Source organism: Panthera onca, chromosome B2, assembly GCF_046562875.1.
Source record: "Panthera onca isolate mPanOnc1 chromosome B2, mPanOnc1 haplotype 2, whole genome shotgun sequence".
Classification (NCBI taxonomy): domain Eukaryota; kingdom Metazoa; phylum Chordata; class Mammalia; order Carnivora; family Felidae; genus Panthera; species Panthera onca.
In genome coordinates, this window is record NC_138343.1 from 79,079,180 (window position 1) to 79,624,637 (window position 545,458).

Genomic DNA, 545,458 nt, shown 5'->3' on the forward strand with positions numbered 1-545,458 from the left:
GGGCCCCCTGCCCTCCATGCACACTCCCACGTGGCCACATGACCAGCAGTCCTCAGGTAGGACCTGAGTCCCTGTGCACACAACACAAGAGACACAAGGAACACTACTTGTCTCTGCCCTCTTGGCACCAAGAGTCCAGAAGGTGAGGCAAGACCAGCCTTCAAAGTGAAAGGCAGATGGGTGTTCTGTGGTCATCTTTCTATCCACTCCCCTTCCAGATCCTGTTCTTACAGAGTCCAGAAGGGGCCCAGCTGTCTGCAAATGTGGGAGCCTGCCAAGTGGATGTGGGAGCCCTGGCCCTTGCTTCCTTTTCAAATGCTTCCCTGATGGGTTTATGGGCAGCAGAACTTTCCCACCTGGTTCTCCTCCTGCCTTGAGATCTCATCTTCACCTTCTTACTTGTAGGCACCTCTGCCTCACTTTGCCCTTAAATGTTGCATGCCCTGCCTTTCTGCCTAGAGCCTCTCCTTCATTCCGTTCACGTCTGCTGATCGGTTTGCTGGGGTCCAAGGGCAAGAGACTAAGAAGGAGCTATGTGGAAAATGATTTGACTTGCTACCTGGTAAAAGTCACATAGCACGACTTCTATTGCATTGTATTTGTTAGAAGCTAGTCACGAAGGCAAGTCCCTATTCAAGATAGGAATAGTGTTAAAGAATTTGTGGACATGTTTTAAAATCTGCACAGATGGTAGATTCCAAATCTGATCCCTTCTCCTCCCACCTGCCACCTTGATCTATGTCCTCCACACCCTGTTGGGTCCCCGAGGCAGAAATGAGAGTGTCTCTCCAGACTCTTCCCTGCTCACCCCACACCCATTGGGCACCAGGCCTGTTGACCTCCCAAATTTCTCTCACATACCTCAGCTCCCCTCCATCCCTCTACCACTGCAACGGTTGGGCCTCCATCTTGTCCATTGGGTTCTCTGCAGGGTCACTGCTGACCTCCCTCCTCCCTCCCAGAGGTATTTTAGGCCACTACTGGAATGTACCTCAGACCATCACATGGCCTTTCACTTTCTTGAGTAGGAACATGAGGACTAGAGAAGGGAATGACTTTGTCCAAAGTCACACAGCTAACCAGAGGCAGAGGCAGGCTGGAACTCAGCCCTGCTGTCCACAAGGGCTGGGCACCTTCCAGCAGCACCCTCACTGCTCGAGGGCAAATCTTTAGATATTCTTGGAAGGCACTCTCCCAACAGAGGCCTGGGGCAGTCTCTCTGCCTCTTGCTTTCAAGCCCAAAATATGGTCTCAAATTACTGGGTTTTGCAAAGAAATTGTTGCTAGAGGAATAAATAAATGGCTACTTTTATTATTTTCTTTATTCCAATGTACCAATTTACCAGTTAAGTAGGCATTTCCAGATTTCTGAGTGTCATCATCTCATGAAGGAACTATTCTTGCTCTTAAGGAACTTCCATTCTAAAATTAAACAAGACAGACAGAGGAGATAGACACACACAGAGAGACACTATGCCTTTCTTTTTTTGGTAAGGGCTGGGGGAAGCGCAGAGAAAAGGAGAGAAAATAGAAGAGGAGAGAGAAAGATCAGCACTGTTTGGTGGACGGAAATAGCATGAGAGCCAGCAGAGAACTTGATGGGATCCGTCCCCCAGAAGAAGGGATTTCGAAGCTGCAGCACAACTATTTATTTATTTTTGCATGTGGAATCAGCCATTTTATGCGACTGATAAAATCAAGGACAATTAGACCAAATTGAGCTTTAATTTTGGATTGAAAGTGTGATTCTTCCACAGAGAACTCCCTCCCACAACATCTGAAATTACTAACTAGCTGCGGAAGGCACCCGGAGCCAGCAGCCCAGATAAGTGTGAGCTTATTGCTTGTCAAAAAATGTAGACACTGATAAGATCCGGTGCTCCTGCAGGGGCATTAGAAAGTCTAGACAAGATGCAGATTAAGGTCGCACCTTAGGGAGCATTATTTAAAACATTTGCTTGTTTACAGTTGGTTCAACTTTGGAACTGAGGAAGAAAAAGGGGCCCAGAACCCCTGGAGTACCTGGGCTGCTGGTTTGGGTTGGAGAAGAATTGAGGTGGAGGAGGTATTGGTAGGACACATTCCACTCAGGAGCTAAACCTCCCTTGTAATGTCCTTCTTCAAAATGTGCTGAGCCTCCCCGAAGCTTCAAGAAACAAAAATTCCATCACCTTTTTTCTCTTTTCTCCCTCTCCTCTCCTTTGCCAACCTGGTCCATAGCGGCCTAACATCCATGTTAAAAGTTCAGACTCTTGGAGGCCAGCTGTGGGGTGGGACCCCTCCTGACCTTACCATCTCAGTGTGACCTGGACAGGTGAGTTCTGTCTGAGCCTTGGGGCCCTCATCGCTACGTGCCAGTAGTGACGGCACCTACCTTGCAGGTGTTGACAAGATTGATGAGATGATGTGTGTAAGGCATTAGCACCATGCCAGGCACAAAGTCAGAGTTCAAAAAATGCTTGCCATCATTATTCTATTTATAACCATCATCGAATACAGCCCATCATGCTTCTAGGCCACTTTCCCCGGTGCCTGCTAACTGTCCCTCACTAGTGTCCCTCCTCTCTTGGCTGGTCTTCCCTTCGGAAGTTTCCATTCCTATTGGGAAGCCAGAATGCCAGGCCAGGATGGGTTTTCTCACTGTGAGGAGTGTGGCACTCCACACGTGTCCCTCCTTGGGCCCCTTTGGCCAGACAGAAGGGAGAGTGAACCAAGCTTTTCCCAGCTGCAGCAGGGATGCATCCAGCTAAGGTCAGGGGAGGGGTGGACAGAGTTCATCACTGGCCTTCTTCCCCTAGGGAGCAAACTTCGAGCTCGTTGGTGAGGAAGTGCCAACGGTTGAGAGATAAGGCTTCCCACTTCCTGGAAGCATTCAGGAAGCACAAGGGGACTCTGTAATGAGAGACTACCCAGCAGGGGGACACTTGGCTGGGCCTTCAAAACCTTCCCTCTATGTTCTAGATTGGTGTCTGGTCTTGAAAACTATGGCCATGTCCAACAGCACCCACGCCTTTCCTTCTATGCTTTTTGAACCGTGTTTGACTCTCCCTTCCTCAGTTGAACCTAGATTTCTCTTTCCCTCAGGAGAAAGAGAAGCAGAGGCTGAGCAAGCTCTTGGTGAGCACAGGGGCCTTGTGGGCAAATGAACTGGATGGAGGAGGGAAAGGAAGATGCAGCGAAGAACTTGCTGTCACCCTGTGAGAAAGTTCCTGGAGGAGTCATTCATTTGAGTAACACTACCGAACAGAGTTTCTGCCCTGAGGGGGCTCACAAAGGAAGGGAGGGATGACAGATAATGTAAGATACACACAGGGCCTGCTGGAAGCCTACAGGAGGGGTCAGTAAAGGCTTTGGGGAAAAGGAAAGGTCTGGCCTAGGATGTCAGGTAACAAAGCAGGAATTAGGGGTTAGCCAGGCTATGGGTTGGTGGAAAGAAAGTCTGGCATGGTGTGTGTGTGTGTGTATGTGTGTGTGTGTGTGTGTGTGTGTGTGTGTGTGCATGTGTGTACTGTAGTGCTACAATCTGTTTAGGGTGGCTGGAGGTATAAGTGTGAAGGGGGTGGGGGGGGATGTTAGGAAATGGAGAGGTTGGCAAGGGCCATATCACAGAGGCCCTAAAGACAGTGTTACAGAATTGGTATTTTTCTCAAGTGGGTGATTGGAAGGCCCTGAAGACGTTGAAACAGATGAATGCCACAGTAGGACTGCATTTTCCATCACCCAAGACTGCCTTTGTCCCAGCAACAACTGGTTAGGTCTCGGAAGGTCACAGCCCAGCCGCTCCCTTTCTGCTTTGGTAAATTGAGACCCGAGACAACATTGTTGTCCCTGCCTTTGCTTAGCAATTGAAGTAAAACAAAGTCGTCTCCCATGTCTTCAGAGGCCCTTGAAAATGTATTTTTAGGGGTGCCTGGGTGGCTCAGTCGGTTGAGCGTCCGACTTCAGCTCAGGTCATGATCTCTCGGTCTGTGAGTTCGAGCCCCACGTCAGGCTCTGTGCTGACAGCTCAGAGCCTGGAGCGTGCTTCAAATCCTGTGTCTCCCTCTCTCTCTCTGCCCCTCCCCCATTCATGCTCTGTCTCTCTCTCTCTCTCTGTCAAAAATAAAAAAACATTTAAAAAAAAATTTTTTTTTTAACATTTATTTATTTTTGAGACAGAAAGAGGACAGAGTATGAAAGGGGGAGGGTCAGAGAGAGGGAGACACAGAGTCGGAAGCAGGCTCCAGGCTCCGAGCTGTCAGCACAGAGCCTGACGTGGGGCTCGAACTCACGGACCGCGAGATCATGACCTGAGCCGAAGTGGGCCGCTTAACCGACTGAGCCACCCAGGCGTCCCAAAAATAAAAAAACATTTTTAAAAAATTTAAAAGAAAATGTATTTTTATTTTGTATCAGAGTAGCACATGTATATAGGCTGAAAAAGTCAAAGATGTAATAGAAAACAGCTGTCACTGACTCATCTGTCTCCCTCCTGAATTTCATTCTTCAAAGACAATGTCTTCTGGTATTTACCTCCACATCTGCAGGCAGCATGCATGGAATGCTGTTTTCAGTTTTAGACTCATCGTGGAAGACGATGCCGTCTCTCCCATTTATATACCGCCGCCTCCTCTCCATTTTCTCAATATATTTACATCACTGCTGTTAGCGAAGTCAGTGGCTGTTTTAATGTTTTTAGCACAGCTGAGCCACCTGATATACTAGAACATTTTTTTCAGTTCGTTTTTTGTCTTTCTTGGAGTTAGTAATTTTCAGTGTGCTTTGTTTTTTAATAAAACAATTGCTGACTCATTCCCAAACTCTCCAACTGAGCCCCAAACCTCCTTGCTGTATCTTTGAAAGCAAACCTTCTATAGGATCCCTTGTTGTTGTTGTTTTCTCTTAGTTCCAGGTGGGAGGTGCTGCTTTCCAGGCTGCCAGCTGGCACAGGGGGGCTTCTTTTCACTCTCAGCCTGGAAAATCCATTTGCCTTCACAGGCCCTTTTGGGAACCATCTGGGGACCCTGCTTCCTCAGGAAGAAGAAGAATCTGTACAAAACTTGAAAAAAAAAAGCTAGAATAATTTTTCATTTTCCTTTTAATTGTACTAGAAACTACTCTTAGCCACATGCATGCCTTGGCTTTCTGAGAGTGCAAAACTGAATCCCCTCTTGGGTTTTAAATCCACTATAGCCTCTATTTTGCCAGTCTGATTTATACAATGGCTTGCAAGAAATGCAGCTGTTATTACTTCCAGGTGCACGCACAGTAATTTAACTAAATGCCATCAAAGCCTTTCTAAGTAAAAAGGCCTCCCGGGCTTATTTCAATGAATAGATAAAGCTAATTTGTAATTAGTACATTTAGTTGTTAATATGCAAATGAGGCCGGCTGTTATCTGTAATTAGCACCAAATTCTTGATTGCTAAGGATGCTGCTAAAATACTTAGGCGAGTCTGTCATCCTCACTCAAGTCTCCAACTACCTGAGGCTCTCCCAGACCTCACTCTGGCCCAGATCCCCCCCCCCCCCCCCCGACCCCGTACCCCCGCACTCCGCTCCCAGGTGTGCAGCTGCCTGCTGAAACCCTTCTCACTGTTCTAGAAGCACCTTGAACCTGCCTAATCTGAACTCATCCAGTTCTGTTCCCTCCCCACACTTGCAGCCCCTTCTAAAAAACCATTCCTCCAATACACCATTGTCTTCTCTTTCTCCTCCTTCTCTGGCAGAATCCCCATCACAGAATACACCACCATCCAGCGAGTCACCCACGCCAGAAACACGGGCTTCCACCTGAGCTTCTTCCTCTTCCTCTCCCTCTGCATCTCATCCATTTCCAAGGTTGCTGCTTCTTTTTTTTTTTTTAATTTATTTTTTTAATGTTTATTTATTTTTGAGACAGAGAGAGACACAGCATGAGCAGGGAAGGGGCAGAGAGAGAGGGAGACACAGAATCTGAAACAGGCTCCAGGCTCTGAGCTGTCAGCACAGAGCCCAACGCGGGGCTCGAACTCACGAACTGTGAGATAGTGACCTGAGCCGAAGTCAGACGCTTAACCGACTGAGCCACCCAGGCGCCCCCCAAGGTTGCTGCTTCTTATTCCACCCTCCGTCACTTCCCTAGGACAGGGCGCACCCACCCTTCCCACAGTTTCCCCTCCTTTCTTGGCACTCCCATTTATTGCCCACATGCCAGCCAGCATGATTTTTCCCACCGCCCCCTCACGTTACACCTTTCAAGTCTCAGTTTTGACGTGACATCCACTGGAAGAAAGATATCCAAGATCCCCAATCCCCAGGTCCCCAGGTCTGACACAGCAGGTCAACCCACTCCCATAACACCTCATACCATCTCCTGTAGCATTTAAGCACCCAGCACAGTATTGGCTGTTCATTTGTCTGCTTCACTCCTTAGAATGGGGATCCAGTAGACCATCAACAAATACTTGTCAAACGAGTGACTGAATTGGTTTTCTCAGGTTGTTTTTACAAGTTCTCCATCAACTTTTGCTATTTGATTTTTGCTTGCAAATAGACTCCTACCCCTGCGTGCAAGGGAAAACTTTGTCTTAACCTTGATCAAAGGTTGGTAGTGAATACTGAGTTAGGCCTCAGTGAACCCTTGTGTCTAGTCTTATTGCGGCCTCCAGGTAAATGCACAGTCCACTCTGGAGGGCTGGGATCTCCCCGTCTCTGGGTTGTGACACCTTGGACCAATGGGGCCCCCTGTTGGGTCTGGGTAGCTTCAGAGGTGCAGGCAGGGGGCTGCCAATGAAGCCGGAGGGCCGTCAGCCCCGCCACACTGTGTACGCTTCCAGCCTCCATCGCCCACATCTGCAGCCACCCAAATGCATATTAAGTCCTTTGATGGCAGGCTCTAAAAACATGGGGAAGATTTTCTCTTTGGTAGGAACATTTGAAATAACATCTTTTCAAGTGTGTCGAAGATCAGAATATGAATAAGATGGGGGTGTGGTAGGAGGGAGTAGTGGAAGGAGGGGCTGGGCCCCGCAGCTTGGTCTTTTCTGAAAGGGGTGGTGGTGAAGCTTGCTTTCTTTTCTCTGCAAAATGACAAAATCACTGTGGGGACATTTACAGCCAGAATTTTTTTGACATTTTTTTAAATCTCTGAAATCATCAAAAAGAAAACATTCTACCATGTGCATTGGCACGAGAAATGCTTTATGTCGTGGGGTTGTCTACAAGACACTAATGGAGCCTGGTTAGCTTCATGGAGATTGCTCTCTGAGTTTTCGGATCTTTGAAATGTTACTTATAGTCCCCTGGGCAGCATTTACACCATGTGAAAGGTGGGGTGGAGAGTACTAAGTCCTTACTTCCAAGTCACTGCAGACACGGCCAGCCCGTCAGGTTGGAATGGAGGGGCAGGGACAGCAATGAAAATACTCGAGGTACAGGACACTGTCCAACCGCTGGTCACTGACTTAAACCAGCCTTCACAGTTGGGTGCTGGAGGCCAGTCCTGGACCCCTAACTCACCCCTAAAAATTGAGGAAAATGAAGGAGACTTAGAGCTTTATTCAGAAGGACTAGGAATGGATCCCAGTGATCTTGGTGGGTCATAGAGCCTTTGGCTCCCTCCCTCATCCACCCCACCCCCCACCCCTTGTGGATGGTGACTTATTGGGCAAAGTTCATGAACAAGCACTTGGCCTGGAAGACAAAAAACCATAACACTGAAGTCCCAATAAGGAGGCAAGTGGCTTTCATCCAAAGTCACATGACCACCTAGAAATAAATCGCCTACTTCCCACATTTTCCACCTGACATCCCATTGTGGCCATCAGTCCAGCCTCAACTTTTGCTGCCCAGTTCATTGTCCTTTAGGATCCAGTGTGATGCCAAATCCAGCGCCTACTGGCACTTAGTGACAACTAAGCGAAGATGCACTGACTGTAGGGACACCTTTCATGTTGCTGAATATACTGTTCTTTGTGTGGAAGGGCAAAAATGGCGGTGAAAAGGGGCTGGGGCCTCTCAGAGGATGCGCCTAGGTGGACGCCACAGCCAGAGCCTGAAATAGACTCTTCAGCACAGCGTGACCCTGGACTGTGCCCTTCTAGGAAGCTCAGGACATATTATGGGCTGGTTCTGAGGCATAATCTCCACATCTGAGAGGGGCTCTGAGTAGTATAACCCCATATGATGGATGAATGTAGGTCGGTCTTTCCATTTGGATGTAGGAGACAAGGTCAGCTTTGTGTCCAGGATTTCTCTCCTATCACAAATGCTTACAAAAAAATGTCTGATAGCTTGCTAGGTGCCAAGAATAAGGGAGTCACCTGGTCAGAACGTATTTCATGGCAGTAAGCACATGGAAGTGACAGTGCTGCACAGGTGTGCTCAAATGCCACAACTCCAAACTTGTCCAAGAAACTGCTCCTGGATCGTAGAACCCTCTGGGCATTAATTAGGCAGAAGCTCTAGACCATTCCACAAAAACATGTACATAGACACAACTTTTGCCTAGAATTCCCCCCAAAGCAAGACCTTTGAGAGTTCAGTTATAGCCTCCAAGTTAAGATACTGGTTTAGAAGTTGACAGAAAAGTCCCTCTAAAAAGATTCTTCACCGTAGTAGTGTGCAAAATATTGAGTTCTCTTTGAACACATTAGAAATTATCGGTTTTCTCCAAACTAAGATTATTTACAACATCTCAGGAATCTTTCTGTCAATAAAGCAAGATACACCTGTGGCATGAAAGAGAAAAAATTTGTCTCCGAGGAGGAAGGCTGGAAGGAACTGGTTTTCTCCAGAATGCACATCAAATGCAATCCTGATTCCCTCCAGAGATTGTCTGAGTTGGGGTGTGTCACTGATGTTTTCTTGGGCAGGTCTGCTTCTGATCACTTATCTGAGCAGCGTTTGTCTAGGGTGTGTATGGCGACAATGTTACTAATGAATTTTGTGTGGGTTCACTCACCCTGGTGTGATTTATTGCCAACGGATTTATTGAGCTGTGATTTGGTGTAGCTGAAGCATACATTACCTCACAGCTGGAGCAAAGCTCCAGGGGGGTTGGCTCCTTGTTTTTATCTATTTCCGTTACCACCTTTTCCTTCCCAACATTCCAGATGCACTCTCCAGAGTAATCACCAGAACTGGAAATTTTAAGAATTCACTGTCCAATCCCAACTCTTCACTGGGATGATGGAAGCACTGGGTTTGGGGAAAACGTTTCCCCTGGGGCAGCTTAAATGGAGTGAGCTGCTTGGCAGGGCCTTGGTTGGCTCCTGGAAGGGCTGAGAGAGGACAGCTTACGATGCACAGTCAGCGTTCTGCGAAGTTGTTGAAGCCCCCTCTCCGCTTAGCAAGCTCTGCCATCTCCGTGCGCCTTGCCCAGAGGAGGCAGTGTTTCTAATCCCATGGGCACATTTTGGGCCCTAGGAATGACCCCCTACTGGTGGGTGTGATGACAGGTCCAGGTCAGGGGTAGAGAAGGAGGGTCCTCAGAGTATGCCCCTGTCTGACCACGGTCGAGGCCTGAACCTCCGCAGTAACAACAAATAGGATAGGGCCCAGCTGTCTGTTGGGTATTGGTATTTGGGACAGGGGTTTACTGTAGCATCCGAAGATCTCAGGCCTCTCAGGCTAAGGCACTGCTCCCTGCCAGGAACATTCGAGTTGGTGGCAGATGCAAATCAATATCCTTTCTGCATACAAGTTGCTGCAAATCATTTTCCAGGGTTTTCTCTCTAGGTACCTTATATCTTCTCAACCTTGGGGTGAGTTCCAGGAGAAGAACTGGGTCTTCTGTTTTTTTAAGGTCCGCCCACTGCATCGCGCCTGGCCCCAAACCTGTAGAATTGTGTTTCTGGGCTCATGCCTCTGTACATGCAGTCATGAGTCCCCCTGCAATGTGTTTCTGGCCACCAGCAAAATCTGAACCGACTAGAGCACACCCCACCCTGAAGACCCATGTCAAACGCCACCAAGAGGCCACGCGGAGAAAGAAAGCAAGGGGTCAAGCCCCAGCTCCGCCTTGTCCTGGCCACATGATTGCGGGCAAGTCTCGGAGCCCCAGTCCACTCCCCTGTAGAGCGGGAACAGTGGTGATTACTTCCCAGAGCCGCCAGCAGGGCTGGTCACGGGCTGGAAGAGGCTCGTTCATTGTAAAGTTCTCCACGGTGTTTGTTCAAGAATACGGCCCTTCCTCCAGGCAGCAATTCCCTGAAGCCAACCAAGCCTCTTTCAAACCTCCACACCCGTGTGTACGCTTCATATCTCGCCCTTCTTCCGCACGGATCATTTATCACTCATCCGTGCAATACGTGCTTGCTGTCCGCCCCACCCCCAGCCTTGGCCTCAAACACATTCCCACTGGGGAGCTTGTGAGGGCCAAGATGACAGGAGCTCAGAGGTACACGCGTGAGAGCCTCCAGCACATACGAGGATTGCTGCCTGGGTTGTGGGATAAATATTCAGGTTCTAAGAAGAAAAGACGTGCAGATACACACAGCGGTGAGGTTTCCAACTTCAAGTTTTCCTCTGCAACAAAACTGTGTTTTTCTATTAGCAGCAGGCTTAGCCAGCCATGTGAATAATTTTAAACAGCCTGAAAAATTACCATTGATTTCAAAGCATTGATTTTCTGCACCACAGTAACACATTAAATCTCTTTTCTGAAAAAGACAAAAGAGAGCTAAAAGAATAAACTTTCAGTCCAAAGAGTGGGGGTAAGGGGTCCTTACACAACAAAATTAATTTAGTAAGTTGCCTATTTTTATAGTAGATGACCTGTGAAGGACATTCAGCTTCTATCCAGAAAATCTTGTTACATAAGAAGTAAAATTTGGGGCCTCTGGGTGTCTCAGTCGGTTAGGCTTCCAACTTCGGCTCAGGTCATGATCTCAAGGTTTGTGAGTTTGAGTCCCGCGACTCTGTGCTGACAGCTCGGATCCTGGAGCCTACTTCTGATTCTGTGTCTCCCTTTTTCTCTGCCCCTCCGCTGCTTGTGTGCGCACTCTCTCTCTCTCAAAAGTAAATAAATGTTTAAAAAATTTTTTTAAAGACCGAAGAAGTGAAGCTAATGAACTGCTAGCTGCCAGAGTGGAGGACAGTGTGGTGTGGACCACAGGGCTGCCTCTGTCCGCTAAGACCTAGTGCCCAGAGGCAGGCAGGGGGAGACTGAGACCAACCCCCCAGGTTGCGTGTCACTCACGGTTACCCCAAAGGCAGATGTTAGGTCTCCCAATTGGAGTCCTGTGAGTCGGGTCATCTCTGGGTTTGACTTGTTTTGTTACTGAAACCACAGGTTTAAAAATGGAGTGTTCGTTTTCAGCTCAGAAGAAATCTCCTCAGGCATACGTGTGATGATCTAAATGTATAACCACCATTCATAATTTTTTCCAAGACAACTTTGTTTTTGTGACCTTTAGCAATCTTGTTATAACCAGTAGAAAATGCTCAGAGCTAAAACAGTTCAGTAATAACTTGGTCTCTACGCTGGAAAAAAAAAAATTCCCACTGTCCTTTACCCTGTCATTCCCTGACTGCCCCCCTGCAAAAAAAAAAAAAAAAAAAAAAAAAGACCCTGAAACTTCTATACTTGGTTTCAAACTCAAAGCATATTTTATTTATTTATTTATTTTTAGAATGCATCAGTTAAATCTGTTCATCTTTTTTGAGTTGAGGGACTGGAAGAAATCACACATCGTTTCTGATGTGATATACCCATGGGCGGTTTTGCATCCTACCCAAAGATAGCTCAACTTCATTTTAAGATGTTTTGCCTTCTATGGCAATCAAAATCAAACTTTTCTAAGTAGACATGTGCTTGTAGGTTACGCAACTCTGAACACCCATCAGCGGTGCGTGTGGTCTTTGCTTCACCTTGAATAAACTTCTAAGCCCCGGAAAGGTGTGTGTGCACCTGTGCTCCCCATGGGTATCTGGGTGCCTCATGTTGCACAAGCCCCAGGATGAAAAGAGGGCAAAGGGCGGTCACTTCGGTGGTACATATGGGCCTTGGCAAAGGTCAGACTGTCTGCCTAATTGGAGGCAATTGTCTTTCCTCCCATCTTTATCTCCATAGGGAATAACACCAAATGAGCACAGAATCAGAAAAACAGGGACCAGCTGTGCTAAAGTCACCTAATATTTCTGGGTCTCACTTTACTTACCTCTAAAATGGGACCAGATGCCCTAGAAGGGGACTTGCAACTCAAAACTCAGTTTCATGCTTCTTCTCTCCAGGAAGATCTCAGGATGTGATCAGGGTCCAGGAAGTAACTCTCTCTGCCCCAGATTTCCTCCATCTATCTGGCCTCCTGCTTGTTGTTACACTTCTCCTGCTTCTCGCCCCAGGGCAGTACCGTCCCTTCCACATGCCTACCTGGGCTCCCTCTAGCCCTGCACCCTGCAAGCAGCCCTTTCCACGGGATCCCATCAAGAAATCTGGGGTAATATATTTGTCACCAGGACAAGCTCTAGATAAATATTTGTCACTGTTCCTGGGCAACTTGATTGTGTCTATTATCATAAATTCCCTTAGAGTCATTTCAGTTTCCTCAAACTTTCTGCTTACTCCTTCTCCTAAAGGAAACTGGATCTTTCTCCAACTGTAACACTCTCTTTTAAAGGAGGCCATTACATTCGGTGAAATTATTCAGGACCTACTATTTATTTGTTGGGTTCAAGAAATGCTTGTTGAGTAAGTAAGTGAATGGACAAATGTACCTTGTCGGGTGCTATAGTAGACTCAGAAACAGGCCCTCTTCCCAGCTTTTAGGAGGGTGGTCTATCTATGATGGTGGAAAGGATGAAACACACCTAAAAATAGCTGGAATACTAGCAGCCCCACTCTTCTTTTTACAGCAACACTGCTTGTAAATAATGAAAGACACTAGCTCAATACTGGTTGAGAAATAGTCACTTCCCTAACCACCCCCTGCAAGTTCCTCCTCCCAGCTATCCTGCCTCTCCCTTGGTATCCAGACCTCCCTACAACCTAGCAACCAGAGAGGGTTAACACGTGGCTCGGCAGGGAACGTTCAGTATGCTGCTCCAGAGCTGTTCTGATTGGTCAGCACCAGTGCCTATCAGTTGGTTAATATTTTTTCTATCACTAATGAATATGAATTAACCTCAGGTAGATGCCAAAAAGAAATGATAAAAGTAAGTAAAGAAAGGAGATATTGAGAGACTTGGTTCCACTCCTTAGAAGTGGACACCAGTCTTAAGCCTGGCCATTTAGAAAGGGCATCATTATTTCCTGGCCACAGTGATTGGTTCACTAAGGGGTAAATGACCAATCAGATACAATGAAATATAATGAAACTTTTGCTGGGACTGTTAGTAGATAGACAATTATTCTTTATGATGGATGTGAATTGAGATGTAATTTTTGAGGGACCAGGAGCTACCATATGAAGCCCAATGATACTTGAAGCTAAGAGTTGTAAAGCTCCTGGATAAGCCACTCCTGAAGTCATTCCTGCCTTCTGGACTATTTAGTCATCTCGAGTAGGTGAGTTTGTTTTCCTGTCATTGTACAACAAAAAAGTTCTGACACTGGAGTGAGGCAGCAAAGAAAATACAAGTGTATGAGAGATAGAAAGCAGTGCCCCGCCATTTTTCTGTGTAACTTGGCTTTACACTCTGATCTTTCAATCTGGTCTCCTCACTCTCTCCCATTCACCCAGGCCATCATCCCCTTCCAACTTTCTTGATTTCTTACCCAGTCTGGGGTTAAATCCCTCATCTTCTCAACCTTGTTCTGTTTTCTCCTTGCCAATCTCTAGCCCTAGGCCAATGGAACATTCTTCTCAGCTCTTTTCACATCATGAAAAATATAGAAAATGACAGTCTTTGAAGGGCACCTGAGGGTAAGCTAAAGCATTAAAGGTGTCTACGTGGGTCTTGGCAGGTAAAGGTCCATTAGATTTTCTTTATATTATAAAATTGTGGTAAGTAAAACACAAAGTCCTGAGAAAAATACAGCTTTATATGAAACTTCAAAATAAAATCCTTTCATGGGGCGCTTGGGTGGCTCAGCCCGTTAAGTGTCTGACTTCGGCTCAGGTCATGATCTCACAGTTCATCAGTTCAAGCCCGGCATCGGGCTCTGGGCTGACAGCTGGGAGCCTGGAGCCTGGAGCCTACTTCAGATTCTGTGTTTCCCTCTCTCTCTGCCCCTCCCCTGCTCTCTCTCTCTCTCTCTCAAAAATAAACATTTAAAAATAATAATAAAATCATTTCAAAATGTTAAATGAGAAATTTGAGCTTGCTTCCATGAACATGCCTTTCTAATATCAGGTTTAATGTTTCAAATGCTGTCCTAAGATCCTGATCAAAACTTTTTAATGATAATCTCTTCAACTTCTTGGTAGTCACTATCAGTGAGAAACCTTGCACATGTTGGGAATAAAAAAATTAAAACCATTTTTTGGCAATCTTTCAAAAATGTGAACCATTGAAATGGTATTTAAAGAATCCAATTACATGTTCTGTTTTTCACTTCTACATATGAATTCATTGTGATTTCTTGCTGACAATACTTGTGATAAAGCAAATGGACTTCCAATCCAAGAAAATTATTCCTACGTAAATTATTTCTAAATAATGGCGAGGCCGTCATGTGCAGAAGGCACATGCATTGTTAAAGCAGTATTCTCGTCCTGAAATGAATACCACTATAATAGTTTGTCAGTCACAGTGGACAGGAATATGTGACACACAGGAAGGCAGAGACAGCGCCACCCGCTAATGCCCTCCCCAGTTCCCAGGAGCCCCTCCTGATCAGCCACACCCCAGGTCATGTGCTCAGCTGCTCCACGCTCTTCGTCCCAGCTGGGCAGTGTCATGCTCTGCCACCGACCTCACCCGGTCTCCACGGTAGCGCCCCGGCATCATGTGTACTTCAGGTTGGTCATTGGGTTTTCACCTGAAGGAACCCCATGGTGCTCCCTCTCAGGAGCCCAGAGACTTTCTCAGCTGGAGGCAACAGTTCAGGTCCCACCCAGCCACCCCAAGGGCTAAGAGGTTCAACACCTCTACAGCAGACCTACTACCCCTGGCCACACACAAAGGGGTCTTGAAACAGGACGGGAAGCTGTCCGGACAGGTCATCGCAAAGGAAACACACGGAGTAACCGTTACCCTTGGGAATATTCCTTCCTGTGTTGACAGATTAAGCCCCAAGTCCAGCCACCTCCTTTTCCTCATATTTTCTCTGGTTTTCCCCTTGACTCCAGCCATCCCCATCATGTTTCTGGGGGTTATCTAGAAGCCAAATTCAAGACCCTTTTTCTCGGTCCTTCGCTCTCCATGACTTTCCTGGAGCAATCGCAACTATTTTTTACCTCCTCCGTCAAGAAACCTTTCTCTTGGCTCCTGCAGGCTGGGGCTTCTTGACAGGATTTTCTTTTCCTTACTTTCTTGATCTTTATTTGACCTTATTACATCTTGATGCCTTACCTTACTATTTTTTTCTTCCACCCACTAACATGAGGGATGCTGACCTTCTTTTTACTTCCTGTCTTCTACTCACACTGCTTTTACCATCACTGCTGTGTGAACAGATTTAAAATCTGTCTGAGCTCCATTCTAAATTTCTGCCTTGTCTTTGGCCAGTTGCATCTGAATCTCCTGACAGCACCTCCCGCTCACCACGCTCAGAAGCCCCTTCCCCGTCTCAGCCCCAAATCAGCTCTTCCTTCTCACTTCCCTGTTTCTGGACAGGGTACCACCATCCCCCCCACCTCGGTTCGATCCCTTGAAGGTAACCTTGGCTTCTCAACTGATTATTGAATCTTGATGGCTCCTGAAGGCCTGCCACATCCCTCTCCTCCATTTCTGTACATGCCACCCTTTTCTAGGTTCTTGACCTCTCACCGGGATTAGTACAGTAGCCTCTCGGCTGGCCTGTCACCTTGTTTCTCTTTCTTCCGCCACCTTAGACAAATTACTACCAGTTCCTTTTCACAAAGAACTCCCATATTTAGAAGGTTTCAATAGCTCTTTATTGTGGCCCAAGTCGAGCCTAACTTCTTAGCCAGACATTCAGATCCCTTCATAATCTGTCCCCGGCCTATCTATGAAGCCCTAATTCATTTATAGATTTAGAAATACTTACTGAACTTCTATACTTTGTGCCAGACTGACCTAGGCCCTGGAAATACAACAGTGAATGAAATCACATTTTTAGCTCCCATTCTAAATAGGAGAGTGTGACAACAGCTAAATGTGCAAACATGTTAGATCAGCACTTGTAGAAGAATAAATGAGGGTAAGGGGTAGGTGGTGATGGGAGTAGTTTAGATGGGATGGTCGGCCAGGCCTTTTTGGTGAGGTGGCCTTTGTCTCGAGACTTGAATGAAATAACAGTGAGTCTTATGAACAGCTAAGGAAAGAGCATCTGGGTAGAGGGAAGAGAAAGTTCAAAGTCCTTAAAGTGGGAACATGCTGGGCAAGATGACAAAACTACAAAGGAGCCAGTGGGACAAGAATGAACAAGGCAGACAAGAGGTGAGCTCAGAAGAGGTGGCTGGAGGCCATGTTATGTAGGCCTTGGGGACTATGACATGCTTTTAGAATTTAATTCTGAATGAGGTGGCAAGCACTGGAAGGTTCTGAGTAGTTGAGGGACATGTTCTAAAAAATATTACAGACAGCTGTGTGGAGAATAGATGGGTGAGGGGATGAAGGAGAATGAAAACTGGGATACCAGTTAGGAGGCTATCACCACAATGTAGGCAAGAGATGGGACGAGAGACGGAGAGGTTGAGAAGTTGTCAAGTTCTGGTTACAGTCTGAAGGTGGTGCTGACAGCACTTGCTGATGGATTGGACGTGGAGTGTCAGAGAAGAAAGGAGTCAAGGATGATTCTGAAGCAACTGGAAAAGTGCAATTGCCATTAACTAAACTCTACAAGAAGACGGTGGGGAGGGAAGCAAGTCTGTGGGAGGAGGAAAGTTCAGTTTGGGATGTATTCAAGTTTGAGGTGACTGTTAAACATCCAAGTGAAGATGTCAGCTTGTCAGTTGGATATTTGAGTCTAGAATTCACGAGTGGGATCCAGGCTAAAAATAAATTTGGAAATTATTTGTGTATAGATGGTATTAGTGCTCAGGGATTAAGAGAGATCTCTTCCAGAGAGTCTACACTCTAGAGGCCAGGGGACTGAACCTGGCTCACTACAACATTTAGAGGCTGAGAAGGTGAAGAGGGCTCAGCAAGGGAGACCAGTAGGTAAGACAAAAGAAAACCAAGATACTACAGTGGCTTGGAAGCCAAGTGCAACAATGATTCAACAAAGAGAGAGCAGTTTGTGATTTGCTTTAAAATAATTGTGTGTGTGTGTGTGTGTGTGTGTGTGTGTGTGTGTGTGTGTGTGAAGGAGGATGGTGGGGGGAGACAAGAGCAAATGCATCTTGACTGAGTCTCAAGTGCGGGTACAAACAGGAACTACAACGAAATGATCATTGCTAAATATGGGTAGGTGGGAGTTCACCGTACCATTTTCCTTACTTTTGTGTATGTTTGAAATTTCCCATTAAAAAGAGAAAAGAAAAACAAGAACAGGAGTGAGAAACTGTTAAATGTTGATGGTACAGACAGGTCAGTTAGGAGAGTGGACCGGACCCTGCAGAGGGCACTGGCGGTGGCGATAAGAGTAGTCTCAGTAGAGAGGAGAGCCTGTCGGCAGTGGGTTCAAGAGAGAACATAAGGAAAGCATAGGAAATGAGCGAGTGTGATCACCTCCTAGGAATTTTGCAGGAAAAAGGAATAGAGAAATGGGTAGCCAGAAGGAGATCAAGGGGCCAAGGGTGGCTGGTTGGTTTGTCATTTTAAGTCAGAGTGATTGCAGCCATATTTGCTACTACTGTCTTTCACACAAGCTCTAGACAAACTCTTCCAAAGCACCCTTCCTTCCCCACGTTTTCTGTCCACATCGACCTACCCCATTCACCCTACCCATCCACTAAGGTCTAGAACGTCCCCCCACCTCCTGCACCATCCCAATTGTATGTAATGTTTCCAGGCATACAGTTTCTACCCACATGCAGAATTTTCAAGAAATTTTTTATGTTAGACTTTCAGTTGCCATGTTGCCTGGCTAGGCTGTCTGTAGCTCTCATGTTCAACGTGTATCAGAGCACACAGTGTGTTTATACCAGAGATCAAAACTACACAATGTTCCCCTGACAGCTTTCAGAAGGGAAGCAGAACTTCTACAGAAACTACAAAGTTTCTGATTCCTTTAGATCCTGGAAGATAGCTTTGGAGAGTAGCAACAAGAATCCTATCTTTCACTTGCCTTTCCCACTCTAAAAAGACATGGCTAGAAGCAGCAATTTACGCTAAGGGATCACGGACTGGTATTTATTTTTAAAACTAACTGCAAAGCCTTAGCAGTCACCAGAGGACTTCTCTTTGAAAACATCAAAAATTGGGCGCGAGTAGGTGGGTAGGGAGAAGGAGCCTTCTAGTTTAAGACGTGGCAGTCTCCGTGAAACTGCACCAAAAAATAAGATGTGATTAAGAACACTGTTTCCCTCACACCTCCCTCAGAGCGTATAACAGCCAGGAGGCCAGGGCACTTTAAGATTCCTCCTGCTGAGAAGTTTCCTCAGCATTTTCGGTGCAAACGGCAAGAACAGACAGGACGCTTCTAATCAGGATTAAATACAAGAGGCATCATAGATGGCCTCTGAAGAAATTCTTAAGAAATGAGATGTTATCAGAGCTTGTATTATGATGAGAAGGCCAGAGTGACAAAAAAAAAAAAAAAAAATCACGTTCCATGTGCGGCTAACCCGAGGGAGACCAGAGAAAATGCATCTTGACTGAGTCTCGAGAGCGGGTACAGAGGGGTATCTGAACCTACCTCCTGCCCTAATTACTACCAAGGGCCTGCTGCTGTCACCCCGGGTATGGGTCGAGAGCCTTGTCTGGAGGGGAGACCGGGGGAGACGATCACGATACAGTGTGAGATCTAAGAGGCTACCTATGGCAGGAAGGCTCCCTTGATCCTGACATCAAGGGAGGCTGGGGGTTTCTGGCAGCAGTGGCAGCACCACGAGCAAAGGTTCCTGGGTTTATTTTTTTATTAAAAAAAATTTTTTTTTGTCTTTAGTTGGAGATAGTATTTTTTTTTTTTTTAACATTTATTTATTTTTGAGACCGAGAGAGACAGAGCATGAATGGGGAGGGTCAGAGAGAGGGAAGCACAGAATCCAAAACAGGCTCCAGGCTCTGAGCTGTCAGCACAGAGCCCGACGCGGGGCTCGAACTCACGGACCGCAAGATCATGACCCGAGCCGAAGTTGGCCGCTTAACCGACTGAGCCACCCAGGCGCCCCAAAGGTTCCTGGGTTTAGAGGACACGGCGTTGTGGGAACAGGGAGGCATACAGCTGTATCAAGGGGCAGGCATGATCCAAATCTGGATGCAGGCCGAGGCCGGATCATGGAGACCCTTTGATGTCATGTGCCAGGGAGCTCTCACCGGGGAGCAGGAGCGGGTCTGCAGTCATGAAAAGTCATTCTTGGTGGCAGTGATCTAAAGGAAAAACAGACTGACTACGTGCCCACCTCAAAGTTGTGACCATTGGCGACTCTGTTGTTCGGGTTCGTTGTCAAAGCCAAATTCTGTTTTTCTGTGTTGTATTTGGCATGTTTATTTTTGTACCTTAAACAGCTGAGGGTGTCATCCTATTGGAGTATCTGTCAACGTTCAGACAACTCATTTTTCGCCTGTATGCTTTACATCTCAAGGGCACAATATAATCAACAGTTGTGAGGTAATTATACTCTGATCAGCTCTGGCTATGAAAATGACCTCTAGCTATGGAACCAGGGGCTGCTTCTTCCCTTAGGGGCTTCTTGCCTGCCTCCCCACTTACATACAAGCTGCCTGGAATTCCACCTATGCAAGGATTCCCAGCACCGGTCCATGACAAAGCTTTTACCAGTTTGGGGTGAAATGCAGAAGCAAGGGATAGTGTAGAGAATCTTTCACAAAACAAAATTTGTTCTATATAAAGACACGTCCTTTCTTCTAAGTTATGTCCTACTTCCTTTTTGGGTGTTAAGATTCCCTTTATTGTATGCAATAATGGCAACATGTTATTTCGTAAAGCCATTGCAAGTTAAAATAGTTGGCAACCCCAGGTCCATGCGCTCCTTTTTTGAAATGTGAAGTCTTCTTCTTAGAAGCCTGGGGGCCCCCTGCTCTGAGCGCCCTCCACCCCCACCTGTTTATCATGCACAGTGGCCACCTGATACCAGAGTCCAGTGAGAGGAGGGACACTTCTGGGTTAACCGAGGCTGACACCAACCTGCCAAAGCATCAGGGTTGACAGTCAACTATGCGACAATCAGGAAAATTTTGGCCCAGTGTGTAATTTAATCGCTTATTTCTTCCTAGTTATGTCTTCGGAACTTAGCATCTTAATGAGAATATTAAACTTCTTTTCATGGCCTCTGTGTCACTCACATTTAAATATTGCCAAATAAGTGGTTAAATAATAAGGCCCTAAAAATATGTTTACTTTGCCAATCCCAAGTTCATCTCCTTGGTTTGGAGAGAGATGCTTGAAACCCATTTCCTGTTGGCACCAAAGAAACAGAGTTTGGGGCCCCTGGCACAGAAGCAGCCCCCAAGCCGGGACTGCAACAAAGCTGTGAGGAGTACCGAGCAATAAATCAGGAGCTGGAGTCAGAAAGGCCTTTGTTGGGGTCTCAGCTCACAACTTACTAGCTATGTAACCATGGGTTAGTTATGTAAGTCTCAGGTCCCTCAACTACAAAATGAGGTTAATAATGGTCCCTACCTGCACAGAGGAGTTGTTTTGGGGACAGTCTTGGTGCTTGGTGGATATTCGGTAGTGGTAATACTCCCTTCATTGTGAATATGGGCTATTTACAAAGCATGAGCTTTTACAAGAATCATGTCGGACCTGAAAAGGCTCTTTTTGATCATCTGGCTCAATCTCAGCCTCTTATAGAGGGGGAGGGGGTACAGGGTGAGACCTAGAGAGAACACAGAGCCAGTGAGAGTCAGAGCCTAGACTTGGTCTCTGGGGTTAGCCCAGGGTTTTTTCCCCACCACATTAGTTTTCCCTGCCTGCGAGTATTTGGTTGACTTTCAAGGTTTTTTGACTGGAAAGGATTATACACATAATTCAAAACCGCATCATTTACAAATTTTAAATGGCAAATTCCATGGTACAAAAATACAGAGTCGACAAAAAAATGGACAGGTCATTACTTCATCATTTCAGAATATTTACTGCTGAGTATTATGAAAGAATTAAATGTGTTCAAAATAACGTGACAGGATATCTACCCATATAATAGAGCGCTAGGATGAGGTACACAGACAGAAGTACTATAAATATCACTTAAAGATGTGCTCTCCCCTGCTCCCCTACCCTCCAAAAAGAAAAGGCGCAAGCTACATCCCCCATGTCAATCCAATTTCTTGGTTTCTCAGGAAGAAGAATAGAGGATTTTCCAAGTCTTTATGCTAATTCTAGAATGCAACAAAACCAGATGGATTACGACGGGTATGGCTGACAGAGGCAGGATAACACCAGCAATAAAAGGGACACAAAATCATTAGGTACATAGAGGGACACAAAGGCATCACCAGCCAAACAAAGTACATACACTTTCTGTTATTTTAACTCAGTGGTTTTATTACAATACGCACTGACACACAATTAGAGAAGGAATGTCCTGACGTTTTCTGAGCATTTCATGGAAAGCAAATGTAACCATCCAGGCAGTCGAGTCATCCGCATCTTTTCCAAATACAAAGCAAAAGCTTTTATATGTGATAACTCAAGAAAGCAAAGTTTTCTTATTCTTGCCTACAAAACCTCAGTGTCAGAAAATAGTTGCTGTGAAGTGGCCTGAGAAGGGAAGGGTTTCTTTCCTTCCTGATGTCCCAATTCCTGCCTCTCAATTCTCCCCCTTGACTTTCTAGATGACTTCTGATGATACTGCAGACGACAGTGTGTTCGGGGGCTAAATGGGATCTACTTATTAGGCCGGCTATTATACTTCACTGTAATCGAAAGGAAAGGACAAATTAAGAAAATTAAGTTTTAGAAAATGCACAAAGGCAAGGAAAAAGTATCTGGGTGTATTAAAAATGAGATGCTCTTTTCACATAACTCATTTAAAAGGTTACAATTACCATAAACATTTTAACTCCATTAAAGATCACTGGCAAAAGCTAGCTCTTATATCTGCAAAAGGGCTCTCCACTTATACAGGCTCGGGAGAAAGCAACATAGTGTGTGAGAAGAGTCACTGACCCTGGTGAAGCAGGCATCGGACTGTTTGGAGTTGCATAGGTATTTTTTCAGATCCACTTTGTACAAGACACTATGAAACCTTACAAATTTCCACCTTTCAACAATCATTGTGGCAGTCAGGTGTTTTAATCCCTTTAGTGCCCAAACTCACAAAAGCACTCTAGGAATGAAATACTAAAATGACATTCTAGATAAATTCACTAATGTTACATAACTTGGAAAGAATAAAGGAAAAAGCCCAAGCATGACTCCTAGTATTTCATATAGAAAAGCACTACAGGAGAAAACTTTGTTTAAAAACATTAAAACTCAGGTGAATATAAATACATTTTTGGTTAATCTGTGCTATATCATATAGAAATCCTGTCAGATATTCAGTCAGCTGGGTAACTCATTTGGATTTTTCATGTCTGATTGTATTAGTAGAAGAATATACACTGCTGCGTATACTTACATATATATGCATATCATATATAAAATTCAGATCATGAAAATTTGTTTTAAATACACATATACTTAAAACCTGTACCTCTAAAAATAAATATATTTGCCTCTAATAGGCAAATTCTGAGAGTTCCTTCATAAACCAATCAGAACACGGCTTCTCAACAATGGCAGATGACCAATTAGCTGCTCTTTAAATCCATTATCAACCAGTAAATGTTTTAAAATTCAGGTGTACAACAGAAATAGCATCCCGAGAACAGAACACAGATAGAATTCTGGCTTTGAAAATAAATGTCTTGGCTTCCTTGATGTTTAGTTTCTACAGATGTCTACTCTTTGCCTCTGCATTTATCTAGCAGTGGGAGAGCATTTTCTAGTGACAGCATTCTATTCCATTGACATCACCTTCTAATCAAAGGAGTCAGCTGGCATTTCCTTTGCCGCTTTGTTCGAGGGAACTAACACAACATCGTCTGTATTTGATATCATTCCCATCATCACAGTGAGTTGTGTGTTTTAATGTAATTTACAATGTGCTGATACCACTGAGGTAAAGCAGAAGTAGCCCTGACATTAAAAAACAAAAAAAAAAAAAAAAAAAAAAAGGGAGGAAGGAAGGAAGGAAGGAAGGAAGAAAAAGGGTCTCCCAGGAGAACAACACATAAAAGGAACCTGGTGGTATATATCTAAGTTCTATGAAGTAACTGAAAACCACTGCCAGAATGGACACATTGGATATCTGATATTTTAGTTCAAAGAATAGAAACAGATGAAAATACTCAATATACTTCCTTTAGACAGGATGCAATTCACAAAAACGGGGCTTTACTTTTTTACTTTTACATTTCTAAAAAAACTTCTTAAAATGAGATAAGCCAGATTGAGTTGTTTAACATAGTATAATATATAATACTTAACAACCTTGTCATTTGTTTTTGAACACAAGAATCTCAGAAATGTAGGAAACCCATGATAAACGACAGCAAGAATGTTTAATGCCATTGCCTAGATTTTTCAAAAGGAGAATTTACCATAGTTGAAATACAACTTCTAAAAAATACAGTGTTTTTTTATACGCTCACAGTTCCAGATTACTAACTTTATAAATTAAAGGTCAAAGTTATCCATATACAAACAAGGCCTCTTTTGCATTGATTTCAATCTCAATTAAACCTTTGGATATTTCAATCTTCAGATTCCACAAGGTAAGGCTGAGTTTATCAGATATAAATAAACTGTGTGAAGTCCATGATGTATCGTAGCACTGAGGAAACAAATGCATCAAATATTTACAGGCCGGCTACAATACCTTCCTTCCTTTCTTTCTTTCTTTCTTTCTTTCTTTCTTTCTTTCTTTCTTTTTTTTTTTTTTTACAAAAAATTCAAATGCGTATCGGCATCAGGCCACATTCGCTTTTGAATTTCTCTGGTTGCAAAAATGGGGCAACAGCATTCTTTCTCACTCTTTTTTCCTCTCAATCCTCAAGTCAGAGGCAGGTCTTAGGTCAAAGGGCGAGGTCTTTTGGGGGGCGGTGGAGGCATGAGCTCTGTGTCAGGGTCCAGATGATGCTTCCGCTTCTGTCCTTGAGAAGCCGCCGCACATCTGTCGATGAACTCAAACAGCATCTCCTTGGTGACAGGGTTGGAGATGCTGTTGCACACAGCTGTGGACAAAGGGAGACACGTGTCTCACGCGAGGGTTAATTAAGGCAGCTGACTCACCACAGGGGGATGCCAAAGGGGAAAGGTTTGCATCCCAATATGCTAAACACTTGCATTTTACGGATTTGGGTGACTCGCTTCACACATTAAACTATTCTCCTCCCTCCCCCGCCCCCTAAAATGGGTGCTTTTCTGGTGCCCACTCTTTCTTGAACTGTTCATTTTAAAACAAAACGTTAAGTATCTGGATGATAAGCCTGCCTTCACTGTGGCTGTCCATCGCTCCAAAACTGTCTTCAGGTTTTGAACGGAGCACAGCGCATCACACTCTAGTCTATATTCAACCAAACTTCTACGGAAAACGTGTCGTCTCTCCTCTGAGAAAGAACTCCTCCCTGTCACGATGGCACCGGCCACCATTTCCACTGAACAGGGAGGCTCCGCTGTAGCTGGCAGATCATACATACTCTGTTGTTTTAACAACTTGTTTGAGGAAGTAAGGTATTACAACAACATTACGAATAAACGAGGCATCTCTTCTTCTGTGGTCAAAATTTACTACCAGTCCTTTAAATCCTATTTACATATTTAGCTCTGGAAAAAAAGACACTGGCTTAATTTTTCCTATTTTCAAAATTAACTCATCTTGTCTGAACACAGATGCTAGTTCCAACAAAACCTTTAAATGTACAATAGTAACTTTTCATAAACTGCAAAACTGAAACTGGCAATTTCTGTATTTTCTCATAAGCTTATCATATAATCAGCAACATCACTGACTGAGCAGTCCAACAGCACACAATGCTATTAACCTTCAATCTTGGTTTTTATGTATGTTTTTCAGATTCACTAAAAACGCGATCCAGAGCAACTACTGCTACTAGTTTAGCTTGTAAACTTCATTACTTTGTGATGTTCTCCGTGAAAGAAACTTACTATTCTGAATTCTCAAAGCATTCAAGTTGTACCCAAAGAACACTATGAAGGACAGCAGAGCAGGTTTCAGGAGGTTTTTGTTTTGTTTTGTTTTGTTTTTTAATGGTTTTCATTTACTTTGTTCTCCATTGTTTGTAAAGCTATTTTAGGAGCTGGAAATTACATTTTCCCCTGCTAATTTTGTCTTTTACCATCTGGCAAACAATGGTTTTTATAGTTTTGAATAGATCTGAAATTATCGTGGCTTTTGTTGTTGTTGTTGTTCAACAAATTCAACTTGTATACAGCCCATTATCCTGCCCTTTACACTTCTCTTCGGGGCGCAGGGGCACGAGCCCACAGGCCTCGGGACAACCTACAAGCCAACTGGAGCCAGTAAAGTCACAACCCCTTTCCCAGCCACAAGGGTAGGCTCCGAATGACCCTATGGATTCGCCCCATCAAACAGATCAATAAAGACAGCACATTTTGACTCCAAAACCTTAATGCTCTCTCTCCCTCTCTCTTTTCTAACGAAACAAACACTGGTAGATTGTCATACTCACCCATGGCAGTGTTGTAGGCATTAGGAAAACTTTTGTCTGTTCTCTGTCTCATGAAGACCCAGCTGTTATTCTCGAATTTGCATTCTATAATTTTGTTGTCATACTGTTTTAGCTCTTTTGTCACCTGTTTTAAAAGAGAATTGAGGAAAATATTTAAATCACTTAAAAGGCTTTTTGCTTCCACTATGTGACAGACACATTAGGGAATGCCAAAAACACCTCGGTAACTCTTCACGCAGAGCTTTTTGTCATCTCAAGTGTCTAATCAAGCCTAAGGATGTGGTGTGCACTCCCTTGTACACATGCTCATTAATCCAACATTTTATAAATAGTTGTGAAAACGGCTGTCAATATATAGCAATTAAAAGAGGCTAAGCAGAAACCAGCCACTTCTGGGCCAAATGCAAATATGTTACCATAGGGACCAATGCCTTCAATATTTCTGTGTCCCTATGGCTTTCAGAAATTGCGTATGCTGCTTGGGTTCATCAGCTTTCAGAAGGGTCTCACCATCTAAATTCCCCTGTCAAAACCTAAGAAGTTCCCTTTAGTAGCTAAAAGTAAAAGTTACCCATAAAAGGTAAACATTAGGATCAGATTCAGGTAATGCGCATCCTAAATATTTTGCTTTTCAAGCAGTGATAACTAACCCAAACGCTAATCTCAGGTTATTTATTTACCCTTTCCATCTCTAAACTAGTATGAGTATACAGAGGAAGCCACTTTAGATTTTGGTTGGTGGGTTCTTTGGCTACTTCACCTCAGATGATTGAATATGAATTACAACTTACTCTATCAAAGCTAACAAGTATCCATGGTAACTATAAAACCTTTTAAAAGATATTTCATCAGGCTGTGAAGATGGCTTTCATAAATAGGAACCTAAGCTTATCTTTGCAGTTTTCAAATCAAATGCCAGTCATGGTAATATTTTAATTCAGTCTTCATCTTTCACAGCTAACAACTTTTCCTCACAATATGGTAGATTGCAATCATTTAAACTTCATTAGCATTATTTGAAATGCTCTCATTTTTTTTCTACACACATATTCAATACCACCTAGGAATATGAAGGGAAGCAAATTTTTAAAAGATGCTTTCAACTCAGAGATTAGGCAGTACATGCCTTCATAAAAACTATCAGATTGTATTCCTTTCCCTTAATGAGTATCATACTTGATTGGATTATTTGCATTTTCAACCAATTCAATAGGACAGATACATTCAGTGACTCTGGAACAGACCTGCCCAAAAAAGTGATGTTCTACTTATAGCAAACTTTTGCTAAAATTATTCTCAAATATTCACTATTCTAGTCTCAATTCCCCTCCCTTTCTTCCTAAGGATCCACCACCTTTAACTTTTGATACGTTACCTATAGCCAAGTACTAGGCAACTCATTCAGCGCGGTAACCACATTTATCACAATGTAGGGTCTAACAGAGGTACAGTCGCCAAACCTTTCAGAATCTCCATTTTGTAATTTCTAAAATGGACAAGGAGTCCCTAATTTACTGTGACACTGGAAGAATAATAAATGAAAGGACCTGGCATATAGTGGCCAACCAGTATAATTCTTACGAGAAATATAAAATTAGGAACTAAAATACTGCCTTCAAAAAATAAAAAGTAAAACATACTTTCTAAGTAAATTCACTAAAGAAACCAGGATGACATGGAAAGGTACACTTGGAAAACAGGTGTCAAGAGAATTATATCACATGTATCACAAAAGACAGGCTTGTATCGCCTGTACTTCACTGACCAGCAATTGTCCTAAGTCTGTATCACAGAGCATATCATTCTGGTGTTCCTGGTTTCAGAACTGCTATAAATTATGTGTTGCTCAATCTGACTACAGCAATTAAGCAGTATTACTAAGTATCTGTGTATCTATTTGGGCATGCATTAACAACAACTGGGAAACAGCTTTCTGAGAAATGCAGGCACCTGCCACTATACTAACCTAAATGTATGTCCATGTTCAAGAATAATCCATTATCTTTATTGATCACATCAGTTGTATTCCCAAGATAGACACACTGCAAGGTACTCAATCGGGTTAGGTAGTAAAATATATTTAACTGACAAAAATAATACTTCTCCTATGTGCACAAACTAAAGACAGTTGTCACTAATGGTCAGATCAAGAGAATGATTGCCATACAGGGAAGAAGTTTAATTTTAGTATCCAAATTCTAATTTGTTACTATGACAATAATCATCCTCAGCCAATTACGTATTATTATTTACTAAAACAAGACCTTGTCAGGCCTTCTATAATCAACTGTGTTACCCTAGTTTGAGCTAATAAGAACAAAATATTTATAAATCAAGATTTCATATCTGTACCCATAATTACATTGGATTAATGAGATTTTACTGTTTTTTTAAAGAGCAATATACTATGTATTTTATATTGTAAAACATTTTGTTCATGTATCCATCTTATTGAGAACCACACTTTTTATACTATTTGAATCTACCAATATAATGGGATTGGAAGACAGTCCAATGAAACTGGATCTTGGATCTCTGGAGATTTTAAATTAGCAGCTCAACAGTAAGCCCTGAACAAAGAGCCCACAACAGAGTCAGGTACAATCACAGGTGCTCCACTCTGCACTCTTTTTACAGAATACGTTTTGTAACTAGGTGCTGGGCAACCTACACTACCAAGTCACAAAAGGCAAACCATCAGTGTTGGCTGAACTGACCTACACCGAGCAGGCAAAGTTGCATTTCTGTTTCTAGTGGTGGGATGAAAACTCTAGAATTTACTTTCCCTGTTTCGGGAGAGCTGTTTTGCTATCAAGAGCGCATATTTCTTTTATAAAGAGACTGCGCAAAGGCTTGAGGGAGGGGGATTTCTCTGAACTAATTTGCTCTGGAGACTTTTTTTTTTTTTAAGTTTAATTAGAGAGAAAGAGAGAGACAGACGGAGAGAGACAGAGTGCATTAGCAGGGGAGGGGCAGAGAGAGAGAGAGAGAGAGAGAGAGAGGGAGGGAGGGAGGGAGGGAGAGAGAATGAATACAACAGAATCCCAAGGAGGCTCCACGCTGTCAGCAAAGAGCCCCGACACGGGGCTCAATCTCATGAACTGTGAGATAATGATCTGAGTCGAAATCAAGAGTCAGACGATCAACTGACTGAGCCACCCAGACACCTCTGGAGACACTTTAACAAATACCTTAGAGAAGCCATCAGTGAGTTGTTCTATTTTTAACGTTTAATTTTGGAATAATTTTAGATTTACAGAAAAGCTGTGTAGATGGTATAGAGTTCCAGTATTCCTGTCACCCAGCTTTCCCTAATGTTCATATTTTATATCTCATGGTTCATCTATCAAGTCAAAGAAATTCACATTGGTACAACACCATTAACTCCACTGCAGACTCTTCAGGCTTCGGTTTTACCACTAATGTCTTCCTCTGCTCCAGAATCCCATCCAGGAAACCACACTGCATGGAGTTATCATGTCTCCTTATTTCCTCTGATCTGTGACAGTTTCTCAGACTGTCCTTGATACTTTTGAAAAGTACTAGTCAGATACTTTGTAGAACATTCCTCAATTTGGAACTTTCTGACGTTTTCTCATGATTAGACTAAGGTTACGGAGTTGGGGACAAACGCCAAAAGGTGAAGTGTGTTTCTCGTTGTGTAATATGTGGGGGTATGTGATACTGACACAACTTCTTCCTGGCGATGTGAACCCTGACTACCTTGTTAAGATGGTGTCTGCCATGGTTCACTACTGCAGAGCTACTGGTTTTCTCCTCTCCATGCACTATTGCTTAGTTATGAGTCACTGTGAACAAACAGCCCCACTCAATGCTAAGGGAAGTAAGCTCCACTTCATGGAAGGAAGAGTGTCAGAGAAGTTGTGGACGTTTATTAAAACCACCACAGATATTAATAAGTTTCTTGAGGTATTTTAAGACTGTACAAATATCCTGTTTCTCCTTCAAGTTTTGCTCATTAATTTTAGCATTCATCTGTGAATCTTGCCTACAGCAATTATTCCTGTGGTGTTCTCATGGAATTTTCTTTTTTCTCCATTCCTTCTACATTTATTATCTGGACTTTTTTTGTAAGGAACTTGTCCCTCTCCCTTCCTTTATTTATTTGTTTATGTATATTACTATGAACTCATGGATATTTATTTTAGTCTTTGGGTTATAATAAACTACTACTGTCAATTATTTGGTTGGTCAAAGTGTTCCAGTTTTGGCACTGGGAACTCTCTCAGGTTGGCTCCTGTGTCCTTTTAATTTGCTTCCACTTTTACTTACTTATTTATTTTTAGACTTTACTTTCAGGCAATGCAAGATAGTACTCCAGGCTCATCTCGTATTTTTCTTTGCCTCAGCACTAGAATCAGCCATGAGGTCCTCTACCAGGAATTTAGAAGAACAAAATCACTCCTCAACAGTCCAGGCTATGCTAAGAAAGTAATGCTCCCACCTGTTCAGGTCAGAATTTAAAATTATTATTGAGAGAGACAGAGAGAGACAGAGAGAGAGACAATGAGACTCCGAAGATGAATATATGTTTCATGCCTAAGTTTCCACTCCCATCTTTTGTGAACTGTTCTCTGGAGCTAAATTAAGTTGACCATTTTTTTCTTTTTAAAGTTATAATTCTGCTCTTTGATAATTCAAGTTCTATTTCTATAGTATGACCGAAGGTAAATCTTAAAAACATATCTTAAGTAGATAAAAGAAAACTCTTATATTCATGTAAGTAACTCTAATTTCTAGTACTTATAAAGGTGTAGAAAATAAAATAACAAATTCGAAATGAAGTTTTCTGGGGCACCTGGGTGGCTCAGTTGGTTAAGCGTCCAACTTCAGCTCAGGTCATGACCTGGTGGTAGGTGGGTTCAAGCCCTGTGTCGGGCTCTGTGTTGACAGCCCAGAGCCAGGAGCCTGCTTCAGATTCTGTGTCTCCCTCTCTCTGTCCCTCCCCCATTCTGTTTTGTCTCTCTCTCTCTCTCTCTCTCTTTCAAAAATAAACAAACATTAAAAAAATTTAAAAGAAAAAAAGAAATGAAGTTTTCCTTGTGGTGTCAGAACAATACAAATAGCTTAAATCTGAATTATTAGATAATCTTTTAGAAATACTATATTATAGTAGGGTCTTGATATATTACTTTTAGAAAGTGCATCCACTACTGGAGAAACTAAAAAACTGGACAAGTTACCCTCTTAAAAAAAATGTTACACTTACCACCACCACTCTGTATAAATAACACACTGCATTTTCTAGGTTGGAAACAGAGCAGAAGTCTCTCCCTCATGAATGGTGGGTCTTCAAGCCACCAATCAGGTGTTCATTAATGAAAGTGGCCAATAAAAAAAAGGCAGCTAGAAATTCTGTCTTATTTATCGTAAAGGTCATTACTGACAAGTCACAACTCTAGGGTATGGAATTGCCACTAAACTACAGATTAGTACCTTCTAATAATATCAGAGTTAGTATAGTTCTTACTCAAAATGTAATATACAGATAAAAAAACATTATGACCATGTTGGCATGGTCATGGTGGAGTGTAGAATGAGGAATGACTTTTAACCTGTGTCATGCAGTATTTTCCAAACTTTCTGTATTATATGTGCTTAACTCTCATAATTTTTAATAATGAAAAATTCCTTAAAAAACTATTTCATAAAATGTAATACACATCAAGTTGGTTTTTAAAGCAGAGGTACAGAAAAATAAGATAGACATTTATAGAAAGCAAAGTCTTGGAATAAGGCCCTAAGACCACAGTTCCCAAACTAAGCAATGAGGTATCCTGGTGTGCTGCCACAAACTCACAGAGGCATTGTGGGGTATTTTAAATCTTTAGGGAAACAGTGGCATGTGTTGGACAGCATACAAACTACTAGTTGCAGGGAGTTCACAGTTTCAGTAGGAGATTCCTTGAGATGACATTATACCTTTGCAAAGCTGAGTTTTTGGCAGTTATTGTGATAAAAACCAAGTACCACAAAAATCAATGTGGAACAGTAAACGAAGTTGGTGGTGTATAATCTGACTCCAAGGATGGAGAAGTTATACAGTCCTTAACATGTGCTAAATTGTTAAAATCTAAATACTTCTTAAATTGCTTGGCTCTATCCCCTCAACCAGTGGAGGTGTTAGGTACTTCTTTTGGCTTAGAGATGCTGTGTATGAGGCAAAATGAATGAAGAAAGTTTGACAGTCTCTGCCCTAATTCCTTTTCATTCATTTCATTCATTCCCAGATTCTAATCCCTAATCTTACATGTAAGCTTGTATCTAGCACTTAGTGGAAACGAACCAGAGTTGTGAACAACTTTGTTTGAGGTGTAGAATATAGATTCATGGTAGAGAAGGAGAATTTCTATCACGTTAATTTCACTGGTTTTGATCTAGATCACTCAAATATGTATTCCCTGGGACACCTGGGTGGCTCAGTCAGTTGAGCATCCAACTTCAGCTCAGGTCATGATCCTGCGGTTCGTGAGTTGGAGCCCCACATGGGGCTTGTTGTTCTCAGCGCAGAGCCCACTTCAGATCTTCTGTCCCCGCCCGCCCCGGCCCTTCCCTGCTCATGCTCTCTCTCTCTCCCTCTCTCAAAAATAAAATTAAACACATTTAAAAAAACTTTTAAAAATATATGTATTCCCCACTAATTTCCCCACTGTCAGCACAGTACCCAGTCCAGGGTAGATACTCAAAGAGAATGTTTACCAAATTCAAGAGAATCACGAGCCTCAGATTATCAACCAATATGTACTGTTGATGGCTGGTTAGGTAAAGTAACCTAGTACGATCTCTAGTCTTTCTCTGCCTCGTTCCTCCTTTCCACCTTTTCCTTCTTTCTCCCCAAACAAAACTAAAGGTGTTAGGGCTTAAATATCCTAAGTTTGTCATCTGAATAAACATTTGTACTATTTTTGGATGCCTAACATGGAGGTGATACCACTACCAGTCTTTGCCATCATGGCATTAAAAGCAGCACTTCTGCTTCTGGCAGTAAAGAACAAGTATAGAAAGTGAAAGAAGATTTCTTTGTGCCCTCCCCCCACTGGTCAAGCAGTATCAACCATTTCTAGAATGGTATGACCTCATTTTTATATAGATGAATCTTAACTACTTATTCACTGAGCACTTAGTATATATCAAGCATTATAAACTTGTGGCCCACACATATAATCTCATTTAATTTGCACCACAATCTTATGAGGTATGAATTATATTACTGCCCTTTGACAGGTGTGAAGCCTAAAGCTTAGAGTAGACATCCCACCCAAAGTCACAGATCTAGAAAATGGAACAGCCAAGTCTCAAATACGGTCTCCCTGTCCAATACCACAATGCCATTTCACACCCCATCGGCTATTACAAAGCCGGGCACTGTGTGGCCAATAAATGTAGAATTAAACAAATAAGGTTATTTTCCTGCTCAGAATTTGGCTGAAATTGGGTGTAGAAACCTCTGCATATATAAGTGTAAGAAGTCAGTCATATGCAAACACAAAGAAACTGGAGCTAACTCAACCACGGCAACGTGCTGTAGATCCATCCTTCCCACCATCTGACAAATATTGAGCAGGGGTGTGTCAGGAACAGGGTTGTAGACTAGCGATACGGACACAGTCCCTGCCCTTTGGCATGTATGGTCTAGTAAACAATCAAGTAGAAAATTACAAATTATGATAAGAGCTATGCAGAAAACAGATATGTAATAGAAACTAATACAGGGAGAAAGATATCTGATTTTTGTGGGGTAGTTTGAGGAGATAATATTTATTTTGAGACTTAGAATATGATGAGAAGCCAATTTATAGATATAAGGAGGGAGAGGGAGAGCAGGAGAAAGAGAGAGAGGGAAACAAATGAGAGTGGGTGGAGGGAAAGGGGAGTCACACATTTCAGGCAGTGATTACCAGTAAGCCCAAAGGTCTGAGGTGAAAAAAATCTTAAGATCTTCGCATGCTGAAGGAACTGAAAATAAAAAGTGTTCTCTACAAGCCTTTACAGAGGGTTCCATGTAGCCTGACTCCTTCCCAAGCTCTTCCTCTTCTATGTGATTCCCTATATATATTATATAGAGGGTCCAGTTGCCTACTTGATACCTTTATGTGAAATTCCGTTAGACTTATCAAACCTGACATGTTCAAAACTCAACTTTTTATCGTCCCCCAAAACTGCTTCTCTATCTCTATATGTGGGAGCTCCATTCACCTAGCTCCTCATGTCAGAAACCTTGGTGCCCTTTTCTCTCATATTCAATTCATTACCAGGGTCTGCCTACCAATTCTACCTCCAAAATATATTCTGCACATGTCCATTTGTCCCCTCTCTCACTGTCTCTCAGATTCCTACGATAGTGTCTTCATCCACATTTTCCCCATCCTATCAATTCTTTACAGTGCAGCCCGATTGGTCTTTGAAAAGTGCAAATCCAATCAAGTCATTCCGTTGCTTAAAATACAAATAAAAGACATACAAGTTGGAAAGGGAAAAATAAGACCGTCTCTATTCATAGAAGACATGATTACTTACATAGAAGGAATTTACAAAGATGCTCCTAGAACTAATAAGCAACTTTAACAAAATTGCAGAATACAAGTTTAATACACTAAAACCAACTGTATTTCTCTATATTAGCAGTGAACAGTCAGAAATGTAAAATTTATAAAAAATAGAACTACCCTATGACCCAGCAATTGCACTACTAGGTATTTATCCAAGGGATAAATTTATTTTGAAGGGGCACATGCACCCCAATGTTTATAGCAGCACTATCAACAATAGCCAAAATATGGAAGGAGCCCAAATGTCCACCAATGGATGAATGGATAAAGAAGATGTGGTGTGTACACACACACACACACATACACACACACAATGGAGTATTACTCGGCAATCAAAAAGAATGAAATCTTGCCATTTGCTACTACATGGATGGAACTAGAAGGTATTATGCTAAGCTAAATTAGAGAAAGACAAATACATGACTTCACTCATATGAGGACTTTAAGACACAAAACAAATGAACATAAGGGAAGGGAAGCAAAAATAATACAAAAACAGGGAGGGGGGCAAACCATAAGAGACTCTTAAATATGGAGAACAAACGGAGGGTTACTGGAGGGGTTGTGGGAGGGGGGATGGGCTAAATGGGTAAGGGGCATTAAGGAATCTATTCCTGAAATCATTGTTGCACTATATGATAACTTGGCTGTAAATTAAAAAAATAAAAGAAAAAAGAAAAAAGATTAAAAATAAGAAATGTAAAATTTAAAGGCTCATTTACAATAATTTTCAAAAACATGAAGTACTTAAGTGTAAATAAAAAACATATGTAAGATCTGTATGCTGACAATTATAAAACACTAACAACAGAAAAAGATTAAGGAGGACCGAAACAAATGGAAAGATACACCATGCTCATAAATTGGAAGATTCAATACTGTTAAGATGTCAGTTCTTCCCAAAATGATCTATAGACAATGTAATCACAAGGAAGATGCCAACAGGATTTTTTTTTTTAAACAGATATCAACAACCTGCTCTAAAATTTACACGGAAAGTCAAAGGAGCTAGAACAGCCCAAACAAAAAGAATAATGTTGGAGGGATGATACTGATTTCGAGACTTAGTGTCAAGCTATAGTAATCAAGACAATGTGGTACTGGTGAGCAGAGAGACACACAGATGAGTGGAATAGAGTCTGAAAGTAGAACCATAATTACAAGGTCAACTGACGTTTGACAAAATTGCAAAGGCAACACAAGGAAGAAAGGACAGTCTTTTTAACAAATGGCACTGGAGCAACTGCATACCCGTGTGCATATCCAAATGAGCAAGTAATCACCTCAACCTAAATATTTCACTTTACACAAAAATCAACTCAAAATGGAAAACACACCTACACAGGAAACCTAAGACTATAAAACTTCTTAAAGAAAACGCAGAAGAAAACCTTTGTGACATAGGGTTAAGCAAAATTACTTAGAAACACCACCAAAAACATGATCCATAAAACAAAAAGTTGATTAAGTTTTAAAACTTAAGCTCTATTTTTTTTTTATTTTTTAATGTTTATTTTTTTATTTAATGAGAGAGAGAGAGAGAGACAGAGAGAGACAGAGAGAGACAGAGAGAGACAGAGAGAGTGCAAGCAGAGGAGGGACAGAGAGACAGACACAGAATCCAAAGCAGGCTCCAGGCTCTGAGCTGTTGGCATAGAGCCTGATGTGGGGCTCAAACTCACGAACCATGAGATCATGACCTGAGCTAAAGTCGGATGCTTAACAGACTGAGCCACCCAGTTGCCCCGAAACTTACGCTCTATTAAAGATACTGCTAAGAGAATGAAAAGTAACACACAGATTAGGATAAAATATTTGCAAATCACATATCTGACAAATTATTTGCATTCAGAATACATAAAGAACTCTTAAAACTCAGTAGCAAGCCACAATTTAAAAATGGGCAAATAATCTGCACAGACACTTCACCAAAGAAGGTATAGGAATGACAAATAAGCACATGAAAATATGCTCAAAACATCATTAGTCATTAGGAAAACATAAATCGAAATCACAGTGAGATACCACTATAAACCTATTAGAAGGTCTAAAAAAAAATTTACAAATATGAACAATATCAGGTGCTGACAGAAATGTAAAGCCACTGAAATCTTATACCATTTTGCTGGTGGGAATGCAAAATGGTATAACCACTTTGGAAGGAAGACACTTTGGCAGTTTCTTTACAAAGTTGAACATACACCTACTGTAAGAACCAGCAACCTCACTCCTAGGTATTTACTCAAGAGAAATAAAAGCAAACATTCACAGAAAAACCTCAATACAGATGTTTATAGTAGTTTTACTCATAGTCATCCCAAACTGGAGACAATTCAAATGCCCTTCAACCGCTGAAGAGCTAAACAAATTTTGGTATATCCATACGAAGGAATACTACTCAGCAATAAGAACCATTGATAAAAGCAATAACCTAAGATGGATTTCAAATGCAGTATGCTAAGACATGACATCCTGGAAAAGGCAAAATTATAGGAACAGAAAACAGATAAGTGGTTGCTGAGTTTGAATGTGGGAGGAGTGGATGATTATACAGGGGTATCCCATGGGATTTGGGGAAAAGGTGATGAAACTGTGCTGTCAGTAGTCCCCCCTCCCTTATTTGTGAATGGTGTGTTCCAAGACAGATATCCGAAAATGTAGATAGTACTGAACCTACATATTCTATGTTTTTTCCTATACATACATATCTATGATAAAGTTTAATTTTAAAATTAGAGTAAGAGATTAACAACAGTAACTAATAATAAAATAATTATAGCAATATACTGTAAAGAAGTTATGTGAGTGAGTCTCTCTCAAAAGATGACAAAATGCTTACATGAGATGAAGTCAGGTGAATGATGTAGGCATTGTGACTTAACCTTAGGCCAATACTGACCTTCGGATGATACCGTATGTCCGAAGGAGGATCATCTGCTTCCTGACCACTGCTGACTGTGCAGATAACTTGAAACCACAAAAAGCAAAACCACAGATAAGGGGGAACTACTGTATTTTTATTCCAGTTATGGTTATACACCTGTATGGATCTGTCTGAACTCACAGAACTATACACCAAAGGAGTGAATTTACTGTATGTTAAATTTTAAAAGGTGAATTGAAACAAAAAGAAACGACGATATCAGTTTCTTAAAAAAGCAAACCTGGGGTGCCTGGGTGGCTCAAGTGGTTGAGCATCTGACTCTTGATTTTGGCTCAGGTCATGATCCCGGGGTCATGGGACCGAGCCCCGTGTCTCTGTCTCTCTCTCACACGCTCTCTCTCCCTCTGCCCCTCTCCCCCACTTGCGTTCTCTCTCTCTCTCTCTCTCTCTCTCTCTCTCTCTAAAATAAAAAAAAAAATTTAAATACTATAAAAAAAAAAAAGTAAATCCAATCATGTCATCCTTTGCCAATGGCTTCCCATTACAAAGCACTAATTATCTTTCTAGCTTGTATGAACTGTCTTATAGCTCCCTACACCTTTCCAATATTTATCATTACTTGTAAATACAATTTTTGTTGATATCTGTCAACTACAATGGTTAATAACTATTGAATACTTAGTAGGTGTTGAGTACTGTTCTAAGTGCTTTACATGGATTAATTTATTTAATCCTCATAACAACCCTAGGAAGTTATCTCCATTTTTCTAGATAGAGAAGCAGAGGCACAGAGGAATTGAGTAATTTGATTAGGGTCTCATAGCTAGTAAGTGACAGAGAAATGCATTGTATTCCTACTAGGTTTCCAAATACATTATCTAACTTAATCTGTATAAGTATCTTTTTCCTTTAAGTTTATTTATTTGTTTTGGACAGAGAGACAGAGAGAGAATGAACATGAGCAGGGGAGGGGCAGAGAGCAAGGGAGAGAGAAGACCAAGCAGACTTCACACTGCCGGTACAGAGCCGGATGCAGGGCGCAAACCCACAAACCATGAGATTATGACCTGAGCCTCAATCAAGTCAGACGCTTAACCAACTGAGCCACCCAGGGCGCCCGTTAATCTGTATAAGTATCTAATAAGACTTACAGAGGTAGAAACTGAAGTAATACGCATAAGGATACAGAGTTAATTTGTTTTGGTAGCAAAATCCAAAGTCAAGGTCTTTATGAGTCAAAAACACGTGCCCTCCTTATCCTTAAGAATCTAGGCTCTACACTGAAAAAATATTAAAGGAGGCAAAGATAGATTCCACTTGTGGACAATTTCACTTCTTGTGTATAAATTGTAATTTAAATAATTATTTCCAGGGAGTACATTCCACTTGGGAGAGTCTGTGAGTGAGAGACAAAGTGATGTGTGACGGATGAAGGGCAGAAGGGCATAACATATTGGCTTGAACAGAGCACAGTGTCTAACAAGTTTCTTTTCCTTCACTTTCTCCAAATGCACACCATTCTGACCTGCATCATCTCTGCTATTTGCTATTCTAGTTGCAGCACAAACCACAAATCATAGCAAATTGCAGAATTTCTCAATCATTAAGGATTTACAATAGGTTAATTTTAAAATGGACTGCATCTCACAGCTGCAAAGCTTTTGTCTGGTTTCTAGACCAAATGAGAAGCCATTAGTGGATTGAAGACCTTTCTGTGGGCATGACTCTTGAAAAGAAAAGGTCATGTGGACAAAACAGGCAGCTCTGCCAGGTAAGGTGAGGTAATGGTAATGGCTTACTAAACAGGGCCCCAAACTTTGTGACACGATGCATCGCTCCCTGTTTAGTACCGAGCATGATGAGAATTATAAGCAGATCGTGGATTCAGTGCATGATTGGGATAATAAAAACAATACAGAACCAAGGAAAGCTCTAAAATCTACCATTAACATGGGGAGAAGGCTAAAAGCAATATGCACATCTAACACTTTTTTTCTTCCTAAACAGTTATAAGTATGATGAAAGACTCATCTCATGTTGCTTCTTTTTAAAGATATCTGTCCCATAGCCAATGCAAATAATTCATAAGATATATTAGTCAGATTGAATTTGATAAATGGTCTATTCACTTCTGGCAGTAACAAACTCCAAACCAAAACTATTTTAATGACCATTAAATATCCACGCTTAACAAAGTTCACATTGTACTAGATCTAAGGTTTTAGTGAGGCAATCGTTAAGATGTCAATGCATAGTTCAAATTTACTTCAGTGAGTCCTTCATATACTTTCCAAGGACTTGCTAACAATTTGGAGCCAATCTATGTTCATTTTTTTAATTCCTGTAGCAATGCGTGCTAGGTTTATATAACTTTATCTCTTTTCTTGAACTCAATTTAAACCCAGCTATTCAACTGTGCTCTTTTTATGGTGTACAGACCTCAAGAGAACTGTCCTCCACATGAATCTACACGCTGTGTGGCAATAAGCCAAAATGCTATAATAATAAATGAAAATTTCCTTCCTAGTCTGCCTACCATTTAGAACACCAACAAAAATGTTTAAGTTCTTCCCTTTTGATCATCTTCTAGAGTAAATGCTTTCCTTTAAAATGACCCAGCTTGCTCTAGTAGCACTAATGGGCACCAAAACCCACAGACCCACACATCCCTGAGTCATTAGCTTAGGTACCCACAACACCTTAGTATAGTGATACCGCTCTTGTGGTAACTAGGACCCATCTGAACAAACAAAGCTTTCTAGGATTCCTTTCCTACAAGTTTGTACCTCAGGTCAATACAGATTTGCACTGAGATATTCTGACCACAGTACCTGTAACCTGCCTTTGCTATGTCCACTCGGCCATTCAGAGTCATTCTTTCACTCCTTGCCATGCACACTGCATTCTATCTTTATATATGCTTTCTCACCAACTATATTTCTTCTTCTTTTAGAAAGAAATCCTGGGGGCGCCTGGGTGGCTCAGTCGGTTAAGCGGCCGACTTCAGCTCAGGTCACGATCTCGCGATCCGTGAGTTCGAGCCCCGTGTCGGGCTCTGGGCTGATGGCTCAGAGCCTGGAGCCTGCTTTGGATTCTGTGTCTCCCTCTCTCTCTGCCCCTCCCCCGTTCATGCTCTGTTTCTCTCTGTCTCAAAAATAAATAAACGTTAAAAAAAATTAAAAAAAAAAAAAAAGAAAGAAATCCTGGAGTTACTGACAAAGGTTTTACACAAATTCAGAGACACTGAATAGTAACACTGCTTAGAATCCAAGGGTTTTATTTTGTGTCTTTATGTACTCTTTGAAGGATATTCACAACAGATTTATTTAAATCTGCCTCATCAGCTCCATGTATCAGGCAATCCCAAACCACTAAAAAGATGTTGGAAGTTTGAAATGATTACAACAGGGGTGCCTGGGTGGCTCAGTCAGTTAAGCTGAAGTCATGATGTCACCTTTGGTGAGACAGCCCTGCATTGGGCTCTGTGCTGACAGCATGGAGCCTGTTGGGATATTCTCTCTCTCTCTCTCTCTCTCTCTCTCTCTCTCTCTGTCTCTCTGCCCCTACACCTGCTTGCTTATTCTCTCTCAAAATAAATAAATGGACTTTTTAAAAAGAGAAAAATTATTTTCTCCAAAACATCACAATCCCCTTTCATAACATCCAGTATTTCTGACCTGATAGGAAACTTAAGATGATCAAATCAAACACTTTTATTCTAAAATATTTAAATACTAAAGTGCATCCTCCATTATCTCTATTAATTAGTGTATCTTTATGTTTGTGAACATTCATGCATTGAGGAAGTATAAAACTAGGAGCAAATAGAAAATTCATTATTTTGGTAACTGGTATGCAAAAATAACTTAATGTTTGTATTTTCATCAGAGCTATTGACTTTTTCAATTTTGACTGAGATTTTTCCTTCATAGGAAAGGGAAGGGAAAGGAAGGAACTAACATTTATTAAATAACTACTATGTAGCCAGCACTGTGCAAGTCTCCTTATATACATTATTCTTTTATAATAATTAAGACATTAAGGATCAGAGTCTTTAATTCTTTCAAGGTTGTGTTTAGATCTAGAGCTCTTTATCAAACTCTTAGTAATATCAAGGAAATCCAACATACTAGAGGAAAGGAAAATTTTATTATTATTCACTCCTAATCAAGAAATTACTAAATAGCTAAAGCAAAGAGTTAATGGAGTATCCTTTGCAGTCACCACAAAATTAAAGGAGACACATGAGCTCTAGCAGCAGGTCATGTTAAGTTTAATGTAGTGATCTTCTAAAATAGGAATAAGAAACTCAGACTGCATGGGACAAAAACAGATAAAAAAAACCCCACCAACCTCAAGTGTCATGGGTTAGTTAACAGCAGTCTGGAGAAAAGAGGTCTGGAAAGAAGTCAGGAGGAATGAAGTAAGAGAAATCTCAAAAGTGGGAAGGGAAAAAACGTGGAGAGAAGACAAAGGACGTTCCAAGTGTCCTAAGCCAGGTCTGTGAAATGAAGATAAAGTGCTTTTCAGTTGAGTAATACATAACCAAGGAAGATTTCAGTGATGATTGGAGTTGTTTAAATTTTTAGTAGGCTTCAGTGATTTAAAACAGTGTTTTCGGTCCTGGCAATCGGTTTATCTGCTTTTATTTTCAAATTTGGGGTGGGGGCGGGGAGGATCTCTGCAAAGAATTATGCACGTACATAAAATGCGCAAAACCACTGGTTATTATCTAAAGATTTCTACATTTAGAAGCATCGGACTGCCGAACCTTTGAGAGATCAGAATTGTCACAATTCACAACTCCTGAGGATTACATGTGGAACCACATTAAATCTGTCATTTAGTCTCCCCTTCCCCCTCCCACTCTCTTAGGCTTTTGTTCTAACCCCGTCCTGGTGAGGATAATTGGAATGTCTCCTAGTGGATATATAGAGCAAGAATCAAAATTTCATGGGCAAAGAAAACCCTACAGCTTTGGACATTACCACTCAACTGCTCTTATTAAGCCTTCAGAGAGTCTATTCTGAATAAGGTAGCCGTGGTTAGCTATTATTTTCTGGGCTATAGTGCTAAGCTACTTGGAATTAAGTCTGAAGATAAGTAAGGTCAGTGGCTTTTTATCTTTCCTCTAAAAAAGTATCTGGCACAATCTTGATGCAGAATCAAAATAATGTATCGGGTCATATGGTTGGCAGGAATGCTATTAAATCACCAGTACTTTTATAGGATATTCTCACACCAGTGTGTCTCCCTCTAATTTTGACTAGGTCAGCTCAACTCCGTGACTATCAGAAATCACCATTTGGGGGGCACCTGGGTGGCTCAGTCGGTTAAACTTCTGACCGGCTCAGGTCACGATCTCGTAGTTTGTGGGTTCGAGCCCTGAATCGGGCTCTGTGCTGACAGCTCAGAGCCTGGAGCCTGCTTTGGATTCTGTGTCTCCCTCTCTCTCTGCCCCTCCTCTACTTGCATGCGCGTGTGCTCTCTCTCTCTCTCTCTCGAAAATAAACAAACATTAAAGAAAATTTTTTTAAAGAAATCACCATTTGAGTCTCTGAAGAGTGTTCCTCCTACCAACACCATGCTGTGCACTTCTGCCCACTTTCAGGCCAGTATACCCGCAACCGTAACCTCCCACGGCTTCCACTGTGGTGGACTATTGTGCCAGGAGCACACTTGCTACATGAGGGTCTGCTCTAGCCAAATGACAATACAGGAAGGATTTCTGTTTTGGGGGTTTATTCAAAATTGGAAAACACTATGGAAAAGTTACAAGCTGAGAACACATCATCTGCTTTGTTTGCCAGCTGCCAGCTGTCACAGAAGACACAGTGATCACCTCCTGGTACTGTGCCATGCCCAAAGGCTCCAAATTGTCACTGCTCTGTCTTACCACCACACTTGAGATGCTACCACTATGATTTCCATTTTTGCTTTTGGAACATTCCAGGAACAACAGTCCTTCAGATTCTACCATCTAATTGGTGCTAAATTTACATATAGTTATGCATCCCCCACTTTGGTGTTAAATGGGATATTCTAGTCCTTTTCTGTCCTTAGGACAGGGGAGGGGGAGAAGTCCCTGTTTTAACTACTGCACAGCCTGGAGTTTTACTAGCAGATAAATGCTGTGTAGCCCCACTCCACAGACTACTGATGGCAGAGCAAACAGCTGAATCTAAGCCACAACTAAACAAAACTAATCACGAAACATGAACTCAGAGTTAAATAGGTTGGCAATGGTTGGGCAAGTTAGGGGAAGACGCAGACTGAACATCTGGGACTTTTTAAAAAATCTGACATGATAAAAGGAAAAGTAGCTCAATCTTAGTTACATATCTTTTTGGTGGTTTTGTTTTCCAGCAATGTTTTTTTTTTTCTTTTTTTCTTAAATAACTTTTTAGAAATCAAAATCCAACAGTGAGAACAATTATGTTAATAATGCCAGGAAATTTGTTTGCTTTGTTAAATTGAGCTTCAAAAGCACTTCAATTGAACACACATTTGTGATCACAAGTAATGCCTACTCTTACATCCATTTAGAATGTTTACTTTATTACAGCTTATTATAAATGTAAGTCTGAAATGCAGCACCATGGCTGCTCAATTTCCAGGCCATAGCTTTATGATAATCATATGAAATGTATTCATGTGTCAACAGAACTGTCTAACAATGCCCCAAATGGGGTCGTTAGCTGCTCTGTCTTTCTGGTGGCTACACAGTTCTGTGCTCCATAACATTAAGAAACTGCCACAAGCAGAGAGCGCTTTTGGAATTTTAACTTAGTTTGTACCATGTACTGTTTTGCCACACTTGGCTCAATTTAATTGCTACTCTCTCAAAATACAGGTGAGCTCCTACAAAACAACTGACCCTAAATACCCAAGCACAAGAATGGGATAAACTGGCTCTGTTACTTTATTTTTTTTATGGTTGGGTTTCACGTGGCAGAGGGGATGAGACTGGAGAATTCCTCTGTACTGGATGTTCCCTATTGCAGGCTGTGGTAAAAAGGTACCTGGGAGATACCTTCTGTCACCCTGGCATCTCACAAAGGAGTAAAGGAACACCTATGTAGATCCGAGAACAGGAAATGGATAGGGGTGGAGAGCACCCATCCCTCTCAAGTCCTCGTTGCCCTGCAGCTTTCTGGCCTTCCTCACTTTGCAACAAGTAGCCCATATAACTGTCTGGTGCAGGGATTGAGGTCTCAGGCAACATTTTCTCAACTCAGCATTTTTCTGAGGCTCTATTACACAGGGGCCAGGCCAAGGGTTTTATGCTCATTATTTCATTCACAGGATTGGTTTGAATGCAGCGGACCATCTGCTTTATAGAGGAAGGGACAAGCATGTACTGTCAGGAAACAGGGTCATGTGGTAGTAAGCTATATATATATTTCTGCTTCAGGTTTTTGTGTGTACTCTTAAGAACACCTATTGATACAGCTGTGCAAATGCTCAATCAATTTTAAGACAATTCACTTTTTAAACCCAGCTGCCTTACAAAGAGTAGTAGTAAGTCCAGAATCTTGCCTGGAAGGGAGCATAAGAGCTCACCTAGGCCAAATCTCTTTTCAGATCAAAAACACTGAAGCTCACAGAAAGCCTACTCTTTGTCCAAACCGTATGTCTCTTTAGGAGCAAAGTTAGAATGAGGGTCCAGACTTCTGGCATTTTGGTCCAGCGCACTGATTCTGTGATCTAGAAGACAATCCTTAATAAGCAAAAGGGATAATTTTGCAGGCCAAATTTTCACTCGCAGTCCTACAGATTTCACCAAAGAGAAGACAGTTCACATCCCAACCTACTAACACACACACACACACACACACACACACACACACACACACACACTTCATAAAACATTTATATCCTTACTTCAGGCACTTTATATCCTTGCTTCATGCACTTTGCCATTTTCTCTTCTATTTCATTAAAAGAAAAACAAAATTGACTGAGATCCACTGAACTGCTTTCAAGACCAACCTCCAAAGTTAGAAAAAAGCCTCACAGAGCATGCAAAAAAGAATGGATGGTTCGAGCAACTATTAAGGAAGTGGGGGTGGCATTTCACCTTTTCTGTCTTGAATTGTATGAAAATGGAGGTGGACACCTCTCAGGACAGGAGTCCTCCCGCTCAGGATGCCAAGCTAGACCTCATCTCAGGGCTCCTGCCACCTTGTACATGTCATCTCCTTCTCCAGAGTGACTGCACTGTGAAGAAGCCGCCCTGGGCCAGGCACAGACTCTCACCTGTCTCTTCTGTAGTCCCTCTGGCACAACATGCTGGTGAAGAAAGAGCTGATGCTTGACTTTAATAATTTCAAATAACATTTTTATGGCATTTTCCCCTAGGGAATTAAGCCTATTCTGTCAGTTCCTGAAATAGCATGTGATATATTACTTTATAGTAAAACTTCTTCCTTCTGTTTATATTCTCCTCCTCTTAGATGGCAAAGCTTTCCTTGAGCAAACAAAACAAGTGACCTTGCTTTGTTCACTGCCAGGTCCTGCTGAACACACAATGGGTGCTCAATAAATATGTGTTTAAAACAAAAATCAAACTTGATGAGTATTACAGAAAGAAATTATAGAAATGACATCACATGTTACAACATTCCAGCCACTATTCAATGACTTTCATCCTCTGGACTGACCTGGCTCTCTTCCTGATCCAGGCATTTGTACTTATTCTTCCCTCTGACTGGCACATCATTCACTCTTCCTCTCTGGCTAGCCACTTCTGCTTTACCAGGACCACTTTCTTTGGAAAAACCTCTCTGATTCCCCAGATTTTTGTGCTTTCACTGATCTACTCACAGTATGCTAATCGTCCCTTATCTTACTTAAAAAGACAGCCCACTGAATTCTCTGCATCTCCAATTTGACAATAAGCTTGATCAGAATGGAACTTTCATACAGTGCCTAGCACACAGTATGTGCTCAGTTAAAACTTTTCCATGCATACATGCATGAAAAGTTATGTACTTCTGGCCTGAGAACAAAACCAAACCAAACTAGAAGAAGTCCAACCTAATGACCCAGTCATATAGGCAATTAGAATGGATCAACCATAGCTTTCTGAGCAGAGGTCCCTTTAAACCATGCTGCCACATGGAATTAGGCTTCTCCTACCTTTGTGGATGTGGACATGATTTCTAGTGAAAGAGGAAATAGGGATGTTAGCTACTGGGGAGATCTGAAGAGGACAAGAGGGAGGAGAAAATAAGCAAGCAAACCCACTTGCAAGCATTTTTAAGTCAGATAGGAAACAAACATACAAAATAGTTAAGGTACCCTGTTCATTATAAACCAAGAACTTTCTGCCTCCTAAAATATGAAAGATAATGACACATCCATTCAGTATTTATCAATACTGTTCATGGTAAGAAAAAGGATGAATGCATCAAAGTGGCCAAATGGGAGAAGCACTAGATAATACACACTGTAAACATGCAAATTTTAAATAAGTAATTCACTTATATAGCCTTACTGACAATAACTCAAATTTTATAAACATTATAAACATTAACCCTTTAGATCAAAAACGTCTTTATAAACATTAACACTTCACATTCTTGTGAGCTAGTTTTACAAGACTGTAGATTTAAACAGTGACTTAGGACCCATGTAAATAAGGATGAATTCAAAACAGATGTCTACCTTCTTGCTGTTACACTATACTGAGCCTTTATTTTCTTCTTGAAACAATTTCCATGTATTTTCCACAATAAAAATCTTAAAAAAATATCTCCATCAAGATTTTCTACTAAATCTGCAGATACAAGGATCAGCAAATTGTCTCAAGAAACAGGACTGGCCAAATTAGTTCAAAGTGGCTTTGGTAAAAATATTCAACAGGACTACACAAAGCTAAAAGGCCACAGGCTGAAAAAAGACATATGACAAGCCACTGAAAGTCTGTCCTGAGAGTGTACACAGGGGTGGCTTCAAGACTCTAATTTATCATTTTACTAATGATCCAACAGATGATTTCATGAATACCCTACTAATAAGATCTAAATTCAAATTTGAAGGCTCTTTTGAATATCCATTAGGGAAAGTAATATAATGAAAGAATTTCAGAGGAGAAAGTTTTGCAAAAGAAAATTACAGAAAATAAAACATAATTTGCAAAAAAAAAAAAAAAAACATAAAAGATGAAGTCCTGGTAAATATTTAATATGTAAGGGAAAATGGAAACGCTGTAATCACCATGGAGAGAGAAGTCACAGTAGACAGACTGTCAGAACAAGATTTAAAATGAGACATTCCATTATATTCATATATTATTGCTATTAATAGTTCTCACCTCTTTTAACAGAAAGAGAGGCATATTATTGTAGCAGGAGGTACTTTTGGAGGAAAGACTCTTGAAGGGAGAAAATATACCTTACTGCTGACTGGAGAATTAGGGTTAAGTGTAAGCAATTTGTTAGGCTTGCTCTTTCTTCCATCTTTCTCTCTATATTCGCCCAGAAAATTATAAAATGCTTTTAAAAAGTAACAAGGAAGATATAAACACAGAAGCAATCATTCCTTTGTATTTGTTCTCTGTTTTGGTGTGTGGTGTGTGTGTACATGTGCACATACTTTGCAAGTACAGGTATGTGTATGTATATGATGCACATGATATACATGTATGTGTGTGTGTGTGTGTGTGTATATATATATATATATATGTAAATATTTTCCAGATTTTACATATTAGATCCAGACCTTTCTTTTTTTTTTTGGGGACAGAGAGAGACAGAGCATGAACGGGGGAGGGGCAGAGAGAGAGGGAGACACAGAATCGGAAACAGGCTCCAGGCTCCGAGCCATCAGCCCAGAGCCTGACGCGGGGCTCGAACTCACGGACCGCGAGATCGTGACCTGGCTGAAGTCGGACGCTTAACCGACTGCGCCACCCAGGCGCCCCTATATCCAGACCTTTCAAAAAGCATGTAGGTGATGTTTGGATACAAAATCTAAACAGGTGCCCTCCTCAACGGCACCTGTTGGGATGAGCACTGGGTGTTGTATGGAAACCAATTTGACAATAAATTTCATATTAAAAAAAATAAAATTTTATTTTTAAGGTGCAAAAAAATAATTCTAAAAAGTTTGACAAGGATAAATCAAATCTTCCAAATGAGGATAGGATAAGAGCAGAAGACTCGGCTTTCATTTTTGAACCTTCTAAGGCCTAGAATGATGAACAAATCCCAGCCCTCTATGTACATATACATCACTGCCTGTTTAGTCAGAAAATGGCATATTCAGGAATAGAATCCTACATCATTGGTGATCAGTCCTGCAGCCTTTAATTTCATCATTTGGATGTATGTGCTTATTTTTATTTATAGCCTCCAGATCTGCAGATATAGGATTTGTGATTTCTAGTATTTACCCTATGTGGAAATGTATCAGATTCAACCCCCTCCTGTTCTTTAGTCCAAGAATAGGAACATATTCTCCTTTTTTTAGGGATATAGGTCATTTATACAACAAAAATTTCTTCAGCTGGTATCACTGTGCAATCATATTCTAATGAGTCAAAAGAGCTTCCCCTACCACCACCTGGGGGGAGGTAGGTGAGAATACATTTGTATCAGAAAGAAACCAACCACAATTCTTCTATGGTCAGGGCTATCTCTAGCACCTGCCCTGCAGCATGAGGAGGAAGGGCATCATTTGACTGCTGTCTCTGATGCATACATTGTCAAGCACCCTGACTCCAGTAGATCTAGTTCTTTTAGGAAAGCCAGTATGGTTGCTTCTTATAGACCTAACATTTTGAATTCTGCTTTATAAGGAATGCTGTTTTAGAGTAATTCCCATTTCTTACTGCTAATTAATATATCACCCTTTGGTAAACCATATCAAATTTATAAGGAGGAGCAGATCTATGTTACCATGTGGTCAGTCATGGAAGGTTTCAAGTTTACTTTCACCTGGCTCCAAAGCTCTTACTCATATAGTCTGATAGCACTCTCAACGCATTTTATTTGACTCTGAATATTTTCACTTTCTTTTATAAACCTCTAAAGCCAAATGGTCATAAATGTATTTTAGTTTGGGTGAAAAAAAAAGAAAAAACTAGAAAGGATCTTGCACAGGATTTAATGAAAAACTGTATTTCTGATTTTAAAAAATTGTTTTAAGGCAAAGATGAGAACCTCAAGTCTCATGTCCAATTCTGAGCTCCTTCCAACATACCACACTGCTTTCTTTTTACTTCTTCACAGATAACTAAATAACATGCAATTTAAGGGCAATTCTGTACAGTATCTTCCTCACCTTGCTACATTATTGAGACAATTTAGGAAAGAGGATGACAAGAAAACAGTAAGAACTTTAGAGTAGGTAGGACTAAGTTAAAATCCTGACTCGGGTCCTTCTGATACATGTGCAGTGCACTCCATGCTACACAATCCTTAGGCTCCATGCTATTTAATTTGTAAGCCATGTAACCTGGAGTACAATGCTCGCAATCTGCCAGATGGTTGCTGTTGGGACTTAATGAGTTAACTTATGTAAACCATTTGGTAGACATCAGGGGACACAACTCCGTTAGTCTGTTTTCTTGTTATTTCCTGGGGTTATTCTGCACTCAATTTATGTAGGAAAACATGAAAATGTATTACATAAACAGAAGAATTTTTCTTCCATTCCAGTTCCTTTGACTTCCATTTTAAACAAGAAAATAAAACTAAATAAACTGAAGAAACTAAACCCCATTGTGGTTCACGCTTATTCAATATATGCTTTATAATAAAACTATTAAGGGTAGTAAATGAAGGCAAATAATGAACTATTTGGTTTATTTGCATTCTATTTTTTGTCACTCTGAATTAGAAAACTGTTGGCTACACCAAGAGGTTATTTACGAATTAAAGTCAAAGTAAAACCTGGCTTTGAGACAGAACACCTTGAGCTCATAATATCTCCTTAAGTTGGAACCCTGTGTCACAGACATGATGAACTCCTGAGCATAGCATCCCCACGTGCCCTGTTTTCTCAGGAGAGGTGTATCAAGTTTTCGGCAGCCCACGTCCTCTAGGACAGATATTCAAAGAACATACCTGTGGTTTTAGTTATTTACTCACTCAGTGTCTCATGTCATAACTTCTCATGTGAAAAAAAAAAATGTAAAAAGAAAGGATATCTGGAGATCCTAATGATCTGGATCAAAAGGTAATAAAAGTATAAGGTCCCTATTTGCAATGGCTTATTAAATGCCTTGGAGGAAGGGTGATGGTGGTAGAAGGAAACACCATTTTTTTAAAAACGACTTTTATAAACCTGGTATTGTGGTAAGTACTTTGTCCACACTATTCTAAATACTTCATACAATAATTCCAAAAAGTAGATACTGTTATTCCCATTTTATAAATGAAAAACAAGGTATAACCCATCAAAGTACATAAATTGGGTTAAGAATCTCACCAGGTTTGTCTAGTTCTAAAGTCCATCCTAAGGTTCAGGGGTTAATGTGATTTTCAATTGAATGGCAAATCATCCTTGTGCATTTTAATAGATTCATGAAAAAATTTCCATAAAGATTCCTAAAAACTAATTATGAAAATTAATCCTACACCCCATGAAGGACATAAACATGTCTCACACCCCAGCCTGCCACATTTCTCACAATTAAATCTACATAAAAAAAGCACAATAGCCAAAACAAACTAAAAACTTAAGGGTTCTATTATTTTGGATAAGATATACTTTTTCTCTAAAATGCTAAATTTCCCTATTGGTTACATAGCATGAGCAATTTTCTCCCAGGAAATCTCTTATATTTATAGCAAGCTAATTACTCTCTAGAAGTGATTGTCACATGCACGCGGATGGTTTTAGGATTCAATTTTGTCAAAAGCTGGAAAATTAATTCATGCCTCATCCCATGCAAGCCTTATGTTTTAAGAGATTAAAAGCCACCACAAAGACCTATTACCAGGGAATTTCTAAAGACTACCCTTGACTAAAAAATTCATTAATCTAGTTTTCTTTAGATGATATAAGCTACCAGTTTGTTTGCTGTGATAAATTCAAAATTCCACCTAATTACAAAGGGAATATCTGTTTATTAGAAAGAATAGTGTTTTATGTCTTAAAGTTTAGCCAAAAAAAACTTACATCTTAATCATGAATGTACTTTATTACATTAAAGCAAAAGATTTCAGGAAATCAAATGCTCACTAATTTTCTTTTCTTTTCTTTTCAAAGCATATCAGACATATAGGCATTATTAGTTGCACAAATTGAGGTATTCACTCTGCTCTCTACCAGTTAAGAAAAGGCACTTTTCCCATCTTTACAGCTGTTTTTAATACACACTTTTCTCAAAAGCTACAATAAGCTATTTACTACACAATAACTGTTTTCTCTCAAAAGACAAATGTAAGCAACATTTTGAAAACTTCAATTTGTTGCAATATATAACTGCTGAGTTTCTTAATTTGTATCAGCAAAAGTGAATTATGCCACTTCTGCTGCTGTCAAACAACAAACACTTAAAACGATTACCAATTTTGACTCTTGAGTTTTTTTCAGCTGAACATGGTAATACATTTCAAAAATGATGTCAAAGATGCCACTTGACTACCACAAATATGGAATCAACATATGGTGCATCCCTGAAGAATATGAAGAACCTTTTTTATTTTAGAGGAGGCAACATCTATTTCTTTTTTTTTTTTTAATGTTTATTTTATTTTTGAGAGAGACAGAACACTAGCAGGAGAGGGGCAGAGAGAGAGGGAGACACAGAATCTGAAGCAGGCTCCAGGCTCTGAGCTGTCAGCATAGAGCCCGACGCGGGGCTCAAACTCACCAACTGCAAGATCATGACGTGGCCGAAGTCAGACACTTAACCGACTGAGCCACCCAGGGGCCCCAACACCTATTTCTTAGTCTACAGTGAGTCTCACTAAAGCATGTCATACTATTATACTCCAGCAGTTACGATGATTTCGTACATGCAACCCTAAAAAGTTTAATAGGTTTCCAAGACTACCTATCGACATATACAGCATGTACTATTCACATACTTTAGTCTGTGAGGTAACTTTCTCATGTCAAGCATGGAAAGTGGCAAGTTAAGATATACAAAGGTAGGGGCACCTAGGTGGCTCAGTCGGTTAAGCATCTCACTTTTGATTTCAGCTCAGGTCATGATCTCACAGTTCATGAGATTGAGTGCCACATGAGGCTACACACTGACACCACAGAGCCCGCTTGGAATTCTCCCTCCCTCTCTGCCCCTCCCCTGCTCACGTTCTCTCTCTCAATAAACTTTTTAAAAAATTATAAAAAAAAGATATAAAAAGGTAAAATCTTAAAAGGTAAGTAAGAATACAGGAAAATGCAAATACAACTCAGAGACAGTGCAGGTTCGGTTCCAGACTGCCACAATAAAGTGAGTCAAACGAATGTTTTTATATAAAAGTTATGTTTACACAATACTGTAGTCTATTAAGTGTGAAACAGCATTGTGTAATAAAATGTACATGCCTTAATTTAAAAGTATTTTATTGCTAAAAAATGCTAACCATCATCTGAGCTTTCAGTGAGTTGTAATCTTTTTGCTGATAGAGGGTCTTTGCCTCCATGTTGATGGCTGATGACTAATCAGGGTGGTGGTTGCTAAGAGCTGGGGTGTGACAATTTCTTAAAATGACAATGAAGTTTGCTGCACTGAATGATCTCCTTTCACCAATTCCTCTGCAGTAAATGATGTTGTTTGACAGCATTTTGCCCACAGTAGGACTTCTTTCAAAATTGGAGTCAATCTTCTTAAATCTTGCTGCTGATCTATCAACTAAGTTTATGTAATATTCTAAATCTTTTAATGTCATTTGAACAGTCTTCACAGCATCTTCACTAGGAGATTCCATCTCAAGAAACCATTTTCTTGAGATTGCAGCAATTCAGTCACATCTTCAGGCTCCACTTCTAACTCTACCTCTCCTATTTCCACCATATCAGCAGTTACTTCCCCTGCTAAATTCTTAAAATACTCCAAGTCATCCGTGAGGGTTGGAATCAACTTCTTCCAAACTCCTGTTAATGTTGATATTTTGACCTCTTCCCATGAATCACGAATGTCCTTAATGGCATCTGGAACAGTGAATCCTTTCCGTTTTCAATTCACTTTGCCCAGATCCATCAGAGGAATCAAAACGTATTTCTTAAATAATAAGACTCGAAAGTTGAAATTATTCCTTGATTCATGGGCTACAAAACTGATGCTGCGCTAGCAGGCGTGAAAACATTATACGTCTGCATCAGCACTCTTGGGTGACCGGATGCATTGTCAATAAGCAATAATATTTGCGGGGTTTTAAAAATTATTTTATTATTCGTTTTTTCATTATGATAAGTAATCACCAATTTTACCCATCCTTCCACCCACCTCCCGTCTGGTAACCATCAGTTTGTTCTCTATAGTTGAGAGTCAATTTCTTGGTTTCTCTCTCTCTCTTTCTCTCTCTCCCCCCCCCCCCCCTTTGCTCATTTGCTTTGTTTCTTAAATGCCACATGAATGAGATCATATGGTATTTGTCTTGCCCTGACTTATTTCTCTTAGCATTATACTCTCTAGTTCCATCCCTACTGTTGCAAGTGGCAAGATTTCACTCTTTTTTTGTGGCTGAGTAATATTCCTGTGTGTGTGTGTACACCACATCTTCTTTATCCATTCATCTATCAACGGACACTTGGGCTGCTTCCATAGTTTAGCTATTGCAAATAATGCTACAATAAATATAGAGGTGCATGCATTCCTCTGAATTTGTGTTTTTGAATTTTGGGGGTAAACACCCAGTAGCGAGATTACTGGATCATAGGGTAGTTCTATTTTTAACTTTTTGCGGAATCTCCACGCTGTTTTCCACAGTGGCCACACCAGTCTGCATTCCCACCAACAGTGCACCAGGCTTCCTTTTTCTCCACATCCTCACCAACATCTCCTTTTTTCTTATGTTTTTGAAATTAGCCATTCTGACAGGTATGAGGTGATCTCTCATTGTAGTTTTGATTTTTATTTTCCAGCTGATGAGTGACGTTGAGCATCTTTTCATGTGTCAGTTGGCCATCTGGATGTCTTCTTTGGAGAAGTATCTGTTCATGAATGAGCAGTAATATTTGGAAAGGAATCTTTTCTTCTGAGCAGGTCTCAACAGTGGGCTTAAAATATTCAGTAAACCCTGCTGTAAACATATGTGCTGTCATCCAGGCTTTGCTCCATTTATAAAGCACAGGAAGAGAAGTTTTAGCATAATTCTTAATTGCCCTAGGTTTTTCAGAATGGTAAATGAGCACTGGCTCCAACTTAAGGATACTGGTTCCATTAGCCCCAAACAAGAGAGTAAAGCTTCAGAGCCAGGAATTGACTTCTCCTCTCTAGCTAATGAAGTCCTAAGATGGCATCTTCCAGTATAAGGTTGTTTCATCTACATTAAAAAATCTGTTTAGTAACTAATCTTCATTGATTATCTTAGCCAGATTTTCCAGAGAATTTACTGCAGTGCTACAACAGCACTTACTCCTTCACCTTACACTCTGATGTTATGGAGATGGCTTCTTTCCTTAAACCTCATGAACCAACCTCTGCTAGTTTCAAGTTTTACTTCTGCAGCTTCCTCACCTCTCTCAGCCTTTGTAGAATTGAGGAGAGGCAGGGCCTTGCTCTGGATTAGATTTTGGCTTAAGAGAATGTTATGGCCGCTGTGATCCTTTACCTAGACCACTAAAACCTTCTCCATATCGACAACAAGACTATTTCACTTTCTTACCATTTGTGTTTTCACTGGAGAAGTACTTTAAATTTCCTCTAAGAATTTTTTCATTGCAATCACAATTTGGCTGTTTGGCACAAGAGGCCTACTACCTTTTGGCCTATATTGGCTGCTGACACACCTTTCTCACTAAGCTTCATCATTTCTAGCTTTTGATTTAAAAGGAGAGTATGACTCTTCTTTCACTTGAACACTTGGAGGCCACCGTTGGATTATTGCCAGCTCTGAGGTCAGTATCATGTCTTAGGGAATAGTGAGGTTCAAGGAGAGAGAACAGGCCAGTTGGTGGAGGAGTCAGAACACACACAGTTATCAATTAAATTAGCCATTGTAAGGGTATGGTTTGTGGTGCCCCAAAACAATTATAATAGTAACATCAAAGATCACTGATCACAGATCACCATAACAAATGTAACAGTAATGGAAAAGTTTGAAATATTATGAGAATTACCAAAATGTGACACAGAGGCACCAAGTGAGTAAATACTGTTGGAAAAATAGCGCTAATTATGGCATTATGGCTGAACCATTTCTGAACACGTATTATTCAAGTATGCAAGAGAACTCAACATCTTATGTTTAAGTTGGAAGGCCCCTAAATAAAAATTCAGAAAGGATCCTTACTAATTATAAAAGAGATAAAACCGTTCTTTAAGAGGTTCCTCTTAATAATATATTGCTTTTGGAGCATGTGGGTAGCTCAGTCAGTTAAGCATCTGACTTCGGCTCAGGTCATGATCTCATGGTTGGTGGGTTTGAGCCCCGCATCAGGCTCGGTGCTGACAGCTCAGAGCCTGCAGCCTGCTTCAGATCTGTGTCTCCCTCTCTCTCTGCCCCTCCCCTGCTCATGCTCTCTCTCTCTCTCTCTCTTTTTCTCTCAAAACTAAACATTAAAAAAAATTTTTTTTAATAATATATTGCTTTTATGAGATTGCCTGGAATCTAACATTAGTATATTTCTAGCTGGGTAGAAAAGCTCCCAGCTTCTGTGAAAACTCCTGTGTGTTTTCTTTAAGATGCCCATGTAAAGTTGAAGTTTACTGCTACCATGATTATAAATCATAAGGACTCAGACACAGAGATGAGCTCTATGCTATAGAGATAAGCAAAGTATCTAAATCTGCATGTGACTTAAAAGAGGAGTATGGATTATAAAGCACACTGCATCACTAGTGCTGTGACAAAAGGGAAAGCCGTGAGGCACTGACTGACAAGGGAACTGAAAGCAGACCTGGTTCAGTCACTTTGCTGGAGAAACTTGAAGATACATGTGTGCAAGTTAAGTTAGAGAAGTATTTTAAGCTTCAAAGCTCTTTTATATCACTCGGTATGGTTGTGAGTAGCAGTGACAGAGACATCAGCTACTGCCACAGTGAAGAAAGGGAGACTTGGAGTAAAGGCAGCAGGCTCACTGAAGAAAAAAACCCACTGCAGACAAAAGATTCCAAGCGTAACAGCTGATGCTTTTTGTCTTCTTGGCTGTATTCAAATAAGTAAGGAGAATCACATTCAAATATTTAGAACCACAAGAGCAATGCATGTGATTAAAAGAAATACAAGTTAAGTGTGTAGGCCCTTTAAATATACAACGCCCCCCCCCCCCCCCCACCAGTGTAGGACTACTGCCTACTGCATTAAGGAAAACACAGAAGAATTAGCACCCACCCCCCTCATTAAAAAAAGAAAAGACAGGAACACAATGTCCATGAATGAAAGTACTATATTTTTCCAGGAGGATGTAGAGATCCCTTAGGCTCACTGGTCAAAGCTTATTGATATACATAATTAGTTACAAATTAAGGTTACTGTATTTGACAAATTCAGTTACCTGATTTTCCCTATAAATTTTGGCACTTAAGTTACTGGCAGGGGAAAAAAAAAATAGAAGCAGTATGAAAAGAACTGTCAGAATCTGACTGAGAAATGACAGCTGACAGCAAATCACCAACCACAAAAGCACAGTAATCTTGAACCACTTTCTGAGGCAGTAACTGGCTTAAGAGTCATTAACAATTCCTGAGGCCATCACTTTATTAAAGTACAAGCTAATAGCCTAAGATGACACTCGAAATAAAAGTTATATAAATTATAGAACACTTTAAGAAGGTAGGGAGAAGTTATTAACTTAAATGCTTGCTTTAAAAAGCTATATGGGAAATATTTCACGAAATAATGATGATGTTGGATAACTGAAGTCTTTACTGCCTTGCACTTTAAAAAAATTTTTTTTAACGTTTATTCATTTTTTGATAGAGAGAGACAGAGCGTGAGTGGGGGAGGGGCAGAGAGAGAGGGAGACTCAGAATCCGAAGCAGGCTTCAGGCTCTGAACTGATAGCACAGAACCCAACGCAGGGCTCGAACCCACAGACCGTGAGATCATGACCTGAGCTGAAGTCGGACGCTTAACCGACTGAGCCACCCAGGCGCCCCTACTGCCTTGCACTTCTGTAGAGCTTGTTTTTTTGTCAAAGTGTTGTATGGGCCAATTCCCTTGAAATACTTGATCAACAATCTTGAATGAAAAATTTAAACCAGCAATATTTGCACAAAAACAGCACTGCAAGAACAAAGAAAGTGAGTGGGCTTAGGGAGTCAGAGAAACCTGGTTTCCAATCCCAATTATATCATTTACTGGTTGTATAATCATGGGCAAGTTATTCAACACTTAACTTCTCTGTGTCTCAAATTTCTTATCTATAAATACAAATATCTACTTTATTAAGACTGTTATAATAGTATAATGTGTCCTGGGCACATATGTGCTCAGTAAAAATGATTTCTTTTGCAATTTATAAAAATACCTTATTTCTATTCACATCTAGTACAATTAAAATCATATGTTACAATTCCATAATGCCAGAGCTAGGTATTTAAAATTATCATTGATCTTAACACAAACCTCTAACTTTGAAAATAATGTCAAAACATTATTATTTCCAAAAAGAAGAATAGATTATCAAGCCAGAAATATGCAATTTCTACTACTGGGTAGTATATATCACTACAGTATGAGTTTCTGCTTTCAGATTACCATACAGAAATACTGAAAAAAATGTTTAATGAAAATAGTACAGTATAGGAAGTAGAAATTTAGAATTATGTCTTATTCAATACTAATTATTATTTATTTTTAACTCAGTAATAGACTCTCGATGCTATGTTTTAAAAGTCACAATTTTAGGGGCGCCTGGGTGGCTCAGTCAGTTGGGTGACCAACTTTGGCTCAGGTAATGATCTCAGAGCTCATAACAGCTCAGAGCCTGGAGCCTGCTTTGGATTCTGTGTCTCCGTCTCTCTCTGCCCCTCCCCAACTTGTGCCCACTAGCTCGTTCTCTCATTCTCTCCCTCTCTCTCTCTCTCTCTCTCTAATAAATAAACATTAACAAAAGCTTTTAAGTCACAATTTTAGAGATAACTCTCTGAACAAGCTGTGAATACAATAAAAAGGGTAATTATCACCTTCCATGGTGGAACGGTATAATGAACTGATTTCTTTTTCACAATAAAAAATATGCATTGAAAAAACCTGAACCAATCAATCTATTGTCTTTTTCCAGAATACAAGTCTCCTCTGAAAAATATATCTAACAGTCTTAGGCTTAGTCTTAATTTCTCAAGACACACACAAAAAAGAGATGAAAACAACTGAAATAGCAACTATGGAGAGGCAGGCTCTTTTATGACTTAAACGGTCAGATTCAAAGATATAAGTAGCCATATTAAGAAACGTTCTCTAATGCATTTTCTTGTCACAAGTAAGAGTTCAACTTGGGCAGCAACATAATGTCAGAAACAACTAATAGAAACGTTAATTTGAACTATTTTTATATTAGTTCCATTTCTTTGTTTCTCTTAGAAAGCGAACACTTCAAATAACATGAAAAAGACATAAAAATATTTTACTATCTGATAGTTATGACTTTAGGAATTCAGGACCCTTTTCTTATTGTCCATGCCAGTGACCTTTATTATTAGTTTATTTAGCTGGGGCCTAAAGAAACCATCTGGAATACTTATATGAATTGTCAGGGAAATGTCATTTCTTTATGCTGAGCTTGGTTCTCACCTAAAAATTTTAATGTTTCTCTAAAAAGGTATTAGGGTCCCCTTGCCTTGTTCCAACTTAGAAATCCTTACAGTGGTCTGTATGGTCTTGCTGTTAGTATGGTTGGGTTTTTAAAAATATTCTCTGGGGCGCCTGGGTGGCGCAGTCGGTTAAGCGTCCGACTTCAGCCAGGTCACGATCTTGCGGTCCGTGAGTTCGAGCCCCGCGTCAGGCTCTGGGCTGATGGCTCGGAGCCTGGAGCCTGTTTCCGATTCTGTGTCTCCCTCTCTCTCTGCCCCTCCCCCGTTCATGCTCTGTCTCTCTCTGTCCCAAAAATAAATAAAAAATGTTAAAAAAATAAATAAATAAAAATAAAAAAATAAAAAAATAAAAATATTCTCTAAGGGGCACCTGGGTGGCTCAGTCGGTTAAGCGGCTGACTTCAGCTCAGGTCCGTGAGTTTGAGCCCCGCACTGGGCTCTGTGCTGACAGCTCAGAGCCCGGAGACTGTTTCAGATTCTGTGTCTCCCTCTCTCTGACCCTCCCCTGTTCATGCTCTGTCTCTCTCTGTCTCAAAAATAAATACACGTTAAAAATATTCTCTAATACCAAATCACCTCTTCAACCATATTTCCTATTATTTCCTTACATAAGCTTTTGCTTTTGTATCCAAGGCAAGTCTTTACAGTTCCACAACTTTGCATTTTCTGTTTTCCTGAAACACCTGTCATCCTTCTATCCCTACAGGGGGTAAACAGAAAAAGACAAAGACAAACACTCACTCTCTCTCAAACACACACACATTCTACTATTCACGTTATTGGTAAGACAACACAGTTTGCATTTCCTTTCTAAATCCCAACCCAGCTACCTCAGTCCACAGTTTTCCTCAACTTTTGACATTTATAGCTAATTCCAAGCATCTGACACATCACATCCTATCCTGAATTGTTCATGATATTTTAACAAAGAGATTTCATCCATCTCAGCAGCCAGACTATAGATAAGTTGCAGGCATATAAAATATCTTATTAATCTTTATATCCCTAGTCTCCACCAAAATACCTTAGATATATATACTTAGTTGATGTTCCTTTTTGACTAGCAGGTAAGTTTTGAAAACAGTATGTATAGTCAAGGCAACAGGGAACTGCAAACATCAGAGAGGAGTGGAAGTTAGGGAGAATAAAGGTACAATGGGATGGGAAAGGCTTATGGGAGGAACTTACATTTGCTACAGTGGACAGTAGGAAGCCATGTTGGTGGCAATTAAAAATGAAAAAAAAAAAGCAAACAAATGCAGGGTAAACTTATGAAAGGCTCTGAAGACCATAAATAGACTGACTTTATGCTAGAGAGTGTCAAAATGCCTAAAACAGAGACGATCAAGGAGTGTAAGGTGTTGAGGAGGAAAGTGAGGTAGACCAACCTCAAGTCACTCAGGAGAGGTGGACATTAACTGTCATGGCTAACAGAACTGAAGTCTCAAGGAAGATTATGTTCTCATTAAGGACATTTGAGACGCCACCAAGAAGGAGTGGAATTCAAAGAATAGACTTGTCTTTACCTTTTTTCTACCAAGTGATAATTTTTCATGATTTTATTGCTTTAATAAATTATTCAGCCAGTAAAAGTGTCTAAAAATCAACATTAGACTTAAGATTTTACTTCTTATGGATAAGGATGACTTCTACAAGAGCTTGGAGTCTATATCTTTTAACAGGCTATAATAGTGTGGAATAATTCACCACTAGTAGTAACTTACCCTCACCAATATAATTTTTACCTTTTCCTCATGTGGTTCCATTCCACTCCAGAAATCTCCGCTTCATGACATCTAATGACCCACATCATGTACATATTCCCTTATTTCATTCATCCTTTTGCTAAACCAAAACCACCCTGAGAGTATCTCCTTGCTTATTCTCACAGTCACTGCGTTTTACATCATCCAATTACCCTTGTGCTATGCAACCAACCTACTCATCCTGAAACTTAAAAAACATCTGTTCCTTCTCCTTGCAATTCTGCTATAATTCTTTCTGCAGCTAAAATCAGCCCTGAGTCATCAAAATGCCTCCAAGATACACTGATCTTGAAAAACATTAAAATGTTTTAATTCCAGCTATGCTCACAAAGCAAATTCAACTTTGAGCCAGAAAATGAGAAACTGTTTATCACTATATCTAGCAAAACTGCCACACCTGGTTAAAAAAAAAAAAAATCTTGTAAATGAGATATTAACTTTTTCTTAAGCTAATCAGAGCACTCAAAATCTCAGGTGATTTGTTTATATACCTGATTTCCTACCACCTGGTATCTTTCTTAAAGAAATAAATTAGATTTCCAAAGACTGTTTCAAATTAATAACCATACAAGACTTTCACCCAGATCTCTTGAACATTAACAAGTATTAAAGGTAAAATAAGAAATATTTAATATAAAAGAAAAATAATAAGTAGGGTTAGCCCTTCTAAAAATAATACCTGAGGAGGGATATATGACAAATAAACTTCAAACTAGCTGCTTTGGGAACAGAAAGAAAAATACTTCATAAAGATATCAGAAGATACTATAATTAGAAGCCTTTTAATATCTCACAGATTCACAAGTGTTCCCAATACAAGAACTCTCAGCTGTTAACAACCAATGAACATAAACACTCAACGCTAACTAAATAAGTAGCGAAGGTAAGATTATAACTTTGAGTTCTTTATACTCCAGTATCTTTTTACATAAACAAACCACAATGATGCTCTACCTTGATCCTCATGGTGAAACCATATTTCTTTTGGAAGAGTCATAGAGTCCAGCCAGTGTTTGTACAAGCAAAACTCAGAAGGAATTCAAGGACTATAATAATATTGTATATGATAATAATGCAACATAAATAGTAACTATACAGTATACACTAAATACTAGACACTTAAATAATACTCCATAGAAGGCAATAACTGCTACCTGTTGGCAACATAATCTTGGATTTGTTACTCAGCCTTCTAGGTCTTCCTAATCTGTAAAACTGGAAATGCTAAAAGTACCTGCACTTTATATATTGTTTCAGAATTAATTAGAACAGTGCCTGGCATTAGTGCTCAACAAATGTTGTCTGTAATATTTTTTTTGCTTGGTAACAGTACTAAAACTGTGTTTTCAGTTTCAAAGAAATTAATTATCCTATTTTTTCCTTTTTCATGATAGAAAGTTTTCAAATACTGACAAAGAAGAAAAAAGATGAGATGCCCAAAGAGATATCATATGGTTACAATATTTGATGATAAATGAGAAAAATTATTATACATTAGGTATACATTAAACTTACATACTCTTATTTTGTTTCTTAAAGTCTAAGCCCCTTTGCCCAAAACAAACAAGCAAACAAAAAGTTTACATTAAATGAATTTTGCACTAGATAACTTCTTTTATTTAACTAAGACTTAGAAAATAAAATCTGATATTAAAATATTGCAATATATTGAGAACAGATTCTGGACAGTAAATAACCCAAAATGTAATTTCAGGTGTCTATCCAAATAGATTCTGAATAGGTATTTTTATTTATTAAAAAAAATTTTTTTTAATGTTTATTTCTGAGACAGAGACAGAGCATGAGTGGGGAAGGGGCAGAGAGAGGGAGACACAGAATCAGAAGCAGGCTCCAGGCTCTGAGCTGTCAGTACAGAGCCCGACGCGGGGCTAGAACTCACGAACCATGAGATCATGACCTGAGCTGAAGTCGGTCGCTCAACCGACTGAGCCACCCAGGCGCCCCTGAATAGGTAGGTATTTTTAAAAGAATGTGTATATAATGTATGCTGACTGATAATATTTTGAGTGTTATAAGATTTAAGTCTTAGAAGAAATCTTAATTAAAAGTACTTTAAGGGGCGCCTGGGTGGCTCAGTCGGTTAAGCGGCCGACTTCGGCTCAGGTCATGATCTCGCTGTCTGTGAGTTCGAGCCCCGCGTTGGGCTCTGTGCTGACAGCTCAGAGCCTGGAGCCCGTTTCAGATTCTGTGTCTCCCTCTCTCTCTGACCCTCTCCCGTTCATGCTCTGTCCCTGTCTCAAAAATAAAAATAAAACATTTAAAAATAAATAAATAAATAAATAAAAGTACTTTAATATCAGAAACAACATATTATTTAGCAGATGAATGATCACCTGTGAAACTATTTCTTGGGTATCAGAAATGCTCTGATCTGGTGACACTATAGAGAAGAATTTAAATATTAATATTAATATTAATTAATAAAATGTTTTAGTAAAACCGTAAATATTCAAATTGTACCTCAATGCTGACCTATATTTGTAATGTTAAACTTAAATTTGTAAAAGTTTCTCCAAACCTTATCTTGCATTGCATTTAGCATGATTTGTGAATTGCTAAAACTATAGAGTTGTCATTTTTACTTTCGGACAAATAATTCTACAGATAATAAAACTAGGGGATATGGAGAAAATGAATATTTAACTCACTATTTATAAAAAGCTATTTTAAAAGAGTATTAGATTTACTGGACTATACTTCTGTATTTTTGTTTTAGAAAATTAAAGATCCCTCCTATCCATGTCCCACAGTATTTATTTAGGACAAGGAGTCACTTCATGCAGCGGTTTCAAACTTCTGAAGGTGCTCAAAGTAGCAACTTTAGTACTGCCAATTAAAATCTTGGCAACATTTACTGATTTGTATTATCTAGTCTCAGAGTTTCTGCGTTTGTTACTGTTGTTGAAGAGCCAAAAAAGACGAGCAATCTGGAGCTTTCCCAACTGCCTGATTCAAGGTCACAGACACATGAAATGGGTCTTTTCTGTATTCTTGGCAACTGAGGAGGGGAGGTTGTTTTTTGAAACTTTATTGGGCAAGAAGATGTGTGAGTATTCATAACGGACTCCTAGAGAAATTATTTTTATGTTTGGTGGGAATAAAGTAAAATATATAATTTCTAGAGGTCTCATAGAAATCTAGATCAGAAACTGGAATTATTTGTCTGAAATATGACTTCATAGTCACTTTAGGTGTAACCTTTTGTACTGAAATGGTTATCAGTGCCTTTGAAATTCCAGTCAGAGAACTACTTCGTTTTGGAAGTGAAATATTGGTAGGAAAAAACACAAGGGGATGAGAAATACCATGTTATTTCCTTTCACCAAAATAGGAGGGCTACTGCATTACAAATACCTAAACATGCATGATATAGTATCATTCACTTCTCTGAGAACATTTCAAAATTACAAAAAAGAACTGCTTATTCTTTTTCTCTCCAAACCACATTTAAGAAGAACTAAGCTTGATATAACTAAGCTAAAATAATTTCTAACATTTGTCTATAAAGTGTCTGGCTCAAGAGAGAATGAAAGTCACTGGAATTTCCAGCTAAGAAAAATGCTAACTTTCTTAATTGGAAAATAATTTGAGAACTATATTTAAAATGTTCTCAGAATAATGTATTCATAAAATCTACATTTCAAATAAAGCTACTGATGTTAATAATTTACAACCACAATCTTAAATTAGAAAATAAAATTAATTTATATTGCCTCAAAGATATCCCAACTCAAGATGTTTAGAAAAATAACGTTCTAAGGCACTAAATATAAATATGTATGTTAGAGCCAGAGTTCTAAATACTTTATGATTTCATGGCAAATACTTAATAGTTAAAAAAAACATCAAAGAACAAAAACCAAACCAAGCCAAACCAAGCTCTTAGATAGAGAGAACAGACTGGTAGTTGCCAGAGGTGGGGTGGGAGTGGATGAAATAGGTAAAGGGGGTCAAAGGTGCAAACTTACAGTTATAAAATGAATAAGTCACTGGGATTTAATGCATAGAATGGTGACTATACTTGGTAATACTGCACTGCATATCTGAACGTTGCTAAGAGAACAAATCTTAAAAGTTCTCATAATAAGAAAAAACAATTTGTACAACTATGTACAGTGATGGGGGTTAATTAGGCTTTGGTGATGATCATTTCTCAATGTACACAAATATCGAATCATTGTGTCATGACACCCAAAACTAATGAAATTTTATATCAGACCTCTATAAACAACAATAACACTCGGTTGTCTAAGCATCCTCAATAATAATGGTAACAAGTATCTATTTTATGTGCTTTTATGTCTCAGGCACTATACCAAATGCTGAGGATCTAGAATTGTACAAGACCAGTGTCAACAGGGCTTATCGTCTTGTAGACAAGTATTCTAAGGACAGGAAGATAAGAACACTAAAACTGAAATGTGTGACTACAGACAGGCCTTACGTGTTACTAAATTTTGGCAATAATGCTGCCAAAACCACTGTGGTAAATATGGCAGGATAACTACTACTATGAATACCTGTTAGAAGCCTACTCTGCAGTTACTGTGTGACTTGTTAGTAGACAATGCATGATTTTAACATCCAGAAAGTTACAACATGGGCTCACCTGACAGCCCTGCAGTAACCCTGAAGCACTTTGTGAGCAAGTATGCAGGAGAAAAAGTTGTCAGAGACTTAAGAGCTATTGCATACAGGTAGGAAGACTTTTAGCTTCCATGAGGGGTTTTTTTTTTTTTTTTTAAAGCTTCTCTCACGCTTTGAATCTGTTTTCAACAAAGGGATAACCATGTCTTCCCTTATTACTACATATGAGACACTGAAAATGTGCCTCTTCTTACAGTATTAAAGAAAATTTAGCCATTATTCAATGAATATGTTGCACAAATCCAGATCTGATTCCATTGCTTTCTCTCAATTTCTCACCTATCTCCATTTCTTTCCAATTTCTTCTCCTAGGGGAGATGTTACCTTTATTTCTTTCTCTATCCTCAAAATACATGAAATTACTTGGAAGACAGAGTAGGCGTGGAAGGCTCCCTTCTGTTCTTGAGAATGAATTTTTTTAAAACAGAAAATAGCTTTACTTGGCTGTATGAAACATCTTAATTCATTTCTCATTTACCTTTTTCTCTACTTTCCTCCTCCCTCCTCCCAACAACTATGACATCTTATCATTTTCTTCTCCCTCCAAAGCCACTCAGAGGGCTGTCATCAACTCAGGGGCAGGTAAGCTTCCTCATGATCATCTGCACTGCAGAAGGATGGCAGTCTGCTGCCAGAATCTTAAGGCAGCATGAGCTGGACAAGTCCTACCCTGCAGCAGTGTTTGCCAGTTTGCCAAACTGAGTCGTGACCCATATTCCAAGAGAGAAGTCAATTTAATGGGTTAAGACCAGCATTTAAAAACCAAATCAGGGGTTCCTGAGTGGCTCTGTTGGTTGGGCATCCAACTCTTGATTTCGGCTCAGGTCATCTCAAGATTCGTGGGATCGAGCCCCACAGAGTGCAGAGCCTGCTTGGGATTCTCTCTCTCTCTCTCTCTCTCTCTCTGCCCCTTCCCTGCCAGAGTGCCCCACCCTCACACATGCAACTGCACATGCGCAGACGCTCTCTCTCTCTTAAAATAAACACTTTTATTATTTTTTTTTAATTTTTTTTTTTAACGTTTATTTATTTTTGAGACAGAGAGAGACAGAGCATGAACGGGGGAAGGTCAGAGAGGGAGACACAGAATTTGAAGCAGGCTCCAGGCTTTGAGCAGTCAGCACAGAGCCCGACACGGGGCTCGATCCCACATACCGCGAGATCGTGACCTGAGCCGAAGTCGGATGCCCAACCGACTGAGCCACCCAGGCGCCCCAAATAAACACTTTAAAAAAAAAATAGAAAAATAAACAGAACAGAATGGGAAGTAACTATTGCATCACACTTACTTTGAAATTCCAGTCTACATTGTGTGTATATAAATATATGTATGTGTAGAACAGAATCTCAATAGAAATACATTTCTTACCTTCCTACAGGTCATAGTCAAAAATTTGGAAGCTACTAAACTAGAATACTCAGTTTTAAGGACTACATCTTTACCTGATGTAATACTTCAGACATTTTAGAAATTTAAAATATGGATGCTAAATATTTTCTTTTAGTAAAAAGTGCTGATCTGATATATATATTATTTCCTAAACTCCAATATTTTCTAAAAGATCATCAGTCAAATTAGTTTTCTTAGTGTTTTTCAGTCTTTTAATAATTCAGAGTCCCCACTTGACCTTTATAAATTTAACCAACCCAAGAAATTAAAACTGCCAAGTCACTAGCAATCTCAAAAATATTTTTAAGTAACAAACGACAATCCGAACTCTATATACCTTAAAGAAAAAAATATTCTACTTTTTTTTAAGAGAAAAAAGTCTGAGGGATGGTATGAATTTCCAAATATGCTTTCAAAAATGAAGAGATCACCATTTATTTGCATCTGTTGCATATGCATATGAATGCAAACACCAATACTGTATTTCCTTGGCTATAAAGAGATTTTTAAAAATTCAAGCTCCAAAAGCTTGGAGTAGGAGACTGTGACGAATGGCACCCCGTTCCTCGGGAAGGATGGAAGCAGGATCTAAGGCAAGAACTTAGCTGTACTGACTATAAAATAACTGCCTCAGAATAATGGTTATATTCTTTACTTTTCACATATGGTTGCTGTGTGGAATTCATAGTTAAAATACAGAGGACATTTTTGAGCCATTCTGCAGTGTCAAAGTGGAAACTGTCTGACTGAGCCTCACAGCCTCTCCCACTTCTTAGGCTGTCAGAGCTGGAAGAGGCAACTAATACCAACCCCTGCAGGGAGGGACAGCCCTGTGGCCTTGAGTCTTTCCAGAACAACCCCTGAGTTGATTAAAAGTGATGTTGACAGGCTTCAATTCTTCTTGGTTTTATGGATTCTGGCTGCTAAGTAGAGCCTCCAGGACTAGAAACCTACAGAAATAGCATTAAGATTTTTACTAGACTGTGAGACTCTCTAGAAAACAAAACAGAATAATAAGGATAAATTGTAAACTATTACTTAAACTTGAACATGTCTATAAAAATAAGCTACGAATAACAATTTATATACATACAATTAAGACAAAGGTATTACATAAAGATATATGGAAATACCATCCCCCCAAATAAGGGATTTCTGAAAAACTTCTGAAAGCCTGAAAGGATACAAATAGAAATTAAGCAAAATTTTGCTTTAATCAAAACTCCCCTTTTTAATTTCAAAGACTGCATATAAAGGTATAATGAATTGTATCTCTTAAGAAAAATTAAGTCATGTATAACCTAGTACATTTAGAACATTAATGTCAATAAAGTTAAAAGAAGTTAGTCTTGGATGAGGGTGAAATCTGCTTCATTTATAGCACAAAACAATAGCGGTGAATATGTGAGGCAGTTCCTGACTCTGAATGACAACTCATCAAATGATCAGTGTTTTATTTAGTTTATTATATTTTAGGATAAAACAAAAGACAATCATGCATGTTTAAAATCAAGATGACAAACTCCCCCTAAAAATTTAAATGTATATGCTTTCAATACCTTTTTGGTTAATTGAAAAATCTGGGAAAACATATTTTATTCACTTTTTAGGGTTCTTAATTTGCGGTCCCTAAATAACCTTCAATAGAGTCCATGAACTCTCTGAACTTATAAATAGAAGTGCGTGCATGTACATTTTTCTAGAGAGAGGGTCCACAGCTTTCATAGGATTCTGAAAGGAATTAATGATCTGAAAAGAGAGTCACTGCCTTGGGTGAAACTTATCTACACAAGGACTGAGGTTGTTTGAGAAAAGAATGACTTATGGAAGTTGTTAAGAAATAAAGGTTAAGTTGGAAAAACTTCCCCTAAAAACAGTAAAACCTGAAACTAGTATGAAGATGTATTAGTCTAAGACTATAATGAAGTCACATGTTTGTATATATTTGTGTCTTTATCTAGGACTTGGCTAAGAAACTAGAACTAAAAGATGGGTAATAATGGAAGGGTGTGTATGTGTGTGAGAATGGTTGTAATGACTTATACATTAATAGTGCAGGTATCTCTTGTCATGCTACAGCAATTTCTGAACTCATTTAACATTGGTCCAAATATCTATTATCCTTTTTGTGTTTTTATTTTTCTCTCTTTCATCTTTATAAAATGGAGCTGCTTTTTAGAAATACAACTGTAAAATGTATCTAATAAAAAGAGCCTCTAACACCAAGCCACTCAAAACTTAGATCTGTGATGTTAGTGAATAATTCTTTTTCCTAAATATTCAAGTGCACAGTTTCCTAACTTATTTACCAAAAAAATTCAACTAATCTGCTCTTAAGGAAAGCAAACCAGTTTCCATTTATTAAAGGTTTATCTGATATCTATGCCACACAACACTGTATCATTACACTTAGTTTATTTAATGAGAGAGAAATGAATCTAACAAGTATTGGTATTTCATGTCCAAAGAATCAGGTGCAAGGTAAGGGAGGAAATGAACCTTAAATTTCTAGTCTAATCTCAGTCATTTAAACTATGATTTTTTTATTGTTTTCCAGTTAACTTATAAATATTCTAATTAGGTAAAGATCTATATAGCATTTTTAAAGACACCATAAGAATTATGAAGGAACTTGAATAATTAATAAAGATAAGAAATCCTTGCACGGTTTATGAGAGAAACCTTTCTGACAGCAACATCAAAGGGAAAAGGTGCCCTACAATAATGGGCCCTTTTCTTTTGAGTTGATTATCTAGGCATAAAGGGTTGACAAAGGATTGACCTCTGTCACTGAGCTTGTCAGGAAGGGCCTGGATAAAGAAAATGTTATGTTAATAAATCAGGTGAGTGACGGAGGAATTAACCTCATACATATATTAAACTATGTTTTTGAAACATGTAACACACACACAAATTCTACCCCTCCCTAAATATATAATACAAGCCTCTCACTTTTTAGTTATTTCAGTTCTAATAAGGAAAAACAGGATTTTCCAAACCAATGGACAGAAAAAAATTAGGCTTTCAAAATGTTCCTGCAGAAACTTATTAGGATTCCTGGCAATACTATTGAATTCGGTGAACAGGATAGTGAGAGAGGTTTATGAAGAAACTCTTGCCAACTCATGTTCCAGGGACATTAAAAAAGGAAGAAGACAAATGTACCTGAATGCTTGTCATTACTTAAGAAAGAATAAAAGTTCAAGAGGGTCCACAAGTTAAGATCCTGATGATGAACTTTTGAGAGTGTTTTTATTTAAATTAAATGAGTGGAGGTATTTAAAGAGGTGCTGATGCTATGGTAACCAAAATAAGATTTTTCATTAAGAAAGTCCAATAATGTTACTAAACCTCCTCAACATTAAATATTTTTTATGTCCTCTATTCAGGCTCAGTCTTTTCTCAAAAATCCTTGTTTTTCAAAGCATAAAAATATATGTTATTTACACAGGTAGAAAGGAATTTGAACTCATACCCCTCAACTGGAACAAGAAACAACTCATGGAGCCAAGACACAAATGTGAGGAAAAATCAGAAAACTAAACAAAAAACATAAAACAAATTTTATAGGCCTATAAGAAAATATTAACAAAAAGTTATAATAACAAGAAAGGATGATCTCAAACTGTCCTTTATATTACTACTTTAAAGTTCATAACATTATTCCACTTCTTACATGAAAGCCTAGATGGAATCTAGGATTCAACCCTTAAGTAATATTACTATAAAAACAATGTTTGATGAAAGATCGAACACTTTCCCTCAAAGATCATAAATAAGGCATGGAGGTCTGTTCTCACCATTTCTATTCAACTCTGTGTGTAGGCTTTAGTCAATGTAGTAAGGCAAGAAAAAGCAGTAAAAAGCATCCGGATCAGAAAGAAAGAAGGAAAACTGTCTTTTATAGTAGATGGCATAATCATTTATGCAGAAAATCCTATGAATATGCAAAAAAGGACTAGAATAATTGAGTATAGTAAAACTGCAGGATTTAAAGTAAACACATAAAAATCTTTTTATATACTAGCAATGAACAACCAGAAATTGAAATAAAAAATACTTTTATATCTAGAAAAATATCTCTATGGTCAATGTCAAAGCAATTACTGCCTCTATTTTCTTCCAGGAGTTTTATGGTTTCAGGCCTCACATTTAGGTCTTTAATCCATTTTGAGGGTTTTTTTGTGTGTCGGGTGGAAGAAAGTGGTTCAGTTTCATTATTCCACATGTAGCTGTCCAGTTTTCCCAACACATCTATTGAAGAGACTTGTCTTTTCCCATTGTATATTCTTGTCTCTTCTGTATTAAATTGATCATATAAGCATGGGTTTATTTCCAGGCTCTCTATTCTGTTCCACTGATCTGTGTCTACTTTTGTACCAGTAGTATCCTGTTTTGATTACTACAGCTTTGTAGTATATCTTAAAATCTGGGATTGTGATACTTCCAGCTTTGTTAAATTTCTCTAGATTGTTTTGGCTATTTGGGGTCTTTTGTGATTCCATACAAATTTTAGTAATGTTTTTTCTAGTTCTATAAAAAATTCTGTTGGTATTTTGAGAGGGATTACAGCAAAATAACAAGCTTTGCACACTAAGGAAACCATCAACAAAACAAAAAGGCAACCTTTCACTGTTGGCAAAAATGCAAACTGATACAGTCACTATGGAAAACTGTGGAAGTTCCTCAAAAATTTAAAAGCAGAATTACCATATGATCCAGTAATTTTACTACTGGGTATTTACCCAAAGAAAATAAAAACACTAATTCGAAAAGATATATACATCCCTATGTTTATCACAGCATTATGAAAGCAACCAAGTGCCCATCAACAAATGAATGGATAAAGAAAATGTGGTGTATCACACATACACCACCACACACACACACACACACACACACACACACACACACACACACTGAAATATTACTCAGCCATAAAATGAATGAGATCTTGCCACTGCCATCTGCAACAACATGGATAGACCTAGAAGATATTTTGCTAAGTGAAGTAAGTCACAGAAAGACAAATACCAAGTGATTTTATTCATATGTGGAATTTAAGAAACAAATGAATAAACAAAGAAAAAAAAAAGAGACAAACAAAAACCCAGACTCTTAAATACAGAGAACAAACTGGTGGTTGCCAGAGGCGAAGTGGGGGAATGGGGATGGAAGGAGTGAAATAGATAAAAGGGACTAAGAGTACACTTATTGTGATAAGCACTGAGTAATGTACAGCACAGGTGAATAATTATATTGTACACCTGAAATGAACATACCATTGTATGTTAATAATATTTCAACTAAAAAAAAAAACTTTTTTCCTGCATTAATTGTAAACAAAAATTATGCAAAAAATTCTTTATAAAAATGTTAAAAAAACACTTTTATAACACCACAAATATAAAATATTTGTGGATAAATCTATGAAAAATGAAAAAGTTCAATTTAATAAAACAAAATACTGTTGAGGAATATTAAAGATTTAAATAAATGGAGAAATATGTGGCCTTCACGAATTAAAAGATTCAGTATTGTTAACATATCATTTCACCTCAAATTGATCTATAGATTTAACATGATACAAGTTAAAATTCTAGTGGGCATTTTTAGAGAATTTGGCATTTTAAAATTTGTATGGAAATTAAAGGAACCTAATTAGTCAAACAACTTTGGAAAAGAACAAGGTTGGAGGATTTACCCTACTTGTCTCCATGACTTATTATAGAGATACAATAATAAGATAGTGTGGTATTGGTGGTGGGGTAGACACAAAAATCAATGGAACAGAACAGAGTCCGGAAATAGATTCACACACACATAGTCAATTGATTTTCAACAAAGATGCAAAGACAATTCAGTGGTGGCAAGAATAGTTTTTTAAAAAATGGTTTTGGAATAACTGGATATCCACGTGCCAAAAAGACGGGGGGTTCGACATTCCTCTATACCTTGAACTTTGAATCTTATATTAAAATTAACGCAAATAGATATTACATCTAAATGTAAAATCTAAAACCGTAATGATTCCAGAATACAAAGGAGAAAAATCTTTGTGACTTTGGTTAGGCAAACATTTCTTAGATCAGTACCAAAAGCATGAGCCATGGGGAAAAACTTATAAACATTAACATTAATAACTCTGCTCTTCGAGGAGCCTGTTTAAGAGAATGAAGAGACAAGCCATAGCTGGGGGAAAAGCTGCAAATCTTAAATCTGATAAAGGACTTATATCCAGAAGATATAAGAATGCTCATAACTCAACAGTAAAAAAAGAGAAAAACAACCCAATTTAAAAAATGGCAAGATTTGAACATGCACTTCACTAGAGATGTTCAGATGACAAGCACATGAGAAGATGCTCAACATTAGTAGCCATGACAGAAATGCAAAATAAAACTGTAGTGAAATACCACCCTGTAATCATAAAAATGACTAAAACGGCCATTGCAAGGAAATCTCACACCCTACTGGTGGGGAAACACTTGGGTTATTTCTTAAATATTAAACATACAACCGCCATTTAATCCAGCCATTCTCATCTTAGGTATTTACCCAAGAGAAATGAAAAGTATATATCCACACAGAGACTTGTATACAAATGCTCAGAGCAGCCAAAAAGAAACAACCAAATGTCCATCCACAGGTGAAAGGATAAAGAAACTGTGCTATTACCATACAATGGAATACTACTGTAACAATAAAAAGAATGAGCTATTTGTAAGTGCAACAACATGGATGAATCTCAAAATAATTATGCTGCGTCAAAGAGGCTAGGAGAGGAAAAGGAGGAGAGAGGGACAGGAGAAATAATGTATAATTCCATTTATATAAAATTCTAGAAAATGCAAATTAGTCTATGATGACACAAATCAGATCAGTGGTTGCCTGGAGACTGGAAGGGAAAAAAGAAGGGCAGGAGTGAGGAATTTCAAAGAGGCACAAGGAAACTTTTAGGGGTGATGGATATGTTCCTTATGTTGACTACAGCGATGGTTTCACAAGTGTTAAGAAGTTCAAAATTTATCAAATTACACACTTTAAATACTGCTTTGGCCAAATTTAACTCTACCATGGGCAAGAATATTAAAATAATCAATTCTTTGAAAAACTGAATTACTTCTTCAGCAGAAATATGCAAAAACAGTAATTCACATTCATATTTTTAGTATGTTGATAGTTATTGGCAGGTGCCTGGTGGATTCTGGACAAGTGAACTACGCCTAAGAAAAGTATACTGGAAAACGAACAATCATACCTTGATTTGGGCAAAGGGTCTTTCATAACCTCCAACATAGAGCAGGCCAACGTTCTGAGGAAGTAACCTACAAAAAAAACAAAAACAAAAACAAAAAACCCACATTATTTTGAAAATACTCTTCCCTATATAAGAAGCTTGTATAACCAACAAAATTTGTATAACAGATAAGTAACATGAAAATTTAATATCTTTGCAATTATTCTGGTCTTTTGCACTATGGGATAGTAACTAGCGAAGGACTTTTTTTTTTTTTTTTTTTTTTTTTGTTAACTAATTTGGAAACAGATTATCACAGGAGGGTACTTTATTTTTGTTTGTTTATCCAAGTATAATTAACATACAATGTTACATTAGTTTCAGGTATACAATATAACGATTCAACAATAATTCTTGTATTTCAGAAAATAGTGGTAAAGGCTGACAATGGAAACTTCAGACATAGAACAGTATGACATTTAGTAATTCTTGAAAATTACTATACGATGTCTCTGGAAAAAAGTGAAAATAAGTAAAGTATATAGTTAAAATTCTATAAGGATTCAATTCAAGAAACACTATCTATACCATGTACTACAGGAGATAATACAAACCTAAATAATTCAGTCCCAAAATCTAACAGGAAAACTAGACACATAAATAAATAACCCTTCCAAAAGGTGGTCTCTGATAAGTGCTACATCGATGTATTTGCCACTGCAAAGTAGTGATGTAAGAGGTACTTCCTATGGAGGGAGCTGGAAAAGTTCAAATAGTTGGGACTTAGTTTAGTCTTAAAGGGTAGATAGGGCAAAGGGATAAACTTAAACAAAGCCCTGAAAATGCAGAAGATGTGAGACAAAAAGTGGACAAGTATGGCTACAATGAGGGATAATTTAGTTAAAGATGAAAAGTCAGATGATACTTGGAATAGACCAAGAATGTCAAATGCCATTTCTTTATTTTATAAGCAGTATGGAGTCATATTTTTATAAGATGTAATTAGTTCTTATAAAAAAATAAATGCATATGAAAATAAAAAGCAAACCATATAGAGAGTAAAAAAATAACTAAAGGTTACCTTCCCTGCATCATCCTTTCCTTCCTATTTCTACTTCAAAGAGATCCATCATTCCTGACTGTATTAAACATTGTGAACGAAGAACCACCATCATTAGAACTGTGTTTGGGGAGTGTGCAGTGGCACAGGGTATGAGAAGAGTATAATTAAACATTCTTGTGAGTATCTCCTTTTTCTTTTATCATATCTTTTCTCAATGGACACTGTGAGTAAATGGACACAATTCCAGTTTTAACGTTACTATACATAAAGAATATGAAAAAAAACTCGCCTGTACTCCTTGCTCAAAGCAACTAGGCCAAAATACATCTCCTCAGAGTCTAGGTAATTAAAGTTAATAGCCTTTTATGGCAGCAGGCAAAACAATTATCTCAAGGATGACTGTATATTCTACTGCATGAATCTGAGAATGAAACACTGAGTAGTATTCTAAAGTGAACAAAAGACTGCAAACTCCAAATTATCAAATGGAAAATTCTCAGTGTACTATATTGGTCTAATCATAAAAAACCAGAACACAAGATTACCATAACCACTTTTTTTTTTCTTTTTTAATTTTAAAGAGAGTGAACCAAGGAGAGGGGCAAAGGGAGACAGAGAGAGGGAGGGGGGAAGGGGGGGGGGGAGAGAGAGAGAGAGAGAGAGAGAGAGAGAGAGAGAGAGAGAGAGACATTCTCTTAAGCAGGCTCCACGCTCAGTGCAGAGCCCGACATGGGGCTCAATCCCACAATCCTGGGATCATGACCTGAGCTGAAATCAAGAGTTGGAAACTCAGCCAGCTGAGCCACCCAGGCGCCCCTATCATGACCATCCTTTTAAATTTATCATTAGTGACTTCAAAAATCCTACTTAATTCCAAGATATGCATTTCTTCATTTTTTAACTTCTCTGAACATTGGATGCCTCTGATATTCTGTGGTGTCTTATAATCATTGTCACCAGGTGACAGCTGTGAGATGGTTTTGCAGTTACCTTCCATTGACTCAGTCTAGGAAGGCTAAAAAAGGATACTCTCAAAGTACCTTAGACTTCATGAAATAAGGTAGATATTTAATCTCCCAGGAATATCCTCTGCTCCTTGACATTCTTTAAAGGCCCAGAAAGCATTACAGGTTACTAAAAGAATGTTACTAGATGATGAACACAATCCTGATTAAACCAAGTTAGCAAAAAGCTACTTAAGTTTAGAATATAAGTGATACTTGTAGTAATTCATTTTAGCAGGTTGTTGAAGGTCATAAACACGACTAAAGGGATTTGTTCACTGAATACAAGTAGAAAGCATCAGAAATGTCTCTGCCATCGATTAACATATAAGGAATTAAATCCCTCACAAATCATTGCCAGTATCACAAATTTAATGTTAGTTATATATAGCAGTGGTAATTTATTTCCTATATAACAAATGTTCACAAAAACCTTAATAAACCCCCTTCAGAAGTAAGAATAGTCACTGTTCATACAAATAGATGCTAGAGAAAGAAGAGAGTAAACGCTGGCTGACATTTAAAAATCAATATGCATCTAATTACTATGTATATGCATTTCAGGAAGCTTGCCAATATACCATTTAGGGTGTCTCCCTTCCTCCAAATTGCCTATCTAACAGCTAGCTACCTTTCCTTAAACAGGAGATTTCTTTAATGGATCAATTATGTAGCATATATATGTTTCACTTTTTAAATACTGTTCTTTTTTCATTCATGTACCTATTATTACTTACCATAGATTATATTACCACCACCAGATGAGTGGGTTTTAATATGTACCATAATCTAAAGGCCTGCTATGTGCAAAACAATGAACACTTTGAGACATTTTAAGATGGGGTATTTCTTTAACCATTTTACCTCTCAGAAAATTATTTTGCCCAATTGTATACATAATTATTGTCAAATAATAGGCACCATTTTTTGGTGATAGAGTACTTGTGTATAATACAGCAATCACACATTTGAAATCCCCAGAGTAAGGCATTAACTCAGCACTCACATGTGCATTCACATTTATATGTTAAAATAGAAACTCTGACTCATTCAGTACCAGAAAATTGCTTTGCCCTTAAGTTATATGAACATCAACATAACCCTTATACAAATGCTAACAACTCCTAAAATATTTGCTTGTAACTAAATATTTCTATAGTGTGGCTATCAAAGGGGATGTTTTTGGAAAGTAGCAATAAGACAGGGGAAGTGGGGGGCTTGAGGAATGAGATGCACCCATTAGAGTTTTTGAAAAAGTAAACCTAGGCAAGACTAATGTTCATTTTGCTTCAACTTCCCAAATACAAATATTAACAAATACTTGTCCTGGAAAGAAAGATGAGAAGTTATTTCCAGAAAAGTTTCTCACATAAAGGACAAATAAAACTTGTCAGGTAACAGAATGAACATTATCTAAAAGAACCTAATTCACCATAACCTAATGCTATATCTATATCAGATGTAAAAAAAACAAAACAAAACAAACAAAAAAACCTGCTTTAAAAGGAAACTGAGTCTATAATTGCTTCAAATTAAAAGTTAAAAAAGGAATCATTTTAAAATATGTAAGCTAAGTAACTCAAAATTAGCAGTTCTGTCTACAAGCCCTAATTACAATACCCCCTGATATATTTTTCATCTGCAACAAAATATCCTGAAAAAATTTACAGTATCTTTAACACTGATTTATATATCCTACATCTTACAGAAACAGCATCCAATGTATCTACTAGTAGGAAAATAGAGAATGCAAATGCACTTAATATGGTATCAATAGTGGCCTTTTTGCATTTGAGAAAATGCATATTACTGAGAAGACCTCAATTATTCTCTAAGACTCCTCGTAGGATGTAAATAAAAGTAGCATATGTCGTTAGGCCCAAAAAAACTTGGATGAGCCAATGAGTAAGTTTATTATTATCTTTAGAGACTTTTCATAGCCTACACTTTTCTATTCTGGTTTATTTTCTAAACCTTAGTACAGGCTTAACAAATGCTCCAGACTTTTGTTTAAAAAAACAAAAACAAAATAAAACAAAACAAAACAAGAAAACCAACCACCACCACACCACCAGTACCACGTTTATATAAAGAATCTGGGTCGCCGGGGTGGCTCAGTCAGTGGAGTGGGCTGACTCTTAATTTTGGCTCATGTTCATTTTGCTTCAACTTCCCAAATACAAATATTAACAAATACCTGTCCTGGAAAGAAAGATGAGAAGGGTTATGGAATTGAGCCCTGTATCAGGCTCTGTGCCGACAGTGTGAAGCCTGCTTGGGATTCTCTCTCTCTCCCTCTCTCTGCCCGTCCTCCACTTGCACATGCATGCTCTCTCTCTCCCAAAATAAATAAACATTAAAAAAAAAAAAAAAAAGAATCTGCATGTCAACAGAAATAAGTTACCTAAAAATGATGTATGACTAAGTGAAATATACATTAAGTAAAATAAATAAAAGAAATAATAAATAAGACTGGGGAAGGATAAATACTGAAGCAAACAACAGAAAGCTGCATCATTTTGCAAAAGGATATAAGAAGAAATGTTGACCTACCAGTATTCAGAGAATAAATATATTTGTAACTATTTTATTGCCAGAAAAAAGTCAAGGTAAAAAATATTACTGAGGTAAAGCAAGATACCTCAGAATAATAACAGTTCAATTTGTCAAGAAATTTATATGCATTTAATAACCTAGCTACAAAATATGTAAAACAATTAACAGTGTACATGATGAAATTAAAGAAATCCACAATCACAGTCAGACTTTAAACTTTTCTCTCTCAGTAAATGATGGGAAAAAAACAGAGCACAAAAGCAGTAAGAATATAGAATAACTCAAGGCACCTGGGTGGCTCAGTCAGTTGAGTGTCCAACTCTTGATTTCAGCTCAAGTCATGACCTCATGGTTCATGGGACTGAGCCCTGCAATGTGGAGCCTGCATTGGATTCTCTCTCCCTCTCTCTCTGCCCATCCTCCACTCACACTCTCTATCTCACTCTCAAAATAAACAAACATAAAAAAAAAACTATTAAAACAATAATATAGAAGAACTCAGCAACACCACTAACAAAAACATATAGGACACCATCCAACAGTTGCATGGATCACATGCATGGATCACAGAATATGCATACACAGAAACTGTATAAAAACTGGCAATATGCTGGACCATAAAGCAAATTTAAAAAAATAACTTCCATTACAGTCTCTAAACACAAGATGTCAGTTTGAAGTCAAGAACATAAAAATAACCAGAAAATCCTCATGTCTAAAATGACAGAAATACATCAATAAATAATCTATAGGGCAGAAAGGAAATCCCAGAGGAAATTATTAAATATTTTTAACTAGATAACAAAATAAGAATAGATCAAAACTTATGAGAGGGGCGCCTGGTTTGCTCAGTTGGTTAAGCCTCCAATTCTTGATTTCAGCTCAAGTCATGATCTCATGGATCCTCCCACTGGAAACTGCACTGACAACAGGGAACCTGCTTAGGATTCTCTCTCTCTCTCTGCCTCTCTATCCCACTTGCATGCATACATACACTCACTCTTTCTCAAAATAAATAAACATTAAAAAAAAAAAAAACTTGTATAGCTAAATCCAACTTAGACAGAAATTTATAACCCAAATGTATATGCCAAAATTCAACCACCTTAAGAAATTAGAAAAATAGCACTAAATTAAACTTAAGGAAAATAGAAGAAAATAATAAGCAGAAATTCACGAATAGAAAACGTACATTAGACAGGATTAAAAAGATTTAAAGAAACTATTTCTTCTAACAAAAAAAAAAAAAAAAAAAGGTTGAATTGATAAATCCCTAATGGAACTGACAAATAAAGCACAAATAATCACTATCAATGACAACACAAAGAACACAGCTACATATACCAAAGAATAATAAGAGGATATTATAAACACTTTTACACCAACAAGTCTGAAAACTGAGGCTAGAAAAACTTTTAGAAAAATACAATGTACTAATAAAACTGACACAAGAAAAAATAGAATATCTTAGTTGTCTTACTGTAAAAATTTTTTAGTGATCTCTACAAAGAAAGCAAAAGATCTAGATGGATTCTTCACCAAATTCTACCAAGTATTTAAGGGAAAATTAATTCTAAGTATACACATTTTTCCAGAAAATAGAAAAAGGAATATATTTTTATTTTACCAAGTCAGCATAACTGGCACTCAGACATGAAAATACAATGTTGATCAAGAGAGAATGAGAAGATAAGCCATAGACTAGGAAAAAAATATTTGCAAGACATATCTGAAAAAGAACTGCTACCTGAAATATTAAAGAGCTCTTAAATCTCAACAATAAGAAAATGAGCAACCTAATTTAAAAAAGGCCAAATACCCAGACACCTTGCTGAAGATATATATGGCGAGTAAGCATACAAAAAGATGCTGAACATCACAAGTTATTAGGGAAATGAAAATTCAAATGAGCTACCACTCTCTACCTATTAGAATGACCAAAATCCAAAATACTGATACTGCCAAATGTTAGTGAGAATGTGGAACAAGAGCTGTCATGTATTGCCGGTGGGAATACAAAACAGTATAGCCACTCTGAAGAACAGTTTGGTAGTTTTCTATAAAACTAAACATATTCTTACCATATGATCCAGCATCATATTCCTTGGTATTTACTCAAATAAGTGAAAAACTTATGTCCACCTAAAAACCTAGCAGCAAGGTGATAATAACAGAAGAAACGATGTGCTAGGAAAGAGAGGATATATGGGAACTCTCTGTATTTTCTGCTCAATTTTTTGTAAACATAAAACAGTTCTAAAATAAAGTTATTTTCTTTAAAAAATGCAATGGTGATAATACAAGAAAGAAAATGTATAGGTCCATTTCTCTCATGAACAAAAATGCAAAAAGCAGGAAGGAAAGCCCCATATTAATGAAGTGGAATAATTTATCATGTTAATGGATAGGAAATCTCAATGTTGAATATACTTAATGCAATGTTAATAATCCTGACAGAATCCTTCTGAGAAACATGTTAAGGTCATTACAAAATAGACATGGGAAGGCAAAAGAACAAAAATATAAAAGATTCCCCTAAAAAAAAAAGAACAGAGTAAGAAGACTGGCTCCAATAACAAAAATGTGGTATTAGCGTAGAGCTAATTCCACGTGGACCAGTGGAATATAACAGATTCTGGAAAGAGATCTATACACACAAACACTTGATTTATTAAAGGTGAGACTGCAGGAAGTGGAGAAAAGCCTTATAAGTGTTAGAAGGAAAACAAACCTGGGTAAATTCCCCTTTAATCTTAATATGACAAAAGAAAATATTGGTAAATCATACTATATAAAATTTTTAACCAAGTATCAGGGCAAAACTAGCATAAGTAAAGTCAAAAGATACCCGACAAACTTTGAGAAAACATTTGCAACATACACCACAGGAAAGAAATGAATAATTCTATTATTAAAAACTCTCAAAAACTGAAGGGGAAAAGGGCCAAAAACCTGATGAAAAAAATGAGAAAAATAAATAAAAATACAAACACACACAAAAAGGACATTAAGGATACATAAAAATATACAGGATGCCTGGGTGGCTCAGTCGGTTGAGCGTCCGACTTCGGCTCAAGTCATGATCTCGTAGTTCACGAGTTCAAGCCCCGTGTTGGCCTCTGTGCTGACAACTCAGAGCCTGGAGCCTGCTTCGGATTCTGTGTCTCCCTCCCTCTCTACCCCTCCCCTGCTTGTGCTCTCTCTTTCTCTCACTCTCAAAAATAAACAAACATTAAAAAAAATATATTAAAATATTCAAACTTACTCATAAGCAGAGAAATACACATTAAAACAGCCCTAAGATACCACTTCTCACCTATCAGATTGCCAAAAATTGAAACATATGGAGAATACATTCTCTTGGATAGGCTGGTAAAAATAAAAGGTCTCATAACCTGTTGCTGAAAAAGCAAACTAAAAAAAAGACTACGGCAATGCTTCTGGAAGGAAACTTGGCGAAATCTAACAAAATCACATATGTACTTAGCTTTTGACTGGGTAATCTCTCTTCTAACAATCTGCCTTGAAGACATGCATCCAAAAATTGAAAAATACAGATATACAAGGCTATTCATTACACACTATTGGTATGCAAAGTATTGGAACAGCCTAAATACACAGCACGGTAGTTATGATAATCCACACAATGGAGTAATATGCAGCTGTAAGAAATAATGAGGAAGATCTTTATTTACTGATAGGGAGCAATTTCTAAGATATACTTACTGTTTAGCAAAAAAAAGAGAAGTACAAAAGGAGAGTATGTTATTCTTAATGTAAGAAAGAAAAAGTATTAGAAAATATTCATGTATCTGTTCATTTGTGCAAAAGGATTTCAGGAAAGCTAAAACAGACACTCAGGAAATTGTTTCCTTTAGGGGACAGGTTATTAGGGTGAATGAAGGGAAATTCCACGAGAATATCTTTTTGTAAATCATGACTATTATAACCATGATAATGTTTCATACAACAAATAAACAAGTAAGTAAACAATCAAAATCAGAATGTTGAGGGAACCCAAAACGGAATAAAAATAACTGTATTACAAATGAAAAACATCTGACATTAAGGGGGATGGGGATGAAAACGGACTTTAACTTCAGAAAACAGTATTTTGACTATATTTCATAGGGTTACAGATTGAAAGAACTGTACACAAATACAGTCCTTGAGCTAGTAAACTTCTTACTCACAAGGGTATGGGTTAGTAATTCTGAAAATGTTGTATGTATAGTAGGATTTAACAAACAAATGTTAAGGATAAGGAGATGCAGCTTTCTCACTGTACAAAGAGTTACATATAAGCAAAGGGGAAAAGCTAGAATTAATACTATGCTGTATTAGAATCAGACGTATTAGCAGGAATTCATAGCTTTTAATATATTCACAGATGGATAAAGAAATAAATATAAACGTGTGTATAGGTACATGTTAGTATATGATACATTCCTAACTCTGCCAACTGAGAGGGCTGTAATGACACTAAGCAGCAATAACTAGACCAAGGATCTAGATTTTTCTATCATTCACCACACACAAACACAAATAAACACTGGGGTCCTTGTAGAAATGGCTGATCCCCGGACTGAGAGAGGGAAAATATAAGAAGATCCTGGAACACCTTATAGAACTAGAAAGTAAAAAGTGCAGAAAAATAATGAGAATGTCAAAAAGACATAGGGGCCCCTGGGTGGCTTAGTCGGTTAAGCGTCAGACTCTTGGTTTCAGCTCAGACCATGATCTGATGGGTTCATGAGTTTCAGCACTGTGTCGGACTCTGTGCTGACAGTGCAGGGCCTGCTTGTGATTATCTCTTCCCCTATCTATCTCTCCCCTGCTCATGCTCTTTCTTTCTCTCAAAATAAATAAACTAAAAAAAAAAAAAAAGACACAGAAGCCAAACTGAAGAAGTTCTCAATAACCAAAGTCAAAATAGCAACATAAAATGACAGAGCTGGATTATAACCTACAAACTAAAATATTCTTAAATCCTTACTAATAAAAATAAACATATGAGAAGAGGGGACAGTTCTTCTTTAGAGTAAAATCCCCCATTGATACATTGAAAAAAATGAGGGAAATTGAAATTCACCATTATTTGAAATATGCACATCAAAACTGAAAAACACAACAGTGATTGATGATTGTTGTAGGCCAAAGCCACTGAAAGATACTAGAACTAGAAGATGAAAGTATGATGAGAAATCTGGTATTTGCCTAGTCTCAAAGTTTCTCCCCAGAAAACACTTACTAAATCCAAAGAAAATATAGCAACTTTAGAGAAACCCAACAAAGTAACCAAACCTAACATCACAGTATTAAGATTTATCAACATGTCCCTCCCCACTTCCCTAACATGCTCACTGAGGACACAATATCACTTCCATGGTGTTCCTGCCAAAAAACACAAAAAGGATCAAACTAAGGGACATCCTATAAAATATCAAACCAGTATTGACCAAAAAGTGTCAAGATCATGAAAAACAAAAATGAAGTATTGTCACAGATTTGATTAAGGAGATATGAAAATTAAAAGCAATGTGGAATCCTAGAGGAGAAAAAGTGGGGAAATTGTCAAAATTAGAATAAGTAATTTGGTTAAGTTCATAGTATTGTACCAACATTTATTACCTGATGTTGACAATATGGGAAAACAATGTGAGAGATATACAGGAATATTCTGCACTATTTTTGAACTTTTCTATATGCCTAAAATAATTTTAAAATAAAAAAATTTTTAGGGGCACCTGGGTGGCTCAGTCGGTTAAGCGTCCGACTTCGGCTCAGGTCATAATCTCATGGTCCGTGAGTTCGAGCCCCGCATCGGGCTCTGTGCTGACAGCTCAGAGCCTGGAACCCATTTCAGATTCTGTGTCTCCCTCTCTCTCTGCCCCTCCCCTGTTCATACTCTGTCTCTCTCTGTCTCAAAAATAAATAAAAGTTAAAAAATTTAAAAAAATTTTAATGTTTATTTATTTATTTTGAGAGAGAGAGAGTGTGTAAGCAGGGGAGGGGCAGAGAGAGAGAATCTCAAGCAGGCTCCATGCCACCAGCACAGGGTCCAATGTGGGGCTCAATCTCACAAACCATGAGATCATGACCCATGCTGAAGTCAAGAGTTGGATGCTTAACCAGCTGAGCCCCCAGGTGCTCCTAAAATTAAAAAAAATATTTTAAAACATGTCATTTGAGACAACATGGATGGACTCAGAGGGTAAGTAAGCCAGACAGAGAAAGACACATACCATATGATTTCAAGTATATGTGGACTCTAAATGGGTGATGGATTTTAAGAAGGGCACTTGTAATACTTTTAATACTGGGTATTATAAGTAAGTGATGAATCACTAAATTCTACTCCTGAAACTAATATTACACTGTATGCTAACTGGAATTTAAATAAAAACTTGAAACAGCAAATAAATAACAAACAAAACAAATGAACAAACAAATAAGAAAACAGATTCTTAAATACGGAAAACAAACTGATAGTTTGCCAGAGGGGAGGCAGGCTGGGCAATGGATAAAATAAATGAAGGAGATGAAGAGGTACAAACTTTCAGTTACAAATAAGCCATGGAGATGAAAAGTACAGCTCAGGTAATATAGTCAATAATACTGCAATAAGTGTTGGTTAATTATACTTATTGTGGTGAGTATTAATATGTAGAATTGTTGAAACAGTATGTTGTACACCTTATTAACACTGTCCATTATACTTCAAAAGGAAGGGACAGGGAGGGAGGGAGGGAGGGAGGGAGGGAAGGAAGGAAGGAAGGAAGGAAGGAAGGAAGGAAGGAAGGAAGCCTGCCCTACCCCCATACCATACCCAAAAATTACCTCAAATGGACTGAAGAACTGAACGTTAAGAGCTGAAACCATAAAACATCTACAAGAAAACACTGAAGTAAGCTCCTAGACATCAGTCTTGGCAATGATTTTTTGACACCAAAAGCAAAGACCATAAAAGTAAAAATAAACTAGTGGAACTACATAAACTAAAAAGCTTCTGCATGGCAAAGGAAACTAAACAAAATATAAAGGGAACCTACACAACAGGAGAAAGTATTTGTGAATTATGTATCTGATAAGGGGTTAATAACCAAAATATACAGAGAACTCATACAATTCAACAGTCACACACACACACACACACACACACACACACACACACACACACTTAAAAAATGGGCAGAGGAACTAAATGACAAAAAATGGCCAACAGGTACAAGAAAAGGTGCTCAACAGCACTAAATTACCAGGGAGATGCAAATCAAAACCAAAATGAGATATCACACTTCACACCTATTACAATGGCTATTATAAAAAATAAATAAATAAAACTAAAACAAGAGATAACAAATGATGGAGAGAAGGCGGAGGAAAGAGAACCCTTATACACTGCTGGTGGAAATTTAAATTAGTACGGCCATTATGGAAAATAGCATGATGGTTCCTCGAAAATATTAAAAACAGAACTACCATGTAATCCAGCAATTCCACTTCTGGGTATATACCTGAAGGAAATGTCTCAAAGCGACACCTGCACCCCCCATAGTTACTGCATCATTATCTTACAACAGCCAAGATATGGGAATGACCTCTGTGTCCACCAGTGGATGAATGGATAAAGAAAATGTGCTATGTATACAAAGTGGAATATTATTCAGCCATTACAAAAAGAAAGAAATCCTGCCAATTGCAACAACATAAACCTGGAGGACATTGTGTTAAATGAAGTAAGTCCTACAGAGAAGACAAATAAATACTAGATGATCCCAAAGTATGCAGAATCTTAAAAAAAACAAACAAACAAACAAAAAAAAAAACCTCCCAGAAACAGAGAACAGATGTGTGGTTACCAGTGCTAGGAGCTGGGGGAAATGGGTGAGGGTAAAGTTACAAACTTCCAGTTACAAGATAAATAAGTTCTGCAGTTTGTGATGTACAGCACGTGACCAGAATTAATAATACTGTATTGTGTATTTGGAAGTTGCCAAGATATTAGATCTCAAAGTTCTCATCGTGAGAAAAAAATTTTTGTAACTATGTGAGGTGATGCATGTTAACTGAAGTTAACCTAAGAATCATTCACAAGATATACACATACCAAATCATTATGCAGTACACCTTAAAGTAATACAATGTTATACGTTAATAATATCTCAAAACTAGGAGGAGAAATGGCAATTTTTAAAAGACATCATTAAGCTACTGAAAGAAGCTGAGTAGAAGAAATTTATAAACATGAATTATATCCTAAGTGGGGCACACGCATATCCTAGGACACAGCCATTCCAAGTTAGGTAGATACCCGTCAGACGTGTGTGTGTGTGTGTGTGTGTGTGTGTGTGTGTGTGTGTGTCCATCCTAAAGCACACACAAATAATGTTTGACTGTATGGGGGTAATCACCCCAAATGCCATCTATCCAAATGCCTTTATATAATATGATGTTTTAGACAGTGTGAAATGTGATGTTTTAGAGAGAGAGTGAAAATGAATGAATTGCACACATTATGGATGAATTTCAAAATAATGACACTGAGCAAAAGAAGCCAAACCTAAAAGAACATAAGGTTGCATTTATGTAAGGTTCAGACAGGCAAAACCAAACTATGCTGTTTAGAGATCCAAACCTAAGTTATAAAAGTATAAAGAAGTACAAGGATGTAAGTCTGGATAATGGTTATCTTTGGTGTGAGGGATATGAGAAAGAGCATGCAGGAGGCACCCAGGATTTCAGAAATATTTTCTTCCTTGTCCTGGTAGTGGTTAAATGGGTTCTGGCTACACAAAATTTCACAAAGCTGTACATTTAATTTGTTTTATGTACTTTTCTGTAATATTACCTTTCATAATATAAGAGGTCTTTATATAAAAAGCACCAAGAAAGAAAACAATATAAGCAATCAGTAAGAGGGTGAGAGTGACTCCTAATTGAGGGGTATAATATTAATTTATAAATTAACATATTTTAATATTCCTGTATAAATAGATGAGTATTTTAAGAGATGAGCTCCTAGGGAATCCAAAAGTCACCCATCTCTTAGTACTCGAGCTACATATTCTATGGCATAAATAGGAAAACAGAACTCACATATCAGGCCATAATGGTATTTTAAGATTGAAAAAAGGAAATATAATTACATTAAAAATATATAGACACATTTTCTACTCCCAGCCAAGACTGAGTCACAAGAACTCCATTAGGCTCTACTCCCACTAAACAACTAAATATACAATGTTACACAACGTTTTTCAGAAACTGGACAAGAGATAGTACAGGTCAGTGGTACCTGAGAGAAGGAAAACAAAGGAAGTGATTCCCACCACTGTCACAGCTCACTACCTGGAGTTTTTGTACCACCATGCAAAAGGGGAGAATCCAGGCCTATAAAACCTAAAATATTTACTATCTGGTCCTTTAGAGAAAAAAATTGTCAACTTCTATCTAAAGAAATGAAAGTAGATGTCCACAAAAAGACTTGTACCCAACTTTCATAGTAGCTTTGTGCCTAACAGCCAAACACTAGAAACATTTCATATGCCCATCAACAGATAAATGGATAAATTGTGATACATCTATGTAATAAAATGCTATTCAGCAATAAAAAGAAATGGTTTATTGATAGGTTTAACAACATGGATGAATTTAATATTGAAAGAAATGAGGGGGAGCACATATTATATGCTCCTATTTATATAAATTCTAGAAAATGAATACTGAACAGCAGACTGGTGGTTGCCAGAGAAGGGAGTGAGAAGAAGGACGAATTAGAAAGGGACAGGAGGAAATCTGGGAGGGTGATGGAAATTTTCATCACTTTATCCTGGGAGTGATTATTTTACGGGTAAAAATCAATCAAATTGCACACTTCAACTGTGTGTAGTTTATTATATATCAATTTACTCCTTGATAAAGTTGTAAAAAAAATGTACAAACTTCACTTTCCAAATTTTGTTAAATATATTTAAAAAAGAAAGTCTACAACTGTTCACAGGCCATATAGCAAACTGAGTCTACAAGTAAGTCTAAACTGATTATTTAGACTCTGATTTTTTCTTTTTTAAGTTTATTTTGAGAGACAGAGACAGTGTGAGTTGGGAAGGGGGAGAGGGAGAGAAAATCCCAAGTAGGCTCTGCACCCTCAGCGCAGGGTCCAATGTGGGGCTTGAACACACAAAAGTATGAGATCATGACCTTAGCCGAAACCAAGAGTAGGACACTTAACTGAGTCACCCGGGCACCCCTCTGATCATTCTAAATGAAGAAATCTGTTATTTGAAGAACTGTTTGTGTAAACATGAAGCAGAATCATATGAAAGTGGATCTTAACAGGGAAACCATTAAATACGTATAGCTCCCTGCCTAGTTTGTTATCTAATGATCCTAAAAATTATTCTATGGCTTACTTATACCTACAAAAGAAGAAATGGGAGAATGACTTATGCAAGAATTAGCCTCAAATTTAAACATCTGAAATCATGTGAATCACCATCATATCCATAAATGTTCATCTCCTTGACAATGACACCATGATGGATGGATGTGTAAAGCACATTTGTTAAAAGGTTAAATGGAATAAAACTTTCATTTCCTGTATTGGCAAACTCTGAATCTTATTTTATTTTTTTCCCTCTATTTTTGTTGTACTAGCTTGCCCTGTATACCTTTGGACAAGAATTTCACGGTGGAGTCCTCATTTTCCCCTGGGAAAATGTAGGAACATTATGGTAAGAAGCCATTTCTGCAGGAAAAGAAGTACAAAAGATGCTCTGGAGAGTAGAAACAGAGAAATTTACGCTGAGTGGATATAATTCACAATTCAATTTTTTCAGTCTAAATTATAGCACCATGTCACATGTTACCAGCTATTTCAATAATAGCTATGATCAATCAAAGAGAAAAATGTTGTTGTTGTTTTTTTAAATCACAGACCCCAGAATGACTGAGATTGTTAGATTCCACACTGAAAAAAGAATTACTGCAAATCTGAATTTCAGCCTCACTGAGCTCTTTACAAAATGCTGACATGTGAACTATAACCAAAAATACAGAGAACTGCCTAAGTATCTCATTGATAGAATACATATTAAATTGGCCTTGTCTCTGCTATTAATTTTAATTTGAATATTCCTTTAGTAAACATTATATACTTTACATATTAAAGTATAGATTACAGTAGGTACTGAATTATTATTTTTTCATTGCTAGGCATGTACTGGCAATCTTTATTTCTTAAGTAATTAATTCATTTATCTTTTTCATGACTCTATAAAAATGAATCAGCCTATTCGGAGTTAGCTCAATAGACGGTTCCTCCTTAATTCATCAGTATGTTCTTTTGTTCAAAGTAACTACTGTAGTCGCTACTGACTGAAGAGCTGGTAAAATAAAATAAAAGAACTTGAACTACCACAATTCATTTTATCCTTTATTGTGATATCTGTTCCAAATGTATTTTTAATTAATGATATGATACTAAAATTCTTTAAAAATTACTTCAAAATTTAAAATGACTGTCTAGAATGTTTAATTGCATGCAATTATTTTGCTTATAAATAACAATATTTATCCTTGATATATGCCTCAATCAACTAACAATTAAAAGTTAAAACGTGTGAGTTAGTTCAACCTCAATAATGTAACAACTATAATCAAGTAATCAAGACAGTTTCAGAATCTCGGGTACTGGGCTGATAAGAGGAAATCATGAAATGTCCCAAAGAAAGACACTTTCACCAGATAGTGCCATCAATGTTATAAAGCATGATAATTTTAACAGTTCTTAAAACGATTAATATAAATCAAATGTTACCTAACTAGGACCACATTTTATAAAAGACTTAAAGACCCCCATATCCTGATGGTTAGGCTAATTAGATTATCCCTGAAAAGTGAATAGAGGTTATCTAATAATCACAATATTTTCCCACTCACTTTTCCCATTCTATTAAGTGATTGATATGAATTCCTGAAATGGGTTATGGTCATTACAACTTTAGAATATGTTCAGCAGGAACATTATGGACAGTCATATAATGTTATCTTTTCCTCAACCTAACCAGGCTTTCAGAATGACTTAAACAAGACATAGTTTAAAAGCCTATTTTTTTATGCGTCAATAGTTATAGCAGTTATTCACAATAGCCGAAAAAGGTAGAAACAATCCATATGCCATAAAAAATTAATAAAGAAAATGTGGTACACACTACAATCTAATTATTATTCAGTCTTTTTAAAAAGAAATGAAATGCTGGGGGTGCCTGGGTGGTTCAGTCGGTTGAGCCTCCAACTTCAGTTCAGGTTCATGATCTCACGGTTTGTGAGTTCAAGCGCCACATCAGGCTGTGTGCTGACAGTTCAGAGACAGGAGCCTGCTTAGGATTCTGTGTCTCCCTCTCTGCCCCTCCCCCACTTGTACTCACTCTCTCTGTCTCTCAAAAATAAACAAACATTAAAAAAAATGGAATGAAATGCTGACATGCTACAACATGGATGAATCCTGATAATATTATGCTGAGTGAAATAAGCTAGCCACAATAGGATAAATGTATGATTCTACTTATATGAAGTGCCTAGCATAGTCAAGTTCATTGAGACAGAAAGTAAAACAGTGGTTAACAGGGACTAAGGTGAAGAAAGAACAGTGTGTTATTATTTAACGAGTACCCAGTTTCTGTTTGGGATAATGAAAAAGTTCTGGAAATGGACATCGGTGATAGGTGCACAACATTGAGAATATACTTAATGTCACTGATTTGTACACTGAAAAATAATCACAATGGTACATTTTATGTTACACATATTTTATCACAATTTTTTCAAAAAAAACTTTTAAGTTTATTTATTTTGAGAGATAGAGAGAGAGTAGGCAGTGGAGGGGCGGAGAGAGAAGGAGTGAGAGAATCCCAAGCAGGCTCTGTGCAATCAGCACAGAGCCTGATGTGGGGCTCGAACTCACAAACTGTGAGATCATGACTTAAGCTGAAACCAAGAGCCAGACGCTTAATCAACTGAACCACCCAGGTGCCCCCATCACAATTTTTAAAAGCCAAAACATATCCATTCCTAAATATAAGTCTATCAATGACTTTAAACACTTTTCTCTTCTTGATTCCCAAAGATTGTTCCAGACCTCCTCCTTTCTTCAAATCTCAAGCCCATCCTTTCATCACCAAAAAACACTTCCATTTCTCACTGAATGGAGAAGATCTAGTCTTGACCTAGAAGTTTATCCATCTTCCATTCATGTGTATTTCTATACATATATTCTTAGCTTCTTGTCTCCATGCTAAAGCTCTCTAGTCCTCCATTTAGTTAGTATCTTCCAAACTTTTAACACTTTCTCAAAGATCTGTAATCTTTTATTTTCTTCCACTCTTAACAAGAAGGGTTATAAGGTCAAAAATGGTAATTCTCAAGTTGAGTCAACTAAAAATCACTACAGAGTGGTAATATTTATGGAAATAACCCACCTAAGAGAGATGACTCATGATGCTATTGAAATGGTGGCTTGAAATCATGGAGTAAGGCCGGTTCCTAACTGTAGTGCTTATTAACTACATAGCTTTAGGCAATTCATTTAACTCTTTTTTAGCCTTTTTGTTGGGCAAATGGGTATAGCTTACTTCACAGAGATATTCTGAGGATTAAATGAAATAATATATGTACTCAATGTCTATTAAATCAAAATCAGTTGAATGCATTAAATGACCAAAGTATACTCTCAAGATATATAACATTTTAAAAAGAAGAAAAAATTAATTGCCTTGTGTGAAATATATAAGTTTGTGGTTAATGACAAAGAAAAGAGTTTAAAAATATAAACCTGTCAGAATTCATATGGCACATGCATGTCCACATGTATTAAAAAGAAAAAGAGAGGCAGATGGTCAGAAGGGATAGAGACTGACATAATGCAAAGATAAGTTATCTGGATGCTAGAAAAGTATTTACTAACATGGAAAACCTGACTTTCCAAGTTCTACAGCTTGAATGATATCCTTCAGGGATCACCTAATCCTTTTTCTTTAATTACACAGACACAAGGCAATCTTCTGATGAGTAGTTAAATTTCCTTAATTTCCAGTAGTTAGACTGGAAATGAGATACTGTAAATAGCAGGCCTAAATACGTCTGTACAGTTGACCCTTGCACAACATGGGTCTGAACTGCACGGATCCACTTACATGCTGATTTTTTTTCCAAAAAATACAGTATAGTGCTCTAAGTGTATTTTCTCTTATGATTTTCTTATAACATCTTCTCTGCCTTACCCTTACTACAAGAACGCAGGACATAATACATATAGCATACAAAATACATGTCAATCAACTGTTTATGTTATCAGTAAGGCTTCCAGTCAACAGTAGGCTGTAAGTTTTGGGGAGTCAAAACTTATACAAAGATTCTGACTGCATGAGGAGTTGGTACCCCAACCCCTGTGTTGTTCAGAGGTCAACTGTGTGTTTGTGTGTGTGTGTGTGTGTGTGTGTGTGTGTGTATACACATACATACGTCATGATACATCATTATAAAATGGTACTAAAAACTACAAAAGCAATGATAATAATAATTATTGTTATTTATTGACAACATCAACATGAAAGACCATGTGCTAACTTAATTTTACATTACAGTGGTCTTCTCCTCCCTAGTATTAATTTTAATTTAGGACTGTCATTTAATCTTGCCAAAGAACCTCAAGAGTTCCATTATTATCCCCATTTAATAAATATGGAAGCTAACAGAAATGACTAATTTGCCTAAGGGCACACAACTTGTAAGAGGTAGAACTGGGAATCAAAATTCTCTTTCCTCTGCCTCTTCTTAATTTTCATGTTGTACAGGTACTGTTTTAATAACTAAGAAGTTTGGTTAAGGATAATTAATTACCCACAACATGATCAACTCCAACAGAAACAGTGTGGGGCTTGCAAAGCTCTATCCAACCTCTTCAGGTGTGTAGAATATCTCTTCAATCAACATGGCCTACTTAAGAAGAGAAGGGGGAGAGGAAAGGCAACAACAAGGGAGGAGAATTAAGTCAAACCTGTATTCATCTTGGCTCTCCCCCATCTTCTTTTTCCCTCTTTATGAAAACTGAATCATTTATTGTATATGCCAGACTTTGGGCCAGCTACCAAAGATACACAGACAGTGCCTGTATATAAGTCCCTCGGGAGCTTACATCCTTAAAGAGGCAACAGATTTGAAGTAGTTAAACTACAAGTAACTAAGACAAACTGGTAAGTCCTATTATAGACCCACATGAAATATGTATTGTGGTAATCTGAATACTAAAGACTTAAATTCTGAAAGTAGAAGGGAGCATGTTAAGTGGACACCCACACACTGGTTTTTAGGGAATTCCTTTTGGATGCACTATAATTTCACACTGGAACCACTAACAGGAGCTTTCATAATTTAAGACTCTCTTATCAAACATCATGAAATGTCATCATATAAAATTTTGGATTAGAATCCCAAGTTTCTAGTACAGTGTACAGTGCCCGATCAACGGTTGCTTGCTAAGAAAAAACAAAAGTAAAAAAAGGGAAGAAAAACAAAACAAACAAAAAACAACACATACCTCCTTGGGGAAGAACTAACCACTGACAATATGCTTGGAAAAAAAATACTTGGAAAATGTAATGCAGATTTTTAAATGAATGGATATAAAGCAAATTTATATGTAGATTAATTTGCTATAAAATATTTTGATATGCAAAACCAAACCTGACAGCTAAAGTTCTAGCATGATCTAAACAAGATAAAGACTACCTGGTCTTAGGGAAATTTAAAGTAGGATTCCTACAAATGAGATGACACATAAGGCATAATAGAAATAATGAGGAACCTTAACAGCTTCCTAAAAATCTTTAATTTAGTTTTAGAAAAATAAACCTGAGGTACTCATGCAAAATTAAAAAATGTTGCTGTGTTACAGCCTTAGCAGACTAAAACATCTGAAACTATCTGTGGCATAATAGCAAACATATATTATTTTGTAAATTCTCTGATTATGGCTAGTAGGGCCCAAGATACTTTATTTCTAAGGTCAAACGTAAATATTTTACTTCATTTCCTAAAGTTGGTTATTATTATCAATTCACAGGTTCAGAGCCTCCTTTCATTTTCTAGCAGGTGATACCAAAAACAGTTTGGGATTTAAAACAACCTCTTTTTAAGACTAGAATTTCTGCTTCAGGTATCTGAATTGATTATATGTGAATTATTGGGATGGGAATGGGAGGAATGAAAATAGAGAAGGAAAAAAACAAAGTCAGGAGAACATAAGGGACACCAAAAATAAAAGAACTTCAGTTTACTAGCCAAGAAGTATTTTTTTTAATCTGCTAATATTCCTTGACTCAAAAAAAAAAAAAAAGTACCTTTAATTAAGAAGAGCAAGGCAGCAGCAACAGCAGGCAAGAGGCATGAGGCAAATCTTAGAATCAATATGAACACTGAATATGTCATCAATGCATTGAAATGCCCTTTTTAGGGGGAGAGGGTGGGAAAGTAAGCCTGTTCTAGCACTTAAGTGAAATAAACCAATGTGTTGCTTCTGAGATCAGATTAATTTTAGTGGAGGTATCATTACATTGTATCCTACCAAGTACAATGCTTGTAAGAATAACAATCTTTGCTATCAAATGAAACACATAGCTGGGGCACCTGGGTGGCTCAGTTGGTTGTGTCTGACTCTTGATTTCGGCTCAGATCATGATCTCATGATTTGTGAGATCCAGCCCCACATAGGGCTCTGTGCTGACAGCACTGAGGCCTGTTTGGAATTCTCTCTCTCCCTCTCTTTCTGCCCCTCCCTCCCTCCCTCTCTCTCTCAAAAATAAGTATTTTTTTAAAATAAGAAAAATAAAACACATAGCTAATAAAAACAAAAAGACAATGTGGAATTTTCTAGATATGGATGCAAAGAAATTGTTACTATAAATAAGCAGCAGCACTGGTAGATTTTCTATCAGATATCATATAAGAAACGCACCATAATATGATTCTATAATTTAAATGATTCCAAGCAGAAAATTGGAAGATTTCAACTAGTACTGTTTTTAAATAGAATTCTACTACTATACCTGAAAATGGCAAGTACATATCAACTATTTTATGAGGTAAAATATAATTTGGTAAGGCAAGTATCAAGGTAGCCTGAAATAAACAATTCCATGTGTATACAAGGCACAACAAAATTAAAATCCAAAAGTGCACAGATACTGAGTGAATTTACCTATTTTATAAGTACTTAAGTTAAATTTCAACAGTCTGTCATTCATTAGAGAGGTACTCAAAAGATTATAAGTACAGTACTGAAGAACTCCTGAGGAGACACAGTAGATTAGAGTCTTTATCTAATATTGCCATAACTAAAATCATCCAAAATACTCTGCTTCATTTTTTTTTCATAGAGTACAAATAATGTTGTTTATAAAGTACCTACCAATGTTGCTTAAAAGTATCAAATTTGCATTTACTAAAAGTTTTTTTGAGTGTTTTGTTTATTTTGTATTTACTGAAAGTTTTAACCATAGTTTAAAAGTCTTACGTGAGAATGAAACTCAAACTATGTAGCTACTCATAAAATATGAAGAGCACAGTACTTTCAATTATAACCAATCCAGGCTACGAAAAACACATAAAATAACCTCATACATGTAATGCCAGTTTGAAATAAAGAAATTTCATGGATTAAATATATGTTGATACAAATAACTGAACACAAGTATGATGGTTCTGTTTAAGCCACTGATTCTTCATACATCTCTCTCAGGGCAGGGAGAGTTGCAGGTGCTAGGAACATTATGAAAGGAAAGAATCCCTTTATACAAAGACCACTTGTAAGACAGAATTAATATACTAATTTATAATTCCTCATAGGAATATGTAATATTTTAGCTTAACTTTTCTTCTGCTTGTTAATATTGTATAATTCTTCCTTCCATTGTTATTCCCCAAGAGGGTGTTCTGCAGAAATAAATGTGGAAACTGAGCCATCACAATATAACAAAAAGCGGTAAGAATAAAGAAAGAAAATCGATGCTGACTGCATCGTCAAGAAAACACAATGAATTACATTGACAAGAAGTCCTCTTGCAGTAATAAAAGTGCAGAAATACCTTGATGCTTATAATGCCTTGCCTCAGAGAAAGTGACATGTCAGCATTCATATGAGACCATGGCGGTAACAGGTTTATATAGTTACGTGTATAAAAGAGAAGAGCTGAAAAGTTTCAATATAAGACTTTGCTATCAAGATACTTAACATCTAAGAATTTAGATCTTATTTTCTGATTTCCTTATCATCAGCAACTGGAGGAATTGTGCTTCTTTACTGTCTTGTGAATGTGCCACAGTCCCCTCTACCTGAAATATCCTCCCTTCTTCCAGTAGTACCCATTTCTCCAGATATAGCTCTAGTGCCATCTCCTGTAGAAAGCTTGCTTTGACAGACCCACCACCCTCCTAATTTATGACTGTTCTGAATTCCTGTGCAGCATCAACAACCTGTGCCACACAGTTTGATCCTTATTTGTATATTGTCATACACAGTACACCATTGCTTCATGTTTTTTCATTTTGTTTTTCACGTTTTTAAAAAAAGGCAGACTGCCACATGTTTCTGAAGAAAGGCAGAAAACACTTCATTTGGATGTGTCAGAGTCTTGGAAGCTTGACCACTTGAAGTTTCCTAAGTAGAAAAGTAGGGAAAATGAAAAGGCTAACTACCCAATTAATGCTTCAAAATCACCAAATTGTCTGGCGTCCTTAAAGTCAGTGCCTCTATTTCCACCTGGAACTCAAAGGCAAATGCCACACACTAGGCTCAGTAACCTCAAACAGGTGAATTTCATGTTAAAATAAATATGCTTTTTAGCTTCCCTCATATTTAAAGAACATAAGTAAATGACAGGGAATCCATCATTCTCTTCCTTATTAGGGTAAAATAGTCATTAATGAAGAAGGAATGATAATGGCTTTACTGAAAAAAGACTAACTGTCCCTCTCCATTAAGCTCATTGCTTCCCAGCAAAATTCAGAATTTCATCTTAAGATTATCAAACAAAAGATTCCAAGATTAAGAAATTTAGCTAAAGTTTTAATTAGATGGAACAATCCCTTGTTCAAATGCCAGGATAAAAGGGGATAAGGGGTCAAGTATAATTTCAAGATTCCTTTGAGGAGATAATGCATAATTACTTCAATAATGGAAATGTACAGTATATATAATGTGACCTATGATGAATGTAAATTATATATATATATATATAAATTATATATATATGTGTGTGTGTGTGTGTGTGTATATATATACACCTACAATGCATCTATAATATAAAGTAATAAACCATGTTTACTAGATTAGATATTTAAGAGATCATTTTTTAAGGAAATTTGATTCCAAATTTATCTTTCTCTCTCTGAATCCTCTAAAACTAACAACAGATTTAAGACTAATCTACCAATGACTGGCCCTATAAAAAGACACTTGCTATATCAAGAGATAGGATATTACACAGAAAACAATTCCAAATAATGATTAAACCAATAAAAAAAAAAATCTAGCTCAAAAGTAATGAGGACATAAATGTTTTCTAAAGATCCTTGAATAAGGCAGAAAGGCTGTGATTGATCCCACACAATGAGGTTGTATTTCTATCATTTCACAATGGTTGTCATTAAGAATAGGTAAGTTAATAGAGGGCTGAGAAGTTGATTTCCCAGCATCTCATAATATCAAGAAACACATTCAACAACAAAGACTTTTTTCCTCATAAAAATTTGCTATTCTGCATTTGCAAACTGTTGGACCCAAGAGAATAAATCTACTCTCCAAGACTCAATTTTCAATTTTACCAGTTACAATCTATCTTAAAGAATAAGCATGGAGATTTCATTTTTTAGTGACTCTTATTCCATGGAAATAAACTTTCCACAGTCAAAAAATTTTAATACATTTAGAAATAAATGATGCCCTATTATAATTTGTGAAAACTAAAAATACAAAAAGTCTAGTAGCACCCTAGGCCTTCACCAGTGATAAAAAATACCAGAGTAGGAATGTAATTTTTAAAGACTTCTTAACTCCTGTGTGCGGAACCAGGTGACACGTGTTTTTCAAACCAATACACCAAAGTATACAATATCAAACATCTTTCTTTCTTATGTTTAATCTCACAAATGATACGATTATAATCAGTAAGAGAAAGAAAGACTGCTCTCCACAAACAGTATAGGCATTATCTCTACTATTTCTCTTCCCTAATAAAATTTACTAGGTAGAAATCCATTTAGGAAAAGGAGAACACAGTGGTCATATCAACTAGATTGTTCCATCTTAAAAGTTTAAATTATATATTTTTTGTTCTATCAATTTATGACCAATAAAAAACATTTTTAAAACACCAAGGAGTCACAGCTATATAAAGAAAAAAGGGACTTATACCTGACATACAGGACATGTAAGCTGCGATAGATCCATCTTGTATCTGCTATCTTTGTACTTCAAGAAGGTGTTGATTGGCTATGCTAGAAAGGGATAAATCACATTTCAGGGAACAACTATCATTTGGTTTAATCAGAGATAAATCTAAAACAGAGTGACTCCATCAGAGGATTAAGAAAATCACTACTGTGTGCTCTTCATGACTTCTTAGAGCATAAGTCTCAGGGATTTTATTCTTGTGGGCAAGGAAATGGGTAGGAACTGTTTCTCAGAGGATAGGTAAATAGTTCTCTAAAATATGGGAATACAAACTAGGTCAATTCCGAGCTATCACTTTTTCCTAATTTAGAGAAACTTTGATGGCAATACTTTTCTAAATCATGACAAATGCTATTATCTAAAGCACTCATACTCTCTCCAAAATACAAAAGGCCTTCAAAGCCACAGGTACTATGTTTTATGCTGGAACAATAGACTCTACCCTCAAGAACATTATTTTTTAGTGAAAGACACACAAAAATCAAACTCCATAATTCAATGTAATAAGCTGAACACATAGAAGAAGGACCAATGGATTCAGTGCAAAGGGGACCACCATTAAGACTTCATGTGCTTCTGTTTCATTAGAAACAGTTGGGTTTTTTTTTTCAGTAGTACTTTAAAAAAAAAATATTTTAACTTTTATTCATTGCTGAGAGACAGAGCAGAGTGTGAGATGCGGCAGAGAGAGAGAGGGAGACACAGAATCTGAAGCAGGCTCCAGGCTCTGAGTTGTCAGCATACAGCCCGATGGAGGGGCTCAAACCCATGAACCGCAGGATCATGACCTGAGCTGAAGTCAAACGCTTAATGGACTGAGCCACCCAGGCACCCCCTCCAGTAGTATAATTTTATTTGATGCCATATCAATACATTTTGTAATTTAGGTTGAAGAACTTAGATTCTCCTAGGCCTGGTAGGAAGTTCCAGTAAAGCCAGGGTCAGGGGAAGGAGAGATGGCCTTTCAGACTTAGAATCCAACAAACTATTTCTTTCCAATCTCTGTTTTGCATTACTGGGCCCTGGATGGCCGCTGCAGCCAGCATAGTTTGCCCTAGGTACCTGGCTACCTCACTGACCACTGTCCCAAAGGTAATAGCCCTGCTTTCTGGGGTGACACCTGTGAACTTTGGAATGTATGTTTTTGCTCGCAGGCTGAGATCTGCTGCTGTTAGATTCCTCCACAACTCCTGCTTCTCTCTTCTCCCTCCTTGCCCTGGCAGCTAACGCCCAATGTCAGATGTCAGCTTTGGGCATGGAGATTCAACGTCTAGCTTCTAGACTATAGGGCTGGTGGCCAGCCTTTGTGTAGTTCCTTGGTGCTGCTACTTTCTGAAGTGTTACCGCTCTGGCCCCTGGGTTCTTACTCATGGCTCTGCTAGATTACAGCCACTTCCGGCAGCACTTTGGAATTTGAAGATTTTTCTCTGTCTTCTTATTTTAGTAAAAATGGAATTTATGCAGTTTCATTTATTTTCCCTGTTGTTGTATATGTTTTCCAGGAGGAAAAGGGATGGTTTTTAATGCTAATATAAGCTTCACATTTTGGCAATAACATCAAGTAGGCATATGCCTTCCTCTGAGAAACAAGGAACCTAAAAGGTGACTAAGGCCACAGTTTTCACCTCTTCAAAATGCACCGTATTCAATTATTCATATGCAAGGGTGCCTGGGTGGCTAAGCGTCTGACTTCAGCTCAGGTCATGATCTCACAGTTTGTGAGTTCGAGCCCTACATCAGGCTCTGCGCTGACAGCTCAGAGCCGGGAGCCTGCTTCGGATTCTGTGTCTCCCTCTCTCTCTCAGCCCCTCTCCTGCTTGTGCTTTCTCAAAAATAAACAAACATTAAAAAAATTTATTTTAAATTATTCATATTCATTTAGTGAGTGAATTGCCAATGTCTATGACTTTTAGAGGAAGGAGGATGAAATCTTAATTAACAAATATTTATCTTAAGAAAAAATCCTATGCTGGGACACTAAACAGCTTTCAATCTAGATTGAGACTGAATGGGAGAAAAATATAAAGAAAGAAAATAAGGTCAAGAGGGACTCCACAACTGAACTGCTTTTGGAACACAAGTTAAGCTGCTGTAGTCATTTAAATACATGTATGTACTGCAATATTTAAGATCATATGGCTAAGTGCTGTCCACAAATACAAGGCACGTAATTTTAAATTTTCTAACAGCACATTAAAAACAATAAAAAGATGAACAAGATGACATTAATTTTAGTCATACAAAATATTATCATTTCAATATGGTAACAAATATCAAAGTTATTAGTGAGATATTTTACTCCTTTTTTTTGTACCAAGTCTGCAAAATCTGGCGTGTGCTCTGTGCTTACACATCTCACTTCAGACTAGCCACATTTCAAGGGCTCAATAGCCCTGTGTGCCTAGTGACTACCATCCTGGTGAGTGCAAATGGAGAGTAAGCAAACCATCTGTTCGTTCAGGGATGTAACTCAAACAAAAATTCGCAGAGAACTCTACTGAACAAAGAAGAGAATTCTGCTGCATCTCAAAGTAGAATCTATTATACTCACTGAAGCCAAGAGTGGAAAGTAACCGCTCATAACACTATCTGCCTCTGTGAAGACTAAACAAACTAACATAGACCTGGGCCATGCAGCCAGAACCTATCACTAGACAACTTTCTGGAAGGCTAGCAAATGGAGATAATATGCAGTAAATAATCATCTTGAACCCAGAGGCCATACTCTCTTTGCAGAAAAAGATTCCACCCTAATATCATCTATTTTGTTTAAATCAAACTGGCAAATTTTTCATTTAGATATCTTAAATTTTTATAATCTACAAGATTACCTCACATTACTTAGATTAGCTTACTTTTTAAAATCAAGAGTTCTAACTATATTTCAGTCAGCTTGATATTCCTCTACTACATATTTCTCTCTTTCAGCCTTGTACTGTTACAAAAGTACAAAGTAGGAGTTATTCTAGATGATGTAAATAGCATAATGTTTGTATACAGATGAATGCAATTAAAATTGCTTAGTGATTCTTTGAAACTTTTTGCTTCTTCTGCTATAAACTGAATGTGTCCCACACAAATTCATATGCTGAAACCCTAATCCTCAGAGTGAAGGTATCTGGTGGTGGGACCCTTGAGAGAGGATTAGGGTTAAATTAGGTCATTGAAGGTGGGCCCCTCATCATGGGATTAATGCCCTTAAAAAAAGAGGAAGAGACTTGGGATCTCTCTCTTTCTCTCAGCCCACACACATCAAAGAAGGCCATGTGAAGACATAAGCAGGCAAAAGGCCCTTTCTGAGAACCCAACTATGCTGGCACCCTGATCTCCAACTTCCAGGCTTGAGAACTGTGAGAAGTAAATGCTGTTTAAACCATCCAGTCTGTGGTCTTTGTTAGAGCAACCTTAGCTAAAACATGCTCAGTAAGACTAAATATACTTTCAAAAACATAGAGCATGAATTTATTAAGCAATATATAAGTACGCTTCTACTCAACCTGTGTGCAAACTACATCCAGACTTCTAAAACAGCCTAATCTAAAATAACAAGGTTTTATTATATGTATGTATTTAAATGCACTATATTTGGTCTAAAGGTTAAAAACTACTGCCTTCATCCAACAAAAATTCTAAGTATGTCTTAAAAAGAAAAAAAAAACATGAGCAATAGATACATGATTTCAAAAATGGGAACAAAATATAAACAAATGGTATTTTCATTGAAATGGATATTACACACCAGATTTTAATTATCATTCATACCATTTCCAAGCATAATATTTAAAACTCTTCTCCTTTTTAAATGCTGCCTTGCAACCACACTAATCTAAACAGTGAAGTATAATCTGTTCAGGACTGGTATGCAGAGGTCTAGAAGGCAAATGATCTCTGAAGAGACATATTTCCATTAAATAGTAAGTCCACAGCATTTTGTACTATCCTATTATATACAAATTTAGGGGACAACAAAATGACATCAGTAAAAGGAAAATTTTATAGAAAAAGGTATATTCTCTCTCTCCTTGAAGGAGTTGAAAGAAACTGGGCATCTTTTTCAATGACATGATACATTTACATCTACAAATGAACCTTTGTTTCCTTCATCATTTCTAACTTTAAATAAACAGAAAACTACCTTATTCTTGAATAATCTCCAAATACAACCTTTAATCTTTCAATATTCAACCTTTTAATATTTCCTATAAATACATCCAAACTACTAATATTTTATCCAAAATGATTCCCCCTAAAGCTTTACATTTGAATTATAGCATTGCCATTTAGAAATTTGCTTTCTAAAAATCATCAAGATTATATTCTATATACTTAGTTATTAATTCTTTGTAATTTGTAATTGTAATTTCTTATAATTGCATCTTTCTAATTATTTAGGACCCCTAGAGACACCTTACCAAAAATAAGGTTTAGTCTGTATCTTGACAATCTATAAACCCAGCACATATGCCCAAACACACATTTATATACCCAAGACAACATATAATGTAGTTAAAGTACAACAGTATTGTGTAACACGCATTACTGGTTTCATATTACTAATAAAAGCTTCTTGATGAACAGACTAATTTTTACATAGTAGTTTACAGACTCTGTTCACACACACTATATCTCATTTAATCTATTTACAATTTTATACAATTATGCTTAATGGGCCTACACTATCAACTTACTTTGGATAACTATTAATTGACAAATCTTAATTTAACAGGTTAACAGGCTTCATGTAGTGTATTCATAGAGAGAATCAACCTTCAGTGCCAAGATGTTTAAATTTAAATTAAGAATTCTCAATAAATACTTCAACATAGTGACCTTCCCTATAAATACCTAAGTATATAAACTATTAAACAGATGAGGGGGGAAAAGAGAAGAGAAGGAAACAAACCACAAGAGGCTCTTAAGGTAGAGAACAAACTGAGGATTGATGGAGGAAGACGAGTGGGGGATGGGTTAGATAAGTGATGGGCATTAAGGAGGACACTTGGGATGAGCACTAGGTGTTGTATGTAAGTGATGAATCACTGAATTCTACTCCTGAAACAAATACTGCACTGTATGTTAACTAAAATTTAAATAAAATTTAAAAAGGCAGATGGAGTATAAGAACCATTCATTAGGTCTCTCACTGATCCATTTATTCAATTTTTTGAGTACCTACTTAGTAGCAAATATGATTCAGGTTGGACTGGCATCTAAGTGACATTTATTAGAATGGAATTTATATTTTAAAATAATTGAGCCATGATCACCTGATTTTTCTTCTTTTTAAGTTTTTATTTAAACTTCAGTTAGTTAACATAGAGTGTAATATTAGTTGCAGGGGTACAATATAGTGGTTCAACACTTCCACATAACACCCACTGCTCATCACAAGTGAGTTCCTTAATTCCCATCACCTATTTGACCCACCTCACCCTCCCCCATCCCTGTCCACCTTCCTCTGGTAACCATCATTTAGTTGAGTCTGTTTCTTGGTTTGCCTCTCTCTTTTCTTCCCTTTGCTTATTTGTCTTGTTTCTTAAATTCCACATATGAGTGAAATCATATACTATTTTTCTTTCTCTGAATGACTTATTTCACCTAGCATCATGCTCTCTCTAGTTCCATCCATGTCACTGTAAATGGCAAGATTTCATTCATTTTTATGGCTGAGTAATATTCCATTGTACATATATATACCACATCTTATTTATCCATTCATTAGCTGATGAACACTTGGGCTGTTTCCATAATTTGGCTATTACAGATAATGATACTATAAACATCAAGGTGCATGTATCCCTTTGAATTAGTATTTTTGGATTCCTTGGGTAAACAGCTAGTAGTGCAATTGCTGAATTATAAGGTAGATCTATTTTTAACTTTTTGAGGACCCTTCATACTGTTCTTCAGAGTGGCTACACCAGTTTGCATTCCCACCAACAGTGCAAGAGGACTTCCTTGCACATCCTTGCCAACGTTTGTTGTTTCCTCTGTTGTTGATTTTAGCCATTCTGACTGGCACAAAAATGGACACACAGATCAATGGAACAGAAAGGAAAACCCAGAAATGAACCCACAACCACATCGTCAGTTAATCTCCGACAAAGCAGAAAGGAATATCCAAGGGGAAAAGTCTCTTCAACAAATGGTGTTAGGAAAACCGGACAACAATATACAAAAGAATGAAACAGGAACACTTTCTTATACCCTACGTAAAAATAAATTCAAAATAGATTAAAGACCTAAATGTGAGACCTGAAACCATAAAAATCCTAGAGGAGAACACAGGCAGTAAGCTCTTTAACATCGGCCTTCTTTCTAGATATGTCTCCTAGGGCAAGGTAAACAGAACCAAAACTAAACTGCAGGTACTTCAGTAAAATAAAAAGCTTTGCACAGTGAAGGAAATAATCAACAAAACTAAAAGACAACCTATGGGATGGGAGAAGATATTTAAAAATGACATATCTGATAAAGGGCTAGTATCCAAAGTTTTACAAAGAATTTATAAAACTCAATACCCAAAAAACAAATAATGCAATTAAAAAATGGGCAGAAGACATGAATAAACATTTTTCCAAGGAAGCTATACAGATGGCCAACAGACACATGAAAAGATGCTCAATGTCACTCATCATCAGGGGAACAAAATCTTAATAATCTAACCATGTTAAGAAAATGGACTATTAATAGATAATAAAATTAAAAATTAATACATTGACTTGACAGCCCAATGAAAAGCAAGCTGAAATAGAAACAAAATCAACATATCCATATTAAAAAACCAGCTATCAGGAAGGGGTCACTTGTTTATCTTATCTTAGGGGAACTAAATTCAATTCAAAACATGTACTTGAGTATAGGCAAAGTGTAGGCAAAAGTGTAAAACACTTTTATAGGTACTGTGGGGTCAAGTTAACAATTCACTATAAGGCAAAATACAATAAATGTTAACAGCAAAAAAAAACCATGAAACTGCAATTAGTTTGGACTTGGGAAATAAAATTTGTAATAAGTTTCATTATATGCAGCCCTAATCTTGGACAACTGAGATAAGAACTTTAAACTTTATTATCAACTCAAACAGAGCCATTTTAAAGAAAATGCCCACTGTGAAAAACAGAAGCGTTAAATGGAAAAGCAATACGTTATTACCCAGCTTTACCTCACAATGACCAGAATCTTAACAATAGAGTACAAAAGGAGAGTCCTAGAAATAGGAGAAAAGGTTCAAAAAATAGCAGAGAAGAAATCTCCACGGGGCTACAATATTAATCACTACATCAGGATTCTACTTCCCAGACAATACTGCAAATATGTTTCCCTAGTCAATGTATTTAGCAGAATAAGAGCTAAATCTAGAACCCAAGACCCTTACTTTTTAATGATAATCACTCTAAAAAGAACATATCTTTATTTTATATAAATATTTCAAAATGAGAAGATAAATATGGAGTAAAATATGATTAAATAAACTAGTTCCCAAATTCCAATTTACTTGATGCAATAGTATTGTTTACCATGATAGTATTGATTTTAAACCTATCATAAATTTTCAGTAAGTTTTATATTGCATATGTGCAATATATAAGGTATAGCTATGCAATATAATTAATGGCAAGTATATGCATTATGTCTGTTATATATACACCATTTTTTCAGTTTTTCCATAAATTGTAAAAATTCAAATAACTATCATAATTCTTGATAAGGAGAAAATATTTTTTGAAATTATTGTCTTGTGTGTACAGACATTTTATTATGCTGCATATGAAAAAAGGGATACAATAATGATGAAACATTCTTGATGCATCAGACTGAAAAATTAGATATTTATGGACCATGTCTGAAGCTAAAGTTCTAACTGGATAACTCTTTTTCCCCCCTTGCTCTCATTTTGAAAGATATATAAATTTAATTTGGTTACTGCCATGGTCTACTGGACTGAGCACAGACGGCATTAAAAAAAAAATTTAGAGTTCCAATCTTGGCCTATTGTTCCAGTTCTAATCTCAATTCACTGAATGCTCTTGGATAAGTCATAAACTAAATGACATTTTTCAATTTCCTCATCTGTAAAATGGAGATAACTATCCTATAAGTCATTATTTAAAACTGAAATTAAAAAAAAAAAAAACTTAAAAATCTGAACTGAATACTTGAACATTTGAAAATCACCTGACTCATGGGAACCTTAATCTTTCAAATGGTGTGAAGTAGGCTCCAAATAAATGAGAACTTATAATTTAGAAAAGATGCTTTGACTGGATCACCAGCTCCAGAGGTGATCTATGGTTTTCTAATAAAAGACCAGACTCCTTTACAATCTGCAGCACAAAATTAAAAGAGAATACAAACTGATATATTTGAAAACTACCTTGGTAGAAATGCGGCAGGTGTTTATTTTAGTTACATCTTCCTGTCCCTCCATTCACAAACATCTTGAATGGAGACAAATAGCTTTCCTAAAGAAACATGCACCACTTTTGACTCAATTCAGTAAGTAATTAGTGAGTAGCAACACTGTCAACTGTTCTTAAAAGGTTACATGTAAATTAAATGATATGTTCCTGAGACTTCAGCTTACAGGAAGATGAAGACGACAAACTTTTCCTTATTTCACTCGCTAAGTACAACTAAAACCTAGGGACATGATATGTAACACAAGAGTAAGGAGACTCTAAAAGGTGGAGAGGAGGCACAGTCCAACTAGGGAAGTCAGGACCCTAGGGACAACATGATAATGAATATCCTGGGTTTTCTTTTTGCTTCATATGTTTCAGACAGTACCAGACAAGCCAGCAAGCCAAAAACATCAAAGATAAAACCCCCCAAGGAAAGTCTGCTCTCTTTATCCAGGAAAGGGGCAACCTAGCAAGATGGAAAACTTACAGATAATTACCACTCTACTCTAGCAAAACATTACAGAAAAAACTGCCCATCCCCAGCCATAACAACAAAGGCTAAGTGGGGAGCCTAGACTTCCAACCTCACCAGACTATAACAAGGAGCTCCAATCCTTTGACAGTGTATGGACAGAGAAAGCTGAGTGGGGAGGCAAGGTGTATGAGACACTCCCTGCCATAAAGTCAGTGAAGACCATGGTGAGAACCTAGACTTCTATTTCCACCCTGCTCTAAAGAGGCACGACTCCATCTGTCACCGGGGTGGTTTAGGAGAATCAGGATTTCACCATCAGTGGTAAAAAAGGTGATTGCCCTTTCAAGATAGTGTCTGTAGAGGCCAAATCGGGATTCTGAATTTATATCCCTGCCCAATGGAAACGAGGGGCAACCTCCATTCTCCCTACAACCCCTGTTCTATAGACCCCAGTGGGAAACCCAGAATTCTACTCCAACTGTCAGTAACTAAGCAGCATTTTCTTTCCCCTGCTAAAGAGTTGTCAGGGTAGACCTGCTAAAACAAGAAGCTTAAATAAGACAAGATGCAGAGTCTGATAACACAATGTCCAATATGTCCAGATTTCAATAAGAAATGGTTATACTGAGAATCAAGACAATCTCAGGCATGAATATGTTTTTGCTTACTTTTATATAATTTATGAATATCACTTAATCATTTTTTAATGTTGACAGAATTTTCTAAAATTAATCACAAAACCACAGATCCAGGAAGCTCTGAGAACACAAAGCAGCATCACTACAAAAACCAAAGACAAAGAGAAAATTGTGAAGGATGTCTGAGGGGGAAAAAAACCCTCACCCTACCTATAAAGAAACAAGAATAAGAATTACATCAGATTTCTTGGCAGAAATCATGCAGGCAACATGAAAGTGGAGAGAAATACAAAGTGTAAAAAGAAGAAAAATCCACCAACCTAGATTTTTTTTACCCAGCAAAATTATCCTTCAAAAGTCAAAGACAAAGATTTTCTCAGACAAAAACTGAAGGAATTTGTTGCCAGAAGACCTGCCCTGCAAGAAGTGTTAAAAAGAAGTTCTTAATAGAAAAAAAAAAAAAACATTACATAGGCCAGAAACTCAAATCTACATTAAAAAAGGAAGAATGTCAGAGAAGGAATAAATATTATTTTTCTTATTAATTGACCTAATTAACTGTTAGGTCAAAGTAGTAATAGTATATATGTACTGAGTGATTACTGCAATTGCATAAATGAAATGAATGACAGCACTGTTTTTTAAGGGATGGGTCAGAGAAACTGGGAACAGTCTGTATGGGGGCTGGGGGATGTATAGGGGAATTCTTTGTACTATCTGCTCGATTCTTCTATAAACTTAAGATAATTCTAAAAACTAAAGTCTATAAACAAAACAGTCACACGAAAGCATATGATGGAAATATCAAAAAGTAAGAGAAAAACTATTTGATTTTCACTGTAGCCAAGAGAAATGATACAGCACTTGATTAACTGAGATAATATGTGTAACATGCATGACATAAAAAGGGAAATTTAGCACATTAAACACAACCAGTCTATACATGATATTATTATTATTAACAAAGTAGTAAGACAAAAAGTAAAGCAAATTATGCAACTGGGAGCTTTTGTTAGGAGTTTTTTAAGTTAGAGGATTCCTCATGTGGGATCAGTAACCAACAATCCACAACTGAAATATTTCTAGCTGGATTTGAGGTGAGCAAGATGGAAAACAAGAGTAAAGTGAGGAAGCAATACAAAGAAACAACAGCTTCATATAACACAAAAATCATTCAAAAATATCATTAAATAAATATCTTTTAACACAGGAAAACACCTTTGGAACAATAAAATAGGAAACAAGTTATTTTTATAAATCCTAAGATACAATAACTTCCCAGTATCTGTCTGTATAAACTTCAAAAGTAGAAAACATGAAATTTTGACTACAGCTTCACTGGGTGATATCCCTGTCTTTGTTGAATAAATATTTTAACATTTTCCTATCCATAAGGCACAACATTAGCTCATTAAATTATGGCACAAATAAAGTACAGATGTAGGATCAATAAAGTAGTTGGCAAAAATGACAGCACCAATCTATTAACGGCTGAGGAGGAAGCTAAAATGCATGAGCGGGTTGAAACATGAAAGAAGAGTCATAAGAAAGGGCAAGGTATGAGTTTCACATATTCAAAAATAAGAAGTCTTCACTGATTTCAAAAAAATAATTTGAAAATATGAAGACAAGGTTTGTGTTTGTGTATGAAAATAGAAAGTAATTAAATAAAAGAATTTTTGCTTTTAGAAACTATTTTCTATCAGGTAATGATAGATTTTTTGTAATTGCATCTCATGTAGAACAGATTGAAAAGACTTTAAAATGTTAAAAATGTTTACAATTCTACCAGTTCAAATTTCACACTTTAGAATTAGGATATATTCCCCCCCATGCAACTGCTGTGTAAAAAATTTTTTTTAAATTATGTCCTACCTAACACATGTTCCATGTATCTAAGCTAACATTGTTTAATTTTATTATAAAACCAAAGTAAGTCCAAAATTTGAATTGCTATATAAAGTTCCTATTAAAATGTATCCTTCAGATATAACATGAAGTAGCAGAAACTTTTTAAAAAGAGTATCAACCAAATATATGAAAAGTATTCAAGTACTTCTCATACCCAAGTAAATGACTTCTCCTAATCTCTTTAGTTGATCATATTTAATTTTTATAAACAAACCATTAAATAACATATAGAACACATATGTACACATTAATACTATCTTAGAAGAATCAATAAAATGAATTCATCAATTACCTCCCAATCTGCCAATAGCTAGATATCATCCTAGTCTTCTTCCAGAAAACCAAATTTATGCTGAACTCCCAATGTTCCTTTTCCAGAAACAAAGATATCACAAAAGAAAATAAAGGAATTCTGAACAGAAAAAGGAGAAAAGGCTGCTTAGGAGAAAAATCAAGAGGGCCACTCTGGAATTTAAAACTGCTCAGAAATAGAAGAGCACAATCAAAGGCAATCAAAAAATGAAACAGAATACTGCTTTACTTTGTCAGCCCCCACTCTCCTCCACATACTGAAGCCCAAAGATGTAACATCATGGTCCAACAACCATTACTCAAGTCGTCAGCAATTATATGGTCAAGAGCATACTTTCAAAAGACCTAACAAAGAGTAATTAGATACAAGAAACTATTAATACTGGTTGTATGGGGGCGCCTAAGTGGCTCAGTCCATTAAGTGTCCAACTCTTGATTTAGGCTCAGGCATGATCTCACGGCGGTCAGATTGAGCCCTGGGATGGCTCGGAATGAAGCATGAAGCCTGCTTGGGATTCTCTCTCTCCTCCTCTTTCTCTGCCCTTCCCCGCACACATGGGTGTGCTCTCTCTCAAAATAAATAAACTTTAAAAAAAAATTAAAGAAAATAGTGGTTCTATGTGAGTAATACAGAGGAAGAACTTTTACTTTTCACGGCTCCAAAGTTTTGTTTTCCCCCCTCATAAGCATCTATTAGTTTTATAATTGAAAATAAACCCAAATAAATAATTATCAGTATAATTTCTTTGCCTTCCAGTTGCTATAAGCAAAATCATGTATTCTCTTCACAGGGATAGAGATCATAAAAATAATCATATAACCTAAAATACTGTAAGAAAGAAGCTAGAATAATCATATGTACTTCATCAACAGATGATATGCCCTTCCATTTATGGCATGATGACAATGCAGCATAAAAACAAGAGGTCCTGCATTCTGTGAAAATACAGGATAAACAGAAAATGTTGGCTCAGACAAGTAAGATGGATACAAAGCCTAAGGCAAAACAAAATAGTGCTTTTAACAACATGTATTAAAGTAGAAAGTTGAGAGTTTACTTTCCAAAAGGGAGGAAGAGTCAATGACACAGAAATCACAGACAACTAAGAGAAAATGATTGTTTAACTGTTTAAAAGTTCATCAATTCTGTTCAAACATATTCTAAACTTACAATGGAAAAGCATTTAAGAATGCTTTAAAACAATCTAAAGCTCCTGACTTTTATGTTGTATCTGTTTTAAAAATTAGTTGAAGGTTAAGCATTAAATATAGGTACATGACAGTTAGCCTATCAGAATACCTCTCTACAGCAGCATCACCATCAAAACTATATGCTTCCTTTATCTTTCCTATTCGTGATCTGGAAGGAAAGGTTTTAAATACATTGGGGAAAGAAAGCTATCACAAGTTTTTAGTGGAGACATGAGCAGAACAAAGGATGCTCTGACTGTGATGAAGAGTATTATAGTTAAATAAGGATTTCCAGTCTCACCACTTATATTCAACATAGGACTGGAAATCCTAGCCACATCAATCAGAGAAGAAAAAGAAATAAGAGGCATCCATGTTGATAAAGAAAAAGTTAAATTGTCACTATTTGGAGATTACATACTATGCATACAAAATCCTAAAAACTCCACCAAAAACTATTAAAACTAATAAATGGGGGTACCTGGGTGGCTCAGGCAGTTAAGCATCTGGCTTCAGCTCAAGTCATGATCTCTTGGTTCGTGGGTTTGAGCCCCACACCAGGCTCTGTGCTGACAGCTCAGAGCCTGGAGCCTGCTTCAGATTTTGTGTCTCCTTCTCTCTCTACCCCTCTCCTGCTCATGCTCTCTCTCTCTCAAAAATAAATAAACATTAAAATTCTTTTAAAAACCAATAAATAAATTCAGTAAAGCTGTAGGATACAAAATTAATATCCAAAACTCAATAGCATTTCTATACACTAATAACAAAGTAGCAGGAAAAAATAAAAAAATAAAAAATTCCATTTACAGTTGCACCAAATAAAAATGAAATACCTCGGAATAAATTCAATAAAACCAAGGAAGTAAAAGACTTCTACTCTGAAAACTATAAAACATTGATAAATTGAAGATGGGGGCATCTGGGTGGCTCAGTTGGTTAAGCATCTGACTCTTGATTTCAGCTCAGGTCATGATCTCACAGTTCATGGAATCAAGCCCTGAGTCGGGCTCTGAAGCTGAAAGCATGGAGCCTGCTTGGGATTCTCTCTCTCTCTCTCTCTCTCTCTCTCTCTCTCATCCCTCCCCCACTCACGCCTTCTTTTTCTCTCAAAATAAATAAACTTAAAAAAAAAGAAATTGAAGATTACACAAATGTAAAAATATTTCATGCTCATGGAACAGAAGAATTAATAGTGTTAAAATCCCCATACTACCCAAAGCAATCTACAGATTCAATGCAATCCCGACCAAAATACCAACAATGTTTTTCATAGAACTAAAACAAATAATACTAAAATTTGTGTGGAACCACAAAAGACCCTGAATAGCCAAAGCAATCTTGAGAAAGAACAAAGCTAAGGGAATACAATCCCAAATTTCAAGATAAACTACAAAGTTGTAGAAATAAAACAGTATGGTACAGGTGCAAAAACAGACACATAGATCAATGGAAAAGAATAGAAAGCCCAGAAGCAAACCCACACTTATATGGTTAATTAATCTACAAAAAAGAAGGCAAGAGTATACAATGCAGGAAAGACAGTCTGTTCAATAAATGGTGCTGAGAGGGGCACCGGGGTAGTTCAATCAGTTAAGCATCCAACTCTTTGTTTCAGCTCAGGTCACGATCTCATGCTTTCATGAGCTTGAGCCCCATATCAGGCTCTGTGCTGATGGTGCCAAGCCAGCTTGGGATTCTGTCTCCCTCTCTCTGCCCCTCCCCTACTCGTGCTGTCTCTGTCTCTCTCAAAATAAACATACATACATACATATACACACACACACACACACACACATACATACATACATAAATAAACAGTGCTGGAAAAAACTGGACAGCTACATGCAAAGGAATGAATGTAGACCCCTTTCTAACACCATATTCAAAAATAAACTCAACTTGGATTAAAGATCTAAGGGTGAGACCCCAAACTATAAATATGCTAGAAGATAACACAGGCAATAATTTCTCTGATATCGACTGTAGCAACATTTTTCTAGATATGTTTCCTATGGCAAATTAAACAAATGCAAAAATAAACTATATGCATCAAAATAAAAAGCTTTTTCACAGGAAAGGACACCATCAACAAAACAAAAAGACAACCTGCTGAATGAGAGAAAATACTTGCAAGTGATATACCCATAAGGGGCTAATATCCAAAATATATAAAGAACTTACACAACTCCAAAAAAATCTAATTTAGAAATGAGCAAACAGGGGCACCTAGGTGGCTCAGTCCATTGAGCGTTCGACTTTGCATCAGGTCATGATCTCATGGTTCATGAGTTTGGGCACTGTGACAGGCTCTGTGCAGACAGCTCAGAGCCTGGAGCCTACTTCAGATTCTGGGTCTCCCTCTGTCTCTGCCCTCCCCTGCTCACACTCACTCTCTCTGTCTCTCTCTCAAAAATAAACAAACATTATGTTTTTTTTTTAATGAGCAAATAGGCAGTTAAGTGTCCAACTCTTGATATTAGCTCTCAGGTCATGATCTCATAGTTGTGAGATAGAGTCCCACCCATGTCATGCTCTGCACTGGCAGCATGGAGCCTGCTTGTGATTTTTCTCTCACCCTCTCTCACTGCCCCTCCCCCGCTCATGCTGTCTGTCTCTCTCTCAAAATAAATAAATAAACATTAAAAAAAAAATAAGCAGAGAACCTCAATAGACATTTTTCCAAAGAAGACACACAAATGGCCAACAGACACATGAAAAGATGCTTAACATCACTCATCAGGGAAACGCAAATTAGAACCTTACATCTGTCAAAATGGCTAAAATCAAAAACACAAGAAATAATGAGTGTTGGCAAGGATGTGGAGAAAAAGGAAGCCTTTTGCACTGATCATGGGAATGTAAATTGGTTCAGCCACTGCGGAAAACAGCATAGAGGTTCCTCAAAATCTAGAAATACCATATGATCCAAAAAATTCCATTACTGGATATTTACCCAAAGAAAATGAAAACATTAATTCAAAAAGATTTACGTACCCCTACGTTTACTGCAGCATTATTTGTACAACAGCAACCTAAGTGTCCATCGATAGACAAAAGTAGAAGGAAGATGTACGTGTGTGTCTGTGTACACACACACACACACACACACACACACACACACACACAGACACACACACACACACACAGAGTGGATTATTTTGTAGCCATAAAAATGTTGCCATCTGCAACAACATGGATGAACTGAGAAAGACAAATACCATATGATTTCACTCAAATGTGGAATTTTAAAAACAAATGAATCAACAAATAACACTGTAATAGCGTTGTATGGTGACATATGATATACACTTGGGGTGAGCATAGCATAACCTATAGAGAAGCTAAATCACTTCGTTGTATACCTGAAAGTAATGTAACGTTGTGTATCAGGTATACTCAAGTTTAAAAACAATTTATTTTATTATTATTTTATTTTAGAGAGAAAGAGAGGGCACATGAATGGGGGGAAGACAAGGGGGTGGGGGAGAGAGGGAAAGGGGGAGAGAGAGAATGAATGAATGATGAATGAATTTTTTTTTTTAATTTTAATGTTTGTTTATTTTTGAGAGAGAGAGAGAGACAGAGAGAGAGACAGAGTGTGAGCAGGGGAGAGGCAGAGAGAGAGGGAGACACAGAATCGGAAGCAGGCTCCAGGCTCTGAGCTGTCAGCACAGAGCCCAACGCGGGGCTCAAACTCACGGACTGTGAGATCATGACCTGAGCCAAAGTCAGACGCTCCACCGACTGAGCCACCCAGGCGCCCCTGAATGTATGAATCTTAAGCAGGCTCCATACTCAGCACAAAGCCCAACACAGGCTTGATCCCAGAATCCTGGGATCAAGACCTAAGTGGAAATCAAAAGTCCAATGCTCAACCAACTGAGCCACCCAAGGCACCACCACTGCAAAAAAATTTTTTTAACAGTACTGTAGTTAAATGAACCAGATCTATTGACAAGGCTGAGAGAAAACTTACCATCAAATAGTTCTTCAAGAATTCCAAGGTAAGATTAGATTGCCAATAGCTAACAACTAAAGTTTGGCAGCATTTACTTAAAATTTATGTGTCAATTTTTCAAACTTTAAAGAGTGGTTACTGAATAGTGATTAGAGATTAATTTTCTAGAGTTACAGTTCTAAAGAAAAATAGATTTTTATCCCTATTCTTCCATTTACATGCCAGGCAAATGGAGAAGCATTACCTTTCATTCGGAGAAAAATACATAGACCACAGAAGCAATGTCTAAGAGGAAGTAATCAGGCATTACAGGCTAACCCTTCAATATCCAAGCACATAAAGGTATGCTAAATTTCACAAAGCTGTACCAACAGTTTTAATCTGAAATAGTAATAGAAGAAGATTACTTTAGTCATCTTTTATATAAAAAGTACACAAAAGGGAAGTATAGAATCCTTATTCAAACAAAATATTATTCAGGGAGCAGTCTGAAAATCAGAACTATAATATAGAAAGTTAAGTCTTGGAGTAAGACAAGAATTTGAATACTGAGTCATTTATTTAATAGCCATGTGATTTTAGGCAAGTTACTGAACCACTTTAAATTAGTTTACTTACTTCAAATGAAGATAGCAAAACCTACTTTATAATCTTATTGTGATGAACTGAAAAAATAAATATAAACTGCTTACTAAAAGCCTGGAAATGTATTAACACTTTGTTGGTACCCTTCTCCATTTTCCCCAAAGATCTAAAAATACCTTTTTTAAGCTACATTCTAATACTGAACTTATATTCACATTTGCTACCATAGAATGAATTTCAGTATTAAATAAACTTTATCATCTCCAGAATATATCACTTCAAAGAAGGAAATAAAACAACCAGTGTAAACAACCAGTAACTGCTCTAAAATAGTTGAAAAGAATAGGATCACTATAAATACATAAGATAATAGAGAAAGAGAAAACTGATCACCACATTGGCTCTTTTTCTCAGGATAATCTTACTTCGGTTATTTAACATGAATAGTTTTATGTTATAAAGTGAGGCTGATCCCTCATAAGAAAAAAGGATTTCTGTGTATTGTCAACGTAACATATCAAACAAGGTGAGTAATTTTGGAGAAAATAATTTGAAATTTCAGAGTTGTAATAATCTGTCACCAAAACACAGCAATACTTTGAAAAGGATGGTTTTTTCTATCTACTAAAATAAGATAAATCTAGAGTATTTAGAAAGTTAACAAACAGCTCTCATTTTCTTTAAAAATATGTTTAATAAAATAAGCAGCTAAGGAAATTTATCGAATTATGAATATTTCTCATTGCAAATAAATCAACTTGTTTCTATATGTATATAGTTTTAGTCTACTTAAAGACCAAAACAAAAAAAAAAACTTTCTAGAAATAGAAAATTACCATTAGAACACTGCAGTAATAATTGTTGCAAAGCAGGATCCACCAATGGAAGCTAAAACTAATGGGTAAAAAGAAACAAGATATTTGCATAGACTGACTCCATCTTCCCCAAGCATTTATTAACAACAACAAAAACAACAACAAAGCACCTTTACAGAGGAGACACCTAGCAGCCACCACCTTAACCAAGTGTTGAAGGAACAGCACCGGAACTAAGACATAGCTATTTACATCATCTACTACTCTCTGATACGATGTACTGAGAAGGGCACATCACTTGTGTGTTATTCTTAGGAAAAATGCACAACCTCAGTCTAATCAGTTAGGTACTGCACTGTTTCCCCAAGACCACCCTCATGCTCAATCATTCCCTAGAAGGGCTGACAGGACTCAGAACTTGTTACACTCATGGTTATGGCCTATTACAGCAAAAAGAAAAGAATAAAAGTAGCAAAGGGAAAAGGCACATGGGGCCAAGTCCAGGGAAAACCAGGCACAAGCTAAGTGAACAGTATATAGGAACTCTGTAATATTTGTATAGGTATTCTGAAAGTCTAAAGTTATTCTAACCAAAAAGTTAGTATTATATAGATTTTGAATTGTTATGGGGTGCCTGAGTGGCTCAAGTCAGTTAAGCATCTGACTCTTGATTTCGGCTCAGGTTATGATCTCACAGTTTGTGGGATCAAGCCCTGCATCAGGCTCATGCTGACAGCACAGAGCCTGCTTAGGATTCTCTCCTCTCCCCCTCCCCAATTCACACATGCATGTTCTCTCTCTCTCTCTCTCTCTCTCTTACTCTCACTCTCTCTCACTCTCTCAAAATTAGTAAAGTTTAAAAATAAAATAAACATTATTATGGAATTTTCAAACAAATTCAAAAGTAAAAAAAGGAGTACATGACAATGAACATGAAAATGAACTGTCACATAAACCTATTCTACAACAAACATCACCTCATGGTGAATCTTGTTTCATTTATTATCCCCATATCTCATTTATTATCCCCATCACTCATACCTCCATATTATTTTGAAGTAAATCACAGACATGATACCATTTCATATATATATATATATATTTCAATATGTATTTTTACAAGTCATTTCTAAACACAACTACGATACTCTTGGTTCCATCTAAAAAGACAGTTCTCCATATCATTAAATACCTAGCCTATGTTCAAATTCTTCCTATTGTCTAATGTTTGTTTGTTTGTTTTTTAAGAATATCCTTATATTTCAATGAGTTAATAAATCAGTGACAGCTCTTTTGGTTCTGTCTCCCCTGACTTTGCATTTTATTTTTCAAAGAAACCAAGTCATTTATTGTGTAGAGTATACTATAGTCTGGATTTTGCTTTCTGTATCACCACAATGTTATTTTACATACTACTTTATTCCACTGTACTTCTTGAAAACAGGTGGTTAAATCTGAAAGAGATTCATGTATGTCTATTTTGGTATAACTACTTCATAGGTATGTATCAGAAGATGTATAATGTCTGGTTACCTCTCTTAATGTGATGTTAATGCCACTGATGATCACTGCTTACATCTAAACTATCCAGTATGGTAGCTACTAGCCAAGTATGACTATTGAGCACATGGAATGGGGCTAACTGAAACAGACATAAGCTGTAAGTATAAAATACACACCAAATTTTAAAGGCTTAGCACAAAAAAAGGGACTATAAACTATCTCGTTAATATTTTTATATTGATTACATGTTGAAATGGCAATATTTTAGAAATACTGTTATATAAAATATGCTACAGAAATTAAATTCATCTGCTTCCACTTTTTTACTGTAGTGATTAGAAAATTTTTAATTACATGTATACCCACATTATATTTCTTTTGAACAATGAAGACCTAAATACGTTAATGTTTCACAAAATGATAATAGTCTATCATTCCTTCTTCATTACTTGGCTGAAAAAACTTTGATAAAGAAAAACCCAGCCTTACTGACTATTTGCTTACCTGAGGTAAATTTTATATAGTAAAGTCAGAAGAAAAGACTTGATTCTTTCCCTTAACAGCTTTCAAAACAATGACTTGGTTTCCTTATATCCTCTAAATATAACAGTGCCAGTTATCAACTGTAATTGATTTACTACTTCTTAGCTCTAAATCTACTTTTCTTGCTTTGCTTTCGGATTCCGGATCGGGACCCTATAACACTTCTCTCTGGCCAGCTGGTACAATGTGAGGCTTTATCAATATAGAACAGTGAAGGGACACTACAAGGTCATTGCATACATTCTGGTATGCTTTTCTTCATTGATGCAACTGTCAGTTGAATATTGTGTGGGAGGCCAAGTGCCCTCACCTCAGAGGCCTGAGCAAACCAGCTCTGGCTTACTGACATTCTCTGGCAAATTTCTTCATCACCAGAGTAGCTTTCGGCAGAGACTGGCTCTGGTTTTCCACCATTCTACCGCAAACTTTTCACCACCTGCCTGCTTCCTGCAGTCTACTGGGGGCCTGCTGCTGTCCTCTCACCCATTTTCAGATCTAAGTCATTCCTCAAATCCACAGGCCCTTGATGAAAGGGAAGCTAGGTACTTCTAAGGAAAGACCTTGTAGTATTGCTGCAACTATAAATTTTCTACCAAATCATCCCCAGAGGCGCCTGTTCCTTTTTAATAGGGTAACCGTGCCATGGAGAAAAATAAATATACAGCCCTTTCAGAGCTTACTATACACTAACTCCAGGGGAATGAATGCTAATTCTTGGGGACATAAAGCACCACTATGGCCCATGAGTCAAAGTCAGGACTTAAAGAGGCCAAGTGATAGGTGAAGTCTTAGCACAAGTTTGATTCACAGTGCACCGTTAGTCCACACACTCACCCTGTAGTTAATTCTCCACTGGTGAATGCATACCTGGAATCATTAAACATACCTGGCATCTGGAAGAACCTCTACAGCCACTCTCTTACCCATGTGCTAAGGGCATTATAGTAAAAAAGGATAGGAAGAAGCTCCTGGAACTTCTCTGTATAACAAGATATTAACAGCAGAAGCAATATTGTATCCTTGGGGGTACTGCAGAGATTATTGTTACAATCAAAATTAGAAAGAAGCAACAAGAGTGATACCTATCACATTCCCATTTAATTCACCAGTTTGGCCTGTGCAGATGTCAGGTGGATCTTGGAGAGTGACTAGACTACTGTAAGCTTAATCAGGTGGTGCTTCCAATTGCAGCTACTGTTCTAGATTATTACTAGAGCAAACTGACACAACCTCTGGTATCTGTTACGTAACCACTGACAAGGCTAATGTCTTTTTCTCAATACCAATCTGTAAGGAACTATAAAAGCAGTTTGTTTTACCTATGAGGGTCAACAGTATACCTTCACAATGTCTATTCTCCTACTCTCTACCATAATATAGTATAGAGAGATTCCCAGTGATATTTTACCAGGGTGTTCCTCATGATTTTTGCTTGCTCTTTAACCTTCCAAATAAACTATATAATCAACTTGTGCCACCCCAGGAAAAATAATTAACGGCATTTTTATTGAAATTTGGTTAGATATATAAACTAGCTCAAGAAGAATTAAATCTTTGTGCTGAGTTTTTCTATCCAAGAACATGGTATGTCTTTCCAAATGTTTATTTGGGGGACTTTCAAAGATGTTTTATAGTTTTCCTCATATATATTTTGCACATTTTTTTTATCCACTTACCCTGAGGCATTTTCTCTTTTGCTACTGTAAATATACTCTTCCAACATATAGTTGGATATACTCTTCCAACATATATCCTAATTGGTTTTTGATTTTGCATATACAAGGTTATTGAATTTTACAAAAATGTTTCACTGTATCAATGTTTCTATACATTCCTGTGGAATATACTCATCTAAAAACAAACAGTTTTACTCCTTTCTTTTCCAATTTCTATGCCTCTGATTGTTTGTCTTGCCAAACTGATTGGCTAATACCTACAATATAATATTACATAATAGAGTAGATATTGACCATTTTATTACTCCTGAATGTAACAGAAAGACTTCTAGTGAATCTGACTTCTAGGGAAGTTAGTGATTTTTGGTGAGATATATAAAATCATGTTATGGAAGGAGGCACCCATTAATTCTTATTTTACCAGGTGGTTTTTAAATGAATGTGTAATAAGTAGTGTGAATTATCAAGATAATTGTATGATTTTTTTATCTGTATCTCTAATGAATTTTACTACACTTGATTTTAGCCAAAAGGCTGAGAAGCGATTTTAATGAATTTTACTAATGGATTTTATTGACATGCCCTTGTATTTCTAGAATATAGCCCACTTGGACCATGACATATTGTATTATTTTTTTAATGTGATATCTGTTTCTTCATGAAATAAGTATTTATTTTTTTTTCTTTTTATTTCAGTGCGTACTGAAGTTGTGTTTTTAAAAATTATTTTTTTTTACTGTGTATAGGCCTGGCTCTGTAAAGTCTGGGTCAATAAGCAAAGAAGTAATTACCACACAGTGTGATAAATACTATACACACAGAGAGGCCTAGCCCAGATGGGAAAAAAAAGGGTTAAGGATGGTTTTCTGGAGGAGATTCTTGAGTGTAGACGTGGTAGTAGTAAGTAATAGTAGACAGCAATAGTAAGATATACTAGAGTAGATAGTAGTAGTAAAATGTAAGATATGAGTAAGAAGAAGGGACCAAATCAGGAAGCTTCCACTCTTCACCATACTGAGAAGTTTGGACTTTATAATGCAGTTAAAGGGCTATGGATAGATGGAGAAGTGATAAAATTTAATATCTGGGTTGCTTTCTTTATACGTAGATTACTGCAGTTAGCCTTCTAGCTGGTCTCCTTGCTTCCACCCTTCATTCCTGCCCCCAGTCTATTCTCAATGCAACAGCTAGAGTGATTCTTAAAAAAATAAAATAAAATTTTAAAAAGTCTAGTTGTGTCACTTCTCAAAACCATACGATGCCTCCTCATTCACTCAGAGTAAAAGTCAAAGTCCTTAAAATGGCCCAAATAACTGCTCTGTGATCCCTCTGTTCTTCCTTTGCTTACTGTACTCCAGCCAGTTTCTGAAATGCACCAAGCACATCACTTCTGCATTAGGACCTCTGCATTGGCTGTCCACTCTCTATATTTTCCCTCTTCCCCCATTATCCGCATGGCTAAATTCCTTTGTCTTTCACATCTTGGCTCAAAAGTCATATTCGCAGTAGAAATATATTTAAAGTTGCACCTTCCCCACAAAACATTCCTGATCCCTCTTACCTTATTCTACTTTTTCTATGTAGTCCTTTATAATAGCCTATAAAATTTCCTTATATTTTAATTCAAATTATCTCTCTTTACTAATGTACCTATAAGAATTCTTTTTAGTTATAATCAATCTATTACTTTATCTTAAAATACCACTTGATATTCCATTTTTCCTCTTTAATGTTATCTCATTCAAACAATAATGTAAACTTATATCCATGAAGATGTGCTACAGAGTGGTGGTTTCAAATAAATTTTTAGTATTGAATTTCTTTCTTTTCTTTTTACATTTTGACCTCCTTCACCCATTTTTCCTACCACTTGGCTCTGACAACCATCAATCTGTTCTCTGTACCTAAGAGTTTGTTTGTTTTTAGATTTCACATATAAGAGAGATCATACAGTGTTTGTCCTTCTCTGACTTATTTCACTTAGCATTTTCTTTACCCATTCATCCACTGACAGGCACTTAGGATGCTTATATGTCTTGGCTATTGTATATAATGCTGCAATGAACATGAGGGTGCAGATATCTTCTCAAGTTAGTGTTTTCATTTCCTTTGGATAAATATTCACAAGTAGAATTTCTGGATCATATGGTGATTCTATTTTTAATGTTTTTTTTTTTTTTTTTTAGTGTTTATTTATTTTTGAGGCAGAGAGAGACAGAGCATGAATGGGGGAGGGTCAGAGAGAGAGGGAGACACAGAATCCGAAACAGGCTCCAGGCTCTGAACTGTTAGCACAGAGCCCGACGCGGGGCTCGAACTCATGGACCGCGAGATCGTGACGTGAGCTGAAGTCAGCCGCTTAACCGACTGAGCCACCCAGGCGCCCCTATTTTTAATGTTTTAAGGAAGCCCCATATTGTTTTCCATAGCAGCTATACCAACATTCATTCTTACCAACAGTACACAAGGGTCCCTGTTCTCCACATCCTCAGCAATACTTGTTATTTCTTGTCATTTTGATAAAAGCCATTCTCACAGGTGTGAGGTGATATCTCATTGTAGTTTGGTTTGCATTTACCTGATGATTAATAATGTTGAGCATCTTTTAATGTACCTGTTGGCCATCTATAGATCTTCTCTGGAAAATATTTATTCAGATCTGCCCATTTTTTAACCAGCTTTTTTTGTTATTGAGTGGTATGAGTTCTTTATAGATTTTGGTATTAGCTTTTATATACAATTTGCATATTTCTAACCACAAAGCCAAAACCTATAATAGTACATACACAAAAGATAAACAAAAAGGAATATAAGCATGCCATTAAAGAAAGCCATTAAACAATAAAGGAAAAGAACAAGAAAGAAAAATAAAGAGGAACAACAATAACAAAACAGCCAGAAAACAATTAACAAAATGGCAATAAGTACATACCTACCAATGAATACTTTAAAAATTTTTTAATGTTTTTTTTTATATATTTTTTTAATGTTTATTTATTTTTGACAGAAAGAGACAGAGCATGAGCAGGGGAGGGGCAGAGACAGAGAGAGACACACAGAATCTGAAACAGGCTCCAGGCTCTGAGTTGTCAGCACAGAACCCGACATAGGGCTCGAACTCGGGAATGGTAAAGATCATGACCTGAGCCAAAGTCAGGTGAGATCATGACCTAAGCCGAAGTCAACACTTAACCGACTGAGCCAAAGTCAACGCTTAATCGACTGAGCCACCCAGGTGCCCCTCAATAATTACTTTAAATGTAAATGAACTGAATTCTTCTATCAAAAGACCTAAAAAGGTTGAATGGATTAATAAACAAACAGGAACTCTCTATATGCTGCCTATAACAGACTCCACTTCAGAGGCAGGAACACACACAGAGGGAGAGTGACGGATGGAAAAAGATATTCCACACAAATATAAGTCAAAAGAAAGCTCGACTAACTATATTCATATTAGAAAAAATAGACTATAAAACAAGATGTAGAGGAAGAGACAAGGATGGGCATTACAGTACGATAAAGGGTCAATCCAACAAGAGCATATAACATTTATAAATATTTATGTAACCGACACAGAAGAACCTAAATATACAAAGCAAATATTAACAGACCTAAAGGGAGAAACAGCAATACAGTAATAGTAGGGGACTTCAATGCTCCACTTACATAAACAGATCATCCAGAGAGAAAATCAATAAGGAAACACCAGTCTTAAATGACACATTAGACAACATGGACTTAATAGATATATATAGAACCTCCCATCTTAAAAGCAACAGAATACACATTCTTCTCAAGTGCACATGGAATATTTTTCCAGGATAGATCACTTGTCAGGCCACAAAGCAGCCTTAATAAATTTAAGAGGACTGAAATCATATCAAGCATCTTTTCCAACCACAATGGTATAAAACTAAAAATTAACTACACAAAGAAAACTGGAAAATTTACAAATATGTGGATATTACACAACATGATACTGAACAACCAATGGGCCAAAGAAGAAATTAAAGGAGAAATAAAATATGCCTTAAAACAAATGAAAATGGAACTATACCAAAATTTGTAGGAAGCAGCAAAAGCAGTTCTAAGAGGGTAGTTGGTAGTAACAAATGCCTACCTCAAGAAAGAAGAAAATCTCAAATAAACAACCCAACTTTATACCTCAAAGAAACAGAAAAAGAAGAACAAACAAAACTCAAAGTTAGTAGAAGGAAGGAAATAAGGATTAGAGTACAAATAAATGAAAGAGAGGCTAAAAAGACAATAGAGAAGATCAATGTTAACTAAGAGCTGGTTCTTTGAACAAATACACAAAATTGACAAGCCTTTTGCTAGACTCACCAAGAAAAAAAGAAGACTCAAATAAATGAAATCAGAAATGAAAGATGTTAAATTGATGCCACAGAAATAAAAGAATCAAAAGAGACTACTATGATCAATTATATGCCAACAAATTGAACCTAGAAGAAATGGATAAATTCCTAGAAACATACAATCTATGATTATGATGAAATAGAAAGTCTCAACAAACTGATTACTAGTAAGAAAACTGAATCAATAATCAAAATCTCACAACAAATAAGAGCCCAGGCATCACTAGTGAATTCTACCAAACACTCAAAACAGGATTAATATCAAGCTTTCTCAAACTCTTCCAAAAAATAGAAAAGGAGAGAACTGTCCCAATCTATGAGGCCAGTATTATCCTGACATCAAAACCTAAAAAGAATGCCACAAAAAAAGAAAATTACAAGCCACTATCCCTGATGAGCATAGACAAAAAAATTCTCAACAAAATATTAGCAAACCAAGTTCAGTAAAACATTAAAAGATTATATACAATGATCACATGGGAATTACTCCGGGGATGCAAGGATGGTTTGACTTTCACCAATCAATGTGATATACCACATTAACAACATAAAGGATACAAATCACATGATCATCTCAATAAATGCGGAAAAAGCATCTAATAAAAACTCTTTACGATAAAAACTCTTAACAAAGCAGGTATAGAAGATAGATACCTCAACACAATAAAGGCTATATATGACAAGCCCATAGCTAACATCATAGTCAACAGTGAAAAGCTGAAAGCATTTTCTCTAATCTCAGTAACAAGACAAAGATGTCCACTCTCACCACTTTATGTAACATAATGTTGGAATTCCTAGCCAGAGCAATTAGGCAATAAATAAATACTTTAATGCTGGTGTCTATGTCATAATTAAATTGAAATAAATTTTGCTTCAATAGTATATTATATATGCATTGTTTTGGAAAAATAAACCTTGATTTTGAAATTACATATTAAAACTTTAATGCTACTTCCCATGAAGGCAGAGATTCTCTTTTCCTTTTTTTTTTTTTTTTTTTTTGTCCTAAAATATAAAACTGTATCTGGGCATATTAAATATTTAACAAATGCTCACTGAATGAAGAAAACAAGAACAGAAAACAAAATATCAGCAGTTATTGAGTACAAACTCTATACAAGGCAATATGCCCTTTACATATATTATTTTACTGAATGAATGAATGAATGAATGAATAACTGAATGAAGGATAGGAAGATAAAGGATATATTTTAAATATTATTAATGACAACCATAGAGAAAACAAATAAAAGTTCACTCTCCATGGACCTGTTAATAATTCTATTTGCTATGCTACTTGTTAATTCTAAGACCATTTGCCTTCATATTTATCCTACAGGTGAATTACATATTTGGATGCATACTGGAATATTTAATCCCAAGAACTGCTAATGGATAAAACTATTAAAAGGTTAAATGGCTAACATAAGTTAGTACTTAAGTTACATGAAATTTATTATCGAAGAGCAAATATTTTGGAGTATGCCTGTTTTTTTAAGTTTACATCACATGGAAACTATAATCTCCCAGAGACTTAATATCAGACAGACTGTACTAATGACATGATCTCATATGTAATCCTTGTGTTTTTATTTAATTTCATAAACTGTGCATATCAGGAGGAATACAAGTTATCTCACCAACATACTTACTTAGTGAGTAAGCAATGGGTTTGACTGAAATTTAAAAATACTATTACTTCTACCTTTCTAACTGTTTAACACTCCAGGAAAGATTCTGTATCTCCAATTTTTTGTGAACAATACTGAGTACATACTCACGTATAATTAAACACACAATGTTTTTTAAATTATAATGCTCCTCATGACAGAATTACAAAATCTAATAACATTATAAAAATCAAGTTTATGAAGCATATTACACAAAAAGTCCCTCATTCAACACCAAAGGTTTTAACAATTTAATCATAAAAAGGCTCATTAATTTCCACAACTGAGGCAAAAAATTCCTTAGTAGTGAAACACCTTAATCAGGATACATCAAAAAAAAAAAAAAAAAAAAAAAAAAAAACAAAAAACAAAAAAAACATCAATCAAGAAAGCTAGCATGTCCTTACAAACTCTTGGTCAGAGAGTCATATTAAGACAATATCAACCTTAAGGTGGATATCAAATTATACATAGCTATGTAAGTGTCATACCACCTGACATACAATACATATATCTGTTTACTTTGTCTTCTTCCACTGGGACGTAAAATCTATGATGGTAGGGACTTTCTCTTTACTATTCAGTGCTAGACAGCCCTGCCCCTAAAACAGCATTTAGTATGTGGTAATGACTCAAAAACAAAAACAAAAACAAAAACAATAAACAAAAAAAAAACCAAACTTTTTAATTGAATGAATGAAAGTGTATAACTTTTCATATGGCTATGATAAATAAACCAGACAGATCTTTCATTCTGTCTTCTTGAACACATTTTATCAATAAAACCTTAAAATTTTTCTTGAATATACCATGTTGTATCAAATCTAAGAGGCTACTGATATAAAGAGCCACAATTAACTTACTTACCACTAAGAAATTAAGAGCCACCACGTGACAAAGGCAGTGGATGCTATGGTTGGCTACCAGATCTCTCCTCTCCAGAAACGAGGCACTCATCTTCCCAGGTATCAGGAGTACTGGATATTGACAGCTCCCACTTGAGTAACTCTCTGGGAATTGCCCACAGCTGAAGGGAGCCCCTTCACCCAAGGTTGGGACTTCCTACTGTTACTGGCATCTAATGATGTGGAAGTGCAAAGGGCCAGTCCCTGTATCTCAGTTAGGGACAATTTTGAGGGACAATCTCAGTTCCAGAGCTTCCCACATGTCACCTGAGGCTTCTGCTGCAAGTGCACCACAATTCAACTTTTCTCCAAACCAGCCCTACTTCTGTCATTCTCTTACAGATGATGTTCCCGAGGAAATTCTCCAATAAACACATGCATGCAAATTTCTGCTTCAGAATTTATTTCCTAGAGAAATCAACTTAAGACAGACACCACTGACTGAAAGTCCATCCTGATTTTAGAGATGTTAAAATGTAGGGTGGGGGAAATGTGCACCTTAAAATTGTTAAAAGACTGTAAATGGAATTAAAGGATCACAGAGAAGTTTTTAAAATTTAATAAAGCACCATGACCTACCACTACTAGTGCCTTATGTGAGGAAAGAGTTGACTTTCTCATCTGGGTCAAAGCAGAGTAAAGACATCAGGCTAGAAAGCAGAAGTCCAGAAACAGATCACCATAAGAAGGTGAACAAACTGTCCTAATATCTGTTGGTATCTGGGGCTCTGAACTTCAACAAGGCTCATAACTGAGTGGGGGTTGGAGGGAAAAGGGTGGCAGGCGGTGAAAGTCAAACCAATTTCATCTAAAATTCAAAAGTCAGGAGGTCCTCGCTGACATCTAAATTACAACAAAAAGACCTACTGAAAAATCTTCCCCCAAAAAACACAGTAAATAAATAAAGCAAAGACCTGGAGTGAACACTGGGTCAAACCTTACCAACACAATCACTGAGTAAACTAATAGACCTACTCAATCACTCTCAAGTTCAATTCTCCTTATACAATAATGAAATATAAAATAATACTAATACAAGCTTATTCAACAAGTCAAAGGGAGTCCCGGTGTTGGTGCATATGAAATACTAATGGAAATCTTATTAATTGGAAACTAATATGTGCTACCCAGGTAATTTCCATACTAAACTGTATAGGTTAAATAAAAGGAGACTGAGCTATGAGTAAAAATTATAGAATGTCATTGTTTATAAAGAACTATGAGAGCTCCACTTTTAGAATGACAAGCAAGCCACTGATTTATCTAAGTAACTGAAGTACGGTTAGTTGTTAATAGGGCTAATATTTATCCCTATGCTTCACTGGGCAGTGAGGTTCAAAAAATTTCATTTTCAGGGCTTCCAATGAGCAGAAATATATAATGTATGAAAACATTCTGTTATGTATAACATAGGATATACATGAAAAATAAACTTTTAAAAAACATGGCACACTTTGAAGAACTTCTGAAGAGCAACTTATGTAAGTAGCCACTGAAATTTTGGCAGACACAATTACAGGAAATTTTGCCAGAACATGTCTAATGCAATTATTTCAAAAATACTTCCAGCACTTTTTGTAAGCATAAGGATTCCAAATCTGAGGTACCTTCAAAATGACACCTTTGGTGTTTCACTGAATTATGACAATGTTCTAGGGCATTAGAGAGGGAGGAAAAAAAAAAAAGCCCTTGATCAACAACAGTTGTATCTGTGTATGTCTCCAAAATGCTAAAAAGTCTAATCTAATTTCATTTCTGAAGCATGACAAAATTCTAAAATGAAAGCTGGTAATATTCAAGTGTAGTATCTTTTATACTCAAATATAAATTATTCGATACTAATTTATCCAACAAAAATGTATTGGTCATCTATTCTGTGAGAGATACAAAGATTCATTTATTCATTGAACAGGTATTTATTAAATGTTTCCAATGTATAGAATGGTATATCCTGGGGGAAAAGGAAGAGCTTATTATTCCAAGGAGCACAAGGATAGAATAAAAGAAAAAAAACATTTAGTCCTTTCTTGTTATTCACAGTAGATATGTTCTATAAAGTCACCAAGAACACCAAATTAGTGAATACTGAACTACTGCTCATAGGGGAAATACAGCATTAGGTTCCTATAATCCTCTGATAATATTTTTGTCAACCAAATAGTACATAACCTTGCTTCCTGTGTGTTTCTGTTTAAAGACACATTATTTAATATATATTGTTGATTAACACTGAACTCACAGCCAACAACACTATAACTCGTGCCTGAATGAGATTTATCTAACACATATTTTCTCCAAAATGCACATCACTGCTTTCTTACACTAAGAAACACTAGACAGCAGTTTAGCACTACACTTGGAGGTCATTTAAACAGCAAAATCACCAATAAAAAACACAAAAATGTGAAAAACATAGCACCACAAAAAGGAGACTTGTTTACAATATCGGAGTTGAAATAAGAAAGCAGAGCACTGCCTTGTTCAACCTCAGTTGGGAACATGTACATCAGAGGATTCCAACTTTCTGTCACCCTGTGCATGTCCATGAATGATTGCAAAAGCTCCGCAAATATTAATTTTGAGGTAACAAATTTTAGCAAGTAGGCAAATTCAAAGCCAGAATCTGAAAATAATAAAAATCAACTGCATACAGTCAATCATATATATTGAGAGCAGAAAGTTACTTCAGAGATAATCTTTCTAACATTTTCATTTTTCAGATGAGAAGAGTATATGATGTTGCATGATATAAGAAAGGTCAGAATCTAATCAATGAAGGTCCCAAACCAAAAACATACGGCACTTCACAGAGAACGAAGAATATCAGGATAGCTTAATTGACTCTGCAGCACACTAAGACCTTAGTAAATTATTATAGCCATACTATGCTTCATTATGTGGTTAACCTTATTTTCCACCATTCTGCCCCTTTTTTTACATACTAGACATAGGAAGACTGCTGTCTCTCTAATCAAATAGGGAAATACAGAACTTTCTTAATTCTCTGGGTAATTTATAGCCTGAACCAGATTTAAAACTCTGTATCTTTCTGGCAAACTATACCTATATTTTTAGAGAGTGGGGAGGTCATAAGAAAGAGAATGTATCAGGGGAGAGAGAGAGTTGAATACAGTGGTGAGTATTTTTCCTTCTCCTCAGAGGAAATCCACAAAGTTGCATATATCCAGGAGGACAAAAGTGCCTGATAAGGAAATCCATATTAGTCTACTCTACAGAGCTAGGGGCCCAGCAAGAAGTCTAGGAATTGGCCTCCCTTGAAACTTCAGTTTGACCTTGTCAAAGTTAAAATAAGGGATGATAACTAGCGAACTTAAGTATAGGTTCTGAAACCAGGCCCAAAACACTATTACTAGAAAATTTAGTAGCTGGGGCACCTGGGTGGCTCACTCAGTTAAGCATCAGACTTCAGCTCAGGTCATGATCTCACGGTTCATGGGTTTGAGCCCCATGTTGGGCTCTGTGCTGACAGCTCAGAGCCAGGAGCCTGCTTCAGATTCTGTGTCTCCCTCTCTCTCTCTCTCTGCCCTCCCCCACCTGTGCTCTGTCTCTCAAAAAATGAATAAACGTTAACAAAATTATTAAAAAAAAGATAATTTAGTAGCTAAACATGAAAATGGAATGATGAGCTTTGACAGCTTTCTTTTCTAACATATATTTGGACTGACTATGCAAAAAACAATGGAAATAGACAAATTCAGAAGATGGAGCGGGGGGGTGGGGGGAGGAATGGAAGGAAAGAGAATTTTATGTTCATGGACCAAAGTCTGATTAAATGGTATGCAAAGTGACAGGTGATTATAATTCATTTAAAAAGAGTAAATTTAGTAAATTAAAAGGAATCTAGTGAAATGTTTATGACTTTCTAACATCAAAGAAAACAAGAATAAGTGGTAACTTACCAATATCAGAATTTTAAAGTAAACATATTTCTCAATGCAGACAGACACATGTGACAAAATAACTATCCTGGACAGATGTTAGGATATGTAAAATTATGGCACAAAATACAAACTATATCATACCATATCAGAAGACAAGTTGAATATTTTAAACAAACAAACAACAACAACAAAAACAGAAACTAAACTTGAATCCAAAGGGCAATTCTCAGTTGTCATTAAGTTGACTTTTAGACATTATTTGACCAAAGCCATCATTTCTAATTCCTTGCCAAGTTTTTTCCAATCGTCTTTTTTGCTGATTCCTCCTCTTCTCCCCAGTGTCTAAATGTTGCCAGGCCCAGAGCTCAATCCTTCAACCTGTTCTTTATTGACGTTTCTTATTTAGCTGTATAATCTAGTCTTAGAGTTTTAAATTCCATCTGTATACTGACAATGTCCAAATATATCTCTAAAATTCGAAATTCTTTATATTCATCAGCTACTTAACATATAGAGATGAATAACTACTACACTATCAAACTCAACCTATTCAAAACTGAGCTCTAAACCTTTCTTCCTAGACCCACTCTTCCCATATTCTTACCCATTTTCAAATGATGGCAACTTCATTCTAGGTTTCAGGCAAAAATCCTAGAGTCAACCTTGACTCCTCTCTTTCTCTCACATCTGTCAGCTCTATATATCAGTTATAGTTTAATCTGGAGAGCAGAACCATCCATGATATGGACTCAGGAAGTGATTATAAGGATGAGACCTTACACCACGGTGGAAGAGGAGAAGGAATAAAGATCACAAAGGAGATGATTAAAGGATCTGAGAAAAGTCACTAACCAGGGACCATAAGGAGCACTTATAAAGAAGTCTATGGAAACCTGGTGCCTTTGTGTTTGATGGTGGGCCTGAAACCAAGGACAGCTGTACACACAGATGGGGAGAAAATCTGGTTGTGAACTGGATGTGAACTCCAAGGACAAACTAGAACCATATCTATTTTTTACAGCATCTACACTTGATGATGTTGGTGACTTGAAGAAGACACTATTTCCCTTTCCCAGAGCTGTACATGTACCTGGCCCAGCATTCAGAGAAGCTAAAAGAGGAGATCAGTGCCAACAGCTTGCAGGTCTAACTACTGTCCTACACCATTCAGGTAAGCCAGCAGAGCAATGACAATGTGCACATCTGAATATAACAGCTACTACTGCACTTCGGCCACCCAAATATCACACATCTCTTGAGGCCAGCTCTAAACTGCTACCATACAAGGAAAGGAACTGTAATTTTAATTCAGCTAAATTTAAAAAAAAAAAAAATCACCATACTTTACCTCCAAAAGATATTCAGAATTTGACCACTTCTCACCATCACCAATGTTACTACACTAGTCTTATTAAGTCAAAAGAACTCTTGCCTGGATTCCTGCAACAACCTCTTCACTGGTTTCCCTGAAACTTTCCTATCCATTCTCATCACAGCAGCCAGAGGGGTTTTTATAAAATGTAAATCAAATCATGCCATTTCTCATCCCAAAACCCTGCAATGCCTACTTCCCTCAGACTAAAAGCTGAAGTCCTTACACTAGCCATGAGGTGAGATAATACAAGGTCTGATCTTTACTACTTTTCCCTCCCTCATTTACTCATCTCTTGCCATACTCTCCATCATGCTGATCATGGAGCCTTTTGTTCTAGCTGTTTCTTTTGTCTGGTATGCTCTTCCCCCATATATCTGTTTGGCTAGTTCCTTCATCTCTTTCTACTCTTTGCTCAGATCTTACTTTATCAATGAGACTTAAAATACTTTAACTTGTCCTTCCCCCCTTCCAAGCTACAACACTCAATCTTTTATTCTATTTCTTTAAAAGAAAAATCTCCCATGCTACTTGCCTGTCAGCATATCATTTAATTCACTTATCTGTTATAGTTATTGTCTGTCTCTCTTGCCTAAAATGTAAATTCCATAAGGCAGGGATCTGATTCTTTACAAATGTATCACAGTTTCTAAACCAGTAACTGGCAAATAGAGGGTGCTCAATATTTATCTGCTTAACAAATGAGTCGACTGTAGTTCTAAAAGAAGAGAAGAAATAGGGTAATGATAATATTTGAATAAATAATGGCAGGAGATGTTCAGAACGGATAACAAAAAAATACATATAACATTTTCCAGAAGCCTAATAAATTCCAGTTGGGAAAAAAATCCACACCTAGACTCATCATAGTATATCTGAACTACACTAAAGACAAAGATTGTCTCTTAATCAAAGAAAATAAAAGTTACCTTCAAAGGAGATAATTACACTACAGCTGATTTCTCAACAGTAACAATGAAAATCAGAAGGCACCGGCAGATCATCTATACATTAAAGACAAAATTTGTTTACTTCAAATCCAATGCCCAGTGAATAAGGATAAAATAAACACTGCCATAAAAACAACTGAATTTACTACAGGCGGGGCCAAAAAAAAAAAAGTTAAAGGATGTAAGTAACTACAGGCAGAAGTTCAGTAATTTCACAGAGTAGAAAGTATAAGATGATAGAAGCAATGCATAACAAAGGAAGTTATAAGTAAAAAGGAAAAGCAATCAAATATTGAATGTACATAATAAATTAATGTCTGGTGGGCTTTAATATAAAAAAGAAAAAGTCAACAACAACACTTAAGTTGGAAAGGGGCTGATTAAAGTACACTACTTGAACAGGTAAAGATGTCAACTTTAGACTGAGTTAAATATGCATGCTAAAACTTCTTTGGGACGCCTGGGTGGCTCAGTCGGTTAAGCATCTGGCTCTTATTTCAGCTCAGGTCACAATCCCACAGTTTATGAGTTCAAGCCCCGCATCGGGCTCTGTGCTGACAGTGTGAAGCCTGCTTGGGATTCTCTCTCTCCGTCTCTTTCTGTCCCTACCCTACTTGATCTCTCTCTCAAAATAAATTAAAAAACTTAAAAAAATTTTTTTTTTTTAATTTCTAGAGTAACCATCAAAAAAACAAAATTTCAAGTTGAGCAGGGGGAAAAAATCTATCAAAATAAAAGAAGGCAAGAAAAAATAGCAAAGTAAACACAGAAAAGGTAAGATACAAAACATGAGAGGGCAAAATTTTTTCATATATATGACTAATTCAGGTAAATGTAAACAAAATGCTTCATTTAAAAGATAAAGACTGTTCATTTAAAAGATAAAGATAACCAAAACAAATAGTAAATCCATCTAAACGCTGTTTACAAAAGAGAAGTCTAAAACTATAAAGAAAAAGAAAGATTAAAGTTAAAAGATAAACAATATATAGCAGGTGTATTCATTTCCTAGGCCTTCAAGAGTAACACAGTACCACAAACTTGGTGACTTAAAACAACAGGAATTTATTGTCTCACACTGCTGGAGACTAAAAGGCTGAAATCAAGATGTTGGCAGGGCAGGTCCACACTTCCTTGGAAACCTGTAAGAGAGATTTTTTTTTTTTTTTTTTTGTCTATTCCTAGCTGCTGGTGGTTTGCTGGCAATCCTTGGCATTCCTCTGTTTACAGCTGCAGCCCTTCAATCTTTATCTCCATCATCCCAGGGCATTCTCTCCTCGTGTATCTCTGTATCTTTTCCTTTATTTTATCTCCTCGGATGACACCTGTCATATCAGATTAAGAGCCCACCCTATTCTAGTATGACCTCATCTTAACTTACATCTTAATTACATCTACAAAGACCCTATTTCCAAACAGGGTCACATTCACAGGTACCAGGATATTCAACATATCTTTTGGAAGGACATGACTCAACCTCCTACACCAGGCAAACAATAACCAAAAAGAGATGAGGAGGGGGGAAGAGAAGAAAAGCTGTCAGAGTTCTAGTAATATCTAATGTCAGAATGTACTAGGTGAGAAGAAAGGTATTACAGTAAGACCATTAGGAGCTCTTGCACTAGTCCAGGCAAGAGAATGCTAGTTTGAACTAAGTTCATGTCTAAGACACAGAGGAAAGTCAACAGATTAAGTAATATCTGGGAAGTAAAATGATATTACTTCATAGGATAACCAGATAAAGGAGGACAAAGATGACTTAATAGGTTTTTGGCTTATGAAACTGGTTGAAATATGTTGCCAATCTCTGTCTTCTAGCCAGAGTAACTTTCTGAAACACAGATAATATAGATTCTTTTTATAGTCTTCACTAATTCTCCAAGGTTAGTCCTTGGGAGTTAATTCTTTACTCTGGCTTTCTTGGTCTATCACAATCCGGTCCTGGCCTCCTTTATTCAAATCGCCACTTCTACAAACTCTATTCAATAAACATTCCATGAGATTACATGACTTCTTTCAGACTGTACTTTACCTTAAATGCCAAGTTGACGCATTTACAAAGCTCTGCTTAAAGGAACCATCTTCGTTAGAACCTTCTTTCTGCTATTATTGACAATTAAGATATTTTTATATGTAATATATAAGATTGTCTGGGCTCCTGTAGTACTTTATTCACAGTTATAGTACCATATCTGTCACACTGATGTTTATCTACATTTATCTCCCCAGTCAAGCTACTCACACCTTCAGAGTAGGGCTTATCCATCTTTTTATTCCCAGCACCTAATAACATGGTTTGCACAGAGTTTTCAATAAATGCTTACTGAATAGTGATTCATCAGTTATAACTAACACTGCTCCTTCCTTACTATGAGGCAAATCTAAAAGTAAACGGAACACAAGTAGGATTGTGATTTTTTTTATAAATTAGATTCTGAAAAAGATGAATAAATGTCTTTGTTTCTTAGTAATGAATTCATGCAATTTATAGTTAATTTATTCTAAACTCCCTTGAGACCATGTAATATGGTCTATACTTTCTACAATAAGCCCATATTTAAATGCCCAAAGCAATTTTTAAATCTAAGTAATACACATGGCAAGCTCTACCCATAAAAGTTAAAACATCACCCAAAAGAGATACATTAGATGATATTTAAGGAATTCAGGTATCATATAAATAATTTAGATTGTCAATTTCCAAATAATTAAATGAAAATAAAATGTACTTTTTAAAAAAGCTGTAAAAGCTAGATTTCTTTTGATGCCTGAAAATGTGTCTGAAACCTGCTGTGACTTCTGTTTATCAATTTGAACCTAAAGTATCTTTAAGCTGCAGACACACAAAACTTCTAGTTAATATAAGTTTCTAATTAAAAGAATAGAAGGTAGTAATTTAGTGTAAATACAATTATTACATCTATACTGTTACACTAGACAATGCTGGTATAGTATATGGGCATTTAGGAAATCCAGAGCCTCAATTTCTATTACATAGTGAAATGCATTTCCAACAAAGTATAATTTTTTTAAACAAAAGTCATAAATAACAGGTATCAATATACTAATAAAATTAAGATATTAAAAATAACCATGAGCACTACTACTACATGTAGATTTGCAAAAATCTTGGATCATAATTGTTCCTACTATCCCATTATTCAATACTTGGAAGTCCACTTTGCTAAGATAGTTTTCTGATGTACACAAAGACAAAATGAGCTCCTTTCATACCCTCCCCCCATATTCTGTCCCCTGAGAGTCAAAGCTTAATATGAGTTCCATTTTCCAGAGATAAAAGGACTGCATTAACAATGATGTGCCCTAGCTTTCTTCTTTTTACAATAAATTACCATATTTATATTTTGATGCTGTCATATGCTACAGGATATTAAATATCCTCTTGTCATAATTAACTCTTTAAACCAAATTAAATGGCTTGGCTCAAAACGGACTGTGGAAGTTAAAAGAATATAATTCTATTACTCATTATTTTGCAATTATTTTAATAATCAGAGCTATTTAATTTATTCCATAATTGATATTAACTGAGAAATACAGTGGCTAAAAAGCTCAAATCTTTCCTGCTTTAAGATATAAACAAGAATTTGAAGTTGGGAGTGTTTAGCAATAAATATTTGGTAACTTCAAAAATATTTTAGGCCAAATCCTAATGCAAAAACTACAACCAATTGCTAATTTAAAAAATCCCATCCGGGGTACCTGGGTGGCTCAGTCAGTTAAGCGTCCGACTTCGGCTCAGGTCATGATCTCGCGGTCTGTGAGTTCGAGCCCCACGTCGAGCTCTGTGCTGACAGCTCAGAGTCTGGAGCCTGTTTCAGATTCTGTGTCTCCCTCTTTCTCTGACCGCCCCCACCCCCGCCCCGTTCATGCTCTGTCTCTCTCTGTCTCAAAAATAAGTAACGTTAAAAAAAAAAAAATCCCATCCATAATTATATCAAATATAAGCCACTAGGCTTAGTGATATTTTTATTAAAACATAATTGTTTCTGCAGTAGACTAATGTAATGCCAAGGAAAATAACTCTCCTTTATATAGTCACTACAAACAGAGAAGTACATTTTTAGGAGTAAATGGAAATTCTCTACTTTTCAAGGACAACCTAAAAATTTCTGAAGACATAAAGGTAAAGATTCTAAAAGAAAAACAAAATTTGTTGCATATGGTCTAAAAAAAAGTTTCTTCTAAATAATAAACAGAAATAACAAAATTAGGATTTCAAACTAACTTTAGGATTTTAATAAAAATACAAATCAATGAGCACTATTAGAATGTAACCTTTTATTTCCTTCAACATTAAGGTGATAATTTGTTTTTTGCAAGTTAAAACACAATGGAAAGATTTATGGTTATGTGAAATTACTAAATAAGCATTCTTCTTAAAAATATTATGTGAAAATATACTTGAACTTAGAGAAAGGTTCTGAAAAAAGGGTATATTCAAGGTATGAAATGACCACCAATGAGCACCAGAGCCAGGTGAAATAGGGATAAGTTTAAGTAATTGATAAAAATCTGATAATTAAAATATAAATTCCAACAAACTGTTTGAAAGAAGTATAAAGAAAAAATAAAAACACAATGCACATGATTTATATCTAAAAGGATAGATTTTACTCACAAAAAGCAAGAGAAGCAGGGGAGTAGCTAAATAGTGTATCAAGCTTCTTGTCTTACACATGGGAGTTAAGAGACAGTTTCACTCCAGAGTGAGATATTTAGAGTTTAAAAAGCCTTTGAAAAACTTAAGGGTGATTACAAATAGAAGTTAAAACACAACACACAATACCAGACCATAATGAAAATCTCTATCCTCTCTGTTACTGACTGAATGTTCATGTTCCCTCAGATTTCTTATGTTGAAATCTAATCCCCAATGTGATGGTATTTTGAAGTGGGGCCTTTGGGAGGAAACTAGGGTCATGAGGGTGGAGCACTCAGGAATAGGTTTAGTGCTGTTATACGAAGAGTCCAGAGGGGTGCCTGGGTGGCTCAGCTGGTTGAGTGCCAGACTCTTGATTTCAGCTCAGGTCATGATCTCAGGGTCATAAGATCTAGCCCCACACTGGGATCGGTGCTGAGTGTGGAGCCTGCTTGGGACATTCTCTGTCTCTCTCTTTGTCTCTCTCTCTCTCTCTCTCTCTCTCTCTATCCCTCTCTTCCACTCCCTCTCTCTCTAAAATAAAAAAGCAGCAGCAGCCACAACCACCGCTGCAGACAGAGAGCTGGCTCCCTCTTTTACTGCCATGTGAGGATACAAGTCTGCAACCTGGAATAAGGACCTATACCAGAACCCAATTATGCTGGCACCTTGATCTCAGACTTCCAGCCTTCAGACCATAAGAGATAAATGTCTGTTGTTTAAGCCACCCAGTCTATGGTATATTGTTCTAGTAGTTTGAGCTGACTTCTGGATGTGGGAATGAGGGAAGAGGGTTATGCAGGAATACTTTTGTGATCATAATTTATAAAACAAGTAATAAAAATGAATAAATATATTTTTTAAAGTCAAAACCCAGAAGGACTACTTGAAAATTAAAAACAAAAGATTAAGGGGCGCCTGGGAGGCTCAGTCGATTAAGTGACATCAGCTCAGGTCATGATCTCACAGTTCCTGAGTTCAAGCCCCACATGGGGCTCTGTGCTGTCAGTATGGAGCCTGCTTCAGATCATCTCTCCCCCTCTCTCTCTGCCCTTCCCTGCTAGTGCTCTCTGTCTCTGTGTCAAAAAATAAACATTAAAAAATTAATAAATAAAAGATTAAGGATCATAGTAAGATAATCATTTAAACATGTGTGACTCATGTCCAGCTCCAAATTGTCAGCCTTTTAAGCCAAATAAGTGTCTTTTGAATATGGAAGGAAAGTGATTTGTGGCTCTCTCCTGCATAGGCTGAGAAGAGCCCTAAGATGAAGACTGAAAATTATCAAACTGTGGAAAGAGCACACACACCACAGAAATCTGTGAAAATCCTAGAGATAAAAGAAACACTGACCCCACGTGATGTGCCTGACCTTCCTGGCCCATTAGGGGCTAGGGCTGAAAATGTCTGAGGCCTGAGATGGGAGAATGTGCAGAGTAAGAAAGCAGGGAGGCTTTCCCAATTATTTACTACAGGAAACTAGAAGCTTCTATGTAAGTGATGCAGTGGAATAAAGATCACATATCTTTCCTTCTTGTGTGGGCCGCCACCATTTATAGCACTCCAACAACCAGATCTGAGCCCCAATGAACCAATACAGAAAAGATAAGAACACGACAGCCCATCAAGGAAGGAAAAAGAATCAAACTGACGTTAGGCTTCTCATCTTTAACACTGGAGCCAAAAGAGAATAACAACGAGAGAAAACAACTGCACCTCAGGAATTCTATACTCAAGACATGATTAACCTATCAGGAAAAAGAAAGATACATGCAGTTACGAACGAATTAAGGGTAATAACCTATGCTATTACTGAAAAACTTACTCAAGAAAAATACTCCTGAGAGAAAAATACTCAGGAAATGATTATCCAGAGAACAAGTGAATCTGAACAAAAAATGGAAAATGAAGGAAAGAGAAAAGTGGTAGGCAATAAATCTTGCAATATATAAATGCTACTAAACTTAAATTAGATAATGACAAACTGAAACTATGTAGTACAGCAGCCAAAACTCTATATTCTTCAAATAAAAGGAATAGGCACAGTTATAAGACAAATTCTTAAAAAACAGCCTTGAAGTGAAATTTAAGATGTTTTAGTAATATCTGTAGGGTTGGGTTGGGCAGAATTTCTGGTAAATATTCCAGTAAAACTTAGGTGGGGAATGGTAGTGAGAATAAAAACACAATCACAAAGTTACACCTTTCCCAAATTAATCCTCAACACTGAAATTTTCCAACATCAGGCTCCAAAAAGCATCTTTTACTCCCATCTTTACAAGTTTAGGTAACAGCCTTAGCATCGCCATCTGTCATATAAGCATTTGTTTTTTTGTTAAGTTCCAGCATGTCATACATCAGACGCATGATTATTTATGTGAATTAAAATATTTCAGGGGCGCCTGGGTGGCTGAGTTGGTTAAGCATCCAACTTTGGCTCAGGTCATAATTTCACAGTTCGTGAATTTGAGCCCCGCATCGGGCTTTGTGCTGACAGCTCAGAGTCAGAAGCCTGCTTCGGATTCTGTGTCTCCCTCTGTCTCTCTCCCCAAACCACCCCCCCCCTTCTTTCTCTCTCTCCCTGCCCCTCCCCCACTCATACTCTGACTCCATCTCTCAAAAATAAACATAAAAAATTTTTTCAAAGATATTTCTAAATGGATTTCAAGTCTATTTTTCCTTGCTAGACCTCAATTTCAGTTATCCCAGATTGTTCTTACTCATTTGATAGTTTTTCCCACTACAGTGCAGCTTTTAAAAAGGTAAAGACGTGGAGCGCCTGAGTGGCTCAGTTGGTTATGCATCCAACTTTGGCTCAGGTCATGATCTCACAGTTTGTGAGTTCGAGCCCCCCATCGGCCTCTGAGCAGACAGCTCAGAGCCTGGAGACTGCTTCGAATTCTGTGTCTCCCTCCCTCTCCGCCCCTCCCCTGCTCACGTTCTGTGTCTCTCTCTCTCAAAAATAAACATTTAAAAAAAATTTAAAAAGGTAAAGATGCCCCCTCCACATAAGGAAGAGGAAAATAAAAAGCTCTGAAGTGATTACCATTTGGTAGAAGTGTTTTATAAGCATTACTTATTGTTCCATAATAAGTAAAAGCCTGTTTGATAGAAAATTACCAAAATTAATTTTATAACAGTGTTGTCATAAAGGTAATTCAGAAATTCAATTTAGAAAATATTAACTAAATATACTCCAGGGCCTGGTACATCGGAAAAAAATAAATGAATGAATGCTCAAAAGGAAAGGGTTGGCAAAGAAGTAAAGGAAGCGAGCTTCTGAGAGATATTATGCTTTTGTTGAAAGGTGTGCACTGCTCCAGGCATTATCTGACCTCCTAAGATCATATGCAACAGTTTATGCACACATTCCTTAGACGTCATGTTTTATAACACTGACAAGTTTAAATAATATAAACCCTCTTTTAAAAAAAACATAGAATGTTCCATATTTGGGATATGTTTAATGTTTCCTCATGGTTAGATTTAAGTTATATATCTGCATCAGAATACCAGATAAATGAAACACATGATGTCCATTGTCTCCCACTGCTGATGTTCATTTCGATAAGCCAGTCACAGGTTTATCCTATTTCTCAACTGAATAATTACTATTTTCCCCTTGTAAGTTAGAAGCAATCCATAGAAAGATATTTCATAACCATAAAAATATCCTACTGCTCATAAAAATTTCTCCCCTAGACTTAGCATCTATTGATTATTCTTGCTTGAGCCAATCTTTACTAGGACAGTGGCGAAACGTTTTCTACCTCCAAGATTCCTTCCACATTTCCCAATGAACATTCTACTTCAAGCAAGACTACATTTTCTCTCCATTTATTATCAGTATGGGCTCATGGATTCCTATTTTTATCAAGGTTTGTGATTCATTACTGTCCTTCATTATGTTGGTGCTCGCCCTGTCCTAAGATCTGGCCAGTGGGAGTCCCTTTTAGTTGACTCCTGTATGCCCCCATTTTTTCTTTTTTCACCACTTTCTTACTTTCTGGCATAAGAAGATGTTCTAGGTTCACCCTTTCGCTTCCCTCCCTAGCCCTAGAATAAGCCATTTCTTTGAGGATGTCTGGTTCTTTTGAGTGGGAAATGGTATTAGAAAGCAGCATCTTGGTGGTAGATCCACTCATTGTAACTGAGGTGTCTGCTTCCAGGTTCTGTCAGTGCACAGAGCTAGGAAAAGTATTTATATAAATATGTATACTTATATATGCTTATATATTTGTATATATTGTACACATATATACATATTCAATTATTTTAAAAATTCTAATCCACTCCATAGGATTCTTCACTGTCTTCTATTCCATATTTGTGTCTTCCTCATTCCTCAATGAGAACACTGTCTCCTAAAATCAGTACTCATTTGTTCAATCCCATAAAACAGTTTTACGTTTCTACACTGCAAAAAACAAATCTACTAAAAAAGAATTTAAAATTTGTTTACAGTTCTCTCCATCTCACTCCTCCAGAGGGTCTATAAGTCAAATACGGTGTTCATAAGTTATTTAAGTTCTCCCCCACCCAGAATGTGATTCAAAGGAGGAATTTAACTGTACTTAATTCATACAATATTCCCCAGAGATATCTACCAAGTGACAAGCTTCTTGTAATGTAAAAGCTAACTTAGAGAAATTTCAATTAAGGAATACATACCTGAGATTAGAGCAAAAGACACAGCAAAAAGGTTCTCATCATAAAGAATCATTTTAAAGTGAATAAATATAAAAGTTAAACTCCAAAGAACCAAATGATGAAACAAAGATGATCCCAGTTTCTCATTTAAATTAATAAGTGAAAGGAAATAATTTGACTCCAGTGAGGTCACACACACATGTTCTGAAACCACATGCTCCTTTTCTCCTAATAATTACTCACAGGCACTTTGACTATGATATTTATTCTTGGTAGATGGACTGAGAAAGATTTTCTGCAGGAAGTAGGGAGGATGAAACAAAGGAGTTCACAGGAATTAGTAATACCTAATACAGATAGCCAGGCAGAGGAAATGAAAAGCCAGCTGAAGCTCCTCCTTTCTTCTCCTAGCCCACAGTGGAAATAAAACATAACCAAGAATTTGAGATGGGCTACATGGGTGATGGGCATTGAGGAGGGCACTTGTGATGAGCACTGGGTGCTGTATATAAGTGATGAATCACTGATTTCTACTCCTAAAACCAATATTGCACTGTATGCTAACTAAAATTTAAATTAAAAAAAGAAAAGAATTTGATACAAAAACCCCCTAAAGAACTAAAATCTAAGGAAGCATCTGTCTTAAAAAACGTTTAGGCGATGAGACTATTTCAAATAAGGTAACTAAAGTGTTATTACGGACCATTTGCTAAAAGATGAAAATAGTCATTGACCAACTATGCCAAATAGCTTAAGCATTAAGCATACCATGTAATAACATTGGCTACAGTAGTGTTTTTATCTCTAATATCACTTATTTAAAATAATTTTTAATGATGCAAGTTAAGAGTGAAGCATTTCATACAAAATAAAGGCAGAAGAGGAAAAAACAAGAGAGAAAAAGGCTCAGTTCAGCAAAGAAATAACTTTTTCCCCATATAATTTATTAGCTATATTCTTGCTGACTTAATCCTTTCTTATACAAGAACATTTTTTTCAACATTTTGAATATTTTACCACTATTATTTCCTTCTTAAAAATAAAAACACTAGGTCAAACAAGCATGAGGAATAAAATTAATCATTCTATTTTTTAAATAAACTTGAGCAGAAGGAAAAAAAAACCCTTTAGTCAGCAAAGAGGACATTTTCATACATTTTCTTTTTTTTTTTTTTTTTTAATATTTATTTTCAAGAGAGAGCAAGTGCAGAAGAAGCAGAGAGCAAAGGAGACAGAGAATCTGAAGCAGGCTCTGAGAGGTCAGCACAGAGCCCCATGTGGGGCTCGAACTCACAAACTGTGAGATCATGACCTGAGCCGAAATCAAGAGTTGGATGCTTAACTGATTGAGCCACCCAGGAGCCCCTTCATATATTTTCAATAGGAGGTAAAGTGGAATCATGTAGTTGATTCTACTGATTTCATTGTGCCAGCATTTCTCAAATTGAAATGCACAGACCTGAGCAGGTTAAGACCTGAGCCCCTTAATAGAAGGCAGAGGTCAAGACCCTTGCAGAAAGACCTAGCAACACTACCTCATGTACAGAGTATAAACCTTCACTAGCAAACAAAAACCTGTAGGCCATATCTAGCCTGACACCTGTTTTTGTAAATAAAGTTTTATTAGAACACAGCCACACTCATTCATTTACATACTTTGTGACTGCTTTGGCACTACAATGGCAGAGTTAAGGAGCTGTGATAAAGACTATATGGCCTGCGAACCCAAAAATATTTACTATCTAGCCTTTTATTAAAAAAATATGTGCTGGCCCTTGCTGTAAATCTTCCTCTAATTATTCTTCAGAAGACTGGCAGCGCTTGCTAGGGTGATTATGCACTGGAAAAAAGAAATACTTGAACCAGTCAGGGATTACCAGACACTCCCTTTAAACAGACATTAATTACCAGGGATGCAAAATGCCAGCAAGACCTGTCAAAGAGAGCTTAGGGTGGGTGATCAGGTGATAAATGGGTTTCTGGCTCAAGTTTAAATCTAAATGGGGCAGTGTGTCCACAGATATAACCTGTGGTTATTTTCCAGTTCCTGAAAGTATAACTGGAAGAATTTCCACCTTTGCTCTCTGACCCAGGGCGTAACCCTTATTATACTAGGAAAAGCCACTGAAAGCCCCTGGAACTTGCTCTTCCTACCAAGGATAGAAAGCAAAAGCAATCATGCAGCCATATCCCCAAGACAGGTACAGAGATTAGTGCCACAATCAAAGACTTAAAAAGATACTGGAGTGATAAATATCAATCATATATCCATTTAATTTAGATGTTTAGCCTATACAGAAGGTGGATAATCATGAAGAATGATTACAAATTACCATACATTTAATCAGATTGTGACAGCAAATGCTGCTGCTGTTCCAGATGTGCTATCTTTAATGAAGCAAATCAACACAATCTGAAATCTTACATATAACTACAAGTTGGCAAATATGTCCCTGTATTAACTGAGGTACTATCAGAAGATACTTGCCTTGGCCTGGCATGACCAACAATGTAATTTACGGCCATCAACTCTCCTGCTTTTTGCCATAGTATACTTCATAGAGACAGTGGTCATTTTTTCTTAATAGTTCAATATAGTTTTTATTATGTGACATGCAGTGGACTAAATGTTTGTATGTATTATCTCATTCACTTTCCACAAGGGATAGGCACTTCTATTATCTACATTATACAGCTATAGAAACACAAGTAACACAAAGATTTAGCCTAAGAGTGGCAGAGCTGAAATTAAAATCTAAGTGGTAACCTTCCAGAGCCTCTTTGCTTAAGAGGATCTACTATACTAAGTCTGGTGAATAGAAGAGCTATTTTGTTTGCACATTTATCCATTTTTTAGTTGACTGATATTTGGATTGTTTCCACTTTTTGGCTATTATGAATAATATTGCGAAGAAGATTCATGGACCGATTTTTTGTGGACACAGGTTTTCATTTCTCTTGCATATATACCTGGGACTAAAACTGCTCAGTCATATGGTAAGTCTATCTTTAACATTCTAAGGAACTGCCAGAGTGGCTGCACCAATTTACAATCTCAATATCAATGTTTGAGGGTTCCAATATCTCTATACCCTTACCACCACTTTTATTATCTTTATTTTTTCCAGAGATGGTGATCATTCTAACATTACATAGAACAAAACATTTATCCACAATACTGATGATTCTGGACTTACACTTATTAAAAATGAGGAAGAAGCAAAAAGTTCTTTAGATCCCTTAGTAAGACATATATGTGAGACAAAAGATGAGAGAGAAAATCCACAAAATTAAGGAGTCCATTACTGAAGTAAGATTTTAAGCAGTCCAATGGCCTAAGAGCTGTCAGATAGCCTCTCCAAGGTAAAGACAAGTTACGACATGTGCACTATTTACTACTAAAAGGGGGTTGGGGGAGCGGGGACACAATGCTTGAAAAGCATTTATAAGTTGGGATCAGAGAAACAGAAAGCTCTGTAACAAATCCAAGCTATAGTATAAGCCGTTCTGCTACTTGAACCTTATAGCCCACCATATCCATTGTCTAGAGCTTTGGGCAAGGCCCAATAAGAGAATCATACCAGTCTTCAGGGTTTTAGAGCAAAAACATGCCATTTCCTAAAGATCATCAATCCTTTAAGAAACAGATCCTAGCTTGCTATTGGACTTTGAAAGAGACTGAAACACGTAACCACATGATGACTTACGTTGCCCATGATGAAATGGGTACTATTTGACCCACTAAGCCATAAAGTGTTGGGACAATAGGAACATACTATTCATTAAGTAGAAACGCCACACATAAGATACTGGGCTTGAGTAAGTCCAGAAAATATAGGTAGAGGTATGGTTTCTTTACTTAGGCAACCGCTTTCTTCTCTTCAATCCACACCTAATATCAAGGGGGAATTTCTTATTACCAGATGGGGGAAGGAAAAAACTTACAAATAGTTTAAAGTTCCATGATGTCCTAGAAAAAAAGGGAAATGGACTGCTGCATGACAACAGCCTGAAGACATCAGTGATGGGAAATTCTACCAATGGGCCGAGCTTTGAAACATACAGCCTGGACTGAGAGATGATGGCCAGAAGCATAAATTTACACTGACTGCCGATAGTTCAGAAAACTGGTCAAGGATATGGAAAAAACAGGATTGGAAGATTAGTGACAATGAAGGTATGGGGAAGGTGGGAAAGGTACGTAAAGGGAACACTCAGAATAGGCATGGATTATGAAGAAATAGGTATTCATTACAAAGGAGGCTTTCAATAATCAGGTGGCCAAAATGACTCATTCTGAATGTCAATCCTTTTATTTCCCCAGCCATCCCAGAGTTTACTCAAGGAGTTCTTGTGAAAATGGCAACAGTGGAAGAGGCAAAGGCTATGATGCCTGGGCTCTTTCCTCAACACAGATGATCTGGCCACAGCTACCACCAAGTGTTCAACTTGCCAACACTTGAGACCACAATGAATGAGTCCCTTGATATGGCATCATTCCCCAGGAGAACTAACCAGCCACTGACCCACAGAGCAAGGATCACTATGATCACTAGAATGACAGCATATTGTAAGTCTTTTGGTAGGTTGATTACACTGACTTCTATCATGGAGATAGAAGCAGTTTATCCTTACTAGATCACATAAATATTCTAGATAACATTTTTTTTCTCTTTAACACTTCTACTAACATCACCTTCTATGGACCTATTGAATGTCTTAATCATTAACATGACTTGCCATAGGGGCACCTGGGTGGCTCAGTTGAGCATCTGACTTCGGCTCAGGTCATGATCTCATGGTTTGTGATTTCAAGCTCTGTGTCGGGCTCTATGCTGATAGCTCTGAACCTGGAGTCTGCTTCCAATTCCAGTCTCCTCTCTCTGCCCCTCCCGTGCTCATGCTCTGCCCCCCCCCCCCACTCTCTCTCTTGAAAATAAACATTAAAAAAAATTTTTTTTAATTTAAAACATGAGTTTCCATAAAACTTACTTCAAAAACAATTGGGGCAATGGGCTCAACGCCTTGAAATTCACTGGCCTCACCTCCCACCTAGAAGCAGATGGCTTAACAGAACAGTATAATGGTCAACTGAAAATTCAATTACAACACCAGTTAGGAGACCACATTTTAAAAGGATGGTTGTGGGCTAGGACTTTAAATCTGTGACCAAATATATGGTGTCGTTTCTCCTTTAGCCAAAATACAGGAGTCAAAGACCATCCTTATCTCAATATGATTCTTAATTATCTACTCACAGAACTTTTGTTTTCCATCCGAGCAACTTTAATGTAGAAATTCTGGTTTGCAAATAAGAGTGCTTCTATATCAAAGGACACAAGAATACCCCACTGAATTAGAAACTGAAACTGCTAGTTGACCATTTTGTGCTTCTCATGTTATCTGAACCAACAAGCAAAAAGAGAGACAGACAGAGAGAGATGGATTACTCTGCTAGCTGATGTGACTGATTCTATTACCAAAGACAAGCCAGATTGTTGCTACAGAAACCATTAGGAAGGGCTATGTCTGGAACCTAGGGTATTCTCTGGGGTGCTTCCTGTCCAACAGTAAAAGTTAATGGAAAACTGCATAAACAACAAAAAAAGGTAAGACCACTGAGGACCAGACCTATCAGGAATAAAGGTTTTGTGTCACCTCACCACGTTTTTATGTTTTAGCTTAGATCATCTCAGAACAAAGGAAAAATGAAATGGACAGAGGAAAAAGAAAGCTTCAGCTATGGTCTTATGACCGGTGTCAAGACTGCCGATGCCGACTAACTTTACAATTCAGTCATTAAGCAATAGTATTTGTATGGAATCATGACTGAATCTGAGGAGTGATTAACATCACCCAGTGATAGACAGCATGACTGTCTCCTAGAAATGGGTAAATGATTAACTGGGAATTTGTGTCCCTGTACTTCAAAGGGACAGTAAGAATATATGCACCTCAAGTGAAAGAATACCATTTTTGCTGTTTTATGGAAATTCAAGCATGAGTAGAAGTGAATGGATGATAAGTAACTAAAGAAGTGGACTGAGGTAATATTAAGGTATCGTCACTTCACTTCAAACTCATTCTCTTTGCTCCAGTTTGTTGTATAATTCTTGGGGGCAGGGGGTAAAAGACTAAAGAAGAAAGAAGGGACCTATTCGCTCCTGTTTGCAGCAAAAGTTCTCTACCCTGGAGTGACAACTGATCCCAGTAGTACCAGTTGACTCCCCTGAAGTTTCTACCGCAGTCCTCAGATCAACTGCATTGGGCCTCCTCTGAAAACTCAGCACCTGCTAGCCAGTACTGTACATGTCTTCAGATGTCAAAATTTAGAGCCATAAGATATATCCTCCAAGATCTTGAGGCAACACCACCAGCAGCTGGCAGTGACCTTCTTATAAGCTCTCCAGGGCCTTCTCCAAGCTTTTCAGTTTTTTTTAAATATTTCATTTTTTATTTTTAGAAAGAGAAAGCAGAGGAGAGGGGCACGGGGCCAGAGAGAGAGTGGGAGGGAGAGAGAGAGAGAGAGAGAGAAAATATGAATCTCAAGCAGGCTCCAGGTTCAGTGTGGAGCCCAATGCAGGGCTCAAGCTCACTACCTGAGGACCAGGACCTAAGCCAAAATCAAGAGTCAGATGCTCAACTTACCGAGCCACCCAGGTGCCTCTAAGCTTTTCAGTTTTAATAATTCACCTCCATTCATTTGTTCCCCTTTGCATGGTAAGTGCTTCCTGCAGTTACTATCTCTTCAACATATTTTTGCCTTTTCAGTTCTTTAATAACTGATTACAATTCTTCATATTAAATTGATTCTGTTAAAATATTTTCTGTTTTTGTTTTTGACTATACCCAAATTGATATATCTATTAACATCACATAACTATATGTGAATATAAAATCAAACAACAAAGTTGGATGGTAGGTCTGAGTTTAGTTTCAAACCTTTAAGAAAATCTTATATCTCAACAGTCTGGACCAATTTATAAAAGACACTATTTAGAATGTTATTAGCAACTTTCCTAGAAACACATATGAAGATACAGATGTAAATATAGATGAAGATATAGATATAAGTCTCAAAAGATTTATACAATAAAAAAAAAAGACACTGAATATTTCCAATCTTCCTATTATAGGTGATAACTCAATTTAATTCTTATACACACACCTTTTTGTATTTTTATGTTTATATATACACTTCACCATTTGATATTTCTTGAGTGTTTATTATATTCAAGTCACCATGAACCACATAGGGGCGCCTGGGTGGCTCAGTCAGTTAAGTGTCCGACTATTGATTTCGGCTCAGGTCATGATTTCATGGTCTGTGGGACTGAGCCCTGAGCCCTCCTGCATTGGACTCCCCACTGAGAGCACAGAGCCTGCTTGGGATTCCCTCTCTCCCTGCTCCTCCACGCTCTCACTCACATTCTCTCTCTCTCTCAAAATAAATAAAAACTTTGAAGAAAGGAAATATGCACTTTTAAATCAATTTTAATTAAAATAACAACAAACACTTAAATGCTTACCAGGTGCCATCTGTTCTAAAATATTTTACATATATTAGCTCATTTAATCCCTGTAAATCTCATGACTCCAATTTCTATTATATGAATGAGGAATATGAGGCACAGAAAAAAGGAGTGTGCTCAAGGTCACACAGCTAATAAGGATATTTAAACCCAGGCAGTCTAACTCTAGAATATGTGCTCTAAACTACTTGGCTATACAAATAATAAGCTCACCCCACTCACTATAAGTCATGGAGACTGTACTCAAGAGTCAGCACTTTCCAGAATATAGACTACCTTCGTAATCCTAGCTTTTCACACAATGACCACGGTTTTTGGTTGCAGATAAATTAATATAAACCCACAATATTTTTAAAATAACATATAGCTCTTAGATGAAAATCTATATAGTGTGCCTATAAAGTTCAACACAATGTAAATAACTGAGATATAGAGAAATTATTTAGGTCATGATAAATCAAAGTTAATACACCCCAAATTTTCAGAAATGATACTAAAAGCAGTTAAATAAAAAGCAAATTTTAGGTTTTAATTGCCATTAACAGGGCATTCAACATAATGCATTTTTCTATTTGTGTTAAATTTCAATCTCATAAGAATCTATACTATACCCACTTTATTACAGCAGCTGGAGACATTTTCAAGGATTGGTACTTGTATTCTATCTTTTAAGACATTCTACTCCATTCTATGCTTTAGATTAGATGAGCTTTTAGATTTAAAAATACTTACAAGTACAATCAAGAAAAGAAACGAGCTTGTCTGATGGTATTTTAATATCTTAGTGTCACTTCACTGGTCACATGCTATGATTCTTACAATTTAGAGACATAGCTATTCTCCTTTCAAACTATTACAGGCAGATTTCTTAAAATGCTCTCTAACATACTGCATCTAACATAAGCATTAGATACAAGCTCATTTATTTAGTGGAAACTGCTATAACACATAACATTCTTTACGTTAAAAACCCATATTACTCGGGCTAACTGAATATTACATGTTTTATGTAATAGTTATCATACTGTATTTCATATTAAATACCCTATTTTTGAAAACTGACACCCATGTTTTATAAATAAATTATGTACCTACACCAATGTAACTTTCATATTCCCATCATAAAATCACCCTCAATGCTGACATTTTGATGTTTTAAAAATGCATTAGGACCGGGGCGCCTGAATGGCTCAGTCGGTTAAGTGTCCGACTTTGGCTCAGGTCATGATCTCATGGTCCGTGAGTTCGAGCCCCGCATCGGGCTCTGTGCTGACAGCTCAGAGCCTGGAGCCTGTTTCAGATTCTGTGTCTCCCTCTCTCTCTGACCCTCCCCCGTTCATGCTCTGTCTCTCTCTGTCTCAAAAATAAATAAACGTTAAAAAAAAAATTTAAAAAAAAAAGATGCACTAGGATCAAAAGTAAATCCTTTTCTTTTTCAGTAAGAAGACATTGAAAAATAGCTAAAATTTTAAAAGAACAAAATGTACATTAAAAAATACTAAGAACAAAGCAAAACTGGGATGACAAACTACTAAACTGAATTCCATTCTGCTGTATTCAAATGCAGTGGACAACTGCAAGGAAACAGTTGTTTCCTTGCTACTTAGAAAATGGACATTCTATACATAGCCTCACGTAGCTTTTTAAGTGCTAACAATTATGACCCATAAAAAGCAAAACAAAATAATTTTTCAAAACTCAACATCAATAAAACACACACAAGGGTTTATATTCCTTAACTCTGTATTATAAATACAGTATTAGACAAAATAGAAAATTAAATAATAAAGCAATTTAAAATTTTTTATTTTACCTTTGGACTCATATTTCACAAGAACCATATTCATCTATGTCTTTTATGGGAAAAAAAAGATGCAGGCAGCCTATCAGAATTAATCCCTCAGCTTCCACTGCTAGAAGTGAAGCAGTCTTCCAAAAGGCATTTCTGAAAAACATATCAGGCCTACACTCGGCTTGCAGGACTATCAACATACAGGTTCCAGAATTTACTGGCAACTCAGAATATCTGTACACCAGATACTTTGTCAGGAAGAATGATCTTGAATTTAATACTTATCAATACTTATCCAAAGATTTTATACATATAGTTTGAGGCAATTTCAAAAAATTGATTGATAAGATTTAATTATCAATATTAATAATTAATAGCATATTAATATAAAGCATTTTTATAATGTTGATTAACAACAAAAACAAAATGTTAATGATTAACATTCATTGGTATTGATATTAACATTGTTTCCCAAGGATTAAATAAGAGAAATAATGTTTAGGTAAGTACTGATAAGAAGTAAACCCAAAGTTATCCTTTCTCACAAAGAATCTGGTGTACAGATATTCTGGGTTGCCATGTTATTTCTTTTATCTACTCTTTGATTATATATATATTCCATACAGTCCTATATATAGTCCTATAAATACATATATTCCATACCATCCTATAAATAGTTAAAAACCCATCTGTCCTTGGATAAACTCAGACCAATACAGAGTGAAATACTTCCAAGAAACAGTATTTGGGGCCCCAGATAATTGTTCTAACTAAACTATACTATATACTAAGTCACAAACTCTTATTTAAGGATGTAAAATATTAAATACCCTTATTTTATGAAAATTGACACTCATATAATTTATCACACTCCCTTTTTTTACTTAGGATTCACCACACTGCACACTATCCTTCATCTAAAAATGCACAGTCTTGTGGCACCTGGGTGGCTCAGTCAGTTAAGTGTCCAACTTCAGCTCAGGTCATAATCTCACAGTTTGTGAGTTTGAGACCTGCGTCAGGCTCTGTGCTGACAGCTCAGAGCCTGGAGCCTGCTTTGGACTCTGTGTCTCCCTCTCTCTCTGCCCCTCCCCTGCTCGCTCTCTCTCTCTCTCTCTCTCTCTCTCAAAAATAAATAAACATTTAAAAAAATAATACCAAGAGCACACTTTACACACTGAATGTTAGCCAATTTGACAATAAATTATATTTTCAAATAAATGAATAAGGAAAGAAAGAAAGAAAGAAAGAAAGAAAGAAAGAAAGAAAGAAAAAGAAAGAAAGAAAGAAAGGTGGGACTAACCACATTTCTTTAAAATAAATTAATTAATAATAATAAATAAATAAAAATGCCCAGTCTCTTAAGAAACTTTATCTTCTGGAGTCTGGATTCATATAACTGATCCTTTGTTCCATTAGCTACAAAAAACAAATCTGTAGTTTACCTTTGGCAAGCAAAAAGGATTCCATAGCATGTACTGGTAACCTTTTCATCCTTTTGTCACTGTTATTTACTTTACGATTTCCTTGATCAAACATTACTTACTTTATTGTTATATATTTATTTAACATCATAAAAATTTGTGGAACAAGGTGAAATGAAACAAGGACTTCTAAAATAGCAACCAATAAAGTCATATAAGGAAGATTAACCAGTGAATGAAAAAAACACCTAATGAACATTATGAAAAATCTTAATGAAAATCAACAATTAAAACCTGACCCTAATAAACTATGGATAAATGTTTGCTATGTAAACGCAAGCATGAAGTAGTTTCTTTCAAAGTAAAAAGGGCTTACCTCAAAACATTTAGTTATAATAACAATGATCATATCTTACTTTTATAATTCACCTGACAGGATTACTTAAGTGAAATCTATTTTCACTTTTACAATTTAACAAAGTTCATTTTTTATATGAGAAACATCTGTACTTTTAAAGACCAAAATTAGTAAAGTTTAAAGGATGCTACAAAACATTACTAGCTCTAATAGCTGAAAATCAGATGTAGAGGTATTATACATACATTGTAAAATAAAGTATTTCACTTTTGCAGAGGGAGGGTAACATATATGTAACATATCCAGTAAACAGTGAAGCCTTATACAAACAGTATTATTTCATGTAAAAATGGTGGGAAGTGCATACTTACCCTTCTCCTCCCATTCTTGTTATCTTTAGGCGAAAATCCACAGAATTCAAACTAGGAGGCTTCCATTTCAAAATATCATCACATCGACCAGGTTTATATTTCTAAAGTGAATTAAATGACAGTGATTAATAACAAGCTAAAAAATAAACATATCAACTACTTTTTATAGTATGCTTTGTATTTTCTTAAACTGCAATACAGCTGATATACAATGTTATATTAATTGCAGGTGTACAACATAGAAGTCTGACAATTCTACACATTACACACTACTCACCACAGTAAGTGTACTCATCACCCGTTGCCACACAAAGTTATTACAATATTATTGCCTATGTTCCCTATGCTGTACATTTCATCCTCATTACTTATTTATTTTATAATTGGAAGTTTGTGACTCTTAATCCCTTTCAATTACTTCTTATTCAGCAAAACCACTACGTCTTTTCTAAATATAAGTTTTATCTTAACTGATGAGCGAAGCTAGTTACTGACCTTCTTAGTAACAACCTTTCTCCTTTTCCTGCCAAAGTATGCAGACCCTTATTTGTGAAAGTCCATAAAAAGAATGAAACCTGTTATTCTCTCCAATCCTTCTAAAAATGGATAGGAAGTTTGATAGTTTAAAAAAAAAAAAAAACAAAAACTGTTTTTCTCTTGTTCAGCTTTACTGTGGCATAATTTACAATGAATAAAGTTAACCAGTGAATTTTAACGCATGGATTCAATCAACTTAAAAATTTCATAATTTGTGCTGCCTTTTGTGCCCTCTTTAAGGAATCTTTGCACATCCTAAGATTGCTACAATTTTCTTAGAAAATTTTATCATTTTAGCTGTTATTTGGGAGTATAAGACCCATCTGAGGTTAATTTATTTATATAGTATGAAGTAAGGGACTAGGTTCATTGGCATATGGATGTCAAATCAATACAGGGCCATTTGTTGAAAAGATTATCTTTCTTCCCTGAGTTGCCTTGGCACCCTTGTCAAAAATTAACCACTTACAGCTACAGATATATGTCTATTCTCACTAATCTGTTACACTGAATGACTTTCCTCCCACTAATAGCACACTGTCTCAACTACTGTGACTTTATAATAATTTTGAAATCTAGTTGTGTAAGTCCTTAAACTTTGATCTTTTTCCAACTCTCTTAGCTAATGTTTTACTTATATTTCCACATAAATTTGGGGCACCTGGGTGGCTCAGTTAAGTGTCCGACTTCGGCTCAGGTCATGATGTTGCAGTTCGTGGGTTTGAGCCCTGCATCAGGCTCTGTGCTGACAGCTCAGAGCCTGGAGCCTGCTTCGGATTCTGTGTCTCCCTCTTTCTCTGCCCTTCCCCCACTCACACCGTCTCTCGCTCAAAAACAAATAAACATTAAAAAATTTTTTCCAGGGGGGTTCCGGAAGATGGCGGCGTAGGAGGACGCGGGGCTCACAGCGCGTCCTGCCGATCACTTAGATTCCACCTACACCTGCCTAAAGAACCCAGAAAACCGCCAGAGGATTACCAGAAGGGAGTCTCCGGAGTCAAGCGCAGACTAGAGGCCCACGGAAGAGGGTAGGAAGGGCGGCGAGGCGGTGCGCGCTCCACGGACTGGCGGGAGGGAGCCGGGGCGGAGGGGCGGCTCGCCGGCCAAGCAGAGCCCCCGAGTCTGGCTGGCAAAAGCGGAGGGGCCGGACAGACTGTGTTCCGACAGCAAGCGCGACTTAGCGTCTGGGAGGTCATAAGTTAACAGCTCTGCTCGGAAAGCGGGAAGGCTGGAGGACAAAGGGAGGGAGAGCTGCTGAGCCCCCGGACGGCAGAGCTCAGCTTGGCGGGGAACAAAGGCGCCAGCGCCATCTCCCCCGCCCATCCCCCAGCCAAAATCCCAAAGGGAACCAGTTCCTGCCAGGGAACTTGCTCGCTCCGCGCAAACACCCAACTCTGTGCTTCTGCGGAGCCAAACCTCCGGCAGCGGATCTGACTCCCTCCCGCTGCCACAGGGCTCCTCCTGAAGTGGATCACCTAAGGAGAAGCGAGCTAAGCCTGCCCCTCCACTCCCCGTGCACCTTGCCTACCCACCCCAGCTAATACGCCAGATCCCCAGCAACACAAGCCTGGCAGTGTGCAAGTAGCCCAGACGGGACACGCCACCCCACAGTGAATCCCGCCCCTAGGAGAGGGGAAGAGAAGGCACACACCAGTCTGACTGTGGCCCCAGCAGTGGGCTGGGGGCAGACATCGGGTCGGACTGCGGCCCCGCCCACTAACTCCAGTTATACACCACAGCACAGGGGAAGTGCACTGCAGGTCCTCACCACGCAAGGGACTCTCCAAAATGACCAAACGGAAGAATTCCCCTCAGAAGAATCTCCAGGAAATAACAACAGCTAATGAACTGATCAAAAAGGATTTAAATAATATAACAGAAAGTGAATTTAGAATAATAGTCATAAAATTAATCGCTGGGCTTGAAAACAGTATACAGGACAGCAGAGAATCTCTTGCCACAAAGATCGAGGGACTAAGGAACAGTCACGAGGAGTTGAAAAACGCTTTAAACGAATTGCAAAACAAAATGGAATCCACGATGGCTCGGCTTGAAGAGGCAGAGGAGAGAATAGGTGAACTAGAAGATAAAGTTATGGAGAAAGAGGAAGCTGAAAGAAAGAGAGATAAAAAAATCCAGGAGTATGAGGGGAAAATTAGAGAACTAAGTGATACACTAAAAAAAAATAATATACGCATAATTGGTATCCCAGAGGAGGAAGAGAGAGGGAAGGGTGCTGAAGGGGTACTTGAACAAATTATAGCTGAGAACTTCCCTGAACTGGGGAAGGAAAAAGGCATTGAAATCCAAGAGGCACAGAGAACTCCCTTCAGACGTAACTTGAATCGATCTTCTGCACGACATATCATAGTGAAACTGGCAAAATACAAGGATAAAGAGAAAATTCTGAAAGCAGCAAGGGATAAACGTGCCCTCACATATAAAGGGAGACCTATAAGACTCGTGACTGATCTCTCCTTTGAAACTTGGCAGGCCAGAAAGGCTTGGCACGATATCTACAGTGTGCTAAACAGAAAAAATATGCAGCCGAGAATCCTTTATCCAGCAAGTCTGTCATTTAGAATAGAAGGAGAGATAAAGGTCTTCCCAAACAAACAAAAACTGAAGGAATTTGTCACCACGAAACCAGCCCTACAAGAGATCCTAAGGGGGATCCTGTGAGACAAAGTACCAGAGACATCACTACAAGCATAAAACATACAGACATCACAATGACTCTAAACCCATATCTTTCTATAATAACACTGAATGTAAATGGATTAAATGCGCCAACTAAAAGACATAGGGTATCAGAATGGATAAAAAAACAAGACCCATCTATTTGCTGTCTACAAGAGACTCATTTTAGATCTGAGGACACCTTTAGATTGAGAGTGAGGGGATGGAGAACTATTTATCATGCTCCTGGAAGCCAAAAGAAAGCTGGAGTAGCCATACTTATATCAGACAAACTAGACTTTAAATTAAAGGCTGTAACAAGAGATGAAGAAGGGCATTATATAATAATCACAGGGTCTATCCACCAGGAAGAGCTAACTATTATAAATGTCTATGCGCCAAATACCCGAGCCCCCAGATATATAAAACAATTACTCATAAACATAAGCAACCTCATTGATAAGAATGTGGTCATTGCAGGGGACTTTAACACCCCACTTACAGAAATGGATAGATCATCTAGACACACGGTCAATAAAGAAACAAGGGCCCTGAATGATACATTGGATCAGATGGACTTGACAGATATATTTAGAACTCTGCATCCCAAAGCAACAGAATATACTTTCTTCTCGAGTGCACATGGAACATTCTCCAAGATAGATCATATACTGGGTCACAAAACAGCCCTTCATAAGTTTACAAGAATTGAAATTATACCATGCATACTTTCAGACCACAATGCTATGAAGCTTGAAATCAACCACAGGAAAAAGTCTGGAAAACCTCCAAAAGCATGGAGGTTAAAGAACACCCTACTAACGAATGAGTGGGTCAACCAGGCAATTAGAGAAGAAATTAAAACATATATGGAAACAAACGAAAATGAAAATACAACAATCCAAACGCTTTGGGATGCAGCGAAGGCAGTCCTGAGAGGAAAATACATTGCAATCCAGGCCTATCTCAAGAAACAAGAAAAATCCCAAATACAAAATCTAACAGCACACCTAAAGGAAATAGAAGCAGAACAGCAAAGGCAGCCTAAACCCAGCAGAAGAAGAGAAATAATAAAGATCAGAGCAGAAATAAACAATATAGAATCTAAAAAAAAACTGTAGAGCAGATCAACGAAACCAAGAGTTGGTTTTTTGAAAAAATAAACAAAATTGACAAACCTCTAGCCAGGCTTCTCAAAAAGAAAAGGGAGATGACCCAAATAGATAAAATCATGAATGAAAATGGAATGATTACAACCAATCCCTCAGAGATACAAACAATTATCAGGGAATACTATGAAAAATTATATGCCAGCAAATTGGACAACCTGGAAGAAATGGACAAATTTCTAAACACCCACACTCTTCCAAAACTCAATCAGGAGGAAATAGAAAGCTTGAACAGACCCATAACCAGCGAAGAAATTGAATCGGTTATCAAAAATCTCCCAACAAATAAGAGTCCAGGACCAGATGGCTTCCCAGGGGAGTTCTACCAGACATTTAAAGCAGAGATAATACCTATCCTTCTCAAGCTATTCCAAGAAATAGAAAGGGAAGGAAAACTTCCAGACTCATTCTATGAAGCCAGTATTACTTTGATTCCTAAACCAGACAGAGACCCAGTAAAAAAAGAGAACTACAGGCCAATATCCCTGATGAATATGGATGCAAAAATTCTTAATAAGATACTAGCAAATCGAATTCAACAGCATATAAAAAGAATTATTCACCATGATCAAGTGGGATTCATTCCTGGGATGCAGGGCTGGTTCAACATTCGCAAATCGATCAACGTGATACATCACATTAACAAAAAAAAAGAGAAGAACCATATGATCCTGTCAATCGATGCAGAAAAGGCCTTTGACAAAATCCAGCACCCTTTCTTAATAAAAACCCTTGAGAAAGTCGGGATAGAAGGAACATACTTAAAGATCATAAAGGCCATTTATGAAAAGCCCACAGCTAACATCATCCTCAACGGGGAAAAACTGAGAGCTTTTTCCCTGAGATCAGGAACACGACAGGGATGCCCACTGTCACCGCTGCTGTTTAATATAGTGCTGGAAGTTCTAGCATCAGCAATCAGACAACAAAAGGAAATCAAAGGCATCAAAATTGGCAAAGATGAAGTCAAGCTTTCGCTTTTTGCAGATGACATGATATTATACATGGAAAATCCGATAGACTCCACCAAAAGTCTGCTAGAACTGATACATGAATTCAGCAAAGTTGCAGGATACAAAATCAATGTGCAGAAATCAGTTGCATTCTTATACACTAACAATGAAGCAACAGAAAGACAAATGAAGAAACTGATCCCATTCACAATTGCACCAAGTAGCATAAAATACCTAGGAATAAATCTAACCAAAGATGTAAAAGATCTGTATGCTGAAAACTATAGAAAGCTTATGCAGGTAATTGAAGAAGATATAAAGAAATGGAAAGACATTCCCTGCTCATGGATTGGAAGAATAAATATTGTCAAAATGTCAATACTACCCAAAGCTATCTACACATTCAATGCAATCCCAATCTAAATTGCACCAGCATTCTTCTCGAAACTAGAACAAGCAATCCTAAAATTCATATGGAACCACAAAAGGCCCCGAATAGTCAAAGTAATTTTGAAGAAGAAGACCAAAGCAGGAGGCATCACAATCCCAGACTTTAGCCTCTACTACAAAGCTGTCATCATCAAGACAGCATGGTATTGGCATAAAAACAGACACATAGACCAATGGAATAGAATAGAAACCCCAGAACTAGACCCACAAACGTATGGCCAACTCATCTTTGACAAAGCAGGAAAGAACATCCAATGGAAAAAAGACAGTCTCTTTAACAAATGGTGCTGGGAGAACTGGACAGCAACATGCAGAAGGTTGAAACTAGACCACTTTCTCACACCATTCACAAAAATAAACTCAAAATGGATAAAGGACCTGAATGTGAGACAGGAAACCATCAAAACCTTAGAGGAGAAAGCAGGAAAAGACCTCTCTGACCTCAGCCGTAGCAATCTCTTACTCGGCACATCCCCAAAGGCAAGGGAATTAAAAGCAAAAGTGAATTACTGGGACCTTATGAAGATAAAAAGCTTCTGCACAGCAAAGGAAACAACCAACAAAACTAAAAGGCAACCAACGGAATGGGAAAAGATATTTGCAAATGACACATCGGACAAAGGGCTAGTATCCAAAATCTATAAAGAGCTCATCAAGCTCCACACCCGAAAAACAAATAACCCAGTGAAGAAATGGGCAGAAAACATGAATAGACACTTCTCTAAAGAAGACATCCGGATGGCCAACAGGCACATGAAAAGATGTTCAACGTCGCTCCTTATCAGGGAAATACAAATCAAAACCACACTCAGATACCACCTCACGCCAGTCAGAGTGGCCAAAATGAAGAAATCAGGAGACTATAGATGCTGGAGAGGATGTGGAGAAACAGGAACCCTCTTGCACTGTTGGTGGGAATGCAAATTGGTGCAGCTGCTCTGGAAAGCAGTGTGGAGGTTCCTCAGAAAATTAAAAATAGACCTACCCTCTGACCCAGCAATAGCACTGCTAGGAATTTATCCAAGGGATACAGGAGTACTGATGCATAGGGGCACCTGTACCCCAATGTTTATAGCGGCACTCTCAACAATAGCCAAATTATGGAAAGAGCCTAAATGTCCATCAACTGATGAATGGATAAAGAAATTGTGGTTTATATACACAATGGAATACTACGTGGCAATGAGAAAAAATGAAATATGGCCTTTTGTAGCAACATGGATGGAACTGGAGAGTGTGATGCTAAGTGAAATAAGCCATACAGAGAAAGACAGATACCATATGGTTTCACTCTTATGTGGATCCTGAGAAACATAACAGAAACCCATGGGGGAGGGGAAGGAAAAAAAAAAAAAAAAAAAAAAGAGGTTAGAGTGGGAGAGAGCCAAAGCATTAGAGACTGTTAAAAACTGAGAACAAACTGAGGGTTGATGGGGGGTGGGAGGGAGGGCAGGGTGGGTGATGGGTATTGAGGAGAGCACCTTTTGGGATGAGCACTGGGTGTTGTATGGAAACCAATTTGACAGTAAATTTCATATATTAAAAAAAAAAAAAAAATTTTTCCACATAAATTTTAAAATCAGCTTGTCAATTCCTATGAAAAATAAGTCTATTGGGATTTTAACTAATATTGCACTGAATCAAAAGGTCAATATGGGGAGATAGGACATTTGAACAACACTGAAACTTCCAATTCATGAACATTGCAAATCTGTTTATTTAGGTCTTCCAAAATTTTTTTCAGCAATGTTTTCTGATTTTCAGTATATAAATCATAACACAATTTTTGTTAAATTCATTCCTAATAATTTAATATTTTGGTGGGATTATCAATACAAAAAATCAGATGTGTTTCTATAACAAACAATCAGAAAAGGAAAGCAATTCCATTTACAGTAACATCTAAAAGAACAAAATACATAGGAATAAATTTAACCAAGGAAGTGAATGATCGTATACTGAAAACCAAACCATTACTGAAAAAGTTAAAGAACTAAAAAACGGGAAAACATTCCGTATTCATAGAGAGTGTGATATTGTGATCTACAATAAGAAATAAACATTTGGTCTTTGTCCCATTTCTAGTGCAAAACTCCTAAAACCCTTGGAATTCCCTAAACAAGGCGAGCAATAGAGGTCTTTTGTCCTGTCAATTGAAGTAGATTTTGGAAAGCACTTAACATTGAAAGCTGGTTGCCAGAGCAGCCAACCAAGTGATTAGGGGGTAGGAATTTTCAGTGCCACTCCCCCAACTTCTGAGGAGGAAAGAAGGGCTAGAGGTAAGATTCAACCACCAATGGCCACTGATTTAATCAGTTGGTCCTATCTAATGAGGCTTCCTTAAGAAAACTAAAAAAAGATGGGGCGCCTGGGTGGCGCAGTCGGTTAAGCGTCCGACTTCAGCCAGGTCACGATCTCGCGGTCCGTGAGTTCGAGCCCCGCGTCAGGCTCTGGGCTGATGGCTCGGAGCCTGGAGCCTGTTTCCGATTCTGTGTCTCCCTCTCTCTCTGCCCCTCCCCCGTTCATGCTCTGTCTCTCTCTGTCCCAAAAATAAATAAAAAACGTTGAAAAAAAAAAATTAAAAAAAAAAAAAAAAAAGAAAGCTAAAAAAAGACAAGGTTTGGAGAGCTTCCAGACTGGTGACCATGTGAAGACTCAGTAAGAGTGGCAAGCCTGTAAATGGCATGAAAACCCTGTGCCCCTTCCCCAGTCCTTGTCTATGCACTGATTCCATCCAGCAAATTAATCAAACCTGAGGGGGGGTCATGGGAACCTCTGATTTATAGCCAGCTGGTCAGAAGTACAGGTGATAACCTGGGCTTGCAACTGGCATCTGAAGGTGGGTTGAGGAGGCAGCAGTGTTGTAGGACACAGCCCTCAATCTGTGGAATTTGACACTACCTCCAGGTGTCAAATTTGAGCTGAACTGTTGTACACCCAGCTGGTGTCCTAGAATTGCTTATCGATGTGGGGAACCCCCACATACACACTGGAATTGGCCTCAGAATACCAATGTAGGAAGGCTTACTATTGTTAAGATGTCAATACTACCAAAGCAATCTACAGATTTAATGCAATCCCTTTCAAAATCCCAACAGCCTTTTGTGCCTCAAATTCGTAAGGAATTACAAGAGACCCAGAAAAGCCAAAATAATCTTGAAAAGAGAACAAACAAAGTTGGAGGATTCACACATCCCAGCTTCAAAGCTTGGTACAAGGCTACTTGTAAACAGAGATACTGGCATAAAAGTAGACATACAGACCCAACAGAAAAGAATTGAGAGTACAGAAATAAACCTATACATCAATAGCCAACTGATTTTTTTAAGAAGAATGCAAAGTCTGTTCAATGGGGAGAGAATATTCTCTTCAACAAATGATGCTGGGATAGCTAGATTTCCACATGTAATATAATGAAATTGGGCTGCTTTGTCCCACCATATAAAAACTAAGTAAAACTGGACCAAGGACCTAAATATAACAACTAAAACCATACAACTCTTAAACAAAAGCATAGGGATAAATTTTCATAATCTTGGATTCTTAGGTATAATACCAAAAGCACAAGCAATAAAAGAAAAAATAGGTAAACTGGACTTCAAATTACAAAACTTCTGTGCATCCTAAGACATTATCAAGAAAGTAAAAAGACAACTTACAAAATGGGGAAAATATGCAAATCATATACCTAATAAAGATTTAATATCTAAAATATATAAAGAATTCCTACAACTTAATAACCAAAGACAACCCAATTTAATACTGGCAAAGAATTTGAATAGACATTTCTACCCAGAACATATAAAATGTCCAATAAGCCCATAAGGAGATGCTTACTATCATTACCCATGAAAGAAATGCAAAGCAAAACCACAATGAGATACCTACTAGGGTGACTATCACCAGGGGAAATAACTAGTGTTAGAGAGGATAAAGAGAAATTAGAACCCACATACATTACTATAAGGAAGATAAAATGATGCAGCCACTAAAGATAACAGTTTGGTAGTTCCCCAAAAAGCTAAACACACATTTACCCAAGATTCAACAACCCCACTATTAGGTACACAGCCAAAAAACAAACAAACAAAAACAAACAAAAAACTGAAAATACAGCCCCAAAAAACTGAAAACAGGGACTCAAACAGATACTTATATGTGAATGTTCAGTGTAGCATTATTCACAGTAGTCAAAAGATGAAAACCTATGTTCCGTCACTATAAGAATGGATAAACAAAATACGGTATGTATACTCGATGGAATATTATTCAGCCATAAAAAGGAATGGAATTCTAATGCATGCTACAAAAAGAATGAACCTCGAAAACACCATTACAAGTGAAATAAGCCAGACACAAAAGTATAAAAGTTGTATAACTCCACTTATAGGAAATATCCAGAATAGGCAAATTCATGGCAACAGAAAGTATATTAGAGGTACCAAGAGCTGGGGTGGGGAAAGGTGAGCTCTCACTTAATGGTTACAGAATTTCTGTTTGGGGTGATGTAAAAGTTTTGGAAATAGTAGAAATAGTTGTAGAACACTGTCCATGCAGTTAACGAGATTACAGGAAAAATAAGTGTTTTAAATGTATTCTGGCAACACAGTAAGAAAATATTTTAGTTAAGTGAATTAAGAACTGATTATAAAGGAATGATCATTGTAAGCCTTGACAAATGGGTAATATTCATTTATGCAGACTTATAGCATGAAGTAAATACAAGTAAAACACAGGAGTAGAAAAATATTAGGATCTACTGAAGGAGAAGCAAGTATGTCTACAGGGAGTGGAGCCATATTATGAGAAAGATATTCATTGGGATGGAAAAATTGCTAAGTGCTCTCATTACAAATATTTTTCTTAAATATAAAAGTCAAACTGCATTCTAACACAGTTTTAAAAATTTCAGAAAAACTGCAAAAACCCTAGTCACAGGATTAGTTATTTCAAACAGAAGTCCAGGGGCACCTGGGTGGCTAAGTTGGTTAAGCATTCGACTTCAGCTCAGGTCATGATCTCATGGTTCATGGGTTCGAGCTCTACATCGGGCTCTGTGCTGACAGCTCAGAGACTGGAGTCTGCTTCATATTCTGTGTCTCCCTCTCTCTCTGCCCTCCCCCACTCATGCTCTGTCTCTCTCTCTCTCTCTCTCTCTCTCAAAAATGAATAAACGTTAAAAAAAAAAAAACCTTCAAACCGAAGTCCATACAACATCAAATTTAGTAAAACTTACGTTGTACTAACAAAGACAAACCACTGGAGCTGATATTAAAGATATTTTATCTGTAGCAAATTTAAAAATATATGCTATTTCCCCCAAGTCTTATGTTTAAACATGAATGAATATAAAATCAAATATATAATATTTCAGTGGAAGTTTCATCCATTTATTTGCCCTGAGAGATTCACTTAGGTAACATACATCTTTCAGAATGATCACAAATAAATCTCTTTAGACTTATTGAATATAATTTTTTAAAAATGCCAAAACTGCAGAATTTTCCAGTTGTCAACCCATTAATGAGAAGACTCTGATAAAATTTAGTCTTTTTTTCTAATAAAGCATACCTGACAGATATGTCATCGACCTTTTAGTGAGTGGTTCACTGTGGTAGTGAGGGGTAAAAAAAGAGCAAGGGAAGAAAGGAAAGTCAGCATCCATCTCAACCCCATTCACGACCTCAGCCAAGAGAATGTCAGACAAACCATCATTTACTTCTGTTCTCTATTTATGAGCATGAGTATGAGACTACTTAGAAACCAATACCAATCTAAGTTATTAAATGCAGGAAAGGTTAATTGTGTACAGTTTTAAAATATTTCACAACAGGTAGCTAATGACCAATTCTAAAAAGAATCTGAATATATAATGTTATTTGTATAATAAATATTAAATATCCTTCACATTCTTCTCTCCGGAAATCAAGAGCCAAACTTGAATCTAATGAGAAAACAGCATGTACTAATTCTGTTTTTACACAGCAATAATTCATAAACTTAAGTCATTCCTCATCTCCTTGCACACCAAACCATTTATATTCATTTGAAATACTAGACTTGATATTATTGGGAATTCAAAGCACCTTTATGAAAATTAATGAAATTCATATTAATAAATTTTAGAAAAATATGGTAGTTCTCAATTACTGAATGTAAATTCTACAATGACATAGATTCCATGAATAAAATGTATTTAAATACTTATTAGAATGTAAATTCTACTCCAGCAAAAATAGTATCTAATTCTGTGCCTACAAAACACCTAGTACAATGCTCAACAAATACTTAATAAAAATTTGCATTTTATTGTGCTAAACTTTTAAATTCATTACAAAATATTAGTCTCAGTATATTTAGGTTTACTTTTTAAATAGAATAATTTAGATTATGAAATGACTTAGATTACCAATATTTGTGAAAGATTAGGTGCATCAATCACTACCAAAAAATCCTTTTTTCATGATCCCCAAAATGATAAGGGCAAAGATATTATATAATACAGGGACTTAGTCTTTTAAAATTAAATATTTACGAGTTACCCAACTTAAAATACAGAATCTTGCTGAACTATAAACATGGATACAAAAACTTTTTTTCAAGCTACAATTTTCAGTGTTTAATTAGGGAGTAATGCATTTTAATTTCATTAAATTCACCAGCATGTATCTAGATTTAAATAATTATTGAACTTATATTTAACCAATACATATTTAGTTCTATAGAAATAAATCTGGTTTTAGCAGGTAAGCTGTGAAGTACAAACTTGGGGGTAGATTATGTCTGAATGCAATCACCTATATAACCCAAGATATCTATCATCCTCTTAAAGAAAAAATGTAATGGATACAAATTCAGAAACAGAGTAAAAGATGTTTGGGAAAGTATTTATCAAATGAGAACAGAACCTGGCGTAGAGGTAGAGGATGGCCATATGCCAAACAGAAGTCTCTAAAACAGGGATAAAATGAAATGGAGGCATAAGTGATATATTAGTTGGATAAAGCTGCAGTTCTCAGCTAGGGGTGATTCTCCCCCACTTTCCGCACCTCCATATTTGGCAATGCCTGCATTTTTGGTTGTCACACTAAGGAGGGGTAGGGAGTGCTGCTGCCATCTAGTGGGCAGAGACCAGAGATGTTTCTAAACCTAAAACCTGCAGGGCAGCTGCCCACAACAAAGAACTATCCAGCCCAAAATGTCAGTGGTACCAAAGTTGAGAAACTCTAATGTAAAGGAAGCTGACAGTAATAACAGCAAAGAGGAGAAGACATTTATTTCCTTTTTGCCTCTACTAACTACTAACTTCATGATTTTAAGAAAGTTTAAAGTGGGACTTTATCTATCTTGCTTGTAAAAATGCAGGAATAGTATTGTTTGCCTAAAAAATGGTATCTAGACTAGAGATACCTAATACTATGTAGCCCTATGCTACTCTATGATTCCCACTAGTAAAATGTGAGCAGTTATGTTATCATATTCCATCAAGGCCCTACACTGAAACCTGAGGCATAATGCCTTCTTCACAAGGATCACACCCTGAAGCTAAGAAAGATCCCTGGCCTTACTATATTAATTTTATTTTTATTGTTTTTCTAGCATTTAGGTTTTTTTTTTTTATTTTTTTTTATTTTTTAATATATGAAATTTACTGTCAAATTGGTTTCCATACAACACCCAGTGCTCATCCCAAAAGGTGCCCTCCTCAATACCCATCCCCCACCCTGCCCTCCCTCCCACCCCCCATCAACCCTCAGTTTGTTCTCAGTTTTTAACAGTCTCTAATGCTTTGGCTCTCTCCCACTCTAACCTCTTTTTTTTTTTTTTTTTTCCTTCCCCTCCCCCATGGGTTTCTGTTATGTTTCTCAGGATCCACATAAGAGTGAAACCATATGGTATCTGTCTTTCTCTGTATGGCTTATTTCACTTAGCATCACACTCTCCAGTTTTTTCTCCAAGAATTTTCTTGAGTTCTCTTGAGTTTCTTGAGTTCTCCAGTTTTCTCCAAGAATTTTCTCTTTATCCTTGTATTTTGCCAGTTTCACTATGATATGTCTCTCCTCTGGGATACCAATTATGCGTATATTATTTTTTTTTAGTGTATCACTTAGTTCTCTAATTTTCCCCTCATACTCCTGGATTTTTCTTATCTCTCTTTCTTTCAGCTTCCTCTTTCTCCATAACTTTATCTTCTAGTTCACCTATTCTCTCCTCTGCCTCTTCAAGCCGAGCCATCGTGGATTCCATTTTGTTTTGCAATTCGTTTAAAGCGTTTTTCAACTCCTCGTGACTGTTCCTTAGTCCCTCGATCTTTGTGGCAAGAGATTCTCTGCTGTCCTGTATACTGTTTTCAAGCCCAGCGATTAATTTTATGACTATTATTCTAAATTCACTTTCTGTTATATTATTTAAATCCTTTTTGATCAGTTCATTAGCTGTTGTTATTTCCTGGAGATTCTTCTGAGGGGAATTCTTCCGTTTGGTCATTTTGGAGAGTCCCTTGCGTGGTGAGGACCTGCAGTGCACTTCCCCTGTGCTGTGGTGTATAACTGGAGTTAGTGGGCGGGGCCGCAGTCCGACCCGATGTCTGCCCCCAGCCCACTGCTGGGGCCACAGTCAGACTGGTGTGTGCCTTCTCTTCCCCTCTCCTAGGGGCGGGATTCACTGTGGGGTGGCATGTCCCGTCTGGGCTACTTGCACACTGCCAGGCTTGTGTTGCTGGGGATCTGGCGTATTAGCTGGGGTGGGTAGGCAAGGTGCACGGGGAGTGGAGGGGCAGGCTTAGCTCGCTTCTCCTTAGGTGATCCACTTCAGGAGGAGCCCTGTGGCAGCGGGAGGGAGTCAGATCCGCTGCCGGAGGTTTGGCTCCGCAGAAGCACAGAGTTGGGTGTTTGCGCAGAGCGAGCAAGTTCCCTGGCAGGAACTGGTTCCCTTTGGGATTTTGGCTGGGGGATGGGCGGGGGAGATGGCGCTGGCGCCTTTGTTCCCCGCCAAGCTGAGCTCTGCCGTCCGGGGGCTCAGCAGCTCTCCCTCCCTTTGTCCTCCAGCCTTCCCGCTTTCCGAGCAGAGCTGTTAACTTATGACCTCCCAGACGCTAAGTCGCGCTTGCTGTCGGAACACAGTCTGTCCGGCCCCTCCGCTTTTGCCAGCCAGACTCGGGGGCTCTGCTTGGCCGGCGAGCCGCCCCTCCGCCCCGGCTCCCTCCCGCTCCCTCCCGCCAGTCCGTGGAGCGCGCACCGCCTCGCCGCCCTTCCTACCCTCTTCCGTGGGCCTCTAGTCTGCGCTTGACTCCGGAGACTCCCTTCTGGTAATCCTCTGGCGGTTTTCTGGGTTCTTTAGGCAGGTGTAGGTGGAATCTAAGTGATCGGCAGGACGCGCTGTGAGCCCCGCGTCCTCCTACGCCGCCATCTTCCGGAACCTCCTCTAGCATTTAGTTTTAAGGAAAACAGAAGAAGTCCTATCTGGTACTGCTACTGGATACAGGAGTAAAACAACTCCAGACTTAGTGACTTGTTATTTGTCCATGTTTCATGGAGAAGCAAATAGCAAATATCCATTATACAAAATCAAGACATATAAATACCCTATATGGGAGAAAAGTCATTCAGTCAACACAGAGTACTTAGAGTATGCGCCCAGTTATCATACTAGTTGGAGAAGATAGACTAACAAGACAGTGAGCTCAACCACAATGAGGCTTCTGAACTTGTCATTTTAGTGTAAAATTATTAGAGAATTGAAACAATTTCTTGGTTTATTCAGATTGGAAAAATTACCCAAAAATATTTTCAGATTACTATTTCTGCTCTCTTATTCACAAGTCTAATTAATTTCTTCTTGCTATTGTTGTAAACCTGTGGCTAATGAAACAATTTTTGAAAAAAAAATACCGTTATACAAAGACTTCTGAAACTTCAGCTTTAGCTTCTGTATCTGGGCAGTTCCAGAGAACTACAGTGATTTTAAAATTTAGTCAATAAGGAAACTGGGATAAAGGTGGGTTAAATTAAAATAGCCAATTAATATCAAGACCAGTTAATTGACCTGAATAAGAATACTAGAGAAATGAGCAGACCTGAAAACATGCAGTAAACTCCCTCTTTTTACAGATAAACAAAATGACAACCAGACTGGTTACAACTTGTCCAAAACACTCCCAAATCGAAGTAATGCAAAAATCTTCATACCATTAACAAAATAAAATGTATCATTTGTCCAAAAGCAAATGATGAAAGGTTGAAAAGGGTAGATTAAATTATCTCATGAGTTGAGATTATAAAACTGTTCCAAAGGAAACCAATTTTAAGTCAGTGGTTTTCTAATTACTCTAGTTTTGTGCAGGGGGATGAGTAGGAGGAGAAAGCAACTGGCAAGTGGCCTGGATAGTGGGGAAAAGACAGCTCAGAGAACCTAATAAACTTCTTCAGCATCTAACCATTTAGCTCATACTACCCGTGAAAACCTACTAAGCCAAGTATCTAGACCTATCCTTAGCATGGGCCTAAATCTCCCAGGGCACCCTGATCCTCTCTCTGGGCCCACTAAAGTATATCCACTCCTCCATCAGTCTGCACTCTCTCACCTCATACACCGTAATGTAATGTGCCGCTATGTCAAGTTCCTCCATAGAATGCAGGTGCTTTATCCATCTTTATTATTTCTAAAACTCAGCAATGAATATGACATATAGTAAGCACCCAGTTTATTAGATGAAGGAATGAGCTAATACATTCCACAACTCCAGGTTAATACCCACTTAATACCTAAGATTATTGTCATATGGTAAAAAATTCCATTAGCTTTTAGACCTAGCAGACTCACAAAGTTTCTCCTTTTCTCTGGTAGACACAAGTCTAAATAAAAGCAGTCTACTGATAGATGATCAAATTCTAGATACAAGTAATACCTGCAGCCTAGTGACTTTTATACATCAACTAAGTTAACCACTTTTTTTGCTAATTTATACTACATAATATCACTAAAATGCTTTTCTATGCTTCTAGCATTGGTATGAAGAATTGCTATGACACACAGTGCTCTCAGATGGAGGGCAGATAATTTAGTTAAAAAAGGCAACCGGAGTAATTTTGCCCTCCTGTCAAAACTAGTTTAAGAGAACAACTCAATTTCTTTATAAAACAGTGATTTAATAAATCTGGCTTTAAAACAACTCCAAGAGTCCCAATTATCTCAGGAAGCAAAGAAGCTCTCAAAAACTTCATAACAAAAATAATTTTATAATTTTATGTTACATTACTGAACATGGAAACACACACACACATACTCCTTAAAAGAGAGATGACAGAAAGCAAAGAATAGCAAAGAAAACACATACACAGATAGAGGTATCACACAACAGGGCATGGTAGACAGGGAATGGGAAAAAAAATCAATATATATTACTACATAGGCTTATTCTGCTTCATTAAAAACCATCAGAGAAACATTAACATTAAACATTTATCAGAGGTTTTAAAAAACTGTCTATTAAAGTCATTTGGGGTAAATTTCAACATCAGAATCAATTTTGAATATACATTCTTCAAGTATCTATTCTCTGCCCTTTTTTACAGTTACTCACAGCATATAATCCACTCCTTTAAAGCTCCAAGTACACCCACAATAAAAGTTCCCTCTAAATCTTCATCTGTAGTCCAAGCCAAGTGTTCGCTTGAGGTGTGGGGGCGGGGGGCAGGGTGCTGTCCTGTGCATCATAGAAGGTTTAGCAACATCCCTGGCCTCTGCTCACTGATACCAGCACCAACAACCACCCCTTTCAGTTGTGCTAATGAAAAATGTCTCCAGACACTGTCATATGTCATCTAGTGAGTGAAATGGCCCCAGTTGAGAACCACTGGTCTAGAGTATGCATTCACTCTTTTTCTTTTCTAGCAAATATCTATTGATCAACTAGAAGGTCTGTGTCAACCTCTGCTAGAGGCCAGAGAGATGAAGGTAATGTGGGTTTTCAGACAAATAAGCAATTAAAACAGATTGTGAGTTTTATGAAATATGCAGTTCAGAGCTGTAACGGCAGGAAATAGAAGATATAACATATAATCAAAACGATCGAGAAGCTTCCCAGAGGAAGTGAAATTTAAACAGAAGAGTTATAGGAGGGTGCCTGGGAGGCTCGATCGGTTAAGCGACCGACTTCAGCTCAGGTCATGATCTCACAGCTCGTGGGTTTGAGCCCCGCGTCAGGCTCTGTGCTGACAGCTCAGAGCCTGGAGCCTGCCTTGGATTCTGTGTCTCGGTCTCCCTCTCTGCCCCACCCCCACTCGTGCTCTGGCTCACTCACTCGCTCGCGCGCTCTCTCTCTCTCTCTCTCTCTAAAATAAGAGAGGCGCCTGGTGTCTCGGTTGGGTGTCCAACTTCGGCTCAGGTCATGATCTCGCTGTTTGTGGGCTCAAGCCCCGCATCGGGCTCTGTGCTCACAGCTCAGAGCCTAAAGCCTGCTTTGGATTCTGTGTCTCCCTCTCTCTGCCCCTCCCCTGCTCATGCTCTGTCTCTCTCTGTCTCTCAAAAATAAATACACGTTAAAAAAAATATTTTTTAATAAATAAACATTTAAAAAACTTTTTTTAAGCAGAGAGTTATAGGGAAAAAGAAGGAGTGTAAGCACAAACAAGAGAAAGTACAGTGAGACATTCAGAATGTATACAAAACACAGCACCTAATATTCACCCTCTGAGAACCTACTACGGTATAGGTACTAAAAATATCAATGTGAAGGAGATCAATGTGGCCTTTGCTTTCATGGTACTTATAGTCCAGTTAGGAAAATATGAATTCTTAAAATAACTAAAAATCACAGTATGGTGTGAAATGCTTTGGAATCAACAAAAGTTCTGTGGTAGCTGGGGAGAATCGCACTCACCTAGCTGGAACTGGCTTTCCCAAACAAGCAAAACACCTAATGTGACATTCAAAGGATGAATGGGAGTAATACAGGAAAGAAAAAAACAGTTTGAGGCAGAAGAAACAGCTTGTATAAATATGTGCTCATTATAGAATACTTCAGTTTGCAGCTTTTACAAAATGAACCGGTCCACCAGCAGAAAGAGCCACTAAAGTTATCACCGAAGTTCAACAAAAGGAAAATAAATTTTTTTTTCATTCTAAATGGACAGAATGCATCCTTTCAAATACTTCCTTCTAAAATTCTGAATTGTCACAAGCATAAGAGATGGGAGATGTCAAAAATAAGCCCTATCTTGTTGCTGACCCCAGTATGTCCCCAGATGCTAAAATTAGAGCATTAACAAAATATACATTTAAAGATACAGAGGAACAAATTCTGAAAAGCAAAGTGCAAAATAACATGCTACCTTATGTTATTATGTATTAACATATGTGTAATTGAAATTGAAAAGTTAAATTAAAAACTAACAATAATAGATAACAAGAAGGGAGGACATGTGAGAGGGAGGCTTTCTTCTATGTATTATTTTTTTTTTTTACTACATGTTAAAATTTCTGTATTGTCTGGTTAAAAATTAAAAATATACCACTGTAAAACACAATTTTTAAAAAATATCTGCCATTAACATTTCAACATTGAACCTAAGTTATCCATAAAAAAGAACTAACCTTAATTCATTGTGTTTAGTATGTATCATTTATATGAACACTGACTGATTTTGTACATTATATATTTACCTATTGGAATTCACTGATTCGTTCATTTTTGTTAAGTCCTTATTTATATTTATTTCCCCTTGCTCTGCTACCAATATATCATCATTAGCAGTGTCTTTTAGTTGTACAATAACGTTATTTATCTATATTCAACTGAGACTGATTACGAATTATTCACCTTTAGCTGTTTATTTTGTCAACAAAATTCAATGGAAGTGAAATATCTTATTTATTAAGAAAACTAGAAGAAAACAAAGCAAGCTAAGAATATTTTGCTGCGTTCTAAAAGTTGAAAAAGGAAAAAAATTAAAAATAAACAAGGTGTATTTTCTTTCTTGGCACTTCACTATCACAGTTCTTTGGAAATTATTATATTTTTCAGTAAAAAATAACACATTTTGAGAAAAGATAGAATGACACTTTTCCAGTCTGCCAGGAAACAGAGCCCTTCTTCAAATGAAGACCTATCAAAATATGCAAGCAAATGTCATGGCAACAGAAGCTCTCACCATGGTAACATCATCTCTGCTTCAGAGGAAAACCACTCTAATTCGTCATGTACTCCAAGACAAGGCATTAGACTAATTCCAATTTTCATTTTACAATCTATCCATAACATTCAATATACCTGGCAGTAGTAAAGGTTTAATAAAAACATTAATATTTCACAAGAAAGCAATATTAAAATCAAAGCTGACTCAATTTACATGCAAACTGATTAATGCCAGATACAAAATCAAGCTGACCCACCTTACAGAAAATCAAGATAGTGATGAAAACAAAAAAAAATTGTATCACGACCGCTTAAGAGTAAATACTCTTGACTCAATATGGGAACAATTATATGTTTAATATTCACAGTATAGCTGGTAGATAAAGAAAAGCCTTTTTTAAAAATAAAACAAAGAATTTTTATTATTTTTATTATTACTACTATTTTGCAATTCATTATATATTTGTTTTTATTTCCATGATGGATTATTAATGGCACAAAAATTCTTACTTAGAAACATGAGTCTCCAGATGACAAAAGTAAAATCAAATATGAATTTTAAAAGGTTAGAAATTAATCAGTTACTACCATGAATAAAATTTTACTATGCTACGTAAATCATTAAAATCTTGTAAGAGCCAGTTAACAAGTATTATCAACTTTGTAAATTATATTAAAAGATCTTATAGCCGTCAAGTAAAATAATTTACTACCTATAGCATATTAAAATGCCAAGTCATTTTAAAATATTTATTTTTAGATGACAAACCACAAAAAGTTAGCAATTCAAATTGTCAATAAAACCATAAAACTGAAAACCTTGTATATGAGTCTAATAAAACCTAACTGGTTTATGGTGTAGACTAATAATCAGATGATCACTTCAGTTTGATCAAAGTTTGAACCTCAACCCTTAAAAATACATAGGTTTATATTAAAATAAACAGCTAATTTTTTCTTTGAAGAAAATACCCATTTTCTCTCAAAATATTTAAATATTGTATCAAACAGCTTACATATGAAATTTTTAAAAACCATGTTCGTGAATAAAGTAATATAAGTAAGTCACCTTTACGTAAAAATCAGTTATTTTTACATCAACAGCAAAGCACATGGGGAAACGAATAAGCAGCATGTGATAAAGAAGAGAGTAAACTGCCTTCAAATCTAATTTTGGTCATTAAATTGAGAGTAAGGGGAAATCACTAGAGAGAAAGAAGATCACTCTAGATGCAACAAGAAAAAAAGACTGAAGGGAGACAAAGTGAATGTTGCAGGACCAGCCAGGATGCCACAGCAGCTGACCAGGCAAGGGTCAACAAATGGTAAGTCAGATTAGAACCGTGGTAGTGGTTATGGAGAGAAAAGGGAATAATTTATGAGATATTTAGGTGATAAAGCAGGAAGATTGGCAAGACTTGGACGTGGATTAGAGGGATGAAAGAGGGGAAGATGTCAAAGATGACATCTAGATTTCTCATTTAAGAAGCTGCATTTAAGTAAGTGGGGGTAGCAAATGCTGGGAAAGGAAAGGTGTTTACAGTTTGCATATTTGCTTGTTTCTGAAAAATTCAAAAGGCAGTATCAAGGTAGGCAATTAGATTAATATACATGGAGTGTAAACAGAAATTAAAGTCTGGCTTATAGGAAATAACTAAAGCCATGAGTGCAGATGAGATTTCTAGGGAGAGAGTAGAGAATGAGAAAAAAATGAAGGTCCAGGACACTGAGCCTTGAGAAAGTCCAAACTTCAATGATTAGTAGAAAACGAAGAACTTGAATGAGATGGAGGAGAAATAGTATGACTAGAAGAAATTAGGAACGTGTGGTGTCATAGAAGCCATGAGAGTACTTCCAAAAACAGTGCTAAAAAATAAAATGAGCTGAAAAATAATCTTGATTTTGCAATGAAGAGAGATTATCAAAAAAGCAAATGATTCAAATGATATTTACTAAGGCAAAGCCCTTTTAAAAATACAATCTTATCCAAAACTACAATACACAAAAGAACTAAGTCGGAGCTGCTGTGATGTAAACACAATGCTTACCTAGTAACCTGTCCCTCCATGTGATCCCGAGGTAGTTAACAGAAAACAACAATTTTGGAAATTAGTGTTTTGAAACCATTGGGCTAATCTTGGAAGTATCTCTTCATCTCAGATTTTCTATAATTCTATAAACGCAATTTAATCTACTTTGTTTAAATTGAGGCTTTCACAATAATTAATGGCTGCTCTGTGTTTTAGTAAATATCAGATACTGGTGTATTCCTTTATAATCACAAAAAAATACTCTAAGCTCTATTTTCCTGAACACATCATTAATTAACTTTGCTTTCCTTTTTCTTATAAAAATAATAAACTATGTGAAACACAGAACATTAAATGAAATGGTAAGGAAACTTTCCTCTAAGCTGGTGCTGGGAACTTTGCCCTCAACAGAATCACCACTTTTATGGTATCTTTATCACTATTTTTCAGTATTTTCTCAAGATTCAAATATTTTCTCTTTTTTTTTCTTTTTAGCAGGAGTAACATTTTCTACCTTTTATTCAACTTGAATTCACTCACTGTAATTAATATAATAGAGCAGAATTAACTTTTTGCTAAGTTTTAAGTAACTAGCACCAAATAAATATAGGCCAAAGAGTTTTTTCACAAGTAAAAGCACCAGAATCCTCTCATCTTTCACCATTCATTTGCTTCTGGAATATTTCTGTAGTATCAGAGAAGGGATCAGAGGTTAAAAATCAAGCTCTGTCTACCCCAACCAGGACCGCCTCTCCACTTTACACAGACTCACTCGGATTGCTAGAATGGTCACTCAATCAGTTCTTAAGTTATTTGAATTGTTGGGTCAAGGGAGCCAAGAGATGCAACACCACACTGTGAGAAGTTTTGAAGATTTTCTGATAAATGTGGTGGACTGAACAGGTGCATTTATATCCACTTTGATTTGAAACCTCACTAAAGTAGGAGTTACAGAAAAGAGTTATCAACAGAAAAGGAAATACAGGAGAGAAGACAACAGCAGAAAACAACATGTCAATACATTTTTGAAAGACAGAAAGGAGCTGGAGAAGTTAGTAAGGCACAGAGCCCAGAAAACTGAATACTCAGTGCTTGCAGAGGAGGACACCAATGAAAGCAATTCATGCTACATGCCACAGTTCCCCAGAATGGATTAAATAACGTAGGAAACAGATAACCAAGAAGGCTGCCAAGGGGGACAGAACTGAAAATAAGGAGAATTGTTGAAAATCTTTATAAGGAACATTAAAGTCTTTAGTTCCCTCCTCCACCCTGGGCAAAAGGCAGGAGATAGATACCCTTATTCTGTGGAAAAACTGAAGGACAGAAGCTCAGTCCAGAAGATTCAAGCATAACTGAAGAGGCAAACTGAAAGTTCAGCAAAGCTTACCTACTGAACCTTGGGCCCTCGCCCCCTTTATCTTCTCTTTTCCAAGAATGCTAACAGCCAAGCAAAGCAACCAAGAAAGACCCTGAAGTCTTGGTCTTTAAAGAGGCCAAAGAATTCCAGAAAAAAAGAACTATAGATTCTAAAATTTGGATAACTCCCAATAGGTTGTCAGCCAGAGCCCGCCTTGGATCCTCTGTCCCCTTCTCAGTCTGCCCCTCCCCCACTCGTGCTCACTCACACCTGTGTGCGCGCGCTCTCGCTCTCTCTCTCTCTCTGAAACAAACATTAAAAATTTTTTAATAAAAGGTGAAAGATTTACACATATGATTTCACTCATGGAATTTAAGAAACAAAGCAGATGAACACAGGAGAAGGGAAGGAAAAACAAAATAAAAACAGAGACGGAGGCAAACCATAAGACTCTTAAATACAGAGAACAAACTGAGGGTTGCTGGAGGGGTGGTGGGTGTGGGGATGGGCTAAATGGGTGATGGGCATTAAGGAGGGTACTTGTTGGGATGAGCACTATGTTATTTTAAGTGATGAATCACTAAATTCTACTCCTGAAACCAATACTACACTATATGTAGTAGTAAATTCAACTAACTTGAATTTAAATTTTAAAAAATTTTTATTTAGATTTAAATTTACATATATTTTAACATGATAAAAAATACCATATTATATATATTACTATGACTATATACCACATTAATTTGCCATAAGTGCCCATCACTTACCCTGCCTGCACTTAATTATTAAAGCTGAGTTCATGAAAGTTTTTAGATTTCCCCAGAAGAGAAATGTAAAAATGTTGGCAAATTTTACATTAAAAATTAGTACTTAGTCTGATTAAGGTTCATAAATTCTCATTCAGAACTTGCTTTAAATAGCCCAATGAAGGTAATTTACAAATCATACAAGGGCAGAATAAAAATTTATATTACGTATTAGCGTCCACAGCTATTAGATGGAAATACTGTATCAAGCTAGATAACTGTGGAAGGTTGAAAAATGGCCCCAAAGATAATTGGGAAAGTTTATCCAAGTTTTTTTAATGTTTATGCATTTATTTTTGAGAGAGAGAGAGAGAGAGAGAGAAAGCAGGGGAGGGACAGAGAGAGAGGGGAAACGAAGAGTCCAAAGTAGGCTCCAAGCTCCGAGTCGTCAGCGCAGAGCCCAATGCAGGGCTCGAACCCACAAACCGCGAGATCATGACCTGGGCCCAAGTCAGACACTTACCTGACTGAGCCTCCCAACCACCCTGATCCAAATGGTATCTATACCAGAAATAGAAAATGGTATTGCTTACCCCTAATAAGTAGTCCTAAAATTAGCTATGATGAATATGAATCAGGGATACTAAGTTATCCCTGACAATATATTGCCTTTAAATAGTGGAAAACCAGACCCACACTTATTTGATTGAAAAGGGAAAGATTAGCAAGCCTTAGATATTAAAAACTAGAAATAAATAGACTTTATAAACAGAGAGTAAATAAAAACTGGAATGGGACTGAATTTCTCATTGTGTGATGCAATGTCATTTAATACTCCATCTCTGGACGATTTAAAATCACATCTACCACCACTGGAAACTACAACTGTGTGTAATCAATTCTGCTCTTACCTCTTTACACAGAAAACTTAGAGCTGCTGAAAAGGAAAATTAAGGTCTTTCCTTTGGATATGCAATAGCAATCACAAAAGGCCATTTTACTTGGTAAAGACAAGGAACTTGATGACAATACATAAGCACAGTGGTTTCAATACCGAAGAATTAGGCAAAAGAAAAAATGTAAGTATTCTTTCTTTGAAAGCAATGAAAAGAAATCATAAGAGTCATGAATTATTAGAAAAATAGATCTTAAACTCTGCTTCCTTTAGCAGAATATCATGAATACAGTGCTTGATAAGGTCATTCAAGTTCACCTACTTAATAGAAACTTATGCCTTCATTTTTTGAAAGATGTAGAAAAGTCAAAAGTCTCTGTGTAGAAACCAAGTACATTCTTACCCGTGGCTTTGGTAAATCAAAAGTTTAAAAATGGAATATGTAGGACCCCACCTGTGGTGGTGGCCCAAACTACAAACACAGTATGTAAGAATAGAAAAATCAGATTGAAATTGCAAAGTAAAATCATAAAAAAATAATAAATGCTACAAAGTTGGATACAATGAAATTTTGGATATGAGCAAGAAAATAGCTCTCCTGGATACATTTATGCTAAATTGGAGCCTATTCTGGATGGCAGAGTTAATACATTTTATACTCAGAATATCCTTTTGAAGATTTAACACAAATACAATAGAAATGAAAAAAAAAAACAGAATTGGCAGACATGTCAGTAAGTACCACATCCTTCTTATAGCCACATGACAATCTATCAATTAACAGTAAAGTCTCACTAAAGGGCACACTATACACATTGTGAAAGGTATGCATTTGTGGTAAAAATTAAGACATAATTGACAAAGTATTGTACTTTTGAGAAATAAAACTAGATTGAAAATGATCATGAGAAAATACAATTACAAATGAAACACAGACTAAAATCATTAAACTTTCATGGAAAATGAAAAGGATTAACCAAAGACTAGTACAGTATACTGCTATATTATCACGTAAACTTTTATCAAAATAAGTAGTTGTGAAATATTTTTTATAACAAAATATTGTTATAAGTCTTTTGTAGATATATACTAACCTAAGGATCTGTTAGGCTAAATTAATAAGAAACTGATAACGTCCACTGATGAACAAAATGTGATCCTTGCAAAGCCATTCCATCTACTACGTATAATTTACCATGCAAAAGTGAGAATTCTATTGAAATGATGACAGGAAAAAAAAACAATAGAAATAAAGTCATATAATGGTGACAATGATAAACTTCACAAAAACTCTATCTATTGCAACAGTCTAAATTTCCATTTAAGAGATGTATTGTTTTTAGGAAAATAAAATAAGAGTTTATTCTCTCTCTTATTAAGAATTCTTTACCCAAAACATTTTCCCAGATGTTGGCAGGAAGAAGGAATTCTTAAGTGTTGATTTATATTGACATACATTGATCATCATATGATCATTTCAGAATTTCAGAGCTAAGTTATTAATTATAGCCTGTACACTTTACAGATGAAGAACTGGAGAACCAAAGAGATATTAAGTGGCTTATCTTAATCAGAGACCAATTCTAACCCACTGCGAAGTCTCTGAGAAGAATATTCAAGTAGCAAATCTAACATTGTTTCATGAAGAATAAATAGGTGTTTGCATTTGGGGCTCTGTAAGGAAACAAGTGAGACTTTAAGTTACTGAAAACTTTCATAAAAGAAAAAAAAGACACAGCATAAAATAGATTATACATATGCATGTATAACAAGAAAAATAAAATAGGTATAAATTTTTAAATAGTCTGCCTATATTTCTTTTTGGTCTGATTGCTGAGACTAGGACTTCCAGTCTCTGCCCTGTTCCTGACCACAGAGGAAAAGCTCTCAGGTTTTCCCCACTGAGGATGTTATTTGCTGTGAGCTTTTCATATGGCCTTTATTATTTTGAGGAATGTTCTCTCTGTCCCAACTTTGTTGAGGGCCTATATCGTGAATGATGTTGTATTTTGTCAAATGCTTTTTCTGAATCTGTTTAGAGGATCACATGGTTCTTATCCTTTCTTTTATTGACGTGGCATATCACATTGATTTACAACTGCACCAAAACCCATAAGATAGGAATAAACCCAGCCAAAGAGGTAGAAGATCTGTACTCTGAAAACTATACAACACTTATAAAAGAAACTGAAGAAGACATACACAAAAAATGGAAAAACATTTCTATGCTCAAGGGTTGGAAGAACAAATACTGTTAAAATGCCTATACCCAAAGCAATCTACACATTTTTTAAAATGTTGTTTTTAAGAGAGAGAGAGAGCACACAAGTGGGGCAAGGGCAGAAAGGTGGGGGAGGGCAGAGGATCCAAAGCAGGCTCAGTGCTGAAAGCAGCAAGCCTGATGCGGGGCTCGAACCCATGTCCTGCGAGATCACAACCTGAGCCAAAGTCAGATGCTCAACCAGCTGAGTCACCCAGGTGCCCCAGCAAGCTACACATTTAATTCAATCCCTATCAAAATAGCACCAACACTATTTACAGAGGTAGAACAAACGATCCAAAAATTTGTATGGAACTACAAAAGACCCCAAATAACCAAAGCATTCTTGAAAAAGAAAAGTAAAGCTAGAGGTATCACAACTCCAGACTGCAAGTCATATTACTAAACTATAGGGATTAAGACAGTATGGTACTGCCATAAAAACAGACACATAGATCAGTGGAACAAACTAGAAAACCCAGAAATGGACACACAACTATATGGTCAACTAATCTTCGACAAAGCAGGAAAGGAATATCTAATGGAAAAAAGACAGTCTCTTCAGGGGCACCTGGGTGGCTCAGTCCGTTAAGCGTCTAACTCTGATTTTGGCTCAGGTCATGATCTCACACTTTGTGAGATTGAGCCCCAGTCAGGTTCCACTCTGACAGCACGGAGCCTGCTTGGGATTCTCTCTCTCTCCCTCTCTCACTCTCTCTCTTTCTCAAAATAAATAAATAAAACTTAACAAAAAGTTCTTTTAAAGAATTTAAGGAAAGAAGTAGTGATAATCATAACAAATGAAAATACAAGGCAATTCCTAACTCTAGGCAAAAAAAGTTTCCTATGAAAATAAAATATTATACAACTTGACTCAGATGTGAACAATATTTATGTTACAACAGAAATACAAATACTGAATATTCATTTGACCCAAAATGTGATATAATTATAATGGGATGACAGAAGGAGAAGGGGTGATGTTGGAGGAGTGAAAGAGCTCAATCCTGTTCTTCAACAGCAGAGAGTAGGCAGATCATGTATAAAACAGAAAACCAAGGAAGAGCAGCATAAACAGATTTTGTAGAAGTAGGGAGGGAAAAGAAAAAAAACACAGCTAAAACAACAGAAAATAATCCCCTCCAAGGAGTGGTACTTTGAGTGTGGGGAAAGTAGAAGAGACAGCACTATTTTTCAGTACAAGCCAAGATATTTTACTTTTAAAACCATGGCATGTATTATTATGTGTTACTTGAAACTTATAATATTTTTCCACAATATTACCTCCTATATTTTGAATGTACAAAAAAAAAAAAAAAAAAAAAAAGGAAAAAACTGTAAGTAATAAGGAGGCATAAATCCTCAAAAAACTATTACACCCAGATCTAAATTACATATATCTTGATTGAGCAGCATTTATGCCAGAATGTAAGGACAGGTCAACATGAGAAAATCACTGTAACTTACTACATTAATGTTATTAAAAGGAAAACAACATGGCAATCTCAATCAAGAGATACCGAGAAAGCATTTGTTAACTCCCAAAATCTATTTATGATTGGGGGAAAAAAAAAAAAAACTTTGTATGAACAGGAACAAAAATTTCTTGGCATGATAAAAGTTATCTAACTGAAATCTACCAAAAACATACTTAAGAGAGAAAATTTAGCCACATTCCCTTTGAAGTTGAGAATAAGGTATGAATGTCTCCCCCTCCTCCACCCAATAAAGTGTATGTTTCAGCCAGTACTAGAGGTCTTGGCCAATTGGTAAAATTAGACAATTATTAGAACTAAGACTATTCAGCAAGATTCTTGAATCAACAAAATAAATCAATCAATGTGGCAGTACATCAGAAGTACCAACAAAGACACCATTTATTGTGAAAATGGAAAATAAATATATAGAAATTAGACAACAGTTAAAAACTCAAACTCAATTAGAGAACAGAAAAAGACCCAAAAACAGCTAAACCTTATTCATTGAGATGATTTAACACTGTAAAAACATCAATTTTCTCCAAACTAAATTCAAAGCAATTCCAACTGAACTCCTAATTCCAACTGAACAAAAATTTCTGGGTAACCAGAGAAACTATTTCTGAAATTTATATGTTAAACCAAATGTCCTCACATATTTAAGAAAATCCTGGCAAAGAGAGACTTGCCTTACCAGATATCAATTACAAAGTCATTGTAATGACAAGTGTGGTTACTAGGATGGAAACAGACTAATACATTGGCTGACTTTCCTAGACATCCCAGAGACTGACTTCCGTGTCAAATAATTTCTCTTACATTTATCAAAATCTCACATACACGTGAGTATGAACCAATTAGTTTAACACAGTAAAATTTATTGTAATTACTATTATCTTTAGACTTTATTTCAATCTAGGGAGTTTAAGCCTGGAAAATACTAGAACTCAAAGATCTAGTAACTTCCATCTTCCTAAGATAGCATTTTCTACAATTTCTATCCCCAGCCTCTAACTCTCCTTCATCACCTCTTCCCTCAACCACAGAAGAGTTTCCCTCCACCTGTTTGGCAAAGGGGACTGGAAGGAAGACAGAAGACAATCACATATCTACATTATATTTAGGCCTACATATTAAAGTTCTAGTATTTATGTAACTTATATATAATATAGTGTTTAATACACAGTTTTCAAAAATATTAGTTTCTTTCCCTTTTCCACAGGCATCCAGGTTGAGGTCTCTCAATACAACTTCTCAGCTACACCCATGCCCTAATTTCTAAGGATAGTGTTACTGACGGACCAATGGAGCTTATGAGACAAACTGCAGCACGTGATGAGGTATAGCACATGAAATACAACTCTATCAAACATGAACGTGAGTTAGAGTCACATGGAGAGCTTATTAAAGCACAAATTGCTAGGCTCCATCCCAGCGTTTCTGATCAGTAGGTCCAAGGTGAGCTGCTTTTATAACAACTTTCTGGGTCAGGCTAATATTCCTTGTCCACGGGCTACATTTTGAGAAAGAGTGCCCTAGAGAGAGCACAAGTTGTCACAGGAGGGTAATTTTGCTCTCTGGGGGAAAGTAGGCAGTGATTGCATATATTTTTGGTTGTCACAAACTGAAGAGATGGATTAGGGGAAGAAGTAATCCTGGCACTAGTAAATACAGACCAAGGATCCTGCTAAACACCCTACAACACACAGGACAGTCCTCCACAGAAAAGAATTATCTGGCAAAAAAAGGTCACTGGTGCTAAAGTTGAGAAACCATACTATAGAGTAAAATGTAGCTTATTCCAAAATATGACTTGATCATTCAGTCAAAGTTCTTCAGTGAGTTTCAGAAATTTGACATATAATATTCAAAGAATTGTATTTTAAGTATTAAAAATTATTTGAATTTTACTCATCCATCCATGACAAATTTAGAAATATTAATATTTAAAGGTAGATTGGGCTACAGAAAGAAATAAGCGTTTATGTAATATTACTGGTAGATTTCTAGTACAGAAATAATTAACATTCATTTTGCAAGAAGTAACTTCCTTGAAAAATAAGGATCAGTAATATTTACTTCTTAAGCTGAGTGAAGAGCTAACAATTGTTCATTTGACCATTACATATATTTAGTAGAAATATTTTATAATAACTTGTTTTAAGGAAAAGCAGTTATCAATCCTAAGTAAATATACCTCAGGAAAATGTACTTTATATATACAAGCAGGTATAGACACATATTTACATACATAATACATACTACAAGTGCTCCACGCACATGCACACGCACAAACACACACACATTGCTATACACACACAAATGAACTTACTCCAATAGGCTGAAAGATAAGTCCATCCATTTCATGGCTGACTTCTTTGGCAAAATTTCCTTCAAGTAGCTATAAAATAAATACACATATTTTTAAAAATAATCACTTAAAGAGTATTTTAATTTTTTATAAGCTTTATAAAAACAATATATAAGCTTTAAGAACTGAAATACAAGGAAAGGGCTCAGTCGATTAAACATGTGACTCTTGATTTTGGCTCAGGTCATGATCTCACAGTCATGAGATTGAGTCCCACATTGGATTCCATGCTGAGTGTGGAGCCTGCTTGGGATTCTCTCTCTCCTCTCTCTCTCTTACCCTCCCTAACTCATTCCCTCCCCCAACCTCTCTAAATAAACAAACAAACAAACAAACTTAAAAGAAAAAAAAATGAACTGAAATACAAAAAGGGGGAGATAGGTGATCCAGAGAGATCTAAGTTAGTTAACATTTGCAAGATATTCTTAATGTACGAAGATTTTTTCATGTCAGGCTAAATATCTTAAACGGTCAAAATAACAGAGAAAATATTTTTAAAAATATATATTTGAGCCAGCACAAAAGGAAGGAAGACAGAAGCCAAAAGCAAAGTGAAATCAAAAATTGAGAAGTAATAAATACAGGGAATAAAGTATAAAACATACACAAAAGAAGGAAACAGCAGAGAAGCTTGTGAGGGGATAGATAGAGGCTGGGTGGGGCAGGAGACACATCCCCTGAGAAATCTGTAACCATTAGTGAGCTCAGACATGGGATTGCAGTCCAAAAATATAGTATTTGTGTCTTCCTCACATGCATAAGCAGAGGATTTTTAATTTTTTTTCTTTTTTGTCCTTTTTGTTGTCTTTTTTAATATATTTTTTCAAGAAGAGAAATGCATTACAAGGGATACACAGTATAAAATACAAATGACAGTTTTTTCAGTGTCCTTATCTACTAAAGAGTAGGTATAGGCCCAAAGCTATCCAATAATTTCTGAGCATGTAGTTTTAAATGCTTCTGTTTACCTTTTAAATGCTTTTTATTATTATTTATTATTAAATGCTTCTGTTTTCTGTTTAAATGCTTCTTTTTACTTTTTAAATGCTTTTTATTACATTGAAGAAAAGAAGATGTGACTGATGGAAGCCCAAAACATTGATTTCTGTATTTCAGAGAACAGATGCACTTTCACAGAGCCATAGTCTGACGAACTTAGAGTGCAGTCAGGATAGGTCTGGAATTCAAATACACTGTATCCAAAATTTTAGATATGCTGTGGGTGATACATCTCTTTAACCACAATCATATCCTCTGGAAACCACTACATCTACAGGGAAATTTGTATTCCAAAAGCAACAACCAAAATTTCAAGCTTATTTCACATGCAACAAAATCTGAGTCTCTTCCCCAAGTGTGGCTTCATCTTCTCTGCCATTTCATTCTTCAGAATCTGTAACTTCTCTAAACTGAGGGCAGTTCAGCCAAGAAAAATAAGAGTAATCCTAGTATCTAACTAGTTTAAGACCAATTTGGCTTCCAACATCTAAATTCATTTAAAACTATAATGCTCCTTAGTCAAATTCATAGGGACAGAAATTAGGGAGCTGGGGGGGAGGATAAGGAGTTAGCGTTTAACAGGTACAAAGTTCCATGCAGAAAGATGAAAAAAATCTGAAGATGGATAATGGTGATGGCTGTACAACAATGTGAATGTCCTTAGTGCTGCTGAACCATTGTTTAATGACAGTTAAAAAGGTAAATTTTATGTATATCTTAAGACAATTTTTCTTTAAAAAAAACTGTAATGCTCTTGAAATTTTCTTTATTTCTTTTGTTTCTTCTCTTCCTCTTATCACAACACAGAATTCTTAAGTGGGGAGCTGGCAAATTGGGAATCTTAGAGCCACATTATCAAGGGTCTGGCCAAATGGGCAGAAATTTCAGGATAGTTCTGGCATTCATACATTTGTCTCCAATGCACTCATAGGTTTAAATGACCTAGCCAACTGAGGAAGAAATCTGCCAAAGTAAAAATTCCATGTGGATTAAAAATACCTATTTCTTATAAATTCCTTTTAAGAGAAAAAAAAATAAACTCTAAGCATCAAAGAGTCAAAATAGCTTACATTCTTGCTGGGAATTTGGAAAGCAATGTTAAAGCCTTTATTTCATGTATGTGATATATTTACCCTAGAGGAAAAATTTTTTGGAACTTGTACTAATATTGAGAAGTATATATATTAATACCTTCATGTTCTACTTCATCTTTTTTTAAAAATCCATGAGCTATGATGGATAAAATTTCAAGCAAGGGAGAAAAGTATAACCTTAATATTTCCTGCACTCAATTATGTAAGAAAAGGTAACCTCCTACATTCATAGACATTCATAGCCCAAATTCTGCCGAGGAATAACACAATGAAAACCAAATGCCACAATCACGTTTTTAAAAAAAAGAAAAAAAAATTCTTGGCTTTTTTTTTTTTAAATTTTAAGTTAAGGAGGGTCTCAAACTCATGACCATGATATCAAGAGTCCATGCTCTACCAACTAAGCCAGCCAGGTACCTCTAAAAAACATTTTTTTAAGTTTTATTTGAGAGAGAAAGAATGAGCAGGGGAGGGGCAGAGAGAGAGGAAGAGAGAAAGAATCCCAGGCAGGATCTGCACTGTCAGTGCATAGCCTGACACGGGGCTTAAACTCACGAACCATGAGATCACGACCTGAACCAAAACCAAGAGTCAGACACTCAACCAACTGAGCCACTCAGGAATGTGGGGTCTTTGGAGCATCAAAGATACCTATATAGCAACACAAACCCACCTGAAATAGAGAACAGATTGATTCAACCACTAACCACCCCCCTTCAAATGAGACCTAGTAAAAAAAAAAAATATATATATATATATATATGTATCTCAACCAATATATATATATATATATATATATATATATATATATCAACCAATAAAAAATATATCACACATACACAAAGCAAGAAAAAAAAATGATCTACATTCAGTAGACAAGACAGCCAACAGAATAAGACTCAGAGATGTCTCATGTTTTAGAATTATCAAAGACTTTAAAGTAACCTTAATAGCCGAAATGTCCATTGACAGATGAATGGATAAAGAAGATGTGTGTGTGTGTGTGTGTGTGTGTGTGTGTGTGTGTGTGTGTGTGTGTGTGTATATATATGTATACATATATATATGTGTATGTATATGTATACACACACACACACAATGGAGTATTTATTACTCAGCAATCAAAAAGAATGAAATCTTGCCATTTACAACTACATGGATGAAATTAGTCAGAGAAAGACAAATATCATATGACTTCACTCATATGATGACTTTAAGATACAAAACAGATGAATTAAGGGAAGGGAAGTAAAAATAATATAAAAACAAGGAGGGGGACAAAACATAACAGACTGTTAAATATGGAGAACAAACAAAGGGTTGATGGAGGGGTTGTGGGAGGGGGGATGGGCTAAATGGGTAAGGGGCATTAAGCAATATACTTCTGAAATCATTGTTGCACTATATGCTAACTAACTTGGATGTAAATTTTAAAAATAAATACATAATTAAAAAATAAAATTAATAAACAAAATAACCTTAATATTTTTTTAATTTGTATTTATTTTTGACACACACACACACACACACACACACACACACACACACACACACACACAGAGTGTGAGTGGGGGAGGGGCAGAGAGAGAGGGAGACACAGAGTCCGAAGCAGGCTCCAGGCTCCAACCTGTCAGCACAGAGCCCGACACGGGACTCAAACCCACAAGCCGTGAGATCATGACCTGAGCGAACTCAGACCCTTAACTGGCTGAGCCACCCAGGTGCCCCAAACCTTAGTATTTTAAAGGAAAAGGTGGAAAATATGTATGGACAAATGTGGAATTACAACACAAAGAGATGAAAACTACAAAAATGAGACAAATGGAAATGAAAGATATAAAAAACAGTATCAGAGAAAAAAAGAATGCTCATCAATGGGATTATCGACAGACTGAGCACAACAAAGGAAAGAATCACTAAAGAAGAAACAATCTTGAATAAGAAAAGTGTAGCACTTCTTCCATCTGAAATACAAAAAAGGTGGCAGGGGTGGGGGGAACAACTGAGAATCAAAGACCTGAGAGATTAAAAAGATAGAACATCTGTACAACTGGAAAGTGATTTTAAAAAAGAAAAGTGGTAAGGAAACACAAAACAACTAGGAGGAAAAAATGCCTCAGATTATGGCAAAATTAAACACACATATGAGCATGCACACATAACACACACCCCAGTGGAAGCCTAGAGAACAAGAAGGATGTAAGAAAAAAGTATGTACAAACTCCAGCAAGAAGGAAAAAAACCTTACATGCAAAGGTACAAAAATAGGAATGACAGTAGACTCTTTCTCATGAATTATATAAACCAGAAGATAATAGAACACCAGTTTAAAAGTACTAACAGAAAAACTGTAAACCCAAAACTCTTTAGCAAATGAAAATCTTTAAAAAATGAAAGCACAATAAAAAAATTTTTCAGACAGACAAAATTTGGTAAGATGAATTTCCACCAGGCCAAAACACAAACGATTTTAAAAGAAAGTTTTCTGGCAGAAGAAATAAGATATAAACAACAACAATAAAACCTGTATATAAACAAAAAATAGGAAGAGTTGTCAGAAATGGCTGACAACTAGATATAACAGATACCCAGGACTCTAAGATGGCATTCTCCATACCAATGAAGAAGAAGCTCATGGACCTCAAACGAGGAGAACAGTCAAGCTGGATACTGATGTGGGGTTTCACCATAAGGGCATTGCCAGAGCATTGCAGAGAGGTTATTACCAGTATTACAACAAGTAGGTCAATGTGAAGAAAGGAAGCATCACTGGCATTTCTATGTGCTGGCAGCTTATGTGCTTTTCAACTACGTCATTACACGGAACACACACATGAGCTGCTATGCAAGCACCACCGAAGAGGGCCCGGTATGTAGGCACATTCACATTCCTGACTATGACCTTTGCCTGGCACCTTTGAATCCTTTAATTAGGATGAATCACATCCTAATTAAGAATTAACACCAAATAAAAGATGACTGGTGAAAAAAAAAAAAGGAAAAAAAGAAAAAGAAATGTTTGAAAACTAGAATAAATATAAAATATTTGTTCTTCACTTCATTAAAAGATAACTAAAGCAAAAATATTAAAATATTGTGTGGTTTATAACATATTTAGAAGCAAAATATATGATAGGAAATAGAATGATATTGTTGTATGGGTCTTACCCTAACTATAAAGTGATATAATATTATTTAAAGGTCAACAGTGAACGATTAAAGGGATATACTATAAACCTTAGAACAACTCCTAAAATATAAAACCAAGATTTATACCTAATAAGCCTAAAGTGGTGCTATAATGAAATCAAAACATCAAGTAATCCAAATGATGGCAAGAGGGAAAAAAGGAAATGAGAACACATGGGCAAACTGAAACCAAGTAGTAAGGGGGTGGATCCAAAACAAGCCACAGTATTCGTTAATTTTAAATGGTACAAGCACCCCATGGTAATGGTAATAATTAAACTTAAATGGTACAAGCACCCCATTTGACAGAGACTGTCAGACTGGAAAAAAATAATCAAGAACCAACTATATGCTGTCCAGAATAAACCCATTTTGTATATAAAGATTCAATTAAATTAAAAGCAAGACAGATTAAATTTACACGATGTTATAGCTCAATTATACCTCAATAAAGCTGTTTGGATGGAGAGACAGAAAGATAAATGCATAAGGACAGAAAAGATATTAAATCCTAACACTAATGAAAAAAAAAGTGGCTAGCCTATATTAATATTGGACAAAGACTTAAGAACAAGAAATATCACTAGAGATAAAAAGGACCTATAACAATCTTAAATGTATATGCACCTCAAAAAAAAACACCTCAAAATGCATTTTTTTTAACTGACAGAGCAGTTAATAAAAATATGGCAAAAATCTCAATTATAAATGGAGAATTTAATACTCTTCTCTGCGTAAATGATTCAACAAGCAGAAAAAAGTAGAGGTGAAGATGTTTTGAAAAGACTTATGTCATGGCGCCTGGGTGGCTCAGTCGGTTAAGCATCCAACTTCAGCCCAGGTCATGAGCTCGTGGTTTGTGGGTTCGAGCCCTACATCGGGCTCTGTGCTGACAGGTCGGAGCCTGGAGCCTGCTTCGGATTCTGTGTCTCCCTCTCTCTCTCTCTCTCTCTCTCTTCCTCCCCCACTCATGCTCTGTGTTTCTCTCTCAAAAATAAATAAGCTTAAAAATTTTTTTTTTTAAATTAAAAAAAAAAAGACTTAGAGTAAGCAATTAGTGAGGTTCTGACAGGATTCCTGGAGGCCAGCAATAAGGAAATCAAGGCCAGCTATCTGGAAAGTCAGAAGCCTATCCTGGAAGCACTCCAAAACAAAGCCACAGGAAGCCTTAGCAAACCAGCCAGCCTCAAGATGGCTGACAAAGGCCAAAAATCCCCGACCAAATAAGGAAGAAACAGCACGAAATCCCCACCCCAAGTAATAAGTATTCTACCCTCTAGTTAACAAATGTCAAAAAGAAAAAGAAACCCAACTGTCAGGGCATACAGCTTCTGCATGCACCCGCTCTTGCCCTCAAGGTCGTTCTTTCACGAGCTCTCACTCCCACTCCCTCGCGCTTGCTCTCTTGCTCTCTCTCAATCAAGCTCATGGATTCTCATCTCTACTTTTCACTTAATAAACTTTCTTGCTTGTGTTATTCATGCCCTGTGCTGCTTGTCTGTCCTTGAATTCATTTTGTTAGAAGACCAAGAATCTTCTGTGACTCTTTTGTGATTGGCTGGGTCAAGGTCCCAGGGTCTGAGGTCTCTCCAAGTCACCCAGCAACACTTAATAGAAGAACATCAGACAGAAAATCAGTAAGAATACAGAACACTACAGCCACACTGAAACAACCTGACACCACTGACATTTATAGAACACTCTACCCAACAACAGGAAAAAACACTTTTTTCCAAGTACATACAGCACATTTATAAATCAAAGTCATACAAAGTATGTGCTCTAATCACAATGAATTAAACAAGATATAAGAAAAAGATATCTGGGAAAACCTCCCATATTTTTGGAATCTTAATAACACGCTTCTAAATAACCAATAAATAAAAGAAATCAAAAGGAAAACTTAAGTATTTCAAACTGAATGAAGATGAAAATATAGTAATTGAGATTTGAGGGATGTGACTAAAGTGTGCTTAAGGGAATTTATTGCACTAGATGACTAATTAGAAAAGAAGTCACAAATCAATATCAACTTCTACCTTAAGAAACTAAGAACTCCATAGAGAATTCAGGAAGTTCTGAAAAAAGAAAAGAGCCACCTAGACTGAGATCTTAAGTCCAGTGAAGGGAACCATGCACCCCTAAGGTGAAGAGGGTACAGTCTCAGCTCACTGGATGACAGAGAAGTTGATGAAATGTCTTGATGAAGTGCCTCACAAGCTTTTAGAGATGGAAGTTGTGGTTAGAAAGCAGTATGTCTGCGTTTAAAAGTTCAACGTAGGAACAGTAGCCAGAGAGAAGCTGCCAAAGTGAAAGTGACTAAATCAGAAGAAAGTCACTAAGATGAAAATTGCAAAGAAATGGAAAACCCAGGGTAATAAATAGATCAAACCAAACATTACGGAAGATGTATTCAACAAAGGCGATGGGCAGTCTGAGAGAATTTATGTCAGATGAAATCTCCAAGGAAGGAACTGTTAACCAAGGAGCCAAAAAGACTTTCCATATACACAGTTAAAATAGTCAGGTTTTATTTTAATAACTTAAATAAGCAGATAATTTAAAAGCTCACTTTGGTATTCTCTTGTCTCCAGTATTACATTCCAAGATAGAATGTTCTATACTTTTAAGCTACTTTGGTTTTTCCCTCTTCTATATTTTAAGTAAAACTTATTTATGAGTTGCCCTGCTATTCTTATATAAGAAGTGCTAACCTAAGTTTTTCTTAGATAATTTGTTGGAGGATAACAACTCAATAAAAATAAAATTTCAGTCAGTGTCCATTAGACAGGTATTTCCTGATTGCCTACTAATGCTAGAAACCTAGCTAGCTTTAAGGATACTGGGGACTCAATGATAATATAAGCCTAGGCCAAAATGCCTAAACAATACCTTAATTTTAATTTATTAGTAAAAACATTAAATACAATGACGTAATTAACCACTTCCTGTCAATCCTTATGCAGAAACACAGTTCAATTTAAATTACCCAAGTTGTTTCTAAAACACTTCTAAGAAATTTCTTAAAAAGCTATCTTACTTTTAAAATGTAAAAAAATTTTTTAAATAAAATATAAAAGTTTAACTGCAAAACCCTGAAGAAGCTTTAAAGTGAAATGTGTGGTTAATTATCCTAAACTAGGATACATTGTTTTACAGGATTACAATCTTATTTTCCACCAGATCAAATTAGAAGACAATTAGATAACAGGTAAAATAGCAGACATAATATACTGAATAATTATTAATGAAGCATTATAGTGTGTCATAAAGTCTTACTTATAAATTTTTAACTTGCTTACCTATTAACATAATCTTATCACTTGAATACCATCTGAAACATCCTAGAGAAGGCATATAACTTTCTATTGACCAGAGATTGGTGGAAATGACAAAGGTTATACCAGGTGATTGACTCTGAATTGATATTTTATGTGTCTATGAATCAGAAAGTAATTGGAAACCAAATCATTATAAATGCATAAGCAGAGTAAGATAATGCAAAAGGGCTTGAAATTAGAAACATTAGAAACCAAACAGAAACTGCAAAGTTACAAAGCATAGAAAGGAACCTTTTACAAATAAGTAAAATGATAGCTTAAGACTACAATGAAGAAGAAAATGAATCTGCAATGTAATTGGGAATGCAAATTGGCAATATCAATTCATTACAATAAAGAAAAATACACCAAGGGAATACTTAAACAAGAAAAGAATAAACTATCTCCATTTTTCTCTTCTGGACTGTTCTACTCACATCAGACATTATCTGAGCAAATATCGCCACACAGCCTCAAGTGACTGCCTGAGAATACTAAATACAGTTGCTTATATCTGCTGATTATTTAAATATGCTTTCATAACTCCCCTAAAATTCAAGGCTTTATTTTACCAATCCCCCCAAAATGGAAATTTCCACCCACCTAGATATTATTCTTCATTCTTTTTCATTTCTAAAGTCTAATTTCTGGTTTAGGCTAAGACTATTCAATGCTTCAATACCCTAAATAATTGTTCTAATCAGTACAAAATCATTTTACAAAACTCATCCTTCCTGCTCACCAAAAAGCCACTATCATTACCTCATTTTAAAAACAATGATTTGGGATGCCTGGGTGGCTCAGTCAGTTGAGCGTCCAATTTCAGTTCAGGCCGTGATCTCATGGTCCATGAGTTCGAGCCCCATGTTGGGCTCTGTACTGACAGCTCAGAGCCTAGAGTCTGCTTCAGAGTCTGTCTCCTTCTCTCTGCTCCTCCCCCACTCACATGGAGAGAGAGAGAGAGAGAGAGAGAGAGAGAGAGAGAGAGAGGCACAAAGACAAATAAGCATTAAAAAAAAATATTTTTTAAACAATGATTTGTGGGGTGCCTGAGTGGCTTAGTTGGTTAAGCATCCAAATCTTCATTTCGGTTCAGGTCATGATCTCACAGTTCATGAGATGGAACCCCACAATCTTGGAACATTCATCCTCTCTCTCCCCCTCTCTCTCTCAAAATAAATAAATAAACACTTAAAAACAATGATTTGATTTCCATTATTAACCAATGATGATTCAACAACTGTATCATTCAAGGTAGCTAATCAAAATATAAATAGCTTCTGGAATACTATTACTGGCTCTTTCATTAACTCATATTACTACAATTAAAATTAAGCATAACAGATCTGATGAGCCCCACGTGACAAGTTAGAAAATCTTAAGAAAAAATTTCTCTGGGAAATAGGGGTTCTTTATTATTTTTGGTAGCGGTCAGTCTTACTTTCACCAAAATTCCCTCATAATTCTACAAAATAAAAGTCAACTCACCCTCAGGGAACAATCAAAGTTCTTTGTGCCAGACTTCTTTTTAATCTCAAAATTGAGGCATCATTCATTTACTCAACAAATATTCATTTAGTGCCAATAACTGACAGCCATTCTATCAAATGTTTGAGATTTAAAAGAGATCAGTTTTTAATCTGAAGGAACTAGCATCAGAGTCTAGCATGGAGGTCTCAAATTCAAATATTTCTAAGTGCCAGGCCATGAACCTCAACAGGACTGGGCATAAGATACCAAGGACTAGTAAGAACTATGATGAACTGGACAGCACACCCTCATCTATAAGCAAATTCAATGTTTTTTTGGTTTTTTTAAGTTTTATAGGAGATTAAACTTTCTGGATCATACCAGCTTATTACTTGTGGTTAATATGGATATATAAAGACATAAAATAATAATTTTATAGTAAGTGCCTTTAGTAGAGTTGGTTAAAGACTTCTGAGAAAATAGAAAATTATAATTTCATCTCTCATTCAATTATATTCAAATGTTTACTGAGTACTAATTATGTATCCATGAAAACGAAAAAAAAAGATGAGAAGAATGAGGTAAAACATCTAAACACTTTGTGATGTGCCAGGCACTTTTCTAAGCACTTTATATATAATAACTCATTTTAGCATCATAACAATTTTATAATGTAGGGACCATTATTATCCCCATTTTAAAAGTGAGGCTTAGAACTTGCCCAAAGTCACACAGCAAGGAACTGAGAATCCAAAATCATTCTGGCTCCAGAGTCCATGTTCCTAACTGCTTTTCTATACTAGTGTGTCACATTTCTAGAAATTTTCTCCTAATCTCTTGTCTAGCTTATATGCTCCTTTAACATTCTCTCACAGCATCCTGTGCTTCCTTCCATCACAGGATTTTCCTCTTTAATTGTCTGACTACCAAATTGCGCTGTAGGTTTTTCAAGGTCAATAAAATCACACACATATCATTGAATCTTCAGCACCTATTACAGTAAACTGGCACAGAGTAAGCTCTCACTCTCACAAATGTGTACTAAGTAAATATAAAATGAATAGCACAGTTTTGGGAACAATAAAAATAAGCCAAAAGATATAGTTAGATAGAAAACACATGGAATGTATTATTCCAAGAAACTGTGTAAGATGAAAACATAAAAAATTGTAAGAGAGGTTTAAAAGCTGGTAATATACGTACAGATTATTAAATGGTAAGATATTTTTAAAGATGAAATCATCTCTCATAGCTAATAATTTTCTTCCAAACCGTCCCTTTATTACCTTCATTATATTCAGCATAACACTAATACGGTCCTAACTGGTCTTCTTGCTTGTAGATTAATTTCCTCTCTCCAAACTATTTCTACTCACCTCCACTATTTAAAACAATGTTATAAGTCACAGTCACAACTAAAAATCTTTAAGTCTTCCTCACTGCCTGTATAGTCCAAGCTTCGTTAGCATAGTTTTTAAAGTACTTTTTTTCTGGGACACCCTTCCTAAATGTTTTCCAGGATGTTTATATAGACTGCAGCTGGTAAAAAAGTATAGACGAGTATCTCCTTTGTGGGTAAAAAAGCATGACCTACTAGTTTGGAAAAGTATTAAGCACTTTTGGCAAGAAAAAAACAGAACTGATAACCATAAACATGTATGTGATACATAAAAATAAAATTAAGTTACATAAGTGGCTGGTCTGAATACTGCCAGAAAGGGGACAAAAATTAGAGAAAGAAACAAAGAAGTTAAATATTTGTAGTATGAGCATAAAGGTGAAATCATCATAAATTTTAAGACTTTCAACAAAGAGCTCTCTGGTAAACTGCAAAACAATACTATATCTCACTAAAAAACACATCCTTTGTTTGAATACGTGTGTCCTGAAGCACTAACTTTACCAAAAGAGAGGTCTGGGCTTTGCCCTCCACTACTGAGAGATGATCTCTAGGACCCTGAATGTCCTGCCTGACAAGCACATCTTTGTCTGCCTGAGGTGTCTGGTTACCAGAGACTCTAACGATGTGATTTACAATGGAAACTTTGGAACATGCCATATTAGTTCCGCCCTGCAGAGAAATGGAGACTAAATCTATTAGCCCAAATCTTCAGGGGCTGAAGACTAAAGGTCAGCCATGCAAGCAATACGTGACTGAACTACAATATAAACTTTGGACGCCAAAAGCTCAGGCAAGCCTCCCTGGTTGGCAATACTCTTTGGGTATTGTCATGCAGCTTACTGAGAAGAAATGTTGTCCTTAACTCCCTAGGAAGAGGACCACCAGAAACCTCACATTTGGGTCCCAGATTTTGCGCCATGTGGTTCTTCTTTTGTTATTATAAAATTGTAATCGTAATTACAGTACCTTCCTGAGTCTCTGAGTCATTCTAGTGATTATCAAACATGAGGGAATCCCCAGGAGTCCCAGAATTTGTAGCCAGCAGGTCTGAGGCAGAGGTGGGCCTGGCAGCCAAAACTTAAAGCTAGTGTTGCAAGTGAGAGCAGTGTTGGGACTACGCAGTTGGCCTGAGCTCATTGCAATAAGTTTTTGTCAGTGAATTTCTCTAGTTAATACAATTTAAACTGTCCTCAAAGTCATAATGGTCAGCAGGAAAACATATGATTTCCCTTGTTGGGCATTACTGCCAAGAGGCTGCTCAAGAAGTTGCAGAATTATAGAATGAGGCTATAGTTCCCCTGTCAGTTAATGGGTAAAGTGACCCAATTAGCCACCACAGATGAGATCTTCAAGAGACACTGACTATCTCTGGATGAAGATAAGCCATACGGGGATACCAAATGGCATTTACCTGTGAACTAAACATGTTCTATAGCCTAATAAAATATGGAAAAATGGTAGTGAGACCTTAAGAAATATACTTTGCTTTCCATAATATAGAAAGTATATAACATTTCCCTTACTTTTTGTATTAACTTTAAACTAGCATAGAAATAGAGATCATATAAAAAATAGGACCTAAGATTTATATCTAGACTGCTGTATAAAACACTTCATGAACAAAATAGCAAAATATATTATACCTCTGTTATAGTCTCCCCCCCCCCCCACCCCGGTACTTAAAGTTAGGCATTTATCAACAATTCAATGCACCAAAGCAATTACATGGTTCACTGGAATTTTACATAACACCTTTAAAGAATATCTGCGGGGCGCCTGGGTGGCTCTGTCGGTTCAGCGTCCGACTTCAGCTCAGGTCATGATCTCACGGTCCGTGAGTTCGAGCCCTGCGTTGGGCTCTGTACTGACAGCTCAGAGCCCGGAGCCTGCTTCACATTCTGTCTCCCTCTCTCTCTGCCCCTCCCCCATTCATGCTCTGTCTCTCTCTGTCTCAAAAATAAATGAACATTAAAAAAAATTTGTTTAAAAAAGAATATTTGCTCTCATTAACTGTATTATCATTGGCCTCCTATGTCCAACTTAAAATTCTTACCAGTTCTCTTTCATGCATCTATTTACAGATTCTTTCCCAGAAACATACTTCAGCCTGGTGAGAAGTTTCCTTCTCATGAGGTGTACACGTGTGTAAACAGTATATAGGTGGACAAATATGTGCACTCACAGTCCCTAGGCTAAGACCAAAAATTCTAAGGACATGCAAAAAGAAAGGCAAAAGATAAAAATAGGGAAAGAAATGAAAATCCTTGTGAATGAGGAAAAAGAATGGAGAGAACTAGTGGAAGAAACCCATGGCTTATGATGGGGTATTTGACACAAAATAATGGGTTTCAGAGAGAAGACTTAGCAAAGTATATTTCAGGTACTGGAAAAGCAATGTGCTTAAACCAGTAACAACCCCACTATGGATTTACTACTCTTTTGTTCTTGGGTATATAAATCTATGAGTCAGTCAAGATTCTACTTGAAAATAACATTCAAAAAAAATTCTTAGGGATCCTCCTAGAATCAGTAATAAAATCTAATCATATATTGATAAAACACTGATCTACAACACACCAACGTTTTTATAAAAGGTAACCCAGATATGTGAGTACTTAAATCTCATCTTTTCCTGGATGTGATCATAGTCTAAAGACCAGGGTAGAGGAATGATGGAAAGGGGGAGTGCTGCAGGCTGAGGGAAACCACCTCTCTCATCATTTCCAAACAGGAATATGGATTCCTTGTACTGAGCATAAACAACTCTGGTCTCATGTGCATAAAAGAAATCCTAAACTTACTTAAAGCTTTCACTTAAATGCTTTTCTTCTCAGACAGCAAAAAGTAACATACATGGTATCATGAACCTCCTCATACTAGGCATCTGAATTATAGTTACTGTACCTCATCAATATCAGACAGAACTGAAAGCTACATTCTTGGGTCTTTCAAAGTTTGGTTTCTCTGATCATCTCATCTAAAATAAAATGTAGTCAGGGGCACCTGGGTAGCTCAGTTGCTTAAGTGCCCGACTTTTGATCTCAGCTCAGGTCATGAGCTCATGGTTCCTCGGATCAAGCCCCGAGTCGGGCTCTGCACTGACAGCTCGGGGCCTGCTTGGGATATTCTCTCTCTCTCTCTCTCTCTCTCTCTCTCTCTCTCTTTGCCCTGCTCATGCTTACATGTGCTCTCTCTCTCTCTCTCAAAAATAAATAATAAATGAAATGAAATGAAATAAAATAAAATAAAATAAAATAAAATAAAATAAAATAAAATAAAATAAAATCAGTAATCATATTTTCCCCCTCCAGTTGTTTAAAAGGAAAAAAAAAAATACTCTCATGCCTATTTCTTTCAGATTCTATGCCAAACTCTGATTATAAAACATAACCTGTCCCTATGCCTCCTTCATTACACTCCCCCACCTCACTCACCCATTGGTTTCAAAATATTCTATCTATACAGAGGTAGGATGATTCAACATTTAACAGTTTAAGTTCCTCTATCCAAATGTAGTCTCTGTGAGGTTAAGTATTATGTCTAATTGTTCCTGAATATTTTAAGCATCTAAAAAAACATAATCAAATACACTATCATAAAAAAGTTAATACATTAAGAACATAAGCTTGAGGCACCAGGTTGATCAGAAGCATAATTTAGCTTTATTTTATCCATGTGGAACCAAATTTAGTCTAATGCACATTTACTGATAAAACAGGGTTATGGAATCAGCAACCAATTCATTACAGGTATGACAACACGGTTTAAAACATTTCATCACTGCGCTGCAAAAACGTTAATCAAGAGGAGAAAAGAATTTTAGTATAACACATACTGAGAATAATTTTAATGAAATTAAGTTGGGTCCCTTCTAAAACCAGTGATAATCATAATTGTGCAAAATTTAATCAGTATTTCTTTTCTAAGGAGAACACTATTTAGATCTCCAAAACCATTTATGTGACCAAACATTTCTCTTTCTCAGGTTCATAGTAAATAGAAGAAAAGTAGACTTCTGTTAATTTGTTTATTGCTGGGTAAAATTACATCCACAATAAAGAGTTCAATAAAGATAATTATGCTATTCATTTAATGTCTTCAACCTATTTTCTTTTGGTTTGTAATTCAACAAATGTGTAAGATTACTTCATTCAGAAAGATATTAATTCAGAAATATAGTTATTATTATAATACCAATGGACTAGAAGAAATTATTTAATACTTAGAATACTGTTTTTCCTTACCTTGAGTATCCTCCAAAGTACTTTTTACATAGTTTTAAAAGATAAAGGGGATAATATAAATCATCTTTTTTCTAAAATGACTTAGCATCTCAAAAGAAAAAAGAAGGGCATTAGAGGAACATTTCAATACTACCAATACTAACAGAGAAAGTAAGATGGGGTTCAGAGATGAAAGAGCCTCACGAAAAAAACAATGAAAAGGCCAAGTTCTGAAAAGGTCCTGGAAGAGCTCGTGCAACCAATAAACATGCTCCGCAGCCCCCATCTGAATGGTTGGATCTGCCTTCTCATAAAATTTAAAGCTACTTCCAAGACTTTACTTTTTACTTTTGTATAAAAAGTCCTAATCCTCTGGCATCAGATACACCAGCCACTCTAACGTTAACTCTAATTTTTCAGTGCCAGCTGTCAAACTCCCAGAAAGGACATTTGCACATGAATCATGGTTTTCTTCTACCTGTGCACCAGCATACATGTGGACAATCCACCCCAAATCCCAGTGTCCAAGTTCCTCGACTTTTCGATGCCGGTGACATTCTCTTCTATTTTACCTCATTCATGTCTTACACCACTCACAAACTTAGAGTCACAGACCTCACTGTGAAACACAAAATAATAAACCGTCTGGAAGATAACAAAAGAGAACATTTAGATGACCTTGCGCATGGCAACGGCCTTTCTGGTATAACACCAAAGGCCAAAGGCGTGATGCACCAAAGAAATAATTGATAAGTTGAACTTCTTTAAAATTAAAAACTTCTGTTCTACAAAACAATGTCAAGAGAATGCGAAGACAAGCCACAGACTAGGGAAAAATACTTGGAAAAGACAACATATCTGATAAACAACTGTTACCCAAATATACAAAAAACTCTTAAAACTTAACGATAAGAAAATGAATAATCCAATTAAAAAAATAAGTGAAAGTCCTGAACAATCACCTCACCAAAGATATATAGCTAGCAAGTAAAGTTAGCATGTGAAAAGATACTCAACATCCTATGTCATTAGGGAGCTACAAACTGAAAGGACAATGAGATACCACTACATACCTATCAGAATGGCCAAAAACAAAAAAACAGATACTACCAAATGTTGGAGAGGATGTGGAACAACAGGCTCTCTTGGGCCCTGCCAGTGGGAAAATGCAAGATGGTACAGCCACTTTGGAAGACAGTTTGGCCGTTTCTTACAAAATTAAAGATACTCTTACCATATAATCCAGCAATAGTGCTCCTTGGTATTTACCCAAACGAGCTGAAAATTTATGCCCACACAAAAATCTACGTGGGAATATGTATAGCAGCCATATTCATAATTTCCAAAACCTGGGAGCAACACCAAGACATCCTTTAGTAAGTGAATGGATAAACAAACCGTAGTACATCCAAACAATGGAATATTATTCAGTGTTAAAAAATGATTTGGAGCACTTGTATGGCTTAGTCGGTTGAGCATCAAACTCCTGATTTCAGCTCAGTCATGATCCAAGGGTCGTGAGATCGAGCTCCATATCAGGCCCTGCACTGAGCATGGAGCCTTGCTTAAGATTCTCTCTCTCTTCTCTCTCTCTTCTCTCTCTCTCTCTCTCTCTGTCCCTCTCCCCAACTCACACTCTCTCTCTAAAAATGAATGAATGGATGGATGGATGAATGAATGGAATATAAAAATATGAAAATTAAAAAAATTATCTATCAAGCCACAAAAAGATACAGACGAACTTAAATACGTATTAGTAAGTGAAAGAAGCCAATCTCAAAAGGCTACACACTGACATTCTCCAAAAGGCAAAACTAAAAAGACAATAAAGAGATCAGTGGTTGCCAGGGGTTAGGGAGGAGGCAATGATGAACAGGCAAAGCATAGAGGGTTTTTAGAGCAGTGAAACTATTCCATATAATACTGTAATATATATATTACAGTATTATATATATATAATAATATATAATATATAATATATAATATATAATATATAATATATAATATATAATATATAATACTGTAATCTATAGAGATCCATGTCGTTATACATTTGTCAAAACCCACAGAACGTATAGCACCAAGAGTGAAGCCTAAAGTAAACAACAGATTTTGAGTACTAATGATATGTCTAAGTCAATGGAGGTTCATCAATTATAGCAAATGGTGCAAGACATTGACAGTCAGGGAGAGGCTGTCCATGTGTGAGGGCAGGGAATATATGGGAATATTCTGTACTTTCCCCTCAATCTTGTGGGCCAAAAATTGCTCTAAAAAAATAAACTATTTAAAAAAATTTTTAATGTTTATTTATTTTTGAGAGACACAGAGTGTGTTGGGGGGAGAGGCAAAGGGACAGGGAGACACAGAATCTGAAGCAGGCTCCAGGCTCTGAGCTGTCAGCAACAGCCCCAGACAGGTCTTTAACTCACGAGCCATTAGATCATGACTTGAGCCGAAGTCAGATGCTCAACCGACTAAGCCACGCAGGCGCCCCCAAAAATTATTTTTAAAACGAAAAAAGAAGGGAGGGAGGGATGGGGAAGGGTGAGCTATTGAACCATAAAAAGCACTAGAAGAACTTTAAATGTATATTGCTAAGTGAAAGAAGCTAATATGAAAGGATAATATACTATATGATTTTAACTATATGACATCCTGGAAAGGGCAAAATTACAGAGATAGCAAAAAAGATCCATGAATGCCAGAGGTTCAATGAATGCCAAAAGGGACGAATGCAGGAACACAAATTACAGATTACTCTGTATGAGCCTGTAATGGTAGATACATGACATTTTGCATTTGTCCAAATCCATAGAATTATATAACACAAGGAGCTAACCCTAACATAAACTATGGACTTTAGTTGATATTAATATTGGTTCTGCAATTGTAACAAATGTACCATACTAATGCAAAAATACACCATAGTAATGAAAGATTGTAACAGGGGAAACTGTGTACTGAAGGAGAGAAGGTCTCTAAGAACTCTGTACCTTCAGTTCAATTTTATGTAAACATAAAACTGCTCTTAAAAAATAAAGTCTTTTAGGCGCGCCTGGGTGGCTCAGTCGGTTGGGCGTCCGACTTCGGCTCAGGTCATGGTCTCGCAGTCCGTGAGTTCAAGCCCCACGTCGGGCTCTGTGCTGACAGCTCGGAGCCTGGAACCTGTTTCAGATTCTGTGTCTCCCTTTCTCTCTGACCCTCCCCCATTCATGCTCTATCCCTGTCTGTCTCAAAAATAAATAAACGTTAAAAAAAATTTTTTTAATAAATAAATAAAGTTTTAATTTTTAAAAATGCAGTATTGGAAAGGAAACATATAGGCCAATTTTTATCAACAATGTACATAGAAGGGGGAAAAAAAAAACAATGTACAGAAGGGAAGGGAAAGGAAGGGGAGATCCAGTTGACACAACACTACTTACTGAGCAGACCCATTCTTTCCCCACTGCTCTATAATGTGACATGTGTCATAATTCAAGTGACCATGTATTTGGGACTGTTTCCCAACTATTTTGTTCCTATACATTTTTTTTAAGTACATGTGGTACACCAAGATGTTCACTGCAACACTATTTGTAAAAGTCCAAGACTAGGAACAACCCAACCATCTATCAATAATAGAATGGATAAATAAATTATGATATACACAGTATACTACAATAAATATGATCAAACTATGTCTACATGTAACAACAGAGATGAACTGTACAAATATGAACTGAGAAAACCCAAACACAAAAAACTCATATAGTATTTGATTCCAAGACAGTAATATTACTGCTCAACAAGAATATTATTAATTTATTATGATACAAGTTTAACAATAGTGATTATCTCTGGAGAGAAGGGGTTGAAGGACAGAGACTAGGAGGGCACACAGGGAATACTAGTAGTGTTCTAGATTTGTGTGAGTTTGTTTGTTTAAAAACATTTTCTTTATATAAAGAAAGAACTGGCTAAATTTTAGAAAACATATGTTTCACATTCTAAATAAATTTCTGAAAAGCACACTAAAATATAAGGAGCAGAATCAACTATGCTAAAAAACAGATATGTGAAGCATAGGAACATTTTAAGAGCTTTCCAACAATACAAAAGAAAAGAAGAAAAAGATAAAAGATAATCTATACAGAAAAATACATATTAAACAAAATTTTAAAATAAAAAATACATATAGTAGGTAAAGCTATATTAGTGGACAAACAGAAGTAGTTAACATTTCTAAGCCAAACAGGGCTAAAACTTAAACAGGAAAAAAGTATGTCAACTTATTTTGATAATAAAATTCATAATGGACAAATAAAAGTAATAAATGTTTATGTGTAAAAAATAACATGTTAAAAAATAAAAGAATTTAATACTAAGAGGCTTTACTATTATTCCTCAGAGAATGTTTATAAAAACTGATGATCTATTAAGCCATAAAAAATTCCCACCTAATTCCTAGAGGAAAATTTGTCCCAACAGAACAAAATAAGTTAAAACTAAGAAAAAATAATAAATTGAAAACAAAGGGAAAAAGTTGATAAACTTGAAATTTAAAAATATTCTGTTAAGTGTTGTTTGTCAAAATAAAAGAAAATTACAATCATCTGCTTCGGGGCAGACAGCAATAGCAACAAAATTACTACACAGACCAAGATTAGGGATACAGGAAAAGCGGCCAAAAGTGAGTTAGGCAGTTCTTCCTTGGGAACTTTTTCCAATTCTAAACATTGGCAAAATTTAGAAAATCTAGGCTTTCCCCTGAGCAGAGGGACACTCTGAGAGACAGAGAAACAAAGGAGAAATTTTGTTTGACTCACAAAAATAGAGAAACAAAACTGGGAAGGGATTTAAAGATATAGCTGAATTTTCCCGCAAGATTACTGCAGAATTTTGAAGTTACACAGATATGCAAAAAACAAAAGTTAAGAGATAACATTTTATCTAACAACAATAAAATAATATGAAAATTTTAATGAAATTTATACTTTTTAAAAAATTACATATTAACAAAATTCACTCAAAAATGTAAAACCTTGAGGGGCACCTGAGTGGCCCAGTCAGTTACGCTTCCAACCCTTGATTGAGGCTCAGGTCATGATCTCACGGTCATGAGATGGGGCCCTGCATTGGGTTAAGGCACAGAGCCACCTTTTTCAAAAAATTTCCTTCTCTGAAGTGCCCTACAAATTATTTTAGGGCTGAGTGTATTTAAACTTGCACAGAACAGTTCATTATTATGTAAATAAAACTACTCTCAGAAAAAGTTAGAAATAATCCATTTCATGTAACATAATGAATACAAAAGCCAACTATAAAATCAACCTCTATCACAGGCGCCTGCATGGCTCAAGTCAGTTAAGCATCCGACTCTTGATTTCAGCTCAGATCATGGTCTCACGGCTCCTGAGTTCAAGCCCTGCATCTGGCTCTGCACTCTCCCTCTCTCTGCCCCTGCCCCACTCATGCTCTCTCCCAATCTCTCTCTCTCTCTCTCTCTCTCTCTCTCTCTCTCAAAAAAATAAAAAATATCTACTATCAACTACAGATCAATCTCTATCAGTTATTCAGCAGTTCTGGGTGGTGGTCTAGGCTCTAGAAATATGTCAGCAAATCTTCTCTCACATTATCTATCTTATCAAAAAGTGTGTCTGTATCACATAGGAGTATAAATGGGTGGCATACCAATTAAAAACAAGTGATCTAGAAATGCATCAACACTTATAATATGATGGCTTAATTTTTTTTTTTACAAAGCTATCAGTACAACCCAGTATTTATTTGCCAATCAATAGTATTGGCATAACTATGTATCTATATAGAGAAAAAAATGAACCTCAATTCCTACCCCACACTATAATTAATTTGAGTTGGATAAAACATACAGACATAGAAGCTAAAGCCACAAAGCTCTCAGAAGAGAACAGGAGAATATTTTTCTGACAAGATTAAGAGAAGAAAAGATTTCAAACTTAAGCAGGACACACAAAAAAAGTACTAACCATAGAATAATTGATATTAAATTCACCGAAGTTTAATTAACTCCTGTTTATCAAAAGACACTGTTTAGAAAATGAATCAGCAAGTTACAAAATTGGGAGAAATTATTAGGAAAACATATATCTGACAAAAGATCGATGCCCAGGATATAGAAAGAACTTTTCCCACAAAGAGATAAAATAACCTAATAAAAACGAAAATTAAAAGTGAATGGAAGTCTATAAATTTCTTTGAAATGTATCAAAAAAATGGACTAATGGGTGAATAGAGGAATAGGTACATGAAGTAAGTCGTGTTAAATCAGGGGCACCTGCATTAAGCATCCAACTCTTGATTTCTGATCAGGTCATGATCTCGCGGTTCATGAGTTCAAGCCCTGCATTGGGCTTTGGACTAACAATGTGGAGCCTGCTTGGGATTTGCTCTCTCTCTGCCCCTACCCTGCTTGAGCACGTACACACACACACACACACACACACACACACACACACACACACACTCTCTCTCTCTCTCACACACACACAATAAATAAACCAAAAAAAAAAAAAAAAAAAGATGTGTTAAATCAGATATAGAAAAATGTAATATCCAAATGGTATGTGGGCAGTACATTCAGTACAATAAAATTCATTCAATTTTTCTACATATTTAAATGTTTCTTAGTAAAATCTTACTGAACAATATCAGAGATCTGAAAAGGACTAAGGAGGTGTGCTGAAAACTAGAAAGAGGCAGCCATAAGATCTGAAGACAGCTCCAAGCACACTATAAATGTCTTCAAATGAAATAAAGTATCACAAATGAAAGAAGCAGCACTGGTGAACAGCAACTAAATGAAAAAGTCATAGAAAATGAGCAGAAAGGTAGGCAAAAGCTAGATCACATAGTTTACTATGTGCCAAGATAATGAATTTAGATTCCACTTTAATGTAAAAAGATCTATGGTATAGGCACAAAAATCCTAAACAGTAGCAAATTAAGTTTAAATATACATTAACTGTGCTATATAATATGGTAGCTACTTGTCTATTTAGACTTATGTTAATTTAAATTAATTAAAAACCAAGTTCTTCAGGTGCACCAACCACAAGTCAACTACTCAGTAGCCTATGTGTCTAGTAGGCACTGTACTAGGCAACAAAGATTATAACAGAACATTTCCATTGTCACAGAACATTCAATTGGACAGTACTCCTTTCAAAGAAAATACACATAACACAAACATGTCAACAAAAGAAATCATTTAAGAAAGTGAAATTTTCTGTAAGTTTTCTTAAAACACAAAAGTAGAAATAAAAATAAATGTAGAAATATTTACAAAATGCCAAAATTCTTACCAAATGAAATGCTTTTAAAAAATTCTGTCAGTTATCACAGAACATATTTTGAAAGGTACATTCAGAGCTGAGACAATAAATTGATAACCAACACTTCCAGGGGCACCTGGGTGGCTAAGTCAGTTAAGGATCAGACTCCTGACATTGGCTCAGGTCATGATCTCACGGTTCTCTCTCTGCCTCTCCCCCGTTCACTCACATGCATGTGCACACATGCTCTGTCTCTCAAAATAAAAAACATTAAAACATTTATTTTAAAAATTCCCCTCTAAAATGGTAAATGAATCAGACTGAAAGGATCCATCAGGCCATATTCAATTTCAATAACAAACAACATTATTATCAGACTAGATCATGTAAAACTGAACACCAGAAATACGAGAATACATAAAGTTATCCTCATTTTATCTTGCATCTGCCTCTAAACCAAAATGGTTTCACCATTATATCTGTAACTGCATAAAAACAACAACAACAACAACTAAGGATAATCCCTGCAAAACCTCTAGAGTATGAACAGATCTTCACACAAAGTTGTAAACAAAGATTCTTCTCTTCACCCATAGTTGCATAACAACCTCTCAAAGGTTCTTTTTCTTTTACTATAATACAAGTAATACAATATAAAGTCACAGACATATGTATATATAAATCACAAACCTTAAGGCTTGTTTTTCTTTATGAACTACCAGTCTTGGACATACTCTTAAGAACTTTCTATTTAGAGATAGAAGAAGAAAATAAAAGCAGGCCATACCTAGAAAATAAATCTGAATGCCAGATGAAATGTATAAATATAAATAAAGCCTCAATTTCCTAACTAGCAAAATATACAAAAAAATAATAAATGAATAGGGGCATCTGGGTGGCTCAATCAGTCAAGTGTCCAACTTTAGCTTGGATCATGACCTAGCAGTTCATGGGTTCAAGCCCAGTGTCGGCCTCTGTGCTGACAGCTCAGAGCCTGGAGCCTGCTTCATGTTCTGTGTCTCCCTCTCTCTCTGCCCCTCCCCTGCTTGTACTCTGTCTCTGTCTCTCAAAAATAAATAGACATTTAAAAAAATTTTAAATAATAATGAATAAATTCTAATAAGCTACATGAGTACATGCCTTTGAAAAATTAAATGTAATAAAAGAATAGCTTTCATAATTCTGTTTAATCCTCTCAAATGTTATTAGATAGATCTTCACATTTATTACTTTTTCTTCCTATATACCAAATATTTTGCTTTCAAAACCACAATAAACAAATCATTGTAAAAGTATTTTCCACAGAGTTTTAATAAAGCAGTCAAACTGGACATGAGAAAGTAAAATGACTCCAAGCAGAGAAAAGCAGTAAATTTACTGCTAAGAACTTTCAAGAGATTATCAGGTCTTTCTTTTATTTTTTTATTTGAATGTGTGAGATGAGAGAGAGGGATGGAGTCTTATTTATTTTTTTTTTTTTTACTTAATTTTTTAATCAAGCATAATTTCCTTAAAACCACTCGGGGTCAGTTCCTTGCATGTTCTCTGACTAGGACCTAACTACATACAACCCTACAGGGAACATTAACTGCACCAAAGGGGAAAATAGGGAGTTGAAAGAGGCAAACAAACAGAAAATGCAAAAAGACAATCTACTATTTCAGGAGAAAAAAACTTTACATGTGTAAAATAATCCAAGATCAGCCTTAGTCATATTAAAGTAAAAATGGGGAGTTCACAAAAGAGAAAATGAATTATTTTTGCCCACTAGTAGAAAAATAAATAGGCATTTAGGCAAAAATGCATCAGTCAATCTTACCGCTTTATAAATGGCTAAAATTTTGCAGTGGTCTTTCTACCCACTTACATAACAGATGAATACAAAAAGAAGAAAGAAAAGAAAAGAAAAGAAAAGAAAAGAAAAGAAAAGAAAAGAAAAGAAAAAAGACAAGACAAGAAAAAAGGCAGCTTCTCAGACTAAATACAAACAGAGCTTTGAAGTTTAAAATATTGTCTGTCTAGCAGCTGTAATACAAACTTTCCAAAACATCTACTGAAACACCTAAGAAAAATGCAGAATGAAAACTTTAAACCTCATATTAGGACGAAAAAGTCCACATGCTACCACAACTTAAAGACTGATAGGTCTCTATTCAAAAGGTTGGTCAATGCGGGCACCTGGGTGGCTCAGTTGGTTAAGAAGTCTACTCCTGATTTCGGCTCAGGCCCCTCCCCTACTTGCACACTCTCTCTCACTCTCTCTCAAAGTAAATAAATAAACTTAAAAAAAAAAAAAATTAAAAGGTTGGTCAATGGACCTTGCATATCATACAGACAGCAGGCCTGACCAACAAAAATGACCCCTTCAGCACCTGGGTGGCTCAGTCGACTGAGCGTCCGACTTTGGCTCAGGTCATGATCTCACAGCTCGTGAGTTCGAGCCCTGCGTCAGGCTCTGTCCTGACAGCTCAGAGCCTGGAGCCTGCTTCTGCTTCTGTGTCTCCCTCTCTCTCTGCCCCTAACCCACTCGCATTCTGTCTCTGTCTCTCTCAAAAATAAATATTTTTAAAAAAATAAAAATAAAAAAAATGACCCCTTCAAATTCCCTCCCTGTCTACTATAGATCACAAACACAAGGTTTATACCAACCAAACAGAAACCAGGTAGCTGTTCTTCCACATGTGTCTACAACATCATGGGGCAAACTGCTCCTACATCCTCTCTCTCCCCGTGTTTTAGATGGTTTTCAAAGAGTATCTATAGGGGGTCCCTTGGACTCTTTCAGACAGTCCATGAGGTCAAAAGTATTTTCATAATAATGCTAAGCAGTAATTAACCCTTTTCACCATCACTGAGTATACGGTGCAGTTTTCAGAGACAATGTGACATATGACACCACAACTAACTGAATCCAGCCGTCTTCCATGAAGCCAGACCTTTTTTAATCCGCAAAAAGGCAAAACAATGCCAATCTTGTACTAAATTGTTTTTACTTTAGAATATTTAATTTTGCACAAAAATGTTATTTCTATTAAGATAGTAGGTTTATTGTTTTAAAATAAACATTTGCAATTATAATTTCTAATATGCTAACTATCATTAGATATAACCCACATAAATTAAAAAAACTCTCCAGGTCCTCAATGATTATAATGAGTATAAAGGAGTCCAGAGACCAAAAGTCTGAAAACTGGTACTCTAGGTAATCTAAGTCTCTTATGGACCTTCACTTCCTTTGCTGATACAAACATCGAGTCAAAGGAAAGAACTGGGAAGGAAGAATATGTGCATTGGTTTCATGTTCACTCATAAAGGAAGTGCCGGAGTTGCAAAGAGACAGGAAGCTCCCAGAGAGCAGAATATATTGAAAACTAATATTCATAGACTCCATCTGTTCAGAGGATCATGCAGAAGACAAAGGAATAGTCCATTTCACTCTAGCATAGTCCCAGCTAGACAAATGACATGAATGTAAACTAGAATGCCGACTGAAATTTAAAGAGTGCGCTCAAGAAGGATCTACAACTCTTGCAATCTAACAAACAGTAGGAAAAAATAATATCATCACAAAAACTCACAGGAAAACTAAAACTTTCAAAATAAATTCCATTTTTAAAAATCCATGAAAAGAAATAAATTTTTAGAAAAGTTTTGTATCCTCAGTAGGATACCAAAGGACAAAATCTTTTTTAAAAAAAAAGACAAAGAGAAATAGAGTAATAAGAACTGGATGAGGAGAAAAACAAAACAAAGCAAAACAAAACAAAACAAAAAAACAACATGAGATTAAAAGAAGATGAGTAAAGCAAAAACTTAATATTACAGAGAGGGTTAAAAAAAAAAATCCACATTAGGGAAAATAAACCAACATTAGGGAAAATTAAATCTTTCTTATGAGACCAAGCTCAAGATTTTCCAGAATGCAGGAGGGGGAAACGGAAAAAACTGAATCACTATATTGTATAAAAAAATCAATATCCAAGATTACATTAAGTATGTCCAAAGAAACCAGAACACTTAGAACGATGCAAGAAAAAAGGGCATTTAATACCTACATGCCTTTCTTGAAAATGTACTTTAGTCAGCACTGTAGTTAGCACTGTAGTTAAAGATGTTACGAACTTCACCGACTCTGGTCAGAGACATCAATAAAGTGTTAGGAATTAAATTAACTCAGAACAATAAAAAGCAAGTGGAGGACAACCATCAGAAGATGAAAAGGATTTCAATAGATTTCTGAAATACAAAGAGGACAGAAACCTATTGATATTAAGCCAGAACACACCCACAACAATGGGGGGGGGGGGATCTTCACTGAAGAAGAGGGAAGAGCTGATCATCAGTAAAGTGATACCTGAGGGGAACAAACAACTCTGAAAATTGCTAGGCTACCAAATAAGAACAACAAGGATCACGCATCACCTAGCTAATGTATTTGGAGATCTCTGCCATTTGTGTTTCAGAATACAAAAAAATTATGTTCTTTATGATATTTCTACTTTAAAAACTGACTTCTGCTTACAATTTCCTTCATCTAACAGCAAATAAAATTCCAGTGATACATAGGCATATCTCCACAGAGAAACCTGAACTGTGATTCTGTTTACATTTCTTTAGTCGAAAATAAGTCTTGTAAGAGAACTTAATGTCATCTCTAATAAAAACTATAAATCTGCCCAGTGCCTTAATCAACCCCAAGGTTTTCAAATTATTTATTGCCTTGAAATTACAGCGTGAACACTGATGCAGTTCTCTCCTTCACCTCTTGTAAATCATCTCAACAATGAAAATATTTTTATGTGTGAATTTATCAAAGAAATTTTCTTAAACTAACTCAAGTTTTCAGCAAAACTCAGAGGCAAATATAATCCACAAACTCTAAAACACAAATGTAGACTATAAAAAGTAGTTAGAATCCAAGAGAAAAGGGCTAAGGAAAGTTCAGAGTGTCGCTGGAAGAACTAGCCAGCAGATGCCAGAAATTATGCACAAAAATACACTCCGAGAGTAAATAGCTTTCTTAAGCGAAAAAGAGAATTTCAATGTTTGAAATACTGAGTACAGAAGGCAGAATACAATGAGGTACAGACAGAACCACAGACAACTGAAAAGAATCACACAGAAAAGGCATTTGCCTAGAACAAGCCTGAGTCTGGCCAAAGCAAAGCTTTGAGTAATATAATCTAAAATATCACTTCCTATATTCTCCTCTCATAGCAACCTCCCACAAATAACTGATCCAGGAATATCTAATTTCTTTAAAGATAGGTAATATTAAGGAACTGACATAGCATCAATACAAAAGTACTGAATGAAAAGAGGTAGAAAGGTAATATGAGGTAGAACGGTAATACTAACAGTGCAAACTTCACAGAAAAATACTGCCATACAACAGATGACAATTATTACCACATACTTGATCATGACTTTTTAAAATAAAACTCTCACTGATATAAAGCAGACCAACAAAGCAGAAATGTAAAAAGATCCGAGGAAAAAGATGGCATAACAATTGAATAATATAAAAGGTAACATGACAAAACACAGGAAAATAGTTCAAGGGAAAAATCATCAGCACAGAAATGAAAGAATATAGCAAATATAGAACAATAATATAGAACAAAGAATAAGAGAATGGAGATTTAAAGGACACAACAAAATGAAACAGAACAAAGGAAAAAGAAATTAAAGGGATCAGAGCACCAATATTAGATTTAGAGCAATGGTTCTCAAAGCAGGGTCCGTGGACAAGCAGTTGCGTTTCACTTGGGAATTTGAGAGAAACCGCAATTTCTCATGCCACCAAAGATTTACTAAAGTCAGAAAATCTGGAAATGGAACCCAACAGTCTGTTTTAACAAGCCCTCCAGACAATTCAGATCCACACTAAAGTTTTGGAACTGATGCCTTGGAAGATGGAAAAAGAGACACAATATGAACATAGCCAAAATGTCCAAAGAGGAAAACCAATCAGTATAACATCACAAATATTTAAATATAAACAATAAACTTAAAACTTGAATCTGCATATTAAGAAGGGCATAAGTAACAGAGAAAACTGACCTAGAACAGTGAACTCCAAGACATATCTAGGAAGTTAGTGAACTTTAAAGATGAAAAAATAATCTTTTGAGCAAAGAAACAAAAAGATTAAGTTAATTAAAATGGAGGGGGGAAGAAACAAAAAATCAGATGGCATCTTATTGCTTCACAACAACATTAAATATTAGAATACAGTGGAACACTCACAGGTTAAGCATGAGCCAGGATTTTTATATTCCTTTAAACAACCCTTCAAAAATAAAAATGACAACAAGTAAACACTCTTAAACATGCAAGAACTAAGGGATCACTGTTCTCATGAAATATTCTTGAGAAAACTACTAGGAGTTAAAACTTCAGCTAAGCAAGAATGGGAAAAGGAGTACTATTATCAAAGCAGTAAAGCATAATTAGCTATAAAATAAATGTGGGGATTAGGAAGAAAAAACAGAAAGTAAATATCATCTACCCCAATAATATGAAAATAATATAAATAAAAATTGAGAGAAAAAAAAGGAGAAATGATGGGTTGGAACTCCCATCTTTGGAATTTAATGTTAACAAATCAAGTAGTAGAATATAAGTATACTTCACAGTAGGAAAATAATATCATTTATTAAAAACTAATAGTGGAGAAATGGGAGTAAAAGAACAAAGACTTATATTATGCATAGGTAGGAATTTAATAGGTAATATTTAAAGAAATACAAAACTAAAGATATCATAGAAAGATACAATTGTGAAATTAATCACTAAAACAAAAATACAGACAACCCAAATACCAGAAAACTAGGAATGCATGCACCAACACACATTTTAACAGCAGAATGAAAGACCTGTGGTTAACTATGAAAAGAGAAAACAACACAATAACAGCATCAATATCCAATATATTTTTCACATGGATAAATGTAAATGGAATAAATCATCAGTTAAAAAAATAAAAGAGTTATACACATGTCCATGTAAGTAAGAACTTGGACAGAAATGTTTGTTGCAACATTATTCACAATAACCACCAAGTGAAAACAACTAAAAATGTCCATCAACTGAAGAATAGATAAACAAAGTTATATATCCACACAAAGAAATATTTTGGGGGCCATAATAAGGAATGGCATACTGATTCATGCTACAACATGGATGAACCTTAAAAACATTATGCTATATGAAAGAAATCAGGCACAAAAACACCACATTTTGAATGATTCAGCTTCTATGAAATGTCCCCAAATAGTCAAATCTATAGAGACAGAAAATAGACTGGTGGCTGCCAAAGGCCAGAAGTTTGGAAGAATTAGGGAATGGTTGCTAACAAGTACAGAGTTTCTTTTGGTGGCGATGAAAAATGATCCAAAGTTGACTGTGGTGGTGATCATACAACTCTGAATTGCACACTAAATTGAATTTATTGAAATTGTACATTTGAATGAGTAGACTGTGCGATACACAATTACATCTCAATAAAGCTGTTTAAAATTCTAAATAACAGAAGTGTTACAGTGTGGATCACAAAGGAAAACAAAACTTCACTGTATACAAAGCACATACCTAAAATAATAAGATTCAAAAAACCTTTGAAGTAGTATGATAAATAAAGGCAAAAACAAACAAAAAGAAACAAGGCTCACAATATTAGTCACAATCTTAAAAGTCAAGACAAAAAAAAAAAACCTTTATAAGTCTAAGGGAATATAAATCCAAATGAAGAAATAATTATCTATGAAATTATCATCACCAAAAAGCACAGTATGAATATTCATGAAGAAACTTTAGAAGACACTATAATTAAACAGCCACTAGTGTTAGGAAGATTTCATTCACCTCACTTAGTCTATGACAGATCAACTGAGCCAAAATAAATATGAATATAAAGGCTAAAACAAAAACATAATTAGTAAGGCAAATTTGATTGACATATATAAATCTTTACTCTGAGTTGATAACACCTTTTAAAGGGTCTGTGAAACAGTCCCAAGAATTGATAACACCTTATAATAAATTCCAAAAAGCAGAATATACAGATAATATCCTTTCACCTTAACACGATAAAATTTAAAATAACAAATTCAGAAAATAAAGACTTCTACCTTGAAATTTCAAAACTCTTTAACAAGCATGAAAAAAAGCAAAAAAGAAAACAAAATTGCAGACTTCTTAAAAACATGACAAAAGTTACTCAGTATCCTATTCTAGTTATCAGACTACGTATGGCAGGCGCAGAAGGAAATTTTAAAGTACTAATATCTATAAGAAAAGAAGGAGAGTTAATGAATTCAATTGCCCAACTAAAAAGATAGTAAAGGACAATAAAGAGAAATACAAACCAAAGATTAATAAATAATAAAAGTAAGTTTTGCTTAGGAAAAGAGCAGAAGTAAGAAACAAAAGAAAGCTGGTTTATTGTGGAGGGGAAAAAACTTAAATAGCTACCATTATTCAGAAAAAAGCAAAGAAACAAATATTCAACTAATAAATCCTGATAGGAAATAACCACAAAAACAAAAGAAATTTAAAGTCTTATCATCAATTACTTTCCTCAACTATATACAGTTAATTTTAAAATATCAATAAAATGGCTATTTTGCTAAGAACGATAATTTACCAAAACAGGGAAGTCTAGTTGGCTCAGTCAGTTAAGTGTTAGACTCTTGATTTTGGCCCACATCACAATCTCACAGTTCATGGGTTCGAGCCCCCTGTCAGGCTCTGCACTGATAGCACAAAGCCTGTTTGGATTCTCTCCCTCTCTCTCCCTCTCTCTCTCTCTCTCTCCCTCTGCCCCTTCCCTGCTCATGCTCAGTCTCTCTCAAAATAAATCAATAAACTTAAAAAAAAAAATAAAGAAAGAATGATAATTTACTAAAACAGACTCAAGAAGAGAAAAAAATCTAATCAAACCAATTTCCATAGGAGAAGTAGAGGAAGTCCAGTATCTGTTAACCCAACCCCAAACACTAGGACTCAAATAGTCCATGGGAGAATTCCATAAAATCCATCAAAACTGGATAATTCCAATGCTATTAAAACTACTCCAGAACAGCAGAAGAAAAAATCCTAAGTTCTTTTTGTGGAGTAGAACATTGATGTAAAAGTTACCAAAGAGTTACAGAACAAGATCACTTATTAACATCAATACAAAAATCCTAAATACAATGCTAGAAAAAAAAACCATTCATTACATCATTTAAAAATAATACACTATGGAGAAATAATCCATGTTCATGGACAGGAAGACTCAACAGTGACAAATGTCAGTTCTTCCCAACTTGATCTATAGATTCAATGCAATCCCAATCAAAATGCCAGCAAATTATTTTGTGGATATCAACAAACTGACTTTAAAGTTTATATGGAGAGGCAAAAGACCCAGAACAGCCAACATAATGTTGAAAACAAAGAAATAAAGTTGGAGGCCTGACACTCCCTGACTTTAAGACTCACTATAAAGCTACAGTAATCAACATAGTGTAGTATTAGCAAAAGAATAGACAAACAGATCAACAGAACAAAACACAGATCCCAGAAACAGACTCACATAAATATAATCAATTGATCTATGATAAAGGAAGAAAGACAATACAATGGAGCAAAGACAGTTTTTCAATAAACGGTTCTACAACAACTATCGTATTCCAAAAAATGAATCTAGACATAGACCTTACACCCTTCACAAAAATTAACTCAAAATAAATCATAGACCTAAATGTAAAAAGCAAAACTATGCAACTCCTAGAAAATAAGGTAGGACAAAACCTAGACAACTTCGGGTATGGTGATGCCTTCTTAGATATAACACCAAAGACACGGATCCATCAAGACATGGATCCATGATCCATGTGGTTTGAGAAAACAAAACACATGCTGGAAAAAATATCTGAAAAAGCACATCTAATAAGGACTCTTATCCAAAATATCCAAAGACTCTTAATAACAAAATGAACAAATCAATTAAAAAATAGGTCAAAGACCTTAACAGACACATCACTAAAGAAGCTATAGAGATGAAAAATAAGCATATGAAAAGATGCTCCACATCATATGTCATTATGGAATTGCAAATTAAAAAAAAAATTATTTGTGTGTGTGTGTGTGTGTGTGTATATATATATATACATATATATATATATATATATATAATCACTACACACCTATTAGAATGGCCAAAATCTGAAACACTGACATTATCAAATGCTGAGAAGGATGTGGAACAACAGGAACTCTCATTCACTGCTAGTAAGAATGCAAAATGGTAAGCCATTTTGGCGGTTGATTACAAAACTAAATATACTCTTACCATATAACTGAACTATTGTGCTCTTTGGTATTTACTCAAAAAAGTTGAAAATTTATATCCACACAAAACCTACACGTGGGTGTTCACAGCAGCTTTATACATAATTGCCAAAATGTGGAAGCAACCAAGAATCCTTCAGTAGGTGAACGGATAAATAAACTGTGGCACGTCCAGACAATGTAATATTACTCAGCACTAAAAAGTGAGCTATCAAGCCATGAAAAAGACATAGAAACAACACTTAATGGCATATTAATAAATTAAAGAAATCGATCTAAAATAGTGTGATTCAAAAAATAAAATAAAGTAGTATGATTCCAACTATATGACATTCTAGAAAAGGTAAAACAAAAAATCAGAACTTGCCAAGGGACAGGGGAAAGAGAGGGATGATTAAGCAGAGCATAGATAGGTACAGCAATGAAAATACTCTGTATGACACTATCCTGATGGATATGTTATTAATATACTTGTTCAAACCTACAGAATGTACAACACCAAGAATAAATCCTAATGCAAACTAGACTTCGGGTGATTATGGTGTCAATGTGTGTTCATCAGTGGTAACAAATGTAACATTCCAGTGAGTAATGTTGATAATGTGAAAAACCATGCATATGTGGTGGCAGCAGGTGTAAGTGAAATCTCTGTACCTTGCTTTAAATTTTGCTGAGAGAGAAGGAGCTAAGATGGCTGAGTAGTAGGAGGACCCTGGGCTTGCCCCATCCCTCAAACACAGCTAGATAAATAGCAAATCATTCTGAATACCCAAGAAATAGATCTGAGGACTATAGAACAAACTGCACAACTGGAGGAAGAGAAAAGGCCACATTGTGAAAGGCAGAAGTGCAGAGACATGGTTTGGGAGAGAAACAGACTGCAGGTGCTGCAGACAGGAGGAAGGGAGAGAGAGAAAGAGGAGTACACAGGGGATCGCACAAGGAAAACACCTCCCCAAAGCCACTGACTGGGAAAACAAGAGGGGCTGATTTTCTGAAGTTTTTACAACCAGTGGAGCTCAAAGAGTGTAGTTTTAGAGGCCCATCGTGTGGCCAGTGGTGGAACCCAGCAGGCGCTGCAGTGCTCCTGTGGATAAGGAGGGCAGATAGCCTGGGAGCAGACAGTGCCATCTGAGGATGCCCTGGCAGGCACTGGGAGAGATGGTTCCCCCTTCTTGGAGCACATCTGGAAGAGGTGGCACTGCCTCTCGTGAGTCACAATCTCATGATTCATGGGTTCAAGCCCAGTACTGGGCTCTGTCTGATAGCTCAGAGCCTGGAACCTGCTTCTGATTCTGTGTCACCCTTGCTTTCTACCCCTCCCCCACGCTCTCACTCACTCTCTCTGTCAGAAATAAAAAAAACATTAAAATAATTTTAATAAAAAAATAAAATAAAAATCAGAAAGGAACTCATTGACAGTAATACAATAATAATGGGGAGTTTTAACATACCACTTATCAATGGACAGATCATCTAAGCAGAAAGTCAATGAGGAAATAATGGCTTTGAATCACACACTATAACAGCTATATTAACACATTGAATCACACACTATTAACAGCTATATTCAGAACATTTTATCCTAAAGCAGAATACACATTCCTTTCAAGTGCACATGGGGCATTCTCTAGAACAGATAACAACTAGGCCTCAACAAGTACAAAAAGATTCAGATCATATTACACAAGTTTTCCAATCACAGCGCTGTGAAATTTGGAGTGAATCACAAGAAAACATTTGCAAAGACCACAAATGCATGGAGTTTAATGAATGTCCTACTGAAGAATGAAAGGGTCAACCAGGAAATTAAAGAAGAAATACAACAATACATGGAAACAAATGAAAATGAAACCATGACAGTGGAAAACCTTTGAGATGCAGCAAAAGCAATCATAAGAGAGAAGTATATAGCAATATAGGCCTACCCCAAGAAACAAGAAAATTCTCAAAATCACAAACTAACCTTACACCTAAAGGAGCTAGAAAAAGAACAATAAGTGAAGCCTAAAGCCCATAAAAGAAGGGAAATAATAAAGATTAGAGCAGAAATAAATGATATAGAAAAAAAAAACAAAAAACAAATAGCAGTGGAACAGATTAATGAAACCAGGAGCTGGTTCTTTAAAGAGTAGAAGTGTTAAATCTGTAGCCAAATTTATCAAAAAGAAAAGAGAAAGGACCAAAATAAATACAATCACTAATGAGCAAAATCATAACCAACACCACAGAAATACAAACAATTATAAGAGAACATCATGAAAAATTGTATGTCAACAAATTGGGCAATCAAGAAGAAATGGATAAATTCCTATAAACATAAACTACCAAAACTGAAATAGGAAGAAATAGAAAACTTGAACAGACTGATAACCAGTAAAGAAATTGAAGCAGTTATCAAAAATCTCCCAACAAACACAAGTCCAGGGCCAGATGTCTTCCCAGGGGAATTCTAACAAACATTTAAAGAAGAGTTAATACCTATTCTTCTCAAACTGTTCCAAAGAATAGAAATGGAAGGAAAACTTACACATTTATTCTACAAGGCCAGCATTACCTTGATTCCAAAACCAGCTAAGTCTCCACTTAAAAAAAAGAGAACTACAGGCCAATATCTCAGGTAAAGTTGGATGCAAAAATTCTCAACAAAATACTAGCAAATCGAATTCAACAGTACATTAAAAGAATCATTTACCACAATCAAGTAGGATTTATTCCTGGATTGCAAGGGAAGTTTAATATTTGCAAATCAGTCAACATGATATACCACATTAATAAAAGGAAGGGTAAGAACCATATGACCCTCTCAATAGATGCAGAAAAAGCAGTTGACAAAGTACAGCATCCATTCTTGATAAAAACCTCAACAAAGTAGGAACAGAAAGGTCATACCTCAAGATAATAAAGGCCATATATGAAAGACCCACAGCTAATATCATTCTCGATGAGGAAAAACTGAGAGCTTTTCCTCTATGTTCAGGAACAAGACAGGGATGTCCACTCTCACCATTGTTATTTAACATAGAACTGGAAGTCCTAGCCTCAGCAATCAGAAAACAGAAAGAAATAAAAGGCATCCAAACCAGCAAGGAAGAAGTCAAACTTTCACTATTTGCAGACAACATGACAATCTATGTAGAAAACATGAAAAACTCCACCAAAAAATTACTAGAACTGCTACACTAATTCAGTAAAGTTGCAGGATACAAAATAAGTATCTAGAAATCTGTTGCATTTCTACATACCAATAATGAAGCAGCAGAAAGAGAAATCAAGGAATCAATCTCATTTACGGTTCCACCAAAAACCATAGGATACCTAGGAATAAACCTAACAAGGAGGTAAGGAATCTGTACTCCCAAAACTATAGAACACTGAAGAAAGAAACTGAAGATAACACAAAGAAATGGGAAAACATTCTACGCTCATGGATTGGAAGAACAAATATTGTTAAAATATCTACACTACCCAAAGCAATCTGCACATTTAATGCAATCCCTATCAAAAGACCAACAGCATTTTTCATGGAGCTAGAACAATCCAAAAATGTGTATGGAATCCAAAAAGATCTCAAATAGCCAAAGCAATCTTGAAAAAGAAAAGCGAAGCTGTAAGCATCACAATTCCACACTTCAAATCATATTACAAAGCTGAAGTGATAAAAGACAGTATGGTACTGGCATAAAAACAACACAGAGATGAATAAAACAGAATAGAAAATCCAGAAATGGATCCACTACAATATGGTCAACTAATCTTTGACAAAGCAGGAAAGAGTAGCCAATGGAAAAAAGTCTCTTCAACAAATGGTGCTGGGAAAACTGGACAGCAACATGCAGAAGAATAAAACTGGACCACTTTCTTACACCGTACACAAAAATAAACTCAAAATGGATAAAAGACCTAAATGCGAGACAGAAAACCACCAAAATCTGAGAGAAGAACACAGGCAGTAACCTCTTTGCTATCACCCATAGCCACATCTTACTAGATATGTCTCCTGATGCAAGGGAAACAAAAGCAAAAATGAACTTACTGGGACTTCACAATAAAAAGCTCTGCACAGAAAAGGAAACAACCAACAAAACTAAAAGGCAACCTTCGAAATGGGAGAAGATATTTGCAAGTGACATATCTGATAAAGGGTTAGTATCCAAAATCTATAAACAATGTATAAAACTCAAACCCCCAAAAAATAATCCAATTAAAATGGACAGCAGGCATGGATAGACATTTTTCCAAAGAAGACATCCAGATAGCTAAGACACATGAAAAAAAATGTTCAATATCACTCATCATCAGGGAAATGCAAATCAAAACTACAATGAGATATCACCTCACACCTGTCAGAATGGCTACAATTAACAACACAAGGAAACAACAGATGTTGGCAAGGATGCAGAGAAAGGGTAACTCCCTTATGCTCTTGGTGGGGATACAAACCGGTGCAGCCACTCTGGAAAATAATATGGAGGTTCCTTAAAAGTGAAAAATGAAACTACAATATAATCCAGCCATGGCACTACTAGGTATTTGCCCAACAGATACAAAAATACAGATTCAAAGGGGTACAAGCAATCCAATGTTTACAGCAGCATTATCAACAATAGCTATATTATGGAAAGAGCCCAAATGTCCATTGACTGATGAATGGATAAAGAAGATGTGGTGTATATATATGCATACACACAACGGAATATCACCCAGCCATCATAAGAATGAAATCTTACCATTTGCAACAACATGGACGGAACTAGAGAGTATTATGCTAAGCAAAGCAAAGTCGGAGAAAGACAAATACCGTATGATTTCACTTATATTCAGAATTTAAGAAATAAAGCAAATGAACATAGGGGGAGAAAAGAGAGAGAAGCAAACCAGAAAACAGACTCTTAACTAACGAGAACAAACCAAGGGTTGCTGGAAGGGAACTGGACAGGAGGATAGGTTTAATGGGTGATGAGGATCAAGGCAGGCAATTGCTGTGATGAGCCCTGGGTGTTGTATGTAAGTGATGAATCACTAAATTCTACTCCTGAAACCAATACTACACTATATGTTAACTAACTTGAATTTAAATAAAAATGTGAAACTTAAAAAAAAAAAAAGTTGTGAACCAAACTGCTGTAAAGAAAAGAAATAACAATAATAATGAAGTCTTCAAAAATAGTAACAATACATTAAGTAGGACTTATCATATTAGGACGTATTTTCATATAACTCATGAGATAAATAAATCTAACAGAAAAAGATAATTGTATTATATCTATAGATGAAAAGTCATTTGGCAATACTGAATACCTTTTTTTTTAATGTTTATTTATTTACATTGGGAGAAAGCTCACACTCAGGGAAAAGGGGCAGAGAGAAAGGAAGAGAAAATCTTAAGCCAGTTCCACACCGCCAGCAAAGAGCCCCATGTGAAGATCAATGTCACAAGCCACGAGATCATGACCTGAGCCAAAATCAAGAGTAGGACGCCCAACTGACTGAGCTACCAGGCGCCCCATAAATACCTATTCTTGAGTAAAAGTAAAACAACTCAATATTCTGGTTTCTCTTCGGACTGCATAAATCTTTCAGCTTTTAAAAGTAAAACAACTCAGCAAAATAGAACCAGATACTTGTTTAACCTGATAAAATAGATTTCAGACTCAGAGGCAACATATACTTGTAAGCAACACTAGAAGTACCGCCATGCAAATCAAGAACAAGATCCCTATAACTATCACTACAATTTAAATCTGTATTCATGCATAACTGAATCAGACAAGAGAAAAATATATTAAAAATCTAAAGAATAAAACTGTGTCTATTTATACTTAATATGATTGAATACCTAGAAAATCTAAGAGAATCAACTGAAGAATTATTATAAACAACAAAATATAGTGAGAACTGGAAAAATAAAGTCTGTATACCAAAATCAACAGCTTTCTTTTTTTTCTTATTTTTAAAAATGCTTTTTAATGTTTTTATTCATTTTTGAGAGAGAGAGAGATAGACAGAGAGAAAGAGAGAGAGTACTATCAGGGGAGGGGCAGAGAGAGAGAGGGAGACACAGAAAGCCAAGCAGGCTCCAGGCTCTGAGCTGTCAGCACAGAACCCAACACAAGGCTCAAACCCAACAACTGTGAGATCATGACCTGAGCCAAAATTGGATGCTTAACTGACTGAGCCACCCAGGTGCCCCCCAAATCAACAGCTTTCAAATTTAAAAACTTGTATAAAAGGCATCTGCTAAGTCCTACAGGTAACAGCACCCTTAATAGTTAAAATAGACTTTTCCTGCTCCAAAGAAAAGGAATAAATATGGCTGTATCACTCTCACTACCTGTATTCAACATTAAATAAGAGGCTCTTAGCCAGTATAAAAAGAGAAAAAATAAAAAGGTATCCAGATTGGAAAGGAAAACTAAATGTGCCCTTTTTTGTTTTGTTTTGTTTTGTTTTGCAGAGGACATGACTGTCTATGTAAAAAGATATGATGGAATCTATAAAAAGCTAGTACATGGGAACCTGGGTGGCTCAGTTCATTAAGAGTCTGACTGCAGCTCAGGTCATTATCTTATACTTCGTGGGTTCAAGCCCCATGTCAGGCTCTGTGTTGACAGCTAAGAGCTTGGAGCCTGCTTCAGATTCTGTGTCTCCCTCTCTTTCTGCCCCTCCCCCACTTGTGTTTTCTCTCTCTCTCTCTCTCTCTCTCTTTCTCTTTCTCAAAAATAAATAATTAAAAACAATCTAGTAAAGTAATAAGTGAGTTAGCAAGACTGCAAGAAAAAATCAATATACAAAAATCAATGTATTACTATATGTTATCAACAATTAAAAATTGAAAAATTTAAATACTATTTATAATATATCAAAGAGTATGAAATCAATCTGAAAAAAGTCAGATGAGTAAAACCACAAAAATTTCTTTTTTTTCTATTTTATTTTTTAAATTTACTCCAAGTTAGTTAGCATATCATGCAATAATGATTTCAGGAGTAGAATCCAGTGATTCATCCCCTACATATAACACCCAGTGCTCATCCCAACAAGTGTTCTCCTCAATGCCTATCACCCATTTAGCCAATCCCCCCACCCACAACCCCTCCAGCAACCCTCAGTTTGTTCTCTGTATTTAAGAGTATCTTATGTTTTGTCCCCCTCCCTGTTTTTATATTATTTTTGCTTTTCTTCCCTTATGTTCATCTGTTTAAACAGAAAAATTTTCTGAAATTAAAGACCTAAATAAAAGGAGAGAAATACCAGTTTGATAAACTGGAAAACTCAACACTGTTAGGGTATCAAATCTTCTCCCCCAAATTGATCTATATATTCAATGCAATTCCAATCCAAATCCCAGCATGCACTTCGTAGATACTGACAAACTTATTCTAAAATTCACATGAAAATGCTAAGGCCTAGAAAGTTGGAAGGTTAATCCTATCTCATTTCAAGGTTTAATCTGAAACGTAATCAAGACAGTGTGGTACTAGTGTAAAGACAGACAAATACAATCAAGGGAACAGAACAGAATCTAGAAAAAGACCCAGACATTCCATGACAACTTAGTTTTCATAAAGGTGCAAAAAGCAAGTCAATGAAAAAAGGGCAGTCTCTTCAATAACTGGTGCAGAAATAATTGGATATTCATATACAAAACAAACAAAAACCTATCAAGTGACTAAAAATAACTCCAATGTCTAAAAATAACTCAAATGTCTAAGACTATGGAATACTTAAATTATGGTACTGATAAGATGAAAATCTTTGCATCTGTGAAAAAAAAAGGAAAGGGGGGGACTATCTCTACATACCAATACTGGGGTAAGGGGACTCAAAATATATTAAGTAAAAAAAGCAAAGAATAGAATAAAAGAAAGAAAGAATAAAAGCATAGAATGGTGTGTTAAGAATCATCTCTTGGATAAGGTTGGTAAGAATAGTAAATGTATTTGCTTATATATGCATAGGAAAATTCTGATGGATACAGTTATAAGCTAATGGCAATGGTTATTCTTCTGATGTGATAAATGAATAGAAAACTTTCATAGAAACTTTTTGCTGTGTGACTTTAAAAATTTTATAAACATATTAATCCATTCAAATAATTCTTTTTTAATTGGCCTTCAAGCTGTAAATACAAACAAGCTGTAAATACAAATAAGCTGTAATCTGAGAAGCTGCTATTTGTTTTTACTATTTTGGATGCTGTATTCTAATTATGTATACTAAAGTTAAAAACTGAACAACTCATTATCTCTTCACTGGACTTGACAGATCAAATGACAAAATGAGTAGGTTGTTAACAGAGCTATGTTAAGTCCTAAAATCAAAGTTATCTCCAAGATTTTAAAGATATATAGAAATAAAATTCTATTATTCTACACATTTCTGTGCATTCTTCATAGTTGTAAATTTTGTTTAAATCCACATAAAAACTAGCATTCCTCATAAAAAATGATACATAATTCTCTCAAAAATGCTTTATTATTCATAATATCACTATCTCACCCATTCCCATTAGTAATGATAAAAATAATAAGAATCTCTACAGCAATCATCTGTTACATGTAGCTACTATCCTATAACTGGTGTTGCTGTAGTCTTACCCTTTAGACCAACTCTGCTACAAAATGTGCTTTTCTTCTTTATTACATGAAACAAAAAAAAAAAAAACAACAGAACTGGAAAATGAGAGGAGGAAGTTATACTTAAAATTCCACATACTAGAATTCTTTTAATTTTTTTTTTAAGTTTACTTATTTTGAGAGAGAATGCACACGCGCACGTCAGCAGGGGAGGGGCAGAATCCCAAGCAAGCTCCGTGCTGTCAGTGCATAGCCTGATGTGGGGCTCGAACTCATGAACTGTGAGATCATGACCTGAGCCGAAATCAAGAGTCTAACACTTAACTGACTGAGCCACGCAGGCACCCCTAGAATTCCTTTAAAAAAAAGAGTATCTTAGAATTTTTTAGGGGTTATATAAGCTAAGTGTTTAAAAAAAAAAAAACAGGTTTTTCTAGTGAAAAACTACATGAAAAGTTGTTCAACCTAACTGCTTCACATCCCTTAAGAACAGTTCTAATAGTAATCCACTGCAAATATTTCTAAGTAGCACTGATTGTAACTAAAGAAACTGTATGATCTAAGACATTTTCTTAAATATTGAACTTGAATTATGACAGCACAAGCTGTCAAGTTAGTTTTTTTAAAAAATGAATGCAAACTGAAACCATGTGGCCTCTGCTCAACTTTTACACTGATTTATAATTTAGAAAGTGTTTCTATAAGAATGCATTGCTCCAGTTAGCAAATTTTCACCAATGACATAGTCCATGTTAAGTGTCTATCAACCTTATCCTTACCCTTACCCTACAGATTGGGCAGGGCACAGAAATAGATACCCCTTTAACATCCCTGCTGCCAAAACAGACACAAAAGGCAAGCAGTGAGCTGTGGGAAGATCATGGCAGCAGGGATCAACCAAGAGTTCCATGCCAAGCAGGTGTTATGCAAAAATTCCATAAAAATAGAATAATAACTTCATATTCATTGACATGAAAAATGATAGGCACTGGACAGTGCTGGGATTACTGTAGCTATTATATCCAAGGGCTCATTCCAAATTAAGTGGACATGAGCAGAAGCAGGTAAAATACTACAAAAATTTACATCATCTAGCATGTGGGATTATATTAGAAAAGAGTTTAAAACGCATACTTGCAGATGTTGCTATACTTCCTATATTATTCTATCATAACCACCCCTTCTCCAAAATATAATAATTTCATGGTGCATCTTTACTGTCAAATACTATGTAGTAGTAAAAAATAATGAGACAAATCTCTAAGCACTAACCTGGAAATATTTCCAAGCCACACTGTTAGGTAAAGAAAACAACAATCCCAGAATGATGCATTTTAAGTGTCAAAACAACAGAAAGAAACAAAAGAAAACCCTCAATATATGTACGTATGCAAATGATTTTTTAAATAGGAGTAAGTACCAACCACTGGTGGTTAGTGACCTTCAGAAGGCATAACAGGTAATTTTCACTCTATCTCATTCTTTACTGTCTACAGCTTTTTAAAAAACATAACATAGACCAACAGCCATGAATCAAAAACTATTATGAGAAACAAGAAAGGAACCTAGTTTAAGTTTCCATCACTGAGAATCTTACTCTGGAGAAGACTTGGGAATTGCACAAGTTTGTCCAGAATAGTGCTATATTCAATTAAAATAATTTCTGGAAAAATCAAGACAACTGGGCAGTAATATGTCATTCATAATCCTCTCACAAGCTGAATTATGACACACTGTAAGGACTAATTAGAAAATTTTACCTTTCTTGAAGTATAGATGTCAAAAAATGGCTTATTTCTGACACTAAATGGTTCCTGTGTTTTGTCAATGAGCCCAGTCTTCATTTTTTCATGTCGAGGACTTATTATTTCTCTTTCTATACACTGTAGACGAATATTAAAATCACAATCTCCAACTGGCTGTGCCTGAATCAAATGAGACAATTATTTCAATTTCAATACTAAAAACTATTTTATCAGCATAATTATTAAAGCCGTCACAATGTACATAGCAGTCTATGTAAGGAGCATCTTTAAAGTTGTCCAGTGCACAGACTGCACAACCACATGTCAGTCCTAATTTGACTAATAAACACACCTAAACACACACATATAGACACACAAGAGTTATTTAAATTATAAATGCATGAAATAGTATAAGAATGATACGATATTCTCCAATATAAACTGAAGTTTTCACATCTGAATTAAAGTGTTAATATACTGACTAATCATTTTTATTATTTGAATTAGTACAATTATATGAACAAATAAAACCGGTATAAAACTAAAATCCACATAATTCAGGAAAGTATAAGCAAATAACATATCAAAATAAGCAACACAGTCGCCTATAATGTTTTTTGTTGCTTAAAGTGCTAATACATCAACAAGTAGAAAATAATTATTAGACAAATACATTCTCAACTCTGAAAACTAATCTAGAACAAAGTTTCCATAATATATTCAATTATACAGTTATAAAGTTCTCTATATACAGTATATATACAACATGGTCCATATAAGTGGTATCTATGATTTGAACCATGGAATAAAAAGAGTGCATATACTTTTTACATAAATTGAAGGTAGGGGCTTAAACTATCCAAATGGTATAGACAAATATAGTTTATAACATTTCATCTGGTGACAGTATCATCCAGATAAGTAACATCAACTCATATCAAGTACCCCTCTTTTTTATTTTGCAGATGGGACACCCTTCCATGAATTTTTCTCACCTTTTCATCTTCTTCCTCTTCCCTAATCTATATCACCCAACATAACGTTTATACAACCTAATGCTTACAAAAGGGTGGCAGCATTTGCTTAAGCTGTAGACATTAAATATGCCTTGAGAATGACTTTTTCTCAGCTTTGAAAGGATGACAATTTTGATACTCAGCAAAGAATAATAAGCCCTAGATATGAGGTAGTATATGTTCCCTTTACATAAAGGCATACAACTGTTTGTAAAAGGTATGTATTGAAGAAATGTTAGTCAATGATCACAAAGTTCATGTGTAATCTTTCCCATACCACCTACATCATCAATAAGGCTGAAAAACCTAAAATGTTAGGCTTACTTATTATACCTATTAGATGAATTCAGATCCCTATAAAATCAATGTGGAACAAGTCCTCCTTTTTTAAATAAAAAGCCTAACAACTGTTTACAAATATGTAAGTTGTCTTAATTCTCTCCTAAATACTTTTCACTTCAAAGTATGTATACATAAATTCATCAAAGCAACAAGAAAAAGCTGAAAGCAGGTTCATCTGCAAATCTATGCTGCCTATACTAAAGGAGGCAGTTGATAGATGGTAAATCATTGAAAACAGACAACAGGAAGAACTCAGTAACTATTAACTAACTGGCCTTCTAGTTTTGAATTCTTTCTCACTTCAAAATACTATCTAAGCTGCCACTGTGGTTCATCTTTCAAAACAATAAAAGTGTGAGCCTATCATGAACATAACTAAAACGAATCAAGAGTGCCCTATTACAGAACTAAGCTAAAATGCCTTATTCAAGTCACCTGACCCCAATCCATTTGCATTTCCTGCTGTGTCCCATATCTCCTCAGACATCAAGTACACTAACAACCACCCAATGCTCCTGACATCCATGATTCTATCCTTCAAAATTAATCCATGTAACTTTCTCTATCTGCAAGTCAACACTTCAGTAACTCAACTACACCCTGGCTAAACTGAAATACTCTCACTTCTCTAGTGCCTTTCATACATTTCTATATCCCTAACATACCTGCATTGTTGTTATACTATCATAATTCTTTACATTTATTCCTCGTCCATGAGTCCAGTGGCCCACAAATTTCTCTTGATTTTGTACCCAATATAAATACATACCTAACAAATGTTTATAATATATGCATGTTAATTTCTAATGAATTGCATACATGTACAACTGTATATGTTATAACACAGACAAAAACTGAATACATAAACACAAACATGAAAAATTCTTCTCAAATCTGTGATAACAGCCTTCTTTGGAGGCCAGTGTACTCTATTACAAACTCCCTGAAAGCCAGAAATTATGTCTTATTCACCTATGCATATCCAATACCTAGAACAATACATATAAAAGATGATTAATGAAATTCTTGTACAAAATAAGGGAACTAAAAGGATTTTTAACAATTATTTAAAAAAATTACTTTTTTCTAATAGTGACCTTGACTTCGTGATTCAAAATAAGCTGGCTAATCATCAAGGCTCCATATTAAATTAAGGAATTAAATATATGATGGTTTCAATTATAAATATATACTAATATCAGAAATGTGGGGGGAAATGTGACTTTAAAACCAATGAAATATGGCAATAGGCACTCAATAAATATTTATTGAGTAAATAATTACAGCCCTAGAGAGTTAAAGCATAACCTAATCATATCACAGCAAAATATGGATGAATTTCCTAAACGGGATGCAAAAGCACAAACTTTCAAGTCCAGTAAGTTTGATTTCATTAAAATGAAAAACTTCTGTGCATCATTAGATACTAATCTGCAAAAGATACTGTCACATACATAACCAAAAAGTATTAGAATCCAGAACAATTAATTCCTACACATTAAGATTGACAACCAAATAACAAAATTAGAAAATTATTCAACTTACAATTAAATCACACACTAAAAAATCCAAATAAGTAAAAATGAACGTTTGAAATGCCTTAACTTCATTAGTAATATGGGAAAAGCAAATTAAAAAAAGATTAGGGGCGCCTGGGTGGCGCAGTCGGTTAAGCGTCCGACTTCGGCCGGGTCACGATCTCGCGGTCCGTGAGTTTGAGCCCCGCGTCAGGCTCTGGGCTGATGGCTCGGAGCCTGGAGCCTGTTTCCGATTCTGTGTCTCCCTCTCTCTCTGCCCCTCCCCCGTTCATGCTCTGTCTCTCTCTGTCCCAAAAATAAATAAAAAAACGTTGAAAAAAAAAAATTTAAAAAAAAATAAAAAAAGATGAAATACCATTTCATACGCATCCAATTAGCAAAAATTTTCAAGTCTGATAATACCAACTGTGGTAAGCTGTTATACCTACTTCTGAGAGGAATTCAAGAAGGTAGCAAATACACCTTAAGTTGCCAATTCAGAATCTCTGTGATGTAGGTTTCTATATCATAGGCAGGAGTGAGGAACTGTACTTTTTAAAAACACATCTCAGGTGTTTACATCCCAAGAATGAAAACTGTCCTAGACAAACTCTGATATGCACACAAGAATATATAAAACTGTTCAATAGTTGTATAACAGCAAAATATGGAAACCCAAATGTTCAAAAGGAAAAAAAATTTTTATATGTTTATGCAAATTAATACTCAATACTAATTAAAGTGAATGAACTAAACCTATATGTATTAATACAGATAAATCTCAACAAAATAATGTGGACCAAAATGCTGAGTACCACAGTACAGTACAATGGCATTTATATAACACTAGAAACCTCTCACCACAATACCATATTATTTTATGGACACACACATAGTACAGGTATTAAAAACATTCATGAAAATAACAAATATCAAATACAGGGTAGAAGTTTCTTCTGCGTAAAAGGTCGTCCTGTTTTGGATGAGAGAGGTGTGCACAAGAAACTTCTACTAGATCTGTAATGATTTATTTCTTATCTTAAAAAATAGGTAAAAATGACAAAATGTTAAGCTTCAACATATCTGGTGGTTAATACATGTATATTCCTTAAATTATTCTCTATACTTTTGTATACACTGAAACTTCTCATATTTATTTTTTAAAGAATTAGAAGGCTATTGTCAAAGTTCCCAGGCTAAAAAGTGAACCTGCACTGAACACATATTAAAGCAGAGCTCAATGTCAAAAAGCAAAGAAGACAAAACTTCCCCAATCACAACAAAACAATGCAACCACCACCCTTTATGTCTCATTATGGGCCAACGAACATTATTCCAAAATCTGTGATAAGAATAGTCAATTCTGGAAAGCATTACTTTTGAGGAATACAGTAATCACAAATACAAATATATATATTGAATATAGATATAGATATAGATATAGATATATAGATATAGATATAGATATAGATATTGAAAATTTCCAGGAAAAAAAAATGCCTTTTTTAAAGTAACCTGGATTAATGCAATCCTGAATCTTGATACTGTAATTTAAAATACATACCCCAGGGGTGCCTGGGTGGTTCAGTCAGTTGAACGTTCGTCTCTTGGTTTCAGCTCAGGTCATGATCTCACAGTTCATGAGATCGAGCCCAGCGTCAGGCTCTGTGCTGACAGCTCAGGGCCTGCTCGGGATTCTCTCTCTCTCTCCGTCTCTGTCTGCCACCCCCTACTCATATGCATGTGCACTCTCTCTCTCAAAATAAATAAGCTTCAAAAAATAATAATAAGTAAAATACATACCCCAAAAGAGAACTTTTAAAAATTTGTTATAAATCTTCAAAATCGTAATACTTAGACAACACTTTTAAGTCCAGAATTCTTAATTGCTTTTGGTCTGCTTTGAATACTAAATGACTATGCAATTTGAATAATGTATGTCTAGAGAAATGATTATACCTTTTCGTAGGTGTACACTGTTGAAAGAGTTTCTTGCATTTATAGAGTCATCTTGTATTGTCTAAATAATCTAGACAGTGATACTAAAATTAAACTAAACAGGCAGATTTGGGGGCTGGTCTAAAACTATAGCATGGGTAGAGAATGTAATTCCTATTTTTTGATATCTGTTTATAACAGAATTTTATATTTTGTTTTAAGTTTCCTGCCTGTACTCATGAATAACATATTTATGCCCCCAAGTTACATGCTCAACACCCATAATCAGCTTCTCTCTCTTTTTTTTAAGTAACAGTAATAAAATTTGTGGATTTGTTTTTTTAAGTGGGTATAGAATAACTAAAACCAAGAGTTTACATCCTATAAAATGCTGTCTTATTTATCAGTTAAACTATTTTTCTTTACTCACCTGAAGTATCTAAAAAAACTCTAAAGACAAAGAAATGTAAAAAATTATTAAGATTTCATATGAGTAACCTCAGTCACAATTTTTCTTTCCTACTATCTCTAAGGCAGTAACACTTTTTAAAAAAATTTTTAATGTTTATTTATCTTTAAGAAAGAGAGAGACAGAGTGCAAGCGGGGGAGGAGCAGAGAGAAACAGGGAGACACAGAATCTGAAGCAGGCTCCAGGCTCTGAGCTGTCAGCACAGAGCCTGACACGGGTCTTGAACTCACAAACCCTGAGATCGTGACCTGAGCTGAAGTCAGACACTTAACTGACTGAGCCACCAAGGGACCCCGGCAGTAACATTTTTTATGTGTAAAAATATAACTATTATCTCAAGGGCAATTTTATAAACTATAAAAGGTACTTACATTGAATTTAATTATGTCGTATATCAAATACCTAGGAACAGCCTGTCCATTTACTCTGTCAATAATCATTTCCTTGAAAGAGAAAAGAAAAGAAGGTAAGTTTCTTCATATTTTAATGGCAATTTCTTTAATTTGATTCAAACGTAATGTACACACAGCAAGTACATAAATCATATAATATACAACCTGATGAAACATTAAAGTGAACACACTTATACCCAGATCAATACACTGTCTGCATTCCAAAACTCCCTGTCATGAATTTATTCTGCACTAAAAGAAAATGATATGACAATATCTCATTATGCTTTTACTATTTGAATTACTATGCTACATTTTGTTTCATGTTTGAATTACTAACCAGCTATTAGAACAAAGGAACTATAAATTTTAATTCTAAATATGAGGAACATTTTTAAAAATAATTTTGTTAAATCATTACTGCTTTAAATTTTGTTACAGGCCAATTATTTAATCATAAAATCTATAAGTAAAATGGTGTCCTTATTATAAATATAATCCTCATGCAAGTCAAATCCCAAATACAAAATCTAACAGCACACCTAAAGGAACTAGAAGCAGAACAGCAAAGAAACCCCAAGGCCAGCAGAAGAAGAGAAATAATAATGATTATAATCATAACAGAAATTATTATATGTTATATTAACATTTAATATAACATTAATATATTTATTAATATATTAATATATGTTAATAATAATTAACATATAATATAACATTATATTAAATGTTATAATCATAACAGAAATAATACAAAATCTAAAAAAACAGTAGAACAGATCAATGAAACTAAGAGCTAGTTTTTTGAAAAAATAAACAAAATTGATAAACCCCTCGCTAGACTTCTCAAAAAGAAAAGAGAAAGAACCCAAACAGATAAAATCACGAATGAAATTGGACTTATCACAACCAACCCCTCAGAAATACAAACAATTATCAGAGAATACAATGAAAAATTATATGCCAACAAACAGGACAACTGGACCACTGGAAGAAGTGAACAAATTCCTAGACACCCACACACTACCAAAACTCAAATGGGAAGAAATAGAAAATTTGAACAGACTCATAACTAGTGAAGAAATTGAATCAGTTATCAAAAATCTTCCAACAAAAAAAGAGACCTGGGCCTGCTGGCTTCCCAGGGGAATTCTACCAGACATTTAAAGAAGAGTTAATACCTATCCTTCTCAAGCTGTTCCAAAAACTAGAAATGGAAGGAAAGCTTCTGGACTCATTCTATGAAGCCAGCATTACTTTGATTCCCAAACCAGACAGAGACCCCACAAAATAGGAGAACTACAGGCCAATATCTTGATGAACATGGATGCAAAAATTCCTAACAAGATACTAGCAAATCGAATTCAACAGCATATAAAAAGAATTATTCACCATGATCAAGTGGGATTCATTCCTGGGCTGTAGGGCTGGTTCAATATTCACAAATCAATCAATGTGATACATCACATTAATAAAAGAAAGGGTAAGAACCATATGATCCTGTCAATAGATGCAGAATAAGCAGTTGATAAAATACAACATCCTTTCTTAATAAAAACCCTCAAAAAAGTCAGGATAGAAGGAACATACTTAAACATCATAAAAGCCATATATGAAAAGCCCACAGCTAGTATCATCCTCAATGGGGAAAAACTGAGAACTTCCCCCGTGAGATCAAGAACATGACAGGGATGCCCACTCTCACCACTGTAGTTTAACATAGTGTTGGAAGTCCTAGCCTCAGCAAATAACAAAATGAAATAAAAAGCATCATATTTGGCAAAGAAGAAGTCAAACTTTCACTTTTCGCAGACATGATACTATATACACGGAAAACCCGACAGACTCCATCAAAATACTGCTAGAACTGATACATGAATTCAACAAAGTCACAGGATACAAAATCAATGTACAAAAATCGGTTGCATTTCTATACACCCATAATGAAGCAACAGAAAGAGAAATCCAGAAATTGATCCCATTTACAATTGCACCAAAAACCATAAAATACCAAGGAATAAACCTAACCAAAGATATAAAAGATCTGTATGCTGAAAACCACAGAAAACTTATGAAGGAAATTGAAGAAGACACAAAGAAATGGAAAAATATTCCATGTTCATGGATTGGAAGAATAAATACTGTTAAATTTTCAATACTACCCAAAGCAATCTACACATTCAACGAAATCCCAATCAAAATTACACCGGCATTCTTCTCAAAGCTAGAACAACAGTCCTAAAATTTTATAGAACCACAAACATCCCCAAATAGCCAAAGTAATGTTGAAAAAGAAAACCAAAGCAAGATGCATCACAATCCCAGACTTTAACCTCTACTACAAAGCTGTAATCATGAAGACAGTATGGTATTGGCACAAAAACAGACACATAGACCAATGGAATAGAATAGAGACCCCAGAGGGGCGCCTGGGTGGCTGAGTCACTTAAGCGTCCGACTTCGGCTCAGGTCACGATCTCGTAGTTCGTGGGTTTGAGCCCATGTCGGGCTCTGTGCAGACAGCTCAGAGCCTGGAACCTGCTTCAGATTCTGTGTCTCCTCTCTCTGTTCCTCCCCTGCTTGCGCTCTGTCTTTCTCTCTCTCAAAAATAAAGATTAAAAAAAGAAGAAGAAGACGACGACGAAGACCCCAGACCCCAGAATTGGACCCACAAATGTATGGCCAACCAACCTTTCAAAGCAGGAAAAGTATCCAATGGAAAAAAGAGTCTTTTTAACAAATGGTGCTGGGAGAACTGGACAGCAACATGCGAAAGAATGAAACTAGACCACTTTCTTACACCATACACAAAAAGAAACTCAAAATTGATGAAAGACCTAAATGTGAGACGGGAAACCATCAAAACCCTAGAGGAGAAAACAGGCAACAACCTCTTTGACCTCAGCCGCAACAATTTCTTGCTCCAAAGGCAAGGGAATTAAAAGCAAAAATGAATATTGGGACCTCATCAAGATAAAAATCTTCTGCACTGCAAAGGAAACAATCAACGAAACTAAAAGGCAACTGACAGAATGGGAAAAGATACTTGCAAACGACATATCGGATAAAGGGTTGATATCCAAAATCTATAAAGAACTTAACCAAACTCAACACCCAAAAAACAAATAATCCACTGAAGAAATGGGCAGAAGACATGAACAGACACTTTTCCAAAGAAGACATCCAGATGGCCAACAGACACATGAAAAGATGCTCAATGCCACTTGTCATCAGGGAAATACAAATCAAAACCACACTGAGATACCACCTCACACCAGTCAGAGCAGCTTAAATTAACAACTCAGGAAATAACAGATGCTGGCAATGATGTGGAGAAACGGGAACCCTCTTGCACTGTTGGTAAAAATGCAAACTGGTGCAGCTGCTCTGGAAAACAGTGCAGAGGTTCCTCAAAAAACTAAAAATACAACTACCTTATGACCCAGCAATAGTAGTACTCAGAATTTACCCAAAGGATACAAGAGTGCTGATTCATAAGGGCACATGCACTCCAATGTTTAGAGCAGTGCTTTCAACAACAGCCAAATTATGGAAAGAGCCTAAATGTCCATCAACTGATGAATGGATAAAAAAGATGTGGTTTATATATACAATGGAATACTACTTGGCAATGAGAAAGAATGAAATCCTACCACTTGCAACAACGTGGATGAAACTGAAGGGTATTATGCTGAGTTAAATAAGTCAATCAGAAAAAGACAGATACCATACATTTTCACTCATATGTGGAACTTGAGAAACTTAACAGAAGACCATGGGGGAAGGAAAGGGGAAAAATAATTTCAAACAGAGAGTGAGGCAAACCATAAGAGACTCTTAAATACAGAGAACAAACTGAGATCTGATGTGGGGAGCAGGGGAAAGGGGGAAATGGGTGATGCGCATTGAGGAGGGCACTTGTTGCGATGAGCACTGGGTGTTGTATGTAAGCAATGAACCACAGGAATCTACCCCAAAACCAAGAGGACACTGTATACACGGTATGTTAGCAAACTTGACGATAAATTATATTTTAAAAAATAATAGTAATAATTTTGTTAAATCATTATTGCTTTAAATTTTGTTACAGGCCAATTATTTTAATCATAAAATCTATAGGTATAAATTATGTCCTTATTATAAATATAATCCCCATGTAACCCATATGGTCTTTCTTGGTTCCATGTCCCTCTACTATGATCAAAGGGAACAGGACAAGAGAATATATTACATATCATAGCCATTAAGTGGAAAAAACTTCAATTATGCACTTGGACACAAAAGAGATAAAGGACATTAAACAATAATTACAGAGAGACACTGGGGTGGTTCAATTGGTTACGCAGCCAACTCATGGTCATGATCTCACGGTTCATGACTTTGAGCCTTGCACCGGGCTCTGCACTGACAGTATGGTGCCTGTTTGGGATTCTCTCTCTCTCTCCCTTTCTTTCTGCCCCTACCCCGCTTGTGCGCTCGCACGTGCTCTCTCTCTCTCCCTCAAGATGAAAAAATAAAACTTTAAAAAAATTTTTTTTAAATTAAAAAGATGATTACAGGTACATAATGGAGTGTTTTATAAAATTTTAATTCTCAAAAATATTCCAAAAATTCTTTCTTTCCTCATATTCTTCCTAAAAAACTAAGCAGGGTTTTTTTGTTTTTATGATCTAATTTCACGACAGAAAATCCACAAACAACCATCTAAAATTACAAAGAACACAATGATTTAGGACAAATATACTTTAAGAAACTATTACTAATTAATCTCTTTCCCAAATATGTATTTGTTAACCTACAGGTATTTATTTATGGTTATTATCTTGAACCCAACCCATGGCATAAATTAAATCACTTCGTTATCTTAAACTGTTTACTAAAATATTTTTACTTAAATACTTGTATCTGAGAATTTTATGAGCCATCAAGATGGCACCAAAAACAGGATTATTATTTTCAAAATTATTTTCAATATAAGGTTGGAAATTAAGTGAACTTCCAGGTTTAGATAGCAGACATCACAGCATTTCTCTCCCAAATTACCTGATGAAATGAGCAAAAACATATCTTCCTTTGGACATTAAAAATAGCAAAACAGAAAATTTATTATCAGCAAACAAAACAAGTAAAAGGAAATACACAAGTAAGCATTAAAACACTGAAAACTACTAAGACTCTGGTAAAGCAAAAAGGCACACCAGGGTTCAGCTCCCAGCTCGCCAAATCCCCAGAAGCTCTACTTGTAAAATGATAAATTCTTGATAATTGTCACTATTCCACTCAAATACAGATAGAAACAAACTCGGTAGTTATTCTCGTCTTCCTTCTTCTCTCTTCTGATAGAAGTAATAAAAATAGCACAATACTCTTTCTGCCTGAAGAAAGACTCCTGGACTCCATAATGAATTAAAGAAATAACCTGAGCATTACTGGAATAATATATGATTCCCAATTAGCTAAAGACGACATTCACCGAAAGCTTTCTAAAAAGACCAGAACTCAAGGATTCTAACAAAAGACCCAATACCTAGGCTGCGTTATTCCCAAATGGCCTCCCCACCACAATGTCCCCCTTCCCTACAGCTGCCACCATTGCCCTAGGCTACAGAAAAGTAGGTAAATATAAAATACCTAAGCTTAAAACTTTGGTTAAGAAAAGTGGAACCCTTGGGCACTGTTGTTGAGACTGTAAAATGGTGGAAGCACCTGTACAGTGGCAGTTCTATAGCACTATGGCAGTTCTGTCAAAAAATTAAAAATAGCACTTCCATATAATCCAGGAATCCCACCTCCGAGTTTATATCCCAAGAACTGAAAGCAGGGTTTTGAAGAGGTATTTGTACACCCATGTTTATAACATCATTATTCCAATAGCTAACTGGTGGGAGCAACCCAAATATCCATCAACAGATACGTGGATAAATAAATGTGGTATACAGATATGGCAGAATGATATTCAGCTTTGAAAAAAAGGAAATCTATCTCATGCTGCAACATGAATAAACCTTGAGGATATTATGCTGTGTAAAATAAGCCAGAAACAAAGACAAATCCTATATGATTTTCACTTATATGAGGTATCGAAAGTAGTTAAAATCACAGAAATAGAAAGCAGAATGATGGTTGTCACAGACTACAAGTAATGGGGAGCTGTTTAATGGGTACAGAGTTTCACTTTTACAAGATAATGTTCTGGAGGGCTGTTGCACAAAACTGTCCACATAGTTAACACGATTGGGCTTGTATCCTTAAAAATGGTTAAGATAGTAAATTTCATGTTATGTGGCTTTTACCACAACTATAAATTTTAAAAAAATTTTTAATAAAACCCAGTTAAGAAGGGAAAACAAATTTCCTCTTCTAATCAAACTGGAGAATCAGGAACTAGATTTACCATCTTGCCTGAAAAAAACCAAGTAGACAAAATATAGGCAGCAATACCAAAGCACTGGACATCTAACAACAAAGGACAGTAATATGTAGGACACAATAAATATACTATGTGAGCCCTTACAATTGTCCCAGTTAATTGCCCAAGGGGTTTCCAGGGCTTCAAAGCAGGCAGGGGGATTCCAGGTAAAGCTCAGCAGCCTCCCTGAATTAAAAAAGAAAACAAAGCAAAAAAAACAGAACACGTTGTCCAGGGAGACCAACAGGACTAGAGTTCTCAGGGCAGAGTATAACAGAGACAGACAGAGAGAGAAAGAGACAGAGACAGAGACAGATGCAAAGAAAGAACTACAGATATCCTGACACAGACTTCCATGAATGTTCAACAGAGCATGAATATGAGGAAACTACTCAAGGCTGGGAAAAGAACCACTAAAAAGACTTGGAGGGAACCATACAAGCACTGAGATAAGATGGGGAATAATGCCTGCTGCTAAAAGCCAGATTAATTCACAGGGCCCTGAGGACTCAGAGAAGCATTTTGTCTCAATAGTAAAGAATAACTATCCCTACACCAAACTCTGCTTTAGTCCACCTAACAAATCTTAAAAGCAAGACTCGAAAAGTATAAACCAGTTCCAAGTAAATTACATGCATCCCAGAGCAATGCTCAAAATATTTACAGGAATACAAACATATCAAGCCTCCAACAAGGTAAAATTTTAAATGTCCAGCATCTAGTCAAAAATTGAACAGGTATGCAAGGAGGAAAAAATGTATATATACACACAACCCATCAGGAGGAGAAAAATCAATCAAAAATAGGCCCAAAACTGACAAACATGTCAGAATCAGCAAGCAAGAAAATTAAGACAATTATAATAGTATTCCATATATTCCAAAAGTTAAGCAGAGATATAGAAGACATAAAAAAGACTCAAAATGAATTTTCAGAGGTGAAAACTACAGTGCCTGAAGTGAAAAATACTATGAATACAACGAATAGCAATTTAGACATTGCAGAAAAAAAGATTAGTAAACTTGAAGACACAGCAAGAGAAACTATCCAAAATAAAACAGAAAAAAGTTTGTTTTTTAATGAAAAGAGCATTGATAACAAAATCTTGAAACAGGTGAAGGATAGAAATAGTGGTAAAAAAATGTTCTACTTTTAATGAAAATTGTAAACCCATAGATAAAGGATGCTCAACAAACCTAAACGTGAAAAAAAAACTGAAGAAAACTACAACAGGGGTGCCTGGGTGGCTCAGTCAGTTAAGTGTCTGACTTAGGCTCAGGTCATGATCTCACGGCTCATGAGTTCAAGCCCCACGTCAGGCTCTGTGCTGACAGAGCAGAGCCTGGAGCCCACTTCAGATTCTGTGTCTCCCTCTCTTCCTCTGCCTTTCCCTCTCTCCCTCCCTCCCTCTCTCTCTCTCAAAAACAAACATTAAAAAAAACCCACAAAACTAGAAGATACATCAATTTCATATTGCTCAAGAATCTGTTAGAAATTGCTCCATTGTCTTTTGGTATTAAGTATTGCAGTGGAGAAACTTAGACCTTAAATCCTTCAATTGTGGGCCCCACCAAAAAATAAACAAAACAAAACAAAACACCTGCATGTTTTACTTTCCTATCCTCTGTACTTTTCTGTATTCCATTCCTTTTTACTGAAGATCCCAGGTATCCACCCTTCTACCTATCCATCCAATATTTCCTGAGCCGAAACTACGTATTAGACATAGCTCTAAGTGCTGGAGAAATTAAGCATACAGTCCCTACCTTCAGAGGAGAGTCCCAGAAAGAGAAGAGAATAGTTAAGTAGCTGGGTCCAATGAAGAGTTACAGCTTTAATGATAGATGGCCATATAGAGTGGCCATGTAGCTTATTGTCTATATCAGAATACTTCTGATATATTGCTAACTATACCAAGACAACAAACATAAACCTACACTCTTTCAGCCAAATAAGAAAAGGAATACCAAATACATAGGGAATAAGCCTAACGAGGAGTAGTTATTTCCACCTGAAGAGTAAGAGAAAGGTATGCTAAGACACTTGGGACCCATGAGTTGAACCCTGAAGGACACAGTGGTCATTTCCTAGCAGGACAGTGGATGAGCCAAACTGTATTACAAAGGCATGGAAATGATGGTTTTGAAGCAAATTGTCCAAAGCTCAGTATAGATGGAGGTTATGTTTCAAGGGTTCACAATCAAAGACAATGGCAAAGACACAGGCATGGCCCAGATATAAAGAATATTATGTTTAGCAGTTTGGGTTTCATGCTATGGGCAATGGGGAACCATTGAAGGGTTTTAATGAGAGGAAATAATTAACTGTTCTCTGGAAACCTGTAGACCTCCAAAGCTCATCTCAAAGATAACCCATTCCTTGAAATCCACTCAACTAAGGCCACCTAGGTGACGAAATATTCTGGAATTAGCAGTAATGGTGGCATAATCTTGTGAATATACTAAAGACTACTAAATTATACAGCTTAAAAGGGTGAATTTCATAGTTTGTAAATTATATTTCAAGTTTTAAAAATAAAACTAAATTTTCTTAAATCCTAAGATCAGTTCCTCAGAATGAAGGAAAATGATGGAACGAACCCCAGATACACAGCATACATTAAATGTCAGCTATATACATTTAATTATACATATTCTGTAAATATAGGCACAACAAAATGACTAAAAGAAGATACAACAAAATGTTAAAATGTAACCTCTTCTTAACAGTTGAATTTTTTCTACTTTATGATATACAGACTTTCTAAAATTCTAACAATGAGTATGCATATTCCTTTATAAAACATTAACAGTTGAACAGACATGCCATTTTTCCAAGATTCTTGCTATTAACTTTGGTGATTAACTGCTACATTCTCCTCTTAGCCTCAGTATAAAATTAACTGAATTTCACTGATTGTTTCAAATGAATTAATGCCATACTTCTAAACTCCTATTTTCTGCATTTTGTGGGTCAAAGAACATAATTTAGAGAGCAAAACAAAAGCTTCAATGCTCACATATGACAGCCAGACAATTAGGTAGTTTGAGTTATTCTTGGATTTGGAATTTTACAAAAACAATTTGCAAATGAAAATGTAGAAGAAACAGGAAACTACAGAGGACTGTTTTAATTAACTAACTGGAAAAACAGATATGGCAACTATAATTCTGGTCCAAGTAAATTGACATCATGAATCATAATGCTATTTTAAAACTTCACAAGAGTCTATTATGCAGTTTTCATTTGTCCAAGTTCGGGGTGAAAATAAATAGTATTGCTCAGTTAAATCTTCAGATGGTTAAACATCTAATTTTTAAGCATTATTTCCTACCTGGAATGCCCTCAGCCCATGTCCAACAAAAATCTCTTTCTAAAGAAATCTTTCCATATCAAATGCCAATTCCTCTATAAAACATCCTTCATTCCAAACTAACTAGATATAATTTATTTCTCCTCCAAACCACCACAGGACTTCTGTAAAATACCAGTCAAGTTATTGTTTTATTTGAAGGTCTCCCCTGTCACTACCAATTTTTCTCCACCCCTACCCAGTGCAGTGAAATCTCTCAAGGGCGAGGCCTTCTTTTCAACCCTCTGCACTCGGCACAGCAACTTGAACATGGAAGGCATTTAAAAACATCAGTTCAACAACAAACTATGCTAAACTATGACAAATGCTGTAACTTAAAAGTCTTTTTCTTCCTTTTATTTTATTAATTATAATGCTAAAAAACTCTATTGTAAATGAGAGTAACACAAACAAAACTATTCTTGCTGTTCCCTTGAACTAACTACCAGAGCTGTCACACTGGCTGTGCAGGTTACAAACGGCAAAACTCCAGGGGTACCAGTCATACCATGTGTGTGTACGCATTGCACACACATGCACGTACATATGTTACAAATGTTTGCATATATATACACATGTGTCATTTTATTACAAAATGGCATTTACTGCACACTGTCACAGGAATGAGAATTTACTAGCAGTCCCCCAGAATAGACAGTATAGATATCTCTTTGTTTTGTGACTCTATTTACTCCGCTCAGTCTCTGCCACTCCATCCAACTATGCTACCCTCATTCTGCCTTTAGTACCTGCTCATAGTCATCCTCTCAACCTGGACTCCTACCATCACTCATTACCTTGATCTCACTTCCACTGCTCTTCTTCACACAACCTCAACCTCTCACCCTCCTCGATCACATCCCGAACCTTCTCATCACCCCAAACTATACCTCAGAAGTGACTAATTCAGGGGCGCCTGGGTGGCTTAGTCGGTTAAGCATACAACTTCAGCTCAGGTCATGGTCCCGCGGCTTGTGAGTTTGAGCCCTGCGCTGGGCTCTGTGCTGACAGCTCAGAGCCTGGGTCCTACTTTGAATTCTGTGTCTCCCTCTCTCTGCCCCTCCCACATTCACACTGTCTCTCTCCCTCTCCCTCTCTCTCTCTCTCTCAAAAATAAAAATTAAAAAATAAAAAAAAAAAGAAGTGACTAGTTCAAACATCCTATTCTCCCATCACAGTCTTCCATTTTCTGGTTTGCACACTCAAATAACTAGCTGGTAAATAAAAACAAACAGCATAGGATGGGGGCCACAAGCATTCAGGTCACTTGGAAAGTGGGATTCCCTCTGTTAAACAAATATATATTTTATGCATGTGATTTTCATCAGGATCATTCTATCATTGAGAATTTAAGTAAACATTCACAAGCCACTCCCTATCATCCCAATAGTGGATAAAAACCAGAAAGAGGAGCAAATTTCATCTTGATTAAGACAAAAAAAAAAAAAGCATTCTCGTACAAATTCCAAAGAATTATTAGCCACACATAATTCAACCTGGCTCACAAAAAAGATGCAACATTGAAGAAAGTTTGGAAATTTTTTACACGGAAATAGCATCCCTATAGAAAGGGAGACCTGAAGTTGCAGGAAGTTTTATAAGAAAGATGTAGAGTCCCTTTTTCCTCCAAAGAAAGACAGTGAAGGTGTGGCCAAGTGATAAACCATATAACCAAAAACAGCAGAGAAAGATGAATGGTCTTAAGACAAGCCTACCAGAGATTACTCTGCAGGGAGAAGTATAAGCTCATTGTTGTATAGATTTGCACATGAAGTACAGCCTAACTTCTTAATCAAATAGCGTATTCACCCAAAAGCTAAAGAGAGCAAAATCTAAGCAGCAAACTTCAGAATGGCCAGGAGATTGGGTACACCTGGACTGCCAAACATTAAACTGTATGCTAAAGTCAGAGTATTAAAATCAACCTAAAACTACCACTGAAAGACCAAAATATTAATGGAATGAAAAAACAAATCAAGAAAGAAACAATGATATATTAAGGGAATCCACTATACAATAAAAATAATATATCCAATTAAAAAGGAAAAACAGACACAACAATAACAAAAAGGGAAAAATAGATTCACTGAATGGTGTTGAGACAACAGTTTAGACATTTGGAAATAAATAAAATCATACCCTTATCTTATTCCTTCTTTCAAAATGTATTTCAGATATTTCAGATATTCAAATGTATTTAAATATACAAATAATACCATAGAAATACAGGAAGGAAATACTGGTGGGTATTATAACAACTGTAAAGTAAAAATATGAATAAGAAGGAAAATGAGTAAAAATTTCTTAAAATGACACAAAAGGCAAATATTAATTACTAAGATGTTTCGGGTGCCTGGGTGGCTCAGTTGGTTTAGCGTCTGTCTCTTGATTTTAGCTCAGGTCACGATCTCACAGTGGTGGGATCAAGCCCCGTGTCAGGCTCTGCTCTGACAGAGCAGAGAGCATGCTTGGGGTTCTCTCTCCCCTTCCTCTCTCTCTCTCTCTCTCTCTCCCCTAAAATAAATAAATATTTTTTAAAAACCCTATTATAGTAGTTTATAATTTTACCAACATAAATTTACCTATATAAATTCAAACTCATGCCACAGAAAACACCAAAAAGTAAAATACATTTTTTCCAATATCCATGTCAGAAATACCCTAATGGGCAAAAAACTCTTATAAATCAGTAAGAAAAAGGTGAAAACCCAATAGAAAAACATATAAAGGATCTGAGCCAGCAACTCAAAGAAGAAACACAATAACTCATAAAGAATAAACTGTTAAACCTCATTAACAATTCACATAAATGCAAAAAAGAGGTAAACATTTACTTACTATGTCTCAGATACTGTTATCAGCACTTTATAAACTATCCAACTTAATCTTCACAACAGCACCAAAATCTACTATTTTTAGCCTCCCTTCACTACCGATGAAGAAACTGAGTAAATTATTTAAATCCCTCATAAAATAACTGATAAAGCCAGTAAGGCATCATCAGTTAAGCGTTAGGGCTCTTAACCACTATGCTATACTGTCCCATAAAATAAAAAAGAAGTCTTTCCCTCATCCAATTAGAAAATATTCAATTTTCAAAACCCAGCATTTAAGACAACGTACATATCCTTTACAAATGGTTCACAGAACTGTGCATGTGTTTAAACGTTCAGGAAAGAAGGGTACCAGTTACGTCTGTCAATATTTATAATTGGCATGCCACAGCATGGGAACAAGGTATAGCCTACTACCATCCCTTTCTTAGAACCACTACTCCTCCTGCACTCCAAGCGGGAGTGCTGCCATCAAGTGACCAGCCTCCAGTGTCACTCTTCCATGGATACGTAACTCAAGCAGGCCTTTTGAAGTTCTCCCTGGGATTGACATATGGATGTTGGAAGAGAAAGAGTTTTCTTTCTGCTTGCACTATAATGCAATTTGCCTCTCATGTAAAAGAGCCTTCATGCAGAATGAGACCAAACAGACAAGTAAAGCAAAGAAAGAGAAAGAACTTGGCCAGTATCCTTTGAGCCCCCAGATCCAGCCAGAAGCAGGCCAACCTGAAACAATGATTTGTGCCAAAAGAGTTCTTTCTTTCCTCAGTTACTTTAAGTTGGGCTTCAGTGACTTGCAATCAAAAGTTTCTTAATACACATTATAATCTCACCTCTAAGAATCTTAGTTATACAACTGCACAAATGTGAAAGGAAAAAGATACAAGGATATGCATTCAAGTGTCTTACAAAAAAAAAAAAAAAAAAAAAAGTCAAAATGCCCACCAAAAGAGGACTGGTTAAATAAATTACAGAAGTGTTTCTTAAACTTGCCTGATTAGAATCACTTGAGCGTTTCCTTTTCTCTTTTTTTCTTTTCTTTTTTTTTTTTTTAACAGTTTATTTATTTTGAGAGAGAGAGAGAGTATAGGAGAGGGGAAGAGAAAGAGGGAGAGAGAGAATCTCAAGCAGGCTCCATTCCATCAGCACAGAGCCCGACACAGGGCTCAATCCCTTGAACCACCAGACTATGACCTGAGCCAACATCAAGAGTTGGATGCTTAACTGACCAAGCCACCCAGGCGCCTTTCACTTGCTTGCTTATTGAAAGTACAGATACTCTGGCCCCTGGGAGAGTCTAATTCATTAGGTTGAGGTTGGGCTATTGAGATGGCTCATATTTTTAAAGAGCATCCCCTACAAAATTTTCACAGTCAAGATACTTTGGATACCCCAAATTATAGTGTTTACATATACAATGGTACATCATTCAGACATTTATGTGAGAAAGGTGTCCAAAACAAATTGCTACATGGGGAAAAAAGACAAATCACAAAAATACATATAATACTTGGTTCTCTTCACACAAAATATGTAGCTATACCTGTGTATATATATTTAACCAGAGCACTCATTTTTAATCAAAGCAGAGGTTCCAACATTATTCAGAATCTTACTGAGTCCCAACTACCCTAAAGGACCTATGTTCTGAGTTGCTATTACTAATAAAAATGTTATATACCACACAAGCAGACATAAGACAACACTGTGGCAAAGAGAAAAGTCTGGAACAATGTTCATCAAAATGGTAACAGAAGTTACTCCAATGGTAGGTTCAGGTGATTTTTACCAGCTTTTTTCTAATGTTCTATATATACTATTTTAATTTTTATTTACAATGAATAAATATTTTCAGAATTGGTTAGAAGAAAGCTGTTTGTATGGAAGAAAGTTAAAATATTTTTAACCAAGTAATTTTATGGATTATTAAATATAGATTTTCTGAAATGGGAAAATTCTTATTAGCTTTCAAACTTCAAACGTTAAAGTACAGTGGTTGCTTTCAAAGGCATGATTCTCTTTAAAGAGCCAAGGGAAATGTGGTATGTTGTATCACTTAATTAAAATTCAATTTTGACATATAAAATAATAAAATTAGTCTTTTTGAACAAGAATTATTTTTTTTAATCACAAAGAACAAAAAAAATAGATTTAATTTTGTTCATTTACTCTCAGACTCAAGACAATGGTCAAATGAAAACAAAGGTAAGAGATAAATGAAATTTAACATCCTAATAAAAACTAGATTTCTTTCTTTACAGGTCAATTATACCTCAATTAAAAAAAAAAACTAAAAAAGAACTAGATTGTAAGTTTCCTATTGGATTAATAAAAATACAATTTGCAAGAGAAAGAAAACAACAATGTTTAATTTAAAAAACAACAAGAACAACAATATATGACTTACCCCATCCAAGAGAGTATTTGATAAATGTATACGGAGATCTTTACGAAATGGAAATTCCAGATTTGAAACATGAAACACCGAATTATCTCTATCAATCATAAAAACTTCATTTGTGCCATCGATCAACATCATATACCTGTAAATGAAACATTAAAAAAGTAATATTGGTGCGCCTGGGTGGCTCAGTCGGTTAAGCGTCTGACTTCAGCTCAGGTCATGATCTCACAGTCTGTGAGTTCAAGTCCCACGTCGGGCTCTGTGGTGACAGCTCAGAGCCTGGAGCCTGCTTCGGATTCTGTGTCTCCCTCTCGCTCTCTGCCCCTCCCCCACTCATGCTCTGTCTCTCTCACTCTCAAAAATGAATAAATGTTAAAAAAACAAAATTTTTTTTAATAAAAAAAAAGTAATATCAACAGTGCAATTCTAGCATAGGGTCGTAAGAAATAACAGTTCTTTTTCCTTAGACTTACAATAGTTGCATAGAATAACGTTCACTAGATCCCCCCACCTCCTGGCCCCAACCATTATCATTCGGATTAAATTTTTAAAATATTTTTTTCTATAAAAACACCCATTTTTTTTGTTTTTGGAGACAATGTGATGTCAAAGAGCAACCTTATGTCCCATCTTAAGAAAGAATGGTTCTCTAACTTTTATTAGATCTTAAACATCAAAGTTTACAAAACACACATACATCTATATGTAACTACTGCATTTTCTTAGCCCAACAATTCTATGAATTAGTTATTACTCTCTCCACTTTGCACTAGGGAAAAAGAGGAAACAAGTGATTTGCAAATGGCTGGGCCTCAAACTATCCAGTGTTCTTCTCCTACACTTCAGTTAGCAAAACAGCTAACCTTTCTCTTTGAATCAAGATTATGATATAGCCAGATATCATCATTTCAGGTACAATTCTCATTCATTTCTATAAAATTAAAGTTTTAAATATATTAAACATTAAACAAAATATCTTAAACATTTTCAACATTCCTAAGGATTTTTAATCAGTCCTTATCTTCTTAGAGCCAATCAATTTATGGGGCAATTTCTATACTTCAAAATTCATCATTCCTCAAATGGTCAAGTAACCATCACTGCTCCCCCATCAGTGGATCATCAAGAACGAAACTGTACTTCACACCATATATAAAAATAAAGTCCAAATGGATTCAAGTTGAGAAAATCACAGATGGATAGGCTGTGCTACCAAATGAATATGGCAATATGTGGGATGAAAATGAAGATGATATCCAGGTCCCAAAATCGCCAAAGGAGAAAAAGTTGACAGAAATAAGAAAGAAAGTTAAAAGGCATAAGGCTCAAAAGAACGGAATTTTATTTTACTAAGTTGTTCTTGCTGGGTGTTAATTAAAAGAGTGTAAGAGTAATAGTCTGGATATACTACTGAGAATGAAGAATGCTGACCCACCTGCCCAACCTCCTGCCCAAAAGATATGTCAGAAAAAAGAAGCAACAACTGAAAGATGGAGCTCAATCAAGTTAAGGCCAGCGGGTAGAAGAAACATTAAAGGAAACCTTAAATGAAGAGATGGAAGGTAATATAACAGAGGTTAATATAACAGAGGATAATTTGTTTCCCATAAACAAATGTTCTAAAGAGCAAATATACATGTTTAGGAGAGGAGAGGAGAAATGGGAGAGCTGATTAAGGTAAAAGAAGTGTGTAACAAACAGGTTGAAGAGCAGCAAGGATGATGAAAAGAGCTTACATTTGGAGACTAAATTGGAAGCATGCTGTTACTAGTGTTTTCAAAATAATTAGTCCCAGCAGGCCCCCGGAGAGAAGGTGGAGAGCTCAGGCCCTTGCTACATATTGAAACAGCTGTAGCCCTAGCAGGTATGGGTTGTGGACAGTCAGGTTACACTAGGAAAAATAAAATCAGCCTCAGTCTGGAATGACTCTGAGAGGCTCCTAAACCAACTACCAGGCCAGCAGGGTGGCAGACAACAGAAATACTTTGTTACCAAAGCACTCCTGCACATGCTTTTCAAAAGCAGCAATTCCTGGTTGATAGGGAAAATCTAGATTCCTTGGAAGAAGTCAGCCTTGCCCTGGATTATGTTTCAAAGAAAATTTACATCACCATAAGGAAAGGTCAAATAAAAAGCAACTGTGATATCTTCTGCAAAAATGGTACTGAAGATATAATCCATCACGTTATTCAAGGACTTAGGCCAGCACTTTGCAAAGCTTAATATTTGCTTTAAAATGTATTTCGTGGCAAAATGAATTAGTGAAACAATATATCTTTCTCCTAGAAAGTCAAGATATTAGGATGTCAAGGTGTTAGGAATATTTAGTTATGAGAAAACATAAAAAGTCTCCTTATTAAAAAAAAAGAAAAAAAAGAAGTCTCTTTATTCCAATAAAAAGGAAAAAAAGGCATCCAAAATGGTAAGGAAGAAGTGAAACTTTCACTATTTACAGATTACCTGATATTTAGAAAACCCTAAAGATTCCACCAAAAAACTACTAGAACTGATAAGTGAATTAAGTCACAGGATACAAAAACCAACGTACCAAAATCTGTTGCATTTCTATACACTAATAGGGAAGCAACAGAAAGAGAAATTAAGAAAGCAATCCTGTTTACAATTGCACCAAAAATAATAAAATATCTAGGAATAAACTTAACCAAGGAGATGAAAGACTTGTACTCTGTAAACTATAAAACACTGATGAAAGAAATCAAAGTTGACACAAATAAACAGATATTCCATGCTTATGGACTGGAAGAAAAAATATTGTTAAAATGTCCATACTACCTAAAGCAATCTACAGATGTAATCCAATCCCCATTAAAATACCAATAGCATTTTTCACAAAACTAGAACAAATAATCCTAAAATGTTTGTGGAACCACAAGAGACCTCAAATAGTGAAAACAATCTTGACAAAGAAAAAACAAAGCTAGATGTATCACAATTCCAGACTTTGAGTCATAGTACAAAGCTGGGGTATTTAAAACAGTATGGTACTGGCACACACACACACACACACACACACACACACACACACACACACAAAAGACACACATAAATCAATGGAACAGACAGAAAGCTGAGAAACAAACCCATGAATATATGTTCAATTCATCTTCAACAAAAGAGTTAAGATAATGTGATGGGAAACAGTCTCTTCAACAAATGGTATGGGGAAAACTGGACAGCTACATGGAAAAGAATGAAACTGGGCCATTTTCTTACACCATACACAAAAATAAATTCAAAATGGGTTAAAGACCTAAATGTGAGACAGGAAACCATCAAAATCCTAGAAGAGAGCACAGGCAGCAATTTCTTTGACATTGGCCACAGCAACATTTTTCTAAATAGGTCTCTTTAGACAAGGGAAACAAAAGCAAAATTAACTATTGGAACTATATCAAAATAAAAAGCTTCTGCACAGTGAAGGAAACAATCAACAAAACCAAAAAGGCAATCTTTGGAATGGGAGAAATTTGCAAATGACATATCTGATAAAGGGTTAATATCCAAAATCTATAAAGAACTTATACAACTCAAAATCTAAACACACACACACACACACACACACACACACACACACACACACACACACAAATAATCCAACTAAAAAATGAGCAGAAGACTTGAACAGACACTTCTCCAAAGAAGACATACAGATCACCAACAGACACATGAAAAGATGCTCAACATCACTCATCATCAGGGAAATACAAATCAAAACTACCATGAACTATCACCTCACACCTGTCAGAATGACTAAAATCAAAAACACAAGAAAGAAGTGTTGGTGAGGATGTAGAAAAAGGAACCCCCTTGCACTGTTGGTAGGAATGCAACAATGCAGCCAGTATGGAAAACAGTATGGAGTTTCCTCAAAAAAAAAAATCAAAAACAGAATTACTCAATAATCCAGCAATTGCACTACTGTGGATTTACCCTAGGAATATGAAAATACTAATCCACTGCACCCCGTTGTTTATTGCAGCACTATTTACAATAGCCAAATTATGGAGGCAGCCCAAGAGTCCATTGATACATGAATGGATAAAGATGTGGTATACACATACAATGGAATATCACTCAGCCATAAAAAAGAATGAAATCTTGCCATCTGCAACAACATGAATGGAGGCAGAAAGTATATACTGCTAAAACAACATAAGTCAGTCAGAGAAAGACAAATATCATAATTTCACTTATATGTGGAATTTAAGAAACAAAGAGAAACCAAGAAGCAGACTCTTAACTATAGAGAATAAGTTGATGGTTACCAGAAGAGAGGAGGGAAGGGGGATGAATGGAATAGGTAAAGGGGATTAAAGAGTACACTTATCATGATGAGCACTGGGTGATGAATAGAATTGTAGAAGCACTATATTGTACACCTGAAACTAATATAACACTTTATGTTAACTATACTGGAATCAAAATTAGAAACTTAAAAAAAAAAAAAGAGTCTGTTTATCTTATTTATCCCATTATCCTTAAAACTTAATCCTGATATCTGTTAGTATTCAGCAGAATTAGTGGTCTACAGTCACAATTTGAGAATGGCTAAATTATGCTAATAAATTTTAAAATTCACAAAAAAAGAGGTGGTTTTCCTCTTCTGTTCATATGATGACAAAAATTACATTTCCCTTTTCACTGGCTGCTCAGAAGCTCAGAATTAAATATAATGTTGAAATAGAATAAATATTCAATCCCAGGGTGCTGGCATATTTTTTTTCCTGTCATAATTATTTTCTATTCATCCATACTTTAACACATATATATAAGAGATATATAGATATAGATATAGATATCTTACTACCAGACCTTTCTACTTCAAGTAGAATATTAAAAGAAAATACCGTCTATGTACACTTATTGTAAATAGATTTAAAAGATCAAGGAAAAAGGCTTTAGAAGATAGAATTCAATATAAAGGATTGCTCATGGGAAACAAGCTTGCATCTGCAGAGAGATACCAGAGAAATTATTTAGCAGTTGGTATTCAGGGATTCTTCTGCACATATAAATTTTCAGGCTTTGGAACAAAAGTTTCTGGGGTATGATTTTTTTGGTTTGAATTCCAGTCATTCCAAATCATGTGTTCTTTTGTTATGTGATATCTCTGAAAAATAAGGAGCTTGTTCATGTTAGGGAGGAAAGATAAAGAATATAAAAATATTCCACATGACTCCAAAGTCTCTGAAAGCAGCCAGATTCTTTAATAATAATTAAAAAAAAAATTTTTTTTTTAAAAAAGCCACTATCCCATATACTGTTATATGCTGGCAAGACACTAAACAAATAACCCAAGCATAGTTAAGTGTTGAAAAGGTAAAGTACACAGCACTACAGAAGCATACAAAAGGTGGGACCTGTCAGAGCATGGGGGTGGGGAAATACATCCCAGAGGGATTCTCATGGAGCTGATCAGAGCACGTTATCATCACTTACTGAGCAATGACCATGCACAGAGCAAGGAGCAATGTTCAGAGTGCTTGACATTAATACATTTAAGCCTTACAGCAATCCTACCATGTAGGTAAAATTATTATCCCCATTTTCCAGATGAGGAAGCTGAAACACATATTAAGTAACTTGCTCAAAGTCATAAAGCCGGCCAAAAAGCAAAGCTGATATTAAAACCTAGACAATAGCCTGTCTCTACAACCTCTATAGTGTACTGCCTCTGGCATGCATTATGCAGGAGTTAGCCAAGCAACTATGGAATGGGAGGGTAAAGGAAAGGGAGGTAGGAGTGCTGACAGAGTTTGGCACACAGTCTACCAGGTGCAATATCTTTGAGACAAAAACGAATTTGCATGTTCTGGCAATTAAAAAAATTTCAGAATACTAAGCATAAAGAGAAAAAGAGGAAATGGCATGGCTTGAGGCTAGAGAAGTAGTTCCAAACTTAGGAATTAATGAAAATCTTTTTTTCACTTTATTACTAGAAAATGGAAAATCCCTTCTAGGAGACAAACAGAAACTATATGGGTAATTCAAACACAGGAGATTTAATAGAGGAAACTGGTTATATAGATATTGAAATGCTGAAAAGGTAAAAGGGGAAGGCTAAAGGAATCAAGAGATTAGTAACTGCAGGAAGCACTACCACCAAAGGGCTGGGGGAACAAAATGAAAGAAGTGCATCATGAGAAGCTAGGAACCTGGAGGAAGGGCAGTATGAGGCTATGCCTGAAAGAGGGTGAGGAGGTCCATGGAGCTAGGTGTTCAAACCTCGAAGGAGTAGGCACCACATAGCTGATACCTTGGCCTCTAAGGAGAAGAGCCCTGCAGCTCAAGTTTGAAACTCTATGGAAGAGGCACAGAAAAGAGGCTGCTCAAACTGCTAAGGGGACACAGCCCAGTGGGTGAGGAAGAGATGCAAGTGGCACTCCATCTATCTAGAATGTACCACCCAGAAGCTGGTACCTGTGAGAGGGAGCAGCAGGGCTGGTGCTGGGAGTATCAAAAGAAGCTGGAGAATGAAGTGATAGTTATGTTTGGCTGCTGGAGGTACAAAGAAACTAGAAACAAGCAAAGTCCTTTCTCTTATCTCCCAAATTCCTGCCAGGGCTCCTACTGTTAAAATCCAACAAGAAGTGAGCTGGCAAGGGGGTCTGAGAAATGTAGTTTGCAGAGTCCCAGTCTCCCACTATGATTTAAAAGGTGGACTAAAGCTGAAAAATAATAAGTAAATAAAAGGCAGACCACCGAAAGGCTTTTAGCAAAATTACAGCATAATCTGATTTGCATTTTTTAAAGTTCACCCCCACATAATGTGTTGGAACCAATCTGTAGACCAGAGATATTATGAAGCTTCTGTTGTATACCAAGTGGGACTACAGTAGCAAGGATTACTCAGAGGTAAATGGATAAACTCAAGACATTTAAGAGGCAGATTAACAGGACAATATGCTATGGGTTAGATATGGGAGTGAGGAAATAGGAGAAGTCAAGGATGACTACCTAGCTGCCAGCATGAGTAACTGGGTATACTTTATTTACTGAGCCATGGAGTATTTAAGGAGGCTAACTATTTGATTTAGTTTGGCAGAAGTGACAGATCCCGTTTTAAATATGGATACAGAAATTTTTGTTTTCACACTGAAAACCAAAAGGCCTTTCCTCGCAACCAGGTTAGAAATAGGCTCAGGTTCTAAACTAGACAATCAAATGTTCCCTTCATAAAAATTTTAAGTTCAATGAGTAACAGAGAGGCACAGGAATAGCTCAAAAATTATTCACAGCAACAGCAGAGTCACTGTCAACAAATGCCAATGGTGGCTTCCTCCTCAAAGTGTTCCTGTGTCTGACCTTGCTCAGGTCCTTGATGCCTGCCTGCCCTTGATTCATACCCACTTTCCCAGACTGGTTCTCCTGAGAGCCTTCCAATTTATTCCTTTGCTGAAATTAGCCAAAGTCAGTTTCTACTGCTTACTGTCAATATAATGCTAATGGATATACTGGTTACTTTTTTTTTCTTTTTTTGCCCACTGTATAACAGGTGGATTCACGTACTGTAAATGTGCCTATGATGTAACCTCACTGGTCCCCCAACCTACCCTTAATACCAGGGGTTACATGATCCTAGCTCTTTACATAATAATTTCATATGAAGATTCATGCCATCTATTTCCTGTCCTTCAACAGAGACAAGTGTGTAACGTTAAGCCCAGAGTTTACTTTCCCTTTGTATCTTTTCTCTCCTAAGGGTATACAGCCAAACCTCTACTGTTTCTATACCAGCTACATTTCCTCTCGTCTCTATTACCAATAGAATTGCACCCAAGTCCCTGAAACCTAATTCTCAAAGTTCTAAAAGTACACAGAAATAAATTCAGGTATACTAAAGTTTCTTACAAATTATATTCAGTTTAGAGACACTTCCCTAGATACAATTATAAACCTTAAGAGCAGGTGACCAGACTCTGCCCCCTACCTACCAACACTTGTCACACCCTGTTCTACAAACAATGCAAAACAGCTGACCTGATAGGCCAAACACCTGCTTTCTTCCTTCCCAATGGGGGGCTTTGCACACTTTGCCCTTTTCTCTTACTAGCTCACTACTCAGTAAATTTTATCTACTGTAATCACTTTTACAAAGTGCATCCATGTCTCCTTTAACCCAGTTTTTTTTTTCCTGTTTCTTTCAACTCCTAAAAAAAAATGTTACATATATTTTACCAAAAACTTTCTCAAATAGAAAGACATTTTCCTCCTTCTTATCTCATTCACTTAGTTCCATTAATGAGCCTAAGAACACTCTGATCAAGGCTAGTGACATATCGATATCAAGCAAAACTGAAAGTCCTAAAAGACTTTCATCCACCTACACAAAATAATCAGTGTCACAGAGTCCCCTTCACAATCTCCATAATACTCTCACTCTCTTCCTTATCCTGTAAAAGCAAATCAGTATTCCCCACTAGAATTTTTAAACTAGTCAAAATAGTGTTTTTTATAAACTTCCTACAATTGTTACAATTATAGTTTGGTTAGTTACCAGTGTTGGAATAGTACCTTCTGTCATTTTTCAAAGCTGACATATAGAGTAAGTAATATAGGTACCTTAGGAATTAAGCAAGCTCTATAGCCTAAGTTAGGAATCCAAACACCATTTAAACTAGAATTCTATGGAAACACAGCCTAAAGTCTACCAAAATAAGTTCAGGAATCTCAGAGAAAGACTTCTGGTAAGTTTAGGAACCACTGTTTGAATTACTTTCACAAAAGGAACAATAATTGATGATAGAACAAGGTAATCCTACACATGAACTTTACTTTTTTTTTTTTTAATTTTTTTTTTTTTAACGTTTATTTATTTTTGAGACAGAGAGAGACAGAGCATGAACAGGGGAGGGGCAGAGAGAGAGGGCGACACAGAATCTGAAACAGGCTCCAGGCTCTGAGCTGTCAGCACAGAGCCCGACGTGGGGCTCGAATTCACGGACCGTGAGATCATGACATGGGCTGAAGTCGGACGCATAACCAACCAAGCCACCCAGGCGCCCCTGAACTTTACTTTTAAACTAATTGCAATTTACCTGTTTATGTGACAAAAATAACATTTCAACCCCCGAAAGAAAAACTATTTAAAAGACAAGTAGAGCTTTCCCTTATTTCATCTTCCAGAAACTCTAAGAATTCACGTGAAGGTCATTCTATTTTCACACTAACAGAGAGAACACACACACATATACAGTAATACCACCACCACCACCACCACCTGACCTTTTTAAAATTTTTGAATGCTGCTAACAATCACTGAAATGAAGATACAATTCTAACATATTCTCTTCATCAAAAACTACCAAAATTCTCATTCAGCATTATAAAAGATTCCAACCCAACAAGCAATTTGATTTTGATTTACTGATTCTATAAGCACAGAAGTCTTCTTCAAAAAGATCAGCTCTTTTTTTAAGACATTAGGGAAAAATTAAGCAAATCTGAGTAAAGTATGGACTTTAGTTAATAAAAAAAGGATTAGCTCTTTTTTAATCCTCATATCACATCAATTTAAGGTCATGAAACAGATGTGATTAAGGTTTTATGGTCTTAAAGTCACTTTAAGCCCTCAGCTTCATTCTATTAAGTGATCACTTACATACACACAACAGTAATTAAACAGACAACATGTATTATTTAATTTTAAATTGCAAAGCCCATTCACTTCCCCACCAATTTAATTATCAAATCTGTCTAACCAGCCTTTGATCTTAGAATGTTGATTGGATATTAAATGGCAAGCCAACAGCATGCCACTGAACATTTAGACAACTCACCAACATGTAAATATCTTCTACCTAAGCACAGCCATCTTTATTTTATGTTGTTTACACAGCAAATTTTCTTTTTTTTTTTTTAATATATGAAATTTATTGTCAGATTGGTTTCCATACAACACCCAGTGCTCATCCCAAAAGGTGCCCTCCTCAGTACCCATCACCCACCCTCCCCTCCCTCCCACCCCCCATCAGCCCTCAGTTTGTTCTTAGTTTTTAAGAGTCTCTTATGCTTTGGCTCTCTCCCACTCTAACCTCTTTTTTTTTTCCTTCCCCTCCCCCATGGGTTCCTGTTAAGTTTCTCCGGATCCACATAAGAATGAACACATATGGTATCTGTCTTTCTCTGTATGGCTTATTTCACTTAGCATCACACTCTCCAGTTCCATCCACGTTGCTACAAAGGGCCATATTTCATTCTTTCTCATTGCCATGTAGTACTCCATTGTGTATGTAAACCACAATTTCTTTATCCATTCATCAGTTGATGGACATTTAGGCTCTTTCCATAATTTGGCTATTGTTGAGAGTTACACAGCAAATTTTCTACTACGTCTCTTCATCTACTTTTTTTTGTTTAAGCTTGGTACTTGGTAAAACTTAGTCTATGGAAAAATCATCAAACAACTCTCACTTTTATTTCAATTTAGGTAATTCATCGCAAGCAAATCTTGAAGACCTAGGGGTATCTACCATCAAAAAAAAAAAAAAAATCACAAATTCTCAAAGCTTTCTCATTACAGTATGTGTGCTTATTTCTATTAATAGGTATTAATAATTTGCAAATATAGATGTTTCAAGACACCCCCTTCAACCAGCAAGATTTAGAGTATTGTTCAAAGCTTAAAAATCAACACTATAAAAGTTTAGCAAGGCATAGGGCCCATGTCAGTTTCTAAATTCCTCCCTCCATTCCACAGAATTACTGATACATAATACAAATAATCAAGTGTGTAATAAGATATAGCGCAAATTTGTTCCAAACCACCCAACAATTAAAAAATAACTTAATCTGCTTACTTTGTTTACATGTGCCAATGGTACAAATGCTATCATTATGGTCTTTGGAAAGCCTATAATACCAGACTCAATAGTGCTTGCTATCTAGATCCCTAAAGAAACAGGCAGGCAGATTAGAACCAAAAATCTCATCAAATATTATGAAATGATTCTAATGGTCCAACTCCTAAGTATGTACTTTAACTTCAGAATTGCAACTTCTTTATCCCTTTCTCATTTTGCCATCCTCTACTGCTCAAAAATTTGTGCATGCCTGTTTCTAAGCCTATATATTGTAATAGTACACCATCTTATTCCAAAATACATATCTTCAAACTCTTACTCAAAACTCCCTTCCATGAACTCTCTCATACCAAAAACAGACCCTATCCAAATCACTCTATCACTCCCAAGTTTTCTGAAAATTATAATTCTATTATGTACAACAAATAATCGCCTCTGGTAGAAGAAAAGCATACAGGAAGAAAGTACGATCCTTAAAATCCATTTTAAGGAGTTTCAGCTTTACTTTGTAGTTGATCATATTTATAGCTGAAATGAAAAAAAAACATTAAAAAAATGATATACTCTAAATTTATTTGCCAACTTTAGAGTTAAAGGTATTTGTACTATATACCATTAATTATATGTGAATATATAGTAAATAAGGTTGAAGATATCTAAGGCAAGATAGAAGGCATCAACAAAGAAAAACACACGGAATGGGGTGCCTGGGGGGCTCAGTCAGCTGAGTGTTCAATTCTTTATTTCAGCTCAAATCATGAGCCCAGGGATGTGGATCAAGTCCTACATCAGGCACCATGCTGAGCGGGAGCCTCCTTAAGATATTCTCTTTCTCTCTCCCTCTCTCTAAAATAAAATTTTAAAAATTAAAAAAAGAAAGATACATGGAAGTCTACAATGGTAGTTAAGAACATGTATCCCAGATACTCTTCTTAGGTCTGTGATTCTGCACAAATCACTTGACTGCTCTGAGACTCAATTTCCTGGTCAAAAGTCTTCACCTCTCAGGGTACTTGAAAGAATTAAATAAGGTAGTCATCAAGATAAAAAGCTTCTGCACATTGAAGGAAACAATCAACAAAACTAAAAGGCAACCTACTGAATGGGAGAAGATATTTGCAAATGACATATAGGATAAAGGGTTGGTATCCAAAATCTATAAAGAATTTATCAAACTCAACACCAAAAAAAACCAAATAATCCAGTCATGACATGGGCAGAAGACATGAATAGACACTTTTCCAAAGAAGACATCCAGATGGCTAACAGACACATGAAAAGATGCTCAACATTGCTCATCATCAAGGAAATACAAATCAAAACCACAATGAGATACCACCACATACCTGTGAGAATGGCTAAAATGAACAACTCAGGAAAAAAACAGGATGTTGGCAAGGATGCAGAGAAAGGGGAATACTTTTGCACTGTTGGTGGGAATGCAAACTGGCACAGCCACTCTGGAAAACAATATGGAGGTTCCTCAAAAAATTAAAAATAGAACTACCCTACAACCCAGCAATTGCACTACTAGGTACTTATCCAAAGGATACAAAAATGCTGATTTGGTGTACATGCACCTCAATGTTTATAGCAGTGTTGTCAACAATAGCCAACTTATGGAAAGAACCCAAATGTCCATCAACTGATGAATGGATATAGAAGATGTGATGTATATACACAATGGAATACTATTCTGTGATCAAAAAGAATGAATTCTTGCCATCTGTAACAACATGGATGGAGCTAGAGTATATTACGCTAAGCAAAATAAGTCAGAGAAAAACAAATATATGATTTCACTCATATGTGGAATTTAAGAAACACAACAGATGAACACAGGGGAAGGGAAGGAAAAATAAGATAAAAACAGAAGGAGGCAAACCATAAGAGACTCTTAAATACAGAGAACTGAGGGTTGCTGCAGGGGAGGCGGGTGAGGAGATGAGCTAAATGGGGGATGGGCATTAAGAAGGGCACTTGTTGCGATGAGCACTGGGTGCTATTTAAGTGATGATGAATCACTGGGTTCTATCCCTGAAACCATTACTACAATGTATATTAACTAATTTGAATTTAAATAATTTTTTAAAAAATAATTAAGTGAGGTAGTACACCCATGTTCATTTCATAACAGCACTACTCACAACAAACAACTAAATTGTGTAAGCAACCCAAGTGTCCACTGACAGATGAATGGGTAAGAAAATGTGGTACACAGTGGACTATTATTTACCATTTAAAAAGGAAATTCTGACGTGGCACAACACAGATGAACTTTAAGGACATTGTGCTAATGATATAAGTCAATCACAAAAAGACAAGATATTGTATGGCTCCACTTATATAAGGTACCTAGAATGATAAAAGTCAGACAGAAAGTAGAATGGTGGTTACTAGGGGCTCGGAGAAGAAGGGAATGGAAACTATCATTTAATGGATATAGTGTTTTAGTTTTGCATGATGAAAAGAGTTCTGAAGAGGAAAGCTAGTTGACATTTGTGTACATTATGAATGTATTTAATATCACTGACCTTAAAAATGGTTAAGATGGTAAATTTCATGTTATATATATTGTACCACAATAAAAATAATAGAAAGAGAGAAGGAATTAAGCAAGTTACTACATGAAGGGTTCAAAAAGTACCCAGTACATGGTAATAAAATGTCAGCTATTATTATATTGTGTCCAAGGCACATAGCAGTAGTTCATCAAAGCTGGATATCATTCTTATTCATACTACAACTAGTATTTTACACAATCCAAAAAAGAGTTTAGGTTACTGACAAAACAAACTCCGGATAAGACAGAAAGGATCCGTGTTAAAACTCTGTAGACAGGAAAAAAGACGATCCTTCTAATGAGAGAAGAAAAAGAGATAAATGCACAAATTTTGAAATGTAGAAAAACAAACCATAGATTACCCACAGCCCACAAACTCAAGCTTGTAAGTATATTTACACAAAAGTAGACAGCAACTACAGTAGTTACTTAATTCATTTATCCATGAATAGGTATCATCCAAGTAAGTTCTGTAAAATCAGAAGCTGTACTACTTGAGCGAGCAATGACTCAAAACAGAACTCAAATTAAAAAACAAATCAGGTGGATTTCTCAATCTGTCAAGAAACTTGTTTTCTAAACACTAGAATGATAAAAACAAAACTGAGCCTAAAATATTCCAGTGTATTGCAACAGTTTCGTAAGATTTACTAACAAGAATGGTACATATAAATATACAATAACTCCAAAAGCTATTGTATATAACAGAAAATTATGTTTTAATCCCACAATCTAAAATAAAATTAGTGACAGCATAAACTAAATTATAATTAAACTTACCTAAGTTGATATTTCCCTTACCAACACCCTCCCCCCCCAAAAAAAAACGTAATTATCATAAAATAAGAGCTGACTGATAAAGTCCCCTCCTATGTACGAGTTTACAAAATCAACTAATTAGCAGAGTTAAGGTAAATCTAACAAGTAGAATATCAAAGCATGCCTTTCAACCAGTGAACAGAACAGTCAAATCTGGACTGAATTTATTTGCTACCTGCAACATGCATCTTGCTAATTGCCACTTCAGTGGACTAGAGTATGCTCTCTCTTCCTTTCCACCAATCTACAAAGAATTAGAAAATCAGGAATCTTAAAGGAGTAGAAGAGTTCTCACACAGTCCCACTTCACCCAAGTAGCAGGTGCACATACGTGAGCACACGTACACATTTACCTCACTTCCAGCCCTGCAACAAACCTAACACCACATAAGGCACAAGAAAAGCCAGGCTAGATTTAAATGCAAGTACACAGACACTACCAAAGACACAAAATCTAGTCATATTACCTCCTCCAGTTCTTACAAGTCTGAAAATAAAGTATGCATTAATAGTCACTTTGCATAAACAGAAACTTATGATTTACCCTCCTATAGGAAGAAGCTTCTATCTCAAAAACTAGATTTGAATATAGATATTTTTAATGCCTTCTAAGTTCACTTAAATTTGTTTCTCAATGGTTACCTAAAGTCCAAAATGTAAGCACTCCAAAACAGTAAGTGGACACAGACATAGTTGAAAAAATTCTAGTTCTTCAAATCCTCAAAAGCAATACAGTTAGAAGACAATCTTATGATACATTTTAAAAATTCAAGATGAATCAAGTTGGCTATTCATTAAAAATGAGTTGCCATTTAATTAGGTGGAAAGGAAGATTTCTCCTGGTTTTTAAATATTTCCTACACAAAGAAATATGGCTTTTTTGCCACATTAAAAAAATAAAAGCACGGGGCACCTGGGTGGCTCAGTCAGTTAGGTGTCCGACGCCCCATGTCGGGGTCTGTGCTGACAGCTCAGAGCCTGGAGCCTGCTTCGAGCTGAATGGCTTTCTCAAGGTCACACAAGAACACAGGGGCAGAACCAGGATGCGAAAGTGGCTCTGAGCCCCCACCTGGATGTCCCACAGTATACTCTACCCTTCTCCACCTTCTTCTGTTTTCAGGCTCTTGGGCTTGGCTTTCCTTCTTCCAAGGATTCTGTGACTCCCTCTCTCTCTACCCCTCCCCTGTTCACGCTGTCTCTGAAGAAATAAATAAACGTTAAAAAAATTTTTTTTAATAAAAATAAAAGCCCAACAATTGCTAATTAGGTACAGGCTGCTGAACATCCTGAGAAAATGGAGTAGATTCTTGCTACTTAGTATGTGGTCCTTGGACTAGCAGCCCCGGCATTGCCTGAGAACTAGTTAGAAATGCAGAACCTTGGGCCTCACCCCAGACTTCCTAAATCAGAATTTACATTTTAACAAGATCCCCAGGTGATTCATATGCACATTAAATGATGAAAAGTTCTGGATTAAACAGCCTCTAACCATCCTTAACATTCAAACTGCAAACTAAGATAGAAAAGCCAAACAGATGAAATCAAACAAAAAATTAAAAAATTTCTTAAACATATGGAAAAATGAAGCTTTTGCTAAAGTGCCTGTCCAAAAGTCAATTCCAAATAGATTTTTTTCTCTCTTCTTAGCTATAGAAATATTCTTATTTTGATGACAACTCAGGTAAAAGGAACAAATGGGAGTACAAAAGAGCAGAAAAAGAAGACTAAGCAAGATCATCAGTTAGTCCCAATCACAGTCTTCTAGTTTTCACATTTTATATTATGCAGCTTTTGAAATTTTTTATTTTATTTTTTTTGAGAGAGTGTGTGTGAGGGGGCAAGGGTGTGCTAGTCGGGGAGGGGCAAAGGGAGAGGAAGAGAGAATCTTAAGCAGGCTGCATGCCCATCTCAGAGCCAACATGGGGCTCCGGTCTCCATCTCACAACCATGAGATCATGACCCCGGGAGAAATCAAGAGTTTAACTGACTGAGCCACCCAGGCACACCCTATGTTACGCAACTTTTGAAACTGACTACTGGCTAGACTAACTGAATGAATGCTAATATAATCTACTTACAGTAAAAGCTTCCAATGAGTCCCATAAAAGGTTCACCTAATAGCCCTTGAATTATAATTGAAAATGGAAAATAAAATGTTGGGGGGGGGGGGTTGCCTGGGTGGCTCAGTCAGTTGAGCGTCTGACTTCAGCTCATGATCTCACGGTTTGTGGGTTCGAGCCCCGTGTCGGGCTCTGTGCTGATAGCTTGCTCAGAACCCGGAGCCTGCTTTGGATTCTGTGTCTCCTTCTCTCTCTGTCCCTCCCCTGCTTACACTCTGTCTCACTCTGTCTCTCAAAAATACGTAAATATTAAAAAAAAAAAAAAAAAAAAAAAAACTGTTGGGGGATGACTACAGGCAAATTACTATAGGGTCTTCCTGTGCCCCCTGCAGGACAAGTTCTTGGGGATGTCTTGGTAAGGTGACATTACCCCCTTTCTTTTATTCTTCCACTCACCAGAGTTAAGTAGTCTGCTTCCCTTTCCACAGCAAATTTTCATTTCCCTGTCTTCTGAACCACTATGGAAAACACTTTCTTACCACTATTTCAAACCCAGCTCTTTTAAGTTCCCCAAAGGCCACTGGGCTAACCAACTGACTCAGCATTCCAGGTGGCCTTAAACTTCAAGAAGACTGAGATAAAGGATCTCCTACCTTATAAATCCCTAAGAATAATTCAAGAAAAAGCAGGAGTTAACATTAAAAATTTAAATCAGAGTTTCAAGGCTCAGTAATCATTAAAACTCTGACACATTTAAAAATATAAACAAAAGGTTTAACCAGGCACCAGCAGTAACAATTCTCTTTCTTTGTCCTAAGTACCAAACTGCCCAGGGGCCAGAAGTTACATAGATTCTGGATTTATACCAATTATTAGTCAGCACTGTCCAGCTCAGGGTATTTCCCCTCATGACTTCCTTCTCGTTGCCCCTCTTGCCTTTATTACTCACCCTTCACTAATCATTCTCCTAAGAACTCCTATGGTCTTAGAGTTTAGGCCATGTCATTTACATGCAATTGTATTTCATGTTGTACTCTCGTGCATTCCCATGTTAATACAGCAATTTGATTTTGACCCATTCAAGCGCCTGAACCAGGTCTTTTAATTTTTTTTTTTAAGACTTTTTTAAGTAATCTCTGTACCCAACATGAAACTCATACTCATGACCCTGAGATCAAGAGTCAAAAGCTCTACTGACTGACCCAGCTAGGCACCCCATGAATGAGGTCTTAAATTTTCTTTTAAATATGCACTTCTCAACTAATTTTTCTCTCAAAACTTTGCCACTGAAAGTGACCACACATTAGAATATTTTATTTGGTAGTTCCAAGCACATAGTCAGAACAGCTACCATTTAAAACATGTCAAAAATTAGGAATTTTCTTTAAACCAAACATCTTTTTATTTTCATATCATTTCTACCAGAGCAATGAATATTTTGTTACTTATTTTAATAAAAGGGAGAGAAAGACCTCATCTATAACGATTTTACTTGTAACACAGGTATTATACTTTACCGTAAAGATCCTCAACTACTTATGTTAAACTTATAAAGGGAACTAATAGTACAACTAAGGTATTTTTAAGAAAGACATACACATAGGGAAAACGTAAGTAAGACTATATCTAAGAGTACCAATTGTTCTAAATTAGTTTTAATTTTTCCATTCATTAGTAAATAATACTTAATGGATCACACTACTAGAAATTAACTGGTTTCCACTAGTCTTTGTTCATGTTCGCATAAAAGCACCAGGAGATATTCTAGATGTACCACTCTCAATAGCTAAATACTAAATACAAGTAGCTAAATACTAGTGAGGCTACAAAAATAAATATGATATAGACTCACAGTATCAAGGCAACTACCAAGGCCAGATCACAGAGTAGACTCAATGTTCAGTTGCTTAAAGTTATAACATAAGCAACAATTTCATTTGTTGTACTTATATACTGTAGTCTGTACCTCTAGCAACAAGTTTCTATCATCGGGCTACTATAACACATAAAAGGCTTAAATATCATTCTAAATAATTCACGAAGAGACAAAATTTAGTTCTCTGCCCATGCAAAAGTATTATAAAAATTAAATTTTCTAAATTCCAAAATGTTGCTAAAATAAAATGTGTCCAAGAAAGCTCACCTGCCAGCAAAAATATCAGCAACAGCAGCAACATTAGAGCTGGGCTGAAAGCCAGAAACGCAGTGTACCAGGATGGGCTGCCTATAAAATCTTCAAATCAGACCTCCCAATTTTAAAAAGAACTGTCAGAATTACTCATTTTCAATTTCTTTAACTAGTTCACAGATACTAATGCAAACTTTTGGAAACCAAATTACCATAAACATGAAGAAAATGAATATAGTCCCCCAAGAAAGTAAAAATACTATATATGATTTTTAAAGAAAGCATATGGTCATAGAAATTTCTTTCCTAAAATATAATAGAGCACATATGTCAAAATCACTACTCTATATACCACACACAAATCAAATGACTTTTCTATCCTAGGGCCATAAATTTCACTATCTAAAATAAAGGAGTTACATTCCAGCATCAAGTTTTTCTGTTAGACTACTTTGCTCCCAACACAGACAAGTGAGAGCAAAAAAGCCCATATGGGATTAAAAAACAAACAAACAAACAAAAAAACTTCACATCATTCTTTCACTCTTTGAGATTCCTATGTAAGAACAATGCATTTTTCTGAAGCAGACAAAATACTTTTAGGGATTTTAATATAGTGTAATCATAATTTACAAAAATACTTCCAAAAATACTTACAAAAACACTACCATTTTGATGCAATGCACCAAAGAATATGTCAACATTATCAGAACTACCATGCTTTCGATACTCTTATATACATGATTCTCCCTAATCCTCACTAAATTCCTAAACATCCCAAACTAATATTATAGGTATGTAACAGATGTACAATGCACTGGGAACCACTAGAATTCTACTGCTACAAAAGCAGCCTGAATTAAAGCTGTTACTCTGCTGCCACCTAGTGAGGTAATAAAATGCCAGAACCAAATCAAAAGTGACTGGAAAAAAATTTTTCAGGGATGATATGATAAAAAATCTTTCGGGGATTAATAAATCATTAAAATATACTAGTTTAGAACATGATCTTTAAAATACACTGCATAAAATGCTACAATGTTACTTTAAAAAAGATATGTGTATATTCCCATAAACATATTCTAGAGCATAAAGAATATAGCAATAATTACAATAAACTATCATATGTAAAATAACTCATATGAAAAAAATTACCCAAAACACTATCACAGTACGGTTATAAAAGCAAAATTTTCAAAACAATCTAAATTGCTAGCCATACAGGATTTGTCCAATAAATTATGGTACATTCTATACAATGGAATATAGGAGATCTAGTAGGAGTCCTTTTCCTCCTGAGACACTATCAAAATAACAAAAAAAAAAAAAAAACAAAAACTTCTAACATACATACATAGCCATCTGGTGATTTAAAAAATATGACCACAAGTCCATAAATTGGACACTCCCCACCCCTTCAAAAAGTGGAACTTAATTTTTCTCCCCTTCAGTGAAGGCTGGATTTGTATCTCACTTCCAGCAAACAGAATATGGCACAAGTGATTTTATCTCATATTTGAGATTAGATTATAAAAGACTACTTCCATCTTGGATACCTTGGAGTAACTACTCTCTCTCTTAGATCACTTGCTCTTTGGGGATGTTCGTTGCCATGTGGTAAAGACTCGGGCAGCTGTAGGGACCCACTTGGAACCCCAATGTTTGTATGACCAGCATTTTAAGCTGAAGACAGTTGAGACTCAACAGATGAAGAATAAAGCCTCCTCAGAGCTTTACTTAGCTGACTAAAAGCAAAAACTTCTGGAAGTAGAGCTGCCATAAATTCCCTCTTCAGGGAGGTTTTACTCCCAGAAAGGAAAATAAGAGTGAAACTATCTTAAATCCCCTAGGGGGCAGGGGGAGTATTACAGCCCTGAAGAAGACAGAAAAAGACCACTCACCCCAGCATAAACAAACATTATTATAAACTTTCTTATTTCCCATTTGTTCCCCTAAAAACACATTTGCCTTTCCCAAAGAAACCCTTTTGTTCTTTACATAACAGTCTTTCCTTCCCACTCCTTCTTCCCTATTAACTTAGGTATATAAACCCCTAACTTGAGTCTTTTATCAAACCACTTCTTTTGTGCACTCCTATATGCATATGAATAAACTTTGTTGGTTTTTTTCTTTCTTTTCGGTCTTTTGTCAGTTTAATTCACTGGCCCCCAAACACAGAATCTAAGAGGGTAGAAAAAAAGGTTCCTCCCCCGACCCCCACAGCCTGTGGACAGACCCACAGTGCAAGGAATGGAGGCTTCAGGCCTAAAGCCAGTGAGGAACTGAGACATGGAGCCCTGAGATGACAGCAGGCTTGGAAAAGCTTGACAGCAACCTCATAAGAGCCATAACCACACAACTGAATTGCTCTCAAAATCTATGACGTAATAAATATTTGTTGCTTATTTAAGCTGCTAACTTTGGGGGGTAATTTTGAGGTAATTTGTTAGGTAGCAATAGATAACTAATGCAACACACAACGATGAAGATAATGAAATGAAGGGGGGAAGAGCATCTGCAGATGAACTATTTCAATAAATTTCTGGTCAACAAGAAATAGATGGAGAAGTGCCAAGAACCACTGCACAGAGGTTACAACATCCACAAATGAAGCTGCCCATTCTGCAAGGCCCCAAAGAAGATCCAGACAACTACAAAGGATGACTAGAGTAACAAATGGACCGAAAAAGAGGGACTGGTTATTTTTAACTAATGTAAAACAATTACATCCCTACAACTCACATACATAAGACATGTAGGTTACCTCCTAAGCAAAAGGAAAAAACAACAACAGCAGAGGGTTCTTCTCTAAAGAAACTGAACCAAATCCTTAGAGGAAGAAGTAAAGCAACTGTACCCACATGGGCAATGGGGCCCCAAAACACAGACCTCTCTGAATAGTGAGATTAAAAGGTCCTCCAGCACAAGTACTTAATAAAAAGCAAAGGTTACAAAAAAAAAAAAAAAAAAAAGCAAAGGTTACAGTTGACAAATCCAGCCCACATTCAGAGCTTCCAAACAGCTTTTCTGCTTCATTTTTAAATGCAAATCGCCAACCAAGAATCACCATACGTTTCAGGAAAACCAGAAACATGAAGAAAAAAGATGGCTCGAGAAAGAAAAAATAACTCTAAATACCCTCTATATAGTATTCTCATAAAAGATTTAAGAAGTTGATCAGGCACCTGGGTGGCTCAGTCAGTCCAACTCTTGATGTTGGCTCAGGTCACGATCTCACAGTCCGTAGGTTCGAGTCCCATGTCAGGCTCTGCTCTGACAGCACGGAGCCTGCTTGGGATTCCCTCCCCCTCTCTCTCTCTGCCTCTCCCCTTCTTGCTCTCTCTCAAAATAAATGAATAAACATTTTTTTAAAAATTTAATTTTTAAAAATGCAGAGGTAGTAGCAGCTCACTAATCTCCAGGTGACACTTTTGTTTCTCCATCCTTCTAATTCCTTTGTACTCAAGTCTATGTGTTAAGTCCCTATATGTTTGAGAAATTAGAGTCCTCTTTTCACATGATAAAAAAAGGAAATGTAATACTTTCCACTAATATAACTAGTTCCAGTGAAGACATTTTTAGGTATTTTCACCATTTCAATTCAACCAGAGACCTAAAAAATTGTTTTAAAAACTATGTTCACCAAACAGCATGTAAATATAAATGAAGTTGACAATATTAAAGTTAGAGTTTAATATTAAATATTAAACATAAGAGAGGTAGATGAAGGCAGGGAACTTTATTTATTTTTATTACATTTATTTATTTTTGAGAGACAGAGAGAGCACAAGTGGGGGAGGGGCAGAGAGAGAAGGAGACACAGAATCCGAAGCAGGCTCCAGGCTCTGATCTGTCAGCACAGAGCCCAACGCGGGGCTCGAACCCACAAACTGCAAGATCATGACCTGAGCCGAAGTAGGACGCTCAACTGACTGAGCCACCCAGGCGCCCCAAGGCAGGGAACTCTTAAAGTCCTCATCTTACAATATGAAGAGTCAACAAACACTCTTATAGGGGTTATCAGAACAGTGAAGGGAAGTCTAAATATTCAGGCTTGATCAATAAAGAACTAACAAGAGTATAACTAAGATGAGAAACTAGAAGTAAAGGCAAGCACAAAGATTTTGTGCTACATTCCCCATAACCACTCTAAAAATTCACCTAAAGTTGATTAATAAAGAGATATAATTATATTATTAGATTTACATATAACCACAGGATAAGTAAAAAATAGAAATAGTTTCAAGTGGTTGCCTTTACTGAGCAGGACTGATGGAGAAAAGGAAGGAATGGGGCCCTCCATTATATGCTTTCCAATATTGTTTTTTTAACCATGAGCAAGTATTATCTTAATAAAGAAATAATTTTTAGTCATCAGACAAAAAATGTTTAATGAAATGGAAAAACATTTAGGACGGATTAGGTAAAAACAGCAGATTACTGAACTGTAAGTCACAGATATTAAACAGTTTATGTAGAAAACATAATAGAAGCTCCATTAATAGCAAGGATCACTGTAATAAACCTCCAGCACTTTGAGTGGTAGTTGACACATAATACACACTGAAAAATACCGTGGAATGAATACATTTTCACTTAACTAAACAAAATAATACATACAAGAGAGGAAGGTCTAAGTGGATACACACCAAAATGTGAGAAGCAACAACCATCACTAACTGGGAAGATTATGGATGCTTTTCATTTTTGTCCTTTTCCTTATCTTTGTTTCCTAAATTTTCCATAATGAATACAAATTACTTTTATAATGGGGAAAAACTTTTTAAAACACTACCATTATTCATTATTACAAGACCAGAATCACAATACAAAGACATTTTTATGACATATCAAGTCCAAGTTAGAAAAATTCACAACTACTAATAATGGAAAAGGTTTAGTAAGGTACAGGCATCTTCACTGATCTTGACCTAATTAAGAAGATTTGAAAAGCTTTCACTATAATGGAATACTGCAAAATTATTATTCATTGCACAAATCGGGTAATTAGTTGCAATCCTTATATAAACTAATCTCATGAACCTACCAGTTCTACAGATAAGAAGTCTTTCTTGGTTATGCTTTTTAGAACTTCATAGTCACACAAATTAAATACGTAAAATACTGGTTTTTTTTTTAAAGTTTATTTATTTATTTTGAGAGACAGTGCATACACAAGCAGGGGAGAAGCAGGGCTAGGGAGACAGAGAGAGTCCCACACAGGCTCCACACTGTCTGCACAGAGCCTGACACGGGGCTCAAACTCACAAATGGTGAGATCGTAACCTGAGCCAAAATCAAGAGTCAGATGCTTAATCAGCTAAGCCACCCAGGCACCCCAATACTGTATCATTTTAAGTGGTTCTCCATCAGAGAGTAATGCCACATCCACTGCTCAGATTTGCCTTAATCTGGAATAAAACTTAAAAGCCACTTACAATGGTTTGGGCAACACCATGTATGAAAAGAGCAGAAAGATATGAAAATCATTTTCATTTTTATACAGCAATCAGTCTTCATAAAAAGAAAAGATCAAAAGAAATATTCCAAAAGTTTGTTTTATTTTTCATTTTTTCCTGACATAGCTGATTACTTTTTCTTTTTTTTTTTATATTCTTTTGTATAAAGCACACATTCTTTAAAAATCAATGATCATTCTTTCAACAATTTTTCACTGATTCACAAAGAGGAACAGTTTTTTTTTCCCTTTTTTACCCAAACCAGTAGTTGCCATTTCTATAATCACATATAATGGACTGTCAGAGCACTTGAGCAAATAACCAATTTGTAAAGGAATTGTGAAAAAAGAAGCATGAAATCCATTTAACATCTCACCCGACAGATAGCTCCAGAGCTAAAATAGGGGTAGAGGACAAATGTTCTTCAGCCTGGGCAGTAGCACTATTCAATACTAAATAACAAATGTGTTTGTATCTCTCACTTATTCCACTATCAAAATTAAAAATTCATGTAGGATATCCAATATTATACTCCTAAAATCACAGTGAACACTCATATTTCATATGGAATACCAAGTAATACTCTTTAGCGGCTCTTTGGTACCTCTCCTTATTGATTGTCTTGTACTATACATAGTTTTACTACAACTCTTATATCTTAAAGCTGCTTCAGAGTAGGAATTCTATTTTGTTTACCTACAGTGTGCTGTATCATCTTTGAGACCTTATAAGGCCTACAGTCGCTTGATAATTACCTAGTAAAGCAATAAATACTATTTCTGCAAACATACTGATTCTCCCATCAAGTGAAAATTGCAATGCTATTCCAATTACCATCACAAAGCAACATGAGGAAAACTGGTAAAGTTCTCCTATATTTTACTTAAAAGAGAACAATATATATCATATCCGATTTATATGGAGGCTCAGGCAGTGAAGGAAGAAGGTAGCAGACAGGTAGATGGAGGCATAATGTACACAGGAACCAAACATCCAACTCTTAATATTGACTATCCCAAGGAGTGGGATAAAAGTTCTCACAGGAAGAACTTTTAATCTCCCTATATAATGTTTTATAAGGAAGACAATATCAGTAAGTAGAAACTAAGACAAAAATGCACCTATAAGAATAAAACAGTAAAATTAACCAAAGAGATGTTGAAAAAGAATAATGAAAACATCATCTGGCAATATAGAAATAATAAAAGAAATACAGTTTATAATACAGTATAGTGGTAGGGATCCCAGGATCTGCAGCCTGACCACCTGCATGCAAATCCTGTTACTTAAGTCCCATTACTGTCACTTAAGTAACTGTATGGATTTGAAAAACTTACCCTTATGTGCCTCATTTTCCTAATTCATAGAACCAGAATAATAACGATATCTACACTTCATAGAGTATGTGCATGAAATGAGCTACTCTATGTAAAGTCCTCAGAACAATGTCTAGTATACATAAATGCTCACCAAGTGTTACCTGTTAAAATAATTATTGCTAAAAAAATAAATTGTTGCTATAGCCAAAACCCAAAATAAACTTGAGCAACCACAATGATATTTTTTAAAATGCTAATTAAAGCAATAACAAAATTTTATTTTTGATTGTCAGCTTGTCTACATCATTATTTATGAAACTACCCAAAATTGCCAAGGATGCAGTGAAATGGGCTCTTTTAGGCAATGGTATTTGGGGTGTATCACAGAGCCTTTGGCAATATGTATCAAGGACGTCAGAACTTTCCATACTCTTTAAGTATCTAAGTACTATATTCATCATAACCTACACAAAGATGGGTATGAGATCATTAGTTATATATAACAAAAAAATAAAAACAGTTCAAATGCAAGCAAATAATTTTATCTTGACAAGAATTAAGCCATAATTTAGTATACTTTAAAAATGGAAAATGTTTGGGGCACCTGGGTGGCTCAGTCAGTTAAACGTCCAACTCCTGACTGGTTCAGGTCATGATCCCAAAGTCGTGCAATCGAGCCCCACATCCATCTGCCTGCCTAAGTAAGATATGCTCGTTCGCTCGCTCTCTCTCTCTCTCTCTCTCTCTGCCTCCCCCAGCCCACGACTCACATGTGCATGCTCTAAAAAAATAAATAAATGAAAAATAAAGCAAATTGTCCATGTCAATATAAAAAAATAATACAAAAATATTAATACAGTTTAGTTCTGATTTTGGCATATGGTAGATATTCAATAAATATTTACTGACTATATGAATAACCAAAGAGACAAAGTCAATCTCTTTGTCCTATATTATCTTCTTTCATGTATTTGGGCCCTGTAGCCTAGCTGTATTTTAAAATACATATGCTTAGAGGTGCCTGAATGGCTCAGTCAGTTAAGTGCCTGACTTCAGCTCAGGTCATGATCTTGCAGGCCATGGATTTGAGCCCCGCATCAGGCTCTGTGTTGACAGCTCAGAGCCTGGAGCGTGCTTCAGATTCTGTGTCTCCCTCTCTCTCTGCCCCTCCCCTGCTCATGCTCTGTTTCTCTCTCTCAAAAATAAATTAAAAATTTTTTTAAATAATAAAATAAATAAAATAAAATACATGTGCTTAGAAATATTAACAAAAAAAGGATTTTCTTAATATTTCAAAGTTCTAGATGTTTGCTATACCTAAAATAAGGGGAGCTGCAAATTCTACCTCGGGGTTGCACCTGTATTTGCCACAGAGGTTTTACCTGTTTCTGTTTAGCTCTAAGCCTTCTCTACCCAGATTTGGTAACAGATATTGAATTCACTTGATTTTCATGTTTAAGTACCACCACTTCAGGGACAATCTCTCTATAAATTAGGAATAACTCTCATAATTAGCATTTAGTCAAAGAAACTAATATTTAAACAATCTTTTTATCCATTAGTAAAGCCTAAGGATGTGACCAGCTGATACCGATTTCAAAGTTTGGTTTTAAGATGTTAGACTGTTTTTTGACCAATACCTACTTTTCTTCTGGTGCAGTAACTACACTACACCCTAGGAGAATCGTGAATGAACTCTAGGAAACTAAATGTTGGGTCGCATGTAAAAACAGTTTTCCGGGGTGCCTGGGTGGCTCGGTCAGTTGAGCAACCGACTTCGGCTCAGGTCACGATCTCACGGTTTGTGAGTTCGAGCCCCGCGTCAGGCTCTGTGCTCACAGCTCAGAGCCTGGAGCCTGCTTCGGATTCTGTGTCTCCCTCTCTGTGTCTCCCTCTCTCTGCTCCTCCCCTGCTCATGCTCTGTCTCTCTCTGTCTCAGAAATAAATAGCCATTAAAAAAAATTTTTTTTTTAAAAAAAACCCCACAGTTTTCCAAGGAGTCTTTAGCTATGACTACAATAACATCCGTTGAACACTATACTAAGTATTTTATATGCATCTCCTGTAATCATTTAATGAACAAATTCTCAGCCGTATCCTTAAAACTCAATGGCTGGCTAAACATTACTCTGATTCAGATCACTGATTTTTACACTATATTCCACAGGGTACCTTAAGCAATAGCTCCTAAACCAGACTAGAAATCAGAATCAACTAGGGTGCTTTTCAAAGTAGATTCTCCACAACAAGCAAGACCTACTGAATTTGGATCTCTAATTTTGTTGTTGTTGTTTTTTTATAAAAGTATCCTATATGGTAATATAACCGTGATGGTAATGTAACCCAAACGCCCAGTGGTTTGGGGACTGTTGCCCTAAAAAAGTCCCACGGTGACATTAAAGACCACCCAGAATATAACCACACATGCTCTCTGAAAATGTGCAACACCCAAAGCAGCACCACTTTGACTTATTTTATATAGTGAGGCTCCACATAAGAGTCAGGCTTTAAAGAAGGAGTAAAAGGAGTTCTGCTACTTTCTTTTTTTAACTAATTTACCACCAGATATCAACTATAGCTTTAGATCACTAAACAGTGTTTCTGACTGACCTCTAATTATTCTTGGTTAGTCTCTCTTCTCCATGATAAAACAGAAACACAGGAGTCACAGCATTATTGTGTTCCTACCAGTTGCAAGAAAACTGGCCTGGCTCCCTTCCAGTAGGTTCTAATGAAATTACTGTAAAAAACAAAACAAAACAAAACAAATGAAAAAAAAAAAAAAAAACAACAGGGCTAGAGTCTGTCAGTGATGTAATCTGCTCTACACTCTAAGGGTTTCTGCTTATCACCAGAGGTGTGATGCTAAACATTTAGTAAACCCGAACATTAACTATATAATGAGAAAAAACTACCATAAACCAAGTTTTAACAGCCCAAATACTAGAATACAGAACAATAAAGAAAGAAGCTATAGGAGATCAGAGTTGTATTGCTGATTTTGCCACTACTTGTATGATTGAAGCAAACACTTTATTTCTGGATTCTGACCCCTTAGACACTTCTGCAAAACTCTAAGTTTCCCTAGAACAGTTCAAAAATTTTAAATCCTTTTCAGGTATAACTTTATATAGTAGGAAGTTTCTAAGTATTGAATATGATATATGGTTTTAATTAATGCTTATTAGTAAATAAGAGATAAATTCTTATTAATACTAACATTCAAGGTTCTTATGTTACATATAAGGAACAATTTGCTTTGCAGTCAAAAAAAAAAAAAAAAAAGGAGCTAAAGCAAATTAGTATTTGCTCTAATCCCTTCCCTCAAGTGGAAATGAAAAATAGCTCAGTGAACAAATCTAAATTAAAGTAGTATAGGGGCGCCTGGGTGGCGCAGTCGGTTAAGCGTCCGACTTCAGCCAGGTCACGATCTCGCGGTCCGTGAGTTCGAGCCCCGCGTCAGGCTCTGGGCTGATGGCTCGGAGCCTGGAGCCTGTTTCCGATTCTGTGTCTCCCTCTCTCTCTGCCCCTCCCCCGTTCATGCTCTGTCTCTCTCTGTCCCAAAAATAAATAAAAACGTTGAAAAAAAAATTAAAAAAAAATAAATAAATAAATAAATAAATTAAAGTAGTATACACATTACTTAATTGATCATAATTTGATTTACTCATTTTGTTCCTAAATAACATAAAACATATTTTGGTTTTTGTTTGTAGTTCACTGAAAATTATTCCAGAGACATCTGAAACCTCTTTGATATTCTTCTCAGCATGTCAGACTTTTCTAGTCTAGCGTTTCATTACCTTATCCTCACTGTTCCTGTCTGAACATTCAGCTCCAGTCATTAGAATAAACATCTGCTACAAACATCATTAATGAGATACATATCAAAGGATCCAAGCAAGCTACTAACTACCTGGGGTAATTACACTGTTCTGTATAAAATCCTTATAGCAGCAAATACAGAAATTGCCTGAACATATTATAATTAGTTTATCCATACAATAGCTATTTCTGTAAGTCACTAAGTACATTATTAGGACATATAGAGCATCACCATACATGGAGGACTCTATTATAACAAAGGCATGGAATGTGATTTTTATGGGAAAAAAAGGCTTAATTTTCTTTTAAAGTTATACATTTCCTGAGTTACCTACATTACATAAAACATCTTGTCAAAGTACCAGGGGCTTACCAATGACTTACTATTAACAGGAAGAAAACTTTTTTCTTTTTTAATTTTTTTTTAATGTCTATTTATTTTTGAGACAGAGAGAGACACAGCATGAACGAGAGAGGGTCAGAGAGAGAGGGGGACACAGAATCCGAAGCAGGCTCCAGGCTCTGAGCTGTCAGCACAGAGCCTGATGTGGGGCTCAAACTCATGGACGGTGATATCATGACCTGAGCCGAAGTCGGACGCTTAACTGAGCCACCCAGGCGCCCGGGAAGAAAACTTTTTTCAACTTTTATAATTTACTGAAGCAAATTTTAAAACAAAAATACTTTTGTATTAAATGTAGGTTTTCCTACTTTAAGCTCACTTTTACACTTTCTTATAAAGAAAGGAAAGCACATTTGAGTTGTAAGGAGAATGTATTCGATCATGGATTGGCAAACTTTGATCCAAAGGTCCAATGTGGCCTGCTACCTGTTGTTGTAAATAAAGTTTTACTGGAACACAGTTACATTCATTTGTGTATGTAAACAAATGAATTTTTGTGCTACAAGGGCCACGCTGAGATAGTTGAGGCAGGAATAACATGGTCCACAAAGCTAACAATATATACTATCAGGCCCTTGCAAAAAACATTTGCTAAACCTTGAATTAGATGAAAACTTAAAACTGGGGATCCTGTCTTAAGCACTCCTGATCCATTTGGCACTAGACAGAGAGCCCTGGAGGTATGAGTTTTCAATATAATTTCTGAATGGATGAAAAAAGGAGATTCCCAGACCAGGGTTCAGAAAGAATGAATCTGTCTACAATTTCCTCCAAGAAACATTATGTAAATGTATCTCGCTTACTTAAATAGATGTATTATAAAAAGCTGACTATAAATTACATTTCCATAAATGCCTAAGTGGCTTTTTAATTCCTGCAAAAATTTTCCTTGTAATCCAAGTCCCACATTTACCTTATAAATTCAATTTTTCTTAAAGCAGTGTATGCTTGTATGTATGTGTATATTATATGTAAGTCAGAAGATAAGTATATGCATATATAGCTATCTTTTCTCTACTGACTACTGAATGTTAAGTGTTTTAATTACTTCATTTAATCCTTTTACAACTCTATGGAAATAACAGATCATCCTACATTACATAAATCCAAACAAAAGTAGCTGTTTCTTTCTTAAGTCTATGTAGCTTTAAATTCTATCCTAATGGGTTGTCTGGGTAGCTCAGTTGGTTGAGCATCAGACTCTTGATTTTGGCTCAGGTCATGATCCCAGGGTCGTGGGACCGAGCACCAAGGAGCCTGCTTAAGATTCTCTCTCCCTCTGAGGCGCCTGAGTGGCCCAGTTGGTTAAGCGTCCGACTTTGACTCAGGTCATGGTCTCGCAGTTTGTTGAATTGGAGCCCTGCATTGGACTCTGTGCTGACAGCTCAGAGCCTAGAACCTGGAGCCTGCTTCAAATTCTGGGTCTCCAGCTCTCTCTGCCCCTCCCCCACTCGCACTCCATTTATTGTTGAGAGACAAACATTTAAAAAAACAAAAAAAAAGATCCTCTTACCCTCTACCCCTCCCTTCCACTCATGCTCACTCTCTAAGATAAATCAAAATTAAAGAATTTCACAATCACTATGTTTCCCTTATCTTTCATGTGAAGACATTAGCAGCTTTTCACAGACCAATTCATTCAATAAATATTTATTAAGTGCCTACCATGTGCCAGGCACTATTCTAGGCACTGAGGACACACTGGTTAAAAAAAATAAAAATCCTGGGGCACCTGGTTGGCTCAGTCAGTACAGCATGCAACCCTTGATTTCAGGGTTGTGCGTTCAAGCCCTACATTGGGTGTAGACCTTATTAAAAACAAAAGAAATCTATTTGGCAGAGAGAATAAATAATTCATTTTTTTTTAAGAAGATAAAAATCCAGCCCTCATGGAGCTTGCCTTCATCATGATTAATTCATAAGAAGACTTTTGCTTATCTATTACAAATCATTCCATAACTTTGCCCTTTTTCTATCGTCAACATAGTGTGAGTTATTACCTTTGACTTTGCTACCTATGTGACAATAGTAGTTACAAAAAAATAATTTGGGGATGCCTGGGTGGCTCAGCAAGTTAAGCATCCAACTTTGGCTTAGGCCATGATCTCACAGTTTGTAAGCTTGAGCACCACGCTGGCCTCTGTGCTGACAGCTCAGAGCCTGGACCCTGCTTCAGATTCTGTGTCTCCCTCTGTCGCTCTCTCCCCCTCCCCCACTTGTGCTCTCTCAAAAATAAAATAAGAATAAGAATAAGAATTTGGTTTTTACCTAGATAACGATTCACAACTAGTTCAAATTAAATTTATACTATTTAATCTCTAGATTAAAAAGAAAATAAAATTTGAAGGGGAAGGGAAAATAAAACATGAGATTAATTCTAAAATTTTGACATAGTTCTATATCTTCATAATTTTTTAACAGACACTGAATTAATTTTGAATGAATGAATTTTAAAGACAGATCATTTCTCTTTATTGCATTACAAATTACAGAGAAATTCTATTATAAAAGTTCTTATTACCTTTACCAGAATATTCTACAGGATCTGTGAAAAGGCAGAATTTCATAATTACACAACAGTTCAATTCCAACTGTATCTGCAATACCCTGATATCACTTCTCCTGATACTGGATTTCCACCCAACTATAACAGACCCTCACCTTCTCTGCATCTCCACTATGACCAATACTGATTTAGATCTACCCTTGAAATTCTCCCATGGGTCAAGTTATATGTAGTAGTTCCCTGGACGTATCACACTTTGTTTATGCTATCTGATTAAGTATTGTATTCTTTCATTGTATTCTTTCATTTAATCACTTAATGCTAAGCAGTATACTAACTGGTTTAAAGTTATTACCTCTTTTAATTCTTACAACTTTAATAAGAATAACACATCTTCTCTGACTTATATAAATGATCTAGACATATAACAAGAAGAAAAGCTCTCCAATTCATTTTAAAAGAGTGGTACAAGCTTTGTACCAAAACCACACAAAGACAGTACAAAAACATACAGATCCATGTCACTTACAAACATAAATTCAAAAAACCATCAAATAGAATCCAACATGATGTTGGAGAAGTAGTTCAACTTCAGAAAATCTATCAGTTTAATTCACTACTAAGTAAATTAACAGATTAAAGGTAAAAACTCATATGACTTATCTCAATAAACACTAAAAATGCATACAATAAAATTCAATGATGATAAAAATTCTTAGCAAACCAGGAATAGTAATTTTCTTAACTAGATCAAGGCTATATAGTAAAACCTACAGCAAATATCATACTTAATACTAAAACTGAGAACTGTTCCTGCTAAAGTTAGAAACATGACAAGATTACCCAATACCATATAATTTTGCATTGTCTAGATGTCTAATACCATAACATACAAGTACTGATTATAAGACTGAATGAAAACAGAAAATATTTCCAGATATGACATACACAGGAAATTCAAAAAATCTATAGTCACACTATTAGAAAACATAGTGAGTTAGTGAACAAGAGGGTTCAGCAAGATTGCTAGTACAATATCAACATGCACAAATGATTAGTGTCCTCATGGAACTACTTGCCATGGGTGAGATGGTACTTCTGAATTCAAAGCAAGGAACCTCCTTTCAAAGTCAGTAGGTATTAGGCATTTCCATTTAAATTTCCAAGTAATGATTTCCAAGTTTAATGGCCTCCTTTCAGGGCCACATGCAAACAGGCAGTTAATTACAATATAAAAACATAGGTTCTTTTTTAAAATTTTAACAAAAGACATGTGAGATCTCTATAGTGAAAGCTATACAACACTACACAGAGAAACAGAAGAGGACTTAAATAAATGGAAGGATATACCAAGTTGATGGGTTGGAACATTCAGTACTGGTACATGCAGATTAGATGCAAATCAAATGAAAATTCTAGCAGGCTTTTTCAGAAAAACTAAAAAGTGGATTCTCACATTTAAAGAACATGCAAACAATCTAGAACAGTCAAACAACTTTTAAAAAACAACAACAATGCTGGAAGGCTTATACTACCCGATTTTCAAACTTGCTATAATCCTAAAGAATTCAAGACATTACGGTAAGGATAGACACATAGATCAATGAAACAGTAAATACAACAGCTATACAGTAAATTGATTTATAACATATGTGCCAAGACAATTAAATGGAAAAAGGATGGTCTTTTCCAATAAATGATACTAGAACGACTGATTTTCATTGGGAAAAAAATTAACATTGACTCTCACCTAACACATATACAAAAATTAACTCAAAATGTATCACAGCCCCAGTGTATAAAATTTCTAGGAAAAAAACATTAAGAAAAATCCTGCAGCCTTGAAGAAAGCAAATATTTTTTAGAAACATCAAAAGTATAAACCATAAAAAAATGTAAATGAAAACATGTCTACACAGACGTACATACTCACAAATGTTTACAACTTCATTTAAAATGGCCAAATACCAGAAACATCCCAAATATCTATCACAGGTGAATAGGGATATAGTATATCCATATACTATAGTAAGACTCCATTAAAAAGGAACAAATTGTTATTATACATACTAACAGAGTTTTAGAATCGTTATAAATTCATTATATTGAAAGAATAAAGTCAGACACAAAAAAGTACACATTGTGTGATTCCATGTATATAAAATTCTAGCAAATGCAAAGCAATCTGTAATGACAGAAGCTGGCTGACTAGGGCTAGTGGCAGCAAAAGGGATTGACTATAAAAGGACAGGAGGGGTGCACCTGCTTGGGGATTCTCTCTCTCTGCCCCTCCCCCATGTGCACTCACTAGCTCTCTCTCTTCCTTTCTCTCTAAATAAATAAACTTAAAACAAAAAGGACAGGAGAAAACATTTAGGATAATAAAATGATCTGTATCTTGATTATGGCAGTGATTTCATGGAGGTATATGTCTGTCAAAATTCAATGAACTATATGCTGCATATAAATTATAACTCAACTACATTGACAAAAATAAAGCAATAATGTTGTAAGCCATGTGGAAAAAGTTTATGTCTGCTTTTGGCACAGTGAATTGGTTCAGTTTCTCTAATAATGAAGCAATGAATAACAAAAGTCCTATTCAGAGCAGTAATCCCCCTGTGGGGATGGGAGGGGATTTAAAACCCTCAGTTTTAAATGTTTTTCCCATTTTAAGTATTAGTTGGACACTAATATTTAAACATGTATGAAACAAAATATTAAACAAAGATCCTACATAAATTTGAAAGAGGCTACATGTTTTAATGAACTTTCATTTGAATGGTGTATGTGGAAATTTTAAAAACAATTTGGAAAATAAAATGAAAGGATCTCAACACAAACCTCCAAGAAAAATATAAACACTGTACTAGATTACATAAAGTAGCTCAGAAACACAATATAAAACTTTTACATATTTAACAGTTTGGGTAAAATAGCTTCCCTTCTACAAGAAGAATAACAGCAGTGAAGGCAAAATACCAGGCACAATTAAAAACTATTTTGCATATGTTAACTCAATTAATTATCACAAAACCAAAGAACTGATTTTAGTATAACCTCCATTTTACAAACATGGAAAGTGTGATCACAAAGGTAGTAACACGATGAACCAAAATTTCAACCTGGGCAGTTTGGTTCCACAGTCTGTTATCTCAGTCACTATGTTATGTGGCCTTTTACAGGGTAAAAGTGTTCTTTCCTTCCAATTTTATGATTTCTTGACAACAATACATGTGTGCACACATACACCCCAAAATAGGTTATGCCCAAATATATCAAGAATTATTTGTTAATACAGGTTTCATTTTAAAAATGCATTAGCTCGCATCATAGGGGTCTCAGAATAAGAGAGAAAAGGGGTCAGAAAACTTATTTGAAGAAATAATGGTTGAAAACTTCCCTAACCTGGGGAAGGAAACATACATCCAGGTTAATAAAGCACAGAGAGTTCCAAACAAGATGAACCCAAGGAGGTCCACATCAGAACACAGAGTAATTAAAATGTAAAGATTAAGGAATTTTAAAAGCAGCAATACAGAAGCAAAAAGTTATGTACAAGAGAAAGCCCATAAGGCTATTAGCTGAGTTTTCAACAGAAACTTTGTAGGTCAGAAGGGAGTGGCATGATATATTCAAAGAGCTAAAAAATACCTACAACCAAGAATACTCTACAAGGTAAGGTTATCTTTCAGAATTGAAGGAGAGATAAAGAGTTTCCCAGACAAACAAGAGGTAAAGGAGTTCATCCACCACTAAGGGCCTTACAAGAATGTTAAAGGAACTTCTTTAAGGTGGAAAAGAAAGGGCCCTAATTAGATGAAAAATTATGAAAAAAAGAGATGTAAAGTATGACAACATATATATAATGTGGAGGAAAAAGTAAAAAAGTTCTTTTAAAATGTGTTCAAACTTAAGTGGCCAACGACTTAATATGGACTGCTATAATCTCAGGATAGGATTCTCATGGTAACCACAAACCCAAAACCTGTAATAGATACACAATAAATAAAGAGGAAAAAAAGCCAAACATAACACTACAGAAAGTCATAAATCGTAAGGAGAGTAAGAGAAGAACAAATGGAACAGAGAAGCGCTACAAAACAACCAGAAAACAACAAAATGATAGTAAGTACATACCTATCAATAATTACTTTAAAAAATATATTAGCATCTACTGTATATCAGGGCTATTCTAGAATGCACTTTATATCAACACTTCACTACAAACTTACAACCCTAAGAATATTATTTTCATTTTACATATGAGAAAACTAAGGCTCAAATTTGCTTCATTTATGCAAGGCATGGAGATACAAAGTTAAGAGGACCAAACCACAAACGCTATTTGTCTTCCTTGAAAGCAATGTACTCTTAACCACATGTGTTGTCTCTCTTATTAGTCTTATTTAGAGCTGCTAAGCTCGGTTTCACAGTAACTTCCAATACTCTCATTTCACCTAATTTTTCTCCCAACTTTAAAAGTGTTAATTAATGTTGGTTCTAATTTCCAAATATGTCAATGAACCTTTAAGACTTAAATACTGCTTTTTAGATATAGAACACTCAAACCTGTTATTCTGTAGTATTATTTACATTTATGCAATATATCCATCAAAAAAATCAGTTATAAGCACAAACATATCAGTAAATCTTAAATAGCTCTGAAATATGTATATATTCACATTTTACAAGTCCTTTATCAAGTACTATCAATTACAATGCCATGGTTTCATTAATCACAAATTACACATTAATTTGATTTTAGTATAATTCTCCCATGGGTCAAGTTATATGTAGTGTCCTAGATATAACACACGTTATTTATGCTATCTGATTAAGTATTGTATTCTTTCATTTAATCATTTAATCATTTAATGCTAAGCAGTATACTAACTTCTATCTCTGTGCTCTTTCTACTCCTCAGTACGGTTTTTCTAATATGACCTTCTTTCTTCCCTTCTCAATCCATTCAATGAACCAAAAGATCATGAAAAATATTTAGAGGAGGGGCGCCTGGGTGGCTCAGTCGGTTGAGCGTCCCTCAGGCCATGAACTCGCAGTTTGTGGGTTGGAGCCTCGCGTCAGGCTCTGTGCTGACAGCTCAGAGCCTGGAGCCTGCTTCGATTCTGTGTCTCCTTCTCTCTCTGCCCTTCCCCCACTTGTGCTCTGTCTCTCAAAAATAAATAAATGTAAAAAAAGAAAAATTAAAAAAAGAGGAAAAGTATAAAATAAGAATATTTCAATCTATAGAAGCTACAGATCTCTCAAGAGCATAAAACACTCAATACTATTCTGAATACTCAGAATAGATATTCATTCAATATCTACTAGCATAATGCCTTGCAATCACTGTTGATATAAAGGTACAGAAGACAGGCTTGCTCCCTAATCTTGTGAAGCTTACAATATAGTAGGAGATACAGAAGTAAAATAATTAGAAAGGAAAAAGTAACTTCTGATAATGAAAAGTGCTATGAAGAAAGAAATACTATGTTTTGACAGAAGGAGACATCTCATTTTTAAAAGTCTGATTTTAATGAAATGTAAGACACACTATTATAAAATCTTCTATCAAACAAAATGATTCCACCTATTTCTGAGACTGCAGTGGCTTAGTGTTTACCAATTTACCTATATAACTAATACAAATTTCTCACTGTTTCATTTTTAAGGAATTCTGTATTTCTATCTATATTCTTTGGCTTTACAATAAGGAAATAGTCCCTATTCAACAATGTTTTAGAACTTACAACAGATTCCTGTCAAAACTGTCACTATTACCTCCAGGCCTTGTCCAGACTAATAAAAATTCCTAGGCATTACCTTTTATTGCTAACTCTATCCAGGTCTCATAGCACACTCAATTTCAGAGATCCTTCCATCTAAATACTGTTGCTAGATACAATAAATAGCCAATAAACTAGGGAATAAGGATAATAAAAAGAGGTCCCTAACCCTATCATAACATGACCTTAAAAAATTTTACTGTTTCCCCCTGTTTCTCATATATAAATCATATATTTGGTAGATAACTTAAAACAGTATACTTTGGTTGGCATTTTCTTCATGATTATGGGAGCATCATTCTTTTGTCTCCATGGCTACTTGTGTGATATAGCATATACATCTATTGAAGAAAATAATCACTTTGTAGGGGAGGGAGGTAGAAAAGTATACTCTAAACTTGGTTTTTGAGTTTGTGGTCTTGTCTTAACTTTTGTGTTGGCTCTAACTGAAACATGCCAATATGTGTTTTCAAGAGTTTTTGTTTAAGTATTGTATGAAAGTTTACAGAATGAAGGAAGTTCATCTACACTTGAATCTGTAAGCAAGATAACACACAAGTGTACCAAGTGATTAACTTTGTTGTTTTATCAATTTGTATGAATTTGGAGTATCTGTTGCCATTACTATACATGTGCAAATAAATGTGGCTTAGACTTGTGTGACTGCTTAAAAAAAAAAAAAAAAAAAATTTTACTGTTTATTTATTTTTGAGAGACAGACCACAAGTAGGGAAGGGGCAGAGCGAGAGGAGGAGACACAGAATCTGAAACAGGTTCCAAGCTCTGAGCTGTCAGCACAGAGCCCAAAGCGGGTCTCGAACTCATGAACCAAGGCGCCCCTTTCACAACATGGCTTTAAATAAAATAAAGTGGGGTACCTAGCTGGCTCAGTGGGTAGAGCATGCAACTCTTAATCTAAAGGTCATAATCTCACTGTCAACCACAGTGGTGTAGAGACTACTTAAAAAAATAAAAAAATAAATAATAAATGAATACATAAAGTGGAGTCTAGGGCTCATGGCTATTGATCAGCTGTTCTAATTCCATGGGTTCCTAGACCATTCTACAGCCCTCCGAGGGGTTTTTTCACCCTATAAATCACAGAAAGTCCCTCCCCCATGCTATTGGCCTTAAATTCTACTGTGCCAAAGAAAGATTTTGCACTAGTCCAGAAAATATGTCACATAAATTTTTTCCTCACAGATTAAAGCATCACAAGACAGAGTAGTTATTCAAAAAGATATTTAGAGGTTCTCCTTTTGTTTTTGGTGGAGCACAGGTCCATGAGAAATAAGATATTTCCATTATCAGTCAAAACATCTTAGCTCAAATTACCGTAGCGAATCATTTATAGGTCTGACAGCATTGAGACATGGGGAAAGGAGCATACTAATGCAGAGGAGGGAAAATAAATGTAGGATGGCTGAATACAAATGGCAAATTTTACAGACTTTGTTATTCTGCTCAAGGTTTGCCAAGATCACAGCCTGGATATTATGGAGAAGACAAGGTAGAAAGTAAAGAATATCCAGAATATGAAACTCATCAGATCAAAACTATGCCTCACTCCCAAATCCCCAGGGCCATTTTATAGTATCAAGTCTGGAGAAATGCACCTCATCATTTTCACTCCTTCTCCACTCAGAGGTAGGAAGCTGTTACAAAGGTAACACTGTTACAATACTACATATCTATTAATAAACCCTAAGACATTGTTACATAGCTATTAAAAATATATATCAACAACTTAACTTCTGCTAATCCTTACTACCAATTTAATAGATTCCAAACTTATTCTAATCCAAAAAAATTAGATATAATTTTAACATTTGAAAATAAGCAATCAGGCAATTTTTATTTATCCTTCAAAATTATACATCCATAAGGAGGAGGGCATGGAAGGGACGAATCATCCAAATTGTCTGTATCTGAATCTTTAGCTGTATCTATCCTTATAAATCTATCCTTGTAGAATGAACAGTCTTAGAAGCACACAAGGCAAACTTAAATTTACCATCTGATATCTCTATATTGCTTAAAATTTTACCATGTATTAATATTAATTTTTTAATTTACTTCATTTTTAAATTCAAAATAATATGAAAAAATGAACATACATATGTAAAACATACTTGTTATTTAACTATTTGGATTCACTATACTAAGCATTAATACAACTGCTTCATAACCAAAAAAAAACAAAAAAAACAAAATCAAGACCACAATGATGATGATGGTTATCTCTATGTGATAAAATCACTTAGTTTCTTCTTTTCACTTGTTATTTTCTGAACTTTGCTTAATGAGCCTGTGTTACTCATAAAATCCACCCCCCCAAAAAGCTAGAAAATGCTAGGTTGGAAGGAAAGATGGGTTTCCAACAAAGAAAGACAAATGAAAGGAAATATTTTGATATATTCCCCAATAAAAAAGTATGTATGTGTATATATATATATATATATATATATATATATATATATATTTTTTTTTTTACTAAAAAGCAAAGCATGTTGAAATGGTGTCATTATATTCACCTAACATTAAAATCAAGTTGTATCTGCCCCACTCCATATCTTCATAGATCTCTCTTAAGGTCACCACAAGCAAAATGTAGATGAAGATAACATGATCCAAAAGGTGTAACTGCCACCTTGACATTCAAAAGCTTCTTACAAAAATTAAGTGCAACCTATATCATCTTCAAAATAACATTTAAAAATGAAAAGGTGAAAACAGCATCTCAGAGAAATATCTGCATCCCCTTTTTAATTGCAGTATTATTCACAATAGTCAAGATATGGAAACAACCTAAATAACTATCAACAGATGAATAAAGATGTGCTATATAAATACAATGGATTATTATTCAGCCATAAGAAAGAAGGAAATTCGGCCATTTACAACAACACAGATGGACCTTGAGGACATTGTGCTAAGTGAAATAAGTCAGTCAGAGGAAGACAAATACTAGATGATAGCACTTACATGTGGAATCTAAAAAAAATCAAACTGATAGAAACAGAGACTAGAACAGTGGTTACCAGGGGCTGAGAAGGTAGAGGAAGTGGGGAAGTACTGGTCAAGGGTATAAAATTCCAGTTACAAGACAAGTAAGTTCCAGGAATCTAATGTACACCATAGTGGTGACCGTAAATAATACTGTATTATACACTTGAAAGTTGCTAAGACAACAGATCTTAAATATTCTCACCACAAAAGAGAAATGGTCATTATGTGAAGTGATGGAGTTGTTAGCTAACAGTACTCATCTTGCAATCTATACATGTATCAAATCAACACATTCTACACCTTAAGCTTACATAATGTTATATGTCAATTATATCTCAATAAAGCTGGAAAAAAAACCTAAACTGTATATATGTTCTGTTAATTATTCTGAAATATTGTCTTTATTTTGAAAAAGTTAATAGGACTTCTATATTAACATCTGTTAAAATAATTACTTCAACTATCAAAACATTTGATAAAAAAATACATATTGCAATGCCATAAAAATAAGGACTACAAAATAGAAAAAGTTAAATACTACTGAGGATCATAAAATTTATACTAATTAAAAGCATAAGAATATCAAACTGAAGATAAGCTTTGTTGTAAGACTGTAACACCCACAAGAGTGTATAAAAATCACAAAAAGTATTAGCAAAAATTAAGAGAAAAATATCCGAAGGAACAAAATAGAGAACAAAATATTCGAAGGAACAAAGTATCAGAAAGACTTGGTAATTTTTAGATTCTAAACTGACAACACATCTGTTAATTTGAGAAGTGCTCAACAACCACTAAACACAGGTGGTGGGCAGCAGACATGCCAAAAAGGACAATATCATCAAGAGAAAACACTCTCAAACTTAAATTTGGTATAGATTTATGTCAAACTAACAGAATTTGGGGGGCAGGGGGACCTGGCTGGCTCAGTAGGTGGAGTATGGAATGCTTGATCTCGGGGTTGTGAGTTCAAGCCTTACGTTGGCTGCAAAGATTACTCAAAAATACAATCTTTAATAAAAAAGAAGTCTGAAACCAAAAATGAAGCAGAATGAGAGAAACTGACTTACATAACTAAGAATACTAGCAAAACAAAAATTATATATTTGAAACATGATTATTTTGCTGTTCAAGTCAGAAATTCACACTCCAAGAGTACAAACCTTCTTTACCAACAAAGCAGTATTCTTCAAGTATTAGAATTATTTGTATAATTTGTTTTAGAAATCTAACTTACCGAGTACCATCTGCTTTCCAGCTTACTTTATATGGCTTCTGCTCCAAAAGTTTAATATTTTGCTTGTCCATGGAAACAGGCTGTGCTCCAGGGAATCCAGACCTTAAAGGAGAACATTTTATTACTATTATGGCTGGCATCCATACAAAGCAATACGTCCTAAACCAATCTCACATTAGTCACACACTTACCACAACATTCTCCCTATCATGAGATTAATGTCAACTGGAAAAATATCAGCTTTCCCAAGAATGCTAACAAAACATTATCTTCTAGACATTTTGGATGTGAGTTAACAAGATTCTAATTGCCACTACATACTATAACTATTGGGCTTTTTAAATATTAATATTCATGATCTAAAGCTAAAGCAGGTATGTTTACAAGTTTACTTCAGGAAGAAGTTTCAATCTTGCTTGCCTTAATTATCGTACGTTATTCTAGACCTCATATTCCTCCATCATGACTCTGCCAACTTGGCATTAACTCTACAAGGTTGGCAAATTTCTGCTCAAAAGATGCCCAGAAGTGACAAAACAGGAGAAATATAGGTCAAGATTGAAGTACACTGGCAAGGGTTTAACACAACACTGAAATCATTATTACTTCATTTCATCTCTTAGTTAAAATTATTTCTGGGTAATTGATCTTAATATACCAGTCAAAAAGTTCTTTATATGAAGAATTTTTAACAATTAGCAATCCTGTTTCATCACGTTCCAGCTGTATTACAATTTTCTGCCACAGACAGCAATGATCAACAGAAATGACCATAGACAAGACCTGAGAGCAAAAGATTAGAACAATGAACTCTCTCCTGAATCTCCTCCCATGAAATGACTGATAGATATTTTCAGGTCATGGTGGGGGGCAGAACATATTTCTATAAATATACTTATATATATAAAACTGATTCCCCCAGGTTTCTGATTAAAGAAAAACTGGAAAATGTGGTACATTCAAGTGGCACCTATTCTCCCTTAATAAAATGATATGGTGATACAAACATTAATCAGCAATAGTAGAATCAAGCACACTAAAATACTGGATAGTGACAAAAGTAACTTTCTATTCTATTCAGAAGACATGTCTGAGTCATTTCATTTTGACTCAACTGTCTAGTAGTCTAATTTTGACTCAACTGTTCTTGAAAAAAATCTGACAAACTCTTCCTTGATATCTTTTTAAGCACTCTGTGTAAACATTCAATCTTCAAGGAGCAAAGAAGCTGTGTCAATGTTTGCATTAATGTTAAATGTTGCAGAGTTAAGAGTTAAGTTTTACTTAAAACTTTAAAATGGTTATTACCCTTCCCAGCCACAGAATTGATGACACTTCTGCTGTACCTCTCCTAACTTTGGTTGAGTTGTTACTTGAGTTACACCTTTAACAGTTACACCTTCCAGGAAAATAGCACCCTTAAGATAAAAAAAAAGGAAGAAGAAGAAAAATATTTTGTTAGAAATGAAAATCTATTTCCAAAGACTGAAAGATAGACTTGCTTATTTTTACGTCTGAGCAAATATATGAAACAGAAATGGTCTGCTCCAGAAAGATCTATAAACTCCCCCTGGGATTGTACACTCACTTTCCTTAATCCAGCATATGATTTTCAATGTACATATATAGCCCAGTGTCTATATCATATTTCAAAGTACTCAAATGGACATTACTCATTAATAACAGCAATAACAACTTACCTACCATTTACTCAGAGGTAGGCAAAGGATCTGACACTTTACAAACATTTTCTCTAATTCTTATAACAGCTATGAAAAGTAGATTACAGTGTATTTATTTCACAAATGAGTAAATGAGACTGAATGCAATTTATTTGAGAGGTAAAAACAGAATTTGAACTCAGGTCTACACTATACCATTCACTACTAGTTCTCACTACGGACAGAAAGAGGAGCTATATCTCTGATGGAGTATGGATTTTAAGGGGATAAACACCCACGATATATATACCTTTGTAAACTAGAATAAGAGTGTAACAGTAGACAAAGTGGTAGAGTCTTCAGATATAAGAAAAACTATTACTCATCACTGAATTTTTAATTTAAATTCTTTAACTCACAACTACATAAAGTGTCTTATTGTACTTCATAGCAAGCATATTTTTAAAATATCACAGAAGTGAAGCAGATGGAGAATTTATATATGAAATAAATAAAGAACACTCCTGGAAATTTTAAAGACTAAAAATACAGTCTAGATTCATGTTACAATTACTTTCAGACCCACAAGAGGGCTGGCATCAGTCTCAAGAAAAATCCATAAAACAACTCTAGCTGTTAACGTAATTAAGGAATAAAAAATATGGTCTACAAGCTGCAATGATCAACCTTCTGGCAAAGATTTGGCAACTCGAGCCACTTGGAAAGGAAAAAAAAGAACACAGTATTTAGTCCATGTACGTCCCTGTCAAATCTGGAAGAGTCCTGAGTAATCCAGCAGACACTAGTCCTACTTTTTGCCCCTAATTCTGAATCACTTTTTATAGTTATCTTATATGTCATCAACTCTGTTTTCCATAATAAGCACACTTTAGAGATTTCAAGAGCCAAAGGATTAAAGAGTACCATTCCTCTCATATGACACCATCACCTCTTTTTACCTTCTGCTTTAGGACCATTCTACCATTAAATACAATAACTAAAGAATGAGGATAAGAACTAGGTTCACAAGATATTTAGTGACTGAGATACTCAGATATCTGTAATATCCTTATAAAGCTATATCCTATATATACTCATTAAAAAGAGAAAGCATAGGGGCGCCTGGGTGGCTCAGTCAGTTGGGCGGCCGACTTCGGCTCAGGTCACGATCTCGCGGTCTGTGAGTTCGAGCCCCGCGTCGGGCTCTGGGCTGATGGCTCAGAGCCTGGAGCCTGCTTCTGATTCTGTGTCTCCCTCTCTCTCTGCCCCTCCCCCATTCATGCTCTGTCTCTGTCTCAAAAATAAATAAACGTTAAAAAAAAAAAAATTTTTTTAAATAAAAAAAAAAAAAAGAGAGAAAGCATTCAGAGAGTTCAACATGCAGCACCATTATTCCAAAGGTACTAACAGCACAGGATTTTTTTTAAGTTTTACATGAAAAAGGTTCACTCATGAGCATGTATTTCCTGAGGAATATTCAGAAATCAAGGATAATTTCTGAAAACCAAGGGCCAAAGTATCATAAATTATTCCTAAAAACATAAATATTCTTTTTTTGGCAAATAAAAAGGACCAAAACACAGAAATAGGATCAATACTCAACCAAGTACTTTCCTAGAATATTACTAGGAAATATTTTAATAATTCTATGCAGCTGAACAAGCTAAATATTTTTTTTAAGTTTATTTATTTATTTTGAGAGAGTGAGAGAGCAGGGGAGGGGCAGAGGGAGAGAAAGAATCCAAAGCAGACTCTGTCCTGCCAGCAAAGTACTGAATTGATATCTGGGATCATCTCTCTCTCTCTCTCTTTTTTTTTTTTTTTTTTTTTTAAGTTTATTTACCTTGAGAGACAGAGACAGAGTGAGTCGGGGAGGGTCAGAGTGAGAGAGGGAGACAGAGAATCCAAACCAAGCTCCACGCTGTCAGCACACAGCCTGACGCAGGGCCCCAGCTCACAAACTGGGAGATCAAGACCTGAGCCAAGATCAAGAGCCAAACACTTAACCAACTGGGCCACCCAGGCACCCCAAGCTAAATATTGTTTTTAATTTAAAAGAATAAATATTGAGCCTCAGTACATACTTAGCAACTATTAAGCTTGTTTATAAAAGATATGTCCAACCATCTAGCAAATGCCTCTCATTCATTTATGTTTCTTCTTCCTTAATCTTTCCTACAATGTCTCAATTTCTTTTTTACTGTCTTCCCCTACTTTCTTCTGCAATAATAATTAATCAGAAAATGGTAGAAATATGTCCATTAAAAACAGTAAGGCTGATGCACTTTATACACCAATAATATTTAGTAACTTTTTAACTTAATTTGCTATTTTGGCTGTCATTACAAGTTTCCTCTGACAGAAATATATTATTTAAAATTATGTAATAATTTCAAAAAGGATCACTAAATCTAAACAGCAATGTCTTAAGTCTGGAACTATTTTCAAACATACTATAATTGAGATTCAAAGTCAATGACATTTACTTTCACTTTTTAACAAACTACCATTTCAGTTTGTGGGAATAAAGAAATATCAAAAGTGAAAAGAAGATAACGTATGCTTAAGATGAAAGAAGTGTATTTCATAAACAGAGTCTGCCAGACTTAAAATGGAAATTCATATGGCTATCACAAAAAGGAAAAAAGGAATCAATGATCAGTCAGAGGGAAATTGAGGAAAGTTTTACAGAAGATGGGGTCAAATTATATGTAAGAAGTGAGTGTTATCTGTGTGTGTGTGTGTGTGTGTGTGTGTGCGTGCGTGAAGGAATGAGTAAGCAAGTATGTGTGTAATGTGTAACAAGGATATTTTAGTAATGAAGAAAAGGCACTAACAGTTTTATTCAAAGAGATGATCCCAGGGCCACCTGGGTGGCTCAGTCTGTTAAGCATCCGACTCTTGGTCTTGGCTCAGATCATGATCTCCAAGTTTCCTGAGTCCGAGCCCCATGTGAGGAGCCTGTGGGATTCTCTGTCTCCCTCTCTCTCTGGCTCCCCGAATCACGCTGTCTCTGTCCCTCTCAAAATAGATAAACTTTAAACAGAGAGAGTGAGAGACAGACATGATCCCAGCTATCAATTCAAAGAAGCAAACAACATAACTATAGGTCATACTCTTCCAAATCAATACAAGCATGTATTCAAAAGATGAACAAAGGTGTCAGGAATGTGAGGGCCACGTACAGGACATGCGTGACTATTAAAAACCCTAAAGTCACTATCGGAATTCACTACAATGAGTCCATCACTTCAAATCATAGTCATATCAATAGGAGTCAGGAAAGGGGAACTCTAACAAAAATAAAGTGTCAAACCAAAATAAGTTCACTGTGTTAAGATGTGAACCATAAAAATTAGTCACTCTTGGATTGCTTCTGTTAACTATCTTCAACTCAGATTGAAATAACAGGAAAACGAAAGTTTTCCAACCATCGATTTGCCAATTATTTACATCTACATTTCTCATGACTGTCACCAATACTTTGACATCACCCAAAATCAACTCTCCAGTCATCTTTCCTCTCTGATGGTCCTGTCCTCACTGCTTTGGAGCTCCTTCTCCTTGGTTAATCTTATCACTAATTACCTTCCCAAAGAGTTCCAATATAATCCCTAGAATCTCTTTTTCATAAATAACCTATAACCTCAACCTTTTTCATGAACACCTCGTCCCCTATGTCTTAACTAAGAGCTAATTCTCCACCAAGAAGACCACTTCTCTCTTAAATAAAAGCACTCATTTTCCCACTGCCCAAGTCCCATAGGGATACTGTAAAGCATTCACCTATATCCTCACTTGTTCTCCTTGCCTCTCAATTAGACTTAAATCCATTCAGCTGTATCACTCAACTGTGGTAGAGCAGACATCCACTGTAGTTGGTGGCACAACAGCTGCTCTCTCATCCACAAAGACAGGACCCTAACAGCCATGTTACATGACATTACAAGATAACATCCCACTCCAGCCAAAGTTGATGGGAGCATGAGCAAACCACTAACTCAGTCTGAATCCATTAGATTCTCTCTTCTGGTAACCTGGAATTGGGATTCAAAAGTCTCTGCATGTGGCTAAAATTACAACATGTAAGCTCAGAAGATACAGGACAGTTATAATCTCCCAGGTAAAAAAGGAGTCACAAAGAGCCAGTCTCAAAAGACAAAGCTAGTGAAATATATGACACAAAAGGAAAGAAACAGAAATAGAAAAAAAGCAAAGATGAGAAAATAAGAACAAAGAGCAGAAACTAGATTCTAAATAGCTTTCCAGGTCCAGGCTCCAGTCCCTTCCTGAGATCTGGCTTTGAGTCCTACCCATTCACTCATAGTAATTTCTTCTTCCTATTAAAGCTAGTTTGAGTTAATTTCTGATACTTGCAACCAAAGAGTCTAAAGTAGTAAAACACTCTATTCTTCATGTACTGACATCCAGTCATTTCTCCATGTTCATCAAAAACAGTATTTCTCACTGCACTAACTTCTATCATTACATTGGTAACATCAACATCCATTAGATAATCTTTACCCATCAAACAACCTTGGCTTCACAGTTCAGTAATTTCATTTACAATGACCATCATCTTTGCATAACTTGAACAACATGCTCCATGGCCACACCATCATCATTCCATACTGCTCTACCTTTCCATTCATCAATTCAACTCACACTGATTGAGTATGCACAACATCCTAAAGCCAACATGCCACTCTTTGACCTTTTTCATTGAATAGCTTAACTCTTTTACCCTAACTATGCTCACTGTTCAATTTCACCAAGACTAACAGTCCCTTCACCTCTCCCTCTTCTCAATGTAACAGCCCCCAGCCTTACCTTACTTCCTATTCAGCTAGACTCTATGGCTGATAACTTCAATTCTTCTATGCCTGATATCCTCAGTACTCCTCAACCTTTTGTCCTTTCATCACACCCATACTAAATATACCCAACCTTGTATCAACCTACCACTAATCTTCTCTACTCCCACCCATAGACAGCTGAAATTCACAGAGGAAAAAAATCACAGTCTCAGTGCTATGGATGAGATTTCCCTCCTCTTGTGGAAGACCTATTTCTCCATCTGCTTTTGAACTCCATTCCCTTTCATTTCCTCAGACATTGCTGTATCATTTATTCCCTAAATTATTTTCAAGGTCATTGACTCCACAGATGCTTATCCACAAGCAATAAATATGCTGGAATTTATTCCATACTAAACAGCCTTTCTGATTATATCTGCATTAAGCAGTCACCCTTCTTCTTCCTTTCTGATCATAACTAAACTACGTGAATGAACACCCTGTACTAGTGTGCAGAAAAAGGCCAATACACCAAGTCTGCTTACAAGGTTGGCACCTGGGAACAAGATTCTCAGAGTGCTCTTAGTCAACTGATAAGGGTGATTCACCATGCCTAGACTATCCGTACGAACAATAGGGCTTATGCTGAACAAACACTTTCCTTCTGGGATTGTGTAACTTTTGGTACACACATAGGCTGCCTACGTGACCAGCCATTACTAAAAACTTGGGCACTAGGGCTCTAGTGAGCTCTAATGAGCTTCCCCAGGCAGAAACATCAGACATGTTGTTGCATCTTCACTGCTGCTGGGAAAGTAAGCTCTGTACAACCTCATGGGAAGAAGAGAGCATAAGAAAGCCTACATATGGAATCCACCGGACTCCACTTGTCTTTTTCCCTTATGATACAGTTGTATATCCTTGGAGTATCACTATAATAAACCTTGGCTGTGACTACAACTATATGCTGAGTCCTAGTAAATCTCCAAAAGTGGGGGTGGTATTGAGGACCCCTAACACAATTCTATCTCCATTTTCTCACCTCCCATCAGCTTCTTAAAATCATTAATCTGACCTGTCCCTACTGCATATTACAGAAAATAATCCTCATATTTGTCCCCTCTGTGACATTTCATACTATCAAGTCACTCACATCACTACCTAACTCTAAACTATTTTTCATATTTCTTTGTCCTCCTGTGCTACATCCAGGAAGAATTTCCTAGATAAATCTTCCAGCTTGATAATTTCCTCTACAGCTAACTTCATTCTGCTATCCAACCCACCTGCGGGGTTGTTAGGTTGGTTTTTTGTTTTGTTTTGCTTTGGTTTTAGTTTATTTGTTTATTTTTGAGAAAGAAAGAGCAAGCGGTGGAGGAGCAGAAAGAGAAGGAGAGAGGGAAAGAATCCCAAGCAGGCCCTGCAATGTCAGTGCAAGGCCCAACATGGGGCTCGAACCCATGAACCATGAGGTCATGATCTGAGCCGAAATCAAGAGTCTGACACTTAACCTACTGAGCCACCCAGGTGCCCGGGGAGGGGGGTTAATTATCATTTCCAAAGTCTCTAATTGGTTCTTTTTCCTAATAGTCGGTCATTATTTTATAAATTGATATCTTCTCTCATCTTGCAAACAAATGTTCTGTTCGCTTTTTATAAACTGCTCCCTCTGGTATTACCTAAAAAGAATGAAGTAGTTAAAAATGTACTAAGAAAAGATATCCAGAGGTGCCTGAGTGGATCAGTTGGTTATGCGTCCAACTCTTAACTTCAGCCCAGGTCATGATCTCACAGTTGGTGAGTTCAGGCTCCACACTGACAGCACGGAATCTGCTTGGGATCCTCTCTCTCCCTTTCTTTCTGCCCCTCTCCCACTCGTGCTCTCTTTCTCCCTCTCTCAAAATAATAAAGAATCTTTAAAAAAAAAAAAAAAGACATCCAAGTTTTAAAAAAAGCTGCAGAAAAATACATTTACATTACAAGAGGGTGGAGAGCATAGGGCCAAAACTCAACATATGTATATATAAATACATAGGACAATAAGTATTTAGAAGGATAATCAAAAAGTAGAGAACAGTTGGGAGTGGGAGTGAAAAGACCTTCACTTTTTACTCTATACATTTCTAGATGTTTGTATTTTTATTTTATTAAAAAAAATTGATCTTTATGTCATTTGTGTACACTTTTAAGCTAGGGAAGTAAATGGGAAGAAATTCTTCTAAGATGACAAAATGCCAGTGGTAAGACAAAGGCTGAAGAATTTTAAGTTGTTTTTTTAGTTTTCAAATTTTCTTTAATGTAAGTATACTACTTTTAATAAGTAAAAAATATATTTAACAATTTTAGAATTTATGAGTATGATTTGAAAAGAGGGGGAAAAAACTACCTAAGTGCTTTGAAATCAAAGCTACCCGCTTTCTCCAAAACAAGAGAAGGGAAGATTTCTGGTTTTGGCAATGGCAGACTAGCTTATTGAGATCAATTCTGCAGCCACGAGAAAAAGCTAGATAAAATGTTAAAATCACCTGTTTGAAGACCCTGGAGAATCACAAAGGCAGTAAGAGCTTGACGGGCCAAGAACTCAGAAGGAAAGGAACCCAGAGAGGTGAGCTAGACATTTGGTATAGAATTTCCTCTACAGGCACTGTTTTCAAAATGGTACCTAGGAAGCTAAACACAGCTTTCAAGAATATCACAGGAATGGGAAAATAAAAACTGGAGCTCCAGGCCCCTGAGGAGGAAAGCTCCTGGTTATTTCTCCAGGCTTTCAGTTAGGATCCCCAAAGGTCTATACTCTAAGAATTCAGTTGCATCAAAAAGAAACCGGCCCCCCAAAACTAAAGACTAGTTTCTAAATAATTCAATCCTGACTAAGATGCTCTATTCCTAACACTGTGTAGCAACAAAAGTAAATGTTCTCTGAAGAAAACATTTTATTCTCAAATTATTTCTACAATTTCTCAGACCTAATGTCTACTAATCACAAATACGCAGGTATGCCAAAAAAGAAACAACTGAATAGAAATCGAAAGGACATGAGAAGAAAAACTAAAAAAGACCTAGAAGAGAGCTACATCAATTAGTCATCTGACAAGGTTTTAAAATAACTGGAATTAATAAATTCAAAAAACTAAATGATAAGATGAAGAATTCCAACAGAGAAACTGAAAACTGTTTTAAAACTCAAATGAAAATTCCAAAAGTGAAAGTAAAATAACTGAAATTATATACTCAATGGATGGATTTAACATCAGCTTATAGCTACAGAGGCATTAGTACCCTGGAAGATAGGTCAGAAGAGAATATCCAGTTTGAAAACTGGAAAAAAAAAAAGTGGAAAATATAGAAAAGAACATAAGAAACAGTAGGAGAAGTGGGGGGAAAAGCCTACTGGGTGAGTCTCAGAAGGAAAGGGGAAAAAGAATGGATCTGAACCATATTTGAAGATATAATGCCTGAGAATGGTCTAAAACTAACAATAACAACAAATCCAACAGTAGATTCAAGAATCACTATAAATAGAAGGCAGGATAAATACACAAAGAAAACTCCAAGTAGAAATATCATAGTAAAAGTGTTGAAAATCAAAAACAAAAGAAATTAGCTTCAGAGAAGCAACTTCTTTTTTTTAAACAATTTTTTTAATGCTTATTTATTTTTGAAAGAGAGAGAGACAGAGCATGAGCTGGGGAGGGGCAGAGAGAGAGGGAGACAAAGAATCTAAAGCAGGCTCCAGGCTCTGAGCTGTCAGCACAGAGCCCACTGCAGGGCTGGAACTCACAGACCATGAACGAGATCATGACCTGAGCCAAAGTCAAACCAAATGAACCACCCAGGCACCCCAAGAAGCAACTTCTTAATAGAAATGGATTATGGAGTATCTTCAAAGTGCCAATCCAAAATTCTACACTGAGAACAAACATTCTTCAAAATGACAACAAGAAAAGACATTCTTACATAAATACTGAATGTGTTGCACAGACCCACATTAAAGAAAATACTAAAGGGAACTCTTCAGTTAGAAGAAAAACTATCCAAATGGAACCATAAAAATATATGAAAGAAAGAAGAACACAAGAAAGGATAAATATGTATATTTAGATAAGTATATCTAATAAACATTCACTGTACAAAATGATGACGAGGATGATGCCTTATGGGGTTTAAAATGCATGTTGAATTAAGATACACAATACCAAAAAGGCAGGAAGAGGTAAACGGAATCAAAGATTCTTGCATTGTTTAAAAAGTGGCAAAAGTACTAATATATACCAGACTTTAACAAGTCCAAGACAGATACTGAAATCTTTTTTCTTTTTTAATGTTTATTTATTATTGAGAGACAGAGAGAGACAGAGCATGAGCATGGAGGGGCAGAGAGAGGAGGAGACACAGAATCTGAAGCAGGCTCCAGGCTCTGAGCTGTCAGCACAGAGCCCAACGCGGGGCTCGAACCCACAAACCACAAGATCATGACCTGAGTCGAAGTCAGACGTTTAACCTACTGAGCCACCCAGGTGCCCCCAGATACTGAAATCTTGAATAACTACTAAAATAACAGTAAAAGAATGTATAACTACCAAGCAATGGGTTGGGGGGATATAAAAACAATTAAGCATAAAGAAGACAAGAAAGAAAAATAAAAAGAACATACCATAAGTGGGAGGTTGGGAGGGGAGACTGCTAAGCTTTAAATCTAATTACATCAGTAAAATAAATGTGTATGGACCAAATACTCCAATAAGGCAAAAACTGTTCACTGGATAAATAAAAGCCAACACCACAATGCTTAAAGAAGACATGCTTTAAATAAAAGATAATGTTTGAAAGCAAAAGGATAGAAAAAAAGATAATCCATATGAACACTATCCAAAAGAATGTTTGTGCAATCAATCATACTAACATTAGATATTTCCAATGCTAAAAGTGAAGACACTGGGAAAATACAATAATCCTTTACACATATTTGTATAAACTAAATATCACTCCAAATACATAAAGCAAAACTTGACAGAACTAGAAAGAGAAATAGGTAAATCCACAATCATAGTAGGGAAACAAGATTTAGGATTTTATTTTAAATGTTATTTATTTTCCTGAAAGAAACGTGCCCATCTTGGCTATGTTTCTCTTAGTGCTGCTGAAGCTCACTTGCAACTATAGACATTTAATAATACTTGATATTATAAAATAATTGTCATTTTTAAAGTCCCCTGCTTCTGGGGGGAAAAAAAAGTAACCTGCAAACTTTAGTATATTTTGCAAAATATTAACTCTTTTCTTTAAACTCTTTTATACAAGTACTATATTGTAATTAAAAAACACATTAGGCATATATATGTTCATATTTAATGTTGTTCTTAAAAATATAGTTGAACAAAAAATGATACTAAAAGAAAGTAATCATCTATGCTATGTTATGCTATTAGCCCTTCTTTAGAATGTGATTCTTATTTTTCTAGGTATGTGATTCATTAACCAATGAGTTATACTAACAGAATAAGTTTTTTTTTTTTAATTACTTCTATGTTTCAAAGCAATGAACACTTTTCAGTGGCCTCAAAGTCTTGAAGTTTGAAATATGTAAGTACATATTAAAACAATGTTTTTCAAAGAGGGACTTTGTCTTAAAAGCCCAAATGACTATATTATATGATTTACATAAAATCCTTGCCTGTGAATCATTGCCTACTAATGACTTGTAGACTTTTACTGCTCAACTATGATATCCCACGTTCCTTAATTATTAACTTCATTAAATTTAATTATCTCCACACTGTCCCTTTGGACTATACCATATACTTGCGTATGCACAACCAGTACTTTCCTTTTCAGCGTCTCTCCTGAACCCCCAAGAAAAGAGAACTCCTAATGGTTTTGTTTGGCCTTTTAATGGGAGTTGTGCATAGAATCAAGAAGATTAATGGGAGTTGTCCACAAAAGAGTCTTCTCAGTTCAACTTTACAGAAAATATGAAAGTATCACCCACGAGGAGGAGCAGAATTTATATGTAAAGGTATTTTAACTATGTGACAATTTTGTAGATCATTAGCAAAAATTTTCCTATGTAGTTGGAATCTCCCAATACTTTGCAAAAAAAAAAAGAAAAAAATAGTAAATTCTCAATCTAACATGTAAGAGTTCTTTGGGGGATGGGCTAAATGAGTGATGGGCATTAAGGAAGGTACTTGCTGGGATGAGCACTGGGTGTTATATGTAAGTGAGAAATCACTAAATTCTACTCCTGAAACCACTATTATGCTGTATATTAATTTGATTTAAATAAAATTAAAAAAAAAAAAAGTTCTTTAGTTTACCTAAGAAACAAAACAAGATGAACTTAAACTTTTCCCATAGAAAAGGGAGACTCATGGCTATCAAGAATCTTTAGAAACAGCCAGAATGAAATAACCTTATAAATCCAGCTAAACAAACACATAAATCTCAATAAACCTGCAGAAGAAAAAAGTAAAGACTATAATATTTTTAAACATTACCAGTTTTAACCGTTCTTTTCTCCTTTTGCCGAAGGAGGCACTTGACCCAGGTTCTGATTCCTTTTTTCCATCTTCATCCTCATCTTCTTCTTCATCATCCTCAAAACACCAATCAGGCAATAGAGGTGGGGGTGGTGCTTCCTCTATATCACCGTAGCGACGAAAAAGTTCTTTCAAGTAATCGCCCTTATAAATTCCTGGTGGTCTGGCTTGAGCAAAAGTAGCAACTGCTGCTTCAATACTATGAAAACAAACACCACGGAGTTTCCTCACTACTCTTCGTTTCTGCAGATTTATCAAAACTCACTCTTTCTATTTCATACACCAAATGAAGTATAATACATTTATTAAATTGACAAATCACAGTCCCCACTCCCAAGGCATTCAATTAAGGGACAAATTCCTTCTGAAATAGATTTAATATAAGATACATTGATAATTCCTAAAACCTAGAGGTAAGCTGCAATGAGTATATAGAAGAGATCTGGGTAAAGTCTGTGAAAAACTCTAAGGGAAATCAAAGAAATGTGAATAGCCATATGAATAAAAGTCTGCTAGCTTTTAAGAACTTTCAACAGACCCACGTTAACAAGAGCAAAGGTCATCATCAGACAGAGGCTAAGCATAGGGCAGGGCTGACACAGGAGCCTGGGGTTATTGTGAAAAGCACCTGAAAGCCCAGAAAGTCAAAGCCAGAAGATACGCAGCTGAGAACATATAAACAGGGAAATATACCATCACATGTGTACTTCAGCTGATTATATTCAGAGAAGGACCTACTGTGTGAAAGGCTTCATTAGCAAAAATGATGACACTCAATCAGTAAACAAGAAAGTTCAGGGAGTAATATTCCATATCCCTAAGGAATTTCAGGCAACAAAGGTTCTAATCTCTCAGGATCACTTCAATAAAGGCATGCTTCAAAGAAAGTAACTCTGTCTCAAAAATACTTCCTCCACATACCATTCTAAGTTTTTCCTAATATTCTACAGCTATTTTAAAAAGGTATTATTAAAAAAAAAACGAATAAGAGATGCCTAGCTGGCTCCACCCAAACAGCATTTGACTCTTGACAGAGTCGTGAATTTCGAGCGGCACTTTGGGCACAGAGCTTACTTTAAAAAAAAAAAAAAAAAAAAAAAAAAAGAACAGAACAATAACAACAGTAGTAACTTCCAAAGGTGAATGTAAACAAAATATTGAAGAAAAAAAAAAAAGTATCTCTGATAATTCTGGAGTATGTGAAAAAATCTGGAAAAGAAAATACATAGTATATAAAAATCCATAAGCACTCAACTAAAATGCTACTTAGTACAAAACACCAGGTAATAAATGGTATTCTAAAGATTAACCAAGTCTAAAATGAAAACCACTTCAAATTTTTAGTCATGACTTCACCAAAAATTTAGCAATATAAAATGATAAAACTAAAAAATTAATACACTTTTTATCAATTACCAGTCTTCTGCCATTATAATAAGAAACAAATACCTCCAATCCATTTTCTCCACCAAAAAGGCACATATGAGGAAACCAGTGCGATTGAAACCATGGGTACAATGAACACCTAGAAAATAAAGTAGCCTTGGTTTAAAATTATCACTTCAGAAACCACATCTTAAAATTCCGACCTGCAATCAAAACATTTTAATGATTTTATAAAATTACATTTTTAAAAACCTGGCTCTCTCTTATTAGTACTAACTTGTCAATTTAACTTGCTTAGAATCTAATTTAAAGCACTAGCTAGAAGTTTAGTATATATTGGTTACAAATTATCTCTAAGATCTAAAGATTTCTCTTAAAACTAAATGATTCCAAGCACTCTAAATAAGAAGGCTGGGTTTTTGTTTTTGTTTTTTTAATTTTAGTGAGAGAGGGGAGAGAGAGGGAGAGAAAGGGGAAGAGAGGGAGGGAGAGAAGGAGGGAGGGGGAGAGAGAGAGAGGGAAGGAGGGAGGGGAAAGGAGAGGGAGAGGGAGAGAGGGAGGGGGAGAGGGAGGGGGAGGGGGAGAGGGGGAGGGGGAGGGGGGAGGGGGGAGGGGGAGAGGGGGAGAGGGGGAGAGAGGGAGAGAGGGAGAGAGGGAGAGAGGGAGAGAGGGAGAGAGGGAGAGAGGGAGAGAGGGAGAGAGGGAGAGAGGGAGAGAGGGAGAGAGGGAGAGAGGGAGAGGGAGAGGGAGAAAATCCTAAGCAGATTCCACACTCAGTGCAGAGCCCCACATGTGGCTCAATCCCGTGACCCTGGGATCATGACCTGAGCCTAAATCAAGGGCCAAACATTCAACTGACTGAGCCACCCAGGCGCCCAAGAAGGTATTTTTATCAAACACACAACTCTAAAGGATGGACGTGCGCACACACGCACACACACACACACACAGGATACTTCACTGGATATAGAAAACATTTGACTAATGGATAGTAAGTATTATAAAAATAAAACTACTTTGAAGTTCTCTTAGAAACCAAACGATAGCATCTTTACATTACCTTACAAGATTGAAAATAAATTTTCAGAAAAACCTGAGAAAAAGGAATTTATTTTTCAGGATATTTTCAAGATTAGTGTGATCCTACCTCTACATTCCAAAAAGCTGCAAATGAGTTTCATAAATTCCAAAAATGACTGCATTTTTTTTTTAAGTTTATTTATTTACTTTGAGAGAGACAGACACAGCACCAGTCAGGGAGCAGCAGAGAGAAAGGGGGGAAGAGGAGAGGGGAGAGAGAAAGAGAGAGAAAGGGAGAGAGAGGGAGAGAGAATATCCCAAGCAGGCTCCACGCTGCCAGCACACAGCCGGATGCAGGACTTGAACCCATGAAGCCGCAAGATCGTAAGCCGAAATCAAAAGTTGGACACTTAACCAACTTAGCCACCAAGGCGCCCCCTGACTGCATTTTTAAATTATTTTAACTATTTTGAAAAGGCAATTAAAACAGCTTGGTGGACACTACTAACATAACATTACTTCCAGATTAACTCACTTTTCTTGCAAACCTCAAAAATGAAGCCTGTCCTGTTATCTCTGTTTAATGGAAGGATATCCTGACATTTAAGACTATACCTTCTTAACAAACTACTCTTCTCTTTGTATACAAAGCATCCTGATAGAGGGTAACCAAAATCAAATACAGAAATAAACTAAAAGTTAGAATTACAAAACTTCTAGAAGAAAATATGGGAGAAAACCTTTGCAACTTTAATGTAAGAAAAGACTTCTTAGACAAAACATGAAATAAAAGGAAATATTGACAAATTGGACTACTCCATGATGGCAAATGTTTGCTCTTTAAAAGATGTCATTAAAAAAATAAAAACACCAGCCACAGAATATATTCAAGTTACATATATTTGATAAAGGACTTATATCCAAAATATGTGAAGAACTCTTACAATTCAATAACACAAGCACCCTAATATTTTTTAAACTGGGCAAGAGATTTAAATAGATGTTTTACAAAATGATATGTGTAAATGGTCAAGAAGTACAAGAAATTAATTTTCATGAAAATGCAAACTAAAACCACAATGTAATTGAAAAGACTGACCATATCAAATGTAAGTGAGGATGTACAGTAACTAAAACTCTCATGCACTGCTGGTAGGAATGTAAAATCCTTTACATCCTTTAGAGATCACTTAAGAGAACAGTTAATCACTTTAGAGAACAGTTTAGCAGTTTCTTAAAAAGTTAAACATACACCTAAATCAAATGACCAAAACATTCTATTCCTGGTTATTTACCAAAGTAAAATAAAAATCTATGTGCAAAGACACATATAAAGATGAATGTCCACAGCAACTTTATTTATAATGGGCCAAAAACTGTAAACATCCCAAATGTCAATTATCAGGTGAAAGGGTAAACATGTAGTATGTCCATGCAATAACTACTACTCAGCCATAAAAATGAATTAGTAATAAATGCAATGAGGATGATTTCAAAACCTTTATGCTGTGTGAGAGCAGCAGAAAACAAAAAAGTATGTATACAAATTTCATTTACATAAAATTCTAAAATATTCAACAATTGGTATGGAATTATGAATACAGAATATTGTATGGAATAATTATGGCCAAAGCAACCCTGAAGAAAAATAACAAAACTGGAGGTATTGCACTTCCTGATTTCAAACTATACTACAAAACAGCAGTGATAAAAACAGTATGTACTGGCATAAAAAGAGACATATAAGCCAACAGAACATAACAGGTAACCTAGAATTCAACTTCGGCATATACGGTCAACTAATATTCGACAAGGGAAGCCAGAACACTCAATAGGGAAATGACAGTCTATTCAACAAATGGTGTTCATGCAGAAAATAAAACCAGACCCCTATCTTACACCAGTCACAAAAATTAACTCCAAATGGATCAAAGACTTAAACATCAGACCCAACGCCATAAAACTCATAGAAGAAAACGTAGGGAAGAAACTACTCAACATTGGTCTTGCCAATGATTTTTTGGATATGACACGAAAACCACAAATAACCAAAGCAAATGGAACTTCATCAAACTTCAAAGTTTCTGCACAAAAGAAAGAAACAATAAAATGAAAAGGCAACCTATAGAATGGGAAAGAAATTTTGCAAACCATACATCAGATAACAGACTAATATCTAAAATATATAAAGAACTCATATAACTCATTAACAAAAAAACAAGCCAATTAAAAAATGGGCATAGGATCTGAATAGACATTTTTCTACAGACATTCAAACGGCCAAGAGGTATATGAAAAGATGCTTAACATCGATAATCATCAGGGAAATGCAAATCAAAACCACAATGATGTTATCACCTCACACCTTTTAAATGGCTATCAAGAAAACAAGAGTAAGTATTGGCAAGGATGTGAGGAAAGGGGGAACCCTCAGACACTGTTGGTGGGAATATACATTGGTTCAAACACTATGGAAAACATTATGGAGGTTCTCCAAGAAATTAAATATAGATCTACCATATGATCCAGCAATTCCACTTCTGGGCATATACCTAAAGAAAATGAAAATAGGATATTGAAGAGATATACGCACTTCCATGTTTATTGCATCATTATTCACAATAGCCAAGATATGGAACGATATAAGTGCCCATCAACAGATGAATGTATGAATAAAGAAGATGTGGGGTGTGTGGGTGGGTGTGAATGAAATATTTCCATTTCCAACAACAGAGATGGACTTGAGTATATTGTGCTAACAAGTGAGGTAAGTCAGACAGTAAAAGACAAGTATCGTACAATATTACTTATATGTGAAACCTAAAAAAGCCAGACTTATAAAAATAGAGAGTAAAACGGTGGTTACCAGAAAATGGGGGGTGAGGGGGGTGATACAGGACAGGGTTATTTAAGGATACAAACTTGCAATGAGTAGCAAATAAGACCTGGAGATCTAATGCACAGTATAGTGAATACAGACAATACCATATTATGACCATCAAACTTGCAAAGAAACTACAATTTAAATTATTCCAACCACTAAAAAGAAAAAATAATTACATAATGTGATAGAGGTGTTAGTTATTGTTACAATGGCAATCACATTACAATGTATAAATACATCAAATTAACACATTACAAACCTTAAATTTACACAATGTCATATGTCAAATATATTTCAACTAAAACAAATTCTAAAAAATACAACCTATAATTATAGAAAATAGAAAGAAATTGTCTAATCTACAACTAAGAGTTGTAGAGAGGACGGACACAAATGTGCTGAACCTTGGCTGTAGGTTCATGGGTATCTACACCACTAAATTGTACATGCAGTTTATTAAAAACCTCAATAATGTTGACTGTTTTTAAAACTAGATGTTGAAGTGAGATGCTGATATGTCTGCAATTGGCATTAATTACATATTCTAAATATTAATGTTCATCAGTGTGGCCTTGTTTTCAGCAATTGACTCTATCAAAAATGTTGTAACTTTAATACGTTTCTAAAGGTATACCAAGAAAGTATCATTTTCATGTCATTTCTGTAACAGGGTAAGAGTTCTTTCCAAAAGAAGGTTTTTGCTACTTAAAAAAAAAATTAAAAACCCGTATCTTAGAGTTACCACCAACTAAACCAAATCACCTATTTCTACATTCATAGTAAATAATCATTAAAATTTAAAATAAAAACTTCAGCCAATGAACAACACTCAACTAACAAGGATACAAAGGAACTGCAGACAGGAGCAATCCGTGCAAATAAAAATATATATGAATCAAAACACTACATATGGCTAACTATAAATGAATCAGAATGGCTAAAACATGGAAAATAAGAAAGTAATACCAAATGCAGTTGGAGACAATGAAAGGGTCAACATTCTGAAGAAACTTGTGTACCATACTAGAGATTATAAGGGCAATGGAGAGATGGAGAGATACTAAAATTTTTTAAGCATGGCAATAAAATTATCATGTTTTAGAAAACACTCTCCAATGGCAGCTCAACAGAAGGGCAACAATGAAAGCAAGAACAACACTAAAGAAGCCATCTCAGTAATTTATGTGAGAGATAAGGGTCTAAACAACAAGGGTGATGGTGATGGGGATAATGAGAGAAGGTAGACTGAAGAGACATTTAAAGCAGAACCTCCAGGGGCACCTGGATGGCTCAGTCAGCTGAGTGTCTGACTTCAGCTCGGGTCATGATCTCACAGTTCACGAGTTCAAGCCCCGCACTGGGCTCTGTGCTGACAGCTCAGAGTCTGGAGCCTGCTTTGGATTCTGTGCCTCCTTCTCTCTACCCTTTCCCCACTCATGCTCTGTCTCTCTCTCTGTCTCTCAAAGATGAATAAACATTAAAAAAAATTTTAATAAAAAATAAAAGCTTTAAAAAAAAAACGGCAGAACCTCCAATCTGAGGGGTGAATGACAATCAACACAGAGAAAAGACGTAAAAGGAGTCTCTGGTTTGTGACGTGGGTGACTAATTGGGCAGTGGTACCAGTGACTAGGTTAGAACAAGGCAATGAGTACAGCTGGTGGTGAGGAGTTTAAGGTCCTTTTGGGACCTACAAGTATTTGGAAATGATGGCAAAGAGCTTCGCAGAGAGGTGTGGCTAGAATTACAGATTAAAGAATAATCAATAAACCAATAATCGATAATCAATAGTCAACTATGGAAGGGGTCTATGGTATAGATAAGATCACTAAGAATGGGTATGTAAAATAAGAGAAGAAAATTAATGAGATCTGAGGAAAACCAACCTTTCAAGAATAAGTAAGGGGGGAAATCTACTTTAAAAAAAAAAAAAAAGACTAAGAATAAACCATCACAGGGTCAAGAAAACAAAAAGAACATGGGGTCATGTTCAACAAAAAAAGAGGAAGTTTCAAGACATGTGTCCAACTGTGTAAATGCCACATAATGATAAGAACTAATAATCACTATTTGACTAAGAGTGCATTGGGGGGATTCCACATTGCAATGGCATGAATGGGAAAATATGGATTCAAATCAATCTTTCAAAAAATCAGCTGGGAAGTGGAAGGGGAAGGGTTTTCTTGAGGGGATGAGGTATCATTTAACATTAGAGACTTAGATATGTTTACAGGCTAAGAAGGACCTGCTTAAATCACAGAGGTTGAAAATAATAGATAACAAAGATACAACTGAAATGAAGTTTCTGAAGAAAAGGGATTAAAAACAGAGATCAACCTTGAACAGAAAAAGACAGCCCTTAGAAATAAATGACTGTAATCATGAAACTCTACAAAGTCCATCATCTCCATTGCTTTTTAAGAAAAGGGATTTCAATGGGGCGCCTGGGTGGCTCAGTCGGTTAAGCATCCGACTTCAACTCAGGTCATGATCTCGCGGTCCGTGAGTTCGAGCCCCGCGTCGGGCTCTGGGCTGATGGCTCAGAGCCTGGAGCCTGCTTCGGATTCTGTGTCTCCCTCTCTCTCTGTCCCTCCCCCGTTCATGCTCTGTCTCTCTCTGTCTCAAAAATAAATAAACGTTTAAAAAAAAAAGGGGGGGGGGGGTTTCAAAAGTTACACAAAGTTAGCTGTACAGACTTTTCTGCCCAACATGAACCTAACCTAACATGTACATTTTCTTTCTACTTCATATTTTAAACCAAAGTAAGCAAAAAATATTCTAACTTTAAATCTGTTTCTCACCTAAACCACTGTTTTTGCATCTAATTTTTACTCTAGCAACATAAAATATTTTTATGAATAGAAAATGAAAGGAAAATTGGCAATGACATGATTAAGTCATGAAATATAATTTTAAAAAGTACCATGGCTTTTAATATTCAAGATTCTTTGTTATGCAAACACATAAAGTTTTAGTCTTATTATACTTCAAAACATTAATAAATGACTTGAGTTTTTATTTTTTTTTAAGTTTGACAACTTCTTTTTTTTCATGTTTATTCATTTTTGAAGACAGTGAGAGAGAGACAGAGTGCAAGTGGGGAGCGGCAAAGAAAGAGAGAGAGACAGAATCCGAAGCCAGCTCCAGGCTCTGAGCTGTCAGCACAGAGCCTGATGTGGGGCTCAAACTCAAGAACTGAGAGATCATGACCCAAGCCAAAGTCAGATGCTTAACCAACTGAGCCACCCAAATGACTTGCCCCAAAATGACTTGAGTTTTAAAGTAAGATAATATTACAAAAACCTTCACCAAAGCAAATCTCTACAGAAAAATTTGGAAGATTATATATTTGATATTAAAAATATTCCATTAATTAAGTAGTATACTACAAGTTTAGAATGATAGATCTTCAGTGTTAAAAAAAAAAATTTTTTTTTTCAGTTTTCCTCAGTTCATTATGAGAATGGGTCCACCTAGTGGCAAGTAAAGCAGAGTTCATATCTTAAGATTGGTTCACTATTAACGATTTCAAGTCAACTTATTCAAATTTGTTTTCATTTTCCAAGTAAGCTAATACAATGAAATAAATTTATATGACATGTCAAAAAATATTAACACTAACATATGTATTACGGGAAAACCACAGTTCTTTAAAAATCAAATCAAGAAACAATCTCCCCAGCAAAAGGAGAGAAAGATGAGCTGTAACAATAGAAACATACATCCTGGATAAATAAATACAAATTAGGAAAGGGGTGACTTATAAAGGGCAAGTGGCAACCTACCTTTTTAAATAAAGCCTGATTTCAATATACACAATTACCTTTCTATCTGACTAGTCAGATAAATTAATTTTTAAGATCAAAAAACTTATCTGATCAATCTAAATCAGTGCTTCTTCCCAGAGGACATCTGGCAATGTCAGGAGACATTTTAATGGTCACAACTGGTAGGGTGTCACTAGCATCCAGTGGGTAGAGGCCAGGGATGCTGTTAAACCTACTACAAAGCACAAGAGAGCCTCCCAAAATAAAGAATTATCCACTCCAAAATGCAAGTAGCACTGAGGTTGAAACACACTGATCTAAGTGAGCAACAAAGAGGAAAAGGAAACAAACAGTTATTAAGAACTTACTATGTACCATCTTAAAGATCTTTTTTTTTTTTTTTTTTAACGTTTTATTTTTGAGACAGAGAGAGACAGAGCATGAACGGGGGAGGGTCAGAGAGAGGGAGACACAGAATCTGAAACAGGCTCCAGGCTCCGAGCTGTCAGCACAGAGCGCGACGCGGGGCTCGAACTGACGGACCGCGAGATCATGACCTGAGCCGAAGTCGGATGCTTAACCGACTGAGCCACCCAGACACCCCTTAAATATCTTTATTAAACCAAAAGTTTTTGGCCAAAATAAATGTATTCTACTCATGAAAATACACATTCACAAATCTGTTACAATATTTATAACTGGAAATACCTAATTACAGGCATTAATTATGTATCTATTATACATAATCAACCATTTAAGAAATCAGCTGTTTCCCTTTTAACACAAAACAGATTTAGATTTCTCCAGTCCACAAAATTCTTACTGTCAGAATTATTTCTGTACATGCAAACAAATATGTACACGCAAACAAATGCATTATAGTTCCATAATCCCTTATTTGTAACTTTAATTTCATTAAAAAGCTCTAAAAAAAATTAAGGTTTTTGGTAAATCATTTTGGAGACAAAACCTGACCTGAACTGATGTGACATTACTTATAGTCTATTTTTCCCACTTAGCATCAATAGAATATTCATACATTTAACTGCCGAAATGTTAATGTGTTTAATTATGGAATGGTCTCTAACACCAAGTATATCTCTAAATACTATGTTCTAAATAGGAACCACTAAAAGGAACCAATCTCCTTGGAAAAATAACTGATTCCAGGTCTGGAAAACATCATGTGCCAGAAAACAAGGAAACCATCAAAGACTAATGGATGATAACAAAAGAATACAGAAACCAACTTGAAAGGGCTCCCATTGCCCTAGGATGGAGCAATGCAGACATTAAGAATAATGTAGTTCAGTTGGCTGAGCATCTGACTTCGGCTCAGATCATCATCTTCCAGTTTGTTAATTTGAGCCTCACATCGGGCTCTCTGCTGTCAGAGTACAGCCCACTTCAGATCCTCGGTCTCCCTCCCTCCCTCCCTCCTTTCCCCCTTCCCTCCCTCTTTCTCTCTCTGCCCCTCCCCCACTCATGCTCACTCTCGCTCTCTAAAATAAAACATTAAACAAAAAAGAATATTGACTGCAACTGATTTAAATATATCAACTATATAAAAATTATCTCAACAATACAAATGGATAATTTATTACAAGGTTCAACTTGTTTTCCTAAACCTGAGAGAGTTAATCTTTCTGGAACTATGACATCTGTTTCCAGATGTTAACACATTGCCCTCCTTTGAATTCTTTAAGTACAGTTAGCATTTACCCCTATGATAGCTTCTCTCAAATGCAGAAACAGTTGTCACTCAGATAAAAGCCTCAATACTCTTTCAGGCTATATCTTCTGGTTGTGCACCTAAATACAGGTGTATATATGTGTACTCATTACATATATTTTTGTCAATGTGTAAATATATACACACATATCACAGTACTGTATGTCATATATTTCCATGTTATTGTTCTCCTGTTAACAGTTCCATAGTGTATGACATAAATGCCTGCGTTTATCAGATATGTAAGCTGTTCTCAGTTTTTATTACAAATGAAGCTGTGATGGAGGAACCTGTGGCTCAGTCAGTTGGGCATTCAACTTCAGCTCAGGTCACGATCTCACAGTTCGGGAGCTCAAGCCCCACATCAGGCTCACTGCTGTCAGCGCAGAGCCTGCTTCAGATTCTCTGTCCCCCCTCTCTCTGCCCCTCCCGTTTACGCTCTCTCAAAAATAAAAAAAAAAAATTTTTTTAAATTAAAGGGGCACCTGGGTGGTTCAGTCACTTAAAAGTCCAACTTCGGCTCAGGTCATGATCTCACAGTTCGTGAGGAGCCCTGCATGGGGCTCTGGGCTGACAGTCCAGAGCCTGAAGCCTGCTTCAGTTTTTGTGTCTCCCTGTCTCTCTGCTTCACCCCAACTCATGCTGTCCCTCTATCTCTCAAAAATAAACAAACATTAATAAAAAAAATTTTTTAGTTAAGAAAAAAAACAAAGCTGTGATGAAATTCCTTTCACATAAATTTTTATGTCCATCTCTACTTCCTTAAAATGAATTCTTAGATGTAGTCTTGATGAGTCAAAAGTATCTAAACGCTTTTAAAGATCTTGAGAAATCCCACCAAATTGTCTCTACAGAGAAGCAGTATCAATTAACACTCTAATTAACCATGTATAAGTGCATCCAATGTATCCAATCCTTGACATTAAAATTTTTTAAATCTTTGCCAATGTAACAGCAGACGGTAACAACATATATTTTGTTTTGTAGCTTTTGTTAACAAATAAAAAATTTTTTTCATGTTTCTTGGCTATTTATATTTCATTTTTTGTAAGTTGCATTTTCATTGTTTTCCATATTTTTCCATTGAAGAATGACTCTTTTGCCCATTGGATTATAAAATCTCTTTGTACATATTTTTTATCTGTCATATGCTTGAAATATTTTTCCAAACTTATCAAATAATCTTTTTGCTCTGTTTCCATTCTGTTTGGTAGTACAGAAATTCTTTTTTCATTTTCATGAGTTAATCTAGAAAACAGGGTAGCAACTAACTAGAGATTTGAACTTTGAAATCAAAAACTGGATTAAAAACCTGGCTTAAATATTTACTAGATGTGTGACCATGGGCAAGCTACTTAATTTCACTGAGACTTATTAGTTTCCTTATCTGTAAAATGGGGATACCACCACATACTACATAGTTGTTATAAGGATTACATTCATTCACTTCATTCATTCATTTAAAGTTTCCCATCATGTCTGCCAGGCAAAGAATAAACATTCATTTATAGCAGCAGTTACTATTATTACTAATAAATGACACACTTTAATTCTTGACAGCAGCTCTCAAATTTAAGTGTGCATTAAAAAAAATCACCTAGGGGGCACCTGGATGGCTCAGTTGGTTGAGTGTCCAACTTTGGCTCAGGTCATGATCTCATGGCTTATAGGTTTGAGTCAGACTGTACTGACAGCTTAGAGCCTGGAGCCTGCTTCAGATTCTGTGTCCCTCTCTCGCTCTGCCCCTCCCTCGCTCATTCTCTCTCTCTCTCTCAAGAATATAAAAAAAAAAAAAAAAAAAAGAACAACTGGATTCCTAGGCTTCAGCCCCAGAGTTTTTGATTATGTAGGTCCAGGATGAGGCCCTAAAACTATTTTTTAAACAAACATTTCTAATAAACATCCTCAGGTAATTCTGATGCAAACAGTCCACGCACACTCCTAAAAAAATATTTATGGATTCTCCCTTTGATGATATACTTGGAATATCCTACCTTACTCTGGAAATAAATAAATGCTGACCTGTATTTTCTCCTATCTTCTTACAAGTCCTTTTAAAAGTATTTAATTCATCTAAAATATATGTTATTATATACTGGGCTAATTTTCTCAACACCATTTGTTGAATAATCACACCTTCCCCCTATGATTTAAAAAACATCTCCTCCACCACCAGGGAACTTCTGTAGTTTCCACTGCTTTACCCTATGCTTTAATAACTGGTAAGGACAATCCCCTCATTACTTTTGTTTCTCAAAATTTTCTTGCTCATAATATTGCCTGTTTGATTTGCCAAACAAGTTTTCTCCGTGCTCAATGTATGTTGTCTTCCATGGCAACAGTAAATTTTACAAACAGAAAAAATTCATAGTAATTCTTCCAAAGTCTCTCTGGGATTAGAATTACATTAAAAATTGGAATTAGTGGAGACAAATGTCTATTTCTTCAGGTCTTTTAATATCCAGGTATATTTCCTTCATAAAGACCTCCTACACTTCTTAATAACTTTATTCTTTGGTATCTCATACTTCCATTACAGAAAAGAGAAGTGGTTTAGAGTGTGAACTTACAACTCAGATTGCTTAGGATATGATCTAAGCTGTAACCATTACTAGCTGTGTGAATGACCTTGAGCAAGTCACTTAATCTTTCCAAGCCTGTTTCTCATCATAAAATGGAGGTGACAATAATGTCTACTCAATAGGATTACTGTGAAAAGAAAATGAATAATGTATGTAAAATGGTTTACAGGGTGACCAGCAGAAAATAAATCTTCAATAAACGTTAACCACTATTACTAATAAGACCATTCTCTAATTTTATTTTTAAAAATGTTTATTTCTGAGAGAGAAAGAGAACACACAAGCAAGGGAGGGGCAGGGAGAGAGACGGAGACAGAGGAGCGAAGCAGGCTCCACGCTGAGAGGACAGAGCCCAATGCAGGGCTTGAATTCATGAACCATGAGATCATGACCTGAGCCAACGTCAGATCCTTCACCAACTGAGCCACCTGGATGCCCCTCTAATTTTACTTCCTATTTGCTGTTTATTTGCAAGAAAGTTGATGCTTTCTTATTTATCTGTGTCCAAATATATTATCTTATTTATCTGTGTCCAACTTTCTTACCAGTCCTAGTAGTTTTTCAGTTAATAACCTGAATAGAGAAAATACTAGCTGCTTACGACTTCAAAAAGGAGAAATCGCAAAAGAAAATATATTAACAAAAAAGTTTTAAAATATTACTTGAAAATTAAAAGGTAAATGAATTGGAAAAATTTTCCAATAGAACATATACAAAGTTAATTTACGGCATTTAGATATCAGGAGAAAAAATTATTCAATAAGCTGTGCTAAAACAAAGAATTGGTTATATAGAAAATATTTAAATTAGATCAATTCAGACCATATGACAATATAAATACCAGAAAGAACAAAGATTCAAAGCTAAAAATCAAACCTTAAAAATTCTAGAAGCCATTCCTAGTAGTACTGTTTAAAACAGGGGGGGAGAAAAACTGAAAATAAACCAAATGTCATTTTAAGTAACTGTCTTTTTTTTTTCTTATTTAATACATTTGTTTATTGCCTGCCTTCCACCTCCCCTCACCTTTTCCACCCCCCCCCACACTAAAATATAAGCTCCAGAAGAGCAGAGACTTTGTTTTCTTCACTAATATGTTCCAAGAGCCTACATCTTGCAAAGAGTAGCAAACAATAAATATCTGCTGAAATGACTGTCCATCAACAGAATGGATAAATGGTAGTGTATTCGTGATGGCATGTTATACGGCAGCAAAAATGAACCGCAGTTACATACATCATCATGGATTAGTCTCAGAAATACAATACTGAATGGGAAAAGAAAGTTTCACAATACACAGTATAAAATGCAATCTTATAAAAAGCAACTATGTAGTGTTTAAGGGAAACTTTCCCAATAGTATACCCGAAGAGGGGCACTTAGGGTTTTATCTTGAAAAATATAAAAATTACAAAAATGTATTCCATAGTTTACAAAAGTTAGTCTATTACTTTAATAAATACTTGCTAGCAATTACTTAAAAAAGAAAACAAAAAAACTTCCATATCACCTCACCTGCAAAAAAGAAAATGGAAACTCAATCACAAAATAAAATATTCAAACAGTGGTAAAGCCAAACATACCTATAAGTTCAGGTGGGTTTCTTTCATTAAACCGCTCACACAGACGAATAAATGTCTCGGTATTCTCAGTTGTAGGGCACTCACCATGTCTAGTAATATGGAAACATTTTTTTTTTTTGAAAAAGAAGAAATTGAAATTTCAGCAAAAGGTTTCAATATTATACAAATTTAATACATGACTTACCCTTTACACTGAAGTTTTATATATTTGATTCCTTCTTTTTCTATGTCATTTCTGTCATAGAACCTTGAAGTGTTTGTTAGGTCCACTAACAAGCCCATTTTAACCTTAAAAAAAAGAAAAGAAAAGAAAAGAAAAGAAAAAGGGCAGATTTACTAGTAACTGAATTTGTTCCAAAACAAACTGACTAAATGGCAATACTCCAGCTTCATCCATCTATATTGAGGGAGATTTTAGTTCTGCCAACGAACTACTGACAACAAAAGCATCACTCACTTAAGTCTTATTCAAGGCACTAGAACTTAGCAGGCACTAAATGAAATAAATTAACCCCCAAACTAACGATGGAACAAGAACATAAACAAAACCTACTCCATTTCAACATCATAAAAGTCTACCTAAAAAAAAAACCAACGTGGATATCATTTTCTGCATCTCCCACTCCACCTATGATTTACTAGACAAGATGATAAAACAGGAAAGGCCTCCATCTAAAAGGTACCCCACTCAAGCTGCAGGCACACATCAACCCAGCATTCCAAGAAGCTATCACAACATCACATGCTAGGCAGTTAAATACTAAAGTGAGTACTAGATAAGGCAAAAAGTGTGTACAGTCAAAATTCTCTTGTAAATCCCTTAAATAATCAATGAAGAACAGGGCTCATGGCCATAATTGTGCAATTCACTGAAGACTTAATCCCATCTCTCAGCAGTTTTTCTTCCTGCATTGGAACAAAAATCATTATTTCTTCTGTTCAGCACTAAGTTGGCTTATGATCAGGGGCCAACTGGTTTAAAAAATAATTAACAACTAGAATCACATTCAGACTAGTAAGATAGTCTCACTAAGAAATGCACACCTGAGGAGTGCCTAGGTGGCTTCAGCTCAGGTCATGATCTTGAGATCCGTGGGTCTGAGCCCCGCGTCGGGCTCTGTGCTGACAGCTCAGAGCCTGGAGCCTGCTTCTAATTCTGTGTCTCCCTCTCTCTCTGCCCATCCCCTGCTCATGCTCTGTCTCTCTCACTCTCAAAAAATGAATAAATGTTAAAAAAAAATTTTTTTTTTTGAAAAGAAATGCACACCTGAACTGAGCCAAGTAAAAGAAGAGTTAATTCATACATCTTCCACTTCATTCTGAAGTATATACTCTCTGGGAAGAATGGCAAGAGAAATAATCCATACTTCTTAAACTGTGATTTTTCTCACTTTCATTGCTATTGCTTTTATTGAGTACCTATTATTGGATGTGCCTAAAGGACACAGGAATACATAATTTGACTCCATTATTAGAGAGCAAAAAAATGGCAAAAACGTTTATATTTCATATACAACAAAACTGACAAAACTGTGTGTTTCTAAAATATTAGCTACCATAATGTACTCCACTGATGTCTCCAGATTCCTTAGTTCAAATGCAGATGAGAGATAGGTCTACCCATCAGATGAGCTCTTACTTATAGAAGTGTATTTTTGATAGCAATTTCTACAATCTGCCCCACCTGGGCCTACTACTCTTCCCACATACCTTCTGCAGTGATCTTAATTCCTTCAGAGGACATGTATTGTCAAACACAAACATTTAGAGCTTATTAATACAGCTGCTCAGTGAGTTAGAATTAGAACCCGTGTTGTGTGTCTACAGGTCCAAAATAACAAATGGATGGAAAGTGGTGATAAGCAAGAAAATATGAGTTTTCTAAACACACAGGAATAGTTTAGCCAGGGAAACTGAGAAACTGTACTATAGGACTTAATTGCCCAGAACCCCATATATATGTACATGTGTGTATGTGATATGTCTGTGTGGATAACATATTTGTGTGTGAATCTGTTTGCATACACATACATACATACATATATTACATACACATATTTATTTTTCATAATAATCCCAATCCCTGAAGTAAGCATATTAACAGTATCTATCTCATAGAATTCTTGTGAGATTTAAATGAAGTCCTTCCTCCGTGCCAAACACTATTCTACATGCTTCCTATGCACTAATTTTATTACTTTATTTACAGATGAGGAAACTGAAAACAGGAAGAGATACGTAACTTGCCCACAAAGTTGTAAGGGGCAAACTGGAAATCAAAGCCAGGCTATGTGGCTTCTAAACTCAAACTATAATTTTCAATATGATTACTGATAATGAAAATAAAAATTAAAAGTTTACAAGCTAAAATAAAAAAATATTAACATATAAAGACTCAAGAAAACTACACCAAGAAAAGGGATAAGTAAGAGGTTTTCAAATCTAAATGGCAATTTTTCTAACTCATGATAGAAGCCTTGCACATAATGCAGAGCACCTGGGTAGCTCAGTCGGTTAAGCATCTTCAGTTCAGTTCACGATCTCAGTTTCTTGAGTTCGAGCCCCACATCAGGCTCTCTGCTGTCAGCACAGCACCTGCTTTGAATCCTCTCTCTCTCTTTCTCAAATAAACATACAAAAAAAAAAAAAAAGACTTGCACATAATGGGTACTAATATTTGCTGAATGTACTAGAATGGAAGAGTACAAAGATTAGTATTAAAGGCTGAATTACGTCCCCTGAAAAGATATGTCCAAGTCCTAACTCCTAGAACCTGTGAAGGTGACCTTATTTGGAAACAGGCTATAGGATCATTACAAATACACTCAAGTTAAGATGTGGTCATACTGGATTAGGGTGTCTTTAAAAGACAGAAATTTGGACAGACACACACAGGAAGAATGGTAACAAGAGAGACAACCCACAGAGCTCACGCTAAGGAATGCCAAGGATCACAGGCAATCACGAGAAGCTAGGAGAAAAGGACGGAAAAGATTCTCCCTCCAAGCCTCCAGAAGGAGCAAAACTTTGCAACACCTTGATTTAGAATTTCTGGTGTCCAGAACTGTGAGAGAATAAATGTTTTAAACCACCCAGTTTGTGGTAATTTGTTACAGAAGTCCTAGGAAACTAATCAGCATTATGTCCGAATAATGTAAAAATTATAATGTTTCATTTAGAAAAATAGTTTGGCACTTATTGTAAAACTAGCCATGCACTCAGCAATCATACTCTTGAGTATTTATTCCAGGAAAACAAAAACTACTGTTCACACAAACACCTGTGCATGAATGTTCACAAGAGCTTTATGTGCAATACCCCACACCTGGAAATAATTCAAATTGGTTAAATGGTTATTTAACCACTCAATGGGAGGAGTTAAATAAACCTGATGATACATCCATACAACTGACTACTACTCAACAATAAAAAGGAACAAACTTTTTTTTTATATAATTTATTGTCAAGTTAACTAACATATAGTGTATACAGTGCAAATGCCCATGATTCATCACTTACATACAACAGACAGTGCTCATCCCAACAAGTGCCCTCCTTAATGCCCATCACCCATTTACCTCCCCCTACCCCCACCTACCTCCCCCTTCAGCAACCCTCAGTTTGTTCTCTGTATTTAAGAGTCTCTTATGGTTTGCCTCCCTCTCAGTTTGAAACTATTTTTTCCCCTTCCCTTCCCCCACGGTCCTCTGTTAAACTTCTCAAATTCCACATATGAATGATAACATATCTTATCTTTCTCTGACTGACTTATTTCACTTAGCATAATACCCTCCAGTTCCATCCATGCTATTGCAAATGGCAAGATTTCATTCTTTCTCATTGCCAGGTAGTATTCCATTGTATATATAAAACCACATCTTCTTTACCCATTCATCAGTTGATGGATATTTGTGCTCTTTCCATAATTTGGCTATTGTTGAGAGCGCCGCTGTAAACATTGGGGTACATGTGCACCCCTATGAATCAGCACTCCTGTATATTTTGGATAAATTCCTAGCAGTGCAATTGCTAGGTCACAGGGTAATTCTATTTTTAATTTTTTTGAGGAACCTTCACACTGTTTTCCAGAGCAGCTACATCAGTTTGCATTCTCACCAACAGTGCAAGAAGGTTCCCGTTTCTCCACATCCGTGCCAACATCTGTTGTTTCCTGAGTTGTTAATTTTAGCCACTTTGACCAGTGTGAGGTGGTATCTCAATGTAGTTTTTTTGTTGTTGTTTTTTCTAAATGTTTATTCATTCGGGGGCAGACAGAATCTGAAGCAGGCTCCAGGCTCCCAGCTGTGAGCACAGAGTCTGACTTAGGGCTTGAACTCATGAACCGTGAGATCATGACCTGAGCGAAAGTCGGACACTTAACCAACTGAGCCACCCAGGAGCCCCTCAATGTGGTTTTGATTTGTATTTCCATGATAATGAGTGATGTTAAGCATCTTTTCATGTGTCTGTTTGCCATCTGAATGTCTTCTATGGAAAAGTGTTTATTCATGTCTTCTGCCCATTTCTTCAATGGGTCGTTTTTCGGGCATTGAGTTTGGTAAGTTCTTTATAGATTTTGGATACTATCCCTTTATCCAATAGGTCATTTGCAAATATCTTCTCCCCTTCCGTCAGTTGCCTTTTAGTTTTGTTGACTGTTTCCTTTGCAGTGCAGAAGGTTTTTACCTTGATGAGGTCCCAATAGTTCATTTTTGCTTTTATTTCCCCCCCCTTCAGAAACATCAAATAAGAAGTTGCTGCGGCTGAGGTCAAAGAGGTTGTTCCTGGTTTCTACTCCAGGATTTTGATGGCTTCCCATCACATTTAGGTCTTTCATCCATTTTGAGTTTATTTTTGTGCATGGTGTAAGAAAGTGGTCCAGTTTCATTGTTCTGCATGTTGCTGTCCAGTTCCCCCAGCACCATTTGCTAAAGAGACTGTCTTTTTTCTGTTGGATACTCTTTCCTGCTTTGTCAAAGATTAGTTGGCCATACATTTGTGGGTCCAATTCTGGGTTCTCTATTCTATTCCATTGGTCTAGGTGTCTGTTTTTGTGCAAATACAACACTGTCTTGATGATTACAGATTTGTAGCAGAGGTTAAAGTCCGGGATTGTGATGCCTCTCGCTTTGGTTTTCTTTTTCAATATTACTTTGGCTATTTGGGGTCTTTTGTGGTTCCATACAAATTTTAGGGTTGTTCGTTCCAGCTCTGAGAAGAATGCTGGTGTAATTCTGATTGGGATTGCACTGAATGTATAAACTGCTTTGGGTAGTATCAACATTTTTACAATATTTCTTCTTCCAATCCGTGAGCATGGAATGTTTTTAAAAGGAACAAACTTTTTGTTGAAACTTGGATGGACTTCCAGGGCATTACACTTAGTGAAAAAAGCCAATCCCAGAAGGCCATATACTGTTTTATTTCATTTATACAACATTCTCAAAATGACAAAACTACAGAGATGGAAAACAGATTAGCAGTTTTCAGTGTACAGGGATGGGAGGGGAGGAGTCTGACTATAACGGGGTGGCAGAGGGAGTTCCTTCGTGGAGATGAAACAGTCCTGTAACCAACACCAGGAATCTATACATTGGATCAAACCACAGAGAACTATTCACACATACACACAAATGTACGTAAAAACTGGTAGAACTGTAAAAACTAAATAAGATCTGTAATCTATTCGAAAATACTGTAATGTATGAAGGTCAATTTCCTGCTTTTAATATTGTACTACAATAATATAAGATGTCACCATTGGGAAAAGCTGGGAGGAGGGTTGACAGAACTCTATGTACAAGTTTTGCAACTTCCTCTTAGTCAATGAATTATTTCAAAATAAAAAGGTTTTTTTAAAGCCACCTGAAGAACAAGAAAGGGATAAAGTATACTAAATCAATATCAAAAATGTTTTGTTTCTTACCTTCAGACTCTTTAGATAATTTGAGAGCATACTGGGATGGAACCGATTTTCTTCAGCAACTTGACTATCATATCTTGGTCCTAACATTGTCTTCAGAGGTAAGAATCTTCCTAAACAACATTAAGATGGGTAACAATTTTCATTAAAGAAAATGTTCCAAGTTGAAACTATAATTAGCAATTCTCAAATCACTTTCTTAAAATGTTTTAAATAGAACTGTTCATGAAGTATTCTCAATCTAAACTACACCTTTTACAAGTACCACCTTAGAATGTTTAAATAAATTCCAGAAATTGACAATCAAATATAATAGCAAAAGAATAATTACCAGTGAATGGAACTTCCAAAAAGACTCTTAAGTTTGGGGAACAGGGTGGGGTGCAGGGAGTATGGACAAAATAGGTGAAGGGGCTTAAGGAGTACAAACTTTCACTAATAAAATAAATAAGTCACAGGGATGAAATGAACAGCATAGGAAATAGAGTCAATAATATTGTAACAACACTGTATGGTGACAGAAGGTAACGACACATCATGGTAAGCACTGGATAATGTACAGAACTGTCCAATTACTGTCGTACACCTGAAACTAATATAACATTCTATGTCAACTATAGCTGATTAATAAAATTTTTTAAAGTAAAAATAATAAAAAATTAAAAAGCATTGGGTAATAGTTTTTTAAAAAAGACTAAGGTTTTAAACTACTACATTAAAAAGTTACTGCCTTAAAGTTCTTAAATACAGGAAAATTGATAATGGAGTGAATTAAATCAGTTCTTTAAAATTCTTAATTTTACTTTTTTACTATGAACCTTTTCCATCTTATGCACTTTATCCTGCATTCCAGCATAGGGATCATGCTGACAAGCATATCAACCAAAATCACCTTTCAAACAACCATTATCAGTGATCATAATTTCAGCAAGACTGACCGACCTCTTTGACCTTTTTTTTTCCTGAATCATAGTATAAGCATAAAAGTAGCCACCTCATATAATCAATTTTAAAATCAATTATTTTAACTGATTTATATCTTAAAACACAATATCCATAAGAATAAATATCTACCTAAAATAACCTCAGTAAAATCTTAACATCTGTTCAGAGGTTTTAACCTAAATCTCATAAAAACATAATTTTTAAAATTTTTATTTTCTACAAAACTACTCAAGATCACCAATAACTTCTACACTGCAAAATCCAATTGTCAATTCTCAGTTCTCAAAGAACTGGTCACTGTTCAATTCAAGACCACTTTTTAAATTCAATTTAATTTTTAATTCTTGAATCACGTTTTCACTTGGCTTTCAGGATACTACATATTTCTGGTTTTCCTCCTATATCTCTGGCCTCTACTTCTCAACCTCCTTTACTAGCTCCCCCTAACTCCCTGACCCCTCAATGTTTTGTCCCAGGGCCCTGTCCTCACACCTTTCTATCGACATTCACTCACCTGGTGTCTCATCTGGTCTCACAGCTTTAAAAGCCATCAACGTGCTGCTGACTTAACAATGTGTATCTCCAGTCCAAACCTCTCCCTGAACTCTAGGCTCAGATATCAAACTGCCTACCTGACTTAATCTCCACTTAATGTCAAAATATGTCTCAGACCTCATTTCCAAACCTGAGTTCTCAATATTCCAACTCCAAAAGCTGCTCCTCTCATGGTCTTCCCCATCTCAGCAAATGGTTAACATTATTTTTTTAGTAGCTCAGGCCAAACCGTTTAGAGCTATCCTTGACCCCTCTCTTTTTCTCATACCCCATGTCCAATCCATCAGCAAATCCTCTCGGATCTATCTTCAAAATATATCCAGAATCTGATCACTTTTCACTTCTCACCACCTCTACCATCATCTCATCTAAATTCTTATACTTCATTTAGCTTATTTAACAAATAGTTAATAAGTACTTATTGTGTACCAGGCATTGTTCTAGGTACATGGAATACATTAGTGAAAAGAAAAAAAAAAAAAAAAAACAGATAAAAATCCCTGCCCTCACAGAGCTTGTATTCTATTGGGGAAAAAATGAACTATAAACAAGAAACATAACAAATAAGGAAATAATATGATATGTTAGAAGATTCATCCCATTAGACCCTCTCTCCTCCTCACTGCTGTCTCAGAAGTCTGATCCTGTTTCCATCAGCTCCTCCAGGCTTCACTTCTTATCAACATCAGAGTCCATAGCTGATCATCATAATCAGTCCCTTCTAAACACCCTTAACCTCCTTCCTCCTCCCGCATCACTCGACCACACTCACCTGAGAAAAACCCAGACCTCAACAAACTCAACCACCTGACTTCTTTGGCCCTACACCTGTGCAGCTCAGGGCTCCCAGAGAAAATCTCACAGCACAGCAGATAGCTGACACCATCAACCATAATCACCAATCTCAAAGGCAATCCTACCACATGCCACCACCTTCCGTGACAAATATTTCATATATTCCTCATTCATAAAATATAGCAAGCTTCCCCATCCCCTTTTCAACTGACAGCTTTATGCTACACCTCAGTGAAAAGGTAAAAAGAAACAGAAATAATAATATAAGCTAACTTTGCATGCTCACCACATATCAAGCACCATTTAAAACATTTTACACAGATTAATTCATTTACTCCTAACAAAAAAGTAAGTGCTATTATTATCCCCATTTTACAAGTGAGAAAATCAAAGCAAGAGAGATTAACTTGCCCAAATGTCACACTTTATTCTAATAAATGGGGTAAAAGAGGGATTCAAACGCAGGTGATACAGATGTTAACTATTCAACAATGCCTCTCCACCATCAGACAAAAACTTGTCTCACCTTTGCGGTTAATCTACAAACCTTTCTGTATCTCAATTCATCTTCTCTCTCATCTCCCATCCTTCCCCCATTAAAGGCAATCCCCTCCCCTCTGCTCTGGATTCCCTTCTGTGTTCCCTCCTCAAGGACCATGAATCATCTCTTCCTCCCCTCCACGTTGTTACCAACTTTTCCAGTATCTTAACATCTCAGCAGCATCTCATATATTTGACAACTCCTTCTTTCTCAAAAAATTCTCTTGGCTTCCATGGCAATCCATGGTTGGATTACACCATCCCCAATTTCTGGCTACTCCTTCTCAATTCCTACATTCTCTCTTTTTTCCTCTACCAGACTTCAAAATTCTGGATTTCTGTCCTAGGCCTTCTCCATTTTCTCTACTCTCTAGAAGGTCTTATCCACTGCCATGGCAGAAACAATGCTATCTGTTGACCAAATTTTTTATTTTCCTCTTCCAGGGCACATGGAAAGACTACATTTCTTAGCTTCTCTTGTCGTTAGGTGAGGTCCATGTGACTGGATTCTAGCCAGTGGGATATCAGCAGGGGTTAAACATACTACCAAGGCTGGCCACAAAACCCCCCGAGAGATCACTCATTCCTGCTCTTCCCCTTCTATGACAACCTTAGAGGTCACACATTTAAAAGGATGGCAGGACAAGATGTAAAGAGCCCAGAGGTTCACCACATGGAGAATTACCTACAAAAGCTAAGCTGACAGACAATGCATTGAGATATGAATGAGAAATAAACATGTTTTGATTGAAACCCCTGAATTTGGGAAGTTGTCTGCTAAAGAAACTAGCATTACTTATTCTGATTAATCAACTACCATGTCTTTAAACATTGTCTTTATTTGATGATTGTTAAATGTGTATCTCCAACTCAAACTTGTTTGAATTCCAAACCATATATCCAACTGTATACTCAACATCTCTTCTTGAGTAATCAGCACCTTAAGAATACCTCTTCCAGGGGCACCCGGGTGGCTCAGTCGGTTGAGTGTCTGACTTCCGCTCAGGTCATGATCTCACGGCTCGTGAGTTTGAGCCCCGCGTCGGGCTCTGTGCTGACAGCTCAGAGCCTGGAGCCTGCTTCTGTTTCTGTGTCTCCCTCTCTCTCTGCCCCTAACCCACTTGCATTCTGTCTCTGTCTCTCTCAAAAATAAATAAACATTGGGGCACCTGGGCGGCTCAGTCAGTTAAGCGGCCGACTTTGGCTCAGGTCATGATCTCGCAGTCCGTGGGTTTGAGCCCCGCGTCAGGCTCTGTGCTGAAAGCTCAGAGCCTGGAGCCTGTTTCAGATTCTGTGTCTCCCTCTCTCTGACCCTCCCCCATTCATGCTCTGTCTCTCTCTGTCTCAAAAATAAATAAATGTCAAAAAAAAATTTTTTTTAATAAATAAATAAACATTAAAAAAAAAATTTTTTTTTTAAAAGAATACCTCTTCCAACCCACTTCTCCCCAATAAGCCCTAATGATACCAATCATCCTACTGCATAAGCCAGGAACTTAGGACTCATTTTTAACTCTTTCCCTCATTCTATATCCAAATTCTGTCCATTTTCCCTCTTTAACATCTCTCAAATCAGCCTACCACTCTTCAACTCTACTTTTAAACCATCACCATTGTCTTTCACCTGGACTATCACAACAAATTCCTAACTAGTCTCCCTACTTCCATTTTTATCTCTTTCACTTCATTAAACATAGAGCAATCAAAGTAAATTTTTTTTTCCAAGTAAACTCTACACCCAATGTGGGGCTCAAACTCACGACCCGGAGATCAAGAGTCACATGCTCTACGGACTGAGTCACCAAGGTGTCCCTATTCAAAGGACACCTTTCTTTAGTTTTGACAAGTTTTTTTTTTTTTTAGTTTATTTATTTATTTTGACAGAAAGAGAGTGTGATTGGGGAGGGACAGAGAGAGAGAGAGAGAGAGAGAGAGAGAGAGAGAGAGAGAGAAAATCCCAAGCAGGCTCTATGCTGACAGCGGCACTCAAACCCACAAACCATGAGATCATAACCTGAGTCAAAATCAAGAGTCAGACACTTAACCAACTGAGCCACCCAGGCACCCCCAAAGCAAGCTTTTTAGGGCACCTGCCTGGCTCAGTTCACAGAGCACGTGACTCCAGATCTTGGGGTTATGAGTTCAAGGCTCACACTGGCATGGAGCTTACTTTAAAAAAAAAAAAAAAAAACAGTAAGCTTCTTAAAATTGATGTCAAATCACCTCATTCCAGTGCTTTAAAAACTGCAATAGTTTGCCAGTGCAATTTAAAAGCATATAAATATTAAAATTCCTTATCACACATTATTAGCATGTATGATCTGGCTCATACTCTCCAACCTCATATCTTCACTTTCAGTCTGAGATCTCTCCTATCATCATCCTATCCTAAAGCCTTTCCAAAAAAAAAAAAAAAAAAATACCCCACAATTATCCATCTCGCAAACTTCTATTTATTCAAGATAATTCATGAATCACCTCCTCCAGGAAGCCTTCCATAATCCCCTTCTTCTTCCTCATCACCTCTTCCCCAACCTCAAATAAAGAATTAGGCTTATCACCTCTGATATTCCATTATATTCTATAACAGTTGTGATCGTACTTGTTACAACATAACTATCTTAAAATGATTTTCTATTCCCATGAGATTATGTACTCTTTAAGGTAAGGAACCATGTCTAAATCATCTCCCTAGCCCCAAGGACTAGCAGAAAGTAGACTCTCAAATATTTGCTAAATAATATGACTCCAAAGCCACCATCCCTATCACTAGACTGTTTCATATTACATTCCTACAGTTAGTTCCTGGTGGGTTCTTCACATAGGAAGTACAAGTAAGTACCAAGTAATTTTTTTTAAGTTTTACTTATTTTAAGTAATCTATACCCAACATGAGGCTCGAACTCACAACCCCAAGATCAAGAGTCATGTGCTCTTCCAACTGAGACAGCCAGGAGCCCCAAGTACAAGATTATTTTATGTTGAATGATCTACCTATAAGAAATGAGAATTTTGCATTCTTCAAAGTATTCACCTGAAATCTATCACTAACCAGGTGAAAAAAAGGATTCTTCAGAAATAAAACTTGGCCCTATCTTCTGGAGCTCTCTCTCATTGGAAGTCTGGTTTAATTAAAGAAGGTGACTTCTTTAATAGTCAACAGTGAAACAGATTATATTTAATTAGTACCATCTTCTAAATCAGGAAAATCATTAACATCTAACACCAATGAGATGCATCTAATGTCTACAGTGAGAAAATTTAAGCAGCCATAACACATCTTCCTAATATGCCAAAAACCAAAGAATTATCCAATAAGCATGGATTATTTTTATAATCAGAAAAAAAAAAGGAAGAAAATATGAGGCAGAAAATGGAATGTGAATTATTCCTTATTTTTCACTGAAGACTGCAAGAATATAGCTAGTATTTCTCGCTCCACCTGTTATAAAATATTGCTAACCTTGCATTTCCAAAATAAACACTTCTAGGATATACAGACAGAACTTTGAGGGAACTTTGGAGAAACTTACCAAGAATTGTACATTGTATTCACTTTACTTTCTAATAAGCATCACAAACCAAAGCAGTATTGATTACTATTAGTAAAGATCCAATTTGATTATCAAGAGGCCTGGGGTTCTGTCCAAGGACAATTAATCAGATAGGTGAGCTTAGTATCTCACCAAGCCACAATAATTAAGAATCTAATTTTTGGAAGCCAAGATATTCCAATACAATAATAAAGAAAAGCTTTATTCCTGGCCCTTCGTTCCCAGTAGAGGGAGAAATAAAGGCACACAACTCTATTTCTCAGAGAGGCATAAAGCTGCCTGAGTTAGCGCCTTACCTGCTGCTACTACCTCCAGTCAGTGTCACATTCCTTCCATTAATCTAACAGTAAGTCAGTATTCTGATCTCTGTCACTGCCAGCCTCCAGATTACATTAGAATTCTGGTATTAAACCATTTTTCTAATTCCAAATTTTAGAAATCACTTTGGCAAGGACTTCTTTATGATTTTGTTTTTCTCACAAATCAGTGCAGGAGATAACTCTAATAAACATGCTCCAAACTAGAAAAGAAGCCAGGCATCTAAGTTTAGAGGTTTCTTCATAGCTCCACAGAGAAAACCACATGTAAAACAGAAAGAATTCACTACTAAGTTAGAGATGGTAATGGGAAAAAAGTCAAAACGGTTGAAGATTTAAGACCTACGAAGAAAAATATAAAGAATTGTGATCAATTCATTTGAATAAGTACAATGATTATAAAATACAAACTGTTTTCATTTCAAGTGCAAATACACGTAAAAATGGTTAGAGCATAAAGAAAAAGGGGCACCTGGGTGGCTCAGTCAGTTAAGCGTCCGACTTCTGCTCAAGTCATGATCTCGTGGTTCTAAGTTCGAGCCCCACGTTGGGCTCTGTGCTGACAGCTGAGAGCGAGAGCCTGCTTGGGATTCTGTGTCTCCCTCTCTGTCTGCCTCTCCCCTGCTCATGCTCTGTCTCTCTGAATCTCAATAAACAAACACTAAAAAATTTTTTTAAAAGAAAAACATTTCCTCATTCTAAGACTTCCTTAGGTTATCTTTCAATATCACTTGTCCACAGTGGATATGGCTTTACTGACAAGATTTTATATAAAATGTGAAGAAACGCTGACAAATTCAGGAGAACCTGAATAAAAAGTGACAAGAGAATCTCTTCCAACAATTTTAAATAACTAGTCAGATATACTATACATATGTACATAATAAGCAATCATGGGGGCGCCTGGGTGGCTCAGTCGGTTAAACGTCCGACTTTGGTTCAGGTCATGATCTCACAGTTCATGGGTTCAAGCCCCACATCGGGCTCTGTGCTGACAGCTCAGAGCCTGGAGCCTGTTTCAGATTCTGTGTCTCCCTCTCTGCCCCTCCCCTGTTCATGCTCTGTGTCTCTGTCTCAAAAATAAATAAACGTTAAAAAAAAAAAAATAGCAATCATGGTTTACTACAAAACCTTTTAATTTTTGTTGCAAAATACCTTCCAGAATAAGCAGTAAGAGTTAAAATTTAAATCTCTCACTCTTGCAAAAAAAAATAATAAAATAAATAAAATAAAATAAAATACATCTTTCACTCTTCAAAAGACATTGTTAAGAAAATGAAAAGGCAAGCCACAGATGGGAGGGAAAAAAATTTAAGCATATATCCAACAAAGGGCTTGTATTTACAGCTCAACAATAAGATAAAAACCCAATTAAAAAATCAGTACGAGATTTGGACATTTCACAAAAGATATGTGAATTGCCAAGAAACTCAACATCAAACCACAATATTACTAAATACCTACAGTCGGTAAAATTAAAAAGACTGGTCATACCAAGTGTTGGAGAGGATGTGGAGCAGAGAACTCTCCTACATGGATGGTGGGAATGTATAATGTTATGACTTTGGAATGTTAAGACTTTGGCATCTTTTTAAAAGGTTAAACATACACCTACCATATGATCCATTCCTGTCCCAGAAATTTACACAGAGAAATGAAAGCCTATGTCCAGACAAATAACCATACAAGTTAACTTGTAATAGCCAAAAACTGGAAACAACCCAAATGACGGATCAGCAAGGGAATGGATAAACAAATGTGATATATCCATAACAATGGATACTCAGCAATAAGGGATGAACACATATACATACAAAAACACGGATAAATCTCAAAATAATGCTGAAAGAACCCAGAGACCTCCCCCTCAAAAAAGTGTACATATTATATGTTTCCATTTCTTTTTAAAAATTATAGAAAATACAAACTAATCTATAGTGACAGAAAGTATATAGGAAGTTGCCTGAGGAGGAAGGGATTACCAAGGGGCAGGGGGAAACTTTGAGAAGTGATGGTTATCTTCACTATCTCCATTGTGGTGATGGTTTCATGAGTGTTTCAGTGAAGTGTGTGCACGTGTGTGGTCAATATCTACCAAACTGCGCTTTAAATTTAAGGCTTACTGTGCGTCAAACTCAATAAAGAGGCAAAATTTCACATTAAAAAAAACAAACTCTAGTCTCACGGTCGATCCATTTCACCACTGGGAAACTTCCCCTCCTCTTCGGCCCTCCACCTCAAGACTGACACTTGTCCTTTCTCCCCCCGAGAACACTGGACAGTTCACAAACTTCTAAGCTTCAAAGTAAGGCTCACTGTGTTCTTGGATCCTCTGCTCCTGCCACACAAACCTCCGGTCTACCTTCCCGTTCGCAATAAAATAGTTAGCCTTACAGGTGAGTGACACTTGCCCCCACCCACAGACCCACCCCCCTCCAATCCATTTTCCCTAACACTCAACCACGAAGCTTCATCGGACAGAGCACATCTCGGTCCTGAAATACCACAAACAATCACGGAACCACCGACAGCTGCGCCCCTCAGACGGCCCACCCCTGGGTCAACCGGTAAGCAGGGATTCGAACACTCCCCCTCCCAGTCCGGGTTACCTGCCACAGGCTGGCCGCGTCGCGGACAGTTCAGCCACCGCGGCGGGATCTTGTTATGAGCCATGTCTCGGGGCCGTGCAGAGCCACCCCCTCCACCAACGTTCGCCGCGCCAACGCCACCGCCTCCTTGCGATCGGCTCTGCACTAGGGGTCCGAGGCACCCGGATCCCGGCCGGGGTCCAAATCCCAGCAGCTTCTACCCGGGAAACGTCAGCGGCGGCGCGCCACTTTCATTCAGGATCAACTCCACCGCTCTAAGCGAGCCCACAATGCAGCGCTACTTCCGCCCCCAAAGGCCCCACCCACTTCTTTCCGAGGTCAGAGGGGAAGACCGAGAAGCTCCGTAGAGGGACGGGAAAGAGTTAAAGCCTTGGCGAATGGAAGGGACGCCTCTGACGTCGCCCCGCCCCGCCGAGATTCCGGCGCGCTCTTTGGGCAGCTTTGCGCAAGCGCAGGTGGCATTGTACCGGTCCCTGCAGAATGACACGTATTTTTTTCCCACCTAGACAGCCTATACCTCCCCGAAAATGTAGGGAAGCCAAGCCTTTTTCACGCGTAGACTGATCCGCAGCTTCCCCAAAGGCATGTATTTTACTGGTGAAAGGGTCCTTCTCACCACTGTTACAGATCTAAAGCCTGATCGCCCTTTTTTCTGCCAAGCTTGACGTCCTGGAGGGATCTGGGTTTGATCTGGAATTTGGGAAGTTCTCCCTGATGCGGTTCAGGGGAACAAGCCTTAGAGAAATTATAAGGGCGAGAAATTGGAATGCCAGAAAAGAAGAATTTGGGGAGATGTACTTCTAAGGATCCATGAAGTATCTAAAATTAATCCCAAAGCATTTTTCGAGAGTTTTGTTTACATTTCTGAAGAAAAGTTTCCGCGTATTTGGGAGTGTCAGGGGGGGCCATGTCTCAAAGTTACTAACTTGTGTATAATTGTCAAAGGCAGGAAGTGCAGGCCGGAATACCCACCAACTGGCAGTGTTCCTTGCCTTACCAAACAAACGGTCTTTCCCTTCGAGTTAAGCAGGGGTGATTGGAAGCATTTTATAAACTCGGTCCTGTAATAAGACCTGTAGTTACCAGAGTAAAGTATTAAACGTAAAGCTGGATAAGGGGAAATTAATTATAATGTAGCAGTTTGGTTTTAAACAATGCTATATTTGAACTGCAAGGTTGTGAGGTCGGGTGGGGGGTATATTTTAAAGAGTCAGTGGGAAATTTGGGAGGCAGCTCAGCCCCTGAATGCCTGGACTCTCTCGGTAAGATTCAGAATTCCCCCATAAAGAAAGAGGGGCCAATGGCTATCTCTCTGAGAGCCTGAGTTAGGTAACACTCCTGGTCTACCTTGAAACCCTGTAAAGTCCACCTTACAACTACTGACCTTTTTGTGAGTGTATCACACCTCTTCTGACAGGACAAGATAAGATCCAGTTTCCTTACATACCAGAAGTCGGCCTAAATAGTGCCCAATTCTCTGCATACCATGCCCAGAGTGGTGAAGTGTTTGATCCTCCAAATCTCTAAGGATGGAAAAGGTGAGCCTAATCTTGGGAGAATATCTCACTTTTCGGTTTATTCTGACATGTGTGGAAGGGTGCTTCTATCTGGCTTCCCAGAAGTTGGCAAAATGTCAACGAGTGATAGTCGTTGTTTTGTGTGTTTTTGGTTTTTGGTTTTTGGGTTTTTTTTATCAATTCCCATTTTCCCTCGCTGGCAGGGACTAAGTTGGTATCACGTATGCTCGGCTTCCTTCCTCATTCTGGTGACCCCACCACCACCACCACCACCACCACCACCTCCTCCTCCACCTCCTCCACCTCCTGCCTGTACTTTACCAGCTACAGTACGTAGAAGAAATTCAGAAGGAGATCATGGTGGGCTAAGCTTGGAGCAAAGAAGCAACATGAGTCACATCTCACATAGAGGTTGAGGTTCTAAGCTCAGGATATGGGGCCAAGGAAAACAAACTCAAAACTCTGTTCCACTGCTGAGCACCAAATGAAGTCACTGACTGGCATTTAGGGTCATGTACAAAAAAGAGCGATCTTCAGACAACAGACCCACACTTTTCACAGCCAGTTTCTCCCCTCTAAGCTTCACATCTTCCTCGAGGGCATAAGTTCAGAAGCAGAACAATAAGTAGCCTCTCTCTCTCTTGCTTGCCTGCACAGGCCCAGGTAAGTTGATAGGAGTGGGTACAACACGACTTCTTTGCAGTCAGATTCATAGCTGCCAACAGCTACTCTAATGTTGTAAGCCAAAAGAGAATGTACTGTGGAGCTTCTTATTTGCACAATCTCCCTCCAAGCCTAATAAGGTATTAGTAATTTTATGTTTTTAACTTTAAGTTCAGGCCTGTTATTAGTTTAATTGTGGGCAAGCAAACAGATATGTTGAAGTCCTAACCCTTAGTCCTCAGAATTTGAACTTATTTGGACATTGGATCTTTACAGAGGTAACCAAGTTAAAATTTGGTCATTAGAGTGGGCCCTAATTCAGTGGGACTGGCATCTTAGGATAAGGAGAAATCTGGACTTGAAGACAGGCTTACACAGAGGGGAAGATGATGTGAAGACACAGGGAGAAGACAGCCATGTGACTAGAGGAATGCATCTATAAGCCAAGGAATACCAAAGATGGCCAGCACATACCAAAAGCTAGAGGCAAGGAAAGATTCTCCTCTGGGGCTGTCAGAGAGGGCATGACCCTGCCTACAACTCGGTTTCAGATTTCTAGCCTCCAAAACTGTGCAGCAATCATTTGTTGTTTTAAGCCACTCAGCTTTGGGTACTCTTTTGTAACAGCTCCAGGAAACTGATACAAGGACCCCTAAAAACTTGGATCTGCCCTTGTTGCAACCCATGCTTTCTGGATCTAAAGCTCTTGAAGCCAGTGTCCTCTGGACTAAAGTCCCTAACCTTAGTATAAATGCAGACAACTTTTCCCAATCCCTTTTAAAGGGAAATTTATCTGGTACACTCTTAGGGTTTTAGTGCCCAAAAGTCTGTTCTAAAGAACTCAGACATTCAGCCATTAGTACTAAATCACTGTTTGCTGTAAGAGCACTGAGATCTTCAAAGGCAGTATTAGGTATTTCTTCAGGTGGCAAGCATTAATTCAAGTATCTGCCAGCATCTCCATAGTCCTCACTGCCCAGGGATTTACCATCCCTGTTCCTGAGGTGGGATTCCATCCCCAGAAAATGCCCTTAGACCCAGAGGTTCATCTTCCAACGGAGGACTCTTCCACTGACAAAGCATCACAAACTGGGGGGCTTAAAACAACAGAAATTGATTCTCTCACAGTACTGGAGGCTAGACGTTCAAAAATCAAGGTGTTTGAAATCAAGGCTAACAGGTCCACCCTTTTTCCAAAGCCTCTGGAGAAGTATCCTTCCCTGCCTCTTCCAGCCTCTGGTAGCCCCAGTCATTCCTTGGTTCCAACCTCTGCTTCTGTCTTCACATGGCCAACACCCCCCTGTGTCTGTCGTCAAGATGACGTTCTCCTGGGGCACCTGGGTGGCTCAGTCGGTTAAGCGTCCGACTTCGACTCAGGTCATGATCTCATGGTCCGTGAGTTCAAGCCCCGCGTCGGGCTCTGCGCTGACAGCTCAGAGCCTGGAGCCTGCTTCGGATTCTGTGTCATCCTCTCTCTCTGCCCCTCCCCTGTTCATGCTCTGTCTCTCTGTCTCAAAAATAAATAAACATTAAAAAAAATTTTTAAAAAAAAGATGATGTTCTCTTCTCTCTGTGTGGCTATGTCCTAATTTCCCTCTTCAAATGACCCCAGTCATATTGTAGTAGGGCCGAACCTATTCTAGTAAAACTTCATTTTAGCTTGATTCCATCTGCAAAAACCCTATTTCCAAATAAGGTCACGTTCACAAGTACCAGAGTTTAGAAGTTCAATGTATCTTTTGAGACAATTCAACCCATAACACCCACCCTTACCTCTGGAAGCATGTCCAGGCTTGCAGAAACAAGCTTTTCTGAACCCAGGAATTTGACTGCTGTATGTTACAGGGGCTGAGGGCAGGCCACTCCAAGATAGGTCACTGTGGCATGAAGATTATTCTGAAGGCAATTGAGACCTTGTGGACTCAAGAGAAACTTTTGTCTCTTCCTTAACTGCATGGAAGAATCTAAATTGGGGGGTCTTTCCCAGAATAAGGATAAACCTTATCTGAGTGACCCATCTCTATTGCAGGGCAAACATCTAATTACCAAACATCTCTTCGTCTTATTGCCCTATGGTGTGCATTCCTTTTCTTTGAAGTCCCAGACCCCTACCCCTTCTCTTTAGTTGGGGATGACCTCATTTTGCCTGACGGTCTTTGGAATTTCCACGTCTTTGAGGATTCCCTGTATGGACACTATTAAATTTTATTTTCTCCTGTTTATCTGTCTCATGTCAATTTGATTGTTAATCTAGCTAGAAGGACCTTGAAGGGGACAAGAGTTCTTGCTCCCTGAAAATGTCTTCCTTTTTAAGAGTATCATGCAGTTTTTTAGAAAGTCAGAAACTGAGACAGAGACCTTAAAAATCACCTTCCATGTGCCTCTCTGGTTTTGTATATTGCTAGCAGCTGCAGAGAATGAAATATATGAGCAAACTCAAAATCACCGTCTCTTCCCACTTTCCACCAACAGTGCTGCACTTGCTTGAAGAGTTTCAAGTCTGTAGTCCATGCTTTCAAACTTAGTCTCCCCAGAGGCTCCAGGTATTTTCTCAGTGATCCGAGACTTCTAAAGCCCAATTTCATGTCTACACATTGTTAAAAGATAAACTGAGGCATATTAAAAATGTTAAGAGAAGGGGCACCTGGGTGGCTCAGTCAGTTAAGCATCTGACTCTTGATTTCGGCTCAGATCATAATCTCATGGTTCATGAGATCGAGACCCAAGTCAGGCTCTGTGCTGACAGCTTGGATCCTGCTTGAGATCCTTTCTCTCTCTCTCTCTCTCTCTCTCTCTCTCTCTCTCTGTCTCTTTCTCTCTCTCTCCCTCAAATAAATAAGCTTTAAAAAAAGAGTTCATTTGAGCAAAAATCATTTTGAATTGGGGCTTGCTAAACTGGAAATGGTTTGGATCACTATGGGGACAGGAGCCAGGGGAAAGACTTATACAGAGGAGGTGTAGAAGCAAAGAAAATAAATTATATTTGGCTATACCTTAAAGCCTAGTTGGCTGTTTGGGATTAGTTGTCCTTAGCATTTTGATTTCATAACCTGGAGGCATTTACAGGCTTAGATTTTGGTTTGCTTACGTAGCCTGCCATGACATTAGAGCCACTTCAGTCTAATGGCCTCCTTGTTTAATTCATCAACATCAATTCCCAAACAAGGACTCAATATGACGACTCCAGTTCCAGGGGTGCAAATACATGCCCAACCCTGAACAGGCTCCTACATAGAGAGATCTGATTCCCCACCCACATGTTTGTGCAAGAATATTACATCTCTATTTTCTATTAATCAACCTAATCTTAATTCTGAATCCCTTCCTACTAAATAGGTAGTGTGGGGGGAGGAAAAATAATATTTCCTCTACTCTTCTGAGTTTTTAGCCATTATCTCCTGTAATAAGAGAGATTAACAAGAAAAACAAAGTTTATTAATATGTATACATCAGGTATAGATGGGAGATACTCAGGGACACTTAGTAACACTCCCCACCAGAAAGCCCAAGACACCACCTTGAATACCATCTTCAAGTGAAGACAAAAGAAAGATGTTGGGGGGGGGGGGGGTGGTGTGCATTTATGTGGAGTGACCAGGGAAAGCAGAGTAAAATGTAAACTTTTTTATGCAGATTTAAGTGGCGCTTTCTCTGTTGATAAGTTTCTTATAATTTTAGAGTCATCTTTCTCTTCCACGTACCAAAAGGGACACATGCTCACGAATGGGGGTTTCCTTTCCCCTATAAATGGTGAATTTCCCTTACAAACAGTAACTTCTACTCTTTTCAGAATTTCTTTTGTGTCTGCTGTTGCTCAAAAATAACCAGTTCAAAATAATCTTTCTTCCAAAGAGGTATTCTTCAGCAGGAAATGTTAGCGCTGGCATTTTGGGGGGGTTTCCCCCACTTCTATGCCTAGAATTACATCTTCGTCCCAGGGGCTCAGACAATATATCCCCAGGCAAGGTTGGCTTCCTGCACTGACACTTGACATGACTCCTTCAGCTCTCTACTGATCATTGACCGTACTATGGAAGAAAGGGCATCTTTTGTGAGGCTGGAAGCCCTATTGCACAGGCCTTTTCTTTCTGAATGCACCTGTAGCTATTTCCCTCCGAGGCACTACAAGAGATCAGGGCCCAGTAACCAAAATCTAGAGTCTGGAGAAATATCCAATACTTTCCTTCACTAAGCAGACAGTCCCCCAGCAAGGATTAAATAAGTACATGTGACTGGATAATGTTTTGAGAAATTAACTTTTTTGGTTCAATGATAGAATGGACATATCTCATGAGGGAAGCATCAAAGATGATTCCAGTCTTCCTGTTCTACATAGGAAGGTCTCCAACTTTCTCACTAGCTCCAAGAATCCCAAGTCTATTATTTCAAATATAACAAAGAGCATTAAAAATTGTTTATTGGATCATTTCCTCTGCATGATGATAAGCTGGACATATTTGAGTTAAAAAAAGGAACTAGAATTCCTCATTTCTCTACAACCAAAAATTAAACTGTGTATGGCCACTAGATGGAGCTAAAAACCAGGTAATCAAGCCTTCTACTGTTTCATTGACCAAGAAAGTAGGTCAGTGAGTCAGGTTCTTCAATTACATTATGTGTGTGCCTGCTCTAAAGGTTGAATTTGGCCCTGGTTCACCAAATTCAGAATAACAGGTCAGTCTAACCTACAAGTGATTGAATAACAGTGACTAGCAGAGTGCCTCTGCTGTGCAGTTTACACAACTTTCTTCAATGGAAAATATAAAAGATTAGAAGGAAAAATAATTAACTGCTTTCTAAACATTACTGTCAAGTCATGATGGTGTTCAGAGATATAAATAGCTATCTGTTTCTGTGTGCCATAAAAAAAAAAACTTACTTCCACTTTGAATTATGCAGAACGTTGTCTGACTTTCCATTTAAGAATAATAAAATTTTATGTATGAATTATGCATTACCTTGCACAAAATGTTCAGAGATTCTCCAATTTGTGTCAATCCTCACAGTTCCATAAGGTAGACATTGCTATCATCTCCAGTTTATAGATGAGGAAACAGGTTCAGAGAGGTTCAGTAACTTGCCCAAAGCCTCACAGCTTGGAAGCTAAAGACCTAGGCTGCGAGGTGGTGTGTGCCATGCTGGAACCTGCCAGCAGTCAGGAGACCTTTGTTCATAATCCAAGCTCTGCCACCCATGCATATTAGGCTTTGAAGAGGGGAAATCACCCTTCAAGACCTGATTTGTTGTTTTCCCATTTGAAAATTATTAGATGGTCCCTAAGGCAAAGTGCCTTAAACTTAAATGCACTCACTCCCTTGGGATCTCTTTAAAATGTAGGCTCTGATTCATGAGGTCCAGGGCAGGGCTGAGATTCTGTATTTCTTTCTTTCTTTTTTTTTTTTTAATAAGATGGCAGCTTTATTATTTAATTTTTTTTTAATTTTTAATTTTTGAGACACAGAGAGAACATGAGCGGGGATGGGGCAGAGAGAGAGGGGGACACAGAATCCGAAGCAGGCTCCAGGCTCTAAACTGACAGCACAGAGCCAGACGTGGGGCTCGAACCCACAAACCACGAGATCATGACGTGAGCTGAAGTCAGATGCTTAACCTACTGAGTTACCCAGATGCCCCAAATTTATAAAAAACATTTTCGCCTACATTAACTCATTTGATCCTACCAAAACTTGGTGAATTAGATAGGGAAGATATTTTCCCCATCACAGATGAAGAGACAAAGTCTCCAGAAAGGTTATGACAGACATAGCCAGTGTCTCCTGACTCCCAACTGCCAAGTGCCTTTCACCGCACCACACCGCTTCCCTACCCTACCTCATGGCTCAACATGTATATAAATCTATGAGCAAGGAGTGTGGCTGTGCTATAGATAAAGAAGAGAGAAAGACGTGGCATAAGCTTGGGATCACCTTATTAGGAGAAATGACCGAATGAGTAGTACATTGAGGCAGGTTGATGGCTAGGGAACATCTGAAGTTTCTGGTGATGTATTTCAAAACGCCAGGTTTGGATTCCACAGAATGCTAACTTCAAAGGTCATTGACTCACTTATCGAATGGTTGTCTTTTTTTTTTTCTTTTAAGTTTACTTATTATTTTGAGAGAGAGAGCACAAGCATGCAAGCAGGGGAGGGGAAGAGAGAGAGAGAAAGAGAGAGAATCCCAAGCAGGCTCCTCATTGTCAGCACAGAGCCCGATGCGGGACTCCATCTCACGAATTATGAGATCATGACCAGAGCCGAAATCAAGAGTTGGACACCTAACTGACTGAGCCACCCAAGCTCATAATGGTTATCTTCCATTGGGCCCTAGTTTTAGACCCAGAAAAAGTATACTTTAAGTCTGCTCTTTTCAATTCATATTTCTACTGAATGCTGATTATGTGAGGAAATCCAGAGATTACAAAGATGAAGACCCATCAATGAACCATAAAAAGCTTATTATTTAGTAGGGAGGACTTATTATTTCCATTACTCATGTATCGATTCATTTAAAAATATGATGTAGCACCTTGCTATATGTCATGTACTATCCAAGGAGAACAGTGACAAATGAACACAGCAAGGCCCTGACCTCAATGACTTGACTTGGCCAATACAGGATATGGAAAAAGTCAGCATAAGCGCCACAGGGGGGCTGTGGGGGGCTGCCCACCCTTCCACGAATCACAGAGAGGGATATCTGTCCCAATCTTGAAGAGTCAGGGGAAGCTTCCAAGAGGAAGTCACATAAGATGAGCTGAGCTGGGGGTCTGGGGGACCATATGTGCAAAGGTCTAAAAGCAATGGTGTGTGGTAAATATTTAACAACCATCTCTCTGGGGATAGGCAAGCACGCCCTAATTTGTAGATTTTGCCAATGTCCTTGATATCAATACTCCCACCAAGGCAGACTTTAAGCTCCCAACATGACATCCCTAAACATGGGTTTGGGAAGAAGTAAGTACTTCACAAGCAGGTACAAATCAGCTCTAGAGCACCACTGCCTAGAGGTGCAAGTACATGCTGTGAGGAACCCCAAGCAACTCTGTGGGGTGTGTGAGGCTTGGGCAGCAGGTAGGGGAGGTGAGTGCAGATAGAAGAGAGAATAGGGAGAGGAAGGCTGGAAAATGACCAAATGCCACTTCAGAGTTTGGAGGTGATCCCAAGGTAAATATGGAGTCATTGAATGGTTGTTGTTTTTTTAATGTTTATTTTTGAAAGAGAGAGTGAGAGAGAGAGAGAGAGCACACATGCGCGGATCTTCTGTTCCCCTCTGTCTCTCTGCCCCTCCCCAAACCCGATGTGGGGCTCAAACCCACAAACCGTGACATCATGACCTGAGCTGAAATCAAACACTTAACTGACTGAGCCACCCAGGTGCCCTTCATTGAATGGTTTTAAGAAGGGAGTGACCCCATTGAGAGTAATATATAGAGAGTAATGGAGACAGAAGCCTGATTACAGTATTCTGCAGTGCGAATGAGAAGTGATAAAGTGGACAGAGTGGAGACAGTGAGTGCAGGCAATACCCATACTTGCCTGTGAAGCAAAAGGAGCAAGGAGCTAAGGCAGTAACTGTTGGAAGCCAAACTTGAAGCCAAAGGGTTTGATTCAGAGATTTTTTTTAATATAAAAAAAGATGATTACACTTCAGTCAATTACAATTCAATGAATATGACAAAAAGCCAGTGGAGAGAGAGATGAGGGGACAACTGATGGAGTGTGCCCTCTGAGGACAGGGAAGGATAGGATCCCAGGTACAGGATAGAGTACAGGATAGAGTAATAGAAGTACCATGAGATTACAGGGTTGTAAGTTCATGACGCATGTTGAGAGTAGAAATTACTTAAAAATAAAAGAAATCTTAAAAAAAATAAAATACAATAGAAGTACCATGAGATTTAACGTTTTATTCATGCTAAAAAAAAAATCCAAAGTAGCACTTGGAAGGCAAGACCCTAGTCAGTTTTACTCAATGCAGTAGCCTCAGAATGATGGCTGGAAATACAGCAGGTATTTGCTGAGTGAATTAACCCATGAATGGATAAAAGTAACCATTAATTAGACACACTTTGAACCAGGACTGTGAAAGTTATTTTCACACATATTCTTTAATTCTTACAACAACACTTAAGAAGTAAATAATTATTTCCATTTTACAGATGAGAAAAGAGAAGCTTAGACTGAGAAATGAAAGAGTTCAGGACGTGCCACCCAAATTACGTTGCTTGGGGCTATTGATTATTTGGAGCTGAAGGTATTTCAGAAACAGCAGATGCAGGAGGGTCTTTCTGATCTACCCTTTTCTACCTAAAAACAAAACCATAAAATTTCCCATGAGAAAAGTACCCTCCCTGTACCAGGAAGAGAAAAACATCCTTATCACCAGAAGACTGGGAATTGACACAGAAATGGGTCTGTACAAACAAACTTACTAATAGCCCCTTTCTTCCACTGGCTTCCTTTTCATTTATCTCCTAGCCACTTTCCCACAATTTACTGCCCTTCACTGAACCCCTTCGTCGTATCATTTCTTCGCATATTTATGGTATCTTTGTCTAAAAGGTGGAAAAGCTTCCTGTTCTGGTCACTTCTTCCAGTCTTCATTTTTTTGTGAAAGCTCTCACGCACATGCAAAAATGTAATAAAATCTGTCCACTTTTCTCCTATGAACCAGTCTTGTATCAGTTTAGTTCTTAGGCCCACCTCCAGAACCTAAGAAAGGAGAGGGGAATTTTTCCTCCCACACAGAAACATAACCCATAACCACACAGCTAATGAGTGGCAGGCATGGGATTTGATCCAGGTCAATCTGATTCAAAATTGTGGTTTTAGCAATGACTATGGAAAAAAAAAAGACTGTGATTTTAAATGTTTGGATTCTAAATATTCAATAACTTTGTCAGATTACCATATTAGCAAATATTGATGCTTTAACCCACTCCAGACCAATTGAGTTGGAATCCTTGGAAGTGGGGGGCACGTGAGTGGCTCAGTCAGTTAAGTGTCCAACTCTTGATTACAGCTCAGGTCATGATCTCACCATTTGTGAGATCAAGCCCCCCACCAAGCTCTGCACTGACAGCAGGGAGCCTGCTTGGGATTCTCTCCCTGTCTCTCTGCCCCTCCCCGGCTTGTGCACATGCTCTCTCTCTCTCTCTCTCTCTCTCTCTCTCAAAATAAACTTAAAAAAAAAAAAAAAGAATCCCTGGAAGTGGGACCCAGATGTCCTATTTTAAAACTCTTGTAGGTGATTCTAATGTGCACAGAAGGTTGGGAACTGCTTCCTTGGATCACTTTCTAATATGAGGCTGTAGGTATCATCTACCTGTCATTTTATTTTGAGGCAACATCTCTGCAAGTCCATCAAAGCAAAGATTTCTTCTTCTTTTTCTTGGGTTACTAAAGTACCAGGCACACACAGTGAGTGAGTCTCTTGTAATTGGAAAGTGTCAGCAATAATACCTATCCAATACCTTGTGGAGAAATACTAAGTATTTGAAGTAAAAATTTAAAAAATTTGAGAAAGGAAAAGGAAGACTTTTGATTACTTGCATCAGCAGAATAAGTAGAAATGAGCTAATTATGGAGAGACAGAATAGCATTACAGTTAAGCATGCTGCCCTTGGAGCCACAAATCCCAGCTCTCATGGTCACTAACTGTATGTCCTTCAGCAAGTCTCTGAACCTCTCTGCTCACTGCTTTCCTCCCCTAGGAAATAGAGACGATGTCAGCAACTCCTTCACAGGATTAAGAGAGTGAAATGAGCTAATATGTGTGAAGCACATGCAGCCCAGAAGCATTCTGGGTCATCTAAGGCTGTTATGCCTATCTTTCCCTGCTAGGGAAAGAGGATTTTGTCCATTTTCTTGCCAACCATATCTCAAGTCCTAGAAAAGGGCCTGCCACAACGTGGCCTCTCCATAAATGCTGATTATTGTTGTCATTTTTGAAATTAGATAATTAAAACAAATGTTATGTGGTGTGTGCCATTTAAAAATAGTCATTGATTCTAAAGCTAAAAATATACCATTTGCTCATAAATCATGTTATGCCATCATACTTTCAAAGGAACTTGGTGAGCCACCATAAGATAAAGAAACTGAGGGGCTCCTGGGTGGCTCAGTCGTTTGAGTGTCTGACTCTTGATTTCAGCTCAGATCATGATCCCAGGGTTGTGGGGTTGAGCCCTGAGTGGGGCTCTGCACTGAGTGTGGAGCCTGCTTGAAATTCTCTCTTTCTCTCCTTCCCCTCTCCCCTACTTGTGCTCCCTCTCTGTCTTTCTAAAAGAAAAACAATAAAGAAATTGAGAGCATCGTTTTAAAAATATGGTGAGACATAACTATAGAGAACAAATTGATGGTTACCAGAAGGGAGGTGGGTGGGGGGATGAGTTAAATAGGTGATGGGGATTAAGGAGTGCACTTGCTGTGATGAGCACCAGGTGATATATGGAAGTGTTGAATCACTATATAATACACCTGAAAGTAATATTACACTGTATGTTAACTAACTGGAATTTAAATAAAAACTTTAAAAAATATATGGTGAGGGGCACCTGGGTGGCTCAGTCGGTTGGGCGTCCGACTTCGGCTCAGGTCATGATCTCTCAGTCCGTGAGTTCGAGCCCCGCATCAGGCTCTGTGCTGACAGCTCAGAGCCTGGAGCCTGTTTCTGATTCTGTATCTCCCTCTCTCTCTGACCCTCCCCCGTTCATGCTCTGTCTCTCTCTGTCTCAAAAATAAATAAACGTAAAAAAAAAAATTTTTTTTTAAATACATGGTGAGACAGTCAAACCTTAAATTTTACATATGTCATCATCCAAATATTTTTAAAATATTTATTTATTTATTTTAAGACAGAGTAAGCAGGGAAGGGGCAAAGAGAGAGAGAGAGAGAGTCCTAAGCAGACTCTGCACTGTCAGAACAGAGCCTGACTCAGGGCTCTATCTCACCAACTGTGATCTGAGCCGAAATCAAGAACCAGAGGTTTAACCAACTGAGCCACCCAGGCGCCCTATCATCCAAATAATATTGACTTTCAGTTAGATTTAAAATATGCAAAAATGAAAAGCATTAAATATTAAGATTATGGAATTTAGTGATTTTACCCTTTTCCTCAGATTTCTTTCACTATTATTCCACCATCATTTCTTTATCTGTTTTTCCTCCTGACAGCAAACTGAGAGCAACCTCATCTGCTCTTGAGAAAGAGAAAGAAAAGACAGGAACTAGTCCAACAGTTGAACTGCACTGAATAGTTTAATGCTACCCTTTTAACAGCTGGAAATTTTTCATGGAATGGTTCCAACCACTCCTCAACTTGGGAAAAAATCATTCAGGGACCTTCTGCCTTACAAGCAATTCATAACCCCTGGCAAAGTTGAATCTAAAAAATATACAACGTGCCTATGAGTCATCCTTAAAATACTTTTCTTCAATAAGCTTCTGTAATGGGGAAAAATTATCATTCCACACAAGCTTCTGAGACTTGTTACCACTTTGCAGATTGAATAACCCTTGGAGACAAGGCAATCTACCGGCTAGACAGCCTGGAAACAGCTTCCAGACCAATCAGCTGCTGGGAAACAGTTTTTGGCCCAATCACCCACCTGGAAACTGTACATGGACCACTCGCTGTCTTCTAAGAACCACTTCTCCTAAAATCTGCCACTGCTGCCTTGCAAACCAAACCAGAGAGAGAAAATATACCTGAATTATTTCTACACTGACCTTGTGAGTCCCAGCCCATCTGTGCCCTTTTGACAAGTGCTTCGAACTCCATGCCCCTCAGTGGAATTCATTCTGTATTGAATAATTTTTTGGCCAAGCCCTATCCTTTGTGGAAAGAGGTAAGGAATAAATACATTTAATAATATATCATTTTGTACATTATAGCGGGGTTTTTTAATGTTATTTTATGGTTTTTTTTTTTCATTCAAACTAGGTGATTGCCAACCTTAGCTGCACATTGGAATCACCTGGGGAGTATTAAAAATCTTGATGCCCAGGCTTCACCCTGGACTAATTAAATCAGAGTTTCTGTCATCAGTCTTTATTAAAGTTCCATAGATTATTCTAGTGTGTGTCAGGGAGCAAGAATGTCCTGTCCCCTTCAAGGTCTTTGTAGCTGGACTAAGAATCAAATTGACACGAGACAGATTAACAGGAGAAAATAAAATTTAATAGCATTCCTAGGGGGAATCCACTCAGACATGGAAATAAGGTATATATGTCATTCTGAATTAAGGAGAAGGGAGTAGAAGTCTGGGATTTCAAAAGGAAAAAATGCAATTCACAGGAAAATGAAAAGGAGCGCATGTTTGGTAAACAAATGTTTGCTGGGCCACTCAAAAACAAGGAGACACAGAGGACTTTGATCAAACAGGCCTTGCTGGATTCCTCCCTGTCTACCATATCTAGTTCCTAGTGTAAGGTAGTTCTTTACGGTGATAGCTCTCTTCTTGGAGCAGATCCTCTATCTAAATGCTTTTTAGGCAGTTGAGGGGGGAGGTAAAGAACTTTTCCTAAACCTGTTGGATTTCGATTGCTTTTTAACTCAAAATAATCTTCATGCCATAATGGCCTACGCTTGGGGCAGCCTACCCTTGGCCCCTACCTATGCATCTTAAGTTGAAAACAACTGCCTAACTAGATCTTAAGAACTTGCCAAAGGCAAGCGATTTCTTGCATTTTGCATTATCTCACCCTGCCCTGCCTAGACAGTTTTTCTGCCCAGCCCTGGCAATCAGTTGATAGTAAACACACAGGGAGTTTCAGCAAGGTGCCTGGGATCTGGGGTAAGATCAGGACTACATCACCCTCTGAGCTCAGTAAGGGAATATGGAATAGTTGTAAGAGCTTGTTATTGTGGACTCGGGTCTGTGTTTGAGGTTTATCTCTACCACTGTCTAACTCTCTGTCCTAAACTAAGTTAAATGTAAAATGGGGAAATAAAAGTATCTGTTTGAGAGGATGTCATGAAGATCACATTAGATAGTAATAAGTAAAGCACTTAGCCTGGCCCTGGGTACTTGCTCCATAAATAGCCAACTAAGAATAAACACAAAATTGTTGAGATGACCCACTTGCAAAAGTAATCCTTCCTAAGAGATGATTTGTAACATTAGCAGGGCTTAGAAAGTAACCTGCAGTGACAGTGTTCAAAGTGTATCCTCAGGCCTGTTATTTAACTCAACAGAAATGTAATCGAATCAACCCTCCTGTAACTTGAACATTTCAAGTAACATTATAGTAATGGAAGTGTCCTTGCCTGCACAGTCGATAAAAAGAAGAAGGGGCACCTGGATGGCTCAGTGGGTTAAGAGTCCAACTTCAGCTCAGGTCATGATCTCACAGTTGGTGAGTTTGAGCCCCGCATCGGGCTCTGTGCTGACAGCTCAGAGCCTAGAGCCTCTCTTTCTGCTCCTGTGCCGCTTGCGCTCTGTGGTGGGACCATTTTTATTCAAGCTTTTGGGAGACTCTCTTGGATTATTGGAATGATAAGAAAGAAACTGCACTGCTAGTTCAGCTGCAACTTGACTCTTCAGAATCAATAGCCATTTTGGATTCAGGAAATCCTTGGAGAATATCAAACCTTACCCTATTACAAAGCCTCCTGGATCTGGGAGTTAGAACTATACATATAGCAGCCTGGTCTTTTGTCCTTGAGAAACCTCCTCTCAAAACCCAGCACATAGTAGGAAAAACTTTTCAAAATCTAGTTACATTTACATTTTAGTTTGTTAGGGCAGGAACTTCTGTTTTTAATTAACCTCTGCTGGTCTCCATCTGCATACAGGACACACAGTGAACTTGATTCTTCCAGTATCTACAAGAAGCCTTAGGAATAAATCAATTATAGATCTATTAACTCTATTAGCTCTTTCAAGCTATACAGCTGCCGGCTCATGACATTTCACTTTGCACCTGCCTCTCCATCCCCAGCTAGGCATCTTACCAATATGTATCGCTGGTCATAAATGAAAATAGAAATTTCTTCTGCTATGGATATAAAGGGAGGGACTAAATCCGCTCTAAAAAATAGTCTTTTTTATATTCCCCAGAAAATAAACTATTATTTAATGATTCCAACTATTTTCTAAATGATGCCTTCATATCCTCAATGTAATTGCAACCCTTTAATAAGCTTTATTTAATAAATAATACTCCTGAGGCTTGAGAGAGCTCATATAGGAGTTAACACGCATAATTTATTTCCCAGGGTATGGATAATATAGACTCAAAATTGTAATTTGTCATCAGTATATACTATGAGTATAACATACAGTGACAATTTTTTCTTTTTTAAAAACTTTTTTAATGTTTATTTATTTTTGAGAGAGAGAGACAGAGACAGAGATGGAGCACAAGTAGGGGAGGGGCAAAGAGAGAGGAAGACATAGAATCTGAAACAGGCTCAGCTCTGAGCTGTCAGCACAGAGCCCAATGTGGGGCTCAAACTCACAAACCTGTGAGATCATGACCTGAGCCAAAATCAGACACAAAACCAACTGAGCCACCCAGGAGCCCCTGACAATTTTTTCACATACATTCCTAGTTGTTTCATATACATCCCTAGTTGTTCCAGTCACATTTGTTGACATGACTGTCATTTTCCCCATTGAGTTTCCCTGGCACCTTTGTTGAAAATCAGTTAATTGTATATGTGTGAGTCTATTTCTGGATTCTATTGTGTTCCATTGATCTATTTACACCAATATTACACTGTCTTGATGACTGTAGAGCTTCTTAGTAATCTTGAAATCAGGTAGTAAAGTCTTTCGACATTGTCCTTTTTCAAGATCATTTTAGCTGTTCTGTATCCTTTGCAATTTCACATAAACTTTACTACCAGCTTGTAAATTTCTTTTAAAATGATCCTGCTTGAATTTTGACTGGATGGCTGTAACTCTATAGATCAATTTACAGAGGGTAGGCATAATACAACTATGGAGGCTTCCAATTCATGAACAATTAACCACTCCATTTATTTAGACATTTATCCCTACAATATTTCATATTTTTACTGTACAGGTTTTGCACATTTTTTGTTACATTGATTTATTCCTAAGTATTTTATATTTTTATTTTCTTGTAAATCATATTATCTTTCAGTTATATGTATGGCCCAGTAACATAAAATGTATCTTGGTGAATGTTCAATGTGCACATTGAACAGGGGTGCCTGGGTGGCTCAGTCAGTTAAGCGTCTGACTTCAGCTCAGGTCATGATCTCATGGTTTGTGGGTTTGAGCCCCATGTCGGGCTTTGTGCTGACAGCACAGAGCCTGCTTGGGATTCTCTTTCTCCCTCTCTCTCTGCCCCTACCCTGCTTGCACTCTCTCTTTCAAAATAAATAAATAAACTTTATAAAAAAAATAAAATAAAATTATTGGATCATCTAAGTATGTCAGGTCAAATTGGTGAGAGTATTGCTTAAATCTTCTATATCCTTATTGTTATTTTGTCAGTTATTCTATCACATACTGATAAAAGAGTACTCAAATCTCCAAATATAATTACAGATTTATTTCTTTATTATCAATTTTTGCTTTTACATACTTTGAAGCTCTGTTATTAGGTGTATATACACTCAGGAATTTTACTTCTTCTTGATCAGTTGCCCCTTTTATTATTACAATACCATTCTTTATCCCTGGAAATACTCTTTTTCTTTAAATCTGTTTCCTCTGATATATAGAAATACTAGCTTTCTGACGTTCAGTGTTTGCATGGTATGGATTTTTTACTCTTTAATTTTCAAACTGTGTTTTTATATTTAAATGCATCTCTTGTAAATAGTATATAATTGGATCATGCTTTTTATCCATGCTAATAATCGCTGTCTTTTTATCGGGCTATTTATTCTGCTTGTATTTAGTATAATTACATTAAAACATTATCATACAAAATACATATAAAGAATTACTAAAGATTAAAAATAAAAAGGCTGGGGGGCGCCTGAGTGGCTCAGTTGGTTAAGCATCCAACTTTGGCTCAGGTCATGATTTCCCAGCTTGTGAGTTCGAGCTCCACGTTGGGCTCTGTGCTGACAGCTCAGAGCCTAGACCCTGGCAGGTTCTGTATCTCCCTCACTCTCTGTCCCTCCCCCATTCGCACTCTGTATCTCTCTCAAAAATAAATAAATAATTTAAAAATAGTAATAAATAAATAAATAAAATAAAATAAAATAAAATAAAATAAAATAATAAAAATAAAAAGGCTGGGGCACCTGACTGGCTCAGGGTCTTAATCTCAGGGTCATGAGTTCAGGCCCCACATTGTGAGTGGAGCCTAGTGAGAATAAAATTTAAATATTAAATAAATAAATAGGCAAACACTCCAATAGAAAAAAGCGGAAAAGAATATAAAAAGGCATTCCTAGATAGATGTTCAATTTCCTTAGTAATTATGGAAATAAGAATCCACTTTACACCCATTTGCTTTGCAAAACTTAAAGATTCGTTATATCAAATGTTATGTCAAATATGTCATATATATATATATATATATATATATATATATATGTCAAGGCATAGGGAAATATGTTGCAGGTGTATTTAAGTCTACCCCTTCATTATTTATTTCTTATTTGTCCCCTCTCTTCTTTGTTCCTCCTTTTTGGTCTTCTTTTGGATTGAGTATTTTTTGTATTCCAGCCTATCTCCTCTATTGGCTTTTTTTCTAACATTTTTAAAGTGATTGCTAAAGATTACAATATGCATCCTTAATTCATCACAGTCTACCTTGAACTGATATTATACCACTTCATGTAGAATGTAAGAGTCTTACAACAGTACACGGTGACAATTTTTGATAAAAGTTGTATATTGTTTGAAACTTCAGATTTATATATGTGTATTTATTTATTTATTTATTTATTTATTTATTTATTTATCAAAACTCATTAAATAGAACATTTAGGATGTTTGCATTTCACTGTATATGACTTTTACCACACACACACACACACACACACACACACACACACACACAAAAGGAAACATAAAGAAACATTAAGCTCTAGTTAATGATATGCATACTGACATGTCAAGGGATGAAGTTTACTGATGTCTGCAACTTACTTTGATACACATCAAAAGATAAGATGAATTGATGAATGCCAAGAAGAATGGCTAGATGGATAAATACGTGACAAAACAAATATAATAAAACATTAATTGCAGAGTGTAGATAATTCTTTCAATTTTCCTCTTTCTTTAAAAATGTTCATAATAAAATGTTTGATAAAAAAGCCACTATTCTGGGTGCCTGGGTGACTCAGTCAGTTAAGCGTCTGACTTAGGCTCAGGTCATGATCTCATGGTTTATGGGTTCGAGCCCTGCACCAGGCTCTGTCCTGACAGTGAGGATCCTGTTTGGGATTCTTTTTCTCCCTCTATCTCTGCTCCTTCCCTGCTCGTGCTGACTCTCTCTCAATATAAATAAATAAACTTTTTAGAAAAGCCCCTCTTCTAATGTGACATGAAAATTAAAATCTAATTTGTTTTGTAATGTCAATTAATTATATAATGAAACCTTAAGGACAGAAAAAATTATGCACATAAATTTTGTTGTGGTGATGACCTTAAAGCTCTATCTCAGTAACTCTTGACCTTCTTAATTCCAGACCTGGCCTGAATCCTAAATTCAGCACTGTCTGCAAGGCTGCACAAGATCTCACCCTTGTGTGCATTTCCAGCCTCCTCCAGTAGCCCTCTTCCCCTGGCTCTCTGCCCACCAGGCATATGAGACTTTCAGTTCCCTAAATGCCCTGGGCTCCTGCTTGCCTGAGGCCCCAAGGCCTCCACCGAAACTGTTTCCTTGCCTGGAGTACCACCCTGCAACACCCTCTCCTTCTTTTCAGAAAGTCATGCTCATTACTCACTCAGGTTTCAACAGAAATATCATTTCCCCGATGAAATAGTCCCTCATCTCCCAAAGTAGGTCAGGTTCCTATCCTGGAGGAACCCTGGGAAAGCACCTCACAGGGTCTGAGTTGCTCTGAAGCCAGCACAGAACCATGGAATTTCCTTCTTAAAGATAGCAGATGTCCTTAACAGGTCCTGACCTTTGTAACTTGTCCTTAAGTAAGTCACTCCCCTGCTCAGAAATCGGGAGGAATATGTGTAACCTCTAAAAATCCCTGACTTAAAAGCCAGTTTTGGTTTAGAAATAATGCTGGCTTGCTTTTTATGTTACATAAGAAGAGCAGTGTGCCCCCTCAGTGCCCTAAATGAGGTAAGAGAGCCGTGATTGGAAGTTAGCCGAAAACCCAGAGCTTCTGCCCTCAGGAAGCGATGCGACAGAGGCAGAACAAGATGGAATGAAGACGAGACTAAAGGCAGGAAAACCACTTATGAGGCCACTGCAAATAACCAAAGGCCTGAATTAAAGCAATGAATGCTTTAATTCATGGAAAAAGAGAGAAGGTGACAGATTGAAGGGGAAGAATATATTGGTCTTTGCCACAGCACATGGCATATGTGGAGGGTGAGTGAGGAGCATTTGGGTAAGAGGATGGATTTGGGGACTCCTCTTTTGTCCTCAGTCACCACAGCTTTGGGATTCCAGTACAGTAAGTCCTAAGCTGAATGACATTTAGGTCTCTACATAGCATCTCCCACAAGCACCATAACCCCAAATGTCCAAACTGATAAATGTTTATGATCTATAATATTAAGCAATGAAAATAACACTGATTAGGGGCCCCTGGATGGCTCAGTCAGTTGAGCGTCCGACTTCAGGTCATGATCTCAAGGTTTGTGGGTTCAAGCCCTGCATCGGGCTCGCTGCTGTCAGCACAGAGCCCACTTCAGATCCTCTGTTCCCCTCTTTCTCTGTGCCTGCCCCCCTCTCAAAAATAAATAAATGCTTTAAAAAAATGATAACAGAATAAATTTATTAAAAGTTCTGGTTTTCTGGAAGTACCCTCCACAATATATCTCCTATGTCAACTCTTTTTTAAAAATAAGACTAGGAACAATTTCTCAGAAAGCATCATTTTATATTATAACAGAAATCTATTCTTTTGATAATGTTAGTTGAAGTAGCCACTGAGAAACAATCAATTTTAAAAAGAACATAGAGTACTTCTACAAAGATTTATTACCGATATGGATTTCTTTTTTTAACTTAATGACTCACCAGCAAAATCCTTTAGAATTGGAAGGCTCTGTACTTTGCAAGATTGCCAAATTGTCACTGATTTATTCCCCTAAGTATAATTTGAAAGAACCTGCTGTGTAAATCTGAATACTGTAAACCTGTAAACCATGAATCTTTTCAAATCTACTTTTCCTATTAATGGTACCTAATGCCTGAGATAGAATCACAAATTGGGAGGAATCTGGGCCTATTACTGTGCTAAACTTCTGTGCAAAAACAAAGAAATAAACAAAAACTGAAAAAGAAAGGGAAAGAGAGAGAGAGAGAGAGAGAGAATTTATTAGTCTGTGTTCCTGAAAAGGCTAGGGCCCAGTTCACTTAAACTATGGCTACATCCAAGGCTTCAAATGATATCCAGGAATTTCCCTGCCTCCCCTCTTAGCTCCGCCTTCCTCTTGGTTGGCGTCACTTTCAGACAGCTTCTGAAGCTTCTGGGCTTACCTCTTCCCAGACTAAAGTCCTATAGAAAAGAGAGTTCCTTTCTCTGAGTGAAGAGTCGGTGTTCCAGGATGGTGTCAGCATCAGTCTGGAGCACACTTAAATTAGGATAATTAAAAAATAATTTATTTTCATGTTTTATTTACAAAAGCTGATTCTTAGCACTTCCTCCCAAGTCTGTGTTCAGTGATTTCACACTAGTAGCTTACAACGGGCCACGATGGGAATATTTACACTAAGCAATTGGCAAATGCTACAAATTAAGGCTCTTTCCCTCCTCCCCCCGCCCCCCCAACCCTGGCCATTTACTAGCACACCACTGAACTATTTGCAAAAGTGTAGGAAAGGTGTAAAGTTCTTGCAAGGACCCAGGACTAATAGCAGCAGAGGTCCAAAGGAACCAGGGGAGAGACTTTAACCAGACTCCAGAAGGAGAGAAGAGCAGTGACCTTTAATTAAGGGACATGGGCAGTCTGAAGGGGGTATCACAGGAAAGGAGCTGAAAGATAAATATCCTGACCACTTTCTGCACCAAAGTGGGCGACAATGTTTTATAGATTCTGGAAAGAAAAAGTGAAAATGACATAATCAATTGTTAATTAATATTATGAGGATGTGGAGTATTAGCTTCCAATTTATTTGCCTAATGCTAAAATGTCCAGTGCTAACTTTGGAAAGTCCCCATGCTTTCCTTGCTGGAAACTCCCATGGCCAGACAGTTCAGAGAGCCAGTCTCATTCTCCTCACATGGACTTCCTGTGTCTACTGGTTTCAGATTCACTTTTATATACAAGCCTGAGAATTGCCATTGAACTAAGAATTTAGTATGTGAAAAATGGTGTTTCAAAACAGCAGAGGAAAAGATAAAGGGTTCAATAAATAACATTGGGACAATGGTCTAGTCATTTGGAAAATATAATAAAATTAGTTCCCTATCTCATACCAAGATCATATGTTTCTGATCTTGGCAGGACAGAAAGCCTTAAGTAAAATAAGAAAAGCAAAAACCATAAAGTAATGACTAGGTAGGAAATATTTGCATATGCAGATAGATATGGATACTACATAGATATTTATATAGGTATTTATCAAACAAAATATATATAAAGAACTACTAAAGATAAAATGTAAAACGGCTGGGGTGCCTGACTGGCTCAGGGTCTTAATCTCAGGGTCATGAGTTCAAGCCCCACATTGTGAGTGGAGCCTAGTGAGAATAAAATTTAAAAATTAAATAAATAGGCAAACAGTCCAATAGAAAAGAGCGGGAAAGAGTATAAAAAAGCAATCCTAAGAATAGATGTCCAATTTCCTTAGTAGTTAATTATGGAAATAAGAATCCACTTTACACCTATTTGCTTTGCAAAAAGGATTTGTTATATCAAATGTTATGTCAAATGTGTGTGTGTGTGTGTGTGTGTGTGTGTGTGTGTGTGTGTGTCAAGGCATAAGGAAATGGATACCCACTCACTGCCAGAGGGAGTATAAACTATTATGACCACTTCAGCAACAATTTGACAGTACTTTTAAAATTAAAATGTGTATATCCTGGGGTACCTTCTGGCTCAGTCGGTACAGCATGATCTCAGCGTCATGAGTTTAAGCCCCCATGTTGGGCATGGAACTTACTTAAAAAAAAAATTATAAAAAAATAAATAGGACGGTGACTTTCTGCCGGCTGCTGGGCGGGAGCGGCCCGTAGGCGCTGAGGCTGCCCCGGGGCGCCAGGCGTCTAGGGGTGCGGACCTCACCCACCGGAGAGAAGATTACGCACACCGGCCAGGTTTATGATGATAAGGACTATAGGAAAATTCGATTTGTAGGTCGAAAGAAAGAGGTGAATGAAAACTTTGTCATTGATTTCATTGCTGAGCAGCCTGTGAGTGGAGCTGACAGTCCTGTGGTCGCGTGTGATAGCGGCGGGGGGCGGGGTGCTTTTGCCACCCGGAACTGTACATAAACCTGGACAAAGAAACAAAAACCGGGACGTGCGGCTATTGTGGACCGCAGTTCAGACAGCAGCAGATCACTAGGGCGGCCGAGCTCTGCACTCGTCTCCGCGTTAACACCGGAGCAGCCAAGGGCCCAGTGCTGTGCGCCGCCGTCTGAATAAAGGGCGTTGTGACCCAGGGGGAAAAAAAAGAAAGAAAGAAACTGCGCACTTCAGTGGTTTTTTATATATTCATAGAGGTGTGCAACCATGACCACTATGTAATTTTAGAACATTTTCATCACCCCAAAAAGAAATATCCATCACCTACCCTCCCCCAACCCTAGGCAACCACATATCTAGTTTCTATCTCTTAGATTCCTTTTCCTGGACATTTCATACACATAGAATCATACAATATATATACATATGTATATATATACATATATATATATACGTATATATATGTATATGTATATATATACATATACATATATATATTTTTTTTTTTTTTTTTTTTTTTTGGTGTGTGTGACTGGCTTTATTCATTTAGCATAATGTTTTTAAGGTTCATCTATGTTGTAACATATATCAGCACTCCGTTCCTTTTTATATATTTTATTATATGGATATACCACATTTTTTAATTCATTATCCATTAATAGACCTTTAGATTATTTTTACCTTTTGGCCACTGTAATTAATGCTGCCCTGAACATTTGTATACATGTTTTTGTGTGGACATGTTTTTGTTTCCCTTGGGTATATACCTAGGAGTGAAATTGCTGGGTCATAAGATCATATGATAACCGTCTGTTTAATATTGTGAGCTGACATAGTGTTTTTCAAAACAACTGCACCATTTTACATTCCCACCACATTACTGTTCTATTGGTCTATTGTTTCCTTTTTTTAAAACCACCTCAAAAAAAGTTTATGTGTATATTTGTGTGTGTGTGTGTACGTGTACAAAGATCAAAAGAGCAAAATCCTAGTTGAGTATCAGGTTGGGAAGTCCCCCTGGGCTAAGGAGAAGAGAGAGTAACTAGAACCTGCCAGAGTCATTGGCAAAGCAGTCTGAAAAGTCAAGGGGGATGGCCCAAGACAATCAAGGTTAACACAAGTCCAGAAAGGCTCTCCAGCTGCTGGATGGAGGAGACGGCTTGGAGCCAAGAATCCTGTTTTTCTGATTTGTTTGGAACGCTACAAGATATTGAATCAAGACAGCCCTAAACATAAGGAAGATTATTACAAATAGGGTCCAGTTTCAGGAGAAAGGGCCTTCTGAGGATCACACCCAGGTGCAAGGACTGGTGGAGCCAGTTTTGACAACCTACCAGCCAGAGTTCAAGACCAGGCTAGACCAGGCTCTAGACCTGCATTCTGAGCTGCAAATACTGGGCATAGTAGATGTGTCCCTATGGTGAGTCAGGTATGACGGGACCTGGGTGGCTCTCAAGCATGCTAGCTCTGGAGACCATTTCCTGACTGCCTAGTAGAGAGGGTTACTTTAATAGACCGGGCCACAGCCTTTCTGGGACCTGAAAGATATGGCAATATTATAATCAGCACACAGGAGTGGGAGGGCTGCAGCAGGCGGAGGCTGGTAGTATATAGCATAGGAATGACAAGTTCCAAAGAACTTTCACACACTCTAGCTCATTCGTTCCCAACCTGGTGGGCTGGCTTGCCCAAGGACTGTAATTATCCCAAAATATCTCGACACATTTCTAAATTGCCATTTATAACATAGTTTTTACAACTCTTTTCTAAACCTACAGTTAAGACATAACTGAGAAAGTCGGCTCCCCAGAATGGGAGCCCCTCACAATAATATTCATTAAATAATTATCCAACATTTCTAAATGTAAAATGCATTAAATAATCTTTTATCAATAAAAATTATTTACTTAAGCTTAATTTGCTCTTTTATTTCCACTAGCCAATGTAAAGTTAAATGTCCTGGGAAAAAAAGTCTGCACAACGAATCCTACTTTTCTGTGCTTCTTGTTCTCTCCATAGTTTCCTTTTGTGATTTTTTTTTTTTTTTTTTTTTTTTTGGAACCAGACCACTTTGCTAAAGTATATTAAAGAGATTAAAATGTAGATAAGAAGATAAATCACTTGCCTCTAGTAAATAGCACAAAGGCCATCCATTCTATTCAATCCAGAAGTTTAGTTGATAAGGCTGCTTCGTATGTGCATTCTATTCAAAAGCATTTAGAATTCAAAAGCATTCTAAAGGAGATTAATCTGAATTGTGAGGAGATGTTTGGTTTTCTTCTCTTTAAATTCCACTCAAGGGCGCTGTTTATTTTAATAGGGCCAGGCAAATTTTACAGATGTAAAATTATAAGAAGTTTTATGTGAAAAATTCAGGTTAACAGACACCACATTCTAATGTAGTCAGCAATGATTTGTGGCTCATACAGGCACCTAGGGCAGCTGCCAGGCTGGCTTGACCCTTAATCCAGCTCTGCCGGAAGTATTCACATTTTCATTTGGCACGAGAGTGGGGCACCAGGGTGGCTCAGTCAGTTAAGAGTCCGACTTGGGCTCAGGTCATGATCTCAAGGTCTGTGATTTCGAGCCCATTTTGTGTCGGGCTGTGTGCTGACAGCTCAGAGCCTGGAGCCTGCTCCGGATTCTGTCTCCCTCTCTCTCTGTCCCTCCCCAGCTCATGCTCTGTCTCTCTCTCTCTCTCAAAATTAAACATTAAAAATTTTTTAAACAAAAAACAAAAGAACTTCAGTTGACACAGCCTCTTGAAGTAATGGATTCTGTATTTTAATGGATGCTATATAAAGAGCTATTTTTGTTGTTGTTGTTGGGAAGATTGTTAGGCTTCAGGAATGTTACCTGTTTCTATTTTTTTCCAGACTTGAGAAAATAATGAATGATTATTCCTCATGAGTTTAAGACTTCCACTTTTTTTTTTTTTTGCAAATGGAATCTTTTTCATTTTTACCACCACACATAATTCTCTCTGCCCTTGATCATTTTTAATGTCCTCTGCTGGATCTTTTCTAGAGCTATTGTATCTTTGAAAAGCAGAGACCAGAGCCCCATGAAATATTCATCATATAAAGTATTCCAGGACCAGGCGCTTCTTCAATTACAGTCACCTCTCTTCTCTACAACAATCCCCAGACCTATTTCAATCATTTCCCCTGACACATCTCCCAGACCTGTACTTGCCAGAGACTGAACCTCATTTGAGAATCCATGGCTGGTCCCTCCATCTCCACATGAACTCAATGCAACCGAAACAAAACCCACCCTTGAGACCATAAACTTTCCTCCGTCAAATATTAGAGTTTGAGAATGTGCCAGACATTGTGCTAAGTATGTAGAGGTAGGGATAGGAGGTGGTTTCAAATATTAGTAAGCAGTAGCCCTTAAGAAACATACAGTCTCACAGGAGAGACATACGAATTAAAAATTATATATCTAGGGGCTCAGTCGGTAGAGCATGCGACTCTTGATCTTGGGGACATGAACTCAAGCCCCATATTGGACTGAGAGCTTACTTTATTTATTTATTTATTAACTTATTATTTTTAATGTTTATTTATTTTTGAGAAGGGGGGCAGATAGAGAGGGGGACAGAGGATCCAAAGTGGGCTCCTAGCTGACAGCAGAGAGCCTGATGCCGGGCTTTAACTCACCAACCATGAGATGATGACCGGAGCCAAAGTCGGATACAACCGACTGACCCACCCAGGTGCCCCAATATAATTTTTGTAAGCTTAAAAAAGCAAGTAAGCCACCTGGGTGGTTCAGTCGGTTAATGCCCTGACTTTGGCTCAGATCATGATCTCACGGTTTGTAAGTCTGAGCCCAAATCTGGCTCTGTGCTGGCAGCTCAGAGCCTGGAACCTGCTTCGGATTCTCTGTCTCCCTCTCTCTCTGCCCCTCTCCTGCTCGTACTCTCTCTCTCTCTCTCTCTCTCGCTCGCTCTCAAAAATAAATAAACATTTAAATATATATATTTAAAAAAATTATATATCTAGGGGCACCTGGTTGGCTCACTCAGTTAATGTCTGACTTTTACTTTTGGTTCAGGTCATGATCTCACAGTTTTGTGGGTTCAAGTTTTGTGCTGGCAGCTCAGAGCCTGCTTGGGATTGTCTCTCTCTCTCTCTGCCACACCCCCATACTCATACTGTCTCTGTCTCTCTCAAAATAAATCAAAAAACTTAAAAAAAGTTTTTAATTAAAAAAATTATATCTCTATATGTAAATGTTATGGGTCACCTCTAGGAAGTTGTGCTCCTTTCCTATCGCTGCTATGACAGATTACCACACATTTAGTGGCTTAATTCAACACAAATGTGTTCTCTTTCTGTCTCTCTCTCTCTCTATTTTTTTTAATTTTATTTAAATCCAAGCTAATTAACATATAGTGTAGTACTGGTCTCAGGAGTAGAATTTAGTGATTCATCACTTACATATGACACCCAGTGCTCATCCCAACAAATGTCCTCCTTAATGCCCATCACACATTTACCCCACCACTCCCCCACCTACCTCCCCTCCAGCAACCCTCAGTTTGTTCTCTGTATTTAAGAGTCTCTTACGTGGCACAAAAACAGACACTCAGATCAATGGAACAGAACAGAGAACCCAGAAATGGACCCACAAATGTATGGCCAACTCATCTTTGACAAAGCAGGAAAGAATATCCAATGGAATAAAGACAGTCTCTTCAGCAAGTGTTGCTGGGAAAACTGGACAGTGACATGCAGAAAAATAAACCTGGACCACTTCTTACACCGTACACAAAAAATCAAAATGGATAAAAGACTTAAATGTAAGACAGGAAGCAATCAAAATGCTAGACAAGAAAGCAGGCAGAAACCTCTTTGACCTTGGCTGCAGCAACTTCTTACTCAACATGTCTCTAGAGGCAAGGGAAACAAAAGCAAAAATAAACTATTGGGACCTCATCAAAATAGAAAGCTTCTGCACAGCAAAGGAAACAATCAACAAAACTAAAAGGCAACCGACGGAATGGAATATCAGATAAAGGGGTTAGTATCTAAAATCTATAAAGAACTTATCAAACTAGGGGCGCCTGGGTGGCTCAGTCGGTTGGGTGTCCGACTTCAGCTCAGGTCATGCTCTCACGGTTCGTGAGTTCGAGCCCCGCGTTGGGCTCTGTGCTGACAGCTCGGAGCCTAGAGCCTGCGTCGGATTCTGTGTCTTCCTCTCTCTCTCTGCCCCTCCCCCACTCATGCTCTGTCTCTCTCTCCCTCTCAAAAATAAATAAACATTAAAAAATAAAAAAATAAAAAAAAAAGAACTTATCAAACTCAACACCCAAAAAAAAAAAATAATCCACTAAAGAAATGACAAAAGACATGAATAGACACTTCTCCAAAGAAGACATCCAGATGGCCAACCAACACATGAAAAAATGCTCATCATCAGGGAAATACAAATCAAAACCACAATGAGATACTACTCACACCTGTCAGAATGGCTAACATTAACAACTCAGGCAACAACAGACATTGGTGAAGATGCGGAGAAAGAGGATCTCTTTTGCACTGCTGCTGGGAATACAAACTGGTGCAGCCACACTGGAAAACAGTATGGAGGTTCCTCAAAAAACTAAAAATAGAACTACCCTACAACCCAGCAATTGCACTACTAAGTATTTATCCAAGGGATACAGATATGCTGTTTCGAAGGTGCACATGCACCCCAATGTTTATAGCAGCACTATCAATAATAGCCAAAGTATGGAAAGAGCCCAAATGTCCATCGATGAATGAATGGATAAAGAAGATGTGGTATATATATACACATATATATATGTGTACATAAGGGAAGGGAAGCAAAAATAACATAAAAATAGAGAGGGGGGACAAAACATAACAGACCCTTAAATATAGAGAACAGAGGGCTGCTGGAGGGGTTATGGGAGGGGGGGATGGGCTAAATGGGTAAGGGGAATTAAGGAATAACTAACTTGGATATAAATTAAAAAATAAATTATTTTTAAAAAAGAAACTAAAAAAAGTCTCTTATGGTTTGCCTCCCTCTCTGTTTTAATTTTTTCCTTCCCTTCCTCTGTGTTCATCTGTTTTGTTTCTTAAGTTCCACATATGAGTGAAATCATATGATACTTATCTTTCTCTGACTGACTTACTTCACTTAGTATAATACACTCTAGTTCCACCCATGTTATTGCAAATGGCAAGATTATATTCTTTTTGATCATAGAGTAATATTCCATTATATATATATGTATATATATATATATATATACATATATATATATATACCACATCTTTATCCATTTGTCAGTTGATGGACATCTGGGCTCTTTCCATAATTGGACTATTGTTGGTAGTGCTGCTATAAACATTGGGGTGCATGTGCCCCTTCATATCAGCACTCCTGTGTCCTTTGGATAAATGTAGTACAATTAAATATCTAGTAGGACTGGGTCATAGGGTAGTTCTGTTTTTAATCTTTTGAGGAACATCCATACTGTTTTCCAGAGTGGCTGCACCACAAACGTGTTCTCTTATAGTTCTGGAGGTCAGATGTCAGAAATGAGTCATTAGGGGGCGCCTGGGTGGCGCAGTCGGTTAAGCGTCCGACTTCAGCCAGGTCACGATCTCGCGGTCCGTGAGTTCGAGCCCCGCGTCGGGCTCTGGGCTGATGGCTCAGAGCCTGGAGCCTGCTTCCGATTCTGTGTCTCCCTCTCTCTCTGCCCCTCCCCCGTTCATGCTCTGTCTCTCTCTGTCCCAAAAATGAATAAAAAACGTTGAAAAAAAAAAAAATTTAAAAAAAAAAAAAAAAAAAGAAATGAGTCATTAGGACTAAAATTAAGGCGTTGACAAGACTGGTTCTTTCTGGATACTCTGCAGGTAATTCCTATCTCTTCCATCTTTTAAAGGCTGCCAGCATTCTTTATCTCACCCCAGTCTCTGCTTCCATTAGCACTTTGCCTTCTCCCTTCTCTGACTATCCTACCTTCCTCATATAAGGAATCTTGTGATTACACGGGACTCATCTGGAAAATTTTACGTCACTTAGTCACACCTGCAATCTCCCTTTACCATGTGAAATCACATACTCGTAGGTTCCAGGGATTAGGACATAGACATCTTTGGGGAACCACCATTCAATCTATCATTGAAGTCAAATGAGCAATGTCTTGAAATAACACTTCAATATTAAGTGGTAGCAATGACTAACTTTTATTTGGCCTTTGCTCTGTACCAGACACTTTCCTAAGTACTAGACACATTATTTTTCTCCTTCAGTCTTTACACTAGCCCTTGGAGGCGGTGCTTGTTGTAAGCCCCATTTTACAGATGTGGAAAGTGAGTCTCAAGAGATTAGTAACTTACCCAACAGCCCAGCTAGCAAATACAGAAGTCAGGATTCAGATGAAGGTGTCTGACCTACAGCCTTTGCTCCAAACCACTGATAAAAAGGGAAATGAAGGAGAAGGGCATTCCTGGACAAGAAAACAGTATCTTAAAAAGCCCAGAAGATTGCAAGAGCTTGCACATTATAACTGTAATGAGGATGTAAAAGGAGGAATGATGGAAGACAGAAATGGGAGGGGAGATAAGGATTTGATGGTGATGGACTCCATGGTGGGTGGCAGGGTCCTGTGGCTAATGGTCAACCATTAAAGGGTTTTATTCTTTATTTTATTTATTTAGAAAATCATTTTTTAAGGGTGCCTGTGTGGCTCAGTTGGTAAAGCGTCCGACTTCAGCTCAGGTCATGATCTCATGGTCAGTGAGTTTGAGCCCCGCATCGGGTTCTGTGTGGTCATCTCAGAGCCTGGAGCCTGATTCAGGTTCTGTGTCTCCCTCTCTCTCTGCCCCTCCTCTCCTCACACCCTGTTTCTCTCTGTCTCTGAAAAATAAATAAACCTTTAAAAAAAAAAGAAAGAAAATCATTTTTTAAAGTTTATTTACTTGCTTTTGAGAGACAGAGAGAGCAGGGGAGGGGCAGAAAGAGAGAATCTCAAGCAGGCTCCACACTGTCAGCCTGGAGCCCAACATGGGGCTCGAACCCACAAACCGTGAGATCATGCCGTGAGCTCAAATTAAGAGTCAGATGCTTTACCACTGAGCCACTCTAGGTGCCCGTGATGGACTTTAGAAAGGAGAATAACTTGATCAGATAGTTGTTTGAGAAAGATAACTGTGGCCTCATTTTCATTTTGGAAGTAAATGGCAGAGGTGTGAATATAGCAACAAGGAGACCTGCTGTGAGGTTTTTCAAAGATTCCAAATAAGCAATGGTGGAAGCCTGAACTAGAGCCTGAGGAGTGGGAATGGAGAGGAAGGCCAGACTGCAGCATCGAAGAAGGGGCAGAATCTATTGGGCCTTGCTGACTAATCAAGGTGAGTGTGAGGCAGGTAAGGAAGGCGGAGTTAAGGATGTCTCAAGTTTCTGTCATGGGCAACTGGTGTCAGTAATTGGGATGAGTAATAGAACTTGGGAGTATTAAGACTGTATAGAAAACCCTCTACTTATATTAATAAAGTAATTCTCCACCACCTGAGAAACTCAACATTAATGATGCCAGTTACTCGGGTCCAATAGCCCACAGTGTCTCTACATCCTAGCCACCTGGTCTCATCCTGTTACCACAACCTAATGGAACTGACGATGGTGGTGTCAACAAATCAAACTGCCTACCAACCATAACATATTTAAAACCTGTGTAATCTTGCTCTGTCGCTGAGAAGATATTCTAAGAGGACTTTTAAAAACATAAAGCCTTTTCTCTCTTCTCTGGGAAGGTTTGGGCTAACTGAGGATGAGACAAACACCACATGAAATAATGAACAAAATTACGAGAGATTTATAATTAAGCGCTAAATTATGAACTACATTCTATTCAGAGGAAAGTGATATATGCTATCAGCTCCCTCTGAGCTGTCAGCACAGAGCCAGACGTGGGGCTCGAATTTATGAACCGCGAGATCGTGACCTGAGCCGAAGTCAGATGCTAACTGACTGAGCCACCCAGGCGCCCCAAAGATATTAATTTTTATTGAGCATCTACTACCAAACCACCACCCTAAGAAGTATTGTCCCATTTTCCAGGGAAGGGAAAGGAATTTCCTCAAGTCACACATTTACTTATAGGGCAGACCCAGGGCATGAACTCAGGAGAGACTGTCTCAGAGGGGGCGCTCTGGGAAGGCACAGCAGAAGCTAAGACTGTAAGGCACACGGGGACTGGTTTGGACAGGCTGACGGGTGTGGCAGAGCAGGGAGAGTCACATGAGGAAAACCAGGAAGGCAGAACTTGGCACAAGTTGTTAGTTATGCCAGAGAGGAGACATTCTGACTGGAGACTTTCAGTTCGCCCACCACTGCTGGGTGTTTTAAGCATTTCAGTTTGGCAGTAAACATAAAAAGTTTAGTTACAGAGGCGTAAGCCTGGAATACTCAGTGACGGGCTCACTGCCATGAATAATTGTGACAAAACAACAGCTGTTACGAGATCATGAGGCAGCGAGCCCCACCTCAGTACACTTGTGTCCCACCTAAGGACTTTCCAAAGTTCGGGGAAACCAGGCCAGCTGAGCGTTCAAATCGCCACTCCCATCACACTCCAGGTATGTATTTTATTGGCGAGAACGATGACTAACTAGTGGGCTGACTTACATGCAAGTTCCTACTTGGCCTTTTTCCTGTCAGCAAAATTTACTACTGTCTTCTAACTCTCCTCCTATTTCAGTATTAAAAATTGTTACTCTCCCAGCAGTAAAGCACATCCAGCCAAGTGACAAGCAAAGAAATGTTAAGGAGAAGTACACAGACAATATGGGCTGGACTTTACCAGGAAGAACAAGAGCACATACTGGCCAGGAAGTGTTGCAAGGAAGGAATTTTCTAGAGCCTTATGCAAACCTCAGTTATTATCCTGGGCAATGTTGCAATTTCACTTCTGGTTTATATTAACTAGTACTAGAAATACATAAGGAATGACCTAATTCTTTTCCTTTCATTAGAACTCTACACTGGTAGGCTGCTTCACTTACTAATTTAAAAAAATCAACATTGAGTATCCCTTTGACCTCAACCCTGATTTAAGTTTTGAAATATGTCATTACAATATTTAATTAATATGGATTCCTTTTTTTTAGCATTTATTCATTTTTGATAGATAGAGACAAAGCATGAGTGGGGTAGGGGCAGACAGAGAGGGAGACACAGAATCCAAAGCAGGCTCCAGGCTCTGAGCTGTGAGCACAGAGCCTGACACGGGGCTCGAACTCACAAACCATGAGATCATGACCTGAGCTGAAGTCGGATGCTCAACCGACTGAGCCACCAAGGCACCCCAAATATTGATTCCTTTTAAAAAGTTTTTTGAGATGTAATGTTACATTCCATGAAATGCACCCATTTTCAGTGTACAATTTAATAACTTTTAGTATGTTGACAGAGTCGTGCAAATATCACCACAATAAGAATTCATTTTTGAGCTTTTTTTTTTTTGAAGATGTTTTTTAAGTTCATTTATTTTGAGGGAGAGAGCCTGCATGAGCAGGGGAGGGGAAAGAGAGAGGGAGAGGGAGAGAGAGAGAGAGAGAGGGAGAGAGGGAGAGAGAGACAGACAGAGGAATCCCAAGCAGGCTCTGCACTGTCTGCTTGGAGCCCAACATGGGGCTCAATCTCACAAATGGGAGATCATGACCTGAGCTGAAATTATGAGTAGGATGCTCAACTGACTGAGCCACCCAGGCAGGTTCCCCTGAAGATTTTCTTTTTAAGTAATCTTTGCACCCAGTGTGGGGTTCGAATTCACAACCCTGGGATCAAGAGTCATGTGTCCCTATTATATGCTCTTGAAAATTATCTACTGAAAAATTCAAATAAAAAAACAAGCTCAGGGGCACCTGGCTAGCTCAGTCCTTAGCGCACATGACTCTTGATCTCAGGGTTGTGGGTTTGAGGCCCATGTTGACTGTAGAGATTACTTAAAAATAAAATCTGTAATGGGTTCCTGACTGGCTCAGTCAGTAAAGCACATGACTCTTTTGATTTCAGGGTTGTGAGTTCAGTCCCGTGTTGGCTGTAGCAATTACTCAATAATAATAATAATAATAATAATAATAATAATAATAAATGAAATCTTTTTTTATTTTACAAAAATTTTTAAGTGGGCTCCATGCCCAACATAGGGTTTGAACCCACGACTCTGAGATCAAGAGTCACATGCTCTACTGACTGAGCCAGTCAGGCACCCCCTAAAATAAAATCTTTAAAAAAAAATAATTTTCAAGAGTAAATGATAAGCCACAAAAAGGTTTGTATTCCAAGTTATTAATTAAACTTATTATCCAGTTTTACTTGAGTGGCCAGGGGTCTCTCACACTGCTCTTTCAGAAACCTGTGTTTGGAGAAACAGTGTGTCCAGATAATATGATTTATTGTTATAGCACATTCTGTAGTTTGACTACTACTTGATGTCCCTGAAGTAAATGAGCACTGAGTAAGGAGGGGACTATGCCCTCACATACGGTAGCTAGCAACCAAGGGACTCTTAAAGTTACTAATGAGTTCATTTGGAGATCCAAAGAATCAGCTATTTTTAATGATTCTTGATAGCACACAAGGGAAGGCCCCTCATGGATCAACAATGTCAAGTATTTCTACTTTTGCTTTCAGCCCTGATTCTAATTCCCTCCACTCACCCACCTCTCTCACTGTGACCTTGAAGTATAAAACAAATCTCTTTCCAGTTTTTCCCTTTCCCACATGGATCTCTATGACCTTGATTTTGGCTTTATTTGGTTTGCTTTCCTTTCATGCTTGAAATGATTCTTTATCCACTTTCTCTGTCAAAAGTCATCTTTATTGCTGTCTCCCCTCTCTTCACAATCTATTCTGACAGCATATACTGAAAGTTTTGCTTATACTCAGAAATTTAAAACTTGGTGTGAGGAGTTTCTGAACTCTATGGTTCTGTAGTTAGCTCTTTCAGGATTTTGCATTCAAAATCTCACTCTTAAGCTTCCCACTCTCACCATCACCTCCTGCTGCCATCTGAGCTCTGACTTCAATAATTCTTCCTTATTCCAATGGATGTATGGTCCATTGATCCTAGAACCATTTCACTGTCCACAATGGCCTCATGTCTGTCCTTAACCAGCTTCTATCCATGATTCATTACTACCTACACCTGACCCTCCTTCAAACTTGCCTGGCAAAACCTAAACCCATGGCAAAAAATTGTCCACCTTTGCACCAAAAAGAACCAGCACTTTCAAGACCTTGGTTTTAGCCCTTACAACTCATTTATGCACTTGACCATGGCAAGAGGAAAACAGCCAATCATGTGGAGTGGCTCACATCAAATTATGACCACTAACCCCAAGGGTGCCTTTAGTGCTGCCTGACAATCCTATCATATTTCCCTAAATAGTTCACTTTCCACTCACCAAGACAACTGTTTCACACCTTCTCTTCTCTCCTCAAACCTCACACAGCTGATGACCCGATCTCCCATTTTCCTAAGAGAAGCAACCAGAAAAAAATGTCTTCCATGTGCTCTGATCACCAACCGCATTTATCATATTCTCTGCCTTCCCACATGGTGTCACAGATAAACTATCTAAGCTCCTGTCCAAGGTCATCATCTCCACTTGGACACTAGATCCAATTTTCTCTCATCTACTCAAAGACATTGCTACACAATTATCCCTCTCTCCTGAATAGTCAAATTGTCCTCTCCACTAGATCATTGCCATCACCCTATCAATATATTCTAAAATATCCTTATCTTAACACAGGACAGCATTTATCTTTCAACTCCACATCTCCCTCTTGGCTATTACCTTATCTCTCTGCTTTCTTGTAAACAAAACTTAAAAACAGTGTCTATACACACTGTCTCCACTAACTCTCTCTCTCATTCCCTTTTGAATCTATTCCAATCATGTTTTCACCACAACCATAACTTTTGTCAAGGTCACCTGCGAAGTCCATGTTGTTAAATCCTGTGGTCATTCTGAGTCCTCATCTTACCTGACCCCCTAGCAACATTTGCACAGCTGATCTTTCTCTCCTCCTTCAAACACTTTCTTCACTTGGCTTCCAAGAGAACACCCTTACTTCTCCTCCTGTCTCACTGGCTGCTCCTACTCCATCCCTTTGGCTAGTTCCTGCTCATCTGCCTGACCTCTATGGATGGAGTGAGTGCCTCAAGGGTTAGTTCTTGGAACCTTCTCTCTTCTCTATATTCTACCCCCACCCTGACGATCTTAGGCAGCCTGTACCTTTAAATACTGTCACTAAGCTGATGATGATTCCTAAATGTACATCTCCAGACAGATCACTCCCTTGAACTCCAGATCCATATATTCAATTGCCTATTTGAATCTCCAATGTATATTCTTAAGCACATTAAGTGTATATGTGCAAAAGAGAATGCATGTACATGATTCCGCCTGCCCTAAAGCTATATCCCCTTACAGTCTTCTCCATCTTAGCAAATAGCTTATCAGCTGCACTGCCGAAACCTTTGGTTTTACCGTGATTCCTCCCTATCTCTCACACTCTTATGTTCAAGCTGTTGACAAAATCGGCTAGCTTTGGCCTCAAAATATATCCAGAGTTTCACCACTTTCATCACCATTATCATTATTCCCCTAGGCCAGGATTCTGTCACCTCTTGCCTGCACTATGGCAGCTGCCTCCTAATTGATCTTGCTTCCAACTTAGACTCTCTATAACCTTATAGCCACAGCAACAGAGAGATTCTGATCGCGTCCCTCCTCAGCTTAAAACATTCCAAGACTGCACTGGTTTCCTATCTCAAAGAAAAATCTCCCATCAAAGTCTTTACATGAACTTCAAGCCCTATACAATCTCATTCCCCTTATCTCTCTGACCTCATCTTTTACCATTCTCCTCCTTACTGTGTTCCAGCCACATCTGCTTCCTTGCTATTTCTCAAAGCCACACTCAACCACTGTTTCAAAGCCTCTGCACTTTTCCCTCTCTTTTTTGGCAAGGGTCCTTCTTTTATAAGGTTCTGGTCCACCCTCCCCCTTCTCTTCTCCCCTTGTTCCTTCCATTTCCCAAATATCTTCATGAGTTGCTCCCTCATTTCCTTGAGTTCTCAACTCAGATGTTGCCTTTCAGTGAGACTTTCTTTGATCACCGTATTCAAAACAGCAAAAGCCAAAATTCAAAACTCTGATTCTTTGCCCTTTCTATTCCTCTTCCCCATAGAACTTATTACCATCTAGTGTACTACATATGTTGTCAAAGTTTACTTATTTATTTTGAGAGAGAGAGAGAGAGAGCATGAACAGGGGAGAGGCAGAGAGAAGGAAAGAGAGAGAGAAAGAACCCCAAGATGTAAGGCTCGAACTCACGAACTATGAGATCATGAACTGAGCTGAAACTGAAGAGTCAGAGGCTTAACTGACCGAGCCACCCAGGCGCTCCTGGTGCACTACATATTTATTTGCTTATTTTTCACAGTACCTCTCTCTCCACAGAAACTTAAGTCTCATCCAAACAATAAATATTTATTGGATGGATTAACAAACTGAATATTTATTGAATAGCTACTATGTGCCTATTTTAGACACTGGTGGTATAACAGTGAACAAAAAATGACATGGTCCCTGCCCTCAAGCAGCTTGTATTTTAGTGCTAGAGACAAACAATGGACAAATGAACAATATCGATGTGGCAGGACGTTTTTACCGCAATACCCAGGATTCGTGGTCTCGCCACTTCGAAGAATGAAGAGGTGGACACAAAATGAGCAGCAGGCAAAAGTTTATTAGAATAGAAGATTAGAAAGTAATAGAAGGAAAGCTCTTTCATTGAAAAGTGAATACCTAACGACTAAAGGCAAGGGTCCTTCTTTTATAAGGTTCTGGTCCGCCCTCCCCCTTCTCTTCCCCCTTGTTCCTTCTCAGGTTCTATCCTTATTGGCTTGACAGCTAGTGTTGGGTTGTCCATTCCCGACTGGCTCATTTCCATTGTATGAGGGGTGGTCTATGGCCATGCTTGGGTCTTTTGTCAAATTCCTGAGGGAAAACCTGAGGGGAGGTAGGTGGTTTCTGTTAAGAGGAACCTGACACCTGAGGGGGTTTGCTGTGGTCAGACACTCCCAGCTTTGTTCCAAAATATGTGTTTTTCCACACCAGGGACCTCAGGCCCTCATCTTTCCCTCTCTGCCTATTTTATCCTATCTTTCCCTATTATAGTGATAAGTGCTATGAAGAAAATAAATCATTTAAAAGGATAGAGAGCAGTGAGAGTATCATTTTAGATGGCATGTGAGGGAAATTCTAAGGCAGCACTTGACAAGAACCTTGAATAACATACAAGAGGGAGCCCTGCAGAGGTCAGAGGGAGAGAATCCAGCAAGTACAGAGCTCCTGAGGCCAGGCCAGCTTGGCATGACCAAGGAAAAGCAAAGCCAGAGTATGGGGAGAGAGCAGGACAGGGTACAAACGGTAAGACTGGTAGGCAGAGGTTGCAGTAAGAACTTGGGATTTTTCTGTGACAATATGGGAAGCCGTTGGAGCGTTTTGAGCAGGGCAGCAGTAGGATCTGATTCACATTTTAAAGGCCTGCTTTGGTGTTGTGTGGAGAGCAGCCTCTGGAAGGGTGAGGCAGGGCAAAGGGAGACCCCTTAGGAGGTCACCCAGGTATTCAGTGAGCACGGAAGTGGTGATAGCAACGAAGGTGGAAGAAACAGTCAGATTTGAATACATATGTATCACAGATTGGATGTGCTGATGAATTAGATGTGAAATGGGAGAGAAAAAGATCAAATGATTATCCAAGGTTTTGACCTGGGCCCCTGGGGCATATCCTTTACCAAGTTGGGGAACCTTTGGAGGAACAGGTTTGGGGAAGATGGTGTTTAAATCGAGATGACCCAGGGAGTGGAATATAGAGAAATCTGAAGACTGGACCCTGGCACACTAAGGAAAATGAGGAGGAAGAGACAAGAGACAAGGAGGGATGCAAAAGACATAGGACAGAGTAGAGTCCTGGAACCAAATGAGGGGTGGCAAGGAGGTGTTTCCAGTGAGAGGGAATGAGGGGCGGTTGGCTGGCTCAGTTCATAGAACATGTGACTCTTGATCTCAGGATTGTGAGTTTGAGCCACACATGGGGTGTAGAGATTACTTAAACCTAAAATCAAAAAAAAAAGAAAAAAAGAGGAACTGATAAATTGGGTCTAATGCGATTGAGGACTGAAACGTGATCATTGGATTTGACAATGAGGAAGTCATCAAAGAAATAGTGTCAGCGGAGTGGTGGGTGAGCAGAAAGCCTGATGATGGTGGGTCAGAATGGATCTGAGGGACTCAGAATCAAGTAGTACTAACAAGAGGCCTTGGGCAAATAGTTAAACCTCTCTGCTATCAGCTTTCTCGTCTGCTAAGGGAAATAGTAACTCCTTGCTCAGAAAATGTGGTATAAATTAATAAGAATTCAGAAATTTTTGAACTGTATGCAAAATCAACCTAAATGTTTTAATGTTATGTTTAATGATACATGTTTTTAAAAATGGGAAACAAATATATATTAAAGCCCTACTATAACACGCACTTTGCATGTTTTTAAAAACATTTTTTTAAGTAATCTCTACACCCAACATGGGGCTCGAATTCATGACGCCAAGGTCAAGGGTCACATGCTCCATCAACTGAGACAGGCAGGTGCCCTGCACTTGGCATGTTTGATCTTATTTAATTTTGATTAATCCAAATATAAACATGCTATATAAAAAGACCGAATAGTGCAGCTCTTCCTGCCCATTGGTCTTGTCCCTGTGCTAATTTAATAAAAACACCTTTTTCGGGGCCATTGGGTGGCTCAGTGGGTTGAGCGTCCAACTCTTGATTTTGGCTCAGGTCCTGATCCCAGGGTCATGAGATGGAGCCCCAAGTTGGATGCTGCGCTGAGTGTGAGCCTGCTTAAGATTCCCTCTCGCTCTCTCTCTCTCTCTCAAATAAAAAAGTTTAAAAAAACACCTTTTTGCACTAAAAAAATTAAAAACTAAAAATTAAGACCAGAAAGAAGTAACAGAGGAAATGTCTCATTTAATGTTCTTCATGTGATCCTGAACACTTCATTTTATTTAATCATTGAAATGCTCAAAATCTTTCTAAAAGGATTTACATCGGACTGTAATCTGGATCTTTGATATTCATTTTAGAGAAAGTAAACACCCACTTAGTAACATTTTCAGATATGACGAACTTGTGGAAGTTTGTTCTTCAAAACCAAACAAAACAAGCTAGGGGTTCTTTTCTAAAGACATGTTAACCAGTCTAGCTACATACACATCTCCCTAGTATCAATTTGTACAACTCGTATTCCTTTCTGTGATTCTGTTGGGTTTTGCCCTGTTCCTTTGTAACACTGTGCTTCCTAGTAAAAGCTCCTTCCTCAGCCTCAGGGCCTTTTCCCCTGCCTTTTCTGACAAGGAGTGGCCCACCCGCCCCAGCCTCTACCTTCCAAAACCACCCTTTTCCTTTCTCAGGGTTTAGACACAGTGCTTTATTTTTAAAGAACATCCTTCTCCAACACAGACTTGGGAGGGAAACTACTCCAAATTGGGAAGAGGGTTTTCATCGAAGAAAGATCTAAAAAGCATTGTCTTAAAGGTTTTATTTTTAAGTAATCTGTATGCACAACATGGGGCTTGAATTTACAACTCCGAGATCAAAAGTCACATGCTCAAGGGACGCCTGGGTGGCTCAGTTGGTTGAGTATCTGACTTCAGCTCAGGTCATGATCTTACTGTTGGTGGGTTTGAGCCCCGCATTGGGCCTTGTGCTGACAGCTCAGAGCCTGGAGCCTGTTTCTGATTCTGTGTCTCCCTCTCTCTCTGCCCCTCTCCCACTCCCGCTCTGTCTCTCTCTCTCAGAAATAATAAACATTAAAAAAAATTTTTTTTAAGTCACATGCTCTATAGACTGAGCCAGCCAGGCACCCCTAAAAGACATTGTTTCAATTCTGCATACTTTTGAGTACAAATGTGTACTTTTGTTCCAGAATGGATATTTTTGAGCAAAAATACCAAACCTTGGGCACCTGGGTGGCACAGTCAGTTAAGCATCTGATTCTTGGTTTCAGCTCAGGTCATGATCTCACAGTTCGTGTGATAGAGCCCTATGTCGAGCTCTTCTCTCTCTCTTCCCCCACCCCCCCATAAAATTAAATAAATAAATTTAAAAATACTAAACCTCTTCTCCCTGCTACTTCTGAACCTCTGTCTTCCTTGTCCAACACCCTTTCACCATTTGGCCTCGCTCCCAGACAAGGGCACCCTCCTAGACAGGGCAGTTTTAGAGGTGGGAAATCAGGCATGCTGAGGGTAGACTATTTGAGTTCAGCCTTACACATTGTACAGTGTGGTGGGAAATATACTGGCCTGGACACCAAGTGATCCAGCTTCTAATTCCAGCCCCATTGGGGGCCTCCGGCACATCACGTGTTTATCCAGGGCTTTAGTGGCCCTGTGTGGAGAACATGGACCAGAAGTGCTGTCGGGTTCTTGCTATCCCTGCTCCTCAGATGAGGACACTAAGGCATGGAGATGGGAAGGTATTGTGATAGATTCCTCTGAGGGTGTCAGAAAAGAGTAGACACTGAGGATTAATTCATTGTTTGATTTCTCTTGGCAAAACAGTGTAAGGAAGAAAAATAGCATCTTAGGACAAATGAGGCTTTTCTTCTCATGAAACCAAGTACAGATGTTTCTGATTTACAATGGTTTGACTTAAAGTTTTCTTTTTTTTTTTTTTTAGTTTTTTTTAATGTTTATTTTTGAGAGAGAGAGAGACAGAGACAGAGTGTGAGCAGGGGAGGGGCAGAGAGAGAGGGAGACACAGAATCTGAAGCAGGTTCCAGGTTCTGAGCTGTCAGCACAGAGCCCAACATGGGGCTTGAACCCACAAACTGTGAGATCATGACCTGAGCCGAAGTTGGACACTCAACCAACTAAGCCACCCAAGCGCCCCTCAACTTAAAATTTTCAACTTGACGCTGGTGTGAAAGCTATGGTCATCCAGTAGAATCCATACTTTGAATTTTGAATTTGGGTCTTTTCCTGGATCAGCAATACATGGTATGATCCTCTCTCAAGATGGCGAGCAGAGGCAATCACGGCTCCAACCAGCCACACGATCACGAGTGTGAGCGATCAACATACTTAAAACCCTCTGTACCCACACAATCGTTCTGTTTTAACTTTCAGAACATATTCAATAAATTACACAGATACTCAACACTTTTGATAAAACAGTCTCTGTGTTTGATAATTTTGCCCAATTAGAGGCTGGACTAAGCTATGATGTGCGGCAGGTTAGTGTGTTCAAAGTGTTTTCAACTTACAATATTTCCAATGTATGAGGGTTTATTGGGACATAACACCATTGTAAGTGGAGGAAGATCTGAAATGGAAATTTCAGACATTTCTTGGAAATGCTAGTAAATAGATTTCTTGAGTCATTTTCAAGATGGTTATATCTCTTGGACCTGGGATTAATGGGTCATTTCTATTTCCTTTTTATCTTTTTATGTGTTCTCTGAGTCTTTTACTAATACATATTAGTTCTGCAATCAGAATGGGTACTTTAGGAGAAAAAAAAGAAGAAAATGGCTTTAACCGTACAAATGGAAGAGAACAGGAAAAAAACTTAAAAACTAATAATGATGAAACTGACATTTATTACATGTCATTTATTATGTATTGGACAGTAACTGGCTCATTTACTTTCTCTCAACTCTGGATAAGAAGCTATTTATTATTACTTCCATTTTGCATATAAGAAAAATGAAGCAGAGAGGGGTCAAATAACTTCAGAAGTCACAGAGCTAGCAAATTCAATTGCTGGGACTTCACTTAGGTAGTCTAACATCAGGGCCTCTTCTATTTATCACCTGCCTCATAAATGATCTAAAAATGAGGTATAATCTTGTATAACTTCAGAGAACAGATTTTTCATACTAATTACATTTTATTTAGGTTAATATTCCCTGAACACACATTAACAAAAGGCTGGAAGAAAGTGGTTTGAAACTATGGTAGATCTGTGATTTAATTTAACTCCGTGTAGACCAATGGTTGTCTATACAATTAACTCTAGCACAGAGTTGGCTTATCCACTCTGGTTTATCCACTCTGGTTTATGCCAAATCTGTGCTACAGTTGACAACATAGACAACCATTGGTCTATGCTGTGTTAAATTAAACAAGGAGACTATTAGACCTAGGTGGTTCTAATGTTTTTTGGCCTAAGTAAACCCATAAATATCTCAAGGCTTAGAAATCAAACTTGAGGACAACCAATCACAAACAGCCAATGAGTCTTTGTGAATAAGACAAATGCTTAAACTACAGCTAATCACATGATTTCTTTGCTTTGTTTCCATCTTTCCTTTGTAAGTCTTCGTAACTTCTGCTCCTAACCACTTCTGATTTGGCACTGCCTTAATCCCACTGATTTTTGCTCAAATAAACTCTGAAAAATTGTGATATGCCTCAGTTTGTCTTTTAACGGCTCTGATATCTGGCTTGTTTTACGTAGGTACCTCAAAGAAAGTTGAAAGAAGGTGATTCAAATTGCCAGGAAGAGTTTGGGAACATCCACACTGCCAATCAGTTTTTTAAAACAACATTTTTAAAAAGGCATAATCTATCTACAGAACAAGACTACATCAGCACCACAAATAATCAAGGACAAATCACACACAACGAAGGAAGTGCTCATCACTGCTACCCGTTTTGTGCACACAAGACAGTCCCTGTCTCTCAACTAGGAACGTCAGCCACTTTAGGCTTTTGAATGTTGGTCTTTCTCCTGTTGTCTTCTACCTACTGACTTTTCAATCAGCTCTCCTCCTGTGGCCGGATCCATTTCATGGCATATCACTCCCACCTCAGAAGACTGGGTCACAGGGGCGCCTGGGTGGCTCGGTCGGTTAAGCGTCTGACTTCGGCTCAGGTCATGATCTCACGGTCCGTGAGTTCGAGCCCCGCGTCGGGCTCTGTGCTGACAGCTCAGAGCCTGGAGCCTGTTTCAGATTCTGTGTCTCCCTCTCTCTCTGCTCCTCCCCTGTTCATGCTCTGTCTCTCTCTGTCTCAAAAATAAATAAACGTTAAAAAAAAAAAATTAAAAAGAAGACTGGGTCACAGAAGTGATTTCAGGACTCATAAGTGAGCAGAGGACTCAAGCTCAAATATTAGCTGAATGACTGAATAATTACTATAGGTATGGTCCTCTGGACAAGCAATCTGCCTAATATCTCAGGGAAGGAAAGGCCACAGAACTGCAAGCTGTAAGAGAGATTACCTACACTAACCAAATTAGGTTCTGACTGAGGAGGGTAAAGGAGTTCAGCAGAGCGAAAGAGATCAACTACCTCCATTTTGACCTCCATCTGTACTTGGTAAGTGATTAAGTTCTTCTTTCCAGCTTGACTCTTAACTCTGGCAAAAGACCCTGCAGGCAAAGCATTTTCTAATGGGAACTGAAACTATCCCCTCAAGCAATAAGGACTACCCTGAGCCAGCAAGACTTGGGCCGTGACAGTGATCAACCAGACCTTTACTGCCCACCCATGCATGTACCCACTGACTTTTGTCCCACATTTTCCTCATATAAACCTGGGAGTATTTTCAGCACTTTGGAGACAGTCTTTGAGATGCATGAGTCCCCTGTCTTCTCAGTGTTGGCCTCACTGAAATAAATTCCTGTCTTGTTTCACCACCACTCATTTCTCTGCCTTTGGATTTTGTGAGCAGTGACTGGCCGAACCTGGTCTGTTTAGGACCCCCAGAGCTAGGTGCTCTTGCACCCCTGTACCCCGGCTACACTGATGGGTCATTTCTGGACAGTCATTGCCGCATGAGATTGGGGCTCTCTTTCTTATCTTGTCAGAGGGCCAGAAGTTTTCCAAGATGGAAGAAGACCCCTCCCCTCCCATTGTTTTCCTCCTCAGCCCTCACTTTCTGGTATACGGTGCGTGTTGTAAGTGCATAGTGGCGGATCTCTGTGTTTTTCCTTTCCAGGTGGCGTAAGTGGCAAAGAAGGTGGGAACCAATTCCTTCTAGGGAAAAGACCTGTCCATCCTGTTCTCTTTTCCTCTGGTATCTCTTCAACTTCCTGTCTTCCATGTGACCAATTTGGTAGTAATATTTGGGTTTAGGGTTAAGGAGAAGGAAGGGTCATCCTTGCCAGAGCTCCCTGCCTCAGGGTTTCGCACACAAGCCCAGCAACAATAAATTAATGCAGCCCGGATTGAAATCTAAACACTATATCTCAGAGGTGCAAAGAAAATGTTGGAGATGGAACTTTAAAATCACCAATTAAAGTATTTTACTTTTCTAATTTAACGTAGTCTCCTTCCAGGTAATAACTCCCACTAAGAGCTGTTTCTCTCCTTTTTTCTTTTTCTCCTTAAGTAGGTGTCTGGAGGGCGGTGCTTAGGTGACCTCATGCTTGCCCAGAGCCTTGCTCTTTGGATCATCACCAGCCTGTGCCGCAAGAGTGCTAGTCTGGTCTTGTCCCTGAGCTGCCAGTCAGAAGGGCTGCTCTCCTGGCTCCCAGCTCTGATGGCTGGCAGGAACTTTTCTTGCATCATCTCCCTCCTTCCCAAAATGAAATTTGTCAACACCTACTTCCCAGAGCCCTACTAACAGAATGGCCACTGGGAAACATAATTTATGGGAGAGACAAAAACACATATATGCACCCCCAACATACCCTTTGTCACTTTATGTTGCCTCATCATTGTCTGTTGTCTGATTATCACTCTGGGAACCCTGAGGGGGAAAGAGTCTGGAATTTGGGGTTATCCCAAATACTTCATAAGGTCATGCTCTTAACAGGTAATTTCTAGTATTACTTCTACATATGGCATTCTTTCTCATTATACTCTTATACTCTCCTCATGTACCCCAGGAAAACGTTCAGGGATTTTCTGTTTTGCTTGCTGCTATAACCCCAATGTCTAAGTAGTACATGGCACAGAGTAGGTTTTCAATAAATATTTCTGGGATGAGTGAAGGGTTGATCACATCTGCTGTGGTGGATTTATCCAGGTCAGCTCTCAGAGGGGATCTTATTTCCCTTACCTCCAGGTGGTCGCAGAGCAGCACACGGAAGCTGATGTGTTGTCCACAGCGCGCGCCAGCTCAGAGGTAGTAGCTGAAGCAGTGGGGCTTGGTGAGGTCCCTCAGGAAGAGCAAGAGGGAGGACAAATGGGGCCAAGAGTAGCCCAAAAGGAGCAGTTCTCAAACTTTTAAATCTCAGAGCCCCTTTATAGTTTTAAAAATTGTTGGGGCGCCTGGGTGGCTCAGTCGGTTGGGCGGCCGACTTCGGCTCAGGTCATGATCTTGCGGTCCGTGAGTTCGAGCCCCGTGTCGGGCTCTGTGCTGACAGCTCAGAGCCTGGAGCCTGTTTCAGATTCTGTGTCTCCCTCTCTCTGACCCTCCCTGTTCACGCTCTGTCTCTCTCTGTCTCAAAAATAAGTAAACGTTAAAAAAAAAAAAAAAAAAAATTGTTGAGGGCTCCCAGAAGCTCTCATGGGTTGTATCAATATTTATTGTATTAAAATTGAAACAAAACTTTTAAATATTTATTAATTTGTTTAACAAAAAAACCCACATTATGTGTTAGGATAAATTTTCATTTCATTTCATTTTCATTTACAACATAACTATCTTTGGGGCACCTGGGTGGCTCAGTCAGTTGAGCATCCAACTCTTAATTTCGACTCAGATCATGATTTCAGCATCATGTTATGGAGCCCTATGTAGGGCTCCATGCTTAATATTCTCTCTCTCCTCTGCCCCTCTCCCCTACTCATGAGTGCTCTCTAAAACAAAACAAAACAAAACAAATGAAATAAAATAAAATAAAATAAAATAAAATAAAATAAAATAAAGCTATCTTTTCCAAAGCAAAAGTCACTGAGAGGAGGGGCAGTTCTTTTTTGGCAAATTGCCTATGTCTGGCTTCACTTGATCTTAGCCAAAAGGCCGAGAAGCGATGCCTATGTCTGGCTTAATAGAAGGCAGCTGGATTTCATGTCTGCCTCTGTATTCAATCTGCTGTGATATGTTTTAGTTGAAATTCGGCCTCATACAGACACACAGTGGGAAAAGGAAGGATCTTGGGGACTGCAGGGGTTCTCTGACCACATTCTGAAAACTGCTGTCCTAAAACGAAAGGTGCTGTAGCAATAATGATGATCTCCGCTACAGAGCCTCCAGCCCTCCAGGGAGTCCAGACCCTGCTATTAGAACATAATCCCTGTTTCTCACCCTCCTCCCACCAGCCTCTCTGCTTAGGATTGCACAATTCTTTAATAATGTATAAAATAGCTGACAGCCTTGAGCAGCAAAATTAGATAAGATATAAGTTCTTGGAGTATGCTGGTCTTGGGTAGAAGGAAGCATAACAGGCATCTCAGAAAGGGGATGAAGGAAAGAACACATGCATTCTTAGTAAGGAGAGAAAAGAGGTTATGAAGTTCAGGCGCATTTGCAAGCAAGTATGTTTCATATTTGCACCCAGTGCCTGGGCTGAAAAAAGGAAACAAACAATAAAGCTCAGCCTGCTGGGTGTGTGTGGAAGGAGCTGGTTCTCAGAGGGGGAGGAGCTGGCCTACGCAATTACATTCTACTTCAGTATCTTCTCAGGACTTGCTGGAGGGCCACAGCTTTATCCCCATTGGTTGAGGATCTCATGGAAAGATAGTAGACTCTACCAGGTATAGTTCTAAGACCAGTCAATTCTCAACACGGTGGAGTGGCCTTGCTACCACTGGTGGGAAGGCTTCAAGTAACACTTTCTGTTTATAAACCCTTCCTCCCAGGCTAATACCAGCAACCACCACCTTCACTGTGTATCTTGCTTACCTGCTTTACAGAGGGAAGGCACAGCCAACAGCTGTCACTCGCCCTCGCAGCCTCCAAATACTGCAAGTGGCCCAGCTCTACCTGGAAGGATGTATGTATGAATGTGAGTGACTCTGTACTACTGTGCCTAGAGGCAAAAGCCACACCCTGGAGCCTTTTTTTTTTTTTTAATTTTTTTTTAACGTTTATTTATTTTTGAGACAGAGAGAGACACAGCATGAACGGGGGAGGGGCAGAGAGAGAGGGAGACACAGAATCGGAAGCAAGCTCCAGGCTCTGAGCCATCAGCCCAGAGCCCGACGCGGGGCTCGAACTCGCAGACCGCGAGATCGTGACCTGAGCTGAAGTCGGACGCTTAACCGACTGAGCCACCCAGGCGCCCCCACTGGAGCCTTTTAATAAACAGATGACAGGTCCAAACTTTGTCATTTGTTTTTTTATTTTTTATTTTTTTTTAATGTTTATTTTTCAGAGAGAGAGAGAGAGAGAGCAGGGGAGGGGCAGAGAGAGAATCTCAAGCAGTGTCAAGCCTGATGTGGGGCTTGAACTCACAAACTGTGAGATCATGACCCGAGCTGAGATCAAGAGTCGGACACTTACCCAACTAAGCCACACAGGCACCCCATCTTTTGTTTTTTTAGAGAGAGAATGAGCAAAGGGGGAGGCAGAGGGAGAGAAAGAGAGAGAGAGAGAGAGAGAGAGAGACTCTCAAGCAGGCTCCATGCTCAGCATGGAGCCCAATGCAGGGCCCAGTCCTACAATCCTGGGATCATGACCTGAACTGAAATCAAGAGTTGGATGCCCTACTGACGGAGCCACCCAAGTCCAAACTTTGTATCTGGAAATTTTCAAGGATTTTTCTTAAATACTATGAAATAAACTTACCATCTGTGCTGCACTTACTTCTATCCTGGCTTGTGACATCTTTTGCATTATTGCTCTACGTGGCTGTTTAGGTGGCCCAGGAGCATGACTGGACTGTTTAGCACAGTAATCCCCAAATCTCATACAGTCTTTGGTACACAGAAAGCACTTAAAAGTTTTTAGTTAATGAAAGGTAAGTACATTAATTCTGAAGATCTTACTATAATGTGTACCAAAAGTGTGTGCTTTCCACACATTATGCCGTTTAATTAAGATTATCTTGTAAAGCTTATCTTCTTAAGAAGGTATAAGTTCTTTGAAAGCAGGAAATGTATATTTGTGAGGTTTTTGTTTGGTTTTTTTTTTTGGAAGGGGGGGCAGGCAGGGTGTGGAGGGACACAGTGAGTGTGGAGCCTGACACGGGGCTTGATATGGGACTCGATCCCATAATCCTGGGATCATGACCTGAGCCGAAATCAAGAGTCAGACACTCAACCAACCGAATCACCCAGGCGCCCCTGTTTGTGAGGTTTTTTAGATGTTTTGCATAGCAACCTATATCCACCTATCTTAGGGGAGTGTTCCCCAGATCCTTCTAAAAGGCACATCTTTAATATAATGTTAAAAGCTATATTTATGTATCATTTTGCTACAGAGTAGGACCTGCTTATTTTTTTTCTCAGTCTCACTAATGGTTTTAGATAGAGAACATTATTAGTTTATGTTCTAATAATATTCCTTGTTATTCAGAAAAAATGTCAGCTAAAGGCTTGTTTTACTATCCATAATGTAACAAAATCAGACTAAACATGAAAGCATATGTTTAACATACCAGCTCTGCTTTTATCTGTTTAAAATGGAAAAGCTTCCATAGATTTTTTTTTTTTTTTTTTTACCTAAAGTGGGATAGCAGTTCCTGGGAAGGAATATACAATATTTCGATGAAAAGTTTGACAGACATTAAAAAACCAAGATGAATAAATTAATAGACCAAATAGAGAAATTTCCCACGTGGAAAGAGATTTCTGTGTCTCTCCAAAAACTCACTCTACCTATTAGCTCAATGAATAAGTATTAACAAGGATTGGGATTTTTGTTATTGATGTTGTTTTATAATGCAACAGTTTTATTGAGATAAATTCGCATACCATAAAATTCACACTTTCAAAGTTTACAATTCAATGGATTTAAGCACATTTATAAAATTGTGCAACCATCACTACTATGTAAAACAATTTTTTAAAACATTTTTATTAAAACAAAAATTTTAGTGGCCTGGGTGACTCAGTCAGTTGAGCATCCAACTCTTGATTTCAGCTCAGGTCATGATCTCACAATTCATGAGATTGAGCCCTACATCAGGCTCCATGCTGAGCACAGAACCTGCTTGGGATTTTCTCTCTCCCTCTCTCTCTGCCCCTTCCTTCCTAAAATAAATAAATAAACTTAAAATTTTCTTTTAAATAAAAAATAAAACAAAAGTTTTTTGTTTCTAAAAAGAAACCCCATACCCATTAGTGGGCCCTCCACCCCCCCCCCCCCATTCCCTCTTCCCTCAGCCCCTAGCAACTGCTAATCTACTTTTTGTCTCTATGGATTTCCTTTTTCTGGACATTTCATATAAAAGAAATATTAAACTATGGGACCTTTTGTGTCTGGTTTCTTTCACTGAACATGTTTTCAAAGTTCACCCATGTTGAACCATGTATCTGTATTTCATTCCTTTTTATGGCCAAATACTATTCCATTGTATGGATATACCACATTTTGTTGGTCCATCCCATTAATCAACAGCCATCCATTAACTGACAGACATTTGGGTTGTTTTCACTTTTTGGCTATTATAAATAATGTTGCTATGAACATTTATGTACAAGCATTTGTATGTGTGTATATAACTATATATTTTATTTCAGTTCTCTTGGGTATATACTTAAGAGTGAAATTGCTAGGTTATCAATAACCATGTTTAACATTTTGAGGAATTGACAAGCTGTTTTCCAAAGCAGCTGCACCATTTTACAATCCTACCAGTAATGTATGAGGGTCCTAATTTCTCTATATCCTCACCAACATCTGTCTTTTTATTATTATTATTATTATAGCAAGCCTAGTGGATGTAAAATTGTATCTCATTGTGGTTTTTAATTTGCATTTCACTAATAATTACTAATTTTAACATCTTTTCATGTGCTTATTGGCCACTTATATATCTTCTTTGGAGAATTGTCTATTCAAATCCTTTGTCCATTTTTACATTGGATTATCTGTCTTCTTATTGTTGAGTTGTAAGAGTCCTTCACATATTCTGGATACAAGTCCCTTATCAGATATATGATTAGGAAATAATTTCTCCCATTCTGTGCATTATGTTCTGTCCTTAACTCTAAACTCTGGGCAAATAACTTCACTTTCCTCATCTAGAAAGTAAGAGGATTCAAAAGACTCACTTTAGAATTAGCTTGCATATCACTGGGAGCAGGGCCGGTGACCCAGAAGTATAAGACACCAAGAGTTTCCATGTGATTCTTCTTCTGAAATACCAACATTATTAAAAATTTGGGGATAAGCAGAATCTTAAAAGTCCAGAGGAAAGAAAAACAGTACGTGCTGAGAAAATGGAAATTTTGACTCTGTTGAGAAACTGGTGGCAACAGTATCACAGTTGTGTCAAAGTAATCAGGATGAGTGGACTCTGGAGAGATAAATTATGCCTGCCTGCCCATCAGAATGAAGGAGCTGAGCATGTGACATTGCAGCATGCCTCCAGAGCTATCTTTTTGGAAAAACAGTGTTATTTTGTGGCTTTTAACTTTAGATCACTTAAAAACCATTAACTCACACAAATCAGCTCATCTTCTGTCATTATTTTATTTTATTTACTTTTATTTCTATTTTATTTACTAGATGGTATCTAGTTCTACTTCTCACTATAGTCAGTTTCAAAAAAAAATACAAAAACATCACATCCTTGATTTTCTTGATTTTTAGTGTTAGTTTTTGATCTTCCTGTTTAGAGTGTAGTACTTTTGGAAAACTATATTTTCCACACCAAACATAGATAGGTGTTTACAGACAGGAACTTGGAAGTATAATTTTTAAATGGTTAGAAGGAAAAAAATAAGGGCAAAATAATAAGGGAAATTGAGAATAACTTGAAATCACCAAAGGTTGAAACAAACAGGTCATTGATTGTCGCTGGGAACCTCCAAGATGAATTTGAGAGGACAGAAGATGACAAATAGCACTTCTACAGCTACACGTTTTGAGTCATTAGGAAGGAGCATCGGATGTTCTTAGATGCTTATTTAAAATATCGGTTCTAGTCTGTGGTGAATGTACACAAACCAAAACCTCGTGCTTTTCCTGTTTGAGAAGCCCCTGACCAAAAAATGGGAAGAGATTTAGCTTCTGCAGCCATACTTAAACCCAAAAATGTATATCTGATATGGGCCTAGCATCCAAAATATAGAAAGAACACTCACAACTCAACAACAGCAAAAGATAAACAGCTTAATTAAAAACCAGACAAAGGCCTTAAATGGACATTTATCCAAAGAAGATATACATATGGCTAATAAGCATATGAAAAGATGCTCAGCCTCAATAGTCATTAGGAAAATGTAAATCAAAACCATGAGACATTGGGGGTGCCCGGCTGGCCCAGCCAAAAAAGCATGTGATTCTTGATCTCAAGGTCATAAGTTTGACCATCTTGTTTGGTGTAGAGATTACTAAAAAATAAATAAATAAAATTCTAAAAACTAAACCATATGATACCACTTCATACCCACTAGGATGGCCATAATCACAAAAACAAACAAGCAAACAAACAACAACCAGAAAACAAAGTGTTGGTGATGATGAAGAGAAATTGGAAGCCTCATACATTGCTGGTAGGAATGTAGAATGGTGCATTCACTCTGGAAAAGTTTGGTGATTCTCCAATAAACATCTGATTACCATATGACTCAGTAATTCCACTCCTAGGTATATACCCAAAAGAACAAAAACTTGTACACCAATGTTCATAGCATCACTATTCACAATAGCCAAAATGTGGGAAGTAGTAATCCAAATGTCCATCAATAAATGGATAGACCAACAAGATGTGGTATATCCATACAATGGAATAGTATTTGGCCATAAAAGGAATGAAATACTGAAACATGTTATGATATGGATAAACCTTGAAAACACGCTTAGTAAAAGAAGCCAGCCACAATAGGCCACATACTATATGATTACATTTAATGAAATGTCTAGAAAAGCCAAGTCTATAGAGACAGAAAGCAGTTCAGTGGTTACCAGGAGCGATGGAAGCAGGAAATGGAGAGAGACTACTTAACGGGTAAGGATTTTCTCCCAAACTGGTCAAAATGTTCTGGAACTAGGTAGTGATAATGGTTTCACAAGACCATGAATAAATATACTGTTTCTGAATTGTATGCTTTAAAATGGTTAAAATGTTGGAGCGCCTGGGTGGCTCAGTTGGTTAGCATCTGATTCTTGATTTTGGCTGAGGTCATGAGCTTACGGTTCATGGTACTGAGCCCTGCAAAATGCAGGGCCTGCTTGGGATTCTCTCTCTCTTTCAAAATAAATAATTATGAGAAAAAATTTAAATGGCAAATTTTGTGTTATGTCTATTTTGCCACAATTTATTTTACTTTCTTTTTTTTAATTTTTTTTTGTTTTTATTTATTTTTGGGACAGAGAGACAGACCTCGAGCAGGGGAGGGGCAGAGAGAGAGGGAGACACAGAATCCGAAGCGGTCTCCAGGCTCTGAGCTGTCAGCGCAGAGCCTGACGTGGGGCTCAAACTCATGGACTGTGAGATCATGACCTGAACCGAAGGTGGACGCTCAACCGACTGAGCCACCCAGGCGCCCCAATTTTGCCACAATTTAAAAAATAACACAGGAGTGGGGGAGGGAATAAAGAAATAAAAATTAGAAATAATTCAAACTTTCAGGCACCTGGGTGGGCACAGTCAGTTAAGCATCTGACTTCAGCTCAGGTGATGCTCTCATGGTTTGTGAGTTTGAGCCCTGTGTCGGGCTCTGTGCTGACAGCTCAGAGCCTGGAGCCTGCTTTTGGATTCTGTGTCTCCCTCTCTCTCTGCCCCTCCCCCCCACTCAAAAATAAATAAACATTAAAAAAATAATGCAAATTTTCAAGGAAATGTACATTAATTTCTTGAAATAAAAATCCATAGCAAGGGGCTATTTAGTTGAAAGCACAAACAAGCAAATTACAAATTGCTTGAAGCTCCCCTCACAATTGATTGGGCCCAAAGTGGATACCAAACACAAGCTGGGTCATTCAGAGGCTTTTCTTGGGAATTTAGAAGAGGAATTCCTATGTTTGACTTGGTCACGGGATGGGAAGAAGCCTCACTGTAACAGTTACCAGTATGAATTACTGGTATGTCCCAGAGCTCTCCTCATGCTTGGTTTGTTTCCCATAGATTCCTTGAGCTTGACATTCTTACAATAACTCTCATTTTAAAAAATACCATTTTGCCTGAGTTATTTTGTGTGGTTCCTTTGCCTTAAAACCAAACTCCTAATCCTCATACAGGAGATATTTAAGTTTTTAGGTATTTTTTAGGTATTTTAGGACATTTAGGTAATGTAATATTACCAATTGTATTAGGTTCCTACTGCTGCTATAACAAATTACTATAAATTTAGTGGCTTAAAACAACAGTAATTTATTCTCTCACAGTTCTGGGGACCAGAAGTTCAAAGAGAAGGATCGTGCTCCCTCTGAAAGCTCTCAGGGAGAATCAGTTCCTTGTCTCTTCCAGCTTCTGGTGTTTGCAGGTGTTCCTTGGCTTGTGGCCATATCATAATCTCTGTCTCTGTGGTCACATTGCCTCCTCCTCTTCTGTGTGTCTGTCTTCTGTATGTCTCTTACAAGGACACTTATCATTGGATTTAAGACCCACCCACATAATTCAGGATGATGTCCTCATCTCCAGTTCTGTAACCTAGTAACATCTGTAAAAATTCTTTTCCCAAATAAGGTAACACTTACAGGTTGTAGGGATTAGAGTATGGACATATCTTGGGGCATGGGACACCATTCAACACATTCCACCAGTATATAATGTAATATATAATATAATATAATATAATATAATATAATATAATATAATATAATATAATATAATAATGTCACAGTGAAACATATGCCCATTTTAAAGTCTGCTGATTCATGTTGGCAATATGTATCAGTGTTCGATATTGCTGACATTGCTCAAAACATGTTTTGAAATTTTTTATTTGGTGTTGCCCTCCGAAATTTAGTCATGATCTTTGAAAACTATAATGGCCATGGTCGAATCACCATATATTTGTACAGTGTAACAAGCACTTTCACATCCTTGGGACCTAGAATTACCCTGAAATAGTGGAGGCAGATCCAACTGGTAGAGGGTTTTGTTTTCTTCTCAACAAACTCAGTGCCTTTATTTTCCTGAAGACCAAATAGCATTTGGAGCAAACTCTGGGAAAGAGGAGGGCCACTGAAACTGGGCAAACTAAATTTTGGCATCAGAATGCCCCAGATGGTATGGTTGGAAAAGTCCAAGGCATTCTTAACTCTCTCTTCCTCCTCACTCCACATCATGTCTACCAATAAACCAAATCCTACCGTTCCATCTGGAATATTTCTCATATATCTGATTCCTTCTACTCCCACTGACTATGCCTTAGTTGCCTCAGACCCTCCTTATCTGAACCAGTAAAATATTTTCTAACTTGTCTCCTTGCCTTTCAGCTTTGAGTGTCTTGCCCCTCTCTTTCTATGCCCTCCAAAGTATACTCACCTACAGATGTTGGCCCTACTCACATACATACCTTCCAGGGTCCCCACAACACAGACAAGAAATCGTAAGTTGCTCAACAGGGCCCTGAGTGGCCCTCTCAGTATGACCTCTGTCTAATTTTACAACTTGTCTGAATTAATTTCTGTTTCCTACCCCTGCTTACCTTGCACATTCATGCCTTTATGCCTCCACTTTAACTTTAACATCCTGTCAGTTCTGCTTTTTAAAAATCTATGCATTATTTTTAAAGTAAAATAAGTACTACAAGGCCCAAAACAAAACCAGAGGGCTCCTGGACTCCCTCTGACCACCCTTGCTTCCTGTCCACTCTCTCCATCCCCCAGGAAAACTCTTTCAGCCCTCTTACCTGGTATTTAGTATTGACCTTCATACTTTAAAACAAAATGCTAATAGCAGTATATTTAGTTTTTGGCTTAAGATATAAACTGATGACTTTTTACTATGAAGATGAGATTTTAGCTCTATTATTATCCAGATCCTACCTATATACATATTTATGCAAATATTATATATGTACATTGCCCTTCCCCATCCTCCTAATGTAGTTATAGCTTGAGTTTGGAGTCTATTGGTATTTGGTGGTTTGCATGTGATTGGTTCTACTATGAATATATTCTTTCTTGTACTTTTGTTCTTCTTTGGAATTAATCATTGTCTTGTTCTTTCCTTGACTTCATTTTCTTTGCTTCATTTTCCATTTACCTAGCATTTATTCATCCCCAAGTTCTCTCTTCCAGAAGCACATCTCTTTTCAATTCCTTCAAACATATTGAGGATTCTATCAGTTTTTGTCTTTTTCTTAGAAATCCTCCCCCAGAATCTTTTGTCCTCCTGCATCAGTCTGGGCTGGCTGCTTCCCATACCACCCTGAGCTTACCTCTGCCCTCCTTCTTGAAATTCCCTTTGCTCTTCTCTTGTGTGGGAGGAGTTTCCTAGATCCCATGTCTTATTCTTCCTGGGTTTCTTCTCTTTAATGAAGTATGTCTTCTAGTAGCTTCCTGAGAAAAAGTGCACAGGGAGTAAATTTCTTGAGCTGCTCTGTATTTGAAAGATCTTTATTCTACCCTTATACTTGATTGACAGTTAGCCAGTTCAGGCTGCTGTAATGAAGTACCATAGACTGGGTGGCTTATAAGCAACAGACATTTATTTCTCACAGTTATTTGCTAAGGTTTATTTCTTCCTGGAGAGTGGAAGTCCAATCAGGGTGCCAGCCTGGTTGGGTTCTGAAGAGAACGTTCTTCTGAGTTGCAGACTACAGATTTCTCATTGTATCTTCACATGGTAAAGAACTGAGAGAGGAATCAAGCTCTCTTATGACTATTTGAAGGGCGCTATCCCATTTAGGAGGGCCTCCCAAAGGTCTCATCTCCTGATACCATCTCATTAGGAGGCAGGGATTCAATACATGCATTTTGGAGGGACACACACATTCAGGCCGTAATAGGAGACAGATGTCTAGGTTGGAATTCATTCATCCTTGATTTTTTTTTAATGTTAATTTATTTTTGAGAGAGAGGCAGAGACAGAGACAAAGCATGAGTGGTGGAGGGACACAGAGAGAGAGAGAGACACAGAATCTGAAGCAGACTCCAGGCTCTGAGCTGTCAGCAGAGAGCCCAATGTGGGGCTTGAACCTAAGAACTGTGAGATCATGACCTGAGCCAAAGTCGGATGCTTAACTGACTGAGCCACCCATGTGTCCCTATTTTTCCTTGATTTTTGAAGTCATTGTTCCATTGCCTTCGAACTTTAAGCTGGTATTTTTTAGATACTGTTCCAATTCTGAGGCTTTGTACATGCCCTATTTCTCCCATAAAAAGATTTTAATAATCATGTCCTTTAACAAATTATTATTATTACCTTATTACCTTACTTGGTGTAGGCCAATTTTCATCCATTATGTTGAGCACTCAGTGGGCCATTTCAATCAGCAGACTCATGTTCTTCAGTTCTGGGAAATCAGTGTGGTTTATTTCTTTTGAAACTTCTTCCTCTCCATTTTCCCTGTGTTCTCTTTCTGAAATTCTTGCTTGGAATATTGTGTCTCCTGGACAGATCCTCTAATTCTCTTTTCTGTCCTATTTTTCAAACTCTTCATCTTTAAATTTTACTTTCTGGGAGATTGCCTTAAATTTACCTTTTATTTTTTTTCACCTGGGGTTTTTATTTCTGCCATGATATTTTTTTTTAATTTTTTTTTTTAACGTTTATTTTTTTTTTGAGACAGAGAGAGACAGAGCATGAATGGGGAAGGGGCAGAGAGAGAGGGAGACACAGAATTGGAAGCAGGCTCCAGGCTCTGAGCCATCAGCCCAGAGCCTGATGCAGGGCTCGAACTCACGGACCGTGAGATAGTGACCTGAGCCGAAGTCGGATGCCCAACCGACTGAGCCACCCAGGCGCCCCTCTGCCATGATATTTATACCATCTTTTTTTTTTTAAGTGTATTTATTTTGAGAGAGAAAGAGAGAGCAGGGGAGGAGCAGAGAGAGGGAGAGAGAATCTCAATCCACACTGTTAGTCCAGAGCCCGACATGCGGTTCGGACTCACAAACTGTGAGATCATGACCTGAGTCGAAACCAAAACCCAGATACTTAACCGACTGAGCCACCCAGGTGCGCCTATACCATATTGTTTTTGCTTTATGATGTACTATACTCCTAACACTCTGAGGCTATTAATTAGAGGGGCTTTTTATTCCTGTTTGTTCTCCTTGTCTTCCTGCTTGTTTCTTTGCTTGGGTCCTCAAAAATCTGGTGATCCTTGCCTGACTGCTTACATTTTAAGGTATAGCAATAAGAAGTTGACTGTAAGCTCTGTGTGCACGGCATACATTATTGGCTAGCGGGCATTGCTATGGGATGATCTGGTCAGCTGTATCTTAAAGAACCTCCGGTGTTAGTATTTAACCTAAGTACATATATATGCATTTAACCTAATTATTTACACACACACACACGCAGAATAACTGTAATGTGCTAACTTACTAGGTAGGCCAAAAAATTACCCTCTTCTCTCCTCTGAAACCCAAAAAGCTGGTGACATCATTTTAGATCTAGCATTTATAGCAATGAGTCATATCTGGCTGTGAGTCATAATCAATATCTCGGAGAAAACTTGGCAAAACATCAACATCACAGCTTCATTCTGAGCTTCTCCATGAAGTTGGTTGTGCTTGCTCTTCAGCTCTGCAATCCAAACAGTGTTTTGGTCTTTCTCTGTACATTCAGGGCTTTTAAAAAATGATATGACTCGGGGAATGTTAGTTTTATCTTCTTGTACAAATCTTAAATTTCCAAGGATAAAATAAAGACACAGTAAAGATAAATCAGACAATGAGGATTTGACTGTTTTTATACGAATCTTAAATCTTTCTGGATGTTATAAGGACATGGGAATGTTCTTTCTTAGAAAGAATTAGCAGAACTTCATTGGCCAAATCTCATTTTTGCTTTTTATGCTCTGAGGTTACAAACAAGAAACAAACTCTACCCAGTCTCGCTCAAGTTTAAAAATCACAAGCATTTCTCTAAAACAAGTATTCATTTTGCAACCTTTTACATCACATGGCTGAAAGAGCCATAGCGTCTGAAATTCTGTGTCATATCACCCTAAGTTCAAGTAAATTGGGACATTGCAGTATTTTGTAAAAATGAAATAGGCTGTTTTCCCCATGGAATTTTAGCTACTTAGATGGACAGGATTGAACCGATTACTCTGGGACCTGAAAAATAAAGATGATTTAATAGGATATGTTTTAATCTACTTCCCTTAATTTATCTTAAATTTCCTGGAAATAGTTTAACTCCTATCTTCTGGAAATGTCAAACGAAATTGTCAGAAATAACCAGACTTATTAAACAAATGGATTTTCATGTTTTTGCACTGAATGAGAGTAAGAACACTTTCTATCAGGGCTTCATAGGCAAATAAAAACTTAATTTGCTGGGGGTGGTGGTTCTTTATTTTTGAGAGACAAAACAAAAATTTTAATTCTCTTGGCTTTAAAATGAAGAACATCAAAAACAGAAATCTTACTAAAAACAAACAAACAAACAAAAACTTTATTAAATCACAGCAATTATATTTTCTCCCCATACTGTCCTCTCTGGGTTTTCATGTTCTTGTTAAGGCTATCTTTTCTTTCCAAATCAATCAGATTTGAGAGTTTGGGAGCCATCTATTTTCCTCTCCCTTCTCCCTACCCCTCCTCACCCTCATCCATCCCACCTGCCTGATCTCTGGATTCAACTCATATTGTCAATCACCAGGGCTCAGGCCTTTATCTCCATGTCCACCATTCCATTTCCTTGGACTATGTTAGCCAGAGTCCTCAGGTGGCTCACAGCTAAGTTATTGCCATTTATCTCACTGCCTCCCATCTCTTTTTAGAGGAGTTTCAAGCTTAGTTGCCTAAAGAGTCAGGTGAGTAAAGGAGTGAAATGAGTTGGCTAAGCACAGGCCTTAACTGAAAGGACAGCCTCCACTCAATTGCAGCTGTTGTTTCACCAGGGATAATGGGACAGTGTCACCAGAAATCCAGCTTTCCAAGAAAAGTCAGAGATCCCCAGAGTTTCTATAGGTTCTCTCACTTCCCTTGGATTCCTGGGAATTGTAGGTACAAGAAGAGAGATGTTTGGGACCTAGAAGGTAGGTTATGAAATGTACTAGGCTGGCCAAACCTCAATGCTTGTCATGTGTACAGTCCCTGAAGTGGCCCTAAATGGTTCCTTATTCATAGGTGCCTCATCTTCCTGGCTCACCATCCTAGCCGACAGCCACCAAGAGGAGGTCTAAGAAAGTTCATTTGAACCAGGATGATGGTAATGAATCATCCAATCATCCAATCTGGACCAATCCAAACTGGACCAATCAGTTTTTCTCTCTCTCTGGAATTTGAACTTTAGATAAACAGTGAGTTAATTGGTAGTGATAGTGGATGTGGAAATACACAAAAAGCACAAACAAAGAGTAGTTGACTCATGGGAATACCAGAGCATTTAGAGTAAGGATCAACAAACATCTGCTAAAGAGTGACAAAATTACCTAGTAACTAGAGTTGCATGGGATCTTGAATAAATTTCGAGTTTCCAAACTTTATTCCTGGTCTGTTAGGCACTATATTGTTATTCCTGTGTCTCCTATGAGTTCTGGGAATGAAGGTTTTCTTTAAAAAAGGAAAGGGAGGGGCGCCTGGTGGCTCAGTCAGGTAAGTGTCCAACTTTGGCTCAGGTCATGATCTCAGGGTCCGTGGGTTTGAGCCCTGTGTTGGGCTCTGTGCTGACAGCTCAGAGCCTGGAGCCTGCTTCAGATTCTGTGTCTCCCTCTCTCTCTGCCCCTCCCCCCCCCATCCCCTGCTCGCTCAAAATAATAAACATTAAAAAATAATTTAAAAAAATAAAAAAGGAAAGGGGGTATAATTTTACTCAAACCTTGATAAACTATAAAACGTTTGTCCCAACTGCTTTTTTCTGTGGTCCTCTGCCCTTCTCCATTTGTTATGACGTAGAACATCATTCTGGAATACTTATAAGAACACTGCTTAACTAAAAATATATCTATAGTCAATAAAAATGTGCCAATATTCCACAGAGTGAAGTCACACACACAAAACTGGTATTACATTTTTAATTACTTGATCGAGAGTAGTTGCAAGTAGGGATGGGCCTGGATGTCCCAAGTTGTTTTTTTGTTTTTTTTTTTAATTTTTTTTTTTTTTTTAACATTTATTTGTTTTTGAGACAGAGAGAGACAGAGCATGAACGGGGGAGGGGCAGAGAGAGAGGGAGACACAGAATCGGAAGCAGGCTCCAGGCTCTGAGCCATCAGCCCATAGCCCGACGCGGGGCTTGAACTCACGGACCGAGAGATCGTGACCTGAGCCGAAGTCGGACACTTAACCAACTGAGCCACCCAGGCGCCCCTGGATGTCCCAAGTTTTACAAGGAGTTTAAATCATGAGAACGACAATAACTCTTGAGAGTTACAAAACACTATGGGGCAGGAATTATGCTCCAATTCCACACTTTCAATATTTAAGGGAGGGGAGATAAAATCAGAGTAACAATAAGAACGGTAGGAAAAATTAAAAGATAAAAAGGGGAGAAAGAGATAAGAGACAAAGTAGAAGGGCTAAGATATCAAGGATAATGAAGTGATTATACAATTGATAACTGATATGACATATAAGGATTATACACACGTGGACACAATTGCAGTTTGGGTGAGGGGTTAAATTTTTAAAATTATGTTGGTAAGAAAGCTAAATTTTTTAAATAATGGAATAAATGTTTTAAAAGTTTTTTGTAGTGTTAGAATTAAGTTAGAGTTTTAAAAAGTCAATGTAGACTCATGACTTTAAAAAGAAATGTCTTCTGGGGCTCCTGGGTGTCTCCGTTGGCTGAGCATCCAACTCCTGATTTCAGCTTAGGTGATGGTCCCAGGGTTATGGGTTCGAGCCCCAAGTCAGACTCCGTGCTAAGCGTGGAGCAGCCTGCTTGGGATTCTCTCTCTTTGCCTGTGCCCCTTTCCCTGACTTGCTCTCTCTCAAAAAAGAAAAAAGAAAAAAAAAAAGAAAAAGAAAAAGAAAAAGAAATGTCTTCCAATTTTGTCCAAAAATGGCCTAGCAGTGATATTATTCTAATCCCTATCTGTGCTCATGAAAAACAATGTCATATTTATCCTTGATACCCCAATTTTTCCACTAATCTTTTTCTTCACATAAAGGAACTAAGATTCTTTATAAAACAGTTCATTCCGTGTTTTGGGGTAGAGAAAGCTGAAGATAATCTGGAACATCGTCTTGTGTGTATGAAACAAGAATGTTTTCAAATATGCGTGGGAGAAGTGCTGAAGAGATAACAGAACCATCTTAAAAGGACTTTCACTGGCCAAGATCTAAAGATTTAATCAGGAAAGGAAAATGATTCTAGATAATTGAAACTATGTTAATCTATGAAAGTCCATGATGATTCTGCAAAGGAAAAAAGTTTACAATTTAGTAAAAAGTAGTTTGGCTATAAAAGATAGTGAATGTGATAATATAGATATGTTGCTTAAGTTGAATAAATACAGAGTTAGATGTATTGGGTTTTTAAAAAATCTAAAGCATATAATGGTTTATAAAGTGCAGGCATTCCTTTTCTCTAATTGCAACAGTAGGGAGGGATGAATACAATAAATTGGGAATCAGCCAAAAAATCCTGGAAAAAAATATAAACTATACCAACTACAGAAAGAACTGCTCCACATCATTTGTCACACATAACAACTGGGTAGAAAAGAGATCCAACAGTTTTCAGCACTAGGGTAGGAAAATGACCAAGGAGAAAGAGAATTCCATAGTGTGTTTCATGATGATAATTCACCAAATGTCTTAAAGATAACTAATTGCATAGACTCCCTCCCTGTCTTATGAAAGGTGAAAACTTTCAATGAGCTTACTAATTATAACAAATTAATGAGGCGAAATCAATTTGCAACAAATGAACAATCCAGCTCAATATATTATAGTAAGAAGAAACTGGGTTCTGTAAGGTGGCCAAATAAGGGCACTTGGGTGGCTCAGTCGGTTAAGCATCTGGACTCTTGATCTTTGCACAGATCATGATCTCCTGGTGCATGAGATCAAGCCCCACATCAGGCTCTGTGCTGACAGTGATGAGCCTGCTTGGGATCTTCTCTCTCACTCTCTCTATACATCCTCTGCTCACTCATTCACTCTCTCTCTCAAAATAAATATTTTTAAAAATGCTTTAAAAAAGGGTGGCCGAATGAAACTTAAAAAAAAAAAAAAGGCATCATTTCAGAAGCATTAGGTTGCATTCTGTGAATGGCAAGGATTTAAAAAGTTTTATATGAGGGGCGCCTGGATGGCTCAGTCAGTAAAGCGTCCAACATCAGCTTAGGTCACGATCTTGTGGTCCATGAGTTTGAGCCCCGCGTCGGGCTCTGTGCTGACAGCTCAGAGCCTGGAGCCTGCTTGGGTTCTGTGTCTCTCTCTCTCTGCCTCTCTACCCCCCTCTCAAAAATAAACATTAAAAAAAAATTTTTTTTTTGTTTTATATGAAAGGAAAACCAGCCAGGAGGCACAACCAAGCCTATGACCCAACTAAGATTAAGTTGGCTGAAACCCCATCTGGTCTAAATAATAGGCTTTTTCTTTTGGTTTTATATGTAGAATGAAATAGAATCACGTATCTATAGTATTGTACCCCAAGGCTGCCACTAGCCCTTTTAAGACCTTTGTATCAATAAGGAAAAGACATCTCATCCTCCAGGTAGCTCCTGGAAAGATGGCTTTTAAAAGCAAAGTGACAGCTGTGTTTCAGTACTCCCTTGCCCCTTTGACCAGGCACCCTGTGCAAAGTACAACCCACATAGGCCTGCTGCCCCTGTTAGGAAGGTTTAAGAAATGAATGTGGTAAAATGGCACCTCAGAAAGGGATAAGTATAGGGATAACAAAGACATTAATTTCAACCTGTGGTAATAGTACTTTAGTAGCAATTTAAGTATCAATTTTGTCATTGTGAAATTTTGTGCATATTGTTTGCTTCTAAATATAAACCTTATAACTCTTTTCGTAAAGCTTATTTGTTTATTTTAAGAGAGAGAAAAAGAGAGAGAGAGGAAGGGGCAGAGAGAGAGGGAGAGAGAGAACCCCAAGCAGGCTCCATGTTGTCAGCACAGAGCCCTACACCTGGCTCTATCTCATGAGCCATGAGATCATGACCTGAGCTGAAATCAAGAGTTGGATGCTTAAGTGAGCCACTGAGGTGCCCCTAAACCTTATAATTCCAGTTAAACTTCAGAGTATGTTGAGAAGGTTTGTGATCAATGCTTAAATGTCAGAGAAATTTTCACTTGTTAAGTTTAAATGTTTTGATTCCCTGGTTGTGTTCAGTGGTTAGAGGAATATTATTTCACAGATATGAAAGATTAATAATTTGAGCTTATGCAAAGTATAACTTGGAGGGTTCCTCTTTTCACACAAGTGTCCCTTAGACATTTAAGATCTAAGCAATAGATAGGTAGAGGAAATGGAAATAAAGCCACAATAAGGGGGAAAGAAAAACACTAAGAGCAGGAGGAAAGAACAATAATATTCAAGGCAGAGAAAGGGAGAGAAGGACAGAAATAAAATGTAAAAGATAAAGGTAGACAGGAGAGAGAGCAGAGAAACCCAGAGGGCTCTAAAGTGTTTATGCAGGTAAACTGCTTATTTCACATATGGCTTTAACTCTTTTCCCTGCTCTTTAATAACTGGCTTACCTTTTTTTTTTTTTTTTTTTAAAGTAGGCTCTACACCCAGTGTGGAGTCCAATGTGGAACTTGAACTCATGACCTTGAGATCAAGACTGCAGCTGAAATCAAGAGTCTGACTCTCAACCAACTGAGCCACCCAGGCACCCCTCAATCGTTTATTTAAAAAAACAAACAAAACAAAACAAAAACCAAACCAAAACAAACAAACAAAAAAAACCCCAAAACTTTCTCTAGAGAAACTGTTGACTTAAAAATAAAACTAAGACATGCACTGGAACAAAAGTCTTCAAGAACCCTGAGAGTCCTCCCAAAACTTGCTTTATCCTTGGAATGTCTTGCTACCTCCATGATTAGCCCTTTGGGCCCAGACAAGAGCATCTAACCTCTTCCTTTATATCATACAGCACAGATGAAAACAGGTTTGAGTATTAAAATAGGCTTTCCTAAAGGCTAAGGATCTATAGGAACTATCCACAAAGAGTGACATGAAATTCGATAATCTGGTTTACAAAACCTGGATTGCTCTCTCTGGTGATCCAGCTCCCTCTCTCTTCATGGTGGGCACCATCTTAACACCCATCACCCATGTGGCTGCATCTGCAAGGCTACCTTTCTTAAAGGACAGAATCCAGGGTCTTAGATGAGGCCTACCCTTCAGACCTCAAAAATATAAACTTACATACCACATAATAACTCCACCATTCACCCAAGAGATACACACAAATAGGTGTCTTCCATCAAGGGCCCCTATGAACTGACTACCAGTTAGCAGCCTCCTGGAGGGTAAATTATTCCCTGGGACCGGTGTGATATTACCCGCAGATAAAGCCAAACCTTAGGCCTTGGGATATAGTGAAAAGAGGACTAAGCATTAAGAGTTCAAGGGATTTAGTTGCTGACTCATTTTGTGACCCTTAGGTAAGTTATTTTATCTTTAGAGCTTCATTTACATCATAGGTAAAATAGAACTTATCTCTATTCTACTTTAAAGGATTGGGGTAAGAATAAAATGAGTTAGATGAAAAAGTGCTTTGAAAAAGTATAGACTCTTACAAAAACAGAAGAAGAAATTACATCATTCCAGAGTCTCTGTAATCTTTGCCTGTTCTTCTCCACCAAATTTTGCCAGGCCATTCTCCTCACCTGATCTTGAACCCATTGTTAATTTGCAGACCGGTGGATTTGAATTAAAGGTTCTGTAGGATCTTTTACAACTCTGGAAGTACACTATTTCCTTTCATCCAGTGAATATGAGCACTTACTATGCATCGTGTTGGAAACACAAAAATGAGTAAAATCCAGCAAAAAATGATAAAACCTAGCAATCAGTAATGATGGAATGTCATATGAAAAGTTTATACAGATCTTCCTCAATTTACGAGGGGGTTAAACCATACGAATAAAGTTTTGGATGCATTATTTTAGATATTCCCTCTGTCCAACTTTGTTAACAGCCACGAAACATTTATTAAGCACTACAAAGCTGAAAAATATTGGCTAGAGGCTGTGAGGATACAGAGATGCGTAAGATTATCGTGGTGGTCTAAAAACCTACAATCTAGTCTATGGATGATGTTAAAACTTTGGTCTTGCCATCCCTGGACTGGAGTTCAAATTCTATTAACTTACTGTATGATGTTTGACAAGTACCTTTTGCCTTTCTAAGCCGGTTTCCTCTCCTACAAAGGGGTTTAAAATATAGTACCTATTCCTTAGCGTTGTCGTGAGGTTCAAATGACATAATTTATGTAAAGAACAGTTTCTGGCACAAAAGTGCTTGATAAATAGCCACAATTTTTGTGTGTGAGCTCTGTGAGGGGAGATGATGAGCGTGAGATTTCCATAACACACAGCTAGCAAAACACAGTTATGTTGCAGAGCTGTTTCACTTTCTCCTTTGAGACGCAAGCCTCCTTCTTTGCTTCCTCCTCAGTGTCCGGCACCGTTTCGTGATCCCAAACCTTCAAGTATAAAGACAGTAATATTTCCAATGCTCAATTACGTATTCCTGGGGGAATTCTTTATATACTAAGGGGACAATTTCAATCAGTAAGTCACTCCCTTAATTCTTACTCTGGTTACCTTGGCTAATGAACAGCACTGGTAGCCTGAGTAATGAAAAAAACGTAAGCCACACTTCGCCATATATAAATTAAATGTGGACCGATTGCCAAGTACGAAATACCTATAACGTTCTTTGAAATCTTAAAAAATGTAATAATCTTGGGATTGAAATAAAAAATACTTCCCAAGGTCAGTGGCTGAGGAGGCATTAGTGGCCTTGATGTTTCTCGACTCTTCTCCCGCCCCCATCCCCATTTCCCAATTCAGCCTAGACCTAGCAGTGCGACCACTGCCTTCGGGGCAAGGTGCGGGGGCTAGAAAGAAGGGTGGGGGAGGTGGGGCTGAAACGGAACTTCATTGTTCGCGGGACCGACTCTTCCCGAAAGAGCCCGTTGGCAGCGCCTGCGCAATGTGCGCTCTTTGTGCGGGGCTGCAGCAAGCTGGTTGTTTGTGTGTGTCTGTTGGAGGCGGTGGAGGGAGAGTCGGAGGGGCGTGGTCTCTTCCGTCGCATTCTGATTGGGCTCTCGCAGGAAGGTGGGCGGGCACAGGGCGGAGCTTCTGATAACAACACTCGGCGCTGAGGCTGAGGCTATTTGTTGCTGCGCCGCCACCGCCCGAACCATGGTCCACGCTCCACTCGGGCTCTTTTAGCAGCAGCCGCCGCCGCCGCCGCCGCCGCCCTGTGATCGCTGGCTTCACTTCCTCCTTCTCTTCTTGCTGAGCCACTTTCCTCCTAGAGCTATGACCGTCGTCTCCGTCCCACAGCGGGAGCCACTTGTCCTGGGTGGCCGTCTTGCGCCCCTGGGCTTTTCCGCCCGCGGTTACTTCGGGGCCCTGCCGATGGTGACCACGGCCCCGCCGCCTTTACCCCGGATCCCGGACCCCCGGGCACTTCCTCCCACCCTTTTCCTCCCTCACTTCTTAGGGGGAGACGGTCCCTGTCTGACTCCGCAGCCTCGCGCCCCAGCACCTCTGTCCAACTGTGGTCTAGCTACGGCGGGAGGCACCCCTCGGGCAGCACCAAAGAAGCGGCGGAAGAAGAGGGTGCGGGCCAGCCCGGCGGGGCAGCTGCCCAGCCGCTTCCATCAGTACCAGCAGCACCGGCCGAGCCTCGAGGGCGGTCGGAGCCCCGCGACGGGCCCGAGCGGAGCGCAGGAAGTCCCGGACCAGGCCGCCAATTTGGCCCCGGGTCCTGCGGCCGCAACCCAAACTGAGGAAGCGAGCCTTTTCCCTGGCCCGGTGCCGCCCGCGGTGCCCGGCCAACCCTCATTCAGAAGAGAGGTAAGGGCCGCGAGAGGGACTTGGGGACTGTTGGGGAGTTCCGGCCCTTCGATGGGTCCGGCCGAGCTCTGGAATCTGGGGCCCTGCACCGAGGGGTCGGGAAGAGGGGGGGCCGGGGTGAGGGGCGGCTGTTTACTCGGGAGGGAAGTTTCCGTGACGCCCGCTCTGTTCTAGCCCGGGGAAGAAGGGGGAGGGGGAGGCATGCGCTGGCGCTGCCGATTGGCTCCCGGAAACCAGCCAATGAGAGGAGCGGCTGCGCCCCAGCAACAGCCCCGATTTAGAAGGCTGGCTGCGTTCCAGGGGGTTTCGGTATTCGGGCGCGCGGTGGGGTGGGGGAGGGAAGGGGCCCGCGGGAGGCTGACGTCAGCGCGCGCTACGTGCGCAGCGCTCCGGCGCTCATGAAGGAGGCGAGGCTGGCTGGCAGTGGTAGGGGAAAGGGTGGGCGACCGCTTTCGGCTCCCAGACCGTCGGTAGTTCCAAGACTAGTTGGCGGTGCGCGTGCACTGTTTCACCGACCGGTTGTGGGACTTGGTGGGCCACAAGCGGCTCCATTCTGTTTGGCTTGCTTTTTTGCGATGAGAGGTGCCCCGTGTGCGGCGCCGGCCCACCTGGGGCTGTGTCCCTCGCCGGCAGACCTGCTTAGCTATACTTTTATCTTTAAAAGTTGGCAGGAGCGGTGGCAGTTCTTGCCTCTTTGAAACGATAACATTTGCTTGCTAGTCTATTAGATGAGTGGAATTGTTTACATATACTTTATACTGTACTGGGCTTTATTAATCGAAGGTAATTTTATTACTTGTGTCCAGAATGATGAAATTTTAGAAGTTATAAGATGAATTGGCGTTATGCCACCCAATTTCCGTAGTGTTGGGTTAGGATCAAAAGTTAGAGCCATTTCTTGTTAGAAGAATACTGGAGAGATTTGTAGTTTCTCTCGCTGTCCCCTTGGAAAAAAGTCAAATTTGACCGCCGTGATTACTTAATTATCTTAGATTCCGGTTTTAAAATTCTGTGGCTCTGAAATATGAGTAATAATGTAAAAGTGAGCTTTTGTACGTCTTGTTTCCTGGTTACCAGTAATATTCTTTTATAGAACTGTTAAAACCAGGGAACGCTGTTGGCAGTTACTGACATGGAATGTTACCTGGTGCCCCAGCTTTCTATTTTTGTGTCCCGCTACCCTACCATATTCCAAGTGTTGGAAGGGCAGTGATCCTGATGAATTACCGTATACTTTTCCATTGGGTCGTGGCTCTCTGTAAGGATCACTTGAGTTACGAAAGTGACTAGAACTGGCGGCTAGAACTGGTGCCGCAAATTTCTTGAAGCAGTTAAACCAGGAAGTGGGGGCAGGCGGAAGCAATTTTCTGATTATGTATTTGCTATAAGTATGTATACTTGGAAAAGGTAGTGATTAGTATTTAAATTTTTATATTTAAATATTTGAAATTTTGTTTTCAGAAGTTGGGAGGTAATTTTTCTGTGTTAGCCATTATCAAAACACTTAATCACTTAAAATACAGTTCTTACTAATCAAATTATTTTGCAATAATTTTAAAAGGATTTGTCTAAAAGGTAAAGAGTAATCTATAAACATAATTTTTATTTTTAACCAGATTCAGCCAACCAAAATGAAAGCATGTGAAAATTTCTGTTGGCATTATCGTGTTGTAAAACCTCTGACTTTGGTCAAAGAAAGGAGGTTGCATATGTTTGGAAGGGACCTCATTACTCTTACAGTTACAGAAAGATGAATTTGGGTTACTGGTTTTTTTTTCCCTTTGACATTTTAGAACTGATTCCCTACATTCCATATTGGTGGCAGTGGTGATTATATTTTTAGTAGTAAACTTAGATGTGTGCTTATTTTTAAGTGCAGTGAGCACATAAACATTTAGTCAGGTCAGGAAACTAAAGTCCAGGAGAAGAAAATATACTAGATACATGCTGTGAGGTTCGTGACTAATTTTTATCATGAACTGTATTCACTTTTATGTTCCTTGTCTTTGTAGGTTTTAAAATCAAAGATGGGAAAATCGGAGAAAATTGCCATTCCCCACGGCCAGCTTGTTCATGGTATACACTTGTGTGAACAACCAAAGATAAACAGACAGAAAAGCAAATATAACTTACCACTAACCAAGATCACCTCTGCAAAAAGAAATGAAAATAACTTTTGGCAGGATTCTGTTTCATCTGATATAATTCAGAAGCAGGAAAAAAAGCCTTTTAAAAATACTGAGAACATTAAAAATATGCATTTGAAGAAATCCGCATTTCTAACTGAAGTGAACCAAAAGGAAAATTATGCTGGGGCAAAGTTTAGTGATCCACCTTCTCCTAGTGTTCTTCCAAAGCCTCCTAGTCACTGGATGGGAAGCACTATTGAAAGTTCCAACCAAAATAGGGAGTTGATGGCAGTACACTTAAAAACTCTCCTAAAAGTTCAAACTTAGATCTCAGATTGCAGTATGTCTGTAAAACATTTTTTTTCCAAAATCCCTGGACTCTTGAAAAGAAAATTGGTACAGAAATGGAAATTTGCCTTGTAACATACAAGTGCAAAGGAGTTTCAAAAATTACAAACAACTTGTATTATATTTTATATTTTGTAAATACTGTATACCATGTATTATGTGTATATTGTTCATACTTGAGAGGTACATTATAGTTTTGTTATGAAAGTATGTATTTTGCCCTACCAAATGGTAGGTGTTTTGTATATATACAGTGGAGAAATTTTAAGTGTGCTAAGGCACATGGAAGACCGATTTATTTGCACAAGGTACTGAGATTTTTTTTTAAAGAAACAGCTGTCTAATCTCAAGGTGAAGATCTAAATGTGAACAGTTTACTAATGCACTACTGAAGTTTAAATCTGTGGCACAATCATTGTAAACATGGGGTTTGTTTGTTTCTCTAAATTGATTTTTGCCTTCTAATCTGTAATTACTGGAAAACTCCTATTCCCATTTTTACCAAACTTAATTTCTGGGTTTTGGTTTATCCATTCAAATTTAAAATACCTCTAATTTTAATGCCAACAAAATTGGTTGTAATCAAATTTTTAAATAATAATATAATTTGGCCCCCCCTTTTATACTAGTCTTGATTCTTTGTGTGTGACTTTCATGTTTGAATGTGTGACTAGGAGATGGATTTTTAACTTTCCATTTTACTGGCTAAATGTCTTAGTATTATTACTAATTGTCCTTCCTCCTTCTGATATTTAGAGGGTCCAATAATTTCACCGTACTACCTCTAAGGGGAGGAATTCCCCATTTTGCAATGGAAACTGTTGTTGAAAGTAAAGCTGGTTAGTTTATAACTTAGATTATTTTTATATATGAACTGTTTCATAAAGTACCATTTGACTTACCATATAATTTCAGTGAAAGAAGATGACACTTGGTTTGGTTTATGATATTGAATGGTGGTACTTAAACCAAAGGAAGTGTAATTGATGTTAAAGTAGGTGGAGATTTGGATTCTAGAGTTTGCTGAAAGAAATATAGTAGCTTATGTAGTTTTACTTTAAAATTCACACTTTGTTTTCTAAGGTTCTAAAGCATGAATTTTCCCTGTGTGGTTTTTAGTTCTACAGAGCTAAAATTTATCTTGAATAACAAAAAAGGTTGTGGGTTTTTTTCTTTTTTTTGAGTTTTACGCAATATTTAGACAGGAAAAGAGTGTTAAGAGGGTATATATGGTGGAATAGATAAGGTGCTACTATCTTTTCAAGAAAAGTCTTAGGTCTTGCACATTTGGTTCATGCAGGAGGGGAGACTTTCTGGCTATACAAAAGTGGGTGGTGTGGACACAACCTGAGAATCACTGTTATTGATGAGCTGTGCCAGGAGGGTATGGTAGCTTGTTACATAGCCACCACAAAACCTGAGAACTAGTTAACAGAAGTGCCTGCAGTCTTGTTTACACAGTTCATACATAATCCAGCCAACCATTCTTTGGCCCTGGCTATAAAATGCTTCATTCTTGCATGTATGTAGAGAAAGCTATACTTTGTTATTATATATGTTATACATAGCTAGCAGCATTAAATGCATTAGAAAAACTAACAGTAAGATGTCAATCTTGTAAAAGTTTTTTTAAGATTTTTTTCAAGAAGTGTTCACTGGTAAAGGAAATAGGTTATTATAAAGTAATGGGTTTTGTAATTTGAAGAGTGAATAAAGTTGGCTGAATTACACTACAGCTGACCTTGTGAAAAAGTATTAGCAAACTTAAAAAGTTAATAATTTTGGCGTTATAGTAAAATGGTATTCCGCAGCCTTAGTCTCTTCAGACTGCTGTGACAGTAGAAGGTGTGGGTAGCTTATATAAAGTTACTTCTCAATCCAGTTAGCCGGAAAGTCTGAGATTAAGGCACCAGCAGATAATGTCTAAGAGCCCACTTCATGGTCCATAGCTGGGAGTCTAGGAGCTTGGGTGCTTTCTTGGGCTCCTTTTGTAGAGATATTAAACCCATTCATGAGGGTTCTCATTTCCTCCAATGTTACTGTCCCTGTTTGGTTTTGTGGGTATGTAAAGCAAACACTTCAGAGTCACCAGCTTCAGGTCTAAGTTTTTATCTAGTAGCCTGGTAAAGGGGCTCATCATTGTAAAGGGCTGAAAGGTTTATATGTGAGTGGAAATTGTTCTATGCAGTGGCACTTCACTATAGAACATACCTGGATGTGAGGTATTTTATGCTGAGGTTGCTTTTAGATAAGAATACAATTTGATACTAAACTCCTACTACTGATAAAGTGGCACATACTGCTGATACAGTAACACCATAGGACTTTTATTTGCATTAATTTGGTGCTAAGTATTTTAGTGTCCTTGTAGGCAGATAAAGGAAAAGAAGGTAAGAGACCAAATCTCACCATTAGAAGGTTGACTAGAATCATTGTTTTCAAACTTAAAGGTGGTTTGTAAGTTAAAATACAGATTTTAAGGTGGTGTATGTGGTTTGTGAGTTAAAAGACTAGAATGTATCAGGCAAATAATGGACATTTTATTAGGACCAGAATTCAGGTTTTTAGGCATCCAGTTGACCTTTGAATAACATGGGTTTAAACTGTGCTAGTCTACTTACCCATGAGTTTTTATAAATACATATGTAAATATAGTACTGTACATGTTTTTTTGTTTTTGTTTTTTTTTCCTGGAGCTCACTTCATTGTAAGAATACAGTATGTAATACATAGAAAATATGTGTTAACTGACTTACCAAGCTTCTGGTCAGTAGGCCATTAATAGTTAAGTCTTAGGGGAGCCAAGTTAGGTGCATTTTTGACTGCATGGGAGCTGGCACCCCTAGCCCCCATGTTGTTCAGGGATCAACTGTACTATGTAATCACGCCTTTCCTTCGCATTATTTTAGTATAAAGCTTGTGTGTGGTACAAAGGTGGAAGTGAAATGGGGTCAGGTCATACCACACTTGGGGAAAACCACTTGTATTTCTTTTCCCTGGAACATGATCAAGCTAGCTAAAAAAAACGCACATTACTTGCCCTCTTTTCAAAGCCCTAACTCAACTTTTGGTGATGAGAAGGAACAAACCTAGGCCCTATCCCTGTGCTTTGCTGCTCAGCATCAGGCTCCAGAATGGATCTGGGAGAGGGCAACTGGCAGCCCACCCAAGTCAGGGTGAAATTGTGAGGAGCTATTGCTGCGGTAGATAGGCTAGACTCTTGGATGCCTTGTCATCCCTCAACCCCCACCATCTTCTCAAAAGCAAAGCATTTAGATGTCTGAGGGAGGGTTTGGGTTGTCCTGACTCAAAGCCATCCACCTCTGCCCTATTCCTGGTTCCTCCAGAGGAATAGGTGGAGAAAGAACCATATTAAATGGCTTAAGAATCAAAAAAAGGGCTGCTTTTGAGATTAAGGAGGCCTTCAAGTGGTAGCATAAAGGCAGGCAAATTGTGAATGGGGACACCAAGCAATCCCTTCTAGAAAGGAAGGGAAAGAAGGGTTTAAAGATGCAAAGGAACTTCTATTTGACATTCACATTTTGTGTGAATCTCCATTCCTGCCACTCAAATAGATGCAAATGCCTTCACAAATAGTTGGAAAATCAATTTTAGAAATTCTGACCATAGTTTGAAAATTTTCTCAATATTTAGTCACTAGTTTTTAGGGTTTTTTTTTTCCTAGCAATGTGTTACAAATATTGAAACCAATGAGTTGGCTTAGATCTGACATCTCTCCCAGTCTGATTCCAGAAAATGGTTCATTCCTGCAGTTTTGATAACACATTTCTGTATAAGATTATAAAAATTCTAACAATGAAACTAATACAGAGTCCCTGTCTTTTGGAAAATAAAACTGTCTCAAAACACCCCTTCCCCCCTTGTTTGACATTTCTCAGTTCCTTTGTGACATTTCTGAGCAGCATGTCTACAGTTTAATGTGTGGGGGCTTACGTGTGAAGTATGTTCAGGAAATACAAGGATAAATGGCAGAACAGAAAGTTAACTACAGGTGGCTGGGGAAGAAATGACAAATGTAACTAAAATACAAGTTGCATTCCCCTTCCCTACAACAACAAATGCCTGAGGGGGTGAAAACAAGTCATTATTACCAGAAGGTAGTGACTAATTCTGGTGAGTAGGGATTGTCTACTTCAGAATCTGGTATCTTAGAAGCAGCACTGAATTGGGCCTTAAGATATTTGACATAGTATTTGACATGTTAAGAAAAATAATTGTCAGAGTAAAAGTGCATGGACAGTGGTGTAAAAAGATGTGGAAGACTTGCAGAGAAAGGAGATACAATATATTGAAGGGTGTGCTGGGGTAATAACCTGAAGGGCCTTGCATGTCATGGCAAAGAGTTGCAACTTTATTCTGCAGGCATGGCAGAGCCATCAAAGGTAAATAAGGGAAAGAGATTCCTGCTTTAAAAAGAAAACGGGTGAAAATATGGAGAACAGCTTGGAAAGGAAAAGCTTGAGGAAAAAGTATATGTCAGTAGTTTAAAATAAAAGAAATGGGCTTAAGGACATTATCAGAGGGAGTACCCCGACATGGACTTATACTTGGGACATGTTTTGAAGTTAGAATTAAGACTTAACCAACTGCATGGAGGGTAAGAAAAGAGTTTTTATTTATTTCAGGGTGGTTTTTTTTTTTTTTTTTAACGTTTATTCATTTTTGAGAGAGAGCGAGCAAGAGAGTGGGGGAGGGGCAGAGAGAATGAGACACAGAATCTGAAGCAGGCTCCAGGCTCTGAGCTGTCAGCACAGAGCCTGACGCAGGGCTCGAACTCACCAACCGCGAGATCATGACCTGAGCCTAAGTCAGTTGCTTAACCCACTGAGCCACCCAGGTGCCCCAGAAAAGAGTTTTTAAATTGGGCAGTTAGGGAGATTAAAACTAGCAATTAGAGAACTCTAGAGGGGGATCTGAATTATAGAAGGTAATTTTGATTTGCATGTTGAATTCTGAGGGGCGTTTAGGATATCCACATGGAAATACACAGCAAGTAGAAAATAGCTCAGGCCTAGAAAGTATAGCTTTGGTAAGTGCACAGAAGCACTAATTACAACATGAAAATGGAACTGAAATATGAAATATTTTGTCTTCCTGTAGCCTTTTTCCCTCACAAGGCTTAACACTTAACAGTACTCTTGACCCCATCCTTTCTGCCTCCCATGGACTCTGAACTTCACCTATGATAGCAAATTGTTGGTATTGCCTCTGAATGGTGTTAAATGCTGGTTGGTTCTCTACGTACCTGTAAAAGTCTGTTAGGAAACCGTTTTCCAATTTAAGTTCTGAATTCTGATATTGGGGGCCCACTTGGTGCAGGGAGAAAATAATAAAGTTTACTTCTCTTTTGTTAGTCCAAGATTTCAAGCTGGGTAAAACCAACCTTTTATAATTTATTTTATTTTTAAAGATTTATTTTTATTTTGAGAGATAGAGAGCCAAGGGGGGGCGGGGCATGGAGAGGCAGAGAGAGAGGGAGACAGAATCCCAAGGAGGCTCTGCACTGTCAGCACAGAGCCCACGCAGGGCTCAAACTCACAGAGATGACCTGAGCTGAAATCAAGAAGAATCAGATGCTTAACCAACTGAGCCACCCAGGTGCCCCTTATAATTTTATTTTATTTTTTTCGTTTACTTACTTTGAGAGAGACAGAGCAAGCAGGGGAAAGGCAGAGAGAGAGGGAGAGAGAGCATCCCAAGCAGGTTCTGTGCTGTCAGCACAGAGCCCAATATGGGGCTCAAACTCACAAACTGCAACATCATGACCTGAGCCGAAACCAAGAGTCTGATGCTTAACCATCTGAGCCACCCTCGTGCCCCTCTTATAAATTATTTTAAAAGTAATCTTTAGGCCCAAAGTGGGGCTCAGAACTCACGACCCCAACGTCAAGAGTTGCATGCTCTACCTCCTGAGCCAGCCAGGCACCCCTAACATTTTATTCTTCTATTTCCCTTTTTTGTGCATCTCCCATCTCCGAATGACCCTCCATCATATTGCCGAATACATTGTCCTTTAGAGGGTGGAAGGCTCCCCAGTTTCCATGGCTTCTACACATACTTGGGTATGGAAAGGCTGTTGGTTTCATCATCCTCCCATATATTAAATTTTTGAAAGACATTTGCTGAACTAAATACGTTTTAAAATCATGGGCCTGTCTTGCTGAGCGTCTGATTCCTGAGCTAACTCCTCAAAGTTGTTTTTTTGCATTCCTTTTTCTCCTGAATCCATAAATCTTCCAAAAATCACCAAATACAATTTTTTTTACAATGATTTTCAAATGGAAAGAGTATGTTTTGAGATGAGATGGCAGCAGTGTGTACGTGCAAATCATGTATAATTCAGGAACTACTTTTTTTTAATCAGAAATTTGAGAGTACATTTTATAGAATGCTGTTTATAAACACAAATTTAATCTTTGAAAGAAACTTTCTTTAAAGTTTTAGATAAGCTTCTTTGTAGGTATGGGGTGGATTTTTAAGAGTTATGGATAATCTATTTTATGCTTCAACTAAATCCCTTTTCTTTAAATTTCTTGGATTAGGTTGTCTTGAATTAATCTCTGACAGTTTTCAGATTACTTTTCATATCCTTTGCAATTATCTTGGAATTCTAAATTAAATACGCTGAAATGTAGAAGTAATGTTCCTAACACCCAGGAACTGTATTTATCAAGTTTAAACTTGTGCTATAACCTCAAATAGAATTACAGTTTAAGATTTATAAAAGGTGTTGGTTGCATTTACTGAGGGTCCATTGTTGAGATCTTAGAATTCATTTTATCTTTTTTGTTTGACTGTTTTGAGGGAGAGAGAGAGAGAAAGAGAGAGAGGGAGAATCTTAAGCAGGCTTCATGCCTAATGCGGGCCTCAATCCCATGACCCCAGGATGATGTCCTGAGCCAAAACCAAGAGTTGGACACTTAACCGACTGAGCCACCCAGGCTCCCCTTAGAATTCATTTTCTAAAGCAGAATTTATAGTAATGTTCCCTTAGTGTAGAATCAGTGACACAAATGTAAAGTTCTTTCTGTTCAAGGAATAATTTATCATGCATTGTAGCATTAATTCCAGTCTCTGAATTAAGTAATGGTAGGAACAGAAAAAATGGGAGGATTGGCAGAAGCAACCTTCATGGAAAATTATATGCACCTTTGTCAAAGGAAGCTATATGGTCTATTCAAGCTCCATTTAATTAGATCATGTATCTTGAACATGTAGTAACTTAAAAGACATTGATAATAATAATGAAAATACTTCTTTAGTGATTCACACAATAATAGCCTTTATGGATAAGAAAGGATTCAGGGAAGTAATTTTTCTAGTCCAATATATAAAGTGGCAGAAAATATGTGGTATTTTATATCTGGTTGTAAAGATAAGAGATACTAATGAAACTCCTTCATAGCTACTCCTAAATTATTACAATTAGTTCATTTATTCTAAAATTAGAAATTATCTTGATTAGTTGCCAAAACCAAATTACAAATGGGTTCTTAGCAGTCTGGAGTCTTGGGGAGGGTATGGCACGTAGAAAACATTTTGATGACTTTTGATTATTTCCAGCATGCAAATGTCTTATTGAAATTGAACTCAGAATTGCCTTCCACAGTAAGATCTTTTTTTTCTTTTAAGGTTTTATTTTTAAGTAGTCTTCATACCCAACATAGGGCTTGAACTCAACCCCAAAACCAAGAGTTGTGTGCTCCGACTGAGCCAGCCAGGTGCCCCAACAGTAAGATCTTTCAACAGGAAGATATTTATTATATACCGTACTTAACAATATAGAATCATAGAGAGCTTTGGTTCTTCCTATCAAAACCTTGGAGATCTACAATTACAAGGGATCATCTTGCTATAAAATAAGGGTTATCAATGGTTGAAATTATCCATACTCTTTAAGCAATCATTTACTGTTCTCGAATTTTAGAATGAAAGGGTTAATATCAACGATTGGATTGCCCTTTTCCATTAGCTTTCCAAAGGTCCTACTCATTGTGCATTCCTTAATCATCTGTGTCTATTAAGTTCCTGTAATCTGATGCTTGAGACCACAACCTGAATTTCCCAAGAAGAATTAGGTTTATAAAGTTATTCGACCGTTTTCTGATCATTTTTTAGCTAACTGAAATACTCTATGAACACTCCAGTTTTCAAAATTTTACAGTTAAATTCAACATAATTGGAAAATAGATAGATATACTGTATATATGTAATATATATAGCAAGCAAGTACAATCTGTTAATTATAGAATTTAGGTAGTTGGTATACGGGTATTCACTGCAGAATTATTTTTTTACTTAAGTTTTGTAACAAAATGTTAATAGAATTGGGTAACATGAAGGCTGCTCTACTAGTTCATTCCAACATTATATGTAAGTTGAGTAATATGCCAATAATTCTAAAAGCTTACACGTACCATACAGGACAAATAATCTTTGAGGTTGTAAACTGTACATCTCTGGTTATTTTTTCTTTGCACTTTCAAATAGTCTGGTTAGTTGGTTATAACACTTCTAAAAGAACAACTCTAATTAATGACAAACACCAAAGCCTTTGTAAATAAGAACTGAAAGATTAGAGAGAGGATAATGTATTTAAGCATTGGCTTATTTGGGAAATCTGACAGTTGACATTAATGTTAATATTGACATAAATGTTAATGCTTGAAGAAAGTTTAATTAAGGGAGGATGAAGAGGTAGATGGAAACTACATAAAGATTCTGAAGGGGACTTATAACTGTCCATGGTTTGAGAGCAAAGTTAAAGTATCTACAGTGTAACAACTTTAAGAAAAAATGTATAACTCCCAAAAGAGAAGAAAGGAGATGGCTGAAGGTCTGGTTAGCATTGAAGTGACTTGGGAGTAGGAGGGCAAGGGAGTGTAAAACTCTTAACTCTTGGTTGGTTCCTACTCTTTAAACCTTTAATGCTGAATTAATACCAGTGGTGCCAATGGAAAGCTAAAAGTATTTAAAATTATTCCTTAAGAGATATAATTCCACTTTTAATGACAGACATATTTCAGACAAAAACTGCCACCTTTTCAGTCAAACAAAACCTCTTAAAGAGCATCAGTTATATTTGACTACTAACAGGCAGCTTAAAGCTCTGTATAAAGTACTTTTCATGAGATATTTTAGAATAAAAAATTTTCATGTTTTTAAGTGGTATTTTTTTAAAAAACTCATTTAGTAGATTATATGTTAAGAGAGAATTACAAAGTATAAAACAATGCCAAAAATGGTTCGACTTTATATACCCATTAAAAATTGTACAGAATACCCTAACAAAACCAGAACATTAGTATTCTTAATTCAGCTACATTTAATATTTTAAGGCCAAAATTTGAAGGTTTAGTGACAATGAGGAGTATCAATGCTTTTCTGCAAGGTTCTTTTGAAATTATATAAATATTTCACAATGTGTTAAAGTAACCTTAAATAACAATCCTTCTCATTTTTTTTTTAAATTTTTTTTTTTAACGTTTATTTATTTTTGAGACAGAGACAGAGCATGAACGGGGGAGGGGCAGAGAGAGAGGGAGACACAGAATCGGAAGCAGGCTCCAGGCTCTGAGCCATCAGCCCAGACCCCGACGCGGGGCTTGAACTCACAGACCGCGAGATCGTGACCTGAGCTGAAGTCGGACGCTTAACCGACCAAGCCACCCAGGCGCCCCCTCATTTTTAAAATAATAAGATTGCCTATAGGGCACCTGGATGGCTCAGTCAATTAAGCATCCAACTCTTGATTTCAACTCAGGTCTTGATCTCACAGTTCATGCGATCAAGACCCATGTGGGGGCTCTGTGCTAACAGCGAGGAGCCTGCTTGGGATTTTCTCTCTCCTCTCTCACTCTCTGCCCCTCCTCTGATTGCATGCACTCTGTAAGTAAATAAATATTTTAAAAATATATAATATTGCCCAGACGAGTTTGACCAGTTTTATAGCTTATGTCAATTTTGAAAAGGTCTTCAACAGACTACTGTTCTCAACTTGTAAAGTATTATTTTCACAAAGTAGATACTGCCTCACCAATGTAATAGGAATGATTCTTAATCCCTTCCCCTCAAAAAAGCCATTAAAATTTATTTACTTAATATTAACTTACTATTAAAAGAAGTTGGCTATCACTTGGGGCTTGGAAGACTATTTTATACTGAGATTTTTCTTGAAATTAAAGTCAACAGCATTTTAAGTCTACAGTATTAGGATAAGCTAAGAAAACTAGAATGTAGTTATTTCTTTAGGAAACAAGTGATCATCATAGCAAAGAATTCTGGTTTTCCTCAATCTAACTCTACTATGCCCTTTCTAAAAAGTGCATAGGATTTAGGCATTTAGTTCATAGAAGTACACTCATAAACTAGAGTAGTAATTTTGCTTTGTGTTCCAATTACACTTTAAAAAAATTTTTTTTTTTAACATTAATTTTTGAGAGAGAGCACGAGAGTGGGGAGGGGCAGAGATAGAGGGAGACACAGAATCCGAAGCAGGCTCCAGGCTCCAAGCTGTCAACACAGAGCCCGACATGGGGCTCGAACTCACGAACCGTGAGATCATGACCTGAGCCAAAGTTGAACACTTAACCAACTGAGCCACCCAGGCGCCCCCCAATTACACTTTTTTAAACATTTTAATTTCTTTTTTGAGAGAGAAAATCTTAAGGCTCCACATTCAGGAAAGAGCCCAATGCAGGGCTTGATCCCATGACCCTGGGATCATGACCTGAGCCGAAATCAAGATTGGATGTTCAACCAACCGAGCCACCCAGGTACCCCAAGATATCCTTGATTTTAACTTGTAATCTATTTACTATAAACATGTAGGTTGGATACGGTGTTTTAAATTAAATGAACCATATACTTAAAATCACCTACTTTTATAAAACAGTAACCATCTATCTACTCACAAGTTGGTACTATTTCTTAAGTTCACAGTTGCAGTATATTCCTAGAATGTAAGACTCATATATCCCTTTACTCTAAACAGAATAAAAACATTATAATTTTGGAGGGAAAATACTACTGATGTGGTATAATAGTCTGTTTCCTATTTCAGTCTTTTTTCCACAGGATTCCTTTAAGTAAAAAAAAAAAAAAAAAAAAAATGGTACATCATTATTGTATTGATTAGAGATAAGCTGAATCAACCTGGAATATCTAACACTTCTGTCAGAGAATACATTTCTAAAAAGGCTTATTGATTCAATTACCTTTATATTCAATTTGCTTAACTTTATAGGTATACAAGACATACATTTTCCAGAGGGCCTAAACTGACCTCATAAACCAATGCCAGAGTTCATGATATGATCATAAATACCCCCATTCATCAAGGGAGTGATTTTGATGATAAGGTGTATAATCCTCATGTAATACTTGAAAGTGTCTTCTAGTTATCTGTAGATAAGTTATGAGTCCAAAATCCCTATCTCACTGAACCACTGGTCCTTAAATTCTTGGGAGTCATTGACTTGTTTGAAAATCTACAGGGGATAGACCTAAAGCTTTGGTTCTACGATGCCAAATTAACATCTCTGCACCAGACCATACTGCTTAAGTTCCTAAGTATCATGTTGAGGGTAGAGTTTACATATATATTCAAGCCCCTAAACATGGGGCTTGAACTCACCACCCCAAGATCAAGAGTCACATTCTCTACCAACTGACCCAGCCAAGCGCCCCTAACTAGCATATATTTATCTACATACAAATACTCCCAAGTATTCTGTTTGGAAAATACTTAATTTTTAATTCTAAGAAATTACAATTTTAATATAGTTTAGAGGAAGTGTAAAAGTATTTCTAAATACTTCCTTTACATTTTTACTCATTTTGCCTTTTGCAAAAAAGGGATGAGAATAAAGGCAGACGTCCTTATTTGTAATATAATGGTATGTCTTAGAATAGTTATAGCTCAAGTAAACATTACAAATAATAAAGTCTTGAATTTATTTTCATTTAAAAGTAAGCTAGCCCAGTGACAAAGGTTAAATCCTAGGGTCCAAATAAAAAATCTGCCATATTCCACTGTTTGCAGCTACAAAATATCAGCTGCTATATGGAAATTATTATTCATGAGGAGAAAGAAAACAAGCAGTTGTAGTGGCCATTTTTATATTATTTGACATTAACTTATCCTCCGATCCTGAACAAATGTAGATAGTGCCCCTATGCTAAACTTGAGAAGTACCTAAGTAAATATATTATCGTTAAAGAAAATGATCACAGATGTGTAAAACATTTGCTTTATTAACAATCTCACCCATAAGTATCCTCCCTTAAATGGTTCAAGAAACAATGCTATAACCAAAGTGAATCCTGAATAGAGATATACCCAGAAGACAATTTCTCAAGGAACTAGCACAAGTGTCGATTTCCACTAAGACACAGAACCCATTTTCACTTATAATCATTTATTTTCCTAATTCTATTTTCTCCTTTCCCTCTAAACATTATCTTAGTTTAGCATATTATCTGTCAAAGACTTCTTCCAAAAAGCATAACAGGGAGAGGCAGTGTGGAGTCCAGCCACCGACGACTCCCAAAATCTAATAGCTGTGTGACCTAATGCAATCACTGAACCTCTCTGCATCTCTCTTTCCTTATCTGCAGTGGTATTTATCTCATACAGCTGTTGTGATGATGAGTGAATCATATAAAACTTATAAAGCAGTGTCAAGTCAATGCTCAAAAAAGTCTGAACTATTATTCCAGTTTTTCCATCAAATCAAATAGGATCCTCCTAAGAAGACTAAAGATTACCATGGAAAACCAAATCAGAGGTAAATCAAAGGATAAGCATGTTCAGAAACACTGCCATATGAAAAAAATAAAAACAAGAAAAAAGAAACTGCTGTATTAACTTTTTACTAAGATATAATTAAATGAAAAGTAAAGACACTATAATCAATTCTTACTTAGCATTTCAAATGACTGCGTATGTGTGTGGATAAACCCAAACATTTATTCAGAAAATATAAAACATTACTATTAATATTTGTTTGTTCTTTCTTTGGACTATCCTTTAGATTTTCAACAGTGCCATGTAATTTTATAACTAAATTTTATTACAGCTGAACACTTCAAAGAGTTGCAGTTTTGAAACAAATTCTACTATGATTAGAGAAAATGTATCCAGAAAGTACTGTACAGTATACATGAATTTATGGTACTTGTCCAAATATCACCAGCATATTATTTTGTTAAGTTGTTTCTTACATAGGGTCTAAAACGCAAAGAAAAATGGAATTTGTATTAAAAAAAAAAAAAATAGAAGCAACACTGGCTTCTATACGCCAAAAATAGAAGACAGATTTTTCTTATGCACTCTAGATACAAATATTAACTGTATGGACTGAGAACTTTTAATTTTCAATATAATTCAACAAAGTACACAAGTAGAACTCTATAAATATATTCCCTATAGTAATCATATGCAAAACCATTTTATCACAAATACTACCAAAACCCTCTGAAAAACGTAAACTACAAACACATTTTTAAAGAAATTCTCAGTTTTAACAACTACAAAAGCAATAATAAAGTTATTTGGTTTATAAAAATGAAGGGCAGTGTAAAGTAAATCTGAATACCACAAAGCTTTATAGAGGATGCAATCTTGAATTCCTTACTACGTTACTAAACACTTTCAAAAATAATAGGACTTATTCTACACAATTTAAAGTCTTGAGCTAGAGCTCTAAGAAGAATTCAGTAGATGAAAAGTAGGTATGTAGAAATCATGTTATAAAATATGATTTTTATACAAAATGTACCACTACTCTTCAAATGTATAAGGCTTAATATGAGTATTTTTGGATTATGAGTGCTGTATACAAGTTTTAGAGTAGTCTCCAACCATTCAAAATTCAGTATTTTTTATATGTTTTGATATTTCTGAAGTGAATGAACACAGTACAGGATGTAATTTAATGTCAACTTTATACTGTTCCACATGGTAAAAATAAAAGCTTTTTTGAGCTCAGGAGAGAATGTATCTTTTGAATTCTTGATCTCTATATAGATTCTTCTTTCAGGAATGTCAGAATTTTGTAATATGAACTAATAGCCACTAGGAATTGGTCCAAGTTTAAAGAGAAGATACAACCGAGACATAAGGTGTCAAATAGTTTAAGTCTTCCCTTTGCAATTATACAGTCATTATTTTTTACATGAAAGTAAAAGTGCTTTAAAGTAAAAAATCTTTATGTAAAATGTATCAGTATTACTAATACTTAATATCCAAGTAGAATTTTCTACATTAATTTCATTTTACCCATTTCTTCTGAAAAGTACCATTCTGCCACAAGGTAAACAAAAAATGGTCCATAAAATGGTGACATCAGACACATCATAATTTGTGGTATGGGCCCTTTAAATTGAGACCAAATCTTTATTAACCCAAAGCTAGAGAGACTTTATTTGTTGCACATGCCCAAAGTAACTCACATTTTCTATAAGCCTTGAAGAATTTTTATTTAGCATAATGAGAGGTTTAATGACTTATATTCAAGACTATGTAGCACTCTTCTGCTGCTGTTCACCAGCTGTTTTTATGATGATAACTCCGAGATCTGGAATGTGATCGAAAATGAGAGTGTTTTGCTGTTTGTGCTTTAGCTTCAGAATTGGTATACCCCTTGGGAGATTTACAAGGGGATCTTGCTATGGAGTCAGAATGTCTTCCATGTGATCTTGATTTGGTTCCTGAGCTAGTCTGCTTTTGAGGTGAACTTGATTGTGATTTTCCTATTGACTTGGATCTTTTTGGTAACGACTTGGACCTTGACCGTCCTCTAGAACCAGAATTCCTTCTTGGAGTTCTTGACTGCCTTGCTGAGGTAGACCGCCTTGGTAGTGATTTGGAGCGAGATTTAGATTGGCTATAAGAAAATCGCCTGTGTCGAGACCTGCAAATATCCATAAATGTTAACAGTATATATTTCACACAAAAACATTTAATAGGTTTAGAAACAGCAACTTTAGGAATGTATACATTTTACATAATATTAGTTATGATTTCACTGGATAAACTAAAAGAAACAATTTTAATTTTGCTATGCATGCTTTTAGTTCAAATGTAAGTACCAAGTCTGTAATATTTGTTATACTAGAATGTATGACCAAAAGATTTTTACTTTGCTAGATTTATCTTATGATACAGGTCAGTTCTGAAAAATGCCCTGCATAATAAATCTGGGTTATACAACTCCTAAGAGGTATGAAAATCTGAAGGGAAAAAAAGATTAAAAAAAAGAGAGAAAGTAACTATTTAAAGTTTATTAAATAATGCTTATAAAAACCAAAACCAAAACCAAATGCAGGACTTTTGAATCCCACCATGATAGAGCAACTTGTATTAGACTAATCTTCCCACGGAAAACAGCTATATAAAGAAGCTAAACAACATTTATAAAACAACTGTTTAAAGGTATTAGAGAATAACCAACCAACCCTAGCAGAACTTGAGGGGTTACAAACCATGGCTCTTTTACAAAGACCATGTTCCAAATGTTGGCATGGTGGAACTGAACCCAAACAGAAAATGGCTATTTGACTAAGCATATTAACAGACAAATTAGGATTCAGGACTACCAAAATGGTTGGGACTAAAGAGGCAAAATCTCAGAGATGAGAAAATGGCAGTCAAGAAATCTCCTAAAATTTGCCTACAAATTCTCTTCAAGTCACTGGCCATCTTTTAAGCTGTGCACATAAAGGATGAGACTCCTAGAGGTCAAGAAAAAGAGCAGTTGGAAGATTCAAGAATTAAGATGAAATTCTATCAGACACACAGTGCTGGGGAGAGAGGCTGGAGTTCAACCCCCAAAAGGTCAAAGAGCCTTGAGTAACAACCCAGGCTTTCAATTAAGAACCCAGAAGGGCCATATCCTACCGATCAGTCTTAACAATGCCTCAAACAAGCCTTGAAAAGATCAAGGTGATCTGCCAATACTCCTCCACCTACTAGAAGAAACTTCCTTTGGAGGATATCATCCAAAGCACTGCAAGTTTTCATCGACGATGTCCAACATCCAATAAAGAAATCCATGAAATATGTCAAAAATAGATAAAAATGACTAAAAGCTAAGGAAATACAAGACAAAAAAAAAAAAAAAAACAGACCCAAAGTAATTTGGATATTGGCATTATTCAGACAGGAATTTTTAAAAATGACTATGACCAATGTCCTATCAAGAAAATAAGAAGACAGGCAAAACAGATTAAAAAATGGAGAAGTTCAACAGAATATTGGAATCTGTAGAAAGAAACAAATGGACATTTTAAGAACTGAAAATATATATCTGAAATGTAAAAGTCACTAGATAAATTTAACAGCAATCAATATACAGAAGAAAAAGTGAACTGAACTATAAAACAGATTATTAGAAAAACATATATACTGAAACACAATGAGAGAAAAGGAATTTTAAGAAATCCAGAACAAAGCCTAAGAGATATGTACACAGTCACACAGCCAAAAAGAAAAAATGGACGAGGCAGAAGCCATATTTGAAGAGATAATAGCCTAGCATTTTCCCAAACTAATGAAAAGCATCAACTCACAATTTCAAGCAGCTCATTAAACCCTGGAGAATAAGATACATTACCTGTAAAGGAGCAACATTAAGACTGACAGCTGACTATAAATATCAAGAAATGATAGAGTAATTTTTTTTCTTTTGCTTATATAACAAAGGTTTTATTACTTTAAGTAAAACTGTTAACAAAGTGATAGCTTTCCCAGTCGGCTTCTTAATGCATTTAACAAGTAACATTCTTGACAGAATAATTTTCTTTAAGTGTTTATTTTGGAGAGAAAGAATGTGAGTAAGGGAAGGGCAGAGAGAGGGAGACAGAGGATCGAAAGCAGGTTCCATGCTGAGAGCGCAGAGCCCAATGTGGGGCTCGAACTCACAAATCGTGAGATCAAGACCTGAGCTGAAATCAAGAATAAGACTCAAGTGACTGAGCCACCCAGGCGCCCCACTAGTTTGTTTTTTTATCCATATCCACTAAAGACAAAATAAGAGACCTCTTTTTAGTCTAAGATAATAGCACTTATACTGTATTTACTTATAGTATATGTTAGGCTTATACATACACTACTCCATTCATACGCATGCACATATGCACACACAAAATCTGATCCTTATGAATGTCATGAGAACTAGGTAAGATTTGCATTCTCTATACTATAATTTTACAAATGGAAAAAACTGAGGTCAGAGAGATCAAGCAATGATCTTATGATGAGTACAAAGCAAAACAGCATTGTTACAAGAAGATGTGGTTCTTTCTATTCCTGATACTTCATGATGATTTGGGATAATTTATGGACATTTTTTTTTAAACTATAACCTATTTTTTAAATGTTTTATTTATATTTAAGACTGAGAGCACAAGTGGGGGAGGGACAGAGAAAAAAGGGGACAAAGGATCTGAAGCAGGCTTTGCAATGACAGCAGTGAGCCCTATGTGGGGCTCAAACCCACGAACTGGGAGATCATGACCTGACCGAAGTCAGACACTCAAACAACTAAACCACCCAGGCGCCCCAATAGACATTGTTAAATTTTCTCCAGCTAAGTGTTATACTTTACTTTTACTAGGAGGCATAAAATGATGTGAATATTTGCTGTTTTTTGATTAATCAGGAGAAAAACTGGTTAACTATGGCTCTAATACATTTGGGAAACAACTGACATTCCTAATGAATAAAATGGGCAATTTACTTTTCTTTTTTCTTTCACAAACTTGTCTTCTTCACAAGGGCCAATGGATATTATTAAGTTACAACAGTTGTTGCGTTAGGCACAATATTATACCTCCTTTAATCTTTGATATAAACATCATTCATTTAAAAATAATAAATAAATAATTCATTCATTTTATACATACCACCTGTATCATTCTAAACTTATGCTAAAATATATATGTATAGTTTCTACATATGTATAGTTATATGTATACATATATATAATATATATGTGTATAGTATATAAATATAAAATTCATAGTAATGTAAACTGTTGAACATTACTTCCTTATATCCTCCGTAAAGTCAGAAGCAGTACCACTGTTATCAGTGTGGCTTTCCTATATATAAGGCATGTAAAAGTTTTTTAAAATCTTGATTTGCTTTCACTATGTTTTAAGTTCTATAAATATAATTTTGTATTTTAAATATAGAAACTATATATCAGAGCTAAATCTCAAATAATGAATCAATGGGAAAATGGCTTTCCCTTAGCCACGGACAAACTTGACTGTTCTCCATAGATGCAAAGGAGGTTTTATATTCTTATACTATCAGAGAAAATATGATAAAAGAGATCATGTTCCAGATAGGACTGTTTCTAAATATTTCTTCACCAATCTCGGTAATGGCTCAATCCTGACTGGGTTTTCCTGGATTATAAAAGGTGCTTAGGGCTTCCTCCCTGCTTCATGCCTCCCTAAGGATGGGCCAAATCAACATATTTTTTCACACACAAGGAGAAGTACTGAACTGCTACGTAAGATCCTAGAGCCCTGACAGGGCCATATTTTCTAGCAATCAGGATTCCTGGATATTAAAAACTCATAGAAGGTAGATGTAGTTCTCACTTCCTATCTTTGACTTCCACTTGGCTGGAGGGATTGGAGTCAGGTCACTCCACAGTCGTGTTTTTAAATCTGGGAACCTGGGGCAAAGATTAACTCTCTAGCTCTGGTACATATACCATATACTGCGCTTTTTCTTGGCTAGGCTCTTGGAGTTGAGGAACGGAGGGATCAGAGTGAAAGTGAGCAGCCCTGGTGATCTTTGATCTTAAGTTATATGGGCCTATATAGAGTTTAGGTGTACTACATGTGGCCCAGGAGTGCTCTTATTTCTCACAGAAAAAAGGATATTCGTGTAAATGCTGATCATTTTTTTTACATTTTTTAAATGTTTATTTATCTTTGAGAAAGAGAGATAAGGATGAGCAGGGGAGGGGCAGAGAGAGAGGAAGACACAGAATCTGAAGCAGACTCCAGGCTCCAAGCTGTCAGCACAGAGCTGGATGCAGGGCTCAAACTCATGGACCATGAGATCATGGCCTAAGCTGAAGTCAGATGCTTAACTGACTGAGCCACCCAGGCACCTCTCTTTTTTTTTTTTTTTAAAGTAAACTCTACACTTGGCACCTGGGTGGCTCAGTCGATTAAGCATCCGACTTCGGCTCAGGTCATGATCTCATGGTTTGTGGGTTCGAGCCCCGTGTCAGGCTCTGTGCTGACATGGACTCTGCTTGGGATTCTGTGTCTCCCTCTCTTTCTGCTCTTCCCCCACTCATGTTCTGTCTCTCTCTCCTCCAAAAATAAATAAACATTAAAAAAAAAAAAAAAAAGTAAACTCTACACCCAACATGAGGCTCAAACTTATGACCCCAAGATCAAGAGCAAGAGTTGCATGTTCCACTGACTGAACCCCAAAGCTGATCATTCTTAAAGAAAATTTACCTTAAAATTCTACATGTCTATGAAAAAATTACAGCACTAAAACTCAAGATAAATACAATTATTTAAGAATTTAAGAATGCTAATACAATTTCAGTTATTACTTAAATAACTTCAAGTTAATTAATTTTCATTGTGTTTTACTATTTTTTTAATTATTTTTTATTATTAGTGATTTACTATTATTCTAACAGAAACAAAGTCCTGGCTAGCAATATAAATAACCTGCAAATATCTTTTTCTGAAAAAACTTACTATTTTCATGTCTTCTTAGAATAGTACCATACTTATAATTTGTTTTTGAAAATAATTTACCTTTTATAAATATATTGATTTACATTAATTTTAAGTTCAATCTCCTGTCACAAGTGATTATATTTCTTATGAGTTTTTAGTCATCCCGAACTTAAATTCTTAATTATTCTGTTCAGTTAGGAAAACTTTATTTTTTTTAATTCCACTTTATATGTCAAGTATACATTTTAAAATTTTTTGTTTTTTCTTCAGTACATATTACTTTTCTATTTAAAAAGGTTAAAATTAAGTCTGTCATGAAATAAAAACACTGGAAGGTACCCAATATACCCAAGTTAAATAACAATATACTTCAAATAGAGAGGAGCATATCGTTTTTAAAAAAGTTGACCTTTATGTATATTAAACAAAATGATTCTGAGGCCTGTTTTTGAAAACCCTTTAAAATGTTTTCCAGAAAAAGTAGAAAATTAAGTTTTCAATCCTCCTGTATTTTGTACTCACTCTTTAAGGCTATCAGATCGTCTCCTATTTCTTCCCCATGAAGAGCTTCTACTTCGAGTTCTCCTTTGGCTGGGGCTTCTTGACCGCCTATGATCACTTGGAGAACAAGGGTGACGTTCTTTTGATTTCATTTGGCCTGGTGCTAGAATATGAAATAATTTATTACCTGAAAACCTCAGTAACAGCTATTCAAATAGTATTCTTTTCTGAAAGAATTTAAAATAAAAAAAAAAAAAATCTGTCAGAGCTAAAACTCATTCTGCTGAATAAACAAGATCTAATGTTTAGTCACACTTACTTTTTCGATCACCTTGTGCAAACTGTATTTCAATTTGACGGCCACATACCCACTTTCTATTGAGGTTATAAAGAGCATCTTCAGCATCGCGAACATCTTCAAATATGACTAGCTGTTAAGGATACTTTGAACGTCAGATATCAAGTAAAAATATTATTTTTATAGAATTATTTACATGTGACATGAAATTAATAGGAAAAAACAACTCCAAGTTATTAAGCTCATATATATATATATATATATATATATATATATACACATATATATATATAAAATCAGAAATTTCACTTTTATTATGAAAACAAAATGTCCCCTTATGATTTAGAAGAATCCATCTAAAAGTAAGAACAGAAACAAACGTGTAACTACACTTCTAATGCACACATTAGTGTAGCTGCAGTATGCATTTATAATGTGAAAGAACATGTTATGAGAAAAAAATAAGTCCAACACTGGCTAGGATTAAAAAAAAAAATTGTTTAGGCTCTCCCTTCTTTCAGGTAAAAGATTCATCAGGTTTTTCATCATACAGAAGCCTTTATTCTGAAATTATAATTACTCTTTCACTAAAAGGCTTTTTGATTATGACATTTAGGAAAAATTACTTACTATAAACAAAACTGCAAAGATACATGTAACTTAAAATATTACACCTTTAAAAATGATATTTACTTTTGAACCTACTATTTTAAAATACTTTTATGTTTTTATTACTTGGGATATAATTATAAAAAAAACACAAAAGCAATCTGTGAACATCTGGAGTTACATATATTGGTTTGTAATACCCCACTAAACTTCCTTACCTACGTAAATTATATATTAAACCTGACTAAAATGGAAATAAACTATAGAAAATGACTAGCTGTTTTTCAGGAGGTTGTTCACGGGTTTAATTTTTTAAAAATAGAAAACAGAAAAAGCTCAAGAAACGCAATACAAAATGAGACTTTGGCAATTACCTCAATGTCACTTGATCTTGAACCTTGACCTTTACTCTTTAAGGCTTGCAAGATGGACTTTATAAGAGACGCAGAACCAACAAAATCAGACTTGGCTTTGACTCTGGAACTCTGAATAAATGTAGGAAAGCCGAAGTCTCAACCTGGTGTTGGCTTTGTCTTTTGCTTGATAAAGACTTCCCCTCTTCCAGGTCTTTATATCTGTGTCCACCCTCCCTCTTTACTCCTTGATGCTTGAACTTTAGGTGCCTTTTTTCTCGCCTGCTTGGTTTATGCTTGGATTCTAGCTAACAGGTTGGTTCAAACTGGGGGGTGCTTGCCAGCTACTGTGGACTGCTTTAGATTTTCTGAGATAGAGAAATAAACACATTTAATTAGGCAATATTAATCTCATAACATATGCTCCTGAATACACATGCATATCTGCACAGATATACAGTACATTCATATGCACACAGTAAAACAAAGGATATTGAACATAAGCAAATCCTCTTGGGCGGCGGGTGTAGAAGTCAAGTGGAATGTAAACGTCTACTATAGGGCCATAGCGACCAAACTCACGGCGCAAGTCCTCAGGCCTGAAGTGTTTTAGAAATAAGGCAAAGAAATATGAATAGCTGGATTAAAATATTTTGCCTACGGAAATCCAGTTGAAACCTTCAAAAGAAAGTATTATCTAGACCAGTATTATCTAAAATTGTCATAATAATCACCCAGGGTTTAGGAAGGAGGAAAAAAGAAAGCAAATCCTCAGGCCTCACTTGTAGAGATTCTGATTTAAAAGATCTGCATTAGGGGCTGGAAATCTGTATTTTTATAAGCACTCCAGGTGGCTGTTCGGATTGGGGAAAAAACGACCAAGGAAAGTTATTATCCATCTTTGAAAGTGACTTTTATTAAAAGATATTTCAATTGTCAATATAAAAAGTTCTGTTAACTATTTCATTAAGAACACATTCATTTGCCTCACTATAATTTCACGTTTATGTTAATTTTGTTTTCAGATGGCAAGGATTAGCTGCTAAAGAAGTCCTAAAATTATTTCTCAGGGTTTAAAGAAAACTGTTTTACTATTAAACATAAAGCAAAATAACTACCATATTCTTAAATTTGATAAGTATTTTTAAGCCTCCTATATGCCTTCTACTGTGACAGGTACTAAAAAGGGGACACCAAAGGAATATTTAGCTTATTTGTCTTCATGGAGCAACAACTTAAACTGAAGAGACAAAATACTTAGCATTTATAGCTGACAATTAGAGTACATTTACAATCCAGCTACTGTTCACCTTAATGCTAACAATTTTATGGTTGTTTAAAGGTGAGGGCACAGACAGATGAATTCACCTAAGGTCAGCAAGCCAGCATATGATAGAACTAGAATCAAACATCCACAACCTGACACTCGTCTGTGTTCTGAATCACTGCACCGTACCGCCTCATGGAGATCTTAGAGATTCAGCATCAAGCTATGAGCACAAAACGTGGCCCAGAAGAAATGAGTCCTTCAAAACATATTATGCAGAAAGAAGACTCAAAGATGACTGCAAAGCTGCTAGCTTGGGCAAATGGAAGAAAGACAGTGTCCATGACAAAAATGAGATCGCTGGAAAAGAGAAGTTAGATTGATGAGGGAGGAGAGAGGCAAAAGAAATGCTGGATTTGAGGTGATGGCCGAACATCCGTAAGAGCTCGGTAAACAGGGGGCCTGGCTGGCTCAGTAGGTAGAGCATGTAACTCTTGATCTCGGGGTTGTGAGTTCGAGCCCGATGTTGGGTGCAGAGATCACTCAAAAAAATAAAATAAAATCTTTAAAAAAAAGAGTTATGTAAACAACTGAAAATTATTATTAAATAAATTTATTTTCCTTTCAAGACTAAAAGTCAGTGATTAAAGCTAGAGATGTGAATTCACCACACGGTGCAACTGACATGACATCCTTTATTGTACTTTTTTTCATTTAATACTTATTATAAAATGTTTAATTGTCTGCCTTCCCTGAAACTATTATCTTTGGAGGGTAGTGACAATGTCTTTCTTTCATTTACTCATTCAACAAATATTTACTGAGCACCTACTCTGGCCAGCCTGTAGCGATGTGATGAAGAACAACATTCCTGCTGCCACAGAACACAAGACAACAGGGTAATGACTCTCAGCCATTCCTGAGTATTAGAATCATTTGTGAAGGAGATGTTATAAAAACAGGTACTCCAGCCTGATGCATTAACCTTGGACCCAATTAGTACTTCCCCTGGTGGGCCCCAGGTAGGTTTAGTTTTTTTAAGGGTTTCACAGGCAATTCTGAGAATCAGGGTTGAGAATCACTTTTAAAGCAGGTGTCTTCACCAGTGTACCTTAGCATCATTGCTTGGCACAAAGTAGGCACTCAAAATATTGAGTTACCATTTAAGAGTCAAGGAGAATGAGAATGAGAGAAGTTACCTTGCCCAGAGGTACATATAGCTAGCAGCAAAGCTAGACTTCAAATGAATTTTCTGAGGCAACCAATCCCTTCAACAAATGTGAGTGCCTGACAGGAAAAGGATCCTAGATGGTGTAATGGAGGCTGGGGCAATGTGTGTCACGGAGGCTTGGAATCCCAGAAGCCAAGGGTGACAGAAATCTGAAGAAGCCAAACTTCCAAAAGAGCTGGCTCCCATTGTCACCACTGCCACAGCTATTAGCTGTTGTTTTGCTCTCATTTATTTTTGTATTTTTGGTGTCATCTATTTTGACATTCAGAAAATAGAGAATACAATAAACACTTATGTATCCACCAAGATTTAGTATATCTCAATATTTGTCATCATTTTCAGTGATTTTTTTAGAAACAAGATGTATTATTCTACCTTAGAGACAATCATTGGTGTTTATTATTCCTCTGCATAATTTTGTATTTTTACTGTAAATTAATATATCCCTAATTACATGTTTTTGTATATGTCAAACTTCATATAAATGGTATCAGACTATTTATATAATTTTACTCCTTCTCCTCCCTTGAAATTTCTCTATGTAGCCCTAGTTCACTCATTTTAACTCTGTATTGGTATTATCAATAAATCACAATTTACTTATCCATCTTTCTGTGGATAAACATTTAAGATGCTATCTGTTTTTTAAACTGCAAACTATGCTGCAGCATATGTTATGATACAAGTGCCATGCAGAGCTCTGCTAGATTCCTGGGATGCATCACAATGCAACTGGTGGGCCGGAGAGCACGCTGATCTTCAGCTTCTACTGAACTACATGAAGAGAACTACATGTTCTCCAAAGTGACCAAATCAATCTATACTCCTCAAAACCTACATAAGAATTCCACTGCTCCACCTCCTCATTAACACTTTTAATTCTTATCATCCTGAAGCATATAAAGTGAATGGGTATCTTAATGTTTTAATTTTAATTTACCTAACAACCAGTTAGGTGCAACATATTTTCATGTGTTATGGGTCAGTTGTTTCCTGTTAATACCTACCAGCAGTATTTCTGGGTTAAAGAAGATGTGTAATTTTTATATACTGTAATTTTTATGAAACTGCCACAGTCCTGCAAAGTGGTTGTGCCATTTTATACTCCCACCCACAATGTATGAGTTTCAGTTAGGCTAATCTTTGTTAGCACTTTCTAGGTTGTCAGATTTTTGGTTTTTTTGTTTTTTATCTTAGCCATTGAAGTGGGAGTTAGGTGGAATCTCACTGTGGTGGTTTTTTTCGGTTTAATGTTTATTTATCTTGTGAGAGAAGAACAAGGGGAAGGGGAAGAGAGAGGGAGAGAGAATCCCAAGCAGACTTGGTCGCTGTCAGCACAGAGCCCTGCATGGGGCTTGATCTCACTAACAGTGAGATCATGACCTGAGCCTGAATAAAGTTGGATACTTAACCAACTGAGCCACCCAGGAGCCCTCTCACTGTGGTTTTAATTTGCACTTCCAAATCACAAATGATCTCAAGCACTTTTTCATGTGCTAATTTTCCTTGTGAAGTGTCTGTTGGAGCTTTCTGCCCATTTTTAATGTTTGTCTCTTTTACTACTGAGTTGTAAAAGTTCTTTACATATTCTGAAAAAAAGTCCTTTGTATTGCTTTGTGTATGTTTTGTGAATATTTTCTCTCAGTCTGTAGCATGACTATTTACTGTCTTAATAGCATTTCTTAATGAACAAGAATTTTAAATTAGAGAAATCTAATTTTTCAATATTCTTTTTTCTTTTATGGTAATTGCTTTCTTTGTCCTATAAGAAATCTTTGCCTATCCCCAGGTCATAAAGACATTCTTCTATGTTTTCTTCTAAAAGCTTTATTTTGTTATCTTTTCCATTTCAATTGATGATCCAGCTCAAATTGTGATGTGAAGTATAGGCTGCAGTTCATTTTCCCCAGTATGCACTGTCCATTTGTTGAAAAGATTTTCCTTTTTCCTTTTTCCACTGGTACCTTTGTTAAACATCAGCTGACTCTGTAAGTGTGGATTATTTATGGACTCTCTATTCTGTTCTATTAATCTATTTGTCCATCCTTAGGCCAATATCACACTGTCTTGATTACTATATATTTTTAGTAGGCCTTATGTCAGGTGAGTCTTCCAACTTCAGTGATCTTTTCCTAGATTATTTTGGCTAGTCTAGATCCTTTCCATATCAATATATTTTAGAATTAACTTGTCACTTCCTATTTCATGTATTTTTCAAATTTATTTATTATTTTTTTTAGTAATCTCTACATCCAACATGGGGCTCGAATTCACAACCCCAACATCAAGAGTGGCATACTCTGACTGAGCCAGCCAGGTGCCCCCAGTTTCTATTTTTTTAACAGCCTCTGATCAGGAACGTCTTGAATCTATAATATAATCAGTTTGGGGAGAACTGATAACTTAGCATTTTGTTTTCGAATCCAAGAACATGGTATATCAATTTATGTTGTCTTCTTTCTCTTGGCACTATATTGTATTTTTTGTGTAAAGGTTTTTATTACATGTTTTGTTGTTGTTCTTGTTAAACTTATTTCTGTTTTTTTGATACTAAGGCAAATGAAATTGTTTTAAATTTTTCATTTTCAACTGTTTACTGCTAATATATAAAAACAGATTTTTTGTAAGTTTATCTGGTATTCTGATAACTTACTAACTCATTACTTAAGGTTTACATAAACATGTCACCTAAGAATAGGGACAAGTTTTGCTTCTATCTTTATAATTTTTATGTTTTTTATTTATTTTTCTTCCCTTGTTACACTGGTTAGGGCCTGCAACAAAATGATGAATTGAGGTTGTAAGAGTGGGCATGTTTGGCTTGTTTTGATTTTAGGGGAAAAGCATTCGGCTTTTACCATTAAGTATCTTGTTAGCTATAGGCTTTTCATAGGTACCCTTTATTGGGCTGGGGAAGTTCCCTTCTATTCCAGTTTGCTGACACTTTTTCTCATGAATCTTGCTGAATTCTGTTTAATGCTTTTTCCGTATCACCATCAATATCAATATAGTCTCATACACACTGTAACCAAAGAATGCTACTAATTATGTCAAACGAGGTACTTGACGGTTGCTTCCCAACCTAACATGATGTTATGCATCAAAATGAGAATGTTATATTTGGGATTTGGACATTACTTTGTTCCATTAGAAAACTATATCTGACATTTAAAAAAAATTATTCTTCTACATAGTGCAAAAGCAAAGATATTAAAAGTAATATTCTTCCTGAACCAGATCTTGTTTCACCAGTGAAAAGAAAAATAATACAAATTAAAACAGCATGAAATGTATTTTAAAAATTTTTTTTAAAGTTTAAAAAAATTTTTTAAAGTAATCTCTACACCCAACGCGAGACTCAAACCTATAACCGTGAGATCGAGTCACATGCTCCACTGATTATGCTAACCAGGCACCCCTAAAATGTATTTTTAAGTCTTTCTTTAGTTTTTTTTTTTTTTTAAACATTTATTTATTACTGAGAGACAGACACAGAGCGTGAGCAGGGGAGGGGCAGAGAGAGAAGGAGACGCAGAATCCGAAGCAGGCTCCAGGCTCTGAGCTGTCAGCACAGAGCCCGACACAGAGCTCACAGAGCTCGAACTCACAAACTGTGAGATCATGACCTGAGCCGAAGTCGGTCACCTAACCAACTGAGCCACCCAACCGCCCCAAGTCTTTCTTTAGTTTTGATACTCAATTTCATTCCAAAAAAAATTTAAGCTAAGCCATAATACCTTTTAATGTCTTGTGCTTTATGGCACATATTAAAATGGCTACTGCAAAGAAGCATTCAAAAAAATTTTTTTTTGTTTATTTATTTTGTGTGAGAGAGAGCACACGGGAGAGGGAGACAGAGGGAGAGAGAGACAATCCCAAGCAGGCTTTGCACTGTCAGCACAGAGCCCAGTGTGGGGCCTGAACTCACGAACCGTGAGATCATGACCTGAGCTGAAGTCAAAAGAGGGTGCTTAACCGACTGAGTCACGTAGGTACCCATTTTTAAAATTTTTTAAAAGTTTGTATTATTTATTTTATGTGTGTGTGTGTGAGAGAGAGAGAGATAGAGCACGCACATGGGAGGGGCACAAAGAAGTATTTTAAATAAAATTTGGCTTTGTTATAGTTGCCATATTACCAGTTAACTTACACTGCATGCCACCCTGTACAAAAAAGCTTTTAATATAAGTTACACGTAATGATTCTACCTTCACAAAACTATTCAGCAGCTGGGCAATTTTAGATAAGAAACTTAATTTCTCCAAGCCTCAGTTTCTAATCTGTGAAATGGGATTAATAAAGAACATACATTACAGGGTTATTGGGAAAATCTAGTAAGATAATATATGCAAAATGTTTAGTACAGTGTTTAACACATAGTGAATACTCAACAAATGTCAGCGATTATTATTCCATTAATACAAATCTAGATGATTGCCCCCAGTGGCAGTACTAAAAAGTGGTGAAAAAACTGGAAAAAGAAATCAATAAATCTCAATTTTCAGTCTTGATTACTCATGGTGGATTATCTAGATCAGAAAACATGTGTCATGTGATGTGTTTTATTTGGCCTTAAGGTGTGCTGAAACATAAAACTGCCAATATTTTACAGCTTTTAAATCTACAAAAACAGGAATCTCATATAATTCAATTAAATAAATGCCAGCATTTTGGAACAGAGTTTACACAAACACAGGTTTCAGTTTCTTTAGAAAATTAGGACTTTGTGGCAACAAGTCCAAATGTCTATGTAGTAATTAGCTGCAGCTAGTAGTACCAGTTGCCATCCCCTTTATATGGCATGAGTTCTTTTCTATTTGCTACAATCCACACCATCCTATTGTGCCTTATAACCCAACAACTTTACTCATTCATATTACCCTGGCTAGCCCCTGTGGCTACTGGAACTGGAAACCTCTCTCTCTCTCTTTTTTGTAGACACACTAGAGAGACGAGATGCTTATTTAGATTCAGGTGGTCTTTAACTGTGGGATTTTTTTTTTTTTTTTTTTTTTACTCTACCCAAATTATAAGTATTTGTTTTCTATGTATTGATAAACAGGTTGAGAGGAGAAATATAAACACACGCATCTTTTAGATGTCATTAAGGTATATTAACCCACACTCTATAATTGTGACATACAGAATAGTAGGGATCAAATAAAAAAATACTGAACATTTACTCCTCAAAGGTAAACGACAATGATAACTCCAGATGGCTCTGGAGTCAAGGGCTCCAATATTTGAATATTTGAAGCCATTAAGCCCCAGTTAAATCATTAAAACTCTTAAGCTTCAGGTTTTCCTTGTGTATTATAAAGATGATATTGCATACCTAAAAAGGTTGAGCGGCGAATAAATTAGGTAAAACCAGTGAAATGGAAACGTCTATTTATGCCCCTATCCCACCCTCTATCATTCATTCCCTCTGGCTCCTGTTAAGGGAGAAAGTGCTTTATGATGAAGAGGTCATTCCTTAATATTTATGTTTAAGCACTATGTAGGCAAGAATTCTCAAGGCGGGGAGGGGGATGTGTGGACCGAGAGCATCTCACTGGACCAGGGAAGTCTATCCAAACCGTTATCATGGGTGTTTACACTGCACTCTGAACTTTATAGAAAAACATAAATCTCTTTCACTGAAGCCATCCTTTGTATTGTGCAGCAAAATGTAACCAGCATCCCTTGTAAGTAGACCACACTCAGAGAACGGGAAGAGTAAGGCCCAAGGTACTACGCATTATTTTATAATACGTTCTCACCATCCCCAATTCCTCTTCATCTAGGACACAAGACGCGCAGCTTTATCGGGGCACGGCGACAAAGGAGTCGAATCGCAGGCATTGGCCCGAGGGAAAACACTCTCGGCCAGGGGCGGGGAGGCACCCTGGCTACAGGGAAAGCAGAAGCCTGCGCGCCGCGGGTCCTCAAGCAGAGGATGGGCACCGATCTCCCGGGCGCGGGGCCCGGCCCCGGGGGTGCGCTGCGCCGGGGCGGAACGCCGGCCGGGAGAGGGGAGGCGCGAGTCCCGCCCCGGCCTGGAGCAGCCCGAGGGTTCGCACCGCTCCCGGGAAGGGCGCCTCCGCGGAAAGCACAGGCCCAGCCAGAGGCCAGGCAGGCGCCGGGCACAGCCGGGGGCCGCGACCCGGCTCCGCGACGCTGCCGTTACCCGGCCCCTCCCCCGCGCGCCAACCTGCGGCCGCAGCCGCCGCTCACCTGGTGGCGTCTGCGACGTTCCTGACGAACAGGGAGGTGTTGGGGGGCCTCGTGTAGCGCGACATGGCCGCTTCCTCCGTTGCCTTTGGGCCTGCCCGCGGCCGCCAGGCTCGCTCCGTTTCTCTCAGTCGCCGCTGCCGCCACAGCAGCTCCGCCGGCCCCCGGCGCGACCCCCTCCCCTCGGCCTCGGCCCCGCGAGCGCGCAGCCGCAGAGGCGGGCGCGGGGCGGGGGGGCGCTGCGCGGCGCGAGCTTGTCCGTGCAGACCGCGCGGGGGCGGAGCCCGAGCCGAGGGGATCCGGGGAGGGGGAGGCGCGGGGTCCTGAAGATCCAGGGAATCCGAGGAGGGGGCGGTGCCGGGGTCTGCCAAGGTCCGGGGAGGGGGCTGTGCGGGAGTCCCGGGGTCCGAAGAGATCCGGGGAGAAGACGGCGCGGGGTCCCGCAGACCGAGGGAATCTGAGAAGAAAGGGGCGGCGCAAGAGAGGATCTGGGAGGGGGCGGTGTGGAAGGGTCCCAGGTTCCGAGAAGATCTGGGGATGGGGCGGTGCCGAGGTACGCGGGGATCCGGGAAGGAGGGGAGCTTGGAGGCTGGAGTCCGAGGGGTCTGGAAAGGGGGCGCTTGGGGTCAGAGAGTGTCAGGAGGGCGGAGGCCAGCGGGGTCCTAGGAGCTGAAACTGAGGCGGGGGATAGAGGATCCGGAGAGAGGGTGTTGGGAGTCGTCGGAGTGGGTGGTCGTGAAGGTAGAGTTCAACTGCTGAACAGCCGATGGCCCGTGGGGCCTTCATCCTTACATCCTCAGCCCAAGACCTTGGCACTAGTTCCGCCTACGGTTCCTTTAGCCCTGAGCCTAATAAGGCTTTAAAATTGTGAGGATTCGGGGGTTTTGTTTGTGTTTTGATTCTTCACTTAGGGCACACTATTCAGCTGTGGATACATTCATTTAGATATTTACTGAGTGCCTACTATGCACCAGGAATGTGTTAGGTGTGGGATATAGCAACACTACAGGCCAAGTCCCAACCCTTATTGTAGAGAGAGGGTGCAACAATAAACGAATGAACAAATGAGGACGTGATGTAGAAGAAAGCAGTGAAAAGGCAGTGGCAATTAAGCAAATTAAATTTTTTTTTTAAATTTTTATTTGCTCTGGAAGGAGAGAGGCAGAACGTGAGAGGGGGAGGTGTGCAGAGAGAGAGAGAGAGAGAGAGAGACAGAATCCGAAGCAGGCTCCAGGCTGTCAGCACAGAGCCCGATAGGGGGCTTGAACTCAAGATCTGTGAGATCATGACCTGAGTGAAGTTGGTTCCCCAACCGACTGAGCCACCCAGGTGCCCTGGTGATTAAGCAAATTTAAAGTATCCTCCTTACCTTGCTCCAAAATGTAGCCCAGCCCTTTCTAGTTACACTTCTGCTTTCAGGTTTACTCTTCTCATTGGCATTACCCAGCACTGTAACAAGGTAACTTGTTAATTATTATTTTTATATGTTTCTGTTTATTTAGTAATCTCTACACCCAGCATGGTTGCTCGAACTCATGACCCCGAGATCAAGAGTCATGCACTCTTCCCACTGAGCCATCCGGGCACCCCCAGGTAACTTATAATTATTGATAACACTCCTTTTTATTCTCAGAAGTGGTAGATTTTGGAGGATAAATAATAGGGTGACCCTACACAGCTCAGACTCAAAGGCTGTGAGAGTTTCCCAAGGTCTAGAACCGCTTCTGGAACAGTGGCCATTCGTTTAAAAAGGAATTACTTTGGCACAGTAGGCACAGGACTACACGGAATATAAAAGGGATGAGGAGGTGTGGTCAGCGTTCCTAGTCTCATAGAGCTTACAATTTGGTAGGGAGGGAGAATCTAAAAACTAATAAAGACATAGACGATGACAAGGGCTGTGGTAAGAGCTCTATGCTGAAGGAGAGGGGACCTTATAGTGGTTGGCAAACAGGGCTAGAGGGTTACTGAATTTTTACCCGAAGTCTTGGGGAGGTATTTCAAGACTGAAGAAGAGCAATCCATGCACTGAAAACAGCATATGCAGTGACTTTGAGGCAATATAGGAATGATATGAGGCAAACGAGCCAAAAGCTGAAGAACAGGAAAGTGAGGCTGGGGAGCAGACCTGGTTTATAGTAGGGAAGTTTGGAATGCTGACTATATTGGTTTGCTAGGGCTGTCATAACAAGTTACCTCTGATGCAGTTGTTTAAAACAAGAGAAATTTATGGGGCATCTGGCTGGCTCAGTCGGTGGAGCATGCAACTCTTGATCTCAGGGTTGTGAGTTCAGCCCCACATTGGGTGTAGAGATTTACTTAAAAATAAAATCTTTAAAAAAGACAGAGAAATTTATTCTCTCACAGTTCTGGAGGTCAGAGGTGCAAAATCATGGTGTTAATAGGACCACACTTTCTCTAAAGGTTCTAGGGGAGAATCCTTCCTTGCTTCTTCCAGTCAGTCTCAGGTGCCTGCAGACATTCCTTGGCTTGAGGCTGCATATTTCCAGTCTCTGCCTCCATCTTCACGTGACCTTCTCCTCTTCTGTCTTATAAGAATACTTGTCATTGGATTGGGTGCCCACCCAGATAATCCAGGTTTATCTCATGTCAGGATCCTTAATTGTAGCTACAAAGACCTGTTTTTACAAATGAGGCCATATATGGGAATTAGGGCTTGGACATACCTTTTCTGGGGCCACCGTTCAACCCATTATACTGACCTTGTGGGGAAAAGAGACTTGATTTTGTGCAAAATGAGTCATTAATAAACCTATTGCCTGACATATGAAGTAGGGTAAAAACTCCATGTAAACTGTGAATTTACTTAGTTAAAAATAGATGTATTTATGTGCCCAGATGTAAATAGGATTTTTTTCTGAGTGGAGGCATTATACTCTGAATTTTACTTTCTTCTTCTTACCTTTGATACTGTCAGATTATTATTTTTAAAATCCTTTTTAAAATTGGAAATGCTTGGGGCACCTGGGTGGCCCAGTCAGTTAAGCATCCGACTTCCGCTCGGATCATGATCTCGTGGTTCACAGTTTATTTGAGCCCAGTGTCATTCTCAGTGCTGACAGCTCAGAGCCTGGAGCCTCCTTCGGATTCTGTGTCTCCCTCTCTCTCTCTCTGCAAACCCCCCTGCTCACACTCTTTCTCTCTTTCTCTCAAAAATAAACATTTTTTTAAAAATAATAAAAATAAAATAAAATTGGAAAAGCCCTAGAAAGCTCTTTGCAGTTTGAAAAAAAGCTTTTGTAGGAGTATGTGAAAAGTCTTACAGTGCATGAGGAGTGGGTTTTTGTTGTTGTTGTTGTTCCTATTGCTAGAAGTATCTGAAGGAAGGATTTTAAACTGTAAAAGTTTCGGTTAGAAACTTGAACTTTGAAAGTAGCTGGAATTGATTTAAAGTAAATTGTGGAAATGGTAACTGTAAGGAGATGGACGTGTTAAATAGCTTGACTGTAGTATTTATTTCACTGTGTATATATCTCAAATCATCATGTTGCACACCTTAAATGTGTACGCTATTTAATAAATTAATTTAGTTGTGGAGCCATAATTATTTACATTACATAAAAAGGTACGCACTTCCTGTTTCTGAATATGAAGTGTAAAGAAGTGTCAGTAAGCTGTTTTCTACTTGGAAGGCCCAACGAGGGACATGGTCAAGAACAGACAATGAAAGAAGGTTATACAACAGTAGGCTTAGCCAGTGTCTTGACCAGGTCCTCAGACCAGCTGAGATGAGTAACTGTTGAAACTGTACTTTGCCTTCTTAAAGCAGTGGGGAAAAGGCTTAAGTCAAGACTAAATACCCTGCCTGTCACTAGACTCACAAGCATTTACATATTTACCCTAAGTCCTAGAATTTAGCTAGGTGCCATTCAGTAAATCAATCATTGTTTTCTTTACCAATGGGATCCTACAGGCTTGGGAGAGTTAATGTTCTCTCTAAATTGCCAGAGAATTCCCAAGGAGTATACCACTGGCAAAAGCTGACCATTGTTTAATGACTATTGTCCCTCTTTCATAGCAGAGTTTAATATACTGGGTTTTTTTGCAGTAACTACTGCTTTCCATTTAATACATTTTATTGTGGGTTTTTTTTTGTTTATTTATTTTTGAGACAGTGCAAGCCGGGGAGTGGCAGAGAGAAGGGGACAGAGGATCCTAAGGGGGCTCTGCGCTGACAGCAGCAAGCCCCATGTGGGGCTCGAACTCACGAACCAAATTCATGAACCGCGAGATCATGACCTGAGCCAAAGTTGATGCTTAACTGACTGAGCCACCCAGGTGGCCCTCCATTTAATACATTTTAAAAATGTCAGTCTATCCTCACCACAAAAAAATAATAATTATGTGACAGCATGGAGGTGTTAGTGAATGATACAGTAGTAATCATCTTGCAGTATACAAAGGTGTAGAGTCAACACTGTTGTGCATCTTAAACTCATACAATATAATATGTCAATTATATCTCAATAAAAATAAATAGTATATGTGCTGTCGAAGTGAGCACTAAAAATAAGTAAAATAAATAAAAGTTATGATCTATGATTTTTCCCCATAAGAGACAGACTTCAACTGGAAAATATTTTAGGAAAGTCGATAAAGTTATTTCCAGTTTAGATACAATCATTTCTTTATCTCACTTTTCAAAAGTAAACAGATTTTAAACTTTTCACTGAAATCACACTTCCATAAAGAAAATAGTAAGAAAAATTAAGAATCTTTTTTTAACTTGTTAAAATTTGTCTTGCTGAGCAAGTCTTTAAAATCAGTAATCTATAAGTTATGTTTAAAATAGAGGCACAAAGAACTTATTTCTAATGTTTACTCTTGAGCCCTGTCTCTGGAGGAGATTGCTGATAGCTAACTTGTCATTTAGAATCTGAGCACTTAGGACTTGCTGTCATTCTCCACCTACCTGCCCTCTAAGGCAGTGGCTATCTTAGCTGGCTATCTCTCCTCTTTTTGACTTTGGAGCATCTATTCCAAGTGGTAGACAGGAGAAACACAACCCTCTCAATTTCAATGGCAGATTTTATGGAAAAGTTTGAAAGTATATGACACTGTTTCTGGGTTACTAGTAAAGTTTGAAATTCAAATTTCTAATTACCATCAATGACCAAAAACAGGTTAATTATCAGGTCTGTAACTAAAGAGTCAAATCATGAAAGACTAGTGTATCTTAATCAGATTAATGAACTAGTTTTTTTTTTTAAAAAGGGTATTTGTTGCAGCATTACTCTTTCTCTGTCTCTCTCTAATTTGAGAGAGAGAATGGGCATGAGCAAGGGAGAGGGGCAGAGAGAAAGAGAGAATCGTAGGTAGGCTCCACGCTCAGCAGGGAGTCTGGGGACCCTGACATAGGGCTTGATCCCATGACTCTGGGATCATGACCTGAGCCAGAATCAAGAGTTGGATGGTCAACTGACTGAGTCATTCAGGTGCTCCTGAACTAATTTTGTTTTTAACTGTCAACTTGGAGCACAAGAACTGATTGAAAATTAACTTGTACTTGGGTATGTGTGAATGTCTTGAAATCTGTGTGATGAAAAGTATTTTGAAGAAACAAACTGAGGATTAATGAAGCCACCTGATAGTGAATCTCTCTTGTGCTGGCAACTCACTCCCCAACAGATGGTGCTAGCTCCCCTCTAGTTAGAGCTGCTCTGGTCTACCCTTTCTTAAAATGTACCATGATGTCAAAGGTAAAGAGTAATGTGGTGATTTGCATAGAATGCATTGTAAACTTTCTTCTATTGCTCCTGAACTTTGGTTTATAAGACATTATTCCACACAATCTAGTTGAAAAATTTATGATCATATCCTCTTTTGAAGTTGATTTCTTCCACAGCAGCTCTAGGAAATAATTTAAAAGGTCATTTATATGATAACAATGCTAACTTTTTTCAGAAAAAGTTAGCTTACCGAAGGTCTGTCACTTTACCCAACATATTCCCTAAAATGGCACTTGGATCTTGAAAAGTTAGAGGTAGTGGTTAATGTTTAGTGATGATCTACTGTATTTTAAAGATAGTTACCAGGAACTGGGGATGAAGTTATGCTTCCGAATTCTGAAAGTCTTGGCCCAATATTCCCCAAACTTAAGTCATTTTTGTATATCCTATGAGATTTTTGCCATGATGCACTTCTTTACCGTAATAGGCTTACTATTTTTTCTTTAAATTGGCTTACTTTTATTTTAAAAGAACACTCTATCACCAATATTAATTTTAAAAGTTTCACAGAGGGTAGTCATTACAAAATATCATTTAAAAACTTTTTTTAATGTTTATTTATTTTTGAGAGAGAGACAGAGAGTAAGTGGGGGAGGGGCAGAGAGAGAGGGAGACCCAGAATCTGAAGCAGGCTCCGGGCTCTAGGCTGTCAGCACAGAGCCTGACACAGGTCAGTTCACAGGAGATCATGACCTGAGCCGAAATGGGACGCTTAATCGACTGAGTGACCCAGGCACCCTACAAAATATCATTAAAAAAAAAAAAAGTAAATTCTAGCCAATTACTTTTTTTTTTAATTTTTTTTAAACGTTTATTTATTTTTGAGACAGAGAGAGACAGAGCATGAACGGGGGAGGGTCAGAGAGAGGGAGACACAGAATCTGAAACAGGCTCCAGACTCTGAGCTGTCAGCACAGAGCCCGACGCAGGGCTCGAACTCACGGACGGCGAGATCATGACCTGACCTGAAGTCGGCCGCTTAACCGACTCAGCCACCCAGGCACCCCGAATTACTTTTATCTACAAAGGTTCCAAGACCGAGGCCTTCTCTCCCTTAAAAAGGGAAATTAATCATTCAATAGAGAGATGTTAAAGCCACACTAGTACCAAACTAAAACTCTCCCCTAATGTAGAGTATTAAAAGGGGACCAATTCTCACCCTATGCAAGTCAATATTTAAAGCTGCATCAGTGTAACACATAAAACCATCTGTAGTAGTACCCCCAATGGTAAGTTGTCCTACATTTGGGGAGACATTCTAGCTAGAGAGAGATGCACATGTAAACAGAGCATTATAATACAGTTTCATTAGTGGTACACAAAGATTTCAGGGTACTATGTAGAACAAGATGGAAACATTAGCTCTCTGTGGAGAAGGGAGGCTGCAAGTTATGGTAGAGAAAATTGATGTTTGAGCTATTTATTGAAGGGTGAGTATAAAGTCACTGAGGAGCAGAAAAAACAGGACATTTCAGAGACAGTGAACTACCTGGTGGTAGGGGTAGTGTGGTGTGCTCAACAGAGGGGGCGGGGCAGGAGGGGGGGAGGAAGAATGCTAAAGAAGTTGGAATGGAGATTAGGAGCCGAATTTTGAGAGGTTCTGTGTGTGTGTGTGTGTGTGTGTGTGTGTGTGTGTAGCTTTGTCTTAATTCTTTTGGTAATGGGACTCCATCAAACGTTTTTAAACAGGGGATTAAGAAAATCAGATCTGTGTTTTATAAGGATAATTCTGGCAGAGATGCATAGGATGAATTGCAGGGAGTAGTGAAACAGAGCCTGGTGCAAGCAGATCAGTTGAAAGTCTCTTGCATGGAATGTATTTTCTCTTGAAAACAATATTTCTTAAATCAGAAAAAGACAAATACTGATTCCACTTAGATGTGGAATCTAAAAAAGAAATCGAGCTCATAGATACAGAGAACAGACTGGTGGTTTCCAGAGGCAGGGGATGGTGATTAGGCAAAATGGGTGAAGAGGGTCAAACGGTACAAACCTCCAGTTACAAGAAAATGTACTGCATGGTGACTATAATTAACAATACTGTATTCTATATTGAAGGTTGCTAAGAGAGTAGATCTTAAAAGTTCCCATAACAAGAAAACAAAAATTTGTAACGACGTGTGGTGATGGATATTAACTGTACTTATTGTGGCGATCATTTCATCATAGATATACATATCAAATCATTATGTTATACACCTAAAACTAATACAGTGTTGTATGTCAGTTATATCTCAATTAAAAAATACATACACCCTGTGTAACCAACACTCTAATCTAAATGTAGAACAGTTTCATCACCCCCAGAAATTTCCCTTATTCTGCCTTCCAGTAACCCTTCTCCCCAAACTTGATCACCACTTTTATTTCTATCGACATGTAAGCAGAACTCTGTTCTAGCTTCAGTGCCATGGAAGGGCTTCAAGCCACTGTAGAACTTGGCTTCAGGTGTTGTAGGGGAACCACAAGAGGTGGTTGTGGAACTGGGGCTGGATAACGGGAATCTGGACCTTACCCTCTGTGGTCTCCAGCTGGAGTCAGTGGTGTGTGCATCTGTCATTGGCTTTTTGGTGGGTCTCATATTTGTTTAGACTTCTCCAGTTGTCTAGAAACTGACTTTATGTGAAATGGAGAATGCAGCTTTCACAAACACTGGCTGAAAATTTCACAAACACCAGCTGAAGTAATTCAAGGTAGTGTCAACCCCTTGACGAGCTTGGCTCTGTTCAAAAGGGGAATGTTGGGGTTGAGTCATCTTTGACACTAGCCTAAAGAAGGAGTCATCAAAAATTCAGAGTCAGGTGGACACCTATGGAAAGCTGAAGAGAACAAACTTTAACCTGAAGGAGGAACTAATTCCCCTGATAAAAGAACTTAATGAAGAAAGATCTAGACACTCAAGGCCAGAAGAAATGATGGCTGAAGTTATAAGAATGATCTGGTCCCTGAGCTAGCAGTCACCATATCTCAATAAGCTTTGCAACAGATCCCTCATTATCCCTCCAAAGGGTGGGCTTGGTCTGAAAGCAGGGCTGATTTTTCCCTCTGCTCAGGCCTCCTGTGCTGCCAGGCCACATTCACCCAGCTGTGCTCCGATACGAGGTTCATTACTACCCCCCATCCAAGGACATAGTTCCTGTGGAAACCTCCTTTTTCTTCCCATTTCCTGGGAAGCACTTATAGAGAGCCCTCTTCTTGGGCTAGAGTTTCTCCTGCACCTCTGAATCCTAAAAACAGAAGCTCTTTTGAAGTGAATCCAAATTTCAGATGAACCAACTATGGGAACCAACATCATGAAACTAGAGACTTTCAAAATGATGTCTCTTCAAAAAGAATTTTAATCTCATTCATCAGTATTTTATTTATTTGATCTGATTTTATCTATTTGAGAGACAGAATGAGCATGAATGAGATGGGAGAGCGGAAGAGGGAGAGAGAGAGAGAGAGAGAGAGAGAGAGAGAGAGAGAGAATCTTAAGCAGCCTCCATGCTCAGCATGGGGTGAGGGAGGTGGGGATAGAGGTGCCTATACAGAACCTGATCCCATGACCCGGGATTTTGACCTGAATCACCCAGGTGTCCTGTCATTCATCAGCATTCTATGTATATATGTATGTAGGTATGTATGTATTATTTTAGAGAGAGAGAGAGCAGGGGAGAGAGAGAGAGAGAAAATCCCAAGCAGTCTTCACACCCAGTGCAGAGCCTGACCCGGGGCTTGATCCCACAATCCTGGGATCATGATCTGAGCTGAAATCAAGAACCGGCTGCTCAACCAACTGAGTCACCCAGACGCCCCCAGCAGCATTTTAAATGCTACTTCAAGGAGGTGCCTGGATGGCTCACTGGGTTGAGCATCAGATTGGATTTTGGCTTAGGTCATGATCCCAGGGTCATGGGATCAAGCCCCACATTGGGCTCTGTGCTGAGCATGGAGCCTGCTTGGGATTCCCCCCCCCCCCCCTCTCTCTCTCTCTCTCTCTCCTTCTCCTCTGCTCAGACTCTCTGTATTTCTCTCTCTAAAATAGAATAAATAAAAATAAGTTTTAAAAACTGCTACTTAAAGGACTATACTTGTGCTCAAAATGACATCTAATAGAACTTTAGTTCTCAGAACACTGTTTTATAAATATTTTTATATAGTTTTATAAAGTTAGTTTTACTTTCTTTTTCTCTACTCATAGTATCAATATTGTGTTTTACTTAACTATATATGCCGTTTATCAATAGTGTACAATAGTGTATAATTGCAAGTGGATTCTAGGGTTTTTCACAAGGTCCCAGACAAGATTGATCCCTAGCTGTGTCTAGTGATTCAATAACACACATTTTATTGACTTTTCCTTTTTGCCTGTATCACTCCCCTGTTTTCTGGAATTATGTTCCAAATAAGTCACCTGCACTTATGAGTCCCTGGCTCTGCTTCAGGGGAATCTAAGCAAAGACATTGGAATGTACATCCAGCCATACTACATATAAGTAGACTCTCTTGCCTTCCATCATTAAGGTTGTAGTTAATGTGGACATTGCCATCAATAAATGAAACTTAGTGACATCTCTCTGAACGTCAGTCCTTGTCAGAGAGAGAGCATGCAATAACAATGTAATCTCCAGACGGTGCATGCCTCTGGTCCATGAATTCTCTAAACCTCTCTCGTGCTGTGCCTTCTCACGTTCCTGAATATATCAGTCACATTAAATCAATGAGATTGAGCTGCTCCTTGCTTTTTCCATTGTTTTTCTGTATCATCCAGAAAAGTATTGGAATCTTTGGTCATAGGTGTCTTTCAATAGTGGTGCAGTCTCAGTAAGTGTCTGACAGCAAGCTAGTAATTTGTTTTCAGTAGAAAAATGGTGAGCAGTTGCATTGGGTAATTTTAGGAGCTGAGAGCCTGGAGAAGTTCTGCACTGAAGCCAATCCTGTATGTGTCAGAGACCGCCTCATTAGAGCTAGTCGCACACCCTGTCAATCTCGGAGTGGATGATAAACATCAAGAGAGAGCATTGTCCAATGCAGAACACTGGGCATGAACACAGTCTTTTTATTTATTTATTTATTTATTTTTAATCACCTGCAGCCTCTCAGGCCAACATATGCCCTTGAACTGAGAGTTTCAGAACTAGAACAGGGGTCAGTTAGCGGTATCTTTAGGATTCATGGTCACAGGCCCTTAGACTGGCAACAGGGTCGAGCTGGTAGAAACATTCTTCAAAAGTCTAGTGATTCTCGGCTCTCTGTTCTTATTTAAGAGAAAAACACCAAAAAACGGATTGGAAGCTTGGCCAGGGTGTGTTAATTGGTGGCTTCACTATACTAATACTTAGGTCTTATTTTGTAGATGCCCAAATATTGGCAACTGCAGGTTTTTTTTCCTCCTGGGCTAGGTTTTTGTTTATTTGTTTAGTTGTTGTTGTTTTATTTTTCAGGAGAGAGAGACCCCTTTTATCCTCCTGTAGGAGGTGCAAGCCTGGCTATTTGGAGCTGAGTAGGGGCAGGGCACTAGGGTTCTCACAACTCAATACATGGAATTGAACTTAACCTTCCTTTTTTACCATTTGTCTTACTTCCCTGAAATATCCCTGAGGCTAGAGCTCTGTTTTAACTTTTACAGTGAGAATACCTGTCTTCTTCTGTTGGGATGGGAAAGGCACCCAACACCCACCCACCTAGGTTCCTGGCTATGCAATGTTAGAGCTGGCATTTGGAGATCTAGCTGCTCCTTATATGGGCTTATAACTAATCTTGTCACTTCAAAATGGCAGGTACCTCATTATCCCTCCAAAGGGTGGGCTCGGTCTGAAAGCAGACACAATTAGATACTCTTTTAGGTGGGGTTCCCTAGAAGCAAAGCCTGATATTGGGATTCTTGAGCAAGTGATTTATCAAGGGCTGGGAGTGAGGGATGCAGGATAAGGCCAGAGAAGCTAAGCAAAGGTGTGGTTTCAGAAGATATCTAGCCTTGGCCTGATCTGCTGGGGAGCTCTAGAGTGTGTATTGCCCTGCTATAAGGCAGGGGCTTTTATGCCCGAGCATCAGTCAGTCATGCAAGTAGTTCAAGATCCCCGGCATCTCTAGGGAGGGTGGCTCCCCTAAGCTGTGGACGATCAGTTTGCTACAGCGGGGTACAGATGTAAATCCTTAGTAGTCAACACTGCAGCAGCTAGGATGGGTGCACTGTCTTGCTGAAGGGAATCAGGGCAGGAGACCAATAGCTATTACTACAGGTACAGAAGTAAAGAAGAGGAAATAGTCATTTAAAATTTTTTAAAGTTGGGGTGCCTGGCTGACTCAGTTGTTAAGAGTATGGGACTCTTGATCTCAGGGTAGTGAGTTTAATCCCCATGTTGGGCATAGAGATTACTTAATAAAACTTAAAATGTTTTAAAGTTAATAAATATTGTAAATACCAGAAAATCCAGAAGAAAAATATTACAGGTGCCTGGAACCTCTCTATGGTACTATTTATCCTTTCTTGCTTTACTCCATAGACAACTTTGATCCCTCTCTCTCTCACACACACACACACTTTTTAAGTTATCTGTATGCCCAACGTGGGGCTTGAACTCACAACCCCAAGATCAATAGTCACATGCTCTACTAACTGAATCACCCAGGCACCCCTGATCTCTTCTTCATATGACAATGGTTTGTAATATTTTCTATAAGGAGCATAAATTTAGTTTAGCATGACTGGTTGAAATTTGTTTTTTATTATTGATAATCTGGAAAAGTTTTTTTTTTTAATGTTTATTTTTGAGAGAGAGAGAGAGAGAGAGAGAGACAGAGAGACCGAGAGAGAGACAGAGTGTGAATGCGGGAGGGGCAGAGAGAGAGGGAAACACAGAATCCAAAGCAAGCTCCAGGCTCTGAGCTGTCAGCACAGAGCCTGACATGGGGCTCAAACTCACAACCGCAAGATCTGACCTGACCCAAAGTCTGATGCTTAACTGACTGAGCTGCCCAGGCACCCCTGGAAAAAGTTTTTTTTAGCTTCATATTTCATGACTAGTAATGACTCTGATGTCATGCATATTTTTAGAATTATTGTCAAATATAGTAAAGCCTCATATGAGCTGTCAAATTTCAAGACATTTCAAGTTTTCTTGGGCAGTGATAAACCTTATTTTTTTTTAATAGGCCGCATTCATCAATCAATTTGTCTGCCATATCCTATCTCAGATGAATATAATGAGCTTTATGTTATCCTTATTGATGCCAGTAATTTGCATTAAATCAAGAATCATTTAAATCTTCTTCCAATGACTGACGTGTCATCAGCCTTTGTCAAGAGCAGCTGCATCAGGTATGCTGAGACAATATCTAGTACTTTGCAATGCCTGTATAATGTATGACTTCATAGACAGATATACTCATTGTGTATAGTCCTCCTAAGTTTGTATGCTGCAAACAATAATTCTGATAAATTCTATTATGTACAATCTCCTTCAAAAGAGGGGGGAGAAACTATGATACATTTATAATTGTATACATTGCATTGTTGAGTATATCACGAAAGGATAGTACTTCCTGTTTGACTAGGAAGATGAAAATATATTCTTGCCTTCCTAACAATTTTACATATCTAGTGTTTGGAAGAATTTCCAATAACTGGCTTTTACCTCCATTTATTTCAAACCTTGTTTCTTCTCCTCTACCACATACTTATGGTGCCATCCATTGGAGGATAACGTCACATTGCAATATGACCTTTGGTTCTGCACCTCCAATGTAACAGGATGCCTGGTGAGTTGGCATAGCAGACAGTAGGAATATTACTGGAAGCCATTTCTATACTTGGACAACCAGCAGTACTTTCCTCTACACAGAGGTGACTACAATACACATAATTATAGTCCAGTAACTGAAACCAAACGTACACCCAGTTCAATTTCCCATTACATGGATCCCAAAATGTTTATGGCCATTCCAATGTGACATGACCAAGGGAAAGTCTTTCAGAAGGAAAGTCAGAACAGAAAGAGATCTTAAGTCTTAGGTGACTGTGATTGAAATATCTTCTTCAAATTTACTCCCAACATATGACCATGTGAAACCATTTCTAAGCCCTTTTCAGCCCTTGAAGATTAAGCTCCATTGAGCTTCATGGTTCATCTGCCCCTGGGTAGAACATGTGGAATAATATTTATCCAGGAACATTTAGTTTATTTATGCTGTTGTAACAATAGCGGTAGGAAAAAAACAGCCACTATGTTCCAAATGTTCTTGAGATTCAGGAACACTCTTTTATTCACAAATCCAACCCTTCTCTTTGATCTTAATCACTGGTTTTTGAATAAATTCTTCCCAGATTTCACTTCTGTTTCTTCCTCTTTCTTGTCACAGGAATTTTGAACTGTGAAGTCTCATTCTTCTTGTTAGACCTGTGTTTCCAAGAATCTTGCTGACCAAGACTCATCCTTACCAAATGAGTCATGTTCATCTAATTCTGCTAATTCAGTGCAATTTATTTCTAACATATTAATACACAAAGTATTTTTAAAACATATATCTATATTATGCTTTAATCACTTATTTCTAACCATGTATATTAATATACTTTTATACTCAGAAAATTTCCATGTTTTATATACTTATTAATCTTACAAATTCCCTCAGAATAGATTTATTTCTCATTTGATCAATTTTTTTAATGTCTATTTATTTATTTTGAGAGACAGAGAGAGAGAGCATGTGTGAGTGTATGTGAGTGGGGGAAGGGAAGACAGAGAGGGAGAGAAAGAATCCCAAGCAGGTTCTGCAATATCAGCACAGAACCCGATGCAGGACTCGATCTCATGAACCATGAGGCCATAACCTGAGCTGAAATCAAGAGTCAGACACGCAGCCAACTAAGCCACCCAGGTGTCCCTCTTGTGATCAGTTCTATATTTTGTCATAAAAAAAATATGTGGCAATATGTCAAGGGATGGTGGCCAATTTCTCTGGTATGAGTAGCAGAGGGTAAAAGTGGAATCCATTGCCATAATATTTTTACCTTACAGACCAATTAATACTTTTCAAAAAGATGTTTCTGTCAGTTTTTAAGGTTTTTCCACTTTCATAAGCTTGCTGTCCTGTCACTATTATGGATTGGTTAAGCCGGTTATCTGTAGAGTGATGTAATTTCCTTGCATATATGAGTCTCAATACCACTGAAGTCTTTACTAATTATTGCTGTTTCAGATACCAAGTCAACCAAAGTTAACTAACAAACACTTGCTCAGCTTCTATATTGATTTAAAAATATACAATAAAACTAATGGAAATATTAGTACTCAAAAGTCAAAAAAGGACACGGGAAACACTTCCTAGAATTTTCGAGTTTGAAACTGGAATCTAGGAGTTTGTTTATTTAACAGCCTTGGGTATTTGAAGATCAGATTCTCTTAGATTAGCAGTACGATAGATGATCCTATTGTGCAATGTAGAAACTGTGGTTTAACATGATCTTGCATAAAACTTAACCATTAATTGAAAGCAGACAAATAGACTGGTCATGAGTTGGCAACTTTGGTCTTTCTACTTATTTATTTACTTATTTTGCTTAGTTTGTTTTCTTTAACTTCACCTTCAATGTTCAATCCATGAGCTAAAAATGCATATTTTGTGTGTATATTTTATTATATTTATTGCAGACTTAATTTTTAAAAAATATTTAAATAAGGGGCTCCTAAACAGCTCAGTTGATTGAACATTTGATCTTGATTTTGGCTCGGGTCATGATCCCAGGGTTGTGGGATAGAGCTCTATTTTGGCTCAGCATGGAGCCTGCCTGGGATCCTCTGTCTTTCCCTCTGCTCCTCTCCCCTACTAATGCTCTGTTTCTGAAATAAAATTTAAAAAAATTTTTAAGTAAGGGCCACCTGGGTGGCCTAGTAAGTTAAGCAGCTGACTTCGGCTCAGGTCATGATCTCACCATTTGTGAGTTCAAGCTCTGCATCGGGCTCTGTGCTGACAGCTCAGAACCTGGAGCCTGCTTCAGATTCTGTGTCTTCCTCTCTCTCTGCCCCTTCCCCGCTCGTACTCTGTCTCTTTCTCCCTCTCTCAGAAATAAGTAAACATTTGGGGCACCTGGGTGGCTCGGTCGGTTAAGCATCCGACTTCAGCTCAGGTCACGATCTGGCGGTCCGTGAGTTCGAGCCCCGCTTCGGACTCCGGGCTGATGGCTCAGAGCCTGGAGCCTGCTTCCGATTGTGTGTCTCCCTCTCTCTCTGACCCTCCCCCGTTCATGCTCTGTCTTTCTCTGTCTCAAAAGTAAATAAACTTAAAAAAAATTTTAAAAAAATAAACATTTAAAAAAATTTTTAAATAAGACTACAACAATGTAAAAGTGTCACTATTGCATAGTTTCCTCATTTCCCTTCTTTTTTCTTTCTCTCTCCTTCAAATGCTTTGCGTTATTCTTCTTTTTTGTCATTGTAGTTTCTCTAATATTCTAAAATTATGTGGCATAAGATCTCTTTTAATGATGAATGTAAATCACTGGACATTACAGGAGTGCCTGGGTGGCCCAATAAGTTGAGTGTCTGACTTCGGCTCAGGTCATGATCTCACGGTTCATTAGCTCGAGCCCAGTGTTGGATTCTGTGCTGACATCTCAGAGCCGGAAGCCTGCTTTGAATTCTGTGTTTCCCTCTCTTTCTGCCCCTCCCCTGCTCAAGCTCTGTCTTTCTCTGTCTCTCAAAAAAAAAAAAAAAAAAAAAAATCACTGGACATTCCAGTGTAATAACTTTAAGTCTTTTATTCCCATATCAAATATAATGGCATACATTGTAACACAATTAATTTGATTCTGTGCTAAACCCTGATATCGAATGTTATAGTCAAATATGGGCTTTAAAGCTTTCAAAGAATATGATAGATCCATCTTACATGTCCTCGTAATTGGAGATCTCTGAATGGTCAAGTGTTACTGGAGAAAGAAACTAATATCTGGGTAACAACACACTTGGGTAAAATTACAAACAAACTTTATTTATTTATTTATTTTTAGTGTTTATTTTTGAGGGAAAGAGAGAGTGTGCGAGTGGGGGAAGGAGAGGGAGGGGGAGACAGAGAATCCCAAGCAGGCTCTGTGCTGTCTGTGCAGAGCCCAATGCAGGGCTCAAACTCATGAACCATGAGATCATGGCCTGAGCCAAAGAGTTGGATGCTTAACCAACTGAGCCACTCAGGTGCTCATAAACTAATTTTAGATAAGAAAAGACATGAGAGCCTCAATTTTTGCCATGTGGTATAAATTAGGCAATGAATAAACTGTTTGTCTAAAATGATAACATAAGTGACATTCTAGATTTAAAAAATTTTTTAGGGGCAACTGGGTGGCTCAGTCAGTTAAGCGGCCTATTTCAACTCAGGTCATGATCTCGTGGTTCATGAGTTTGAGCCCCTTGTCGGGCTCTGTGCTGACAGCTCAGAGCCTGGAGCCTGCTTCAGATTCTGTGTCTCCCTCTCTCTCTCTGTCCTTCCCCCGCTCAAGCTCTGTCTCTCTCGGTCTCAAAAATAAATAAACATTAAAAATATTTTAAAAAATTAAATCATATTTGTCTGAAAAAAATTAAAATACTGAATTAAATATCTCTTCTCTCATAATTCAGTTTGAATGAACTTTTCTCAAAAGCCAAACTAATTTATAACAAAGGAAGCTAGTTTTAGTGAAGTCAAGTAGATTATAATAACAATAATTAAATTTGTGTTAATTGACATACAAAACTTATTAGAGCAAAATAAAAAACTTATTAGAATAAATAGGACTGTAAAATGCAGCTTTTGAGGAACACCTTAATCTGATTCACACTTATCACTAAGAAAGGACATGAAATTTCAAGGAATGCTCTCTTGAAAGGAAATGAACCCTTAAAATTCTTATGTCATCATAATTGTATATAAGAATTTTCAGGGGTGCCTGGGTGGCTCCGTTGGTTAAGTATATAACTCTTGATTTTGGTTCAGGCCGTGATCTCATGGTTGTGAGATGGAGCCTGTTTGGAATTCCCTCTCTCCCTCTCCCTCTGTCCCTCCCCTGCTCGTGCACATGCGCGCGCACACACACACACACACACACACACACTCTCTCTCTCTCTCTCTCTCTCTCTCTCTCAAATCAATAAACTTAAAAAAAAGAATTTTCAACTTCTCAAGGAAAATACTTGGAAAGCCTTTATGAAGAATTTGTCTAATTCTAGTCATGTGTTTACTATAGATGTCTCCTTTTAGAAATATTATAGCTTATAATGAGATCTTTATTCAAAACAAATCCTCTGCTTTGCTGCTATACAGTTATCTGGGACTTCTGGCGCTTGGTAGATGGTGTGAACTAAATTGTGCTTCCCCCCACAAAAAAAATTAATAGGTTGAAGCCTTAACCTCCTATGTGACTGTATTTGGAGATGGGGCCTTTAGAGAAGTAATTAAGTTTAAATGAGGTCATAAGAGTGGGGCCCTAATCCAATAGGATTGGTGTCCTTATAAGAAGAGGAGATTCCAGAGATCTTCCTCTTTCTCTCTCTCCTTCCCTGTCCTCTCCCCACCCCTGTGCAATCATAGAGGAAAGGCCATTTGAGGACACAGGGAGAAAATGGCTGTCTGTAAGCCAGGAAGAGAGGCCTCACTATACCAATCCTGACGGCAATTTGATCTTGGACTTCTAGTCTCCAGAACTGTGCAAAATTAATTTCTCTTGTTCAAACTACCTAGTCTCCAGGATTTTGTTACGGTAGCCTGAGCAGACCAATATAGTATATACATGCATAGATACAAATAGCACATTATATAAAATTCTGGGACAACAGATTGGCAAGGTCTGATGTGGTGCATAACATTAGAGATGGCAGCGCCTTGGGGAACATCAAAACATCACTTTTGAACATAGGTGATATTTCCAGTTAAAAAATCACACCTAAGTAATTATTATTATTATTATTATTATTATTATTATTATCATCATCATCATCTTTTAGAGAGATGAGAGAGAGCGTGAGCTTGGGAAAAGGGCAGAGAAAGAAAATCTTCAGTAGGGCCCATTCTTAGTGCAGACCCCAATGTGGAGCTCTATCCCATGACCCTGAGATCAGGACCTGAGCTGAAATCATAAGTCAGACTCTGAATAGACTGAGCCCCCCAGGCACCCCACGAGCTAAGTAATTTGATGGTGGTGATGCATCTGCTTTGTTTAGCTCATCACTAAGTTACAGATGGTAACAATATTTCAAGAACCCCAGAAGAGACTGAGGAGTTGTGATGTCTATCATTTTCATTTAAAGCATTTCCTATACCTGGACTTTTTTTAAACGGAGAGATACAAGGGGAGGGCTTTCCCTGGGTTCAGATATCCAAAGGACATGTTGAAGGGACCAGGGTGCCATCAAGGTCATCCTGGGACTTTCATCCCAGAACTCTTAGGGTACACTCTGATGAGCTGATGGTGACCAAGTGGACCGCTAAGGGGGTCAGAGAGTCAGTGCACTGATGCCCACTGCTTGGATTTGCCAGGTTCTTTTTCTTTGATCTCTCCTGGCTTGAAAGATAATTATTAAACTTAAGAATTAGGGACATCCTTTCCCATTGGTATGTGTCAAAGTACATGTACACAGATGAACTGACTAACCCTAGTACAGTGAACAGGTGGCTGATGTTTGTCCAGAAGAGCTTCGGTTTGAGGACTCTGCTGAACCAAGTCTGAATGCTTTCAGCAGTCCTTTGGGCAAGGGAACCAGAGGCAGCTGGAGTAGCCGTGGAGTGGTGCACGGGAGGGGAGAGAAGAGGCACCGTCAGGGGTAGAGCGACTTAGGGGGAAAGAGAGAAGGTGAAAGAGTCTAAGGAAATTTTACACTGTAGGTATGATGTAATGCTGGCTTTCTCGCCCTTCAAAGCATTCAGTAAAAACTGTAATAATCACCAGTGGTTTGCACTTGAATTTAATGTATCAGTCTGGCCTAAAGACGAAAAAAGAACAAACATAAGAGCCACAAAGGGGGCCCAGCCACAGACTACATTTGTAACCCACACATGAACACATATAGGTACACACAGAGAGAGACAGAGAGGAAAGAGAGAGGAGTCTGCAAGCATAAGTACCTCCATGGTAATTGTTATTATTCCATAGCAATAATCATATGAATGGTATCATAAACAATAAATAATTTTTATTATTTTTGTGTTTTGCTGACTTTTCTGATTTTTATGGTGAACAGGTAGAAAACTAATGTTAATAATCTAATAATATCAGCTGACATTTTTGAGTGCTTACAGGACTGTATGTCAGGCACTGTTCCAGTGTGTACATGCACTGAGTCCATTTAATTCTCACAACAGCCTACCTGTGAGACGGCAGTGTAGATACCACTATTTCCATTTTACAGATGAGTAAACTTGCATGATGTATTACATTTAAAAATCAAAAATAAGAGAAAAAAGAAAATGTCATTTAAAAAGAAGATGTAAGGGGCGCTTAGGTGGTTCAGTCGATTAAGGGTCTGACTTTGGCTCAGGTCATGATCTTGCAGTTTGTGAGTTGGAGCCCAGGGTGGAGCTCTCTGGTGTCAGTACAGAGCCCACTTTCACATCCTCTCTCCCTCTCTCAGCCCCTCTCCTGATCGTGCATGCCTGTCTCTCAAAAATAAACATTAAACAAATTTTTTAAAGAAAATAAAAGATCATGGGGCGCCTGGGTGGCTCAGTCAGTTAAGCATCCGACTTCAGCTCAGGTCATGATCTCATGGTCCGTGAGCTCAAGCCCCGCATCACACTCTGTGCTGTCCCTTCAGAGCCTGGAGCCTGCTTCAGATTCTGTGTCTCCCTCTCTCTCTGCCCCTCCCCTACTCATGCTCTGTCTCTATCAAAAAAATGAATAAATGTTAAAAAAAATAAAAAATAAAAGAAAATAAAAGATCAAAAGGAAAACGGGGATGGGAAGAAACAACCAGAATCTAGAGTGTACTGTGTCCTTTCTTCTCCCCTTTTGTGATCAACTAAATCAAACCAAAAAGCATACCTTACTGCCAAACTGTGCTTTAAAAATAAAATGTTTTATTGAAGCAGATAAGTAGAATGATTAAAAGATGGGGTCCTGGGGCTGGGGGAGTATCTTTATTCTAGAATGGGTCTTATACATAACTGAGTTCAACTTAATTTACAGGTGAGAACGTGGGTCGCCTGAGGAGACACAGATAAAGTGTCAAGGCTGGGATGAAATCCCTGTCCCTTGATGCTACATTAATACAGGATACACAATTTAGAGGCATGTTTTAAATGTAAAATTAACAATAATTTGTTATAATGACCACTAATATTTAAATGTTCTCAGCCATTACTTAAGCTAAGCTAGGACCTATCCCTAGAGTTGATCGGAGTCCCCGAAAAACTTTTATAGTGGCAATCACCATGCTATGGGAGAAATATGTACAACCCTTTGAAGGTTTTCAGGTTCTTGTAGGCACTTCTTTTTTTGTTGTTTTCTTTTTAATAAACCACTTTATTGATGTATGACTGACATACAAAATGCCGTATGTATTTAATGTATACAATTTGATGATTTGGGATATAAGTGTATACCTATGAAACCATCAACACAATCTATGGTATAATAAACATATCCATCACCTCCAAAAGTTTCTTCCTGCCCTCTTTATTATGAGTGTATGTGTGTGTGTGTGTGTGTGTGTGTGTGTGTGCGTGTGTGTGATAAAAACACTTAACATGAGATCTATTCTCTTAGCAAATGTTTAATATTGTCAACTATTGGCACTATGCTATACAGTAGACCTCTAGGATTTAGTCATCTTGGATAGTTGAAACTACCCTTTGCATAACTTTGGACCTTTGACCACTTCTGTCCAGCCATTAAATCTTCTAGTTTTGCTCTAGTTTCAGTTTAACCAATTGTCAGTGGCTTATTTTGTGTCATGTTTACAAACAGTAAATATTTAAAAATATTAACTAGTAAGAAAGACTTAACTTGGCTTTCCTATCTTTTCTGGTCAGCCAAAGGTTTCCAGAAACCTTTCATTATTTTGGTCTCACACCTTGCAGCAAAACAGAGGGGAAAGGCATTTTATGTGGAAGCCCTTGCGGAACATTGTGATTGTTTTTTCCTTATCAGTTTTATTGGAAATGTTTAGCTTGCTTCTTGTTTTATCTACCAGCATGCCTCTAATTTGCTAGATGCTATTTATTAATTTTTAAAAAAAATTTTAACATTTTTATTTATTATTTTTGAGAGACAGGGTGTGAGCGGGGGAGGGGCAGAGAGAGAGGAGACAGAACCTGAAGCAGGCTCCAGGCTCTGAGCTGTCAGCACAGCCTGACATGGGGCTCGAACCCATGAAACGTGAGATCGTGACCTGAGCCAAATTCGGATGCTTAACCAACTGAGCCACCCAGATGCCCCTATTTGTTAATTTTTTAGACCACACATTTTTTTATTTATCGATGACTCTTCATTACCACGTCCTTTATAAAACATTTTGAGTATTTTAAGCACCCTATGACCATCTTCACCATCCATTCCTGCTAACGACTTTAAAATAAGCACCAGACCACAATCCTCAATAAAAACCCCAGGCCCCAAGCAAACATAAGACTCACTCTCCTTTCCTTTCCCAGTCTCCTGGACACTTTGTCTGTATCTTACACCCTCACTCTGCCTTTAATAAATTCTGCTCTCACTTCCTCTCAAAAATAAAAATAATGAGCACCAAAATGACCAAGACGTTTGAGAAGTGAATCCTTAATAAAGGTAATTACTAACCATGGTATGCACCTGGCCATGCTACACGCATGGCTTGAGAGAGGAATCTCACGAAGGACCCTCATGCACTGCATTAGGTCCAAGCTCTAAATGTTTTATCAGTAGGGGTAGAGGAGCAATAAGAGTTCTCTCCATTTTTCTGAACCATAACCTCAGGAGAGAAGTGTTCTCACCCAGCACAAGCCAGGCTACGTCTCTGCGGTGTGGTAGTACACACGCCCTGGGGAATCAGGGCAGAGGAGAAGCCTCCTCTGAGAAAACCTCACTGTCCTCATTTCCAGGAACCGTTATGGTCAGCAGAGCAGCTAATCTCACTGCCAGGAGGGATGGAAGCCAAAGGGAGCCTCAAATAACTGTGTACCAGGACATTCTGGGCTTTGAAATAGCTGCCTTCACCTCATAGGCCATTTGAAGAAATCTATACAGAACTTAAAAACAAGTTGTAATAGAACCTTACCCAGCAGAAGCAAGATTCTGCCATTCTTGCTCCTTCCCTTTGTTTTTGTTTTCCAGAGTTTCTTAGCTCAAATTTTTTCCCTCCCTAGTCACTCACTCCCCAGATAGTTTAATTCTCCTCTGGATATAATCATTATGCATAGTAGATACGAGGAAATGCAGTTTCCTTAGTTATTCCACTTTCCTTAGTGCCACTGCTGGTCTCTTGGGTGGAGGGTTCCACCTCCTCTTGACACGTCTAACGCACACCCATCAGCTCAACCCTCATGCTCACACTACCCCTATTTTGTTTAATGACTTTACCATCCACATAGTTCACACTACAAACCTCAGTTATCTTACTTTCTTCCTTCTCTCCATCGCGCTCCCCTCCTCCAGACACATTCTATCAGGCACCAAGTCCTGTCATTTCTGCCTGTGGTAGGTTTCTGGAATCCTGGGATTTTGCAGAAATGGGTTAGCTTGTCTCCAGACCAAAGTCTGTTTCCAATTTATCTTTCACATAGCCATTAACTATTCTTCCAGAACAAATATCCAGTTTTGCCTCTCCCCTGCTTAATATCCAGTAGTTGCCCGCTGTCTGGATAAAGTTTTATTTCTTTATCAGTGTGTACACCGTTCCTCCACGTTCCTTCACCCTCAATCAAAATTCACCTTTTCTGCTGAATTCTTAGCTCACTACTTTCTGCCAAAATGACAGTCACGTTTTCAAAGATCTTAGCCCAGAAGTGGTTTTGTAATGTGCTGTCTAGTTTGAGTTGCATGTTTACATCAACTAGAGAGTTCTCTGGAGGAAACAGAAAGTATTCCAGGAGGAGAATGGCAGGGGGTGGGGGAGGACGGTTAGGGCAATGTTGCAAATGACCAATATCCTAGAGTGGCACCGTATTTTGCTTACTCTGCATGCTGGCAGTGGTAATAGCCCCAAATCACCCAGTGCCAGGGTTTGGTTCTGGAGGAAATTGTGCAGATTCCAAATATTGTTTTTTATTTAATGTTTATTTGTTTTTGAGAGAGAGAGAGAGAGAGAGACAGAGAATGAGCGGGGTAGGGGCTGAGAGAGGGGGAAACAGAGGATCTGAAGCAAGCTCTGTGCTGACAGCAGACAGCCCAATGTGGGGCTCAAACTCACGAACCTCGAGATTGTGACCTGAGCTGAAGTCAGACCTTAACTGACTGAGCCACCCAGGCACCCCCAGGTTCCAAATATTGTTAAAATGAAAAGATAGTCGGTAAGATTCCCATGCACTTTGGGAACCAATTCCTTTATACTATATTTTTTAAGGTTTTCCTATAAGTTTTATTTATTTTCTGGTGAAATATCTACACCCTCTCATGGATGAAATCATTTTCACACCTTTTATTCCTTTTTCCCCTAGCACTTCTGAGAAGGATGCACATTCAACAAATTATCATAATTTATTAAATAAAAGGGTACAGAGCACCATGAGCAAGGCATATAGAGTGCCCACAATGGAAATCCAACACGCACGTGCATGCATGTGCACACAAACGGAACAGACCTTGAAACGTATCTGTCTTTTCTCCAACTCAAGTGACAGCTTTGTTAATTTATGACCAGCAATATAAATAGCAGCTTCTATATAGAATTTATATGTATGCCTTTTCTGTTGTTGTTTATATCCATCTGGTAAGAACAAGCAAACATGGGTTCTACTGATGTCAATAGGCAGAGTTGCTACAGCATATTTATTCAAAATAAGTGATTGCTGTGGGTTCTGATGTAAATAGACAAGCTACAGATACATTTATGAATTTGGATGTCTGCTTACATAAGCAATAAAGTATGGTGGCTACAAGCAGGCCACGGGGAGCCAGACTGGCTCCTGTTCCATCCTGGATCCACTATTTACTATCTGTGTAATCTTGGACACTGCATCTGTAAAAATAAATAATCACATTAACAACCTCATAGGTTGTTATGAGGATTAAATAAGTTAATACCTGTAAAGCATGTGGCACATGTTAAGTGCCTGCCACAGGGTCAATGCTCTACAAATGTTACCTATTGGTTTTGCTCACATAAAGCAATAATATTATATTTCATAGATAAAGGTGGGGGTTTTGTCAGAGGTATACCAGGGTATGATTTACTAAGTATAGACAAGGGAGTCCAGGGATTTAATACCACATTTGTTACCATCAGGGCTGAGATTTAGTTAAAGTGTTAACTGAGAATGACAGTATTTTCAGCGTTCGAATAGGACGTTTACTCTGGTATTGTTAGTATATGAAATGGTTAAACCAGTAGTAGAGTCTTCACGTAGGCAGCTTCCAGTCGACTTACTTTCAAAAAATGCACTTCTCTAATTATATGAATATATTGTGTCCCATTTAACCAAATTGTGACAAATTAAGGGAAGAGGTGGAAGTGCCTGAAAAGCTGATGGAAGCTTTCAAGATGCAGAACACCTTAGAATATCAACAACAGTTTGTTTTTCCTTCAGACTTTGGGTTTCATTCTGGAGGCAAACAAGAGTACGGTATCTTGAATTTCTTCACTGGGTAATTTAAAACCCGGTGATATTGTGCACAGCAGCTGCACACATCATGAGTTCAGCATCAGTTACAAACGAAACTGGTCATATGTTGTCCTTCATAGCTGTTACTATGTTCAAATCAAAAACCCAAGTCAACAAAATGATATGAATATTAACGACCATAAGTCTTTTTATTAACCCTTTGGTTTGGGCTTTAAACAACCTTCATTTTTAAATTCTTCGTTCTTATCTACCCAAATAGACTATACTTGCTAATTACATATCCAGTCCTTACTATACTCCAGTAAGTGTCCTTATGAGAAAACTATACAGAATAGTTGCAGCTTTTAGATAATACAGCAACCTCAAGAAGAAAGTGAGGGCAGTACTGAACACTTTAAGAGTATAGAATCTATAGACCAGTGTTCTTTGTATAGCATTTACATTGACATCTAGTTTTAGGAACTAAAAACCTTGTATAACTTTAAATTGCTATTTTAGAAAGGGGAGTGGCGTTTTTCAAGGACTGTGTTCCACTTGGTCTCTCTCTGATGCCAACTAACCAATAAAGCCGTTCTCATTCTGCTGCTGTGGGAAACAAGCAACAACAGAAAAGTAATAATGAGTTGAAAACAATTCAGTCTTAAGCACAGTCAAGGAGATGAAAGCGAGAGTCCCAGAACACCTCTCTTCCCAGCGCTCCCGGCCCGGGGCGGAGAACTTGCCAGCCAAATGAGGTGGGAACCTTGTACCCGGCGAGGCGCTGGAGGCGGGGCCCTGGGACTGTTCCCCCCGGGAGCAGCGGAGCTGCGCTGTGGGCCCCTCCCGGCTTCTAGCGGACGCCGGGCGCGGGCACTGGAGCGGGTGTGCAGTTAAAAGGCAGCTACCGAGCGGGCAGTCGAGCGGAGTGTTTGCGGGTCACCGGCTGCAGGCGCGATGAGACCGGGAGAGGAGCGGCCCTTGGAGGGGGGCGCTTGCAGCGGCGTCTCCCAGCTGGAGCTGCTGAAGCTGCGCGCCGCGGAGCGCATTGACGAGGCGGCCGAGCGCCTGGGGGCCCTGAGCCGCGCGATCTGGAGCGAGCCCGAGCTGGCCTACGAGGAGCACCGGGCCCACGGCGTGCTGACGCGCTTCTTCGAGCGCGAGCCTCCGGCTGCCTCTTGGGCAGTGCAGCCACACTACCAGCTGGCCACGGCCTTCCGCGCAGAGTGGGAGCCGCTGGGGGTCCGTGCGGCGCGGCGCCCGCTGCAGCTGGGCTTCCTCTGCGAATACGACGCGCTGCCCGGCATCGGGCACGCCTGCGGCCACAACCTGATTGCCGAGGTCGGGGCGGCGGCCGCGCTGGGCGTGAAGGGGGCCCTGGAAGGGCTCCCCGGGCCGCCTCCGCCGGTGAAGGTGAGGTGGGGTCCTGGCGCGGGATTTTCATCGCCTGCCCAGACCGGGTCGTACCCGGGGACGGCGGGACCCGGCGCTTCCCGTGCGCACCTGCCCCCTCGGAGTCCCGGCCTCGCTTTTGCCAGAAGGCAGAACTCCTGGATCAAAGTCAGTAGTGCTTGAGGTGCCGACCCAGCGACTTTTTGCAGATTTTTGTTTCCTCTTCTGTAGTTGTAAACGATTGAGTAGACTGGCCCTAAGGAAAGAACTTAGGACCAAGCCTGGTTTTCGTTGTGATTTATTTTTGGTAACAGAATTAACTGCGATTTGCTGACGAGGTTGTGCAATCTCTGGAAGAAGTAGTTATTGTAGGGAAACCTCCAGCCCCTCTTTATTAGGCTCCAAAACCTCTTTTGTTTGTGGCAGTCCTAGGAGCTGTTGTGATTCGAATCGTTGGTATTTGGATAGGAATTTTTCAGTCATTGCAACTACCAAATCTTCCCTCAAAAATTGGAGAAGTGAATACTACATAGATGAGTTCATCCTTAAGTTTTAATATTTATTTCATGATATTAAGAAATTTCTCCTTTAAGTGGGGAAATGTCATTTATGCTTGTTGTAGGGCAAGTTTAATCTCGTGTTACTGTGTTTTTTCAGATGGTATTCTTCATTCTGCGAGCTAATTCAATCATCAACATTTGGCTTAATAAGAGCAAGGCTGATGTTTTATTTTCATATTCTATAGCCCATTTTTTTTTTTCCAATGTCAGTAACTTTTCTCTTTTATCTTAACAGTTCCATCTTTTGTAGCTTTTTCTCTTTAGCTGCCTTCTCTTTTCTGCTTCTGGCGGCTTGTTTTTTGGATCTGGGTAGGTTTTTGTTGGGGGGGGCGGGTCCTTTGCTATTGCATGAAACACGGGAGAGATTTAATTTTAACCAGATTTATGAAAGATTCAGAGACGTCAGCAAGATTTAACTTGAAGTCATCAAATTTAAGGAGTCAAGGGTTCAGAGTAGAAAGCAGGTTCAATTATGAGTTCGAGTGCTTTGTAACTTCCAAAGAAGGCTCGACTTTGGGAAATGTACACCTTTGAATGGTAATGCACAGTTTTAGCAAGGTTATCAGTCCTCTCTTAAAATGGAATTTATGTTGATTCCCTTAACAAGCCAAGACTTTTTCCAATTTGTTTCATTGTATTCCTGTATATGATCTTGAAAGTGTATTAGTTGTTTATAATTTTTCTTTGCTTTTAAACATTGTTTGAAGAAGTTAAGCTTAAATATCAAAGTAAAATGTTTATTCTGTAAAGTTCTCTTTTGTTTAATTAGGTGTTTGGTGACCAGTAAATCTGCCTGGTTGAACTGGTGGAATCGAATTAGTAAGTTTGTGTAATAGTCGGCTCTTTCTAACTGTGGTGTTAAGGTTTATTTAATGTTCTTTATAAAGGTTTAATGAGTTAAGATATTTTAATGAGTTAGCTCAGGAAGGAATCAAGAGTTCAGGTCTGAGGATCAGAACATCTAATCCGTGCTCTGCCTGGAGACTTGCAGTGTGTCCTGGGACAAAACACTTCACTCCATGCCTCAAAACCACCATCCCTGACATCCCTGAAATGATGACATATACTGCTCACCTACCTCACAGGGTTGTTGTGGGGATAACTAATAAGCAACTGGAATGTTCCTAACCAGTAAAGTGTTTATGAATAATTATATACATTACTAAAAGACTTAGTCAAGAAGAAGCTTTAAGAGATAAGTCCTGGGGCGCCTGGGTGGCGCAGTCGGTTAAGCCTCCGACTTCAGCCAGGTCACGATCTCGCGGTCCGTGAGTTCGAGCCCCGCGTCAGGCTCTGGGCTGATGGCTCGGAGCCTGGAGCCTGTTTCCGATTCTGTGTCTCCCTCTCTCTCTGACCCTCCCCCGTTCATACTCTGTCTCTCTCTGTCCCAAAAATAAATAAAAAACGTTGAAAAAAAAAAAAAATTAAAAAAAAAAATTAAAAAAAAAAAAAAAGAGATAAGTCCTAAAGAATTTTGAGGAATTAATTCAGTATATAGTATTTATCTTTTTTCATCTTTGCCTTTAGTTATATAAAATTGAGTTATAAAATTAGGAAAAGTTTCCTGGTGTAGCTTTAGTGCATACTTTGTGCCAAATTGGTATAATAATGTAAATTTAAATGTGTAGTTAACTTAGCACCGTAGATTTATGCCCACTGCATTATTTAAGTGTCAGAGAACAACACCTCTCTCCATAGTTCAAGGACTTTAATGTAGGTTGTGAATACCTATGCAAGGGAACCTGTTTGATATTTTCCTGCGAGGATTTTGTTGTTGTTGTTTTGCTCTGACACAGGTATATCCTTCTAGGTAGTTGTCCTGGGAACGCCTGCAGAAGAAGATGGTGGTGGCAAAATTGATTTAATTGAAGCAGGGGCTTTTAAAAATCTTGATGTTGTTTTTATGGCCCACCCATCCCAAGAGAATGCTGCTTATTTACCTGATGTGGCTGAACATGAGTGAGTAATCAAGTTGGAATAAGCTCCTTAGTGGAAAAGACTATTAAGATATTTCTGTGTCCTAACTGGAGACTAAAACCCGGTACTTATATATTGAAAAAGTAAGTTGAAAAATGATGATGTGATGCCTTACTTGATTTCCATTGAATAACATTTGGTAAGCCTCTTCTATTTGAGATGGTGTTTGTAATTGGACTATTAACCTAGTGCACGGGGCACCTGGGTGGCTGAGTCGGTTAAGTGTCCTGACTCTTGATTTTGGCTCAGGTCATGATCTCATGGTCGTGACACTGAGCTCCGCATCAGGCTCCATGCTGAGTGTGGACCCTGCTTGGGATTCTCTCTGCCCCTCCCCTGTGTATGTGCACACTCTCTCTCAAAATAAATAAACACTAAAAAAATAGTGCCTAAAAAGCATTAAGACTAGCAAACAGAATATGTTGACGCTTGTATTCTATTCTGAACTATCTGAGAGCAATTAGGTTTCTAGAAAACATCTATCCTTTGACATGGGTTGTCTTTGCAACTGAATAGATTTGTAAGAGGCAGCTTTATTAGGGGCGCCTGGGTGGCTCAGTCGATTGAGCATCCGACTTCGGTTCAGGTCATGATCTCACAGCTCGTGGGTTCGAGCCCCATGTCAGGCTCTGTGCTGACAGCCCAGAGCCTGCTTCAGAATCTATGGCTCCCTCTCTCACTCTTTGTCCTTCTCCTGCTCATGCTCTGTCTCTCTCTCTCTCAAAAATAAACATTAAAAAAAAAAAAGAGGCAGCTTTATTAGACTTGGAAGAAAACACACTTCTCTAGTTTACTTCTTGTAATTTGAGTTCTTTGCAAAGAGGGTAAATTATATTTCTGAGAGAAAAGACAGAAACTAGCTGTGGATTTTAGTGGAATTTGCATCTGTACTCTTCTGATTTGTCCGGTGCCAAAACATTTTATTTATTTTCCTGTATGTGGAAGAGCTCACTTTTTTGGATCGCTGAAGTGGATTGAAGTTTGCACACCAGAAGTTTCAGTCACAGTAGTTAATGGGCCAGTCACTGGGCCAGTCTCCAGGAGCCACTGTTGATCTGCTTCGGGAAAACCACATGTTCTCCTCTGTGGGAGCTAGGGAGTGATAAAACCATTGCAGCTGCGCTTCTAGGTGGTACTCACGAATCTTCCAGCTCAGAATCACCCGAGACCTTGTTTTCACAGGATGACCATTTTAATCTTCCTTCTTATCACCAAGAGTTGATGCTGTGGCAGCAGGAAGAATCTTTCAACTTTGGTTTTGGGGGTAGTGCATACTGGAACACCTGCAGAGCATCTTAGAGGTTAGAAGTCTCTGCCAAGGCCTCTGGCTAGAAGAGGCCTGCAGCTGTAGGCTTACCAGCCCATTAGCCTTCTAGGACTTCGAGTTGGGCTTCTTGGCCTTGATCCATCAGCCCAGTTGGCCTCAGGCCTTTTCTTAGTCTCTGGCTTCTTAGAGTTTTCATTGGCCATCTGTTAAGATGGAAAAGGGAACAAGAATACAAACTAATTTTTGAAAATATTATGATCTTTTCATCCTAAAAATCTCCAACAATAACTAAGATAAAACACTATGTTCATATTGACCACCTTTCCTGCATCGTGTCCCTTCTTGAGAGGCATATATCCTTCCAGGACTTTTTTTTTTTTTTTTTTTTAACGTTTTATTTATTTTTGAGACAGAGAGACAGAGCTTGAACAGGGGAGGGTCAGAGAGAGGGAGACACAGAATCTGAAACAAGCTCCAGGCTCCGAGCCATCAGCCCAGAGCCCGACGCGGGGCTGGAAATCACGGACCGCGAGATCGTGACCTGAGCTGAAGTCGGACGCTTAACCGACTGAGCCACCCAGGCGCCCCCTTCCAGGACTTTTTGAGCATAGTTATAAACCTAAATAGGTACATATATAAATTGAATTTTAAGGGAGGATTCTTTTTTCCCCCTTAAATATTCTGCTAAATATATTGTTGGTCTGGCTCTTCCTTTTGATTTTTTTAAGTTTATTTCTTTATTTTGAGAGACAGAGAGAGAGGGAGTACCAGTGGGTGCATGTGCAGGGTAGGGGCAGAGAGAGAGAATAATCCCAAGCAGGCTCCACACTCAGCACAGAGCCTGAAGCAGGACTCAATCCCACTAACTGTGAGATCATGGATACTCAGTGGACTGAGCCACCCAGGCACCCCCCCATCAGTTTGTTTAAAATACGCTTTTTGTCTTATTTTTCCTTTCCTTTTCCTATGTCCATCTGTTTTGTTTCTTAAATTCCACATGAGTGAAATCATATATTTGTCTTTGACTGACTTATTTCGCTTAGCATAATACATTCTAGTTCTATTCACGTTGTTGCAAATGGCAAGGTTTTATTCTTTTTGATTGCCAAGTAATATTCCATACTTTGCCTGTTGTTGATAGCATTGCTGTAAACATTGGGGTGCTTTGAATCATCATTTTGTATCATTTGGGTAAACACCTAATAGTGCAGTTGCTGGGCCATAGGGTAGTTCTATTTTTAATTCAAAAAAAATTGTTTAATGTTTTATTTATTTTTGAGAGATACAGAGCACGAGTGGGGGAGGGGCAGGGAGAGGAGACACCGAATCTGACGCAGGCTTCAGGCTCTGAGGTGTCAGCACAGAGCCCGATGAGGGGCTTGAACTCACAAACCATGAGATCATGACCTGAACAGAAGTTAGATGCTTAACTGAGCCACCCAGGAGCCCCTATTTTTAATTTTTTGAGGAACCCCCATACGTTCTTCAGAGTGGCTGTACAGTTTGCATTCCCACCAATGATGCAAAAGTGTTCCCCTTTTTTTGCATTCTCGCCAATGTGTGTTGTTTCCTAGCCATTCTGACAGGTGCAAAGTAGTATCTCATTGTGGTTTTGATTTGTATTTCCTTGATGATGAGTGATGTAGAGTATCTTTTCAGGTGTCTTTTAGTATCTGGATGTCTTCTTAGGAAAAGTGTCTATTCCTGTATTTTGCCTATTTCTTCACTGGATTATTTATTTTTTGGGTGTTGAGTTTGATAAGCTTTTTTAACAGATTTTGGATACTAACCCTTTATCTGATATGTCATTTGCAAATGTCTTCTCCCATTTTGTCCATTGCCTTTCAGTTTTGTTGATTGTTTCCTTCGCTGTGCAGAAGGCTTTATCTTGATGAAGTCCCAATAGTTCATTTTTGCTTTTGTTTTCCTTGCCTCCAGAGACCTGTCAAGTAAGAAGTTGCTGCGGCCAGGGTCAAAGAAGTTGTTGCATGTTTTCTCCTCGAGGAGTTTGATGGTTTCCCATCTTACATGTGGGTCTTTCATCGATTTTGAGTTTATTTTTGTGAATGGTGTAAGAAAGTGGTCCAGGTTCATTCTTCTGCATGTCACTGTCCAGTTTTCCCAGCACCATTTGCTAAAGAAACTGTCTTTTTCTCATTGGATATTCTTGCTTACTTTGTCAGAAATTAGTTGGTCATACGTTTGTGGATCCATATCTGGGTTTTCTATTCTGTTCCATTGATTATGTGCCTGTTTTCATGCCAGTACCATACTGTCTTGATGATTACAGCTTTGTGTAAAACAGCTTGAAGTCCGGAATTGTGATGCCTCCAGCTTTGATTTTCTTTTTCAACATTACTTTGGCTATTCAGGGTCTATTCTGGTTCTATACAAATTTTAGGATTGTTCTAGCTCTGTGAAGAATGCTGGTGTTATTTTAATAGGGATTGCATTGCGCGTGCAGATTGCTTTGGGTAGTATCAACATTTTAACAACATTTGTTCTTGTTCTTCAAGTCCATGGGCATAGAATGTTGTCTTTTCCATTTCTTTGTGTCTTCTTCAATTTCTTTCATAAGCTTTCTATAGTTTTTCAGCATACAGATCTTTTACCTCTTTGGTTAGGTTTATTCTTAGGTATGTTATGTTTTTTTGTAGAATTGTAGATGGGATTCATTCCTTGATTTCTCTTCATGCTGCTTCATTATTGACATACAGAAATGCAACCGGTTTCTGTATGTTGATTTTATATCCTGCAACTTTGCTGAATTCATGTATCCGTTCTAGCAGTTTTTTGGTGGAGTCTTTCGGGTTTTCCACATAGAGGATCATGTCATCTGTGAAGAGTGAAAGTTTGACTTCTTTGCCAATTTGGATGCCTTTTATTTCTTTTTGTTGTCTGATTGCTGAGGCTAGGACTTCCAGTACTGTGTCGAATAACAGTAGTGAGAGTGGACATCCTGTCATGTTCCTGACCTTAGGGGGAAAGCTTTCAGTTTTTCCCCATTGAGGTTGATATTAGCTGTGGGTCTTTCTTATATGGCCTTTATGGTGTCAAGATATGTTCACTCTATCCCTTTCTTGAGGGTTTTTATCAAGAAAGGATGCTGTATTTTGTCAAATGCTTTTTTTTTTTTGCATCTATTGAGAGGATCATATGGTTCTTATTCTTTCTTTTATTAATGTGGTATATCACGTTGATTGATTTGCAAATATTGAACAGGCCCTGCAGCTCAGGAATAAATCCCACTTGATCATGATAAATAATTGTTTTAATGTACTGTTGAATTTGGTTTGCTAGATCTTGTTGAGAATTTTTGCATCTGGGTTCATCAGGGATGTTGGCCTATAATTCTTCTTAGGGGGATCTTTGGTTTTGGAATCAAGGTAATGCTGTCTTCATAGAATGAGTTTGGAAACTTTCCTTCCATTTCTGTTTTTTGGAACATTTTGAGAAGAATAGGTGTTAACTTTTCTTTAAATGTCTGGTAGAATTCCCCTGGGAAGCCATCTGGGCCAGCATTCTTGTTTGTTGGGAGATTTTTGATAACTGATTCAATTTCTTTGCTGGTTATGGGCCTGTTCAAATTTCCCATTTCTTCCTGTTTCAGTTTTGGTAGTGTGTGAGTTTCTAGGAATTCGTCCATTTCTTCCAGATTGCCCAGTTTGTTGGCATATAATTTTTCATAGTATTTCTTATAATTGTATTTTTGTGGTGTTGATTGTGATCTCTCCTCTTTCATTTGTGATTTTATTTATTTGGGTCCTTTCCTTTTTCTTTTATGATAAAGCTGGCCAGGAGTTTATCAGTTTTATTTATTCTTTCAAAGAACCAGCTCTTAGTTTCATTGATCTGTTCTACTGGTTGGTTTGTTTGTTTGTTTGCTTCTATATTGTTTATTTCTGCTCTAATCTTTCTTATTTCCCTCCTTCTGCTGGCTTTGTGTTTTATTTGCTGTTCCTTTTCTAGCGCCTTTAGGTGTGAGGTTAGATTGTGTATTTGGGACCTTTCTTGCTTCTTGAGATAGGCCTGTATTGCAATATACTTTACTTTTTTTTTTAGCATTTATTTATTTTTGAGACAGAGAGAGAGAGAGAGCGAGCATGAACAGGGGAGGGTCAGAGGAAGAGGGAGGCATAGAATCTGAAACAGGCTCCAGGCTCTGAGCTGTCAGCACAGAGCCCAACGCAGGGCTCGAACTCACAGATCACGAGATCATGACCTGAGTCGAAGTCGGACGCTCAACCGACTGAGCCACCCAGGCACCCCATGCAATATACTTTACTCTCAGAGGGAGACAAACCATGAGAGACTCTTAAATACAGAGAACAAACTGAGGACTACTGGAGGGGGGATGGGCTAAATGGGTGATGGGCCTTAAGGAGGGCACTTGTGATGAGTACTGGGTGTTGTATGTAAGTGATAAATCACTAAATTCTGCTCCTGAAACTAATACTACACTGTATGTTAATTAACATGAATTTAAATTAGTAAAATAAATAAAAAATAAAATATGCTCTCTAAAATGTTTTAAAATACACTAAAAATACTAATGCTGAAAAAAATAACCATTAACACTTATTTTCCTATAGTTTGTTGTATGGTAATTATACTTAGATTTGAACCCTGAAAGAAATGGTGCTAGAGCCATTTTCATAAAGGTCATCCTCTTCCATTTTATATTTATCACCAGTTTTGTTAAAATTCCAGTTTCAAGGTGATGGTGATAAGATATATATCAAGAACTAACAAATATCCCAAAATCTTAAAAATATATTTGGATGCTTTTAACTTGTTTTTATTTTGCCAGCAGAATGTTTTGAATTCATCAAGGAATATGAGCATGCCAAGGATTCTTGAATCTAGTTTGTTAAAAAAAAACTAAGTCTAGAATAGCTTTTTGGTAATTTAAATGTGGGTACTATTACTTAGGCTTAAAAAGTGTTGCCTATACAAGTCATCTTTATAAATAACTATTTAATATGCAATCCTTTCTTTAACCCTTATTTTTTATTGTATCTGAGTAGTTAAATTGGTATGAGAACTATTTGGAAGTGCAGTAACATAACTGATAAAATTTTGAGATATTAGTGATGCAGGTGTTTTGGAACACTAATAAAATGTTGGTCAGGAACAACTGACTTAATGCTAGAATATCTTAGGATATTGTGAGTGTAATCTGGTATTCAGAGGTTGTCTTAATTCATTTCAGATTGTCACCTATTTCTGTTTTCCTTCACCTGCCCTCCCGCACTTAAGATAGAATTATCTGTTTCGCAGACCTTTTATATAGAGTTATTACGATGCAGTGTAGAAGGAGACAGGAGCCCTCTTTTTGTAATTCCAGTGCCTAGTACAGAATTGCATATTTGTTTGAATTGAGTTGTGTACAAATTAAATTTCTATTGGGGGTTGGTTGAACAAAATTCTCTCTCTCTCTCTCTCTCTCTCTCTCTCTCTCTCTTTTCTCTTTTTTGGAATGCTTTCTTTGTGTCAGTCACTGTATTACATAATAGTAAACTACAACTAAGGTATATAAATTGCTGTGTTATTTCTACAAACGATTTGCAAATAAAAATTCCAGCAGTGTGACTTAATTCTGAACACTTGTTGGGTAATTCTAATTACGGTACCTGGATTTTCTTTAGTGACTTTGAAAAGAGTAATTCCAAATGATGTTTTGTTTCCTAGTGTGATTGTGAAATACTATGGAAAAGCATCTCATGCTGCTGCATATCCCTGGGAAGGAGTAAATGCATTAGATGCTGCCGTTCTCGCCTACAACAATCTGTCTGTGTTGAGACAGCAAATGAAACCAACCTGGAGAGTTCATGGTATGAATGTCAAGTATGTTGTGTAATGGATGGTGCTTAATATATTTCAGTGCCATGTAATTAACATTTGATTTTTAAAAATTGTAAACATTTTATATACTTTATATGAATATTCCAAACTTTTTAAACAGTTTCCAAAATTCATGTGACAGGATACTAGGATGTTTGTATGTGTTGGCTAAGAAAACAGTTAAAAAAGTATTTATGTATAAATGGAATGGTCATTTTGAGTATTAGAGATAATGTTTTATGTAAGGATGTACATGTTTTCTGTGGGTATTTGAAAGTTGGATCTTGGTTTTCCAGTTATCCTCACTGTTTTTTAATGGTAACAAATCATTTTCTCAATTTAAAAAAGTTATGGTTACTGGTTTTATTTTCTCTAGTGCTGATAAAATGAGTAACATCTTTTTAAATTATGTGTATCACCTTAATGTAACTACAGTAATAAAGTATGATCTTAAAGGTATGAATTTATTATTTAGTTATTTTATTATGATTTGGGAAACTGTTATACTTTAATATCTATTTTTTACCTGATTTTGTTATAGGCTTAAATTAGTTTGTAATTGCACTTTCACCAATGTCCTACCTTAGTTTTTCTAAGAGAAATATGTAAAAATAATTAATAATTTTTAAAGCAGATCAAATAAATTTAGATTTTGTGTATCTATTTCAGTTATTATTTTGAATGGATAAATCTTTCCTCTCAGTGTAGTTCCAAATAAATGTATTTGTTTTGACAGTTAATAGCACTTAGTGATCTTCGACCTGCATCGGTTTCTTGCTGGTATAAAAATTATGTTCCCAGAGCTAAATACCATTGAAAATATTCATAGGAATCTGGAAATACGAGGATAATTATAGAACCTTGTGCCATTTTTTTTCTTTTAAGTCAAAAGTTTATCAAAACGTACAACTATTACTACTTTATTAAGCCTACTGAAATAAACTCTTTCAGAAGTCTTAAGATTGTTATAAAAGTTTCTAACAGTTTCTTTATAATCATGCAACATAATTTCTCAACATCGTTAAATTCCTTAGAATTAAGTATGGATAGACAATTTTTTATCTCTTAGCCAGAAAGCATTACCCTATGTATAGAAACTTTTGTACAAAAAAAAAAAAAAAAAAGAAAAAAATTTTGTACAGCACATCAAAAATCATTGATTGGTATATCTGTGAAGCTAATAAATTGAAATTGTTTTTCTTCATGTACATATTGAAAATTCTATGGGTGTATTTAAACTTAAAGAAATGGTCTCCAAGCTCAATTTCAGTAATTTGGTTCTTTTTGTAGGCATAATAAAAAGTGGTGGTGTAAAACCCAATATCATTCCGTCTTATTCTGAATTAATCTATTACTTCCGTGCACCCTCAATGAAAGAACTTCCAGTTTTGACCAAAAAGGCAGAAGATTGCTTCAGAGCTGCAGCTTTGGCTACTGGGTGTACAGTAAGAACTTTTAAGAGTTAATATAAGTTATAATCAGAGGTATATCTATATGGGCTGGAGTTAAGTTAGAGTATTATTAAATTAGATTAGAACCTAACTTGCCCCTTTTTCATTTGGCAATGTTTAGAGTATGTAAGATCAGTTGAGTGAATGGGTGATGTGAAAGTCTTTAAGTCATATTTGTTTTACTCAGTGCCCACATAGAAAGGACTATAGTCATTTTATTGCACTGTAATTAGAATAATTCTTGATAATGCTGAGTTCCCTGCCTTTTTGCAAGATATAGCCTTCCTTATTGGCAGTTGTGTTTTCAGAATTGCTCAGTATAGTTCCTATAAAGGGAACTTTATGGCAAAATCAGCAAAAGCTGTTTCGGGTGAAATTATTAGATATGTGCAGTAACGATATAAATACTTATGGCTTGCTGGAATGAAAGTTAAAATAGATGCAGAAGTTAGTGAAGAAGTGTTGTTCATTTAAACCATAAAGTCAGTGACGTTTCTGTGCCAGTCACGTAGGGTATACAGCAGAACGAGAAGTTTCAGAATTACATCGATCTTTTCCTGGGCAGAGGTTGTAGTCTAGTGGGAGAGATAGAATCTGGGTCTGTGCCTCTCAGCCTACTGATTTTGTAACTTTAGAAAACACCATTTAATAACTTTGGGACTCCATTTTCTCTTGAAAAAGGGAGATAATAATATACTTTATCTTTATGTTCTTGTGAAAATTAAATGAGAGAATATTTGTTAAGAGTTAGGGCCTAGACCTCATACTTACAACTTATTTGTTTCTGCTCTCAGATGTATGATTTGTTCACATAGTAATAGTGTCTCACAGTACTAGTGATTCTCAGCATATATGGTAAGTGTCCAGAGAGTAAAAAATTAATCCTTTGTCCCTTATTTATGAGACCAGTGTTCTAACCCCTGAGCTACAGAGCCAATCCTTTATCCCTTATTTATAATTATAAATATAAATATTGATAGAATAAACACATGAACTATTACCGTTAACTCTGAATCTCAAGGCATAATATTCCCTTAGGATAAGGTTCATTGTTACTGGATTTTAATCTATATTTTATTTTATTTTTTTTAATTTTTTTTTTAACCTTTTATTTGTTTTTGAGACAGGGAGAGACAGAGCATGAACAGGGGAGGGTCAGAGAGAGGGAGACACAGAATCCGAAACAGGCTCCAGGCTCTGAGCTGTCAGCACAGAGCCCGACGCGGGGCTCGAACTCACAGACCGCGAGATCATGACCTGAGCCGAAGTCGGCTGCTCAACCGACTGAGCCACCCAGGCGCCCCTAATCTATATTTTAAATAGTCTCTTAATAACTTTTTATATTTTGGCTGACTTGTAATACATGAATGACTATTATATATTATAAGTATGTTTCTTTCTTTCTTTCTTTCTTTCTTTCTTTCTTTCTTTCTTTCTTCTTTCTTTCTCTTTTTTTATTTTGAGTCAGACTCAACCAACTGAGTCACCTAGGTGCCCCGGTTGTCATTATTTCTAGCTTAGATGTTGCTAAGAGTAGAAAAAATGTCAGCCCTGCCATTTTATAATTGACTTTTACTAATGTTATGGCTATTGCCTTTAGTTTGTGGAACTAATCCATTTTGATTTAATCAAAACTAAATCTATAAATCCTCTTAACTGTGTACCTATAAACTGCTTATAATTCTTGACACACTGAAACGCTGAAGTTAATAAATGAGGACATGGGGTTCCTGGTGGCTCAGTCGGTAGAGCATGCAACTCTTGATCTCAGGGTTGTGAGTTTGAGCCCCACATTGGGTGTAGAGATTACTTTTAAAAATAAATAAATAATAAATGAGGACCGTAGCCAACCCTTCTTCATCATAAACCTGTCTCTCCTAGGTACCTTTATATCTTTTGGACCAGTTATTGGTGTCAATGTTGGCTTATATTTTGAATATGAGTAAAGCTTAATTTTTTTCTTTAAGAGGCTGCAGTCTAGAGCAGTGTTCCTCAGTGTCTGCTCTTTGGACCACCTGCATCAGAATTATTTGGGGGTCCTGGTTAAAATGGAGATTCCTGGGCTTCCCCCACACCCTATATAAGTTACCGAAGTTGAGACTTACTGGCTGGGAGAGTGAGGTGACATCATGTTGTTTGGTGCATATGTAACATGAAGGGGATAGGGCCTGAGGGAAGTCTTATTACCGATTTTTTTAAGGTAAAATATTTAAGAGAATTTATATTTGTAAGGGAAAGTGTACCCTCTTAAACCTCTTGCTGATTTGAAAATTAGATAGTGAATTTGAGTTTTTTATTTCAGAATTTGTCTTACGATTTTTTTTAGGTAGAAATTAAAGGTGGAGCACATGATTATTACAATGTTCTTCCCAATAAGAGCCTATGGAAAGCTTATATTGAAAATGGAAAAAAACTGGGAATAGAATTTATTTCAGAAGATGCAAAGTTGAATGGCCCTTCAGGTAATCAGGTTCTTTCATATATACTATATTGCACTGTTTGAGGAAGGAAAATACCATCTTTGGTTAGAGGGTTTTGTTCGACAGCTTTGGAGGTAGGGAGGTATTGCTCTTAACAATATTTTTCACAAACTTAATGGTTAGGGGAACGAAACTAAAGAACTCTTCAGTGAATGTAAAGTGTTAAATGAGCAGATTTGTTTTTAGAAATAGCGTACTATTTCCTTTGTATTCTAAATACTTCTAGTGTTTAAACTCGCTTAGTTCTAATTTTAAAGTAAGCTACTTAAAGGAGAAATAGAATTTTAATTCATTGTCAGTCCTCAGTAAGCAGGCTAGCAAGTAGTTATAAGGAGGCATGCCAGTTGCTGAGGAGTAATTATTATGGTTGTTTACTACTAGTTGTTTAGTAAACAACTTAGAATTTAAATAATTATATTGGGGACTATTTTAGAGTTTTTCCTTTTTAAAAGGATCATTTCTAATATGTTTCCATGTTAGAGATGTATCTCCTAAAATATAACAATAAATGCTGATGAAGTGGACTCAAAAGGACTTGGCCATAGAAATGGGGTGTTGATGTCATTTACTGAGATAAGGAGTTCAAGAGAAAGCAGGTTGGAGTATGCTATGTTGGTATATATTATTAGTATGTTAAGTTTGATGTGCATATAGGATTTCTAAGGGGAACTTTTCAGTAGCCTGTGGAACCCCCAAATGATGCCTAGGTTGGAGATGTAGGAGTTGGCAATATCTGAAAAGTAATTGAAAACACAGGAGTATTTGGTGTGCTGGTGATTGCCAGCACTTAGGAGACAGGTAAAGGAAGCAATTTAGAGGAGACAGATAGTGACCAGAGAAAAGGCCAGACAATCAGGAGAAGTCAAGTCATGGAAGCCAAAGGAGTAGAGAATTTCTAGAAGGAAAGGAGTGGCAAATCATGTCTGGTGCTATAGAGATTGGATAAGTATGGTCTGGCATCTATTGGACTAACAATTAGAAACCCATGGATTGTCTTACTTTTCTAAGGATCTACTGATTTTGGAAATGTTACTTTTGTGGTTCCTGGGATTCATCCATATTTTTACATTGGATCTAATGCCTTGAATCATACAGAACAATATACTGAAGCTGCAGGTATGTGTTATTAGAAGTGAATGTGTGGGCATATGTTCTCTTTTTGTGGTAATAGCTCCATGTTTTTTCATTAGCTAACTTTACCTCAGAAAATACTGTATTGTGGTGGGCATTTCAAGAGGCGGTTTAGATATCGAGAGCTAATCTGAAAACCAATGTATAAGTTTATCATAAATAGGGAGGTTTCTTCATTTATTTTCTCCACGTTTTAGGGTCACAAGAAGCTCAGTTCTACACTTTGCGTACGGCCAAAGCTCTGGCAATGACTGCGTTGGATGTTATTTTTAAACCAGAGTTGCTGGAGAAAATCAAGGAGGACTTTAAATTGCAACTTCAAGAAGAAGAATTTTTAAATACAGTAGAATAAAAGGAAGACCTAGGAGCCACTTATGGATCATTAAGAAGTACTGATTTTTTTCTTGAATCTTTTTTAATAATGGAGGAGGGCATGCTTAATTTTTAGTCTTAAGGGACTCAAATTCCTCTTACCTGAAAAGGGAGGCCATGATCCATGATGCAGAGAAAACACATTACCTCATATCTAAAATGAAAAATTTCAGGGGCGCCTGGCTGGCTCATTCGGAGGAGTGTTCAACTCTTGATCTCATGTGGTTGTTGAGTTTGAGCTGATATGTAATGGCATTTCATTTCTTTTCTTTTCTTTTCTTTTTTTTTAAGATTTTAAGTAATCTCTACATCCAACATGGGGCTCAAACTCACAAAGCCACAAGATTAAGAGTTGCATGCTCCTCTGACTGAGCTAGCTGGGCACCCCTGTAATGGCATTTCTTTTTCTTTTTCCATTTCTTTTGCGATGGCATTTCTTAATCTGGATGATCCATGGCTTATCAGTGATAATATTTTATAAATTCATATGTTGTGGAGCTATATTTTAAAAGATCAGGGGATTTCAAACTTTATATTTAGAATTGATCCATGAAAGATTTTTTTCTCTTTCTTTCTTTCTTTCTTTCTTTCTTTTTTTTTTGGTATAGGATGGTAAAATAATTGTGAATAGTATAAAATTCAGGTTCTAAATTTAGGAAAAGTTCATTTAGAACATCTGATTATATCTATGTTGACTTAGAGAATCTTTTCAGTTACTGTTGATAGTAAAAGCAGGATTTTAATCAGAAATGCTGTGGGAAACAACTAGAAGTTCAGTACAAAGAATAAGCTTCAGTTTTACCATTTGAAGGAAAATGAATATATTTTTTTTTTTTTACATAATTAACTCTGAGAAGTGGCATTAAAGTGCTATTCCTAATTCTGTATTTCTGTATTAGGAAAACATATAGACAGATAGGGTTAGACTTTTCCTGTGAAGTGTTTGCTTGGTAGCATATTCTAGAGGGACTTACTGAGAAAGGAGCAATGTCCATTTGCTTTGAGTGTCAGTGTCATGTAACTGGTCACCTCTACCCAGCAGCCCTATTCAGACTTCTGCTCAGAAGTCAGCCTGTCCAGTTTACTGAGTTTAAGGGACAGAATTCTAAGCCTTCTTAGGCCCCATGCTCTCTCAATATTAATTTAAAAGTATTCTAAGTTTTTCTTGGTTCTTAGTGTGAGTTTCTTGAACATGGTAAAAGAATGTGAAAAAAGTACCCGGTAAAACAAATCCTTTAAGCTGTGAATATAGTAAACCTCTAGTGTACTTTGTTTTAAAGGAACTCCTCATAGTTGAGTGTATTCCAAAAACATAAGGGGAAAGAGAAAAGTAAGCGTTTGGCCTCTTCTGCCACAAGCAAGTCACTCAGGGCCAGGAGCCTTGAGGTCCCCAGTTGGAAAGTTAGATCACTTATCCCTACAGTCCTTTGAACCTCTAAGTTCCTGTTCGATCTGAGATTATTTAAAATTGAAAAAAAAGACAGGTGTAATTTTGGGGACAGTTAGTAGTTGAGAATTGCTTTTCTTCTATATCAAGGGACTACAAGCTATGGCCTCATTTGGTAAGCACCTGATTGTATATGGCCAGCATGCTAAAAGTAATCCTTACCTTTTTTTTTTTTTTTTTTTTAATATTTGTTTATTCTTGAGAGGGAGAGAGACAGAGCACCAGTGGGGGATGGGGAGAGCGAGAGAGGGACATAGAATCTGAAGCAAGCCCCTGGTTCTGAGCTGTCAGCACAGAGCCTGACGCGGGGCTTGAACTCACGAGCCATGAGATCATGACCTGAGCCGAAGTTGGACGCTCAACCACCTGAGCCACTCAGGCACCCCAATCCTTACATTTTTAAGGGATCATAGGGGAAAAAAAAGCATCAGAGACCAAGACCAGATCATGTGACCTCTAAAACTTAAAATATTTACTACCTGGCCCTTTATTTTACTTATTTTTTTTTTTTCAATATATGAAGTTTATTGTCAAATTGGTTTCCATACAACACCCAGTGCTCATCCCAAAAGGTGCCCTCCTCAATACCCATCACCCACCCTCCCACCCCCCATCAGCCCTCAGTTTGTTCTCAGTTTTTAAGAGTCTCTTATGCTTTGGCTCTCTCCCACTCTAACCTCTTTTTTTTTTTTCCTTCCCCTCCCCCATGGTCTTCTGTTAAGTTTCTCAGGATCCACGTAAGAGTGAAAACATATGGTATCTGTCTTTCTCTGTGTGACTTATTTCACTTAGCAAAACACTCTCCAGTTCCATTGTGACAAAATGGCCCTTTACTTTAAAAAGTTTGCCAGTCTTTGTCCTATATAACAGTAAAATAGAATGTTTGTCTTTGACTTCCATCATATCATCAAATCTTCTCCTAAGATAAAACTTCCAGCCTTTGAATTGAAAACATGGAGAAAAGGGTTTAGATGGCAGTGCCCTGGCGCTGACCACTGTAATGCATGGGCAGTTTGTCTTCGTTTGGAGTTCTGGAACTTCAGAAGTTTGTTTCTTTTAGCATTTACTTCGCTCTGAGATACAGCTACCCCAGTGCCTTAAGACTCCTCTATGCAAGCTAGCCTTCCAGCTCTTCACATCAGCTTTTAGAACTGGATCTTCACAACATGCTTTGTCTGATTATTTGTAACTGCAAATAGCGCTGACTATTAACAGACGAGAGACGGATCAGCAGAGGCTTCAGGCTGAGACTTGGGTATATCCAAGATCACCGGTTTATATGGATGGAATTAGTTTCCTCATTATCAACTTAATAAATTTCCCAACTACAGGTTTTAAATTCCTTTTATAAGCCTTGTACTCTAAGGAGCACAGTTTTATCTTCTAAAGCCACGATAACTTTCTAGAATAGTGATTGTTAACAGGTAACCCAACACACTAATATTCTCTTGTTTTTTGTGAAGTGTCACAAGTTCATTGTTATTCATACAAAGTATTTTGTGTTTTGTTTGTGATTGATTTACTTTTTAAAAACAAATTAGAGAAAATTTCAGGTTAGCGATTCCATTGTTACTGATTCACTTGCGCTCTGATAAGTATTCTCACATGGGAGAACGAGAACGAGGTGTGGTGTTGCAGCTGGGGTGAAGGTATAGTCTGCACCAGCACTATCTGCCATAAGCCACAGTGTGGAACTAATGCTGATGTGCCACTGAGATTTGTGTCCCATCTGAGTGTAATACTGTATATTCCTTCCAATTTTTGAAAACTCTGATCAGAATACGGATTTATTCATTGGAACATGTCATGGATTTATCACATCAGAAGAGGTTGAGAACTGATTCTCTAGAGTCTATCCAGAAGGATGGTGTTTGTTGTTGTTGTTGTTTATAAAGTTTATTTATTTTGAGAGAGAGAGAGAATCCCAAGCAGGCTCTGTGACAGCACAGAGCCTGACATGGGGCTCAAACCCATGAACCGTGAGTTCATGACCTGAGCCGAAATCAAGTGTTGGATGCTTAACTGACTGAGCCACCCAGGTGCCCCTGGTGTTTCTGGTTTTTTTTTTTTTTTTTTTAGTCCTAGATCTTACCTTGACATTTTATATTATTTTACTTTAATAGTATTTAGTATAATTCAGATTCTTTAAATCCCTTTCTGTTTTTTATATACCAGTGAGTTAATTGAGCCACATTACACTAAAAAGTATAAATAAATACATACATAAACGCCGAAGTCAGAATCTCATTCCAGAGGAACCAGTTATCACCAGTATTCATTATGCCATTTGAATTTAGGAGATTGCTTCCTTCATAACATAGATTTTCCTTTTGGAACTAAGCTCTTTCTATACCCTCCTACTTCAGTGGCACGTTTCCTAAGTAACAGTGCTGAATTTTCATAAACGTTTGTACTTGGCTTAAATTACCATGGTTGGTTGGTTCTCACAGGATGCATTAAATCTCCAGAGATTTTGGAAGATAAACAAGGAAGCACTAGGTTACAGGCGAACAGTGTCACTTTTAGATAAGGAAGGGTTATATTGAGCTCTTTATACATAAAAGAGGATTGCTTGGTTTTAGGAGGTTAACAAATGAATAGGACTTTTTAAAATTTATAACTTTGTGTCTTGTTTTTGAGGAAACTCACAGACCGTGAGATCATGACCTGAGCCGAAGTCGGATGCTTAACCAACTAAGCCACCCAGGCACCCCTATTCTGTGCCTTTTTAATGATCTTTCATTGCTTGTATCCTGAAATGAAAGTCTTTTTCTCCAATATTAACTTTTAGCTATCTTTGTTAAATTAACAGACTTTAAAATGTAGAAGCCAATTTGATGATTTAAATTTAATTACAGACTGAAAATGTTTTCAGTGACTTAACTTTAAAAGCAGGCCTGACTACAGAATGTGAATAAAACAATTACGTGGTACTGTTAATTACTAAGTTGCTATATACCATATAATAGGACTGAGTATAGCTAATACTTAGCTTGTCTCTTTTTGGACTGCTTTTCATATTTTATGAACTAAGGAAATTTATCCTTTTAATTGCTTCTTTGTATAGCACTCAAAAGGGCTGGGGCATTTAGCATAAACTAGAGCATTTTCATGTGTTTATGAAAGTGTATAAACTGAAAGTGTTTTGATTTCCCAGTCTTCCAAAGGCCTATTTATTTGTTGATATGTTATGTTGATATTTTAACTGTTATAATTTCAGCAGTTGAGTTCAGTGAACATTTCTTGAGGACTGCCTACTTGTTTTTTTTTCTTTTTTTTTTTTTTTTTTTAACGTTTATTTATTTTTGAGACGGAGAGAGACAGAGCATGAACGGGGGAGGGTCAGAGAGAGGGAGACACAGAATCTGAAACAGGCTCCAGGCTCTGAGCTGTCAGCACAGAGCCCGACGTGGGGCTTGAACTCACGGACCGCGAGATCATGACCTGAGCTGAAGTCGGCCGCTTAACCGACTGAGCCACCCAGGCGCCCCAAGGACTGCCTACTTCTAAGCACAGGGTGGTAAGAAGAATAAACTTACGCCTGAAAAAACTAGTGGTTGGTGGTGAGTCCTCATAAGATTTACTTCATCTGAAAGTAAATAATCCGAAAGCTACTATCTTGGAAATTTTTGAGGAAAAAAATACCTGAGTCAAAAAAAAAAATAAGTAAATAAAAAAATAAAAATACCTGAGTTGTGTCAGTTTGTTTGGATAGAAGAAATTGATATTAAAAGTCTTTTTTTAAAAAGAATGATTACCTAATACTTTTTTTTTTTAAACCTTTCTGATAGTTGTTTTTTATACGTTTCTTAGTTTTTACTTGAAGCATCTCTTTAGTCTTCTGGAAAATGTCCTACATAGCATACTAGCCTTGAAACTATCAAAAATAAATGTTCATTGTAAAATAAATCCGGTATCTTTGTGCTAGCAACGCTTTATAAGACTATAAGTTATGATAAATTACTTTATCTTTTTTACATCAGGCATTTTGCAGTTCATTGGTGTAGTTGAGGATGATGCATTTTGATATGTACCAAGTTAATATTTTCAAATAAGCGGTCTCTACTACCATCAGGTGATAGTAGTTTTTATAATTTCAATATGTACATAAGTGTGTATGAAAAAAATCTAAAGTGATAATAAATATGTTTAATAGCCATCATCTTGTGTTTTTTTCAGTGTATATGCAGAGAAATAAAATACATGAAGTTAAAGTAGTTACCCAAATAAATCGTGATACATTATTCTCTTCCTCAGTTTTACAGGTGATGACTTGTTTTTTAAATGATAAATGTTGGGGCACTTGGCTGACTCAGTCAGTACAGCCTGCAACTCTTGGTCTCAGGGTTGAGAATTCAAGCCCCACGTGTGGTATGGAGTTTACCTAAGGTAAAAAACTAGGGGCGCCTGGGTGGCTCAGTCAGTTAAGCATCTGACTGTTGGTTTCAGCTCAGGTCACGATCTCATGGTTCGTGAGTTCAAGCCTTGCGCTGTGCTCTGTGCTGACAGTGTGAAGCCTGCTTGGGATTCTCTCTCTCTGCCCGTCCCCTGTTTGTGCTCATGCTCGCTGTCTCTCTCTCAAAATAAATAAACTTAAAGCCATATTATTCATATAATTGATTCATAAAATATAATTTTTTTAAGTTCTGTTGTTTAAAAATGAATGTGTCACTAGTCTCAGAAACTGAAAAATGCCAATGCAAATTGTATGTGATAAGTGATACATGATTATAACATTAAAGTTTCTTTAAAAAGGATTTTCAGGGCACCTGGGTGGCTCATTTGGTTAAGCATCTGCCCCTTGATTTCATCTCAGGTCATGATCTTCCGGTTCACGGGGTCAAGCCCCGAGTTCGGCTCTGTGCCGACAGCATGGAGCCTGCTTGGGATTCTCAGTTTCCCTCTCTCTCTGCCCCTCCCCCTGCTTGTGTGCTCCCTGTGTCTCTCAAAAATAAACTTAGGAAAAAAAAAAGGTACTAAAAAAATTTTTTTTCAACTTTAATACAAAGTAATTCATGTAATAACTAAAATGCAATGGAACAGGTTTTTAGATTCTTACTGATGGCTGAAGAATGAGTGCCTCAGAGAAAAAAATTACAAGTGTCTTCATATGAGAAAAATTTAGGCTGTCTTTCAAAATAGAGTCCAATCCTTTTTTCCAATGATTGAAAGGTAAGATTAGCTTTGGTTAGTTCAGTGGATCAAAGTATTAAATCACCTTAAAAAATAAACCTCAGAGATATAAAATAGAAATGTAAGGTCATGGTCTTAAATAGACAAGAATCTTGTTTAGGTCAAAGACTAAGTAGACATTGCCCCCCCTGAGAACAATAAATTACTTTAGAGAGCTTGAATTTTATCTATTTGTGGTGTCATTAATGTCTGATGAAGTATTTTGTTTAGCTCAAGAGAATGAAAAGCAGTTCAAAAACTTCATGTTTTCCCCCTTTGAGCTTAATTTATTCAAGGAATACCAAACCTAAATCTAAGCATTACTGCCTGTAAATGATATGGACTCAGGATTAATGACCACTTCCTGCATACTGTGTCATCTGACCTGACACACATTCCTCACAAGCAGATCATGTATTGTGGTAGGAGAACCATACCTCCCAAGTCACAAAACCCACTTACGTCGGTTGTGTGTTGAGAAAAGAAAAAATATCTATCTATCTATCTATCTATCTATCTATGTATCATCTATCTACATTTAAAGAGCTTATGATAGAAAATCCCTGGCAGAGATTGCAACCATCTCCAATCAGATTTTACTCCATGTTCCCCAGCCTCCGATGTTGCCATTTTGTCAAGAGCATGCTATGAAGGCGCACACGTGAGTTACGTCTTTCCACAGTGTCAGCTTGATTCAATCATAAAGCAAAGCTAATCATAGTTATAAAGCAGATTCAGAATTCAAAACTCAATGACATTTCACCATGTGATTAACTTGGTTTCTTTCACAGCACACAGAGCAGAGCATGACAAAGGCACACAACAAACAAGAGGAGGAAACGATCCCAACACATACATACAGTGGGCATACAGTTGAGATAAGGCCTTGGTCCAGTTCAGGTCAGCTCTTGGCACCTACTTATGTTCAAGCAGTGAAGGGGCTCATTTTTGTTCAGGTATCAATTGGCCAGGGCCTTCGGCGACTGCCTTCTTTAAGTGGTCAGACCAGGGGGGTCATGTCTGAAGAGCAGGACAGTTTGTTGCAAACCCCTCCCCCCTTTTAAAGGAATTTAATGGGTCTTGGGCCCTGCAGACCTCCTCTGCTTCTGCTTGTTAACAGTTTTGGGGTGTCAGTTGTTGCTTGTCCTGGCAATATCTTGTAGCTGCAATACCCTTTACTGTTTGTGTTATTGCTTGACACAGACCCCTGCTTGACATGAGCAACTCCCATCTTGCTGTCTACACTCTTCTACCCTCTGTCACTTACTGAGTTCTCCTGGCCTAAATATGATTTCTTTTCTCTATTGATCCAAGACTGGCCAAAAATGAATTTAGGAAATCAAAGGGGAAAAGAATTAACAAAAGTTTAGATCTGAATTAATTCACAAAGCACAGATTTCTTATTCTGACAACATAATTTCAGTAACAAAACTTTTCTGTCCTCACCTTGATTTGTCACAACCATATTTATTATCTTTTTAAAAAATATTTTGGGGGCACCTCGGTGGCTCAGTTGGTTAAGCATCCGACTTCAGCTCAGGTCATGATCTCACGGGTCTGTGGGTTCAAGCCCTGTGTCAGGCTCTGTGCTAACCTCTCAAGAGCCTGGAGTTTGCTTCAGATTCCGTGTCTCCCTCTCTCTCTGCCCCTCCCTGCCTCACACTCTGTCTGTCTCTGAAAAATGAGTAAACCTTAAAAAAAAGATTGTTTTTTTAAATATTTATTTTGAGAGAGCACACATGCAAGGTAGGGAGGAGCAGAGAGAAGGAGAGAGAATCCCAAGCAGGCTGGAAGCTGACAATGCAGAGCCCAATGTGGGGCTCAGTCTCACCACCGCGAGATCATGACCTGAGCCGAAATCAAGAGTTGATGCTCGACAGCCAGAGCCACCCAGGTGCCCCTGAAATGGAATTCTGATATGGGTGGGGAGATACTTGAATTAGGTATCCTGGGAATTCAGAATGGGGTAGGTGCATCATTTAGATGATGATGAGCACTATAATTTTAAAGACAATAACTCTGGAGCTGAATGTCATGTATATGCTGAGGACAATCTTAATAGCAAAGACAGCAATCACCCAGAAAAGTGAGAAAGCTACTGTACTGCCTAAAAAGAAAAGCTGTCTGACATCTTTCCTGTTTTCAGCAGGTTCAGCTGTACTTCTGTTTACTTTTTATCTGTGAGATTCTTCTGTATTCTTCTATTTCTTTCTTAAGCTAGTATGAGTGCATTCCATATTACCCATATTATCAAATACCACTAAGGTATAGTTTAATCCCATTTGTGATTTTTAAAGCCATAGAAAGCTAGGAGCCTAGAATCACACTACTATAACATAATGAAGAATATTGATCTCAAATCAACATCCATTCCAGACATTTATTGTTAATGTAAGGAAATAGTCCAGAGTAGGACCAGAATAGATGTCTAAAAGTATTCATCACAGTATTTTATCCAATATTAGGGGAAAGATTGCCTTGTATATTTAAAATATACAATGATTTTAATGGCTGCAAAATATAAAGAGTTTTTAGTAGGAAAATGGTGATGCTATGTCCTGGAAAAGAACCCAAATCGATTTATATGTAAAATTGATGGCAACTATATAGAGATGTATAGGATTATGAGGTTTTTCTGCTTTTTATAACTTGAACTTTACAATATTCCCCTCTCCCTCCGCCCCTCCCCCCAAGGAAAAGGGAGGACATTCACCTCCCAAATCTGCATTTAGATCCCAAGTAACTTGAGATTCATACTCCCTTAGAATTAAAAAAAAAAAATTTTAAGTCAGCTGAAGTTTGTGGTGGAGAAATATTTTTTTAAAAGATTCCAGGACAAACATTTCTTCCCATTTTGTAAAGGCATTTGTGTTCTTTAAGCTGGGTTTGGTGTTGGAGGGCTGTAGACTTTAGGGGCAGGGTTACTTGACCAACTCGTTTAGGGTCAACAAATCAGCCAGAACTCCTAACACAGTGCTTAGCACGCATAGTGAGCACTCAATATTGAGTTGTTGAATGTCTGAATGCAGCTCTTCTGTCACTTCCTGTGAATGATAATAAAAGATGTGTGGTTATGTGATCCTAGTTCAATGCATTGATAACTTGAATGTACATATGAATTGTGGAGGCCACTTTTAGGCAAAGCCTTGAGCAATGGGAACCTGAGCAAGGTAAAAGGGCCCACAGTGAACACAGAGCTGAATACAAACAGGCTCATTAAGTGACCTCAAAATAGCCGTTGGCCCTAATGGGCTACTTACAGCCAGGCACAGTTTCCAAGATTGCCAAAAAAGAAAATCCCATATGTCCCCTTACTCTATGTAACTGTGCCTCTCACCACTGCCTCCTGGCAGACAGTCTCTCCTTTGCTGTCCTGCCTGCTGCTCCCTTGCAGTGTATTCAGTAAACTTCTCTTTTGTTCTCCCTGGGCGAATTCTTTCACTTCTATCACCATCTGTGCTGCTGGGTTGCCCAACCGAAATCACCTTAGGGATCATGTTAGAATATAGGTTCTAATTGAGTAGGTGTAAGGAAGGTACTGAGATCCTTTCTTTCCGAACATGTTCCTAGGTGATGCCACTACTGCTCTGGAGATATTTGAGTTGCAAGAATCAAATTGTATTTTTATCCTAAGTAAAAATAGATGCAGCGGGACATGTGGGTGGCTAGTTGGCTCCGACTTCGGCTCAGGTGATGATCTCGCAGTTGGTGAGCTAGAGCCCCACGTTGGGCTCTGTGCTGACAGCACAGAGCCTGGAGCCTGCTTCGGATTCTGTGTCTCCCTCTCTGCCCCTCCCCTAGCTCACTCACTCTTTAAAAAATAAGCATAAAAAAAAAAAAATAGATGCAGTGAATACCCCAGAGTAGAAGTCCAACTTGAGGAATGCTGATGTGGAGGACAAAGGCAAAAAAGAAAAAACAAAAAAACTTACAACTTACAGCCCATTGACAAGTACTTGAGACAGCCAGAGTGATCTTCCTCTAGAAGCTCAACTCCCTTGATGTTAATACTTTGCTAGAGCAAAAGGCAACCTTAGCTTGACATTAGCCAGACCTCCATCCTGTAAGTCTTCTTTAACATGCAAAAATCCCTTTGGAAACTTACTTTACCTCTACCTCCTCCCCCCAATATAATTTGTTAGCAATCATCCTCTAAACATATGGTCCACTGATATACATCTGAAGGGTCTCATGACTAAGGTTTTACTAGACAGTAAATGACCCCTCAAGGTCCTGGAAACCTTGTTTCCAAATTCCTTAGAGACTTACCCTATCCCTAACCCCCTCCCAACTTTGAAGTATATAATCAGTCACTCCACAACCCCAGTGCAACTCTTTCTGCCCAAGTGTCCTGTCCCATGCTGTAATAAAACCACGTTTTTTTTGCATCAAAGATGTCCCAAGAATTTTTTCTTGACCATTCGCTCCTGAACCCCAACATTTCACCTGAATGCCATGGTAATTAAATTGTATTATGGGACAGTATTACCAAGTGGAAAAATAGTTGTAAAGCTGTACCGTTGTTACAGCAAGTACTCGGCGCCCAGGAAGAGACAAGCCACACAAACTTGGGGAAATAGAAAAGACTGTTGTGCACTGGTGCTGGCCCAGCAGAGTCACCTCCAAAGGCTGAGCCCCGAACCTTGGCATCGGCCTCCTTTTATGGCTGGGATGGTAGGGGGTTGAGAGACAAGAGAAAAAGGGGAGGGGGCCCTTATCATTGGTGCCATCTGGGCAGTTGGTGGACACAGGAGGCAAACAAGATTACAGAAATTGAAAATATGCGAGGGGAATATCCATCTGCAGGCATCTGGATGGCCCCTTTTAGCTTGTTTTTACTAGCTTTTCTTCTCACCTTAACTCTTCAGGTTTTAGGTAAATCACCGGACATATTTTGAGTATAATTATGCTGTATTTCATAGCTAAAGGCAATTTTGCAAAAATTGTTAACTATCTGAAATGGCAAAGCCAGTAACTATGCAGCCAGGTTCATATTAAGTTGTAGTCATGGTATTTTGGGGAGAAGCCAGAACTCTAAAATTGATTTTCAAATAAGGATAGTTGTGTGCAGATGTACAACATGAGAAAACGGTGCCAATTTTGGGTGAAGATTGAGAAATTTTCAGAGATCATTTTTTTCTTCTCTGCTCATGCTTGAACTATTTTTCTAGGCATATCATTAAATTGGGCAATACTAAAGTTGATTGCTTTCCAATAGAAGGTCTAAGAGAAAGAAACCTACTGGAAAATTACAAGTGGAATCTTGTTAAAACATGGCTGAATGAGATTTAAAACTTGGCCTTTGTGTAAAAGAAATCCTGCTATTGTGGCCAGTAAATTTCCTAAAGCAATTTCCATTTCTCTTTATTTAATCCTTATCAAATAACTCCATTGACCACTCAGCCTACAAAAATTTCCACTTCTTTGGAATCCATCATTTTTAGGGACAATGTTTTAGAATTACATTCATCTAAATTCTATGTTGCAGCAACAAAAAAATTAAGATTATATTTATATTTGTTGCCCGAACCTGTTTTCTTGCTCCAGTGGTTTTTCCCCAGTGTTAATGCTACTCTTAGAGATGTCAGGGGGGTGTCTGGGTGGTTCAGTCAGTTGAGCATCTGACTCTTGATTTTGGCTCAGCCCATGATCCTAGGGTCATGGGATTGAGCCCTGCGTTGGACTCTTCACTGAGTGTGGAGTCTGCTTGGGATTCTCTCTCTTTCTTTCCCTCTCCCCATCTCATGCTCTCTCTAAAATTAAAAGAAGAAAGAAAGAAAGAAAGAAAGAAAGAGAAAGAAAAGAAAAGAAAGAAAAAGAAAGAGGAAGGAAGGAAGGAAAAGAAAAAGAAACAAAAAGAAAAGAGAAAAGAAAAAAAAGAAAAGGAAAGAAGGGACATCAGGGCACCAGTGTGCATGAGCTCATAGAAAAAGGCCATGCTAGGACACAGCAAGAAGTCGCCATCTGCAAGCCAAAGAGGGAGACTTCAACCCTCCAACCCTCCAATACCTTGATTTTGGACTTCCAGCCTCTAGAACTAAGAGAATAAATTTTTGTTGTTTAAGCCACCTGTTGTGGTGGCCTGAGCAGCTAATACAGCATCATATATGAGTTTCCCAAGCAAAGTCAGTGGAAAATCAGATCATGTGGCCTGGAAACCTTGCCAGATGACTCAGAGTGGCCCTGGTCATGAGGAAGAAGTGAGTGACAAAGATATTTGTGAAGAGTTTGATTGAAATTGTTTCAGAAAATAAGCATGAAAAAAACAATGTTTAAAATTTTTTTTTAATGTTTATTTATTTTGAGAGAGACCGAGCATGAGAGGGGGAGCAGGGAGAAAGAGAGGAAGAGAATCCCAAGAAGGTTCCACGCTCAGCACAGAACCAGATGCAGGGCTGAATCTCATCACCATGAGATCATGACCTGAGCTGAAATCAAGAGTCAAGACACTTAACTGACTGAGCCATCCAGGCGCCCACCCCAAAAAATTTTTAAATACTAAAAGCTAATGTTTAGCTATTTCGTTTATATCCCTTTAAGTATCTTGAGTTTGCCAAAAAAAACCTTTGTTTTCGTGAGTTTTCATTGGGGGAAATGGAAGATTACCTTGTAAGTAGAATTTGTGCAAATATGGTTTCATTTTCAGATTAGAATGAAGTATAGCTCTAATATGAAGAAATATGTAGTATGGATGCTCAGTCCAATTAATTTTGGAAATAAAATGACATTATTGTGTATAGAATTTACTTTATTAAAGTGAATTTTAAACAAATGCTGTTCAGATAAGTTTGGTGGGTGTTGATCCTGTAGATACCTAGTCTGAGTAACTTACTTGTTTAAATAATACATCAAATTAGAACCCTCTCCTTTATCCCATGCTCTGGCAAGAGGTGGCCATTGTTTACTGGTTCATAGAAAATGCTGGTATTCATTGAGGTCAAATGGAGATGTCCAGTGATGTCTTCCCATTTCTTTTTCTTTCTGGTGTTCTTTTTTTCTTCAGAATCTATGTGGGCATTTCTCATCCTAATGAGTTACAGGTTGTCTCAAATTATGCATTTTCTTGAAATGTTTATGTAGAAAAAAATCTGTCTATTCCCGAGTTCCTCAGTGAAGATATCACACTACTGAGAAAGGACTTCACTTTGAACTGGGACATGCTCCAAGGTGGAGATACACGAAGCAGTGATTATGAAACAGGAACACTTAACAGAAATTTTCTAGGCTAGTTATTTCTATGACAGAACTGACAAAATGCATGCATAGACCCTCTTCTTTAAAATTTCCCTACCAGAGAAATTCCCTGCCAAATCAGAAGCCATTGTATCAATCTAAAGAGCTTTGCTTCAGAGAGGTGAAACCTCATGAACCATGAGACACAAACAAAAATAGAAATACTATTATTGCCTTGCATTAAAATAAACATGCATTTCAATAAATATTGAAAAATAGGTAATAGGCTATAAAGTGAAGCATCAATTTTGGCCAAAGCAGGGATTTAGGTGCATGTATGTTCCATGCAAGTGATCTTTAGGTGCTTCCCAATTCCACCTAGTCCCAGAGAATATAGTGACGTGCACATAAAGGGCATCATTCATGTGAATAAGCACCTAGGGTCTAAAAGAGGTTGAACTACAGGGTGCCCACAATGCTGGCAGTGTGCTTTTCCAGGGAATCCCGGTAACAACTATCCCCAGTTGCTACAGGTGTCCAATTCCTGCAGCACTGTGTATAATTCTGTGGACACAATAGATGGTTATTAAGTGCAGATTAAACCAGTAAGTGTGTTGTCAATGTCGTTTTGGAAAGCTGGAGAAGAGTGGATAGTGGGAACTTTAATTTCATCATAACCTTAAATTACTCTCATCATACAGGTATTTCTGTGGTACATACAGAAGAATGTGAAATGTATAGAGTTACAGGCGTTTATGAGAAAATAGACCAGTATATTAAATTGAATAAAATATATGCTGCTGGAAAAATTATCCTGGAGTATTTATCAATGGCATGTGTGTCGATCCTCATGCTCACATAGCTGCTTCTCGGACTTTTCCTCTGGGGGGAGCTCCTCTCTGAGGCCAAGGTCAGCTGCACCATCATCTTGTCCGGCTTCTCTCCATTCTCCGGCGTGTAGTTGCCCAGGTCGTTAACCTCCCCGTCGCTGTAGCTGCCATCCAGCATGACCCCGCGTGGCTGGGGTATTCCACAGGTGCAGGGAAGCTGCGAACACAGCAAACACACACTGGGATGCCAGCTCAGCTTCATCTCTCGGAAGCCCTTCACAAGAAACTGCAATAGTGGACGGGGTTGCCGTTTCTAGTTTCTTTTATTCCCAGTTAGGGGCAGGGCGTGGGAAAATAATGGTGGTGACACTGTAGTCGTTCTAAAAGAGCAGGTATCCGTTTTTGTTTGAAGCCTACAAAGCAACTCTTAGGAAACATCACGTTGCATCAGAGACCGATGAGAATGTTCATGATCAGATAATTGCCCTGTTCTCCATGAGATCATAAATGGATGTAAGCCCTGATAAAAATGTTTTCTGGTAACGTTATGTGTGTGTGATGTGATGAGGTGGGGATTGAAAGGTGTAGCATTGTGGAGAAACTTCACTCTTATTTAGTTCTGGTTTTCTGGAGGAGATAACCATGGGACCGCGGACAGGGGGAAGAAAGGAAAGCCAGGCGAGAGGGAAGATGATCGGGAAAATGACGGGAGATGCACAAGATCACATATGAAAGTTCCCAGAATGGAGGATGTACCTCCCTGGAGGTTTTTTATCACACCTCTGTGTTCACAAATAATTGTTTCACAGTGTTGAATTGTCATCGATTTTTAGCACTAAACACTGAACACCACCAAGATTAAAGGGCCTATGTCTTAGTTAACTTGGCTTAGCTCCTGGTGTATGGTAGGTGCTAAATAAATTTTTGAATGACTGAAATATGTAGCCCAGGGTAAAATTAGCACTGTGTTAACATATTATTTTGTTTGATCTCCACACCAACCAGTGGAGAAGGTTGAGGATGGGATGTCACTACCCACTTCTACAGAGAAGGTCTGACCTTCTCACAGTCTGTAGCCGGACTAGACTCTATCCCTGAGCACTTTCTTTACTCATGGTAAGGTCACCTTCTCCCGGAGCTTCCGCTCCTTCCGCTCCTGCACCGTGGTCAGGTAGTTGACGGCTGCGTACTCCAGCACCGAGAGGAACACGAACACAAAGCTGACCCAGAGGTAGATGTCCACCGCCTTGATGTAGGACACGCGGGGCATGGAGGCGTTCACGCCCGTGATGATGGTGGACATGGTCAGCACGGTGGTGATACCTACACACAGAGCGAGAAAAAAGTCCGTGTTTGTCTTTCACCAAACACACTGGGTGGCTTCATGCCTCTGTTCTTTGTCCTTTCTGCTCCTTGGGCCTAGAATATCTCCATCCCTGCCTCTCTGTCCCTGGCCCCTACTCATCTTTCAAGATGCAGTGTTTATGAAGCTTCTCTTACTCCTCCACCGCCCCCTGCTCACCCTTTCCTCACTCCATATACAAACATATTCATTAGAGCAAACGTATTACTTTGTCCTTCTGTAGAGTGCCCGCCCCAGATATTTGGGCAGTAAGATGTGAATTTCCATTCAATTGTTTAAAACAGAGTTTATATATATGAGCAGGTATATATGTGTTTCTTGTAACTCTTTCTCCAAAAGGGAAACAAGAGCACAAGGTATATTTTAGCATTTGTGTCCTTGTTGCTGGTCTTGCAGTCCTGGGCCCATATAATCAGCCATCAGGGCAATTATGGCACCCAACCCCGTGCTGGACCCGGCTGCCTGTTCAGCAATGTTGACCTGAAGACTCAGAGGTCAATTTTGCCAAGAATGATGTTAACCTCATTTAATGGGGATTAGACTTTGAAAACTAGAATGTTTGTTTATTTAGCACAGTAGCTATTCAAGCGATAGAACAACTGTTAAAGGACAGAGCATTTGTCAATGGTATTTGCCTGGGATTTCAAATTAAGCTCAGAATGTTTGCTTGGCAAACACCAAATCACAGGGGACTGGGGTCACCTTAAGGGCCAACTCCAATTCAGTGTCACTAAAATCTGAGGGGGGGGGCACCCTCTCCCTTGAAGCCTCTGAATCATCTGAACAATGGGGGTGTGTGTGACTGAGTGGGTGAAATATTTAAAAGTGGGGAAGAGAGTTGATAGCAAGTACCTATCCATGAAATGCTTATACAATAGGGATTTTCAGACCTGAGTATGTATAAGAATTACCAGGAGACTGTTCAAAATGTAGGTTCCTAGTACTTTCTCAGAGATTCTGATGTTATACATGTGGAAGGGACCCAGGATTCTTCATTGTTTGTTTTGTTTTTAAAAATTTTTTTAAATGTTTATTTATTTTTGAGAGAGAGAGCGAGTGCAAGTGGAGGAGGGGCAGAGAGAAAGGGAGACACAGAAACCGAAGCAGGCTCCAGGCTCTGAGCTGTCAGCACAGGGCCCTACGATAACGCGGGGACTCAAACCCACCGACTGTGAGGTCATGACCTGAGCCGAAGTCGGACATTTAACAGACTGAGTCACCCAGGTGCCCCAGGATTCTTCACTGTTAACAGATCCCCCCAGGGATTCCGTTGCAAAGATCCCTTGGGCCACTTTTTGAGAAGCCCTGTTAAAGAACATGATTTCTTATGCAGGTGAGCAGAGAAAGCACCCACACACCGGGACCACTGACCCCAGAACATGGTTCTAAGAAGACTGAAGGTGGGTTATTTACATTAGTACATGTGGGGACCTGGAAACAGTTCTTTTGCCACATAGGTTCTTAAGAATGGCATTTTACTTGTGAATCAATAACCCGGTTTTTCCAAGTTACAATGCTAATGGGTTTACAATCAATTTGAAATGAATTGTTTTTATCTGGAAGAAATGGCTTGTATTTTCAGATGCCTGGAACGTGCACCTGAGATGTTCCTTACCTAAAGGGACTCTGGCGGGCACAGCTCTGCGGTCGATCCAGAAGGACACCCAGGACAGCATGACCATGAGGGTGGCAGGAAAGTAAGTTTGGAGCAAGAAGAAGAAGATGTGGCGGCGCAAAGTGAAGTTAATGTACAGACGGTTGTACCAGCCTGGGGGACACAGGAGGAAAAGATAGCATACACCATAGCCACTCAGCAACTTCACACAACACATTTTATCTGGGGAATCATAAACGCCTTAGACACTTCCCTGGAACCTTGCCATGCCTTTATAAATTGGGAGGGAGAAAAAAAAACATGGAATAGAGTGATTATATGATAACCTGAACCGCATGGGTGAGTCCCTCTCAAGAAATCCTTGGCCCCTGTCTTCTACATAAATGGAGCCCCTTGAGATGGCCATTTAAGGCTTATTACTCATCCTTTGGGACAGAGCCCAGCAAAGTCACTGTCATTTGATTACTTGGAAATGCAGACTCTCAGCCCCACACCAGATCTATTGAATCCGAATCTCTTTTCAACAATACTCCCCACATGATTTATACGCACAATAAAGCTTGGGAAACATTGAAACAAGCCCCTTTGGATTTCTTTATAGAGGAAAATGTTTCAAAGTTAAAATACCCAGCTAACCATAACATTACATTTCAGAACAGTGAAAGGTCACAGGCTCAGCTGAGCTTTAGCTCTCCCCTCGTGTTCTCTACAAGGAAAAAATATGAATGGAGGAGTTCTAACGAACAGGAGAAAGAGGAAGGAAAAGGAGAAGGCAGGATAAACGGGAAACAACGAGGACTGAAAATAAAATGGAGACTTGGCGACATTAACTTGAAAACTTGGTATCCTAGACAATTATAATGCAATAGTGATCATTGTAAAACAATGTAGAGGTAGAGGTGCTATAGACTGAATGGGTCCCCGCCAGATTTGTATGTTGAAACCTAATCCTCTGTGTGATGGTATTTGGAGGTGGGGCCTTTGGAGGTGATTACATCATTAGTGGGATTAGTGCCCTTATTAAAGAGACCCCAGATCATTCCCTTGTGCCTTCCCCCATGTGAGGACACAGGGAGAAGGTGGCTGTCTATAAACTAGGAAGTTTATAGACATCAGACACTGAATCCGCCAGCATCTTGATCTTGGACTTCCCAGCCTCTAGTACTGTGAGAAGTAAATCTCTGTTGTTTAGAAGCCACCCAGTCTATGGTATTTTGTTATAGCAGCCCGAACAGACTAAGACAAGAGGAAATGTTAGAATGCTAAGGTGAAGTGGAAATCCCCTGAAAAATCAAGACTCCTGAGTGATGTATACAGAAGATGAGATGTGCTGCATTGCCATGTGTTGGAAATAAAACAGTGCCTCTGTTGCAGATTATAAAGACTTAAAAGGTTGCACTTCTTTGTGCAGTCATGCGATGTTTTTGGCAATAGAAGCTTCATAAAGACTTGAACAAGATCATCCTGAAAGATGATTAGTCAAGACAGAGACAAGGGTTGGAGAAAGCTGTTCCCCTCAGCTGCCCAGAGGAAGACCACAGAGCAAGCCCTCAGGCAACCAGAGGGGGCGAGGCCACCCCGACCTGAGCACTGAGGCTCACAAGGTCTTAAGGAGGACCTATGCAAGCAGTATGGTTAAGAGAGGACTGTTTGGGGGGTGGGGATGAGGCGGAAAAAAAGAGAGAGAGAGAGAATTGGTTGAATGGAGCAGAGAGAATGGAAATCAACAGACCTAAAATTGAACGGTTTGTTGCCTATAAAGTTAGGGGCCCTGGAGATCCTATCAGGGGTGAGATGCCAGCTGCTAAACTAGCAAAGTAATTGGCTCAAACAAACCTCCTCCCATAGCTTCTGTTTGAGTCTTTACTAATATTTCCTAGGTTATCACTTCCAATGCTTTGGTGGTATCTGAAAATCACCTTCCCCAGTGTTTGCCATCCTGATTTAGGGATTTCCACCTTTGGCTTCAAATCCAAGCACACAAGCTCTGCTCGCTTGACAACCAAGCCCCCACTCCCTGCCCCCCACCCCCACCCCTACCTGTGCTGCTGTAGAAGGCCAGCTTAGTGGTGGTGTGGAATTCTTGGATGAGGAACTGTGAGAGTGAGATCCGCTCATCTGTCTTCAAGGAGTCGTTGCCTTTTTTCCAGTACAGCATGAGGTCATCCTCTGTATAGGCATCTGAAAGGATGGGAGACAGCATCAGGCACGGCCGACGGCCGTGGGAGGACAGGCCTGCCTGTGGGGCTCCGTGGAAGCAGCTCCAGACCTCCCACATGGACGACTGGGATTGTAGTAAGAGAGTCTGAATAAACAAACCACAGTCTAAACAAAGCAAAACAAAATCCACATTAATTCTCCCCAGTCTTCCAGAAGTCATCAGAGCAAAGCTCTCAAGCCTAAATGCTCATAATGCCTGCAAAAGTGCTCACTTCACAATTCAGCCTGCCATTTATTAGGTTAAAACAAATGAAGTTGTGGGGTGCCTGGATGGCTCAGGCGGGTAAGCATCAGACTTCAGCTCCCCTCCTCTCTCTCTCTTTCTGTCTCTCAGACCAACATTAAAAGAAAAAATGAAGTTGCTATGCTTGTAGATCAGAAATGGATAAATGGCTGCAGTATCGCATATGGTTCAGCCTTACAAGCCCAGGCTAATTTAGCCCTTTCTTTTCTCCTTTCAAAGTGTAGGAATGCATCCATTGATGGCGAACCTATTTCAATACTCTCAGGTAATAAGGGGTGCATTCTAGCAGGAAAGGAGCCACAAAGTGATGGCAGCAGGACACAAGTCCCTTTTCTGCAGGCCTCCTCTTGCTCTTCCTACCCAGGGGAAAATCCAAGTGATTCTCCATAAGGATCACTCCCTCTGGTGATCCCACTTTAGGTGAGCCCACATCTTACTCCGGTTGAACAAACCTACCTGCGGCCTGGACAGAGCTGAGGTAAAACCTCACAGTTGCCGGTCCAGTCTGCTCATGTGTTAGACGGTTCTTGCCGGAGTTCCCTGACGCCCTATTTCATTCCTCTATTTTCTTCTATTTCTTACCCTTGACCTGCGTGATAGTTGGTGTCATGTATCCCCTCCACTTGGCTAGGCTACAGTACCGTTATTCAATCAAACACGAATCTAGGTGTTGCTCGGAAGGTGCTTTGTGGATGTGACACCTACCACCAGTTCACTTTAAGTAAAGGAGATGATCCAGGATAATCTGAGTTGGCCTGATCCAATCAACGGAAAAGCCTTAAGATCAGACCTGAGGTTTCCCCAAGAAGAAGAAATTCTGCCCTTCCTGCCTCCACAGGCAGGATCAGGTCCCACCCGAGGGTTCCCAGCCACCCTTCCTGACAGCTTGTCCTGCACATGTCAGACTTGCCAAGCCAACCCCCAGGCTCCTGTAAGCCAATTCCTTGACACTAAATATCTCTTACTATGTATCTCTGATATTCTGCTTCTCTGTGGTACCCTGACTGATGCAACCTGGAAAAAGCTACATTCCTGACGGAGCCACCTGGGTGTGGTAGGGAAAAGAAGGTTCTGGAGTCAGTGAGTTTAGTCGTCTTAGCACTATGTCCTCAGGCAAGTTACACCCCTCCTACCCGTAACAGAGATAATAGTAACCTTCTCACAGGATCTGGTGAAGATTACATGACAGCAGGTGGCAAATCACTGTGCAGTGGGTAGTGATTTCCTTGGTCCTAGGATTTATTATTCCCTTTTCCCACATTCAGTGCCCTATGGAGCTATCTGGCCCCTGCTATGTGGGGGGTCAACATCCCTGCCCTCCTCAGCCCTAGATGACTGGAGCCAGGGCACCCCTGAACCATTGCCACAGTGCAGGTAGGCTTACAAAGGTGTCCTGGGCCAAAGAGATTCCTCACTAGGGCTTGGCCACCAGCCAAGAAGGGCCAGTGGGCATGTGCTCGGTTGGAGCAGACCAGCTGGAGTTATGGGGGAGTCCAGACTGCACCCACCAGAGGAAGCGTTTGGGCAAAGACTGAAAAACAGAGCAGTCGTGTAGAGAGCTGGAGATGCAAGCGGTTAGTCCTTGATGCTGCCTCAGCCTTGCGCTTCCTGGAGCCTGGCTTTGAACCTGTCCAGGACTTTGTGTGCAAGTGTCCCGATGCCCCTCAGTTGTGCCTGAGAGTCTCAAGCACGACGTGCGCTCGCCTGGGCAGTTCCCTCCGACAATTGTTGCCAAACTTGTTTTTGTCAAGAAATCTTTTCTTCCACAGAAATCTCATTCAGAGGAACAATTAAACAGGTCAAAAATGAGCTCTCTGGATGGACGGTGTGTAGAAACAGCTACAGAAGGAGATCCGCATTTGCTGAGCCCTCTACCGCCCTCCCCAGCTCAGGTTCCACAGAACCAAGTTTAAAACCATTATGGGAACAGAAGGTTTTAGTTTCAAACTTATGCCTGATTTTCAAAACGACTCTGGACTTAGGTTTAATATCTTAAAAAGTCATTTGAGGGGCATGTGGGTGGCTCAGTCAGTTGGGCACCCGACTCTCGATTTTGGCTCAGGTCCTGATCTCACAATTCGTGAGATTAAGCCCCGAGTCGGGCTCTGCACTGACAGTGAGGAGCCTGCTTGGGATTCTCTCTCCTTCTCTCTCTGCCCTTCCCCCACTCACATTTCCTCTCTCTCTCTCTCTCTCTCTCTCACACACACACACACACGTACAATAAACAAATAAACTTTTAAAAAGATACATAAATGAAAAATCACTTGAAAAGCACAGCCAGGAAGGAGGAGCACATGCTGTTCGTGCTACTGACAGTTCTTGGTGTTTGCGATTACTCGCGGTTTGTATGCAATGTCCAGGACAGTCTACTCACAGCTTTCAATTTCAAGTGAGCACGTTTGCGTGTCCAGGGGAAATCGGCTGAAGTCCATGTTGCACATTGCAGTCACTGTTACCCTGCAAGCCAAAAGACAAAATCCAAATTTTCAGAGGCTGCAAAATACAAGTGCAAAATGATCAAACAGAAAAGGCCTCTGTTTCCTTCCCATGTAACTACCTCCTTATAATTGATAAGCAAGGTGTCAAGACTTAGGTAAGTAGCCTGCGTATAATAAAGTCATTGGAGTACTCCGGTTTTTATGTTTAACTCCAGCGTCAGGGTGAGGCAAACAGGGTGTCTATCTCTGTAAATTCTATCACACTGAAGCATATTAACAAAGCAATGACCTCTATCAATATGAACCTGTGAAATAAAAATTCATGTGATATTGTTTCCTAAAAGAAACCATAGGAGCATATATTGTTCTCTTGTTGATAAATTCCATTTTTTCTGTTCATTTGTCGATTTTATCAATATTCAATATTTGTATACAATGTATCAGGAATAATATTAATGAGGGGCACCTGGGTGGCTCATTCAGTTAAGCATCTGACTCTTGATTTGGGCTCAGGTCATGATCTCACAGTTCATGGGTTCAAGCCTCGCATCGGGCTCTGCCCTGACAACACGGAGCCTGCTTGGGATTCTCTCTCTCTCTCTCTCTCTGTCCCTGCCCTGCTTGCGTGCTCTCTCTCTCTCTCTCTCAAAATAAATAGAAAAAAACATTTTCTAAAAAAAGAAGTAGCAGCTAGCTATTCAAAGCCAAAAAAGCAAAACTGCAGGTGTGAGTGGTCAAATGATTTGCCTTTCTGCCCAGGCTTCAGGTGTAAAAGGACCTACAGGAAGAGGCACAGCCTGAGGGCTGGGAGGACCTTACCGGAGACTGTAGAGCACTTTCCCATCGGGCTGGACCCGCAACATGACATTGTCCGTGGTGGTGTCGTGGATGAAGGAGCGCTTGGAGTGCACGAAAAACATGTCAGGGACCCAGATCTTCTTCACCAGACGGCCGTCAAACGTCATGCTGAGGTTGTTGGTGCTCGGGAAGGACAGTCTTTCGTCCTTCCAGTAGTGCCTCAGGTAGAGGGTCATCGTGAAGTCCTGGAGGGGAAGGGCAGAGAGGAGAACCCCACACACTGAACCCACTGGGTGTCAGCAGGACACTGTGCACCCCATGGAGCCGTCAGCAGCTGAGAATGCAACAGCAGAGTAGAGGTCTTGCTTCCAGTCCCCGGGGTTTGCTACAGTAGGAGGGGGACTGCAGGGGAGGGACACAGTGAGAGACCGCTAGCAGAACCCGTGTCCCTGAGACCCACCCCATCCCCTGCCAAGTGCCTCCACACTGACAAGGTGCTACTGTCAGCGCTTGTGACCCTCAACATACTGGAGTGAGTGGGGGGCTGGGCGGGACCAGTTAAGCACCCCAGCTCCTTGGCCCCTCAGCTGGGATAACCGTGAGGTGTGTTCTCTGTTGACTCCTGGAGTACCCCCAGTGGGACTGAGATTCCTAGTAGTAACTGGCTTGAGGCTCAGGTCTATGTGCTTCCTCCCCACCCTCATCTCATCTTCCCCCACTCTCTTCTCGATTTTCCTGGGATCACCTCTCAACTTGTGCTAGAATGATTCTCTCAAGTCTGCTTTTTGGAGAACCCAAACTAAGCAAAGGCTGTAAAAAGTCCTATTAAGTCGAGGAGTTGTAGAACATTCCATTTTTCCACCTAAACTCATTAAAAAGGAAAAAAAGGGACACTTTTCAGCAAGTCATCTGCATTTCTGCAGCCAGATATAGGATCTACAGTTGTAGGATATCTGGCAGCTACAACCGCGGACCCTACAGTTTATGTTTGAGAGCCTTTGCCCAGAGAACCATCCCGACGGCAAAAGGCACGGGAGGGAGATTGGCTTTGTCACCGGGCTCTGCTTCATTGCAATTGGGTGGTTTTTGGCAAGTGTGTTAACCTTCCTGAGCCACCTATAAAATGAGTGTGGGCATTCCCGTAGCCAGAGAGTTGTGAGACCCAGTGAATTCGAGTGTGTGGACCTCCTGGCCCAGCATAGGCCCTGTGTGAATCCACCTGCTGCAGCCCTAGAAAAAGAAGCACTTTACCATGTCGACCTCTGAGATGCTGTCCAAGCTCTCCACCTGCACATCCACACCCACAGGAATGGCCGGACCTGCAAATGGGGCATGGCAAAAGCATTTATTCTATTTGAATTTTCACTATAGAAAAGACAGGCATAGGAGCATTTCCCCCCTGGAGCCCCAGTTTCCTCAGTTTCCTGTCAGATTGAAGGATTGGTGTCCCCACATTTCAAGCTCAAATGAAGCCAGAAATCAAAGGGTTGGATCATAGGCTGCCTCCCTGGAATATTCCAACAAAGGTTTAAAAAAAAGAAGTTTTGGGGCATATGGGTGGCTCAGTTGGTTAAGTGTCTAACTTCAGCTAGAGTCATGATCTTGTGGTTTATGAGTTTGAACCCCATATTGGGTTCTATGCTGACAGTGCAGAGCCTGCTTGGGATTCTCTCTCCCTCTCCCTCATTCTCTCCCCCTCCCCCACTTGTGCTCGCTTTCTCTCTCTCTCTCTCAAAAATAAGTAAATTTTTTTTTTAAAGTTTTCTTTATCTGAATCACTCAGGTGATTCTGAGATGATGAGGTTAATATAAAGCTTTCTTCTTTGGTTGCACATACTTATCTAAAGATACAATGAAGACCTAGCTCAAAGCTGAGTCTAATCTAAGGAGTTATTCCTTAGCATGGGGTTATCCACTTTATTTTTTATATTTGCCTCCTGATTTTGCAGCCTCTTGTGTCACAGAAGCCAGTGTCTCTGTCTTGCCATGAGAAAGGCTCTACCTGGTTAATAGGAACCCAGAACCAAAGCCACATTCAGGTCATTGGCCAAGCCCACACATCTGTACCTTTGACACAGGATGGGGTAGCTTCCAAGGGCAACATGATGCAATAGGGTGGCCTTTGGCATTTCTAAGCCATGAAATCTTACTATCCATAAAGAGAAGGAGAAGTAGATTGCTGCCCCTTTTCCTCCCTGCTTTCAGGCATGGGGGGCAGGCATGGAGCAGACTCAGATTACCATGGATTGAGGTAGGTTTAGATCTAACAGCAACAGGTTACAGATTAGATAAAGACTCTCTTCTAGAATCTGTTTATTCTTTGGGTCGAGGTGGCTAGAAGAAATAAAAACATGAGGACAGTTTCTAAAATAAATTTTTTATTGCAGGAAGAAACCCATGTAGATGAAAACCCTATTTGACACTGAGCAGGCTGAAATCTGGCAGCTGCAGGCTAAGCTTCAAAGTGCCATGACATCCCTCTGCTCTAGATCATTATTTTCTCAAGCTATTTTCATTTAATTAAATCCAGCAGACCACACTCTGCCCTCAGATACACACCCCTTGTTCCATCTGCCAGCTCCCAGATGAGAATGAATTTAGTCCAAGGTTGTGGTTTCAGAGTATTTTCAGGAGGCAGCTTTGGGATGTAGCAGCCCCATCTTCCCCTTGTCCTTCCCGCAGCCAGCTGCTGGCCTCACTGATCCCAAGCCTTCCTTATCAGGAGTAGTGGTCTGAGGACTGCTCAGCTAGCCTACCCTCGCCATCGGCCAACAGGCACCTTCTGAGAATGTGTTTAGCAGGGCCCACGGTGGGGCTGGGCAGGGGTGATCTCAGAAGACACTGTGGGTTCCATCTTGGCCACCAAGCACGACAGAGATGGACCTGACCAGGGGAGAGCAAAGCTGGGTGGTCCCTTGCTTTGGTTTATACCCAGGCATAGGTGAACAGACCCGAAAAAAGAAGACAACCACGGCGAGTTGTGGCTCATACCTCCAAAGCCAGGCCTCATGCTGAAATCGTGGTCGTCTATCCTCAGAAGCTGCTCTGATTTTGTCAGTGGCGACTTGGTGATATCGGGACTTCGTTTCAGAATTGGACTGCCAAGAGGGGAGAAATGGGTTGAGCACATATTCCAATCAAAGCAGATAAAAAAATTTCTTGCATTCAGATGTGATCCTGACAGGTTCGATGGGATGTATGATTTCTTCTTTTAAGCTATTGGATATCTTCTTTCCCTCTCTCCAGCTTTCTAGAGAAACGAACTGACCCAGAAGGTCCAAGACAGTAGTTTAGAATCATAACTGAGGAGCTTTAAAAACACCAATGCCCAGGCCCCACCTCAGAATTTTGGATTTGGGTGCTCTGGGAATGGGGCCTGGCAATTAGTATTCTTAAAACCTTCCCAGATGATTTTAATGTGTAGTTAATGCTGATAACTGCTGGTCCTGGCCTTACTAGGAAGTCTATCCCCCTCCAAAGCACCATGGCCATTCCGGGAGGGTTTGAGCTAGAGGGGAGAGGAAGTGGGTGTGGGTAGAGCTTGGTACCCTTTACCTCTGTTGGCCCATTCTGTGGAAAGAGCGTGGATTTGCCCTTGGAAATGTCCACCATCCTTATTCCATCAGAGGCAGCTTCTTGTTCTGCTGCTGGATTACACCTAGGGCCATTTTTATTTATTTTTATGTTTTCTAAATAGGTAACGTATTTACGGGGTTGGACAATTTTAGAAACGGAAATGCAGTGAAAAGTTTCCCTCCCATCTCTGCCTCTACCACATTTCTCCCATCCCCAGGTATCTCTCTGAATGATTTCTTCTTTGCAAGGTTTCTTGTAGGTACAAGTAAATACAAATATATGTCCTTAGTTCTCCCCTTTTTATTTTTTTTATTTAAAAAAATTTTTTTAACGTTTATTTATTTTTGAGACAGAGAGAGACAGAGCATGAACGGGGGAGGGTCAGAGAGAGGGAGACACAGAATCTGAAACAGGCTCCAGGCTCTGAGCTGTCAGCACAGAGCCCAACGCAGGGCTCAAACTCACGGACTGTGAGATCATGACCTGAGCCGAAGTCGGCCGCTTAACCGACTGAGCCACCCAGGTGCCCCAGTTCTCCCCTTTTTAAAACCCAAAGTTAACATATAAACTCTCCTACTTTTTCTTTTTTTCTTTATTTAACTATTCTTTGGATTTTTTTTCCATATCTAATTATCCCAAGCCTCTTGTTCTGTTTTGTACTACATAGCATCCACTACATGGATGCACTGTAATTCACATGACCGTCCTCAATTGGTAGATATTTGAATTGTTTCTAGTTTTCTGCTATTATAGGCAATGCTTCAATGGCCTTGAATGGTCTTCATCCAGCCATCAACACCATCTCTGGAATCCACAGAAACAACTGACTACCTTCCCTGCTCCTCCTTAGGCTAACACCAGTCATGTGTTCTCTTCAGGGTGCCATCACACACACCTTTCCCCTGGATGCAGTGGTTCCCAAACTGTGGCATGCATCAGTATCTCTTGGAGGGCCTCTTCAAACCTAGGTTCCTGAAACTCCCTTTTCTTCTGATGTTTCTGATTCAGTACGTCTGGGCTGAGGCTCAAGAATTTGCACCTCTAAGAAGCTCCCGGATGCCCCTGATGTCCCTGATCTGGAGACAACACTTTAAGAGCCACTGCCCTGGCTCATTTTATTCTCAATATATATGGTTTCCTCCTTTTTAACTATGTCCACCTTTAAGTCCTTTGCCATCTTCTTTCCTGAAGAAACCTTCATCATTGTGGGGAGAAAAAAATGTGGCGGGGAGACAGAAAACCAGGGCTCTGACCTTCACTCTGACGTTGTCTGCGTGGTGCCTTTAGGCGCCTTGTTTCCTGAGACTCAGTTCCCTTAACTGATAGAAGGTAAGCTCTGTGACCTGACAAGGGGTGTGAGGAATAAATGAGATAATGTGCGTGCAAGTACTCTTCAAACTCTAAAAGGTACACAAATGGAAGAAGTCACTGTCGTTACTGAGCTGGTAAGGAAGTTTCCTTCCAAAGTAAGGGAATTAATGTGCTCACAGCAAAGGAAGCATGTCAGGGAAAGAATTTGAACTAGTGAACAAGGACCAAGCTACGCTGCTTACGGATGTAAGGGAGGAAGAAGCTAGGGACTTCGAGAGGAGGAAAGCTGGTCCCCGTCGCCTCCCTCATCCTCTCTCTCACCCAGCTGAATCCAGGAGCCCCGCCATTTTTCCTTTCCAGTTCTCCTTTCCTCTGGTCCCCCACCTTCTGCCTCCAGCAAATGGACCAGGGGTGGGGACTGCTGCTGAAAATCACCACAGGTGACGTGTGAGGAAGAGACATCTTTAGAATGGTGTGCATGTGTTGACGGCCATGCTTGCCTTGTCTGCCGGCATCTTTGCGTGCTTCTGTCTCTGTGTACGACGAACATTAAAAACAAAGGTATGCTAGAGACAGTCTAGGTACCCAAATCAACAAAGTACTCCTCACCCTTCAGATCTACTGCCAATATTGTCAGAATAAAATATGAACGAAAAAAACAAAACTATGACGCTTCACTGCATTAATTTAGCCTTTTGCTGAGCATTTCCCCAGTACTCACAGGAGCAGGGATTTGGAGGATTAATTACTTAGACTGGTCTGAGGAGATCTGACTTAAAAACCTCTCCCCCCTCGGTTTACCAGAAGGTAAACCTTTCCCCCTTGGGCAGATCAGAAATTGATGCCACTCTTTACTTGAATCTACCACGAAACCGTTACTACAGAGAGTAACACATTGCCAGGTGGACTGTATCACTTGGGCCTCCTTGCCGTCTGGCTTGTGGATTCAGCCACATGGGCACTGGCAGGAGATGACAGAGCAGGGCATTTGTTCCTCAATCTCTTCCTGCTTCAATGCCAGGGACTAGCAATGTCTGTGTTGCTCTGTAATTACAGATAATCACAGTATCTTCAATAATTTCCAATAATACTATTTCCCCTCCAGGCCTGTGGGTAGTCATGGCTTCCTTCTGTTCCTAGTCCTGGTTGGTTCCCTGAACCTTGGCCACAGCTCTGCGAGTAGTCCCTTTGTTCAATTATTGTTTAAGCCCTTTTGAGTGTACTGCTGTTTTCTGCCAGGACTCGAATGATGCACACACACCGGGCTGATGCATAGGGATTATGTCATCTGTAGCAAAGTGGAACAGAGGCAGGAGCTCGGCAGCAGTGGGTCCCAAGAGTGGGTCCCAGGCATAGGGAAAAGCTAAGATTGGAGGGAGGGCTGCTCCTTGGGCTACAGGCCATCACAACTGATGGTCGGCAGGGACAGGCTGAGACCACAGGCCACCAAAGGCAGAGTCTTATCTTTAGTACCTTGTACAGTGCTGGGTTCCTGTGGGCTCTCAACGCATGTTAATTGAAGGAAGGAAATGGCCCCCTAGATGGGCATCTGAAAAGGGAAACAGGAGGAACTGAAAGAAGGGCTCAGAATGGAAATTGAGCTCGACCCAGTTCTTTCTTTGGCTTTGGGCCAGCCTGAAACAGAACTGGGCTCTGAGACGCCACTGCCATTCCCATCGTGAAGCCTAGATTCTAGCCTAGAAAAGACTGATAAACAGGATTCTTAAAGTCTTTTTCATTGATGTTTAATATTTTTAAATAACATTTTTGCCCTTATGTGCCCATGTTTTAAAAATTATAAAATAAAGGAGAAAATAAAAACCATTCAAAAATAATCTTTGCCAGCGTGCCTGGGTGGCTCGTCAGTTAAGCATTGGACTCCTGATTTCGAGAGGTCATGGTCAGGTCATGATCCCACAGTTTCATGAGTTCGAGCCCCACATTGGGTTCTGTGTCGACAGTGTGGAACCTGCTTGAAACTCTCCCTCTCTCTCTGCACTTCCACTGCTTACACTCTCTCTTTTTCTCAAAAATGAATAATAAATAAATAAAAGAAAGAAATAATCTTTGCCATCTGTATATACCCTCATCCTTTGAAAGGAGAAAGAGAGAAAAAGAGGAGATACTGTAACTTGCTTTTAAACTCAAGTTGCAATATATCATGAAATCTTCTACATGGCATTGGCATCTTTTTACCAGCCAGAAGTATGATTATTCATTTTTTAAAAAGTAGGCTCCACATCCAATGTGGGGCTTGAATTCACAACCTCCAGATCAACAGTCACACACTCTACTGACTGAGCCAGCCAGGCACCCCTGATTATTAATCTTGAAACGAAGTATGACACACAGAAAATAATAGGAATAACCAACAGTGCTTGAGTACTTACTATCTGTCAGGTACTATGCTAACTTACATTACATGTATTATCTAGGGTTAGTCCTCATAACCTTGAGGTAGGCTTTATCATTATTCCCATTTTATACATGAGGAAACTAAGACACAGAGGGTCTGAGTAACTTGCTAAAGTGATGGATCCAGGAGTCAAATCCAGAGGGTCTGGCTCCAAGGGTTGGAAGTAAGGTCAGTACAGTGTCTTGTTGGAAGATTTGGCTCTGATTGTCTGGAATTTGGGTTAGATGTAAAAGGTCTAAGCTTATCTTTCCCTCACATAAGTGCTAGCATGGACTCAGCACAAAATCGATGCCCACACATTTATTGAATGAGCCTCTGGGAAGTTATGGAGAAAGCACAGACATGTCCCAAGTTATGATGATATAGGATAACATTTGAAACAGCTTTGGGGGCAGTAAAGTTTTGGGCTGTACATTTTTTGAACACCCATGTTCATCCTATCCTTTTGGAAAGAATGAAAAGTTCTGACCTATGGTACATCCTGACATTTCCTTCTTATAGTTCCTAGTCAGCTTGTGTGTGGATGGTGTTTTCCCAAAGCACATCTCAGAACTCTCTCAGAGGTTAGGTAGAGCAGGGTTGGGAACCCATGATGAGCAAGGGGACTGCTGGATGTCTCCCTCATTTGGCTAAGAGCAGAGCACCTGATAAGTTATACTTCACTTTGCTGATGAGGTCACCTCTGAGAAGATAGAGAACTTAATTTTGACAAGGAAGGAATCTTTTCAACTAGCTAATGGAAACACTCTTGTTTTCGTGGCATGTGTAATAGCCATGTATACATAAAGGCTCTTTCTCTGCCTCAGCTCCCCCCACTTCTGTCTCCCACAGCTGCTGGTTACACCTCTATGCCTTTGCTCCTGCTGTCCCATCTGTCTGGAAATTCCTTGCCTCCATTCTTCATACTCCTTACCTAGACAATGCCTCGTGTTCCCAGATCAAGTGTTACCTCTTCCTGGAAGAATTCCTAGGTTTCCATCCTTCCCGCCCAAATCAACACTTCTCTTCTTCACATGCCTTATTAGAATGTGCACCAGCCTGTGTGGCCAGGGGCCTTCTGACCACTTCACGCACTTCACCATGAGCTATATCAGGGTGGGATCTCTCTTGTACATCTCTGTAGCCCCAGCTCCTGGCAGTGTGAAGAAATCAGATTTCACAAAAACACGTACAAAATACAAAAGGAGAAACATAAACCTAAAGGTGTATCCTAAAGAGTTGAATGGACCTGCGAGAAATGTGCCAAGGAGGCCAAGGCTTAAACGAGGTGAGACTCAAGAAAGGTGCTAGAGACAAGGAGCTTTCCCTAAAGTATTCTGAGCCAGAAGAGTCAGCAGAGGGAAATACACTGCTTGGTGGGTAGGCAGCAATGTTAACAAACGGTAAGGGTCAGGCTGGGAGTCTGCTAATAGAATCCAATCTCCATCAGAGAGACTGGCCTTCGCATTGGGAAGGGAGCAGTGAAAAGAAATAGTTGCTGCCCAGCATGGTGAAAATGCTGGCATGAGGTCATCTAATTCAGGGTATCTCAGTATGAATGCACTTTGGGGTCACCCGAGGAACTTGAAACTTCCCAAGCCACACTGCACACCAGGGGTGGGACCCAGCCATCAGTAGCTTTCAAACCTCCTCTGCCAATATTGAGAACCACTTACTGTTCTAGCTTTTTTAATGGAACGCAAGCCTACAGACCCAGATGTATTACAGCTTGGGAAACTTAAGGATTATGCAGCAGAGAAAATCTGGAAAATAAGAGAGAGGCCAGAAAACTAAAGATGGGAAAATGCTTCTTGATAGTGACAAAGAACAAAGGGTATCATGAAAACTGTGGAAGTTAAGCTCCAGGTTGTCTCCTGGCCATGTGCTAGAACTTTGATTACAAAGACAACTTAGGAACGTTGCTGTGTCCCATTACGTCAATGGCGTGAAACTAGTGAGAGCTCAGACAGAGCAAGACATCCTAAACCCTAAACTGATCTCCTTTCCCTGGGTGGGGCCTCCATTTGGCATATCCGGGGAAAGTCACTGGGTGATGTGTGTAGCATAACTGTCCTCAAAGCAGAGACGAGCCCTAAGGGGGTCCGGTAGAATGACAGTCTGCACAGGAGCTTCTTATCCGTGCCCATGACAAGATGGCATAGGTGGGGCCCAAGGTCTTCAGGGGTTTCCTGAGCTTTACAACATCTGAAGCACTTTCCCATAGTTTGGCTCACACAGTCCTTACAATAACCCTGAGGTGACAGACATAATTGACTCCACTTGACAGAAGAAACAGACTCGAGGATGTCAAGTGACTTGTCTAAAGTCATGGAGTGACTATGTGGCAGTTCCAAGTCCCAAAGCCGAGCCTTCTTATCGTTTGGAGCCAGTCTTGCCACCACTGCCCCATCTAGCTGAGGGGCTTTGGTGATGGATTCTCGGGGTTGCCTGTAACTGCGCCTGCCCAAGCCAAAACTTCAAAGGAAATCATCACGGGCACAGCCAGGGTTCCACCTTACCTTAAGGGAACATAAATTCAGAGCTATGATGGTAAGTAGGATAAGGGCTTGGGAGTGGGCACTTAGCTGGCTGTTTTATATGGATGGCCAGCGAACATTTCCCTGAAAGTGACAATCAAGCAGAGGCCTGAAGAAGATGAGAAAGCAACCTCCCGATGCCAGAAAAGAGTGGACAGAGGCCATGAAGTGGGGCTGCACAGTGTGCCCCAGGAGCAGCAAGGAGGTCCGTGTGGCACTAGAAGGGAGGTTGGGGAGGAGACATGGGCCAGACCGGCCAAGTTTGTTCTGCTGCTTACCTGAGACTGAACACGGGGCTGCTTTCCAGTGTGCCCACCGTGAGTAAGGCTGCTAGGATATGTTGTTTTGTTTTTTTTTTAAGTAAAAAAAGTTTTTAAACATTTATTTATTTTTGGGAGATAGAGATGGAGCATGAGCAGGGGAGGGGCAGAGAGAGAGGGAGACACAGAATCTGAAGCAGGCTCCAAGCTCCAAGCGTCAGCACAGAGCCCTACATGGAGCTCGAACCCGCGACCCGGAAGATCATGACCGGAGCCGAAGACAGATGCTTACCCAACTGAGCCACCCAGGAACCCTGCTATGATATTTTGTACACATTGCTCTCTGAGGCATTGACCTAGCAGGGAAGATACCTGCCAGCACACGGTCTCAAGCCCCAGCTTTTCTGGCTGTTGACAGAACACCACACGTTTCTGCTATCAGTTTCTGTTTCCTCTGCTGCGAAATAAGGGATTGGGTGATGGGGGAGCTTGGAGACCTTTCAAGTCTGTTCCAGAAGTCATCACCCCTATGGTACTAAAGGCACTTTATAGCTCTAGCCCTATGGGTGTATAGCAATGTGGAAAGGGTCAGTCCACTGGCAGAGCCCCACAAATATGGTTTTGGCTTCCTCGCAGACCCCCCAGCACAGGGTATATGTGAGTGTGTGTGTCCGTGTGCATTTAACTTTTATTTACCTAATAAGGATGTTATCATAATGTTATTTATATTACATTTCTTGAATTGCTATAGAGGCTGTGCATTTTTCCACGTAGTGAATAAGTATTCTGTATTTTTCCTTGGGTATAAATAGCTCATTTCTTTTGATTTCTTATTAAGTGGAATTTTGGGTAAGTAACCGATAATCTGCTTTTCAAACCACAACCTCTAAGAATGTGTGATGGGTAATTTTATATGTCAACTTTGCTAGGCCATGGTACCCAGTTTTTGGTTAAATACAAGCCCGGATGTTACAGTGAGGTTTTTTGTTTTTTTTTGTTTTTTTTTTTTTTTTAATTTTTTCCCAACGTTTTTTTTTATTTATTTTTGGGACAGAGAGAGACAGAGCATGAACGGGGGAGGGGCAGAGAGAGAGGGAGACACAGAATCGGAAACAGGCTCCAGGCTCCGAGCCATCAGCCCAGAGCCTGACGCGGGGCTCGAACTCACGGACCACGAGATCGTGACCTGGCTGAAGTCGGACGCTTAACCGACTGCGCCACCCAGGCGCCCCAACAGTGAGGTATTTTTAAACATGTGATTAACATTTACATCAGCAGACTTTCAGCAAAGCAGGTTGCTCTTCATGGTGTGGGTGGGTCTCATCCTATTAGATGAAGGCCTTAAGCGAAAATGCTGAGTCCGCTGAGGAAGAGGGAATTCTGCCTCCAGACTGTCTTCAGACTCAAGATGCAACATCATCTGCCGCTGAATTTCTGGACTGCTATCTGCCCCGTAAGTTTCAGACTCGGTAGCCCCCACAACCACATGAGCCAATTCTTTCAAAGGAATAAATCCTCCTCCCCACCTCTCCCTCCATACATACGTATATATTTCAGTACATCACACAATATATCTATGTAATACCATATATACAGATAGACAGATACATATCACATGCATCCTACTGGTTCTATTTCTCTGGACAACCCTGACTAATACAGGATGTGTATACTCATGGACACCTAAGGTCTGCACACCTGTGGGAGACCTGAGCTTCCTGGAACAAAAAGACAGCAGGGATTGTGTCTGGTGTGGGTGGACCAGCCCAATTTCATTTGCCTTCTGATCTTGTCTCAGAGTCCTAGCTCAAGGTCATCTGATCAAGCCTTCTTCTTGCCACCATGATGGACTCCTGTTCCCACCAACCTGGCAGGTCCTTGGCACACAGGCCTGGGCTGCTATCACCCTCAGTGACAGGGCACAGCAAGAACATGCTTGTCACCCTGCGTCTCTTGTAAAATCTTGACCTAGATCGTCTCTTTTATCTTGTACATACGTCCCAACATAAATTTCCTATGCTTTCCCATTTGAAGACACTGGATTGCTTTCTTTTAATTTAAAGCTTTGATTTATTTTCTACCTATTCTCTTTATCAGAATTCTCAGGTTGTATTTTTCCCATTTATTATAGTTCTTCAGCTACTTTCTAGATACCACTTTTGACCTTGTAGAGATCTGTCTCTATTTCCAATGCTACCCCCTTTATGAGCAAACTTTGTTTACTGATCATATACTATCCACCGTGTACCTACATGCGTTTGAACACTTTAGGCTCTCAATAAATGTCTTTTGAGTAGAATTCCCATCACTAATTAAATATATCCGCTTTTACAAAAACAAAACCAGGGGTTCCTGGATGGCTCAGTAGGTTGAGTGTCCAACTCTTGATTTTGGCTCAGGTTATGATCCCAGGGTTGTGGGATCGAGCCCACATCAGGCTCCTTGCTGAGGTAGAGCCCATTTAAGATTCTCTCTTCTCTCCCTCTGTCCCTCTCCCCTGCACTTCACACTCTCTTTCTCTCTCTAAAATTAAAAAAAAAATTTTTTTTGTAAATAAAAAACCAAGACCAAAATAAGCATGCAAATAAAGGGTATGTTTGTCAAGGAGCCAGCCTGCAATGCATTTTGATAAGTGAAGTGACTAAGTGAACTTGTCCACTTACCCACATCTCGCCCTCTCACCTGGAAGTGGAGCAGGACCAGGCCTAGAAGAGTGAGTGGTAAAGGCCCACAAGGGGACTTGATGTCATAGTAATTATAAGTCACAATCACTTGTTTGAAGTGAGGCAGCTTATAGTATGGGAAGGGGCTCAGATTTGTCACCAGTCAGACTTCAGTGTGAATCTCAGGGTAGCCACAAACAAGCTGTAAACCTTGGGCAAGTTACTTGATCTTTCTGTGCCTCAATTTTCCATAAAATGGGGAAATAATACTAACTTTACAAGATTGCTATAAAGATTAAGCCAGAAAATGTTTGAACCACATAAAACGGCTGACATTCAACTGGTTTTGACCTAGAAAAACATTTTCATATAGTTCAACCTGAACCTTACATCTGTCAATGTAATGTCCTGTTCTCACTTTATGATGGTGAGAGGAGGGCACTGGACATGGAGAAAAGAGGGATGTGGAATTCTGAAGGGATTTTACATGACCCTGCCACAGGCATTGTACATCTGGGGACTTTTCTCTTCTCATCTTTAAAATGAAGGGATTTCTAAGGTCCTTGAAATTCTGACATTCTGTAAAAATTATTTGATTAAATGTCTGTCACCTCCACTAAACTCAGCATCTCAAGGGATCACCATTGCCTCCACCAAGCCCTGGGCACAGTACCTGAAGCATAATGTAGTGAGTACATATTTGTGGGGCGAATAAAGTACAGGAATAGCAAAAATCAGAACTCATTTATTCATGCTTAACACTTCTTGAGTATCTATCATGTATCCGATATTGTACTTGAACTTGGGGAGACAAGGATAAAGGTGCTAGTGGAGTCCTTGTTATGGACTGGACTGTGACCCCCCCCCCCATCCATATGTTAAAACCCTAACTCCCAGTGTGAATATATTTGGAGATAGGGCCTATAGGGAAGTAATTACAGTTCAATGAGATCATAGTAATGGGGCTGTGATCCAATAGGACTCACGTCCTTACAAGAAGAGGAAGACACCAGAGATGCCCCCTCTGCCCCTGCTGGCAACTGCAGAAGAAAGACCATGTAAGGACAGAGCAAGAAGGTGGTTGTCTATAAGCCAGGAAGAGAGCTTTCACTAGAAACCGAATTTGCTGGCACCTTGACTATGGATATCTAGCCTCCAGACCTGTGAGAAAATAACTGTCTATTGTTTAAGCCACCCAGTCTGTGGTAATTCATTATGGTAGCCTGAGCAGACTAACACAGCCCTCAAGGAGCTCATCATCTAGAAGCCGAGGCAGATGAGGAGGAAGTGCTAATGCTGAGAGATTAGTCCTCTGAGATGGTACAGACTGGGCTGTGGAAACTCCCAAGTCGCCCAGTTGAGACTGAGAGGCAGGGGTGGAGGAGGGCCAGGAAGGCTCCTCCAAGAAAGTGACGTCTCTGGCAAGCATAGGAGCAGGAAAAGAAATGAGCAGGAGAGAGAGGAAAGGGAAGGAGGGCGTCATGAGCATGGGAGCAGCCTGAGCACAGGCCTCAGAAAACAATTAAGACTGAGTGAAAGGTAATAACTGGACAAGAACCAGGAGCACAAAGAGAGTCAAAAGTTCGAGCAAACCATCTGGAGAATTGGGGGACAAGATGAAGAGTGGACAGCACTTACGCAGGACAAAATCAAATTCCAAGACACTCTGGGCAATCAGAGACCCAGTTCGTAATTAAGTGGCTTGTGCTTTGTCAGGACAGGGATTTGAGAGCAAATGGCTCTTGCCTCATCACCACCTTTCCCCTGGCTTCCTTGCTTCATCACGTGAACCCGCTGGGTCTCTTCTGGCCTGAAAGCTCTCGCCTGCCAACCTCACCAGTCGCAGCCTTTCTGGGCACAGCTGAGTTGCTTGTACGAGTTACCTCTACCCGCCCCATCTTCTCCCCGCTCTTCAACCCACCGCCCTGCTCTTCTCTTCTCTGACGTCGTCAGTGGCTCTTGGCTGCTGTGATTTTGTGTGATCTGACCCTATTGTTCACTCCCCCCTTCTGGAAACTTAACACTTCGCCGGAATGCCTCTCTGGTGTGTAAGCCTCTTGAGGGCAAAACCTGTATCCGATTTAGTCACCGATGAAGCACTCATTGCCCAGTGTGGTGTTGGGCCCGTAACAAGCATCTGACAACTCTTGAATAAATGGCTGTCTTGGCCTCTTTGACACCCCTCTACTCCAATCATGTGCCCACTTCTTTGGTCCCTCATTTCCGGTGTCCTTCACCAAGGCTTCTTCCTCTGTCCTCTCCTTAAATGTTGCTCTTCCCTAAGGTTCTGTCCTTGATCCTATTCTTATTTCATGCAACATGGTGTCTTTGGGTCGCCTCACCTACCACCTCCTGTGAGGACGCCTGTTAAATCTACATCCCCAAGCTTGATTTCCATCCTGAGCTGTGGACCTATAGCCTCCGACTGGACAGCTATCTCTTAGCATCTTGTGAAGGCACATCCACATCCACATGCTCTTACAGAACACCTCTTTCCCCCCAAATCTGCCCCTCCTCCTGTCTCCTTTCCCTGGCACCACCCTCTACCCAGTCACACAATCCAACTACCTACTAGTCTTCCACCCAAGCTAATTCTGACAATTCTAGCCCCTTAAAGCTCTCAAATCCATCTCCCCTAGTCCTGTTCTTTCCACAAATATCCTACTCCCGGCTTTCAGCATCCCTCACCTGGGGTAAGGCATAGACTCTGGATTACTTTCTCTGTCTCCCCTCTAGCACTCTTTCTGGCCTCCCACCATACTGCTACCAGTGTGATCTCTCCAAAAATAGAAGTCCGCTGAAGCAACTCGGACCCTCTTTACCTTCAGAATCAACTTGAATTCTTTAGCATAGCAAAGCAAGTATAGTAACAGTACTTCCGGCTTCTGGTAGATCAGTTTGCCCTCCCAGAGCAAGAGCTGGCATTTGTCCCAGGGCCTGCGGTGTAGACAGGTTATGCCTCCATTCCTCCAGGGAGGAGAGAGAGACAATAACTATTGATTCATCCTGGAAACATTGCTCAATGCCCTGACATTCTGATGTTTACCAAGCATGGATTTGTGAAAGGAACTCCACCTGGATGTGCCTCCCATGGAGATCTCGGAGGGGAAAAACACTTGAATGATTTGCCAGGGTGGAGACTACAGTGAGGCAAGTGAGAAAAAAACCTAAGGAGGCACTCTCAGGATCATGCAAGCACCTCCTTCAATTTTGCACCATAGACACCGCACTTGCCTCACCCTGTTCTGTGAGTGTGTTCATCTTGCTTCCCATTCCATTGGGATAAATTACGAAAAGAAGCCTGGATACAAACTACTAGCATCTTATGAGTTTAGATTCTGGATGAAATTAAGTGATCCCTTTAAAAATTTAGGTTACATATGGGTACCTAGGTGGCTCAGTCGGTTAAGTGTCTGACTTCAGCTCAGGTCATGATCTCACAGTTCATGAGTTTGAGTCCCATGTCGGGCTCTGTGCTGACAGCTCAGAGCCTGGAGCCTGCTTTGGATTCTGCATCTCCCTCTCTCTCTGCCCCTTCCCTGCTTGCACTGTCTCTCTCTCTCTCTCTCTCTCTTTCAAAAATAAACATTAAAAAAAATTTTAATAAATAAAATAATAAAAATTTAGGCAAATTAAAACTTAATCTGGTTGGTGGATATATAAATTGGATCCACCAATCTGGAAAACAGTTCGGCCAAATATATTTGGAGATTTAAGGTTCTTGTGCCACTTCTAGGAGCCTATTCTAATTAAAAAATCACATATGTAGGGGCATCTGGCTGGCTCAGTCAGTAGAGCATGTGACTAGCCCAGGGTCTTGAGTTCAAGCCCTATGTTGAGGATAGAGCTCACTTAAAAATAAACATGTATGTAAACAACTATTCTTATATACAAAGATATTCATGTATAATATTTATAATACTTAAATGGTGGTACATTATGCATTATAACACAGTCACTCAAGTGATAATTATGTAGACATTAAATAAGTAAACATGCAGACAAAACCATATAAATATAATGAGTTTACAAAACTGGACGTATAGAATAATCCCAAACTAGTCAATACCCAGGACATGCTTAGAAAAAAAAATAATAAAAGATTGAAAGAAAATGCACAAAAATGTTAACATTAATACCCATAAACTTCTGAGCTTAGGGATTATGGGTGGTTTTTGTGTGTTTCTAAAACATTTTTTCCCATTTTTTAAAATGTTAAATAATGGTCATGTATAACTTTCATAATAAAAAAAGAAAGTTCTTTTAAGTAAATTTTTTTTTAAAGAAAATCTGTTTCGCTCTCTGGGACTTCTCTTCATCATTGGTATTTACCAACTGGTCGCCACTCCAACTCTGGTTTAGGAGAGAGGCTGAGAAGTTTTTGAGGACAACCAATAGGGTTTGTTGCTGTTGCTTTTAATCCTCATGAGCACATTTGGTTCAGATAATCTCTATGGCTGTAGCGCTCCACAAATTCCACTGTCTGCCCAAGCAACTCCTGACTCTGGCAGAACCAGGGCATATGGCTTGTACACAGCAGTCCCCCTCAGCGTCCAGGACTTACCACGATCCCCGGATATTTCAGCTCCTAGCTTTGCGATGTTGCTAAAATATCCCGAAACAAGTGCTGTGAGCCGTAGCTGGCTGTTCGGAAGCCTGTGGGGGGTAGGGAGGCTCTCAAGACCCAGGAGGGGGAGATGGAGGAGCTAGATACCCAGCTGTCTCATTAGCCCTGAACGCTAGAAAGCTGGATTTCCTTTCACATAAATTGATATTTCTGACCTCTATTTGTATTTACATCCAGAGATAACGAGCCCTGAAGCTTAATTTGGACCCAATGCCGATAAAGAAACTGAGAGTCACGATGCCCTTACTGCCTCTATTTCCTCATCAGTAAAGAGAGCTGGATTAGGTTTTCTCCAAATGGGCTATTTTATTGATAAATGTCGGGCAAGCAGGTGTGCAAGTGTGCACTTAATCACCAGCACCGTCATCAGAGCTGCCTGAGAGGCCGAGTGTCAGAGGGTGTGTGTTTCTGCCTAAGATGCCGCTCGGACACCACTTCAGCCAGGGTGGCGCATACCGTTGGCATCGAGCAAGGGTCCGGTCTGCAGGCAGGTCCATCCTTGCACCCTTTCCGCTTATGGGTAGGGGATGATCCAATGATCCATCTAGCCAGACAGCTTGAAGAAAGCTGCCTTTTCTTTTAAAAGATGTTTAAAAGGACCCACAAATCTAACCGAAATAATTAGAACTAACAGAATCATTTTCACTAATTAGAGGTCCCATGGAATTTGCAGACTTGTTTCCACCTAGGATGCAGACATCCAATAAATGCCCTTAATTTTTTAAAAAACGTACATATATTCTTTTTTCCCAGAGTCTATCTTTCACCCAGGACAATTCATACGAGATTTAAGAATATGCAACGATAGCACTATATCTAATCTAGCATCATTAAAAAACAACAACATAATTCTAACTTCCTAAAAGATAGGAAGCAGGAGAACAAAGGGAAAAGTGGGGAAAGGCATCCACATAAAACACAGTATTATGGAAATGATTCTGGAACAATACCATTAGCTCTATCCCTAAAAGTCCACTCACCTGCCCTTCTTAGACATCTCGTGTACTTCTCTTCTTCGCCAATGCACTCTGCTTTCAGTGGCCAAAACCCATCCCCACCACAACAGGAAGATGCCAACTTTCATATTCTGGACAGCCAACATGGGTTTCCAAATCCAAACAGTTCTCTCAAGAAACAGCAAAAAGGAAAAGGATGTTCTTTTTCTCTCTTAAGACATTATTGGTCTGTTCATTATTACAAGGATGTTTACTCATGCAAAAAAAAAAAAAAAAAAAATAAATCAACCCACAGTATGTAATCTGGAGAGCAGGAGAAAGCAATTTCCACTAAACCTATAAATCCTCCTACGTCAGATGTCAGGGATTTTCTGAACTGAGGTTGAAGCCCTGTGTTCCTGTCGAACAATTATTTCGACCAGTCTAAATTAGTTCATCATCAGATGCTTTGAGTATGTTAGTAAAGGTCTGTATTTTCTGGTCCAGTGAATAGAAGGAAAACGGACCAAAGCAATTTCCAAAATGAGAAATGCCAGAGGTGCTGAACCACTTCCTATGCCAAGTTAATGAGCTCCTCCCTGGATCTATTTTAAGCTTCCGGCCATTATTATTTGCTTTAGCTGAAGGCTGGATTTGTACAGCGCTCCGCCCCCACTCCTTCCTATGCTGAATCCACAGAACCTCTGGGCTTCCTACCTGGGCAGGTTTTCTATATGGCTGAGGTTGGGAGGGCTAGTGGGGAAGAGGCTTTTTTGTCTTCATTTGCACAGAAAGAACAAAATTTTCTTGTCAGCTGTATTATTTGTATTATGAACTTCTCTAGACTTTTCACATTAAAAAAAATACCAGAAATAAATTAACAGTAGCCATTAAGTCTGTGTTATCTATTGTTAAAAACAACGGGCCCAAAATGGAGTCACTTAGGCTAAGCTCCATGTCACCAAATCAAGACTTAGTTTCAGCTCTCCCAGAAATGGAATCTTTTTTTTTTTTTTTAAGTTTTGTTTATTTTGAGAAAGAGGGAGAGAGAGACAGTGAGCACACCAGCAGGGGAGGGGCAGAGAGAGGGAGAGAGAGAATCCTAAGCAGGCTCTGCACTGTTCGCGCAGAGCCCAATGTAGGGTTCGAACTCAGGAACTGTGAGATCATTACCTGAGCTGAAGTCAAGAGTTTGACACTTAACCAACTGTGCCACCCAGGAGCCCCCAGAAATGGAATCTTAAATCAGTCAATCAGGAATCGCCTAATTAGCACTAGTTAGGTAATCTACCTGACAGACCCTTGTCATCCCCTAAAAAAAAAAGCAACCTTGCAGTAACCAGCCCACTTAAAAAAAATTTTTTTTTGATGTCTATTTATTTTTTAGAGAGACAGAGTGTGAGCAGGAGAGGAACAGAGAGAGAGGGAGACACAGAATCACAAGCAGGCTCCAGGCTCCGAGCTGTCAGCACAGAGCCCGACATGGGGCTCAAACTCATGGATCGCTCAAACTCACGGACCATGAGAGCATGACCCGAGCTGAAGTCGCCACTTAACCACCTGAGCCACCCAGGCACCCCTAACCAGTCCACTTTTTTGTCAAGTATAACTTCCTTGTCGCCCACCTACACTGCACTTCTGCTTCTACAAATCTCTCATTTTATAGAACTCCTCAGAGCTCTTTCCTAGCTACTAGATTAGATGTTGCCTCATTCATGAATCATTGAATAAAAGCAATAAGATCTTCAAAATATACTCAGTTGAATTTCTTTTATTGTTTATTTGAGAGAGAGAGAGAGAGCAGGGAAGGGGTAGAGAGAGGGAGAGAATCCCAAGCAGGCCCTGCACTTTTGGTTCAGAGCCCAATGCTAGGCTCAAACTCTCAAACTGTGAGATTCATGACCTGAGCCAAAATCAAGAGTCAGACGCTTAACCGACTGAGCCATGCCTCTTCAGCTGAATTTTTTAAACATCATAGTTTTTCTTTTCTTTTTTTTTTTTTTTTGTTCAAAAGACCGCTATAATCAACTGGCCAGAGTTTGTATCTTCATCAAAGAAAAGCAGTCTCAGAATCTCATGGAAGAAGACAGTACAAGGTCCTTCAGACTACTGACTCTTCAAATCTTGGCTGACATGGCTTGGATAATTTTCAGAGAATTTTAGCAGAAGTTAGTTGGGATTTCCAGGCCTCTTTATAGTTGAAAAGCAGACAGTTTCATGAAACTGCTAACCCGACATCCATCAGAATGAGAATTAATTATATAAGATTGAACCAATTGCTGTAGGAAATTTTATTGAGGTTATTTGGAATATCGTTGATTTGCTTTAATGCTCTATCTACTGGATGTGTAAAGAAGCCTTTTCTTTTTCTTTTTATGCTCTATGCTATTCACAATAATTTTGTAAATTCTGCTGTTGTAAACTAAAATGAGACATTTAAAAATGATATATGATTCTCACCAACAGTCAATTACCCCCCTTGGAATTCAGAAACTTACCTAGTCTCTTTACTTTTCAATGCAGTTATTTATATATGTTCAATAAGAATCTGTCCTCCTTTTTGCCAGAATATAACTAAAAGACTCCATTGTGCAATCAAGGCCTTGCCTGAAATATTGTCATCGTCATACTCAGTTGACTAGATGTGACAAGCCATTTTAAATAACAAAGTTTGGGGGCACCTGCCTGGCTCAGTGGGTAGTGCATGACTCTTGATCTCGGGCTTGTGAGTTAAAGCCTCATGTTGGGTGTAGAGACTACTTAAAAATAAAATCTTTTAAAAATAAATTAATTTAAAAAATAAAGAACAAAATTAGGCTGTAATTATGGAGTCAATGTCTGCAAAGTCCTCTGAGGAAAACTGGCCTGGACCAGTTTATAGGGACCACCCTTTTTAGGTAGTAAGAAAGGTCATTTCAAAGGTAAGCCATTGGGGTAGTTTTCAAAACCTCAGGAAGAGAGGAACTTGCCCAAAGGTACTGCAGCTAAAGGCTGGTGGAGGATCTTGGGACAACAAATAAGACATGCTTTTCAAAGTCCAGTCTAAGATTCCTTATGATAACTTGTAGGTAGGAGTTAACTTGGTACCATTTGATGCTGTATTACCCTAGATTTTGCAAAGCAAGCTGAAAGAGGCCTCTCTGATCAATCAACAATCTTGATGCCCCTATTTTAAGTAATCAGCCAAACCTAACGTGACCAGCTTTTTTTGGTGACCAAGAATAATCTTTGAAATTATGTATGATCACAGGGGGAAGGAAATCTGTCAGGAAAAGCTGTCAGATATTGAAATGGTCGTAAGATTATTGCGTGTCCTTACAATAGAATGCAAAGCTTTGTCCAGTGGACCCTCCTCATTCTATAACGATGTGGCCTTTGATTGTCTTTGACCAGGTTATTTTACAACGCCATAACAGTAGACATTAACATGTAGAAAACTGACAGTAATATATTTTTTCTGCCCATAACTATGCAAATTATTCCTTTTTTCCAGTAGAGAATACAAATCTCTATAAATCAAATCCTCAAATGTACTAGTTGTAATATCTTATTGGTCCTCTAACCAATTAATGAGTTAAATAAAAACTTTGACATGTGTCATAGTTATATGAAAGTTGTGATTAGATCTTCTTATATAAATTATCCCTTAACAGCACTCAATAAATAGATGTTGAAAATAATTCAACATATAGAAATAAAGGCAGAATATGTGATGTCTCCAGAAGTCAATGCAAGCCAAGCATGATTAGATCATCGGTGGGGAGTTGCTGACCTGAAGAGCCAAAGTGGCAAAGAAGAAAGATTCTGGGGCTGAGTACATAAAAATCTCCAGGTCGAGAAGTCATTGAAGGGACCATCAAATGGCTCTTTGATGCTCATTTTGGAAAATGAATTTCTTTCTTGTTTGGAGGACCCTGGGCATAACCAAAGAGAGCAAATCCAGATGGCCTCAAATATGCATTTCCAATCTTCTCTCAGTAGCTTAGCAGAAAGCCAGCTCAGCAGGTCTGAGTTAGCTCAATGGAAGGACGGGCTGATGCTAGATGCCCAGCCTTCCCAATTAGTCCACTTCCCCCACCAGAAAGCTCCAATGACAGAGCCCTAAGAGGAGGAACCCTGTCTTAGGGCCCTTTCTGTATTTGGACCTAGCCAACCATACCCAGCCCAAGCACCCTTCTTGGGGGGATCATGAGGGCTCAAAAAGTCATGTGCACTTTGCTACTTCCCTACTTATAGGTATTTATTTATTTATTTATTTATTTTTAAGTAGGTTGCACATCCAGTGTGGAGCCCATGGTGGGGCTTGACCATGAGATCAAGACCTAAGTTGAGATTAAGAATGGGACGCTTATCTGAATGAGCCACCTAGGTGCCACCCTACTTATAAGTGTTCTTAATAAATGTTTTTTCTCCCATCAACACCATGTGACTCTATTGCAGAGAATATCCATGACATTTTTGCAAGACAAGGACATAAGAGGGGTTTATAAAGAGTATATGTGGTCTAAGAGTACCAGTTGGGGCTAACATCTGGATTCAGGAAGGTAGAGGGGTTAGAAATCATGATCCAAGGCTTATCGAGGACCCACACTGACCTACTCAAGTATAGTATTTCCAGACCAATTTTAAAAACCACTGTTTTTGACCAAATCCTCCTTTTCCTTTATTTAGCATGACAATCTCTCTTTCTAATTTCTTTTTTTATTCCTCAATTATCATGGCCTTCTCTACATCAATGCAGGAACTCCAGGGTAGTAATTCCTTCAGTGGAGAAAGGAACAGGCAGTAGTTGAGGCTAGTTTGCTTTCTCATTGCTTCTTCTAAGCTCTTCAAGTGTCTCCTTGCCTCTGGCCCTCAGAACCAGCCCAACACTCCATGCCCAAGGCACTCACTGACCAAGAGAGTCAACTTCAGACACCACACTCCTGGTTGCTCCAAGACAATGGCCCTGGGCCTTCATGAACTGTTTCCAAGTTACTCACTCCAGAACATTCTCTACATGCACACCAATTTTGCTCTGACTCTGAGCTCAGTGTCTAAATGTGGTTTCCCAGCTTTGGACTGAAGTTTGCAAGGAGGGAAATCAGAGATAAGAGATGCCCTAGTGGCTCCTGTGATAAACAGATTTCATATCTGTTCTTTCCCTTTTCTAATTACTCATTTACTGTTATCTCCCTGAACAAGATTTCAGTCATCAATGAGGCATATCTCTTTTGCTCATCATTTAGAATCTTAGCTGGCTCACAGGAGGTGCTCAATAAATATTTAGTGAATGAATAATGAACATATTAAATGCCCAATGCTTTTATTTCCTAAGGAAGAAAATACATAAATACATTTAAATTTTTTCTAAGTTTAATTCTGAAGCATTTCAAAATATAGGAAACAATTTCAGATACTCATGTATTGATAGGAAACGTTCAACAATGTTTGAAACAAAAAATATTTTTCTCTCGCCTTGAAAGTTCATCCAAACCCATCCTATGTAACTCATCGTTTTTATAAAATAGCCTCTCCTGATCACAATAACTCATCTTAAGTTCTCTCTCTCTGTGTACTGGTATCACTTATTCTGTACTGCAAACGGCATTTTCTTAAATGTTTTTTTTTTTGAGAGACTGAGAGAGAGAGAGAGTATGAGTGGGAGAGGGGCAGAGAGAATCCGAAGCAGGCTCCAGGCTCCGAGCTGTCAGCACAGAGCCCAACATGGGGCTCCAACTCACAAACTGCAAGATCATGACCTGAGCCAAAGTCAGACACGTAACCAACTGAGCCACCCAGGTCCTCCAAGGTTAGCTCCAGGTTAGCATTTAATTATCTATTGCCTAAAATGGTTGGCTACTTATTTCACATACACTGTACTAGCCTTCTTTGTCTAAGGGCAATATAAAATGTCATTAACTGTATCTTATTCATCTTTTCATCACAGCAGCACCCAGCACAAGACTTTGTACACTGTTGGTTGAAAAATTACATTCCTTTTTGATTCTTTATTTCTCATAATTATGGTCAAAAAAGAAATGTTTCATGAATGCTTAGACAAATACATGTTTCATGAATGCTTATGTGGTGATTCTCTGAACAATCTCTCAGACATTTGGCCAAAATCCTTGGGAGGTTGGGCACTCGGTCTCCTTCTTATGAGGCAACCCCTACTTCCTGTTTTGTCAAGTTCTTTCCAGTAGGAGCCACAAGTGAGTTTTTAAAATGTAATTTTGGGGCGCCTGGGTGGCGCAGTCGGTTAAGCGTCCGACTTCAGCCAGGTCACGATCTCGCGGTCCGTGAGTTCGAGCCCCGCGTCAGGCTCTGGGCTGATGGCTCGGAGCCTGGAGCCTGTTTCCGATTCTGTGTCTCCCTCTCTCTCTGACCCTCCCCCATTCATGCTCTGTCTCTCTCTGTCCCAAAAATAAAATTAAAAAAAAAAAAAAGAGTTTAAAAAAAAAAATAAATAAATAAAATAAAATGTAATTTTTAGTTTAATTTGATTAGAAGTTATGAACATCAACTAGCAACAGAATCAGTAAGAAAAACACGTATATAGTCTCCCACCCTTGAAACAGAGAATGAAGGAAGGCAGCACTAACAATTCCTATTTTTTTAAACTATCATGGTTTGCCATTTTAGATGACTTGAATTTTTTCCTCCATCAGACTAAAACTAGTAATGAGAAGAGCACTTATGACATACAGAGTATTTTCAGTATTTTCAGTATTTTCACATCTTGGGTGACTTTGGATATGTTTTGACTTGCTGTACTGCAATCTCTCATTTGGAATAATCCTTCTAAGCCACAGATCCATCTAGGACTAGCAATAAATAATAAGTATCTATAAAGTGCTGTGTCAATGAAAAGAATGATATCACTGAAATAATTCGCAACAACCTTCTCAACAAGTGACCTGTGGAAAAGCAATAGATCGTTTAAAAAGTAGTCAAAAGTAGTGCCTCTCAAGAAACGAATCTTAACTACAGAGTACAAACTGATGGTTACCAGAGGGGAGTTGGGGGGATGGGCGAATTCGGTGATGGAGATTAAGGAGTGCATTTATCATGGTGAGCACTGAGTAATGTATAGAATTGTTGAATCACAACATTGTGCACCTGAAACTAATATAACACTGTATGTTAACTATACTGGAATTTTTTTAAAAAATAAAAAATTAAAAGTAGTGGTCCTCAACCACTATTTCAGTCCACCCAATGGACTGAAGACTACTGGGTGACTTTGGCAAAAGCCAAGGGAGTCCATCAATCTATACAGATACTATATCTGCAAAAAATAGAGGCTTGACTCAAGCAGGCTTAAAAAGGAACGTATTATCTCACAAAACAAGAAATCCAGGCTGCAGGTTTGTTTGATTTAGTGGTGTCATCAAAAACTCAGGTTCTTAAAAAACAACAATTCAGGTTCTTTCCTTCTTTCATTCTTTTATGTGTTTTTTGTTTCCTTACTCATGGTTGCAATATGGCTGCCAACAGCAATAAGTTTCCTTATTCATATCCAGTGGGAGAGAAAGAGAGAACACCTCTTCCCAGAGCATGGAAGAGAAGCCCTTCCCTTAAGTTTGACTGGGCCAAGTAAGGTCAAAAGTCCATCGCTGGACCGCTACCTTCACTGGGGAAAATGTGATCTGACTGACTTGGAATAATCAGGATCCACCTCTGGATTGGAAATGGAGCAGATGCTTGAACAAAACTGGAACTGTGACTCAGGAAGGAGGAAAACAGGGTGAAAGCTGGCTCAGCCACCAGTGGTACTCACCACAGGCGTGAAGTCTGTGCACTGTGAAGACTAATGCACGACCTGCCTTTGCTGCTGTTTCCAACCACCTTAGTGGCTTCTATGATCGATAAAATGCGAACCCATTTTAGAAGTGTTTTGCAAGTACAGCTGAATTCATAAGGGCCTTCAGCCATATATTTTCTCCACCTAGTGATATTTAAATTATGACTACAGGGGCGCCTGGATGGCTCAGTCAGTAAAGCACCCGAGTCTTGATATCAGCTCAGGTCATGATCTCATGGTTTGCGAGATCCAGACCCACATGGGGCTCTGCTCTTATAGCACAGAGTCTACTTGGGATTTTCTCTCTCCCTCTCTCTCCGCCCCTCCCCTGCTTGCTCTCTCTCTCTCAAAATAAATAAACATTAAAAATTTTCTTTTTAATTATGACTATAGTCATCTGATTAGAAAGGAAAGAAGGAAGGAAGAAAGGCTGTTTGTTATGTCAATCTATCAATTACATCACTGATCCTGTGCGGAGTCAGTGCAGCCCTGTCTCCCTCTGCTGGAATCATGATAAAATTGTTAAGGCACCTTTTTATCATTTCTAAGTCTGTCTTTAACTGAAACACAGAGGCTTCTAGGTTCAAGTATAACTTCATAAAATGTCCCCTAGTTTCTTGTTGGTGGAGTTTGATATGCTTGTCACAGTTCCAGGGGAGTCGCTGTGGAGAAAAAAGGAAATACTGTGAGGTCAATCTATTCCTAAAGCCCCAGTGACCGTTTGGCGCCCTTCGTGGGGTAGCTGGGATTTAAGCAGGGTGTTGATGTGAGGCTCCCTCAGTGGCATGATGTGGTCTGAGAGCTAAATGCAAAACACAAGGACTTCTTTCATTGTCCCCAAACCAACCCAATTGCTGAATAATTGCATTTTGCTATTGAGTGGTCCTGTGGCATTTACAAAACACTGTTATATCCAGGGTTCCATTTGGCCCCAAGAACCAGCCTTGGAAGCAGGCACAGGAGTACTACTTCTACTTCATCCACAAGAAACCCGAGGCCCCAAGACATTAAGTTATTTCTCCCAGGACATGTGGATAGTAAACAGGAAAACTTGTACTTTTGATCCCAGAGCCTGTGCTTTTCCATTGACTCTAACCCCTCCCCCTTCCTGAAATGGCTGGTCTGCAAAATGATATTATTTGTCACACAGTCTTCTTCTTTTTTAAATTTTTTTTAGTGTTTATTTATTTTTGAGAGAGAGACAGAGTGTGAACGGAGGAGGTGCAGCGAGAGGGAGACACAGAATCTGAAGCAGGCTCCAGGCTCTGAGCTGTCAGCACAGAGTCTGACACAGGGCTCGAACCCAAGAGCTGTGAGATCATGACCTGAGCCAAAGTCAGACACTTAATCCACTGAGCCACCCAGGTGCCCCTGTCACACAGTTTTTTTATTTAACATGTTGCCCAAAGCATTTAGAAGACATCTCAGATCTTTTAGTTAATTAGTTCCGGATTCTTCCCTGCTAATTAGGGGAAATGATTCATTTGAACGAAAGAGTGGCTTTTTGGCCACAGTAAGAATGGATTCTTTGACTAAGAAGCCACGTTTGGAACTGCTCAACACTTGAAGAAAAGAATGTAATTTAATTTTACCATAAAATAAACAACAGGCTTAAACTGAACTCAGCAGCAGCAAAGAAGGACGTAACAGTTGTGCAATTTTTAATGTCTGACTATTTAACTTTTTGTAGCATGTGACTGCCTTGACTCCCAGATTAACTTTCGTTGCATATCATTTCTTAAAATAAATTAACATAAATTCCACTGTCTCTTTGAATCTGTTGAAAAATAAAAACAAAATGGCTAGCTTCAGAGTGTATTCATTTGTCTCCGGTTTTTCAAATGACTTGGTTCTTTGCTTTAAGGGGAGAAAAAACACTGGAGACCCTTAAGAGTCAGTGAAATGAATGCTTTTTTGTAGATTTGTGTCCACTTTCTGCCCTCTGAGGGCCAATGCTGGACTTTCCTTAGGGGCTTCTGAACTCACCCCAAATCTTGCTCCATACTCTGCCATTCCAGCAGGAGAACATCCAGGATAGCTCCCATGTGATTATAAATTCACAGGTCAGTGGAGAATTGCAGTCCTTGATCAACGATAGATAGAATCATGTCTTGGTCACTGATGGATAGAATCATGACCATTCCAGCTGGGGGGAGGTGTTGGTGCTCCCCAAGTTCATCTACCTCATTTATGAACAGAAAACAGATCCAGATGGGTAATTTGGTTTGGGTTGCTTTTTCCAAGTGGCTACAAAGTTGTAGGAGGTTCTCGTTCTTATTAGCTCCATTTAGGTACCACTGGTAATTTCCTGTTTTAGTCAATGCTGAAGATAGATAGACAATCCCTGGTGATGTGGTTGTGGGGGCCATAACTCCTACTTCTAATTTTTCTGCAGAAAATGCTAAAAAAAGCAGCACAGGTGGTTTTCTCAGCCTGTTCTTCTCGGGTTGAATATTCAGTTTCAGGAGTTGCTAAATTTCACCTAACTTTAGAATTTCCACAACTCACATTCTGAAACCTCAGTGTTAGGGACATGTAATATTTTAGATAACCATGATCATTTTGCTTAAAAACTGAACTTTATTTTCAGATCAATTTGGAGGTGTTAATTAGTGGTCCCCAGGAATTTTATTTTAAGTTTTTATTTATTTATTCATTTAAGTAAGCTCTACACCCAACGTGGGGCTCGAACTCATGATCCTGAGATCAGAGTCATAGTCTCTTCCCACTGAGCCAGCCAGGTGCCCACCCCTCTTTTTTTTTTTTTTTTTTTTAAGGAGTGGTCCCCAGCAATTTTAAAAGAAAAAAGAAAAAGGGGCACCAGGGTGGCTCAGTCGGTTAAGCGTCCCACTTCAGCCCAGGTTGTGATCTCACTGTTGGTGAGTTTGAGCCCTGCGTCAGGCTTTCCCTGTCAGAGCTGAGCTTGCTTGTGATCCTCTGTCTCCCTCTCGCCCCTCCCCTGCTCATGCTCTTTCTCTCTCTCAAAAAATAAATAAACATTTAAAAAATAAATAAATAAAAGAAAAAAGAAATGCTGTGCTGTCCATCCCCTCTCCCCAGTCCCCACCCAGAAATGCAAGGTGCCTTCTGACTCAGTTGTCCACAGCGTCTCGGACAGAAGGGGGTGCAGCCTGAAGTACAGGGGTCTATAAGAAGCAAGGCCAAATGTCCAGGCAGTGAGGATAGACATGCCAGTAAATGACCAAATGGTCTTGGATATGGGGATGCTTCCTTCTTAGCATTCAGTGCTGCAGGGTGTTTCCCACCTCACCAGGGCACCAAACTGTGTGTCCTGGGAAAGTAGGAGCTCACAGGATCTGTTCCATCCTGTGGGTGGTTCTGATTATCTCATAAATGCAGAGTTTTCGCTGAGAATATGGCTGACCCAGCAGTCTCACCACAAACCTCCAGGAAGACCGAAATGGGAAATCAGTAAGATTTTAGGCAAACTTGCAGTTTCCTTCTGTTATATCTTGGAGACAACTTACCAACAAATCTGAATATAGCAACCCTCCCACAAGGAAATAAAGGCGGTGGATGAAGACGATTACTGTAAAGTGAGCTGCTAGGAGGAGGTATAATGACATGTTTTTAGAAAGGCAGATGGCACAATAGTAACAGCTCAGATTCGAGCCAGTTCTATGGATTCAAATCCCATTTATGCCGTTTATACCTGTGTGGCCTCTGAGAGGTAGACCTGTCCGGGCCCCGAGTTCTTCATCCATAAAATGGGAATGATAGCAATAGTGTTTACCTTTTAGGAAGGTAAATGAGTGAATAAACAAAACATGCATGACACATGTGAAATATTCCACCGTAAGCTTTTAAGGGAAAACCGTGTGAATTTGTCAAAGACAACACTACCACCTTGCACTCACACAGAGCTTTAAGCTGACAGATACCTTGCATGCTTTCTCTCATTTGCTTCTCAAAAAAAAAAAAAAAAAAAACAACAAAAAACACTGCGAGGTAGGCTAGGTAAAAACTAGTGCCTCCATTTTACACAAAAGAAAACTAAAAGTCCAAGAATTTTCTCCACTGTAAAATGGAGCAATTAATCAGGAGTGACTCATTTCTAAATTGTAAAGCATTTTCAGACCAAGCCTACTTCCTTCATTTGATTGCAATTGGAAGACAACAACTTTTCAAAAGCACATGAACTGCCCAGCTAGCTCAGTCGGTAGAGCATGAGACTCTTAATCTCAGGGTCGTGGGTTCGAGCCCCACGTTGGGCGGTTACTTTTCCTTTCTCCGAGGCACCTGGGTGGCTCAGTCAGTGAAGCATCTGACTCCGGACTCTTGAACTGGCTCAGGTCATGATCTCATGGTTCATGAGCCCGCTTCAGATCCTCTGTATCCCTCTCCCTCTGCCCCCCCCCCCCCGTTCTCTCTCTCTCTCTCTCTCAAAAATAAACACTTTAAGCTCATGAATGCTCCCCACTTCCTCTCCCCCATCTCAAAAAGAAATAAACTTTTTTTAAGTTCATGAATTGGTAATTGTTCCCTTCATCCTCCCATCTTCCACAAACTCCTCATTCACCCAAAGCACGGTTCCAGATGCATGCTTGTGCCTCAGAGCTTTAGTTGAGTATCTTTGATGAGCATGTTTCTGTGATAAGTCAAGAATATACTCACACACACCTGTCCGTTTCCTTATTTACAAGCTACAAATTTATTACTTACAGATTTATTTAAGTTATTTATTATAATTATTATAGAAAGCTTTACTTCTCCAAACTGAAAATGATCTAAATGTCTACCAACAGGAGAATGGATAAAGAGATCATGCTTTATTCATACAACGGGATACTACTCAACAGCAAATAGGAATGAACTACAGATACTTGCAACAACATGAATGAAACTCAGAAATGGATGTTGAATGAAAAAAGCCAGACACAAAAGAGTACATACCTTATGACTCCATGTATACGAAGTTTGAGAAATGACAACACAAATCCAGTGGTGATAGAACCCACAGCAGTGGTTGTGAGGTTAGGGGGAGGTGGACATAAGGACTGACTGGAAATAAGGCATAAGATTTGTCAGAAAGGTTCTGTCTCTTGATAGGAAGGTGGGTTACTGGGTATACACACTTGCTGAAACTCACTAAACAATACACTTAATTAAGATCTGTGCATTTCATTGCATGTAAAACATACATCAATAAAAGCTGTCAGCTGTAGGTAGTTTACACAGTAATAGTTTATTAAAAGGTAGCTTTTCCAGAAATACAGATATGACTAGACATGCGAACCATGTAGATGCCCATATTCATGTGGACTATTGATTAACATGAAGTAGACAAGAACAGAAGAGGATTATAGAAAATGAAAGATGGCTTCGTTCTTGGACATTATGACCTTAAGGTAGGCAGTAACTTGAATCACAGGCACACAAATGGTCCAAATTACTAACGCATTAACTAACACATTGTTATTCACAATACATTGTTTTCAATGTAGTCTTGTTTCTTTTATTAAGAAAGAAGCTCCAGAACAATAGACTCCAGCTACTTAACCTCACTCTGGTATTTTTCTTATTTTTCTTATTATTACTTTTTAAATGTTTATTTTTGAGACAGAGAGAGAGAGAGAGCAGGAGCAGGGAAAGGGCAGAGAGAGAGACACAGAATCTGAAGCAGGCTCCAGGCTCTGAGCTGTCAGCACAGAGCCACACGCAGGGCTCATGACCATGACCTGAGCCGAAGTCGGATGCTTAACCGACTGAGCCACTCACGTGCCCCTCTTATTTTTAATATACTTATATCATATTTGCTGATCGACTCAATTTCTAAAGTTATTCAAACTCAGAAGAAGCTCTCCTCTGTGTCACATTTACATCCTTCAAGCCAGCAGGAGATCTCAAAACAATGTACTACTGTTAACAAAGAGGATGGGGGGGTGACTCAGGGCAAACGCTTCATTATTCCTGGGAAAACAATCTCAGACTGATAATCACCTTGGAGTGTGTTCTGTTCTCTTGATTCTAGTATTCGAGGCCCCTTAGAGTGTGAGGGAGACAGACCAGCTCAGCCCCTGGAGACAACAGTCACGCAAACAGGTGGAACAGTTAGTGAGGGCATGGGCTTTAGGCCCTCACAGTCTATCCCAAGGAGAATGGCCTCAGATTTGCTAACCCCATTTGCTTGTCCCTAAATTTGGCAGAGTTGGAGGAAATAAAACTCCTGCCCTCTTTCAAAATAAACGATGGCAGGGACTCAGTTCCCAGGTCCTATTTCTGGGCATAGAAACATTCCAAGTCTCTGAGCTCAGTAGTAACAGAAGCTCCTGGCATCAACACAATGCTTTAGAAAGACCCATGTATCTCTGCCCTGCTTCACACTTGAGAATAGGAACAAGAAGGTATCTGGGTGAGAGGAAGGGAGGAGGCAATGACTGAACATTTTGTCTTTTCTTATGACCTTCCTAACTGTTCTCAGCTGGGGCTTCATGGAAACAAGTGGCTGTGTTCTTGGGTGGAATGGCAGGAGCTGCTATTTCCTACACTCTGTGTTTTCTCTTTTCTTCCAGAATACCCTATTTTTACCTAGGTATATGTCTATTCTGAGCAAACACATTTCCCAGCATTCTCTGCAGCTAGATGCGGCCATAAGACCAAGTTCTGGCCAACGGGGAAGTGTGCAACAGCCCCCTGGAACTTTCCTTGAAAGATAGCTGGCATGCTTCATTTTTCCTTCTTCCTCCCCTTGCATATATCCTGCCTCTTCAATTGCAGAAAGATTGCTAGGATTCCTAGCACCATCTTGGACCATGAGGTCAAGGGCCACACTCTAAGGGGAGCAAGCAGTGAGCAGGAAACAGCCTGAGTTTTCATGAGACTACATGGAACAGAGCTACTAGAGCATTCTGGACTGCCCCTTGTGGGCTTCTTTCTTTATAACGCCATGTTCTTTACATGTAGCTGAATCTAACTGAAACTGGTGTAGGTGACATTCAGCAAGTCACTAAAAGCAAATGCATAAACCTGGATAGTATTCAATGACACCAAGCCAATTTTTTCAAAGGAGTTTTCCTGAGGCCAGAGATATGCTCTAGGAAACTCGGTGAAAAGCGTGACTGAGTGAAGAATCCTGAGAGGTGACCCATGTCATCTTCCAACTTCAGAAAAAACACATGAAGTACCAAAGTCTGGGCATTTGTAGGTGTCCCCGTGGGTCACAGGCCTGAGAAGATGGAATCTCCAGGCAAAGGGAGAAGTCTTAACCCGAGTCACATGCCGTTACCAATTCATGTCATTTGAGGAGTATTAACTAAATTCTGTAACTGGCAGAAGAGAGTATCTGGGTAAGCATTTTTCCTTTGAAAATTAGCTGTCTGCCAGTATGCAAGTTACTCAACCTCCCTGGGTCTGTTTTCTCATCTGCAAAATGAAGAATGAATCCTCCTCACAGGAAGGGTGCCTGGGTGGGTGGCTCAGTCAGTTGAGCGCCCGACTTCGGCTCCATGTCAAGGGCTCACGCCCCGCATGGGACTCACTGCTGTCAGCACAGAGGCCGCTTCAGATTCTCTATCCCCCTCTCTCTCTGCCCCTCCCCCTACATACTCTCTCTCTCAAAAATAAATAAACATTTTAAAAAAGGAAAGTGGTCCCCCAAACCACGAACTGATCCATGACAAAGTTTTCATCTACCCTCTTGATGAAAATGGCTGGCTGAAATGTAAACCGGGTTCTCTTGCAAAGAATTTTATATACTCTGTGATAAGGTTAGTATTAAAATGTTTGTTGTTTTAGAAATGACTGCAGGGGCACCTGGGTGGCTCAGTCGGTTCAGCATCCAACTTCGGTTCAGGTCATGATCTCATGGTTCGTGGGTTTGAGCCCCGCATCGGGCTCTGTGCTGACAGCTCAGAGCCTGGAGCCTGCTTCAGATTCTGTGTCTCCCTCTCTCTCTGCCCCTCCCCCACTTGTGTTCTGTTTCTCTATCTCTCAAAAATAAATAAACATTGAAAAAAAATTAAAAAAAAAAAAAAGAAGTGACTGCAATCACAGGGGCACCAGGGTGGCTCAGTCAGTTAAGCAGCCAACTTTGGCTCAGGTCATGATCTCATGGTTTGTGTGTTCGAGCCCCACGTCGGGCTCTGTGCTGACAGCTCAGAGCCTGGAGCCTGCTTTGGATTCTGTGTCTCACTCTCTCTCTGCCCCTGCCCCACTCATGCTCTGTGTCTCTTGAAAATAAATAAATGTTAAAAAAAAAAAAAAAAGAAAGAAATGACTGTAATCACAGATGGAACTGATATTTTGGGTGGTAGGGCATTTTAGGGTGGTAGGGTAGACTCCTCTCCTTTGCCTACATTGTATTTTTCCTGGGCCAGGCACTGGGCTGAGTGCTTCAGACAGGTTAACTCACTCCTCACATCCACCCTAAGACGCCAGAATTACCATCTTTTTCCCCCCCAGATGGAGAAACTAAAGCTCAGAGAGATTAAGTACATTGCTCAATGTCAGATGGTTAGCAAAATGCATTCACGGAATCTCCAGCCTCCCGCCTCCACACTGAACCCGAGTAGGATATTTCAGTAGCTAACAGGAAATGGCATAGTGTAAGTAAAGCCCCTGGCACAGTGTCTAGCACATAGTGGGTACTTCATTCGTTCCTTCCATATTTACTGGGCATCCACCATGTGCCAAACACTGTTATGCCTTGAGAGACAGCAATTAAGAATATAGATGGAAATCCCTGTCCTGTGGAGCTTACATTCTAGGACTCATTACATCTGTGATGGCATCTTCTGCTGCAGCTTTCACCTACATGCACTCTTTCTGCTCATAGGAGGAATGAAAAAGGTTTGTGGCCATGTTCAACTCTACAACCCTACAACGGCAGAGCAGACATCAGGGGAGAAATGGGGCCCTCGTGCCAACAGCTGCCAGCTTCCTCCAGGAGGGTGAGCAGTGGTGCTCTCTTAAGGAAGAGGAGAGGTGATGGGGACGGGAAAAAGTGGGTGAAGCATGAAGGCTGGAGGCCAGAAGACCAGGACCCAGGGCTGGAAGCTTTTTCCAAATAGTTTGGGCAGATATGATGTCAGTGCAGAAACCTAAAGTTCTGTGGGTGGTTGGTGCCTAGTTGCCCCTCCCACCTCTAACCTCCCTTCCACCTGTGCCACCAACAAGCCAGGCACCTTCAGGATTGATCGGAGCAGTGCCGATGGGAGAAGACTGAGGCTTCCCTGGGGGCCTGTGTGTCTCAGACTCCACAGCTTTCTTGCAGGGAACCATGCCAAGTGAAAGGACTTGGGGTCAGAAGTTCTGTTGCAGTACTGGCCCTGTAACTTGACGTATTTACCTCTTATCTCCTCTGTGAACCCTACTTCATGGTGTTCTTGGAAAGATGAAAGCACTGGGCACTTGCTTACAGTAGGCTGTCTTCTTTGTTGTGTTGGTTGCTTTGCCCAAGAGCAGGATGAAAAATTGTTGGGAAAAGAGGAAGGATGAGCTTCTGTTCCTTCCTTACTGTTCCCCCACTCTGGCTGGGTCCATTGCCTTGTCCCCACACCCTCTGCTCATTCCTATTCTCCCATCTCTCACCCCTGGAGTAGTCCCTGAAGCACCCCCAGAGAACCCACTGGGTCCCGGAGACCACAGTTTGCAAACCATGCAAACCAAGTCGAGACAGTACTCTCCCAAAGAAATTTATTTCAGATTTTAGTATCAGTCTTCAAAAAAAGCATCAGTGTTATTTAAAAGAGAGACAGAGAGTGAAAGAGGACTTCAGCTACCTCCATTCTGACCTTGGTCTGTATTTTCTAATTGATTAAGTTCTTCTTTCCAGTTTATCTCTTAACTCAGGCAAAAGACCCTGCAGGCAGAGCATCCTCTGATGGGAACTGAAACTACCCCCTGAGGCAACAAGCACCGCCCTGAGCCAGCAAGAGACTCCACTCCGACTGACTCCGGGACAATGTGCAATTTGATCTTAGCTGCCCTCCAGCACTTTCCCACCAACCTTTGTCCCACATTTTCTCCTATAAACCTGGAAGTATTTTCAGCACTTTGGAGACAGTCTTTGAGACTCTAGTCTGCTGTCTTCTCAGTGTTGGCCTCACTGAAATAAACTCCTTTCTTCTTCACCACCACTCATTTCTCTGCCTTTGGGTTTTGTCGGTGACAAGTGGCGGAACCTGGTCTGTGTGGGACCCCCGGAGCCAGGTGCTCTGATACCCCTCTGCCCTGGCTACAAGAGTGGGGACCATAATAAAATCAGAAACTCTTGGGGTAGTGGGACTTAGGCACTGAGATTTCTTTTTTTTAAACTCCCCAGGTGACTACCATTAGCCAGAGCTAGGAAAGCACGGATTAAGGAGGATAATCACAACATAAAGGAAATTTCTTAATGCTCAAATGCATAAAATGCTTGGAGGATGCCAGTAAGGTAGTAATAAATTCTGCTTTGGGAAGGAAGAGGATGTCAGGAAATCAACAGAGAGGAGGTGACATTTAAGCTCAACTTTAAATGATGAGCAGGGGTCTCTAAGGCCTTGCCACTTGAAGCGTGGTCTGCAGACCAGCAGCTGGAACATCTCCCAGGTGCTTGCTGGGAGTGCAGGATCCTGGGTCCCCTCCCCACCTACTGGATGTGAGTGTGCATGTTAACAAGCCCCCCAGGTTATTCATGTGCACTGCAGAATCTGGGATGCCTTGGGGTAAATGGACAGGGTGGAGAAGAGCTTTGCCACCACAAACCTGGTCGGTTTAGATTAAACAATGGTTTACTATAGCCGAGGTTTATCTTTCAATTTCTCTTTTAAAATAAATCCCAAACCTAATGTTCTCAATGGCTGACCCAAATGTCATTTCGTAATGACATCTGAAGGTCTGAGGGTGAGGATTGAGTGCTTTATCCAATCTGCTAATGGCGAATGTTTTTATACTACCCATGCAGATGCTCACCGGTGACTCCGGGGGTGGGACAGGCTGGGACAATGCAGCCTCCTGGCACAGGATTTGGGTCTCTGTGCAAACCAGCCAGCACGTTCACCCTCGGACGGGTTGGGCACGCAGCCTTCCTTGTGGGAACCATTTTAACTCCTGCCACATTTCCTAGTGACCGCGTGGGGGTGGGGGCATCAGCTGCTTCCAATCCAGTGTTAATCCCACAAGCACAGCTGTCTGTTCTTTTGCAACGAAAGGAAAAAGGAAGAGGTCTATGGTGGTGGGGTTATGAATCATGCTGGTCTGTACCATTTAAACAGGACATGCAACCCCCAAACTATAACCTATTGACTATTTCAAGAGTAAGGAATTTGAGAAACGGCTTGTGCAGGATGGACTTTCTGACCGTCCCCTGAAGCAAGTCATAACCTTTATGTGACAGCTGCCCTTTCCACACCCACAGGAAAGGAGCACCCTTATCTCCAAAGATGAAGGGACACAGGAAGGAATTTGAAGAAACAAGGCTTGCTAAATCCCCCCACCCCCATTTACTACACTTACCTCATACCTTTTGTCCTATCATATCTTCCCATGACGCTTCACACTTCATCAAATCTAGCACAAAAACACTCAGGTTTAACCATTTCTTTGGGTCTTCATTTCTTTTCAAATCCTCGGTGTCACATGAGACTTACATTAGATAAACATGTATGCTTTTCTCCTATTAATCTTTCTGTCTTTTTCAGTTTCACTTGCAGACTCAGCCAGGGACTCTAAGAGGGTCGAGGAAAACTTTCCTTCCCTATAACAGCGTAAGTGTTGGAAACCCATACTGCTTCGCCCTGGCCGCCCTGAATAGCTGCAGGTCCCACAGGCCAGCTTCCAACCTCAAGAGCTAGCCACGTGTCCTAGTTGACTCTAAGTTTCTACCTGGGTGTAGGGGTGACTCCATGCCCACATGTCTCTGCACAACCCAGACCAGCTTGGGTTTTCTTTTCTTTCTACTCTTTCCAACCTCATTTCTGCCCATCTAAGTAAGGGAATAAATTGCCCTTTTTCCTGAAAATACTATGGGAAATAATAATTGCTTCACGAAATCCACCTACCTAAATGTATTCAACACAATTATGGAAGACAGCACGCTTTGGTGGGTATGTGGTAGGGGCAATCCTTCCCACCTCAGCAGGGTTTACATGAGAATTGAATTGGGAACCACATATCCACTCTCACCACAGTGCCAAGCACAAGAGAATGCACTCAATACCTGGCCCTTTACATAATGAGGTTGCTTTAACATCTGTTCTATCTTCCCTGATGGCTGAAGCAGTGGCCACACTGTCTCCGGTGGTGCCCGCCCCATGCATGTGGGAACAGAGGATGGCACAAGTCCTCAAGACTGTTGCTGGTCCACAGACCTGGCAACTAGGTTATAAACACTGTTTTCAGACCGGTCCCCTAAATTCCAATATAATAATTTGGGAAACCAACCACTGAGATCACAATCCTCATTCAGGCCAGGTATGCCACTGTGTTATGTTTAAATCCTCCAAGAAAACAAGAGTCTAAAATATTCTTTCCATAATAAATAGCAGTAATTCTCTGAGCCTTTTCCCTTCTACCTCCCTAAATCACTTATAGTTAGGTCCCTCTTCTTTAACATCTCCCTGTGTGCTTGATCCCACCAAGCCTTTGGCCTCCATCTTGCCATGTCTGATCACAGTGTTTATCCTTCTCTATTTTTATGGTTAGCATTTACCCCCAGCTGTACCCTCCTCCGTTTGAGAGTCTCCCTTCTTCCAGTTTCTAAAGCACAACAGTCTTCTGGGTCTCCTACTTCTCTGATCAGTCCTTCTCTTCCCACCTAAAAATAAACTCCTAAGCTCCTGTCTGCAGACTTCTTCTCTTCTGCTTTGCTCCTGGAGCTCCACCCACTCTGACAGCTTCACTGAGCTTTGAGCTTCATTGAGCATCTAAGAGGGAGCCTTACCTCCCTCCAGCCCCAGACCAATGTTTATAACTTTCATTCACATCTCCACTTGTCTGCCAGGACCAAACTCCTCACCCTCCACAGGGAATAGCTCTTTCCCCTGGCTTCCCAGTCTCTGTTAATGTCAGCACACAGGCTGTGGCTCTCACATATAACTGAACTTAATGTGAACTTTCTCCACTATACTTATCATTATTTTTCCCCCTCATCGGTTCCCTCAGACTACGCAGCTTTCCATTTTTTGAATTCCTGGTCTCCCTTCTGCAGATGTTTACAAAAATACTGAACCAAATCAAAATGTCTTTGAAGAGTCCTAACTTTCTAAACTTTCTAAACCTTCTAACTTTCTAACACAGAGCTCTGATCATCTTCAACATGTGTGGCCCAGACCAGACCAGACAAATCTCTTCCCCAGGTTTATTCTAAGCAGAATGAACCTAAAAGGACTCTTGATATCAGGGTCATGGAACTAGAAAGATGGGAACCTGAGACTTTTGTACATTTGGTAGGGTATCTGCCCACTGTCTCCTGAACAGCTCAGCTTTCCTTCTGCCATGTTACCATCCCCACTCTCCTTTTCTACCAGTTGAAATTATATCTATCCATTGCTCAGAATTTACCACAAATAGCATTTATTCCTCAAATTCTATGATCTCTCTCTCTCCTTTGAAACACATCCACTGCTGGGGCGCCTGGGTGGCTTGGTCGGTGAAGCGTCCGACTTCGGCTCAGGTCATGATCTCACGCTCCATGGGTTCGAGCCCCGCGTCGGGCTCTGTGCTGACAGCTCAGAGCCTGGAGCCTGTTTCAGATTCTGTGTCTCCCTTTCTCTCTGCCCCTCCCCTGTTCATGCTCTGTCTCTCTCTGTCTCAAAAATAAATAAACGTTAAAAGAAAATAATTTGAAACACATCCACTGCAATGTAAACTTCTTAATCACTGAAAGGTGTTGCCCATTTATTTCTGTATCTGCCATCACCCCATTCCCCCACCCAGGCACGAGCGCCTGAGGACAAGTGCATAATAAATGTTGGTTCTGTGGTGTCAAAGAAGTATGTCCAATCACCAGCTTTTGTATAATACCTATTTCATTTATCCAACATGCATATTTTTTCACAATTTAATATTGGTGAAATCAGGACTCATAATCACTAGCATGCTGTAATTTAATTCATAGCATTTTTTTCTTTCTTGGTGGTACGTAAAATATGGGTGCATCTTACATCAGTGGTGCCTTAGAGTCAGTGAAATAAAGTATCATTCAAGCATCCCTGATAACAATCATGTTTACTGCTGTCTTCCTGCCTCTAGAGTGAATCATTCCATGTCCTCAACATTTCCTTAGTTCCTGTTTTCTACTCCTACTATGGTCTCTTCTTTTTGTTGTTAATGTTTATTTACTTTTGGGAGAGAGAGACAGAGCACAAGCGGGGGAGGGGCAGTGAGAGGGGGAGACACAGAATCCAAAGCAGGCTCCAGGCTCCGAGCTTGCAGCACAGAGCCTGACACTGGGCTCGAACTTGTGAACCAGGAGATCATGACCCGAGCCAAAGTCAGATGTTTAATTAACTGAGTCACCCAGACACCCCTACTATTGTCTCTTCTTTACCTCCTTTTAATTCTCTACTTTTCTTAAGTAGAGTCAGACTGTGTTACACTGCAGTAAGGCAATGTTAAATACAGTGGTGTCATTATATTATGATTCTACATGATAAAATGCTATTTATGATTGTAAACATCATACTATTAACTATTAACTCCAGTTAAATATGTAAGCTAGTTAAAATACATCTTTATTTTTTTGAGTGTGAACAGGCTACCATGTTATATGAGCCTCAATTTATGAAGACAACATAGTCAGAAGCAGAGCAGTATTGGGATTAAATAAGACAACTACAGCAATCTATTTAATGACAACATAATTATTCTTTGAGTAGCACTGTGGCCTACGAGAATCTATAGAGAGTAAAAATTTCTAAACAAGTCCAGATGCCCTGTACCATCCAATAATCCTTGTTTTTCATAGTTTCATCTTTCATCTGTCCATGAGGCTAGGAAACCCAGTGGTTCTGGGCCAGACAACTCCAGGGAGGGGGCGCTGTCCTTGTTGGCACTGGCATGGGGGAAGCCTGCCATGACCCTAGTGTTGTGGAAAGTGCTGGTCTTTCACCTCCTCTTCCCATAGCCTAGGACCCAGCAAAACAGATGACTTGTCCCACAAACCTTACACTGTGCAGCCCCAGACTTTCCTGCTGCTCTCATGCCCCTGTTCAGGCTGACCCCTTCATCCACAGCAGCACTATCTGTGCTTTCTGTGATTGCGGAAACATTCTCTAGGTCTGCACTATCCACATGCGGCAATTGAGAAGAGCACTTGGAAAATGTGCCTAGTGCAGTGGCAAGAACCGTACTTTTAACTTAAATTTAAATAGCTACATGACTAGTGGCTACCATATTGGATGGCACAGATCCAGTACGTACTTTTCTACATGTGCGATGTGCGTCTAGCATGTTCATCTCCAAATCTCCAACCTTCAAGGGGCAGCTCAGGGGTGTTTTCTCCATGAGATCCAGTGTTCCCAGTAGAAATCATTCTCTCCTTCCTCTGCACTCCCATTACACTTTGAACCACTACTGTAGCATTTAACACTTCTTAACTTGTAGATATTTGTGTACACTGTCCTCTATATATGCATACCCTCTCTGACAGCTGCAACTAACTCTTGTTCTTAGTTTGAACATCCCAGTGCAAGGCATGTTTAAAATGTTTGTTGCATGAATCTATAATAGCAACCCAGTGATCAGCATTAACAATAAGTAATTTACAAAGATTGCTGTGCACTAAAGGATTAGCCTTGACAAAAGAAAGGGTTTGTGTCAGCCTCAGCTCCTTGGAGGTAATTTCTAAGCCCTTGGAATATACTGCCTGATAGGAGAGTCTTTACCTTGGAGCCTTGGGTCAAGCCAGATAGTCTATACTAACAGTGTGATTTATGATGGAGGCCTAAGGATAAGAGTTGTCAGCTCAACCTCTGAAAGGGCTCGAGACTAAGGTCAGCCAGGTGGGCAGTTAGCTGTATCTACATTGGCCAGCCCCTAATAAAAACTCTGCACACCTTGATGGACTTGGGTACATTTTCTTGGTTGGCAATACTTGGTACATATTGTCAAACATCATTGCTGAGAGAAATAAGCACTAACTGCATGATTTCACTGACAGAGAATAGTTAAAAATTGTGCCTGGTCTCTCCTGCTCCCTGCCCTAAATGGTGCTTTCCTTCACTGATTTTAATCTGTGTCCTTTTGCCACATCCAAGCATAACTGTGAGTATAATGGTTCTTCTGAGTTCTGAAAGTCCTTCCAGTGAATTATTAAACCTGAGAGTGGTCTTGGGAACCTCCCAAACTCGCAGTTGCCCAAGGTAATCTATGCCATATTATTGCCTGGAGGCTGTCCTGTTGAGAGTTTAACTCCTCAAATCCCAGTCCTGATCACACAGACTCTGTACTGGTAGGGTTGGTGGCCAGAGATGGTGAGTCTGGGTCTCAACAGGGACAGTAGAGTGGCAAAGCAAAGGGGTGTCTGGGACCAGGATCACACAAGGAATGGGTATGGGAACAGAGGAAATGGGTGGGTAACTGACGAAAGGAAGGACCAGAGAAGCGGAGATGCATAGGGCAACCGTATGGCGGTTGTGGTGCGGGAGAAGTGAGCAGATC

General features: G+C 38.2%; 5 protein-coding genes, 2 long non-coding RNA genes, 1 other non-coding gene and 1 pseudogene across 16 annotated transcripts; 6 read left to right on the plus strand and 3 right to left on the minus strand.

Moving 5' to 3' along the window:
• Positions 1-24,068: 24,068 nt before the first annotated feature.
• On the minus strand, positions 24,069-336,157 carry RNGTT (RNA guanylyltransferase and 5'-phosphatase). The gene is made up of 16 exons (XM_060616151.3): positions 335,895-336,157; positions 326,583-326,692; positions 320,841-320,944; positions 320,657-320,745; positions 307,152-307,227; positions 305,661-305,901; positions 294,015-294,124; positions 292,707-292,808; positions 250,770-250,905; positions 235,747-235,818; positions 230,108-230,272; positions 186,397-186,465; positions 155,371-155,471; positions 74,277-74,343; positions 25,858-25,981; positions 24,069-24,378 (listed from the first exon to the last, which is right to left on the minus strand). Exons 1-16 carry the CDS (start codon positions 335,956-335,958, stop codon positions 24,215-24,217), a joined length of 1,794 nt encoding a protein of 597 aa, XP_060472134.1. The 5' UTR covers positions 335,959-336,157; the 3' UTR covers positions 24,069-24,214.
• Positions 336,158-336,342: 185 nt separating this feature from the next.
• Positions 336,343-384,674, plus strand: LOC132667367 (uncharacterized). Of its 4 annotated transcripts, none has more exons than XR_013555688.2 (6): positions 336,343-336,476; positions 337,312-337,432; positions 349,252-349,925; positions 367,819-367,995; positions 380,191-381,052; positions 384,539-384,674. It is a non-coding gene; the product is annotated as an uncharacterized LOC132667367 (long non-coding RNA). The 4 variants fall into 4 exon arrangements; XR_013555690.2 differs by lacking the exon at positions 384,539-384,674 and adding an exon at positions 382,746-382,913; XR_013555689.2 differs by lacking the exon at positions 384,539-384,674 and adding an exon at positions 381,675-381,983.
• On the plus strand, positions 359,339-360,014 carry LOC132667366 (NADH dehydrogenase [ubiquinone] iron-sulfur protein 6, mitochondrial pseudogene; annotated as a pseudogene).
• A 19,480-nt stretch (positions 384,675-404,154) lies between the features above and the next one.
• On the plus strand, positions 404,155-407,961 carry PNRC1 (proline rich nuclear receptor coactivator 1). The gene is made up of 2 exons (XM_060616153.2): positions 404,155-404,861; positions 406,874-407,961. The coding sequence occupies exons 1-2, from the start codon at positions 404,322-404,324 to the stop codon at positions 407,315-407,317; spliced, it is 984 nt and encodes a 327-aa protein (XP_060472136.1). The 5' UTR covers positions 404,155-404,321; the 3' UTR covers positions 407,318-407,961.
• Positions 407,962-419,594: 11,633 nt separating this feature from the next.
• Positions 419,595-437,794, minus strand: SRSF12 (serine and arginine rich splicing factor 12). 4 transcript variants are annotated; one of them, XM_060616165.3, is made up of 5 exons: positions 437,563-437,794; positions 428,870-428,980; positions 427,908-428,019; positions 427,610-427,751; positions 419,595-422,274 (listed from the first exon to the last, which is right to left on the minus strand). In XM_060616165.3, the coding sequence occupies exons 4-5, from the start codon at positions 427,738-427,740 to the stop codon at positions 421,905-421,907; spliced, it is 501 nt and encodes a 166-aa protein (XP_060472148.1). In that variant the 5' UTR covers positions 427,741-427,751; positions 427,908-428,019; positions 428,870-428,980; positions 437,563-437,794; the 3' UTR covers positions 419,595-421,904. The 4 variants fall into 4 exon arrangements, with proteins under 4 accessions (XP_060472148.1, XP_060472145.1, XP_060472147.1 ...); XM_060616162.3 differs by lacking the exon at positions 428,870-428,980 and adding an exon at positions 429,341-429,447 and having other exon boundaries at positions 427,908-428,009; positions 437,563-437,734; XM_060616164.3 differs by lacking the exons at positions 428,870-428,980; positions 437,563-437,794 and adding exons at positions 429,341-429,447; positions 437,109-437,508 and having other exon boundaries at positions 427,908-428,009.
• Positions 437,795-438,092: 298 nt separating this feature from the next.
• LOC144616399 (uncharacterized) lies at positions 438,093-458,974 on the plus strand. Its single transcript, XR_013555686.2, has 3 exons — positions 438,093-439,152; positions 450,447-450,612; positions 458,446-458,974. It is a non-coding gene; the product is annotated as an uncharacterized LOC144616399 (long non-coding RNA).
• Positions 458,975-463,696: 4,722 nt separating this feature from the next.
• PM20D2 (peptidase M20 domain containing 2) lies at positions 463,697-479,465 on the plus strand. Its single transcript, XM_078447132.2, has 7 exons — positions 463,697-464,405; positions 466,755-466,903; positions 473,880-474,022; positions 475,323-475,477; positions 477,810-477,945; positions 478,972-479,079; positions 479,292-479,465. The coding sequence occupies exons 1-7, from the start codon at positions 463,950-463,952 to the stop codon at positions 479,444-479,446; spliced, it is 1,302 nt and encodes a 433-aa protein (XP_078303258.1). The 5' UTR covers positions 463,697-463,949; the 3' UTR covers positions 479,447-479,465.
• A 9,703-nt stretch (positions 479,466-489,168) lies between these two features.
• On the minus strand, positions 489,169-531,040 carry GABRR1 (gamma-aminobutyric acid type A receptor subunit rho1). 3 transcript variants are annotated; one of them, XM_060616157.3, is made up of 9 exons: positions 530,846-531,040; positions 505,761-505,867; positions 504,021-504,088; positions 502,791-503,014; positions 501,908-501,990; positions 499,107-499,247; positions 497,067-497,219; positions 495,215-495,411; positions 489,169-494,305 (listed from the first exon to the last, which is right to left on the minus strand). In XM_060616157.3, exons 1-9 carry the CDS (start codon positions 530,902-530,904, stop codon positions 494,012-494,014), a joined length of 1,326 nt encoding a protein of 441 aa, XP_060472140.1. In that variant the 5' UTR covers positions 530,905-531,040; the 3' UTR covers positions 489,169-494,011. The 3 variants fall into 3 exon arrangements, with proteins under 3 accessions (XP_060472140.1, XP_060472139.1, XP_060472142.1); XM_060616156.3 differs by lacking the exon at positions 530,846-531,040 and adding an exon at positions 521,119-521,621; XM_060616159.3 differs by lacking the exon at positions 530,846-531,040 and adding an exon at positions 515,512-515,541.
• A 1,981-nt stretch (positions 531,041-533,021) lies between these two features.
• Positions 533,022-533,094, plus strand: TRNAK-CUU (transfer RNA lysine (anticodon CUU)). The gene has a single exon. It is a non-coding gene; the product is annotated as a tRNA-Lys (tRNA).
• The last annotated feature ends 12,364 nt before the right edge of the window (positions 533,095-545,458 follow it).

What these genes read in the sequence shown, in the direction of transcription:
- RNGTT (XM_060616151.3), bottom strand. Translation starts at nt 335,958, where the DNA reads ATGGCTCATAACAAGATCCCGCCGCGGTGGCTGAACTGTCCGCGACGC. An exon ending in CAAATACTCTCTTGGATGGG is followed by an intron (nt 235,819 to 250,769) that starts GTAAGTCATATA and finishes TTCTCTTTCAAG; the next exon opens with GAAATGATTATTGACAGAGT. An exon ending in ACATCTATACTTCAAGAAAG is followed by an intron (nt 186,466 to 230,107) that starts GTAAAATTTTCT and finishes TTTATTTTATAG; the next exon opens with CTACTTGAAGGAAATTTTGC.
- PNRC1 (XM_060616153.2), top strand. Translation starts at nt 404,322, where the DNA reads ATGACCGTCGTCTCCGTCCCACAGCGGGAGCCACTTGTCCTGGGTGGC. An exon ending in AACCCTCATTCAGAAGAGAG is followed by an intron (nt 404,862 to 406,873) that starts GTAAGGGCCGCG and finishes TTGTCTTTGTAG; the next exon opens with GTTTTAAAATCAAAGATGGG.
- SRSF12 (XM_060616162.3), bottom strand. Translation starts at nt 437,627, where the DNA reads ATGTCGCGCTACACGAGGCCCCCCAACACCTCCCTGTTCGTCAGGAAC. An exon ending in TGCACAAGGTGATCGAAAAA is followed by an intron (nt 427,752 to 427,907) that starts GTAAGTGTGACT and finishes TTCATATTCTAG; the next exon opens with CACCAGGCCAAATGAAATCA. An exon ending in CGATCTGATAGCCTTAAAGA is followed by an intron (nt 422,275 to 427,609) that starts GTGAGTACAAAA and finishes GGATATTTGCAG; the next exon opens with GTCTCGACACAGGCGATTTT.
- PM20D2 (XM_078447132.2), top strand. Translation starts at nt 463,950, where the DNA reads ATGAGACCGGGAGAGGAGCGGCCCTTGGAGGGGGGCGCTTGCAGCGGC. An exon ending in GGCCGCCTCCGCCGGTGAAG is followed by an intron (nt 464,406 to 466,754) that starts GTGAGGTGGGGT and finishes ATATCCTTCTAG; the next exon opens with GTAGTTGTCCTGGGAACGCC. An exon ending in AAAGTTGAATGGCCCTTCAG is followed by an intron (nt 477,946 to 478,971) that starts GTAATCAGGTTC and finishes TACTTTTCTAAG; the next exon opens with GATCTACTGATTTTGGAAAT.
- GABRR1 (XM_060616156.3), bottom strand. Translation starts at nt 521,240, where the DNA reads ATGTTGGCTGTCCAGAATATGAAAGTTGGCATCTTCCTGTTGTGGTGG. An exon ending in GCCCGCCAGAGTCCCTTTAG is followed by an intron (nt 495,412 to 497,066) that starts GTAAGGAACATC and finishes CTCTGTGTGTAG; the next exon opens with GTATCACCACCGTGCTGACC. An exon ending in AGCGGAAGCTCCGGGAGAAG is followed by an intron (nt 494,306 to 495,214) that starts GTGACCTTACCA and finishes CTGTGTTCGCAG; the next exon opens with CTTCCCTGCACCTGTGGAAT.